This window comes from Typopeltis vanoorti, chromosome 14 (assembly GCF_054136105.1).
Source record: "Typopeltis vanoorti isolate ZY-2024b chromosome 14, IOZ_Tvanoo_1.0, whole genome shotgun sequence".
Lineage (NCBI taxonomy): Eukaryota > Metazoa > Arthropoda > Arachnida > Uropygi > Thelyphonidae > Typopeltis > Typopeltis vanoorti.
In genome coordinates, this window is record NC_143562.1 from 1,319,179 (window position 1) to 1,806,949 (window position 487,771).

General features: G+C 36.3%; 2 protein-coding genes across 3 annotated transcripts; one reads left to right on the forward strand and one right to left on the reverse strand.

Annotated features, from left to right (window-relative positions):
- Positions 1-173,764: 173,764 nt before the first annotated feature.
- Positions 173,765-357,422, reverse strand: LOC150099119 (heterogeneous nuclear ribonucleoprotein F-like). 2 transcript variants are annotated; one of them, XM_090404511.1, is made up of 11 exons: positions 357,342-357,422; positions 336,610-336,721; positions 305,768-305,923; positions 296,714-296,857; positions 259,309-259,447; positions 230,688-230,857; positions 216,872-216,973; positions 205,925-206,103; positions 195,174-195,309; positions 188,729-188,950; positions 173,765-174,105 (listed from the first exon to the last, which is right to left on the reverse strand). In XM_090404511.1, exons 2-11 carry the CDS (start codon positions 336,698-336,700, stop codon positions 173,972-173,974), a joined length of 1,473 nt encoding a protein of 490 aa, XP_090260637.1. In that variant the 5' UTR covers positions 336,701-336,721; positions 357,342-357,422; the 3' UTR covers positions 173,765-173,971. The 2 variants fall into 2 exon arrangements, with proteins under 2 accessions (XP_090260637.1, XP_090260636.1); XM_090404510.1 differs by lacking the exon at positions 357,342-357,422 and adding an exon at positions 349,806-349,991.
- A 228-nt stretch (positions 357,423-357,650) lies between these two features.
- mats (MOB kinase activator-like 1) lies at positions 357,651-456,000 on the forward strand. The gene is made up of 4 exons (XM_090403610.1): positions 357,651-357,788; positions 411,210-411,376; positions 431,484-431,711; positions 454,578-456,000. The coding sequence occupies exons 1-4, from the start codon at positions 357,775-357,777 to the stop codon at positions 454,847-454,849; spliced, it is 681 nt and encodes a 226-aa protein (XP_090259736.1). The 5' UTR covers positions 357,651-357,774; the 3' UTR covers positions 454,850-456,000.
- Positions 456,001-487,771: the final 31,771 nt, after the last annotated feature.

Consider the following 487,771-nt stretch of genomic DNA (forward strand, 5'->3'; position numbering starts at 1 on the left):
TTGTGAATGCAGACACACTGAATCAGTTTAAGGCAATTGGATGAGCATTGTGTACGATAGTGTGTACCTCCCGTGATGAGTCTCTGACTCCATGGAGTTTCAGATGTTAATAACAATTAACAGAGGGGATAATGTTGGATATAGAAACAACGGCATTTATATGCTTTATACTAATTCCACGGGTATCCGGAATAAGGGAGAGGAATTGGTGGTGCAGATAGCATCAGCCTGGCCAAAAATTATTGGGATCACTGAGACATGGGTTGACAGAAGAGGATATAATAACAGGAAAATAAGTCACTGGGTAAAGCATTTTTTGGCAGGATAGGAAAAGAAAGCGTGTTGGTGGGGTACTGCTTATGATAAGTGATGACCTATGTCCTCTAAGAGTGGAGGCTTTGGAAAGAAGTGAGACAAATAATTTTGAGAGCATATGGTGTGAGGTAGAGGTAGGCAAGACAGGATATTTAGTGGGGTGTTGCTACAGACCCAGGAGCACAGAGGATTGGGACCAGGAGATGTTTAGACAGCTGAGTTTGGCAAGTGCAAGAAGAATGATTGTTATGGGAGATTTTAACTACAGTAGTATAAACTGGGGAGGGGAAGATGCATGTAGCAATAGGGGAATGGAATTTCTAGAATTCTTGAGGGACAAATGTCTTAGGCAACATGTAACAGAGGGAACAAGAGGTTCAAGAGTTTTGGATTTGGTTATAGCATCAGAAGAGTTGATAATAACTGAGATGACATCTCTCCCACCAGTTGGAGAGAGTGACCATATGGTTTTGACTTGGAAAATGAATAGACATGCAGGAGTATCAAGGAGACGGGAACTTATTTGGAATTATAATGCAGGTGATTATAATAGTCTTAGATGTCAACTTCGAGAAGTTTCATGGAGGGAGGAATTGGAAGGCTGGGATATCATTAGTGCGTGGGAAATTGTGAAAGAATATTTGTTAGCAGCAATGGTAAATTGTATACCATGAGAGAACAATTTGGAGTAAAGTGAATGACAAACAATATTAAACAGGAATTGCATATGAAAAAGAGGCTAGGGAAGAGATATAAGGAGACAGGTGAAGAGAAGATGCATGAAGAGTATAAGACACAGGCCAGAAGAGTGACTAGTATGGTAAGGAACACGAAACTGGAATATGAGAGGAGACTGACCCTAAGATCCACAGAAAATCCTAGGGAATTTTTTAGATATGTGACCAGTAGGAGGAGAAATGACTGTAGGAGAATATATATTGTGGGATAAAAATGGGAATAGAGTGACTGATGCAGAGGACATAGTGAAATTGTTCAATGAACACTATATTGGAGTATTTCATCCTAGAGGAGTCAGTTTTAATGCTAGAGGGATAGGGCAGGTTCGAGGTTTAGAGTTACAGGAGGAGAGTGTGTTTGAGATACTGACTACTCTGGATGTCAGTAAAGCTTTGGGACAGGATGGTATTTCACCATGAGTTTTGAGAGAATGTGCTAGGGAACTGATAGTGCCTTTAACCTGGTTTTCAATGAAAGTCTGGCTGCTGGGAAAGGTGCCCAGGGAATGGAAGGAAGGTAAGATAGTACCATTGATAAGGGCGATAGCAGACTAGAAATGTCTAATTCAGTAGTTAGTAACATCTTCGAGAAAGTAGTGAACGACCGTATACAATATTGGGCAGATGAGGGTAATGTTACCCTTGAGAGTCAACATGGATTTGTGAAGGGGCGCTCTTGTTTTAGCAATATGCTACTCTTTTATAATTAAGTTACAAGAGCATTAAATGAGGGAAAGGCATATACTGCCATTTTCTTAGACTTAGCGAAGGCATTTGACAGGATGCCACATGATAAGCTTATATTTAAGTTGCAGCACATCGGTCTGGATATCAGATTAGTCAACTGGATTCAGAATTGCCTGTGCTATAGGTATCAGAGAGTTGTGTATGGTTGGGCTATATCAAGGAAACAGAAAGTTACAAGTGGGGTTCCAGAGAGCTCAGTACTGGGATCTGTATTATTTAACTTTTATATCAATGACATTGTCAGTGGATTGCAAGAAAATATTCAGTTGTTTGCAGATGATGCGAAGCTGGGAAGGATTATTAGTAATAGTGCAGATGCAGCCAGTCCTGCAAGAGGATTTCAACAAGCTAGATAGATGGGCAAATGAATCGGGGATCTCAGTTTAATGCAGCAAAATGTATGGTCTTGAGGTTTGGGAAACATTGATGGGACACTGCACACTCTATGATAGGATTTATTATTATTATTATTATTATTATTATTATTATTATTATTATTCAGGGCTCCATGGAGTCAAAAGACTCATCGTGGGAGGTCCTTCCTAAGAATATATAGTCTATCAAGACTCATCGAGGGGAGGTTCTGCCTAAGAAACACAAAGACTATCATACAACTGCTTAAACTCATTGACCGTTCTCGCTCTCACCACTCCATCAGGCAATGCATTTCACGGTTCAACCACACTCCATGCAAAGAAACCAACTCCTCATCCTCTTGCTCACAGTTTCCTTTCGAAACTTCCAAGGATTGTCTTGTCATCACTCCTTCCTGCTGTTCAACCAAGCGAAAGAACTCCCCAGTGTCAACCCTGTAACCACCTCTCAACAGTTTAAAAATCTCAATCATATCACCTCTCCTTCTTCTATCCACAAACTCTGCAGTCCACATTTCCTCAGCCGATCCTCATAACTATCCTTGTACAGTCCTGAAACCATCTTTGTCATCTGTCTTTGTATCCTTTCCACAGTTAATTTATCCCCTTCAAATCCTGGGGACCAAATCTGAGAACAATAGTCCAAGTGTAGTCTGATCAGAGACTTATACAATGGAATGATAACCCTCTTATCTCTGCAGGTCAATGTCCTTCTCATAATTGCAGCGGTCCTCTGTGTTACCTTCACCACCTTTGCAATATGTCCCCTAAACTTCAGGTTTCTATCAATCATCAACCCCAGATCTCTTGTCTCCCCTACTTCCTCCGGTATAACTCCTCCCATATAGTATGCAGCATCCCATCGATGTTTCCCAAACCTCAAGACCTTACATTTTGCTGCATTAAACCAAGATCCCCATTCATTTGCCCATCTATCTAATTTATTCAAATCCTCTTGCAGGGCTACCACATCTGCACTATTACTAATAATCCTTCCCAGCTTTGCATCATCCACAAACAACTGAATATCCCCTTGCAATCCACTGGCAATGTCATTGATAAAAAGGTTAAACAATATAGGTCCTAGTACTGAAACCTGTGGAACCCCATTTGTAACCCTCTGCCTCCTTGAAACTGCTCCACCATACATAACTCGCTGATACCTATCAGACAGCCAATCCTGAATCCAGTTGACCAATCTGACATCCAGACCCATGTGCTGCAACTTAAATATCAGCTTATCATGTGGAACCCTCTCAGATGCCTTTGCTAAGTCTAAGAAAATTGCAGTATATGCCTTTCCCTCATCTAATGTTCTTGTAACTTTATTATAAAAGGCTAGCATATTGCTAAAACAAGATCGCCCTTTCACAAATCCATGTTGGCTCTCACAGATAAAATTACCTTCATCTGCCCAATGCTGTATATGGTCCCTCATTACTTTCTTCAAGATCTTAACAACTACTGATGACACAAAAACTGGCCTATAATTAGACACTTCCAGTCTGTCACCACCCAAATGCAATGGCACTATCTTACCTTCCTTCCAGTCCCTGGGCACCTTTGCCGAAGCCAGACTTTCATTCATAAGCCAGGTTAAAGGCACTGTCAGTTCCCTAGCACATTCTCTCAAAACTAGTGGTGAAATACCATCCAGTTCCAAAGCTTTACTGACATCCAGAGTACTCAGTATCTGAAACACACTCTCCTCCTGTAACTCTAAACCTCGAACCAGCCTTATCCCTCTAGCATTAAAACTAACTCCTCTAGGATGAAATACTCCAATAAAGTGTTCATTGAACAATTCCACTATGTCCTCTGCATCAGTCACTCTATTCCCATTTTTATTCCACAATATCATTCTTCCACAGTCATTTCTCCTCCTACTGGCCACTTAGCTAAAAAATTCCCTAGGATTTTCTTTGGATCTTAGGGTCAATCGCCTCTCATATTCCAGTTTTGCTTTCCTTACCACACTAGTCACTCTTCTGGCCTGTGTTTTATATTCTTCATGCATCTTGTCTTCACCTGTCTTCTTATTTCTCTTCCATAGCCTCTTTTTCACATGAAATTCCTGTTTAATATTGTTTGTTATCCACTTTACTCCAAATTGTGTCCTCTTGTTCATTCGTGGTATACAACTTACCATTGCTGCTAACAAATAAATTTTCACAATTTCCCACTAATGATATCCCACCCTTCCAATTCCTCCCTCCATGAAACTTCTCGAAGTTGACGTCTAAGACTATCATAATCACCTGCATTGTAATTCCAAATAAGTTCCCGTCTCCTTGATACTCCTGCATGTCTATTCATTTTCCAAGTCAAATCCATATGGTCACTCTCTCCAACTGGTGGGAGAGATGTTATTGCAGTTATTATCAACTCTTCTGATGCTATAACCAAATCTAAAACTCTTGAACTTCTTGTTCCCGCTGTTACATGTTGCCTAAGACATTTGTCCCTCAAGAATTCTAGAAATTCCATTCCCCTATTGCTACATGCATCTTCCTCTCCCCAGTTTATACTACTGTAGTTAAAATCTCCCATAACAATCATTCTTCTTGCACTTGCCAAACTCAGCTGTCTAAACATCTCCTGGTCCCCATCCTCTGTGCTCCTGGGTCTGTAGCAACACCCCACTAAATATCCTGTCTTGCCTACCTCTACCTCACACCATATGCTCTCAAAATCATTTGTCTCACTTCCTTCCAAAGCCACCACTCTTAGAGGATATAGGTCATCACTTATCATAAGCAGAACCCCACCACCACGCTCTCCCCTCCTATCCTGACGAAAAATGCTGTACCCAGCGACTTCTATCCCTGTTATTATATCCTCTTCTGTCAACCCATGTCTCAGTGATCCCAATAATTTTTGGCCATGCTGATGCTATCTGCACCACCAATTCCTCTCAATTATTCTGGATACTCCTGGCATTAGTATAAAGCATATAAATGCCATTGTTTCTATATTCAGCATTATCCCTTCTAGACTCCACTTGGCTCAGTTTTACCTGACATCGTCCCTCCTCTCCCAAGTATCCATTCCCACAAGAAGCCATCCCTGCTATCATCCTCCCTGGGACACACTGTCTCGTTCAGAACAGCAATCTCTCTCCAGATGCCTATGTCCTTCCTCATTCAAATGTAAGCGGTCTCTCGCATAAAATTCCTCTCTTTCCTCAAATGCACTCCAAGCATCCACATATGCCAGTCCTCTCTTGTCACACATTCTCGCTATTATGCCATTCAATATCAACGCTCTTCTGTTCAGCTCAACATTATCATACCTAGGCAACACACACACTATTTTTCCTCTCTCGGTCTTCTTCCGTACAGCCTCAAGCAAAAAACTCATATTTCTCGCTGCCCGACTTATGTTACCACTCAAGTCATTTGTTCCTACCATCAAAATCATCTCATCCACCCCTTCACCTCTCTCTTAATTGCCATAGCCACCCTTTCTATTGTTCCTCCTAGCAAACACTCCTCACGCATCCTATCTTGAACATCACGGATCATTGAGTCGCCATCATTATACCTCTTACCATTCCCTCTCTCCTATTGTTTCCATTTTCTCCTCTTCTTTCATTCTCATAGGTCTCTCTCATTCCCTCTCCTCTACTGCTATTCTCTCTTCTCTCATTCTCTCTCTCCTAATGTTTGCATTTTCTCCACTTCTAGCACTTCCATATCCCTCTCTCATCCTCTTGTCTTCTAGCATTCCAATGCCTCTCTCTCTCATTCCATCTCTCCTGCAGTTTCCATTCTCTTCTCTTCTAGCACTTCCATATCTCTCTCTCATTCCGTCTCTCCTACTGTTTCCATCCTCTTGCCTGCTAGCATTCCCATACCTCTCTCTCATTCCCTCTGTTCTACTGTTTCCATTCTCTCCTCTTCAAGCACCCCCATACCTCTCACTCATTCCCTCTCTTCTACTGTTTCCTTTTTCTCCTCTTCTAACACTCCCAAAATTCTCTCTCTCCTCTACTCTGATTCGCCTTGCATTTATCTCTTCCATTCTCCTAATCTTATCTTTCATACTTCTGCTCTCATTCACAAGACATTCCACCTCCTCTTTCAGCTCATCTATCTGCCTCTGCAGGTCAGTCACTCTTAATCTAAATTCACTCTCCCAAACAAAACCATCTCCTAAACTTTCACAGTCACTCACACCTTCCACACCATCAACTATTATTTTCTCATTCATATATGTATATTTTTCGTTCTCTCCTATCACACTATTTGTCTTCCTATATTCATTCCGCATTCCTGTAGCAACAAGGTCGGATATTGATATTTCAAATGCACTTATTTCCTCCAACTGACTGTATTTTGCGCACATACGCTCTTCGCTCTCTTTCACAAGCCACATATCCAATTCCCGAGACGCATACATGGCGCAAGTACTGCATACCACTAAGTCCCTTATGATATTTCTTATAATAGAGTTCTTAAATGGCGGAGGATTTGGCGATATGCCACTTGCGACTGCAGTTGAATCCGCCATCATTCCTTACTGCCGAGTAGTGTAATCTTTAATAATTATTCAATTAATAAATTCTGTTAAATAAATAAGGAATAAAAAAAAAAGTACAAACAATTACAAGCAAAACAAAACATTTAAGTACACTAAATATAATTAAATAAAATGAAATATAACTAAATACAGTAATGAAAACTTAGCTTCGTTTTGTCTTCCACCATTATACATTCAATTCTGACAGTAACCAAAATATATTATATCGCGACAACAACTAACTTCCAAAACAACCACTGAAGTATACTCATATTCAGAGAAACAATTTAGTACTCAAAAACGCAGAAAAACAGGGGAAAAAACGCACTATTCACCGATTAAAAATCACTTTCTTCTGCACAGCTCAAATTCACCGCCATGTGATACGGATACACTAGCGGTCTTATACTGGAGAAAGTAGGGGAGACAAGAGATCTGGGGTTGATGATTGATAGAAACCTGAAATTTAGGAGACATATTGCAAAGGTAACACAGAAGATTGCTGCGATAATGCAAAAGACACTGCCCTGCAGAGATAAAACAGTTATCATTCCATTGTATAAGACCCTGATCGGACCACACCTGGGCCATTGTTCTCAGATTTGGTCCCCAGGATTTGAAGGGGATAAATTAACTGTGGAAAGGGTAAAAAGGTGGATAACATAGATGGTTTCAGGACTGTACAATGATAGTTATGAGGATCGGCTGAGGGAATGTGGACTGCAGAGTTTGGTGGATAGAACGAGAGGTGATATGATTACTGGGGAGTTCTTTCACTTGGTTGAACAGCGGGAAGGAGTGATGACAAGAGGCCATCCCTGGAAGTTATGAAAGGAAACTGTGAGCAAGAGGGTGAGGAGTGGTTTCTTTGCATGGAGGGTGGTTAAACCATGGAATGCATTGCCTGATGGAGTGGTGAGAGCGAGAACGGTCAATGAGTTTAAGGAGTGGTATGATAGACTTTGTGTTTCTTAGGGGGGGGGACCTCTCCTCGATGAGTCTTGATAGACTTTGTGTTTCTTAGAAAGGACCTCCCACGATGAGCCTTTTGACTCCATGGAGACCTGAATAATAATAATAATAATAATAATAATAATAATAATAATAATAACAATAAACATGTAAAAGACACAAAGTGCTACTATCGCAAGTAATTTGGTTTAGAAAAAAAAAACATTAGCACCTGGGGAAGTACTTGAGATTATGCCTTTATATTATTACAGGTTGCTCACAGCTTCTTTGTTGAATCTTCATTTTTGTAACTTATGCTTGTTTAATTGATGATACCCCTGACACTTGGGGGAAATTCTAAGAAATCAAAGATTTCTCACCATAGGCCTTCCACAATTTATTATCATGCAAACAATGTCGATTTACATTAATGTTCCAATATTTAAATTGGTGAGGGGATTTTAAGGTTTATACCTAGAACAGAAATTGTGAGAGAAAGAGAGAAGAAGAGAATGAGAAGTCAAATTTGAATGTTATGGTGAAGAAGCAAGTGACAAATATATTTTTTACATGAGAAGTCATGGAATGCTTGCCTGAATGTGTAAATGATAAGTATACAAATGAGTAAGGGTTAATATAACAGATATATTGCTTGATGATGAGTGTTTTGACTCTATGGAGGTTTGTTATGATGATGGTAATAATAACAAAGTCTTTATTTGAATCCAAAGTTTGAGTGAAACTAAAATCACTAAATAATAAATTCAGTATTATTAAGTACAACTTACCAGCTTAAAGCAGTAGATGCGTAATGCCCTTGACCATTTTCCATTCCTGTTAGCGATCTCAAAAATTCTTTGTAATTAATTCTTCCACCATCATCTACACACATCTGAAAAATATAACAATCTGGTGGTGTCTCATTATTCAATCATAGTCCATTAAATTACACTGCTAATTACAGCACACTAGAATTCTGATGTTAACCTAAAACTTAATACTTTGTCTAGTTTGTAAGGCATGTTTAATTCTTCCAAATTATTATTTCCAAGTCACCATGGAATCAAAAGACTAATCATGGGATGTCTTCACTATCATGTGCAACACCCATCAAACTACAATATGCTCATTTACATTTTTTACACTCTCTACAATCTCATGCAATGCATTTCACTCATCCAACATTCTAAGTGAAAAAAACCTATTCCTCCCTCTTTAATCTACACCTTCCTTATACACTCAATGGATAAAACATTTGAGATACCTACCTAATAGCACATTGGTCCTCCTCTAGCACTAATAACAGCCTGTACTCTCCAAGATATTGACTCCACCAGATGCCGGAGGGTTCCTGGAGGTAATTCCAGCCATGCCAGTTACAGCATTGTCCACAATTGTGCCTTAGATATTGGTCCTGGATACAGGGATCTGATGTCTCACTTTACAGCATCCCAAAGAGAGAGAGAGAGAGAGAGAGAGAGAGAGAGAGAGAGAGAGAGATGATTGGATTTAAATCTGGGGACCTTGGGCCAACTGGATGGTCCCAAATTCAGATGAGTGTTTCTCAAGCCATACCTAGGCGGTTGTGATCCAGTGCATTGTCCTGCAAAAACAGCCTGCACATTCTGATTTTTCTGTATGTGAATCACATTCTGATTCACACACAGCATTTAAGGACCTCTCCAGGCACACTAAGGACCTAATGTGGGGCATGAGAAGGTGCCCCAAACTGTCACAGATCCACCACTTCCTTGAACAGAGATGATCTGGCATCCCAGAAAGAGATTGGATTTAAATCTGGGGACCTTGAGGGCCATTGGATGGTCCCAAATTCCAGATGAGTGTTTCTCAAGCCATGCCTAGGTGGTTGTGATCCAATGGGGTGGTGCATTGTCCTGCAAAAACAGACCATTAGTTGCAGCATGCACAAAGGCCATGAAAGTGTGTAGGTGATCAGCCAGCACATTCTGATAGCTCATGTGACCTAATGTGACACATTAGGTCACATGAGACCTAATGTGACACATTAGGTCACATGAGAAGGTGCTCCAAACCGTCACAGATCCACCACTTCCTTGAAAGAAATGACCTGGCATGACGGGGCCATGGTCTCATGCTGTCGATGCCACATTCACACCCTCCCATCAGCTCGGTACAACCGATAATAAGATTCATCAGACCACATGACTCTGGTCCACTCTGCAGAGGTCCAGGTTTGATGATCCCAATACCAGGTGAGGCACAATGCTCGATGATCAGTGATTAACAGTGGTACACAATTAGGGTGTTGGCTCCCATAGCCAATGGTGTGCAGAGTACACTGTACTGTTTAGTTGTTGACACTGCTTGGATCCCTGATAGTGAAATTGGATGTGATTTGTGCTACCATTGCCCTGTGGTTGGTCTGTATGAGCCTGGACAGTCTACGTCAACTTCAGTCATCAATAGCATTTGCTTGGTCACTACTTGCTCACCTGGCACTGGTACATCTATTGATAGTATACTTGGGTAGACCCTTGATAAAGTTTCCCTTGAGAACCCTAGGATTCTTACCACTTGGATGATAGAATGACTCCATCTGTCTTACACTGATAATATATCCATATATCAAAGTCACTAAGATCGCCACATTTACCCAAGTTTGTCAATTGTGATAGACTGTTGGGAAGCCCCAATGTCTGCCTATTTAACGTCTGCATTCGGTTCAGGTATGTTTCACTCTGTGTGGGAGATGCCAGCGTCAACTTCCCATCAGCCCTATAGCTTAAGAAGAACTTTTGCAATATAAACTGAGCAATGGAGACAGCATGCAGTAATAAGGGAACTGAATTTTTGGATTTCTTGAGGGACAACTGCCTTGGGAAATATGTATTGGAGAGAACATGAGAATCAAGAGTTTTGGATTTAGTCATAGCATCACAGAATCTGATTGTGACTGAGATGCCATACTTGCCCACAATTGATGAGAGTGACCACGCTGTCCTGACTGGGAGGATGAATAGGCATGTGGAGGTATCAAAACAAAGAATTTATGTGGAATTATCGTGTCTGGACAGTTCATTGCCATGTGGGAAAATTGATCACAGACAATTCATTTCAGGGAAAATTCATCGTGGAGCCTATTCATCGCGATAAAATGAATCGTGGGGAAAATTAGTCACACAAAAATACATTGTGGATATATGTGAAAAAAATAAATATTTCCCATATAAGAAATATTTTAAAAATATATTTCTTTTAAAAAATGTAAGAAATATTTTAAAAAATTAAGAAATATTTTTAAAAATTTAAGAAATATTTTATATGTGATTTAATATTTCGATTATATTTAGCTTTTTGAAAATTTTATTCGGTATAAAGTTATTCATTGTGGATATATGAGAAAAAACGTGGATATATGTGAGCAAGAGGGTGAGGAGTGGTTTCTTTGCATGGAGGGTGGTTGAACCATGGAATGCATTGCCTGATAGAGTGAGAGCGAGAACGGTCAATGCGTTTAAGGAGTGGTATGATAGACTTTGTGTTTCCTAGGAGGGACCTCCCTCGATGAGTCTTGATAGACTTGTGTTTCTTAGAAAGGATCGCCCACGATGAGTCTTTTGACTCCATGGAGGCCTGCATAATAATAATAATAATAATATTTGCCATATAAGAAATATTTAAACAAAAATATTTTTTAAAAAATTTAAGAAATATTTAAGAAATAGCCTGCCTGGTTGGCTGAGTGGATAGCATATTTGCTCTCCAGCCAAAAGGTTGCAGGTTCGAATCTTGCCATGGGCATGGATGTTTGTGATTGTCTGTGGAAATACCAGTTGGCATTGATGTAGTTGCAGTCAGTTGGTGATTGAATGGTGGAGATGGATTTGTAGACAGGTGCCCTCCCTCGATAAGTCCTTAGACTCCCTGGAGTCCAAGGACTCATCATAGTTGGATATAACTATTATCCAACTATTAGTTGGATAATAGTTATATTATCCATTATTATCCATCTATTAGTTCCATAACTATTATCCAACTATTAGTTGGATAATAGTTATATCCAACTAATATTTATAATTAACTATTTACATATTGCTGTTAACTATTCTATTAATAGTTAGAATTGTTATTAGAGAGAATAAAATATTTAAGAATAGTTAAGGAGACAGGGCACAATATTTAAGAATATTTATTCTTCTAACCGCTCACTATTTTTCTGTTCTGTGCATTTAGACATCCATCCAGATGTGATATATTTTTTTGTCTGAACTAAGTCAGAAGGTGATGTGTTTCAGTTATTGAATACATGTGTATTTTGAAAACGACTCCACTTTTTCTGCTTACAAAAGACTTGTTGAACGCTACTATCATTTACAGAGCTCATAGGTCACTTTTGAGATAAATAAGATCATAGATTCACTTTTGAGTAATTATAATAAAAAAAGATAATAAAATATTACAATATTAAAATAATAAAATGATAGTAAATCATATCATCATTATGTAAAGCAGCATAAGCTAAATTGCATCTGTGAGTGCAATACTAGTATTTATAACACTAAGAAATTTTTAATTTTATATTTAGTCTTGCTTACTGAAAAAAAAAAAAAAATATATATATATATATAGATAGATAGATAGATTGATAAATATATATTTTTATTATTATTATTTTTATTTAACTTGTTAAAATATACATTAGACGATAGATAACAAGGACTATTTACATATTATAAGTATATATATTATTACAGAGAAAGAAAACATTCTCCTTTTGGGTATACAATAGAGAATGCAATAAATGAATTCAAAATTTACAGTTCAGTTTCAGTCTGAGTTATCTTTCAGATGAAGCATATTGTCGTCGTCAATCCATAAGAGGGTACCAGTTGGATTCCACTCCTCTATAAATTTTGCGATAGTTCTTGTTTCTTTGAAGTATTCAAGTTCCATAAAAGCCTGCTTTTTAGTTTCCGATGGAGGATATACATGAGGGTTTGTGCAGTTTCAGTGATGGATGGGTGCTGGTAATTTCTTGTCTGTTTTAGGTAGAAGCTGTAGATGATGGCCTTAGCACAGATGAAGAGGAAATTGCATGTTCCGTGTATGTTTTCTTCTGTGCGGACTAAATTCCAGTAGTCTTCTTGGCTGTGTGCATAGTTACAGGTGTTGGAGGCAGTATTCAGGACGTAGGTGATCATCGCTTTGTTTGCAGGACAGGTCAGATATGTGTGTTCCAAGGTACCTGAAACGTCACAGAATAGACACAGATCTGATTCTCTTATCTGAAATTTGTAGAGCTTTGAATGAGTTGGCAAGATGTTATGCCATAGTCTCCACTGTATGGAGACTATGGTCGGAATCTGGTTTGGCACACTTTGATTTATATGGCAGATCCCACCGAAAACTGAGTGGCATATGCAGCCTTGTAGATGAGAGTGTTAAGGATGAATATGAGAAGGGTGAGGATGGAGACACTGACATGAGGAAGTGGTATATTTTCTTGTAGTTGGAGGGAAGAATTGGAAGTGAGGCTTCAGATTGTATAAGATGAAATATCGGCCCCGAGCAGTTTCTAGAAGGAATGCAGATTTCCTGAGGTGTAGCGATATCTGGATAGGCTTTTATAATGGAGGCTTGCAGCTGTTGATATTGCTTTTCAGTTTTTTGGGTTCTTCATTGGTAGGCTTGTGCATAGTTACAGGTGTTGGAGGCAGCTTTCCACTTTAGGGTCTGGGTTAGGAGGTCCCCTATGACTCTTATTCTTGCCCAGTTCCATGTAGGAAAAAGAAAAGGTTGGCCAGTTGTGGGACCTGTTATGTTTCTGTTCGAAAATAGTGATTCTGTAAGTACCGCTGACTCTGTTGATTTTAACCTATAAATGTGTGATGAAGCCTTTGTTTTTCCACCGCTGTAGAGCATGATAGATAGATAGATGCTCCCACAGAGAAATATATAATTAATTACTTCTCTTGTAAAGCATTCAAAAATAAACCGTAATCAAAAATATCATGTCGTTAACAACTGACTAGATAGCATACCCCCTCTTTCACCAATGAGCTATGGATTCAAAACGTGAAATGGGCACGTTTGTAATTGTTTTTAGGTAAGCGATGAATTTCGTCATCTAATGTGAGACCACAGCACTGCTTATTGGAGGCCTGAAGTGACTTGAATGGTTTCCATGTTTGGCCATGGAATTTGAGCAGGATTTCTGAACCAGGTTAAATTGAATAAAAATTAAAACAAAACAGAAATTAGGAAACTCACCAATCAATAAACATATTACTTTCATTGTATAAGAATTTAAATATTATGAAAATCTAATTAAAATCTAAACAAATAATACATAAATACATAATAAAAACTATATTTTGTGAAATTTATCTTCACAGCATTTGCTTTTTTATATATCGGTATCAATCAATATCATTTCGATTTTCTAGCGAACTTTTTCCAGGATGAATAGTTCCTGTGATGAATTTTCCTCTCGATGAATTTTCCCCGCAATGAATTATCTGTGAACCAGAATTATAAGCCAACTATCTTAGACTTAGAAACCAGCTTAATGGATTAAAGAATTTAAAGGAAGAGGAGTCATTAGTGCATGGGAGATACTTAAGAAAAAAATTGTTCAAAACAATGGCGGATTGTATACCTCAAGAAGATAAAGTAATGATTTTTAAGTTACATCATATGGGTTTGGATATCAGGTTAGTGGACTGAACTGGTGATTGGCTCTCTGATAGATATAAGAGAGTTGTATATGGGGGGGGGGGCAGTATCAGGGAGTAGGAAGGTTACAAGTGAAGTTCCACAGGATTCAGTCCTGGGACCATTACTGTTCAATCTTTATGTCAATGATATTGTCACAGGACTACAGGGAGATGTTCAGTTGTTTACATATTATGTAAAGCTTGAGAGAGCTATTAGTAAGAGTGATGTTTTGGCTCTTCAAGATTATTTGAATAGTCTGGAAAAGTGGGAAAACGAATGGAGATGGCAGTTTAATTCAACTAAATGTAGGATTTTAAAATCTGGGGTGCTTCTTACTCACTTGGTGGAATTATACTGGAAGAAGTGGAGTAAACAAAGGATCTTCGATTGTAGACAGAGATTTCAAGTTTCAAGGACATATTGCAAAGACTGTGAATACATCTCAGAGAATTGCTGCATGTTGAGGAGGACATTGACCATGAGAGATAAAAATATGATCATTGCATTGTATAAAGATTTGTCAGATCACATCTGGACTTGTGCTCAGATCTAGTCACCGGGATTTGAAGGGGATGAAATAACCTTAGAGAGAGTGCAGAGATGGATAACAAAAATGATATCAGAAATTTACAGCGTTGGTTATAAGAATAGATTGGGGCATGTAGACTGCAGAGTTTGGTGGATGGAAGACAAATGGGAGGAGGGGATATGATCAAAATATTTAATCTGTTAAAGGTAATTGTTGTGTTAACATTGAGTATATTTTTCATATAGTGGAGTGATGGAAAGCAGCAAAGATAAGGAGCCAACCTTGGAAGTTTCAAAAAGGGGAGTGGTGAGTAAAAGGATAAGAAGTAAGTTTTTTGCATGGAGCATGGAATACTGTGGATATTCTTATTTGATAAACACATCAAAATTTTCTTAAAGGTTAGTTGTAATGTGGGATCTGAAACCATATCAGTGAAACTTTTTTGTACTCTGTTATATTATTATTATTATTATTATTATTATTATTATTATGTGACACCTCCAGGGAGTCCAAAGACTCATCGAGGGAGGGCATCTACTCTATAACTCTACATATCCACTCAGTCCACCAACTACAATGAACTGCAACTACACCAATGCCCACCATCACCACCACTAGTATTTTCACAGACAATTGCAAACATCTATGCCCATGGCGGGATTCAAACCCACAGTCTTTTGGCTCAAGCGGATACACTAACGACTCAGCCAACCAGGCTGGCCATATTAAAACCCATTAGTCTACCTAGCACTCTGAATGGATCTTATACCGATGTATGATTTTGTAACATCAACATTGGTCATTTGGAAAACCAATATTTTCTTCCAACATTAGGAAGAACTGTATGATGAGCTTTGTGTGTGATAAAAGGACCTCCCAGATGAGTCTTTGACTCCATGAGGCCTTGGGGTAATAATAATAATTATAATAATAATAATAATAATAACTCAGTGGAAGGCTGAGCTATACAGATCTTCTAAATGTTGACACACTTTAATATACAATATCAAAGAATCACATTCTTTAATATCAACCTCATCAGAAAAGTTTAAGTGTTTGGAAGATGTCGAACTCACACAATGGAGGATCGAATTTTCCAAACTTCCAATTTTCTCTTGAAAGCTCGAATTTTATCATTGGAAACACATTCTGTCAGTTGTTTTCCCTTGATGAGCAAGCTAACTTCATTCATTTTTGAAAAGAAAGTTTTGACCTTAAACCTCCAGCAGATCACACTTTGAGAATTGCTAATTTAATGGAATAAAAACAAGAAGAGAAAAGAATTAACAGATTATTAACAATTGCAATATTTTGTCTATGGCACAAACATTCACTTAGGAATAAAATATAAAAATTGTAACAAAGTACACGTCATACAAAGAATAAGTAGAAGAGATTAGACTGAAAGCATCAAGTCCACAGAGGCATGCCATCTATGAAGGCTGGTAAACAGCTTGGCTGTTGGGTGAGAGGTCATAGAAATATTATTTCCCATACCATGGAGTGTTTCGAAGAACCATATTTTTATTATTATTATTGTTATTACGTGACACCTTCAGGGAAGCCAAAGACTCATCGAGGAAGGGCACCAACCCCACAACTCTCCATCTCCACCACTCAATCCACCAACTACAACAAACCACAGCTACTTTCATCATCTACACCAATGCCATCTACAACTGACCACCACCACTAGTATTTCACAGACAATCACAAACATCCATGCAAACGGCAGGATTCAAACCTGCAGCCTTTTGGCAGTAGAGCAGATACATAACCACTTGGCCACCAAGGCTGCAATATTTACTGAGGTATGCATTTTACTCATATTTACTCATATAGCATTTACTCATATTTACTGAGGTATGCACCTGTGTGCGTGCATGTGTGTGCATGTGACATGTGTGGTAAGGAAAGCGAAACTGGAATACGAGAGGAGATTGGTCCTAAGATCCAAAGAAAATCCTAGGGAATTTTTTAGCTATGTGGCCAGTAAGAGGAGAAATGACTGTGGGAGAATGATATTGTGGGATAAAAATAGGAATAGAGCAACTGATGCAGAGGACATAGTGGAATTGTTCAATGAACACTATATTGGAGTATTTCATCCTAGAGGAATCAGTTTTAATCCTAGAGGGATAGAGCAGGTTCGAGATTTAGAGGTACAGGAGGAGAGTGTGTTTCAGATATTGAGTACTCTGGATGTCAGTAAAGCTTTGGGACTGGATGGCATTTCACCATCCAGTCCCAAAGTTTTGAGAGAATGTGCTAGGGAACTGACAGTGCCTTTAACCTGGCTTTTCAATGAAAGTTTGGCTACTGGGAAAGGTGGCCAGGGAATGGAAGGAAGGTAAGATAGTGCCATTGATAAGGGCAGTAGCAGACTGGAAATGTCTAATTATAGGCCAGTTTGTGTGTCATCAGTAGTTAGTAAGATCTTCGAGAAAGTAGTGAATGACCATATACAGCATTGGTCAGATGCATTGCCTGATGAAGTGGTGAGAGCGAGAACGGTCAATGAGTTTAAGGAGTTGTATGATAGACTTTGTGTTTCTTAGGGAGAACCTCCCCTCGACGAGTCTTGACAGACTTTATGTTCTTAGGAAGGACCTCCCACAATGAGTCTTTTGACTCCAGCGTGCATGCGTGCTGCGTGCGTGTGTGTGTGTGTGTGTGTGTGTGTGTGTGTGTGTGTGTGTGTGTGTGTATACAGCTGGTAATCTTTTCACTCCAAAATGCAAAATCTTACACTTTGCCACATTAAACTGGCATTCATTCTCTGTTTCCCAGACTGCCAATCTATTCAAATCATTCTGCAAATTTTAACATTGTCTATATTAACTATTGCTCCACCTAACTTTACACGATTGACAAACAACTGAACAGTTCCTCTCAGATCCTTTCCTATATCATTAATGTACAAATTAAACAGTAGTGGTCCAAGAACAGAGTCCTGCAGCATACCACTAGTCACAGGCGTTCTTCTGGATTTTACTTCTTAATAAACTACTCTGATATCTCTCCTATACCAAAAATGTGATGATTTCATTCAAGTTTAGTGAAACTCAGTTTGGTTTCAGAAATGGCCTGGGAACAAGAGAAACTCTTTTCTGCTCATGTATCTTAGCACAAAGATGCAGAGAACAACAGACATACCTTTATATTTGTTTTACTGATTTCTAGAAAGCTTTTGATAAGGTCCAGCATAAAACGCTCATAAACATCTTAGAACAACTAGGCCTACATGATAAGGATTTCAGAATCATTAAAAATCTTTAATGGAGGCAGAATGTATCTGTCCTAACAGACAACAGTTGTAGATAACAGCTGATTTAATTCTAAATGGAAATAAAATCAAACAAGTGAACAAATTCAAATACCTAGGATCCTAAATGAAATGAAAGATCGTACTGTGAAATTCAGATACGGTTAAGAATTGAAACTGCAACACTGTCCTTTATCAACATGAAATTTCTTTTGTGTAACAACGATTTAAACATTGAAATTCAAGTATGAATCATTAAGTGCTATGTACTGTGAAGTTTATTATATCATTATTAACAATGATACTGACCTCTATGAAGGCATAAACTCGTCATGGGAGGTACACACTACTGCACACAATGCTCATCTAACTGTGCTTTAAAAGATTCAATGTGTCTATATTCGCAGGCAATACATTCCACTCACCAACCACTCTCCATGCAAAGAACCTGTTTCTCACTTCTCTGCTCACACCTTCCTTATAAAAAAGTTCCAGCAATGGCCTCTTGTTCTACACTCCCTCTCCCACTCTATGAAAAATCTCCTCTATGTCAACCTGATAACAACTCCTGACTAGCTAATATGTCTCAATTCCTATTCACCAGGCTTTGTAATTTACTTTTTATCAATCTGCCCTCGTGTTCTACATTCCGAATACCACTGGCTACTTTTGTGAATCTTTTCTAACATATCCTCATCATCATCATGAAAACCCAGTGACCAAATTTGTGCACAATAATCCATGAGGCCTGATAAAGGCCTTATTCAATGGTATTCAGACACCAGAGAGTACTATATGGTGGAATGGAGTGGAGTCTAAAAGAATGATGGTGACTAGTGGAGTACCTCAGGGTTCAGTACTAGGGCCACTACTCTTTAATTTGTATATCAATGACATAGGGAAAGATTTAAGATGATATTCAGTTATTTGAGCCTTCATAGCTCAGTCGGTATAGACAAAGCCCTTGGTCGTAAACACCTAGGTTCGATTCCTGTCCATGACATGAGGAACCTTTATCTGGTCTCTTTCAGTTAACTGGTCTCATATGGAGACTGGTTAACCCGCCTTTAGTGAGTTAACTGGTCTCATATGGAAGTGGAGTTTTTTCTCCTGGTAACTTGGGTTTTCATCCCTGAAAACAGGCAAACCAATCCCATGAACACACACACACAGCTACAGTCATAAATAATTATGCCAACGGGGACAATGGGAACCACCTTGCATCATAATTTCCCTAGTAATAAGCTGCAACCCTCTTAATAGAGAGAGGGCCACAGGATTAGGATTAGGATTCAGTTGTCTGCTGATGATGCAAAACTGAGGAGAGCAATAGTTGATAAAGGTGAAGTAGATATTCTGCAGGATGATTTAAATAAATTGGCATTAAGGGCAAAGTATAATGATTATCAATTTAATGTTGCCAAATGTAAAGTTATGCACTTCAGGTTGAAAAGGTTGCATATGGTGTATCATATTGATGGTACTCGTTTGCAGGAAATTGCTGAGGCTAAGGACTTGGGGATAATGGTGGACAAAGAGTTAAAGTTCAGAGGGCATATTGCAAAAGTTGGTAAAAACAGCTCAACAAATTACTTGGATGTTGAAAAACGTGCTAACAAGCAAAGATAAGGAAGTTATTATCCCTCTTTATAAAGCTGTGATTCAGCCATATCTTAACTATTGTGCCCAGATTTGGTCACCTAGGTTTCTTGGGTATCAGGAGTGGTCAAAAAGACTGAGAGATGAGTAACCAAGATGGTGACAAGTCTGTATTCCACAGTCTGTATTCCCCTACCTGATGGTATTCATTATAGGTTGAAGGTGTGTGGGTTACAAAGTTTAATTGATGGAAGAAAAAGAGGTGACATGATAGAAACTTTTAAGATATTAAAGGGGTTTTATAAAATTAATGCAAATGAAATTTTCCAATATATGACAAATAGTCAGAGAACTTGGAGCTATCCATGGAAGTTGTGTAAGAGTGGTTAATAGGGGTAAGCAAGGACCAGATTTTTTGCATGGAGAGTGGTGAGCGGAATGGATTGCCAGAATTGGTCGTGAGTTCCCTGATCGTGAATGGATTCAAGGAGAGGTATGATAGGATATGTCTGTATGATGGTTCATTTGGATCTCCCACAATGAGTTTCAAGACTTATTAATGATGGCATAAATAATAAAGGTGTTAAAGGCATAAATTATTAAAGGTGTGCTGGATGAGAGGATGCACAAATGTTGTTTTACTGGAGGCAGAATAAGTAGAATGATTGAAGCATTGGATATGGGAAGTAAGCAAGCAAAAGAGTTGATAGTTGTAATAGGGACAAATAAATTGACTGCAAACAAAGAGCACGTCATATTGGATATCAGTAGATTGTTGAGATGGATAAAAGATAATAGTGTGATAGGAAAGGTAGTAAGCATGTTGTACAGGTATGACAGTGGTGAGATGAGGCAGAGAGCAAGGATTATGAATGATATGTTAGCAGAAATGTGTGAGGGAAAAGGAGTGCAATTTGTTAATGTGTGGAATGAGTTTGAAGGACAAAGTGAACTGTATAAGAGTGATGGACTGCATATGAGTGGTTTTGGTGTGAGTCACTTGGATAGACTGCTGCTGGAAGGTAGAGAAGTGAGTGCAGAGAATGAATCTGATCAAGTGGGAAGTGATGTGGAAGAGTGGGAGAGCAAGACAGGAGAGACTGAAGAAGTGGTTATGAATGAAGTGAGTGGCATGAGTATAGAGAATGAGAGAATGGGTGTGCAAGACAGGGAAACTGGAAGACTCAGAGGGAGGGGAACACAGTGTGAGAAAGGTTGATGCTCCAAGCGGGTGTGAATACATGTGTAGACAAAAGGGGACTAGGATGACTCGGGATCAAGGGGAAAACAGTTGAATTTGAAGAACTTTCTAAGATGAATAAGGAGAAAAGAAATGGCTCGAGTTAAGCATGGAGAAGTCACATCAAATAAGTGGTATCAGTGGAAATAGCTGTAAATCCAGGAATGAACTGAATGTTTGTATACTAATGTTAGAAGTGTAAGAAACAAGGCAAAGGAAATGGCTGCATTGAGTCTGTTCAAAAATTGTTGGAATAAGTGAGACATGGTTGGATGAGGATGACATCCTGACAGGAATAGAGATGGAAGGGTTTCATGTGTTTCATGAAAATCAAAAGGGTAAAATAGGAGGGAGAGTGTTATTGATGATAGGAAAAGTAATGTTCATACTTTGCAGAAATGCAAGAGGGAAATAGTGTCAGTGGTTTTTATAAAATTGATGCAAATGAAATTTTCCAATAAATGACAAATAGTCAGAAAACTAGGAGCCATTCATGGAAGTTGTGTATGGTGTGAGACAGAGGTGAATAGAATGAAATACTTAGTTGGATGTTCTTATAGACCTGATAATGTGGATGGTAGTGACTATGAAATGTATAATCAAATTAGACAAGTGAAAAAGAAAAGGGTGATCATTATGGTGATTTTAACTATGGAAATAAGAGGGTGGTCTGAAAATTTCTCGGCCTAACAATGAAAAAATGAATTTATAATTTCAAAATTATTGATATTTTTCAATCTCCCTTAAGACTAATATATTTATTCCAGCGATGATCCAGCACCATTATCCCATCCCTGTAGTGGTTCTCAGTAAGATCTACAAAATAAGATCTTCCTTGCCGACCAGCAAGGAAGAGTTTTAGTTTTGGGAAGAGATAGAAGTCAGAGGGAACCGAATCTGGGGAACAGGGTGAATGTTCCAACAAATCATAGTGCATATCCCTTAATTTTCCCATTGCCAAAACAACTTTGTGGGCAGTTGCATTGTCCTGATGAAAGATGATTTTTTTTCTTCTGCAAACCAATGAGTCTTGACAGACTTTATGTTCTTAGGAAGGACCTCCCACGATGAGTCTTTTGACTCCATGGAGGCCTGAATAATAATAATAATAATAAACCGGCGCTTTTCTTACAAATTTTTTCATCTGGTCTGGTTAAAAGATTGGAATAATATTCCCCAATTAATGTTTTACCCTTTTCAAGATAATTAATGAACAAAATGCCTTTAGCATCCCTAAACACCGATGCCATGACCTTTTCTGCTGAAGGAACTAACTTTGTCTTCTTTGGCTCTGAACAACTGGCTTCTGTGCACTGTTTTGACTGCTGTTTGGATTCTGGTGTGTAATGGTGAATCCAAGTCTCATCCATAGTAATAAATCGATACACAAAATCAGTTTTATTCTTGTTAAAATGCTCCAAGCACTGTTAAGAAATTTTCATGCGAGTGTGTTTTTGATTTGCTGTGAACAAGTGTGGCACCCATCTTGTGCAAAGCTTTTTCATTTGCAATTCTTCATACAAAATATATCCTGCACATTCTTTTGAAATGCCTATAGTCTCAGCAATTTCATGCACTTGGACTCCCCGGTCATCCAATACCATATTGTGCACTTGATCAATAATTTCTGGTGTTGTTACACTTTTTTTGGACGTTCTTCACGTGGATCATCTTCAAGGCTGGTATGGCCATGTCTAAACTCGGCAGCCGATTTCTTAATTGTCATAAATGAAGGAGAAGAGTACCCATAAACTTTTATGAACTTCAAATGAATTTCTTTTGGTGTTAAACCTTCTTTTAAAAAGAAATTTGTAACTGCACAATGCTCAATTTTATCCATTTCAAGGGATACAGACAAGACAATATGACAAGAATCTGTACTTGATTTTTGTAGATCTGGAAAAGGCACACAACAAGGTACCCAGAGAAAAGCTATTAAAAATGCTACAGTCGTATGGGGTGGTGAATACAAAACAATACATAGTCTATATTTAAGTTATGAGTAACCTGTTAGAATTGAAGGAAATACAAGAAGATGGTTTCATGTAAAATCAGGAGAGACAAGGATGCACAGTATCTTCACCTCCATTCATCATCTATACAGATCGCATTATGAAAGAAAGTGACATCAGGCCGACCTGATATTAGAAATGGAGATGTCAAACTTAGCCCCTTGCTCTATGCAGATGATGTTGAACTCCTGAACACATCAAGTGCAAGTCCCCAGGATTCTCTAACTAAATTGAATAACAGCTATAAAAAATTTAGCATGAAAATCCACAACAAAGAGACCAAAACCATGAAAATATACATGAACATAGAAAACTTCAGCTGCATTCTGAATGGAGATCCCATAAAACAATAAAATATTTCAGCTATTTAGTGAATATGGAAGGTTAAATCTGAAATAAACAGAATAAGCAAAGCTGGTATGGCGGGTAGCCAGCTGAACAAATTTATATGGAATAAGAGGGAGCAAAGCTAATAATAATGGCAAATACCTGTTGTATTTCTGCTCAAGACATGGACTGGTTATTACTAAAACAAAATTCAAACATAAAAATGTGCACAAATTCACATGAGCGAAGAGGCAAGGAATAAAAAAAGTCTCGTTGACTATGTTATTGTTGATAGTGATGTTTTCTCCCTGGTGCCGGACACCAGAGTGTACAGAGGATTTGAAATTCGAAGTGATCACCACTTAGTCTTGATCAGGATAAAACTGAATTTCATATTGAAAAGAAGAACATGTATGAAAGTTTTAAAGCAAATAAAAGTTGAGCAGCTCTCAGATGTAGACTAAAATACACAAACATGGTTGAATAATTAGAGCTAGGTTTTTTACTAGGAGTGGTGAATGAGTGGAATAAGCTGCCAGAGTCTGTTGTGGGTGCTATGACCGTGAATGAGCTCAAGGCGAGGTATGATAGATACTGTGTGAATGTCAAATAGTTGTTCTTGACATGATGTTAGGGCCTCCCTTGATGAGTCTGTCGACAACTTGGAGTTGCCCGAAATAATAATAATAATAATAATAATAATAATAATAATAATAATAATAATAATAATAAAAAGTGAAAGAGTTTGACAACAGGAACCAAACCTTGGAGATTCAGAAGCAAGCCCCAAAGAAAACACTGACTGATTCGGCCAGAGAGGCATGTGGTGAGATTGTCTAAGGATAGAAAAATCAGAACTCCATGGTGGACACAGGAAGTTAAATAGGCAGTGAAAGAAAAGAAGAAAGCATATCAAAAGTTCCTGGCAAATAAGTCAGCTTGTGCTCTTAAAGAATACAGAGACAAATTTAAGAAAGCTAAACACTGTGTAAAACTAGCTAAGCAAAAATCATGGGAGGACTTTGGTAAGAACATAGAAAGTAAATATCAAGAGGATGGCAAGATATTTTGGAGGAAGCTCAGAAATGGATGAAAGAGAGTGCTGTAAAAGGAATTAGAGATGATAAAGGTGACATGAAAATAGGAGAAAAAAAAGATATCCTTGAAGTACGGAGTAATTATTTTGAAAAACTTCCAAATGAAACAAGCAGTGATGACAGCACAGTGTAAAAAACATTGACCAGACATGCAGTCAGGAATACATATCCATACTTCAAGTAGAAAAAGTCATCAAATGCTTGAAATGTGGAAAGGTAGCAGGAATAGATTGTATTCGACCAGAAATGCTCAAGTATGGAGGTATAAAAGTTGTACAGTGGCTGCACTGCGTAGTTCAGAAGGCCTGGACAGAGGGACGAATTCCACATGATCAGAGTTGAGTTCTCATAGTACCCATATATAAAAAGGGAAATAAAACTGAATGTGAGTATTACAGAAGCGTTTCATTACTGAGTGTTCCTGGTAAGATATATGCAAGTATACTTGAGAAACGGTTGAGAAGGATTGTGAAAGAAAATCATGGTGAAGAATAAGCTGGATTCATCCCAAATAGAGGCTGTCAGGATCATATCTTGACTTTACGACAAATTGTTGAGAAATCATGGGAATATAACAAGGATCTGTATTAAAGTTTTGTAGATCTGGATGGGATCAGGAAAGGAATGGGATGACCAGGGATCAAGAGGAAACAGTTGGAATTGAAAAGGGATTTAAAATGAAAAAGCAGAAAGGGAAATGGCCCCAGTTGAGCATGGAGAGATCACATCGAGTGAGTGATATCAGTGGAACTAGCTGTAGATCCAGAAATGAGCTCTTGTGTTTGTATACAAATGCTAGAAGTATAAGAAACAAGGCACAGATGAAATGGTTGCACTAATTGCATCTGTTCACCCAAAAATTATCGAAATAAGTGAGACATGGTTGGAAGAGGATGACATCCTGACAGGAATAGAGATGGAAGGGTATGATGTGTTTCATGAGGACAGAAGGGGTAAAAAAGGGAGGGGGAGTGCTATAGATGATAGAGAAAGAGTTATGTCCATATAAAGCAGAGATGCAAGAGGGAAATAGTGCCAGTGGTTGATGCAGTATGGCGTGAGACAGAGGTGAATGGAATCAAATACTTGGTGGGATGTTATTATAGACAAGGTAGTGTGGATGATGGTGATAATGAAATGTACCATCAAATTAGCTAAGTAAATAAGAAAAGAGTGATCATTATGGGTGAATTTAATTATGGCAATATAGACTGGAATGATGAGATAGCAAATGGAAGTAAAGAAAATGAGTTTCTTGAGTTTTTGAGGAATAACTACCTCAGACAGTATGTAACAGAGGGCACACGAGGATTGAGGGTCTTGGATTTGGTCATCTCATCAGAGAATGTAATTATAAATGAGGTGCCAAATCATCCACCAATTGGTGAGGGTGATCATGAGGTGATTTCCTGGGTGGTTGCCAGCAGTGAAAGGACCTCTGTGAGAAAAGGGTATATGTGGAACTACAAGAAGGGGGTGGGGTGATTATGAAGAGCTCAAGAGACAGCCTGTGGGTGTAGCATGGAATGAGGAGTTTAACTAGAAAAGAGATCAATGCTGCTTGGGGGATTTCAAAAACTGTTTAGTAGATGCAATGTCTAAATGTATTCCAAGGGTAAGAAGGTTAAATAAGGTGGGTGTGAGATGGATGAATAAAGAGATTAAGCATGCGATACAGAGAAAAAGGGCATTGTGGAGGCAGCATAAGAGAAGTGGAAATAACCAATTCCATGAGGTCTACAAAGACCAAGCAAGGAGGGTGACTCAGTCAGTGAGGGTAGCTAAAGAGAGGTATAAACAGCAGTTGGCTAATGAAGCCAAATAGAATCCTAAGGAATTCTTTCAATATGTAGCCACCAAAAGAAAGAATAATTATGGAAGGATGACATTAATTGGACAAAATGGTATAAAGACAACTGATGCAGAATGTGTGGTGGAGATACTTAATGAACAGTTCATAAAGATCTTTCAATCTTGTGAATGTGACTTCATGGAGAGATTGAGAGCAGTCGATGATGGGGAGGAGAGACTGACTGTAGGTGAACAAGAGGTGTATGGGGAGTTGAGTAAAGTAGATGTTAAAAAGGCTGAAGGACTTGATAATATATCACCACATATTCTGAAAGAATGTGCCAGGGAGTTGACATCTGCCTTGACATATTTTTCTAATATGAGGCTTGCACTCGGTCAAGTTCCAAAGGAGTGGAAGGAGGGCAAGATTGTGCCACTTCATAAAGGACGTGATCGAACTCAAGCATCAAACTATAGGCCTATCTGTGTGTCAGGTGTTGTGGTTAAGTTGTTGTTAGAGAAGCGTGTGAGAACTAGGATCCAGAGTTAGATTGATAACACTGGTATTATGTTTGATGGACAGCATGGATTTGCTAAAGGGAAGTCATGTTTTAGTAATCTACTTACTTATTACAATAAAGTGACTGCTTCCTTGGACAGAGAAAAAGGATACACAGTAATATACTTGGATTTCACAAAGGCTTTTGATAGAGTACCTCATGATAGGTTGACAGTCAAACTAGAGCCGATGGGGTTGGATATTAGATTGGTGCATTGGATTGGAGACTGGCCATCTGATAGGTATCAACAAGTTGTGTATGGGGGAACGATATCCAGGAAAGTCACTAGTAGAGTGCCTCACGGGTCCGTTTTAGGGCCATTACTATTTAACTTGTATATTAATGATATTGGCGAAGATTTGGATGGAGATATTCAGTTGTTTGCAGATGATGCAAAGTTGGGACGAACCATAAAGAGTAGTGAAAATGTTGTGGCCTTGCAAGAAGACTTGAATAAATTGAGTGATTGGGCAAGCAAATAGGGATGTGAGTACAATGTTGCAAAATGTCAGGCTTTAAAATTTGGAAAACAAGGATGGGATGCAGAATTTATGCTTGGTGAGAATATATTGTTGGAGGTAGAGGATATTAGAGATCTGGAGGTGATAGTGGAAAGGATCTAAAATTTAGGGGACACATTGCCAAAATTGTGAAGACATCACAAAGGCTTCTGGGAATGATGCGGAGGATACTGACGTGTAGAAGTAGGGAGATTCTTGTTCCATTGTATAAGGCTTTGGATTAGGCCACACATGGACTATTGTGTCCAGATTTGGTCACCGGGATTTCAGTTGGATGAAGAGATGTTGGAAAGGGTCCAAAGGAGACTGACTAAGGTAGTTTCTGACCTCTGCATGTCAAGTATGAGGAAAGATTGAGTAGATAATTTGCAGAGTCTGGTGGACAGGAGGAAGACAGGAGATATGATAGTGACCTACAAGTTTGGTAAGTGGTTGTTATAGGATCAATGCTGGAGAAGTTTTACAGAGAATAGTGGGAGATCAGGAGAGAACCAGAGGTCATTCCTGGAAACTGTATAAAGAGGGTGTGAGTAGGGGAGTGAGAGGCAGGTTTTTTCGTGCAGAGTTGTGAATGATTGGAATGCCTTGCCTGAGAATGTGTTATCTGCAAAGAGTTTGAATGTGTTTAAAACACAGTATGATGAGCTGTATGTGTGATAAAAGGTCCTCCCAGATGAGTCTTTGACTCCATGAGGTCTTGGGGTGATAATAATAATAATAGTAGATCTGGAAAAGGCATATGACAAGGTGCCAAGAGAGAAGCTATTCAATATGCTACAGTTATATGGTGTCTATGGGGTATTATATCAAGCAATACTTAGTCTTTATTTGAGTTGTAAGTCAGCAGTCAGAATTGATGGAAGTACAGGAAGATGGTTTAATGTTAAATCTGGTGTCAGACAAAGGATGTACATTATCCGTTGACTTATTCATTATCTATATGGATCACATTATGAAGGAAAGTGGTATTAAACCTGGTATCAAAATTGGAGGTGTTAATCTCAGCTCTTTGCCTTATGCGGATGATGTTATATTTCTAAATAAGTCCGCTACAAGTCTGCAAGATTCCCTGGCTAAATTGAATAACTGTTGTAATAGAGATGGTATGAAGGTCAGCATTAAAAAGACGAAGACAATGAAAATAGGCAGAAACGTTTAAAATATCAACTGCATTGTGAATGGAGAACTTATAGAACAAGTAAAACATTTCAGCTACTTAGGCACAATTTTTAGTGAAGATGGTAAGTTAAATATGGAAATAGACAACAGAATCAATAAAGCTGGCATGGTAGGAAGTAAACTGAATAAATTTATATGGAATAAGAGAGAAATTAGCCAAAACACTAAATTATCTATATACAAGGAAGTATTTAATCCAATTTTAACTTATGGATCTGAAAGCTGGGTTTGAAGTAAAACACTTGACCAAAAACTAGAGACCACAGATATGAGAGTCCTCAGAAAGATTATGAACAGATGGTATCAATGGGAATATCATATTAAAAATGAGGATATTAGGAAAGAACTTGATATTGTCAGCATGCAGGAATGCATTAGCAGAAAGGTGGATTGATACAGTAAAAAGTGCCTTAGATGACAGAAATATAATACCTGATAATATTGGAGTCTTGACATTTAACAGACTGATTTGGAAGAAAATTTTAGATATGAAGTTAGTAGTGATGTAAATTTTTCCTGTAGTTCTATCGTATCCTGTACACCCCTTGAGGGTATATATCAGGAATTGGATGATGATGAAGGATTAAACTAAATTTATTATAGTCTAACCAAGTGGAAAATAACCTTCCAACATCTTTCTCTAAATCCAGAGTAATTTAATAATAATCTGGTACATCTTTTGGCAACTCGTATAAGTAAATATGACCTCTCCATTGCTTCTACCTTAGTATCACAACTTCTGGGTCTGCCTCCCACTGACGAGACCTCAATAAAGGTCGAAACTGATCTTTATTGAAACTGGGTAATGGCCCTTCCCTTAATGCATAGCTTTATACATGTCTCCACAAGGAGATGTGCTTTGCATCATGGGAGATACTGAGACAAGGAGTGATGAGAGCTTGTTCCACCTTTACTACGAGTTGCCTCAGTCCTGAACTACTTGGGTAAAAGATTTTTACCTACACTTGGGTAAAAGATTAAACTAAATTTATTATAGTCTAACCAAGTGGAAAATAAACTTCTAACAACTGTCTGCCCTTCCTGGATACATTAATCACACATCTTCCAGATGGTTCCTTATCATTCTCAGTTTATAGAAAACCCACACAAACAGGGAGATATTTACACAAACAATCACACCATCACCCATCCCAACAGTATGGTATCCTAAAAACGCTAACCCATAGAGCAAGAGCAATTTGTTTCAATGACAATGCTCTTACCGCTAACTCGCTCACTTATATCACACACCTTCTTAGCCAATGGCTATAACCCCCCATAAGATAGACAAAATACTAAATGCTCCCCAGAAATATCCCCCCCACTGTCTGCCACGGAGAACTACAGCAAAACAGTCACCATCCCCATTCATTAAAAGCACATCAGAAAAGATATCTAGAGTGCTCAAGACACATCAGCTAAACACCGTATTTAGACCATATGTCAAATTGGCTACTCTCATCCATTCACCCAAGGACAGCATCTCTCCCTTATCACATCCAGGAGTATAGAAAGTATGCTGTTCATGTGATCAAGCTGCTTACAATGTCAAACAGGAAGAACTGTGGACATCTGCCTCAGTGATCATAGAAAATTCATCCGGCTCTATCGTTATGGCAAGTTGGGCAGACCATGCTTTGGACACCCCTGCACATAGCATCAACTGGAAGAAAGCTAAAGTACTGCACAGAAGCTTTTACAAGTCAGAGAGATTGTTCTTAGAATCAACAGAAGCCTTGAAACATACTCCAAACCTCAACAAGTATGGCTGCATAAATTTGCCTTAGATTTGGGAGACAGTGATCTTAAGACATAACTAATACCTGTTGTCTCTGGCATTTTTTTTAACATAAAGGGCATTAAACCTAATTAGGTGTTTAGTTTTTGTGTTGTAGCTACAACTCTTCTAAATAGTCTCACTGTTACACCTGATTGTTGTTGTCTTGTGCACTGTGACAAACTGTGTTTTGTGCTCTGAAGATGCTGGTTAGAATACCAGTGAAATAGCAGCAATAAGTAAATAAATTAATTATTTACTTATCGGTCTGTGTTCTAACATATACTGTCAAAATTAATCAGCATGTATCAAGAACCCATAAGCGCTTCTACACGTTTGAAGCAGTGTGAATGAATTCAAAAATAAGTATGATAGCTGGTGCATGTAGTAAGTGACCTCCAGCGATGAGTCCCTGTCTCCCTAGAGGTCTTTCTTAATAATAATGATAATAATAATAATAATGACAATACTGGACTGCTGACAAGTAATAGATTAATTTGAAGGAAAATTGTTGTTAATACTGTCCAACCACAGATGCGAGACCCCTTGACACTTCTGCGCATGGCAGAAGAAGCCAAATCCATTCCTATAACAGGGTTATCAATGATGAGTGTTTATTATTATACGTTAGAAAATTAGCTTTTCTTTTATGAAAATTCTAGTTTTTAAAGAGGTAACTATTTTGCTTGTACAAAACAGTTGTAAAATTTTACATATAATGTACATGATTTCGTATGTTGGTGACAAACTCGTACATCACCTTATTCCTTTCTCCTTTTCAATATGAATTGACACTTCTTGGAAATCTGCCAGTGACGGTTCTCGTATATGTGGTCAGACAGTAATAATGTAAACTTAATCATGTAATGCTGTCATTGTAACCTGAACACCCCTCGAGGGTACACATCAGGAAATTGATGATGATGATGATTTGTCACAATAAAAGGAAACATATGCATAATTATGGAGTAAAAAGAATAATAGAAGATGAATCCTAAATTCCACAATGCCAGTGACACATCTTAAATCCACTCAACACTATAGCATTATTATTATTATTATTATTGTTATACGGACATCTCCATGGAGTCCAAAGACTCATCGCAGGAGATCCAATCTATCATACCTCTCCTTGAACCAATTAACAGACAAATCACTCATAAGTGACTGTGGCAACCCAGTCCACTTATACACCACTCTCCAGGCAAAAAATCTAGTCCTCACATCCCTACTGACCACACTTTTATTCAACTTCCAGGAATGACCCCTTGTTCTAGTCCCTCTAGCCAAGTGCTGAAACATTTACCCTGTATCTATCCAATAAAATCTTTTAAGCAACTTTAATGTCTCTATCACATCCCCTATTTTTCTCCTATCAACCAACTTCTGCAATCCACACACCTTCAATCTATCCTTATAGGGAACATTCCACACGCCATTCACCATCTTGATCACTCGCCTCTGAATCTTCTCCACCACTTCCCCATCCCCCAAGAAACCAAGGAGATCAGACTTAAGTACAGTAATCAAGATGTGGGCATATCAAGGTGTCCTTCAATAGCCAAGTAATCTTACGGCCTGCTTTAGCAATATGCCTTTTAAACTTTAACCCTCTATCTTCCACCATCCCTAAAATCTCCAGATTCGTCTATTACCTAGAGTACAGTGCCATCAATGTGATACACACTTGTAATCTATTTTTCCCAAAAGACATAACTATACATTTCTCCACATTAAACTGATTATTATTATTATTGTTATTATCATTCAGGCCTCCATGGAGTCAAAAGACTCATCATGGGAGGTCCTTCCTAAGAAACACAAAGTCTATCAAGACTCATCGAGGGGAGGTCCACCCCCCAAGAAACACAAGGTCTATCATACCACTCCTTAAACTCATTGACCGTTCTCGGTCTCACCACTCCATCAGGCAATGCATTCCATGGTTCAACTACCCTCCACGCAAAGAAACCACTATTCACCCACTTGCTCACAGTTTCCTTTTGTAACTTCCAGGGATGGCCTCTTGTCATCACTCCTTCCCGCTGTTCAACCAAGCGAAAGAACTCCCCAGTGTCACCCTGTGACCACCTCTCAGCAGTTTAAAAGTTTCAATCGTATCACCTCCCCTTCTTCTATCCACCAAACTCTGCAGTCCACATTCCCTCAACCAATCCTCATAACTATCATTGTACAGTCCTGAAACCATCTTTGTTATCCACCTTTGTACCCTTTCCACAGTTAATTTATCCCCTTCAAATCCTGGTGACCAAATCTGAGAACAATAGTCCAAGTGTGGTCTGATCAGGGTCTTATGCAACAGAATGATAACTCTTTTATCTCTGCTGGTCAGCGTCCTTCTCATTATTGCAGCAAACTTCTGTCTTACCTTCACCAACTTTGTAATATGTCCCCTAAATTTCAGGTTTCTATCAATCATCAACCCCAGATCTCTTGTCTCCCATACTTCCTCCAGTATAAATCCTCCCATAGAGTGTGCAGTGTCCCATCGATGTTTCCCAAACCTCAAGACCTTATATTTTGCTGCATTAAACCGAGACTCCCATTCATTTGCCCATCTATCTAGCTAATTCAAATCCTCTTGCAGGGCTGCCGCATCTGCACTATTACTAATAATCCTTCCCAGCTTTGCATCATCCACAAACAACTGAATATCCCCTTGCAATCCACTGACAATGTCATTGATATAAAGGTTAAACAATATAGGTCCCAGTACTGAGCCCTATTAGGAACCCCACTTGTAACCTTCTGATTCCTTGATATCACCCCACCATACACAACTTTCTGATACCTATCGGACAGCCAATCCTGAATCCAGTTGACCAATCTGATATCCAGATTGGTCAACTGGATTCAGGTTGACTGAATCCAGTTGACTGCAATTTAAATATCAGCTTATCATGTGGCACCCTGTCAAATGTCTTTGCTAAGTCTAGGAAAATGGCAGTATATGCCTTTCCCTCATCTAATGCTCTTGTAACTTTATCATAAAAAGCTAGCATATTGCTAAAACAAGAGCATCCCTTCACAAATTCATGTTGACTCTCACTGATAACATTACCCTCATCTGCCCAATGCTGTATATGGTCCCTCACTACTTTCTCCAAGATCTTACTAACTACTGATGACACACAAACTGGCCTATATTAGACACTTCCAGTCTGCTACCACCCTTATGCAATGGCACTATCTTACCTTCCTTCCATTCAATGATAGCCATTATCTTTTGCCATTAGTGACAGCCTATTTAAATCATTCTGTAAACTCTCCACATTACCTTGATTAACTACTACTCTATCGAATTTTGCATCATTAGCAAACAACTGAATATTTCCTTTCAGGTCATTTCCTATATCATTTATGTACAAATTAAAAAAAGTAGTGGTTCCAGTACTGAACCTTGGAACACACTACTAGTCACCTGTTTTTGCCTCGATTCTGCCCCTCCATAACCACTTTTTGATATCTTTCCAGAAGCCACCCTCTTATCCATTTAACCAGTGTCATGTCCATTCCATTTGTTCTAATTTGCGTAACAGAGTTCCATGCATATTCTGTCAAATGCCTTTGCAAAATCATCACGTGTCAATTTCCTTTAGTCAACCTCTGTTGTTATTCTATTATAAAAAAGACAGTAAATTATTAGGGCATGACTGATCCTTCACAAATATATGTTGACCCTCATAAAGTATCTTTTTTTTTATCTACCTAATCTTGAATTCTCTTTTTTACCAATTTTTCTAGTACTTTTACTACCGCGCCTGAGATACTGATTGGTCTATAATTTGCTACTGCAGTCTTAGAATCTCCCTTATGCAAAGGAATAATATTGCCCTCTCTTCACTCCCTTGGAACTCTACCAGAGCTCATACTTAAATTAAACAGCTTAGTCAAAGGCATTGCCAGTTCCCTTGCACAATCTTGCAAAACCCTGGCTGATATTCCATCTAATCCCACAGCTGTATTTACATTGAGATTCTGCAATATCCTTCTTCAATCTTTTGGTTCTATCCACTGCCGGATGAAGGTCTCCCCCATGGTTTTTCAGAACACTTAGTTTTCTGCCTCTCCCATCCATCCATCTCACTCCTGCAATTTGTTCCAGTTCATTCCTCCACCTTCTTCTTGGTCTTCCTCTTTGTCTTGCTTCATTGGTCTCCACTCTGTTGTTTTCTATTCCATCTCCTGTCACTGCATCTGGCAATATAGCCAGCCCATCTCCACTTAGCCTGTTTAATGTATTTTACAATATCCATGACACCTGTTTGAGATCTTATCCAGGTATTTGTTTTCCTATCTCTTAATGTTATTTTTAGCATACTTCTCTCCATGCGATGTTGTGTTGTTCACAGGTTTTTGTTTAGAGCTTCTGTTAAAGTCCAGGTTTCTCCTCCGTATGTTGGAACAGGAAGTATGCACTGGTCGAAAGCTTTCCTTTTTAGACTCATAGAGATGTCACTTCTGAATATGTCTCTCATTTTTCCATAAGCCATCCATCCAAGGTAAATTCTTCGTTCAACTCTTTTCTTTGGCAATCCTTAAAGGATAACAAATGGCCCAAATATACATATGAAGTAAATTGTTCTATTTCATGGTTTTCAACTTTGACAGCTCTATGGTTTATGTATTTATTCATAATTATTTTTGTTTTTTCTCTATTTATTTTAAATCCAATTACTCTGGAGGCTTCATTTAGCTGATTTAGCCTTTCTTCCAGATCTTCAAGATTATTTGCTATTAGGACAACATCATCTACAAATTTCAGATAATTCAGCCTTTCTTCATTTATGTTTATTACTTATGTTTCCCAATCAAGGCTTCTAAAGACTTCCTCTAGTGCAGCTGTAAATAATTTGGGAGATATGGCGTCGCCTTGTCGGATGCCTTTTTGTATTGGAAACTTTTCACTGTTTTTATATAATTTAATTACTTTAAGTTGCATTATTGTAAATATGTTTTAGTGTTTCAATATATGGTTTCTCAGTTCCCTGGGTTTCAAGTGCTTTTTGTGTTGCAGATGTTTTAACTGAATCAAATGCTTTTTTGTAGTCTAAAGACGTAAGAGTTTATTGTATTCAACTGATTTTTCAATGAGCTGTCTTCCTAAATCCAGCTTGTTCACTGGATTGCATTCCCTCTAGTTTAGATTGTATTCTATTATTTATAATTTTTGTGAAGACTTTATATATGGTGGGGAGTAGGCTTATAGGTCTGTAGTTTTTAATTTCTTCCTTATTGCCCTCTTTAAAAATTAATATTAGAAGTGAATTGTTCCAATTTTTTAGAATTGGAACAATTCCAAAAATACTGCTTCCACAGCTGTATTTACATTGTACATTGAGATTCCGCAATATCCTGAGAACCTCCAATTCTTCCACCTCTGTTCCCACAATAGTGTCTGTCATATACGTTAAAGCAGTGACCTCATTAGGATGATATACCCTTGCAAAGTGGTCACTCAGTAACTGAAGTATTTTATCCACTTCTGTCTCCATTTGACCATCATCTCTCATTAAGATTAAACTTCCATAGCCATTCTTCCCCTTACTTTCCACATAACCAAAGAACTCTTTGAGATTTCCTTTGGCCTGCTTCGCTAGATTCTTCTCATAATCTGGTTTTGCCTTCCATGCTGAGCCTTGTACTGTTCATGAGTTTGCTGCTCACCTTTCTCTTTATATACCCTCCACAGCATTTTCTGCTTCTGCAGCTTGTGCTTAATGATATCACACATCCATCTACCTCCTGTCTGATTAACACTCCTTACTCTAGGTATACAATTTAATACTGCTTCCTCTAAATGACCCTTAACTATATCCCATTCACTACTAACATCCTTATCCTGCAGTGTTTTATGCCATGGTACAGATAAGCATGTCATAATCACCTGCCTTGTAGTTCCACAAATACCCCTTCTTGACAGAATATTCTTCATGTTTTACAATTTCCCAAGTCAAGAGCACATGGTCATTTTTACCAAGTAGGGGCAATGTTACCTTCATTATGGTTAGCTCTTCTGATCCTATGACCAAATCCAATACTCTCCCACTCCTAGTTCCCCTCCCATCTCTAGTTACCCTATGCTGCCTTAAGTAATTATCTCTCAGCAGGTGTATAAATTCTATTTCCTTTCTGCCATGTTATCTTTCTTCCTTCCAGTCTTCACCTCCATAGTTGAAGTCCCAAATAATAATAACTCGACCCGTACTCATTGTACTAATTTGGAGATGAATGTCTTCCAGATCATCTGTGGAACATATGTTTCATCATACCAGAATTTCCATGGGGGAAGGGAGGAGGGGGCTACTCATTCATTTTCCTTCAGTACTTTCAAAATCCCTCCAATATCTAATTTTGTATTGGCTGTTCAACCTATAATACATTAGTACTGTGAATGGACAGAAAGTTAAGCACCAGACAGAAAATAAGAGAAAATTGAGAAAGTAGACTTTTCCAGAGGAAAGTAGAATAAGTTATTAAGGAAAAATTCTACATTCTTTCAGCATTGCATAGTTTATGCATATGCTACATAGATTTAAAGGAGAGTGGAGGAATTACCACAGCCATTTCTGATGAAGGAAAAAAGCAGAAACTGACTATCTATGTGAAGGAAAGTGGAGCACATTGGTGATAGACCCCTTCTGAACTAAAATCATCATCATCATCATCAAATTCCTGCCATGTACCCACAAGGAGTGTACAGGATATGATAGTACTACATGAAAAAATTATATCATTACTAACTTCCTATCTACAATTTTCCTCCAAATCAGTCTGTTACTTGTCAAGACTCCGACATTATCAGATCTTATATTTCTATCGTCTAAGGCACTTTGTACCATATCAATCCACCTATATCTTGGTCTTCCTCTGGGTCGTTTTGCTGCCAAACTGGCAGAGAACACTTGTTTTGCTAATCTTTCCTCGCCCATTCTGTTTAGGTGACCATAACACCTGAGATTAGCTCTGCTAATGCATTCCTGGATGCAGACAATATCAAGTTCTTTCCTAATATCGTTTCTAATATGATATTGCCATTGATGCCATCTGTTCATGCCTATAATGTTTCTCAGGACTCTCATATCTGCAGTCTCTAGTCTTTGGTCAAGTGTTTTACTTCTGACCCAGCTCTCAGATCCATAAGTTAAAACTGGTTTGAACACTGTCTTGTATACAGCTAATTTAGTGTTCCGACTAATTTCTCTCTTATTCCATATGAATTTATTCAATTGACTTCCACCATACCAGCTTTGCTGATTCTGTTTATTTCTATATTTAATTTACCATCTTCAGTAAACATCGTGCCTAAGTAGCTGAAATGTTTTACTTGTTCCACAGGTTCTCCATCCACAACACAGTTGACATTTTCAATGATTCTGCCTATTTTCATTGTCTTTGTCTTTTTATTGCTGACCTTCATACCATATCTATTACAACAGCTATTCAATTTAGTCAGAGAATCTTCCAGACTTGTAGCGGATTTATTTAGAAGTACAACATCATCCACATAAATCAAAGAGCTGACATTAACATCTCCAATTTTGATATCATGTTTAATACCACTTTCCTTCATAAGGTGATCCATATAGATAATGAATAACAGAGGGGATAATGTACATCTTTGTGTCACACCAGATTTAACATTAAACCATCTTCCTGTACTTCCTTCAATTCTCACTGCTGACTTACAACTCAAATAAAGACTAAGTATTGCTTGATATTATTATTATTATTATTATTATTATTATTATTATTATTATTAAACAAGACCTCATGGAGTCAAAGACTCATCTAGGAGGTCCTTTTATCTCACACATATCTCATCATACCGGGTCTTAAACACATTCAAACTCCTTGCAGACACCACACTCTCAGGCAAGGCATTCCAATCATTCACAACTCTGCACGAAAAAAACCTGCCTCTCACTCCCCTACTCACACCCACTTTATACAGTTTCCAGTGATGACCTCTGGTTCTCCCCTGATCTCCCACTATTCTCTGTAGAACTTCTCCACCATTGATCCTATAACAACCCCATACCAACTTGTAGGTCTCTATCATATCTCCCCTCTTCCTTCCCTCCACTAGATTCTGCAAATTACATCTTCTCAATCTTTCCTCATACTCAAAATTCCAGAGGTCAGAAACTACCTTAGTCATTCGCCTTTGGACCCTTTCCAACATCTCTTCATCCTTCTGAAAACCAGGTGACCAAATCTGGGCATAACAGTCCATCTGTGGCCTAATCAAAGCCTATAATGTCCCATTGACACCATATAACTGTAGCGTATTGAATAGCTTCTCTCTTGGCACCTTGTCATATGCCTTTTCCAAATCGACAAAACTTAAATACAGATCTTTGTTATATTGCCATGCTTTTTCAACTATTTGTCGTAAAGTGAAGATCTGATCATGACAGCCTCTGTTTGCCCTGAATCCAGCTTGTTCTTCACCAAGCTTTCCTTCTACAATTCTTCTCAACCGTTTCTCAAGTATACTTGCATAGATTTTGCCAGGAACACTCAGTAGGGAAATACATCTGTAATACTCACATTCAGTTCAATTTCCATTTTTATATATGGGTACTATGAGAGCTATACTCCAATCATCGGGAGTTCGTCCCTCTGTCCAGGCTTTCTGAACTATGCAGTGCAGCCACTGCAAGACTTTTATATCACCATACTTCAGCATTTCTGGTCGAATATCATCTATGCCTGCTGCCTTTCCACATTTCAAGCCTTTGATGGCTTTTTCTACTTCAAGTATGGATATGTATTCCTGACTGCATGCCTGGTCAGTGTTTTTTATCACTGTGCTGTCATCACTGCTTGTTTCATTTAGCAGGTTTTCAAAGTAATTACTCCATACTTCAAGGATATCTTTTTCTCCAGTTTTCATTTCACCTTTATCGTCTCTAACTCCTTTTACAGAACTCTTTCCTCCATTCCTAAGCTTCTTCAACAATCTCCAGAATATTTTGCCACCTTCTTGATATTTATTTTCTATATTCTTGCGAAAGTCCTCCCATGACTTTTGTTTAGCTAGTTTTACACAGTGTTTAGCATTCTTCAATTTGTCTCTATATTCTCTAAGAGCACAAGCTGACTTATTTGACAGGAACTTTTGATATGCTTTCTTCTTTTCCTTCACTGCCTCTTTAACTTCCTGTGTCCACTAGGGAGTATCCTTGCAGACAACCTCACCACATGCCTCTCTGGCAGAATCAATCAATGTTTTCTTCAGAGTTTGCCACTGAATTTCCAAGGTTTGATTCCTGTTCTCAAACTCTTTCATTTTTTCTTCAATAATCTTTGTGTATTTTAGTCTACAGTTCACATCTGAGAGCTGCTCAACTTTTATTCACTTTAAAACTTTCTTACATGTTATTCTTTTCAATATGAAATTCAATTTTATCCTGCTCAAGACTAAATAGTGATCACTTCTTCCAATTTCAAATCCTCTGTACACTCTGGTGTCCTGCACCAGGGAGAAAATATCATTATCAACAATAACATAGTCAGACTTTTCTTATTCCTAGCCTCTTCTCTCCATGTGAATTTGTGCACATTTTTATGTTGGAACATGGTGTTAGTAATAAGCAGTCTATGTCCTGAGCAGAAATCCAACAGAAATTTCCCATTATTATTAGCTTTGCACTTTACTCCAAATTTTCCCAAATTATTTTTGTATGTCTCACAATCGTTTCCTACTCTGCTATTTAGATCCCCAACAAGGACCAACTTTTCCTTTTTCATTGTGTCAGTTGCTTTTTCTAAAGCCTCAAAAAATTCCTCCACTTCTACCTTAGTAGAACCTTCTGTGGGACCATAGGCACAAATAAGTCTCATTGTCCAGTTCCCCATTCTCATATTTGCCCACATCACTCTACTTTAGACTGCCTGCCATTCTAGAAGATTAGACTCATATTTAGTGTTGATTACTATGGCTACTATTTCTTTTCATCCATTGTCATTGCCTGAATATAACAATTTGTATTTATTGCTCAGAAAGATCTCACTAGTTTTTGTCTTTTTTGTTTCAGTCACCCCTATTATGTCGATCTGGTACTTATCTAATTCCTCAGCTAGCTCCATTTCTTTGCCATTCAGGCTTCTTTCGTTGATAGTACCGATCTTTAACTGGTGATGTTGAGTTGGGGTTTGTTTTCAGATTTGTTCCAGTAGCTAACTTTTCGCTGTTTGCCCTGGTTCCCTGGCGAAAACAACGGGGGCCTTGTTTAACTGGGAGACACCTAAGCTGGCATGAAATTTTGTCATGTTGTACCATCATTTATTTATTTTGGTTTAACCAATAAGAATACAGTTTGGTCGGCTAAATCCCAAATTGTCAGCCCATTGTAGTTCGTTCAGTATCCAAGTAGATACCCAACAGGGTGCACCATGAGAAGGTGAGGATTGGACATTAGGTCAGAAGCCCTGGTCGGTTCTCCGCATTCCTTTAAAGGCTATGTGGAGATTTCCTCTCAGTTATACAGCTTTGACCCTTAAGCACCCCACTAAAATAATCAAGTATTATTATTATTATGATTATTATTATTATTATTCACACCTCCATGGAGTCAAAAGACTCAATGTGGGAGGTTCTTCCTAAGAACATAAAGTCTGTCAAGACTCATCGAGGGGAGATTCCCCCTAAGAAACATAAAGTCTATCATACCACTCCTTAAACTCAATGACCGTTCTTGCCCTCACCACTCTATCAGGCAATGCATTCCAAGGCTCAACCACCCTCCATGAAAAGAAACCACTCCTCACCCTCTTGTTCACAGTTTCCTTCTTTTAAGTTCCAGGGATGGCGTCTTGTCATCACTCCTTCCCAATGTTCAACCAAGTGAAAGAACTCCCCAGTGTCAACCTGTAACCACCTCTCAACAGTTTAAAAATCTCAATCATATCACCTCTCCTTCTTCTATCCGCCAAACTCTGCAGTCCACATTCCCTCAGCCGATTCTCATAACTATCCTTGTACAGTCCTGAGACCATCTTTGTTATCCGTCTTTGTATCTTTTACACAGTTAATTTATCCCCTTCAAATCCTGAGAACCAAATCTGAGAACAATAATCCAGTGTGGTCTGATCAGAGACTTATACAACGGAATGATAACCCTCTTATCTCTGCAGGTCAGTGTCCTTCTCATAATTGCAGCAATCCTCTGTGTTACCTTCACCACCTTTGCAATATGTCCCCTATACTTCAGATTTCTATCAATCTCCAACCCCAGATCTCTTGTCTCCCCAACTTCCTCCAGTACAGCTCCTCCCATAGAGTATGCAGCATCCCATCAATGTTTTCCAAACATCAAGATCTTACATTTTGCTGTATTAAACTGACAGCCCCATTCATTTGCCCATATATCTAGCTTATTCAAATCCTCTTGCAGCGCTACCACATCTGCACTATTACTAATAATCCTTCCCAGCTTCGCATCATCCGCACACAATTGAATATCCCCTTGCAATCCACTGGCAATGTTATTGATATAAAGGTTAAAAGTATTGGTCCTAGTATTGAGCCCTGTGGAACCCCACTTGTAACCCTCTGCCTCCTTGAAACTGCTTCACCATACACAACTCTCTGATACCTATCAGACAGCCAATCCTGAATCCAGTTGACCAATCTGACATCCAGACCCATGTGTTACAACTAAAATATCAGCATATCATGTGGCACCCTGTCAAATGCCTTTGCTAAGTCTAAGAAAATTGCAGTATATGCCTTTCCCTCATCTAATGTTCTTGTAACTTTATTATAAAAGGCTAGCATATTGCTAAAACAAGAGCGCCCTTTCACAAATCCATGTTAGCTTTCACAGATAACATTACCCTCATCTACTTTCTCCAAGATCTTAACAACTACTGATGACACACAGACTGGTCTATAATTAGACACTTCCAGTCTGTTACCACCTTTATGCAATGGCACTATCTCACCTTCCTTCCATTCCCTGGGAACTTTTGCCGAACCCAGACTTTCATTGAAAAGCCAGGTTAAAGGCACGGTCAGTTCCCTAGCACATTCTCTCAAAACTCGTGGTGAAATACCATCCAGTCCCAAAGCTTTATTAACATCCAGAGTTCTCAGTATTAGGCAGCTTTTAGGAACACCATCCCAAATTTTAGAACAGTGTCGATGGTCAGAGTTAATGTTGGTTTAGATAAAAGACTGCTTTCAGTAAAAGAGAAAACTTAATTTCCAGGATGGTGAGGAGGCATATTTCTAAGGTGTTTATACCAAGAAAGATTGAGTCAGTTATCTGAAGAAGAGAAATCTCATCTTGTCTCAGAGATTTGGAGATTTTCAAAACTAGAAGAAAAATTTTTTTTTTTTTAAGAAATAAGATGGGATCTATCTAAGTTTTTCTCGAAAACTTATTATTATTATTATTATTATTATTATTATTATTATTATTATTATTCCTGATACCTCCAAGGAGTCCGAAGACTCATCGTGGGAGGACACCTACAACTGTCTCTACACCTAACCTCTACTACGAATCATCTCCATCAATGCCATCTACTGTCCACCTCCAACACCACCACAACTAGTATTTTATGTCTGTAAATTGCTTGTGTTTGAAGGTGTTAAATTGTGAATGAAGCTATGTTATGTAATTTATTATTTTTCATTCACATTTAACATTGCTTATTAAATATTAATCATGGTTTATATAAAATTGTTTATTATTCCTTGATTAAGAATTACTAATTAAATATTTACTCAAAACCTGACCTATTATTAACTTATAAAATAATAAAATGTATAGAATCTTGTATAACTAAATATATATGGTGTAACGTAAAGTGTTATTTTATATTTAAATGTATACGTAATCAAAAAGTTGAAGAAATAGCTTAAATATTATATTGTTCTTATTTGTGAAATATTTAATGTTATGTAATCACTCATGTAGCACTAATATAGCATACATTACATTGGCGAAATGTTTACGCTTAGTCTATTGTCATGGAAACGCACGCGTAAACAACCACGAGTGGAGTAGAACGTGGCGTTCGAACGTAAGGTGGGAGTGAAGGTCAGATATATAGAAGGATATTAGAGAGAGAGATATATAGAGAGGAGGGAAGGTCATAGAAAAAAAAGATAGAGAAGAATTATTATTAAGAGTGAGGAGAGAGTTTTGCGGAACCAAGATTATATAATCTTCAGGGCAGAGATTTATGAGTATAGTGTTCGAAAGTGAACCTATAAGTAGTGAAACATAAACTTTAATATTATAAGCGAAATCAGCTGTTGTTATGAAGAAAGGTTGATGCCGTAATCAGATAAAAAGGAAACTGGACAATCAATGCGAAAATTCTGATTAGTTCCAGTTAATCTGGATTACGATTAAATTCTGAGTTGCCCTAGGAAAAGGTTATATTGATTACTTGGAGAAAAGTGAACAAGAAAAGATATCAGTACCTAATTACTGTTGTTTTGAATAGTGAAGTGCGACTAACAGTAGTACAGTTAAAACTGTGCAGATTTTTATTATGTGTGTTCCGCTAACGTTAATTAAGTTAATTCAAAAGTGCTCTCTCAATAATTTGATGTATTGAAGAATTTGTCTGGTAAGAGTAGTTGTATAAGTTTGTCTATTCTAGCATTAACTGTAATATATCTCCGATGCTCAAGGACCGGAATATATTTGCATGGAATATTGCTTACGTAGTTTATTGCCTGCTGTGAATATAAACATTGAGCTAATAGATTTGTGAAGACTGATTAATTGTGAAGTTGTTATATTAACTTGAGATAAGAAGATTTGTGTTTTTGAGACTGTGAATTGTATATGGAATATAGAACATAGATTTGGCATGAATGACTTAAGAAGATATATTAAGTTAATTGTATAGTTCCATTTTAAAATAGAGTTCTTGTATTTGTTAACCATATCATATATTAAATGTTTTATTTTGTTGATCTAAATATTGTGTTTGCCTGAATTCCTTATTATTGCACCGTTCATAAACATTCGAATCTTGCGGGAACCCCAAGTAAAAATGATGATAGATGATTCGGCCTAATGAGATGACTGCTAACTTAATTTAGAATTGATCCTACTATTTATATAGACTAATCTAAGAATAGGGTGGCGCAGTATAAATATAAATTTCCCTACTTTTGGATCGGTGATCACTTCGTAGTTAGTTATTTTAATTATAAAAGTGACTTGGACTAGATGGTAATTAGAACACGACAGAAAAAAGTCGTCACGACAAAGGGCCGATTTGTCTGTATTTATGTCTAAATCATGACTTATTCCATCTATTTAGCATTAGCAGACTCTGCAATTTACATTCCACAACCCTGAAATTATCATATTTCTTTCTACACATTTCCCGTTCTTTCCATAACAAATAAAAACTAGGTGATCAAATCTGCACACAGCAGCCTGTGGTCTAATCAAAATGTTATACAAGGAAACAATCACCATCTTTCTATACCTGACAATGTCCTCCCCCTCATCACCAGAGTAGTAATACGGTGGGGTTTAAAAGTATATTCTCACCATTTTTGCAATATGCCTTCACATTTATGCAGTGTATTGGCAGATGACCTGGTGAAAATAGTGGATTATGTAGTGTATATCTCACTCATTCAACAGCAAGTCCTTGGACTCCATGGTGAAAAGTGAAATCATCTACTACGACAAACTCCAGCTCATCATCATCAGCAAAATTCGAGACAGCCATCATTCAAGACAGACAAACAAGTGGAACTGGCAGAAGAAATGCAGAAGTACCATATCAAATAATAAACAAACAGGACAAAAACAGGTGAGTTTTTCTAAATGATAGTCACACATGTTATGTTCAGGCAATAATGATCAGGGAAAGAAATGAGTGGCTATTATATTCAACACCAATCACGGGGTAAATAATCTTTATGAATGGAAGCAGTATCAGGTCGAGTGACACAGTTACAAATCAAAATCGTGAGTATTTATATATACATATTCCCCATTTTATATATAATATATATATATATATATATATATATTATTATTATTATTATTATTATTCAGGCCTCCATGGAGTCAAAAGACTCATCATGGGAGGTCCTTCCTAAAAACATAAAGTCTGTCAAGACTGATCGAAGGGAGGTCTCCCCTAAGAAACACAAAGTCTATCATACCACTCTTTAAACTCATTGACCGTTCTCGCTCCCACCACTCCATCAGGCAATGCATTCCACGGTTCAACCACCCTCCACGCAAAGAAACCACTCCTTACCCTCTTGCTCACAGTTTCCTTTCGTAACTTCCAGGGATGGCCTCTTGTCATCACTCCTTCCCGCTATTCAACCAAGCGAAAGAACTCCCCAGTGACAACCCTGTAACCACCTCTCAACAGTTTAAAAGTCTCAATCATATCACCTCTCTATATTCTATCCACCAAACTCTGCAGTCCACATTCCCTCATCCGATCCTCATAGCTATCCTTGTACAGCCCTGAAACCATCTTTGTCATCCATCTTTGTATCCTTTCCACAGTTAATTTATCCCCTTCAAATCCTGGGGACCAAATCTGAGAACAATAGTCCAAGTGTGGTCTGATCAGAGAGTTATACAACAGAATGATAACCCTCTTATCTCTGCAGGTCAGTGTCCTTCTCATAATTGCAGCAATCCTCTGTGTTACCTTCACCACCTTTGCAATATGTCCCCTAAATTTCAGGTTTCTATCAATCATCAACCCCAGATCTCTTGTCTCCCCTACTTCCTCCAGCATAACTCCTCCCATAGAGTATGCAGCATCCCATCGATGTTTCCCCAAACCTCAAGACCTTACATTTTGCTGCATTACACTGACAGCCCCATTCATTTGCCCATATATCTAGCTTATTTAAATCCTCTTGCAGGGCTACCACATCTGCACTATTACTAATAATCCTTCCCAGCTTTGCATCATACACAAACAACTGAATATCCACTTGCAATCCACTGGCAATGTCATTGATATAAAGGTTAAACAATATAGGTCCTGATACTGAGCCCTGTGGGACGCCACTTGTAACCCTCTGCCTCTTTGAAACTGCTCCACCATCACAACTCTCTGATACCTATCAGACAGCCAATCCTGAATCCAGTTGACCAATCTGACATCCAGATCCATGTGCTGCAACTTAAATATCAGCTTATCATGTGGCACCCTGTCAAATGCCTTCGCTAAGTCTTAGAAAATTCAGTATATGGCTTTCCCTCATCTAATATTCTTGTAACTTTATCATAAAAGATTAGCATATTGCTAAAACAAAAGCGCCCCTTCACAAATTCATTTTGACTTTCACAGATAACATTACCCTCATCTGCCCAATACTGTATATGGTCCCTCACTACTTTCTCCAAGATCTTAACAACTACTGAGTTAGTTGTTAAGATCTTGGTTAAAGTAGTCTTCAGGCTGTTTTCGAATAGTTATTCCAGTATTGTAATTTTATTCCCCACTATTTGTTACTATTATTATTATTATTATTACGTGACACCTTCAGGGAGTCCAAAGACTCTTCGAGGGAGAGCACCTGCTCTACAACTCTGTCTCCACCAACTACAACAAAAGGCAACTACACCAACACCATCTACTGCCCATCACCACCACCACCAGTACTATTTTCACAGATAATCACAAACATCCAATCCTACAGCGGGATTCGAACCCACAGCCTTTTGGCTGGAGAGAGGATATGCTAACCACTTGACCAATTCAGGCCGGCAGTATTCACTTGCAGTATTCTGAGATGTGTATAGTAGTATGCATGTGTACATTTTTTTACATGTATATTATTTTTTGCCACTCATGAGTGTTAAAAAAGGGGATATGAAGATATAACGATATTCAGATACTTGAAAGAAAATCTGTAAAAAAAGTTAGGTTGTAACCTATACATTTTATTTAAATACATGTTTATTTATCTGTGAATATGATATTCCCAGTTTTTAGATTTTTAATGGTACAATATTTATGCCCAGGAACTGCTCAAAATTTTCATGAGATTAACTGCCATTTTTAAATAGATTAACAAACATTTGTTATGAACCAAAATATACTCGACACATTTAGAAAATCTGACATGTCACACACACACACGTGACCATCACACTAAAACGAGGCCAAATTGTTAGTACTTTCATTTCCTAAACTTTTTTATTTGTCATATTTTTTTATTAGATTTATCTTATAGAAATAGCATATCAATCTAGATATACTATATCAAAAACAAAGTCTTTTTTTGTTGTTCTAAGAATTTTAGCAGCAATTTGTTAGCAGCAATAGTAAGCTGTATTCCACAGGTGAAGAAGTGGACACAATTTGGTGTAAAGTGGATAACAAACGATATCAAACAGGAATTGCAGTTAAAAAAGAGATTATGGAAGAGATATAAGGAGAGGAGGTGGAGGACAGATACACGAAGAATATAAGACGTAGGCGAGGAGAGTGACCAGAATGGTGAGGAAGGCAAAACTTGAATATGAGAAGACATTGGCACTAAGATCCAAAGAAAATCCTAGAGAATTTTTTAGCTATGTGGCCAGTAGGCGGAGAAAGGATTGTGGAAGTATGACATTGTGGGATAAAAATGGGAATAGAGTGACTGATGCTGAGGACATAGTGGAATTGTTCAATGAGCACTTTATTGAAGTATTTCATCCTGGAGGAGGTTTTAATACTAAACGGATAGGACATGTTCAGGGTTGAGAGTTGCAAGAGGAGAATGTGTTCCAAATACCGAGTACTCTGGATACTACCAGTAAAGCTGTTGGACTGGATGGTATACTTTACCATGGGTTTTGAGAGAATGTGCTAAAGAACTGACAGCTCCGTTGACCTGGCTTTTCAATAAAAGTCTGGCTGCTGGAAAGGTACCCAGGGAATGGAAGGAAGGTAAGATAGTGCAGCTGCATAAGGACTAGAAGTGTTTCATTATAGGCCTGTTTGTGTGTCATCAGTAGTTGTTAAGGTCTTGGAGAAATTAGTGAGGGACCGTATACAGCATTGGGCAGATGAGGATAATGTTATCTGTGAGAATTAATATGGATTTGTCAAGGGGTGCTCTTGCTTTAGTAATATGATTGCCTTTTATAATAAAGTGACAAGAGCAGTTGATGAAGGAAAGGCTTTTACTGCCCCTTTTTTGGATTTTGCAAAGGCGTTTGACAGGGTGTCAGATGATAAGCTGATATTTAAGTTGCAGCACATGGGTTTAAATGTCGGGTTAGTCAAATGGATTCAGGATTGGCTGACTGATAGGTATCAGAGAGTTGTGTTTGGGGGGGGCAATATCAAGGAATCAGAAGGTTACAAGTGGGGTTCCACAGGGCTCAGTACTGGGACCTGTATTATTCAACCTTTATATCAATGATATTGTCAATGGATTGCAAGGGGGGATATTCAGATGTTTGCAGATGATGTGAAGCTGGAAAGGGTTATCAGTAATAGTGCAGATGTGGCAGCCCTGGAAGAGGATTTGAATAAACTGGACCAGTGTTTCTCAAAGTGTGGTAGGCGGACCCCGGGGGTCCGCAAAAGGTCTTCAGGGGGTCAGTGGCAATTTTCGGCTATGCATCATTAACGCATGGAATAAAATTTAAGTTTGAGATTGTAAAACGTTCCTATTGTATCACTGAATAAGGTACAGAGACATATGCAGGTTGTGTAATATGTTTCTTAACAAATAGTGCAATTAGAGACAACTGGAATAAAAACGGAACTAACTAATGAATTGCATGACCCCTCTCACATAAAATGCTGTATAGTAGACAATCAAAACCATATGGTGCACCGGCAACATATGGTTTTGTTTGAGTGAACGTGTTAAAAGTAAGAAATATATAGTGAATGTGTTTCAGATATTATATAAGGAATTTGGTGGAAGAGAATTAGTATTTCAACTGAACTGTCGGCTTGCTTTTGTCAATTAGCAGCGCGATCTTTTGTTAATACCGCACCAATCATATGAACGTCTTCATAGCTGCTTTATCTCTACTGGCCTACCATTGCCGTCTGTTTCGAGTTCTGCTTTCACTAGCCATTTGATGAAGGACTGTTCATTAAATACAGTATTTTTTTTTTTAGCTTTCAAATGCTTAAGTATGGATCACTGGTTAAAGACTGGATTTTTAAAATGCGCAAAAGAGAGGAACATAGTAGAATCAAGTAGTTATCAGCAACAAGAAAATGTTGATATTGTATTTGGATCAAGTGAAATTGATAAGTGTGTGTCGTCTGACATCTCTAAAGAACCAACTAGGAAGAAGATGAGAAAACTTCGTAAGTACGATATAAATTACTTGAAATGTGGATTTTCATGGACGGGAAATGAAGAGGAACCTATTCCACTATGTGTAATTTGCGGTGAAACTTTAAAAAATGAAAGCATGAAACCATGTAATTTAAATCGCCATTTTGAATCGAAACATAATGAATGCAAGGACAAACCTGTCGAATTTTTTCAAAATAAACTAAAAAATTTAAAGGAATCTCGAAAAGTGATGTCTATCGTGTCAGGAGGTGAAAACATGAAGGCTTTAGAGGCTTCATATCATGTGTTGCTATTAATAGCAAAAAGTGGTGCAGCGGAAACAATTGGTGAAACTTTGGTCAAGCCTGCAGCAAAAATAATAGCGGAAATTATGATCGGAGATAATGCAAAAAGATCTTTTGATCGAATTTGCCTCTCAGATAGTACTGTTCATCAAAGGATCACTGAAATAGCTGAAAATATAAAACAAACATTATTATCCGATATACATAAGAGTCGTTATTATGCATTGCAGGTAGATGAATCCACCGACATTACAAATTTTGCAAATCTTCTAGTGTTCGTGAGGTACGAAAAATATCAAAAAATTCATGACGACCTTTTATATTGCCAACCCTTGCCAGAACATACAACAGGAGAAGAAATATTCAACAGCATAAATACCTTTATGCATCAAAACAAGCTTGATTGGAAAAGTTGTGTTGGAATAAGCACGGATGGAGCGAAATCCATGGTCGGATCTAAAAAAAGGGCTTGTTTCAAGGATTCAAGCTGTTGCACCAAATGCAAAGTCGACACACTGCTGCATACACAGGGAGGCTTTGGCTACACATGTGATGTCTACAGACCTAAGAAAAGTTTTTGATGAAGTTGTAAAAATCACAAATTATATTAAAGGCCATCCTCTAAATGCCAGACTTTTCTCTCAACTTTGCAAAGAAATGGGAAGCAACTATACATAACTTCTTTTCCATACCGATGTTCGTTGGCTTTCTCGTGGAAAAGTCCTTACTCGGTTATTTGAACTTTGGAATGAACTACAAGTTTTTCTTGATGAAAAGTTTGAATCAAAAAAGTATTTACATAATTGGAAATGGCTCAGTCAATTAGCATACCTGGCAGATATATTTACTGTATTAAATAGTCTTAATTTATCTTTACAAGGAAGGAAATTTCTATATTTCATGTCCAAGATAAAGTGAACACCACGTTGGCACATAATGGAGAATTTGTCGCATTTCCATCGCTTCATGAATTGCTCGCAGGTTCAAATGAACAAATTGATGATGATGTGAAAATTACTATCATGTAGCATTTAAAAATCTTACAAATGAATCTAGAAAAGTATTTCCCTGAATTGGACATTAATATTGAGTGGATAAGATACCCTTTCAATAAAAACAAATTTATACCAAAGGGTCTATCGTCAATAGAAGAAGAACAACTTTTAGAACTAGCTTCTGATGGTTTCCTAAAAAATAAATACAGCGAGATGTTGAAAGTGTAGTACCACCTTAACCCAGTCCTGAAGATACTTTCAGGCGCAAACTTTGTTTGCTCACACTTGGATAAAGGATTAAACTAAATTTATTAAAATACAGCGAGAATACGTTATCATCATTTTGGCTACAAATACAGAATGAATTTCCTGAATTAACAGATAAAGCTGTAAGGTCCATTTTTCTATTTCCAAGTTCATATCTGTGCGAAGATGGATTTTCGGCCCTTGTAGATATTAAGACGAAGAAGAGGAATCGCATTATAGATGTCGAATCGCATCTGAGATTGAAATTAACAACTATAGAGCCAAATTTTGCTGAAATTTTATCTCACCATAAGCAATTTCATTCCTCTCATTGATGATAAATTATTTCAAGTAAGTAAAACTTTATAGTATCATTATAAAGTTTGTTCTATTTAAAATAAATAATATTTATTGTTTACATGAACATATAAATTCAAATAAAATAGATATTTAATTTTTTAATATTTTAAAAAATTAAAAAATTAATTAAAACTATTAATTTTAATTAATTTATCCGCTTTAAGTAATTAATTTATTTTAATTACTTTTTAATTAATTTATTTATTTTTGAATTAATTAAATCGGGGCACTTGGTAATAATGAAAATTTAATAAGGGGTCTGCGGATATCTGAAGTTTGAGAAACACTGAACTAGATATATGGGCAAATGAATAGGGGTCTTGGTTCAATGCAGCAAAATGTAAAGTCTTGAGGTTTGGGATCCATCGATGGGAGGATGCATACTCGATTGGAGGAGCTGTACTGGAGGAAGTAGGGGAGACAAGAGATCTGGGGTTGATGATTGATAGAAAACTGAAATTCAGGGAGCATATTGGAAAAGTGGTGAGGGTAACTCAGAGGATTGCTGCAATACTGAGAAAAAGATACTGATCTGCAGAGATAATAGAGTTATCATTCAGTTGTATAAGGGGATAAATTGACTGTGGAAAGGATACAGAAGCAGAAAACAAAGATGGTTTCAGGACTGTACAATGTTAGTTATGAGGATCGACTGAGGGAATGTGGACTGCAGAGTTTGGTGGATAGAATATAGAGAGGTGATATGATTGAGACTTTTAAACTGTTGAGTGGTAGTTATAGGGTTAACACTGGAGAGTTCTTTCACTTGGTGGAACGGAGGGAAGGAGCAATGACAAGGGGCCATCCCTGGAAGTAGTTACGAAAGGAGGCTGGTTGAACCTTGGAATGCATTGCCTGAGAGAGTGGTTGGAGCAGGAATGGTCAGTGGGTTCAAGGAGTGGTGTGATAAACTTTGTGTTTCATAAAAACGACCTCCCACGATGAGTCTTTTGCCTCATCATGTATGTTACGTTTCTTTTTAATTTTATTTATTTATTTTATTTTATTTTATTTTTTATTAACTGTATGTTACTTTTCTTTTTTCTTTTTTCTTTTGCCAGAATCGCATCCAGTAAGTAATGTCTGGTCAGTTCCAATATTCAATACCAGCTGATGCCAAAAGTCACATATCACTTATTTGAAAGACTAATATTTCTGGTTGTTTTTATACAGTCTACTGTGGATAGATTTTCAAACGTGTTATTTGATGATTTTCGTTATGTTGGTTGAATGTTGTTATTTGTTCTCAGTTTGCTGCCTTACAAAATTGTAACAATCTAATTCTATTTTTATTTTATAGTTTCGTTCAGTCTGACATATTGATGGTACTATTCAACTGAATATGCAACTATTATACCTGCTTGATTATTATTATTTCAATGTTATCAAGAGGTTTTATTTTATTTTACCTAGAGTTCTTGTGATTCATTGTAAAACGCATTAATTTTTCTTTCTTGCTTCTACTGTTCATGGCTGTAAACAATTATGAAATTTAGTTAGTTGGAGGGTAGTTGGGTTGGTCCCTTTACATAATTAAAATTTTATATAATATTTTTACTCTTCGTTCGTTGCATAAAAAGCCTAGTAATTGCAGATCAGGAAGTGAACAAAAGTGGGCAGTGAAAAAATTTATGTCCCAGTTTAATTTTTCTTAAATGTAGTTTCGAAATCAAAACAACATACCAAACAATAAAAATAAAACATTAGTGGCAGAAGACTTACCTTTTGTTTCAGACTATTAAACTGTTCAGTAGTCAGAGGGAAATAGAAAGTGCTCAGCACTTGTTTCATCTCAAGTGGATATACTTTCCCACTTCCATACCTGTCGAAATTTCGTAATGCCTAATGGAAAGAAAAGTAAAGTACAATGTGAATGTTTGTAGACTCTGCATATTTGAATTTCCAAATCACATTTAATTGAACATTACTTTGACTGCAATATCTCCACACCCAGCCACTTATATCAAATCACAATAAGAAATACAAACAACACAAACTTGCAACTTCAACAAAACTCCTGCTCAGGGCCATACTTCCACTTTTCCTGAGGCAGGCAAGCCACAACGTGCTAGAGTGCTCCAGCCCCCTTCCCCTTACTCTTTGGGCTCTTAAATTTGCACAAATTTGGGGCACCCCAGGCAGAGTCTCTTGCACCTATGCATAAGTACAGTCCTGCTACATTAATATCGTTATATGCCATACAGTCATCATCATTATTATTATTATTATTATTATTATTATTATTATTATTATTATTATTACCATGTGACACCGCCAAGGAGTCCAAAGAGAGGGCATCCACTCCACAACTCTCTGTCTCCACCACTTAATCCACCAACTATAGTGAACCACTACTTACAACAACGTCATCTACTGCCCACCATCACTAGTATTTTTGTCTGTAAATTGCGTATGCTCTCAAGGCCGGTTTGTCTATATGCAGGATGAAAATCCTCAGTATCCTTGAGAAAAACCCTGCTAGCACTAACTCACCTTCAATTGAAAAAATCCATATAAAAATGTCTCTCGTCATGACGAGAATCAAACTCGGGCCTTTTTCAATCGAATGTCGCAATGTACTGTCGTTCTTCCAGTTGCACTACTGAGACAGTTAAAACACCCTATGTTAATTGCTAAGAACCAAGCAATACACAATAAACATACACAGACACTGAAACTTGAGTTTTGTCTTGGTTTTATTCGTTGACCATATATTAATAAATGATATATACAAATTGTCAACAAGTTTCACGAGATATTCTGTCTGGCTTCTTCAGGACAAGTATGAAGGTACAATAACGTTTGCTAGTAAAAAAGAAGAATGGAGTAACACAGTCAAATAAATTAAAATCAAAACTGACACGTAACATCATAAGCATGGAGCATAGTAGTAGGGGTCTCACTAGTAACAAGATCAAGATCAAGATAAGATAAGGAATCGTGACGTGATTGGTTGATGACGTCATTGTGTGCATGGCTTCATGGGTGTGGAATGTTTGGAATTTCCATGTGGGCAAGTGTGTCACTGGCTTCAGTTGTTGTGTTTTGGTTCGCGTATGGGATTATGGATGATGGTAGAGATAAGGATTCGTGTTGTGATTGGTGGTGCACTAGTGACAAGATGAAGATCAAGATAAGATAAGGAATCGTGTCGTGTGTGTGTGTTGTTTTCAGAAGTAGATAAGTGACATCATTTCTTATTTGTAAATAAATGTCATCATTTGTTATTTGTAAATAAGTGACGTTGTTGTTTTGAATGGAAAGGATGATATTAGTGGATAAGAAATCGTGTTGTCGTGATTGGTGGGACACTTCTGACCAGATCAAGATCAAGATAAGATAAGATAAGGAATCGTGACACGAATGTTTGTTGTTATTGAGTTTGGAATTTCACAGGGCCCCCCTTCTGTCAGAAATATCACGTGGTGTGATGGGTGATATTTAGAGATAAGAATCGTGACGTTATGTCTTTGTGCGGTATTTTGGTTTGGCTATGGAATTGTGGGCTATGTTTTGAGATAAGATATCTTTAAATTTTCCCAGGGTGACACACATCCGTCATTGTCGTCTATGGGAATTCTTAGAGTATGTCGTGATGGCGGGTGTGATTAGATTTTTCTGAATAATTAATTATATACTGGTGTCACTCAAACATACGGTTTTTTTTATTTATTTTATTTTATATAGATGTTTGTACTAATTTTCCAATACATTTGGGGTATTTGTTTCCTGTTAAAGGGTGGGAATTCTTAGAGTAAGTCGTGATGGCCGCAGTCTTTCAAGCTTTTCTGAATAATTAATTATATACTGATGTCACTCAAACACACATACTTTTTTTTTCCATACCTCATCTGTATTTTCTTCTATATACATATTCTAATCAAGTTCATATTTTATTCATAATTCATCCGGATATTTTGATTTGTCTAAAAGTAAGATCTTAAAGTTCAATAAATAAATAAATAAACAAATCGTGTGTGAATTCACAGTGATTTCCAAAGTATTCTTACTTAAACATACATAACACGTCAAAGACACTGTTTGTTCTTTTAAGTTTACATATTTATTTCACAGATATTATTTACATTGCCATATGCAAGAAATAGGAATTGAATTTACATATATCACCAATGCAAATGGTGTTTTTCTTGGCATTACATTTCTTTGAAAAAAAAAAAAACTTACTTTTCTTTCCAGAATGGGAACATCTTGCTACTATCTAGGTTTTCTGAATATTCCAAATTGTTGATTAACATATATTCACAGAACACAAACACAACTCTGAAAAGACTTTACATTATAGATTACTGTGGCTAACATATATTCACACCACAAAACACACAAAACATAGGAGTTGAAAGATATTTCTGTAAATAACCAGAAAAGCTAGTGGACTACTTAATTTACTTTAGTATCCGTTTGGATCTCTGTATTTATCTTTCCCACGGTGTCCATCATTGGTTGGAAAGTCTATGCCCTGTTTTGTTTAGGGTAAGTGTTATTTCCGGTTTCGAATTCTGATTGCTGTTAGAGTATGGAATTCAGACAAGTGAAATTTTTATTATTATTTTTTTTCAATTGATTCGTTATTTTCTGTATTTTACTTTTACAGGTCATATTCTAACAGAATAACTGAGCAGAATTAATAAATATATAAAGTATATGAGAATTTATTTTCCAACACTGTATATATCTGATTAAGTCTTACCTTTTACGGTATCTTTCTTATCCGGTCGCCTTTTGTTGTACGTAGGTGAGAAATCGTGTGTTTTGTTTTGAACTCTTGGTTTCCGTTGGGAAATTACCAATATAATTATTAATTTTCCCTTCGATTCCTTGTGCTCTTAACCTATTTCTGTAAGACTTTTAATTCAATGAATCAAAAAAAAAAAATTCTCTGGTTACTTTGTGGCATGAAATTTCACAAGGAAAAAAAAAAAAAAAAAAAAGTTATCTTCCTTCTTAAATTTGTATAATACATATACGACACCCAATTGTTCATTTAAATTTACACATTTTGTTGAACAAAATATTATTTACAAATTGTATTTACTGAATCTAACAATACAGAAAATAAATAAATTGAAAAATACATCAAAGGTTCTTCCATGGTTGTGGAATTGCCATCGTATGGTTTTGGCAATGTGACTCTCATCTGAAAGTTAATTTTTCGTTTGGCGTTCGTTGGGAATTTATTACTGTAGTAAAATTAAGGGTTGTGTATTTATTTCTTTGAAACCAATACGTATACTTCAGAGAATTATTAAAAGCACAGAATCTTTCGTTATGTTTCCAAAAGCATTTAAAAGTACACGTTATGTTTTCACGTTTCGGGCATCCAATTTCATTTAAATCAAGAACAGGCCTCCCTATTAGCTTCGTTAATGTTTTTGATTTTTCTCTTCCTTTGGCAAGTAATATATGATATTTGCATGTTGATTCTATCATCCAAGCTCTTAGTTTGTCCAAAGCTAGTGAACCAATTTCCCACTTCAGCTGATGGTTATATTTTATTAACCAAGAATTCTGTTTTTTAACTCTTTCAGGTAATTCTTTCCAACTACAAGGTGATTTTGTCACTGCATATCTTACACTAATTCCATCAGAAATACAAATTTCTTTAGGAAATAAATTTGAACTCATATTCAACAAAAATTGTACATCAATTATCCCAATGATGAGTGAAAATTCGTATTTTTCACCCACTGTCGATTTTTCATAATCGTTTTCCATCATTCTTCTTCTTCGATTACTTCATATGGCACCACAAATAAATAGTTATTTATTATTATTTCACTGATTATTAGCTCTGATCGTATACTTTATGGTAACATTCGTTTACAAAATTCTAAACAATTAGAACTTTTCACAAAGAAACTTTCAAAGAATTTGTGGCTCACCCATTATTTTTGCATTACCAAACACAAATCACAAAACAGCAGCTGCAGTAGATGAATGATTACCTTAAGTCCAAAGTCACTCGACTCTCTAGTATTTTCTTATAGTACTGTTTACACTTACCATCCCCTACCCTGACCGTTCCTTCAAAAATGAACCTTTTGCACAGATGACTTAACGACATGTTTTCACATGCTGTTGGATATACTTTTGGTGTGTTTTTATCTTACTTTGTGTAGGGAAAGGTAAAATTTGTATATGTGTTATCTGTAGAGTACAAATATTTTCTCTATGCCAAACTTTAAAGAAGTGTTAAACTCACGTTTTGTTGGTTTAATTAGGTGGTTCTCTCTTTCTCTCTCTCTCTCTCACTCTCTGTAAAAATAACCAAATTCTAACAGTTCGGATTTTCGATTATGTGAACGATTTGTTTTCTGATAACTCAAATAATGTCAATAGGTAGCATTAGACAATTTCTAAAATAATCAATACATGGATTTTCGTTTTCATCACATTTTTTTTTCTCTGTTCTGGCATTAATTTCACAGTTGTGATTTTTTTAAATAATTAAACAGAATTGCATTAAGATATAAAGTTGTGGATTTAAATATCAAGATCTAATCAGAATAACTGAGTAAAAATTCACTGTGGAAAAACACAACAACAAAAACACACATCTTTGTTCATTTAAGTTTACAAATGCACATTTTATTTGCTGAAATACTATTTACAAGTATATTCGCTGAGAAAAATTCGAAACATGTAATTACCTAAAAATATTTCACAATATTTAGTTTAGACTCTTAACATTTTCCAATGAGTTCAATGAATAAAATTTTTGTTACTCACTGCTTCTTGGTTACATTACATCAAAATAGCTGGTCACGCAAAAGAATTTTTAAATCAGATACCATGGTAACCACACTTCCATACGTTTGGTATTGTGTCAGTCTGGAAATGACACCATGCCTCGCTAAACATTCTGTGTATTCTTTTGTCAGCAAATATACACAAACAGTTTTTGTAAAATGTTCGTAAATGTCCCAAAATAAAGAATCTTTATCAAATTGGATAAAATCTTGAAAGTCTAATTTTACCATTGATGAATTTAAATGTTGAGCGATAATTTTTCCCATTAAACGGACAGATGGTAATTCAGTTTCCAAAAATAGTAAATGATTATCAATGTCGTACATTTTTGTTGAAAATCTCTCAGCTTCTTCACAACTAATAGAAAAAACCTTACTTCCATCAGCTCCTGTATCATCAAGTATTAGTTCCCCATCTTGGCATTTCAGAATATAACAATCACCGAGGTCCATTTCGTAGTCAACTCTTCTTTGCAAGTAGCCGAGGATATCAGACCACTTCCTGCATAATTTTTCCCAAGTGGTCCAGGATAAATACATCACAATGTACGTGTCTTCTAAAATAATAATCGGTTTAAATCCTTTTAGAGCTAGGTGAAGAGTTTTGTCTCGTGCTATTTTCCTGAAGAAAGAAAATTTCAATGACTTTTGTGGCTCACCCATTATTTTACTTTACTTTACTTTCCTGGATACCAATCACCACAACACAATACTTTCATCCTGTGAAGTTATCGTATTGTGTTGTGGTGATTGGTATCCAGGAAAGTAAAGTAAAGTAAAATAATGGGTGAGCCACAAAAGTCATTGAAATTTTCTTTCTTCAGGAAAATAGCACGAGACAAAACTCTTCACCTAGCTCTAAAAGGATGGAAACCGATTATTATTTTAGAAGACACGTACATTGTGATGTATTTATCCCGGACCACTTGGGAAAAATTACGTAGGAAGTGGTCTGATATCCTCGGCTACTTGCAAAGAAGAGTTGACTGCGAAATGGACCTCGGTGATTGTTATATTCTGAAATGCCAAGATGGGGAACTAATACTTGATGATACAGGAGCTGATGGAAGTAAGGTTTTTTCTATTAGTTGTGAAGAAGCTGAGAGATTTTCAACAAAAATGTACGACATTGATAATCATTTACTATTTTTGGAAACTGAATTACCATCTGTCCGTTTAATGGGAAAAATTATCGCTCAACATTTAAATTCATCAATGGTAAAATTAGACTTTCAAGATTTTATCCAATTCGATAAAGATTCTTTATTTTGGGACATTTACGAACATTTTACAAAAACTGTTTGTGTATATTTGCTGACAAAAGAATACACAGAATGTTTAGCGAGGCATGGTGTCATTTCCAGACTGACACAATACCAAACGTATGGAAGTGTGGTTACCATGGTATCTGATTTAAAAATTCTTTTGCGTGACCAGCTATTTTGAACAAAAATTGGAACAAATTTTTTCTAACTGGAAACTAATTGGAACAAAAATTTTATTCATTGAACTCATTGGAAAATGTTAAGAGTCTAAACTAAATATTGTGAAATATTTTTAGGTAATTACATGTTTCGAATTTTTCTCAGTGAATATACTTGTAAATAGTATTTCAGCAAATAAAATGTGCATTTGTAAACTTAAATGAACAAAGATGTGTGTTTTTGTTGTTGTGTTTTTCCACAGTGAATTTTTACTCAGTTATTCTGATTAGATCTTGATATTTAAATCCACAACTTTATATCTTAATGCAATTCTGGTTAATTATTTAAAAAAATCACAACTGTGAAATTAATGCCAGAACAGGGGAAAAAAAGTGTTGAAAACGAAAATCCATGTATTGATTATTTTAGAAATTGTCTAATGCTACCTATTGACATTATTTGAGTTATCAGAAAACAAATCGTCCACATAATCGAAACTCCGAACTGTTAGAATTTGGTTATTTTTACAGAGAGTGAGAGAGAGAGAGAGAGAAAGAGAGAACCACCTAATTAAACCAACAAAACGTGAGTTTAACACTTCTTTAAAGTTTGGCATAGAGAAAATGTTTGTACTCTACAGATAACACATATACAAATTTTACCTTTCCCTACACAAAGTAAGATAAAAACACACCAACAGTATATCCAACAGCATGTGAAAACATGTCGTTGAGTCATCTGTGCAAAAGGTTCATTTTTGAAGGAACGGTCAGGGTAGGGGATGGTAAGTGTAAACAGTACTATAAGAAAATACCAGAGAGTCGAGTGACTTTGGACTTAAGGTAATCGTTCATCTACTGCAGCTGCTGTTTTGTGATTTGTGTTTGGTAATGCAAAAATAATGGGTGAGCCACAAATTCTTTGAAAGTTTCTTTGTGAAAAGTTCTAATTGTTTAGAATTTTGTAAACGAATGTTACCATAAAGTATACGATCAGAGCTAATAATCAGTGAAATAATAATAAATAACTATTTATTTGTGGTGCCATATGAAGTAATCGAAGAAGAAGAATGAAGGAAAACGATTATGAAAAATCGACAGTGGGTGAAAAATACGAATTTTCACTTATCATTGGGATAATTGATGTACAATTTTTGTTGAATAAGAGTTCAAATTTATTTCCTAAAGAAATTTGTATTTCTGATGGAATTAGTGTAAGATATGCAGTGACAAAATCACCTTGTAGTTGGAAAGAATTACCTGAAAGAGTTAAAAAACAGAATTCTTGGTTAATAAAATATAACCATCAGCTGAAGTGGGAAATTGGTTCACTAGCTTTGGACAAACTAAGAGCTTGGATGATAGAATCAACATGCAAATATCATATATTACTTGCCAAAGGAAGAGAAAAATCAAAAACATTAACGAAGCTAATAGGGAGGCCTGTTCTTGATTTAAATGAAATTGGATGCCCGAAACGTGAAAACATAACGTGTACTTTTAAATGCTTTTGGAAACATAACGAAAGATTCTGTGCTTTTAATAATTCTCTGAAGTATACGTATTGGTTTCATAATAAATTCCCAACGAACGCCAAACGAAAAATTAACTTTCAGATGAGAGTCACATTGTCAAAACCATACGATGGCAATTCCACAACCATGGAAGAACCTTTGATGTATTTTTCAATTTATTTATTTTCTGTATTGTTAGATTCAGTAAATACAATTTGTAAATAATATTTCGTTCAATAAAATGTGTAAATTTAAATGAACAATTGGGTGTCGTATATGTGTTATACAAATTTAAGAAGGAAGATAACTTTTTTTTTTTTTTTTTTTTCCTTGTGAAATTTCATGCCACAAAGTAACCAGAGAATTTTTTTTTTTGATTCATTGAATTAAAAGTCTTACAGAAATAGGTTAAGAGCACAAGGAATCGAAGGTAAAATTAAGAGTTATATTGGTAATTTCCCAACGGAAACCAAGAGTTCAAAACAAAACACACGATTTCTCACCTACGTACAACAAAAGGCGACCGGATAAGATAGATACCGTAAAAGGTAAGACTTAATCAGAAATATACAGTGTTGGAAAATAAATTCTCATATGCTTTATATATTTATTAATTCTGCTCAGTTATTCTGTTAGAATATGACCTGTAAAAGTAAAATACAGAAAATAACGAATCAATTGAAAAAAAAAATAATAAAAATTTAACTTGTCTGAATTCCATACTCTAACAGCAATCAGAATTCGAAACCGGAAATAACACTTACCCTAAACAAAACAGGGCATAGACTTTCCAACCAAGGATGGACACCTTGGGAAAGATAAATACAGAGAACCAAACGGATACTAAAGTAAATTAAGTAGTCCACTAGATTTTCTGGTTATTTACAGAAATATCTATCAACTCCTATGTTTTGTGTGTTTTGTGGTGTGAATATATGTTAGACACTGTAACCTATAATGAAAACTCTTTTCAGTTTTGAAAAAAATAATAATAATTTCACTTATCAGAATTCCATAATCTAACAGCAATCGGAATTCGAAACCGGAAATAACACTTACCCTAAACAAAACAGCGCATAGACTTTCCAACCAATGATGGACACCGTGGGAAAGATAAATACAGAGATCCAAACGGATACTAAAGTAAATTAAGTAGTCCACTAGCTTTTCTGGTTATTTACAGAAATATCTTTCAACTCCTATGTTTTGTGTGTTTTGTGGTGTGAATATATGTTAGCCACAGTAATCTATAATGAAAAGTCTTTTCAGAGTTGTGTTTGTGTTCTGTGAATATATGTTAATCAACAATTTGGAATATTCAGAAAACCTAGATAGTAGCAAGATGTTCCCATTCTGGAAAGAAAAGTAAGTTTTTTTTTTTTTCAAAGAAATGTAACGCCAAGAAAAACACCATTTGCATTGGTGATATATGTAAATTCAATTCCTATTTCTTGCATATGGCAATGTAAATAATATCTGTGAAATAAATATGTAAACTTAAAAGAACAAACAGTGTCTTTGACGTGTTATGTATGTTTAAGTAAGAATACTTTGGAAATCACCGTGAATTCACACACGATTTGTTTATTTATTTATTTATTGAACTTTAAGATCTTACTTTTAGACAAATCAAAATATCCGGATGAATTATGAATAAAATATGAACTTGATTAGAATATGTATATAGAAGAAAATACAGATGAGGTATGGAAAAAAAAAGTATGTGTGTTTGAGTGACATCAGTATATAATTAATTATTCAGAAATGCTTGAAAGACTGCGGCCATCACGACTTACTCTAAGAATTCCCACCCTTTAACAGGAAACAAATACCCCAAATGTATTGGAAAATTAGTGCAAACATCTATATAAAATAAAATAAATAAAAAAAAAAACCGTATGTTTGAGTGACACCAGTATATAATTAATTATTCAGAAAAATCTAATCACACCTGCCATCACGACATACTCTAAGAATTCCCATAGACGACAATGACGGATGTGTGTCACCCTGGGAAAATTTAAAGATATCTTATCTCAAAACATAGCCCACAATTCCATAGCCAAACCAAAATGCCGCACAAAGACATAACGTCACGATTCTTATCTCTAAATATCACCCATCACACCACGTGATATTTCTGACAGAAGGGGGGGGCCCTGCGAAATTCCAAACTCAATAACAACAAACATTCGCGTCACGATTCCTTATCTTATCTTGATCTTGATCTGGTCAGAAGTGTCCCACCAATCACGACACGATTTCTTATCCACTAATATCATCCTTTCCATTCAAAACAACGTCACTTATTTACAAATAACAAATGACGACATTTATTTACAAATAACAAATGACATCACTTATCTACTTCTGAAAACAACACACACACACGACAAGATTCCTTATCTTATCTTGATCTTCATCTTGTCACTAGTGCACCACCAATCACAACACGAATCCTTATCTCTACCATCACCCATAATCCCATACGCGAACGAAAACACAACAACTGAAGCCAGTGACACACTTGCCCACACGGAAATTCCAAACATTCCACACTCATGAAGCCATGCACACAATGATGTCATCAACCAATCACGTCACGATTCCTTATCTTATCTTGATCTTGATCTTGTTACTAGTGGGACCCCTACTACTGAGCATAAGTATCATAAGATATGTAGATGATGTTTTCACTATTTGGAAAGACATAAACTACCTTATTTGATTTCCTTACAAAAATAAATTCCTTCCGCCCAAAAATAAAGTTCACATTACAGCTTGAAAAGAATAATCAATTGCCTTTTCTAGAGACACTAATAAAGAAACAAGAGAATGGACAAATAGAGCTCACAATCTGCTGAAAACCAACAGACAATGGACGTTACCTGCACTTCAAATCGTCCCACCATATTGTGCAGAAACTCAGCATAATACATATGCTTAAAAAATAGTGCGACCAATATTATCTCAGAAGAAAAAGATCTCCTTGATGAACTCAATCTCATATCTCAAACACTAGTAAACAACCGTTACCCAAAAAAATATAATCAAAAAGATTCTTTCTCAAATAAGGTAGTTTATGTCTTTCCAAATAGTGAAAACATCATCTACATATCTTATGATACTTATGCTCAGTAGTAGGGGTCCCACTAGTAACAAGATCAAGATCAAGATAAGATAAGGAATCGTGACGTGATTGGTTGATGCGTCATTGTGTGAATGGCTTCATGAGTGTGGACTACTGAGCATAAGTATCATAAGATATGTAGATGATGTTTTCACTATTTGGAAAGACATAAACTACCTTATTTGATTTCCTTACAAAAATAAATTCCTTCTGCCCAAAAATAAAGTTCACATTACAGCTTGAAAAGAATAATCAATTGCCTTTTCTAGAGACACTAATAAAGAAACAAGAGAATGGACAAATAGAGCTCACAATCTGCTGAAAACCAACAGACAATGGACGTTACCTGCACTTCAAATCGTCTCACCATATTGTGCAGAAACTCAGCATAATACATATGCTTAAAAAATAGTGCGATCAATATTATCTCAGAAGAAAAAGATCTCCTTGATGAACTCAATCTCATATCTCAAACACTAGTAAACAACCGTTACCCAAAAAAATATAATCAAAAAGATTCTTCATAGAAACCCTCCACAGCAACAACCTCCTGTCATGCAATATAAATCGTCATCCCTTACGCAGGCTTAGTTTCAACAAAAATAGCCAAACTCATGAAGTCTTTCAACGTCAGAGTTGCTCTCAAACCTGTTAATACTATACGCCACATTTTAAGATTACCAAAGGACATTCATGCCTTCTTCAAATACGCAGGTGTATACAACATCCCATGTTCCTGTGGATTAAATTACATAGGCCAAACATCAAGAAGCCTGGAAATTCGAAAAAAGGAACATATAGGGGACGTGAACACAACAGAACAAACACTTCAGGATTAGCCTACCACTTCTCGATCTCTAACCACACCATCGATTGGGATAACTGCTCCATGCTGTTATCTGGAAAAGTCTAAAAAATTCACTCGGCTTACCAGAATTATATTTCACTAAAAACTATCCAACGCGCTCAATAAACAATGACTGAGACACCACGCTCCATGCTTATGATGTTACGCATCAGTTTTAATTTTAATTTATTTGACTGTGTTACTTCTTTCTTCTTTTTTTTTTTTTTACTAGCAAACGCTATTTTACCATCATACTTGTCCTGAAGAAGCCAAACAGAATAGCTGGCGAAACTTGCTGACAATTTGTGTATATCATTTAATAATATATGGTCAAGGAATAAAATCAAGAAAAAACTCAAGTTTTAATGTTAAGTGACCAAATACAAAACAATAATACACAGACACTATTTAACCTTGTCAACATGCAATTAATTATTTAGTTGCAAGAGTGATTACTCTCCGTTACTCGGAAATCAAGAAGAAATTCTAAAAAAAGTCATCTCATAACTTCATGGCAAGCTCGACGCTTGTTTCCTATAGTTATTTTTCGAATTTTCATTAATATTGCTGGATTTGCATATTACAGGATTTTTTAAAAAATTTCAGTTTTTTACATTCATCTTTACTTCAAAATGAAATGTTTCATATCATTGCTGTCAGTTCTATGTTTCCATTCACATATGTTGCTCTTGATTTTTTGCATTATCGTCGGTTTTGGTTCCATTAATATCCTAAAATTAACCTAATTTGCCACTCTGAAAAGTTTGGTGATTATCCTTCTTTTCTTGAATGTACAGGTATTTTCATCGATATTCTTCAGAAATAAACACTAAATATAAATTTAAACCTTTTAGATCCATTAGTCTTAATTACATTGGGAATGCTTTTTTCCACTAGACTTAGCTTAATATTGCAGTATGTTCGTTCCCGTTTATTTTAGAAGCCAAATAAAACTTGGAACCTTGGTAGCTCACTTGGTATAAACGAGACCATGCTTGAAAATAGCCGGCTTCGAATCTCTGACGTGGAAAACCTTCATCAGGTCTTTTCATGCAGATGGTGAGTTAACCGGTTTCATAGGCGGTGGAGGTTGTTCCACTTAGAAACTGGAGCTTTTCTTCCCCAAAATAGACAAACTGGCGCCGTGAACATCACAGATCTATAAGCCTAAATACTTGACTTTAGGGGATGTAGCAGAGGTATGGCATGCCAGCTGAATTAATTGCCTATAATAACTCCTAATCAGGAGGCTCAGCCTATATTGGACGGATATGAAACTTAGCTTCACAAATCCCAAGTAATCTTTGTAAAAGTGATTCTTTTGTTTTTGTTGTTGTTTGCATAAAGAATATTTGTCAGCAAGCTGTATCATTCTCCATCCGAGCACTGATAAACTTTTATCCTTTCTAAATAAGTATTAAGGGCTGGGAGCAAATATTGCTCAGTTGGTATAGAAAGGCTCTTTGGTAAGGAAGACCTGGGTTCGAATTCCAACTGTGACATGAAAAACCTTTATCAAGTATTTTTAAGCAAATAAAAATTGTTCCTCCAAACAGGCAAAAAGGGCCCCATACCAGCATGGATCTACAGGTCACGGATCTACGGATCTAAATTAATGCAGAGAGGAGTTGGTGCATTAATTTGCTGTAACCCTTATTAGGGACAGATGGATTGAAGAAGAAAAAGAATCAAGTTATTCTTCTAAATAGCAGAACACTTTAATACTTAAAGTGTTTCTTCTATTTGAGCAGAAACATTCTGGTATTTCAGTGAGAGATGCCCACTCCATTCTGATCACTTTGGTCGTTGCTACTGGAAAGGAAATAAATCTAAAACCTTACCTGTTCTAATTGTCCAGGATTCGACTTTAGATGGTCCTTGAGTAGCTTTTCGAGGTCAACTGAAGCCAAATTCGGATTGAGCCCTTGCGTTGCAAACGAACTAACGGAAGACAGATTGGATGATAAGGCTTTAAAAGAAAGAGGGGGTGGAAAATGTTATTCAAGACAAAATGCGAAAAAATCTTTTTGTTTCAAACTATAATTCTATGATAAAGTTCATCCATAATGTGTACAAAAAATAGTGATTTAATCCTTCACATGGATTTTTTTTCTCAAAACAAAACACCGATAATAACAGTAGAAATCAAACGAGGTTTTGCCTTCAAATTGACAAAGGTTTCTCTATCTTTCAAAATCGTGCAAGAATCAACGACAGCGTTGAAGATATTAAAACCACACATGCTCTCGAGCGGTCCATTACAGGAACGTAGGAAGATTGGTGTCGATTATTAAAAAATCTCCAGCATTAAGCTCCTCGCTACTCTTGAATTCTCAACACCGAATATCGATTTTAAAAAGGATTACGATTTCCATTAATATTTGCTTATATGTGCCCAAGGAGTGCATGCGCATGATTCTGAGATTGTGCAAGTTTACATTATTTCCAGCATCCTGTTAATTAAGATTTCTTTCAAATTAAATTGATATTTTTCAAGTCTCCAAAGACGTCATATCTGACATTTTGGTCTTCTAAGGTGCTATTAACTGCATCAATCCATGTAGATCCTGATTAGACTAGATCTTTTTCTACCATTTTGGCAGAAAAAAACAAATAAAAATAAACACAGTTTTGCCATATGTTTTGCTAACTTTTTCTTTCTGTCATTCTGTACAGGTAATTAAACCATCTTAGATTAACCCGTTGTTATTAAGAAAGCTCACGCTTTCTTGATGACAACGTTTCCTAATGGTGTGTTTTCAGTTTTTGTGCGATTTTGCCTTTAATGCCATCTATTATCCCCCCCTATTGTTTTCCCCCACTTCACTGTTTTTTTTTTTCTGTATTTAAATGCATCTGGAGTTTGATGGAGTGCTTTATATATATATATAACCTAATTCTCAGATCCATCATTTAAAAATGGTTTAAACACTGTCTTGTATACTGCTAGTGTTGAGTAGTAGAATTACAGCCAAAACAATTAAGGCAAAGAAGTGAATGCAGTATGTTTATCTGATCCTGTATAAATGCATTCAACTGGCTCCTACGCCGTGCTAACTTTGCTTATTCTGTTATCGATTTCGATGTTTAGTTTGCATGTTTACTAAAACCTTTGCCTAAATAACTGAAATGTTTTATTGATTGTAAAGCGTACAGGTTCATAAACGTTTTTTTTATTCGCGACCCCTTTTTATAAGACCAAATTATTAGCAACCCCTGGCAGTACTGTTAATGGTTTTTTATACTCTAATGTAAGTTATTGAACAGTTTTAAATAAAATGAGAAATAGTAATAATGACGATATTTATTGCAAAAATGTACACATGGAGTTATTTAATAGTATATGTCTGTTATTTCTAGCTCAATTAGAAAAAAGGATAATGCTCCCTCTTCGACTGGAAAAGATCCGAGCTCGATTCTCTCGTGACAACAGGAGTCTTTATGTGGGCTTTATCAGTTGAAGGTGAGTAAGCAATCTCATACAGCAGCAGCAGGTTTTTTTTTTTTTTTCTTTCTCCCGCAAACAAGCGAATCAGCCATGAGAAGCATGCAAAAAATAATATTGTTGATATTGATGGGCGGCAGATGGCGTATGAGTTAGAAAAAATGCGTAATCAATGTAACGTGCTAAACAAATATCCAATAAACACAAAGTAATTTCAGAGCATAAAGATGAATTTGCTTGATCTGACTTGAAAAGTGGATAGTCGCTGTCGTGACGGCAACTTCGATCCTATCCTATTTCTGTAACGAGACGCTGATTATTTCTCATTACAAGAAATCTTACGGACAAAGTTCGTAGTGCTGTGACACTGGTAAATGTTGAATATCGTGGATCTACCACGTTATCCACAGCTTTCATCCATATTGTTATCCGCAGTATTCAACAGACAAAAGTTATCGTGGCTTTAATTATAAAATAATTAAAATTATAAATTTTTTTAATTATTTATTATATGAGTTAGCCGATTAAGTTCATAATCGGTTAGCCGCTTACGAAGGTAATCAAGTCAGCTTACGAATGTAAGCTGAGTTGGCGATTACGTAATTGTGGAGGATGTGAAATCTCCTCCGAAGTTTCAGTACGTGGATCTTTTTTTTTTTTTTTTTTTTTACACACAATATTTTTAACAGATTTCTTAAATAAATAGGAGTAGATGATTAATGTTTGTTGGCAGTATGGTGATACTCGGGCAACAATAACTCAAGTAAGTTCCAGTTCTGTAGGAGGTGGTGTTCAGAAAGGTGGACACGAACTTCTTGCCGTTTATAGTTAAAAGTTGTAGATGACACCCTTCAGCAACACATTGAGTAACTTGGAGCTCCAATATATGACCTCTCTTGGAAATAAATTAATGATCATAGCATATTTCCCTTAACGCTTCTCCTAGAACCACACACACACACACACACACACACACACACATGAATACTAGTGGTATCTAATCCACACAGACGAAAAAGACAGAAGAGCATCTTGCTAGAACGAAAATGGTTTGGGAAGTGACAGTGCAGTGATCATTGGGAGGACTGCAGAGAGCACGGCTCCTGTGGTAAATTCTTTCAGGGTGTATTCAAGATTTGTAGCCATGATCTGATTGGCCTGAAGAGTCTTGACGAGAAAGATTATCCTGAAATATACTGTTTTATGTTTTCATGGGAGTCTACATCGTGGTCTTCCTTGTTGAGTGGCTACTTAGTGTGTGTAGTAAGCAGGTCGTTCAGTTGGTTTTGTTCCAGAGGAAACGTGTGAGTGCCTTTTGAATATGATGTTTTGGGTATTTTGGAGGAAGCTTCCAGAAATGTCGGTACTTTGAAAGTGTGCCAAGCATTCCGATTTTGAACTCTAACGCTGAGGGAAGAGGTGTCTAGAATATTGTTTAATTTGCGAAGCATTTCTTTGAAGAAGCTGTGTCCATTGAGCATGTTAGAGATTGGGAAGTTATTGAGATGCATGCCTAAGCACAGCCGGCCTTCAGTTGACGAAATATATTCTACTGGAACTTTTTCTTTTAAGGTTACACGGTGATCAGCATTCATATTTATGAATTTACGACACAAAACACACGTGCTGAAAATATTATTTTACTGATTAACAATAAAATAATAACTTGACGTTTCGACCGCTCCATTGAGGTCATCATGAGAAGGATACGCGTGTATAAGAACCAAGCTACATGCTGTTGCACTCTGTACAGGTAAATTACATCTACATTGTTAACTAGTCCTTTTTCTTAGCCTGCCCTCTAGTGATAAAAAAAACTACAATAAACTCTGCTAAAGTCCTCACGTACTAGGATTCTTCTGGAATTATACAGTTCATATTGTTATACTACGATTATCTTCTGGATTTGTACAGAACAGGTTGCTATTGAATGTTCAGGAAAAAAAAAACACTTCAGCAAGTCTTCTTGTATCGAGATTTTTCTTTGTGGTAGCTATGAAGGTTGCAGATGGGTCCTCCACATTCTTGCATTGGTTGGACCATCATTTTTAATCAGATTCGGATCATATTTGAGCATATCACATGCTTCCTTGAATTTCCGCTCGAACCAGGTTTTGGTGCGATGTAGGGACTTGGTACCTTCCCAATCAATTCTGTAGTATGTTTGGAGTGCGTGGTCAGAAAGGCCGGTTTTTCCAAAATGGAGGTATTTTATGTGTCGTTTGTGTTCATCCTTCCTGATTGGGATGGTTCGCCCTGTTTCCCCTATGTATGTATGGTATGTTACATGTGCAATGTATTTGTAAACCCCTGGGTAGGGTAGGTGTGGCAGAGAATCCTTGGAAGAACTAAGTAGGTGTCTTAATTTTGCCGGGGGTTTAAAAGTGGTTTTGATGTTGTATTTGTGTAGTGTTCTGTCTATTTTTTCTGAAATGCCTCTAACATATGGTATAGCAATAGCATTCTTGAAATCTTTTTTGTTATTAGTGGTATCTTTGTGGAGGATCTTTTGAATGGTTTTTATACTGTATCCATTTTTTATAAAGGTATGTTATGGTGTCATATTCATGGTTAAGAGCTTGTTCATTTGAACAAATAGTTTGAGCTCTATGTTTAAGGGCGCTTATGACCCCTAGTTTTTGTTTTGGGTGGTGATAAGAAGCTTTATGTATGTACTGGCCTGTGTGTAGGTTTGTGGCTTTAATTTAAAGAAGGAGAGACAGCCTGAAGGAAGACGTGTGACAAGTGTGTCTTGGAACGAAAGAGGGTTGTTTTTTATATATTTCAATGGTTAATTGGATGCGTTTGTGTTGTTTGTTCAGGTGGCTAAGGAATGTATTTAGTGCTTCGCGAAAATATCGTCGACGTATCTGAGACAAATTTTGGGCTTTAGGCACACCGACTCTAGAGCTCGTTGCTCAAAGTCTTCTTAAAAGGATGACTCAAAAGAAAGGTTCTTATACACATGTATCCTTCTGATGATGACCTCGATACAGGGGTCGAAACGTCAAGTTATTATTAATCAGTAAAATAATCTTTTCAACACGTGCGTTTTGCGCCCCTAAATTCATAAATATGAATGCTGATCACCGTGTAACCTTAAAAGAAAGAGTCATCATAATCCGTGGAGATGTGACCCACAAGCAGTGCAGCCTCTACGGTAAGCTAAAGATACGTAGTTCCATGTTATTTAATCGACTAGCCTTTTTGAAACGATGTAGAGACAGAAACTTAATACCCAACTGCATTAAACTAAAGAAGAAATTTACATCAGCTAAAGTGCTCTGTATCTATGCCAAACTAGAAAAAGCGTTAAGGGAACAGATCCACGAGGCACGAAAGAACTTAGCATTTACCCAAGCCAAAGTGTTACAACTAAAATTTGAGCTATCCAGTTACGTTAATCCGGAAATTTGGGATATTCTGGACAAGATCACGGACGACTCGGCCAAGCACCGATTACTCAAAAACAAAGACCAATTAATAACGAAGTTTCAAGCGTTAAAACTACAGGAAAGCACAAGACAATTACGACGCCATAACGAAAGGAGCAGCCAATCACCCACAAACACAGTTAGGAGCAACCAACCACTGTCTGGTTATCAACCAATTGGATTACAACCTCACCCAAGGTGAACTCTCGCTACCGGAGAAAGGTTTAAATTACGCCATTGATCCGAAGTCAGTAAATAAACTGGATATAATCTATCATATCGAGAGAGAGGTTTAAGATCCCTCCCCGCCAATTTAGCTGACAAAATACGAATGGAAACTGCCTGTTTACTAAATTCAACCAAAAAATTAAGCAGCAACCTAAACAAAGCGGAAAAACTGGCCCTCAAATCCCTAAAAAATAACCGTGACATTATTATCACAAAAGCAGATAAAGGGGATGCCACTGTTGTTTTAAATCGGACAACCTACATAAAAAAAATGAACCATTTGGTATCGGACCACAACACCTACCAAATGGTAAATTACCATCCCACGCAACGCAACAAAAAGGAAACTACTGAACTACTTAAATCAGTTAACACATGGCCGGAAGAAACAATTAAAAAATTAATACCGCAGTATGCCCGCGCGCCCAGAATTTATGGCCTGCCAAAAATACACAAAACAGACACACGTCTTTTTTTTTTCCACATGCCATCACGGTCCTCTTTGCCCACGTACTCCGCTCCGGATATTTCCTGTGGCAAAACAATTTTTACCTTCAAAAAGAGGGTACAGCCATGGGCTCACCACTTTCCCCCAATAGCGAACTTTTATATGGATGACTTTGAGCAACGAGCTCTAGAGTCGGTGTGCCTAAAGCCCAAAATTTGGCTCAGATACGTCGACGATATTTTCCCGTTTGGCCCCACGGCCGCGAAGCACTAAATACATTCCTTAGCCACCTGACAAACAACACGAACGCATCCAATTCACCATTGAAATAGAAAAAAACAACTCTCTTCCATTCCTAGACACACTTGTCACACGTCTTCCTTCAGGCTGTCTCTCCTCAGCTTACTGCAAACCTACCACACAGGCCAGTACATACAGAAAGCTTCTTATCGCCACCCAACACAAAAACTAGGGGTCATAAGCACCCTTAACACGTTCATTGCCAATCACGCGATATCGCGCGATGCGAGGTCTCACCAAACGGTCGATCACGCGTTATCGCGTGGACGTCGCTAACTAAATAGAAAAAAAAAATAAAAAAAAAATTGGCCACCACACGAAATTCCAATTTTCAGCTTGGCAATGAACGATATCGCGCGATGCAAGCTCTCACCAAACGGCCGATCACGCGTTATCGCGTGGACGTCGCTAACTAAATAAAAAAAATTGGCCACCACACAAAATTCCAATTTTCAGCTTGGCAATGAAAGTGTTAAACACAGAGCTCAAACTATTTGTTCAAATGAACAAGCTCTTAACCATGAATATGACACCATAACATACCTTTATAAAAAATGGATACAGTATAAAAACCATTCACAAGATCCTCCACAAAGATACCACTAATAACAAAAAAGATTTCAAGAATGCTATTGCTATACCATATGTTAGAGGCATTTCAGAAAAAATAGACAGAACACTACACAAATACAACATCAAAACCAGTTTTAAATCCCCAACAAAATTAAGACACCTACTTAGTTCTTCCAAGGATCCTCTGCCAAACCTAGTCCACCCAGAGGTTTACAAAATACATTGTACATAGGGGAAACAGGGCGAACCATCCCAATCAGGAAGGATGAACACAAACGACACATAAAATACCTCCATTTTGGAAAAACCGGCCTTTCTGACCACGCACTCCAAACATACTACAGAATTGATTGGGAAGGTACCAAGTCCCTACATCGCACCAAAACCTGGTTCGAGCGGAAATTCAAGGAAGCATGTGATATGCTCAAATATGATCCGAATCTGAATAAAAATGATGGTCCAACCATTCCAAGAATGTGGAGGACCCATCTGCAACCTTCATAGCTACCACAAAGAAAAATCTCAATACAAGAAGACTTGCTGAAGTGTTTTTTTTTTCCTGAACATTCAATAGCAACCTGTTCTGTACAAATCCAGAAGATAATCGTAGTATAACAATATGAACTGTATAATTCCAGAAGAATCCTAGTACGTGACGACTTTAGCATAGTTTATTGTAGTTTTTATTGTTTTTTTTTATCACTAGAGGGCAGGCTAAGAAAAGGACTAGTTAACAATGTAGATGTAATTTACCTGTATAGAGTGCAACAGCATGTAGCTTGGTTCTTATACACATGTATCCTTCTGATGATGACCTCAATAGAGGGGTCGAAACGTCAAGTTATCATTTTATTATTAATCAGTAAAATAATCTTTTCAACACATGTGTTTTGTGTCCGTAAATTCATAAATATGAATATTCTAATGGAAGTTCATGATTTCCACTTGCCTTTCTCTGCAATCCAGTGATTTCTCCACAGATTAATTTGAAGCCAGAGGTTTGCGCATGTTACCTCTTTGCCGTGTGGATTGCTTTCATTTCTTTGGTGATGGTGTCGTCAGCATATGCAAGCAGACTAATCGTGTTTGTGGGTTTATTTGGATAACACTGTGCTATTATTTTTCAAGAATAGCTCAGTAGCTGGGATATAGAGTTGTTGAGAGAGAGAGAGAGAGAGAATGTCTGTTCTTTAATCCTATTAAGGCGGTTACTTATTTTAAACTGAGAAGTGCTTCACCCGTTTGGCTCTGCTTTAATAATGCGGGTCCGGATCCAAATGCTTCGAAGACGTATTAATGCTCTACTCTGTTGAAGCTTTTTCTTCATTAAGACTGATCAGATTTTCGTTTTGAGTGTTTGCATTCTTCGTCAGGTCTAATTAATTATGGATTATTATCATTATGCATAGACCTTCCTAGCATAAAGTAAGTTCGGTAATGGCCGAAGACATCAGACAGCGTGGACTTCCTCGATTTAAATTACTTAGATTTTGCAGTCTGTGTTAATTAGCGAGATTCAAATGCCGTTTTTATGATTTCTGTGGCTCCCTTTTTAGAAATGAGGCGCACTACAGAGGCTGAGGAACTGTTAAGCCCTTTGGAGTAAACGCTTTCCCCAACACTTTAAGAAATGGTCCTGGCTGATCTCAGATGATTTGGAAGAACTCTGATGCGAGTCCATCTAGGCCTGGGCATTTGTCTTTGACCGAAATTTGCATGCTGTTTTCAGTCCGTCCAATTTCTTCTCGGTGTTTTGGGACGTATAGAAGGATCTGTTTGTTTGCTTGGTCCTCTAATTCCACGCATCGCCTCAGCAGAGGTTCCAATAGAGGTATATTTTATAGCATTTCATTGTTTCCGAGGTGATTCTATTGGGATCTTCTTTAAATGCGCTCTTCCTCTGCTCTGGTGGTTGAGATGCAAGTTTTCTGCTGCTATCTTCTTTTCTAAAAGGGAAAAAAAGTGCTTTATGAGGGGAATCTGACATATCTGTGTACATGATCTAAGCAGGGGATAATTATGCTTAGATGGCTTGGAGAATGAAGCGCTGAGGTCCATGTCTGAGTTCTTTGATGTTGACTTTTATCTGATGGCTGCATTGCTATTTGGTTTCTTTTGTTTGACGCATGCATAGAAAAACAGATAGTAGATTACAGACTGACAAATAAACCAACGAGTAATAATAATAATAAACATTTATACAGTAGAATAACGCAAATTCATTACGTTGAGGAAATAGCTACAAGGATATCCAACTGAAATGCACCCATGCAGAGGAAAGAAATGCTAAATCACGTTCAGAAACGCATATTCTATCACATCATAAAAGCCAATACTCGTCAGCGCATCGGTAGCCCAGTGTTTCTCCATTAATATTCTTCCAGGCAACTGTCATCACTCGAGTGAAAGAAAAAGAGATCTTATATAAAGAGGACTCAAGCTGGTCAGTTTAACCTTCGTTTCACCAGGTGAGAATTTTCTTAAAGCGAACTCGTCTCTCGTGCCAACTTCGATCAACGTGTGAGAACCAGTCAGTGCTGCAGACAAGTAGCGGGCGTTTTTCGTCAACTTGTTTTCGGACAGAGCGGATGATCCTGGCTGCTCAGTCTGAGACGTCTTCGCATGCGTGCGTGTGTTCTTTGGCCAGTTTGGCTTGCAAATTAAAAAATCAGAGAGCGAATTGCCTCTCTTCAGTTCAAGAGCATTGTGGCGGTCCCTACATCCTAAACTGGATCCGAATGCAGGTCTTTCTAACAAAGGCGGAAATCGTTCTTCAGCCTGCATCGCGCTGACTGATGCCTAAACACGAAACCACTTCTGAAGAGCTCGTGACGCATCAGAACACGTGAGAGCAGCGAGACCAACTCTACCGGATTGATTCGTGCCATTAAATTAAATAAATAAATAAAATATTTATCTTTAATGCGTGTAAGTGAAATTACGCGTCCGCTTGATACATTAAAATGTCGGAAATGTTAATCGGAGAGAAAGAGGGGAAAAAAGTGACCTCTACAAGTATGTTGGGGGAAGGGGGGGGGTTCAGAAATAGTTGAGCTGAGTGGATATCGAATGCCGGAAGGCGATGCTTCAAATCGAAATGCCGTCTCCTAACGAGAGTGTGCAGAATTCAAGAAGTCACGCGACGTACGACATTTGAAGTTAGGCAGCGCTAAGTTTGGAAAATTGGACGAACATCGCCAATGGCATTACACTCGTACGAGCGCGCGCGCGCACACACACACACACACACACACACGCTCCTGCAATCTAATGCCGTACAAAACTTGAATAGCTTTTCGGGGAAAAACATTTAATAACGTGCGTTTGAATTTTATTTTTAGGTGCGGCAAACTGTGTCGCATTCACAGGGAGGGAGGGTCATCTCCACCTTCCGGCATACACCATTAAATGATGATTTAATTAAATTTCGGGCCATTGCATTCCTCGTCTATTTTCCTATCGGGACACGTGGATTCAACTGCCATACGATGAAAGCATATTCGCTTCCTGTAGCCGTATAAAGTATACGGCTGCATAAAGTATAAATTGCAATGAAAACTTCGTGGGAATTAAGTTACATTTGACACCGTAAATAAAAGGATAAGAGGAAAAAAAAAAAAAAAAAAAGGTTGTATCAGAAAAAGCGATTGCAGGATTCATTATCAGCCGATGGATCCACACGACTAACAAACACTTGGCTAAGAAGTTACCATCACGTGAGACATCTCGGGAGCAGGGCCGCGCCACCCCGAGAGTACACCGCACCCGAGCAGCACCATTGATAGGGCGGCAAGAAACGAATATTTATTTTATGTCTATTTTGGATTATACAATACAGTGTAATCATTAATAGTAATAATATTCATTTCTTGGTATATCCTACATCGCAAAATTTAGCTAATTTAATATTAACAACCCTCACTTTTAGATGTCAGAGGGAAGGAAAAGATTTTCTGGAGCAGAATATAGAAAACGAAGAGCACAGAAAGAAGAAAATGTAAAAAAAAATGACGACTCTTATTTCCAATTATTTTGCATTTACATCTTCACGTACAGACAAATCTTCAGTTGCTCGAGAAAAGTTTGAAGATTCTTCTTCTTCTGCCATACATTTAACTGAAGATTCTATGGCTGCTAAAAAACGATGCTTAGAAAATTCATCTTTCACTTCTGAAACTCTCAACAGCTCACGCGGTTCACCGGAAGAAACAGGTGACAAAAGCGTGTGCAATACAAGTAAAACAACCGAAAACTCTCTGATGAATTCTATCCTTGAGCATGATTTTGATGATCCAGGAAAGTGGCCTCTAAAAATAACAGATAATCTCAAAATGATTCTAATAGATGTTGGACCAAAACAAATATATGATATTGATTTACCAAAAGCTGAAAAAAAAAAAAAAACAGATACTTTTCAGCAGATTATTACTATAAACGATTAAGTAATAACGAAAAGATACACAGAAATTGGTTATTTTATTCTAAATGCAAAAATTCAGTGATTGTTTTCCTGGTAAGCCTTTTAACGATAAAATTAATGCGTTCAATGATGCAACTGGTTATTGCGATTATTTATCGAGAACATTAGTGCGCTATGAAAAAAGTGAAGCGCATATCAAATGTTACAAGTCATGGATCGATTTAAAAAAGTCATTTATAAATAATAACACAATAGATGCGATAAATGAACAATTAATAAAACTAGAAAAAAATCGTTGGTAATCGGTAATAGAAAGGATTATTTATACAGTTCCATTTTTAGCTTTCATAGGTAACACTAATAAACTTTCTGAAGATAGCAACGGTAATTTCTTAAAATTCATAGAAACTAGCAAAATTCGATAATGTAATGGCAGATCGTATAAGTCGAATACAAACAGATAAGAACAAAATGCCACATCATTTAGGCGAAAAGATTCAAAATTAAATAATTTCAATAAGAGGAGAAAAAATAAAATCTAATATTGCTAAAATGCTAGAATTAAATAAATATTACGCTATCACTTTAGACACCACTCCAGACGCATCTCGCGAAAAACAATCAAGTATTGTTGTAAGATTTGTTTACCTCGAAAATGACAACAAGAAAATAGAAATCAGAGAACACTTTTTAGGATTTTATTCAATTTCCCTCAACAGGCGAAGGTTTAACACGTTTTGTTGTAGATTTTTTGCAATCAGAAAATATAAATCTTCACGATGTACGTGCTCAAGCATATGATAACGCGGCACACATGAAGGACAAAAATCAGGGTCTCCAAAAGAGAATATTAAATATGAACCCGAGAGCGTTTTACGTACCATGTGCCGCTTTATCATACGCTTAATCTAGTTGTAAATGATGCTGCAAGTGTTCCGCGTGAAATAGCAATTTTTTTTTTCGTTAATTCAGGAAATATATAATTTTTCTTCTTCTAAATCAGCCTATCGTTGGAAAATCTTAAAAGAGGAATGCCCACGTTTTACTGTTAAAAAAGGTTTGCGATACGAGAGGGTCAAGCCGCATAGACGCTGTAAAAGGTTTAAGGTATAATTTAGAAGAAATATACGATGCTTTATACATTTCATATCAAGATAAATCAAGAGATAGCGACACAAGGAACGAAGCTGAATCAGTATTATTAAAAATTAAATCTTTCAAATTCATAATATTCTCTTGTTATATGGACAAATCTCATCGAAAATGAATGTCCTAAGTAATTTGATGCCAAAACCGGACGTGATTATGTCTACAATGATGAAAATGCTGATAGGCCTAAAAAATTATTTAGAGGATTGTAGAACTAATGAGGCATTCAAAAATATGTTAGGGGGAAGCAACCGAAATTGCAAATACAGCGGATTGTGGTCCAATATTTCATTTTATGCCAATAGTCAGACCTCGGAAAACAAAAAGATTATTCTCGTGTGAAAGTGAAGTGACGTTATTGAATCGCAAAAACAAAGTTTTTATTTCGTTATATTTCAAAACTGGATGAAAGATTTACATTATTGAAAGAACATAATGATGCGTTTGAATTTTTAAATGAGATTTATTTATTAAAACATTGGTTTTAATAAATAAATTAAAACCAATTTATTGGTTTTAATTTAGAAAAAAGAAAAATTAAAATATTGTAAAGATTTAGAGATAAAATGGACAGATGATAAATATTCTGATATAAACTCCTTGGAATAATGCGAGGAAATAGAAAATACTTGAATCTATCTTATAACGCATTTTCGGTACTTTAGTATATATTTTTGAATGATCTTCTTAGTGTTTTCCCCAATTTGTCAATAACACTAACAGTTTATTTAACAATACCTATGACTGTTGCAACTGGCGAAAGATCCTTTTCAAAGCTGAAAATTATAAAAAATCATCTCCGCAGTACAAAGGACTCAGGATAGACTCAACAAATTAAGTCTTATTAGCATAGAACATCAAATCGCTACTAATTTAGATATGGAGGATATAATAAATGATTTTGCAAAAATCACTTCAAGTAAAATCACTTCAAGTAAATTTTACATAAAGGCATGTCCAATTAATCTTTGTTTATATTAAGAAATAATTACAAACAAACAAATTAATTTTTGTTTGTTTTTGAAAAAATGTTAAAAATAACGATACGAAATTATGTATTCTGTTTTTAATAAATAACACATGTAACTTTTGGTTTGCGTAAATTGTTATTTTATTTATTGTAGTAAATGCTACATGCAATTTCTTTCAGTTATTTTTTTAAGGGGCATCCGATAAAAGTTTGCACTTGGGCGACAAATACCTTTGGCGCGCCCCTGCTCGGGAGTACCCAACATGGGGAGAAAAAAAAACAACCAAAAGTTTTTAAATATTCTAGAGGATCCAGTGTAGCTCAGTGGAAGTGGTGTGTGTCCCATCCACGGCGCTAAATCGCCAGAAGAGAGCGTCGTCAATTCAATTCTGGTGGCCGACTACAAGAATTTTTTTTTCTTTTTTTTCCGACCGGTTTCCGAGTTAGTCGATCTCTGGCAAATGCAAGCAGTACCCCCTCCCCCAAGAAACTCGTAAACTCATGAACAAAACAAAAATCTTAGTAATTGGAAAAAATGAAGAAGAAAATTTCTCCTTCAATGGATCAATAATTGAACAGGTAAAACAATTCAACTGTTTAGGAATAGTAATAACAGAGCACTTGATACCATGACTACTATTCGACATAGAATATCGACTGCATGGTCATCATTTAATAAGCTAGGTAAAACCTGGAAAAATAATAAAATCTCCAAACCTCTAAAAATAAAATTATATAATGCAATTATAATACCCGCTGTGCTATATGCTTCAGAAACTTGGACACTCAAGAAGACAGAGATACGAAAACTGGAGCCTTTCTACATGAAATGTCTGAGAAAAATAAATAAAACAAAATGGACAGAAAATAAAACTAATGAAACTTTAAGACAAGAAGACCTAAACTATACAGATACTTTACTAAACGAAACTATACTCATTAATAGAAAAGATCAAAAGAAGACAACTTCAATTGTACGGACATGTCGAGAGAATGCCATCAAAAAGGTTACCCAACCTCGCTTTGCATGCAAAATTAGAAGAAAAAAGAGAAGAAAAAAAAAAGGAAAAACCAAGACCTAAATGGATAACACCAATAAAGGTCAACTCCGGATTACAAACATATACTCATAGGCAGCTCACTAGTCACGCAAAAAACCGAGAATCCTGGAGGATGCTGTGGAAACACAAAGACTCAACCCGTCCCTGACGGAAGATGACAGGAAATAAACTGAAGAAAATCGACTATAGAAGCCACACTATTTTCAGTCGGTAAAACAGTGTTAGCATCACGGACCACGAGATGGCGGCATTGTCAGTCGTCTCTATTCACTGGATGCCATGCATAATTGGTGATAGTCTCGAGCCAGCTATCTCTGATTGGCTACCTGTGGAGATTGAACTGCCTCCACCCCCCCCCATCGTCTCCAAAAGTTAGATGGGGCTAAAACGGCTTCGCCTACTCCCTATACGGGAATAAGAGGCATTAGCTGATTTGTTTAGAGGAGTTTCATATTAGCAAACACACAACACGTAAAGTGCTGCTCTCTTTCTTTCTCTCTCTCTCTCTCTCTCTATGTGCTGAAAGGTAACGTACATACCTTAAAGCTTTTAGGTCAATAAGGGGAGTTCGAAAATAATGCTTGGAGTCCATTTTTGAGATTATCAATTTTGCAAATCGCAGTTTTCCGATAATACGGAAATATGAGTGCGGAAATGTTCTATTTGACCTTTCTCCTCGGCGATTGAAAACGTCATAAACTTACAAGCGGAAAAAAAAATGAAATTCTAAAAGAATTTTACTTACTCGAGGCGCTCCTGCTCGACCTGGGAGAGTTTCTGCTTCTTTTGGTGTCCAACCCCGTTGGAGAGTCCCTCTCACGCGACGAAACACTTCTCCCTTCTTTCTTGTTGTCCATAGTCATGGTTCACTTGGCTGTAGTTCGTGACCTAAAGAGACAAAACCGGGTTTTATATTCGTGTTCAGGCTTTCCCCCAAAATAAACAAGGGAACATTTATTATTAAATTGCAATCCTTGTTCCCAAGTTCAAACGCCATTGCGACAAATATTTCCTTCTAGATTTTTTAACTTCCACAAATGAATACCGCCTGTGACATTCGCGATTTCTAGGAGAGCATCTCGTCAACCTCTTGTTGACGCTTTAGGAAGAGGATTTTATGTTGAAGCGATTAATGATTCAGCGGAGAAGAGAAAACTCGCTTTCCTTCCATAAAGTGCAAAAAATTTTGCACCTTTTTAAATGTGTGTGTGTGTGCGCGTGCGTGCGTGCGTGCGTGTGTGTGTGTGTGTGCTTGCGTGCGTGCGTGCGTGCGTGCGTGTGTGTGTGTGTGTGTGCGTGCGTGCGTGCGTGCGTGCGTGCGTGTGCGTGCGTGCGAGCAAGCGGGCAGGCGGGCGCGCGTGAAGTGGCGTAGCTAAAGCTTATTCCGCACATAGCGGTCCCTGAGTTTGCCGCCCCTCTCAATACACACTAAAAAAGTCAAAACGACTTAGCGAAATGAATTAAAACACTTTGTTTATTTTTGAAGTAAAACTTTAATTTCAACATTCTAAAATGTTATTTTTCTTGCTTTTCTGTTAGCAAAATCGTCGATGACATTGCGAGGTCTATTTCATAGTAATGTAGGTAATTCTTAATCAAGTTTATTTAGAAAAACTCCTCTCACAACTAGCAACACTGACAACAATTGTGAGGAAAATTCGCAGTGGTATTAATTACAATATTTGGAACTGAGTTCTGGAGACTGTATTTTAGAATTAACTGCAAAAGTTCAAAATGCCGCCCCTCCTTCCCCCTAGCTACTATGGATAATTTTTTTTTTACCTTGGGAATAATGTATATTAGGGTTACCAAGTACTTTTATAAACTTGGTTGTTTTTACTCCTAATCCCAAGTAAACAAACAATTAAGTTTGCGCCTGAAACGTAGTTCAAGTCTAAAGGTGGTGCAACACCAGGTCAACTCATTGTAAATTGTAAAGGTGAGTAAAGCTCTGATCACTATTCTTAGGTATTTTCCATAATGTAAAGCACATCTCACTAAGAGATGTATACTGCAATACATGATGGGTGGGGTCACTACCCAGACCAGTTTCAACCTTTTTTGGACGGTCTCCTCAGTCAGTAGCTAGACCCTAAATACCAAGGTTTTAGTAATACAGAGCCTTATCACCTTTACCTATGCAAATTTATATATATATATATATATATATATATGCAGGGCCGGCGGAAGCAGGCATGAAGAGCAGGCGGTGCATGCGGGCGCCGCTACGATGGGGGCGCGGCCGTCAGGGAGCGGTTCATAAGTTAATTTTTAAGAAACAAAATTTTTATCATAAAAACAAAAAATTCTTAGAATGATCAATATTAAAATAAATAAGGACGGATACACCGAATAAAAATTTTTAAAAAAATGTATATTGCCGCCTCTTTGATCAGCCGGCTGTTTACAATTTGCAGCTAGAGCAGGCTAAATGCTTGCCTGCAAGAATGTTGTGTCTACTGCAATCTATCTAAAGTGAAACGATGAACGGTTTTTATGTTCAGAAACAAATTTTCGTACAAAACATTTGTTGCTAGTTAACCAGTCATATGGTACGCATCTCAGTGGGCTACTGACAGTAGCGCAGTGCCGACTATTATTTCGTCTCTGTGTCGTGTTGTGTAATAATTTCTTGTGGGTATAAAATAGAAATGGAATCAAAACTTTTAAAAAAAAAAGTTATTCGGTGCACAAAATCGTAAGCGTCATGCTGCGAAAGAAGCAGATGTTAAGAAACAAAGTGGGGCTCTTAATAAATTTGTTAACATATTAAAATATTCTGATGCAGATTGTAACCAACTCGATACCTCAGAAATCAGAGTTGAAGAACCGTGCATATCATCCAGTTTGCATGAAAGTACTGTTGTAACTATTGAACAAGATAAAATAAAAAGACGCATGATTTAAGTGAAAAACAGTTAGGAGAAGACTTAGTTGTAGTTGACCACGAAACTAACACATTGTTAGTCTCTGTAAATTTAGAAGATCCAGGTGAATGGGGAAATATTGGTGAAAAATTACGAGTTGTTTTAATTGAAATGGGGCCTATTCAAAAGAAAAATATAATATATCCCAGAGATACATATGGTCGTAAATTTGGCGACACGTATTATAATAGAAAAATGGAAAACGGGAGCTCTTGCCAAGAACATGGCTCATTTATTCCGAAACTTTAAATTCTGTTTTTTGCTTTTGTTGCAAACTTGTTGCACCTACTAAATCAACTGAATCACCTGCTGAGTCTTGTAGAAGGTTATGACAATTGGAGAAATGTAAGTACAACTTTGCATAAACATGAGACTGGTTTAACTCACATGAAAAATTTCTTTAAATGGAAGGAACTTGATAAAAATTAAAAAAAAAAAAAAAAAAACTACTATTGATTTCCAGACTCAAAGCATGTATGAAATGGAAAAGAAACATTGGACGAGTGTTTTAGAACGCTTGATTGAAATTATAAAATTCCTTGGTAGTCGAAATTTAGCTTTTCGCGGATCATCTGATAAATTACATGAAAGGAATAACGGCAATTTTTTAAAATTCGTCAAACTGTTTGCTATGTTTGATCCCGTTATGGAAAATCATGTTGAAAGGACTCTACAACGAAACAATAGAGAAGAACACTATTTGAGTAAAGACAGTCAAAATGAAATATTGGAAAGTTTAAGTAACGCAATGAAGGATACAATTTTTGTATCAATTCGAAAATCTAAATATTATTCCATAATTTTAGACTGCACACCTCATGCAAGTAAAACAGAACAAATGACCATTATTATTCGCTTTGTTTCCTGTGAGAATGGAATTGTTAAAATCAGGGAAAACTTTTTAGGTTTTGCAGATGTATCAGATTCCACAGGACGTGGTTTATGTGCAACAATAATGGAACAACTGGAAAAATGGAACATTCCCATTGAAGACATGCGAGGTCAAGGGTATGACAATGGGGCAAATATGAAAGGGAAAAAATATGGGCTCCAAACTTTGCTTTTGAACAAAAATCCTCGAGTGTTTTACGTGCCATGTGCTGCTCATACTCTAAATTTAATCATTAACGATGCAGCCAAAGTGAATGCAGATACAATTAGTTTCTTTGCAATTATTCAAGAAATATACAATTTCTTTTCATTCTCTTACAAACGTTGGGCAATCCTTTTTAAGTTGGAAAAAAATTAACATTGAAACAGCATCAGAAACGCGATGGGAAAGTAAAATTAATGCAATCTGCCCTCTACGATATCAGTTAGGAGAAATTTATGATGCACTTTTTGAAATTTTAAATAATGAAAATTTTAATTAAAAAAACTCAGCATGAAGCACAAACATTATGTGCTAAAATAAAGGACTACAAATTATTTGCTCTCTCATAACTTGGCATGATTTAATTAACAGAATAAACCCTGTGAGTACAATGCTTCAAGAGAAAAATATGAACATTACACTTGTTTTAGAATCTATCGAAAACTTAAAAATATTCTTACAAGAGTATCGATCAGATACAAATTTTAAAGAAGTTCTAAAAACGGCAAAATAACTGAGTGAAGAGGTGGATGGAGAACAAGAATTTAAAACTGGTACGGAAGTTCGACGACGAAAGAAGACACGACAATTTGACTAGGAGCATCATGACGAAACGCCACAATCGCCAGAAGATAAATTTAGAGTGAATGTGTTTTATGCACTTCTAGACGTTGCAATGTGTTCGTTAATAGAACGTTATGAACAACTAAAAACATATTATGATAATTTCAATTTCTTGTATAGATTACTACAAATCAATAACGAAGATTTACGAAAAAATTGTGACGATTTAGAGATTATCTTGATGGACGGCGACAATAAAGACGTAAATGCAATAGAATTATATGACGAGTTATGTGCTTTCCGGGATATTTTTTGAAAGGATAATTTAAATATTCAAAACCCTTTCGATATTCTTAATTTTATTGTGTCCAATAATTTATCTTTCCCTAACTTTTCAATTGTTTTAAGAATACTATTAACCTTACCTGTTAGTGTAGCGAGCGGTGAACGTTCCTTTTCCAAGTTGAAATTGATTACTACTTAAGAACAAGTATGTCACAAAAAAGGCTTGCTAGTTTGGCGTTAATAGCTCAATTGAAAATGATGTATGTGCGGAATTAGACGTTAAGACCATTATTTCTAATATTGTGAATATGAAATCAAAAACCTTGAAATTTTAATAAAAAAAATTTCAAGTATATTTATGTAATTTAATTCATTTTTTGTTATTCTGTAAAGATGTCATAAACTCGTGCAAGAATTTTTTAAACTTTAGTTCAAATATTTTTTTTAACTTTAATTAAAATTCATTTTAAATTTGTTAGCGATTCGGGTCGGTGAGAAGGCTATAATCCCTCTGCCATTATATTCAACGATTAAAGTGAAGTGGCTTTATCAAAATTTGCTTTAACTTTTGAGAATTTTTTGAATATTGTGGTTTTTAACGATTATTCTGCCTAGCCAACACCCCCGGTTCGTTACATTTAGCGAACCAACGTGTGGCTGTTCTGTCAAAATTTATTTAAGAAATTTCAAATAATTAAAATTTTTATTATCTTAAAAGAACCACACACTCCCGGATCGTTACAGGGGCGCTTAGATAGAAATTGCATGCGGGCGCCAAAGACCCTAGCGCCGGCTCTGTGTGTGTGTGTGTGTGTGTGTATATATATATATATATATATATATATATATATAGGACCGCCCTGGATGTTAGGCTTCCTGGACAGCCAATGACAAATAGGCTACAGGAGCAAGATCCACAGAACTCGAAAGTATTTACTAGAAAAAAGTGGAGCATGGCTGAAAATAGATAAGTCATGCAGTGCTTCTACAGTTCAAACCCATCAGTTAGGGGATTTCAGAAACGAATTTTCCGACTTTGGCTTGAACGACACCCAAATTCTGAAATTTCATTCGAAAGTCTGATGCAGCAACGCAGCTTCATTATCAAACGCAAGGTATTTAGTGAACTTGAGCTGGAAGCACTGAAACCTCAAGCTGTAAAAGGAGACCATACTGACCCTGAAGTGACCAAGAATATGAATGAAGCAGAACCAGATTCCAACGTGCAGAATGTTGAAAATTTTGAAAATATACAAATAGTTGAAAGAAAGTTATCAGATAAGGAACAAGAACTCGCACGAAAAATTAACGAGCAAATGAACAGCAACCAGGAAGGAGTTAGGCTACCAGTATTGAGACAAGTACCTCAACAAAAAACTGAAGGAACTCCTACAAGAGGCCAATAAAGCTGCAAGGGATATTCCTACCGGAACTATTGGGCAAACGAATCAACTTGTGTACTCAATAGCCTGCGTCGTAACATCTGAATTAGGATATAAGATTAGTGAACCCAAAAGCAGTAAGGCTCAGAAACCAAAATGGAAGCATAGACTGGAGAATAAAATTCTTAAACTCAGAGCAGACGTGAGCAATTTGAAAAACCTTAAGGAAAAGAAGCTGAAAAACACAAAAATCCGAAATAACCTCATAAAGAGATATAATACTGGAACACGACCTATTGATGAAGTATTAGAGGAAGTGAAGCAAAAAATAGTTGCAGGTGCAGCTAAAATAAGAAATACAGCGCACACATTGAACAGTTCAAGCAAAATTCAATGTTTCGCGCAAATCAGCACCAGTTTTACAAGAAAATTGATTGCTGCAGGAATGATAACCTTAAAGAAAATATAAATATAAATACCAGAGACAAAGAAAATACACTAAAGTTTTGGAAAAACCTATGGAACAACCCTAAGAGGCACAATAACAAGGCAAAATGGATTGAACAAATTGCGAACAAATCTCAAGAACGAAAAATGGACAAACTGAAAATAACAACTGAAATGGTTCAAAAGAGCAAGCTAAAAAAAAATCAAAAATTGGTCAACACCCGGGATGGATGAATTACATGGCTACTGGTTGAAATATCTAACAGGCTTACATGAAAGACTTGCTAACCAATTTTATGATGTTTTAGAAGGAAAATGCAAAGAAGAGTGGCTCACAGCAGGGAAAACGTTTTTGATCATAAAGGATAAAGAAAAAGGTCCAAACCCAGAAAACTTCCGACCAATAACCTCTCTGCCAACAACGTTTAAGCTACTCACAGGCATACTAGCTCATAAAATATACAGCTATCTTAAAGCAAATTCTCTTCTCCTAATTGAACAAAAAGGTAACAGAAAAAATTCAAGAGGCACAAAAGACCAATTGCTGATTGATAAAATGATTCTTAAAAATTGCAAACGTAGAAAAACCAACTTCCATATGGCTTGGATAGATTATAAAAAAGCGTTTGATTCTGTGCCTCATAGTTGGATTTTAAAATGCACAGAACTGTTCGGTATTAGCGAAAACGTGCAAAAATTTTTGCAATCCAGGATGAAAAAATTGGAAAACAACGTTGGTTATAAATAGAGAAGAAATTGGAGAGGTAAACATAAAATGGGGTGGGCATCTTTCAAGGAGACTCGTTATCTCCTCTATTTTTTATATTGTCATTGATCCCCTTAACTAGAATTTTAAATAAAACTGCTCATGGTTATCAAACTGCGCAAAAGAGTGCAAATATATATCACCTCTCATACATGGACGATCTGAAGTTGTATGCAAACTCAGAGAATGAATTCGGATCGTTGCTAAACACTGTGCACATATTCAGTCAAGATATATCAATGGATTTTGGCTTAGACAAATGTGCAATTGCTGGAATAACAAGAGGAAAGTTTGAAGATCTGAACGAAATCGAGCTGCTCAATGGTGAAATGATCAAAGCAATAAAATTCGAAGACAGCTACAAATATTTGGGAATTTTAGAAGCATCATAAATTCTTCACAATAAGATCAAAGAAAGAACTAGAGCAGAATACATAACACGATTAAGAAAACTCCTTAAGTCAATGCTTAATGCTGGAAATTTGATAAAAGCAATTAATACCTGGGCCATACCTGTTCTGAGATATTCAGCATGCATTGTTGAATGGACCCAGCTAGAGATGGAAGATTTAGATCGAAAAACTCGAAAATTAATGACAATGCACCACGCCCTCAATCCTCGCAGTGACATTGATAGGCTATATCTATCAAGCAAAAAGGGGGTAGAGGATTATTACAAGTGAAGCAAGTTATTGAAGAAGAAAAACGAAATTTAAATGATTATCTGCAGCAAACAACGGGAAAATTTCTAATTGAGGTAAGGAAAGAGGGTTTATTTAAACCCATGGAGACAAAATTGGAATACAAAACCAACCAAGTGAAAGTGAGAACCGAAAGATGGAAAAATAAGGCATTGCATGGAAAATACCTTCACAGCATAGAGGACAGCGCTGACAGCAACTTGACCTGGCAATTGTTGAGAAATGGAGCACTAAAGAAAGAAACAGAATCAGTAATTTTTGCAGCACAAGAACAGGCCATTAAAACCAACGTTATGAAGGCAAAAATACAAAAAATTCAAGAAGACAGTAAATGTAGATTGTGCAAAGAAAATGAAGAAACGGTAGACCACATTATAAGACCACATGATAACGTAGCTAAGAAAATCCACTGGCATTTATGTAAAAAAGTATGGGTTTGAAATATCTAAAGACTATTGGAAACATAAAGTTCACCAGAAAGTGGTTGAGAATGAAAAAGCTAAAATACTCTGGGATTTCAAAATCCAGACTGACGAAAGCATGGAATGTAATACACCCGATATAATAGTGGTTGAAAAAAGTGAAAACAAGGGTGTTATGTTTATCGAAATATCGGTACCAGGAGATAGTCGGATTGACAAAAAAGAAAATGAAAAAATTATAAAATATTGCGATTTGCAAATCGAAGTTGAACGAATCTGCCAAAAGAAAACGAAAGTTGATCCCATGATAATAGGTGCTTTGGCGCGATCCCGAAAACATTGAAAAAACATTTAGAAGCACTCGAGTTAGATGGATTAAAAATTGGGCAACTGCAAAAGGCCGCTTTGTTCGGCACAGCTTTCATTTTCAGAAAGTATCTCCATATATATATATATATATATATATATATATACACTATATATATATACATATGTAAATAAGTTTTTTACTTTGGATAATGTATATTAGGGTTACCAAGCACTTTTATAAACTTGGTTATTTTACTCCTAATCCCAAGTAAACAAACAATTAAGTTTGCCTCTGAACGTAGTTCAAGTCTAAAGGTGGTGCAACACCAGGACAACTCATTGTAAAGGTGGGTATATATATATATATATATATATATATATATATATATATATATATATATATATATATATATATATATATATATATATATATATATATATATATATATATATAGGGTGTCCCAAAATTCACGCAAGATTTAAATTTAGCGCGATTTGTGCGGTAAAGTGTTGCCAACGAGGAAAAAAAGACAGCGTGGTGACAGCTGACAGTTCAGGGTTATTAAAAATGGCGCGCTACACAAAAGAACAACGCATTTTCATTGTTGAGCAATATTTTAAAAATAATGAAGGGTTGGCAGCTACAGTTCGCAATTTTCGTACAAAATATGGTCGGAATAGTGATTTAACTTCATCAACTGTGAAAAGATTAATTAAAAAATTCAAGGAAACTGGATCCAATTAGTGATCTTATACACTCTGGCCGTCCTTCAACAAGTCGTTCAACAGAAAATATCGAAGCAGTTTGTAAGAGTGTTGCTGAGAGTCCAGGAACATATTCGGCACCGTGGTCTTGAATTGGGCATTTCGAGAAGCTCTCTACGACATATTCTCACGAAATATTTGCATCTTTATGCTTACAAAATTCAATTGACTCAAGAACTGACGCCTACTGACCACACACAGCGAAGAGAGTTCATTGAATGGAATATGGAACAACAACAAGTGGATGCTTATTTTTCGAACAAAATCATCTTCAGCGATGATGCTCATTTTCATCTTGATGGCTTCGTTAATCGACAAATTTGTCGCATTTGGAGTTCAGAAAATCCACCAGTGATTGTTGAGAAACAAATGCATCCACAACGTGTCACTGTTTGGTGCGGATTTTGGGCTGGAGGCATCATTGGTTCATTCTTCTTCGAAAATGCGGCTGGTAAGCCAATAACAGTTAATGGTGCTCGCTACCGCGACACGATAATCCAGTTTTTTGTGCCTAAATTGCAAGATATGGATGTGGACGACATGTGGTTTCAACAAGACGGTGCCACATGCCATACAGCCCGAGAAACAATTCAATTAGTGCATGAGTCATTTCCTGGTCGTGTAATTTCCCGTTTTGGTGATCAGAATTGGCCGCCCAGATCATGTGACCTCACGCCGTTGGACTTTTTTCTTTGGAGTTTTTTGAAGTCTAAGGTTTATGTCAACAAGCCCACGACGACCCACGCCTTGAAGGAGGAAATTGAGCGGTGTATCAACGAAATTCAGCCACATTTATGCAAAACGGTCATGGAAAAATTCGACAAAAGTGTGCGTATGTGCCAGCAAAAGCCATTGAGGCCATTTACCCGATATGCTATTCCATGCATAACCCTATACTGTATACTTTATGAATCAATAATAAATTACAATTTTTAATTTAAAACCTGTGTTTTCTATCAAAATTACTTATTGCGTGAATTTTGGGACACCCTGTATATATGGAATATTCATCAAAGCTTGATTTGCTTCCTCAGAAGAAAAGGCTGGTTATATTCCACTAATTCGAGCCTACCGAAGGGCCCATGAGTTGTGGAGATACTTTCTGAAAATGAAAGCTGTGCCGAACAAAGCGGCCTTTTGCAGCTGCCCAATTTTTAATCCATCTAACTCGAGTGCTTCTACATGTTTTTTCAATGTTTTCGGGATGGCGTCTAAAGCACCTATTATTATGGGAACAACTTTCGTTTTCTTTTGCCAGATTTCATATATATATATATATGAAATCTCGTGGTCCCTAACCCTAACACAATATATTTAATGTGTGAAATAATGTGGGTTCGACGGTCGATTTTCTTGAGTTTCCGGGAGGAAAAACCTGCTTGCCCGTGCCAGAGATCGACTAACTCGGGAACCGGTCGAAAAACCAAGTCTTCCTTCGTGTGGCCAAGTGCGGTGGTGTGCAAACGCCACTACGTGCATGAGCTGCCACGAGTGCGCGAATACAGAACAGAGGCAATGTGTGTGTCAGAGAGATTGAAGCTAAGGCTGTTGTTAATATGGGATGAATCTAGTGAAATTTGTCTAAATTCGATGATCTTTCTTTCGAGTTCATCATAACACACATGGATATTAGAAGTTTTCGGCCAGTCTAGGAGGTGTTGGCGGCCTTCATCCGAGTTAATAGAGAAGAGAACGTGGCTAGAGAGAGAGAGCGCTGGCTCTGGTCCTATTGTAAGAAATGTCTCTCTGGTGTTCTTCCATTCGCAAAAGGATGGATTTAGCTGTCTGGCCGTAATATGGTTTTCCACATTCACACAAAATTTTGCAGATTCTTGGATACTGAGTAGGCAGATGTTTCACTTTAGGTTTACTTAGTATGGAGCGAAGTTTTGGAAACGTAGTGAAGCAAGTTCTAATGTTGAATTTCTTAAGACTTTTTGCTAGATGCTATGGGAGAGAGAGAGAGAGAGAGAGAGAGAGAGAGCTGATGTATGGCAATGAAATAAAAGCTCTTGGGGGAGAAGAATCTTCAGTAGCAGTAGAGCGATGGAAAGAGAGAAATTTATCAATCTGTTTAAGAGAGAAACCATTGTTGACAAAAGTCCTTTTAAGTAAATGGAGTTCATTTTCAATTTCTGTTTCATCTGTAAGTAAAGATCTGACTCGATGTGTCAGGGTTGAAATAATACAAAATTTTTGCGGAGGGTAGTGATGGGAAGAAGCGTGAAGGTCTGTGTGAGTCAGTTTTGTAAAAATTGAGATTTTGATATTTTCAGCGCATCTCGTAAGTTTCAAGTCCAGAAAGGGAAGACAGACGTTGGATTCCAGTTCAAAAGTAAAATTGATATATTCATGAAACTTGTTGAGGTGGTCTAGAAACAAATTGAGGTTGTTCATTTCGTGTTCCCAGATGAGGAATATATCGTCTATATAGCGATACCAAATTTTTGGTTTAAGAGTAGAGGAATTAATTGCTTTTTCTTCAAAATCCTTAAGAAATATATCGGCAAGAATCGAAGAGAGCGGACTGCCCATAGTCAATTCTGAGTTGTGTTTGTAGATCTTTTTTTCGAATTTGAAGTATCCTGAATTTACACAGTGAGAGAATAAGGAAAAGAATTTCTTGGATAGTTTGTTCTGGAGAAGATGGAGGACTTCTTGAATAGGTACATTCGTGAAGAGAGAATCTATATCAAAACTTGCCATTAAATCTGATTTGTTAAGTTTGATGTCTTTGATTTTTGACACAAAATCAACCGATTTTTTTTATATGAGATGAGGAAGTTCCTGATAGGCTTTTTAAAAAGGATGTGAAGTATTGTTATGTCTTAAATAAACTAAGAAATGCTTTAACACGTATTATTCAGGACACAACTTTAATTTTACTTAGGAGAATGTGGAATGTTGGCAATAGAATAAAAAGATAACTTTATGAATACAAATCAATTTAAGAGCAAGGAATTGGATAAAATTGTATAAAAATGTTTGTTAGACAAAATCTGTAATGCATGTGGGCCAGATATAGAAATCAATGTAAACTGTTAAATCTACTTAAGAACCCCATTTCATACTAAAGTAGCTAAGCCTGTGTTCCAGAGTTCAAGGGTCAGTATTAACCATCCTGTGTTAAGCGCTTTCCAAGATGAGCAAAAGAAGTGCACGTGCGATGAAATAGAGGGAGCTGAATCGAATGACGAAATCCACGTGACCGGGCATCGCAATGGCTGAGAAATACCGAGAAGAGAAAGAAAACAAAAAGGCCATGCAAACCCCATTCAAGGCTTTTTTGGGGTTCCTGGTTCCTGACCTCTCTCTCGGACATAGGTCCAGTCCGCTCCGTCGGAGAAGTTCCTGGCTGGCCGTGGAAGGCATTGGTTCATCTGTCGCAGCGTTTGGAATGGGCCAAGCTATTTCCTTGGACTAGGATGGATAGCTGTGCGTTGTTGTGCGACGGAGAAACCAAGCTGAAGTCGTCCGTTTCAGGCGATGTTCCCGTACCATATCCTTTCTTTCCCGTTGAGATTCCATTCGTATGGCTGATCGAAGGAAATCAAATAGTAAGCAGAGCGAGGAAGCCTTGATGACCAGACTAACATTATGGAACTTTAAGAATTATCTAAGATTTGGCACAGGCCCATTTAATTAAGAATTGTCTGCCCAACAAGGCCAGGTTTATTTCTGTATGAGCTAATAGTAATGTGTAAAGTAATATAACTAATGACCACGTGTGTGCAGAAGAAATGGCAGCTGCCTAAGAAATAATGTTAAATTGCTCATAGTAGTGGTCTAAGCAAGTTTAGTAGAATTAGTATTGAACCTATGACTTTATTTGAGAATATTTCAGATATTATGTTAGTAATGCTTACTTGTATAGTTTCTCAAGTTTATCAAAATGTTTCTTTTAAGTACCTGCCTGACCTGTTTTTTATCTTATGAATTCAAACAGCCGCTCATAAAACATTGACGAACTTAGCGGGATGAACCCACGTGTATGAATAAATAAAGCGAGCCACGACTGTACGAAAGAGATTAGTGAACAGAGATATAAAGTTCATTTTAGTCTAATCATCATGTATCATTCTGAGAGAGCCATCCTGGGCAACAGTCCCATCTATCCTAGGTATTAGCTGGCGCAGTTATAATAAACATTTTGTTAATGCTTATCGGGTGAACTCTATCAGAATGTTCTGTGATTAAACTATAGGGAGGCCAATAGGACTGCTTATTAATAAGGGGGAAAGAATCTAGTAGAGAATAAAAGACTTACAGAGCATATAAGGAAAGAAAGTGACTAAATAAAATAAATTAGTAAAATAATAAATAATAAAAGAGAAAAGGTAGGACAATATAACAGTATTTAGATAGGTTGTAAGTAGGGGAGTGTAGGCCTTCAATGAAGAAGTTAACCATAACAAAACTATAACAAATTTTTGGAACTACTAAACAGTGACACTTACTCTGAATTAAACAGAGTAAGTGTCACTGTTGGATAGTTTGTGCAGTTCTATTATGCAGTTCTATTGACCCTACAATAGAACTGCATAATAGGACCAACAATTTACTGAACACCACCTCAGAGTTACCAAGAAACATCCGTCTTTCCCTGAGGTCGCTTCATCCACTAATCCCACGATTATATGGTCTCCCTAAGATCCATAAATTAAACTCTTCGCTCAGACCAATCGTTGAAGGCATACACTCCCCTACTTACAACCTATCTAAATACCTCGCATCCTTTTTAAAAAGCCTATCAGGAACTTCCTCATCTCATATAAAAAAAATCGGTTGATTTTGTGTCAAAAATCAAAGACATCAAACTTAACAAATCAGATTTAATGGCAAGTTTTGATATAGATTCTCTCTTCACGAATGTACCTACTCAAGAAGTCCTCCATCTTCTCCAGAACAAACTATCCAAGAAATTCTTTTCCTTACTCTCTCACTGTGTAAATTCAGGATACTTCAAATTCGAAAAAAAGATCTACAAACACAACTCAGGATTGGCTATGTGCAGTCCGCTCTCTCCGATTCTTGCCGATATATTTCTTAAGGATTTTGAAGAAAAAGCAATTAATTCCTCTACTCTTAAACCAAAAATTTGGTATCGTTATATAGACGATATATTCCTCATCTGGGAACACGAAATGAACAACCTCAATTTGTTTCTAGACCACCTCAACAAGTTTCATGAAAATATCAATTTTACCTTCGAACTGGAATCCAACGACTGTCTACCCTTTCTGGACTTGAAACTTACGAGATGCGCTGAAAATATCAAAATCTCGATTTTTAGAAAACTGACTCACACAGACCTTCATGCTTCTTCCCATCACTACCCTCCGGAAAAATTTTGTATTATTTCAAACCTTACACATCGAGTCAGAGCTTTACTTACAGATGAAACAGAAATTGAAAATGAACTCCATTTACTTTAGACGTAAAAGCATATCGAGGCTTTGAATTAAACTCTGATCATTATATGGTATTAGCAAAAATTCGTTTTAAACCAAAGTGGCTAAAAACACATAGAATTGAAAAGTCTTACCAGCCACGCTACAAAATTTCTTCATTACAGGATCGTCAAGTTAGACTACAATATCAAAAATGCACAAACTTAAAAACAGAAACCACACATGAATCAAGTGACATAGAAGATGAATGGGAAAATTTGAAACAAATTCTCACAAAAGCAGCAACAGAAACTTTAGGAATAAAGCACAAATAGATTAGAAAAAGAGGACTACGAGACTGTAACAAAGAAATAGAAAATAAAAACCAAAAAGGACAGTTACCAGAATGGCTAAATTCCAAAACAATAGAAGCAGAAATAGAGTATAAAAGAAATAGTGCAATTGCAAAACGAGAAGTAAGGAAAAAACATAGAGAAAGATGGAACAATTTCGTAACAGAACTAGAAAAGTGTTTATTTAAGCTACAACCCAAAACCTATAAAGTAATAAAATACATGAATAAAGAAATAAAAGAAAAGATAAAAATACAAACAATAGATTTAGAAAAAATGGGTGACCTATTTCCAAAATCTCTGGACAGATGAGAACAATGAATTAAAATTTTATAAGACAAAGAATGACTTAACAGGAAATATCAGAGTGTTGAACTGAAAAATATAATAAAGAAGGTGGAAAATAGGAAAACGCCAGGAGAAGACTATATAAATATAGAACTATACAAAAATACAGGTGAAAAATTTAATGAAAGGCCTATGAAATTTTTTAATATGGTTTGGATGTCCGGAAAAATCCCTAACTCTTGGGAAAAAGCACTCGTTATCCCAATCTATAAAAAAGGAAATAAAGACAATTGCAATAATTATAGGGGAATTAGCCTGCTGAATATAGGATATAAAATATATGCAGGAATATTAAAAGAGAAACTAAGCAGCATTGTAGAAAACAAATTACTAGAAGAACAAAATGGTTTCCGAAAAGGCCGATCCTGCATGGATCCAATTTTTATTTTAAAATTATTAATAGAAAAGAGAAGAGAATTTCAAAAAGAAACACACGTGGCCTTTATTGATTATGAAAAAGCCTTGGACAAAATTAGTAGATAAAAATTGTTTAAAATATTAACCGATTTAAACATACCAAACCAACTTTTACAATCTATTCAAGATATATATATATATATATATAGGAAATAAAATAGTAATTAAATTAGAATACACCTCAGAATGGAAAGCTATATCAAGAGGAGTACGACAAGGATGTACCCTCTCACCTCTGCTTTTCAATATATAAATGAAATATTAACAATCTGGAAACAGCATAATCCATTTGGTATACAAATGACCCCGCAAATGAAGATAGATACACTATTATTTGCAGATGATCAAATAGTATTAGCTACATCAGAAGATAACTTACAAAGATCATTAAAATCATTAAACGATATCTCAAAGCAATATAATATGACAATATCCAAAGAAAAAAAAACAAAAATAATGGCATTCAAAGGAGAAAACCCAATAAGAAGTAAAATAGTGACAGATAATAAAATACTAGAACAAGTAAACACTTTCAGATACTTGGGATGTGATCTATCATACGAAGAAGAAAAAGACATAGACACTAAAATATCAAACTTTGTCAAAGTAAATGGCATAATATATTTAAGCCATCCCTAGTACAAAAACACACTAGAATCAGATTATATGATGTCTTGTCAAAACCCACTCTACTCTACGGAAGCGAAACATGAAAAGGAAAGATGAAAAACGAATTCAAACAGCAGAAATGAAGTTCCTCAGACAAACAGCTGGATACACCAGGTGGGACCACAAAACAAATGAAATCTTACAATCCCTGAAAATAAAACCAATTAATTACTACATAAGACAGTATAAACAAAAATGGGTAGAGCATTTAAATCGAATGGACAACAACAGACTACCAAAAATATTATACAGATACAAAATAAGTGGAAAAAGAAGAATCGGAAGACCAAGAAAGAGATGGCATGAGACCGAAACAGGCCACATGGCCTAAATTCCATGTTAGGAAGAAGAAGAAGAAGAACTCCATTTACTTAAAAGGACTTTTGTCAACAATGGTTTCTCTCTTAAACAGATTGATAAATTTCTCTCTTTCCATCGCTCTACTGCTACTGAAGATTCTTCTCCCCCAAGAGCTTTTATTTCATTGCCATACATCAGCTCTCTCTCTCTCTCTCTCCCTCCCAAAACTAGCAAAAATTCTTAAGAAATTCAACATTAGAACTTGCTTCACTACGTTTCCAAAACTTCGCTCCATACTAAGTAAACCTAAAGTGAAACATCTACCTACTAGTATCCAAGAGTCTGCAAAATTTTGTGTGAATGTGACTCAAGCTCGCATTCCTGTTTTTAAAATGTACCATTCTCTTTTATACTAGATCTATTGATGTAATTTTATCATGTCTCTGTCATTTTTTGTATAATTCTTAGCCTGTGATACCTGAAGAAGTTGAATCATTCAACGAAACTAGTTGTATCTTAATGTTAAACCTTGTTGTTTTTTCATTCTCGGTATATATTCATTTAAACTAATTTTTTATATTTTCTACCGAGTAAAGATGAACAATAATACACACACACACACACACACACACACACACACACACACACACACACACACACACACACACACACATAGTGGCGGTCCGCCACTGTGTGTGTGTGTGTGGACTGGCCAGAATCAGCTAGCCCGATAGCAAGTGGACCCCTGATGAAGTGGCCGGCTTAAATATCAGAGAATATGTTAGAAATGTTAATGACCTTTTAATAGCTTGAAAATATAAGAGAAGTTCCAATATTATTACTGTATGTAACTAAAATTTACTTTGTATTATTATATTAATAAAATCATTTTTCGAGGATGCTTTATGTTTAAGAATATAATAAATAACTCTGAAAAAATAATTCTGATCCGGGTTATGTGAGGCCGACGCATACGTTATATAGGCTCGGATGTTTAATATTGCGACTGCACAATGAACTTTAGCTGGGAATCCCAGCCTGGGATCATGACGTGCAGCCGGAGTCAACTTTGTATCGAGCTATTGCATACATTGCAAAGACAGCAAATATTTTTCATTGCGTCGGCCGCAGTTGGAGTGTGCTTCGTCAGCTCTTCACCTCGTGCTTGCTGTGTTTTATGTGTTTTATAAAAAAGTATGTATTTAATTAATATTTTTATGTACTGTGGCCCTATGCCCTTTAATTTAAATCTAACGTATTTTCTTTCATTGTATAAAATTAGTATAAAAATACTAGATAGCAGATATATTTAAGCTGCAGTCTCAAATAATAGTATATACGCATAATGCAAGTTCAATAAATAATGATACCTTTTATTTACTCTACAGTTAAAACTGTGGTTGCAACATCTGAACACATAGCTTCAACTAGTTACAGGGAATCAGGTATACCTTCAGGCATAAATGACTTGGTTTCTGAAGCACATCTTATAAATGAACCTACAAAAGAAAATAAAAGATCAACTGCTGGAATCTTCCAATATCCGTCACGAGCAAATCTGACACAGTTTTTTGCTGAACATCCATTTCAGCCACTTGATGATCTGCCATTTGATGCTCGTTTGTATGAGAGGAAAATTATGAATGACTCAGTCCGAAGAAAATGGCTAACATATAACAAAGAAAATTGGGTGCTTATATTCTTCATACTGCTTGGCCTTTGAGTGTCCCAACACTTGTAATCCATCACTCTTTGTACGTGGCTTTAGTGACTACAGGCGTATTAACCAGAGCTTGGCTTTACACGAATCGACAACAATACATGTCATGTTAAAGATACCAAGCTATTTTAAACCTGGTTTTTCTCTTGGTATTTCTAGCCTGGCTCCCACTGATGAGACCTCAATAAAGATCGAAACCGGTCTGGGTAGTGGCCCCTTGCCTTTAATACAAAGCATCTTACATCTCCTCCAGGAGATGTGCTTTGCATTAAGGGTAAATATTAAGAATAGTGATCAGAGCTTATCCACCTTTTATCATGAGTTGCCTTGGTCTTGCACTAAGTGTGGGATCACCTAGACTTGCAACCCTTGCAGGTGCAAACTTGACTTATTTGTCTGTTTGCTTACTTGGGAAATGGAGTAAAACCAGGTTTAAAATAGCTTGGTATCTTTAACATTTATTATACCCAAGGTAAAATACTTTCAACAACACATGTCAGAAATATTCAGCAATTTATTAGTGTGGTTAATGATGCCACCTTAGATAATTTTTTTTGCATCTTCACTAATTAAAAATAAAGAAGAAGCGTTGAAGCAGAGGAGTATTGTCATGAGGATTATAGACATCATAAAGATGTTAGGTAAGCAATCAATTCCTTTTCGAGGTCACAGAAACGAATCGGCCTACACTCTGGATAATGAGGTTTTGAATCATGGCAATTTTTTAGCTGCAGCGCAGTTGATGGCAAAATATGATCTCATTATCACGTTTCTGCAGTACAAAACAAGTCTACAGAAAGAATCAAACGATTAGAAGAACAAGGAAAGGCTCAAAGTAAAGGCAGTGGTGGACTTGTTACATACATGTGTAAAACAACTATTAACATGTTGATCCAAATTACGGAGAATATGATGAAAGAAAGAATTAGTCGTGAAGTTTCCCAAGCAAAGTATTATTCTGTTCAAGTTGATTCAACACAAGATAATTCATTCATCAGTCAGTTTAGCATTATTATTCGGTATGTGCTTAAAGGACTACTGAGCGACTACTTCCAGTTGTGCAAAGTAATGATGGTACAGGACAGGGATTTTTTGATCTATTGACTGAAACATTACAGCATCTTAAAATTGATCCCAAAAAATGTTTATTTGATAATACAGATGGAACTGCAAGCTACCATGGCCAGTATAATGGATTACATTATACTGGCCGCATCAGGATAATGTAATCCATTATACTGTTCATGGTTATATGTTTACTGCATCAGTAATTTTATTTTGTAAAATTACCACATCAGTAATTTTACAAAGGCTTTGAAGTAAAACATTTGCTTCTTGTTTTGTTCTTGCATTAAACTTGCCTGAATCTTGTATCGTTGTTAAGCATGCCAATAGATTTACAAACGTACTGATGGCGGCATCATCAAAATTAATTTTACAAAGTAGTTTTACTTTGTAAAATTACTGATGTGGCTGATCCACATGTTCATAAATGGTGCTATGCCCACGACTTGAATTTGGTGATAACCGAAACAACAAAATGTTGCGTGCTTGCAGTTTCTTTTTCGATTGCTCCAGAATTTAGCAACTTTTGTGAAAACATCATACACGAGAATGGTTGTATGGACAGAAGTTGTTGGAAAACATCTAGGACAAGAAAAAATGAAACGATTAAAGCTAATTGGTGAGACAAGATGACCAGGAAAATCCAATGCAGCAACAACTATTTATTGTTGTCAACAAATTGATAAGCATGTCAACAAATCTATTGACATGCTTATCAATGATACAAGATTCAAGCGAGTTGGATGCAAAAACACAACAAGAAGCAAATGTTTTACTTCAAAGCCTTCTAAATTTTGAAACAATATTGACAGCATTTACTTACTTGTATATATTTGAAACTACAGCCCCGTTATCAACTTATATACAGACAAGTGGTTTAGATATGTTTATTGCATGGAGTTTAATAGATTCTTTTTAATTGCTACAACAAAGTTGAAGGAACAGGCAAGAACATTTGATAACGTTCACAGCAAGGAAATGGAATTTCTAAATAAATGTAATGACAAGATTTCACAGTTGGATATGGATGAAAATCAAACATAGGAAATTGACTCTTTGGAAACAGCATTTTCCAGTTAAGAGGGAGGAAGAAGAAAAGAATGGCAGATGAGCTTATAGATGATGAAGGAAATTCCGCAGATTCTCTAGCTGATTTTCGAGTAAATGTGTTTAACCTAATAATGGATCGTATTGTCCAGTCACTAGATTCGCGCTTTGTACAACACAAAAAGTTGTATAAAGATTTATCCTGCTTGAACCCAGCAAAGATTAAAACTATTGCAGAGAAGGGACTTGAAGATGAATCATTGGAAAGTATTATTAAGCGGTCTCCACAAATCAGAAGAGAGCATGGAATTGTTTTCTTTTGCTTCGAACTTTGATGTATTAAATCTATTGCTTAATGATAGTGAGAATATGGATTCCAGTTGCAACAAGCATAAAATTTGTAGCACTTGCGAATCGTGTGTACTAAAAATTCTAGCATCTAACAGACTTCGTTAGATGCTAGAATTGGACAAGGCATATGATAACATTTATGAACTTTATAAAGTCATCTGCACACTATCAGTTACTAAGTCCAATGTGAGAGGACATTTTCTAAGGTAAAGATCATAAAGACAGGGCTAAGAAATTCACTGTCAGAGGAGAACCTGGAACCATACATGTTGTTATCCATTGAAAAGGAATTGTTAGATGAACTGGATGCAGAAGATTCGCACAATCATCGAGTGAATTCCAACGATTGCTCTTAATATTGTGGACTGCATGAAATATGCTTTTGAACTACCTGTTAATGTGTAAAATGTTCAGTACAAGCAAACTATTTTTTAAACTAAATTTAACTATATTTTAAAATCATTTAAAAATTCAATTATAACAATCTGCATTTACATTTAGTATCTACAGTATACTGCCAGTAATATGTTCAATATATGTACACTGTAATTACTAAAATATATACATTTATTTCGCAAAAATTTTAATTGTACCTTTTTCCATTTATGTATTTTTGAAAAATGTATTTATTTATTATAAAAATCCAGCTGTTCCACTTCTTCATAAATCCCTTAAATGGTTTATTAATACAGTCATCTAAAGGTCGAAGCTGACTAGTTAGACCTCCTGGAATTACAGTTAACTGAGGATTCAATTCTTTGAGTTTATTTGTAACATCTTCTGTTCTGTGAGAACAAAACTGATCCCATACTCGCATGGCAGGCTTCTTCAACAGTCCATCAGGGCGCCTAGACCATATTTTATCCATCCATAACTTCATTCCTCCTCCATCCATCCATTTGCGTGAACATGTACAAACACTCCTTTAAGCAATTTTTCTTCGGGAAGCGTCTTCCTTTTAACAATCAATAGTGGCAGCAATTTTGTTCCATCAGCACAGCAGGATAAAACAACCGTGCAGTGAGTTTTTTCGTGCCCCGAAGTAAGTTTTAATAGTAACACTCTTTGTGCCCTTGGAATCTACAGTTTTGTTTGAGGGCACATCAAAAGTCAGCGGCACCTCGTCCATGTTTCCTATTTCCAGAAATGAAAATAACAAAAAACTAAGTATCGGCGTATAATATATATATATATATATATATATAATAGTAACATTTCTTTCCTTTTGATCAAAGTTAATGAAATATTTGGTACTCAACGTCATTTTCTGGTAAATACCCACAAAGGGGTGTATTGGATGCCTCATTCAAATCTCACACAATTAAGATCTCGTAAGAAGTTTCTTTGAGATCAGCAAGTTTCTTTCATTTGTGTTTTCATCGCTTCTTAAATTTCCGTCTTCCCACTGACTGCATCAACGTATCTGTAACTTGGTCATCCGAGGGGTCGTCGCTTTCCTGCCATTTTGACCTGAAACGTTTCTTTCGCTAATCCGTCTTCTCCATTCTATTTAAGCGCTGCACTTCACCACAGATTATCTCTCCGCATTGAAGAAAAAAAAAAACCAACCAGATACCGACTGATATTCGAATTGGCGAGTCTTCTCGTGAAACATTCGTCTTATCTTGAGCAGATATCAACCACTAATGAGGAACTGTAATCCTTTCTCTCGAGTCAATTTGTTCATTTTCACAAAAAGAGGAGCAGTTTGCACATCCTCGCGGAATCCCTCGATATCGCAGGACTCACGAAGCCAGAAGGTCCTTCGTTTGCTTCTGCTTACCGACCACAGGAACTTCTTCTAATCCTTTCTAACAGTCTAACAGTCTTGAGAAGATAGTTACGGCTAAACGGGTTCGCCCACTCCCGGACTTTTCTTTTATTTATAGTTTTTTTTTTTTTTTTTTTCATAAATCGGATACGCTAACCACTCAGCCAGTCTGGCTAGCCGAGTGGTTAGCGTATCCGCTCTCCACCCGCCGTGGGCATGGATGTTTATTATTATTATTATTTTTTTTTTTTTTTATATTTTATATTATTATAGTTTTAAAGTGGTTCCAACTCCTGTTTTAAGTTGAAAGTGCTCCCAAGTAACCCTACTTATCACGCCGAAGACAGTGATATAAAATTCAACGAGATCGGCTAAGAAGAAACCAAATTTTGAAGTGTTGAAAAGGGAACAGAGAGGACCGTGGTCAACAACCAGCGAAGAACAAAGGACGTCGCCATCTTTATAATCACGCCTCACTGCCTAAGGGAAGAAAGGTGAGTCATGAAGTGCATCAAATGCCTGGAGGAGTTATCGTCCAACGGAAATAATATAACTTGTACGAAATGCAGTAGGATTCTACACTTAAAATGTGCCGGCTTTTCAGAAACAACCGGGCAACATAAATATGAACCCGATGTAACACGTGAGGAATGGAAGTGTGTAATCTGCATGAGGAACAAAGAAACGCACGTAAGGCAGCCACCTACGATGCAGCCGATTATACCGGAGGCAAAATCAGATGACGAACTGAACAGACCAAAAAACGCAGGTGAGGCCTATAATAATTTAAACTCTTTAAGTATACTAATAGAAAACGGTCTAGTGACTATAAAAGCCAGCTTAGTAGATCTTGTGCAAGAACTCTTTAAGAAACAGAACGAACAAATAACAAAAAAATCTAGCGAATATGAAGATTTGGTAAAACATAATAATTTAGCAGTTATAGAAGTGTTGCAAAGGTAAAAGACATTAAAATGAGCATTAACGCACTAAAAGACAGGCAACACAATTTGATGAAAGAGACATCCGAACTCCGTCAAGAACTTCATTCTCTAAAACTACAATACGAACGTTTAAATCAGCAACAACATAAAAAAGATCTTGTCATAAACGGTCTTCCTGAAACTGCACCTACAGAAAACCTCAGAGACGTGGTTTTAAAATTAGGCCATGTAATTGATATCCCCCTACAGCTTAACGACATTCAGACCGTAAATCGGATTCCTAGGAAGAGCAAAAACCAAGGCTTCCCACGACCTGCACCAGTCATAATTCGTCTTAAGAGCAAGTCCACAAGAGACAATCTCATAAAAGCCAGCAGGCAGAAAAAACCAGTTGCCAAGGACTTGAACGCACAGCAAGACAATACACCAATCTTCCTATCCGAATATTTAACACCATTCAACCAGAATCTGTTGTACCAAACAAGAAAAGCAAAAATGGAAAAAAATTACCAATTTTTGTGGACCAGAGATGCCAAGATATTCATAAGGAAGTCACAAACTTCAAAGCCGATACAAATTAAAAGCACAGAAGACATAGGAAGGCTGCCACTGTGAAGAAAAAAGCCTCCTAAATAGTTCAAAAAGAAGCCCACAATAAAAAAAAGAACGTGAACCATCAAAACAGATGCAATAACACAGGATATATCGGCAATTTCACTTTGATCCGACCTTTCAGATCATTCATTTGACCTCCCAAAGATCTGTCTACTTCCAACACAGCAACCAAATCAATAACAAATATATGTATATATAACCAGTATCACCCTCAGATAAGCTAATTACAAAGCTTCGAGGGTGCAGTTGAGTTACATCCCAGTAGCAGTATTTATCTAACATTATTCACTTAACATTCTGTAATGAATTCTAGTAGTAAACGAAAAATGTGATAGTAATACTTCAGTTATATATTTAAGTTTAAAATTATATATTTAATTTACAATTTAAAATTAAAAAAATTATTATTATGTAAACTGCAACATAAGTAATATTGTTTAACTTGTGAGTCATTAATTAATAATAAACACGATTACTATGATTATTATTAATGGTAATAATACACACTTTTCACTCTTGTGTCAATGAAAAATTCTGCAAATGATAATGATATTAAGAATAATTATAATTCTTACTGAACGATTTTGCAAGAAAAAGATGCATTGTTGCCTAAATATTAGTATACTCATGTAATTATTTGAGAGATAATAAACTATAAAATAAAAAATAAAAAATAAATAAATAAATAAAAATTATTGTTATTATTATAATTATGTATATTCTAAATTCAAAAATTCTGTATAATCCTTATTGTAAATATTGTAAATATTATTATTGTATGTAATTTATACTGAGACATAATAAAAAGTTTAAAAAAAAAAAAAATTATTCCGGGCAACTCCAAGGAGTCGACGGACTCATCGAGGGAGGCCCTAACATCATGTCAAGAACAACTATTCGACATTCACACAGTATCTATTATACTTCTCCTTGAACTCATTTACAGTCATGGCACTCACAAAAAACTCTGGCAGCTTATTCCACTCATTCACCACTCTCCAAGTAAAAAACTTAGTTCTAACACCCTTGAAAACTAGACTCTTGCTCAGTTTCCATGAATGGCCCCTGGTCCTCCCACCACCAGACCTATTTTCAAAAATATCTTGTGGATTAATCTTATAGAAACCCTTCAGTAATTTGAATGTTTCAATCATATCACTCCTTTTCCGCCTATCGACCAATTTCTGCAACCCCCAAATCTTCAACCTGTTCTCATAAGGTTCATTCCACAGACCTGCAATCATCTTGGTCACTCGTCTCTGGATCCTCTCCACTTCCCACATCGCGAAGAAACCCTGGCGCCCATAACTGGGCACAGTAGTCCAGATGGGGTCTTATCAAGGCTCAATACAGAGGAACAACAACAACTTGTTTGTCTTTGCATGTTAAAGTATTTTTCAGAAGCCAAGTGATTTGATGAGCTGATTTAGCCACTTTTGCAATGTGCCCCCTAAACTTCAACTCCCTATCCACCAACACTCCCAACTCCCTACCCTCATCAATCTCCTGGAGTATGGTTCCACCAATGTGATATACTGCTGCTAATCTTTTCACCCTACAATGCATAACCTTACACTTTGCCACATTAAATTGATATCCATTTTCCTATGTCCAGTCCTACAAACTATCCAAATCATCCTGTAAAATTTTGACATCCTGTGCACTCATAATTGCTCTACCCAACTTTGCATCATCAGCAAACAAGTGAACACTTCCTCTCAGATCCTTTCCTATATCGTTAATAAACAAATTGAAAAGTAGTGGTCCAAGAACAGAACCCTGCGGCACGCCACTAGTCACAAGCGGTCTTTTAGACTCCACTCCTGAATAAACCACTCTCTTGTATCTCTCCATCAACCGCCCTCCAATTCATCTCAACAACCCTATATCCATCCCCATCTGCTCCAGTTTACTGATTAGGGTTCCATGTGGTATCCTGTTAAATGCCTTGGCAAGGTCCAGTACAATCACTGTAAACCCATTACCCTTATCCAGTTCACCCGTCACTGTGTTATAAAACGTGAGCAAGTTACTGAGGCATGATCTACCTTTCACAAAACCATGTTGTCCCCCATACAATATCCCATTTTCATCTATCCAATCCTGTATTCTTTTCTTGACTCATTTCTCTAAGACCTTAACAACGATTCCTGAAATGCTAATCGGTCGGTAATTCACAACAGCAGTCTTGGAACCACCTTTATGCAATGGAACTATTTTCCCCTCTTTCCACCCCCTCGGGACTAATCCAGACCCGAGACTCAAATTAAACAAAATGGTCAAGGGCACTGACAATTCTTTAGCCGCTTCTCGTACGACACGAGCTGGTATACCATCCAATCCCACAGATGTATTGACATTGAGGTTATGCAATAGCCTACTCAACTCCACTTCATTCACCACAATTCCCGTATAATCTACTGGTTCATTCATTTCTGCAATGTCACCACTTGGATGATATATTCTTGCAAAGTGCTCACTCTGTAACTCAACTGATTCAGTTACCTCCCTACCATCGGCATTCTTTAAAATCATTCTGCCATGTACATTTTTCCTTTTATTTGCAACATATCGAAAAAACTGTTTAGGATTCTCTTTAGCCTGCATGGCCAATGTTCTTTCATAATCTTTTTTTGCTTTTCTTACCACACTCGTTACCCTTCTGGCCTGCACTTTATACCGTTCATGTGCCTGCCGGTCACCTTTCTCCTTAAATTCCCTCCATAGTTGTTTCTTTTTTTGCAGCTCAAGCTTAATGGTGTTATTCATCCTCATCCATTTAACCCCTACTTGATTTATTATTCGGACTCTAAGTATACAGTCAGCCATTGCTTCTTAACTGCCTCCCATGCACTATCAACTTCTAGTCCTTGCAGTTGTACCTGCCATGGCACTGAACCAATCAAACTCCTAAGCTTGTCATACTTTCCAGCCCGATAATTCCACATGTACCCTGTCTTAATTGTAAATTCCACACCTTTAGCCACCTCTCAAGTCAAGACCCTATGATCACTCTCACCAATTGGTGGTAATGTGGTCATATTTGTTACAGCTAAATCCTCAGATGTAATTACTAGGTCAAGCACTCTCTGACCCCTAGTATTTTCCATTACATGCTGTCGCAGATAGTTATCCCTTAATAACCGCATAAAATCCAATTCCTTACTCCCGTGTGTCCTCTCCTCACTCCAATCAATGTGACTATAGTTGAAATCTCCCATAATAATCACCCTCCTTCCACTCATTTCTTCTATTTGCTTGTGCATACTGTCACCACCATCTTTTCCATCACCTGGTCTATAGCAGCACCCAACTGTATATTTAGTTCTGCTAGCTACAATCTCACACCAAATGGCCTCAAATGTGCTCTTTTCTCTATGCTGCAATTCAACTTCTATTCTCCTTGGCTGTAGTTCATCAGCTATCATCAACAATACTCCTCCCCCCATTTTATTCTCTCTGTCATTCCTGAACACACTATACCCATCACATTCAATCCCACTAGCTATATCATCTACAGTCAGCCATGATTCACTAATACCAATAACCTGTGGTCTGGAAGTGCCAACCATGGCCAAAAACTCTTTCTTGTTGTTCCTAATACTCCTAGCATTAGTGTACATGAATTTAAGACCCCCATTAGCCCCACCTTGATGCCTTATATAACTATCCCATTCTGATTTGTTGTCCTTATTCGCCACGGGCATATTATACTCATTCATACATTCAGCTGCCTCCCTAAGGTCTGTATATCTAACCCCCCCCCACCTTAATGTGTTTGTGATTGTCTGTGGAAATACTAGTGGTCGTGGTGGTAGATGGCGTTGGTGTAGTTGCGGTCAGTTTGTGGATTGAGTGGTGGAAATGAAGAGTTGTAGAGCAGGTGCCCTCCCTCGATGAGTCTTTGGGAGATGTTACATAATAATAATAATAATAATAATAATAATAATAATAATAATAATAATAATAATAATAATATGGGATGCTTTTCTTTCTAAATTTAAAAAGGCAAAGTTATCCATATAAATTTGTATTTGTATCGCAATCAATAAAATGAAGAGAAGAACAGAGAAAAATGGAGCAAAAGTAGAAAAAAAAATTTACGTCTTTACTTGCAAAATGCAACACGACCGCGCGGTTAGCCTAGTGGCTTTGCGCTTCGCAACCATATGCCTGGGGAAGCAGTGTCCCAGGTTCGATTCCCGTTGTAGACGTGAGGAATTTGAGGATCTTCCTCAGGCATAGCCAAGTTAGCTGGTCTTGGGCGCAGTCAGTAGGGTTTTTTCCGCCAGTTTATCTGGCGTTTTTCATCCCGCAAGCAGGCAAACCGGCCCCATAAACATACGGCTCTACAGTCAAAAAAATATATTCCCCCCCAGCGGCAGACCAGGCGACGGGTCGGTTGGGAGTAGTACTAACAAGAAGTCGCATCTAAGTAACACGCGGACCCTGCAAAGGAAGCGGGAATAACGCGCCCTTCATTCTTTTTTTCACTATATTCATTGTATTTTCTACTCAAAATGCTGGAATACCCTTTAACATAATCATATCAATAGCAGAACCGCCTAATGGTTAGTGGAGAGAGAGAGAGAGATGGCCAAGAGCTTTCCTATTTCACAGGAGTTCTTCAGGGAGACTCTTTGGCACCATATCTTTTCATTATTGCCTCTGTTTATATATTCAGACTCACAGGAAATGGGGACGAAATAACTCTCGAAGATTCAGCAGAACAAATCCACTTAAGAAGCCTCCTCTGTTTCGCAGATAATGTTGCACTGGTTGACACTAATATTAAGACTGCCCTGAGACCCATTTAGTTACTGTAATTTATGTAAAAATGCAGCAACGATTAGACTGGTGGTCAACAGCAGCAAAACTAAAGTCCTAAAGAAGAGAAAGAAGGAAATATCAAAATAAATGACCACATTCTTGAAGAAGTAAATCATTTTCAGTACTTTGGTTCCGACATCGATACTCTAATTGATACAGTGAAAAGAAAGCGCTCTTCAGATGCATAAAAGCATAACTAATACCTGGAAATCCAATCTCGTCGACCGAAATCCCATGCTTCGGCTGTACAAAACCACCTGTGAAGCCACATTCACATATGATGCCGTAGACATGCACCGGTGCATGTCTAGGGCATCATATGGGAATGTGGGGCACCATATGTGAATGCATGAAATCTAGGGCACCATATGTGAATCAATACCATCGAGCGAGCAATTAATATCATCAATAGCTGATTTTATTGTACTTGCTTCGGCAGTACATACGCTAAAATCGGAACGATCAATAGCTCTGGGACAACATGCCTTCGAGCATTATTAAAATATACATGGTGGCAAGATCACATTTCTAATTCTGTCGTTATTGAAGAAAGCCAGCAAAGATCCCTAAACAGAAACAATTCGAAAAAATGAACCGAGATGGTTGGGACACCAACTTAAACATCCGCCTTCGCCAGTGCTCTTGCTCTCTCAAGACCAACTAACGAACACAGAGGGGAAAGAAAGACCAAGGAAACCGTTTTGGTAATACATAAGCAAACTTCTTTTCGAAGATGAGGCTGGTGAACCATTTGAGATTTACCATTTGGCACAGAACAGAGCATCTTGGCTCGCTTTCAGCTTTGCAGCCATGAATTTTCGTTGCATGAATATTTCTGTAAATATTTCCTTATTCACACACGAAGAAATGATGGCAGCTCACAGAACACGAAATGCATAACGTGGAAAAAATATTACTTGAATACGGAGAACTTTTTTTTTGTATTTACTCTTCTTCTTCCTCATTCAAAATCTAGGCTAAAAGTCCCGTCACGGCATTCAAAACGGATTCTACTTTCATTCTTCGCTAGGCCGTTCTATATATATATATATATATATATATATATATATATATATATATATATATATATATATATATATATATATATATATATATATATATATTTGTAAGAGTTACATTCAATTACTTCATCTGGTATTGTCCCCTCTTCAATTCTTTGAAGTTTTGGTATTTTCTTATTTATTGCGATTATATGCCATTCACTCCTTATATCATCTTCGCTCGTGCTCTGCCTTTTGTTGGTTGTCGCCACACTGTTGCTAGGCAACACTTTAATTCATTGTCATGTTCAAAGAAAATGAGGTCATTCATTGCAAATGCATACAAAGAGGAAAAAGATGCGTAAAAACATTTGTATTGAGATTTATAGCAGAAGACTAGAAAAGAAATGGGATCGTTTAAAATGCGCCCTTAAAGGGTTTTAAGAAGAGAAAACGGAAAGGGGGGAGGATGAAATGATGCGAGGAATAGAATTGAAGACAATCATGGGAAGGCAAAAGGAAGAGAAATTTTGTGAAGCATGCATGGAGCCACAAACAGGGGATTGTAGATGGGTCAGAATCAGGGATCGACAAATTATGCAGAAACCCTACTCACCCCGCAAAAAATGTACTCTCCCAAGATCGCTCGGAGTTTTAATGAAATGTCCAAATGCGGCAACAGGAGTTGCACAGAATTGTAACTGGTGATGGACCGTGTTTGGAGAAGTTGTTTATTTTTTAATTAAATACAAATACTCTATTTGGTTCATTTTGCAGTTACTTGTCACGAGCGAGTAGGCGAGCACTGATCAGAACGGAACACAGTGTGGAAGAAGAAAAAGAGGCGACCCAGCACACCTTATTGAAGGATGGGTTTCGATAAACAAAAGGATTAACAAGAAAACGAAGAAAAGCATTGAGAGGCAAACAAGAAGGAAATCCATATCGTGAAAGTGTGTGTGTGGGGGGGGGGGGCCACACACACACACCCCATTAGAACTATGTCGATTATGAGAAATAGTGTTGTTTCTGGTTTTCGTATCAACAGCTTAATAATACTGTCTGAAAGGCAGCTTTAATGTGGTGTTACCATTTTAATGATGTAATTTATTTAATAATATCTCATCACATGTTTTTAATCGTGTATTATAAATTAGAACAGCAAGAGCGTGTAACAGATATAGCTTCTTTACAAGATCCACCTGACTTAACATTAAACCTGTCCATACTTCAATCCTATTTTTAACAACAATACAACTATATGTGACTGCTCTGTATAATGATGATGACATTTACGACCCAAAACTTAGTTTCCCCTTGACACTTTTGAACATAAAGAAAAAGAAATAGAGATCGTCGTCATTATTTCTGTATTCTCACGACTTATTTGTCTTCCAGTAAAAATTTGATCCTGATAACAACCATTTAGCCTGAACCCAGCTTGTCTTGCTCTTCTCCGAGTTTCTGCTCCGCAGTTTTTCTCACCTGGGTGAAGAAATTCCTCTGGAATTCTCACATTCAGCTTTTCCTCTTTTCATAGATGGGAACGATGAGAGATTACCCGATAATCGGGAATGCGCTCCTCAGACCAACGGTTCTAAATTACGCAGTGGGTCACTGAGAACTATTGTACTTCGACATTTTCTACTCGAAAATCATCTAATTTGAATACGAATCTGTTCATGAAATCAAATGCAGAAATTGGACAAACAGTCTTCAGATTACGTGTGTTCGAAGTTGAAAAGTGGATGTTTGGCAACGACTGAAGAACAAATCAAATCACCGTTAATCCTTTCATTGCAGTTTCTCGAAGAAGCAAGAAATATCGCGAAGCGTAACTGATTCCTGGAGGATTAGTCGTCCAAAGAAAATTTCCCAGTCTATAGAAAGTGCCTTAGCAAGTTCCACTTTCCCAATTAAATAAATTGGGAATTGGAAATTGGGGTTTTTTAGTTCCGCAGCTCAAGAAATCGTCCGTACAATTCGCATTATTTCAGACATAATATATACCTGAAAGTCTTGCTTTATTGGCAGTCTCGAACTCAGCAAGCCGATATATATATATATATATATATATATAAGAGACATCTCTTACAAAAGATCTCATGCAACTGCGTTATCCAGTCATGTTCCTTTTTCAAATAATCCTAATGATGATCAACAAAGCCACTCCGTTTGATGGGATAGATCAGAAAATATTTTTCGCTGTGATGATGAGTTTGAGAGAAAAATTATAGAATCAAGGGAAATCCTTCTGAATCCTGTCCACTTAAACAGCAATTTGAGTTATAACATCCCAGATAGCCATGCTGCAGTTGTTCAATATTGGCGTTCACGTGAGTCTGCACGCATACTTGCAATAAACAATGGCACGCCTGTTAGAACAACTTGAAAAAATACAACGTTTTTTATGTGTCAATTATGTGTGGCGATATTTTACCTGTATTTTCAAGTTTTTAGATACTTCAATGTTTATTACTATTCTCTTCCTTTAAGAATACCTGATGAAGGCTATTATAAGCCGAAAGTAGTTGTATTAATCTTATTAAATCTTTATAAGTTATCTCGGTTTTTAAGTCATTAAATCTATTTAAAAAAAAAAAAATATATATATATATATATATATATATATATATATATATATATCCAGCGAAAGCTGAAGAGAAAGAGAGAGAAATCAGCTGCACCGATCTTCAAAAAATTAGCCTAAAGGCCTTCTTACTCTCTTTGAGAATAAGCGAAGGGAGATTTATTTACGATTTAGACGGCTCTTCCTAATCGATCCGGCAAACTAAAGCCACCGCAGAACATGATTAATGGAAGCGCCCTCTACTTGTATTAAAGGGAAAACAAAGAAATACGTAACAGCCCGGGGGGTGGGGGGTCGCCAGCACAGTTCATTTTTGCAGATGAACAGAACAAAACAATAGGCGAAATTTATCACTCGAAAACGGATCAGGAAAAAAAAAAAAAAAACACCACTTAATTACGTTTGTTCAGCGATATTTACAAGCAGAACGAAAAAATCACAGAATTTAACGAATATGAGAGCTTGGTCGAACATAATACTAATATTGCAAATAGACGAATTCCCATAAACACACGAGAGAGCGATTAAAATGTGTCAACGTACTAACCGACAACTGCAAGATCTAATAAAGAGACCTCTGGGAAGTGGCGCACTCAGGATTTAATCTTGGGGGGGGGGGGGGGGGTTGAGTAGACGATTTACGAATACGCACAACCATTGCATACGATCTATGACTCAGCATCTGCAGTGATCGCCAATACATGGCAAATAGTAAAGAAATAGAAGACACAACATAAATTTTTTAAAAAATCAATTTTAATTAGGAAAAGATTTCTGGAAAATTTTCTAGTGTCTATTTCCTTTTTCTTTTTTTGGGGGGGGGGGCCTTGTCCCCCTCCCTGGGTGCGCCACTGTCTGGGATGCACACCGAGAACTCAATTTCTTCAAAACTGCAGCGTGAACTTTTAAATTCTAATCAATATAAAGACGATTTATTATTATCACGTGACACCTCCATATTATAACTGGCCTTCCTCAAAACACAATCTAAATGAATTATATGAATAAATCTTTTAACAATATAATAAAATTTTATATTTCTTATATGTGTTTACTCTCTCTCTCTCTCTCTTATGGACCAGGGATGTAAAAAAATCCAGAGAAAGACACAAAGATGTCAAAATCCGTTCATAAGTATGTGAATTCACTTTAATGAAATATTTCGACGAAACTGAAATCTACATTTTAATTGTTATTTCTCCCACCAGGGTTTGTTTTCAGGAAAAAGTTGAACGAAAAACCTTTCACGGTAGAAAGATGGCAAAGTAATAGACCGGAGCCGAGAGTGGTCGGCTGCATTCACTTCGGATTCCATTAATTACGTCAACGAGTAAAAAACGTGCAATGAAAAAAAAATGCGAAAACGGAATGAAAAATATGAAAAAACCGAAGCTTCCTTCACGTCGATAAAAACTTTCGTGAAACTAAGCGGTGGAACATCGAACCGGCGGGGCTTCGAAATCTGCAAGAAATTAACTCGATTAAATACTAATCGTCCGAGAGAAAGAAAGAAAAACGCGTTTTTTTTATTTATTTATTTATTCTTGTGGAAAAACACTTGAGGCAGAAACAACTCGTTCTATGCGGGAGGGGAAAAGAGAAAACTTTGGGGAAAGTCCAGGAGCAAGTGCAGGTCACGTCTCGGCACTGTCGATCGGAACTCATAAAGGCTACGATCCGGCACATCCCCGTTACCCATCGTCGCTGCGGTGACCAGATTACCGAAACGGAACGTCAAACCAAGTTGATCCTCGTTTAATCTTGTTATCCGCCCATTAGGAAAAATACAGTTTTAACTACGTCGGGAACGTACCAGCGTGAAAATTTAAATTTTAAGGGGGGGGGGGATTATCTGCGGGAATTAGTGAAAGGATCCGAAATATTTTTAAATATTTCGGATCCTTTAAATTCAAATCTCCAGCGCCGGAAGGAAAGTTTCCGATGGGGATTTTTGATTTTCTGAACAGCGATTGAGGGGCGTAGACAACGGAAAGGACGAGGGGGGAAATTACAGGGATGAAGTAAAACTTGACAGAAGGATTCTCGCCAGATGGGTGGAGACGGAAGGAGAGAGAGAAATCAGACGAAGAAATGTGGTGGTCGAAAAATTCTATCGTTGCCCTATTCTAATAATTCTATCTGTCAGTTGCTTTTAAAAGATTACAAGAGAGAGAGAGAGAGAGAGAGATAAGCTAGAAGAAAGCAAGTTCCTTTGACAGCAGGTAAAGGGGACTTGCTTTCTTCCTTCTAGATTATCGATCCGAATACAAAAAGAATGAAAAAAATACATCAAAAAGGAATTTCAGAATTTCTGAAGAGGAAAATTTCCTGTGGCGCCCTCTTTCTGAGATAAAAGTTTTGTTCAAGAAAGTTTAAAGACAAAGGTCTGGTCGGACTCCGCCAGCTCGTGAAGATTAATAAATTCGTAAGTTCTAATTATTTTAATTTTCGCAAGATTTATTTATTAAGATGGAAACATTCGTGGTCATCTTCCTAAGCGAAGGACAAATTATTTTTTAGAATTTTTTTTTTTTCTAGTACCGAATCTAAAATAAGGGGCCGAACTCAGAACCAAAAATTCTTTCAGTAATTTAGAAGATTCCACATTCGAGGATCTCCAAGTATGTGTAGTATTTCTGCCATTTCCAAAAGTGAAATCAAAATTTGAACAATTTTATTCGTGCAAGGAATGCTCTCGATAAATGGTCATCGGGGGCGCCATCGAAACCAAGGGGGCACTTTGAAATTGTAAAATACCACTCGCATCAGTCTTCGGTTCAGAATACTGAACCCAACTACCCAAAATCCATGTCGTTTTTAACACCGAAATTTGTCATCAGGCGAAAGCATACGACTTCAACACAAATTAATTTCATTTTAATCAGACCTTCTAGATGATAATTTTCAATAATTTCTTGACTGTTAGTTTGCTAGAATCCCTTAGACATCAGACTGATTTTAAATTTATTTAATTCACCTAAGAAAAGGGAAACAAAAGAGTAGATGTCGTGAGCTTTATGAACGAGACTCTTGATAATATCCATCTTCTGTGACAGATGGATGACGGTGTGAGGACGAGCGAATGTATTTGCCAGTAAAGGTTGGTTTCCACAAACCGAAAATTCGAATGACCTACAGGATTTCGAATTTTTAAGGTGCTTAAAAAGATTAGACGTTTGTTGGATTCACATTAAGTAACGAACTCTATGCGGGAGTACAAGGAGTTAACGTTTAGCAGAAATCGAAGTCAAACTGTTTGCGAGTGGTTGGACCAGGCAGAGATGTCATCAACGAAACGAAGAAATATAGAAGGTTGAGAGAAAATGGAAAGGAAGGGTTGATTTACTCCATAAAATAATCAGCTAGAGCTGGTGAGATGAGTTTGCCATCGCATTCAAATATTACTTTGAACTCTAGTAGTGTGATCTGTTAAATTAGCTCCGATCGAGACTCGAGATAGCAAGCAAATGCTACGTGATTCATGTTTTGAATGTAGTTACCCGATTTTCTCCCTGATGATGTTCATGTTACGTTTGATGAAACATAAGTATCTAGAAATATGTCCAGTACGCGTGTTCCCTTAAAACAACTGATGTTTTGGGGAAAATTTGAAGAAAACAGTAAAGCTAATACTGTTTCCATAAGATAAGGAACACGTTTTTAAGAAACTCTATTATCCGACCCATAATGGAATATGTTTCGCCTATCTGGATGCAAACATCACAAATCAGTTTAGACAAACTTATAAAAGTTCAGAAAAACGCAGCTAGAATCATATGTGGATTAAGAAATAGAACTCCTGGAAAAATAGCAGAATTCGAATCCGACAGTGTCCCTTTAAAAATTAGGTGGCAAAAAATCTTACTAAATTTGTAGGAAAAAGAGCCAACCTTGCTAATCATAGAACAAGTGAACATTTTAAAAACTGGCAACCAACAAACAGAATAAAGAAAAAATCAACAATGCATGAAATCATGGAAATTAAAATTCCCTTGGATTGTCCAAATAAAATAGTCAAATACCCAGCATTTCCTCAAATCAAAACATGGAAAATATAGTTATCAATTTTGAAATAGGGAAACATGAGAAAAAAAAGCCTAGAAAACTCTAAAATCATGAGATCATTAGCGCTTTCAAAAATAATGGAATATGGACCTGACTCAATAAAGATCTACACAGATGGCTCCAAAAAACCAAATGGAAATTACGGGAGTGGAGTACTCATTTATGGCTCTTAAAATACAGAACTAAAAACAACCAACACTATACGTACGATGCAACTCATACCATGCAGAATTAATAGCCACACAGCAGGGCAGCATTTGGATAAACAAAATCCAAAAGAATTTATATTTTTCACAGATACCTTAGCATCCCTTCAAGCTATTAAGAACTGCTACACTAGCCATCAAGAAATGCTTAGAGACGTAGCAAAAAAACATAAACAAACTACATAAGGATTCCGAAATAATCTTCCAATGGATCCCATCCCATGTGGGATTAAAGGAAATGAAACTGAAGATAAAGTAGAAAAAACGGCCGCAATATCAAGTGATTTCAATCTTTTTAAAACCACCCAAAAAGAAAACATGAAACGAACAATTCTTCAGGACATGACTCACCACGGGTACTCATTTTATTTGGACAATCCAGCCACACAACACCAATCAAGTTTAGCAACGGCATAAAAGTCTTCCCCATCTGCAAAACATCGAGGAAGCATCGCCAAGGCATTTACTAAATTGTTTGAATATTTCCAAATGTGAACTTTATAACGACGCAGAAAAGGTGCGAGTTATGAAATATATGATTTTGACCTCTATGGTCTGATGTAATAGTACCACGGGATAATAAAAAAAAAAAAAAAAAAACACTTTTAATCAAAATAACAAGCGAAACGAACACTTTTAGAACGACAATACCACAGTACAATGATTATATCCACTCAGACTATCACACAAAAGCACGATTATAAAAATCTATAATTAAGAAAAAAAAAACTTTTCGTAACACCGTTTAAATACAAGAAAGAAAAAGAAAAAGTAGAATGCGAGAATTGATTGGCCAGTCAGGGAATTTTTCTGCTATGTGGCAAGCAAGAGGAAAATAAATATAGCGGGTCGATATATACTGGTGGGTAGCTACGCTTCCAGAGTAACCGTAGCGAACGACAAAGCGGAATTATTTGATGAACACTTCATCAATGTATATTACAGCGGTGTGAACAACGTGTAAAAGGTAGGCAAGGATTAGGAGAATTAAAAGCGAAAGAATCAGGGGAGGGTCGAGTGCTGCTTCAGTTTGATGTTAATAAAGCTGCGGGAATGGATGACACAGATCGCCATTTATTTTTAAAGAATGTGCATTCCATTCTCCTGGTGATTTAATGAAAGTCTTGAAGTTCCTAAGGAGTGGAAAGAAGGCAAAATAATGCCTCTCCACAGGCATGGTTCGAGAACAGAAGTTTCCAGTTATAATCCCGTCTGTTTATCTACAGTTGTAGTCAAGGTATTGAAGAGATTGGTAAGGAATAGAATACAGGATTGGGTTGATGGACATAAGATTCTGTATGTCAACATGGATTTGTGAAGGGCATTCTATGATGAGGTGGTGAGATTCATATACAGTGATATTCTTGGACTTTGCAAAAGCATTTGATAATTACCACATGATACGTTAGTGCACAAGCCGCACAGTTTGGAGAGATAGTAGGTAGCAGGGGCGAATATTCCAGGTGTGCTAGGTATGCAGTGCTCCTCCACGAAATATCAGTATCACCCATATATTTTTGCATTTATTCCCATTAAAGACTCCCCAAATGTTTGCAGAATTAAAATTGAACACAATATACTAATGCTTCATTGTCCTCTTCAGGAGGGCAATAAAGCATTAATGCTTCATGAAGAGAGCACTTTTCGCAGCGTAAACATTGCGTCACATTCGCATTAATAGCCCGGGTGTGCTTTCAAAATGCATACACCTTTGGGCCCTTTGAAAATATGTAAAGAGAGTGCAGCGAGTCAAATTCTTAGCGTTGTAGTATTTTTAAACCACTGAGAAGGCATGGCTAGGCGAGCTAAAATTTCGAGCTCACTCAGCACCTAGCGTCTCTGATTGGTTATTGTGTCAACTAATCCAATTGAATGTTGCCACTTGTCATGAGTTGAGCGCTTTTCATATCTGATGCATATTACAAACAGTTGTTACTCATGTTTTCTGGAACTGAAAATTTGAAAGTGGATGTTAGGAGAAAAATGCTAATTGTTTTTTCTTTTGCTTGTGCAGTATAGCATCTGTTGAGGTCGCAAAGTTTTTTAACGGTATATATAGACATTTTTACTCTAGTCTTCGAAAACAACAGACAGTAAAAAATATCTATTCCTGAATAAAAATGAATATTCTGTGTATTATAAGATCTTGTTGATCTATAACAAAATACTAGAATATGTGAGATTGATAAGACAAGAACTGCTGATACTAAAAAATAAAAAAAAAAACACTAATGAAATTAGGATTCCAGAAAGTGTGGATAATTCCAATAATGATCGGATGTTATGTATACTGAGTCTCAGTAAACAAAATAAAATTCTTGGAAAACGGAGCGAAATATACACAAACCAGAGAAATATGCATAACATATGCAACAAATTTTACGAGATGATTTGCTTCTCCATCAAACCATATTTATTCCTGCAATACTCTCTCTCTTCATTTTTTTTAATTATGCCATCATAAATTCACTTTTTCATCTTTAGAATTTATAGGATCGTGCTATTCGCTCTACCCAGCAACTTATAGGACACACATATCACAAATGATAATTATTAATTATTCTTTACCATTAATGAAAGTGTTTCTACTCACACTTATTCTTTCCTATTCTCACATGTCTAATAAATGATGGTTCACATATTTTCATCTTTGAGTATTTCAAATATACCAAACAAATATAGTATTCTCCTGCATTGTTGTTTTCTAATAAATCCTAAAACAGATTCTTCCCCCATTCTATGCAGAAGCTTTCAAAGTTATCCTGCAATTAATTGCATTGGACTAAATAAGATGAGCGCTGATGCGCTATGCCCAACTTTCATACATCGATAAAATGCAATCACACGGTCATGAGCGTCCGTAGTGGGAGGGGAAAACGCGGAAATTCCCCCGGGATCGATTAAAAAATTCCACAAATTATAATCGTAAAATTGATTGAGATATATAATCTTACACCTTCGACCCTGGGAATGCTTTGTCTGTCTTAAAAGTTTATTATGGTTTTGCCTGTTTCTGACCATGGCGGGGTACCCATAGAACACACGTGTTTTATTGCTGCAATAAAACACGTGTTCTTGTTTTTGGTTCATCTCTTTCTGATTTTTGAACATTGACCAGTTAGTTATCCCTCTGTGTCTAGTGAGCCAATGAGTGAAGTGTGAATGTAAATTTATAGTGAAAGAAATTTAAACAGAAAAATACATTTTTGAAAAGGTAAGTGTATGTAATTTAATATTATTTTACTTGTTAGTTTTGATTTTTTTGCTTTTAAACTGAAATAATTTAATTTACGATTAATTAATTAGTTTATTTTCAATAAAATATGCTGATCAATTTTTTTATATATGAAATTCTGCTAAAAACTATTAATTCTGAATACCTTTTTCTTTTTCTCCCAAGAATTAAAGATCATTAAAATCGATGAAAAATGAAAATAATGTATTTATAGTTTACATCGACAAATAATTACATAAAAAAAGCTAAAAGGCGTTTATTGATGTAATTATTTGTCTCCAAGCTCCCCTCCCTGGAAAATTTTCTGCGGATGCACGCCCATGCATATGGTCAAATTGAAGTGAAATTTGTAGCGCAGGTTGACTAACTCACACGACAGCACACCCAACGGAAATGAGCACGCGATGCCACTGTAGGTAGGTAGATAGGAATAGATAGTATATTGGTTAGATGGATCGGAGATTTGCTCTCTGAACGATGCCAGCAAGTTGTGTATGGTAGAGCCGAGTCTTAGAAAAGAAAGGTGACCCCCTCAGGGTTCTGTTCTTGGGCTCCTGCTGTTTAACTGGTTTGTTAACGATATTTCACGTGGATTGGCTGGAGATCTTCAAATGTTTGCCGATGACGCAAAGTTAGGTAGAATTATTAGGAGTGGTGCTGATGTTAATTCTGTACAGGAAGATTTCAATAAAATTTTAGCATGGATAAATGTGTGGGGTTAAAGCTTTAATATTAATAAATACAAGATAAACGCAAATGCCACTTTGTGATACTGAGATATAAGGCTAGGTACTGTATTGGTGGAGCTGTACTTCAAGAATTGGATGAAATTCGGGATCTTTGAGTGACAGGCAGTTGAGTATTAGGGAAAATTGCAAGTGTTGCAAAAATTCGCATATCGCTTCTATGATTAAAAGTACATTGCCATGTTGGGATACAGGAGGTGGTGGTTTGTCTATATAAGGTCAGATCATATATGGACTAGTGGGCTCAGATTTGGTCACCAACTCTGCATTGTGATATGAAACACTAGAGAGGGTACAAAGACGAATAACCAAAGTGATATCAGGATTTTGGAGTGTTGGTTATGAAGAGCGTTTGAGGGAATGTGGATCACAAAGGTTGGTGGATAGGAGGAGATATGATAGACACTTTCAAGTTAGTTAATGGGCTCTACCAGATTAATACAGGAATAAAAAAAAGAGCGGATGTTAAGTTGGGAATAATGAGAGGCTATCCATGGAAATTGCATAAAGATGTGAAGAAACGTGTGTGGAGCAGATTTTTTGTGGAGAATTGTTGATGAGTGGAATGCATTGCCTCAGTGCGTTGTGAGTGCAGGTAGACATGTTGCTGGTTGAGTGGGCCTCCCACGATGAGTCTGCTGACTCCATGAAGGTTGTCAGTCAGGTGTGTTATGTAAAAAAATAATTTTTTTAATCATATACAAATGAGTGACGCTGTCAGTGTTATATGAAAATGAGCCACTGAATAAAAGCGGTCGTTTAGGAGTTGTTTCCGATTTCGTGTCTCTCCAGAGGCCAGGCAATATCAGGCAGAGGTAGCCAGATAGTTAAGTGTGAGTCATTCCGTGAACACAGACTGTGGAGTCAATTCCAACAGACACAAACAGCATCCAGGAGATACAGCGAAAGAAGCCCACGGGCTACAAGGGAAGTTGATGACCGACATCTCCGATTGCCTGCTCGCCAAAAAAGGAGAGCTACCGGGAATCAGTTGCAATCTGACTTCGCGTCGGCTACAGGCACATTGGTGTCTGCTTCCACTGTGTGCAGAAACTTCCAGAAGGTGATCTATATGCTAGGTGACCGGTAGTCTGCGTGCCTCCTATCTCCATGCTGCAGAAGAGAACGTCTGAAACGGGCCAGGCTCTACATCAAGTGGACCCAAGAGCAATGCGGTTGTATATTGCTACAGACGAATCTCAATTTGCTCTACAAAGCGACACCAGACATGATCTGATCTGCAGAGAACCGAGGACCATTATCATCCATCTAATATTACTGAAAGGGAAGCTTATAGTGGAGTGTGATGGTTTGCGGAGGCATCTCGATCGGTGAATGCATCGAACTGAATGTGCTTCGTAGCGGAACCCATGAATGGTGCAAGTTATAGAGACGAGGTCCAGAACCCGTATGTTTGTCCGTACGCGAGTGCTACTATAGAAGAGATATCTTACAAGATGATAATGCTCGTCCTCATCGAGCGAAACTCGTGGAACAATATCTTCAAAAAAAAAGACTATCGCACGTTTGGACTGGCGGACCAGGTGTCCTGACCTTAATGTTATGAGTCATGTCTGAGATGCTCTAGGTAGACGTGGTGCTGTTCTCAAATCCCCCTTCCTAAAACATAAGTGGTTGGGAATTAGGAGTTTTGCAGGAGCATTAGTTGTTATTACTAAATCAACTCCTGGACACAGTTTAAAAACAGTTTAAAGCACCATTGTGAACTGAGGGGGTGACCACAGTTCTTACTGAGAGGCTTTGACAAACTCATTTTGTCCTCTTGGTTTTGACTATTGTAGTTATGTTAGTGAATTAAACTATTTATTTATAGTTTTGTGGACGTTTATTTCAGATCTCATATCGTACTGTTTCCCATCGAATTGCATTCGAGATAACTCGAAATCTACCTGTAGATTTCGAGTTATGGCGAGTTTTCTTCTTATTCCTTAATTTTTGGAAACGAGTGAAATAATGCTAAGAACCTGCACGATTTCTGTTCATTTCTGTTGGATTAGTGATGACGTGGACCAGTCATCACTAATCCAACATAAAGATGTGCGCATATTCACATGGAAAAAAGACGCAAAAAGCAAGAAAATTCTCGCTTATGGAGTATTGTGATATCTTCACAGTAGTTTTGGATTGAGTATACAGTAGAATGAAATAGGAGAAATTCGCCATTGATTTTGAGCAGGATACAAATTAATATCCTATTGAAAACAAAGATATCTAAGATGTTTAAAATATCTAAGATCTAATCTTAAAAGTTGAGCATCTTTCAGAAGCAAAATGTACACTCCAAAGTATACAAAAACATTGTTAGAGGAATAATAAAAGAGTTTGAAAATAATAACGAAATCTTGGAGAGTCGGCGGCAGACCTTGAAGAAAATACTGACGGATTCAACCATTGGTGTTGCAAAGTTGGGTGCAAAACAGGCGGATCAAAACTCGATGGCGGAAGTTTAAAGAGGAGGCAGTCATAGAAAAGAAAGAAGCATAAAAGTTTCTGGCAAGTAAGCCTGCTTGTACTGTTAGAGAATACACAGACAAATGTAAGAAAGCGAAGCAATATGTTAATCTAGTTATAAACAAAAGTCACGGGATGTGTTTGACAAGAATATTGAAAGTAATTATCAAGAAAGTAGCAAAATATTTTGAACGCTCATGAAAATGCTTAGAAATGGAGGAAACAGTTGTAAAAGTTGGCAAAGGTAAGCAGAAAAGAAAACTGATGGTGAAAAGGTATTCTAGATGTCTGCAGTAAATATTTGAAAGATTACCAAATGAAACCCTTCAAGAGGAACGCAATGAGGAGGGGATGTCAAAGGCTATCAAAATCTTGAAATATGGACAGGCATCTTGAATAGGGGATAGTCGACGAGAAATGCTCAAATCTGGAGGCCCAAAAGTTTACGTTGGCTATTCAATACAAAAGACCCGGTTGTGGGGTCAAATTCCGGACGATTGGAGTAGAGCTCTCATAGCACCCATATATAAAAAGAGAAATAGAACTGCATGTGAGAATTACAGAGGTATTTCCCTACTGAGTGTTCCTGGCAAGATCAATGCAAGTATACTTGAGAAATGGTTGAGAAGAATTGTGGAAGAAAAGCTTGATGAAGAACAAGCTGGATTCAGGCCAAATAGAGGCTGTCAGGATCAGATCTTCACTTTACGACAAATAGTCGAGAAAGCATCGGAATATAAAAAAGATCTGTATTTAAGTTTTGTCGATCTGGAAAAGGCAAAATCATGACAAAGAGAAATTGCTGAATTCAAATTTAATTCAAACTGCTGAAGATATGCAGTGTAAATGGGACATTACGTTGGACAATACATATATTTTAGTTGTAAGTCAACAATTAGAACTGAAGGAAGCACAGGAAGGTGAGAAACAAGGATGCACATTATCTCCATTGATATTCATTATCTAAGTGGATCACATTATGAAAGCAAATAGCATTAAACCTGAGATCAAAATTGGAAATATTCAACTTAGCTCCCTGCTTTATGTAGAGTAGACGATATTATGCAGTTAAATAAATCCAATATGAGTCTCAGAGTTCTCGCAGTCTCATACTGGATTTATATCAATTTGAACAACTAGCGTAAGAAGCTTGGTATGAAAATCAGCAACAAAAGAAAGGCAGGAACATCGAAAACACCAACACTGCAGCGTAAACAAACAATTTAGTTCTTTATGCACAACTTCTGGCGAATATGAAATGATAAGATGTGGACAACAGAATTCGCATAGCTGGTATGGCAACCAAATAAATGTGTAAGGAATCAGAGAGAAATTAAAAAAAAACAAAAAAAAAAACTACTAACCTAGCTTTATACAAGAGTTTTAGAAACAACTACTTTTAACTTGTAAATCTCAGGGTGGATTCGCTTATCAAATATATGAGACTCCTCATTTTTAATGGCAGAATCATTAAAAATTAAGAAATTGGGAAAGAGCTGGCATCCAGGAATGCGTTAGCAGAGCTAATCTTAGGTGGTATGGTCACTTAAACAGAATGGGAGAGGAAGGATTGGCAAAACAAGTGTTCTCTGCCAGGTTGGCAGGAAAACGACCCAGAGGAAGACCAAGATATAGGTGTATTGATACGGTACAAAGTGCTTTAGATGATAGAAATATAAGATCTGATAATGTTGGAGTCTTGACAGGTAACAGATTGATTTGGAGGAAGGAAAATCGTAGATAGGAAGTTAGTGGTGATGTAAGTTCTTCATGTAGTACTATCCTATTATCCAATATGCCCTCCTTTGACGGTACATTAATTGTTGAGGAAATTTGGAGGGTGAAGATGATATTTCATGTTTTATTGATTTCGGCATGCAAAAACCAAATTTGTGCGCTGAAAATCGTTACGTAGAGACGAACTTATTTGGACCGCCGAGTTACTTTGTAACAAGAAGAAAAGTATTTGTATTTTTTTTATTCGTGACTGAGGCCTGTGTCCGCTATTAGCGAGGCAAGAAAGGCGAATTCATTGGCTGTTCCGAAGGCCGAAAGATAAACTGTGTTTCGGAATTCCCTGTTCTTGGAATTTCTAATAACCGCAGACGTCGATACGAGTGCGTGTCGTCTCAAGCAGACATAAGTCATGCGATTGACGAGATAAACCTCGAACAGTACGGCGGACGTTCATCGGCGATTAATTGACGGGAAACACGAATGTTGCCCGCAAGAAAGAAAGAAGGCGGTGAAATGACTCACGCGGCACACCGGAAGCCCCGAAATAAACGCAACGCAAGATCTAATCAGATGTGGACAGAAACATCTCGAAGTTCGGAAGCTAATTTGCTTCCATTAAGATTAAAAGTCGATCGCTCTTTCGCCGTACAAAGCAAAGACGCCGATCAACTCTCTCTTCAAGTTATTTTTTCTTTAAAAGAAATGATGGAGTTTATAAGTAAGATGATTTTAGAAAAGTTTATATTATATAAAATAATATCAATTTTAAGGTAATTTGAAAATTATTACAATTTTAACGTAATACTAAATTTGGCATTACTATATCTAAATAAACGAAACACACCTTTGATTTTTTTGTAGGAAATTTGTCTTTCAGTCTCGAATTTGTAAATTTCTGAACAAATGCTCCCATTTGGAATACGATGGAATCGATGATTCAACTGTTCTGGATCGATCGATTGCAAACTCATCGGAATGTCGGATTCTCTAATGCGATGAAACTCGTCGTTCGTTTGGCAGGAGAACGCGAATTTTAGAAATCACGTGCCAAATCAAAGAATTTTAGAAATCACGTGCCAGAAAATGGAAAACACGAAGTCGTCAGAATTGTAGCTCGTCTTCATGAAGCTTTCTCAAAGTTCCTAAAGCAAATCGCGTGCACTCGGTGAAGCACGTTGAGAAGCGAAAAGAGAAGAACGCAGGTTGAAGAGATGTCGTCTCGTCTTCGGCCTTTCGATTGCAACACAAAATCAATTAAGCGAAATTTCGGTGGGGATTTCGCTTTGCAGGAAAGGGAAGAGCTTTGTTGGTTGTGGACTTCGAGAAAGGAGGGGGACGCAGGGAAAAACAATCTGCAGTCGGTGGATCATCGCGCGACGGAACCTTTTTGCTACGGAAAGAGCAAATATTGTGCAGAAAAGCATTTCAGAAACGGAAACGACGTCCCTTCTGAATGCCTGAGAAACCTCAGGAGAACTTCAGAGGTCGCTGAAGGGTGCGTCGATGCATCTCGCTACTGCGGACGCACAACGGTCAGTCGCTGCAAGAAGAATTCGGAAGCGAGCACTTCCATCTCCACCTTCTTTCTTGGCAACTTAAAGGTTAAAAAATGCTTCGCTGATCGGGAGACTCCGTTTGACGAGTACACCCAGTTAAAGAGCGTCGACAAGGAAGCCTCCTGATCACACAGAAGTGTCTCGTGCTTTTTTTAACCCCTCCCTCCCTACGAACCTCCCAGATGCATTCGGAACTAATTTCCCCTCATTTCGAGGATTTCTCCAAAGCAGCAGTGACGTTTCCGTACATTCTGAAATTCCGTACATTCTGCGGCTGGTGAATCCATTCCTTCCTTCGTTGTTTCCTCTCCTTCTCAATTCGCGTCTGTTCGGTTTGCATTCGTTATTCGTTTTCGCACCGGCGTTTGATGACATCTCGAGATTTCGATTCGCTGCTTTACTTCCAAGAATCGCTATACGGATTTGCTCTGACATCGTTTCTGCTGTCAGATATCAAAGCGACTGGAATTGCCGCTCGTTCTTGCGCTGAACTTCGAACACCCCGTCCCCGAAATACTCCTTCCCCACACATTCCTGTGCTGCGAAGTGAATTACCACGAGACGTCGTCCATCCTGCTTGTTCTATTTCATTTTTATTCCCTTTACGGGAATCCCACTTATGAAAATTCGTCGCATGCGATGTGTGTTTCCGGCAATGAAGTCAGTGTCAAATTTGATGCCGGTCCATTTTGCGTTCTCCAGCCTCTTTCCGAGGTATCGCTTTCGCCTGATTCTTCTAATACCCTTCCGTGGAAAAGCCTTCGCTGAGGGCCCTCCCAGAGTCTCCTCTACCGGATTCGAACGGAGATCTTTCTCCAATCAGTGGGAAATATCACAAATGCAGTAAGAACTCTCTCTTTCTTTATCTCTCTCTCTCTCTTTCTCTCTCAAGCTAATCTTCGAGAGATATTTGTTGTCTATAAACGACATGTTTTCAGCGATGTCCAGTCTACGAAATCGGGATCATTTGGTGCGTGTGATATCTCAACGCGATGTCAATCTCCGCGTTCACACAATAACGCGGCACTTCTCATCCTCCCCCCCTTGAAAATGTGACTGGCCTTTCCCGTGGAGTTGTAAAGCGCCTTTCAGAAGACTGAACGTAAGCATCATTCATGTCTTCGTGCTGTTTGAGGAAGCCACGGAGAGGATGAGCGGACTTCGAGTCACTTGTGGAGAGTGCGGCTCGCGAAGGAACTGTTCCTTGGTGAGTGAAGCGACAGAATGAGGGACAAACAGCGCTTGCGCTGAGCGCCGATGAAAACAAATATGCAAATGCGGTTTTTGGTAAATGTGTTTGTGTGTGGGGGGGGGGTGCATTTTCTGGGAACCAATCAATCGGAGGATCCCACGTAGTCAACAACAGTCTCACTGAGGGAACATCCCCTAATTCTGAAAGAAGGGCGGAGATTCGCAGCATTTTTCTAAGGGCTTGCCCATTATTTGAAATGTCACTGTACCCCCGTATATGGTCAAGTCCTTACGCTATCAGCAGCTCGATTTTCCGACCTTTATGCCACTGCATTCAGGGTCCCTTTGAAGCATTTGTGTGTGTTCGAAAGGTTAACGATAGGGATGGGCTGCATAAATGACATTTTTTACCAAGTTTAGCTAACTACGTTCGCCCGCGATTTTTTTTTTTTTTCTTTCGTATATTCAGTGTTTCGTGTGTGTTCATTGAAAAGTAAAGTGAAGTGTTGAAAGTTTGGCGTTTTTCTCAACTTTCTAGACTTGGGTAATTTGGTAGCTCAGAAGTGGTGACGTACCGCCCTCTGTTGAGCCAGGGCGAAACGCAGAAGGCAAGAGAAAAGAATAATAATAAGGAAATGGTAGTCGTCAAGTTCCACGATGAATGGCGTTTACTATCACAGAAGTAAAAAATAAATAAAAAATGTGTTATAAAAGATTTGATGACAACAACGGGGACAACTTAAAAAACACTTTTCATAAAAGGTCCGATGAATTTGGTGAGAACTTTTTCTTCTGCAGTCGTAACCGAGGGGACGAAATCCCATTACTCATCTCAAGTGACAGTTTAATCTACAATAGCTCATCTTATTATAACCATCCGGATTCAATGGCATCCAAATTTGAAATGTTGTTTACACCGAAGAAGTCCAAATGGAAACACGAAACAATGCGAGTGATGACAGCAGACGGTGAAAGTAATGCTACGTACATTATAAAAAATACCACAATTACTGTTCAAGTAGTAAAGAACAGAAAATGAAAATAACCTACACACACACACACACACACCGGCCACTGAATTAGAAAGTTTCTTATATTTCCGGTTTCCGCAGCGGCTCGAAATCGTGGGGGTGCTGCAACTTTCAAAATATACACACACACACTGTAAGTACAGTGTATACGTGGTTGGATAAAATATCAAAATTATGGTAAAAATAGAAAAACTAAACATGAAAAAATATTGTTTATTATCGATAAAATTATAGTTGAGTATAATTCAAAATTACTTAAAAATAAAATCCAATCCTTTAATTGTAATTCAAGGAATGGATTTACAATTATTGGACATTGCAATTAAATCCTTTAATTGTAATGTCCTAATATTTAATGAGACGGAGTAAACACGATAAGCGCTACGAACACTCTACTGCTGGCACAAACTGCATATAAACAACAGTGGAACTGCGCGACGGACAGTGCCGAATTACGCTAATAGCTCGCATCTCACTATGACGTGTATATGCTTGCGCGCGTAGCAAATACTAGCAATATGGCACTGTGGTAAACACAGTGCTGCCAGCGTTCTTCGCCCTCCTAAGTGCTACAAGATCGATTTTATTATTTCTTTTACAAAATAAGAGAATTGTATAGGATTATTGACGATAAAATTAAATATTACGAGCAAATATAAATAAATTAATAAATATATTTATATATCGAGAAAAATTGGTGGTGCTGCAGTTCCGCAGTGCCTATGCACGAGCCGCGTATAGGCATGCCAACGCCATCCTCTTCAATTTACCGATGAGATGTCGGTAGGGTTCATCAAATGCTTCGATCAATTACTGCACACCACGAAGTTCTCATTGTCCGTACAAGCTTTCTCAGGCGAGGCGATCTCGTTCCTAGCAGACTGCCTCAGCACCACAGTTACGCCTCTTTGGCAACCAACGTAGAGGTTCTATCTTTCCCACTGATTAAACACCCGGATATCTCACCTTTTGAGGAGCCAGTCAGCGTCTACGTCTAGCCCAGTGCTTCCCAAACTTCTGGATGTCAGGGCCCCCTTTGCAAAAATGAAAATATTTCACGCCCCCCCCCCCTCGAAAAAAAATCGTAATAGAGAGATATATTATTATAATATTTATTGTATTTATATTCAATACAAAACATACACAGCGAATATTGCAAAAATCAAATGCATATATTACATTTTTTGCCTCTTACCGTTTGGTTCTGAAGACGATGCGGGCTGTTCTGGTAAAATATGAAATACTGTCCTTTTTTTTTTTTTTTTAAGTCTGTTTCCTTTCTTCTGATTGTTCGCGGGAATTTTTTTTATTTTTTTATCAGCCACTTATCCATCTCAGGGTTAAATTTTTTAACGTAGAATAGATCAAATAATATCCCCACTTACCGATACTGGCACACCACAGACTGATAACATGAAATTAGTGAATATTACCTGAATAAGGGAATCCCCGGACCAGGAACATTTTTCTCTTTTGTGACTTTTCTCCCTTTACGGTAATTAAGCTTAACGCGAAACAGACAGCAATGACAGGTTATTAAGAAATGCATATGATTGGTGCGGTATTAACAAAAAGTGTTAAAACAATAGTTTTAACACTTTTACGAATTTTAACACGTTCGGTTGGATTTTATTGCTGCCTTGGGAAATCGAACTCACACACATCTAATTAATAACAATAGTTTTTAGTTAGATGCCGTGTTTGCCCATGCAACATATGGTTTTGCTTGAGTCTATATATACAGCATAGTTTCTGTATGAGGGGACATGTGGTTCATTAATTAGTGTGTTTTTATCCCAGTTGTCTCTAATTGCACTGTTTGTTGAGAAATATATTACACAGACTCCTCATACCTTATTCACTGGCATAATAAAAGTACTCGTTTTTATTGCCTCTGCAATATAGTGGCTGTTAGGGAGGGGTGTTGTTTACCACTGCAAGGGAGTTACTATCTCCCCACATGAACTTGTTTCATGTGTGAAGTATATGCGAAACTTTTATTGGTAACAGTGATAATATAAAACGAGTTTTGATATGTATATAAAGTCAATATCAACAGTCCCTGATTACGAACGCGTGATGAAAGGGACAGGAAGATTTGGAGCTTCCCTGGAGAACATTCGAAGTAAATACCATTAACCACTGCTTTGAAATGAAACATATGAATAAGCAATATTTACTAATATTCATTAAGCGCCGAAATACGCAGGAAGCAAAGTTTGTGAACCAACACCAAGGTGTGAATTTTTCCATTAAAATATAAAAAATAACAAAAAAGAAATAATAAATAATAAAAGTTAAATACGTTTCTTTTAAAATAAAAAAATCTACTTCTTAAACCATTTAAAATTTGTTTTCATTATTTCACGTCCTCCCCCCTCAACAAAACCTACGGCCCCCAAGGGTGGAGCCGCGGCGGCCCACAGTTTGGGAAGCGCTGGTCTAGCCAGACGGGCAGCCACAAAAGCACTTTATCGAACTCCGGAAGATCCTTTGTTTTTCCTGTTGGGATCAACGCTATCGACGATTACGGACCAGCAAGCGGCATTCTGAAATAGTTGTCTAGAACACGTGATGACGCACGTGACAATTGTTTTGTATATACGCTTACGCGCATTTGCATAAAGGCTTCTAATTCAATGGCCAGGATGTGTAGAAGGAACTGTACGATGTTTGCGAACAAGGGGTGTAGCAGTACTGGTTGCTGTAAAAGTGCAGGCGATACGCTCGGCGTAAAATTCAACGAGTGTATCTGAGAGGCATACGTCAACTACAGCATATAATATTGACCATTCAGAGTAGAATCCTATAATATACGTTTAAAATAAAAATAAACATTATTTAATCCCACGAGGTAGTTTCTCGGTCTTTATCGAAAAGCATATTTCGAGGTTACTCCCTTTATTTCGTTTATTGTAACTGCTCGGTGTGAAGTGCTCAAAAGATTTGTGAAAACTTTCTTTGTTTGCCTTTTGAACTAACAGCAAGTTCTGGCCACGAGAATCCATAATCTACACTATATATATGTATATATTTATATATACATATATAGAGAGAGAGAAAGAAAGTTGCAACGTTATTTGTTACATGCAGTATACGATTATACAGACAGAGTTTCTGTAATGGCAAAATGTTAAACGAATTAAGGACAAACAGGACACGAGTTGAATATGCGAAGGAATGAGTCGCGACTTAGCTCTGATTATTTTATTTTGTATTCCAATCAAAGGAAGCAGACGGGTGTGGTATTCATCCCAACAGATTATTATTAGTATTATTATTCGTGACACCGCCTCGATAGCAGTGAAGACGCGAATGGCGTAAGCATCTTAAAAATGCTGAGGTGACAATTTTTTGAACATAAAATATTCCGTTAATTACGAACCTCAACTGTGGTGACCTTTTTCTTACCACTAGTATTAAGAATTAAAGACTTCTTGTGTAAGCTAATAATAGTTTAATATCCGACGTTTCACTCTGTGAGCATTTTCAAAGGAATCCGCTGGTAGGCGATAGAAAGTAACCAAACTAGGAAACTAACCGACAATTCTGAAAATGATTTAAAGTTATCGCTGAACGTAAACAGTGATATGATGCGATGGTTTTTATTACCGCCCACCAGTGGATTCCTTTGAAAATGCTGACAGATATTAGTCAGCGAAACGTCGGATATTAAACTATTATTTACTTGGCTAGCTTACAAAACGAAGCTCAACTTGTTTGTTAAAAAACGAGATATTGGAATTCCAATCAGGTTGCTGGCGATTTGAGGTCCGAATGCTTCCTTGATTTTTTTGGCTAATCTGCAGAAGCAATTTTGAATGCCAGCAGAATTCGTTTGGTGCCATTCTGTAGTTCGATCTGCCATAAACATTAACGTGAAATATTTACTTTTATCGATACTAATCCCAAAGCCGCTGTTGCGAAACCGCTGGTTTAGTTTCAACGTGTCGTCCGATTTTCTAGATCCTCGGTTTCGGTGTGCCTCGTCGCCAGAGAACGAGATCATTTCGCCAAATAGTTTGTACTCGCGCAAATCGTTTAGATCTCTCTTAAAACTGGGGCACCAACCTTGCGACACTCCGAATTTTATTATTTATGTTGCGCTATTGAAGGTCACGTAGTTGATATATTTTGTTTCGTTATTTCAATACGATTTGAACGAGCCATTAGTAACTCCTCCAATGCCGTATCGAGACATTTTCACTAGCAATACGATGAACCCGGCAGAACGCCTTCGATATCTCAAGAAAAACTGCTGCTGCGTGCATCCCTTTATTTATTCCACTATAAACTGTTTTTTGGAAACCCAACAGGCTTTTTCGGTATCGAATCCGGATCTAAACCCGCATTAATTAGATGCGTAAAAGAATATTGTATTTAGATAGCTATTTAATCGTTTTTTTGTAATTTTTTAATTTGGATTTAAATGGCCTTTGAGATTGTGGATGGTAAATTTTAGAAAACATTTTCAAAGTCTGCGATGCGTTTTCGTGGGAAAACGTTCAAGTGTGACGAATGGAAGAAACACAATTTTCTGAGGGATCTGAAAAATGCGACGGCGAATTCGACTTGAAGATGTGTCGAAGAGTTTTCTTCCGTGTGAGCAAAGCCGACTCATCCCGAGGATGAGAACGGAAAGTACTGCGGGGTGGTTGAAGAACAGAAAGAAAGAAAAGTTTGACCCCATTCCGATTTTAACATTTGTGGATTACAATGATTACGAAATGCGAATTCGGGAGGGGGGAGGGATTGAAAGTCCGCACGAGGAACAAAAGGCATTCGAATGAGAATAGAAGTCACGTGCCGAACACGCAAAAAGGACGACGACAAAAGTCGATTCTCCCCCTAATCGAGAGAGTCGCGCTAATTACGGTGCCCCAATTGGTAAAGCCGCCGCGATCTCTGCAGGCTGGCTGCTCGAGATGCGTGCGATTCGCCCTCCGCTCGCTCTCGTTTTCCGTCGCGTACCACTCGGTTCACGCCACAATTCGCACACTCACGCTCCATTTGTTCACGTTGCGGTGCTCGTTTCGGGGGGGGGGGGGGGGCGCAATGCCCGAATGAGCACGAGAGCTACTCCCCTCGGAAGAATTTTCGGAAGTTGAAATCGGTTGCGATTTCGTTTGGCTTTTCAAGACGCGCTGAACGAAAAGCTTTTGTGATTTCGATCTTGCGGACCTCGCTTAAGCTGATTTCATTTCTCATTCCATTCTTCGAATCCTTCGGGACAGAGAGAGAGAAGAGCAGAGCCAGGTTTGGGTTTCCTTCCAGTTCATCGTCGACTTCTGGGAGGGAAGAAAAACAAAAGAAATCGCGAAGGAACGAAGGTGGGAGCTACCTACACCCACGAAACGGACGAGGCAGAAACAGAGCGTGTGTGTGTGTGGGTGGTTGGGGGGGGGGTAAGAAAGCGGAGGTCATCGGGAGACGACAATTCTTCCAGAAAAAGAGGATTTATTGGAAGCGAATACGAACCCGAGAGGGAAAATTTAAACCGGAGGGTTTTTTAGCGTCGTGAAATTCATTCCGTAAATGGGAACGAATTCTTAGCAAAGGGATTGCAATCGTAAGTCCGAACGACACGACGCTGAATGCGACATTCGATTTTTATAAACAAAAAAAAAAGAGAAAAAGTTTATTTGCTCACCTGACGAATCTGTCGATCTTTTCACGGAGGAGAATCGTCCCATCGCTTTCCTTACGACGAACGCCACCGTTTCTCAGACGAACGGGTTCGAACTTGCGAGACGCACGAAAGTGACGGGTTGCAAACAACAACAGGAAACGCAGCCACACCTCGCACCGACGGTTTCTCGAGCGGTTTGGAGTTGTTGTGGCAACCGGACGCCAGTGGCAGCCACGCGAGCGGACACCTCACTGCTCCGATCAATAGAGCGCCGCGTATCGAGCACCAAGGAGCGTCACGCTTGAACGGAACCCAATACGGGAGCGAAGCACGTCTCAACAGTGACCATTTCTTAAACGACACTTCCCCTTTCTCACGGGGGCGTCTTTGATCGCGAGGGACTTGGGGAAAGGATGTTTTGCATGTCTTGCAACGGGAATAGAAGAGCACGAACAAGTGGTGATATCGTCACGTGACCGGATACAAAGTGACGTATTTGCTACTTCACTCTTCGTTAGGAAGAGCTTTTTTTTTTTTTTTTTTAATTCCTCTCCAAGTGTGCGTGCGTGAGTGCGCGTGCATACAAATCCCTTGGAAGCCTCTCTGGAGCCCCGTCAGAGATGTAAACCTTCCTCGGCGTTCTTTTTCTGCTAAAACTACTTAATCCATCGATGACAGAGGCAGGGAACACTTTACTTTTTCTATCAGAAGAACCCCCAACTCACCCCCACCTCACTATTGCGTTGACGTCATCGTGTACACGACAGTGCACGGGTCTCTGTTGAGGGAAGCAACCAGTGCGTGATTCCACGACCGAACCAAGTTTAAAGTGAGGGCGCACATGCGAAGCATGACCGAAACGAAACAAAATATGCAAAAATGAAAAGTACAATGCGGGGAAGGACAGAGAGAAAGAAATGATGGGGGACTTCACACAAGTCCAATAAAAAATTGGGATTTCTGATCAAATGAATGTTATTCAAAATCCATTATATTTTTATCCATTATATACATTATAGTTGTGCAGTCCATTCTATTTTTCTTGCTTTGTGCACCTGGAGGTGCAAGAAAAATGGAATGGACTCTCACACAAACAATGCGAGTGTTTGGATTCAGAATATTCAGGACATGTCGTCATCCACGCTCTCTCTCTCGACGATTTCAGGACTTCCGAACATAAAACCCAGCTGCCTCCAAATTTTGGTTCTGGACCACACTGGCCGGCCACGCAATTCCAAACCCTCATGTAGATATACGTAAACGTCACTAACGCAGCGTACTTGGTCTCTTGTTTAGTGTTGCCAAATGAAAATTACTAAACACAGCTAAATCTTAAAAAAAAAAAAAAAAAAAAAAAAGCTAAAAAGGAGTTAAAAATAAAAATTTGAAGCTAAAATTTTAAAACTAGTAGCTGATACTTTTAAGTTACTTACTTTATTCAAGTTGAAGGGATACTTGCATATAAGTGGTTAAATACATCTTCCACTTGATCTTCACCCACGTTTTCACCCACGTTTTCACTCAGATTTTCAGCTTTATTATATGTGGCCATCGTTCCAATATTACTCAGTGAAGATGCTGGTAAATGACAATCTGTACAGCACTTGCTGTTACGCCTGAGGCCATATTTGACTTACAAAATAGTTGTAACTTACAAAATAGCAAGAGACCATCTTGTTTCTTAATTTAGTTTTAACTACATTCATGGAACTAAAAATTCGTTCAATTTCCACATTAGAATTTGGCAGTATTAATAAATTTATTGCACACTGAGCAATTTCTTTAAATGGATTCATTCCAGATGCATCTTTATATTCTCGTACTTCAGTCCAGAATAGCTCAGTGTTTTCTATCTTTGTCCATTTATTTAAGTGGATAGTACTGTACTGGTATTCAGCAGCAGCAACATCTTTTTTTGTTTTTAGCATTATTTCTAAGATGGGAGTAGCAGGTTCTTTTATATGTTTTAGGTATTGTCAACAGAAAAAGAAGACATCATTCTTAAAATATTCAAGTTTTCGGGCCATCTTTCTTTAAGCTGTTTGAAGAGACCAAGAAGAAACTGTCTTGCCCTACTTCTAAGATTTCGCTCATTATTTTGCGTTATTTTCTTTTGTATCATCAACTCTGAAATTTTTCTTTCAAATCTGTAACCAAGAATTGGACTGGGATCCAAATAGTCATCAATCTCTGCCTCTAGAGGGTCGACTGTGAATGATGGTAGCACTAACATATTGGCAATAGAGCGAATCAAACGAGAAAGGTCTTCAAATAATCTCATCTTATCCGCACTGTTAGATGCGAAAATTTTGTTAACTTGCTGAACTTGAACTAGAACAGGATGCAAAAATAAAAAGTACAGTAGATTCCTTTCATCTTTGTGCATCTCCCACAAAATTGAGCTTTGTAATATTTCTCAGTCACACTCACGACTTCGAAGTGAGTTTTTAATTCCAACCACTGGCTGAGAATTCTGTCTACTGCAGGTTCAATGGCGAGCCACCTTGTTCCCAGTTGCTTTCAATTTTCAGAGACGCATCATATTTGTTGATAGTTTGATCAACAAATATGATTGTTGATCAAACATCGTTGATCAAACTATCAACGATGTAACAAACATCGTTGATAGTTTAATACAGCTCTTTGTATGCTGCTTGTCTTGAAGAAGAATGTGAAAACCACTTATACGTTTCGGCAACTAAAAATTCTAATTTTCTTGGAAGAGATTCTGCACAAGTGTGAGACATTGCCAGTTGTAATGAATGGCATACACATCTAACTAAAATTAAGGAGGGAATATATGCCTTCCGTTGTTCATAAACGCCATTATTAACACCAACCATAACACTGGCATTGTCTGTACCAATTGCAATGAGATATTTATTGTCCAGTTTCTTGGTCAAGCGCTCTTTTTTCAGTGCAGCCACAATACCACTAGCGTCACACACTTTTCTAGAACCACCATGCTCAGAAATGTATGCATAATTTTGTTGAATTTCCTGCTATAATAAATGATGGCCATTCCTAAAATCTTATTCACTGTGTTATTCGATTCGTCTATTAGCAAGCTGAAATTTTCATCTCCAATGTCCGCAATTAGATCGTCTTCAAAATGCTCACTTAGAATATATTCTTTACAATTGCAGAGCACTTAGTTCGGTGCATTTTTACTTTTGGCATAATTTGACTGTCTGGGATGATATTTTTGCAAAGATCTACTGGATGATCGCAACTGTTGAATGATGAGTGACAACAAAGAAATAATGCTAACCTAACTACAAGGTTCGCGGTCTCAGCAGATTTTTCACAAGCATATTTGTAATTGGAACAGCCTTATATGGAACTGCCGCAAGATGTTTCTTGCTGCAGTTCCTCTGCTTTACAAGCTGACAATATTTAGCAGCTATATCACATCTGCAAAGCTTACAGTGGCCTCTTGTAGCGTCACCAGGAACTTCACACAACCATTTACGAAACATTCCCATTTGCAACCACTCCCTCCTAAATTTTTGCTTGTAAGCTTGATTTTTCTCTTTGCTCATTTTTGAAGAAGGGTATACAGCCCTTTACTGCAACGAATTACGATCAGTCTTTGAAAACTTCCCGCTCACTATCGTAACTACCAACCAGAACACTGCGCAAACACTGACTTGTAGCGGTTCCATCAACTTTAAGGCGACAAAATGGCAGACTGTTGGGCCACGTGACTGACTGACATCATCATGCATTTGAAACGTGTACGATGCTCGCACCGAACGTACAATACAATTCCTTATCAAATGCGAACATCTGGAAAACCTTTAAAACAATTTCTTTAACGGTAAGTTATGAAAATATCTAAAAAGAGCTGAAACCAGTTCTGAGGGAGTGAGATTTGGAGCTAGGTGCTAGATTAAAATTTTTGGAGCTAGGGAAGAAAAACAAGAGCTAGATCTAGCTCCTAAAGAGTTAAATTGGCAACACTACTCGTGTTCACCACGTGTTATATTCAACTTTAGGAATGTTGCTGGTGAGCAGTGGCTACATAAGCACTGCGACACTGCAGCATCCACAAGGAAAAACCGAATTTTGTTTGTGTTTATAAATAATAGCAATGCTTACAACATCATATAAATGCAATTCAACATGTTAAAGGTTACAGCTTGTGTTTTGACATTGATTGAATAGTTAATAATTGGAATTATTCGATTAACGCTTTAGATTACTAAACAGACGCACTGCGATCTAACGCCGATATTCGTTTGCGCTTGTCACATTACGTCATTCCCACACTGCTCAAACGGCGGTGTATTTTTAGTAAGCTTACGCGCCTTATTTCTGTGAGATATGAAACGTTTATTATTGGTGCGTGTGCCTGGTGAACTATTTTTTGTAAATCTTATTTTATTTTGTTAAAATAACATATAATTATTTATTTATTATAGATACAAGGCTGAATTATGACGAGTGTCACTGGTGAAAATATGAAAATAATTTTTTTTTTCAATTATCGTTATACGAAACAAATGCACTGCAATCAGAAAGAGTTTAGGTGTGAAGAAAGTTGTAGAATTGTTGGTAATATAGAGAAAGTGACAGGAGAAGGTATTGAAGAGTTACATCGCAGGAGTGATGTTCTTAGGACTTGTAGACGCAGTAATGACTTATTATGTTTATTCACTAATGCTAGAAGTATTCGAAATAAGGGGAACGAAATTGTTGCTTTGCTCGAGTCTGTTCGCCCCAAAATTGTTGGTATAAGTGAGACATGGTTAGATGACGATGACATCCTGACAGGAATAGAGATGAACGGATGTGATATTTTTCGTGAATATAGATAGGGAAGAAAAGGAGGAGGAGTACTGTTAATGGTAGCAGATGAGTTGTGCCCATCTAAGGTGGAATTGCAAGGTGCAAATAGTGGTCACGGTTTTGAGGCCGTATGGTGTGAGGTAGAAGTTAACAGGAGGAAATATTTAGTTGGGTGTTGCTATAGATCTGGTAATATGGAAGGTAATGAGAAGGAAATGTATAGGCAAATTGGCCTAGCTAGCAAGAAACGAGTTATCATTATGGGCGACTTTAATTATGGTGATATAGATTGGAAGCAAGAGACTGCATCTGGGGGTAAAGAAAATGAATTTTTGGAGTTTTTGAAAGATAATTACCTTAGGCAGTACGTAACGGAGGGTACACGAGGATCAAGAGTATTGGATTTGATCATCTCATCAGATGATGTTATTATAAATGAGGTGTCAAATTTTCCACCAGTTGGTGAGAGTCACCACAAGGTGATCACGTGCAGGGTGACCAGTCATTCGAGGACGTCTGTTAGAAAGGGATATATGTGGAATTATAAGACTGGTAATTACCAAAAGCTCAGGAAACAGCTTGCGATAATAAATTGGAAAGAAGAACTGGATGGAAAGGATATCAATGCTGCTTGGGCCATACTCAAGAACTATTTGGTGGAGGCAATATCAGAGTGTATTCCGAGGGTCAAGAGGGTAAACAGAGTGGGTGTAAAATGGATGAATCAAGAGATAAGGTATGCAATATGGAAGAAGAAGGTATTATGGAAGAAACACAAAATGAGTATATATAACAACCAATTGCATGAGAAGTACAAAGAGCAGGCGAGGAAGGTGACTAGCTTGATAAGGGTAGCAAAAATGCAGTATGAGAAGCAGTTAGCTAAAGCAGCAAAAAAAAAAATCATAAGGAGTTTTTTCGATATGTCGCCAGTAGAAGAAAGAATGATTATGGTAGAATGGGATTGATTGGTGAAAACGGAGGAATGATAACCGCTGCGGAGGATATAGTTGAGATATTTAATGAGCAATTTCTAAAGGTATTTCACTCTTGCGAATGTGACATCATGCAGAACTTGAAAGTTGTGGGAGAAGAGGAGGAGGAGGAACTGTTAGTAAGTGAACAGGAGGTATATGAGGAACTGAATAGACTTGATGTAAATAAGGCTGTGGGACTTGATGCTATTTCACCACGTGTCTTGAGGGAGTGTGCCAGAGAGTTAACAACAGCTTTTGTATATCTTTTCAACATGAGTCTCTCACTGGGTCAAGTTCCAAAAGAGTGGAAAGAAGGTAAAATCGTTCCAATTCATAAGGGAGGTGATAAGAGTAAGGCTTTCAATTATAGACCAGTCTGTGTGTCTGGAGTTGTGGTCAAGGTATTAGAGAAGTTAGTTAGGAATAAAGTTCAGAATTGGGTTGACAACAGAAAAATACTCTTGGGTGGCCAGCATGGATTTACTAAAGGAAAATCATGCTTTAGCAACCTGCTTACTTTTTATAATAAAGTGACAAATGCGTTGGATAAGGGTATTGCATATACAGTGGTATATTTAGATTTTGCAAATGCGTTTGATAAAGTGCCACATGACAAGCTGGTAATTAAATTGGAATGGATGGGGCTGAACAGTAGATTGGTTCACTGGATTGGAGATTGGTTGTCAGTAGTAGGGGTGACGGTTCTGACAAGATCAAGTTCAAGATAAGATAAGGAATCGTGACGTGATTGGTTGATGACGTCATTGTGTGCATGGCTTCATGGGTGTGGAATGTTTGGAATTTCCGTGTGGGCAAGTGTGTCACTGGCTTCAGTTGTTGTGTTTTGGTTCGCGTATGGGATTATGGGTGATGGTAGAGATAAGGATTCGTGTTGTGATTGGTGGTGCAGTTCTGACAAGATGAAGATCAAGATAAGATAAGGAATGGTGAGGTGGGTGTGTGTTGTTTTCAGATGTAGAAAAGTGACGTCATTTGTTATTTGTAAATAAATGTCGTCATTTGTTATTTGTAAATAAGTGACGTTGTTGTTTTGAATGGAAAGGATGATATTAGTGGATAAGAAATCGTGTCGTGATTGGTGGGACACTTCTGACCAGATCAAGATCAACATAAGATAAGGAATCGTGACGCGAATGTTTGTTGTTATTGAGTTTGGAATTTCGCTGGGCCCCCCTTCTGTCAGAAATATCACGTGGTGTGATGGGTGATATTTAGAGATAAGAATCGTGACGTTATGTCTTTGTGCGGTATTTTGGTTTGGCTATGGAATTGTGGGCTATGTTTTGAGATAAGATATCTTTAAATTTTCCCAGGGTGACACACATCCGTCATTGTCGTCTGTGGGAATTCTTAGAGTATGTCGTGATGGCGGGTGTGATTAGATTTTTCTGAATAATTAATTATATACCGGTGTCACTCAAACATACGGTTTTTTTTATTTATTTTATTTTATATAGATGTTTGTACTAATTTTCCAATACATTTGGGGTATTTGTTTCCTGTTAAAGGGTGGGAATTCTTAGAGTAAGTCGTGATGGCCGCAGTCTTTCAAGCTTTTCTGAATAATTAATTATATACTGATGTCACTCAAACACACATACTTTTTTTTTTCCATACCTCATCTGTATTTTCTTCTATATACATATTCTAATCAAGTTCATATTTTATTCATAATTCATCCGGATATTTTGATTTGTCTAAAAGTAAGATCTTAAAGTTCAATAAATAAATAAATAAATAAACAAATCGTGTGTGAATTCACGGTGATTTCAAAAGTGTTCTTACTTAAACATACATAACACATCAAAGACACTGATTGTTCTTTTAAGTTTACATATTTATTTCACAGATATTATTTACATTGCAATATGCAAGAAATAGGAATTGAATTTACATATATCACCAATGCAAATGGTGTTTTTCTTGGCGTAACATTTCTTTGAAAAAAAAAACAAACAAACTTACATTTCTTTCCAGAATGGGAACATCGTGGTACTATCTAGGTTTTCTGAATATTCCAAATTGTTGATTAACATATATTCACAGAACACAAACACAACTCTGAAAAGACTTTTCATTATAGATTACTGTGGCTAACATATATTCACACCACAAATCACACAAAACATAGGAGTTGAAAGATATTTCTGTAAATAACCAGAAAATCTAGTGGACTACTTAATTTACTTTAGTATCCGTTTGGTTCTCTGTATTTATCTTTCCCACGGTGTCCATCATTGGTTGGAAAGTCTATGCGCTGTTTTGTTTAGGGTAAGTGTTATTTCCGGTTTCGAATTCCGATTGCTGTTAGATTATGGAATTCTGATAAGTGAAATTATTATTTTTTTTTTTCAAAACTGAAAAGAGTTTTCATTATAGGTTACAGTGTCTAACATATATTCATACCACAAAACACACAAAACATAGGAGTTGATAGATATTTCTGTAAATAACCAGAAAATCTAGTGGACTACTTAATTTACTTTAGTATCCGTTTGGTTCTCTGTATTTATCTTTCCCAAGGTGTCCATCCTTGGTTGGAAAGTCTATGCGCTGTTTTGTTTAGGGTAAGTGTTATTTCCGGTTTCGAATTCCGATTGCTGTTAGAGTATGCAATTCAGACAAGTGAAATTTTTATTATTTTTTTTCAATTGATTCGTTATTTTCTGTATTTTACTTTTACAGGTCATATTCTAACAGAATAACTGAGCAGAATTAATAAATATATAAAGTATATGAGAATTTATTTTCCAACACTGTATATTTCTGATCAAGTCTTACCTTTTATGGTATCTATCTTATCCGGTCGCCTTTTGTTGTACGCAGGTGTGAAATCGTGTGTTTTGTTTTGAACTCTTGGTTTCTGTTGGGAAATTACCAATATAACTATTAATTTTACCTTCGATTCCTTGTGCTCTGAACCTATTTCTGTAAGACTTTTAATTCAATGAATCAAAAAAAAAAAAAAAAAATTCTCTGGTTACTTTGTGGCATGAAATTTCACAAGAAAAAAAAAAAAAATGTTATCTTCCTTCTTAAATTTGTATAACACATATACGATACCCAATTTGTTCATTTAAATTTACACATTTTATTGAACGAAATATTATTTACAAATTATATTTACTGAATCTAACAATACAGAAAATAAATAAATTGAAAAATAATTTATTTATTTTTCAATTTATCATAAAAAACCAGTTTTTTAAATTTTTTTTTTCCCTAAAAAAGTTATCAGTATCAATTGGAGGTGACATAACTAAAAGATATCCGCAAACGATGAGCTCACTCATCTCCACTAGCCTGAGCAGACATCTTCTGGAGGAGAGGGGATGGTGAGAGACTAGGGTGATGGGGTTAGGTTGGGGGAGCATTGCAGGGAAGCCATCTGTCACCCTCTGTGATATCACAGTATGAGAGACATATGTTCCCCAGAAATATCCAAACACATAACGACATTGTTGTCATGTTTTGTTTGGCTATGGAATTGTGGGTGATGTTTTTGAGATAAGATATCTTGAAATTTTCCCAGGGTGACACACATCCGTCATTGTCGTCATGGTTTATCCAACACCATGTAGAAACATGTCCGTGAATCATCTGCGCAAAAGTTTCATTTTGGAAGGAACGGTCAGGGTTAAGGGTCAGGTAAACAGTACTATAAGGAAAAATAAACGAGTCAAGTGTCTTTGCAGTTACGACAATTCATTCATCCTGTGAAGTTATCGTATTGTGTTGTGGTGATTGGTATCCAGGAAAGTAAAGTAAAGTAAAATAATGGGTGAGCCACAAAAGTCATTGAAATTTTCTTTCTTCAGGAAAATAGCACGAGACAAAACTCTTCACCTAGCTCTAAAAGGATGGAAACCGATTATTATTTTAGAAGACACGTACATTGTGATGTATTTATCCCAGACCACTTGGGAAAAATTACGCAGGAAGTGGTCTGATATTCTCGGCTACTTGCAAAGAAGAGTTGACTACGAAATGGACCTCGGTGAGTGTTATATTCTGAAATGCGAAGATGGGGAACTAATACTTAATGATACAGGAGCTGATGGAAGTAAGGTTTTTTCTATTAGTTGTGAAGAAGCTGAGAGATTTTCAACAAAAATGTACGACATTGATAATCATTTACTATTTTTGGAAACTTAATTACCATCTGTCCGTTTAATGGGAAAAATTATCACTCAACATTTAAATTCATCAATGGTAAAATTAGACTTTCAAGATTTTATCCAATTCGATAAAGATTCTTTATTTTGGGACATTTACGAACATTTTACAAAAACTGTTTGTGTATATTTGCTGACAAAAGAATACACAGAATGTTTAGCGAGGCATGGTGTCATTTCCAGACTGACACAATACCAAACGTATGGAAGTGTGGTTACCATGGTATCTGATTTAAAAATTCTTTTGCGTGAGCAGCTATTTTGATGTAATGTAACCAAGAAACAGTGAGTAACAAAAATTTTATTCATTGAACTCATTGGAAAATGTTAAGAGTCTAAACTAAATATTGTGAAATATTTTTAGGTAATTACATGTTTCGAATTTTCTCAGTGAATATACTTCTAAATAGTATTTCAGCAAATAAAATGTGCATTTGTAAACTTAAATGAACGAAGATGTGTGTTTTTGTTGTTGTGTTTTTCCACAGTGAATTTTTACTCAGTTATTCTGATTAGATCTTGATATTTAAATCCAAAACTTTATATCTTAATGCAATTCTGATTAATTATTTTAAAAAAATCACAACTGTGCAATTAATGCCAGGACAGGAAAAAAAAAGGTGTTGAAAACGAAAATCCATGTATTAATTATTTTAGAAATTGTCTAATGCTACCTATTGACATTATTTGAGTTATCTGAAAACAAATCGTTCACATAATCGAAAATCCGAACTGTTAGAATTTGGTTATTTTTACAGAGAGTGAGAGAGAGAGAGAGAAAGAGAGAACCACCTAATTAAACCAACAAAACGTGAGTTTAACTTCTTTAAAGTTTGGCATAGAGAAAATGTTTGTACTCTCCAGATAACACATATACAAATTTTACCTTTCCCTACACAAAGTAAGATAAAAACACACCAACAGTATATCCAACAGCATGTGAAAACATGTCGTTGAGTCATCTGCGCAAAAGGTTCATTTTTGAAGGAACGGTCAGGGTAGGGGATGGTAAGTGTAAACAGTACTATAAGAAAATACCAGAGAGTCGAGTGACTTTGGACTTAAGGTAATCGTTCATCTACTGCAGCTGCTGTTTTGTGATTTGTGTTTGGTAATGCAAAAATAATGGGTGAGCCACAAATTCTTTGAAAGTTTCTTTGTGAAAAGTTCTAATTGTTTAGAATTTTGTAAACGAATGTTACCATAAAGTATACAATCAGAGCTAATAATCAGTGAAATAATAATAAATAACTATTTATTTGTGGTGCCATATGAAGTAATCAAAGAAGAAGAACGAAGGAAAACGATTATGAAAAATCGACAGTGGGTGAAAAATACGAATTTTCTCTTATCATTGGGATAATTGATGTACAATTTTTGTTGAATAAGAGTTCAAATTTATTTCCTAAAGAAATTTGTATTTCTGATGTAATTAGTGTAAGATATGCAGTGACAAAATCACCTTGTAGTTGGAAAGAATTACCTGAAAGAGTTAAAAATCAGAATTCTTGGTTAATAAAATATAACCATCAGCTGAAGTGGGAAATTGGTTCACTAGGTTTGGACAAACTAAGAGATTGGATGATAGAATCAACATGCAAATATCATATATTACTTGCCAAAGGAAGAGAAAAATCAAAAACATTAACGAAATTAATAGGGAGGCCTGTTCTTGATTTAAATGAAATTGGATGCCCGAAACGTGAAAACATAACGTGTACTTTTAAATGCTTTTGGAAACATAACGAAAGATTCTGTGCTTTTAATAATTCTCTGAAGTATACGTATTGGTTTCAAAGAAATAAATACACAACCCTTAATTTTACTACAGTAATAAATTCCCAACGAACGCCAAACGAAAAATTAACTTTCAGATGAGAGTCACATTGTCAAAACCATACGATGGCAATTCCACAACCATGGAAGAACCTTTGATGTATTTTTCAATTTATTTATTTTCTGTATTGTTAGATTCAGTAAATACAATTTGTAAATAATATTTCGTTCAATAAAATGTGTAAATTTAAATGAACAAATTGGGTGTCGTATATGTGTTATACAAATTTAAGAAGGAAGATAACATTTTTTTTTTTCTTGTGAAATTTCATGCCACAAAATAACCAGAGAATTTTTTTTTTTTTTTTTTGATTCATTGAATTAAAAGTCTTACAGAAATAGGTTAAGAGCACAAGGAATCGAAGGTAAAATTAATAGTTATATTGGTAATTTCCCAACAGAAACCAAGAGTTCAAAACAAAACACACGATTTCTCACCTACGTACAACAAAAGGCGACCGGATAAGAAAGATACCGTAAAAGGTAAGACTTAATCAGATATATACAGTGTTGGAAAATAAATTCTCATATACTTTATATATTTATTAATTCTGCTCAGTTATTCTGTTAGAATATGACCTGTAAAAGTAAAATACAGAAAATAACGAATCAATTGAAAAAAAAAATAATAAAAATTTCAATTGTCTGAATTCCATACTCTAACAGCAATCGGAATTCGAAACCGGAAATAACACTTACCCTAAACAAAACAGCGCATAGACTTTCCAACCAAGGATGGACACCTTGGGAAAGATAAATACAGAGAACCAAACGGATACTAAAGTAAATTAAGTAGTCCACTAGATTTTCTGGTTATTTACAGAAATATCTATCAACTCCTATGTTTTGTGTGTTTTGTGGTGTGAATATATGTTAGACACTGTAACCTATAATGAAAACTCTTTTCAGTTTTGAAAAAAAAAATAATAATTTCACTTATCAGAATTCCATACTCTAACAGCAATCGGAATTCGAAACCGGAAATAACACTTACCCTAAACAAAACAGCGCATAGACTTTCCAACCAAGGATGGACACCGTGGGAAAGATAAATACAGAGAACCAAACGGATACTAAAGTAAATTAAGTAGTCCACTAGATTTTCTGGTTATTTACAGAAATATCTTTCAACTCCTATGTTTTGTGTGATTTGTGGTGTGAATATATGTTAGCCACAGTAATCTATAATGAAAAGTCTTTTCAGAGTTGTGTTTGTGTTCTGTGAATATATGTTAATCAACAATTTGGAATATTCAGAAAACCTAGATAGTACCATGATGTTCCCATTCTGGAAAGAAATGTAAGTTTTTTTTTTTTTTTTTTCAAAGAAATGTTACGCCAAGAAAAACACCATTTGCATTGGTGATTTATGTAAATTCAATTCCTATTTCTTGCATATTGCAATGTAAATAATATCTGTGAAATAAATATGTAAACTTAAAAGAACAATCAGTGTCTTTGATGTGTTATGTATGTTTAAGTAAGAACACTTTTGAAATCACCGTGAATTCACACACGGTTTGTTTATTTATTTATTTATTTATTGAACTTTAAGATCTTACTTTTAGACAAATCAAAATATCCGGATGAATTATGAATAAAATATGAACTTGATTAGAATATGTATATAGAAGAAAATACAGATGAGGTATGGAAAAAAAAGTATGTGTGTTTGAGTGACATCAGTATATAATTAATTATTCAGAAAAGCTCGAAAGACTTCCGCCATCACGACTTACTCTAAGAATTCCCACCCTTTAACAGGAAACAAATACCCGAAATGTATTGGAAAATTAGTACAACCATCTATATAAAAATTAAAAAAAAAACCGTATGTTTGAGTGACACCAGTATATAATTAATTATTCAGAAAAATCTAATCACAACAGCCATCACGACATACTCTAAGAATTCCCATAGACGACAATGACGGATGTGTGCCACCCTGGGAAAATTCAAAGATATCTTATCTCAAAACATAGCCCACAATTCCATAGCCAAACCAAAATACCGCACAAAGACATAACGTCACGATTCTTATCTCTAAATATCACCCATCACACCATGTGATATTTCTGACAGAAGGGGGGCCCAGCGAAATTCCAAACTCAATAACAACAAACATTCGCGTCACGATTCCTTATCTTATCTTGATCTTGATCTGGTCAGAAGTGTCCCACCAATCACGACACGATTTCTTATCCACTAATATCATCCTTTCCATTCAAAACAACAACGTCACTTATTTACAAATAACAAATGACGACATTTATTTACAAATAACAAATGACGTCACTTTTCTACATCTGAAAACAACACACACCCACCTCACCATTCCTTATCTTATCTTGATCTTCATCTTGTCAGAACTGCACCACCAATCACAACACGAATCCTTATCTCTACCATCACCCATAATCCCATACGCGAACCAAAACACAACAACTGAAGCCAGTGACACACTTGCCCACACGGAAATTCCAAACATTCCACACCCATGAAGCCATGCACACAATGACGTCATCAACCAATCACGTCACGATTCCTTATCTTATCTTGATCTTGACCTTGTCAGAACCGTCACCCCTACTACTGTTGTCTGATAGGTATCAGCGAGTTGTCTATGGAGGAGCGATATCGCAGAAGAGGAAAGTTACTAGTGGTGTACCTCAAGGGTCTGTTTTGGGTCCATTGCTGTTTAATTTGTACGTAAATGATATCTGGAGAGGTCTGAATGGTGATGTGCAGTTGTTTGCAGATGATGCAAAGTTGGGCAGAGCTATTAGGAGTAGTGTGGATGCTGTAGCTTTGCAAGAGGACTTGAATACACTGTCTGAATGTGTAAATAAGTGGGGATGTCAATTCAATGTCTTAAAGTGTAAGGTTTTGAAATTTCGGAAGCACAGATGGGATGTAAATTACACAATCGGTGCGAATATCTTGGAAGAGGTAGAGGAAATGAGAGATCTGGGAGTAATTGTAGACAAGGACCTAAAATTTCGGGGACATGTTGCTAAAATAGTGAAGACAACACAGCAGATAATGCAAATGATGCGGAGGGCATTGACTTGTAGAAGTAAGGATGTTATGGTTCCTTTGTATAAGGCTTTGATCAGGCCACATATGGATTACTGTGCACAGATCTGGTCACCTGGTTTTCAAAAAGATGAAATTGCTTTGGAAAAACTTCAGAGGCGATTGACTAAGGGGGTTTCTGGTCTCTGGAATGTAGAGTATGAAGACAGATTGACAAAATGCAATTTGCAGAAATTGGTGGATAGAAGGAGGAGGGGGGGATATGATTGAGACATATAAGCTGTTGAGTGGTTATTACCAGATTAACGTCGGGGAGGTTTTGCTCAGAATGGGTGAGGATAGCAGGAGAACAGGAGGTTATTCCTGGAAGCTGTATAAGGAGGGTGTGAGCAAGGGAGTGAGGAGCAGGTTTTTTGCATGGAGAGTGGTGAGTGATTGGAATGCTTTGCCCGAGAGTGTGGTGTGTGCAGAGACAGTGAATATATTTAAGGCACAGTATGATAAACTGTGTGTATAACAGTGGACCTCCCACGATGAGTCTTTGACTCCATGGAGGTTTTTGTAATAATAATAATAATAATAATAATAATAATAATAATAATAATAATAATCTAACCTCGATATTCGTTTGCGCTTGTCATTGCTATTGATACGAAACTTTTATTATCGGTTTTTGTTCGTGGTGAGGATCAAATATTTTTAATAAAGCAATTTTTAATATGTAAATTTATTTATTAATAAATTCGTTACTGATTAGGAAAAAAAGAATTTTTATTATTTTTTTATTTTGTATATGCAGCACCCCACTTAAAATTTTCACCGGTCGCCGCTGCAAGCAAACGAAAAGAAGCTAACAATTAGATTTCCGAAGAACGTGAAATATTTATCAGAACAAACTGTAAACAAAAACGGCACTTTCACTTGAATCTAATATCGCATCTGTTTGTAATGGAAAGCCGTTGTTTGCCTGAACTGTTTATTTTCTTTCGGTCAAATGAAGAATAATAATATCCCTCCCGTCAGAAATAAAAATTATAATTTCTTTTGTACTCTCCCCAGCGGCCTATTATATTGGTGGGATTATGTTACAAAAGAAATCCACGAGGAGAGGGTACTGGGCGTTGTGATAGATGTGAAACTGAAGTTCGAAGGTCGCGTGGTAGACAACAAAAATACAGTTCAGGGGATAATTGGGATGTAGAAATGAGCGCGAACGTGTAACGATAACGCAGTTGTTTTGTCTCTTTCACCAAACCTTGACACGACCGCACTCGGACCACCGTGCGCAGATTTGATCTCCTGTTTTTATATTTTTAATGTAACCCCCCCCCCCCTACGAAAGGTTTCAAACAAACTTATGTGTATGGTGGGTGCACTGAGGATTTTTATCATTTTCACATAGTTGGAAACCCTGCTCTAGAGACGAAACATGGAACATTTACAAGCCACTTCAGGCCTCCAATAAGCAGCGATAGTCTCATACCTGGCGATGAATTTCAGGTAAACAGAAGAAAAGGGAGTGATATGAAAAATGTCTACGAACTTCTGAGAACGTTATTGGTTAGTGCTGCCCTTATACCCGGGCAAGAGGGACACTGCCCCGTGCTTTGGAAGACACAAATACCAAAAAAAAAGAAAAAGAAAAAAAGAAAGTCAATCTTATATAAAAATGAATTTCCTGGGATAAATATGTAATAACCTATGAACTATTGGTTGTCTTTATTTCATTACAATGCAAACATCGGCGGCGCCTCAATCGAAACTCCAGACATAATCAAATCCAGCCATCTTTGATATTTTACCGCCTTTGAATCATGGAAAAACCTTAACTTTACAAATATTTTTCGATTCTGTCGGTATTGAGGCATAAAATAGGAGAATATAACTTATTTTATTTAGCAGTTTGCTATCTTCATTTATAACTATTTCGACCAACGGAAAAGTATGAGGGCGTTCATTTTTACTCCTGCCCTAGGACTTGCAAATGTTTGGGGAGGACCTGTTTTCGGTTATCAACTGTTGAAATATTTATTTATAAGAAAGGTGGGCAAAGGACAAGGGGACATCCGTGGAAGTAACTTTGTGTGCAGCTAACAAACGGGTGGGGGGGGGGGGTTAGATTTTTCTTTCAGTGAGGAGTGAGTGAAAGAGTTTCGTGTGGAAGTGGTGAGCGAATCCAGCGTGAATGAGTTTAAGAGAAGGCGTCACGTCTAGTGCAGGTGATTCCCTCTTTCCATCGATGAGTCGAAGCTCTAAAAGTTTCGAATAACAATAAGAAAAGTCCCATCCGCAGTTATTTCCTTTCATCGTTTCTTTTAGAATATATGCATTATTTAACTGAATCAAATGTGCATTATTATGGTTTATATTCTTGTTGATAAATAATACTATTAATAATAATGATTGGAGTCTTCTTACCTTCTAAGAATGATTTAAGTATTATTATTATTATTATACAAACACCTCCTGGAGTCAAGAACTCATCGAGGGAGGCTGTTTATCACGCCTCATCTTAAATTGGTTCAATGTTTGCGCACTCACCATCTCATTCGGCAAAGCATTCCACTCACCGACCACCCTCCATGCAAAAAAGAAACGTGATGCCGCACTCTCTTACGCTCCACACCTTTATGCAACTTCCAAGAATGACCTCTTGTCCCTATCCCCTTCCCTCCTTCAAGCCTTTGAAAAACATCCTCGGTATCTATTCGATTAACACCCCTCAGCATTGCTAAGCGGGTGCAATCGCGACTCACGATCAGCCTGCGAAACCTAAAAATAGGCAACGTAATCCCACCAACAGCCCAAACCAAAAAACGATACTTTATTACCGGCTCTGGTTTACAAAATTCATTTCCCTTAACTTTATTTTCTTTAAGAATTCCTATGCCTCGTTCACAAAATCCGGGATTTTAAGACACATTCCTGGACAAAGGATAAGGATTTGGGAGATTTGTTGTGAAAACTACTCCCTCGATGAGTCTTTGACGCCAGAAGAATTCTGTTAATATTGCGTTTGGCGTCATTTATGGATCCAAGAAATAGTCTTAATCTTTTAAAGGGCGCTCAGACTTTTCATTTCTGAGTTAAGAGAGTTAAAGATTCGTGTGCCAGGAATATGAAATTGCCCTCCGACTTTTTTTTTCTTCCTGAGGTATCGAGAAAATTAGACCATCGTGCCTGAAAGTACGGTGCTGGTCAATGGGGCTATCCCATGTGTATTTCTATGTAAGAAGATAAAGGGTGCGATAAAGGTATATAGAGTATACTTGGCGTTGAGAAGAATTGAACGACAGTCGTTAACTGCAGTGTGATTATTGAAGATTTTCTTCAATATTCTCTTGCGTAGATTGTACAATTTGCCAAGGATAATTTTGTGCTCCCCTAAGCTACAAATTCCACGCCGACTTCTTCAGTATAGCAGTGCTTAATATAATCTGTAAAAATGTATGAGATGCTATGCGTTTAATGTCACGCGTTCTACACAACGTGTAGCTTAGTTTGTTTGTAACGGCTTGGATATGGGTTTTCCATTTTAGATTATGATCTACGCGTACCCAGATAGTGGTAGCTGTAGATCCATTGAGCAGCTTCGCAAATGCAGTCGCTTCTTAGGTCAGGAAATGCTATGATATTTAATTAGTTCAAATGGGATAAATTTAGTTTTCTGAATGCTCGTTTTGATTTTGTTTCAACTGAACCATGTACGTAGGCTTAATAAATAAGATTCCTCGTTAAGTTTTAAGATTGGCATCTCGCTTGATGAGAAAATTATTGACGTACTATCAGAGTATAGCTGATTAGGTTTCCTTTCAATTCCATTCCACAGATCGTTTATATAGATAATAATAATAATAATAATAAACGTCTCAAGGCTTCTGAACTGAGTCTTGAGGAACACCACTTTTGATGAGTTGGTTCAAGCTGCCATTTTTTGAATTGCTTGCCATCGGTTTTCTAAACAAGTTTGAATCCAGAGGTGGAGGAAATTCTCAGAAAGAATTTTTCTTACCAAACTGATTTGACTTAAAAGTAATCTAATCAGGAATAATCAGTTTTATTTTCAAGAAACAGAAACTGCGATACGCATAAATGATTCGAACACGTACATTCAGACTACGTTACCGGGAGTATTTAATAAAACAACTTTAAATTTGGTCATAGCGACACGCGTACTTTTATGACCTCACAAGTAAGCAGCATAAACATTACGGTACCGGAAGGGGAATAAGCCTTTTATCCCCGCTTGGCGATCTGTAAAATCGGAACACATCGTTCAAGGACGGTTGCAGCTCAGAAATGAATTAGAAACACGTGTGTTTACAAGATATCTACAGTATATTGTTTATAGGAAGAGAACCACGCGAGGTGGTGAAGTCGATGCAGTGAGCCAAACAAATATTTACTTAATATATTATTAGTCTCTTGGCTGAAAGTGTTAGAAGCACACATTTCTGAACATTTCTGAACTAGTAAAACAATTCCAACAGTGGCGCACTCAGGATTTAATCTGGGGGGGGGGGGGGAGTTGAGTAGACGATTTGAGAATACACACTACGCATCGCATACGACCTATGACTGAGCATCTGCGATGATCGCTAATTCATGAGTAGTATAGAAATAGAAGACACAACATAACTAAAAAAAAAAAGAATTTCAATAAGGAAAAGATTTTTGGCAAATTTTCTAGTGTTGTTCTTCTTTTTTCTTTGTGGGTGCCAGGGCCCCTTGCCCCCTCCCTCTGGATGCGCCACTGAATTCTAACATTAAGCTTTTCAAAACATCACGGTATGATGGAATGGGCAATGCTTTCTTGTAAGAATCTGGATTTGATACAAGTGGACTGTAATCAATATTCGCACAATTTGTAGGAAAATTGCATCAATTGCCACCGATGCAATTCTGAAGGCTAGTATTTCAGACTTAACAATAGCGATTCACACCATGCTTGCATTTAAACAAATGCAGCATATCGAGAAGTAAACCTAGGTCAGGTTCACAAAAGGCTACCGCTTGTGTAAAATGTTATGGTAGTGTTGACCGCCATACGTCAGCACGTTATTCAGAAGTGGGGGGGAATATACTTTTTGAAAACTTTTATCCGCAAACTCACGACTTTTCTTCCATTACATTTCACAATAGGTGTTATTTTAGATATTAGCAATGAACCTTTCACTTCCCTCATTTATAATATAATACTTCGACATCATTTATTAAGTGAAATGTGTGAATTTCAACCCAAATGTAATTCTTGAAAAGAAGGGAAGATATACATGCAGAAGGGATGTAAAAAATGTCGATTTGGTCGAAGCATATTCACGCGACAGATATTTACAAATAGAAAGCTTGAACTTCTGGTCAAATGATATAAAACCATGTTGTGGTGTCGGCTCAGCCCCTCCAGTATAAAAAGAAAGCTCTTGTTTTATTATCTTAAATTATTATTTTATTTATTATTTGAAATAGCCGTTCTTAAATTTTGAATATTTATCTAAAAACCGTTATTTTCTTTCGTAATACAATACCGCTCGATATTTTATATAATTCATTTTGTAGCAATAGTTGGGTTTTGTAATAGTCAGGGGCTCACATAGGTGAGCACGGGCATGGCAAACCCGAGATGCCCAAGCTACACCTGATCTTACTTCGTACAATATACACTTGGTATATCATATCTGGAGACTGGTCTTCTACTCTTCTTTCTTACTTCTTACTCCCCCCCCCCCCCAAGTGCTATTAGAGTAATTCGAGGGCGAGAGGGTGACTCTTTCTACTCAAACCAGTTTCCACTATCTACTAAAAAACTCAAGCCTCGTTGTCTTAAGGTGGTAGCCCCACCACTATACCCATCGTCATGCTCAGTACCGTAACGAGGGCGTCGCGAAAGAGGCGCCACGAAAGCAACTAGGTTTGGGGCGCAAAACGTAAAAAATAAAAAAATAGATATAAAAGTACGCTATTTTATATTGTATTTTTAAATTTCGGCAATATATCGCTTTAGACACACAAATTCTGCAAAACACTGCAACTCAATTTGATGGGGTTGCTAGTAAGTATTTAACATATTGCAATTAGTAAAATTTAACTTGTTACATTTAAATTTTTCAAAATTTTTGTCATTTTTGGGTTGTGTGTGTGTGGGGGGGGGGGGAGGCGCAAGTTAGACATCTGCCACAGGCGCTTCATACCCTCGTTACTGTACTGGTCATGCTAGTCACTTGACATATTACTTTCAAGTCTCAACGAAATCCAAACCGGATAGAAAACATGGGAAATGACCCCAAACTGGAAAAGGTTAAGAAATTTTGGAAAAAGAAAAACGTAGTGAAATATGCTACATAGAACATTAGAAGCATAGCGCATAAAGAAGAAGAAGAATTAGATAAACATTTAAATGACGGAAATATAGAAATTGCAGTTCTTACAGAAACAAAAAAGAAACTTAAAGGAACAAAAGAAACAGCTAATCACAATATCATATATAGTGGAGTGGACAAACAAATACATGCAAAAGCTGGTGAATTTATGGATTTGGATCCATAAATCAATTAAAGCCAAAATAACTCATTATACATGCTGGAATGAAAGAATATTAAAAGTGCGATTAAAATTAAATAAAGAAAATTTAACAGTTGTTGGAGTGTATGCCCCTGAAGAAGAAAATGATTACTTTTACAAAGCGTTAGAAGGAATATATGAAAAATAAAATAAAACAGACCATATAATTATAGCCGAAGATCTTAATGCCAGAATAGGAATGAAAAAAAATTAACAATAATATACAAAAATTTGGAGAAACAATAGTAAACAAAAATGGAAAGCGACTCATTGATTATACAATATATAATAATTTTAAAATAATGAACACATTTTACAAACATAAAAATATACATAAATATACGTGGTTGCAAGAGGACAAAAATCAATAATAGACTACTTTATAGCGAATGAAAAAGCAGCAAACCTCTTCCTAGACGTTAAAGTTAGAAGAGGGATAGAGATCTACACAGATCACTATTCGGTACAGGCAAAACTAAGATTTTCACTAAACTGGCTACAAAAAATACAAATAATAATAATAATAATAATAATAATAAATAAACAAACTAGAGAAACAAAATCGAATTACAAAGTAAGACTACTAAATGATTCAAGTATAAGAAATTTATACCAACACAGGATTAATAACTACTTGAAAAAATACAAGAAAATGAAGACATTCAGAAAGAATGGAGTAATATAAAAGAAATTATCGCATCACAGCATATGAAAGTCTAGGAACCAGTGGCGGCCGATGAAATTTAAGTGGGGGTGCTGCCTATATAAAACAAAAGTAAAAAAAAAAAAAAAAAAACTTTTCCCTAATCAGTAACCAATTTATTAATAAATAAATCTACAGATTTATTTATTAATAAATTGGCTACTAATTAGGAAAAAAAGGAATTTTTTTTTATTATTCTGTATAAGCAGCACCCCCATTTAAAATTTCATTGGCCGCCACTGCTAGGAACACACAAAAATATCATAAAAATAAACAAATTACATATATGGGAGACAATAAAATAAAAACAGTAATTGAAAATAAAAAGCTCGCTTTTAAAAGATGGTTAAGTAGCAAAAAACAAGAAGATGAAACTGAACATAAAAAAAGACTAGCAATATAGCCAAAAGAGAAACCAGAAAGAGACACAGAGAAAGCTGGGAAAAATTTGTATCATATCTAGAAAATGACATACAAAATACTAAAACACATGAATACAGATATAAAACAAACTAAATTGTGAAAAGATGTAATTATTTTACAGATCTTCGGGCAGATAATACTGGCATCAAAAATAATTACACCAGAAACTTACAAAATACTTTAAATGATATGATAACAATGAAAGAATTAAAGGACAACCTAAATAAAATAAAAGATGGGATAAACTCCGAACTGTATAAATTTGTGGGAAAAAAGTTCATCAAAGATTAATAAAATTTTTAAATAAAATATATACAAATAGACAAATAATAGAATGGAATACAAGTATAGTAATACCTATATTTAAAAAAGGGGATAAAACAAAACCTGCTAAGTACAGAAGTATTAGTTTATTGAATACATTCTACAAAATATATAGTAGAATACTTAATGAAAAACTAAAAATATACAGTGAAAAAATATTATTAGAATGTCAAAATAGATTTAGAAAAGAACGCTCTACAGTCGATACAGCTTTCTGTTTAAATCTACTTATAGAAAAAAGAAGAGAATTTAATTTACAAACATCTTTTGTTTATAGATTACGAAAAAGCATTTAACAAAGTATCAAGATATACTGTTTGATATATTACAAAGAATAAATATACCTAATATTTTACTACATGCAATATTGAATATATACAAAGATAATGAAATAAAAATAAATTGAAAGTTGTCTGAAAAACAATCTATAAATCAAAGAGTAAGACAGGGATGCCCTCTGTCTCCAACACTTTTCAATATTTACATTAATGAAATATTAATACCTTAAACAATCAAGCTATAGAAATTTCCCAGAATAACAAAATAAATACGCTATTATTTGCAGATGATCAGGTAATAATATCAAATAAAGAAGAAAATTTACAAAGAACAATATATAATTTAAATGTTATAGTAAAACAGTTTTGAATGAAAATTTCCATAGATAAAACTAAAACAATGGGATTTTGTGGACAATGTTAGAAGTAAAACAGTTATTAATAATAAAACAGATAAATATTTTCAGTTATCTTGGATGTGAAATATCATATGAAGGAGAAAAAGACATAAAATTAAAAACTTCAAAATTTTTACAGATTATAGGCCTGATCAATAGAACACTCAATCCAAATATAGTACAAAAAGAAACACGCTTGAAAATATATAATACTTTAGCAGTGCCCACATTATTATACGGCAGTGAAATCTGGGCAATAAACAAACAAGATAAACAAAAAATAAAAACAAGTGAAATGAGATTTACGAGAAGAACTACAAAATACACATTATTAGATCAAAAAAGAAAAAAAAAAGACATGTTAAAAGAACTAAAAACAAATTCAATAGAAGAAAAACTAAACAATTATAAATGAAAATGGATTGAACATTGAATGGCCAACACCCGACATCGAAAACAAATACTAAAATATAAGCCAATTGTAAAGAGAAGGCAGGGTAGACCTCATAAAAGGATATTGGATGGATAATGAGACCGGAACAGACAAATATGGTCTATACCTGTAATTAGTGTTATCAGTACCGTCGACAGGGTGTAGCATAGAGGCAGCCTGCCTCACGACGCCGATTGATAAGGGCGCTCGTTCAGCCATATTGTGGTAGGCGCCGTCGACAAGCTAACAATTCCTGTTAGCGTAGCAAAGATTGGTTGGTCTATCAACTATATCGATAGAGGCGGACTAGCTTATAATTTAAATTCAGAAGAGCTTATAAAAAGTTTTATTGTGTGATATTCCCGTAGAGCAAACATTTAATTAACATTATTATGTAATCGTTTTGCGTTACTGTTTCTCTTGTAATAAAAACAAAATAGCAATTGGACATTTTCTTACATTTTTGTCTTATAATCTATCAGGGATAATATTTAATTGTTTGCCTCAGGGCTCGATCCAAACTGGCGACTGCCCTGAGTGTTATGATGATGATGATGTAATGGTCAATGTACTGTGCAGGCTAGGGCTAGTATCAGTATTGGCTAGTACACTCAACGCTGGAGCTGCATTCAATGCAGACCACACGTTATCCGCTACGTAGTGGAATAACCGTGATTTACGTGGTTTAGGCTGGTAGCATTGCAGCCAAAGATACGTTGCTACTACACGATCACAAACAACACAAATTAACACGTTGTCGTTATCGTAGGTAAATATTGTGCATTTACTAGCATTTAATTTATATCTTTGTAGAAATGAACGAAGAGAAGAATTCTGTTAAATATTGTTATGTTTTAGTTTAATTAATGATATATTTTTTCAATTCATTGAGTTAGTCGATCGCTGGCACGGGCAAGCGGGTTTTTCGTCCCGTAAACTCAAGAAAATCGACCGTAGAACCCACATTATTTCAGACATTAAATACGAGTGTTAGGGTTAGGGAACACGAGATGGCAGCACTTGTTGAGCCGTCACTCTTCACTGCATGCCGCTTAATTAGCGATAGTCTTGGGCCAGCTATCTCTGATTGGGTTACCAGTGGAGATTGAACTGCCCACTCAGTCTCCAAAAGTTAGATAGGGCTAAAAACGGCCTCGCCTACTCCCTATTATACGGGAATAAAAAGGCGTTAGCTGATTTTAAAATAAAAAAAAAAAGTGTTTTTTTTTTTTACTTTTATTACTACAGCCCCCACCACTACATATTCTTACGCGTCGCCACTGCCATGTTGTCAACTGGAAAACTCAAAAAAGGAAAAATCAACTTCAAGAAACATCTCATCTAGAAAATAGAAAACTACAAAAAACCTGGATGTAATACATAATTACGTTTGTTTATTCGCTAACACACACATAGAGTATTCCTTTTGTTTCCTGTGGTCTGCCGACCAGAAATTCGAATGCGACTTCCAACTGCAGCTCACCTAAACATAACAGATGAGCACGCTTCAAAAAGTTTTTTTTTTTTCCTTCTGATTCTTTACTCATCATTCGTATTTTATTATTTTCCGAGAGAACATTTTAACCGTTTTCTTTTTATCAATCACCTCCTCAATACCCAGAAATGCACCCACGGGTATAGTCATCAGTACTCTTAGCCTAATTATTCCCTAGTCAACTGCACTTACTTGCCTTCGAGGACATCGTGGAGTATGGCGCTCCTGTCGTTGAGGAATAACAGAAACAGGAGCAAATTAGTGAAACATGATTGAAAGATCTTTAGGAATAATTTTTTTTTTCAAGTTTTCCCATTTTTTAAAATCTGAATTCCTATATATTTTATTATTATATTCTGACAAAACTTTAGGAAACTACAGAAATATCATTCAAACTATTTTGATCTCGAATCGCAATTAAGAAATACATTTTACATTGCGACGCTGCAAACACACACAACACTGAAACAAAAATTTCAAAAAACTATAAGTATTCTTATTACATACAATTAAGTAAAGAAAGAAAAACGTAGCAAAATATCAAATATGATTTTATTAATATTTAAATACAACATTAAAAAATAAACTCAAAATAAACAATTACACGAACAGAAAATATTTTATTAAAACCTGAAATCTGTGAATCCACTGTGCTATTTTCTACACTATTACATTAAAAAAAATGGTGGTCGTGACCCACTAAATTGATTTCACGACCCACCAATGTTCGCGACGAGAAAATCTATAGTATTGACAACTGGATATCCAACAGCTGTTTGGGTTCTTTGGAGTTATAAAGGAAGCAGCTCAGGCTTTGAGGCAGCTATATCATGTTTGTAAGTTGTGTGTTATTCTGAGCAGATGGATCTGTTTTTTCGGGATGAAAAACCATCTTGCAGCAAAGAAAATCTCGCTAACGCCGTATGATACTCAGCGGTTTAGGCTGTAAAATCCTGTCCCTGGATACATCATTTCCTCTGATCTTCAAATGCAACAGCTTTGTTAACAGTTTACGTGTTACACTGGGATTCAGTAATTTACACCGGTTATAATTTCTTTAAAATCAAATTAGTAATTTCATTTTCTTTCATTGTGCAAATTAATAACGAATTTATTAATTGCACTTTGATAGAATTATCAATCGACATCCCGCCGTGGGCATGGAGGTTTGTGATCGTCCGTGGGAATACTAGTGGTGATGGTGGTCGGTGATGGATGGCGTTGGTGTCGTTGCGGCCAGTTCGTTGATTGTGAGTGGTGGAGACAGAGTTGTAGACTGGATGCCCTCCCTCGATGAGTCTTCGGACTCCCTGGAGGTGACAAATAATAATAATAATAATAATTTCTTCACCCGACGCTCACATTACCCAATGAAATCATCATCAGAACATACGAGTAGAAAATTCAGCTGAAAATCTGTTCCTTTGAAGCAATGACCAAAAATATTTTGATAGTTTTTTTTGGAGGGGGGGGAGCTAAATTATTTTTTAATCAATAGTAATAGTAGTAGTAGTTACTGACTCCTTGCACATGCATAAGTCAGAACCGAATGAATACAAAGCCGTTCTTTCGACATAATCATTTCCACGATAATGCACGTGCCTATCATTAACACAGTTACATAAGATGGTCTCTCTTTCGCACAGATTCTCATCATTTCTCCCATCGTAATTTAGTTTTCTTGACTTTCCCTGTGCTAGGTCTCACACCAATTGATAATTTCTGCAGGCTCCTGATATCAAACGCATCGATCGTCTATCTTATACAAATCCATCATCCACACATTCAAATAATCTCAACCATCCTTTCTACACGATCTATGCGTCGAATCTTTTGCCATCACAGCCCTTCTTAATTCCGTGTTATCATATCTAGGTAATATTCCATCGGTCACTCTTCATCGACCAGCCCCTTCGTATCCTGTACTTTTCCCCAGACAAATCTATTTTTCCTACCAAACCTTTTACTTTTCTTTTCCGCTTTCCAATTAGTACATTAAAGATTTGATTGTAGAACCTGGAAAATTGGAATTAGTCACACAGTCATTAACAGCATGTTTTATCATTGAATCTCCATATTATTATTATTACTACGTGACACCTTCAAGGAGGGAGGTCACTCTACTCTACTCCGCTACAAACATCGCACCGTCTCTCCCTACTGTTTAATTCTCTTATTACACACAACTCCCACCAACAGGTTTTTTTTTTTTTTTCACAGTAATATCCTTTTTATAATCGATTTTACTTATCTGATTATCTTTATGTGAAATCTTATCTGTTTCAGAGCTTTTTTTGTTGTTTCTTCCTTCATGTCCGATGCTTCTCTAATCGCTTTTCAATGTCTGTTTCGATTCGTTCCGAAATGACTGTTCATTGAATGCTAATTTCAATATTTCGCTCTATGATTTCAGTAGCATTCCGCTTTATTGCTGCTTTACTGTTCTTGCGAGGTTTTGGTGTCATTTTAAAGTTCTGTTTTAATATTTCAACAAACATCATGAAATATATCAAACATCGACAAAAATCAGGCAGTAATATCACCATAAAGAACTAATTATTTTAAGAAAATAGTACAAAAATAAACAGGGGGGAAAATCAATAATTTCAAAGCAACGTAGACATGACGCTCGGTTTTTCTCTTATAACATGATCGAATGTCCTTGCATTGCCATTAATTATCATACGCGTTTCTACATTAAATGCTATACATTTTGTTCTATAACTTGCTTTAAGATAATGATGTCTTAAAGCTGCCAGAAACCTTTGCCAGTACTTGTGGCTGCTTTAAGATACGCCATATTCGAAGGAATGACCTATTTCCAACGAAGAGCATGGCTATTTGTAATTTCTCTAAGTTATTTTAAATTTTACATGCACTATTCAAAACATCAATTCCTCCATAATTCTGGCAGCATTTTCTCCGTTTTTAAATTTAGAAATAATTATCTTTGTCATTTACTTCTGATTTAACAGTTATCCAAGCAGTTCAGAAACTTTTCATGTACTAGGTTGCCTCCATATGTGACAAGTTCTAGGGGTCTTTTGACCGAAGCCAGTGGCTTTGCAGAATTCAGCAAACTCTGAAGATTTTCCACATTTATTGGGTCCATACTGATAATCGCTTCTTCCAGGTTTATTGTTATCGAAATCTAGCAGCAAAGCACAAGATGTTCGTTCTATCCATTGATGTTTACTTCTCACATTGAACTTTTTATTATTCCTTTCTTACTGTTTAATTTTTTAAAACGGTGTATGCTAAAATGTATTGACCATGTACATCATATTTAATATTACTGATAAGCCTTCCCTCTGTGTTCGTTATACTCTTCTTCTTTGTTGTTTATTTGGGGTATATTTCTTTTAGATTTATTCACTTCTGCTTCCTTACAATTATAGGTAATTCAGTTATGCAGTATGCTGTTTACTTTTATTTAAGAATATTTTTTATGTTTTCATTCCAAATTTTTAAAACACTGTTTATTAGAAATTTCATTTTTCTTAACTACAGCTTGTAATGCTGTAGTTAAGAGGAAAAAAATTAACAATTAATTAACATTTAAAATTATGTTTACTTAATTAATAATTATATATATATATATATATATATATATATATATATATACACACACACACGAAAACATATCAGAGGTTCTGGAGAAATTCTAAGAGATGTGAGCAGTCATCAAGTTTTTCGTACTGCAAAAGAAATCCGCGACTGAAATTCACCAGACTTTGTGTGAGACTTTAGGGGGCTGTGCTCCAACACATCAAACAGCTGCCAGATGGGTGACTGACCAAGTTTAAAACTGGACATCCTGAGACAACAGATGCCCCAGGTCAGGAAGACCTTCCACAGTGATCACACCTGAAAACATCGATGCAATGCATGCCATGATTCTTGATGATAGACAAATATCAGCCAAAAGCATTGCAGACTCTGGGAATATCCAGGGAACGAGTTCATGTCATTATTCATCAACATCTGGACATTCAGAAGCTCTCAGCAAAGTGGGTCCGCGATTGTTTGAATGTCAACCAAAAGAGAGAACGTGTGTTCTCTGTTGACCAAACAAGTCATTGGAGTGGGAACACAAAGGTTCTTCACAGCCACAGAAGTTACGAATCCAAAAGTCAGAAGGAAAGATTCTTGTCATTGTCTTTTGGGATATGAGTGGTGCTATCTTTACCAAGTACCTCAAGAAAAAGTGACTGTTACTGCAGTGATTTATTCAACAGCTCCGAAGGAAATGAAGGAGGCACTGAAGAAAAAACGCCGCTGGAAACTGAAAAGAGGCACGTTCTTTTGTAGGACAATGCACCTGCTCTCACTGTTCATAAACCCTAACAGATAATATATAACGAGGACTTTCAAAGTATGCCTTACCCATCCTATTCTCCAGACCAGGCCTCATTTGACTATTTCCAAATTTAAAGAAACACTTGAAAAGAACAAAAATTACCACAAATGAAGTCATATCTGCAGCTGAGGACTTGTTTGTGCAAACAAGGGAAAGGCTTTTTCTCAGAGGATTGCAAATGATGCAGCAGCGTTTAACAAGTGTATAACACATCGTGGGGAATTTGTAGCCTAATGTAGGTTACATGGTTCTACTTCAGTTCCTTCATGGTGATTGTAACAACTTTTCAGCACACCCTAGTATACTTACGAAACTACCTCGTAGTTCTTGGATACCACCAAAGCAGTATCTATGATACAGCTCAAGGTGTCTCCTGAGTTTCTCATAATCACCAGCTTTGTAGTTCCCCATAAATTCTTTCCTCACAGGAAGGAAGAATATTAGTGCTAAAATTCTCAACTACTTTTTATATACATTTTTTGGCGAGAGTTTGTTAAACCTAAGTTAGCCAGCAAAATAAAATTTCACCATATATGTACAGGGTGATCAAAATTAAAGTATCCCTCTTGAGAAGCGCCGCTTGTGATCGAAATGCTGTGAAACTTTGCAAGAATACCCTGAGTGATGCAGAAAATCTGAGAAGATAATAAAAGTAGTTCCAAAGCTAGCAATCATCGAGGTTATCATTGCATGGTCACTCTAGCTAACTGGAGTAAGAGTCAACATCTTTTATAATGACATCCTCTGCTGAGATAATCAAATCCAAGACCTTCAATCCTCATACACCCTCTTTTACACTATCCAAAGCAGTTTCCCCTCAAATACATTTTCTTTACTTCTAGATATCTTGTAATCCCAATCTCTCACCCATAATCTTCGCTCTTTTCTTATTTGCTTCTATATTTCACTGTCACTGCCTTCACATAACCACATTTATAAATATTTCAATCTATCTGCTTCAAGATCAGTCACTACTCAACAATTACATGGGGAAAATCCATTTTCTGTCATCAGCAGCACTCTGTAATTCCTTCTTGTCAGTAGGAGGAAGCAGCTCCAGTAGGTAGTTCGTAACAACGAGCATGTGAGGATGAGTGCCTTAAATTTGATCATCTCATCAGAGGATGTTGCATTTCATTCTATCTGTCTCAGAATCACTGTCATTAATTCCCCGTTGAATGGTCAACAATCCTTTTCTAACATTAATAACACTCTTTTTTGTTCATCACGAAAATCATCATATCCTTCCATCTCTATTCTTGTCAGGATGTCTTCTTCATCCAATCACATCTTGTCTGCCAACCCTTCCTCTTTGTCATTATGTCTTAGAACAATCTGAAGGGGTTCAAGTACCTTCCACACATCTCATTCCTTTGTTGTCTGCTTACACATTCACTTCATCTTCCAGCATCGACCTTTCTCTTAAGAGGCAAGATCTCTTCATCTCTGCTTGTTAATGTATCCTGCAATAACAAGATAATTTTGTTATTTTCGTCACTTTTGCAATATGCCTCTGAACTTAACCTGGAGTTGAAGCACCCCAAAATCCCTACTCTCCATAATTTCTTATCTTACAGTTCAATTCCATCAATGCAGTACATAGCCTTACATGGCGTCACATTAAACTGCCAGCCATTCTTCTTTGAGCATGTTGGTCTATATACGAGGGTGGTCTGCAAAGTTCTCGCCCTCGACCAGAGATGGCAACACTATCAGCAAGATTTTTTTCTGAGTTGGTGCATCTGTCATAAGCATCTATGTGCAACTGCAAGTCATTTTATCAAGTAGTTTGTTTTATATAGCTGTCTGAAGCAAAAAGTGTTGTCTGTATCCCTTGAAATGGATAAAATTGAGTATCGTGCAGTTATAAAATTCTTTGTAAAAGAAGGTTTAACACCAAAAGAAATTCATTCGAAGTTCATAAAAGTTGATGGGAACACTTCTCCTTCGTTTTCGACAATTAAGAAATAAGCTGCCTAGTATAAACGTGGCTGTACTAGCCTTGAAGGTGATCCACGTGAAGGACGTCCAAAAAGTGTATCAGCACCAGAAATCATTGATCAAGTGCACGATATGGTACTGAATGACTGGCGAGTCAAAGTGCGTGAAATTGCTGAGACTATAGGCATTTCAAAAGAACATGTAGAATATATTTTGCATGAAGAACTGCAAATGAAAACGCTTTGCTCAAGATGGGTGCCGCACTTGCTCACAGCAGATCAAAAAAGCATTCGCATGAAAATCTCTGAACAGTGCTTGGAGCATTTTAACAATAAAACTGATTTTGTGCTTCGATTTATTATATAGATGAGACTTGGATTCGCATTACACACCAGAATCCAAACAGCAGTCAAAACATGGACAGAAGCTGGTTGTTCAGCACCAGAGACAGTTCCATCAGTAGGAAATGTCATGGCATCAGGGTTTTGGGATGCTAAAGGCATTTGGTTTATTAATTATCTTGAAAAGGGTAAAACAATAACCAGGGAATAAAATTCCGATCTCTCAACCACATTAGACGAAAAAAACATGAAGCCTTTGAGATGTGGTTATACAGACGAATATTAAAAATCCCATGGACAGCAAAAATGTCCAATCAGGAAGTACTGGAGCAAATGGAGATCATGTGACCTTTCAGATACCATAAAAAGAAGGAAAACGGCATATCTTGGTCACCTACTTCGTAACGAAAAATATAAAATACTTCAATTGCTTAGAAGGGGAAGATAAACGAAAGAAGAGGACAAGGAAGACGAAGAAAATCTTGGCTGGCAGACATCAGACTGGCATGAGCTCTGAGGGACTGTTTAGAGTGCTGAGGATCGCTCAAAATTTGCCAAGGTGGTCGCCGACCTCCGATAGGAAATGGCACTCAAAGAAAGAAGAATTATAATTGTTACAACTTAACACATAAACTGGCCCATAATTCAGAGTCCTAGCTTTTTCACCTATTTATGAATCAGAACAATTTTACGCTTTTTCCACTCTGGAACTCTCACCAATGCTGGAAGATCTAATGCCCTATTTATAACAACATCGCTTGATGAGATGATCAAATCCAATACCTTCAATCCTCGTTTACCCTCCGTTACGTACCTAAGTTAATTGTCACTCAAAAACTGCAGAAATTCATTTTCCTTGATCCCAGTCTATATTCCCATAATCATCACTCGTTTCTTGGTATTATTCAGGCTAATTTGCCTATACATTTCCTTCGCATTAATCCCCATATTACCAGGCCTATAGCAACACCGAACTAAATATTTCATCTTGTTTGCCTCTACCTCACAACATACTGCCTCGTGTCACAACATAAGTGCTCCTAATGGTGACAAACAGTCACCATTTGCACCTCGCAAATCCACCTTGGGCACATTTTGCTACGAGATCCGTTACCATTAACAGTACTCTTCTACAAAAAAATGTCATATGCATTCATCTCTATTCCTGCCAAGATGTCATTCTCATCTAGCCATGTCTCACTTATGCCAAAAATTTTGGGGTGAATAAACCCATTGAATGCAAGTTTTGAACACTTCTGGCATTAGTAAACAAACATATCATTTCTGGTTCTACTAGTCCTAAGAACATCACTTCTCCGACGTGCCTCTTCAATACCAAGTCCCTTCCTCTATATTTTTCACCAATTGTACAACCTTCCTCACACCCAAAATCTTCCCCTCCCCTTCCAGGCCATCTTGATCCTTTTTGCCCACTTACAAATCCATCTCTGAATCCAGCATCCACGTTTCTTAAAGTCTCTCCGTTCAACTTGACTCCAGCCTCGTTTCCCTTTTTTGTTTTGCTTCCACCCTCTCATTTACTTCATGATATTCATCCATCCACTTGCAAGACTCCTACTCTGTGGTTTTTTGCTCTTTCATATCACCACGCACCACCTCAGATCTATTCATTATGGTCATTACCTCTCCTTCCAGCAACAATTTCTCCAGCGGACTCTCACCAAAACCATTTAAATGCAGCCCATCTTCTTTGAAGTTTCATCCATCTCTCAAATTTATTCCACACATTTACGAAATACACTCCTTTCTCCTCACTGCATTAACATATTATATTACAGTAAACCCTTGATTTAACAGACTAATAGTGGCTAAGGGGTGTCTGTTAAATCGCTAATTTTTTTTAAATAAAAATATCTGAAATTTTATCAATATTAGCACTGTAATAAAAAAATTGTTTTACACACTTTTAGATAAGTTAACGTTCTATGTTGAGGCGCTTGGTTTAGAAATTCCTGCTTTGAAAAAACAAACAAGTTTTTTTTTTTTTGAACTTTTGAATTCTGCTTTTTATAATTAGCTCCCTAAAATTACGAAAATGTGTAATAAAACTGTCCCAGAAAGTCACGCCATGCGACAAAAGAACCAATTACAGCGATCACGTCCTAATCATTCGCTGAACATTTTATGAGCGGTGACTCATTTGTGGGCTGAATTACTAGTGTTTTTCCAACATATGATGGCCTATTCCCCAAAATTTGCTAAAAATAACAAGAAATTAATAATAATAAAAAAAATAACCTGTTAATTTAATTGTAAGCAAATCTTGGTTAAAAGCATTTTAAAATTAACAGGGCGTTAACACGTGACATACGAACCGGAAATTTTGTCCGGTCCGTATGTCAAATTGAGTTTACTGTATTCATAATCTTTACTCGCCGCCTCACTTCATCACTCATACCTTGGCAATGCACTAAACTTTCCAACTATATGGTTATCTTTCACTCTCCTTATATCCAATCTGGCATTTCCTTGTTCCCATCCAAATCATTCGTCCCCCACTAGTACCACCAACTCTTTTGCTCTTTTATTCCTCTTGCCCAATGCTTCAATCACTGCTCATTCTACCTCCAGGAAAACAAAGGTTATGCACCTTATTCACCACACCTCTAATAACGGAATCTCCAGAGCCTCTCTCAGATTTCGTCAATCTTTCCATCCACTCTTCCATGCAAGTCTGTAATTCTTTTCAATTTCACATGCACTTCATCAACTCTACTTTTGTATCCTGATCCAATAAATATATGGTAACACGAAGATTCATTCCTGATATGTTCATGCAGTTTCATATTACACTTTTGGTTGTACAGTATCTGAAGCAGAGTGCAACGCTGATGTTGCGACAAGGTTCTCAAAGGATGAATTAACTTGTGTCTCTTCTCCTGACTGACATGCTGACCTTGTAGTGGAAACTGTTGTTCATTTACTTCATGATTGCTCCGTGCAAAGACAGCATCATGATGGAATTACTACTTTGATGTGAAAGGCTGGCAGAAGGCAAAACTGCAGTTCCAGGTAACACCAGGTTCAATATCTTATATCATACTTTATGCAACTCGACAGAGTAGATAATTCAGGTGATACAGAAAAAGGAACTAATATTTAGCGATCTTCACATGGCCAAGATTGTTATTTAATTTAGTTTCGACTAACTCAACGGTATTAATAAGTATCATATTTGTAACTATGATTAACATCGGATCTTGAAGAAAATTGTCAAAAGATGTCACCGCCCATGATTCCTCCATTTCTATTACTGTATCTTCACTTTGTTGCAATCCTTTTACCAACACTGAACTCTGCACAGATGGATGGAAGTTTCTGAGCTGGACTAGGATATATATTTATATTTGAATGAGAAACAGAAACCTCACTATGTATAGTTATTTTTATTTTACAGATATATAATTTAGTGATTAAATTTCTCAGGGGCGTATGTTAAGGGTGTGCGGTTGCACATCCACAGAATAGCAATATTACCGATATGCTCTTGCATTTATTCCTGTTAAAGACTTCTCTAATTATTTCCTGGCTTTCCTAAAACTAAACAACACACTAATGTTTCATGAAGAGGACACTTTTCAAAGCCTAAATATTGCAAAAAAAAAAAAAAAAAGGTTGTTAATAGCTCAGGTGTGCGGTCACACCTTTGAGACATTTGAATAGACATATAGATGGTGCAGCAAGTCATATTCTTAGTGTTCCAGTGGTTTAAACCACCCAGAAGACAAGGCAGGATGCAGGCTGAGATAACAACACCAAGGAATCAGTGGCTGTGATTGGTTATTATGTGAAGCAATCCAAGTGAATTGGTCATGAGTTGCTGTTTTTGTTTTGAGTTTAGTCTGTTTTGTGTGCGTAAAGTTTGAGCTGAGGTGCTTAGGACACCGATATCGACAAGTTTTAATATATAATTTTCTATAAAAAATTTATAAATTTCAGAGCTTTCTAAATTATTGAAGTCATCCTCCTCTTCCAAATTTATTATTATATTTACACCTTTGAATAATTCAAATACAGCATTCTCCATAATGATGATTTTCTAATATCTCAAAACAAACACATTGTCCACTACTCTATGCAGATTTGGTTACAATTAATGGATAAATTAAAGTATTTAAAGTTATCCTATAATTAGAAGAATGGTGGACATCCGCATCAGTGAACATAAAAAATATATCCGGCACTGTTACCATGGCTAGCAGACAATGCTTTAGATACTCCTGCACACAGGATCGATTGGAAAAAAACAAGTTCTGCACAGAAGCTTTTACAAGTCAGAGAGGATTCAGAAGCTTTGAAAAATCATACCCCAAACCTCAACAAGCATGGCTGTATAAATTTGTCAAAGATTTGGGATACAGTAATCTTAAGACCAAATGAATACTTGCTTTCTCTCTCTCTTTTTTTTTTTTTTTTAAACATAGATGGCCCTAATTAGGACTTGTCTTTGTGTGTACATTACAATTGGTCAAACTAGTCCCACTGTTATACCGGATTGTGGTTGTCTTGCATACTGTGACAATTTGTTAGAAGTTTTTTCACTTGGGTTAATCCTTAATCCAAGCGTAAGTATTTTGCATCTGAAGTATTTTCAGGACTAGGGCAACTCGTATAAGGAAGTTAAGACTTCACACCACTTGCCTTAGGTATCCCACATCTCCTTGCAGACATATATAATGCTATGCATTATGGGTAGGGTCACTACACAGAGGTGATACTAAGTTTGAAGTAATGAAGAAATCATATTTTCATATACAAGTTGCCAAAAGGTGTCATATCTTATTAAATTACTCTGGATTAGAGAAATATGTTACAAGTTTTTTTCACTTCGTTATGCTATAAATTAAAGATACCAAAAAATTATATACTTGGTTTAATCCTTTATCCAAGTATAAGCAAATAAACTTTGTGCCTGAAATACTTTCAGGACTAGGGCAAAGATATGTGCCTGCTTATACGAGTGCTTTAGTCCTGAATACTCCAGGTGCAAACTTTGTTTGCTTATACTTGGATAAAGGATTAAACCAAGTATATAATTTCTTGATATCTTTAATTTACTGTGACAATCTGTTTTCATGCTCTGAAGATGCTGGATAACAGCATCTGTTATCCAGCATCTGAATATCAACTTACTGCTGAAAAATCAGCAGTAAGTTAATAAAGTTATTTTTTTATCAGTGTTCTCATCTATACTGTTAAAATTAAGCAACATGTACAACGAACACATAAGCCATCCCGCACATATAATGATCAATTTAATTCAAAGCCTTGATATGTTCTTACATGTAGGTTTAACTCAGCTAATTTAAAATTTGACAATGTAGTCAATAACTGATTTACACCTACTGGCTGACCATATATATTTGCCAAATAACCTTATTCAGGGCTGATATTTTTCATGCTCTTAACCAGCTTAACATCGATATGATCATAATTACTTAACCTAGCTGTGAGAAACAAACACAGCTAACATCATAAACAATAAAATTCAACTATACCTGATGCATTTATGCTCTGAATATTGATTAATCTTAAAACTGTGTTGCAATATATTCAAGTAAAATTCTGCACAATTTGTTCAATGTAGTTTATTATTCACATGTGATGAGTTTCTTCAAGTGACTACATGATATTTTACTATAAATTTAACAACACAGTTCTTTAAAATAACATAAAAGTGAAGTGTATCCGATGGTAACAAAATGGCACTATGGGAATGTTATTTAAGAAATAGAGTAGAAAATAGAATTAAAATACATTAGGCAAAATGAGATTCAGCCTAGAATGCTGTATAATTTGTTCCACCCATCATTCCACCCATTCCACCTCCTCCACCCATATGATGACTGTTATATCCTCCACCCATGCCACCTGGTGAATAGTAACCGCTTCCTCCACCTCCACCCATGCCTCCTGAAAACCATGAAAAGAAATTATATAAATTTTGTTTAATTTTATGCAAGATTTTCTTAAATCTAGAATTGCTAAAGATTCACATTGCATTCTTGAATACATATATTTCACTCCATAAATAGTAAAATTACATTTACATGAAAAATAATAATGCCCTTGTAGGGCACCCACAGCATATGGTTCTTACATTCTGTCTGTAAGAACAGTATGCAATTGTCACTACCAATTAAACAGAACATAGAATGTTAGATGCCAGTTTTTAAAAAACTCTTTGCAATTATTTCTGGCAAAATCATGACCCAAGCTCTCAAAATCCAGTTACACAACAGTTCTAATGATGCTCACTTAATGTTCCATGCTGGAGTCAGGTCACAGCTGTGGGCTGCCACCTACTCCGCGTAGAACTTTCCTTGAATGGCTTTCTGACCAATACATCCAAGGGCTGTAGACAAGGTGTAAGACCACCAGGAGTAATGACCAAATTGGTCTTCACATACAAAAATCATTTTACTATTTCAGGTACTAAGTGTCCACAGAAACTATTCCACACAAGGAAAGATGGACATTGAAATAAGGCTCCCTGGCCATTTGTCCCAAACTGTTCTAATCCAATCTTGATATTGGATTAGAACAGTTTGGGACCTAATGGTAGTATCTAGCCACCCTTTTTCTTGAACTTTTACATGAATTCTAGGGGGAAATTTCCCTTTTGACATTGTTTTCCTTTTGAATATAATGTAAGGAAGCAACTTTCTTCCATCTGCAGTAATTGCAACCATGACTGTGCATCATTGATTAAACTATTCAGTGTGCGAGGAATATGCAAAACCTTTTAATTTCTTTTTTTGTAAAGTAAAATCAGGGATGCGAGATATACATGAGGGCAAGTTATATTCAAGTAAATACGGTAATACCATGTTGGACCTCATTTCGCCCAAATTACACCACACACATGCAGTTTGTCATAAATTCCACAAAGTGTTGAATTCCATCCACATTTACAACATACCAGGCAGTCACCAGACAGTCCTTTAACTGGCTTAGATTTGACAGATAAGAACTTTACTCCTGGATCCGATTTTCTAACATGTCCCATACAATTCCAATTATGATCTAGACCCTGGCTTTGTAGTGGCCAGGGAAGATGGTGAAGTCACTGTCATGTTCACTAAACCATTGCTGAACAATTTGTGAATGACAGTAGCATTCACAAATTGTGAATGACAGTAGCATTGTTGCCCATTAGACAACTATCGGTTGCAGGATGGACTTGATTAGCAACAATGTTCAGATATGGCACCGCCTCCAGAACTTTGGGTTACGTTTACAAGGCAAGCTAGGTTCACTGCTTCATGTGGCTCCCACTAAAATTCTTTGCCTACCATTGCTACAGAAAAAGGTGTACCATGACTCGTCAGACAACATGACTTTTTTTTTCAGTCTTCCACTGTGCCTGACACCACTGTAGACAAACTTTCCAGTTCTTTGCAGAAATCAGTGGTTTCTGTACAGACATGCAACAGACAATGCTGATACTCTTCAATCCCAACACACACACACAGCTTGCTGAGATATGGGCCAAGAACAGTCTTGATTAAATGCTTCGGTCAATTCCTACACACAGGAAGTTCTGTCTATCTGTACTACCTGTTTGTCAGGAATGAGATTGCTTCTCAGAAGAGAGTGATTCATTCCTGACAAACTGTCTTAGGACTACAGTTACATCTGTTAGACATACAATGTAGATTACTTTTCCACTGATTAAATACCTTTTGAGAAATTAGTCAGCTGTGCTGTTTTCAAAATCATGGCTCCAGCCAAACGGGCATCCACAATAAGCCCTTTATAGAACTCCAAAAGATCCCCCCCCCCATTATAGTTGCCTAGAACACATGGTGATGCATGTGACCAAATATTTTGCATATATGCTGCACAAGTGATGTTTAATTACATATGCATGAAAGAATTACATCATTACTAAGCTCGTATTGAGTTTCCTCCAAATTAATCAGTTATCTGTTAGCACTCAAATATTATTATCATTGCTATTATTATTATTATTCAAGACCTCTGGAAATCAAGGACTCACTGAGAAAAACAATTTATCATCCACACTAAATGCACTCAACACTTCAACAGTCAAACTACCACTCACAGCTATGTGAGAGAAAAACCTAGCTCACAGCCCGCTCTTAACCACATACAAACTTCCACGGATTCTTGTGTTCTTCTCCCACCTTCCATAGAATGAAAAATTTCATTGATGGTATCCTATAATCATGATAATTCATTCTGTATCATCTTTATAACTCTTCTTTGCACCCTTTCCACAGTTTCTTTAGTTGAATCAATGCCTTGAAATGAGGCAAAATGATATCTTTATCCTTATATGTCAACGTTTGCTGCAACAGTACAATTATCCTCTGGATTGTATTTGCAATTTTTACTATATGACCTTTGAATTTCAAACTCCTATTCAACATAAGTCAAAAATACACAGTCCATCAGTTTCTCATAGTCCCACAAATATAACATGCTGTTGGAAATCTGATCACGACAAAGTACACAACTGTGTACTTACTAACAACATATTCAAGGCCATATTTCTGCGCACCGTTCCAGTTTTCAAATCATTGTGTGCCTATCTTTGCATCATCAGTGAACAATATAAAATGTGCTAGGTCTTTTCCAATATCATTAATGTATACATTGAACAACAGAAGACCCACAGAATGATCAAGATCAAAATCTAGGACTGATACCGTAAACAAAGTGCCTTAGGAGAGAGAAATATAAGATCTGATTATATTTCAGTCTTAACAGATAACCAATTAATATAAAGGAAACAGGTGACAGGAAGATAGTAATGGTTAAATTTTTATGTGGTACTATCATGATATCATGTAACCTCCTTAAAGGTACATGCCTGGAATTTGATGATGTCTACATAAATCTCAAACTAAAATGATTAATGGCTGCGAAAAATTTGGTATGAAAATCAGCAATAAACAGTGAGAAATGCGAAAAACATCAATTGCATCCTGAATGGAGAATCTATAGAAACATTTCAGCAATTTAGGCATACTTTTTAGTGAAGAGGGCAAATTAAACATGGTAAGAGACAACAGAATAAGCAAAGGTGATATATGATGGGGAGCCAGTTGAGCAAATTTATAAGGAATAAAAGGAATTAGCTAAAACACTTAACTATTGTATGCCAACACTTTGCAGAAAGGACCTTGGCTTTGTGCCAAGAATAGTCAATTCATGCTGAAGGGGAGAAAGAAATAAAGGATGTATGAATTGGCAATCAATACGCAAAGTCACGTACTTTATACATAAATTTTCAAACGTTGTACAAGCAAAATAGTTACCACTTTAAAAACAAGAATTTTCATAGAAGAAAAGCTAATTTTCCAACATACAATGACAAACACCCATCTCACGAAACGCATTGATTACCCTAATATCAGAATGGATTCTGCTTTTGAGATGTGCAGAAGTGTTGAAGGGTCTCGCATCTGTGGGCATACAGTACTACTGTACAAAACTTGCAATCTTAAGTTACAGATCTGAGCGTTGGGTTAAAAATAAAGTACTTGATGAAAGATTAAAAACAACAGATATGAGAAATTCTGTCATGCTGTACCATCATTTTATATTGTGGAGTAATTTATATGGAGTAAGAGAAATTAGTCAAACACTAAATTAGCTGTACACAACACAGTGTTCAAGCCAATTTTAACTTATGGATCTGAGAAGTGGGTCAAAAATAAAACACTTCACCAAAGTGTTTTATGACTTGACTAGATACTGCAGATATGAAAGTCCTGAAAAAGATCGGGGGGGGGGAACAGATGGCATCAATGGCAATACCATATAAAAAATGAGGATATTAGGAAAGAACTTGATATCGTAAATATCAAGTAACCTGGCAGAATAAAGACCCAGAGGAATACCAAGATAACGGTGGATCGAAACAGTAAAAGTGCCTTAGGAGACAGAAATATATGATTTAATAATGTAAGAATCTTGACAAGTAACAGATTAATCTGAGGAAGACTGTAGATAGAAAGTTAGTGGTGATGTAAGGTTTTTCATGTAATACCATCATATCCTGTACACCCCTTGAGGGTACATGTCAGGAATTTGATGATGAGATATGATAAAAATGAGGATCCTCAATAGATGGCATCAATGGAAGATATTAAGAAGGAACTTGACATCGTTAGCATTTAAGAATGTGTAAGCAAGGTTAATCTAAGGTGGTATGGTTACTTAAACAGGACAGAGTGAATATTATTAAATTATGTGTTTGGTGGTAGAAAAATGGTTCAGAGGAAGACTGTTTCAGTCAGAAGTACCTTAGAAGATGGAAATGTGATATCTGAAAATAATGGATGTCGACAAGCAGTCATATTCTGAATCCACAATAAGTCTTTAAGTAAAACAAAAAAAAAAAGTCCATAAGTTCCAGGATAAGAGAACACAGAGCAGCCACTAACAATATGGTTAATGGTTTGGGTTATATTACCACAAATCACAGTATGGAGAGTCGATCTTTTTCTATTTGTGGAGAATCTGTTTGTATCTCCCATGTTTTTCCCTGATCCAGTAAAGTTAGACAAATGTCATGGAAGCTCAAAACCCTTCATTCAGGCAGTTGGATCAAGAATAGTGACATGTAAGTTACAGGTGTAACTTACATGTCACATTCTACCAGTATACTTCTAAGGTTGTCTAGATTTCAGCCTCTTGAGTAGCTTGTGTAGTAGATTTCATGTATGGGTAAATCACTATTCTCAGTTATTTATTTATTTATTTATGCTTATGGCTACATGAAACTGGTAAATGAAGAGTACAATCACAATTTCCAGCAACTTCTTCTTCTTCTGCAGCTTCTCCAACTTAAGTGGGGTCACTGATGATGATGAGTCTCCTCCACATCCTTCTGTCTTGGCCTGTCACCACATTCAAGTTCTTCATCCTCAAGTCCTCTTCTAACAGCTCCCTCCATCTCTTCTTTGGCCACCCATGCTTCCCTCCTTCCTTGCACATCCATCTGCATGACCCTTCTTTCCACACATTCGTCCTCCCTCCTCATCTCAACCTTGTCTCCTGTATCTTTACTCCTAAGTTCGTAACTTTCACTGTTCCCCCTCACATAGTCATTTCTCAGACGATCCTTTCTGGTCACACCGCACATCCACCTAAGCATTCTCATCTCTGCTACTTCCATCCTGCTGATGTTATTTTTCCTCAGGGCCACAGTTTCTATAGCATACGTCATAGCTGGCCTCACTACTGTCCTATAGATTTTGCTTTTCAGATTGATCGGCACCCTCTTATCGCATAACACTCCAGCCATCTCCCTCCAGTTCCTCCGACCCGCATGTATACTGCATCCCACTTCCTTTTCAGCTCCATCTTCTTCCACTGTTGAACCTAAGTATCTAAAGTCCCTCACCTTCCTGATGACATTTCCTTCCAGCTCCAGGTCTGTCTCCTGGCCGCCATCCACTGTGCAACACATATACTCTGTCTTACTTCTGCTCGGTCTCATACCTCTCTCTTCCAGTACTTTTCTCCATCTTTCCAGTTTAGTCCCCGCTTCTTCTCTTGAATCTGCACACAACATTGTCCAAGGCGCATCTTCTCTCACCTCCATCACAATGTTAAACAGAAATAGACTTAATGCTGACCCTTGATGCAAGCCAACTGTTACTCAAAAACTTTCTGTCTGTCCCAGACAGGTCCAAACACTTGTCTTCACATTTCTGTACATCTCCTGCACCAACCTGACATATTTCTCCGGAAACTTCTTCTCCCTCAGACACCTCCAGACTTCTTGCCTTGGCACTCTATCGTATGCTTTCTCCAGATCAATAAATGCTAGATGTAGCTCCCGTTGTTTCTCTCAAAACTTTTCCATCATCTGCCGTAACCCAAAGATAGCATCTGTTGTTGATCTACCGGGCATTAAGCCAAATTGTTCCTTTGCAATCTCCACCTCCTTCCCCAATCTTCTATCAAGAACACTTTCTAGGATTTTCATTGTGTGGGACATCAACTTTATTCCTCTGTAATTTTTACAGTCTTGTGCATCCCATTTACCCTTGTAGATGAGAACAAGAGTACTCTCCCTCCATTCCTCAGGTATATTTTCCTGTCGGCAAACTTTCATGAACAGGTCCCACAGCAGGTCAATTCCCTCTTCCCCCAGTGCCTTCCATGCCTCCACTGGAATCCTGTCAGGGCCCACTGATTTTCCATTCCTCATCCTCTTCATGGCCTCCATCACTTCCACTCTACTGACGTTCTGCACCATCCCCTCAGATGGCTGCCCATCTTCTTTGCTAGTCCTTGCATTTTCCTCATTCAAAAGTCCCTCAAAGTATATTCTCCATCTGTTTCTTGAGAGTATTATGGAGGGATGTCCACATCCCTCCATAATACTCTTCCTTCAGCATCTTTGATCTGCCTCACATGTAAGATGTCCTTTGCTGCTTTATTTTTACATTTCGCTAGTTGTATTTTTCTCTGTCTTTCCTTTGTTTCTAATTGATCATACAGATCTTGTTATGACATGGCCTTCGCCTGTGCCACAACTCTCTTGGCTTTTTGCTTTCTCTCTCTGTACTCTGTCCTCTTCCACTCTTGACTCATCTCACTTCTGCTTTGCCTTCCTCTTAGCCATCACTGCCACTTATACATTATTATTCCACCACCAACCCTCCTCCTGCTCTCTAATCTTTCCAGATGTCTCACCAAGCACCTCGATTGCACAGCTCAGGATTACTTTTGAATTATGTTTCCACCAATCTTGTACACTTTCCAGTCCATCCGAAATCCTCTCTAACACCCTCTCCCTAAAACGATTCCTCACACTCTCTTCTTTTAAGCGAAACCACTTAATTGTCTTCATCCCATGGCTTCCAGAGGTTCTTATCTTTGATCTTATTTTAAAGTCTGCGCACAGCAGTCGGTGTTGTTGTGCCACTTGATCTGTTGGAATTACTTTACAATGTCACAACCTTAAGATGTTTTCTTCTAGTCAAAATGTAGTCAATTTGTGAACTGTTGTTACCACTCCTAAATGTTATCAAATGTTCTTCCCTCTTGTAGAAAAACGAGTTCACAATTGCCAGATCAAAAGCTACTGCCAAGTCCACAACCCTCTCTCCTTCTTGGTTCACCATTCCCACTCCGTGTCCACCATGCAACCTTTCACAGTCTCTATTCTGTCTCCCTATGTGTCCATTCAAGTCTCTTCCAACAATCACCATCTCGTTTTCTTTCAGTTCCCTCATTTCTTCATCTAACACATTCCAGAACTCATCTTTCTCCTCTGCTGCACAGCCAACTTGCAGGGCATATACACATAATATGACCATCGGCTCTTCTCCAAGACCCAATTTCATTCGCATGATCCTGTCGTTCCTTCTACCCACTTCCAGTACTTCGCCCTTCAGTCTGCCACACACCACAATTCCTACACCATTTCTTTCCTCGTTATTCGCTCCAGAGTAGAACAATTTATATCCATCTCCAGTTCCTTTGCCTTTCCCCCTTTCTACCTTGTCTCCTGCACACATAAAATGTCCAACTTCCTCATCATGTCTGCCACCTCTCTTCCCCTTCCAGTCATGCTTCCAATATTCAGTGTTTGCACTCACAACATCCTCTCCACCTGCTGGGCTCGCTTCTTTAACCGCACCTTCCCTTGAGGCGGTAGCCCTTGTCCACTTCTCGCAACTGTAGGGCGATGTGGCTGCACATCGCTTAAGGGGTATGCCCTAGCCCTTATATCATTTTCTCTTTGACTTATATCATAGCTAGAGCTGGCAGTGAAGTTTTACGACTGGATGCCCTTCCTGACATCAACCCTCGCTATTTATCCGGGCTTGGGAGCAGCACCTATTGAGGCTAGCTTGCCTTCTTCGGTGGCTGCATAAGATGAAATGACTTAGCAAGATAGGAAAGATTCACCCCTAGCCCTTGAATACTCTAATAGCATCAGGGGGAAGGAGCAAGGAGAGGAGAAAGAAGCAAAGAAAGAAGGGGAGGGACCAGTCTAGAGAATAATATAACAGATGTATATTACATGAAGTAAGGCATGGTCCAGCATCTGGTACCTCAGGTTTGCCATGACCGTACTCACTAAAGTGAATCCTTGAGCTCACAGAATTTCCAGCAACAAATGATGAAAATTTTAACATATAAAAGTTCATTACATAAAAGGCACAACCAGCTTTCTAAGTCTTTCCTTTTTTCTTTTTCTTTTTTAAATAAAGCAAAAGTAGCTTGTCATAATCAAGCCAGGGGCAATTATCATCCTAATGTAACAGGTATGACAAGGCTGCATGTTCTCACAACACAAATGTAGCTGTGTCCTAGGTTTAATGAGAGCAGTTGTGTCTTGTGTGAGAAAACTTGATCCATTAGAGGGGGCCCATTTCATATTACATCATCTTCTAACATGAGGAGGAGTTCTGTTGATACCATGATGAGGACAATGAGAGTGACTACGAGAATACCGTCTTCGTGGTGAGACGGGACCGCGATCTTTTTTCCACCATAACCACCGCCACATCAAATCAACTACAGATCAAGGTCCAGGCTGGAAAGCCAATTTAAGACCTCATCAGTCACTTTGTGGATGTCCTGTAGGCCACCACCATGAAATTGGCGCCATGGGCAGTCGTACACAATATGAGTAATCGTCTGAGCCACGGAAGAACAATCACAATAAAGGTTATCTGACAGCCCCCATTTATGTAGAAGGTAGCCACATCTGCCCTGACTAGTTCTGATCCTGTTTATTGATGACCAAATCTTCCTAGGAAGATCAAAATCAGGCTGTGGAGTACAGGAATCTTCTACCAGAAAGCCATTTGTTGGACTAGTGTTCTCTCCATATGTCAGCACAGCTGAAGAGAGTTCGTCCATGGACCAGAGAGGCTTTCTAGATTTGAGGCATAGACTAGGTGGGTTTATGAGTCTGTTGGATCTTTCCCTAGGCACGGCAATTATTTTGGCTTCCCGCCACAGCTTTGGTAATTTACCAGTCATGATGATTTCTAAGAAAAGGGCAGCCAGCCATGTTTGGTCATGTTGACCAAGATGTTTTAGGAACTCAGGGAGTACACCATCCACTCCTGCAGCTTTGCCATTCTTGGTAAGTTTTAAGGCTATTTGTACCTCTTCCCGAGATACTGGGTGTACGAGTTGAGGAAGCTCGGGTTCCGTCTTCAGGATTTGTCTGATGGAAGCTTGTACAGCAATTTTCCTGGTAGAACTGGGATGAATCTTGGAGGTTTTCAATAAACGATTAGCCATTTGATCAGGAGTTATCGCTGTTGTTTGTGTTGTTGGCTCTGCTTCACCTAATTTTCTCAGAAGTGACCAGCTTCTCCGACTAGATGTGACGAAATTGAGTTCATTGATGGTTGAGATCCATCTTTCCTTTCTGTTTTTATCCAGGATTGATATGAGCTCCTTAGTTGGATAGCAATAGTTGGATCTTCAGATTCCTCATATTTGGCTAGGAGTTCCCCACTTTCTCTACTCCAACATGGGATATTTTTTTCTGTAGTCTCTAGGGATAGAGGCTTTTGCTGCAGATTTGAGTAGTTTAACAAATCTAGGATAGAAATTAGGAATGGGTGGAATTGCTCTAATGGTTTGCTCGATTTGTTTCTGAAATGCAGTCCAGTTGGACCTGCAGAGATTCCATCTAACGATTGGTGTTCCACTGTTGAGTGGGATTAATGTTCCCATCTCTATTAATGCAGGACGATGTTAACTATTAGGGAATCTGTTAAGGATGGTACTGGTAGAGGGTGGTCTTCGGAGTCTTTAGTGACTATGCATAGATCTGGGGTGTAGGTTCTGTTCCATCTGGCTGAATAAAGAGTGCCGTCTTGCTTTGGCATCATAATTCAAATACAAGTTATATGTATCCATCCCGTTAGCTAGATTAATACCATCCCAGTTGTTAGAGGAATAGGGGCTATTCCTCTAACAACTAATTACTATTCTCAGTAATTTTATTTCTAGGGTTACCTATAGCCATTTTTCTCTGTAATGGAGTAAGAGCAATATCACTCACTGTTGGCTAATCTTATCAGCAGCAATCAGAACACTAAACTAAACATATATAATACTGTTGAAACCAATTTTAACTTTGGATTCCAGAACTTGGTTAGAAATGAAACACCTGATCAAAGAATGGAGACCACATATGACATTACTGGTGGTATCACAATAAAAATGAGGATATTTGAAAGGAACTTGAGATTGCTAACATTTGGCAATGTGTGAGCAAAACTGATCTCAGGCGATGTGGTCACTTGAACACAATTAGAAAGGAAAGGTTAACAAAATGGATGTTTTTAGCCATGAAGACAGGAAAAGATCTGGAGAAGACTGAGGCCTAACAAGACTGGAATCCTGAGAGATAAAGATTCATTTAAATGAAAATTGTCAACACAAAGTTAATGATGATGCAACAGTTTCTTGTAGTACTATTATAATAGTACTGTTATTCCCAAGATTATATATCAGGAATTTCATAATGGTGATCTGTTTTTGAAGTTTTTCAATTTAGCTACAGTGACAGTCACTTGTATTCAACTTATTTAGTTGAGTCCAACTTATCTTTATACAGCGAGTTAGCTTTGCATTAAGAAAACCTTCTCCATACACACCAACTTACATATTTGGCATGGTACCACATGTGGCTATTATAAATGGATGGCTATCCTCTGTATGTAATCAGTAAACGTTTGCCAGTAATGGGGAAACATGGTGACATAAGCCAGTTTGACCATGGGCAAATAGTTGGGGCCAGTATTTTGGAAACATCCATGCTTGTTGGTTGCTCCTGTACTACTGTATCAAGGATGTACCAGGACTGGATTAACCATGACATCTAGCATAAGGGCTCACATAGCTAACCCACCAGTACAACAGAGGGGAAGTTCAATCCATTTTCACATGCACCATACCTTGCTTTGCCTGGGATTCCACAGCCTGAGAAGGATACTGATGATGACAGCCAGGCATTGCAAATGCCTTGCACATGGGCCAAGGAACATCGGCAGTGGATCCTCGACAGATGGAAGCAGGTCATATGGAGTGATGGGTCCCGTTTTCTGTTACACCATGCTGATGGCCAGGTTCACATTTGGTGTAAACAGCATGAAGCCCTATCCCCCTTGGAGTAGGGCTTCATGCACAGTTGGGGTTCAACAGGCTGGTGGAGATGGTGTTATGGTCTGGAGAGCTTTTTCTTGGCATGCCCTAGGTCTGCTGGTTATCATCCCACACAAACACTGAAAGGTGAACAATACAGGGACCTGTTAGCAGACCATCTCCATCTGTATCTGCAGGAGGTCTACCCCAACCACACTGCCATCTTTCAACAGGACAATGCACCTTGTCATCGGGAGCGTCCAACCAGTGAGTGGGTGGAGGAATACGACAACGACTTTGCCACATTGCTTTGATCCCAAAACTCCTCTGACTGTAATCCAATTGAACATGTGTGAGATATGTTAGAAGAGGGTGTGAGAAATGTTGATCCTTCTCAATAGAATGAGCATGAACTGATGGAGTTGCTGCAGAGGACATGGATCGAGTTTTGTATGGAGAGTGTTCAACACCTTGTGGAATCTGTTCCTAGGTGTCTGAAAGCCATGAATGCACAAAGAGATGGACCAATGTGTTATTAGGTGGGTATTCCTAATTCAAAGCTAACTCAATATAAAGAGTTGAATCACATATTTTGATATCAGGCTTACTGCCACACTGTTTCATAATGAGATTTGCACAGATGATGAATAACAGTGAGTGTGTAGCCTTGTCATACAAAATCCTGTTACAATCTTCTATTCAAAATGCTGAATTACAACTTAAGTACATAATATATACTACCAACTTGAGAGTCTCATTTAGACCATATGAGCAGCTTTTCTGTTAGCACCTTGTTATTGGCTTTTTCCAGATCCATGCCATATTCAATAAAAGTTACAACAAAAACAATCCCACCAAGAAAAATCATTTCCATACTAAATTTGCCAACATTTGCAGCATAATTACAATGTACATTATACCACTTTCAAACATCTTAAGACCTGATCTTTTATTTCTGCTTGAACTTTTAAATATCAATCTCAAGAACTGTTGTACAGACTGTTCAAATTACACTTCCACCACCAAAGGTGCACATGCTTCTATGTGATGTATATCCAATCTAAGAATCCTGTTCTCTGCCTTAAGGTTTCCTTCATCCATTCAGTTACATTCATATGCTGCCTTAATTACCATATCCACTTCGATTTCTTATTCCTGAAGTTAGATTTTCTGCAGTCCAACAATACAAACAGTGAAGTCGCTGTTCTAAGTGTCTAAGTAAAAAAGAATTTAATCATTGCTCAGAGCAATGATCTATTATGAACTGTCTATCAATCTATCCCAAGAATACTAGATAAGTTTTACTGTTCTTCCACCACTTCTTTTTTTTTAACCAGCTCACCTTCCTTTCAAATATAACATCTTGTGCAAGCTTCCTCTTCCACAGAATGCTTTTCATTTAGCCATTCTCTATCTCATGTCCTGTTATTACTAAATATCCCTGTGGGATGATACCTCAAATTCCTATTCCATACTATGACTGATGAGTGCCTTTACTTCCTTGATATAAATACTTTCTCCAAGTGAATTACTAAAATCATCTTTAATGAAATATAGGCTTTAAGTTGGCACTCTATTCACAATTCCTAACCAATATTCAAATCATAGGTTAAGATGAAAAGCTTAGAGAAAAATTCAGTATACTGATTTTTTTAAAAACTCATTTGCAGCCTAGAATGAAGCATGCAATAAATGCAAAACCACCCAACTCCAAATCTGACTGAAAGAATAAAATGCAGAAAAACTAACTTCATGTAAAAAAGGAGATTGTATCTTCTGTTCTCTTGCCTGACTTGGCATTATTTGTCTCTTGTATGCTCTGTATCTGTATAAACAAAGAATGCAAATCATTTAGATATCAAAACATTCACTTGTCCCAATGATATCTTCTCAGCTCTATTCAAAACTAAAACTAGCGAGTTTTGTATTGTCCCTACATCCTTCTATACTCACCTGGGATTTATCCCAAATGCATCTACTTCTGTATGACATGGACCCTCACCCCAGAATGGCTGTAGAAATCCACAGACAAATGTTAATATCCCTAGTAAACATCTAAGCATCCATATCAGACTATACTAAGCTCATTCCAAAATGAAATTACAAAAAAATCAGCCAACTTTCCAACTCACTGCCCTCAATTTCAGTACTCTATAAAATAAAAGGCCATTAACAGTAAGCATCTCCACTAAAGGCCAAAAGTTCATGAAAAATAAGTAAACAAAGAGCATGTATTCTAATTGTTATATTATTCAACTTTCCCTGCCCATCTTTCTCGCTGATTAATCACTGCATTTCATTGTTGATGGATTCTCCTTCAACTTTTTTTTTTTTTTTTTTTTTTTTTTTTTTTTTTTTTTTTTTACAAATGCAGAATTAGCTATCCTCTTTCTCTTAGACATAAATGACTAATAACTCCATCCATAGTTTTGCAGTAACAGTGTAGTCCATTCCTCCATCTCACTTAGATGAACTTTGCAGAATTCAAACACCTCAAGTTCATCATCAATCAGCACCTTAAACACAGATCTTCATTTGCTGAAAATAACAATAACCTGGTCACTTCACCTTTAATGGAATGGAAATAGTGCACTTTTATTTTCATGCAAAAAGATCTGGGTTCATCTTATCTTTAGTAATGCACAAATCACAAAGCAAAATCAGAGCTCTCTTCGCAGACTAACAACCTCTAGTGCTTACTGGTATAAGCAGATATCACCTGCTTTCTGATACTCTCTAGTTTGTCAATGTTTGGCATAAGTAAACTGGGTTTTAACACCATAACTCAGAAAAAAATTGAAAACTCACACTATTTCAAGCAAGAATGCAATTTAGAAACATGAGATGGAGTCTACAAATTATTGGCAGAAATGACTGCATGGTGATTTTCAAAGTTGAATACCTATAAAGCACCCCCCCCCCCCCAAATCAAAAGGCATTAATGGAGAGAAAATTACCATCATCATTAGCTCAGCATTTTTCTCCCTTCAAATTTGTCCATAACATTTCTGCATCTTCAATTCATTTCCTTCTACCCACCCCCCTCTGCCTCAACTGTCTTTCCTAATTTATTTGATTCCACCCACTGAAAGATGTCTTCTACACTACTTCTACACTTCAGGCCATAGTCACAAAAAAGTGATTTTTTTTCACTTAGTACTGCATGAAAAAGTTACACCATTACTAAGTTCTGATCAACAATTTCCCTCCAAATTAATCTGTTATCTGTCAAGATTTCAACATTATCAGAGGACAGACCAATTTGGGATTTAACCGACCAAACTGCATTTGTATTGGCTTAAACCACAATGTAAAATGATGGTTTTTTTGTGTGTGTGAGAGAGAGAAAGAAGAAGAACAAATCAAGTTATCAAACAAGTCTATTACTTAAAATGAAAAATCACTGAAGTAAAACAAAAGGTATTACCTTTGAGGAAACTGCTCTGCTTTTCTTCATACCGGGAATAAAGATCAAACATCTCACCTCCAAAACGACCCCCACCGCTCATATGATTGCCCATACCGCCTCCAAATCCCATTCCACTTCCATGTCCACTACTCGAACCTATAGGACTACCACCAAAGCCTCCATGTCCACCACCCATTGGACTTGGTGTAGAGTTCAAAAACAGCTCTATGTACCTGTGTTCTAAAAGGATCAAGACGAAAGTAAAAGACTTGTCAGATCTGAGAACATATAATTATTACAGTCAAAACAATATCTCTACAGCAACCAACTTTTTTCATCATTTTTAATAGTAAGTCACATGCATCATAGAAAACAAAAATAGAATGAGTTTATATCAAACTAGTCAAACAAATATGCATTTCCCTTAATATATTCAGTATTTTGACAAAAGTAGGGGTGCTTAAGGGTCAAAGCTGTATAACTGAGAGGAGAGCTACACATAGTCTTTAAAGGAATGCAGAGAACCGACCAGGGCTTCTGACCTGATGTCCAATCCTCACCTTCTTGTCGTGCACACTGCTGGGTATCTACCTGGATACTGAACGAACGAGGATGGACTGGCAATTTGGGATTTAGCCGACCAAATTGTATTCTTATTGCTTAAACCAAAATATAGAACGATGGTACAACATGACAAAATTTCATGCCGACTGGGGCATCACCCGGTTAAACAAGGCCCCCGTTGTTTTCGCCAGGGAACCAGGGCGAACAGCGAAAAGTCAGCTACTGGAACAAATCTGAAAGCACACCCCAACTCAACATCACCAGAGTTAAAGATCGGTACTATCAACATAAGAAGCTTGAATGGCAAAGAAATGGAGCTAGCTGAGGAATTATATAAGTACCAGATCAACATAATAGAGGTTATTGAAACAAAAAAGACAAAAACTGGTGAGATCTTTCTGAGCAATAAATACAAAATGTTATATTCAGGTAATGACAATCAAGAAAAAGAAGGAGTAGCCATAGTATTCAATACAAAATATGAGGCTCATCTTCTTGAATGGCAGGCAGTGTCAAGTAGAGTGTTGTGGGCAAATATCAGAATGGAGAACTGGACAATGAGACTTATTTGTGCCTATAGTCCCCCAGAAGGTTTCTATTAAGGTAGAAGTGGAGGATTTTTTTTGGAAGCTCTAGAGAAAGCTACTGACACAATGAAAAATGAAAAGTTGGTCCTTGTTGGGGATCTGAATAGCAGAGTAGGATGTGATTGTCAAACAAACAAAAATGTTTTTGGAAAATTTGGAGAAAAGAGCAAAGGTAATATTAATGGCAAATACCTGTTGGATTTCTGCTCAGGACACAGACTGGCTATTACTAACACCATGTTCCAACATAAAAATATGCACAAAGTCATATGGAGAGAAGAGGCAAGAAATAAGAAAAGTCTCATTGACTATGTTAATGTTGATAGCAATGTTTTCTCCCTGGTGCAGGACACCACAATGTAGAGGATTTGAAATTGGAAGTGATCACTATTTAGTCTTGAGCATGATAAAATTGAATTTCATATTGAAAAGAATAACATGTAAGAAGTTTTAAAGCGAATAAAAGTTGAGCAGCTCTCAGATGTGAACTGTAGACTAAAATACACAAAGATTATTGAAGAAAAAATGAAAGAGTTTGAGAACAGCAACCAAACCTTGGAGATTCAGTGGCAAGCCTTGAAGAAAACATTGATTGATTCTGCCAGAGAGGCATGTGGTAAAGTTGTCTGCAAGGATAGAAAAATTAGAACTCCATGGTGGACACAGAAAGTTAAAGAGGCAGTGAAGGAAAAGAAGAAAGCATATCAAAAGTTCTTGGCAAATAAGTCAGCTTGTGCTCTTAGAGAATACAGAGACAAATGTAAGAAAGCTAAACACTGTGTAAAACTAGCTAACCAAAAGTCATGGGAGGACTTTGGCAAGAACATAGAAAATAAATATCAAGAAGTTGGCAAAATATTCTGGAGGTTGTTGAAGAAGCTTAGAAATGGAGGAAAGAGTGATGTAAAAGGAGTTACAGATGATAAAGGTGACATGAAAACGGGAGAAAAATTATCCTTGAAGTATGGAGTAATTACTTCGAAAAATTGCTAAATGAAACAAGCAGTGATGACAACACAGTGGTAAAAAACACTGACCAGGGCATGCAGTCAAGAATACATATCCATACTTGAAGTAGAAAAAGCCATCAAAAGCTTTTAATGTGAAAAGGCAGCAGGAGTAGATGATATTCGACCAGAAAAACTCAAGTATGGAGGTATAAAAGTCATACAGTGGCTGCACTGCATAGTTCAGAAGGCCTGGACAGAGGGATGAATTGCAGATGATTGGAGTAGAGCTCTCATAGTACCCATATATATATATAAATAAAAAGGGAAATAAAACTGAATGTGAGAATTACAAAAGGTATTTCGCTACTGAGTGTTCCAGGTAAGATGTATGCAAGTATACTTGAAGAAGCGGTTGAGAAGGATTGTGGAAGAGAAGATTGTGAAGAATAATTTGGATTCAGACCAAATAGAGGCTGTGAATTTCAGATTTTCACTTTACGACAGATAGTTGAGAATTCATGGAAATATCACAAGGAAGTTTTGTAGATCTGGAAAAGGCATATGACAAGGTGACAAGAGAAAAGCTATTTGAAATGCTACAGTTATAAGGTGTCAATGGGATATTATATCAAGCAATACTTAGTCTTTATCATCATCATCATCATCAAATTCCTGCCAGGTACCCTCAAGGGGTGTACAGGATATGACAGTACTACATGAAAAAATTACATCATTACTAACTTCCTATCTACAATTTTCCTCCAAATCAGTCTGTTACTTGTCAAGACAAACATTATCAGATCTTATATTTCTATCAACTACGGCACTTTGTACCGTATCAATCCACCTATATCTTCGTCTTCCTCTGGGTCGTTTTCCTTCCAACCTGGCAGAGAACACTTGTTTTGCTAATCTTTCCTCTCCCATTCTATTTAAGTGACTATACCACCTGAGATTAGCTCTGCTAACGCATTCCTGGATGCTGACAATGTCAAGTTCTTTCCTAATATCCTCATTTTTAATATGATATTGCCATTGATGCCATCTGTTCACGCCTCTAATCTTTCACAGGACTGTCTTTGTTCAAGTGTTTTACTTCTGACCCAGCTCTCAGATCCATAAGTCAAAACTGGTTTGAACACTGTCTTATATACAGCTAATTTAGTTTTCCGACTAATTTCTTTCTTATTCCATATGAATTTATTCAATTGACTTCCCACCATACCAGCTTTGCTGATTCTGTTGTCTATTTCTATATTTAATTTACCATCTTCAGTAAAAATCGTGCCTAAGTAGCTGAAATGTTTTACTTGTTCCACAGGTTCTCCATTCACAACACAGTTGACATTTTCAATGATTCTGCCTATTTTCATTGTCTTTGTCTTTTTATTGCTGACCTTCATACCATATCTATTACAACAGCTATTCAATTTAGTCAGAGAATCTTGCAGACTTGTAGCAGATTTATTTAGAAGTATAACATCATCCGCATAAAGCAAAGAGCTGACATTAACATCTCCAATTTTGATATCAGGTTTAATACCACATTCCTTCATAATGTGATCCATATAGATAATGAATAACAGAGGGGATAATGTATATCCTTGTCTCACACCAGATTTAACATTAAACCATCTTTCTATACTTCCTTCATTTCTAACTGCTGACTTACAACTCAAATAAAGTATTGCTTGATATAATGCCCCATTGACACCATATAACTGCAGCGTATTGAATAGCTTCTCTCTTGGCACCTTGTCATATGCCTTTTCCAAATCGACAAAACTTAAATACAGATCTTTGTTATATTCCCATGCTTTCTCGACTATTTGTCGTAAAGTGAAGATCTGATCCTGACAGCCTCTATTTGGCCTGAATCCAGCTTGTTCTTCACCAAGCTTTTCTTCCACAATTCTTCTCAACCGTTTCTCAAGTATACTTGCATAGATATTGCCAGGAACACTCAGTAGGGAAATACCTCTGTAATTCTCACATTCAGTTTTATTTCCCTTTTTATATATGGGTAATATGAGAGCTCTACTCCAATCATCTGCAATTCGTCCCTCTGTCCAGGCCTTCTGAACTATGCAGTGCAGCCACTGTAAGACTTTTATACCACCATACTTCAGCATTTCTGGTCGAATATCATCTACTCCTGCTGCCTTTCCACATTTCAAGCCTTTGAAGGCTTTTTCTACTTCAAGTATGGATATGTATTCCTGACTGCATGCCTGGTCAGTGTTTTTTATCAATGTGCTGTCATCACTGCTTGTTTCATTTAGTGGTTTTTCCAAGTAATTACTCCATACTTCAAGGATATCTTTTTCTCCTGTTTTCATGTCACCTTTATCATCTCTAATTCCTTTTACAGCACTCTTTCCTCCATTCCTAAGCTTCTTCAACAACCTCCAGAATATTTTTCCACCTTCTTGATATTTATTTTCTATATTCTTGCCAAAGTCCTCCCATGACTTTTGTTTAGCTAGTTTTACACACTGTTTAGCTTTCTTACATTTGTCTCTGTATTCTGTAAGAGTAAAAGCTGACTTATTTGCCAGGAACTTTTGATATGCTTTCTTCTTTTCCTTCACTGCCTCTTTAACTTCCTGTGTCTACCAGGGAGTTCTGATTTTTTTATCCTTGCACACAACCTCACCACATGCCTCTCTGGCAGAATCAATCAATGTTTTCTTCAGAGTTTGCCACTGAATCTCCAAGGTTTGATTCCTGTTCTCAAACTCTTTCATTTTCTTTTCAATAATCTTTCTGTATTTTAGTCTACAGTTCACACCTGAGAGCTGCTTAGTCTTTATTTGAGTTGTAAGTCAGCAATTAAATTGAAAGAAGTATAAAAATCTGGTGTCAGACAGGAATGTACATTATCACATTATGAAGGAAAGTGATATTGAACCTGGTATCAAAATTGGAGGTGTTAATCTCAGCTCTTTGCCTTATGCAGATGATGTTATATTTCTAAATAAGTCCGCTACAAGATTCCCTGGCTAAATTGAATAACTGTTGTAATAGATATGGTATGAAGGTCAGCATTAAAAAGACGAAGACAATGAAAATAGGTAGAAACATTTAAAATATCAACTACATTGTGAATGGAGAACCTATAGAACAAATAAAACATTTTGGCTACTTAGACACAATTTTTAGTGAAGATGGCAAATTAAATATGGAAATAGACAACAGAATCAACAAAGCTGGTATGGTAGGAAGTCAACTGAATAAATTTATATGGAATAAGAGAGAAATTAGCTAAACAATAAATTAGCTGTATACAAGACGGTATTCAAGCCAATTTTAACTTATGGATATGAAAGTCCTGAGAAAGATTAGGGGCATGAACAGATGGCATCAATGATAATATCATATTAAAATCAAGGATATTAGGAAAGAACCTGACATTGTCAGCATCCAGGAATGCTTTAGCAGAGCTTATCTCAGGTGGTATGGTCACTTAAAACAGAATGGGAGAGGAAAGATTAGCGAAACAAGTGTTCTCTGCCAGGTTGGCAGGAAAAATACCCAGAGGAAGACCAAGATATAGGTGGATTGAAGTGCCTTAGAAGATAAGAAGGTATATGGAAGTTATCCTTTTGGCTCTGTTATAACTACATTTGGACTAATGTGAACAGATTTCTTGGAAAAGTAGCAGAGAGAATTCATAAGTGAAAGATGAAATGCTAACTGGTGTCTAGAGTGCTTCCTATTACATGCAAAAATTTTAGCTGATATATGGAAAAGAGGAAGCATGAGAAATATAAAAATTACTAAAAACGTTTTATAATAGGAGATATTAAAAAGTTTCAATATGCGTCACTCTCTTTAAACAAGTTTAAGAGAGTTATGATGTGCACTGTGTCAATAATGGTTAGTGGTGTAGGCTTCCCACAACAAGTTTTCAGACTCCTTGGATATACCTGTAAAATAATAATAAATATACAGAAAAATAAAACAAATTTTTACATGCAGATCATTCCTGGAGAACAGTAATTATAGATGTTCAAAGAAGATCCACAGCAAAATGTTTTGCTAGAATGACAACTGTCTAGAATTCATTCATTCATTCATTCTCCTTACTTCAATGGAACATTTTTCATATGCGCTTCTTAATATTCAAACTAAATGTTAATAAGCCTCTTTCTTTGTTTCTTTCATTTATGGTGACAGAATATTGTTACCATAAATTATTAATAAATAATTAATAATTCTCATAAACAGATAAACAATTCACAATAAGAATCACTATTTAAAAAAAAATGCACAGTACGTACACTGTAATGAGAGGAGGAAGTACTATATATATGCTGTTTTACTTTCTAAGATATTTTGGTAAGATGATATATCACTTACGCATATTGGCTTTATCTTTACCCATAGCTTTCACAGCTTCTTCATGTGAACCAAACTCAACATCTGCTTCTCCAGATGGACGACCAGAATTATCATACCTGATTCGCACACTGACTGGATTCAGAGGTCTGAAAAACTGAAGTAAATCAAACAGTATATCAATTTACTTTTCTAAAGTAATCTGAATTAAAAGCTAACTATAACAAATGGTATGTGTATGTGAGCGTGTGCATGTCTGTATCTATAGGACTAATGTCCGCAAAAGGTTATAAAAAAAACCTACAGTACACATTAATACTGTGGGTAGGCTAAAGATTTCCTTATCTGTTCTATGAAGGGTTTAAACATTTAATAACTTTTTTATTTATTAATTTTTTTTGTTATAATGAAATACAGAACCTGGAAGATATTTTTTATTAGTTATGAAAAACCAAACCACATAAATGCATTCCATTTTGGCTTCAAAGACGGGGCCCCCTCTCTACGGTGTTTCACGACAGCTGTTGGATTGCCCAGGGCTTGTTCACATACACATTTTCCTTCAGGTCACCCTCCCACACACAGCCTTGCTAAATGAAACATCTGAGTTTTTTTTTTTTTAAAAAATAGCACAACAAATTGTGATAAAGTTCTTATAAATATTCCTCTTATCCTATACAAAATTGAAACCTATGTCTTTTAACCATAGTGAACTGTTGATACATTCCACTCTCACTAAAGCAGAACCACTACAACACACTACTGAAAAGCTGAGGTATAATTCTATGCTAAGAGAAATTCATTATAGCAAACTAGCGACTATAACAAATTGTCAACTATAATGATTATTGCCAAATTCTTATTCTGTTTATGCAATAGCCGTTATCTCCTACTCCTACATCTCAATATCTTTTTACCCATTTGTCAAAGCACACAACCTTCTGGTATAGGTTCAAAAATTAAAATTGGTCACAATAAATCATTTCTCTTAATTTCTAAGTATACACTTTAAACACAAGTTTTTTTTTTTTAAAAAAAGGTAACAGAGAAAAAGAAAACCTATATATTGTAGTCATGACCGAGGTCTCCAGAGAGTCAGACTTATCAAGGAAGGCTACATAATCACTAACACTCCTTTTCTTGAATTCATCCACAATACATGCACTCACCACCTTCGAAGGCAAACCAATCTAATCACATACTAGAGATTTAGTATGTGATTAGATTGGAGATCTAAAAATTTAGATCTCACTTTTTTTTTAAACTACATTCATCCTCAATTTAACTACAGATGCCCTCTACCTCTAACTACCCTCCATACAATTTGAAATTTCATCTATTAGTATCCTGTATGTGTCCCTTTCAAAAGCATGAAGATCATATCACTCCTTTCTCCTATTTGCTGCAGTCCACAAAATTTTCCATCTATTCATAAACTATATCAAATAGTTCCAATATCACTTTCAATATGTACATCTTCCTGGAAACCAGATCAGACCATAACACTCTGTGTGGTTCATATCAAGGCCTTGTAAAGAGGGAAAATGACTTTTCACAATTCAAATTGCTCTGCAAGTGGTGCAATATCAGTCCAATTCCTGATTAATGTTCCTCTCTTTATATCACTGGCAAACAGCTGTACATCTCCTGTCAAATCCTTTTCAATATTATTAATATATTGAATAATAGAGTGCATAACAGTGGACCAATGACTGATACCTGAGATATACACCATTGATCACCTTAAACCCTTCAGACTCACATCCCCCATATAATTTTTATTCTGTTTAAATTTGACTTCATTCTTGTAAGATTTCACCACTACCTAATCAATATCCTGATAATTGAACTCACCCATGATGATTACTTACTTAATAGTCATTAGGCTGATTTGGTGATGCATTTCATCTTAACCATGCACATTCTGTAATTTATTCAACAGTTTTTCATGCTGTATCCTGCTAAAAGACTTATCGAAGTCCAAAAGTATCATGGTGTTCATCATCATCTTTAACCATTTAGGTAACCATGTTCTGATCAACTTTTCCAAAATTTTCATTGCCATTCCACAGATACTGATAGACACACCAGTCATTGTAACACTTGTGCAATCAGATTATTACATTCTTTCCATACCTTTGGAATCTTTTCTGTGCTGAGACTCCAATTATACAGTTCGGTCAAAGGCACAGCCAGTTCAGTTAAACTCTTTTAGTATTTGAAGTGATATCCCATCAGCCCCATTGATGAATTCTTATTCAGTTTATGCAACAGTTCTAGTTATCTCCTACTCATCTGCATTTCTTCATCTGGTGGTGAAGTAACGTATAGCTGTAACATCACATACACCAGACTGATAGGTCTTAGCAAAAAAAGGATGTCCAGTAGCTGAACAATCTGTCAACTACATGTCCTCCACATTCAGTAGTTATTCTTTCACATTCATTCTTTCTTTCTTTTGCAGAGCATGTTTCTTGTTATAGCCAGTCTTCCATATAGTACTTGTAACTCTTCTGGCCAACACCAAGTTTCATAACTGATGTTATCCTTATGTAGATAGCATTCTATCCACATCATCTATTTCTTAAGGATTTCTGCATATTCATTTCATTCCTAATGCATTTTTCTTGGAACTTGAGGGACACATCCTGTTAACGTATCACTGAGGTATTTTTTGATATGCCATAGGACTGAACCTAGCATTCTTCTTCTCAGTTGGTCACCATTTCCTGCTGTGTAATTCAGAAAAGGTTACATAGTGAACAACAAAGCTAGAACATCCATATATACTCAGCTGTTTCCCAGGTTAGTACTGCAGGCAGAACAGTAACATAATGCACTGAAATCCCCTTCAGACACTATAATCAGGTCTAACACTCTGACCTAATGTTACTTTGTCACATGTTGCATGAGGAAGTTGTCTCACAACAGCTCAATAAATTTGGCTTCATTCTTCTTGTAAGATTTCACCACCACCTGATGAATTTCCTGAAAATCGAAGTCAGTCACCCATGATGATTACTTGTTTAGTATGATGATGAAATGAATCAGTCATTAGGTTGAAATGCATCACCAAATCAGTCATTAGGTTGATTTGGTGATACATTTCATCATCACCAAGCAACTGATCCACTCATCCCACCACACATTTGGTAGCACTTGTGAGACTCACCTCACACCAGATAACCTCCAAGTTGCTGCTTCAAAGCAAATTGTTATTAATATTCCATGTGTTAAGGCTTAAGTGCTGGGGGAACATCGTGTTGGAGGTTTAATATTTACAGCAATAGGAAATGATTAAAACTAATTTTAATTGTATTGTATAACCTTTATATTAATGACATATTGTCAATGGATTGCAAGGGGATATTCAGTTGTTTGCAGATGTGGTAGCCATGCAAGAGGATTTGAATAAAATGGACATATGGGTAAATGATTGGGGATATCAGTTTAGTTCGGCTAAATGAAGTCTTGATGTTTGGGATACATCAATGGAAGGCTGCATACTTTGTTGGAGGAAATGTACCAAAGGGAGTGGGGGGGGGGGAGTCGATAAAAGCCTGAAATTCAGAACTTATTGCAAGTAACCCAAGACTGCTCCAATACTGAAGATGCTGACCAGCAGAGATAAAATAGTTGTCATTCCATTGTATAAAGTCCTGATCAGACCACGCCTGGACAGTTGTGCTCAAATTTGGTCCACAGAATTTGAAGGGGATAAATTAATCTTGGAAAGAGTGCAGAGGCAGACAACAAAGATGAGATCAAGACTGTGCACTGCAAAGTTTGGTAGATAGCAGAGATGAATTGATTGAGACATTTAACCTGTTCGGAGGTAGTTAAAGTGTTGACACTAAGTGAGGGGTTCTTTCATTTCATGGAACAAGATGAAGGAATGAGGACAAGGGTCCATCCCTGGAAGTTGTGAAAGGAATTCGTGAGTAAGTCGTGAAGAGTGATTTCTTTTGCAAGAAGGGTGGCTGAACCATGGAATGCACTGCCTGATAGAGTGGTGAGAGTACTAACAATGAATGAGTTTAAGAAGTAGTATGATATGGTGTTTTCTAGGGTGGGCCTCCCATGAAGGGTCTTGTTACTCCATCATGGGAGGTCTTGAATCATAATAATAGTGCTCTCACCACTCTATCAGGCAGTGCATTTCATGGTTCAACCACCCTTCATGCAAAGAAACCACTCCTCACCTCTTACTCACGAATTCCTTTCACAACTTCCAGGGATTTACTATGAAAAATTGTATTAAATACACTTTAATATATCTGTATATGTGTAATAAAAGGGATGAAAAAAATATCACAATTTTAGAAAATACTTTAGTTCTTAACTGATAAAAATAGCTCTTGAAGCATTAAACCAAACTTGGCTTAATGACTTAAGTCATATTTTCCAAAATAAATAAGGCAATCAATTAGTTATTTGACCACACCAGAAAAGCAATTTGCCATTCTGATAACTGAAGGGTCAGGTAAGATACACTCTTCATAATTTATTTTAATGGTATTACAACACCAAACTAAATTATAAAAAAAAGTTTATTAACTGGCTTATATTTCACTGTATTTCAAACCAGCATCTTCAGAGCACATCACATGTTAGAGTTAATGTCACAATGAGTAAGATCAAAAGATCTAATCCTAATTTGGTGCCCTCTAATGCTGTAAAAAAAGTATTTAGATATGTAGGAATTGATCTTAAGATAACATTCTACCAAATTTTTGGCAAATTAATGCACCTGACCTGAACATATTAGTTAAGGTTAGCCATGGCTGACTTTAAAAACACAATCTTTCTGACTTTTATAAAGCACATTTGTTTTCTTCCATTAAATCCTGAAGGGTGTTCAAAGCAGGGTTCAAAGAGCAGACCAAGATTACTTTTTAGTCAGCAGTGGCTATGAGGCATTCCAACCTGAACAAGTATGGTTGCATTAATTTGCCAAAAATTTGTGAGACTGTCATCCTAAGATCAACTCCTACATAGCTGTAATAATTTTTTTTATGGCAGGCACCAAATTAGGATCTTTTGTCCATTACAATTTGAAATGTTTCCCTCATTGTTGCCTTTTAACTGCAACGTGCTATGAAGAAAGTGGTTTGAAATCCAGCAAAATATAAGCCTTTATATAATTATATAATTTTAGTTGGTTTGGTGTTGTAATATCATTAAAATAAGTTATGAATAACATTCAACACCTGAGCTTGTCTATTAGATAAGACAGTTACATGCAGGGCTGCCACTCCTTGGGATTTTCCCCAAGATCTAGGGAATTTAGCCACTACCTAGGGATCTAGGAATTTTTAATAAAAAAACTCCCAAAATCTTGGGAAATTTGAACAAAAGTTTGAATTTGAATATTTTTGTCATAAATCTGATAAATAAACCGTTTTTTGCTCTGTTCTGGTTTCGTTTTCCCTTTCTTATCACACAGGTTTTACATTGTTACATACATACAGTGCAACCACTTGCAGTGTTATCATAGAGATCCTTGTGCTTGTACAGTGTTTGACAAATTGTTTAAAATATCAATACTTTTACTTATTTTCATATTTATGGTACTTCCAATCCAACCATATGGAGCCATCAAAGAAAAAAACAGAAGTGGTATTCTCGAGCATTTAAAGAAGATTGGTTAAAATATCCTGAATTAAGAGATTGGCTGCAGCAAGACGTGAACAGCAAAGATACCATTAATTGTAAGTGTAGTAATATTACTTTTAAAATTGCAAACAAATCTGTGCTAATAAAGCATAAAGATTCAGCCAAACATAAAAGTAATTATCAGTCTGCAAAATCAACGGCTGTTATTACTCAATTTCTCAATAAGAAAGCGTCCACAGAGGATAAACAATTAGCAAGGAGTGAGTTAATAATTGCTAGCTTCTTTTCTGAGCATAACATCCCATTTTCTCATGTTGATCATTTTGTAACGATGTGTAAACGTGCATTTCCGGAAAGCCAAATTGCAGGAAAGTTGGCAATGAAGAAAACTAAACTTTCTTATGTTATTTAGGATGGAATATCATTCCATGAAAAGTCTCAACTTACCGAAATATGCAAGAATCAAAAATTTTCGATTATAATAGATGAGAGTACAGTGATGTTTTCTCCCTGGTGCAGGACACCAGAGTGTACAGAGGATTTGAAATTGGAAGTGATCGCTATTTAGTCTTGTGCAGGATAAAACTGAATTTGAAATTGAAAAGAATAACATGTAAGAAAGTTTAAAAGCGAATAAAAATTGAGCAGCTTTCAGATGTGAACTGTAGACTAAAATACACAAAGATTATTGAAGAAAAAATGATAGAATTTGAAGGAATCAAACCTGAGAGATTCAGTGGCAAGCCTTGAAGAAAACACTGACTGATTCGGCCAGAGAGACATGTGGTGAGATTGTCTGTAAGGATAAAAAAATCAGAACTCCATGATGGACACAGGAAGTTAAAGAGGCAGTGAAAGAAAAGAAGAAAGCATATCAAAAGTTCCTGTCAAATAAGTCAGCTTGTGCTCTTAGAGAATACAGAGACAAATTTAAGAAAGCTAAACACTGTGTAAAACTAGCTAACCAAAAGTCATGGGAGGACTTTGGCAAAAATATAGAAAATCAATATCAAGAAGGTGGCAAAATATTCTGGAGAAGGTTGTTGAAAAAGCTTAGGAATGGAGGAAAGAGTGCTGTAAAAGGAGTTAGAGATGATAAAGGTGACATGAAAACAGGAGAAAAAGATATTCCTGAAGTATGGAGTAATTACTTTGAAAAATTGCTAAATGAAACAAGCAGTGATGACAGCACAGTGGTAAAAAACACTGACCAGGGCATGCAGTCAGGAATACATATCCATACTTGAAGTAGAAAAAGCCACCAAAAGCTTGAAATGTGAAAAGACAGCAGGAGTAGATGATATTTGACCAGAAACACTCAAGTATGGAGGTATAAAATCATAGAAGGCCTGGACAGAGGGACGAATCGCAGATGATTGGAGTAGAGCTCTCATAGTACCCATATATATATATAAAAATAAAAAGAGAAATAAAACTGAATGTGAGAATTACAAAGGTATTTCGCTACTGAGTGTTCCTGGCAAGATCTATGCAAGTACACTTGAGAAACGGTTGAGAAGAATTGTGGAAGAAAAGCTTGGTGAAGAACAAGCTGGATTCAAGTATAACCAAATAGAGGCTGTCAGGATCAGATCTTCACTTTATCACAAATTATTGAGAAAGCATGGGAATATAACAAAGATCTGTATTTAAGTTTTGTCGATTTGGGAAAGGCATATAACAAGGTGCAGAGAGAAGCTATTCAAGTCAGTGGGGCATTATATCAAGCGATACTTAGTCTTTATTTGAGTTGTAAGTCAGCAGTTAGAATTGAAGGAAGTACAGGAAGATGGTTTAATGTTAAATCTGGGGTGAGACAAGGATGTACATTATCCACTCTGTTATTCATTATCTATATGGATCACATTATGAAGGAAAGTGGTATTAAACATGATATCAAAATTGGAGATGTTAATGTCAGCTCTTTGCTTTATGCGGATGATGTTATACTTCTAAATAAATCCGCTACAAGTCTGCAAGATTCTCTGACTAAATTGAATAACTGTTGTAATAAATATGGCATGAAGGTCAGCAATAAAAAGACGAAGACAATGAAAATAGGCAGAATCATTGAAAATGTCAACTGTGTTGTGAATGGAGAACCTGTGGAACAAGTAAAACATTTCAGCTACTTAGGCACGATTTTTAGTGAAGATGGCAAATTGAATATAGAAATAGACAACAGAATCAGCAAGGCTGGTATGGTGGGAAGTCAATTGAGAATTAGCTGTATTAATTGTAATTAGTAATTGTAAATTAAATAATTGTAATTTAGCTGTATACATGACAGTGTTCAAACCAGTTTAAACTTATCGATCTGAGAGCTGGGTCAGAAGTAAAACACTTGACCAAAGACTAGAGACCGCAGATATGAGAGTCCTGAGAAAGATTATAGGAGTGAACAGATGGCATCAATGGCAATATCATATTAAAAACGCGAATATAAGGAAAGAACTTGACATTGTCAGCATCCAGGAATGCATTAGCAGACCTAACGTCAGGTGGTATGGTCACTTAAATAGAATGGGAGAGGAAAGATTAGCAAAACAAGTGTTCTCTGCCAGGTTGGCAGCAAAACGACCCAGAGGAAGACCAAGATATAGGTGGACTGACACCGTACGAAGTGCCTTAGACGATAGAAATATAAGATCTGATAATGTTGGAGTCTTGACAAGTAACAGACTGATTTGGAGGAAAATTGTAGATAGGAAGTTAGTAATGATGTAATTTTTTTTTTCATGTAGTACTATCATATCCTCTACACCCCTTCAGGGTAAATGGCAGGAATTTGATGATGATGAGTACAGATATCTCCATCACTCAAATCTTGGCTGTTGTGTACGGTATTTTGATAAAAAAGATGTAGCTAATGCATTACTAGACATGTTATGTGTAGAGAACAGAAGTGTTAAAAGTCTTTACAGTGCTGTCAAAACTCTTTTGCTGATTATGGCATTCCCCTTAGCAATATCATTGGGTTTGGTAGTGATAACTATCTCCATGATGGGTGTTAACCATGGATTTCAGAAACTGTTGAAAGATGACGTCCCATTTGTTTTTGTGATGGATTGCATTTGTCATTCATTTGCTCCATGCACTAGTCATGCAGTCAGTGTTTTACCCTCATACTTAGAAGTTTTTCTGAAGGATTTAACATCGTACTTCTCCCACAGTGCTAAGCGACAAAGAGATTTTGTACTCATTCAAAAAAGCTACTGATATAGCTACACATAAAATTCCCAAACTTGCTCAAACCAGGTGGCTGTCGAGGGAAAAAGTGGTATCAACTATTTTAGAACAGTATGATGCATTAGTTCTGTACTTTCAAAATGAATCAAGGATAGATAAAATTGACAATGCCAAAAAAATTTATGATACACTTACTGACCTTGGAACCAGACCAATGCTTTTTTTTTCCTTCCGTATATTCTTGAAAAAGTAAATACACTTAATATAGATTTTCAATCAGAGCATTTCAGGTTACACCAACTATTCCTAAATGTATCAACAGAATATCTCAATTTACTTAGTTGCTTCATTAAAGATGAGATTTTAAAACAGCTAAATTATCAGAAAATGATCCAAGAAACCAAAACAACTATAAAAATGTCAATGATATTTACTTCGATGGTAGAGCAATGGTGCACTTAATTAGAAACCCTTTTGAAGATAACTCTATTTTGTTGAGATTTAAAAATTATTGTTTAAAGGTTCTTGTGGGACTTAGTTCGCAAATAAAAAAAAGATTTGTCTTCGAAAAAGACAGCATTGTTGCAAAATTACAAATCTTGATGTTATTAGGTTAAATCAAATAGATGATGAGTGGAGAAGTTATCGTCTCGTAGCATCAGATCTACCAATTCCTAAAGATATTGGCATTCATTGACTGACATAAAAGATGGCATGAATAATAACAAATATGTTTTAATGTCATATTTTATGACAAATCTTACTATTCTGCTGCATTCATCTGCATGTGTGGAGCAAATTTTCTCACAAGTGAATTGTATAAAAACAAAATTAGCTAATTCATTAAAAACAGAAACTGTGAGAGACAGAATCCTAGCAAAGCAGTGCTTAGCGAGACAAAATGCAATGTGTACTTCTTGGGAGCCACCAAAAACATTAATCAAGGAGTTGGAAAGTCACACAGTTCATAATAGATATAAAAATCGACTTAATACCACAAAGCAGCAAAGGGAATGTGATCAATTAACAGAAGATATTGGCGAAGAAGAAGAGGGAGGAAATGTCAATTAAAGTAAGTTAAGCATGTATTCTTCATATAATATAAACTTATCATTTTTTTTTAAATGTAAGTATACTTTGTTACAGGAAAAGAGAAAGAGAGAATTAATATACAAATTTTTAAGTAATTTTTCTGGTCAGTTAGTTGGTAACTATTTAAATGTCAATTTTTTGTATTTTATATTATTGTTTTTCATTTATGTGTAATGTTTTAATTAAACCATGCAGAATTATAAATTAATAAAGGCATATTTATGCATAGTTTGAATTTTTTGCATATTTAAGAGCATATTTCGGATGTTTTAAATGTATACTTGGACGCATATTTTACACTTTTTTACGACCTAAAATCCGAGCCCTACTACCCGGGGAACTTTTGAGGTCTAATCTGGGGAATTTCGAAAAATGTGAGTGGCAGCCCTGGTTACATGGTGTTATACCAGAAGGTGATACAGAAAACAGTTGGTTAATTGAAGGATTACTGTATTCTGAAGATCAGGTAAATGGTAGATTACAGAGTGTCCACATGCACACCCACAGCATTGCAAATATTTCTCAGTTATGTGACATACATTGACAGAAAACCAATTTCTTAACAATCCAATAAGTAAAGATACAATTACATGATGCTGTTCCAGAAGTCAGCTGGTGCAGAAAATAGTTGGTTAATTGAAGGATCACTGTATTCTGAAGGTTAGATAAATGTTAAATTAGTGAGTGCATATGCACACAGTGTTGGTAATATTCTTAGTTATGTAAGATACAGTGGCAGAAAACCAATCTGCTTAATGAAGCTTATACTTGAAAATAGTGTTTACAGAAAGCCTGAAAAAAAAAAAAAATTAATTAAATAAATAAAATAATAAAATATTATACTGCAATATCATTTATGATGGTAAGATTCTTACATCATAAATATCTTGCTCTATAGCTCGGAATGGTAAACCTCTCATGTGCACACAATGACCTGTTGCACCATACCCACGGCCACCGCCACCGCTATTATAACTGCCACCACCAAACCTTCCACCATCCATCATACTATCTCTTCCTCCCATCATCCCATCTCTTCCTCCATGATAATTATCTAGAACAAAAAATTTTAAATAGTTCAATATATTTCAGATGGTGCAAAAGTATAAAGCTTAAATGTTAGAACACAAATCTTACCAAGATAATGAATTAAGAAACTAGTAACTAATATTGAGGTTACTCAGAAAGAAAGAATTTAAAGCAACATAACAATAATCTAGAATGTACAAGAGTAATTCTTCCTGTATCCCCCCCCCCCAAATTCAGTACTCAATGCACTTCAACCAGCTGTGCAAGGCTTGACTTAAAGATTAGGCAAAGGCCTCTCCCCCCATTTCTTCATCTCTGCTTCTCATTTTCCTACAATTCTATTATCTTGCCCCTACACTCCATCTCCTAATATAAACACAGTCATTGTACACAAGAAAAATTGTAAATCAGGTGTAAGTACAGACCATCAGTATTATTTTTCCATTACTTAAGTTGTTCATTATAGTTTACTGAGAACAGACTCTCTGGATATCTAGAAGCGCATCATATATGAGCAAGCAGAAACCATGCCGGTACTCACTAAAGTGAGTATGGCCGTGGTTTACAACACATCTCGTGCTGCATCAGTTGTCATGCAGAAGAACCAGAGTCACGTTCAGAGCTTAGGCAGAGGGTCCTGTTCAAGAAGTATATTACAGTCTCCAACAAAAGTCAGTGATAATGTGAATGAGGAACACAGAAGGTATAGGATTAATTTTAGAAGGGAATTTTACATAGGCACATGGAATGTTCAGGGTCTACAGATGGGTACTCTTTTCTGTAAAGAGATGGATAGATATAAAATTGACATCCTGAGGACCAGATGGAATGGAGAAGATCACTTCAAAAGACAGGATGGTAAGCTAGTTATTTACTCAGGTGGTGACTCAAAACATCATGGGAATAGCTGTGATACTGAAGACAGCTCAGGCAAGAAGCCTTCTTGGTTATAACCCCATTAATGCTAGGATACTTTCTATTAGACTTAAGACTCAGCCTATTAATGTATCAATTGTGGTAGTTTATGCACCCCCAGATGGATAAGCTTGATGAAAAGTGAGGAATTCTATGAAAACTTACATGCTGTTTTGGACTGCCTACCAAGGAGAAACATATTTTACATCTTACGGGATATAAATGCAAAAGTGGGAGAGAGTATAAGAGTTAGAATATAACAGAATATAAGAGATTACATAGAGAAGTCAGAAGAGCCATCAAGCAGGACAAGGAAAAGTTTTATATTAATGAATGTGAAGAGAGAGAATTCCAGATGAGCAGGCACAATTATAAAAGAATGTTTTATTTAGTTTGTGACCTAAAGCACAAGTTTAAGCCTAAATTGAATGTCATCAAAGACAGGAATAGAGTATTATTAACAGAAAAATTGGAAATCAAAACCAGATGGAAAGAATACTGTGAGGGACTGTATACAATAGAGTGGATAAAGAAAATTCTGCTCTGGAACCTTCTCCTCCTACGCAGGAAGTTGAAAGGGCAGTTAAGCAGCTTAACCGCAATAAGGTCCCAGGTGCAGATGGAATCCCAGCAGTTAATTTAGGCCACAGGGGATGGAGGTATAAGAGTGTTTCATAGATTGATTACAAGGATATGGGAGACAGGATCATGGCCTAGAGACTGGAAAAAGTCAGTTTTCATAATGCATAAGAAGGGAGATATGAAGGCTTGCAAGAACTATTAGTTTAATATCTCATGCAAGCAAAATTTTATCGAAGATCATGCTAAATAGGATTGAGGCAGAGTTGCCTGAAGAACAAGCAGGTTTTAGGAAAGGTAAGGGCACAAGAGATCTGATCCTTCACCTTAGAGACAGACCATAGAATAATATAAAGAATTTAGACTCCCTCTGGTAGTTTCTTAGACTACTCAAAATCTTTTCACTGTGTTCAGCATATGAAACTGTGGGAAGTAATGAAAAGACTGGGTTTTCCTCTACACATTATCAGTGTTGATAGCCAACTTGTACATGGTGCAAGAAGCCACATTAAGAACAGGTGTTGGATTGACTGATTGGCTTCAGGTAGGAAAAGGAGTTAGGCAAGGATCAGTAATAACAGAGGACTTCAACTCAATCCTAGCAAGACAAAGATTATGGTTCTCAAAGGAAATACAAACAGGGAAGCACTTGAGAAACAAGTATACCTTAATGGAGAAAGAATTGAGGAAGTCAGCAAGTCTGACTACCTGGGATTCATTAATGATGTGAAGAATCGCTGTTCAGAAGACACCAGAAGAAGATTAGGAATGGCTAAAACAATAGTCAGAAATTTGTCTAAAATCTGGAAGGATGGATCTATCTCCATGAGAACAAAGTTGAGGATTTTGGATGTAGTTTTTTTTTTCCAACAGTGACTTATGAGCATGAGACTTGGAATCTAAAGAAGCCAGATAAGAAAAGGATGGCTGCTTTTGAGATGTGGTGTTACAGAAGGCTGTTGAGAATATCATATACTGAAAGGCATACAAATGAATGGGTGTTAGAAAAGATCAGTAAAACTTTAAGGCTCCTTAAGGATATTGACAGAAGTTAAAATATTTTGGACACATTGAAAGGATGGAAGTAGGAATTCTCAGAACAGTAACGGAAGGTAAAGTTCCTGGAAAAAGAGGAAGGGGTAGACCATTAATGAGATGGATGGATGATGTGTGGAGTGACCGATCTTCAGATAGTTGAATTCTCCAGAAAAGCATACAACAGGACTACATGGCAAGGTCTGGTGCGGCACATCACTGAGCAACGAAGTGACCATACGATGATGTGTATGTGCATAAAAGCCAGGATTGGGGTGCTAATTGTGATTTTATTTCCTGGTGGGTCAACAATCCATTCTTGAACAATAATTTTCTTTCTTCTTAATAGTTCTTCAGAATTTTTGGTAAGAACCTTGTTCCCCCCCCCCCCTTTAATCATTCATAATAAGTTTACTTCTCTTTAGCTGTTGTTTCCATTTGTTTTCAGCATGAGTAGAATGCTTTTGCAGAGCTCCTTGCTGACTTCAGTTTTGCATGCATTATTATTCCGCATAAGTAATTCAGAATAATAAAATGCAATAAATAATGGAATCATTTATTCTTGAGCCATTTATTTCTATTTTTATTAAGGAAGGTTGGAATAGTGCATCTACTTATCTATATTAAAGTTTAAATGATGTAATATCGATTTCTGGTGAAGTTTTTGATCTTGAAACTAATCTGTTTCATTGTAGAATTATGTGAACACCACATTCTCTTTTTGGGTACCCACCAAAAAAAAGTTGCTGTCCAGGACTGACTCAGTTTAAATTGAATTAACTGTTCATTCCTGCAGTTTGGAGATCTGAAGCAATATTGTTGAATCAATGCCTCTTCAAATGGACTTTCTGCCTCTTGGGGGGCACTAACATCACAGCAAAGAGTGCAAGTGCATTAATTTATTGCAGCATCTATTGATTGTAGAAGTCGAACTTCAACAGTGAGAGCTTGATGGTGAATGGACCTGGATCATGGTCTTTACTGTACCTTCAGGCATTTGGATTTTGAACAAAGCTAAATATACAGTAAGTTTCCCTTCAGTTCCATTTGTTTTTAGCAAGATATTAACTCACTCAAGATTGCTTGATGGTAGAATGACAGAACAAGTGCACACTTTTCAAATCAATGATCTCAAGTGTGCAAAGCCTAAGATGTCCTATCTCAGTTCTCAAATTCTCTCATAATGGATTAACAGAAACACTTTTCAATTATGCCTTGAAAATTTTAGACAAGCATTTGTCGTTATTAACACTGTGTTTGGAGAGTAGCATATATTTCAAAACTGATCTTATTTCAAATTACTTGCAAGCACTTTTATTCAATGACAGGAAGCTAATATAAGAGGGTTAGTTTTTTTGGCTTCATCATGCAGGACTGAGTCTACTCTCCCATGGTAATCTATTCAAACTATGTATTTGTGCTGGTGCAAAGATAATATATTCTGAATATTTTAAATCATGTTTTAATGCTTTATAAATATTATCAATGAATGAAATTTGAGAATTCTGGGAGCTGTATAATTACTAGTTCATGAGAAATTTGTGCAAGCCTGTAGAATAAAACTGGCATATAAATTTCCCAAGTGGTTTGAGTGCTCTGACACCGAGTAATGCAAATTCTCGAATGAAGATAATCATTCAAGACAAATATTTATATGCAATATGTTTAAATACAAGTGATACTATGATGGTACTACATTAAAGTTTACATTATTACTAACTTCTGATCAATTTTAAAAATCAGTCTATTATCGTAAAGATTCCATACTGTCATATCTTATGCTATGGATTTCTCCTTGCTATCAAATACTTTTTCCAAATGTGGCCCCACCCATTGCTGAATGCTAACAATATCAAGTTCCTTCCAAATATTTTCATTTTTAATATGGTTCTAATATTGATGTCACCTGTTCATTTCTTTACCTTTTCCTAGGAAAGTGAACAGATGATGAGATTATACCAGAAAAGAAATTATTCTTGTTTTAATACTTGACCCAAGATTAAGAAAAGCTTCCATGTGAAGAATACTTCAAGACAGAATACTAAAGGATGCTATCTTCACATCAATTGCCTTATTATCCCACAATACATAGCATACTTCTTTTCGGATGTATACACATCCAAAAGGAAATATGCTATGCACTGATGAGGAAACTGTACTTCCACACGACGACTTAGGAGGTAGAAGCTCAGGGGGAACTTCCCCACATTGCTGGTCTCCTAACCATCATCCTTCATACAACAAGTGCGAGGCTCCCCTCACAAATTAACTATAGCCCTTAAATACACCACAAAAATCCCGGAACTAATATCTCAACTTCGGGATCTACACTCGAAATTGAAATGTAAAAAAGAGCAGAGCAGAGGTTAACAGGAGTAAGCGAATCTACTACCTAATTAATGGGCTACAAGCACAATATCAGGACCAACATTAAATTTAACTTACAATCAAACTTTCATAAATATGTCGTTGAGTCTTTTTTCTCTAAATGCAAGAGGATGTGCCTCTGCTTTTGCAATAGAATAGTCCTTGACCAGGTACAGAAATATCATATAGACCTAATATTTCTGCAAGAAACAAATATCAACTCTTCATCCAATTTATCTAGAAAATGGGTAGAGTGGCCTTATGACCTACATCACTCTGCAACCCAACAACACTACAGAGCAGGGGTTAGCTTAAGTGTATATCATCAATCCTCCTACAAACTTAAAGTGATTACAGATACCAGGATACATCATGTATGCTCACATAAAAGCACCCAATCGTAATACCCTGCATGTGTTCAATATTTATATACCACAGCAGGATGTTCTGGCATCACAAATCTTGGACTTCATTCAAAACCATCTTTCTAGTATTGACCAAGAACACATCATAATACTTGGAGACTTTAACTGCACTCTTGACCAAGAAAAAGACAGACTTCAATGTGCTGAACATCACAGCTCATTAATAAACCAACTTCAAGCACATGGAGGTGAGCAATCACAGCAACTAATAGGCCTCTCTACCAAGCACGACTGGACAGATACTACATCTCCAAACACACCATTCCTCTAGTTAGAAACATCTCACATATTCCTTCCTACATCTCAGATCATTGCTTCATAAAGCTGCAACTTTCATTATCTTTGGAAGCATCCAAATCAGGAAGTGCCTACTGGATCTTCAACAATACCCTTCTGAAAGATTCCGATTATATAATAAAAACTCGGGTTTTATTAACTAACCTCACTCACTTGAAAGGGAATACAGAACCAATGAAAACATGGTGGTCCGACTTAAAATCACGAATACAATACTTCACACAGATCTACAGTCACCACAAGAATCAACAGAAAAACAGCCAGTATCTACCAGAAGAAAGCCCTGAATATAAGGGCTTTCTTCTGGATCTCCGCTATTAGATTTCAAGATGGCAGCATTACAAAAGATCCAAGTAAAATCACTTCTGAAATACTACAAGAATGCATACAGCTCTACAGGAACATCCCTTTATACCATTCACGAAATACTGAAAAATATCTCTGCAACAGATCAGAATCACTTAGAAAACCCAACCACTCTAGAGGAACTGAAAACTGCATGCACATCCCTGCCAAAGAATAAATCTCCTGGCCTTGATGGTATCACAACAGAGATTTTCCAAGTCTTCTGGAATCAACTCTGACCACTTCTCCTTAAAACACTGCAAGAAGCCTACCTCAATGGGGTCCCAGAATCCGTCACAACCTCAGTAGCACGATTGATACCAAAGAAGGGAGAGCACACAGACATCTGAAACTGGCTTCCAATCTCACTAATCAATACAGATTGCAAAATCATTTCCAAAGTTATTGCAAACCGAGCCAACACTGCCTGAAGTTACTGGCCGACATCAAACTTATTGTTCCTGGAAGATCAACACATGATAACCTCCATTTAATAAGCAATCTCATCCACATTGCAAACAGCCAAAATGAAAACCTAGCACTTGTCACCCTTCATCAGGAGAAGGCTTCTGACAGGGTAGAGCACGAGTATCTTTATGAAGTCTTAAAGGCATTCGGCTATCGTCCTCTCATCACTGAAACAGTGCAATTGCTATACAGAGATGCACTCTTCTGTTTAAAAATTAACAACAGGCTCACCTGTGCTTTGCCATACTCTTGAGCGATCAAGCAAAGATGTCTTCTCTCTGGTTAATTACACACACTGGCCATAGAACCCTTCTTAAAAGAGTACACGACACCATCACCTCCAAATGAACTAGCATAATAGTGACACATAAAAAAATAACCCTATCATCATATGCTGATGACGTCACAGTAATAATCTGTAATGACAAAGATGACAGTAACCAATGAAGCACACAGACTATATGCACAAGCCTCAGGAGTCAAATTAAAGTCTGCAAAAACCATTGGTTTGTGGTCAGGCAGATGGAGGGCCAGAACTGATTCTTCGATTGAATGTACCGTCAAATGAAGGACAAACACACTTAGGTGTACACCTCGATAACACCAAAATATATAATGCACTGCACTGGACACAGCTACACAACCGATTTAAACAAGTGCTAGGAAAATGGAACAGCATTCATTCAATGTCTTCACTTAGAGAAAGAATCCTAATAATCAACCTGATGGCTGTGAGTGTGCTATGGCATACCCTCAAAGTACTAACACCCCCTGAAGACTCTCATCACATTCAAAAGACAATCAAACGTTTCCTCTAGAACAATACTAATTGGACAACATACCCTGAACTCTGCAATCCACTCAATAAGGGAGGTCAAGGCCTGATTTCCCTTGAAAACAAGATCACATCCTTCATGATAATGTTTCTCCTAAAGACACTTCAGTCCAATCATGCTTATGTAACCACCTTTGATTACATCATGAAATCATCCACACTTTCCACAATCCTCCATAAATACAAAAACATAACAAGTCTCACAACTGGCCAGCCCTTCTTTTTCCTTACATGGAAATGGGCCAGAATAATAATCATAGGGGACCTCCTGACCCAGACGCTAAAGTGAAAAACACTCACATGCCTACCATTGAAAAGCAATATCAACTGATGCAAGCTGTTATTATAAAACCCTTCCCAGATATCGCCACACCTCAGGGAATCCATATTCCTACTAGAAACTGTGGGGAGCCTACCTTGCATCATCTGAAGCCTCAGTTCCAATTCTTCCCTCCAACTACAAGAAAATATACCACTTATTCATACCAGTGCCTCTAACTTTTCCCTTCGTATATTCATCCTTAACCTACTAAACTGCACATACTACCCAGTTTTCAGGGGATCTTCCATATAAATCGAGGTGTGCCAAACCAGATTCCAACATACAGTGAATGAAGGCTATGGCATAACATCTTGGCAACTCCTACTAAGCTCTACAAATTTCAGCTAAGAGAATCGGATCAGTGTCTATTCTGTGAAGTTTCAAACACATATCTAACCTGTCCTGCAAACAAAGCAATGATCAACTATGCCCTGAATACAGCCTCTAGCACCTCTACACACACACAGTCAAGAAGACTACTTGAATTTAGTACATACAGAAGAGAACCAACACAGAATATAGCAATTTCCTCTTCATCTGTGCCAAGGCTGTCATTTACAGTTTCTACCTTAAGCACACAAGAAATAACCAGCACCCATCAATCACTGAATCAGAACAAACCCTCTGTGTAGCCTATGGCTACATAGAGGTTTCACTGGAATTTGATTATTACAAAGAAACAGGAACTGTCTCAAAATTCATAGAGGAATCCAACTGGTACCCTGTTCTGGATTGCCGATGACGATATACTACAGCTGAAAAATAACTAAAAGTGAAACTGGACTGTAATATTGACTCTTACTCAAAAGACAAATCCTGTCTACCACTAATGTATCTTTCCCCTCATTTCTATTGTATATCTAAAAAGAAAATCGTTTTTTTTCTCTGTAATATACATTCTTATAATATGTAAATAGTCCTTTTTGTTGTCTATCTTCCAATGTATATTTTATCAAGTTTAGCAATGCCTCTACCATTCTCCAACGACGTCATCCACTTATTTGATTATTTCTCTCTTAAAGTCAATCACACACAATCCAATTATTAAATATTGAGAAAATCACTGCTAATTTCAATGTCCACAATTAAGCATGGCTTCCATTCTCCAACTTTACAAATGTTCACGGAAAAAGATGCTAATTGTTCACTATCAGTAATGACAATACAAATTGTTCACTAACCCATCAGAATTCAAGATAATCCTCATCATTCTCCCAATATCTTTTCTTAACCAGCTCTCCCTTCAAATCACTGCTGATGTCAGCTTTCCTATTCACAAGTCTAACTATAACCTTGCCCAAGTCTGCTTTTATACAGATCATCCTTCTCCCAGTCATTCTCAGCCTCACATCCTGTGGCACTACAATGGAGAAAATCGGGATGACCTTTGGGACTTCTATGCCTCCTTTCCACGTTTGCTGCTTCTTCTCTTCAGATTCTAGCACCTGCTCTGATTTAATAACAAAAATTATTCATACTGGGATGAGTGCTTTTATTCCCCACTTCATTCAGAACCCTGAACCCTTATCCAAACCCCGGTTCTCCAACAATTGTGCCAAAGCAGTCCAAGCGAAAAATTAGGATATGCCTAATGGTTCAAGTCAAAAACTCAGATACCCACTCAACTTACACTGCAGCACACAGCAACTGAAAAAAAAAAAAAAAAAAAAAAAAAAAAAAAAAAAAAAAAAAAAAGCAAACTTTGTATGGGCTAAATGAACTAAGTATCCCGTCCAAATGGTAATCAAGCCTTCTGATCCCTTGCCAAGGCACAATTACTGCTACATTTCTCTCTCTCTCTCTCTCTCCTACATCCTGATTGTACAATGGTGACATCCAAAGTTAAGGTAAGCGTGTTAGCATCAAACTTCCCCCCACCTCCAACTCTGGTGTAGATATCTCGAGAAGGATACTAGATAAATACTCAGCAGCCTCCCTTACTATACAAAATAATTGAAAAGGTCATCAAAAGCCAACTCCTTCACTACTTGGAGATGTCATTCATGTCCCCCAGCAAATCTGGCCAACCTTACCTCTGGACAATGGCCACGGAAAAGTCTGGAATAAGTTAACTGATCATTCTTGATATTTCTAAGGCATGTGATTGAATATGGCATTGTGGCTTTCTTATCAAGCTACCTTCTTACGGTATTCCTTCTCTTTGTGAATGGATGTCAACTTCTTCGCCAATCACACACACTGCATGTCATGGTATTTCTTTCATTAGATTCATCAATCAACAATCAATGCTAGTGTATCTAAGGTTCTGTGCTTTTGACTACATCTTTCTCTTACACATCCATGATCTCTGTTTCTGATATGCAATCTTATTCATGGCTCCGTGGATGGCAATGCTCAAGGTAATCAACACTTCAACCTCACCATTCTCAAATGGGACAAGGATAAACTGATGAATTTTAATATCCCCCCCACCCCCGTCTCATTTTCAGAAAGAAAAATTATACCTCACTCTCCCTAACTTTTGAATTTTTTATTTTTCTCTTCTTAGTTTAAATTTCACAAGTAACTTACACTGGCATAAGTATATCAAGTCTACTTGCTGGGGACACACACACACACACATGAGCTTCCCACAGGGCTGGGAAGCTCTTGTGTGCATGTAAAAATTAATAAATAGGATTCTTTTATAAATTGAGCAGCTGTTATATCAAATTAGGCATAAAGACCAGCAAGACAAAAAAATAAATAAAATAAAAATAACAATTTAAAGATTAGAAACCACACATTTTGAGTTCTGAGAAAAATCAGGAAAGTGAACAAATGGCACTGATAACAGAATCACATTAAAAATATTTAAATGTGTGGCAGAGCTAATCAAAGGTATTTTCTTTTAAAGAAAATGGGAAAGGAAAGCTTAGCAAAACAGAGATTTTGTTGCCATAATGGCAGCAAATACTTGTTTGCTAATCTCTCCTCTTCAAATCTAGTAGAGGGAAGCAGTAAGCACTCTCTTAGGAGAATGAAATATGAGATATGAAAATACTTGAGTCCTGATTATTTTGGAGACAAATATGGTTACTTTGGAGGAAAATTCTCGAGGATATTTAAATATTATTCTGTTCTTTCTCAGAGTACATAATAGATGCTAAAGAAATAAATTTGCACTGTGCAATAATATAAACCATCTCCAAAAGAGAAGCACAGTAAAATCAACAATGAATAAAATACGATAAATCTAACCTACCTCCACGTCCACCAAATCCCCCTCCTCCTCCTCCTCCTCCTCCATATCCAGAACCAAAGTTACTTCCTCCATAATCACTATATCCATCTTCATCTATAAATCCTGAATAAAATAACACATTCCCATTATGTATATGCTTGTACCATATAAAGACAAATGCAATTATGATGCACTTCCCAGAATAATGAAATATTATAATAATTCAGTGATGTAGTGATCCCATAAAAGTAAAATCATATTTTTCACGATTTTATAAAAATAGTTAACTAATCTGAGCTTTTATTATCAACTGATGTTTTAATAAGTGTAATATTCCTTTGTAGATTTGAAATTAGCATTTGATTATTCGAAAACTAAGATTTGTTTCAAACTACTATGAAAATAGAACTGCAGTGATTCAATATAAAAATATTACAACTAAAAAAATTAAAATCAAATGAGGCATTATGCAAGGATGCACTCTCCCCATGCCCTTTTTAACATTTTCATCCAAGAACTTATGAATCAAGCATTGTCTGCAACAAAAGGGATAAAATTCAATGGAAGACAAACCACACATTTCATATATGCAGACAATGACTGGGAGAAGGATGATCTGAATAAAAGCAGACTTGGGCAAGGTTATAGTTAGAATTAATGAAGTAATTATAACAGATAATAAATCAGGAAAGTGAACAAATGCAAATACAAATCGAACAGCTTGCAAAATTACAAGAAACCTGCAGAAATAATATGACTATAAATTCAAATAAAACAAAGATAATGAAAATCGGAAGACACTCAAGATATACAGATGACACTTAATTAGGAAATCATAGAATAAGTTAATGGGTTTAATTACATAGGATCATACTTGACCTCAAATTTAAATGCCATAGTAACAATAAAACACTCCATAACCCATCTTGAGGATGGAAGAGAAGAATACTTCTTTCTTCCCCATGATTTGTTTCCTGCCACAAATAAAGACTCTTGTCAGTTTAACTCCTTCAATTCTGTGGTTTCTTACAAATTAAGCATAGACAATATATTGTTTATATATGAGTCCCATTTACACCTCATTATTTTAGCATTTAAGGTTTAAGCATTTTCCAGAATTGTATTCTCTTTATTCTCAAAGGGATCATGCTGACTTACTGGCTGTAATGTTTTCTCCAGATTTTACTATTCAGCCTTTCAGGTTTGGTACTGCTCTTGTTTTAAAATGGTATTTATATATTTGAGTCCACAGGTTATTTTTAAAACCTTTGAAAGCTTTTCCCAAATGTGGACAAAACAATTCAATGTGTTCTTGAATTCATTTCCTAGACACAGAGAAATGTTTCAGGAAAATTTGGAGTAAAGAATGAAGATATCAATGAGTTAAATAAATTATTTAATTAAACCAATCATTCAGTTTTACAGTTTGTCCTGACAAGAACTACATATAAGTATGCTATTTTTTTTCTTGGGATCCTCTTCATCATTCTGACCATCCACCAATGCATTTTCATAGCCAAGAGTTCTTTTCCCAACTTTTGTTGGCATACTCTACTCCACTATCGCATATTTTACTCTTTTAATGCAAATGCCATTTACTCTCCATAAACATTTCCTATATATTCACTCACTAGTCTTGCTTTCCACGAATATTTCACCCTTTGTAATGAATACATTTTAGCTCACCATAATAGCTCAATACATCTTTACTCTTTAGAGACACTTGACATTATGATTAAGAACTACAGACACGAAAACACAAGATTATTTTAATATTTGCCAAATATTTCAGTCTGAAAATAAAAGACTATCTTCAGTGGCTATACAGGAACAGTTTTTAACAAGATGGAATACCAACAATTGATCATTCAAAAGTAGAACGAGCCGCGTGATGTTACATTGCTAAGAATTAAAGAGAGGAAAAAATTTCAGAGCGATGATTAAAATTATATAAAAATTCACAATTTCATATAATAATCTTAATTTATAAATAACATTAAATTAATGTAGGAATTAAGTCTCAATTTAAAAAATAATAATAATAACAATGTGTTATTCTGATTAAACTTTCCCATATTTTTGATAAGGATATACAGTCATTTCGATTCAAGTTAGGACGTTAAAGTAAGGCCTCAGCACTCTCTTTGAATAGGCGTTCAAATTTATAGCGACATCTGTGTAGAAGGAGAGTCTTGGACCAGAGGATGTTGTGGCTTGTCTCTATCCTGTGCTGAGCCAATCCAGACTTATTGGATTTGTTGTGATGAATGTATGATTGATGTTCTTGAATTCTTTTTTCTATAGAGCGTCCTGAATTCAAGAATGTATGAGCAGCACAAACATTGTGATGTGGTTATTTAAACAGAGTAAGGAGTAAGAAAGAAAATAAGCTGATCTATCAAACAATGCAAATCTGTTGTGTAGTTTTACAATTTTAAACTTTTGGAAAATGTAATATAGATTAGCAAATAGCAGATCATTTAAATTTAAGGTGGTTCTTTAAGGATTGAAATCTTTAGAAAAAGGATAGTACTTGGCTAATTTATAGTCTGAATTCAACTATGGTGAGGAAAGGAAGCTATTAACACAGAGACCTGACTAAAATCTGCAGAGTTAGCAAGTTAATTCTCCACATCCCATTAACACTTACTATAACGAACTTCTTATTGGAATTTTGTGTATTTATATTGTGATATTTTATTATTAATTCATTTTTAGTGTATGCATTTTTTTTAGAAATCACTTGGGATAATTTTTTTTTGCAAGTTATGAATTTAAAAAAAAAAAAAAAAAAAAAAAAAAAAAAAAAAAAAAAAAAAAAAAAAAAAGGTAACCAGAATGGTAAGGAAGGCAAAATTGTGTTATGAGAAGCGATCACCAAAAGAAATCCTAGAGTTCTTTTTCCATATGACAAGTAAAAGGAAGAATGACCATGGAGGGATTTTTTATTCCACACATGAGAAGTACAAAAACCTACAGCAATCAGTACTGATAAGGAATGAGAGAGAAGAAATCTATTGACATTTTTCTTAAAGTGCTGGAGGTTGAAGTTGTTTTCAGGAGGCAGCGGTAGATGGAATAAATGAAGAAGAGAAACAACAGCTTCAATGTGTTTGCAGTTGTACAGAAAAAGAGCAGTGGCTGCTGCCCTTGTTTTAACATGCTCAACTTTAGTTAGTGCTGATGACAACAAGGTGACAGAAGCAGATAAAATAGTTTAGATAATGACTGATCACTTTTGCAAGGGTCTATCAATCCAAGCAAGTGAAAATATTTTGTTGCAAGTTTTTTTCCACTTGGTTAGAGTATAATAATTTTTTTTAAAATCCTTTATCCAAGTGTAAGCAAACAAAGTTTGCAACTGAAGTATCTTCAGGACTGAGACAACTCGTGGTAAAGGTGATGAGAGCTTGGTCCACCTTTACCACTAGTTGCCTCAGTCCTGAAGATACTTCAGGTGCAAACTTTGTTTGCTTACACTTGGATAATGGATTAAACTAAATTTATCAAGTGAAAATAGTTATAGATGTGAATACAGGAACTGATATGGGAATAGAGGTTGATGAATAAGAAGTACTTAGGGACAGCAGTTTGCTAATTACAAGAATGCACAAAGGATTGGTATTGCCTTTGACTAGCTATTTATCAGTTTTAATAAGTCCAAGGGAGTGGAGTTAGGGTGAAATAGCTTTGCTGCATAAAAGAGGCTCTAAGACTATAGTAACAAATTATAGACCAATCAGCATCTCTGGAGTGGTGGTAAAGGTATTAGAAAAGTTAGTCAAATAGTTCAGTAATGGGTGGATGAGAACATTATATTCAATGGGAGCACATGGCTTTCTGAAGGGTAAGTCATGTCCTAGTACTGTAGTCATTTTCTTCAACCAGCTAAGCTGTCACACTATTTACATAAAGTGAGTAAATTACTATGACATGACCTTCATGAATACTTCTGACACACTGCCAGTCACCTGCTTTCTCATGGATCCTGCTCCTCAGTACACTACTGGTTGGTATATATATACTGAGTTTGTTTCATATTTCTCCTGATCTCTTCAACTGATGCATAATTGATTTATTAGGAACATTCAGTTGTCTGCTGATAGCACAAGACTGGAGAGCGTAATAATTAATGAAGGCAACATAGAGAACATCAGTTTTAATGCAAAAACCACACTTGTTTTGCTAATCTTTCCTCTTCCATTATACTTAAGTGATCATACCACCTGAGATTAGCTGTCTGCAAACACATTCCTGAATGCTAACAACGGCAATTTCTTTCCTAATATCCTCAACTGCCTTAGAAGACAGAAATATAAGATCCGATAATGGTAGTCTTGATAGATAAAAGATTAATTTGAAGGAAAATTGTCAACTGAAAGTTAGTAATGCTGTAACTTTTTCATGTAGTACTATCATTCCTATTTCTTGTACATACTATCTTGTATCCTTGAGGGTACATAGCAGGAATTCGAAGATGATGTGTTACATTAATTACTTTATTATTATGATTACATAAGTGCAGATCCTTGTCATATTCCTATGATTCCTCAACTATTTGATGTAAATTGAAAATCGGATCTTGACAACCTTGATTTCACTTGAACACAGCTCGTTCTTCTCTAAGTTTGTTTCTCTTGCACAATTTTTCTCAACTTGTTTTCAAGTATGTTTGTTTGCATAAATATTACCTGCATCACTTGGTAGAGAAATTCCTCTAATTCTCTCATTAAAGCATTATTCCCTTTTTTGTGGAGATGGGAACTATGAGAGCTCTAGGCCTATCATCTGAACTAGAGCTCTGAAGAGTAAAATCAACCTTCTGAATTAGCCACTGCAAAACCTCCATATTTAATTATTTCTGGTTGCATATTATGTACTGCATCTGCATTTTCATATTTCAAGTTTTTGATGGCATTTTCTACCTCACAAGAATCAATATATAACCTATATATATATATATCATCATCATCATCAAATTCCTGCCATGTACCCTCAAGGGGTGTACAGGATATTATAGTACTACATGAAAAAAATTACATTATTATTAATTTCCTATCTACAATTTTCTTCCAAATCAGTCTGTTACTTGTCAAGACTCCAACATTATCAGATCTTATATTTCTATCGTCTAAAGCACTTTGTACCGTATCAATCCACCTATATCTTGGTCTTCCTCTGGGTCGTTTTGCTGCCAACCTGGCAGAGAACACTTGTTTTCCTAATCTTTCTTCGCCCATTCTGTTTAAGTGACCATACCACCTGAGATTAGCTCTGCTAACGCATTCCTGGATGCTGACAATGTTAAGTATTTTCCTAACATCCTCGTTTTTAATATGATATTGCCATTGAAGCCATCTGTTCACACCTATAATCTTTCTCAGAACTCTCATATCTGCGGTCTCTAGTCTTTGGTCAAGTGTTTTACTTCTGACCCAGCTCTCAGATCCATAAGTTAAAACTGGTTTGAACACTGTCTTGTATACAGTTAATTTAGTGTTCTGACTAATTTCCCTCTTATTCCATATGAATTTATTCAATTGACTTCCCACCATACCAGCTTTGCTGATACTCTTGTCTATTTCTATATTTAATTTACCATCTTCAGTAAAAATCGTGCCTAAATAGCTGAAATGTTTTACTTGTTCCACAGGTTCTCCATTCACAACACAGTTGACATTTTCAATGATTCTGCCTATTTTCATTGTCTTTGTGTTTTTATTGCTGACCTTCATACCATATCTATTAAAACAGTTATTCAATTTAGTCAGAGAATCTTGTAGACTTGTAGCAGATTTATTCAGAAGTATAACATCATCCGCATAAAGCAAATAACTGACATTAACATCTCCAATTTTGATATCATGTTTAATACCACTTTCCTTCATAATGTGATCCATTTAGATAATGAATAACAGAGGGGATAATGTACATCCTTGTCCCACACCAGATTTAACATTAAACCATCTTCCTGTATTTCCTTCATTTCTAACTGCTGACTTATAACTCAAATAAAGACTACGTATTGCTTGATATAATGCCCCATTGACACCATATAACTGCAGCGTATTGAATAGCTTCTCTCTTGGCACCTTGTCATATGCCTTTTCCAGATCGACAAAACTTAAATACAGATCTTTGTTATATTCCCATGGTTTCTCGACTATTTGTCGTAAAGTGAAGATCTGATCCTGACAGCCTCTATTTGGCCTGAATCAAGCTTGTTCTTCACCAAGCTTTTCTTCCACAATTCTTCTCAACCGTTTCTCAAGTATACTTGCATAGATCTTGCCAGGAACACTCAGTAGGGAAATACCTCTGTAATTCTCACATGCAATTTTATTTCCCTTTTTATATATGGGTACTATGAGAGCTCTACTCCAATCATCAGGAATTCGTCCCTCTGTCCAGGCTTTCTGAACTATGCAGTGCAGCCACTGTAAGACTTTTATATCACCATACATCAGCATTTATGATCGAATATCATCTACTCCTGCTGCCTTTCCACATTTCAAGCCTTTGATGGCTTTTTCTACTTCAAGTATGGATATGTATTCCTGACTGCATGCTTGGTCAGTGTTTTTTACCACTGTGGTGTCATCACTGCTTGTTTCATTTAGCAGTTTTTCAAAGTAATTACTCCATTCTTCAAGGATATCTTTTTCTCCCGTTTTCATGTCACCTTTATCATCTCTAATTGTTCCTTTTACAGCACTCTTTCCTCCATTCTTAAGCTTCTTCAACAACCTCCAGAATATTTTGCCACCTTCTCGATATTTATTTTCTATATTCTTGCCAAAGTCCTCCCATGACTTTTGTTTAGCTAGTTTTACAGAGTGTTTAGCATTCTTGCATTTGTCTCTATATTCTCTAAGAGCACAAGCTGACTTATTTGACAGGAACTTTTGGTATGCTTTCTTCTTTTCCATCACTGCCTCTTTAACTTCCTGTGTCCACCAGGGAGTTCTGATTTTTTTATCCTTACAGACAACCTCACCACATGCCTCTCTGGTAGAATCAATCAATGTTTTCTTCAGAGTTTGCAACTGAATCTCCAAGGTTTGATTCCTGTTCTCAAACTCTTTCATTTTTTCTTCAATAATCTTTGTTTATTTTAGTCTACAGTTCACATCTGAGAGCTGCTCAACTTTTATTCGCTTTAAAACTTTCTTACATGCTATTCTTTTCAATATGAAATTCAATTTTATCCTGCTCAAGACTAAATAGTGATCACTTCCAATTTCAAATCCTCTGTACACTCTGGTGTCCTGCACCAGGGAGAAAACATCACTATCAACAATAACATAGTCAATGAGACTTTTTCTTATTCCTAGCCTCTTCTCTCCATGTGAATTTGCAAACATTTTTATGTTGGAACATGGTGTTAGTAATAACCAGTCCATGTCCTGAGCAGAAATCCAACAGATGTTTGATTATTAATAGCTTTGCTCTTTTCTCCAAATTTTCCCAAAATATTTTTGTATGTCTCACAATCATTTCCTACTCTACTATTTAGATCCCCAACAAGGACCAACTTTTCATTTTTCATTGTGTCAGTTGCTTTTTCTAAAGCCTCAAAAAATTCCTCCACTTCTACCTTAGTAGAACCTTCTAAGGGACCATAGGCACAAATAAGTCTCATTGTCCAGTTCCCCATTCTCATATTGGCCCACATTACTCTACTTGAGACTGACTGCCATTCAAGAAGATTAGCCTCGTATTTTGTGTTGAATGCTATGGCTACTCCTTCTTTTCCTTGATTGTCATTGCCTGAATATAACATTTTGTATTTATTGCTCAGAAAGATCTCACCAGTTTTGGTCTTTTTTGTTTCAGTCACCCCTATTATGTCGATCTGGTACTTATCTAATTCCTCAGCTAGCTCCATTTCTTTGCCATTCAGGCTTCTTATGTTGATAGTACCGATCTTTAACTCTGGTGATGTTGAGTTGGGGTTTATTTTCAGATTTGTTCCAGTAGCTGACTTTTTGCTGTTCGCCCTGGTTCCCTGGCGAAAACAACGGGGGTCTTGTTTAACTGGGCGACGCCCCAGCCGGCATGAAATTTTGTCACGTTGTATCATCATTCTATATTTTGGTTTAACCAGTAAGAATACAATTTGGTCGGCTAAATCCCAAATTGCCAGCCCATCCTCGTCCGTTCAGTATCCAAGTAAATACCCAACAGGGTGCACCATGAGAAGGTGAGGATTGGGCATTAGGTCAGAAGCACTGGTCGGTTCTCCGCATTCCTTTAAAGGCGATGTGGAGGTCTCCTCTCAGTTATACAGCTTTGACCCTCAAGCACCCCATATATTATATATATATATATAATATATATAGGTTATAATTATATATTGATATAATATATATATCAATATATAATTTTCTACTACTGTTTGGTCAAAACTATTAAACAAAACTGCTTGTTTTGTTTATTACTTTCTAGGATATCTTTGAATCCTTTCACAGTACTCTTTCCTCCATTTCTAAGCTTTTTTTCAATAACGTCCAGAACATTTTATCATCTTCCTGATATTTTCAATATTCTTACCAAAATCTTCCCATGACACTTGTTTCTCTGTTTTAACAAATACCTTAGCCCTGTCACATTTTCCTCTGTATTCTTTTAAAGCATCTGCTGATTCATTTGCTAGAAACTTTCGGCATGCTTTCTCCTTTTCCAAAACTGCTTCTTTAATAGCTCATTTCCATCACTGTGCTATTATATTTCCATTCTTGCAACCTCCTTTGCTGAATAAATCAATGTTTTTTTTCTTCAGAATTTGAGAGTTTGCCAATGAGACAGCAAGGTTTGGTTCTGGTTTTTAAATCATTTCATTTTTACTTCGATAATGTCTGTATAGCTGACCGTACAGTTTATTTGTAACAGCTGCTGAACTTGAATTCTTTTTAAAACTTTCTTACATACTGTTATTTTCAATGTGATATTCACTTTTATCCTACTTAGGACTAAGTGATGATCATTGCCAATTTCAAGTCCTCTCTACACACTTGTATCATGAACCAGCATGAAGATATCACTATCAACAATGACATAGTCAATGAGGTTTTCTTATTTTGAGTGTCTTCTCATGAACTTGTGCACATCAATGTGGGAACATGGTATTAGTAATGACTAGTCCATACATCCTGAAGAGAAATCAAGCAGATACCATTATTATTAGCTTTGCCCTTTTCTCCAAATTTTCCCAAAATGTTCTTATATGCTTGGTGGGATACATTTCTTACTCTGCTGTTTAGATCTCCAAAGACCAATTTTTCCACCATTTTTTTGTCAGCTGCTTCTGTCATACCTTAGACCAGTGTTTCCCAACCTGTGGTCAGCGAGTAATTCAAAGGGGGTCTGCGGGATATTTTATTTTAATTAAAATTTATCATATCATGTTGCTCACACCTGGCCTAATTGATATGTTCATATTCTTCCAAATATATCCATTTATGACAGTATTACATTGTCATAAATGACACATTGGAGTGCTTAAGGGTCAAAGCTGTATAACTGAGAGGAAACTCCACATAGCCTTTAAAGGAATGCGGAGAACCGACCAGGACTTCTGACCTAATGTCTAATCCTCACCTTGTGGTGCATCCTGTTGGGTATCTACCCGGATACTGAACAAACGAGGATGTGCTGGCAGTTTGGGATTTAGCCGACCAAATTGTAATTCTTACTGGCCTAAACCAAATTACAAAATGATGGTACAACATAACAAAATTTCATGCCAGCTGGGGTGTCGCCCGGTTAAACAAGTCCCCTGTTGTTTTCACCAGAAAACAAGGGTTAACGGCGAGGAGTCAGCTATTGGAACAAATCTGAAAAAACACCCCAACTCAACATCAGAGTTAAAGATCAGTGCTATCAATATAATAAGCCTGAATGGCAAAGAAATGGAGCTAGCTGAGGAATTAATTAAGTGCCAGATAATAGGGATATAGGGATGACTGACACAAAAAAGACAAAAACTGGTGAGATCTTTCTGAGCAATAAATACAAAATGTTATATTCAGGTAATGACAATCAAGAAAAAGAAGGAGCAGCCATAGTAATAAACACTAAATATGAGCCTATTCTTCTTGAATGGCAGGCAGTCTCAAGTAGTCATGTAGGCAAATATTATCAGAATGGGGAATTGGACAATGACACTTATTTGTGCCTATGGTCCCACACAAGGTTCTACAAGGTAGAAGTGGAGGAAATTTTTGAGGCACTAGAGAAAGCTACTGACACAATGAAAAAGGAAAAGTTGGTCCTTGTTGGCGATCTATATAGCAGAGTAGGAAATGATTGTCAGACATACAAAAATATTTTGAGAAAATTTGTAGGAAAGAGCAAAACTATTTATAATGGCAAATACCTGTTGGATTTCTGCTCAGGACATGGACTGGTTATTACTAACACCATGTTCCAACATAAAAATGTGCACAAATTCACATGGAGAGAAGAGGCTAGGAATAAGAAAAGTCTCATTGACTATGTTATTGTTGATAGTGATGTTTTCTCCCTGGTGCAGGACACCAGAGTGTACAGAGAATTTGAAATTGGAAGTGATCACTATTTAGTCTTCAGCAGGATAAAATTGAATTTCACATTGAAAAGAATGACATGTAAGAAAGTTTTAAAGCGAATAAAAGTTGAGCAGCTCTCAGATGTCAGCTGTAGATTAAAATACACAAAGATTATTCAAGATAAAATGAAAGAGTTTGAGAACAGGAACCAAACTTTAGAGATTCAGTGGCAAGCCTTGAAGTAAACCTTGATTGATTCAGGTTTTCTTCAAGGCATGTGGTGAGGTTGTCTGCAAAGATAGAAAAATCAGAACTCCATGGTGGACACAGGAAGTTAAAGAGGCAGTGAAGGAAAAGAAGAAAGCATATCAAAAGTTCCTGGCAAATAAGTCAGCTAGCGCTCTTAGAGAATACAGAGACAAATGTAAGAAAGCTAAACACTGTGCAAAACTAGCTAAACAAACGTCTTGGGAGAACTTTGGCAAGAACATAGAAAATCAATATCAAGAAGGTGGCAATATATTTTGGCGGTTGTTGAAGAAACTTATAAATGGAAGAAAGAGTCCTGTAGAAAGAATTAGAGATGATAACGGTGACATGAAAACATGAGAAAAAAGATATCCTTGAAGTATGGAGTAATTACTTTGGAAAATTGCTAAATGAAACAAGCAGTGATAGCACAGTGGTAAAAAACACTCGATAGGCATACAGTCAGAAATACATATCCATACTTGAAGTAGAAAAAGTCATCAAAGGCTTGAAATGTGGAAAGGCAGCAGGAGTAGATGATATTTGACCAGAAATACTGAAGTATGGTGATATAAAAGTCTTGCAGTGGCTGCACTGCATAGTTCAGAAAGCCTGGACAGAGGGATGAATTCCCGATGATTGGAGTAGAGCTCTAATAGTACCCATATAAAAAGGTAAATAAAACTGAATGTGAGAATTTCAGAGGTATTTCCCTACTGAGTGTTCCTGGTGAGATATATGCAAGTATACTTGAGAAACAGTTGAGAAGAATTGTGGAAGAAAAACTTGGTGAAGAACAAGCTGGATTCAGGCCAAATAGAGGCTATCAGGATCAGATCTTCACTTTACAACAAATAGTCGAGAAAGAATGGGAATATAACAAAGAACTGTATTTAAGTTTTGTCGATTTGGAAAAGACATATGACAAGGTGCCAAGAGAGAGAAGCTATTCAATACGCTGCAGTTATATGGTGTGAATGGGGCATTATATTAAATACTTCATCTTTACTCAGCAGTTAGAATTGATGGAAATACAGGTAGATGGTTTAATGTTAAATATGGTGTGAGACAAGGATGTACATTATCCCCTCTGTTATTCATTATCTATATGGATCACATTATGAAGGAAAGTGGTACTAAACATGATATCAGAATTGAAGATGTTAATGTCAGCTCTTTGCTTTATGCGGACGATGTTATACTTATCAATAAATCCGCTACGAGTCTGCAAGATTCCTTGACTAAATTGAATAACTGTTGTGATATATATGGTATGAAAGTCAGCAATAAAAAGACAAAGACAACGAAAATAGGCAGAATCATTGAAAATGTCAAATGCATTGTGAACGGAGAACCTGTGGAACAAGTAAAACATTTCACCTACTTAGGCACGATTTTTAGTGAAGATGGTAAATTAAATATGGAAATAAACAGAATCAATAAAGCTGGTATAGTAGGAAGTCAATTGAAAAAATTTATATGGAATAAGAGAGAAATTAGTCGGAACACTAAATTAGCTGTATACAAGACAGTGTTCAAACTAGTGTTAACTTTTGGATCTGAGAGCTGGGTCAGAAGTAAAATACTTGACCAAAGACTCGGGACTGCAGATATGTGAATTCTGAGAAAGACTAGAGGCGTGAACAGATGTCATCAATGGCAATATCATATTAAAAACGAGGATATTAGGAAAGAACTCGACATTGTCAGCATCCAGGAATGCGTTAGCAGAGCTAATTTCAGGTGGTATGGTCATTTAAACACAATGGGCAAGGAAAGATTGGCAAAACAAGTGCTCACTGCCAGGTTGACAGGAAAACGACCCAGAGGAAGACCAAGATATAGGTGGAGTGATACGGTACAAAGTGCCTTAGACGACAGAAATATAAGATCTGATAATGTTGGAGTGATGACAAGTAACAGGCTGATTTGGAGGAAAATTGTACATAGGAAGTTAGTAATGATGGAAATTTTTCATGAAGTACTATCATATCCTGTACACCCCTTGAGGGTACATGGCAGGAATTTGATGATGATGAATGACACAATTTAGTGTTGTAAAATTGTAATTTATCACTTTATCTTTATGACATGTAAAATATCATAAAGATATTTTAAATTTATGGAGGTCGCAGTGAATTAATTTGCTACAGGGGGTTCGCAACTTCAAAAAGGTTGGGAAACACTGCCTTAGACACAAATAAATTTCACTGTCCATTTCCCCATTTTGAAGTTCGCTCACATAACTAATTGAAACTGAATTCCATTTGGTGTTGAATGCTATCACTACTCCTTGATTTCCATGATCATTATTACTCGAATATAACATCCTATATTTATTTAGTAAGATCTCGCTTGTTTTTATCTTCTTTGCTTCAGTAATAATGCGAATGTTGACGTGGTACTTTTCCAGTTCATTTGCAAGTTTGATTTCCTTTCCATTAATACTCCTTGTGTTGATGTTTCCTATCTTCAGTTCTTCTGACAATGGATTTATTCGTCTTCTAGATACTGAGTCAGAGTTTTTCTAGAGGATGACTTTTCCCTATGTGCTCTAGTTTCCTGACAAAAACAACATGGTCTTGTGTAACCAGGCAACACCCCAACAGGCCCAAAATCTCATGTCGTACTATCATGTTTATTGGTGGTTTAATGCAACAGAGTACAATTTGGTTTTCTAAGTTCCAAATCACTAGCCCATCCTTGTTCATTCAGTACCCAGTGGATATCTACTTAACAGGATGTAGCACGTGAAGGTGAGGAGTGGACATTAGGTCAGAAGCCCCTAGTAGGTTCTCAACATCCTTAAAGGTAATGTGATTATTTGGCTCTGACCCTTATATAGGTTCACACTAAACCCCTATAAGGTTCAATGAAGCATGAATGATATATTTCAAGAAATACTTTTGCAATATATTACTGCAATTCTTTTCAAATCTGAAATGGGAAAAGAGAGTGGAAGAAGAGTAGGAAAGATAGCTCACTACTAGCAGAGCAAAACTTACTAATGTTAATGCTTCAAAATTAATCACATCACTGAAAATTAAGGGTAACCTCACCACGGAAATTTCTTGAACCTCTTCCTGCTCCATACCGTCCCATTGCACCAAATCTATCATTTCTATCATATGGACTGGGGCGATTAGAAATTAGTGGACGCATTTTAGGTGTTCCCATACCTAATGCTGCTCGGACTTCATGTAAACTGCTTTTGAATATTTCAATGTACCTATGTTGGAAAGATAGCTACTTAATTGTTAGTTTTGTAAAGTTTATTGATTACAATTATTCAGAATAATACAAAAATAATTATATCAAATATGTAAATGGTAGCAGTGTGGGAAATTGCATCCATTCTTATATCTACACAGATAAAAAGACAACTATTAATTTACGATCATAATTCACAGAATCATTTCATAATAAAGTAAAAATTATTAAGGATATAAGGACATTTGTTACCAATTTTTAACATGTATATTTGATTATCTATTATTTTTTTAATACATAGAATATACTGAATAATACCTAAGTTTCACTATGAATATATATTTTTCAGCTACTTTAAAACTAACAAATTCAAAATACACAAAATCAACATTAAGAATCAACTTGTTTAATATTACCTGTTCTCTTTCTATAAAATACATAAGTGAATGCCATTAGGTCTAAGAATGGAGGTGGGGAGATCATAATTTAAATATGCTTGCATAAATCTTACATACATTTGATAAGAATATTCTTCTAATTCTTATATTCAGTTTTATTTCCCTTTTTAGCTGTATGCTAAGACAACTCTACTCTAATCACTGGGAATTCGATCTTCTCACCATGCTGTCTGAATTATGCAGCACAGCCACTATAACTTTTCTACTTCATACTTGAATTTTTTGGTACAATATTATGTACTGGAGCTGCTTTTCCACATTTCAGATTTTTGATGGCAACCTGGAGAAAACAACCAAGGATTGAACCTATAATAATAACAACATCTGGTAGAGGAAATTCCATTCTCAGTGACAATGAATTCAGTTGGAATTCAAAGTGTCACCCCACCACTAGATTTACATCATTCTGGCTGGTAACTAACTTGAGGGAAATCATAACTCGAAAAATCTCCAAAGAAATATCAGAGAGCTCCTCTGGATAAAGACATGGGACCACATATTGGTTATCAAAAACAGAAATGGAAAAATTGTAGCTGCAACCTACTATCCAAAGTATAACTCAAAGAAGAAGAGCTACATGTAGGACTACAAATATGGTAATAATAACTAAGACAAAAAAAAATGAACAGGGACAAAAGAATATGAACATTGTACACAGATATATTGCGAGTTGGAAGAAAAGAGAGAGAGAGAGCCAGAAGGATTGATATGAATAAAGAAAGACTGGAAACAATATATACAAAGTTATAACTATCAGAATGAAAGATTATTAGACAAAGAACAAAAAAGAGGGCATTTAACAATTATAGCAACACATGCCTTAGAATGTTGCTACCTGCCACTTACACCAAATAGTAGGAATTTGGTTTCAAATGCCTACTACGATATAAGAGTTTACAGAGGTTACAATGTGAAGATGAAGAAAGAATTTTATAAGGTGTTACAAGATATGTTATATCAGTGCTTTTTTGGGACAGTATGCAATGGTACAGCATACCAGCAGCTTTATCAACAGTGACACCATAAGTGACATATGAATCATTTTACTCAGCTTTTCCAGCTAGATCATTTTTCCAAAAAAAAAAAAAGTGCTACATTAAAATAAATGTTTTACATTAATAGCAAGCAAACTAAATGCAAGAACAGGTAAAGAATCGATACCATCTGTGGCAGGAAATTAAGGAGGAAGCAGTCTTAATTAGTGGTAAAGGAAATAGATTATACAAACAGCACATTCATAAGGATTAGCCACTCTCTATTCCACTGAATTTAGTTTCAAATGCCTACTACGATATAAGAGTTTACAGAGATTACAATACTGATTCCAATCATTTAGTAATAGGAAATATGAAACTACCACCAAAACCAATAGTCAGGTAAAGAAAAGAACAGCAGATGATAACAAATCACATATATAAAATAAATATATTACTGTAAACAAAAGCATATAATAAATGGGTTATTGTAAGAAAACTGGAAGATGAAAAGAATAAGAGAAGAAAAGAGAAATAGCAAAAAGAAAAACGAAATTTTAAAAAAAGTTGGGATTACATTAGTAAATTAGAAAAATAAATATATATATATAAAGCAATAAAGTTCTTAAAAAAAAAAAAAAACAGATATTTCAGAGGTTGACAACATAGATAATTATTATAAACTCTGGCAAAAAAAAACCCTCTCAATAAAGACTTTCAGATGGTTACTTGAAGATCAAAGCTAGACAACTAAGAAGACACCACCTCTATGTAGTCCTTTTGCATAAAGTGAAGAACCAACCACCATTGCTTCTGTCCCAATCCTCACTTTCATAGTATGCTAAACAAACAAAGATGGGCTGAAAATTTGGGATTTAGTTGACCATGTGTTCATATTGGTTTAATCCAAAAAATAAAATGATCGTAATGGAATTTCACCCCAGCTGGAGCAATGGTCAGTTAAACAAGTGTTTGTTTGTTGGGGAAGTACAGCATACAGTGAAAAGTCAGGTATTTGAACAAACTCCATAAACTCTCAATCACAATCAGTAGAATTCAAGATTAGCAGCATCAACGTAAGAGGAAATTGCAGAAGACTTGGAGATGTGGCAGGTTGACATTATTGGCAGTAATGAAAAAAATAAATAAATAAATAAACATATGATGCTATATTCAGACAATAATCACGTTGGCAAGAAAGTAGTAGCTACAGTATTCACTAAACATGAGAATAATCTTTTTGGGACAGAACATTAGAGTAGAAAAGTGGTGTATGTCCAAAGCAGAAATCCAGTAGATACTTACCATCATTATTAGCCTTACTGTTTTCTCCTTTGGACATACACCAGTCACTAATATAGTCCGACCACAGAAGCGAGAGGTGTTGTTGGCAGACTGCCAAGAAGAGTCAATTCAGGTTGAAGGGGAGAAAGATATAAGGCGATGTACGAATCGGTCACCAAGTCGCAAAATCACGTGATTTATATGTAAAAGTTTCCAACTGTTATACAAGCAAAATAGTTACCACTTTAAAAACTACAATGATCATAAAAGAGAAGTTAATTTTCTGACGTGTAATAATAAACAACTCATCCCACAATAGATTGATTATTACCCTATTATTGGAATGGATTCTCCTTCTTTTGATATGCACAGAAGTGTCGAAGGGTCTTGCATCTGTGTGCATACTATGCCATGTTCCAAACATAATGATGTACCCAAATTCAAATGGAGGAATAAACAAGAAATAAGAAAATGTCATTGGCTATTTTATTGTTGATAGTAATATCTTCTCACTGATTCAATATATATACATATATATATATATACACGATGGGAAACAGAAAACAACAATTTGTTTTAAGTGGGATAAAACTGAATCTCATATTGAAAAGAAAAATGTAAGATGTGGAGGCTATTGAAAAAAAAAAAAAAAAAAGCTAAGGAATGGAGGAATGAATGCTGCAAAGGTGATGAAAACTGAAGATAAAGTGATACAACAAAAGTTGAAAATATTCAAGAGGAGCGCAACCAGAAGTATACACAGAGAACTTAAGGAGGCCCAGGAAGATGAATGTTAAGTGGAGTAAGATAAAGGTATAGCACACTATGTTCTGTGTTATTCACCATCTCTATGGATCACATTATGAAGGATAGTGGCAATAGATCTGATATATCCCTCCTGAACATTTTCAACCACAGTTCTGTCACATTTTGATTCATTCAACAATGTTTCAAATTACTCCAGATATCAGAATTCCTTTCCCAGTACTCTTTCCTGGATTTCTAAGCTTTTTCCCCCCTAATTGTCCTGGGGATATGTTGCACCATCCTGATATTTATCTTTTATATTCTTACCTAAATCTTTCAACAAGTTCTATTTAACTACTTTTACACATTGCTCTACTTTGTTTCCTTCTTTGCATATGCTGATTTAGCTGCTAGGAACTTTCAAATAAGCTTTCTTCTTTTCCAGGACTGCCACTTTAGTTTCTTGAATCCACCATGGAGTTCTGATATTTTTTTATCCTTGCAAGCAATTTCACATACCTCCCTGATTAAATAAATCATGTTCTTTTAGGAGAGTCCAAATTTCACTTCTCTATAGAAGTACTGAATTAACTAGTATGCTAATAAGGTGTAATCTGTTGGTAATTTTAGTTTTTTGGAGTGCTGTTGTTTTGCTTTTGCAATTTTTGTTCTAATAATTCTGTCTAGATCCATCATCATTATTAAAGATAGTGCATAGGTATTTAAAGTGATCAGCTTCTTCTGTGGGTGCATCCTTGAGTAAGATTTTTTTAGTTTCTCCTACAGCACCTTCCTTCTAAGTCAGAAGCACAGATATTTATCACTGTTCCTGATTTTCTGGTACTTACAGTTAAGCAATATATTTTAAGCATACTGTAGCCTCTCCTCCCATCTATGGGTTCGATATCCACGGTCAACCCCGTTCCGAAAATATTAAATGGAAAATTCCAGAAATAAATAATTGCATCAACAAAGAGGATATTAGATCCAACATTATTTCAAAGCCGAATATTTGTAGATACTATGAAAGTTTTGTAAATTGACCTGAGAGCTTACAAGAATAAAATCCTCTGCATCCCCAAGTTGCCTTAGTTTTCACTACTTGAATTAAATAGCTAAGGCAACTCAGGGATGACGAGGATTGTATTCTTTTAAGCTCTCAGATCAACTTAAGAAACTTTCATAGTATCTACAAACATTGTTTTGAAATAATGTTGGATCCAATATCCACTTTGCCTATGTAATTTTAAATCACTAAAATGAAGAAGTATGGCTTTCTTTTACTAATAGATGATTCATAAGTTTTAAATTGTGCACAGTTTTGAGTAGATCTCGGTTATCAGATTGACTGTCATGGTATTGCAGCACCTATGTTCAAGTAACTCTTATTTTACTTAATAATGGTCCAAAGCACAAGAGTGATGCTAGAAATTCGGATATGCCAAAGAGAAGCCGTAAGGTGTTTCCGTTTAAGGGGAAAAGGTAAAAAGTTCTAGACTTCATAAAATAATAAATAAATAATAATAAAAAATGTATGCTGAGATTGCTAAGATTCTATTCACATTCAGATAACTTTTATTACGGTATTTTTTTTTTAAACTGTTCTATTTTATTATTAGGTTATTGTTGGTAATTTCTTACTGTGTTTAATTTATAAATTAAACTTTATCATAGGTCATGTATTGGAAAAAAACACAGTATAAGGTTCGGTACTATCTGCAGTTTTGGGGGTATAATTTTGTGGCGATTTCCTAAAGATATAATTTGTTTTCCACTAGAAGATCAATATCATCAGCAAACTTTGGATGATTTAGTCATCTTCCTCCTACTGTCATTCCAATATAAGTTCAAGGCTTCATTAACACATTTGAGGAAAGAGTTAAATAACATTGGCGATAAGTTCCATCCCATCTCACACCACACATTCTAGATGGCACCCAATGTGGTGTGAAAGTGGCACTCATTACCATTGCAAAGGGATAGATACGGTGATGTTGAGGTCATGGTATGGGAAGGCATTATACTTAATGGAAGCACCGAGCTACAAGTGTCGGAAAAGGGGATGTGACTGGTGAACAATATTGTAACAAAGTTGTTCAATGTCACATTTGATTGTTCCGTGGTACTGAAGGCAAAGAATTCATTTTTATGGTTGCCAATGCTACACCACATTGTACACAAGATTTGCAGATACTTCTGAAAACCGAGGAATTAAGGAATTGAGTTGCCACCACACTCTCCAGATTTCAACAATAGAAAATTTTTTTGGATGCAATAGGGAGACATTGCTGCTCGAAATTTCCCTCCAGAGAACAAACAAGGCCTTATTCTGGCTTTGAAGAAAGAGTGGACTAGTGGGCCTCAAGAACTCCTGAATCACTTGGTGCTAAGCATGATACAACATTGTGAGAGCTGCATCAGAATTTGGGGTGGACATATTCCATAACGAAATGTGTCTCTGCATACTTTTCTGTAAGCATTGTACCTTATTTCCTTAACTATATCCTTATGAAATTTGTTCCTTTTGCCAAAAACTTATTGCAATTTATATATTTTTTTGTGTAACATAATTCATTAGTATGCTGACAATAAATTTATATTGATATTTGGTTGTAGTCATGAAAAATATTGTAGTCATGAAAAGTTTTTCATATACAGGTAAAAATGTAGTTCCTCCTTAGCTTTTGGATCCCAGTGCATTACAGTTGCTGTCCTCCATTATGTAAATGTGCTAAATGTCCAATCCCTGTACATTTAGCACATGTTATACATACATATTTCTTTATTAATCTGTATTTATTATCTATCTCAAAGAAATATGCAAATCCATTGCTGAAGAACCAGCCTACCAATAATGGCATGAATATCAACCACATTAAATATGCAGACAATATTTATCATTCTTGCAGAATCTAAAGAACAATTGAAATAAATAAAAATTTTAAATGAAGAATGAAAACTTTAGAAATGAAATTCAATTTAAGCAAAACTAAAACAATGAAAATAGGAAGAGATGAAGAAAAAATTTCAATAAACTTAGAAAATCGTATACTTAAGCAAGTAAAGCAATTTACAAATCTTGGCAGTATCATTACTCACAACCTTGACAAAACAAACATATAGACTTAACAAAAATGGTCTAATATAAATAAATGAAACAAAATATGGAAAAAGAACAGCATTTCAAATACCCTTAAACTAAAACTCTATAAGGTCATTATTATACCTTCAGTGGCATATGGAGCTGAGACATGGAGACTCAGAAAGAAAATACAGAAAATCAGTGCATTTGAAACAAAATGCTTAAGTAAACTAAGACTCACTGGTTAGAACACAAAACAAATGAGCAAGTCTAACACAAATTAAACTATAGAGAAGATATCACAGCTATAATTTTTAAACAGCAATTAAAATGGTTTGGACACCTCCAGAGGATGTTCTTTAAAGATTATCAAATATAGTCTGAAATGGAATCATTGTAGGAAGACAATCAAGAGGTAGGCCAAAAAGACTTGGCTACAGTAGTTGAAGGAAAGGTCACAATTATCGAGCTTCAGAGAGATGACAAAAATGGCAAAGATTTGTCCATAGGGAACTGAATGCTGTCACCTAACAGGCGAGAAAGAATATGGTGTTGGACCACCTTTTCCCTTCAGAACAGCCTGAATTCTACTTGGAATGGACTCATGTTTTGAATGGTTTCAGGTGGAATTTTAGCATTATTTCAAGAAAAACATCTTGAAGATGTGCTTCAAGAAAAATGCTCTTTTAAAGACAACAGACATTGGAATCTGTTTCTTATTTTAGCCTCCAAAACTGACTAGAGTGGCTCAACAATGTCCAAATCTGGTGATTAATTGTGCTGGCCAAGGAAGATGCTGAAATTCAATTTCAAACAACAATTGTACAGTCCAAACTGTATGAATGAGGGTATTGTCATCTTGGAATACTGCATTATTGTTTGGAAATAACATTTGGATAATGGCATGCACTTAATTATCCAAGATGTCCAAATAATCATTTGCAGTAATTCTGCCATGAAGAGTAGTAATGTGACCAACAGAATACCATGATATTACTGCCCGGACAATTACAGAACCACCCCTTTACTTTACTGTTGGAACTAAGCATTATGGATTGTAGGGTTCCTCGAGTTTTCTCCAAATGTAAACTCTTCCTGATGTATGCAACAGCATGAAGGTTGACTCATGTGACCACATCACGTTTCAAATTTTTTATAATGTCCAGATTTGGTTTGACGACCATGACACCATTGTCTACGAATCTGAGCATTCATTTCAGTAATCAGCTTTACTGTGAATATTGGTTGCATGAAGCTCATGTTAGACAGTTTTTATGTTAACAGGCTCTGCAAGATGAATATTCAGCTCTGCTATGACCTGTGCTGCAGTAGTTCTATGATTTTTCAAAACAATCCTACCGTTTCTCTTCGATGACATTGTCACCTTCGTCGTCTTGCCATTATCTGTGTATGATGACATAACCTTAGAAACTGTCGATCTCGATACACCTAATAATGTGGCAATTTTTGTCACTGATGCTCCAGCTAAATCCACACCAATGATTTGTCTTCTTTCAAAGTTTGGCCAAGTATCTCTCTCTCCCATTTTCTATCACAATATACAGTCATACCCCGAAGTGGTGTATGATTGTATATTGGTGGGACCAACAAAAAGTAAGTCGAATTCGCATAACTCAGGGTATAATTCTGCATGTAATTTATTATTATTATTATTTGTCACCTCCAGGGAGTCCAAACACTCATCGAGGGAGGGCATCCACTCTACAACTCTCTACCACTCACAATCCACCAACTGAAACGCCATCTATCACCGACCACCACCACTTATTTCCACAGACAATCACAAACATCCATGCCCACAGCGGGATTCGAACCCGCAGCCTTTTGACTGGGGAACGGATACGCTAACCACTCGGCCAGCCAGGCTGGCATTTATATATACAAACATAAAAAATATTAGTTAAATGGTACCAAAGGTTTACAAAGAGACCTATATATTTTTAAGAAATATAATCATAATTGTTTTTTTTTTTGTACATAAAAAAAATAAAGTTATTTCGATGTCGATGGTTTCATAAAATGTAACAGATTCGCCTGACGGCATAATGTCTTTTTCTTGTCATGCAAAATTTCTTCATAGCAAGCTAATGATTTTTTTTATTCCTTGCCTTGTAGCTACAATTCATTCCTCGTTAGAATCTATGTCCTCCAAAATCTGTAAACCTTTCTTTTATGATTGTTCTTACTGTGGATTCCTGTAGATCGAACTTCTTTGCTAGCTCACAAATTTTCATTCCGCTTTCGAAATCCTTAATAATGTTGAGTTTTGTTTCCAAAGTCAATGTTTTTCTTTTCTTGCTAGCTGTAGAAGAATCAGACTTGCTTCTTTTGGACAACATTATTATTTTTTATGTGATAAAATTTTTATCAAGAACATAACATTAAACAATCACAAGGTTTGTAGACTATAAAAATCGTGTATGAATGGAGACAGCGCAAAATACGTCAGTGCTTAAAAGATATATTCCGGTGATTACACCACATTTTTTATTATTCAGTTATACAAAATACTGAAATAATAGTTCCCGACAAGTTTCGTAAATCGTAGGATTTACATCTTCAGGGAGTAAATAGTAAAACTTAAAGTTTAAACAAGAGAAATTAATAACTACAAATCATAACCGTCTGGCTATTCATAAACTCAAACAACAGAATACAGATATAAAACGTTACTGACGTTGAACAATACTGGACGGTGTCACGTGTTCTTGTTCATACAGTCCGAGCTCAGATTGAGGTAGATTTTTTATTAGAGCTGACCACACTTGATGGAGAATTAAACCTTGATTTTTATTGCATTGGGTTGGGTTTTTCAGCATATTAGCAGCTTCTTTAAATTTTCTTATATAACTGTTGTTTTCTATGTATGACATCGTCGTTTTTTTGCCAGAGTACATCGTGTCCAGTGGAAGTGGTATGGAAAGCAAGACCCGTTTTTTGTTCTCTTTTTTTTTTTATTGTATGTCTTTTTGGTGTTCAGCCATGCGCATTTCTCCAGATCTTCCTGTCTGTCCTACGTAGCAAATCCCGCAAGAGCAATGGATTTTGTAGACTCCAGGTTTTTTAAGAGGATGATGAGGAGGTTTTGGTGGATGTAGGAATCTTGAGATTTTTTCCATAGGAAGGAAGGAAGGCTACTTTTATGTTGTTTGTTCATTAATTTGGCTAGCTTATCTGTAACATTTTTGATATAAGGAAGCGAGATTGCATTTTTGTAATCCTGTTTTATTGTGTTGTTAGTTGGAGGCATTTTAAGGATTCTCTTGATGGTTTTTGTTTCATATCCATTCTGTTGGAGGATTTGTGTTAAGTATTTTAGTTCTTCATTACATCTTTCTTGTGTGCTGGAGATATTGTATGTTCTGTCTCAAAGAGTTTTAATTAAGCTTATTTTTTGTGAAGGATGGTGGTGTGAGGTTGCATTTAGAAATCTTCCAGTGTTTGTTGGCTTCCTATATACTGAGAAGGAGAGTTTACTTTCTTCATTAATTTCTAATAGAATATCCAGAAAAGGAAGTTTTCTATTTTTTTCTTGTTCTAAAATGAATTTTATAGTGCTGTGCAAATTGTTGAGATAATCTTTGAAATTGATAAGTTCATCTGTTGTTCCATTGAATATGATGAAAATATTGTCCACATAGCGTAGCCATATTTTTGGTTTTTTATGGTAATTCTTAAGAGCATTATTTTCAAATTTTTCCATAAATAGGTTTGCTAATACCGGTGATAATGATGAACCCATGGCCAGTCCTTCCTTTTGTTCCCAGATTCTGTCTTGATAGGTGAAAAAAGTATTGTTTATACAATGTTTAAAAAGATTTAAGATGTCCGGAGGGAAGAGGTCTTCTAGGAGATTCAAAATTTCTTGTCTCGGGACGTTTGTAAACAAGCTGATAATGTCAAAACTTGCTAAGATGTCTGCTGGACCAATATGTATATCTTTTACTTTTTCTATGAAATGTTTACTATTTTTTATGAAGGAAGATGTTTTTCCTATATGTTGTGAAATCATGTTGGTGAGGTATTTCGCCAAGTTGGAAGTTGGTGAATCTCTTCCATCTACTATTGGTCTTAAAGGTATATCTGTCTTATGGATCTTTGGAACACCATATATTCTTGGTATCAAAGGATGTTTTGATTGTAAGAATTTTTTAAGTTCTTCCATCCAGAGAGGCACTTTTTTTTATTAGATCATTCATTTTTTTGTGTGTCTGCCAAGTCGGGTCTCTGTCTAAGGGTTTGTAGGTGTTTGTATCTTCCTGGAGACTTTTCATTTTGTTATATTCTGTAGCATTTAAAACGACAGTTGCGTTGCCTTTATCCACTTTAATTATGACAATATTTCTGTCATCCTTTAACTTTTTAAGGCAAGCGTATTCATTGTAAGGTAGGTTCCTACGAGGTAATCTGCTTTTTAATAGTAAAGCTGTACTTTCTATACGGATAAGATCTGCCGTGTTGTCCGGTAGATTTCTAATTCCTTTTTCTATTTGTGCTATGATATCAATTTTTGGTAGGAAACGTGGGATTAAGGCGAAGTTAAAACCCTTAAGTAAAAGGCTATTCTCCTCTTTTGTTAGGACTCTCGAAGAAAGGTTAATAACTACTTTTGAATGATCTAGTTGTTTTTTTATGTATTTCCTTCTTCTGAAGGAGCATGTTGAACTTTTGAATTAATGTGTGTTTCTTCTGTTCTGAGATCGCTATTGCTTTGAACATAACACTATCGATGTTGTTCCATAGGACGGATGGAAGATATGTGGCCAGTTCATTATGAAGAGAAAAAGTGTTATTTCTAATTAATGCTAATTCAGCTCTAGTGACTGTAATTCTTTCTCTTAGAAAAGCTAGTTCCATTTTATGATATATTCTGGAGGCCTTGTTTGTATGGAATATGCGTTTGATTTTTATGAATTTCGGGACGACTTCGTTATCTCTGCATCAGATGAGGAAAATTAAACGGTTAATGAAGTTGAGATGTTTAATGCGTAGTTTCTCTAGTTGTATAACTTTATGCCAAAAGCACTCACCGTAAGTTTGTAAAAAAGATATATTCCGGTGATTACACCACATTTTTTATTATTCAGTTATACAAAATACTGAAATAATAGTTCCCGACAAGTTTCGTAAATTGTAGGATTTACATCTTCAGGGGGGTAAATAGTAAAACAAAGTTTAAACAAGAGAAAATAATGCTCTTAAGAATTACCATAAAAAACCAAAAACATGGCTACGCTATGTGGACGATATTTTCATCATATTCAATGGAACAACAGATGAACTTATCAATTTCAGATTATCTCAACAATTTGCACAGCACCATAAAATTCATTTTAGAACAAGAAAAAAAATAGAAAACTTCCTTTTCTGGATATTCTATTAGAAATTAATGAAGAAAGTAAACTCTCCTTCTCAGTATATAGGAAGCCGACAAACACTGGAAGATTTCTAAATGCAACCTCACACCACCATCCTTCACAAAAAATAAGCTTAATTAAAACTCTTTGAGACAGAACATACAATATCTCCAGCACACAAGAAAGATGTAATGAAGAACTAAAATACTTAACACAAATCCTCCAACAGAATGGATATGAAACAAAAACCATCAAGAGAATCCTTAAAATGCCTCCAACTAACAACACAATAAAACAGGATTACAAAAATGCAATCTCGCTTCCTTATATCAAAAATGTTACAGATAAGCTAGCCAAATTAATGAACAAACAACATAAAAGTAGCCTTCCTTCCTTCCTATGGAAAAAATCTCAAGATTCCTACATCCACCAAAACCTCCTCATCATCCTCTTAAAAAACCTGGAGTCTACAAAATCCATTGCTCTTGCAGGATTTGCTACGTAGGACAGACAGGAAGATCTGGAGAAATGTGCATGGCTGAACACCAAAAAGACATACAATACAAAAGAGAACAAAAAACGGGTCTTGCTTTCCATACCACTTCCACTGGACACGATGTACTCTGGCAAAAAAACGACGATGTCATACATAGAAAACAACAGTTATATAAGAAAATTTAAAGAAGCTGCTAATATGCTGAAAAACCCAACCCAATGCAATAAAAATCAAGGTTTAATTCTCCATCAAGTGTGGTCAGCTCTAATAAAAAATCTACCTCAATCTAAGCTCGGACTGTATGAACGAGAACAAGAACACGTGACGTCGTCCAGTATTGTTCAACGTCAGTAACGTTTTATATCTGTATTCTGTTGTTTGAGTTTATGAATAGCCAGACGGTTATGATTTGTAGTTATTAATTTCTCTTGTTTAAACTTTAAGTTTTACTATTTACTCCCTGAAGATGTAAATCCTACGATTTACGAAACTTGTTGGGAACTATCATTTCAGTATTTTGTATAACTGAATAATAAAAAATGTGGTGTAATCACCGGAATATATCTTTTGAACCAATTAGCCACAGAAGTCTACGCCTGCAACGTCAGTGCTTGTTCACAGCACATGCGACACTGGCGAATGCCGCCGGCACCAGAAAGATATAACTAGTGGTGAGGCGTGAAGGAAATACGTACACATAAGAAACCGCGTAACTCCGGATTCGCGTAAGTCGGGGTATGACTGTGTGTGTGTATCATTCAGTACAATCACTAAGGAACTGGCATGAGAACTACAAGGCGTAAACAAAACCGAACAAGAACATTCAGTGGTGTCACCATGAGATTTTTCAATATAGCCAACACAAATTCTATTTTTAAAATATCTTAGTGTTTCCATTAATTTGTCCAACCTCTATGCATATTCCAAAATATGTAACACAGCAAAAACACTTTTTCTTTAATTTTATTGAATATTTTTGAATGTTTATAACAGGTGCATATATCTCATATATGGGATATATATTTAGTCAGAACTCATGTTAGAAGTTTCCTGGGAAAGGATTAAAACTAATTTTAATGCTTCCAATATCTCATCTCAGTCACTGAGACATCTTCAAGAATTATAAATAACTTTTGTACCAACACTCAAATATACAATACTAAGTGAAACATCTATGTGACTCTATCTAGGTGGTGCACCCCTCTATGGGCATTTGTAGATGGCCTAGGATGTAAAGTGAGATCTCTGATAATTATTGTTGCCCAAATTTTGGGAAGTTTTATGCAACTCTACTTTAATTATTATTTTATTAATTATTTATCAGAGATATATTAGAAACATTAATTATCATCAGAGATCCCACTTTACATCCTAGGCCACCTATAAACGCCCATAGGGAACCCACCACCTAGATAGGATGCAAGTCACCCACGTGTTTCACTTAGTATCGTATTGTATTCGAATGTGTTGTTACAAAAGTTATGTGTAATCCCTGAAGATGTCTCTGACTGAGACGAAATACTGGAAGCATTAAAATTAGTTTTAATCCTTTCCCAGTGCTGTAAATATTCCATTAAACCTCCAACATGATGTCCTTACAGCACTTAAGCTTTAACACAGATAGTCAGAAATCAATCACTTATAAATATCTGTAATTGTGTGAAATACTTCCAGGCAAATTATGCTGTGGAGGAAGTTTACTCACAGTGCCATAGACAGGGTGTAGCATAGAGGCAGCCTGCCACACGGCACTGCTTAATAAGGGCACTCGTTCAGCCATATTGCAGTAGGCACCATATTACGGACAAGATATTTTACAAATACATGGTGTTTAGTTTATGTGCTTATTACATTTTAATAATAAAAAATTATAATCATACATACTAAAACTAAACATTTCAGAACTCACTTATTAGATCAGTGTTTCTCAAAGTGTGGTACGAGTATCCCCGGTGGTACATGGTAATTTTCGGCTATGCATCATTATTAAGAAAAAAAGAATTAATTTAAACTCCTACTCAAACTGCGAGTTACTATCACCCCAACATTCACGTTGGGGCGATAGTAACTCGCTCCCTGTGGTAAACAACATTTAATTAATATTATTATGTTAATGAAATAAAGAGCCAAAAGGCTTCACTGTGTGAAATATTTCCTTCCAGGCAAATTGTGCTTTGGAGATAGTTTACTCACAGTACCACAGACAGGGTGTAGTATAGAGGCAGTCTGCCTCACGGTGCTGCTTAATAAGGGCGCTCGTTCAGCCATATTTGCAGTAGGTGTCGTATTATATTTAACAAATATCTTTTATTATGTAATTGTTTTGCACTACCGTTTCTCTCGTAATAAAAACAAAATAGCAACTGGAGATTTTCTTATATTTTTGTCTTATAATCCATCTTGGGGTGATATTTTAATTGTTTGCCTCAGGATGCGATCTAATTTGGCGACAGCCCTGTTTACTCAATTGCCATTACTCAAGATTTCTAACAATTGAGTACAGTATGTTATCCAATGCAATCATTACAGATATGGTGTGATGCAAATATTTTGCATGTTTGGCGCTACATCCCCATTCTTTACATTTTGCTATAACATAAAACAATGTTTCCCCTTTTCATAGATTTACTTTAGATTCTGATTGCTTATTTGTTCTTGCATTCCAATTTGTTTTAAAAATTCATTGCTGTGTGTTTTACATGATTGCACATCAGCAATGTAAATGAATCTTTTTACTTTAGTGACCTGTGACATGCTGTTTACATGTTTTTTATTTTGCAAATTTTGAATCAACATAAGTCATGGAAGTTCCCGTTTTTTTTTTCTTTCTTTCAAATTCACGGCAAAATTGGATCCTTTTTTCTCTTAATATCTAGTGGACCATTACATTCCTATTAGGCATGGCCTATTATGATTTGAAACCACCTTGAGGATAAGGTGGTTAGCCCTACGCCTCCCAGTGTGTCCTATGTCTGTAGATGAATGTGTTCACGCGCCCAGTTTACCCGTTCTGGGGGGATGAAAAACTCGAGTTTCCAGTTGAATCCCCCCCATCTCGTATAGGACTGGCTAACTCAATTTTAGTCAAAATAGACCAGATAAAGGTTCCTCACATCTTAAAAATAGCCACAGTGCTTCTCTATGCTCCAGTGTTTGTCAAAGGATGGAAGTAAAATAAGTCAAATAGATAAAACACCATTCATTTGATGTGATTTAAAAGTACTGTGAAGAAGTGATCTCCCCCCCCCTTAAACACATGGGATAGAAAATGCTATTATCATGAACACCAGAGGGAGCAGGACCACAATATTTAACCAATTTGTCAAGAGTCATAGAAATTGGCTAATATCTTCTTCTTATTATTGTGCTATCTTCTATCGAAGGTCAGCGACCATCTTGGCGAACAAACTGCGGTCTTGTGCTAATCTGAGCAGTTGTGCACTGCTCTTTCCTGCCAAGTCTTGATGTTGTCAAACCATGATATTCTTTTTCTTCCTCTAGTTCCTTTGCCATCAATTCTTCCTACCAAAATAGTTTGTAGAAGTTGGTATTTGCTATTTCTCAGGATGTGGCCAAGATATGATGTTTTTCGTTTCTTGATTATTTGTACAAGATGTTTAGCTTTGCCAATGAATTTTAAGACCTCTTCATTGGTAATTTTTTCTGTCCATGATATCTTTAGCATTCTTCTGTAGAATAGCCACATCTCAAAGGCTTCGATTTTCTTGATGGTTGTCGCCTTCAATGTCCATGTTTCAACTCCATAGAGCAGAATAGACCACACGTAACATTTCAGCATTCGGCACCTGACTTCCATGTTTAGGTCTTTATTGCAGAATAGTGTTCTCATTTTCATGAAGGACTGCCGTGCAACTTCAATCCTTGTCTTTATATTTATTTCTGGATCCCACCGTTCATTAAGCCAACAACCAAGATATTTATATCTTGACACTTGATCAATATTTTTCCCATTGAGTGTCAGTTTCATTGATGAGGCTGGATGTTTGCTGATGATCATGTATTTTGTCTTGTTGATGTTTATATTTATTCCCATTCTTTGGCTTTCTATGTATACTCTGTCAATGAGTTTTTGGAGATCCATAATGTTATCTGCAATTAGCACGGTGTCATCTGCATATCGTAGGTTAACAATCTTTCCATTTATTGCAATTCCCTCTGGACATTCTTCCAATGCTTTTTTAAAGATTACCTCTGCGTATATGTTGAACAGGAGTGGTGAGAGCACACATCCTTGTCTCACTCCTCTTTTGATGTTAATATCACTGGTGGTAATGTTGTCTAATTGAACGGTAGCTGACTGATTCCAATACAGATTTGTTATTAGTCTTATGTCTTGTTCGTCTAGCCTTGTTTGTTGAAGGACTTCTATTAAGTTAGTGTGTCTGACTTTGTCGAATGCTTTTTCAAAATCTATGAAACACATAAAGACAGATTTCTGTTTTTCTATGCATTTTTGTATCAATATTTGGGTACAGAAAAGGGCCTCTCTAGTACCAAAACCATTCCGAAAGCTGAATTGTGTTTCACTTAGAATTTCTTCACTTTTTCTATAAATGCGATTCTGAATTACTTTCAAAAATATTTTTAATGTTTGGCTCATTAGACTAATAAGTCGGAAGTCACCACAGGAATTCCTTTGGGTTTCTTTGGGACAGTGATAAATGTAGATTTGAGCCAATCTGATGGAAATTCATCACTTTCATATATTTTATTAAATAGTTTTTCAAGAAGTTTGATGTTATCTGGTTCTATTAATTTTAAAAATTCTGTTTGCACACCATCTGGTCCACTGGCTTTTCCTGTTTTACTTGTTCGTATAGCATTCTCTATTTCGCATTTCATGATTGCTGGTCCTTGAATGTTATCTTTTATATTTATAGGCTTCTGTCTAGTATCATTGAAAAGTTCTGTTACATATTTTATCCCAATCTGTGCTTTATTCTCTTCTTCTAGAACTATTTTTCCATTTGTCTCTTAGAGACACTATTTGCTTTTTCCTCAGTTTTCCGGAAATTTCGTTGATTTTCTTATACAGATTGAAATTATCATGTTTCTTCTGAAGCAGTTCAATTTCAGTACATAAATTTTTCATCCAATTTTCCTTGGCTTCTTTTATTTTTTTCTTGATGTTATGTGTTTCTGTATACCTGGCTAGGTCTTTGTTTTTGTACATTCTTCTTGTACCAATAAGAGAAAGAATCTCATCTGTCATCCATTCCTGTTGTTTTATATTATTCACATAACCTACTTCTTCAATACTTGTTACGATGGCATTCTTTAAGCTATTCCAAAGAGATTCCACACTTTTATTTTCTTCTATGTTAATCTGTTGTAATCGCAGGTTAAGCTGTGTCTTGGCACTTTTATTTATGTTCGGGTCTTTCAGTTTTTCTACATCAATTTTCTTTTTCTTCTTTTGTGATTTTTTAGCTGATTTTAATCTAAGACGTACTTCTGCAACTATGGGATTGTGTCTGATGAGATATCTGGTCCAGGATAAGTCTTTGCACTCTTTATACTACTGTGGAATCTTTTATTTATCAATATATAATCAATTTGATTTTGGACAATGTTATGTTGGTTATCTTGAGGCGATTTCCAAGTGTATAGTCTTCTGGGTGGAAGTTTAAACCAGGTATTTGATATTGTTAGATCTTCTTCCTGACAGAACTGGACTAGGCGATCTCCTCTGTCATTTCTGGTGCCTAAGCCATGTTCGCCAACAATTTCTCCATCACCCCCCTCTTCCTACTTTTGCATTGAAGTCACCCATCACTATGTTTATATCATGTTTCTTTGTTAGGTTTTTAATCTCTTTTAGGTGTTCATAAAACTCTTCAACATCTTCTTCACTTTTGTCAGCTGTGGGTGCATAAGCTTGGATGATATTTATGTTAACGGGGTTTCCCTTAAGTTGTAACAGCATTATCCTTTCAGAAAATGAAATCCAATTTAGTACTGATTTATTGATTTCTTCATCTACCATTACAGCTACACCGTGTCGATGTTTGTTCTCATCATTCCCAGAGTAATACATTTTTGTATTATCTTGTTGACACTTTCCAGATCCTGGCCATCTTGTCTCGCAAATTCCCAAAATCCGGATGCCCAGCCTTTTCATTTCTCTTGTGGCATTTCTTAATTTGCCAGCTTCATACAGAGTTCTGACATTCCAAGTTGCAATTTTAAAAGTGGACACCATTTTGAGCCCGGAGATTCTTCGCACCCCTGTCCCATTTAAGGGACGCCGGGAACTTGGGGCCAATTGTAAGGGTTTGCTCGCCATGGTGGTTGTTCTGGAGATAAGGTAGAGCAGTAGTTTCTCCGTTTGCTTTCTGCTCCGCAGTATTACAGACATACACAATATAATCATATTGCCATCTGCAAATCTCTGATCACAAGCTTTTCCGTCATCATTTGGCTTCAACCTTGTGTCAGTACTGACAATGCTGCTTCCCAATGTCAGGGGAAGCGACCCCAGCAGGTACTTATTTAATGGCGGCACTACTCGCCATGTCACCGAGTTGTCATTGGGCTTTGTGAGGTTTTAGGTGAGACAGAGTTGCCACTTCTGCTCCCCCACGCCCTGATAGCTCACTCAGTCGCTGTTGGTCCACGGCTGCTTATTCGCCAGATTGGCTAATAAACATGGTCGATAAAATGTTACCAGGATCTAGACTGTCAAGAACACTCCATTATTAGGGTGGGTGATGGCAATTATTTATGTATGTCTTGCTGACCTGGCTGTCAGAGTAAATAGTGTTACCACTCTTCAATCAACAGGCTGAGAGTTCAGATCTACAGGGAGGAACAGACGTTTATGAATCTTTAGGTGGATGATTTCTGTTACCCAGTGATATCACCATTACTGGAAGGCTGAATTTGGTTGAAAAATTTCCATGTTGGGTATTTAGAGCAGGGTTTTGGATTATCCAACACTCAGCTACTCAGAATAAAATTTTACTAAAGGTTTAGTCTTTGTGTGTTAGCTAAGAGCTTTATTCCTTTTAAATACTGTCCTGTCAAGTGTCGACTATTATGGATCTCTACCTGAAATCCATAATATGCAGTAGAAAGAAAAGATGGTGAGGTCTAATCTTTTCCATCTCACAGTTAGTATCCATGTCTGTAGATAAGCGTGTTCATAGGACTGGTTTACCTGTTTGAGAGATGAAAAACTAGTTTCTGGGAGGGAGAAAAACCCTCCACCTCCATACTCTAACTTATCGTTTGAAACAAAACAGCAGTACTAAGTACTAACTATGCTAAAAGTTGTGCAAAGCACACATCCTTTGTCTATATTGCTATGCAATACGGGAAGGGTCTGGCTTCCACCAATGAGGCCTCAATAAAGGCTGAAACCTCATCTAGACAGTGACTTTTCTCATAATGCACAGCAATATACACATTCAAAATGTGTGTTTTGCATTACTGGATAAGGTACAACTGATAAAATCAACAGTCGCTATATATTAAGCAGACTTTTTTGTGAAGATACTTCACACAAAGTTTATTTGCTTACCAAGGAATTAAAACAAGGGTATAATTTGCCATACTACCCATTCTAACCTATGGATCACAAACATGGCCATTAACAACTAAACAAGTGACCAAGCTAAGAACATGCCAAAGAGCAATGGAAAGAAGTATGCTAATCATCAAAAGGATAGAAAAAAATAAGAGCCCTAGAAATAAGACAGAAAACAAAAGTCACTGATGTCACAAGAACAGAAAAATCCCTAAAATGGAAATGGGCAGGACACTTGATGAGAAAACAAGATCACATGGGTTAAATTCACCACTTATTTGTCAAGAATAATAGATTTTATAACACGTGAAACACACCTTGCTCTAGAGAGCAAATCAAAAAGTGCTAATCTGGGCTACCAATAAGCAGGATGGTAATCATATACCAGATGATGAAATTCACCTAACTAAACATTTACAAATGTCTACACTCAGAGTGGGATTCTAATTCATGATCTATTGGTTGGAAACAGCATCTCCTTAGCCAACCAAGCCAGCAACAGATGGATATCAATGAAATCTAATCAATTAATAAGTCACCCTCTCTCTCTTATTTTTAGAAAAACCAAAGGCAAAAGCCTTTGGTTTTTCTGTGATAAAAATAAATAAAAATAAGAGTACTAACAGAAGTAAACACTCAAATAATGGTATTTTGTCAAAAATTTTTTCATATAAACTGATTTATATATCAGTGATGCTTAAATGCTTTTAAGCAGGACCATTTTCAATTGCCATGACAAAAAAGAACTGGATCCGTACCACACACACACACACACACCTCCTTGTTTACAAGCTACTGTATTTACTTGAATATAACTCGCTCTTGCGTATATCTCACACCCTTGATTTTACTTTATGAAAACAGAAATTAAAGTTATTTAAATTATTTAAATTAAGGGGATATTAAATCCCACATAGTTTTAAAACCGAATAAGAAACTCAAAGATTGGAATCAGAGAGTTTCTTGCCGAAAAAAAAACGAAAAAAGGGTAAAAATTTTAAGAAATAGATAGTTAATGTTATGGAAGAAACAGTAAAAAACTTTTGAATCTGAAGACCGATGTGGCTGTTATTCCTGGTGATCTTATGCCTTTTCTACAGCTCTTGGATGTATCATCAACAAACCATTCAAGAACCATGCATGAAAATTCACATGAAGTGAATGGCAGTCAGCAGGTACGACCTGGCTCTGGCAGGGAAGATTAAGAGATTTTCATTAAAACTGTCATGAATCTGGATTTTGAGAGCTTGGGACATGATTTCGCCAGAAATAACTGCCAAGAGTTCTTTTTTAAAAAAACGGCATCTCTATGGATGGGAACGAAGATGACATTATTTGGGTAGATTGACAAAGCACACAAGGAAACTGCTCTTGAGACCAGAAGTAGTGATAGCAAATAGGAGATTTTTAGTGAGTCATACCCATTTTCAGTTTTAAATCATGATGATCTTATGATTCCAAAATGATAAAAGGACAAGCAATAATGAAACGGTTTGTTTTCATTTAATTACATAGGCATTATCGCTAAAGATTCAATACTGTCTGATGAAGGTGAGCAGCTGATCACGTAACTAATGTTGATAATTAAAATTTAAATGCATTAATTTTATAAATAACGTGAGCAATTTATTCATTTGTGTGGGTTTTCCCCATCTGTTAGTACCGGTAGACCCACTTAATGAGTAAGTATATGCATTTTATTACTGTAAATTCATGTGTTCACAGGGCTGGTTTACCTGTTCTGAGGGATGAAACACCTGAGTTTCTGGGTGAGGGGAAAAAAAACTCCACCTCTGTATGAGACCAGATAAAGGTTCCTCATATCTTGGACAGGAATCGAACCCAGGTTTTCCTGACCAAATAGCTTTGTCTATACTGAATGAGCAGCAGAGACGCTATGTGAGCAATTAAAATTATAATGAAAACTGAGGATTTAATTATAAACATCAATTTAGTTTTCTCCTGAAAAACTTTAGTTTCCAAAAATCCCTGCATATATCTCGCACCACAAAACTTTAATTTTGAGGGAAAACGTGAGAGTTATATCCAAGTAAATACAGTATACATGATAAGATGAATGTTACAGGTATTTTGCAAAATCTCCTAAACGAAACTTGACATGGTATTTTCTGGTAGCCCAATGTAAAGAACTGAATGGTTTGATATCCAGATATTTTCCATAAATACTTTGATACAGTGAAGTCGCTCACTATAACCAACCACTGTAAAATCCCACCCCAAACTATGTTGCCTTAACCGGATTTCATATAGTAGACCCTTTGTACTATAACAAACTATTCCTTTGGTTTCCACAAGTTGACCATAATAGTTATAGCATCGAGAGAATAACAGATTGGTAGTGATCTGTTTTCTAATGCATGTCCTTAAAAAACGGAGAATTGGACACTAATAAAAAAAAAATAGTTTAGGGTAAATAGTTATAAGGGAGAGTGCTTTTGTAGTGTTGTTCATAAACGGAGCAAGAGAATATATTATTAGATGGCTGCAACAGAGCACATTCTCTTGGAAATGTAGTCAGGTGTTGATATTAGCATTTCTACTAATATCAAGATATAAACCATTTCCTATACACTCCATTATCAATGTTAATGTCTACAAGTATGAGCAGCTTTTACCATATACCATAGAGAGGACTTGTATAAGTCTAAATGAAGCATTTTCTAATATTCCAGGTTATGTAGTTATCAAAACACGTGTTTAAGGAGTGTAATGAAAAAACACTGATTAAGATTTTGTGTTGATATAAGTATATATATAACAGTGTGACTATCTATGCATCATCCCTTTGAAACACTAAGGATGAAAGAGTATTGAAAACTATCATGCTGACGACATTCTTAGATAAGAATTCCAAAAAATAAAAGTAAAGCTAATGGCTGTATAAATATTTCAACTTAATTTGTTTCATTTATTTTTAATATAACTCCCGGGTAGGCTAAATGTTTATTAAGTATTTATTTATTTTTTACTCTAACGTAGTGATCCAACCTTGAACTTTTCAAGCAACTTAAGACCTCCAATGCAAACAGTGGCCTCGCACTGTAGATTTTAAATTCATCTCCCACCTAAAGACCAATCACAAGCAACCACCCCCATGGTGAATTTTAAGCTGCAGCCTGTTGGTTCAAAAAGCAGGTATGCTAAACACTTGGATAACCAGATGTAACTTGGATAGGCAGTAACTACAGGTTTGTAATTGCACAATGCCAAAACTTTTATTTTTTCCTTTATTTAAGCTCATGAGTATCATAGATGTTTTGATATACTGTACAAATTCGGCCATAAAACGTATCTAAATACCAAATTTTAGACTTGCCAAATCTTGTATTAGTAGTAATAATAATAACGAAGAGAAACCTATTAACATGAAAATTAGTAATGCAAATCATTCTGCTCCCAACGCCAAAAAACTGGTCTTCACGACAGCAATCTTGCACTAAATGACAATAGCAGACCAATAAGAACTTGGAATCAGTGCTACTTCAAAAGGTAAAATGCCCAGCCCTGATCCAGTTTTCAACACAAATATTCTCTGAGATTCAAAACAGGATACTGCAATCATACCCATTTTCCTTAAGGGAGATATTTGTAAGCTTGGATTTACAGGCTTGAACATAATAAAATATCAATTCCACAAAATTGTTCAAAATGTCAATAGGCAATGCAAAAATGCAAGTTTTGGCATTATGAAATTTCTAAACAAAGAGAAGAGCCTACACCATCTATAGAGCACAGTGCAATAGGCAATTTTCTAGAAATCAAAGTCTCACTGGAAAAATCTGAAACAATTGTAGGTCTATTTGCAAAATATGAACCACTATCAGTATTATGTAGTAGCTGTGAATTGCAACCCTGTTATTAAGATGTAAGCTTCTTAAAAATAGAAGAAGCTTCATATTAAGATAATCTGATATGAACTCTGATATGAAGTTCAACAGATGTGTCTAACCTATGTAGCCAGCTTCGATTACTGACAGTTGCTGGAAAACTGCAGAAAAAACATACAGTAGCAACCTGCAATTTTCCAGTAAAAAATATATTTGGATATAAAAGAGCATAATCAGGCACATATTTCTTGCATAAAGTTGGAAAAGTGGAACCATGTAAATGTTTCTTGTCCTTTATCCAAAATATTATTATTTCATAAAACATTCAAATTTAATTTGGAATAAAACTTTTTCGTTAACAAATCAGCAAAAATTATGTAATAAAAAAGAATGTTATAACAGATATGAAAGAAATGAACAAATTATGATCAATCAAACTGGGAAGTGGAATATCCCATTAAAAGTACCTTCATAGGGCCTTAGTTCTTTTCCACTTACTATATGAATTGTTTCTACAACAATCTAAGTGCTGTGTGTTGTTTCTATCTACTCTGAAGAGGCTTGTTTGAATCCTGTGAAATATTAGCTCAATCAATTAACTTTTTCTTCTGGTGTTGTTTTCATTGGGACAAACTGTTATGACCATTTGTCTGCTGATTAAATTCCATGGTCAGCTGTTCCACATATTTTTTTTTTTTTTTTTTTAGTCTGTGAGATTGCACAAAGTCATGACAATTTGCATTCACCATGAGCATCCATGCCCAAACAACTGCTGTTCTTCCCAATATCCTTTTTCACTTTTGGAATACCTTCATATTCTTCTATGAACTTAAGATGGTATTCCAAAAGTGGATAATAAAGGCAGTTTCCTGGATACCACTACCCTTCTAATGATTCCTTAGTTCAAGTTGATCAGCATCTCCAAATGAAAGTCATCTCACACACCTATGCATACTGGCTTTCACCATAATACAAAAATCACCTGGCAGCATGACTATCTGAAAGACAGTGGCTTAAATCTCTGAGAGGGAATAATTATACCAACTATCCTCTTCCTCTGCCAATGGCACCAAGAATTTTTAGAAGTTTCTGATGCAATCCCAAGGGTCAGAACAGTATTCCGGGCTTTGGGTGAATATGAGATGTGTATAGCTTACAACTGAAAAATAACATCTTGACTGAATTGTCTGTGGAAGTGAAGGATATTGCAGAAGTGGTGTGTCTGTAACAGAAAAGAGATGAGAGATCTGGCCTTCATTGTTGAGTTGAACATTATTCAAAGGAAAGGATAAGAACAAAGGTTGTTCTTTTCGAGAAAAGACAAAATTGTGTTTTGGAAGCATTGAAGGTAACCATGTTGTCATTATCCTATTGAAGGATGGTGTAACAATCAGAGAATAAGGCATTGGCTATAGATCTTTAAGATGAAGATGCTGAGCACAACAAAGCTTGCTGTATGAGGAGAAGGAATGGCATGGGGGGGGGGGGGGGAGAGACCTCGTGAATAGCTGGTTTAGTAGGAAAATTTGAAGAGTGGGCATCCCTCCATTACTTGCAGTGAATGACCTGAGCAAAAATTAGCAATCCAATTTCAAATGTGGAAGGCAGATCAGAAGATGTCAATTTGCTGATTAACTCGTGAAAAGGAAACAGTAATGGCTTCCCCAAACCTTTCCATGACATGAAGCCATATGTGGGTGACTTACAGTGGGTCACCATTATGTTTTGAGGTTTAATGGAGTATAAAGAGCACTGAAAGATTAAAAACGAGTTTAATTCTTCCAATATTTCATCTCGGTCACAAAGACTCACTCTCAGGCAGTATAAGTATAAACTAACACTTGTAACACACACAAGGCAACAGCCCTATCTAGATGGAGTGCCTTCTGTGGGCATCAGTAGGAGGCCTCAATGATAGCAATAAATTGAACATGTGCTTGCATTTGTGATGTATGTCAGGTGCATATAAATACAGTGCAAGGATGATAAAAGGTGTTAGTTCAGGACAACTTCTTCAACAACACCACTTGTTCAAAAGACAACTTCTTTTGAACAAGTGGTGAATATCAGATTTAAATCCCAATTTACAACTGAGACCTCTTCCTGTTGCCCACAGAGCACACCTCACCCAGATATGAATACTCTTATAACGTGTTTCATTTAATTTTGTGTTGCCTTGTGTGGCTTACAAGTGTCAATTTGCACTCCATAAAGGTTTCTCTGAGGCAAGAAAAAAATTAAAATAGTTTTTAATCCTTTCTCAATGCTGTTTATACTCTACTTAAATCTCCAACATAATGTCCGCTCAGCACTAGGCTTTAATACAGGGAACCTGCTGTGGATATTGACTAGCAGAGTCCATAATGGTGTTACTAATTAGTCAATACTTCTCTAGGTGTTGAAGAGGTTGCTTGTTGATGATCTTTTCATTATTTTAGACAGTATTATGAATGAGAACTATCAGTTGAACATGGGCTTGCTTCTGTGGTGTGTGTGTGTGTGTGTGTGTATGGATGCCAGGTGAGCATAAAAACCGTGTAGAGATGATAAAAGGTGCTGGTTTAGGGAAAACTTCTGAGCAAAACTGGTATAATAGCATCAGGATTAGAAGTCCCTTTTATAAGTATCTAGGTTGTTCAAGATTCTTCTTTCTAGAATGCTACAGAAGGCATGCAATGGTTTAGATATTGCTGGAGATGATATGCTTGATTATCTATGAGTGATATAATACCTGTCATCTGGATGAGAGAGAGAGAAATACAGAGACAGAAATTGCATCCAGCAGCCTTTAAGGGAGAACTGCCATTTATTCAAGAGGTGAGTTTTCTACATTTAGTTCTTTCAAAACAAGACAGCTTTATTAATGATTGTTTTGCAATCATTGTGTTACAAGTGTTAGTTAAAATTCAGTGTGACTGTGAATGAAGGCAGATTTTTGTTTCGATCCACTTCCAATATGCTGTTTTTAACTCTTGGATTGCCTTGATACACTTCTTGGGAAACTACAGCTTGGACATTGGATAAGAATTCAGAACAGAGTTGGTAATGAGATCTCATTCTAACATGGATAATATTTGTAACAGGATTACAACAAGGATACTGAGTCAAAACAATAGTCTGACCATAGAAAGGAGTAAAGCTCTCCCCACTTGGCATTGTAGTACCAAAGAATAGGAGGTTGTAAATGGCCAAAGGAAGAGTATTCCATGAGATCATACATGGTATGTATGAGATTATGATCTGAATTACCAAGAAGAGAGGTCACCTCAACAGTATACATAGAAGGAAAAATGGTAAGAAAAGATCTGGAGTGCTGGATGAGTGGAGTGGATTATCATATATTCTGGTCGGTAGACGAACAATTTGTTTTAGATTGTTGCATTTTCAAAAAATCCTGTAGCTTTTCTTTCAGCTGGAAAGGAAGCTAGATGGAGTTGTGGACATGAAGATGACTTCACTGTGAAGGTAGTGGAATGCAAGAATCAAATCAAGGATAAGAAGTCAGAGATGAGAATGCTTTTCAGAACTGGAGGAAAGTAACAGTAGACAGTAGTTGAATGATTCATGATGGGATAAACTTTAAGCCACAGAAGGTAAAAAAGAGGAGATTCAAGATTTCGCATCTTCTAATTTGAATGGTTAAAGTGGAATGTGGTTGTTGTTGTAGCAGTAATTGGAGATTTGGTCAAAAGCAGGAAATCAGGTTTGCATATGTCTCGATATATGCTGGTGCACATTAAGTTAATGTTTATGCCACAAATGTTAGAGTGAATGTGGAAACAGGTTTATTTTCTAATGTTATTTTGATTTTTTTAACTTTTGAGTGATTTTTTGAGAAAGTTTTTTTTAATTTTTATGTTAACAAGTGAGAGGTGCAAGAGTATCCAATCACTGTAGTTGATGATTTCAGAAGATCAAGGAAGTTTGCAACAAGATCTGTAACTATGTAATAGCATCTCTCTCTTACTATAACTTTTCATGTTGAATTTTAACATTAGTTCTGGATGAATTCAGAATGAATTTTGCTATAAGAGTATAACTTTTATACATACTGTATACATAAATATATGTGAAAAACAGTAGATTAAAAAAAAAAAAAAAGCTATTTCCAGAAGTCTCTATGCTTCTGGGTCCCAGTGTTACATTTTTAATGTTATCTAAAACAATCTTTGGAAAAGTTCTGAAAGAAACCCTTCCAAAGACCAGTAATATCCTGAAAAACAAAGCAAAAGTAGCATCTCAAATAATGGTACATAACCTATAGCATTTGGCATACAAAAACTCAATGGCTTCCCACACTGCTACCCTGTAACAAATTATTAATGTACACAAGACATAAAAATATACACAACATGAAAAAAATAATTACGTTAAATCTTGATTGTTATGTATCCATTAAATTTTAACATCAATTAAAATTTGACTCATTTTAAAACAAAATATTTGACTGTAAATTATTCTTTATAATCCCCTTTGCAAAATTTTATCTTTAATAAAATATTTTTATTTTAGAATTTTCCGTATTTATGTATAAATTAAACATGCCAGTGAAAATAAGCTATAAGATAACTAAAGCTAGAGAAAAATACAAAAAAACCAGCAAATGAGGCCCATATGACGGAACCAATACCGCCTGGTACCCAATCAAGCCCACCTGTGCCCAATTTTTTCCTTGTGTTTCCCCATCGCCTTTTCAGCTATTTCCCGTGATGCAAACTGCACATAAGCTTCCCCAGTGCTTCTCCCCTGGTAGTCGGTAGGTAGAGTAATCCCATTCGGTACAATCTCCAACCCTTTAATTGAAATCCAACCCAACAAATTATGACAAACAACACACCAGTTTAGTAAATAAAATAAATTTTAAAAAAAAAATCAAAAGTATTAATTTCCCATTATAACTCAAAGCATCGACAGAGATGTGTTTTCAAAATTTAAATTTTTGGAAATAATAAACTACAAAATTATTTGAGCATTTATATTCTCTGTCAATGCTTCAAAAACATTGCCCATGGCCAACTATACTTTCATTATAAGTAATACTAAAATTCATAGTACAGTGGGTCATGTCACACAAATGCAAGTAACAATCAAAAGAACAACAAACAGAATAAAAGTGGGATAAAACAAAAAATTGAAAAGAATATTAATATTATCTGCCTTAATGGCTGATGAGACAAATGGAATATAATTATGCATTAATAAAACACCTATCTCACAAAAAAAAAAAAATAAATAAAATAAAAAATTCAAATTAGTACATTAGTTAATTACAGTGGAAACTTCGGTAGTATGACTCTCCCACCACCACCACCAACAGCTCAACCTCTTTTCAAATTCTTTCTTCCTTCTATGGTATAGTTTTTATATGGGTTAGTTTCCAGCAGATAATAACCCAATTTTCATTCACGGTGAAGTATCATACTACCAAGGTTATACTGTATATCATAAGAAACAATTTAAAGAAACAAACAGTAATTTCAAGGTAAATCAATTCAACGACAAAAAATAAAAATAAAATAAAAAGTAAATATAACATTGCTGAACTTAAATAAATTAAATGCTCAAAAAGTGTAGACACCAAAAATCACCATGATTATAAGATACACAAAAATACAGTAATGTACTGTTTATCAGGCTTAAGATCAACACTTCAATTACCAACACTTGCATATGTCAACTGACTTCGTAGAGTATCATGTAATTGTACTTCATTTTTCCGACCCTTCAATTATCAGAACTTGCCATTCTGATAATCAGAATGATCAGATAAACAGTGGATTACTGTATATCAATAGCAATGAAACAATATTATAAAAAATGGTGTAATTTCTTAAAATAATTATGTGCAACAAATATAAAAACAAAGTGACCTAATGGCATGCAATGTTATCAACGTTAAAATACTTCATCTACATTTATTCATTGGATGCACTATTATTTGCAAAATCTAAATTCTGCTGTTTCTTTGTCAGGAGAAATTGTCATTTTATAGGCAGTACTTTGCATAACCATAACTGTTGAACTAATGCTAACTGACCTGAAATATATTATACTGACCATATGATATCAGGAATATTATATTGTGTATTATAGATCATGTAAGGCTGAAGTCAACCAGCCTGGTTATTTGTGAATTTTGAAATTACACAGATTCAGAAGATATTCTCAATTGGTAATTACTTTAACATCCCAGTCATCATTCTTTAGAGAAGCAATTTATCTTGAAAAAACAGAATAAAGAAAACTGAAGTAGATGTCTCCAAAAAAAATAAATAAATAAAATAAATAAATAGATTTCTTTCATGGCATGAGTGTACATATCATCAGCACTTTCCTCCATGAAGATACAGAACTTTACCAGGAGCACACCATACAACAGATATTGTAACTCGGCTCTTAATAGAGCTGAGCTACCAACAACTTCTATGAGTAGAAGTTTGCAGAGCAATGGGGAACATCTCATTAAAAAACACCTTCTTAAAATCAGTTTTACCAATAATCTAATTGGTCCACTTTTTTTTTTTTAAAGAGAAAGAGCCAAACCTGCAAGCATTTTACATAATCTTATCAATGATTATCAGCACACTCTTAAAAGATTTAATAATAAAAAAATTGATGATTACATTAGCAGCATTGTTCACATTCATGAATAATGGATGTGGTGTCACTTTCAGTAAAATTGAATTACAATCTGATAATTATGTAAACTTTGCAATCTCTACTCATAATTATCATATGGAATTGGATTTGAAGAAATAGAAATCTACTACAGCAATCCATAATGCTAAACTGACCTGAAATACATTATATTGATCATATGATATCAGGAATGTTGCATTGTGTATTATAGATCATATAAGGCAGAAGTCATTCAGCCTGGTTGTTTGTGAATCTTGATTTTGCCATTTAACGTTTCCAAAAAATCCCTAGGCATTGTTTTCCTTGTACTTGGGCCAATGATATGCAATTTCAGTAAATTTTCAACAGTTTCATAACAAAAACAAAATATATTTTTCTTTGGCCATAAATACCACCAGTACAATGTGTGTGTGTGTATACGCGCATGTGCGTTAGTTTTATCGATATTTTATATATTCTATTCAGAACATTTCTGGGAAGACTGAGTGTCTTCTCACTATTCAGCACTGCACCTGCTCAACGCATGTGCTAGATAAAGCATGTGGATATTCTCGATTAATATCTATGCTAAAAACATTTTAACCTTAATTTCTTACAAAGAAAATAATAATAAAATGATTTATATCTTAGAAGCAATACAGTTTAGATAGAATGGTAATGGTTTACAGTGCAGTGCGAGAATCAATATACATTCTTTTGTTATAAAAATTGAGACACACAAGAGGAAGAATTCATAACAACATATTAATAACATAAATCACTAATGTTAATTTAAATGTCATTATTTGTAAAATTTTCAGCTAAGTTTCATAGCTACTGTCAATACAATTATTGGAAAACAAAAAACAATTTAACTAAAAATGTATGATATTATGTGCACTATTGACCGCAGGAGAATATCCTCCCTCGATAAGTCCTTGGAGGTGTCATACTACAAATCCCAATCTCCACAATATAATCCACAAACTACACAGAACCACTATTACCATCATCTATACAGGATGCCATCTACTGCCCACCAACACTAATATTTTTTTTTCTCTGTAAACTAGTCAAGGCCAATTTGCCTCTAGACAGAATTAAAACCCCAAGTTTCTGGGAGAAAAAAACCCTGCTATCTCTGAATGAGATTGGCAAACTCACCTTCAACTGAAAAAGCCATATAAAGCTTCTTCTTGTCACAACCAGAATCGAACTTAGCCCTTTTCCAATCAAAGGAAGCAATGCAAAATAAAATAACAATCACAAATTAAAGAACACATGAACAGTGAGTATTAATCAGTATAACTTCCCAAAATTGAGAAAGTTTTAGGCAATTGTGTTTGTTCAAGTTTGGGTTGTGAATGTATGCTTGACACATTTTTTTGTGTAACACTTGGGTTTTGTTCCAGTGAATTTGTTTTGTAGATAACGCATGGCTTGCTAAACCGATTTGTTGGGTTCTTTAAGTGAAATGTATTCCTGATGTTCAAGACAAATTTGTGCAGAACAAACAATCTTTCAATAATAACATAAGCTGCAAGAGAAAGGGTTTCTTAAATTTTGGTATTATAAGAAAGAGGAGGATATTTGTCTTTAGGAGATATAAGGAAGGTATTAAGTTTGCAAACTGGATGGAAAGAGACTTGCTATTTTTTCTATATAGCAAGATTGATTGACTTGCTATTAAGTCAATCAGTCTTGCTATTTTTTTTTTGAAATTCTTGGGCAACACTGAGTGTCGAGTCTTCAAAATTCAAGAAGAACCGGCCTACCAGCACTAAACTCAGGGTTTGGGCGGCATAGGTGCCTGGGTAGGTAGATCCCTTCCCCCCTTCGAGTCATCAGAATTGAAGGAGAACTGGTCTACCAATCCGCAACTGGGGAGAGGGGGGGGGGGACCTTTCGGGCCTTCAAAATTCAAGGAAAACTGGCCTACCAGTCCACAACTGGGGGGGGGGGGGGCAAAGGCACCAGATCCCCCCCTAGTATATACATAACAATCTTAAAATTTTAGCATAGAAAATTAAGATTCTGAGTTGTAATTTTCATAAGAAAAGGATCTAGTATTTTGGTATTATTTATCATATACTCAAAAGAAACATCCTCTTTACTCCCTCTCAGTTTTGATAATGTTCTAATTTCATTTGAAGATCACTTTTCTCTTCTAGTGTTGTCTAGCTTATTCCTGCATAAACATATAGCATTCATATGTCTCACCCTTTAAAAATCTGTCTTTTTTTTTCCTCATTCAAAACACTATTTTTCTACTGCTCAACATGTCATAAATTTGAAATATGCCTGACCTTAGGATATTGTTCTTAGATTTGGGATACTATTATAATTACTACTACTACTTGACACCTCCAGGGAGTCCAAAGACTCATCGAGGGAGGGCATCTACTCTACAAATCAGTCTCCACCACCCACAATCCATCAACTACAATGAACCACAACTACACCAACGGCATCTACCGCCCACCACTATCACTAGTATTTTCAGCTAACCACTCGGCCAAACAGGCCGAGTGGTTAGCATATCAGAATTCATATTGCACAAGTGTAAAGAACAAAAGTAACCAGCTAAACAGCTGAAATGAGAAAGATAGTGGAGATATGGAAAGATTTTTCGAATCAGAGGTAACTGAATAACAGTTGTGGAAGGAAATTTTGGAACATGATAAGGCACTTTTTCATACAGAAGGAGAAATGTTTATCACATATTAATGGCTGTTTCAGATACAGCAAGTTGATTTTTAAGTGTTCAATCATTTTCCATTGGAAATCTTTTGAACAAGAAGAAGGGAAAGACTTACTTAGGGATAAAGGAAGTAGAAAAGATTGAAAGACTATGAATCACAAGAATGAAAGCAAATAGAAAGCATTTTTTTACCATAGCCTTTTTAGTAGGCATTTAAAGGAGTGCTAGATAGTGTTTGTAATCATCATCAAATTCCTGCTATGTACCCTCAAGGGGTGTATACAGGATATGATAGTACTACATGAAAAATTTACAATATTAATAACTTCCTATCTACAATTTTCCTCCAAATCAGTCTGTTACCTGTCAAGATTCCAACATTACCAAATATTATATTTTTATCTTTTAAGGCACTTTTTACCGTATCAATCCATCTATATCCTGATCTTCCTATGGGTCTTTTTTCCTGCCAACTTGGCAGAGAATACTTGTTTTGCTAATCTTTTCTCTCCTATTCTGTGTAAGTGACCATACCACCTGAGATTATTTCTGCTAACACATTTCTGGATGTTGACAAGATCGAGTTTTTTCCTAATATCCTCGTTTTTTAATATGATATTATTATTGATGCCATCTGTTCATGCCCTATCTTCCCCAGAACTCTCATATATGCGGTCTCTAGTTTTTGATTCAGTGTTTTACTTCTGAGCCAGCTCTCAGATCCATAAGTTAAAATTGGTTTGAACACTGTCTTTTATACAGCTAATTTAGTGTTTTGACTAATTTCTCTCTTATTCCATATAAATTTATTCAAATGACTTCCTACCATACCAGCTTTGATGATTCTGTTGTCTATTTCCATATTTAATTTACCATCTTCACTAAAAATCTTGCCTAAGTAGTTGAAATGTTTACTTGTTCTACAGTTTCTACATTCACGATGCAGTTGATATTTTCAGTGCTTCTGCCTATTTTCTTTGTCTTGCTATTGTTGACCTTCATACAATATCTATTACAATAATTGTTCAATTTAGTCAGGGAATCTTGTGTTTGTGTCAGTGTTTGAAATTAGGGATTTTATTGTACTAAGGTTGAACTTTTCTTATTACTTATTATTAACTAGCCAGAAATCAATAGCTTTTTTTCGAGATTTTTGGTGGAGAAAAACTGTTTTTAAGAAAAAAGAACTGTTCCTGCTGAAGAGATTAAGAAACTGCCTCATTCAACATTTAATTTGAAGTACAACTGACTTTGAGAGAGAGAGAGAGAGAGAGAGAGATGATTCTTTTTTAGCTGGCATATTTTGGACAAAGATAAGATGAGATTTAACTTATTTTTTATTTTATTATTATTATTTATTTATTTATTTTTCTTCAGATTTTAAGATGAGAAGTTCTAGGATCTTACTTGAGTGCCCAGATTTCAGTTTAGAAATCTGATACCACTGACAGCCAATTTTTACAATTGGCACACTCGATGACAAGAATATACTAATTAAACAAAAAACTTAACTCTCCACAAATAAACAGTAGGTAAAAATTTCTACAGGATCTTTCCTGACCTAAGACTCGTTTGCCTAACCAGTTTGGCAAGAACATTATTTTAATACATATGCTGATCATGCTGGCTAGGGTGTCGCCCGGTTAAACAAGGCCAACGTTGTTTTCGCCAGGGAACCAGGGCGAACAGCGAAGAGTCAGCTACTGGAACAAATCTGAAAACAAACCCCAACTCAACATCACCAGAGTTAAAGATCGGTACTATCAATATAAGAAGCCTGAATGGCAAAGAAAAGGAGCTAGCTGAGGAATTAGATAAGTCCCAGATCGACATAATAGGGATGACTGAAACAAAAAAGACAAAAACTGGTGAGATCTTTCTGAGCAATAAATACAAAATGTTATATTCAGGCAATGACAATCAAGGAAAAGAAGGAGTAACCATTGTATTCAACACTAAATACGAGGCTAATCTTCTTGAATAGCAGGCAGTCTCGAGTAGAGTGCCGTTGGCAAATATCAGAATGGGGAACTGGACAATGAGACTTATTTGTGCCTATGGTCCCACACAAGGGTCTACTAAGGTAGAAGTGGAGTAATTTTTTGAGGCTTTAGAAAAAGCAACTGACACAATGAAAAAGGAAAAGTTGATCCATGTTGGGGATCTAAATAGCAGAGTAGGAAATGATTGTGAGACATACAAAAATATTTTGAGAAAATTTGTAGAAAAGAGCAAACCTAATAATAATGGCAAATACCTGTTGGATTTCTGCTCAGGACATGGACTGGTTATTATAACACCATGTTCCAACATAAAAATGTGCACAAATTCACATGGAGAGAAGAGGCTAGGAAAAAGAAAAGTCTCATTGACTATGTTATTGTTGATAGTGATGTTTTCTCCCTTGTGCAGGGCACCAGATGTGTACAGAGGATTTGAAATTGGAAGTGATCACTATTTAGTCTTGAGCAGGATAAAATTGAATTTCATATTGAAAAGAATAACATGTAGGAAAGTTTTAAAGCGAATAAAAGTTGAGCAGCTCTCAGATGTGAGCTGTAGACTAAAATACACAAAGATTATTGAAGAAAAAATGAAAGAGTTTGAGAACAGGAACAAAACTTTAGAGATTCATTGGCAAGCCTTGGAGTAAACCTTGATTGATTCAGGTTTTCTTCGAGGAATGTGGTGAGGTTGTCTTCAAGGATAGAAAAATCAGAACTCCATGGTGGACACAGGAAGTTAAAGAGGCAGTGAAGGAAAAGAAGAAAGCATATCAAAAGTTCCTGTCAAATAAGTCAGCTTGTGCTCTTAGAGAATACAGAGACAAATGCAAGAATGCTAAACACTGTGTAAAAACTAGCAAAACAAAAGTCATGGGAGGACTTTGGCAAGAACATAGAAAATAAATACCAAGAAGGTGGCAAAATATTCTGGAGGTTGTTGAAGAAGCTTAGGAATGGAGGAAAGAGTGTTGTAAAAGGAGATGATAAAGGTGACATGAAAACAGGAGAAAAAGATATCCTTGAAGTATGGAGTAATTACTTCGAGAAATTGCTAAATGAAAGAAGCAGTGATAGCACAGTGGTAAACACCACTGACCAGGCATGCAGTCAGGAATACATATCCATATTTGAAGTAGAAAAAAAAAAGCCATCAAAGGCTTGAAATGTGGAAAGGCAGCAGGAGTAGATGATATTTGACCAGAAATGCTGAAGTATGGTGGTATAAGAGTCTTACAGTGGCTGCACTGCATAGTTCAGAAAGCCTGGACAGAGGGTTGAATTCCCGATGATTGGAGTAGAGCTCTAATAGTACCCATATAAAAAGGGAAATAAAACTGAATGTGAGAATTACAGAGGTATTTCCCTACTGATGTTCCTGGTAAGATATATGCAAGTATACTTGAGAAACAGTTAAGAATTGTAGAAGAAAAGCTTGGTGAAGAACATGCTGGATTCAGGCCAAATAGAGGCTGTCAGGATCACAGCTTCACTTTATGACAAATAGTCCAGAAAGCATGGGAATATAACAGAGATCTGTATTTAAATTTTGTTGATTTGGAAAAGGAATATTACAAGGTGCCAAGAGAGAAGCTATTCAATACGCTACAGTTATATGGTGTCAATTGGGCATTATATCAAGCAATACTTAGTCTTTATTTGGGTTGTAAGTCAGCAGTTTGAATTGAAGAAAGTACAGAAAGATGGTTTAATGTTAAATCTAGTGTGAGACAAGGATATATATTATCCCCTCTGTTATTCATTATCTATATGGATCACATTATGAAGGAAAGTGGTATTAAACATGATATCAAAATTGGAGATGTTAATGTCAGCTCTTTGCGCGGATGATGTTATACTTATCAATAAATCCACTACGAGTCTGCAAGATTCCTTGACTAAATTGAATAACTGTTGTAATAGATGTGGTATGGAGGTCGGCAATAAAAAAGGCAAAGACAATTAAAATAGGCAGAATCGTTGAAAATGTCAACTGCATTGTGAACGGAGAACCTGTGGAACAAGTAAAACTTAGGCACGATTTTTAGTGAAGATGGTAAATTAAATATGGAAATAGACAACAGAATCAATAAAGCTGGTATAGTAGGAAGTCAATCGAATAAATTTGTATGGAATAAGAGAGAAATTAGTCGGAACACTAAATTAGCTGTATACAAGATGGTGCTGAAACCAGTTTTAACTTATGGATCTCAGAGCTGGGTCAGAAGTAAAACACTTGACCAAAAACTAGAGACTGCAGATATGAGAGTCCTGAGAAAGATTAGAGGCGTGAACAGATGGCATCAATGGCAATATCATATTAAAAACGCGAATATAAGGAAAGAACTTGACATTGTCAGCATCCAGGAATGCATTAGCAGACATAATCTCAGGTGGTATGGTCATTAAACAGAATGGGGGAAGAAAGAATAGCAAAACAAGTGTTCTCTGCCAGGCTGGCAGCAAAACGACCCAGAGGAAGGTGGATTGATACGGTACAAAGTGCCTTAGACGATAGAAACATAAGATCTGATAATGTTGGAGTCTTGACAAGTAAACAGACTGATTTGGAGGAAAATTGTAGATAGGAAGCTAGTAATGATGTAATTTTTTTCATGTAGTACTATCATATCCTGTACACCCCTTGAGGGTACATGGCAGGAATTTGATAATGATGATATTCCCTCTAACCCAATTGCCAAATTCTTATCCAGGCTATACAACTTGCTATAGAACCTCCTTCTCATGCATTTGTATCTCTTCATACAATGCAGTGGATGCACTATGTTATACACCAATACATAAATAGATATCATCAATAGATCTGAAATTTATTTCGGAGGCTACCTAAAAAGATTACAGCAAAGAGGGGAAACTGACATGTATTATGATTTTATTGTATAGGATCTTAATCAGAAATGGATTACTGTGCAGAAATTTGGTTGTCTGGTTTTCGAAGTATCCAAATATACTGGAATGGATCTAGATAACAATAGTTCCTCTAAGATCATAATCAGGACACATAACTTATTCAGCAGATATTTCACAATATTGTTCTCAAAGAATACATTATACTTAAAAGAATCCAGATAAGAGTGACTAATGTGGTCATCAAGTTTCTAGCATGCTAAATATGAGGAGAGATTAGAGAAAACCACCTGGAGAGCCTATGGATAGGAAAAGAAATCATTCATCAAATTTCTGACATATACACTGGGGTGTACAGGATATGATAGTACTACATGAAAAATTTACATCATTACTAACTTCCTATCTACAATTTTCTCCAAATCAATCTGTTACCTGTCAAGGCTTCAACATTATCAGATCTTATATTTGTATCGTCTAAGGCACTTTGTACTGTATCAATCCACCTTTATCTTGGTCTTCCTCTGGGTCATTTTGCTGCCAACCTGGCCGAGAACACTTGTTTTGCTAATCTTTCTTCGCCCATCTGTTTAAGTGACTATACCACCTGAGATCAGCTCTGCTAACAGATTCCTTGATGTTACCAATTTCTAGTTCTTTCCTAATATCCTCATGAATGACAATATGATATTGTCATTGATGTTCATACCCTTGATGTTTTTCAGATCTCTTATAGATGTTTTGTTCCAGTGAACTGTTAAACATCAAATTAAATTTTCAGCTAATCTGTGGTCTCTAGCCATTGGTCAATTATTTTATTTCTAACCAAGCTCTCAGATCAATAAATTAAAATTAGAATGAACACTGTCTTGTATACAACTAATTTAGTGTTTTGACTAATTTCTCTCTTATTCCATATAAATTTATTCAGTTGACTTCCTGCATCCCAGCATTTGATTCTGTTGTCTATTTCCATCTTCACTAAAAATCATGCCTTCTTCTTCTATCTTCCACCATCTATGTGGATGATGATGAGGCCGAATGAACTCTTTCCAATTTAGTGTCACTTGTTGTGATTTGGGTTTCAGGTCCTCTTTGATTCTGTCTGTTCATCTAATTCTGGGCCGTCCTTTGGATCTTTTACCTTCCATCATTGTATTCAGGGCTTTAGATGGTAGTCTTTCTGTTCCCATTCTGGTCACATGGACAAACCATCGCCATCTTCTTTCTCATGCCTAAGTAGCTTAAATGTTTTACTTGTTCTATAGGTTCTCCATTCATAATACAGTCGATATTTTCAATGTTTCTGCCTATTTTCATTGACTCATTATTGATGACCATTATACCATATCTGTTACAACAATTATTCATTGAAATTGGAAGTGATCACCATTTAGTCCTGAGCAGATAAACTTGAAATTCACATTGAAAAGAAGAACATGTGAGAAAATTTTAAAGTGAATAAAAGTTGAGCAGCTCTCAGATGTGAACTGTAGATTAAAATACACAAAAATTATTCAAGAAAAAAATGCAAGAATTTGAAAACAGGAACCAAATGTTGGAGGTTCAGTGGCAAGCAAAGAGCTAACATTAACATCTCCAATTTTGATATCAGGTTTAATACCACTTTCGTTCATCCCTAAATAATGTGATCCAAAAAGATAATGAATAACAAAGGGGGCAATGTACATCCTTGTCTGACAACAGATTTAACATTAAACCATCTTTCTGTATTTCCTTCAATTCTAACTGTTGACTTACAACTGAAATAAGACTAAGTATTGCTTGATATAATGCTCCACTGACATCAAATAACTGTAGCACTTTGAATAGCTTCTCTCTTGGCACCATGTCATATGCATTTTGTAGATCTACAAAACTTAAACACAGATCTTTGTTATGTTGCCATGATTTCTCAACTATTTGTTGTAAAGTGAAAATCTGATCTGACAGCCTCTACTATTTGACCCAAATCCAGCTTGTTCTTCACCAAGCTTCCCTTGCACAATCCTTCTCAAGTATACTTGCATAAATCTTACCAGGAAAACTCAGTAAAGAAATAGCTCTGTAACTCTCACATTCAGTTTTATTTCCATTTTTATATATGGGTACTATGAGAGCTCTACTAAAATCAACTGGAATTCATCTGTCTGTCAAGGCTTTCTGAACTATACAGTGTAAAACACTGTAAGACATTTACATCTCCATACTTGAGCATTTTAAGTCGAATATTATCTACTCAAGCTGCCTTTCCACATTTCAGATTTCAATGGCTTTTTCTACTTCAAGTATAGATATGTATTCCTGATTTGCAAGCCTGGTCAGTGTTTTATACCACTGTGCTGTCAGTGATTGTTTCATTTCATTTAGCAATATTTCAAAGTAATTACTGCATATATCAAGGATATCTTTTTCTCCACTTTTCATGTCACCTTTATAATCTCTAATTCCTTTTACAGCACTCATTCCTTCTTCAACAGCCTCCAGAATATCTTGCCATCTTCTTCATATTTATTTTCTATGTTCTTACTAAAGTCTTTCCATGACTTTTATTTGGTTAGTTTTACAGAGTGTTTAGCTTTCTTACATTTGTCTCTGCATTCTCTAAGAGCACAAGCCGACTTATTTGCCAAGAACGTTTGATATGCTTTCTTCTTTTCCTTCACTGCTTCTTTAACTGCCTGTGTCCACTATGGAGTTCTGATTTTGCTATCCTTGCAGCCAACCTCACCGCATGCCTCTCTGGCTGAATCAATCAATGTTTTTTTCAAACTGAAACCTCTAACATTTGGTTCCTGTTTTCAAACTCTTGCATTTTTTCTTGAATAATTTTTATGTATTTTAATCTACAGTTCACATCTGAGAGCTCCTCAACTTTTATTCACTTTAAAACTTTTTCACATGTTCTTCTTTTCAATATGAATTTCAATTTTATCCTGCTCAGGACTAAATGGTCATCACTTCCAATTTCAATCCTCTAAACACTCTAATGTCTTGCCCAGATGAAAACATCACTATCAACAATAACATAGTTAATGAGACTTTTCTTACTGCTTGCCTCTTCTCTCCATGTGAATCTGTGTACAATTTTATGTTGGAACATTATGTTAGTAAAAACCAGTCAGTGTCCTGAGCAGAAATCCAACAGGTATTTGGCATTATTATTAAGCTTTGCTCTTTTCTCCAAATTTTCCCAATATATTTTTGTATGTCTGACAATCATTTCCTACTCTGCTATTTAGATCCCCAACAAGGACCAACTTTTTCTTTTTCATTGTGTCAGTTGCTTTCTCTATAGTCTCAAAAAATTCCTCCACTTCTACCTTAGTAGAACCTTGTGTGGGGCCATAAGCATGTGAGTCTCACTGTCCCAGTTCCCCATTCTCATATTTGCCCACATTTCTCTCTCTACTTGAAACTGCCTGCCATTCAAGATTAGCCTCGTATTTAGTGTTGAATATTATGGCTACTCCTCCTTTTCCTTGACTGTCATTGTCTGAACATAACATTTTGTATTTATTGCTCAGAAAGATCTCACCAGTTTTGTCTTTTTTGTTTCAGTCACCCCTATTATGTCGATCTGGTACTTATCTAATTCCTCAGCTAGCTCCATTTCTTTGCCATTGAGGCTTGTTGTGTTGATAGTACCGATCTTCAATTCTGGTGATTTTGAGTTGGGGTGTGGTTTAGGATTTGTTCCAGTAGCTGACTCTTTTTTTTTTTTTTTTTGCTGTTCACTCTGGTTCTCTGGCAAAAACGGGAGCCTTGTTTAACAGGTCGACATTCCAGATGGAATGATATTCTGTCATGCTGTACCATCATTTTATATTGTGGTTTAAGCCGATAAGAATACAATTTGGTCAGCTAAATCCCAAATTGCCAGCCCAGGCTCATTCATTCAGTATCCAGGTAGATTAGATACCTGACAGGGTGCACCACGAGAAGGTGAAGATTGGGCAATAGGTCAGAAGTCCTGGTCGGTTCTCAGGAAATAGGAAAGCCACGTACAGAATACAAGCTACATGACACTACGCTATACAACAGTAAGATGAATCTAAACATGCATTAATCATTTACCCTATCCTGACCTCTGGTGGGAAAAAAAAATTACATTAAACAATTTCTAAAGTCATCTCATATTAAGATTATCTTTTGTTTGAGTTGTTCAGATGCTATATGAGTTGAAGTTGGGGCCTCCAAATTCTTGGAATAATTAATTCATTATTCTTTTTCAGAGATATTTAGCATTTCATAGGCTTCTTTGAATTTTCTTTCAAACCAGATTTTCGTGCAGTGTAGGGACTAGGTGCCTTTCCAGTCAATTCTGTGACATGGTTGGAATGTGTAGTTGGATAGGCCTGAAGGTACTTAATGTGCCATTTGTATTCATCTTTTCTAATTACGATGGTGCATCCTGTTCCCCCTATGTAAAGTAGGTTACAGGTACACTTATTTATTTATGCTTATGGCTACATGAAACTGGTAAGTGAAAAGTGCAATCACAATTTCCAGAAACAAATGATGAAAATCTTAACATATAAAAGTTCATTACATAAAATACACAACCTGCTTTCTAAGTCTTTCCTTTTTTTTTTTAAAAGAAAGCAAAAGTAACTTGTCATAATGAAGCCAGGGACAATTATCGTACTGCTGCAACAAGTATGACAAGGCTGCATGTTCTCACAACACTTCACAACATAAATGTAGCTGTATCCGAAGTTTAAGTAGAGAGCAGATGTCTTGTGTGAGAAAACCTGATCCATTAGAGGAGGCCCATTTCACATTGTATCATCATCTTCTAACACAAGGAGGAGTTCTGCTGATACTATGATGAGGATTATGAGAGTGACTACGAGAATAACGTCTTCGTGGTGAGAGGAGACTGTGATCTTCTGCTTCCTCCATAACCACCATCACCAACATACCAACTACAGGTCAAGGTCCAGGCTGGAAAGCCAATTCAAGGCCTCATCCATCACCTTGTGGATGTCCTGTAGGCCACCACCACCATGAAATTGTCATCTTGGGCAGTCACACACAATATGAGTGATCTTCTGAGCCACGGGAGAACAATCACAATAAGGGTGATCTGACAGCCACCATTTATGTATAAGGTAGCCACATCTGCCCTGACTAGTTCACCAAATCTTCCTAGGAAGACCAAAACCAGGCTGCGGAGCACAGAGATCTTCCACCAGGAAGCAGTTTGTTGGGAGATTGTTGGACCAGTATTCTCTCCATATGTCAGATATTGATGACAGCGAAGCTGAAGAGAGTTCATCCATAGAAGCTTTCTAGATTTGTGGCGAAGATTAGGTGGGTTTAGGAGAGTCTGGTGTAGGGGCAGGAGTGGGTTGCTCACTGCTTTATTAAATTCCTTAATCGAGGCTTGTCTTCTCCATATGTGTGGTGGAGCAATGTTAGATAGAACAGGGAGCCAGGAGTGCTTCTCACTATTCCACTAATGGTGTGCATGGTAGAGTTTAGTTGGGTGTCTATAATGTTAGTGTGTGTACTTCTTTACCAGACAGAAGCACAATATTCTGCTGCAGAGAATGCGAGGGCTAGTGCAGACGACCTTAGGACTTCTGCACCACAACCCCAGGCTGTTCCAGCAAGCCTTGAAATGATATTATTTCTGGTTTTAATTTTATTGGAGAGGTTGATGATGTGCCTTTTATAGATTAGGTTTCTGTCCAGGCTCAACTCCAAGGTATTTCGAGTGAGGCTCGTGTTCTACCATTTTTCCACAGAATGAAAGATTGAGTTGTCGATTCACCTCTGCATTGTATAGGTGAAATACTGAAGACACTGTTTTCGTTGGATTTGGCTTCAAGTACCACTGCTTGAAGTACAGTCATATCCCGACTTCTGCGAATCCGGAGTTACCCAGTTTCTTATATGTACGTATTCCCATCCCACTTCACGCCTCACCACTAGGCATATCTTTCCGGCACCGGCTGCATTCGCCAGTATCACACGTGCTGTGAACAAGCAAGCACTGACGTGTTTCGTGCAGTCTCCATTCATACACAATTTTTATAGTCTACAAACCTTGCGATTGTTTAATGTTATATTCTTGATAAAAATTTTATCACACAAAAAAAAATAATGTCGTCCAAAAGAAGCAAGTCCAATTCTTCTACAGCTAGCAAGAAAAGAAAACTATTGACTTTGGAAACAAAACTCAACATCATTAAGGATTTTGAAGATGGAAGGAAAATTTGTGAGCTAGCAAAGAAATTCGATCTACAGGAATCCACAGTAAGAACAATCATAAAAGAAAGGTTTACAGATTTTGGAGGACATAGATTCTAATGAGGAATGAATTGTAGCCGCAAGGCAAGGAATAAAAAAATCATTAGCTTGCCATGATGAAATTTTGTGTGACAAGAAAAAGACATTATGCTGTCAGATGAATCTATTAGATTTTATGAAACCATTGACATAACTTTCTTTTTTTTTTATGTACAAAAAACTACAATTATGATTATATTTCTTAAAAAATATAGGTGTTTTTGTAAACCTTTGGTCCCAATTGTATGTTTGTACATATAAATTACATGCAAAATTATACCCCGAGTTACACGAATTCGACTTACGCGCTTTTTGTTGGTCCCACCTGCCGCGTGACTTCGGGATATCACTGTACTCTTCCAGGATGTTCAGGTCTATATTCAAGGTTGGTAAAGGAGGTGGATTGATGTAAGATCGCTAGGTCATCAGCATACATATACTTGCTTGATCTGGTATGAGGTAGATCATACACATAGATGTTAAAAAGTATAGGGGATAACACAGAGCCCTGAGGAAGACCATTGTGAAGGAATCTGGGCCTGCTCTTTTTTCTGCCAATATGGAACCGGATCTTTCTGTTGGAGAGAATAGATTCAAAAAGTTTTTTTACACTTTATAATATTTCCTAATTTTAGGAGGAGGCCCCTGATCCAAACAGTGTCATAAGCAGATGTCAGGTCAATGAAAGTGGCTCCAGATTTAAGTTTCTTCTGGAAGCCTGCTTCAATTTGAGTTGTCAGGGTCAGGACATGGTCACAGCAACTTCTTCCTGGCCTGAAGTCAGCTTGTTCAGTTGAGAGTGCTCTTTCGATGAGTGGTGAAATTCTTTTAAGGCAAATTCTTTCAGAGCTTAAAGGTGGTGCATAGCATGGAGATAGGTCGTAGATTTTTCACATCATTTGGATTTTTCCCTGGTTTAGGCATGGCAATTATTTTGGCTTCCTGCCACAGCTTTGGTAATTTACCAGTCATAATGATTTCTGAGAAAAGGGCAGCCAGCCATGTTTGGTCATGTTGACCAAGATGTTTTAGGAACTCAGGGAGTATACCATCCACTCCTGCAGCTTTGCCATTCTTGGTAAGTTTTAAGGCTATTTGTACCTCTTCCTGAGATACTGGGTGTACGAGTTGAGGAAGCTCGGGTTCCGTCTTCAGGATTTGTCTGATGGAAGCTTGTACAGCAATTTTCCTGGTAGAGCTGGGATGAATCTTGGAGGTTTTCAATAAAAAATTAGCCATTTGATCAGGAGTTATCTCTGTTGTTTTGTGTGTTGTTGGCTCTGCTTCACCTAATTTTCTCAGAAGTGACCAGCTTCTCCGACTAGATGTGACGAAATCGAGTTCATTGATGGTTGAGATCCATCTTTCCTGTTTTTATCCAGGGTTGATATGAGCTCCTTAGCAATAGTTGGATCCTCAGTTTCCTCATATTTGGCTAGGAGTTCCTCACTTTCTCTACTCCAACATGGGATATATTGTTTTCTGTAGCCTCTAGGGATAGAGGCTTTTGCTGCAGATTTGAGTAGTTTAACAAATCTAGGATAACAATTAGGAGTGGGTGGAATTGCTCTAATGGTTTGCTCGATTTGTTTCTGAAATGCAGTCCAGCTGGACCTGCAGAGATTCCATCTAACAATCGGTGTTCCACTGATGACTGGGATTGATGTTCCTATCTCTATTAATGTAGGACGTCTGTTAAGGATGGTTCTGGTTGATAGAAGAGGGTAGTCTTAGGAGTCTTAAGTGACTATGCACAGATCTGAGGTGTAGGTTCTATTCCATCTGGCTAAGTAAAGAGTGCCATCCTGCTTGGCATCATAATTCAAATACAAGTTATATGTATCCATCCAGTTAGATAGATTATTACCACCCTGGTTGTTAGAGGAATAGCCCCACATGGTGTGATGGGAATTGAAGTCACCAACATAGATAGCAGGGTGAGAAGGAGGTCGGTACATCTGATCAGGCCACGATTGCGATGGAGGTTTGTAGACATTGGAGATGGTGATATTTTGAACTTTAATACCTATGGAGTATTCTGTATCAGGAACACTTTGGGTTATATCTTAAAACCAGGCCGGATATAGGTTGCTAGGCCATGCTTGAGATGGCAGTTATAAGACACGAGAATGAGTCCTGGGATCTTTAGTCTATTGAGGGCTGTGTCAGGCACATGGGTTTCCTCCTGGAGAGTCAAGATGTCAATTGCTTTATCTTTGGCTATTTTGCCGATGACTTCGGCTTTGGATTTAGATATCCCTTGTATGTTTAGGGAACATATCTTAAGGTAGTGTTGATTAGGGGACTGTAACATATTACAGTCCCCTAATCAACTGGTGCTTCAGACAAAAGAAGCCCCAGAGATGAATCACAGGCAACATGAAACTAATGTCTCAAACAAGGTTTCCAAGACTCCTAGACTACTTACAACTATGATGAATACAGGTACACTGAATTTTATAAACCCCTGGGAGAGCAAAGTATGAAAGAGAATCTTTGGAAGAGCTAAGTAAATTTCTTAATTTTGCCGGGAGTTTGAAAGTTGTCTTAATATTGTATTTAAGTAGTGTTCATCTATTTTTTTCCAAAATGTCCCTTATGTAAGGTTATGCCTATGTCTTTCTTGTAATCTTTTTTTTTGCTTTTAGTGGCATTTTTATGGAAGATCTTGTGAACCATTTTTTATTGTAGCCATTTTTTTTACAAATATTTGGTTAACAATTTCAAATTTTTGGTTCAGAGGTTGTTTACTGGAGCAAATTGTTAGAGCTGTGTTTGAGGGTGTTGATAAGTTCTAGATTTTTTATTGTTGCATGGTGGTATGAATTTTTATGTATGTATTGGTTTGTGTTGTCTGTAGGTTTGCAGTAGACTGTGAAGGAGAGGCAGCCCGAGGGAAGATGTGACAAGTGTATCTAGGAAAGGAAGAAAGTTGTTTTCCAACTAGATGGTGAACTGGATATGTTTATGTTGTTTGTTCAGGTGGCTTAGGAATGTATTTAATGTTTTGTAGCCATAAGGCCAAATGGCGAAAATACCATCAGCATACCTGAGCCAGACTTTGGACTGGCCGAATCTAGAGCTTATTGCTTGAAGTCTTCCATGAAAAAAGTTAGCTATTGGGTGGGGAGTGGTGAACCCATAACTATACCTTCTTTATGGAGGTAAAAATTATTTTGCCACACAAAATACTTGGAGCAGATTACGTAGGCAAGGAGGGCCGTGATATCAGGCAATAATATCTTCTGTAAGAGAAGAATAGTGTCATTGATTAGAATATTAGTGAAAAGGGCAGTTATGTCAAAGCTGACTAATATATCTTTATCATTGAGTGTGATGTTTCTATTTTATTTATGGAGTGTTGTGTATTTTTTTTTATGTAGGATGGGGGAATGACCTACAAACTCCATGAGTGTGGCTGCTAGTTTCTTGGCCAAGTGATAATTAGAGCTGTCGATTAGTGGTATGTTTGTCAAATGTTACTTTCTTAATGATAAGTAAAGTAATTATTCTAACGTGTGTTGTGTTTCCATAAATTCTTCACTATGAATACTGACCACTGTGAAACCTTAAAAGAAAGAAAAGGTATGATATGACTGAAACATCAGCAGGGCAAGGGACTACAAATGTGGAAAAGACTTTTCATAAGATAAATAGATATAGGAGAAAGAGGCCATCCCTGGAAAGCTGAGAGGATGGAGGCTGGAGAGCATGATGTATGGAGAATGGTTAGATGAATGGAATACATTGCCTGTGAGGGGGGCAAGTCCAGATACACTTAAGTAACTGTTTTTATGAAAGTTATTTGTGGCCCAACTAGAAACTTTAATTTCAGCCTCATAATTAGGCTTGATGGAATGAATAAAGCAAGAAAAATAATTAAATGCAAGTTTAATTGTTCCTATATTTTGTTTGTCACAGACACATCACGGATGCTATGTGAAAATTGTAACAGCACACAAAACAACAATTGGAAGAAGTCATATGAGGAGCACCCTGTATGAGTGCTGCTGGACAGGAGGCCTAAGAATAAGTTTCCTGAATTAATCTAAAGAATCTTAATATAACCAATCATGTTTATTTAGTTTTTTTTTTAATCTGCTGCTGTTTATTAGTGTAAAACAGCGCTTCCCAAACAGTGGGCCACAGTCCCCTTGGGAATCATAGGTTTTGTTGAGAGAGGCTGGGAAATAATGAAAACAAATTTAAAATGTTTTAAGACTAAGTAGATTTTTTTTTATCTTAAAAGAAACATATTCATTTTTATTATTTATTATTTCTTTTTTGTTATTTTTTATATTTTAATGGAAAAAATTGCATATTGGTGCAGTTCACAAATTTTGCTTGCTGCGTATTTCAGCGCTTAATGAATATTAGTAAATATTGCTTATTCATATAAGTTTCATTTCAAAGCAGAAACTTAAGAATTGCAGTTTCAGATATTTCACCTGATATTGGTGTAGCAGTACTGAAACACACCCATCATATTAAATTGTTATTCAACTTCTTTGATGTTTTTAATTCTTTCTTTATTACTAATCGTTTTACGTTTCATGTGCTTGTACTGCAAATGTACAATAACAATATATCTATCTATATAAAAATATGACATAATGTGCCATGTCAAATGTGTATGTAAGATGCTAAAAATGTAATATTTGCATTTGATTTTTGCAATATTTGCTGTGCATGTTTTGTATTGAATATAAATACAATAAACCTACCCTATAATATAAAATAAGCCTTTTTTGTAACGTTTTGAAGCTCAGAGGGCTAAACCTGAATGTCGAGTCTTCAAAATTCAAGGAGAACTGAACTGGTAGAATAATGAATAATGCATAGTTATCCTTTAATCAATACAGCTTGTTGCTGTGTGTTTGAAATAAGCTCCAAAATGAATCTCGGGGACACCCCCCCCCCCTTTTGCGTCTTCAAAACTGGACTCATTAGAATTCAAGGAGAACCCGCCTACCAGTTCAAAACTGGGGGGGGGGGCATCTAGTATTATAATAATATATGTCTATATTACGATTTTTTTTCGAAAATGGCCATGAAATGTTTTAATTTTTCCAAAGGGGACCCTGACATCCAGAAGTTTGGGAAGCACTGATGTAAAGGAACCTAAGCCTAAATACTCATTTGGTAATTTTAGTCTATTCAGTCATTCTTTGAGTGAATATTTTAATATTAACTTTAACTTATCAGTATTCCCAAAAATGGGAAACATTTAAATTTAATATACTTCTTTTTAATGTTCAACTTGTTAGTGGCACTGAAGCTTGTAGAAGAAGTAAATTATATAATTCTTCATTATGAGAAAAAAAAAAAAACGCTTGTCTAAGTCATCCATGACATTAGTAAGTACGTACTGAAAATAGTACACAATACACTCCATGAATCATTTTCTTATAATATTAACAGGAATAAATATAAGATACAAATAAAAACTTTCACAGTATATTATTATATTTACTCTTAATATAGTTGTTCCTACCTTTGCAACTATAATACAAATCAGAAGAATTATCACATCAACATAAGATAAAAACATGTGCAATTTTAATGAAATAATGCATCCAACACTTTCAACTAAAAGTAGTGTGTGTGTGTGTCTACATAATAAATGGGTAGGTTGTCTTTTTAACTTTGAAAATGCCTCACTATTACAAAAGCTCAATCCATATCCTATGATGTAAAATGATCTCAGCAACATTAATGCATATATACTAATTATATCAGCTTCATTTTTTCCAAATATCAGTATATGAAAAATGCTGTTTTCAAATATTTTGTAGAATTTTCATCCAAAATTTGAACGACAAGAATCATAATATGAACACTCAGTGGAAAAGTTTTCTGAAGAAAACATTCACTGATTCATCAATAGAAGCATGTTGTGTTGTCTGTAAGGATAGAAAAATCAAAACTCAATACTAGATGCAAGTTAATGAGGTAATTGTGAAAAAAAAAGTATATCAAAAATTCCAGCAAGTAAATCAGCATGTGCTCTGTGAATACAGAAAAAATTGTAAGAATGCAATGTGTAAAAGTAGCTAAGCAAGTCACAGAAGACTGGGAGGAATATAGAAGGTAAAAATCAAAGGTAGCAAAAATGATCTTTAAACAAACAAACAAACAAAAAATACTGTAAAAGAATTTAGAGATGATAAAGAGGAACACATACATATATATATATATATATATATATATATATATTTTACAAAAGATTAAATGACAAATCCGACGAGAGATAAAAGTAGAAAATACTATTTAATTAAGTAGATTGCACGACTCGTTTTGTCTTCATAGCAGACAAAACAAGTGCATAACAAGAGGGAACAACGAACAAAGATTGCAAAAGAACAAAAAAATTATACATTAAAGCATTAGTGTATTAATATTTGAAGGTGTTCTGTGTATCTCCTCATCGTTGGGCATGCACATGCGTTCAACATCTCGTGAACGCCAAGGTTGGGTGGCAGTGCAATGGCAGTCTAAGAGTTATAGCTGAGGTTGGTGTTGAGATGTATTTGACTGAGGACGATTTCTTCTGATTCCACAATTCTTCTTTACAGTTCATCACAGCATCAAAAGATATTTTCAGTTGTCCCATAAGACTGGATGAATGAAGCTTTACTCATTAATTTTAGGAAAATTCAGGAAATGGTTTGGCAGGGTACTAGTTCTGGTTCTGCTGTATGTGACGTCTCTTTTATGTTCCTATCTATCTATCCCAATGGCTTTAACAGGCCTTTAAGGCCCACAACCTTCCAAGCATGCTTGGATTTCGTAACCGAAATACGAGGATAGAATGGTCACTCCTATGCCTCAAGGTATTCTTGGCTGTATCCCTGTGTGTTCAAGGGGCCGGTTTGCCTGCTTGCGGGATGAAAAACACCAGATAAACTGGCGGAAAAAACCCTACTGCCCGCGCCCAAGACCGGCTAACTTGGCTATGACTGAGGAAGATCCTTCAGCTCCTCACGTCTCCGACGGGAATCGAACCTAGGACTCTCCTTCCCCAGGCATATGGTTGCGAAGCGCAAAGCCACTAGGCTAACTGCGCAGACTCTTTTATGTTCCTCAAGACGTAATTCCATGGATTTTTCTGTCTGACTTATATTGTATAGTATAATAAACCTCTAACTCTTTGCTGAGGATGCAAGGATATGCAGGGCAATCAAGATGATTCTGATATCCATCACTTACAGAACAATTAGAATAGGATCGAACTCTGGACAAATGACAATGGCTGAGAATTTAATTTAATGTTCATCACCATCAAATTACTGCATGTACCCTCAAGGGGATGTACAGGATATGATAGTACTGCATGAAAAATTTACATCATTATTAACATCCTATCTACAATTTTCCTCCAGATCAGTCTGTTACTTGTCAAGACTCCAATATTATCAGATCTTATATTTCTGTTGTCTAAGGCACTTTGTACTCTATCAAACCACCTATATCTTGGTCTTCCTCTGGGTTGTTTTCCTGCCAACCTGGCAGAGAACAATTGATTTGCCAATCAATCCTTGCCCATTCTATTTAAATGACCATACCACCTTAGATTAGCTCTGCTAACACATTCCTTGATGCTGACAATGTCAAGTTCTTTGCTAATATCCCCGTTTTTAATATGATATTGCAATTTATGCCATCTGTTCACGCCTCTAATATTCCTCAGGACTCTCATATCTGCAGTCTCTAGTTTTTGGTCAAGTGTTTTACTTCTGACCCAGCTCTGAGATCCATAAGTTAAAACTGGTTTGAGCACCGTCTTGTATACAGCTAATTTAGTGTTCCGACTAATTTCTCTCTTATTCCATACAAATTTATTCGATTGACTTCCTACTATACCAGCTTTATTGATTCTGTTGTCTATTTCCATATTTAATTTACCATCTTCACTAAAAATCGTGCCTAAGTAGTGGATATGTTTTACTTGTTCCACAGGTTCTCCGTTCACAATGCAGTTGACATTTTCAACGATTCTGCCTATTTTAATTGTCTTTGCCTTTTTTATTGCCAACCTCCATACCACATCTATTACAACAGTTATTCAATTTAGTCAAGGAATCTTGCAGACTCGTAGTGGATTTATTGATAAGTATAACATCATCCGCGCAAAGAGCTGACATTAACATCTCCAATTTTGATATGTTTAATACCACTTTCCTTCATAATGTGATCCATATAGATAATGAATAACAGAGGGGATAATGTACATCCTTGTCTCGCTCCAGATTTAACATTAAACCATCTTCCTGTACTTCCTTCAATTCTAACTGCTGACTTACAACTCAAATAAAAACTAAGTATTGCTTGATATAATGTCCCATTGACACCATATAACTGTAGTGTATTGAATAGCTTCTCTCTTGACTCCTTGTAATATTCCTTTTCCAAATCGACAAAATTTAAATACAGATCTCTGTTATATTCCCATGCTTTCTCGACTATTTTTCGTAAAGTGAAGATCTGATCCTGACAGCCTCTATTTGGCCTGAATCCAGCATGTTCTTCACCAAGCTTTTCTTCTACAATTCTTCTCAACCATTTCTCAAGTATACTTGCATAGATCTTACCAGGAACACTTAGTAGGGAAATACCTCTGTAATTCTCACATTCAGTTTTATTTTCCTTTTTACATATGGGTACTATTAGAGCTCTACTCCAATCATCGAGAATTCATCCCTCTGTCCAGGCTTTCTGAACTATGCAGTGCAGCCACTGTAAGACTTTTATACCACCATATTTCAGCATTTCTGGTCAAATATCATCTACTCCTACTGCCTTTCCACATTTCAAGCCTTTGATGACTTTTTCTAGATAATAAATATCAAAAAGGTGGTAAGATATTCTGGAGGTTGTTGAAGAAGCTTAGAAATGGAGGAAAGAGTGCTGTAAAAGGAGTTGATAAAGGTGACATGAAAACAGGAGAAAAAGATATCCTTGAAGTATGGAGGAATTACTTCAAAAATTTGCTAAATGAAGCAAGCAGTGATAGCACAGTGGTAAAAAACACTCAACAGGCATACAGTCAGGAACACAGTATGGATATGTATTCCTAACTATATGCCTGTGGAGTGTTTTTTACCACTGTGCTATCACTGCTTGCTTCATTTAGCAAAGAGTGCTGTAAAAGGAGTTAGAGATGATAAAGGTGACCATCTCTAACTCCTTTTACAGCACTCTTTCCTCCATTTCTAAGCTTCTTCAATGACCTCCAGAATATCTTACCACCTTCTTGATATTTATTTTCTACGTTCTTGCCTCCCATGACTTTTGTTTAGCTAGTTTTACAGTTTTTAGCTTTCTTACATTTGTCTCTGTATTTTCTAAGAGCACAAGCTGACTTATTTGCCTAGTGTTTTTTCAGATTTGTTCCAGTAGCTTACTTTTTGCTGTTCACCCTGGTTCCCTGGTGAAAAAAACGGGGGGCCTTGTTTAACTGGGCGATGCCCCAGACAGCATGAAATTTTGTCATGTTGTACCATCATTTTATAATTTGGTTTAAGCCAATAAGAATACAATTTCGTCGGCTAAATCCCAAATTGCCAGCCCATCCTCGTTCGTTCAGTATCCAAGTAGATACCCAACAGGGTGCACCACGAGGTGAGGATTGGACATTAGGTCAGAAGCCCTGGTCAATTCTCTGCATTCCTTTAAAGGCAATGTGGAGGTCTTCTCTCAGTTATACAGCTTTGAGCCTTAAGCACACCCTTAATGACCCTTAATTTAATGTTAGTAAGTGTAAAATAATGCACTTTGGTCTGATGAGGTATCCAACAGCACATTATATTAGTAGGATTATGCTCAGAAAACCTGAAGATGCTAGATCTCAGGGTTATAGTGGATGTCACAGTAAAAATTGCAAATATAAGTCAGAGGATAATTCTGATGCTGATATCACACTGATAAGATAAGGTAAGGATAAGAAAATCATTTTGTTTCTTTACAAAGGAGAAAAGAAGAGATGGAAAGATGATATTGTTATTATGGAATATAGATGAGGGATAAAATTCTTCAAATGGAAGGTGGAGGACAAGATTCATGGCATTTTATGAGCAGTTAAAAAAAAAAATAAAAATAAATAAAAAATAAAAGCAAGATTGATTTTTTCCTCACAATGCAGTGAGTAGTAAAATTTGCCTGTTGAAAGAGTGAGTGTATCTATGTGAATGTTGTTAAGAGATGGTATGACTGCTGGTGTGGGTGATGTATGTCATTCCTTGATTCCCTGGTGATAATGTTGACAATAATACTGATTGGCTGTCATGTCTTGTGGATGGTGAATGCACACAGAGTCCACAGAGGATACTGATATTTTATGAGCAAATATTTATAGAAAACAATTAATAAACAGTAATAACAAACATTGTGAATGAAAGTTGAGTTTTGGCATACAATCAACTGCAACTCAATTTTTTATTTATTTATGCAATATTTCAGGGATAACATACAGTAAAAGTTTTTCTCTTTATATTGTGCATACATGCCATATTCTGCTTAGCTGAAAACATCTCACTTAAAGCTAGAGTGAACAATGCAAAAATATTACATAAATACATAAAAAGACAATTGTAGTGAACGTAGGCATCTCTTCCCAGTTTCTTAGACTAGGAAGTTCATTATATTTCAGATAAAATAGCTAAGATCTGCAATTTTAAAACATCACCATTTCTCAATTTTTCTCAAAATAGTCAACCATTGTCAGTCCTATTTCTGTGCTCTAGGTGCTTCTGACTGCATCAATCCACCTAGATTTTGGCCTTTTCCTCTGGGTCTTCCCTACTATCCTGGCATCAACCACCTGCTTTGCTAATCTTTGATATCCCATTTTGTTTAAGTGACAATTCCATCTAGAATCAGCTTTCCTCACACATTCTTGAATAGTAAGAATGCATGTTTGTTCACATTCCCTAATTTTTCTCAGAACTTTCATATCTCTGACCTTTAGTCTTTGTTCAAATGCATTATTTCTAACCAAATTTGCAAGTGTCTTATATACCACTAGTTTAGTATTTTGACTAATTTTTCTTATTCCAAACAAATATTTTCAACTGGCTCACGGTGCCAGTTAACTAATTCCACTGTCTATATTTAATTTACTATCTTCTCTAAAAATTATGCCTAAATATCTGAAATATTTTACTTGTTCTACAGGTTCCTGAATGGAATGTGGCTGTTTTCCATATTTTGCCATAGACGGCAAAAACCAAAGGTCATCACTGGAAGTTATGCAAGATGTGGTGAAGAGGGATGGAAGGAGTAGATTTTTTACATGATGAATTGTCAGTGAATAGAATATATTACCAGAATGTGTTCTTAATGTAACGAGTGTTAAGGATTTTAAGATTCAGCATGAGAAATATGTTGTCAGTTGAATGAATTTCCTATGATGAGCCTGCCATGTGATGATAATAATTTTCATGCCAAATTTGTTACAGCTGTATTCAATTCAGTTACAGAATCCTGGAGGCTTCAACTGTATCTGTTTACAAGTAGATCTTCTGCACAAAGCAAAACCTTTTTTTTTTTTTTAGTGAAACTGTGGGGTATCCATAACCACAGGAATAATGTGTATGCCATTGTAAATAACTTTTTTTCTATTATGTATCATAAGACATTATCAGTACAATTATCGAACAACAATAGGAATTGAATTCAAAACAGTATTGCGCATGCTTACATTGGAATCCCTCTTTTTATACAGTTGAGTGTTCATGGATTAAAATACTGGACTGAAATTAAAATTAGGAAAGTTTAGTTATTTTTTAAGTTGTTATTGGATTATATCCATTTAGTAAGGCTGTTTCTTTGATAATTTCCAATTCCAATAATGACCCGAAAAAGTTGGTTGTAGGTGGACAGAAGTGGAAATGGATCCATCTTGTTTAGACTGGATGTGTACATCAAGGAAGGATATACCTTTTGATGATTCTTTTTCTAGTGTGAACTTGATACAAGATTGCAGGGTTTTGATTTTTTATAAATTAGTAGATTTCTGATTCTGTGCGACTCAAAACTGCAAAGTTGTCATCAACGGAGCATAGCCAAACGTAAATTGGCAAATTGGTTTTGGGTCAAGAGCAAAAATTCTATCTTCTAGATGTTCAAGGAAAAAGTTGGAAAGTTAGGTGATAAGGGTGAGTCCACTTCTTTTCCTATTATTTATATATTTATCTTTCCATGTGAAGTAACTTGATCTGATTGCAACTTTGAATACTTCCACTATGTCTGGTGAAAATTTCTGGGTTAACAATTCTATTGTCTCTTTGTGAGAGATATTAGTGAAGAGACAGACAATGTCAACGCTAACAAACATGTCTGTATCTGTTAGTTTAATGTTGTTTATTCTTGTATATTCTATGGAATTTTTTTCCAAAGAAGCTGAGTGGCCAATGAGGGGTCAGAAGGTTAGACAGAATTCTTGATATTTTATATGTGGGACTGCCTATAGAATCTGCAATAGATCTAAGTGGACAATTACTTTTATATAATTTTGGTGAACAATATATTCAAGGTCTTGCATGGTATGTTTTGAGTCTTTTGATGGTTTCTTGATCAATGAATGTTGATTCATTCAATAACTGAGTTTTTTTTGGTAGGATTTCATTGTGATGGTATTCATTGTGATCACGAAGCAGTAAATTCATTTTCCAACTGTATGATTCAGCAGCTACTAAACTGCAATTGCCTTTGGTGATAACTATTTTATTATTTTGTTTTAAGGAATTCAGGGCTTTTAATTCTGCTGGTTGGGCATCACAGATCACTTTGGCTATTTCAGTCTTCAATTTTTGACAGATGACTAGTATTCTTTTCAATGTTGAGTATGAAATCTAAACATGGAATCCAATCTGGTACTTCTTTTGTCCATCATTGATCTTATCTTTTGAGCAATATGCCCAGCCTACTGCCACTTCAGATGTTTCACACTTTCTATAATGTCAAAGAATTTGATTTGATATCTTATCTATGCATTCCTTTTGTGATACCAAGCATGCTTAATTCTATACTATATTGCATTGTTCTTTTTCTGCTTCTTTTGATGGAATTTGGGGATGGCCTGTTGTAGTTTCGTGCCATCACTTTCTTGGTATTCTAATTCTCTCTTTTTTTTTCATTTATTTTATACCTGTATAGTATTTTTGTGGGGTGCTTAAGGGTCAAAGCTGTATAACTGAGAGGAGACCTCCACATAGCCTTTCAAGGAATGCAGAGAACCAACCAGGGCTTCTGGCCTAATGGCCAATCCTCTAATTCTCGTGATGCACCCTGTTGTATCTACTTGGATACCAAACGAATGAAGATGGGCTGACAATTTGGGATTTAGCTAATCAAATTGTATTCTTATTGGTTAAACCAAAATAAAAAATGATGGTACAACATGACAACATTTCATGCCGGCTGGGGCGCCGCCCGGTTAAACAAGGTCCCCGTTGTTTTCGCCAGAGAACCAGGGCGAACAGCGAAGAGTCAGCTACTGGAACAAATCTGAAAACACACCCCCAACTCAACATCACCAGAGTTAAAGATCGGTATTATCAACATAAGAAGCCTGAATGGCAAAGAAATGGAGCTAGCTGAGGAATTAGATAAGTACCAGATCGACATAATAGGGGTGACTGAAACAAAAAAGATAAAAACTGGTGAGATCTTTCTGAGCAATAAATACAAAATGTTATATTCAGGCAATGACAATCAAGGAAAAGAAGGAGTAGCCATAGTATTCAACACAAAATACGAGGCTAATCTTCTTGAATGGCAGGCAGTCTCAAGTAGAGTGATGTGGACAAATATCAGAATGGGGAACTGGACAATGAGACTTATTTGTGCTTATGGTCCCACTAAGGTAGAAGTGGAGGAATTTTTTCAGGCTTTAGAAAAAGCAACTGACACAATGAAGAAGGAAAAGTTGGTCCTTGTTGAGAATCTAAATAGCAAAGTAGGAAATGATTGTCAGACATACAAAAATATTTTGGGAAAATTTGGAGAAAAGAGCAAAGCTAATAATAATGGCAAATACCTGTTGGATTTCTGCTCAGGACATGGACTGGTAATTACTAACACTGTTAATTTTAATCTTCTTTATATATATTCCCTCTTCTTTTTATATATATATATATATATATATAGTATATTAACTATTTAGTCTATCGGCTGTGCCTTTGTTAATAATTATACTATATACTTATGAGGTGATTTATTATATATAAATCTCTTTTACTAACAATTATTTTTATTTTGACTCCGAGTGTCCCTATATGTTATTGTATTGCACAAAAGTTCACTCCAATTGGTGCAATGACTTTAACTCTCTCTTTCAGAATCCAACTAATCATTGACTCAAAACCAAGTACAAAATAAACACATTTAATAAAACTAAAACAATATATATACACTTCTAGCAATAATACATAACTATAACTACAGATTATATGGATCCAAGGCCTTATTTAAAAATATAAACTTACTCTTAAGACTAAACACTTTCTTTCACAATCACAAAAAAATGTTCATAGTCTTTTTCTCTTTCTGTTAAGGCTCTTTTCCAGAAGTTATACAGCTCTGTACTTCAATTTCAGGATCCTTTTCATCAATCAATGTAACACACATAAAAGTCTTCTTGACAAAATCTTGTTTCCTTTTAGTAGCAATACTCATCAGATCAGGCATCCTTAATACCTATAAATCTTCTTAATCAATATATTTTCTAAACATTCACTTTCAGGCATCCTTAATACTTATAGATTTTCCTTATCAATATTTTCTCTAAGAAAAACATTCACTTTAGAATGTAAGCAACAAGTTCTTCTTTCATTCACAATACTAAATGACAGTCTTAACTTTTTCTACTTTAAAAATCTTACAGTTTCAAGATTTCCTTTTATTCATTACTTATTCCTCCTTGAAACCTATTATTTTCACTATTCCCTTTTCGGAATACACTATGAAATTTCTTCCGACTACCACGCACAAAAAAATCAAGTTCCTTCCAACTTGAATATTTACCGGCTAGTGTTCTAAAAACTTCCGAATGCTCTCTTGTTTTCAACCGCTACTTGGATACGCAACGCTTTCCTTGTCAGCTGTCAATCACACATCAAATCCTCTCCGGGAGCATGCGCACTCCACAAAAGTCAGAAACTACGCACTGCAATAAAATGGCTGACTCGCTGTATCCATTAGCGCTAAGAGAAAGTCTTTCACAAAACACAAAATTCAACAATTTTAAACCACAACAAACTTTCTTATAAGTAACACAAATATTCAATTTAGTAAGTACATCAAAAATTTTTTTTTTTTACTTCTTTACATGTTACTGCTAATATAACATTTTCATAACGAGCACATCACAAGTGCAGACACTGCGTGTATGAAAACAAAACTAACAAGCATAATTAATACGTAAAAATATTCAGAATTTTTAATATGATTATTTTTACAACACCATGCTCCAACATAAAAATGTGCACAAATTCACATGGAGAGAAGAGGCTAGGAATAAGAAAAGTCTCATTGACTATGTTATTGTTGATTGTGATGTTTTCTCCCTGGTGCAGGACACCAGAGTGTACAGAGGATTTGAAATTGGAAGTGATCGCTATTTAGTCTTGAGCAGGATAAAATTGAATTTCGTATTGAAAAGAATAACATGTAAAGAAAGTTGAACAGCTCTCAGATGTGAACTGTAGGCCAAAATACACAAAGATAATTGAACTAAAAATGAAAGAGTTTGAGAACAGAAGCCAAACCTTGGAGATTCAATGGCAAGCCTTGAAGAAAACCTGATTGATTTAGCCAGAGAGGCATGTGGGGAGATTGTCTACAAGGATAGAAAAATCAGAACTCCAGGGTGGACACAGGTAGTTAAAGAAGCAGCGAAGGAAAAGAAGAAATCGCATAAAAAGTTCCTGGCAAATAAGTCAGCTTTTGCTTTTAGAGAATATAGAGACAAATGCAAGAATGCTAAACACTGTGTAAAACTAGCTAAGCAAAAGTCATGGGAGGACTTTGGCAAGAATATAGAAAATAAATATCAAGAAGGAGGCAAAATATTCTGGAGGTTGTTGAAGAAGCTTAGGAATGGAGGAAAGCGTGCTGTAAAAGGAGTGAGAGATAATAAAGGTGACATGAAAACGGGAGAAAAAGATATCCTTGAAGTATGGAGATGGAGTAATTACTTTGAAAAACTGCTAAATGAAACAAGCAGTGATGATAGCACAGTGGTAAACACCACTGACCAGGCATGTAGTCAGGAATACATATCCATACTTGAAGTAGAAAAAGCCACCAAAGTCTTGAAATGTGGAAAGGCAGCAGGAGTAGATGATATTCGACCAGAATTGCTGAAGTATGGTGGTATAAGAGTCTTACAGTGGCTGCACTGCATAGTTCAGAAAGCCTGGACAGAGGGACAAATTCCTGATGATTGGATTACAGCTCTCATAGTACCCATATATAAAAAGGGAAATAAAACTGAATGTGAGAATTATAGAGGTATTTCCCTACTGAGTGTTCCTCGTAAGATCTATGCAAGTATACTTGAGAAAACAAACGGTTGAGAAGAATTGGGAAGAAAAGCTTGGTGAAGAACATGCTGGATTCAGGGCAAATAGAGGCTGTCAGGATCAGATCTTCACTTTATGACAAATAGTCGAGAAAGCATGGGAATGTAACAAATATCTGTATTTAAGTTTTGTCGATTTGGAAAAGGCATATGACAAGGTGCCAAGAGAAAAGCTATTCAATACGCCGTAGTTGTATGGTGTCAATGGGGTATTATATCAAGCAATACTTAGTTTTTATTTGAGTTGTAAGTCAGCAGTTAGAAATGAAGGAAATACAGGAAGATGGTTTAATGTTAAATCTGGTGTGAGACAAGGATGTACATTATCCCCTCTGTTATTCATTATCTATATGGATCACATTATGAAGGAAAGTGGTATTAAACATATCAAAATTGGAGATGTTAATGTCAGCTCTTTGCGCGGATGATGTTATACTTATCAATAAATCCACTACGAGTCTGCAAGATTCCTTGACTAAATTGAATAACTGTTGTAATAGATATGGTATGAAGGTCAGCAATAAAAAGACAAAGACAATGAAAATAGGCAGAATCATTGAAAATGTGAACTGTGTTGTGAATGGAGAACCTGTGGAACAAGTAAAACATTTCAGCTACTTAGGCACGATTTTTAGTGAAGATGGTAAATTAAATATAGAAATAGATAACAGAATCAGCAAAGCTGGTATGGTGGGAAGTCAACTGAATAAATTCATATGGAATAAGAGAGAAATTAGTCAGAACACTAAATTAGCAGTATACAAGACAGTGTTCAAACCAGTTTTAACTTATGGATCTCAGAGCTGGGTCAGTAAAACACTTGACCAAAGACTAGAGACTGCAGATATGAGAGTCCTGAGAAACATTAGAGGCGTGAACAGATGGCATCAATGGCAATATCATATTAAAAACGAGGATATTAGGAAAGAACTTGACATTGTCAGCATCCAGGAATGTGTTAGCAGAGCTAATCTCAGGTGGTATGGTCATTTAAACAGAATGGGCAAAGAAAGATTAGCAAAACAAGTATTCTCTGCCAGGTTGGCAGGAAAACGACCCGGAGGAAGACCAAGATATAGGTGGATTGATACAGTACAAAGTGCCTTAGACGATACAAATATAAGATCTGATAATGTTGGAGTCTTGACAAGTAACAGACTAATTTGGAGGAAAATTGTAGATAAGAAGTTCGTAATGATGTAAATTTTTTTTCATGTAGTACTATCATATCCTGTACACCCCTTGAGGGTACATGGTAGGAATTTGATGATGATAGTATTTTTGACAGTCTGCTATTGTCCATTCAATTTAGATGTTCTGACCATTTTTGTTTATATTTATTTATATAGTTTGGATCTTCTTTTTTATGGTTCATGTTGCACTTCCATATAATAAAGTTGGTTTAGACAAGAGGTTATAGAGCCTGATTCTGGTGTGCTTTTGTACCACGGTTGGCTTAAATATATAATTTATTATGCTGTTTACTTTAACAATGAGCATGCTAAGGAAATTTAGTTTAATGCTGATCCTGATATGGAATGAATCTTTGAAGTCTGCCGAAATCTTGATAAAGCGATCGCCAGCTATCGCAACTGAATCACAAGAAGAAAAAGTTAAGCATAATTCAAACTACTTTTTTTTTTTTTGTAAAACAAGTAGCTCAATCAAATGTTTCGACATTAAATAAAAATTTAATGCAATTGATTTTTATTAACTTTGATGAATTTATCCTCTAATATAGCTTATACTGTATTTTTTTTACAAATTTACACTAACTGATGGATGAATTATAATTATTCCTATTGTTTAGTGTAAACGCCATTTTGCTTAGCGTGCATTAATTAATTGCGTTAAGGAAGGTTTTCCTGTACAATTTGATCATCTGCAAATAACAGTTTATCTTGATTTGTAGGTTTATTTTAATACCAAGTAGATGTGATAGGGTACATCGTTGCTGTAACTCCTCTTGATATGTCTTTCAACTCTGATATTTGTTCTGATTTGACTGCTATTTTATTTCCTGTGTATATTATATTTCTTGAACAGACTGTAAAAGCTGGTTTGATATATTCAGATTAGTTAGTGTAGACAAACATTTATTAAATATGTTTGTCTATTAATTTTATCAAAGGTCACACGTTTTTCTGTTTTGAAACTGTGTTCTCTTTTCAATTAATAAAATAAAGTAAAAATTGAGTCTTTGCAAGATTGGCCTATTTGGAATCCATTTTGTTCTTCTAGAAGTTCCTCTACAATACTATTTAGATTTTCTTTTTAATATCCCTACATATTTTGTACTCTGCATTTAGCAGACCAATTCTCCTACAGTTACTGCAGTTATCTTTATTTCCTTTTTTTTTTTTTTTAATAAACTAGTGCTTTTTTTTTACAAGAGATTGGAATTTTTCCAGAAATCCAGACCAGACCATGTTAAAGAATTTTAAGAGTCTTTCATTAAATTTCATGACTCAATCTTGTTATACCAAACATACTTATTTCCATACTAGATTGTGTTGTTCTGAATTTTTCAATTTCCTTTGTATTTAGTGCCCATATTTCACAGCCATGTATCAACAGAGGGAGAATACACTGGCTAAAAACTTTCCATTTCAAGCATGCAAAATAACTAAGCAGAAGAGGAAGCAAAATCATTAAACTTAAAGTGCATACATCCTGACTTACCAAGAAATTTGTGCACATATTTATGTTGGAACATGGCATTAATAATGACTAGTACGTGTCCTGAAAGAAATCAAGAAAGTACTTACATTATTATTAGCATTACTCTTTTCTCCAAGTTTTCCCAAAGCTCTGTTTAGAACTCCAATAAGAAATAACTTTTCCTCTTTTTTTTAATTTTATTTTATTATTTGTGTCAGCTACATTCTCTAATATATTGCAAAAGAAAAAAAGCATTAGAATACTATATCACGATATTGCTATGGTATTCTAATTTTCCTTGGGACAATATGCACAAATAAGTCTCAGTGTCTAATTCCTCATTCTGATATAGTACGCCCACAGATACGAGATCCTTCAACACATACCAAAAAAAGGAGAATCCATTCCAATAATAGGGTAATCAATCCGTATTGTGGGATAAGTGTTTATCATTACATGTTGGAAAATTAAGTTCTCTTTTGATCATTGTAGTTTTTAAAGTGGTAACTATTTTGCTTTTATAAGTTGGAAAATTTTATGTATAAAGCACATGATTTCGCATGCTGGTGATCAATTCGTACTTTGCCTTATTTCTTTCTCCCCTTCAACATGAATTGACTCTTCTTGGCAGTCTGCCAATGACAGATCTTGCTTCCGTGGTCAGACTATATCTGCCCACATCACTTTACTTGATATTGTCTGCCATTCAAGATTATCCTCGTATTTAGTGTAATAAAGCTCCTCCTTATCCCTAAACATTATTGCTGAATATAACATTTTATATTTGTCACTTAGAAGTTGTTTGTTTTTAGCATATTCTTATAAGGGTTTTTTTTTTTATGATGCTCCCACCCTCAAAAGGTTATTTGCAAACCTACAGTACATTTTGTACTGTAGATGGGCTAAGGATTATTTTTCTATTTTTTAAAATCAATTTTATATATTTTTTGTATTTTTAATTTACTTTATAAATAATGCAGAAACCTGCTCTAGACCAAACATGGACCTTTTACAAGCCACTTAAGACTTCCAATAAGTGGGGAGGTGGTCTCATGCAGGGAGATGAAATTCATTTCCACCTAAAGACATTACGAACATCCATGCCACAATGGGATTCGAATCCACAGCCTGTTGGTTGGAGAGCAGGTATGCTAACCACTCAGCCAAACAGGTCAGCTAGTACACTAGCTGACCTGTTTGGCTTTATTAGCTTTGCTCCTGTTATTAGCTTTATTATTAGCTTTGCTCAAGATTGTGAGACTTGTACCATTTCAAATGGAAGCATTTGGAATCTACTTTCGGAGAGCATTGCTAGGAACATGGAATTAATAATGCCATGTTCCATGATAGGAATAAATCAGAGAGAAAGAAAAACTAACAAAGAAGTCTTGCATGAAATAAAACAGCCAAGTGTTGAAGACAACAATCATAGAAAGAAAGAAAGATGAAATTCTTGGTACACATAAGGAGACATAATGAATGGATTGTGTATTAGAAAGGAAGATTAATAAGAGGACAGAAGACATACACAGTCTTAAAGGAGGTGTTTAGATTAATTGGAGGAAAAGAGGAAAGACGGAAAAAGGATGATGTGGAAAGGGGAACTCTCCAAAAAAACCCAGTCCCTTAAAAAGACAATGCTTAGATCTCACCTGATTTGTCTTGTATCAGTAGTGCCTATTCACACCAGTAATAATATAAAGATGATTTCAGCATGTTATACACTAAAGACTTCCTTACCATATGGTATAACCTCTTTCTTTTCATAACAGAAAAGGTGATAGAATGTTTCTGCCATACCCATGATATACTGGGCTTCTACTGAAACAATTCTTTTATAGCAATAAAATGTTTACATAACTAGAGTAAGTGGCAAAGCTTGTAATGAGGGCAACATCAACAAATCTTAAGAAAGCTATTAATACTGGGAATAAAGATATTTTACAAAATATGTTATTTTAAAATGTTTTTTTTAAAAGAACACATTTTGTTCTTGTTAATTTTTGTTTTTTAATTTAAAATAATTCATTTCAATCTGAATCTTCAATAAAAATCCAATTTGAATGATTTCCTGTAAAATAGGAGCTTACAGTCTTTTTTCATATATAACAAATTACTGTCAGAGGTTTAATGGACTATATCATAACAATTGAAATATAACAGATGCATTCAGAACTGACAAACTTATTTTATCAAACAACCAAAAAGTTTTTAATAATACTTGTTTTAAATGTCATATATATGTTTTAAATGTCACATATATATATATATATATATATAAATGGCAAACACAGGAAGAATTAACTGAAGTAACTACAGAAAAGAATACCTGAAAAGAACTGGGCAATTTCTTCTTTTGAACATCCAAAAGGTAATCCTCTTAACCGTACACAGCCATCATTTAATGCATCTTGCTGATGGGCACCACTCCGTTTAATGACCCATTCCATTTCACTTCTTTTAGATTTAAAAACTATGTAGGAAAATGACTTTAATATTTTTATATTATGGAGGCATTGCATAAATTAGTATAAGTGATAAAGTTTTATTTAATATAGATATATCAACATATAAAATATATCAACTGATGCCCAGCCTATTTATCACACACAATTTCCGTTCCATGCCCACATACCTACATATTGAAATTTTCTATTTTTAGAAAGAATTTCCAACTAAAAATATTTCAAATGTAATATGTTTTTTTTATTAATTTCAGTCAACATGGTAACCTGAAGAATGAAACAATTCAATACCTTTTTACTTTAAGTTGGTTTGGGGGAGGTGGAAGATTTCTAGAAAACCTGTAAATTTCTAGGCCTTGGTTGAGTCAGACAACTATCTTGTCAGTCTTCTCAAACTCCTATTATACAGTTGACTCTCACTACAGAAAACAGAGCCTCAAGAATAGTTTATTACATTAGATAGTTTGCAATAGAAATTGTCCTTTTGTATAACATTGTGGATATTATTGCAGTTCGCCATCATGAGTGAGTATGTTATAATAGTATTTGCTATAGCGAGTTGGTTGTAACTTGTCTTGAAAATATTCAATGTTGGAGCATTCACTGCTTGCCATTCTAAAAATCCTTTCCCCTCCTACACCCACATGACAATTTTCGGATGCGACTTCTTGTTTTCCCAACACCTATTACCCTACATACTCATACATCTAAATCACAGCATTTATCCTCCTATCTGCCAACCCCTGCAGAGCATGCTCTCTTAATCAAACCAGATATTTAAAACTTTTGGAATGTGTCCCATGAACTTCAACTTCCTAACAACCAACAATCTCCCTACACCATTACTTCAAACACTGAAATATATTATCAATATACTTATTAAACAGTAGTGACTGGAAATCTGTATGAGACAATGCACTCCAATACAGACTTGTTGTTCCTACTTAATGATCAACTCTGTAACGAAGTTACTAAATTACTTGGCAAAATCTGCAGTCTCAGAAGTAAAACACTTGACCAAAATCTTTGGTCAAGTGTTTTACTTCTGACCCAACTCTTAGATCCATAAGTTAAAACTGGTTTGAACACTGTCTTGTATACTATTAATTTACTGTTCCGACTAATTTCTCTCTTATTACATATGAATATATTCAATTGACTTCCTACCATACCAGCTTTGTTGATTCTGTTGTCTATTTCCATATTTAATTTGCCATCTTCACTAAAAATCATGCCTAAGTAGCTGAAATGTTTTACTTGTTCCACAGGTTCTCCGTTCAGAACAGAGCTGACATTTTCAACGATTCTACCTATTTTCATTGTCTTTGTCATTTTATTGCTGACTTTCATACCACATCTATTACAACAGCTACTCAATTTAGTCATGGAGTCTTGCAAACTTGTAGCAAATTTATTTTGAGGTATAACATTGTACACAAAGCAAAGCACTGACATTAACATCTCCAATTCTGATATCATGTTTAATACCACTTTCCTTCATAATGTGATCCATATAGATAACGAATAACAGAGGGGATAATGCACATCCTTGTCTCACACCAGATTTAACATTAAACCATCTTCCTGTACTTCCTTCAATTCTAACTGCTGACTTACAACTCAAATAAAAACTAATTATTGCTTGATATAATGCTCCATTGACGCTATAGCTTCTCTCTTGGCACCTTTCATATGCCATTTCCAGATCAAGGAGACTTAAATACAGATCTTTGTTATATTCCAATGATTTTTCAACAATTTGTCATAAAGTGAAGCCCTGATCCTGACAGCCTCTATTTGGCCTGAATCCAGCTTGTTCTTCACCAAACTTTTCTTCCAGAATTCTTCTCAACCGTTTCTGAAGAATACTAGAATAAATCTTGCCTGGAACACTCAGTAGGGAAATACCTCTGTAATTCTCATTCAGTTTTATTTCCCTTTTTATATATGGGTACTATAAGAGCTCTACTACAAATCATCAGGAATTCGTCCATCTGTCCAGACCTTCTGAAATATGCAATTCAGCCACCGTAAGACTTTTATACCACCATACTTCAGCATTACTGGTCAATTATCATCTACGCCTGCTGCCTATCCACATTTCAAGACTTTGATGGCTTTTTCTACTTCAAGTATGGATATGTATTCCTGACTGTATGCCTGTTGAGTGTTTTTTTACCACTGTGCTATCATTGCGTGTTTCAATTAGCACTTTTTTGAAGTAATAATCTCTACTTCAAGGATATCTTTTTCTCCCATTTTCATGTCGCCTTTATCATCTCTAACTCTTTCTACCATTTCTAAGCTTCTTCAACAACCTCCAGTATATCTTACAACCTTCTTGATATTTATTTTCTATGTTCTTGTCAAAGTTCTCACATGACTTTTGTTTAGCTAGTTCTACACAGTGTTTAGCTTTCTAACATTTGTCTCTGTATTTTCTAAGAGCACAAACTGACTTATTTGCAAGGAACTTTTGATATGCTTTCTTCTTTTCGTTCACTGCCTCTTTAACTTCCCGTGTCCACCATGGAGTTATAATTTTTCTATCCTTGCAGACAACCTCACCACATGCCTCTCTGGCTGAATCAATCAGGGTTTTCTTCAAGGTTTGCCATTGAAACTCCAAGGTTTGGTTCTTGTTCTCAAACTCTTTCATTTTTTCTTCAATAATCTTTGTGTATTTTAGTCTACAGTTCACATCTGAGTGCTGCTCAACTTTTATTCGCTTTAAAACTTTCTTATGTCATTCTTTTCAATATGAAATTCTATTTTATTCTGCTCAAGACTAAATAGTGATCGCTTCCCATTTCAAATCCTCTGTGCACTTTGGTGTCCTGCACCAGGGAGAAAACATCACCATCAACAATAACATAGTCAACGAGACTTTTCTTATTCCTTGCCTCTTCTCTCCATGTGAATTTATGCACATTTTTATGTTGGAACATGGTGTTAGTAATAACCAGTCCATGTACTGAGCAGAAATCCAACAGGTATTTGCCATTATTATTAGCTTTGCTCTTTTCTCCAAATTTTCCCAAAATATTTTTGTATGTCTCACAATCATTTCCTACTCTGCTATATAGATCCCCAACAAGGACCAACTTTTCCTTTTTCATTGTGTCAGTAGCTTTCTCTACAGCCTCAAAAAATTCCTCCACTTCTACCTTAGTAGAACTTTCTGTGGTACCACAGGCACAAATAAGTGTCACTGTCCAGTTCCCCATTCACATATTTGCCCACATCACTCTACTTGAGACTGCCTGCAATTCAAGAAGATTAGCATCATATTTAGTGTTGATTACTATGGCTACCCCTTCTTTTCCTTGATTGTCATTGCCTGAATATAACATTTTGTATTTATTGCTCAGAATGATCTCACCAGTTTTTGTCTTTTTTTTGTTTCAGTCAACCCTATTATGTCGATCTGGTACTTATCTTATTCCTCAGCTAGCTCCATTTCTTTGCCATTCAGGCTTCTTATGTTGATAGTACTGATCTTTAACACTGGTAGCTGACTTTTCACTGTTCGCCCTGGTTCCCTGGGAAAACAATTCGGGCCTTGTTTAACCGGGCGACTTGTTTAACTACAGCGAGCAAGAAATTTTTTTATGTTGTACCATCCTCGTTCGTTCACTATTCAGGTAGATACCCAACAGGGTGCACCACAAGAAGGTGAGGATTGGACATTAGTTCAGAAGCCCTCGTCGGTTCTCCACATTTCTTTAAAAGCTATGTGGTGGTGGTGGTCTCTCAGTTATACAGCTTTGACCCTTAAGCATCCCAGGGGAATATATCAAGGATCTGTATTTAAGTTTTGTAGATCTGGAAAAAGCATGAAAAGTGCCAAGAGAAAAGCTATTCAAAATGGTACAGTTTTTAATTCTTAGCAATATTTAGTTCTTTATTTGAGTTGTAAGTTTGCAATTAGAAATTGAGGAAGTACAGGAAGATGGTTTGATATTAAATCTTTGATATAGGTGGATTGATACAGTAAAAAGTGCCTTAGAATATAGAAATATACGATCTGACAGTGTTGGAGTCTTGACAGGTGACAGATTGATTTGGAGGAAAATTATAGATAGGAAGTTAGTAATAATGTAAGTTTTTCATGTAGTCCTATCATATCCTGTATACCCTACCCCTTGAGGATAAATGTCAGGAATTTCATGATGAATATGATAAAATTAAAAATGCTAAAAAATTATAGTTTTGTTATCCAAGTTTAGGCAAACATTATCCAAGTTTAGGCAAACAAAGTCTGCATATAGAAGCTAATGACTTGACATTATAAATCATTATCACAGAGGGGATAATGTACATCCTTTTCTGACACCAGATTTCCTGTATTCATTCAATTCGAACTGTGACTTACAACTCAAATAAAGACTTAAGTACTGCTTAATACAGTGTTTCTCAAAGTTTTGTACGCATACCTCAGGGGGTATGCAAAAGGTCTTCAGGGGGGGTATGTGGCAATTTTCGGCTATGCATCGTTATCAATATCACCATGGCGTTCACGCCCTGAGGATAGTAACTCACTCCCTGCAGTAAACAACATGCCTTCCCCAACAGCGTTCACTATACTAAAGACACAAGAAAAACAAGTAGTTTTACTGTATCACTGAAAACCAAATCCCAACATGCGACACTAAACTGGACAGAATTGTTCGGACGCTCCCGGGACAGATAGAAGTGGAAAGAGTTCATTCAGCCTCATCATCATCCACATAGATGATGGAAGAGAGAAAAAGAAGAAGAAGGTACAGAGACATTTGCAGTCTGTGTAATATATTTCTCAACAAATAGTGCAATTAGAGACAACCGGGATAAAAATGGCACTAACTAATGAATCACACCTCCTCTCCAGCAGAAACTGCTGTGTAGACTCAAGCAAAACCATATGTTACCAGCACAACATATGGTTTTGCTTGACACCACTCCGTCGTGAACGTGTTAAAACTAAGAAATATATAACGAATGTTTCAGATATTATGGAATTTGGCTGAAGAGAATTAGCATTTCAACTCAACTGTTGAAATGCTAATTTGTCTTTGGTTCGTGCGATCTTTTGTTAATATGCACTAATCATATACAGCTATTCTTCACAATAGCGAGTAGTAGCTTCTCGGTAAGTCACACCATTTTCAGTCTTTTTCTGAAAACTTTGTTTCTGAAAATCGACACATATCTCGAACCACGATTTTTAGCTTTAATTTTGAGAAAAAAAGTGCAAGTTGCATTTAGCAATTTTTCGAAGTAATTACTCCATACTTCAAAGATATCCTTTTCTTCAATTGTTTTCATTTCATCTTTATCATCTCTAATTCCTTTTATAGCACTCTTTCCTCCATTCCTAAGCTTTTTCAACAACCTCCAGAATATTTTGCCACCTTCTTGATATTTATTTTCTATATTCTTGCCAAAGTCCTCCCATGACTTTTGTTTAGCTAGTTTTACAGTGTTTAGCATTCTTGCATTTGTCTCTGTATGGATCATTGGTTAAAGATTGGATTTATAAAGCCCACAAATAAAAGTAGCTGTAAGCAAAAAGAAAATGTTGATATTGCATCTGGATGAAATGAAATTGATAAAGGTGTGGCGTCTGATTTCTCTAGGAAGAATATGAAAAATCTTCGTATGATATGAATTACATGAAATGTAGATTTTCATGGATAGTAAGTGAAGAGGAACTTTTGTTCTGTGAAATCTACTAAACAATTGTATTCGTGTTTGTGTTTTGCAGGTGGTGCTACTTCTATTCCAAATTTTGTTCTATTAAAAATAAATCATATTTTTTGTTTACATGAACATATAAATTCAAATAAAATAGACATTTACAATGAAATATATTTTATTTATTATTTGATAAGGGGGTACTTGGTAATAATGAAAATTTAAGAAGGGGTACATGAATATCTGAAGTTTGAGAAACACTGGCTTAATATACTGCCCCACTGACACCATATAACTGTAGCATTTTGAATAGTTTCTCTCTTGGCACCTTGTCATATGCTCTTTCCAGATCAACAAAACTTAAATACAGACTTTTGTTATATTCCAATGATTTTTCAACTGTTTGTCGTAAAGTGAAAATCTGATCCTGACAGCCTCTACTTGGCCTGAATCCAGCTTGTTCTTCACCAAGCTTCTCTTTTACAATCCTTCTCAACCGTGTCTCAAGTATACTGGCATAAATCTTACCAGGAATACTCAGTAGAGAAATACCTCTTTAATTCTCACATTCAGTTTTATTTCCCTTTTTATATATGGGTACTATGAGAGCTCTATTCGAATCATCTAGAATTCTTCCCTCTCTCTAGGCCTTCTGAACTATACAGTGCAGCCACTGTAAGACTTTTATACCTCCGTAATTGAGCATTTCTGGTCGAATATCATCTACTCCACCTGCCATTCCACATTTCAGGCTTTTGATGCCTTTTTCTACTTCAAGTATGGAATGAATTCCTGATTGCATGCCTGGTCAGTGTTTTTTTTACCATGGTGCTGTCACTGATTGTTACATTTAGCAATTTTTCGAAGTAATTACTCCATACTTCAAAGATATCCTTTTCTTCAATTGTTTTCATTTCACCTTTATCATCTCTAATTCCTTTTATAGCACTCTTTCCTCCATTCCTAAGCTTTTTCAACAACCTCCAGAATATTTTGCCACCTTCTTGATATTTATTTTCTATATTCTTGCCAAAATCCTCCCATGACTTTTGTTTAGCTAGTTTTACAGTGTTTAGCATTCTTGCATTTGTCTCTGTATTCTCTAAGAGCACTAGCTGACTTATTTGACAGGAACTTTTGATATGCTTTCTTCTTTTCATTCACTGCCTCTTTAACTTCCTGTGTCCACCATGGAGTTCTGATTTTTCTATCCTTGCAGACAACCTCACCACATGCCTTCTGGCCCAATCAGTATTTTCTTCAGGTCTTGCCAATGAATCTCCAAGGTTTGGTTCCTGTTGTCAAATTCTTTCACTTTTTATTCAACCATGTTTGTGTATTTTAGTCTACACTTCACATATGAGAGCTGCTCAATTGTTATTCACTTTAAAACTTTCTTACATGTTCTTCTTTGCAATATGAAATTCAATTTTATTCTGCTCAAGACTAAATGGTGATCACTTTCAATTTCAAATCCTCTGTACACTCTAGTGTCTTGTCCAGAGAGAAAACATCACTATCAGCAATAACATAGTCAATGAGACTTTTCTTACTACTTGCCTCTTCACTCCATGTAAATTTGTGTACATTTTTATGTTAAAACATTGTGCTAGTAATAACCAGTCCATGTCCTGAGCAGAAATTCAACAGGTATTTGCCATTATTATTAGCTTTGCTCTTTTCTCCAAATTATTCAAGAATATTTTGTATGCCTGACAATGATTTCCTGCTGTACTATTTAGATCCCCAACAAGGACCAACTTTGTTTGGGATCTAAATACCAGAGTAGGAAATAATTCAGACATAAAAAAAAATGGAGTGCTCAAGGATCAATGCTGGAGATAACTGAGAGGAGACCTCCACATTGCCTTTAAAGAAATGCAGAAAACTGACCAATGCTTCTGACCTGCTGTAAGCAGTTATGGACTTTACTAACAGGTGAGAACATTGAAAACATCAACTGCATCCTGAAGGAACCTATAGAGCAAGTAAAATATCAGCTATTTAGCAATTCTTCATGAAGATGTTGAGTTGCCTCAGTCCTGAAGATACTTAAGGCACAAACTTTGTTTGCTTACACTTGGATATAGGATTAAACTAAATATATAATTTATCTTCATGAAGATGGCAAAATAAATATTGAAACTGTCAAAGAATAAGGGAAAACTGGCATGAAAGGGTACTCAGGTATACATATTATAATATATTCCTTAATAATATACCTGAGGGTACTTAGGTATATTATTAGGAAATAAGAGAAAAATTAGCCATAATACATAGCTGCTTACAAGACAGTGTTCATCATATTTTAACTTATGAATCTGATAGCAGGAGCCAAAACTAACATATGATCACAGACTGGAAGAATTAGAAATAGGGGAGTGAACACATGGCATGAATGGCAGAAATAGATAAAAAATGAAGATAGATAAGAAATAACTTGACAGTGTTAGCACTGAAAATGTGAGTAAGCTAATCTCAGGCTATCTGATCACTTAAACAGAATGGGAAAGGAGAGGTTAGCAGAACTTGTGTTATATAAATGAACAATGCAGGATAAACTCAAAAATTTATTTTGAGGAATTTAACATAATATTCTGACATTTTGCCATCCACTGGCCAGCAGCATTGTCACAAAAACAGAACACACAACAGGATTCAAACAATGCCATTTTTTTTAATTTTTATTTTAGAAAAGCAAACTACTACACAGCAGCTAATCATGTGTCATTCGTCATATTGTGTGCAGTGGGTACATTAATTTATGCAATGTACGTGGTTATTGTTATAATAAAGATATTGAGATGCATCAACAAATGACAGACTTCCAAATATCATGAAGGATAAGGGGTCTGGTTTCTGTCAAAGGTGCCATGTGAGCAAACCACTTCTGAAGATCAATTAAACATTCTAATGAAACAATTGTCTTCTAGGTAAGGCAATGTTGCAGGTGGCCAATCCCTTACATATCATTTAAAGATGGGTTCAGCAACATGACTTTTTTCCTTCCTCTAATATACCACATCACTAATGGTTTTTCTTAGAAATTTCAAAACTTCTTTGAAGAATAGAAAGTAAACAAAAAGTTAGTGATTTACATACTATTCTAATAGAGCTGTTTAAGGTGCATATCATGAATTTGAGGGTCATATACTGAGTAATTATTCTGATAAATTGCAGATTTTAGAATTAACTACATGCATACTATTTTTAAATGATTTGTAAAATAAAGATAATCTTACCTTCAATATATCGATGTCCCATGTTGTCATTGTGCTTATCTATTCCTTTTTTGAAATCATCTTCTGACTCCATTTCAACATATGCCTCACCACTTGGTCGACCTTCTCGTGATAAAGTCATGTGAATCCCATCAGCACCATTTCTTATCTTGCAATCTGAAAATATAAATCTTTTGCTATCCAAAGCAAATCATGACATATATATTCTTTCAAGAAGCATTCAAGTGAACATAACCCAAGAACTGTACTAACTGTTCCTTCTGATAAGCGCAGTACGTGTGTTGAGGCTTAAGTGCTGTGAAGAATTCATGTTAGAGGTTTAATGGAATATTAACAGTACTGAGAAAGGATTAAAACTAATTTTAATACTTGCAATATTTTGTCTCCATCACAGAGACATCTTCGAGGATCACAAAAACTTTTTGTAACAATACAAAGTGAAAAAGTCCTATCTAGGTAGTGTGCCCTCTATGGGCATTTGCAGGTGGCCTGGGATGTAAAGAGGGATCTCTGATAATTAAAGTTTCCCAAATTTTAGGAAGTTTAATGCAACCATATTTGTTTAAATTAGGTTGATTCCTGAGTGTAGATGCAGATTCAAAGAATAGTCTTTCTTTTTTGAATGTACTATGGTGGAGCATGGTAGTTTTTTCCCAGGAGATCCTGTGGGATGTATCCAAAACATGGTCTGCAAGGCCAGATTGACCATAATCGTGTTTGAAGTAGGCAAGTTTACAGGAACAAGGTACTCCAGGCACTGAAAGAGGAGGCAGCTGGTCTTTAGTGGAGCGGATAAGGGTAGCAAGTTTACGGTGAGACTTAAAAGCTGTATGGAGGTTGTACTTTTTTAATGATCTGGCTATTTTTTCTGAAGTACCAAGGATGTAAGGAATGGTGATAGCATTTCTGAAGTCCTTCTGAAGAGATCGTCGGGGAATGGGGAAGGACTTGATTATTTTTTTAATTCTGTAGTCATTATAGCCATTGGAAAGGAAGGTGTTGTGTATGTGTTTGAGTTCGGTTGAAAGGGAAGATTTACTGGAACAAAGATTGTGGGCCCTACTGATCAGAGTTTTAATAATGCCATATTGCTGGGAGGGGTGGTGGTGGGAGAGTTTGTGAATGTATCTGCCTGTATGAGTAGGTTTTCTTTCTAGGAAGGGTAAACTATTGTTATTTTCCTTTTCCATCGTAAACTGCATTCTTGGATGTAGACTATTGAGGTGACTGAAGAAGGAATCTAATGTGTCTGGGCCATGAGGCCAAATAGAGAACACATCATCTACATATCTTAGCCAGATAGAAGGTTTTAGAAGGGAGGAGTCAATGGCTTGTTTTTCAAAATTTTCCATGTAATAATTGGCAAGAGGGAGTGAGAGGGGGGGGGGGGGGAACCCATGGCAGCCGACTCTATCTGTTTGTAGATTTTGTTCTTCCAAGAGAAATAACCAGAGTTGATGGCAAAGGAAAAGAGCTTTAAGATATCAGAAGGAAAAACGTTTTTTAAGAGTGTTAAGATGTCAATTAGGGGAATATTTGCAAACAATGAGATGGTCAAAAATAATCAGGAATCAACCTAATTTAAACAAATACTGTTGCATTACACTTCCCAAAATTTGGGAAACTTTAATTATCAGAGATCAAAACCTCATTTCAGCCGCTTGGATTCATGTCCGCATTCTTTCAGTCATTACCCAACTCTCATGACCATAGGTGAGGATGGGGACAGACTGTATTGAAGACAGTCAGCTTTACCTTCTGGCTTAACTCTCGCTTCAATACTACCGAACGACAAATTGCAATATTGAGTTTGCTAACCCAATTCGAGTATCTAGCTCTGCATCCCATTTTCCATCATTCTTGAATATGGACCCAAGGTATTTAAACTTCTCCACCTGCCTCATTGGGACTCCACTTACATGTAGAGTGCACTAGGATGGTTGTCTTTTGAGACCACAAATGTTTCAGTTTTGGCCACACTGATCTTCATTCCGACATCGGCACAAACAGCTACAAACCTATTCAGGGTCTGCTGGAGGTCATCTGTGGAAGAGCTAAGCAGAACTGGGTCACCTGCAAAAAGCAGACATTCAATGCTACATCTTCCAATTCTGACACACTCACTGCCTCGGCTGTGCCTATCAATCCAGTCTATAAATATTATGAAAAGGAGGGGGTGACAGAACACACCCTTGGCGGAGGCCAACGGAGACTGTGAAAGGTTCAGACTTTGTGCTGTTTACCCTGACACAAAACTCTGGGCATTCACACAGGGACTTGATGGCAGCTAATAGTTCGCCATCCACTCCACACTCCTGTACTACTTGCCAAAGCTTATCCCGAGGAACCCGGTCATATGCCTTCTCCAAGTCCACAAAATATGTGTAGACATTCTTGGCATATTCCCAAGATTTCTCAAAGACTTGCCTTAAAGTGAAGATTTGGTCAGTTGTGCTTTTACCAGGAAGAAAGTCACATTGTTCTTCCTGGAATTTTGACTCAACTATGCTCCTGCACCATCTTTCCAAGCACCTAGCATACACTTTCCCAGGCAGGCTGAGCAGAGATGCCACGATAGTTACCGCAATCCTTCTAGTCTCTCTTCTTGAAGACTGGTATTATTATGCCTGTCTGCCATTGCTTTGCTGCTCGCCCAGATATCCAAGCAGCCTGACACACTTGAGTCAGCCAGAGAACACCGTCTCGATTTAAGGCTTTTAGCATTTCGGGCCGAATTTCATCACTGCCAGCAGCCTTGCCCAATTTTAGCGATTTTATTGTTAAATGGAGCTCTTCTGCTGTGAGACTAGCCATTGCCCCGATCTGCACCTCTTGGATGTCCACAACTGCAGGGCCACCCTGGTTAAGAAGGCTCTCAAAGTATTCCCTCCATCTGTGGAGGTTATCCTTCTCGGTTGTTAAAAGTGCACCATCAGATGCCTTAATTGCCCTTGCTGTATTTCCTCCCTCGAAGGCGGATGGTCTGCCAGAATATTTTGTTTGCATTTGCATAGGATGAGTCTAATCTTTCTCCAAAGGATTCCCAAGCCTTCTGCTTTGCTCTCTTTACTGCCTCAGCATACTGGAAATGTATCTCAGGTGACCCAACCCTAAGCCATGTTAGGTAGGACTCCTTTTTTGCCCAGACAGTTTTTTGGACTTCTTGGTTCCACCAAGGTGTCCTTTTCTCACTGCCCGTACCACGCCGAGCCACTTTCTGCCACAGCATGAGAGTGCAGAGGCAGTGACAGCTGTTCTGAACAGCTTCCACTCCTCCTCAACATTTGCAGAGTGCTTGGGAATCTCTTTGAACCTGGAGGAAATGTCATCTGCAAAATTCTTCTTCACAGCCTCATTTTCCAATGCCTCCCATTTCACGAAGTATAGCTGCTTAGGCCTACCAGCGCTGATGGTAGCATCTGGTGTCTGAAGCCATAGAGTGCACACAACAAGGTGGTGGTCAGTTGACAGTTCTGCCCCTCTTCTCACACGAATGTCCAACACTGAGGAAAATAGGTCTGCTGAGACTATAAAGAAATCAATCGGAGACCTTTGTTCTAGTGTATCCCTGTACCAGGTATACTTATGAACTTCTCGGTGCTGGAAGAAGGTATTCATTATGGACAAGCTGTTAGTACAGCAGAAGTCCAATAATTTCAACCCACTCACGTTAAGCTCAGGGGCACCGTTCCTCCCAACCACACCCTCCATGTCTCGTCATCTGTTCCAACATGTGCATTGAAGTCACCCATTAGCAGGACTGATTCCATATCTGCCACCCTGTCAAAAGCAGCATCCACTTCCTCTAGGAAGTGGATGCTGCTTTTTTGCTGAGTATTCTGACTCCAGATTAGGTGCATAGGCTTGCACCACAGCCAAATCATGGTTTTTCATCTGAAGCCTTAACACACATATCCGCCCCCCCACACACACACCCAATGGGATCCACTCAGCAACACAATCTGACAGCTGGGGGGCTCGTGAGTATCCCCACACTCGCCTGAGCAGACATTGTCAGGCTCACACCAGAGTAGTAGAGCTTCCACCCCTTATCCAGATCGACAGTTCCAGAGCCTCTCCTCTTGGTCGAAGAAAGCCTGACTAAGTCTAACTGGTAGCGCTTGGCTTCCTCGACCAGTTCCAACTCCTTCCCTGTCAGAGATAAGATGTTCCAGTTGCCTAAAGCCATAGTCTGGTGCCGTTGTCATTGCCATTTCTGTCAGAACTATTTCTTTGCGCTGCCCCTAAACACCTCCCCAAATGGGTAGTGGGCCCATTGATTGGACCCACTACTCATTAATATTACAATCTCCCTTAGACGACCACTCCTCTAGCAGAGTGCTGAGGAGTGGTGTCTAAGGGAGATTGTAACATATTTGTCGAACGAGTCCCTCTGCCTAAAACCCGAACGCGTCCCTTGGTAACCCACGTAACAGACGATGCGGTATGAACATTTTTTGATGGCCTGATCATGTTACAGTATTTGATAATGTCCTGTTAGCACAAGACGAAATGACACAACAAAATAGGAAAGATTCCCTTGAATACTCTAATAGCATTCGGGGGAAGGAGCAAGAAGAGAAGAAAGAAAGAAGCAAGGGAGAAAGAGGCAGAAAATATGATCAAAATTCCTACGAATGCAACAAAAATCAAGGTTTGATCTTAAATCAATTTTGGTCAGCGTTTATCAAAAATTTACCCAGTTCAGACCTCGGACAGAGTGAAAGTGAACCACAGAACGCGACATCAAACAGCATTGTTTCCAGCTACACGTATTAACGGTTGTATAGATCTGTTATTCGGTTTTTTAATGAACTTTTTTGATGTTATAATACAAACAAATGAACTTGTTTTTTTTCGTAATTTCTAATAGTTTGTGCTTTAAACTGTCAGTTATCTTTATCCCTGAAGATGTTAGTCTGACGACTAATGAAACTTGTCAGGTTTGTTTTTTAGTACTTGTTTAATTTTAAAAAACAGTCTTTTTTAATAAAAATGTGGTCACAAAACCAAAATAATTCGATTGATGGTCATTAAATCTGGTGGATTAGGAATTCTTGCACTGAGATGGATGGTTCCTTGCTTAAAATATATAAGGTTAAATAAACTCTTAACATTCATCTTTACCTTTTACCACAGCTGCTTTTACAATTCTTTTTATTCAACAAGAATTCTAAAACACTATGTTGGACTTTTTCGTAGTGGAATGCATGTTTCTAGCTCTCTTGAGAGGAAGAGGTGGAAAAGACTTCAATATCTCGTAGTCGACAGGAAGTCCTTCAGCCTGTCTCAACATCCTGTCCAGATAACATTCTTGTTATCTGGACAGGAGTATATAGATCTGGTCAGGGCTAGGATAAATGATCTTCCTATCAAGGTTGTAGAGCCCAGAGTAAGCATAATACAGATACTTCATATAGGTTTGAATGTGCGTTTAGAGACTATGACACATATCTCAATGTTGTTTTAGAGCCCACAACACGAGAGTTATAAGCCATGATGCAATATGCACCATCATAAAGAACCAACTGGAACAGAAAGGATAGGTAGTGAGAAAGGAGTCAAATATTAGAACTGAAGTAGGCATAAGAAAGTCTGTCCTGACATCAAGACATGACCAGCATTGTCATCCTGAATATCCAAATCTGTGGATCAAATGTGTGGAATAATTTTTTTGTTATAACTATCTCAAATAGAGGTGTGGGTGTGAAAGGTCCTATAAGGATACACAGGTACTAGGACTTAGTGTGCCCAAGACCAAGATACATTCACCCTGAGCACTACAAGGAACAATGGTTGCATGGATGATGCATCAGCAAATGATGAACAGGATACCTAGAGAAGGTGTTGTTTAGGTTTTGATATATAATTGTAAAGTATGCACACTATGTTGGTGCATGGCACTAACATGTGCTAATTATTGTCCTTAGATTAGGGTACTGTAACACAAAGTATTCAAATTTAAAAAAAAAAAAAAAAGAAGAATACAAGAGATAAGCTGGTTTGAGGGCAAATAAGAAGCTGCCAGGATCAGATTTTTATCCGAAGACCAATCATTGTGAAATGGGTATATGTAAGATCTGTATTTAATTTTGCAAATCTAGAAAAGAATATGGAAACATGCCAAAAGAAAAACTATTCAAAATCCTACAACTATATTGGCATAAATGGAAGATTGCATTGAGCAATATATAGCTTGTACATCAGTTTTAACGTAGCAGCTAGAATTGTATGAGATGTCATGTAATATCAATAATAATAAAGTGAGACAAGGATGAACACATTCCATCATTATTTCTGTATATGGATCACATTATGAAGGAAAGTAACATTAAACCAGATATCAAAATTGGAAGTGTTAATCTCAGTTCTCTATTGCAGGTGGCTCCTATATAAATCTGGAACCGATCTGCAAGATTCCTAAACTAAATTGAATAACTGCAATAATAAATTTAGTATGAAAATCAGCAATAAACACAGACTATAAAATAGTCCAGAACATTGAGAACATCAACTGCATCCTGAATAGAAAATCTACAGAACAAGTATAACATTTAAGATATTTGGAACAATTTTTATTCACCATCAGCCATTTTCTGTCTCCTACTGGTTATATTTGTATGATTAGCTCAGCAAAGATTAGTCAGTTCTGACATTTCTAGGCTCAACCCCCCCCCCCCCCCATTACTAGTTTTTATATAGAAGCTTTTGAAAACACGATCTAGATTCTTTTACTTTAAAACTACAGTTTGGCTTAGATATGTTGATGTTTGTAATCGGGCTTAACTTTCAGCTAACTGAACAAAAAACATGAAAGCATACAATTTACCTGAAAATCAAAATTCACTTCCTTTCCTGGATACACAGTCTACCACAAACTGACCAATACACTAACTCTTATCACAATCCTTCCCAAAAACTTGGAGTCATTAACTCTTTCAAAAACAGAGCTATGACAATTTGTTCTAATTAGCAAGCACTTAAGCAAGAATTACAAATTATTAGCGATGCATTTATAAACAATGGCTAAAGCGTAAATACTACCAATAAAATTCATCATAAAACTACACCTAAAAATGCAAATAATATAGAATACAGTTGTAAAATCATAATTATCCCATACATATTTTATCAGATAAAATAAATAGAATCCTAAACCATTACAATCTTAACGCTACTCTTAAACCACAAAAAACATTCCTCCAAGGATCCGCAACCCACCTGGGGTTACACCAAATCCATTGCACCTGAAACTTACTTTGTATTGGTGAAACTGGATGCACAATTTAAATTTAAAAAAAAAATAAATAAAATTTAACAATTTTATTGCACCTCCATGGAATCGACACTCATTGTGGGAGGTTCATTCCGCTAACAACATATTTATCATACCAAATCTTAAAATCCTTAACACTCCTTGCATTAACAACACATTCTGCTAATGCATGCCATTCACTGACAATTGTCCATGTAATAGACACAAAAACTTATTGTGATTATAAGACCATCAGTACAAGAACGCCGACTAGTTTCACTAGCATACTGTGTAGCTTTGTCAGGACTAAAAAAAAATCAATGTTCTTAAATAAAATAAACTCGTTTCACAACAAAATCAAATTTACTTTAGAATTGGAAAACAATCAACAACTACCTTTTTTTTTTAGACATACTGGTCAAAAGACAAGAGAATGTTAATATTGAACTTACTATATATAGAAAACCAACAGATACTGGACGGTATCTGCATTTTACTTCCGATCATCATCATCATCATACACAAAAATATAGCATCATCCATATGTTACGAAATAGAGCCCAAAACATAGTCAGACGAAGAAGATGTACGTACAGATCTTTCTCAAATATCAAAATCGCTATCTCCAAATGGTTATACTCCAAACATAATCAACAAATTGCTTTATAAAAACAACCTCCAACAACAAAGGATAGTTATTACTCAGTATGTTTCATCTGTAGTCATCCCCTATGTTGTTCAGTCTCCACTAAAATAGCTAGAATTTTGAAGCCTTACAACATCAGAGTTGTGTTTAAACCGACTACAATCATCAGTTTTTAAGATCCCCTAAAGACAGTGTTCCATTTTTCAAATATGCAAGTGTTTATAGAATACCATACACTTGTGGATTTTCCTACATATGCCAAACTTCAAAAAGCCTGGAAATTAGACAGAAGGAACACGTTGGAGATGTAAATCACAACAGAATGGATACCTCACGTTTGGCGCATCACTTCTCAACTTCTAACCATGCAATAGATTGGGAAAACAGCTCAATACCATATATAGTGGATGATTACAGATGCCGAATACTCAAAGAAGCAGCAGTGGTCCTACGAACGGGAAATAACTTGAACAGAAATCGAGGAACAGTACTGCAGGATACATGGAAAAATCTGATTAATTCATTAAGTATAGCAGAACTATAGTACAGGGGTGCTTAAGGGTCAAAGCTGTATAACTGAGAGGAGACCTCCACATAGCCTTTAAAGGAATGCGGAGAACCGACCAGGGCTTCTGACCTAATGTCCAATCCTCACCTTCTCGTGGTGCACCCTGTTGGGTATCTACTTTGATACTGAACGAACGAGGATAGGCTGGCAATTTGGGATTTAGCCGACCAAATTGTATTCTTATTGGTTAAACAGAAATAAAAAAAAATGATGGTACAACATGACAAAATTTCATGCCGGCTGGGGCGTAGCCGGGTTAAACAAGGCCCCCGTTGTTTTCGCCAGTGAACCAGGGCGACCAGCGAAAAGTCAGCTACTGGAACAAATCTGAAAACAAACCCCAACCCAACATCACCAGAGTTAAAGATCGGTACTATCAACATAAGAAGCCTGAATGGCAAAGAAATGGAGCTAGCTGAGGAATTAGATAAGTACCAGATCGACATAATAGGGGTGACTGAAACAAAAAAGACCAAAACTGGTGAGATCTTTCTGAGCAATAAATACAAAATGTTATATTCAGGCAATGACAATCAAGGAAAAGAAGGAGTAGCCATAGTATTCAACACAAAATACGAGGCTAATCTTCTTGAATGGCAGTCAGTCTCAAGTAGAGTAATGTGGGCAAATATGAGAATGGGGAACTGGACAATGAGACTTATTTGTGCCTATGGTCCCACAGAAGGTTCTACTAAGGTAGAAGTGGAGGAATTTTTTGAGGCTTTAGAAAAAGCAACTGACACAATGAAAAAGGAAAAGTTGGTCCTTGTTGGGGATCTAAATAGTAGAGTAGGAAATGATTGTGAGACATACAAAAATATTTTGGGAAAATTTGGAGAAAAGAGCAAAGCTAATAATAATGGCAAATATCTGTTGGATTTCTGCTCAGGACATGGACTGGTTATTACTAACACCATGTTCCAACATAAAAATGTGCACAAATTCACATGGAGAGAAGAGGCAAGGAATAAGAAAAGTCTCATTGACTATGTTATTGTTGATAGTGATGTTTTCTCCCTGGTGCAGGACACCAGAGTGTACAGAGGATTTGAAATTGGAAGTGATCGCTATTTAGTCTTGAGCAGGATAAAATTGAATTTCATATTGAAAAGAATAACACGTAAGAAAGTTTTAAAGCGAATAAAAGTTGAGCAGCTCTCAGATGTGAACTGTAGACTAAAATACAGAAATATTATTGAGAAGAAAATGAAAGAGTTTGAGAACAGGAATCAAACCTTGGAGATTCAGTGGCAAACTCTGAAGGAAACATTGATTGATTCTGCCAGAGAGGCATGTGGTGAGGTTGTCTGCAAGGATAGAAAAATCAGAATTCCATGGTGAATATAGGAAGTTAAACAGGCAGTGAAGGAAAAGAAAAAAGCATATCAAAAGTTCCTGGCAAATAAGAGAGCTTGTGCTCTTACAGAATACAGAGACAAATGTAAGAAAGCTAAACAGTGTGTAAAACTAGCTAAACAAAAGTCATGGGAGGACTTTGGCAAGAATATAGAAAATAAATATCAAGAAGGTGGCAAAATATTCTGGAGGTTGTTGAAGAAGCTTAGGAATGGAGGAAAGAGTGCTGTAAAAGGAATTAGAGATGATAAAGGTGAAATGAAAACAGGAGAAAAAGATATCCTTGAAGTATGGAGTAATTACTTTGAAAAACTGCTAAATGAAACAAGCAGTGATGACAGCACAGTGATAAAAAACACTGACCAGGCATGCAGTCAAAAATACATATCCATACTGGAAGTAGAAAAAGTCATCAAAGGCTTGAAACGTGGAAAGGCAGCAGGAGTAGATGATATTCCACCAGAAATGCTGAAGTATGGTGGTAAGAGTCTTACAGTGGCTGCACTGCATAGTTCAGAAAGCCTGGACAGAGGGACGAATTCCCGATGATTGGAGTAGAGCTCTCATAGTACCCATATATAAAAAAGGGAAATAAAACTGAATGTGAGAATTACAGAGGTATTTCCCTACTGAGTGTTCCTGGCAAGATCTATGCAAGTATACTTGAGAAACGGTTGAGAAGAATTGTGGAAGAAAAGCTTGGTGAAGAACAAGCTGGATTCAGGCCAAATAGAGGCTGTCAGGATCAGATCTTCACTTTACGACAAATAGTCGAGAAAGCATGGGAATATAACAAAGATCTGTATTTAAGTTTTGTCGATTTGGAAAAGGCATATGACAAGGTGCCAAGAGAGAAGCTATTCAATACGCTGCAGTTATATGGTGTCAATGGGGCATTATATCAAGCAATACTTAGTCTTTATTTGAGTTGTAAGTCAGCAGTTAGAAATGAAGGAAGTATAGGAAGATGGTTTAATGTTAAATCTGGTGTGAGACAAGGATGTACATTATCACCTCTGTTATTCATTATCTATATGGATCACATTATGAAGGAATGTGGTATTAAACCTGATATCAAAATTGGAGATGTTAATGTCAGCTCTTTGCTTTATGCGGATGATGTTATACTTGTAAATAAATCCGCTACAAGTCTGCAAGATTCTCTGACTAAATTGAATAGCTGTTGTAATAGATATGGTATGAAGGTCAGCAATAAAAAGACAAAGACAATGAAAATAGGCAGAATCATTGAAAATGTCAACTGTATTGTGAATGGAGAACCTGTGGAACAAGTAAAACATTTCAGCTACTTAGGCACAATTTTTACTGAAGATGGTAAACTAAATATAGAAATAGACAACAGAATCAGCAAAGCTGGTATCGTGGGAAGTCAATTGAATAAATTCATATGGAATAAGAAAGAAATTAGTCAGAACACTAAATTAGCTGTATACAAGACTGTGTTCAAACCAATTTTAACTTATGGATCTGAGAGCTGGGTCAGAAGTAAAACACTTGACCAAAGACTAGAGACCGCAGATATGAGAGTCCTGAGAAAGATTAGAGGCGTGAACAGATGGCATCAATGGCAATATCATATTAAAAATGAGGATATTAGGAAAGAACTTGACATTGTCAGCATCCAGGAATGCATTAGCAGAGCTAATCTCAGGTGGTATGGTCACTTAAATAGAATGGGAGAGGAAAGATTAGCAAAACAAGTGTTCTCTGCCAGGTTGGCAGGAAAACGACCCAGAGGAAGACCAAGATATAGGTGGATTGATACGGTACAAAGTGCCTTAGACGAGAGAAATATAAGATCTGATAATGTTGGAGTCTTGACAAGTAACAGACTGATTTGGAGGAAAATTGTAGATAGGAAGTTAGTAATGATGTAATTTTTTCATGTAGTACTGTCATATCCTGTACACCCCTTGAGGGTACATGGCAGGAATTTGATGATGATGATGAACTATAGTACACTAAAAACTATGCAATGTGTATTCACAATAATGACTGAAGCAGCTCACTACATGCATACATTGTCACGCGATCTGTCAAATTTGGTTGCCTAACAGTTGTAAATGGTTTATTACTTTCAAGTCTCAACGAAATCCAAACTGGACAGAAAACATGGGAAACTACAGCAAACTAGAAAAGGTTAAGAAACTTTGGAAAGACAACGTGGTGAAATATGCTACATGGAACATTAGAAGCATAGCATGTAAAGAAGAAGAATTTGACAAAATTTTAAATGATGAAAATATAGAAATGCAGTTCTTACACAAACAAAAAAGAAACAGCTAATTACAATATCATATATAGTGGAGTGGACAAAAAAATGCATGCAAAAGCTGGTGTAATGATTTGGATCCATAAATCTATTAAAACAAAAATAACTCATCATACATACTGGAATGAAAGAATATCAGAAGTGCGATTAAAATTAAATACAGAAATTTTTAACAGTTGTTGGAGTGTATGCCCCTGAAGAAGGAAAAGAAGAAGTATTACTTTTACAAAGCGTTAGAAGGAATATATTAAAAATAAAATAAAACAGACCACATAATTATAGCCGAAGATCTTAATGCCAGAATAGGAATGAAAAAAATTAACAACAATATACAAAAATTTGGAGAAACAATAGTAAACAAAAATGGAAAGAAACTCATTGATTATACAATATATAATAATTTAAAAATAATGAATACATTTTACAAACATAAACATATACATAAATATGCATGGTGTTCAAGAGAACAAAAATCAATAATAGACTACTTTATAGCAAATGAAAATGAAAAGCAGCAAACCTCTTCCTATATGTTAAAGTTAGAAGAGGGATAGAGATCTACACAGATCACTATTTAGTACAGGTAAAACTAAGGGTTCCACCAAACTGGCTACAAAAAAATAAACAAACTAGAGAAACAAAATCTAATTACAAAGTAAGACTACCAAATAAGTGTTCTCTGCCAGGTTGGCAGGAAAATGACCCAGAGGAAGACCAAGATATAGGTGGATTGATATGGTACAAAGTGCCTTAGACGACAGAAATATAAGATCTGATAATGATGGAGTCTTGACAAGTAACAGACTGATTTAGAGGAAAAATTGTTGATAGGAAGTTAGTAATGATGTAATTTTTTTCGTGTAGTACTATCATATCCTGTACACCCCTTGAGGGTACATGTCAGGAATTTGATGATGATGATGACTACTAAATAATTCAAGTATAAGAAATTTATACCAACAGAGGATTAATAACTACTTAGAAAAAAATAAAAGAAAATGAAGACATTGAGAAAGAATGGAATAACATAAAAGAAATTATTGCATCAACAGCGTATGGAAAGTCTAGGAACACAAAAAATATCATAAAAATAAATTACATATACGGGAAAATTAAATAAAAACAATAATTGAAAATAAAAAGCTCGCTTTTAAAAGATGGTTAAGTAGCAAAAAACAAGAAGGTGAAACTGAACATAAAAAAAGACTAGCAATATAGCCAAAAGAGAAACCAGAAAGAGACACAGCAAAAGCTGGGAAAAATTTGTATCATATCTAGAAAATGACATACAAAATACTAAAACACATGAATACAGATATAAAACAAACTAAATTGTGAAAAGATGTAATTATTTTACAGATCTTCGGACAGATAATACTGGCATCAAAAATAATTACACCAGAAACTTACAAAATACTTTAAATTATATGATAACAATGAAAGAATTAAAGGACAGCCTAAATAAAATAAAAAATGGCACAAAACCCTGAGCTGTATAAATTTGTGGGGAAAAAATTTCATCAAAGATTATTAAAATGTTTAAATAAAATATATACAAATAGACAAATAATAGAATGGAATACAAGTATAGTAATACCTATATTTAAAAAAGGGGATAAAACAAAACCTGCTAAGTACAGAAGTATTAGTTTATTGAATACATTCTACAAAATATATAGTAGAATACTTAATGAAAAACTAAAAATATACAGTGAAAAAATATTATTAGAATGTCAAAATAGATTTAGAAAAGAACGCTCTACAATCGATACAGCTTTCTGTTTAAATCTACTTATAGAAAAAAGAAGAGAATTTAATTTACAAACATCTTTTGTTTATAGATTACGAAAAAGCATTTAACAAAGTATCAAGATATACTGTTTGATATATTACAAAGAATAAATATACCTAATATTTTACTACATGCAATATTGAATATATACAAAGATAATGAAATAAAAATAAATTGAAAGTTGTCTGAAAAACAATCTATAAATCAAAGAGTAAGACAGGGATGCCCTCTGTCTCCAACACTTTTCAATATTTACATTAATGAAATATTAATACCTTAAACAATCAAGGTATAGAAATTTCCCAGAATAACAAAATAAATACGCTATTATTTGCAGATGATTAGGTAATAATATCAAATAAAGAAGAAAATTTACAAAGAACAATATATAATTTAAATGTTATAGTAAAACAGTTTTGAATGAAAATTTCCATAGATAAAACTAAAACAATGGGATTTTGTGGACAATGTTAGAAGTAAAACAGTTATTAATAATAAAACAGATAAATATTTTCAGTTACTTGGATGTGAAATATCATATGAAGGAGAAAAAGACATAAAATTAAAAACTTCAAAATTTTTACAGATTATAAGCCTGATCAATAGAACACTCAATCCAAATATAGTACAAAAAGAAACACGCTTGAAAATATATAATACTTTAGCAGTGCCCACATTATTATACGGCAGTGAAATCTGGGCAATAAACAAACAAGATAAACAAAGAATAAAAACAAGTGAAATGAGATTTATGAGAAGATCTGCAAAAAGATCAAAAAAGGAATGAAGACATTTTAAAATAACTATAAACAAAACCAATAAAAGAAAATGGATAGAACATGTAAACTGAATGGCCAACACCCGATATCCTAAATAAATACTAAAATATAACCCAACTGGAAAGAGAAGGCAGGGTAGACCACAAAAAAGGATACTGGATGGATAATGAGACAGGAATAGACCAATATGGACTATACCCAAAAGTAGCATTATGATCATGATCATCATCATTAATGGCTACCCTGAGCCTGATGAGATGTTGCTAATTTTTCAATTTCAGGTTCAACGTTCATTTTACACAAATTATGGACTCTACAACCATGTTATAAATAATTATTTTAATTTCCCGATGTTTAAACCTTCATATTAAGATAATCATCTGGAGTATACACATATATACAGAGACAAGTTAAATTACATTTCACACAGTATGCTCAAGAGACAATGATTTGATCAATGGTTATTCTACTGGCCTGACCTCTAGTGAAAATAAAATAAAATAAATTTACTACACCAAAATTATGTTCTATTTAAGACAACGTCAGAGAAACATTCTTTCATATAGTTTTGTTAGAGTAAAAATGATATGCTAATTTGACATGACAATTGTTATATTAAATTTAGGATCCTGGATTACTATGGTCCTATTTATAATTAACTCTTAGAGAGAAAGGTTCTGTGGTTAGAATACGTGCCTTCCATATTCTTGGGATTTTCAGACCATCATTATTGTTAAGATTAGGATGATTGATAAGAATCTCACAGGCCTCCTTAAATTTACGTTCATACCATGTTTTGGTGTGATGTAAACAACAGGTGCTTTTCCATAAATTCTATGTAGTGTGTTCAGGGCATGATCAGAAAGACCAGCTCGACCATAGTTATTATATTTAATGTGTCGTTTATGCTAATTTTTTTTTCTGATAGGAATTGTGCATTCTGCTTCCCATACATATGATAGATTACGGGTGCAATAAATATGGTATACTCCAGGGTGGGCCAGCGGAGGGAGTGGATCCTTGGATGAGTTGAGTACTGTTCGACCACAGACAGAGACCCCCTTGACACTTCTGAGCATGTCAGAAGGCAAATCCATTTCGATAATAGGGTAATCAATGCATTTCGTGGGATGAGTGTTGATTATTATATGTTGGAAAATTAGCTTTTCTTTTAGAAAATTCTAGTTTTTAAAGTCGTAACTATTTTGCTTGTACAACAGTTGGAAAATTTTACGTTTACAGCATGTGATTTCATGTGTTGGTGATGAATTCATACATCTCCTTATTCCTTTCTACTCTTCAACACGAATTGACTCATCTTGGCAATCTTCCAGCGACAGCTCTCGCTTCTGTGGTCACAGTGTTCTTTAATTTTGAAGGAGGTTTAAAGGTGCTTTAAAGTTGTATTTCTGTAGTATTCTGTTTATTTTATCTCATGTCCCTTTAATGTAAGGAATGGTAATAGTTTTATTGTGGTCTGGTTTATCTTTGTTTTTGATTGAGGTCTTGTAGAGAATATTGTTAATAGTGTTTTGGCTGTAATCATTTTTTAGAAAAGTATTGCTGATAACTTTAAATTCATCTTTCAGCACTTCTTCATTGGAACAGATCTTCAAAGCACTGTTTTTTAGAGTATTAATGACACCTAGTTTTTGTGTAGGTTGCTGGTAGGAGTTTATGTGTATATATTGGCCAGTATGTATCGGTTTCCGGTAAACAGTGAAAGAAAGACTGCCAGAAGGAAGACGTGTGACAAGTGTATCTAGAAATGGAAGTGTGTTCTATATTTCAATCTCAATTGTGAATTGTATGCATTTGTGTTGTTTGTTTAGGTGGCTAAGGAAAGTGTCTAGCAGCCATGGGGCCAGGTTGCGTCAACTTATCTAAGCCAGACTCTGGGTTTTAATGGAGAGGAAACTAGAGCACGTTGCTCAAAATGTTCCAAATAAAAGTTAGTAATGCGCGAGGGGGGGGGGGGATAATGGCAAGCCCATGGCTATGCCTTCTTTTTTGTAGGTATTTTGCCATACAAAATAACTACAACGTAACACATGCGCAAACATCGCCGTGATATCTGGAGGAAATTTGTTCTGTAAAAGAAGGATTGTGTCATTCATTGGGACATTCGTAAAGAGGGCAGAGATGTCAAAACTGACTAATAAATCATCTTTTTATAATGTAATGTCTATGATTGTGTTTAAGTGCTGTATGTTTCTGATATGGGGTGCTTAAGGATCAAAGCTGTATAACTGAGAGGAGACCTCCACATAGCCCTTAAAGGAATGCGGAGAACCGACCAGGGCTTCTGACCTAATGTCCAATCCTCACCTTCTCGTGGTGCACCCTGTTGGGTATCTACTTGGATACTGAACGAACGAGGATGGGCTGGCAATTTGGGATTTAGCCGACCAAATTGTATTCTTATTGGTTAAACCAAAATACAGAATGATGGTACAACATGACAAAATTTCATGCCGGCTGGGGCGTCGCCCGGTTAAACAAGGCCCCCGTTGTTTTTGCCAGGGAACCAGGGCGAACAGCGAAAAGTCAGCTACTGGAACAAATCTGAAAATAAACCCCAACTCAACATCACCAGAGTTAAAGATCGGTACTATCAATGTAAGAAGCCTGAATGGCAAAGAAATGGAGCTAGCTGAGGAATTAGATAAGTACCAGATCGACATAATAGGGGTGACTGAAACAAAAAAGACCAAAACTGGTGAGATCTTTCTGAGCAATAAATACAAAATGTTATATTCAGGCAATGACAATCAAGGAAAAGAAGGAGTAGCCATAGTATTCAACACAAAATACGAGGCTAATCTTCTTGAATGGCAGTCAGTCTCAAGTAGAGTAATGTGGGCAAATATGAGAATGGGGAACTGGACAATGAGACTTATTTGTGCCTATGGTCCCACAGAAGGTTCTACTAAGGTAGAAGTGGAGGAATTTTTTGATGCTTAGAAAAAGCAACTGACACAATGAAAAATGAAAAGATGGTCCCTGTTGGGGATCTAAATAGCAGAGTAGGAAATGATTGTGAGGCATACAAAAATATTTTGGGAAAATTTGGAGAAAAGAGCAAAGCTAATAATAATGACAAATATCTGTTGGATTTCTGCTCAGGACATGGACTGGTTATTATAACACCATGTACCAACATAAAAATGTGCACAAATTCACATGGAGAGAAGCGGCTAGGAAAAAGAAAAGTCTCATTGACTATGTTATTGTTGATAGTGATGTTTTCTCCCTGGTGCAGGGCACCAGAGTGTACAGAGGATTTGAAATTGGAAGTGATCACTATTTAGTCTTGAGCAGGATAAAATTGAATTTTATATTGAAAAGAATAACATGTAGGAAAGTTTTAAAGCAAATAAAAGTTGAGCAGCTCTCAGATGTGAGCTGTAGACTAAAATACACAAAGATTATTGAAGAAAAAATGAAAGAGTTTGAGAACAGGAATCAAACCTTGGAGATTCAGTGGCAAACTCTGAAGAAAACATTGATTGATTCTGCCAGAGAGGCATGTGGTGAGGTTGTCTGTAAGGATAAAAAAATCAGAACTCCCTGGTGGACACAGGAAGTTAAAGAGGCAGTGAAGGAAAAGAAGAAAGCATACCAAAAGTTCTTGTCAAATAAGTCAGCTTGTGCTCTTAGAGAATATAGAGACAAATGCAAGAATGCTAAACACTGTGTAAAACTAGCTAAACAAAAATCATGGGAGGACTTTGTCAAGAATATAGAAAATAAATATCAAGAAGGTGGCAAAATATTCTGTTGGTTGTTGAAGAAGCTTAAGAATGGAGGAATTAGAGATGATAAAGGTGACATGAAAACAGGAGAAAAAGATATCCTTGAAGTATAGAGTAATTACTTTGAAAAACTGCTGAATGAAACAAGCAGTGATGACAGCACAGTGGTAAAAAACACTGCCCAGGCATGCAGTCAGGAATACATATCCATACTTGAAGTAGAAAAAGCCATCAAAGGCTTGAAATGTGGAAAGGCAGCAGGAGTAGATGATATTCGACCAGAAATGCTGAAGTATGGTGGTATAAGAGTCTTACAGTGGCTGCACTGCATAGTTCAGAAAGCCTGGACAGAGGGACGAATTCCCAATGATTGGAGTAGAGCTCTCATAGTACCCATATATAAAAAGGGAAATAAAACTGCATGTGAGAATTACAGAGGTATTTCCCTACTGAGTGTTCCTGGCAAGATCTATGCAACTATACTTGAGAAACGGTTGAGAAGAATTGTGGAAGAAAAGCTTGGTGAAGAACATGCTGGATTCAGGCCAAATAGAGGCTGTCAGGATCAGAACTTCACTTTACGACAAATAGTCGAGAAAGCATGGGAATATAACAAAGATCTGTATTTAAGTTTTGTCGATCTGGAAAAGGCATATGACAAAGTGCCAAGAGAGAAGCTATTCAATACGCTGCAGTTATATGGTGTCAATGGGGCATTATATCAAGCAATACTTAGTCTTTATTTGAGTTGTAAGTCAGCAGTTAGAACTGAAGTACAGGAAGATGGTTTAATGTTAAATTTGGTGTGAGACAAGGATGTACATTATCCCCTCTGTTATTCATTATCTATATGGATCACATTATGAAGGAAAGTGGTATTAAACATGATATCAAAATTGGAGATGTTAATGTCAGCTCTTTGCTTTATGCGGATGATGTTATACTTCTAAATAAATCCGCTACAAGTCTGCAAGATTCTCTGACTAAATTGAATAGCTGTTGTAATAGATATGGTATGAAGGTCAGCAATAAAAAGACAAAGACAATGAAAATAGGCAGAATCATTGAAAATGTCAACTGTGTTGTCAATGGAGAACCTGTGGAACAAGTAAAACATTTCAGCTATTTAGGCACGATTTTTACTGAAGATGGTAAATTAAATATAGAAATAGACAACAGAATCAGCAAAGCTGGTATAGTAGGAAGTCAAATGAATAAATTCATATGGAATAAGAGAGAAATTAGTCGGAATACTAAATTAGCTGTATACAAGACAGTGTTCAAACCAGTTTTAACTTATGGATCTGAGAGCTGGGTCAGAAGTAAAACACTTGACCAAAGACTAGAGACCGCAGATATGAGAGTCCTGAGAAAGATTAGAGGCGTGAACAGATGGCATCAATGGCAATATCATATTAAAAATGAGGATATTAGGAAAGAACTTGACATTGTCAGCATCCAGGAATGCATTAGCAGAGCTAATCTCGGGTGGTATGGTCACTTAAATAGAATGGGAGAGGAAAGATTAGCAAAACAAGTGTTCTCTGCCAGGTTGGCAGGAAAACGACCCAGAGAAAGACCAAGATATAGATGGATTGATACGGTACAAAGTGCCTTAGACGATAGAAATATAAGATCTGATAATGTTGGAGTCTTGACAAGTAACAGACTGATTTGGAGGAAAATTGTAGATAGGAAGTTAGTAATGATGTAATTTTTTCATGTAGTACTGTCATATCCTGTACATCCCTTGAGGGTACATGGCAGGAATTTGATGATGATGTTTCTGATATAGGAGGGGGAATGACTTACCAGCTCTTTTAGTGCTGCTGCTAATTTCTTGGATAGGTGATAATTCGGGCTGTCTATACCTTTGACTATCGGCCAGAGTGGTGTGTTTTGTTTGTGTATCTTTGGTAGTAAATTCTCAGGGAATGAGTGTTTGGCAGAAGTAATTTTTTGACAATATAATAACTTATTTAAGTAGTTTCTCTGTTTTTTTTTTTTTTTATATTCTATTGGTTGGGTCGTGGTTAACAAGTTGGTATGTACTATTATTTGGGACTAGCAGATTCATTTTTTCTAAATATGGGTTTCAGTTTAGAATAACGGTGGCACTTCCTTTATCAGCTCCAGTTATTACGATGTTCGGATTTGATTTTAATGATTTCACCACTGTTAATTCGTGTTTCATTAAGTTGGTTGTTATTGTTTTCTTATAATTTATATTTAAAATGTTGGCAGTTTCTAAACGTATTTTATCTGCTATGGTATTTGAGATGCATCTTAAGCCCTTTTCAATATTACAAATAATCCAGTTTGTTCATCAATCTGGGTGCTATGGCAAAATTTAGACCTTTGCTGAGTAGCGAGAGTTCATCTCTGTTTAAGGCGTGGTTTCATAGGTTAACTACATTACTGTTACCTGCAGGCGATTGGTGGCTCCTGCTGTTTCTTGCTTCTGGTTGGTTGTTAAGGTTCACTGTGGAGAAATTCAAATATGTCCATTGGTTTTGTCGATCTTTTAGTTTATGAAATTTGGATATCAGATTTTCTTTCTGAGTTTGAAGGATATTGTTCGCCATGTTGTCCATAATCTTTATGAGGATAATCCAAATATCTGCGTTCAAGTAACTTGAAAGTTCAGATTTTACATTTTGTACCTGGTTTTGAGTAATGGCCAAGTCTTTTCTAGTAGCCTTGATCTGTTCTTCAAGTAACGCTTTCTCCATGTGGTGGTATATTCGTTGCACCTTTCTTGAGGTAAATTTTCTCTTTAGTTTGATGCAATTTGGAATGATATTGCTGTCCCTACGTTTTAAAAGTGCCAATCGATTGATCAAACCGGAAACATGAATCTTCAACTTATCGTATTGATTGCATTGCTTGTGGGTCAAATCTCCATGAATTATCAGAATCCTTTCTTTTAGTGTTGCATGGTGATCAGCATTCATTTTAGAAATTATGGACTTTACAACCATGTTATAAATAACTATTTAAATTTCCCGACATTTCAACCTTTATATTAAGGTCATCATCTGGAGTATATACAAATATACAAGGACAAGGTGAGTTACATTTCACACAGTAAGCTAAGTTAAACAATGATTTGATTACTGGTTATTCTACTGGCATGACCTCTAGCAAAAAAAACAGATAAAATAAAAAATTAATTATTTAGAAACTACAAAGCTAAATTCCAATTAAGATAACATGAGAGAAACATTCTTTCATATAGACAGTCTTCTTACAGTAACAATGATGTCCTATTTTTAACATGACAATTGTTATACTAGATTTAGGATTCTGGATTATCTAGTTCTGTTTATAGTTAGCTCTTAAGGAGAAAGGTTCTGTGGGTAGAATATGTGCCTTCCATATGCTTGGGATTTTTAGACCCTCATTATTGTTCAGATTGGGGTGGTTGATAAGAATCTCACAAGCTTCCTTAAATTTGCATTCACACCATGTTTTGGTGTGATGTAAACAACTGGTGCTTTTTCAGTCAATTCTATGTAAAGTGTTCAGGGCATGATCAGAAAGGCCAGCTTCACCATAGTTATTATATTTAATGTGTCGTTTATGTCCTTTTTGTCTGATAGGAATTGTGCATCCTGTTTCCCCTATATATGGTATAATAAATACAGTATATTACAGGGTGGGCCAGTGGAGGGAATGGGTCTTTGGATGATTTGAGTAAGCTTTTTAATTTTGCAGGAGGTTTAAAGGTGGCTTTGAAGTTGTATTTCTTTAGATTACAGGTGCTTATTTTCTAATGTCCTTTTAATGTAAGGAATGGTTATAGTTTTATTGTAGTCTGGTTTATTTTTAAGGGAGTTCTTGTACAGAATTTTGTTGATAGTATTTTAGCTATAACCATTTTTAGGAAGGTATTGCCGATAACTTTTAATTCATCTTTAAGCTTATTCATTGGAGCAAATCTTCAAAGCCCTGTCTTTTAGTGAATTAATGATCACTAGTTTTTGTGTTGGGTGCTGGTAGGAGTTTATTAATATTATGTAACACCTCCAGGGAGTCCAAGACTCATCGAGGGATAGCACCTACTTTACAACTCTCAGTCTCCACCAGTTCACCAAACCCAACTACCTTCATCATCTACAAATATGTTAATCTGAGGGATTCGAACCAGCAGCCTTTTGGCTGGAGCGGATACACTAATCACTCAACCAACCAGGCCGTCATATATATTGGCCAGTATGTGTCGATTTCCGGTAAACAGTGAAGGAAAGATTGCCAGAAGGAAGACGTGTGACAAGTGTATCTAGAAACGGAAGTGTGTTCTGCTTTCAATCTCGATTGTGAATTGTATGCGTTTATGTTATTTGTTTAGGTGGCAAAGGAAAGTGCCTAATGTCTGGTGACCATGGGGCCAAATAACAAAAACGTCAACGTTTCTAAGCCATACTTTGGATTTTAAAAGAGAGGAATCTAGAACAGGGGTCAGCAACCTTTTCAGACTCACGGGCCACAACATTCAAATTGTATTTTTAATAATTGGACCGCAAGTGTAGCACGAACAATGGATTCATTATGAATACTTTGCATCTTAAATATGTTTCGCCGAGCAGTCAAAGAAACTTGTAATTTATTAATTTGATTTTTTCAAAGTTCACATCCTTCTATTGGCTTTCATGTTGATTCTTGTAATGACGTCTGATATTTTATTCTTTCATAACATCAACATTTATGTTTTTATAACAGCATCATTAAACCTTCTTCCTTCATCTATAATTTTACATTTTCTTGAACACATTTTTGAAATTACTTTTAACAACTATATATCTGGAAATAATAGTTGATGTGTCATTGAATTATATATGAAAAGACGGACCAAGGAATGCGACTGCAAAAGTGCGACAAAATCTTGATTGTTTGGATGAAGTCGCATTTTGGAAGTTTGTAAAACAAGTCCCTTCTCTTATTGGTTACTTTGTTTTGCAACCAACCTTTTAAGTCCAGGACATTTTTTTAAATTTAAATCCACATCTGTTTTTGCTTTATTATGCTTTGTTCCTAAATGTCAATCACCCTTTAAGGCTGTATTCCTTTGTTTGAGAAAGTCTTTTTTTCACATATTAAGCACATTGGTAACCACTCGTTATTTATAGATGGAATAACTCCAATCTATAAGAAAAATAACTATTTTTTAAATATTCACTTGAATATTGACAACACCTTTTTCACTCATTTTAATGGACTAGAGTGCTAAACAATATCAATGAATTGCATCACACGATATCACATGCTAAATGTAAACTGCAAATGGGGGTTGTCACATAGGCATTATTTTCGATGTAGAAAATTCAGACCAAAAATTAGCACAATTACTTAACTTTCAATGTAAAAATTCTAAAAAATAAGTAGCAAATAAATTTAAATAGTATTGCCAGACATACAATATTCTGAACAGTATTGTCAAACATACAATATAAATAGTGATGCTAGATTAAATACATATTTTTTTTGCTTTTATTATATTAGTAGTATAATGTTTACCATCCCCTCCCTCAGCGTTCACGGCATCCCCAGGGGGGTGCTACTGCCCAGGTTAAGAAACACTGATATAGATTATGAATAACTGTATACCCTTGTTGCACAACTGACTTAACATCAAACCATCTTTCTGTACCTCCTTGAATTCTAACTGCCAGCTTACAACTCAAATAGAGACTATGTATTGCTTGATATTATCAGTATCGTCGACAGGGTGTAGCGTAGAGGCAGCCTGCCTCACAGCGCGGCTTAATAAAAGCGCTTGTTCAGCCATATTGCAGTAGGCACTATCGCTACGCTAACAATGCCCGTTAGCGTAGCAAGTGCAGAAAGAAGTTTTTCCAAGCTTAAACTGATTAAAAATTATTTTCGAAGAGAAATGACCCAAGAAAGATTGGTTGGTCTAGCAACTATATCGATAGAGGCAGACACAGCTTATAATTTAAATTTAAAAGAGCTTATAAACAGTTTCATTTGCAATATCCCCGTAAAGCAAACATTAATTAATATTATGTAATCATTTTGCAATAATGTTTCTCTTGTAATAAAAACAAAATAGCAATTGGAGATTCTTATATTTTTGTCTTATAGTCCATCAGGTGCGATATTTAAATGTTTGCTTCAGGGCGCAATCTAATCTGACGACAGCCATGGATATTATATCCCATTTACACCACATAACTGGAGCATTTTGAACCGCTTTTCTCTTGGCACCTTGTCATATGCCTTTTCCAGATCTGTTATATTCCCTATTATATTAAATACTGCCCAAGATAATCCAAAATGGAAGGAGTATGAAATTAAGCCTTAAAAAGACCAAATACATGATAATAAATAAAGGAGATACAATAAAAAGCAAACCAGAAGGGTTAAGTCAACATACAACAAGTGGAAACATACAATTACCTTGGATGTATATTCACAGAGACTGGAAAAAGTAAAGAAGAAATACAAACCAGAATCCAAAAGGCAAAAGCAGCCTTCTGGAATAATAGATACATCCTAAACGATATTGACAGCAAAACAAAACTAAGAATAATTAAAATACACATGCAGTCAGTCTTAATGGATGTGAAAATTGAATATTAGATAAATGGACAATCAAAAGAATACAAGCATTTGAGTTGTGGTGCTATAGAAGAGCCATATCTCATGGAGAGATAAAATAACAAATGTACAGGTGCTATGAATAATGAACACGAAAAACCAACTAGTCAGAGACATCATGAACAAGAAGCTGAGAATGGCTGGGCATATAATGAGAGGATCAGCCAGAGAACTGAATAAAGTAATTTTAGAAGGAAAGATAGAGGGAACAAGAGGAAGGAGGAGGAGGACATGGATAGACGATGTTCTGGAATGGACGAAATCTAAACTATATGGCGAGATCAAAAAGAATGGGAGAATATAGAGCAATGTGGAAATCCATAATTGTGAACCTTCAATATGAAAATGCCACCTAAGAAGTTATAGTCCCATGATTTCTCAACTATTTGTCTTATAGTGACAATCTAATCCTGATAACCTTTGTTTGACCTGAACACAACTTGTTCTTCTCCTCCACAAGTTTTCTTAAGCATTTCTCAAAAATATTGGCATAAATCTTACTACGAACACTCAGTAGAGAAATTCCTCTGTAATTCTCACATTCTGCTTTGTTCCTTTTTTATAGATGGGTGCTATGAGCGCTCTACTCCAATCATCTATAACTTGACTCTCTGACCAGGCTTTCTGAATTATGCATTGTAGCAACTGTAAAACTTTTATATCTCCATATTTTAGCATTTCTGGTCAAATATCATCTACTTCAACTGCCGTTCCACTTTTCGAGTTTGTGACAGCATTATGTACTTCAAGTACAGATGGCATTCTTGTTGAGTGTTTTCTGTCACCATGCTCTCAATGCTTGTTTCATTTAGCAATCTTTCAAAGTAATTACTCCATACATCAAGAATATCCTCAGTTTTCATGTCTTCTTTATCCTCTCTAATTCCTTTTACAGTATTCTTTCCTCCATTTCTGAGCTTTTTCAATAGCCACCAGAATATTTTACCACCTTCCTGATATTTATTTTCTATGTTTTTACCAAAGTCTTTCCATGACTTTTGTTTAGCTAATTTTACACAATGCTTTGTTTTCTTACATTTTTCTCTGTATTCCCTAAGAGCACAGATTGACTTACTTGCAAGGAACTTAAAGTAGTTATGCAACTCAGTTCCAGGACAGGAGAGAGAGAGAGGGGGGGGGGGGGGTTGTAGTAAAAAATCCTAAAAATGAGCAAAATTTTTTAATTATTCTATACAGGATATCCTTCCTATTATATTTTCAACATATCTACAGTGGTTAAGCACTGGATATCATAGTAATGTGCATCCTACAAAAAAAAAAACCTCTGTTGCAATTTTCAGCAAAAGAAGAAGGCGAAGAGTCTGTGATAAAATACCATTAGGTATAAATTTTTGATACTAAAAAAGATACAATATCGGAAACCAAGTAATGCAGTTTATAATCATTTGTTGTTCATTAAAAAAAAAAAAAAAAAAAAAAAAAAAAAAAAAAAAAAAAAAAAATGTTCATGAAATTGAAATGTGACAATCCATATAAAGGTATTTTGCAAAGAAAGAAAGCAAAATGTCATATTTATTTCACTAAATGTTATTTAAAAATATAAATATTTGATAAAATATTTTAAACGTAAACAAACATTTGCAAATTCGCAAAAAAGAATCTATATTGTCAGTAAAGTGGAGGAAATTAACTATTACTAAGTATATTCATTGCAAAGGCTGATCTATGGTCATTTCAGGATTGATTATTTATTTTGACAGTGTAAAACTTCTATTTTTGGAAAGAGACACAAGAAATAAATTGTTCAGCAAAAAAAGATCAAATATCCTATTACAGTGAAGAAAATTCGAAATAACAGAGTACATGTAAAGACAAGTGACACAAAAGTCGCTCGACCACAGTTAATCTGCTAATGGCTCTGAAATTGCCGCTAAGGGATTAACAGCAGAGGAGGGTAAATACTTGATAAAAGATAGAATGCTGATGAAGTTTTGATCCACGAAAAAGTCTGGGATAGTCTTGCTATTTCATCCACCTTGGCCGGTAGGAGGGTTAAAGGCTATGTGGAGGTTTCCTCTCAGTTATACAGCTTTGACCCAGGATTTTCTACACAGTTCAGTATGGCATGTCCAGTTGCCTTGATATTGCCTGAGCACTGCTGGACCTTTGTATTATTCATTTCATATTCCATAATGGCAGTTGCAACTTTGTCAACTTGTTGAATAATCTACTTGCACCCTAGTCCTGATCTCACTACTGAAGATCTGCAATTTCCAAGTTGAAATAAGTTTTCTAGGATTTGTTAATTTCACTGAACCTTTTCCCCTATCCTTCAAATGCCAGAATTCTTGAAGTGCAACATTAGAGTTATATTGTTGATAGTAAAGCTTGACTGGCAAGGTACATTCCAGTAAGACAAGATCCACAGCATTTCAATCTTCCTTATATCCACCAACTTATTAATAGAAACAGTGAGATTATGCAAATATGCAATTTTAGAGCAATTGTATGCTGGTGGTAGAATTTGGTACTTTTTTTTTTCTTCTGTAAATAAAAATCCCTTGTTCCAGAGTGTACTTATACCAAGTTTGGTTGAATTCACCCAATACAATTTTCACTACAGGACTCTGAATACCTCCTCTTTAATTATGGTCACCCTATATATCTGATAGTCTTTGGCAGGACATCAAATCATGCAAATGCTGCCTACAGTGGTTTTCAAGACTGAAACCTAAGACAATTTTTTTACGTGTATAATTTATATATAATAATTATATATATATAATGTATGTGCATAAGTGGTGATATGCATCATTTGTGTTTATGCTCTGAAACTAGAATGGTTATTTTTTGGAATTTTTTTAACATCAGTGGGACATGTATTTGTTATTCTTTTTGTGGTTTCTCAGGTTTAAAAAAAAAAAAAACTGAGAAAAGTGAAAATTAGAAAACATTTGACCTGTAAGACATGTAATGACGTTATCCGCATGAACAGAAATATCAGGAAAAGGAGAATTCATAGTGAAACAAAGTTCCTATCAAGTAATCAGCATCTGTCTGTCCTTAAAGAATACAGATGTAAATGCCAGAAAGTTATTCAGAAGGAGCTAAACAAGTTACAGAAAGAACTTCTTAGAACAGAAAAGATTAGCCTCAAAATAAGAACGTAATGTAATTTAACATAATTTTTGTTCAGAAAAGCAGAAACAAACCAACAAGAGTACCTAAATCAAGACGGCAACAAAACGTACCAAAGGAATTTGAAAAGCTTAGAAATGGAGAGTACAGTAAATGGAACTAGCATGGGGGGGATGGAGTATACGAAAGACAATTTTGAGTAATGAAAAAATTCTTTTCAAAACAGAAATTTTGACTGCAACAGACAAGCCACCTAACTTGTACTGCATGCAACCAGATACCCAAATCTCTAAATAACCTCTGAAGGGACCCAAACACTTCAATACAACAATGAGATTTGCAAAAGCATTTACATATAAACTAAATAAATTTGTTTATGTGACAAACTCTCCTTTAGAGAAAGGTTGTAAACATAGGTAAAAGATTCTTTTTCCCACTGTTTATTAATTATGTAAATATATATATATATATATTTTTTTTTTTTTTCAGAATTCATTTTTACTCGGTTGGAATATTATGAAAAAGCTTTAATGACTGATACCGAGAGAAAAACAGGATGACATGGTATATTTGAAAAGATACTATTAGTTTACTAGTTTCGTTGAATTGATCAACATCTTCAGGTATCACAATCAAAGAAATATATAAAGAATTACAGAGACTTAAAATTGTAATAACAGAAAAAGTATAAAAAGACAGTAGCATGTTTGAAAACAAAATGCAAGCTTGAGTTCCAAACAAACGTATATTACGCGCTGTCACGTAGTATACGTTTGTTTGGAACATCAGAGATTGAAACTTAGGCTGTTATTGATATGAGAAGAATCTAGAGAAATTTCTCTAGATTCGACAATCATTCTCTCAAGTTCATCATAGCACACATGGATGTTAGAAGTTTGAGTCCAGTTCACAATGTGGCTAGAGAGAGCACCGGCTCTAGTCCTATTATAGGAGATATCTCTACGGTGTTCTTCCAAACGTAGAAGGATGGATTTAGCAGTCTGGCCATAGTATGGCTTTCCACAATCACATAAAATCTTGTACACTCCAGGAAACTGAGTTGGAAGATGTTTCTCTTTATGTTTACTAAGTATTGAACGAAGTTTTGGGAGCGTAGTGAAGCAAGTTCTGAAGTTAAACTTCTTGAGAATTTTTGCCGGTTTTGGTGAAAGAGAGCTGATGTAAGGCAAAGAGATGAAGGCTCTGGGGGAAGAGGGATCTTCAGAAGTAGTTGAGTGACTGGGGGAAAGAAATTTGTCAATTTTCTTAGGAGAGAAACCATTATTAATAAAAGTTTTTTTTAAGAAAAAGGAGTTCCTTTTCAATTTCTGTTTCTTCTGAAAGTAAAGATTTTGCTCAGTGAGCTAAGGTGGAAATAATATCAAATTTTTGTGGGGGATAGTGATGGGAGGAAGCATGAAGGTATCTATCAGTATGAGTAGGCTTTCTAAAAATTGAGATTTTAATACTCTCAGCACATCTGGTAAATTTCAGGTCTAAAAAGGGGAGGCAGTCATCAGATTCCAGTTCGAAGGTAAAAGAGATTTTTTCATGGCACTTGTTTAGGTGGTCTAAAAATAAATTGAGGTTGTTGACACAGTCTTCCCAGATGAGGAAAATATCATCAATATAGTGATACCAGAATTTTGGTTTAAGGTGGAAGGAGAAAAACTGGCAAAAATTCTCAAGAAGTTTAGAACTTGCTTCACTACGCTCCCAAAACTTCATTCAATACTTAGTAAACCTAAAGAGAAACATCTTCCAACTCAGTTTCCAAGAGTGTACAAGATTTTATGTGATTGTGGAAAGCCATACTATGGCCAGACTGCTAAATCCATCCTTCTATGTTTGAAAGAACAAGAACACCATAGAGATATCTCCTATAACAGGATCAGCTCTCTCTAGCCACGTTGTGAACTGGACTCAGCCTAGTTTCAATCTCTCTGATGCACATATTGCCTCTGTTCAGGATTGGTGCACTCGCGACAGTGCATAGTATATGTTTGTTTGGAACTCAAGCTTGCATTTTGTTTTCAAACACACTACTGTCTTTTTATACTTGTTCTGTTATTACAATTTTAAGTCTGTAATTCTTTATATATTTCTTTGATTGTGATACCTGAAGATGTTGATCAATTCAACGAAACTAGTAAACTAGTAGTATTTTTTTCAAATATACCAAGTCATCCTGTTTTTCTCTCGGTATCAGTCATTAAAGCTTTTTCATATATATATATATATATATATATATATATATATATATATATATATAATTTATTTTTTAAATAATCTGAAAATCCCGTTCTAGATGCCAAGGATGGAACTTTTTCAAGGTATGTAAGGCCTCCACAAGTAAGGAAGGTCATAGTTTCACACCAGTGATGTAACTGATCTCACACGACAATCACAAATATTCATGCCCATAGCAGGATTTAAATCTACAGCCAGTTAAAGAGTAGACACACTAACCACTCAGTCAACCAGTCTAGATAAACAACAGTACCATACTGCAATAAAAGGAAACTGAAAAATTAATATTTCATCATGATTCTGCATAATTAATTTCTTTATACAGTGAAGCGATACCATGATGCTGAACTACGGATACAACTCATTTATCCAGATTTTGATAAACTAGTTACCCTAGAGTCCAAAAATAAGGTATCCAAAATACATACCTGAAAAAAATTTCACAATTTCATCTTTAGTTGCTGACCATGGTAACCCACGAATACGAAGCACATATCCTTCATCGTCTTCTCCAGACATTGTTAAATATCGACCTAGTACCTAAAATCAAAAAGTCAATAAATATCCTTTAATTCTTCACAATGGAAGACAAGCTATGATTATGCCTTAAGTGAAATAATATCTATTTATTAATATTTAAAATACCCAAAGCAAAATCCAAACTGATTCTTATTAATAAGAAATTAAAATCATTTCTGATTTTTTTATTAGCCACCACACTTTATGACCAAAACATCCTTTTTTAGAGTTATATTTGTATTACTATGGAAAGATTACAACCCACTGTAACATAAAACATAATATGAAAAAAAAAAAAAAAGGCGAATCCTTAGTTTCTACTTTTTCAGTTGTGTGTACTTCCCAAACAAGTCACTATACTGCTAAATAGTATTAGCATTAATTCCAAGCTCTTCATCGGATACTGTGGTGCTCATGGACCACAATAACCATCACACTTTGCCTTAAATACATCCCATGTAGTACTCACATAAACTTGGTACAATTTCCAGAGATGACCACTCATTATCCTATGCAATAATTCTATATCCAATATGCTCCTCCTTTCCACCAAGCTCTGAAGACCATATTCCCTCAATCTACTCTCTTATACTCAATATTACAGAGTCCTGAAACAGTCTGAGTTATTTGTGTCTGCACTCTTTACAATGTTTCCCTTATAGCCAGGTAATCAGATCTGTGCACAAATATACGAGGGTGGTCTGAAAAGTTCTTGGCCTAAAAATAAAAAAACTAATTTATAATTTCAAAATTATTTTTATTTTTCAACATAATCTCCCTTAAGACTAATACATTTATTCCAGCGATGCTCCAGAGCCATTATCCCATCCCTGTACTGGTCCTCAGTAAGATCTGCAAAAACACCTCTACAACTGCAATCACTCTTGATTCGAAGAAAAATGCTGACCAGCGAGGAAGAGTTTTAGTTCTGGGAAGGGAGCCAAATCTGAGGAATAGGGTGGATGTTCCAGCAATTCATAGTGCAGATCCCCATTGCCAAAACACCTTTGTAGGCAGGTGCATTGTCCTGATGAAAGATGCTTTTTTTTTCTTTTGCAAACCAGGTCTTTTCTCACAAATTTTTTGTCTAGTCTAGTTGAAAGATCGGAATAATATTCCCTGGTTATTGTTTTACCCTTTTCAAGATAATTAATAAACAAAATGCATTTAACATCCCAAAACACCGATGCCATGACCTTTCCTGCTGACGGAACAGAAATTTAATAGAGAGAAGGGGAATTATCAATTCCAATTCTGATGAATAGTGAACATAGAACTCATTACTTAGTAACTGACTCAATAATCTAATTGTTCTCTTCTATACTATATCAAGAATTTTTAGGGTGTTCTTAAGACATACCACCTGAAAAGTGACAATAGTATTCAATATTAGGACATATTTTTGATTTCTACACTTAACAGCTGTTCAGAGGTGAAGTAACAACTTGAACAAAAGAGAAAATGAAGTTTTTTTGGATGCTTAAGAGACAGTTGACTCTTAATACAGCAAACTAATAGGGATCACAGAAACAATTTGATGTATTGGATTTCTGTTATACTAAATTGGCATTGAACAACTGGCGTCTATCCACTTTTCACTGCTGTTTGGATTCTGGTGTGTAATGGTGAACCCAAGTCTCATTCCATAGTAATAAATCAGTGCACAAAATCAGTTTTATTCTTGTTAAAACGTTCCAAGCACTGTTCAGAGATTTTCATGCGAGTGCGTTTTTGATCCTGTGAGCAAGCACAGTACCCATCTTGCACAAAATATATCCTACCCGTTCTTTTGAAATGCCTATAGTCTCGACAATTTCATGCAATACCATATCGTGCACTTGATCAATGATTTCTGATGTTGTTCACTTTTTGGACGTCCTTCACGTGGATCATCTTCAAGGCTGGTATTGGTATGGCCATGTTTAAACTCGGCAGCCCATTTCATAATTGTTGAAAACAAAGGAGAAGAGTGCCCAACTTTTATGAACTTCGAATGAATTTCTTTTGGCGTTAAACCTTCTTTTACAAAGAATTTTATAACCGCACAATACTCAATTTTATCCATTTCAAGGATAAACAACACTTTTGCTTCAGACAGCTGTATAAAATAAACTACTTGATAGAATGACTTGCAATTTCACATGGATGCTTATGATTATGACAGATGAACCAACTTAGAAAAAAAAAAAAAATCTTGCTGATAGTGTTGCCATCTATGGTTGGCCGAGAACTTTTCAGACCACCTTCGTACAAATAAGGCTTAATCATTTCCTCATACAGTGAAATAATCACTATCTGTATACACAGCATTCTTCATATTATAGCAGCAATTTTCTGGATAACCCTTACCACTTTTGCGATGTGTCCCACTGAACTTAAGGTTCCTATCCAAAATCCCCAGATCCCTTGCCACCTCCTTCCTTGAAGCAAAGTTTCTCCATATGATAAACTTCATTTCATGTTCTATGGCCAAAGTTGCACAACTTTTACACTTGGAAACAGTGAAATGACATCTCCCATTCAGCCCAAAGCACCAAACTATTCAAATCCTCTTGTGAAAATACATCAGAACTTCCCGACATTGCTCTTCCTAATTTAGCATAAACAGCAAACAAATGAATATCCCCTCTCTCACCCTGAACTACATCATTAATACATAAATTAAACAAGTGGTCCCAAAACAGAACCCTGTAGTACTCAAATCATTACCTTCTTTTCTGGACCCTGCATCCCCCATACACAACTCACTGGCTCCTATCAATCAACCATCCTTGTAACCAAGTTACCAAATGACCACCTATCCCATCCTGCTCAATTTCAGCAGTAGATTATCATGAGGCACTCCAGCAAATGTTTTTACAACATCCTGATAAACTGTTATATAAGCACTGCTCTTTGTCCACACTATTATAAAATGTTGCCAAGAGACTAAAGCATGACCACCATCCGTAGAGTTCATATCACTCTCTTGAAAGATTTCCATTCTCATTCTAGATTTGCATTATCTCTAACACCATCACTACACCTGATAAACACCCACCCTACAGTTTGCAACTATTGACTTGGTTGTTGTCCAGCATTCTGTTGAACACCGAAGTCAAAGTCGAACCACATCCCAATAAACTGAACCTTGTATTCTCTATTAGACTGTATTCCTAATTAGGAATATCCTATATTCCTAATTAGGAATGGATGGATAGGAGGGTGGTTGACGGAGAGATATCAGAGAGTGGTTTACTCAGGAGTAGAGTCCACAAGACGGCCTGTGACTAGTGGTGTGCCACAAGGATCTGTTCTTGGACCACTGCTGTTTAATTTGTTCATAAATGATATAGGAAAGGATCTGAGAGGAACAGTTCATTTGTTTGCGGATGATGCGAAGTTGGGTAGGGCAATAGTGAATGCAGATGACGTCAAATTTTTGCAGGATGATTTGGATAGATTGGAGGTCTGGGCTAAGGAGAATGGATGTCAGTTTAATGTGGCAAAATGTAAGGTTATGCATTTTGGGGTGAAAAGATTGGAGGCAGTTTACAGCATTGGTGGAACCGTGCTCCAGGAAATTGATGAGGCACGAGATTTAGGAGTGTTGTATTATAAATTTAGTTTAATCCTTTATCCAAGTGTGAGCAAACAAAGTTTGCGCCTGAAAGTATCTTCAGGACTGGGTTAAGGTGGTACAGCACCAGGGCAACTCGTTGCAAAGGTGGAGCAAGCTACCAACACTCCTATCCTAGTATCTCCTATAATGCAAAACACATCTCCTTGCGGATATGTCTAATGTTATGCATTAAGGGAAGGGCCACTACCCAGACCGGTTTCGACCTTTATTGAGGTCTCTTCAGTGGGAGCCAGGCCCAAGTCGAGATAGCAGGCAAAAGCATTAGCAGGTCATCTCCACCTATAGGAATTGCCAATTGGTGTGCCACCCTTTTTTTAATAAATTACTCTGGATTTAGAGAAAGATGTTGAAAGTTTATTTTCCACTTGGTTAGTAAATTTAGTTTAATCCTTTATCCAAGTGTGAGCAAACAAAGTTTGCGCCTGAAAGTATCTTCAGGACTGGGTTAAGGTGGTACAGCACCAGGGCAACTCGTTGCAAAGGTGGAGCAAGCTACCAACACTCCTATCCTAGTATCTCCTATAATGCAAAACACATCTCCTTGCGGATATGTCTAATGTTACGCATTAAGGGAAGGGCCACTACCCAGACCGGTTTCGACCTTTATTGAGGTCTCTTCAGTGGGAGCCAGGCCCAAGTCGAGATAGCAGGCAAAAGCATTAGCAGGTCATCTCCACCTATAGGAATTGCCAATTGGTGTGCCACCCTTTTTTTAATAAATTACTCTGGATTTAGAGAAAGATGTTGAAAGTTTATTTTCCACTTGGTTAGAGTATAATAAATTTAGTTTAATCCTTTATCCAAGTGTGAGCAAACAAAGTTTGCGCCTGAAAGTATCTTCAGGACTGGGTTAAGGTGGTACAGCACCAGGGCAACTCGTTGCAAAGGATTAAACTAAATTTATTATACTCTAACCAAGTGGAAAATAAACTTTCAACATCTTTCTCTAAATCCAGAGTAATTTATTAAAAAAAGGGTGGCACACCAATTGGCAATTCCTATAGGTGGAGATGACCTGCTAATGCTTTTGCCTGCTATCTCGACTTGGGCCTGGCTCCCACTGAAGAGAAATTTATTATACTCTAACCAAGTGGAAAATAAACTTTCAACATCTTTCTCTAAATCCAGAGTAATTTATTAAAAAAAGGGTGGCACACCAATTGGCAATTCCTATAGGTGGAGATGACCTGCTAATGCTTTTGCCTGCTATCTCGACTTGGGCCTGGCTCCCACTGAAGAGACCTCAATAAAGGTCGAAACCGGTCTGGGTAGTGGCCCTTCCCTTAATGCATAACATTAGACATATCCGCAAGGAGATGTGTTTTGCATTATAGGAGATACTAGGATAGGAGTGTTGGTAGCTTGCTCCACCTTTGCAACGAGTTGCCCTGGTGCTGTACCACCTTAACCCAGTCCTGAAGATACTTTCAGGCGCAAACTTTGTTTGCTCACACTTGGATAAAGGATTAAACTAAATTTATTATACTCTAACCAAGTGGAAAATAAACTTTCAACATCTTTCTCTAAATCCAGAGTAATTTATTAAAAAAAGGGTGGCACACCAATTGGCAATTCCTATAGGTGGAGATGACCTGCTAATGCTTTTGCCTGCTATCTCGACTTGGGCCTGGCTCCCACTGAAGAGACCTCAATAAAGGTCGAAACCGGTCTGGGTAGTGGCCCTTCCCTTAATGCATAACATTAGACATATCCGCAAGGAGATGTGTTTTGCATTATAGGAGATACTAGGATAGGAGTGTTGGTAGCTTGCTCCACCTTTGCAACGAGTTGCCCTGGTGCTGTACCACCTTAACCCAGTCCTGAAGATACTTTCAGGCGCAAACTTTGTTTGCTCACACTTGGATAAAGGATTAAACTAAATTTATTATACTCTAACCAAGTGGAAAATAAACTTTCAACATTAGGAGTGTTGGTAGATAAGGAATTGAAATTTAGGGGACACATTGCAAAAGTGGCCAAATCAGCTCATCAAATCACTTGGTTGCTGAAGAATACATTGACAAGCAGAGACAAGCAGGTTATTGTTCCTCTGTATCGAGCCTTGATAAGACCCCATCTAGACTACTGTGCTCAGATTTGGTCACCTAGGTTTCTTCTTGATGGGGAGGAGGTGGAGAGGATCCAGAGGCGAGTGACCAAGATGATAGCAGGTCTGTGGAATGAACCGTATGAGAACAGGTTGAGGATTTGTGGGTTGCAAAAATTGGTTGATAGGTGGAGGAGGGGAGATATGATTGAGACATTCAAATTACTGAAGGGTTTCTATAAAATTAATTCAGAAGATATTTTTGAGAACAGGGCTGGTTGTGGGAGGACTAGGGGACATCCATGGAAACTGGGCAAAAGTGTGGTTAGTAAAGGTGTTAGAGCTGGGTTCTTTACTTTTAGAGTAGTGAATGAGTGGAATGCGCTCCCTGAGTCTGTGGTGGATGCTGTGACAGTGAATGAGTTTAAGGCGAGGTATGATAGGTACTGTATGAATGTCAAATAGTTGTGATGAATATGATTTGGGGCCTCCCTCGATGAGTCTAATGACTCCCTGGAGTTGCCCGTAATAATAGTAAAAATAGTAAAATATATGATGGATGTAACTTCAGGTGTTTTTTAAGTGCACTCCTTGCCGGACTATGATAGAGTCACTTGCTGAGATAAGTTTTTTTTTTTTTTTTTCCGGAAATTTTCATTTCATCAGAAATCCAGTTACTTTAGTTTTCTGTTTAAATTACTGACACATCTGAATGATCCAGTTTTCCTAAACTTGTTAAAGACATTGCAGTGCAGTGTTCTGATATATATTTGCCTGAAAAACCCTCATAAATGTTCTTCCCATCCTAGTCAGAATTTGAACCCATGTGTTTCCAACCAAAGGGCACTGTCGTTAATGACTAAACTCATGTCTAAGAAAGTAAGATCATAATGTAGTGAATTCTCATTAGTTTTAATATGTCATTATCTAATAATCTCTAGCTAGTGTATTCTTCAAAAGTTTACTGGTTTGCAATAAAAAAGACTTTTTCAGAGACTGCCAGAAGACAATTGAGTACATAAACTGGTGAAATGAGGATAGTTTATATAACCATCTTGAAGACTGCAAATGAAAGAAACTCCATATAAAGTTTGCAAAACCTTCGCAGCACATCAACATCATGCATAGCAAGAACAAAGTTTCTCCATATGATAAACTTCATTTCATGTTCTATGGCCAAAGTTGCACAACTTTTACACTTGGAAACAGTGAAATGACATCTCCCATTCAGCCCAAAGCACCAAACTATTCAAATCCTCTCGTGAAAATACATCAGAACTTCCCGACATTGCTCTTCCTAATTTAGCATAAACAGCAAACAAATGAATATCCCCTCTCTCACCCTGAACTACATCATTAATACACTAGCCACAGGATATAATCCTTGGAAAGACACAGACTGAGATAGACCATTCCAAAAAAGATAAGTGGATGGAACAAAAGAGAACAAGCAGTTAGTTCAGTGAATTTAATAGCGTGGTTGCTGACCAGAAGCCGCTTATTATTCCTCCACCAACAAAGTAGATGGTGGCCAATTTGGGAAAAGGGCACCTATGAAAACAACTACAGCAAAGGCATAAGACAGAAACAGGACATCTATGAAGCAGTGATCAGAAATGGAATGTGTCTATGAGACAGGGATTTATTAACCAAATTGTGTATTTGATCCATTTCTTGTCTGCTAGAAAATTCATAAAATTTATGAAGATTACTATGAAAACAATTCACATCATAGCAAACTGTTTTCCTATTACAAAAAACTGAAGTGAAAGAGTATATTTGGAGATTCTAGAGCATTTCATGAGAAAGACTAAGTTCCAATCATTCATATTGTTTTTGAGGGATAACTACCTCAGACAGTATGTAACAGAGGGCACACGAGGATTTGGTCATCTCATCAGAAGATGTAATTATAAATGAGGTGAGATCTATCAATTGGTGATAGTGACCACGTGATGATTACCTGGGTGGTTGCCAGCAGTGCAAGGACCTCTGTGAGAAAAAGGTATATGTGGAAGGTGATTATGAAGGGAAGGTGATTATGAAGAGCTCAGAAGCAGCTTGCAGGTGTAGCGTGGAATGAGGAGTTAGCTGGAAAAGAGATCAATGCAGCTTGGGGGATTTTCAAAAACTATCTAGTGGCTGCAATGTCTAAATGTATTCCAAGGGTGAGAAGGTTAAATAAGGTAGGTGTGAGATGGATGAATAAAGAGATTAAGCATACGATACAGAGAAAAAGGGCATAAGAGAAGTGGAAATAACCAATTTCCTGAGGTCTACAAAGACCAGGGAAGGAGGGTGACTTGGTGAGAGTAGCTAAAGAGAGGTGTGAACAGCAGTTAGCTAATGAAGCCAAAAAGAATACTAGAGAGTTCTTTCGATATGCAGCCAGAAAAAGAATGAATGATTATGGAAGGATGACATTGATTGGAGAAAATGGTATAAAGACAGTTGTTGCAGAATATGTGGTGGAGATACTTAATGAGCAGTTTATACAGGTCTTTCAATCTAGTGAATGTGACTTCATGGAGAGATTGGGAGCAGTTGATGATGGGGAGGAGAGATTGACTGTAAGTGAGCAAGAGGTGTTTGGGGAGTTGAGTAAACTAGATGTAAATAAGGCTGTGGGACTTGATAATATATCACCACGTATTCTGAAGGAATGTACCAGGGAGTTGACACCTGCCTTGACATATTTTTTAATAAGAGTCTTACACTTGGTCAAGTTCCTAAGGAGTTGAAGGAGGGCAAGATTGTGCCACTTCATAAAAGAGGTGATCGAACTCAAGCATCAAACTATAGGGTTATCTGTGTGTCAGGTGTTGTGGTTAAGTTGTTGGAGAAGCTTGTGAGAACTAAGATCTAGAATTGGGTTGACAACAATGGTATTATCTTTGATGGACAGCATGGATTTGCTAAAGGGAGGTCATGTTTTAGTAATCTACTTACTTATTACAATAAAGTGACTGCTTCCTTGGACAGAGGAGAAGGATACACAGTAATATACTTGGATTTCGCAAAGGCTAATTTGGAAGAAAATTGTTAATAGGAGATTAATAGTAATGCTGTCAAAGTAGCCTGAACACCCCTTGTTGGTACATATCAGGAAATTCATGATCTATCCAATGGTCTCAAAAGCAACCTTTATGCAGCCTGTCCCTAAAAAAAATGCAATACAAGTTAGCCATCAAAGTGCTGTACCATTGTACTAACATTAGTTCCTACATAGTCGAAGATAGTGGATGGGAAGGGATTATTCAGAGCTGTCTGCTTCACTGCTTGCATGCTCATTGGTTACTTGGTAATCACTGATTTGACTTCTGCCAATTTCTCTTGACATTGCCAACACATTCATTTGTTCAATGTGTAGTGCTCCTTGTCATCTTGTGATATCTCTCCTACTCTTTGTTTCAAGTCAGCAGTTCCTCTCTAGTCATTCATCACATATCATGGTTGACTGTTCTCCCTTCATTCCTCTATCATTGCTGGGCTTCTTTCTTTTAACCACACTTTTCCTCTTGAGCATTGTCACTTTTTCTTACATCTTTAGTGCTGTCCATGGTTTGCTAGTGAACAGAGGAATGAACTTTCTTCCTCTTCTATAGTATAAGTAATAATGAAGAATTTCAACTATTGGCTAAAAAGGTTTGCATAGCTATCAGCTTTCCAGCTAGATATTTTTTGCTGTACTATATACACTAAACTTTTAATGATACCATATGTCTGAATTATGGTGTAACTGCTAGAAAATATAGCAACCATCTTCAGATAGTATTCAGAAAAAGAGGTGGGTAATGTGCCTCCCTTTCATAGGACAAAGACAGTTAAAAATAAAAGCATCATTGTCCTCAGAAGGGATATTTACTACGTAAGGGCACTCAAAATTATTTCTTATGTTTGGTCATTAGATCAATATACAAATACATTTTCACAAACACAGCCATATTAGATTTTGTGTGGGGGTATATTTAGGGGGTTGGTTTCTAGGCATTTCATCAGCAGTAAAAATTGACAATATTATTACTATTATTACTAACCCAAGACCTCATGGAGTCAAAGACTCATCTGGGAGGTCCTTTTATCACACACACATCTCATCATACCTTGTCTTAAACACACTCAAACTTCTTGCAGACACCACACTCTCAGGCAAGGCATTCCAATCATTCACAACTCTGCATGAAAAAAACCTGCCCCTCACTCACACCCTCTTTATACAGTTTCCAAGGATGACCTCTGGTTCTCCCCTGAACTCCCACTATTCTCTGTAGAACTTCTCCACCAGACTCTGCAAATTACATCTTCTCAATCTTTCCTCATACTCGACATTCCAGAGGTCAGAAACTACCTTAGTCAGTTGCCTTTGGACCCTTTCCAACATCTCTTCATCCTTCTGAAAACCCGGTGACCAAATCTGGGCACAATAGTCTATGTGTGGCCTAATCAAAGCCTTATACAAAGGAACAAGAATCTCCCTACTTCTACACGTCAGTGTCGTCTGCATCATTCCCAAAAGCCTTTGTGTTGTCTTCACAATTTTGGCGATGTGTACCCTAAATTTTAGATCCTTATCCACGGTATCACCCCCAGATCTCTTATTTCTTCTACCGCCATCTATATTCTCACCAAGCATAAATTCTGCCTCCCATCTTTGTTTTAAAAATTTTAAAACCTTACATTTTGAAACATTGAACTCGCATCTCCATTTGCTTGCCCAATCACTCAATTTATTCAAGCCTTCTTGTAAGGCCACAACATCTTTACTACTCTTTATGGTTCATCCCAAATTTGCATCATCTGCAAACAACTGAATATCTCCATCCAAATCTTTGCCAATATCATTAATATACAAGTTAAACAGTAATGGCCCTAAAACAGACACCTGAGGGAACTCCACTAGTGACTTTCCTCTTCCTGGATATCGCATCCCCATTCACAACTTGTATTGCATTTTTTTTAGGGACAGGCTGCATAAAGGTTGCTTTTGAGACCATTGGATAGATCACGAATTTCCTGATATGTACCAACAAGGGGTGTTCAGGCTACTTTGACAGCATTACTATTAATAATTTTCTTCCAAATTAGCTTATTGCTTGTCAGCACTCCAATATTGTCATATCTAACATCATTCTTCTAAGGCGCTTCTGATTGAACCAATCACCCTAGATCTTGGTCTTCCTCTGGGTCTTTTTCCTGTCATCTTGGCATCAAACATTTGCTTTGCTAACCTTTTCTCGTCCATTCTTGCATAGATGCAACAAATATGATAGCTTCTATAGGCAATGTAGGATGGATTTCTATTCTGAAGAACAAGTTTTTAGAAGAAATCCAATCTAGACAAGGAAGCTTATTAGCATCTATATTATTGAAGATTTTTCCTAATCTTTTTTTTTTTTTTTTTGGTGAAATATCAGAAGGAACATACAAGTTGTTCATGGTATAGCAGAGAAACTAATGTCAAGCGCTGAGTCATGTCATTAGACAATGTTAAAATGGCACCATCAGGATGCAAGAGAGGTGGATAAATGGATGAACAGGAGTGAATCCAAGGGCCATTCCAAGGAACCAGACTGGCACATAGGCAGGAAACAAGTACTCAGAAAAATAAATAAATAAATAACTTATTACTGTGACCTATAGTGCAGGCTGAGTGCAAAGCTCTGAATTTTTATCTTGGACTACTTTGGCACACTTGTTGAAGAGCCAAGGCTTCAATAGTGGTTGGAGGTTTGAAGGCCCACACTCCCACTAAGATTTCATTCTTCAAAGCAGGTTAAGAGAATGGAAATACACTATGGAAGAGGCACATAAATCCTGAAGGTGAATTTCTATGAACTATATAAGATTATTTTAAATGAATAACAATTTCAATAAATAAAAAAAGTTTATATTATATATTCATTTACTACATATACTATTTTTTTTTCCCTTTTCTGCAACTTTTAGTTCACTATCCATTTCTTTTTGTGTGTTAGGCTCAAAGACCTGTCATAATCAAGATGCAAATGGGATTAAGATTCAAAGAGGAGTAGGCTTCAAATAGATTTGCAGATAGGCTCTATCAGAGCATTTAATCCTATCTAAAAAATTTTGCCCTTCCAGATTAAATCCTCAAAAATGAATATTCTAGAATTTAAATACCAATTGTTCCAGTAGGATAGAAATATATTTACAAAATAATATTTCGCTTCACTCCAGAATAATTGTCTGAGAATCAAATAGGATTCGATCTTCAGATATTTATTTCAACCCCTATGACTAAACCAAAAACGTATTTGGAATGCTCCAGATATCTTACCAACACTGATATTATGAGAAAATCTACTTAGATCATGTTAAATACTATGCTTTTAAACAGAAATCCATTTATTAATCTTTTATTCACTAAAAAGGAATGATCAAACAAAGAGAGAGAGAGCATACATAACACAGCTTACGTGAACAGGAACTTTTTTTTTTTTTAAATCACATCCATGCACAAGTTTGTCAAACCTATAGCTTTCAAAACCTTTCATGCATGTATGACTATGCTCACTCAATGAACTACTTTTTCTGCTTTTCACTTGCTCCTTGTATTTTATTTTCTGGAAGAATCTTCTAAGAACACTGTTCATGAATGTTGCAAGCTTATTTTTCACTTGGTTAGAGACTATAATAAATTTAGTTTAATCCTTTATCCAAGTGTGAGCAAACAAAGTATGCGCCTTAAAGTATCTTCAGGACTCGGGTAAGGTGGTACAACGCCAGGCAACTCGTTTGTTTGCTCACACTTGGTTTTATTATAGTCTAACCGAGTGAAAAATAAACTTTCAACATCTTTCTCTAAATCCAGAGTAATTTAATAAAAAGGTGGCACACTGTTTGGCAACTCCTACAGGTAGAGATGACCTTGCTAATGCTTCTGCCTGGTATCTCCATGTCTAGGCCTGGCTCCCACTGAAGAGACCTCAATAAAGGTCGAAACTAGTCTGGGTAGTGGCCCTTCCCTTAATGCATAACATTATACATATCTGCAAGGAGATGTGTTTTGAATTATGGGAGATAGGAATGATGTTAGCTTGCTCCACCTTTGCAATGAGTTGCCCGATGTTGTACCACCTTACCCCAGCCCTGAAGAAACTTTCAGGCGCAAACGTTGTTTGCTCACACTTGGATAAAGGATTAAACTAAATTAATTATTACTGTTCATGAATGTGTGAAAATTACCATATCACAGGTATTTATGTTGTTTTTAATTCTCTCCAAATCCATCTGAAAAAACCATTTTACTGCAACTGGATAATCAGCTACTCACAATTTTACAAAATTATACTACTCTTTATTTAAAAAAAAAAAAAAGAAAGAAAGGCAAAAAAAAAAAAGGATTTTTCAGACAACCTATAAATTTAAGGTCCTACTTTATGCAAAGCAATAAAATAAAAAAATAGGAATAGTACCAAAATAGTATGTCCTGAAACGCTGTGGATGGTGGTGGTGACAGCTGGCAAGTGGCATCCTTTCTTGTGTATAAAGTTTGGCTGTTTTGATTTACAGTTAAAGGAGGAAATAAACTGAGCTCTTCTAATGAAACAGAAGGGAAGAATTTTACGAAGAACATTTGATGTAACATTTATCCCCATTGACTAGAAAAGAAATGCAGAAATATAAATGATCAAGGCTGGCCAAAATTTAAATTTTATAACACTATTAGAAAATAAAAAGAACTATCAGCAAATATTAGAAAAATTATAAGATTAACTCATAGGTGTCCCAAAGAAAACTAACACAGTTACTGAACATAGCAGTTTAATGAAGGCACAAATACAAATTAGAAAAGCAGCATAAGACGGGAAGGAGAAAAGCTTTCTGACTAAACTCTATCCAGCAAGGGTGGAGATGTGATAATATATCATTTTGAAGCCCCAAAGAAGTAAATCTGTGATATACCGTCAAGGAGTGCAGAGCATATTATGGAGGGAATTTAAGGAGAAAGGTGACCAACAGGCACATGAACGGTATAAAGCACAGGCCAGAAGAGTGACGAGTGTGGTAAGAAAAGCAAAAAAGATTACGAAAGAACATTGGCCATGCAGGCTAAAGAGAATCCTAAACAGTTTTTAAGATATGTAGCAAGTAAAAGGAAAAATGTACATGGCAGAATGATTTTAAAGAATGCCGATGGTAGGGAGGTAACTGAATCAGTTGAGATAGCTGAGTTACTGAGTGAGCACTTTGCAAGAATATATCATCCAGGTGGTGACATTGCAGAAACGAATAAACCAGTAGATTATATGGGAATTGTGGTGAATGAAGTGGAGGTGAGTAGTCTATTGCATAACCTCAATGTCAATACATCTGTGGGATTGGATGGTATACCAGCTCGTGTAGTACGAGAAGCAGCTAAAGAATTGTCAGTACCCTTGACCATTTTGTTTAATTTGAGTCTCAGGTCTGGGTTAGTCCCGAGCGGGTGGAAGGAAGGGAAAATAGTTCCACTGCATAAAGGTGGTTCCAAGACTGCTGTTGTAAATTACTGACCGATTAGCATATCAGAAATCATTGTCAAGGTCTTAGAGGAATTAGTCAAGAAAAGAATACAGGATTGGATAGATGAAAATGGGATATTGTATGAGGGACAACATGGTTTTGTGAAGGGTAGATCATGCCTCAGTAACTTGCTCACGTTTTATAACACAGTGACGGCTGAACTGGATAGGGGTAATGGGTTTACAGTGATACTACTGGACCTTGCCAAGGCCTTTGACAGGATAACACATGGAACCCTAATCAGTAAACTGGAGCAGATGGGGATAGATATAGGGTTGGTAAGATGGATAGGAGGGTGGTTGAAGGAGAGATACCAGAGAGTGGTTTATTCAGGAGTGGAGTCAAAAAGACGTCTTGTGACTAGTGGAGTGCCGCAGGGCTCTGTTTCTTGGACCACTGCTTTTCAATTTGTTCATCAATGATATTGGAAAGGATTTAAAAGGAAGTGTTCACTTGTTTGCTGATGATGCAAAGTTGGGTAGAGCAATTGTGAGTGCACAGGATGTCAAAATTTTACAAGATGATTTGGATAGTTTGGAGGACTGGGCTAGGAAAAATGGATGTCAGTTTAATGTGGCAAAGTGTAAGGTTATGCACTTTGGGGTGAAAAGAATAGCAGCAGTATATCGTATAGGTGGAACCGTACTCCAGGAGATTGATGAGGCCAGGGATTTGGGAGTACTGGTGGATAGGGAGTTGAAGTTTAGGGGGCACATTGCAAAAGTAACTAAAACAGCTCACCAAATCACTTGGCTTATGAAAAATACTTTAACATGCAGAGAGAAGCAAGTTGTTGATCCTCTGTATCGAGCCTTGATAAGACCCTATCTGGACTTCTGTGCCCAGTTATGGGCACCAGGATTTCTTCGTGATGGGGAAGAAGTGGAGAGGGTCCAGAGACGAGTGACCAAGATGATAGCAGGTCTGTGGAATGAACCTTATGAGAATAGGTTGAGGATTTGTGGGTTGCAGAAATTGGACGATAGGCGAAGGAGGGGTGATATGATTAAGACATTCAAATTACTGAAGGGTTTTTATAAGATTGATCATCCAGAAGATATTTTTTGAAAATATGACTGGTGGTGGGAGGACTAGGGGCCATGCATGGAAGCTTGGCAAGAGCATGGTTGACAAGGGTGTTAGAGCTAGGTTTTTTACTTGGAGAATGGTGAATGAGTGGAATAAGCTTCCAGAGTCTGTTGTGGGTGCTACGACCGTGAATGAGTTCAAGGCAAGATATGATAGATACTGTGAATGTTGAATAGTTGTTCCAGACATGATGTTAGGGCCTCCCTCGATGAGTCTGTCGACTCCTTGGAGTTTCCCGGAACAACAACAATAATAATAATAATACCATGATAACGAAAAGACAACGATGATACAAGATGATTTAATTAGGGGGCAATATATATATATATATATATATATAGGACCAAAAATTATTGGAATAAGTGAAATCTAATTAACAGAAAAGAATTATCATTACAGGAATCAAATGTGATGAATACAGAGTATTCAGCATGAATGAGTAGGGTGGAAAGAGTGGCGGGAGTACTGTAATGAATGCAATGGAGAGATTGTACTTTAGAGTTCTGGCTATATTTTCTAAGGTACCTCAGATATAAGGAACGATAAGCATTACTATAGTCTCCACATGCAGACTATAGTAATACTCATCATACCCCAGATATAAGGAACAATGAGCATTACTATAGTCTGCATGTGGAAAGGGAAATACGAAAAACAATTAATTTGATTTTTTTTTTTTTTTGGCATTCTAACTATTAGACAGTTCAGAATGGAACTGAACTCTCCATTATTTGGTAAATAATGGAGAGTTCAGTTGTAAAATTTTGTTTTAAAAACTTAGCTTTAAACAATCTGCAGAGCAGGAACAGGACATAAAAAGCCTGTACCTGAATTGCTCAGACGATGACGACGAGCTTTAAACAATAATGATATCACCTTTCTTTTTACCAATATCCCTCGTTCTGACACTTAAAATTTCTACAAAATGTTTTCTCCCCTGACATCATTCATCTTTTTCATTCTGGCTACTTCACATTTGGAAAGACAGCATTCATAAGGAAATTGAGGATACAACTCTGGGCTCCCACCATCCCCAGCCAATTGTTATATGGAGCATTGTGGAAAGCATGTTCTTGATACTACTATTCTCAAACATTCTATCAGGCTAACATACAGATTCCTCCATCTCAACAGACAACACCCCAGAATCTAATTAAATTCAATCGCCTGCCTTTTCTAGATACCCTAATCACATCTTCCCAACAGCATCCTTTCTTTTTCATTTACAGAAAATCTACCCACATAGGTAGTTACATAAACTTTGTGGTAAGAAACACTGACCAGGCATGCAATCAGAAATACACATCCATACTTGAGGTAGAAAAAGTCATCAAAAGCCTGAAATGCAGAAAGGCAGCTGGAGTAGATGATATCCAACCAGAAATGCTCAAGTATGGAGGTATAAAAATCTTACAGTGGCTGCACTGCATAATTCAGTAAGCCTGGACAGAAGGATGAATTCTAGATGATTGGGGTAGAGCTCTCATAATATCAATGTATAAAAAGGGAAATAAAACTGAATGTGAGAATTACAGAGGTATATCCCTACTGAGTGTTCTTGGTATACTTGAGAAACGGTTGAGAAGTATTGTGGAAAGGAAGGGAAGCTTGATGAAGAACATGCTGGATTCAGGCCAAATAGAGGCTGTCGGGATCAGATTTTCACTTTACGACAAATTGTTGAGAAGTCGTGGGAATATAACAAAGATCTGTATTTAAGTTTTGTAGATCTGGAAAAGGCATATGACAAGGTGCCAAAAGAGAAGTTATTCAAAATGCTATAGTTGTATGGTGTCAGCGGGGATTTATATCAAGCAATACTTAGTCTTTGAGTTGCAAGTCAGCAGTTAGAATTGAAGAACAGGAAGATGGTTTTGTTAAATCTGGTGTCAGACAAGGATGTACATTATCCCTTCACTTATTCATTATCTATATGAATCACATTATGAAGGAAAGTGGTATTCAACCTGATATCAAAATTAGATATGTTAATGTCAGCTCTTTGCTTTATGCGGATGATGTTATACTTCTAAATAAATCCTCTACAAGATTCCATGACTAAATTGAATAACTTGTTTGTATGAAGGTCAGCAATAACAAGACAAAGCCAATGAAAATACGCAGAAGCAATGAAAATATTAACTGCATTGTGAATGGAGAACTTATTGAACAAGTGAAACATTTCAGCTACTCAGGCACGGTTTTTAGTGAAGATGGCAAATAATTTACCATCAACTGACTATTTATATGGAATATGAGAGAAATTAGTCAAACACTAAATTAGCTGTATACAAGACAGTGTTTCAAACCAATTTTAACTTATGGATTTGAGAACTGGGCGAGAAGTAAAACACTTGACCAAAGACTAGAAACTACAGATATGAGAGTCTTGAGAAAGATTAGGGATGTGAACAGACGGCATCAATGGCAATATCATATTAAAAACAAGGATATTAGGAAAGAACTTGACATTGCTAGCAGAGCTAATGGATTGTATATAGCACTCAAAGGATTAAAACAGAATTTAATACTTCCTATATTTCGTCTCGGTCACTGAGACATCTTCAGGGGATTACAAAAAACTAATGTAACATATACACAAATACCACACAATACTAAGCCCAACCACATGGGTGAAAAGTCCTATCTAGGTGGAGTGCACTGTAAGGGTGGTTGTAGGTGGCCTGGAATGTAAAGTGGGATCTCTGATGATAAGTGTTTCCCAAATCTTAGGAAGCTTAATGCAACCGTATTTATTAAGATTTGGAAAATACTTATAATCAGAGATCCCACCTTGCATTCCAGGCTACCTACAACCACCCTTAGAGGCCACTCCACCTAAATAGGACTTTAGAGTCACCCACGTGGTTGGGCTTAGTGTTGTGTGGTATTTGTGTATATGTTACATTAGTTTTTTTGTAATCCCTGAAGATGTCTCACTGGCTGAGACTAAATATCGGAAGTATTAAATTCTGTTTTAATCCTTTCTGAGTGCTGTATACAATTAATTAAGCCTCTACACACTGATTCTAATCTCAGGTGGTATGGCTGCATTCTGTTTAAGAATGCAGAGGAAAGATTAGTAATACGTTGGCAGAGAACACTTGTTTTGCTAAAGATCCAGAGGAAGACCAAGATATAGGTGGATTGATGCAGTAAGAAGTGCCTTGAAAGATAGAAATGTAAGATCTGATAATGTTGGAGTCCTGACAGGTAACAGATTGATTTAGAAGAAAATTGTACATAGGAAGTTAGTAATGATGTAAATTTTTCATGTAGTACTATCATATTCTGTACACCCCTTGAGGGTACATGTCAGGAATTTGATGATGATGCATTTTGAAAAATATGCTCTTGATACTACTATTCTCAAACATTCTATCTGGCTAAGATATAGATTCCTCCATCTCAACAGACAAAACCCCACAATCCAGTTCACTTCAATTGCCTGCCTTTTCTAGATACTCTAATCACATCTTCCCAACAGCATCCTTTCTTTTTCAGTTTACAGAAAACATACCCGCACAGGTAAATACATAAACTTTCATATCACCTCGCTCTCAACAATATGTTATCAAAATTGCCACATATCAAAAAATATGGTGCCAGTCAGGTTGACTGAGTGGTTAGCTTATCTGCTCTCCAGACAAAAGGCTGCAGATTCAAATCCTATTGTGGACATGGATGTTTGTGATGGTCTGTGAAAACACTAGTGGTGGACAGTAGATGGTGTTGGTGAAGATGATGTAGTTTGCTGTAGTTGGTGGACTGAGTGGTGAAGGCAGAGAGTTGTAGAGTAGGGTGACCTCCCTTGATGAATCTTTGGACTTCTTGGGTCATGTAATAATAATAATAAAAAACCTTGTCAATAGGGCCTCCAGTCTCTATTCCACCCATGCTAAACTCTCCTTTATTTGCCAGACCTTGTCCAATGGTTATAATGCCAGAAAAGATCAACAAATTAATTGTTCCTCCGATCTCCTCTAACATGCAGTAATGCCATCATTGTTCCATACACTGGGGGCCAAAAATAGCCAGAGCTCTAAAAAAAAAAAAAAAAAAAAAAAAGTACAATCTCTGCACTGCATTGAAACCTCATCTGCTCTCCCAAGGATCATTTACTCCTCTCTCTGTTCCTTGTTCTTGCAACTTATATTATGGTCAAACTGGGAAATCTGCTCACATCTGCCTAGAATATAAGAAATACAGCTGTTTCCATAACTATGGTCAGCCAGGTCTTGTATACCTTGCAGAGAATCAAATGGAAGAAAAACTACTATGCTTTGCCACAATAAATACAAACTCGAAAAGCTTTTTTTTAAGAATCAGCAGCAAATTAAAAAAACCAACTAAATGTTAATAAATGATTTATTCAACTTCCCCAAATATGGGAAACTTCAATTTTTAGGCCTCCTGCCCAACAGCAATTTCGTAAGATGAGTTTCTCCAGTTTTCGATGGGTTGAGTCCAGAGGTGGGTGAGTGGTGAAAGGCCAGCTGTGGATCAAGAGTGGCAGAATCCATTTTGCTGGTCACTAATTATCTGGTGGGTCTCCACAAAGTGCAAAACTTGGATGCTGATGACTTTCTTGAAAGTTTTTGAATGGACAGAAATGAAAGCAATTGGATGGTAGTCTGTTAGCTAACTTTTACCACCTTTGTCTGGAATGAGCTGGATATAAGTCTCTTTCCATATTGCAGGATTATCGAGGGAAGACCTACATATTTCATCAAGCATTGATCATGTTATACTTCTCTTTCTTCTGACTTCAGCAACCGATTCCACTAATTTACATTTTCCAAGAAATCTAGCCCTCACCCTTGCTAACTACATTCTTGCTCAATTTCTAGAGATGACTTGTAGTTCCCTATTCGTCATGTACTGAACAAAAAATCAGTCATGGTTTTGTATGTACAAAAGGGAAAAGAAAAAAAGTATCCTCTCTTTCATTTGACCTTTCTTCGTCCTAAATTTACTACCTTTTAAAATGATTGTTACAACAATTATATTAAGGCATTTCGCACCCATAAAGTGAAAAATTACAAATTAAAAATAGTCTAGTCCGGAGGACAACCTATCAGGTTTGTACTGCAAAAGGCTGGTATACAAACGTTGATGAAATCCATCACCAAAAATATACCGATTTAATGTATTTTAATTTCCACAGAGCAATTCGGACCATCACTTTCGTTAGCCACATTACATAAACCGTTTCTAATATACTGATCATTTTTCTAATGACCAATTTATTATTCCTGAATTATAAAATATTCGTACTGATTTTCTGTCGAACTTGGGGTAGTGAGATAATGTACACCGGTTTTTTTTTTTTCAAAAACAAATTAATAAACACTTACCAGGGAAGAAAAAAAAAAGCCAGAACCAAGACTCTGAAAACAGAAACAAGATTACAACGCTAACATCAACTTCTATTGCACAGAACAATGAGAAATGGCGGTTTCAAATTCATTCGATTACAACTTTAATATCGGATTTAAAAATTATTACTGCATCCTAAAATATTTCATAGAAAGCTGCAAAAAATGAATATCTATGTAATTTTATATATATTTTAGTGAAATGTTTACGAAGTGTTACATAGATAATCTTTATTTTATTAATATTTATTGCAGGAAGTAAGTTTCAGTTCCGGTGTAGCCATCTTGTTGCACTTACAGGAATAACACAAAAATACTGTTATGTAGAACTTGTGCCTCAGTCGTTTATCATTCCAGCTTGTATTTTTGGAGATTTAGTTTTAACATTAATTTAGAAAATAAACTAAAAGCAATGAGCTTCCTTTTGTAAGTGTGTTTTTTTTTTACCTGTTCATATCACTTCCACTCTGCTTGATTTATTTACGTTACATGCGTTGCTTAAATTTAACAATAATGTTTAGATTTTTTCATACATAAAAACGTATGTGATAGTGAATTTCATGACATGTCATTTTAAATGTAAGAATATGTACCACTTTTGTAACATGTCCGTGATACAACTTAAAAATCCGCTGCCATGGCTCTACTGTTAGCAGTGTCTGAAGATAACTATAATGAAAACTTCGTTTACAAAAGGCTTATAGTATAGTAGTCAGTACCTGAAAGGTTATGATTATGTGGTGAGTGCTTAGTTCATCACGTTTAATAGCCTTATCCCAGTTGTAAAGAAATTTAAGCTACATGATCAAACACTAAAAGTACAGCATAACCACGCACCGCTGTACTCATGTATGCAATATTATTATGTCACTTCAATGTGCATTTCACTTTGTGAATAAATGTGACAGCTAAAATGGCTAACAATATTGTAATACATGAAGAGCATATGAAGTCAAAGGGAAAGGACTTGTATTGCAAAGACTGAACTTGAGTGGACAAAAATAAATAATATATATATATATATATATATATATATATGACAGAATGATCATTAACTCGGTTAACATACATAGTTTTATGAAAAAATTGAATGACTAGAACCGAGATTTAAGTAAAAAGGTTTTAATATAAAAACACTACTAGTTTCGGCCTGTAACAGCCTTCTTCAGGTGACATTATAAAAGAAATAAAAAATACTAAACATTGAAGGTTAAAAGACTATGAACAACATAGACAGTCTCTATACATAATTAGCATAAAAACGTTGCACTTGTATTTGAAGCTGTTCTTTCGTTCGTTTGTTGCATTGTTGGGAGAGTGCGTGCTTGCAGCCTCACGTGAACGCCAGTACATGATTACAGCTGAATGACTATCTGGGAGGTTGTAGCTCAAGTTGTTATTTAGATGAACAGGATTGAAGGTGATTTCTCTAGATTCCACGATTTTTCTCTCTAGTTCGTCACTACAATGGAAGATGTTAGTAGATTTTTCCCAGCAGACTTTGTGACTTTGGTTTTCATCATTAGGATTAGCCAAGAAAAGGATATGACTTGATAATGCACTCGCTCGCTGTCTCTCGTAAGTAATGTCCCTCATGTGTTCTTCCATACAGATTTGTCTGTCTGCCCAAAATAAGGAATATCACAATATTTTATATACACCAGGGTATTTGAGTTGATGATGACAAGGTTTTGGGTGGCTAATTAAGAAACGGATCTTTGGAAGTGGAGTGAACAATGTTCTGATATTGTATTTTCTTAGAACTTTTGCTAATTTATGTGAAACAGTACTTATGTAAGGAATAGATATATTGCCTTTGAATCTATTTGTTTCTTCTGAGTGATGTCTAGGAGGATTAAGAAGGAATTTTTCAATGATTTTCTTGGAATATCCATTAACTTCGAAAGAAGTTTTCAGATGGTTTATTTCTGTAGGAAGTTCATTTGGGTCATCAAGAAGAGAACAGGCTCTATGTCCCAATGTGGAAATTATTCCAAGCTTATGAAGAGGGAAATGATGGGACTGACTGTGCAGATATCTGTATGTGTGGGCTTTCTATATATTGATATTTTGAGTTTACCAGAAGAGCAAGTCAGTTTGTGTTAAAATTTTATATTAAAACCTTTTTACTTAAATCTCGGTTCTAGTCATTGAATTTTTTCATAAAACTATATATATATGTGTGTGTGTGTGAAAAGTTTTTTACCTTGAGGATAATATATATTAAGGATACCTATACCAAGTAATTTTATAAACTTGGTTTTTTTACTCCTTCTTCCAAGTAAGCAAAACGGTTAAGTTTGCACCTGAACGTAGTTCAAGTCTAAAGGTAGTGCAACACCAAGGCAACTCATTGTAAAGGTGGGTAAAGCTCTAATCACTATTCTTAGTATTTCCCATAATGTAAAACACATCTCACTAAGAGATGTATACTGTTATACATTATGGGTGGGGTTACTACCCAGACTGGTTTCAACCTTTTTTGAATGTAAAAGTGAAACGGGCTCTAAAAATAAGACGATCCCGAAAGATTGCCCAACTCTGCGTTGTTCCCTGAAATACCAAGGTTTTAAGTAACACAGAGCCTTATCAACTTTACCTATACAAGTTGCTACAAGGTGCTTTTACTTTCAATAAGAAACTCTGGATGAGATAAAGATGTGAAAAGTTTTTTTTACCTTGGGGATAATATATATTAAGGATACCAAGTAATTTTATAAACTTGGTTTTTTTACTCCTTTTCCCAAGTAAGCAAAACAGTTAAGTTTGCACCTGAACGTAGTTCAAGTCTAAAAGTAGTGCAACACCAGGGCAACGTGTTGTAAAGTTGTTGCCCTAGTGTTGCACTACCTTTAGACTTGAACTACATTCAGGTGCAAACTTAACTGTTTTGCTTACTTGGGAGAAGGAGTAAAATAACCAAGTGTATAAAATTACTTAGTATCCTTAATGCGCTTTGCAACCATATGCCTGGGGAAAGAGTGTCCTAGGTTCGATTCCCGTCGGTGACGTGAGGAGCTGAAGGATCTTCCTCAGCCATAACCAAGTTAGCCAGTCTTGGGCGTGGACAGCAGGGTTTTCCCCCCAGTTTCTGGGGTTTTTCATCCTGCAAAGCAGGCAAACTGGCCTTGAGAACTCAACACTACAGGCCATAGGATACACTGGGGCATAAGGCTGACCACCTTATCCTGTAAACGGAGTGAGTTCCGATCATCAATGGACCCTCGACACCGCAAGGTAAAAGAGGGTATAAGGAAGATGAGATGAGATATATATATATATATACACACACACACACACACACACACACACACACACACACACACACACACAGTGGTATCTCACTAATCCGAACTAATAAAAACCGTGCTTGTTCGGATTAGCAAAACCCCCTCCCCCAAACAGACAACAATAACGCTTTTAAGACAAAAATAAACAGATTCTAATGGTACATCAATTTAATTCTGTAAATAAATGAAGTAACTGATAGAAAAAAAGCTACTGTACTGTAATATAAAACTGAAAAAATAATACTGCACACAAGTTTATTTTAGTAAAAAAATTTAGTTTGTATGTACCTGTATTGTCGAGGATTCTGATTTAATAAAATTGCATAGTTCAGTACATAAATTAATTTGTGTAAAAATATCAGTTTCTTGTACACAACACACAAAAAAAGTTCAAAATAATTTAAAAAAAAGTTTTTTGATTTCTTTGTAAAAAAAAAAAGTCGCTGGTTTTCTTTTGCTTCTTGGAAGCTAAACTTTTTTCGAATGCTTCTTCTCGAAGCTACATTAGCAGTAAAATTTTGTGGAATGCCATATCATTCTGCTTAACCCATACACACATTAAAACTGTCAACTGCCTCTTCATGTTTTACTTTTTTTTTTCTTAGAGTTCTTTATCATCATCTAATTCATTCTGTGGCATCATATTTATAATTTCAGCATCTGATTCGATTTTGAATTCACTTTCAGTTCTACTTGTAATCCATTCCATAACATCTGTTTGTGAAATTTTTATCTGGATTTATATTTTTAACCAAATTACGCACGTTTTGAATTTACTCTTTTTGTGTATCACCGTAGTTATACTGTACTATAATAAAATAAATAATAATAGTTAAAATAATAGTACACAAAATAATAATACTTAATAAATAAAACCTTTTTTTATTCAAATTGCAGTTTTGATTACTGGAGGGTTCGGATTAGCGAGATACCACTGTATATATATATTATCATCATCAGCCATTGTCAATCCACTGCTGGATGAAAGCCTTTCCAAGATCAGAATTTGAGTCATTGAAATCTTCAATTGACTCATTAGTAGTTGATTGTACTTTACTTGTAGGCTGTATCACGTTCGTCTTACCATGCCTTTCTGTTAGTTGCTTCCATCCAATATTTGTGAGTGTATTATTTCTCCAGATATTTCTTCTTCTGTTCATTATGGATATCTCACCCTTAGAAAAGTCACATGACAACCAATAATTTTTCATAAAGTTAATCCCCAAAATGATGTGAGAACTTGAGTTGGGTGTTGATGGAATAATTAGTAGATCCTGCTAAACAAATAACCCAAAATTTGGTAGAAAAATCCTTGCACGAGCTTTCTTATATGTCATAAAAGTAGAGTCAGAAAGAGTAGTAATTCTCACTGGTCTCCTCAATTTAATAATATTTTTCCATATTCTGTACTTTATATGCATGAGGTAGCATCTACTGATAGTTAAAGCATTCAACCTGTATCTAGTAAGATATTACATTGATACCCTTGAATATTTCCCCTGATTTTCATCATTGGTTCATTCATCTTAAAAGAGTTATTAAGATTACTATGTACTTTGTGAGGAATCTGTCCAAAATTCGAATCCCATTCATTGTTTGGGTATGTTCCTTGAGCATCGAAACAATTCCTAGCAATATGCCCAGTCCCGTGGCATCGAAAGTATCTTGGATGATCCTTATAGTTGCAGAAATACTCTTTCTTTGCTTGAGGTTGAGAGGTAATGGGCATCTGTAGATTGAGTCTTTCTAATCCATGCACCACTTTGTCCAGATTTGCTAATATAGGTTGATTCTGTTTTTTTACTTCTTGTTCCACATTTTGTTGATTCTATATGTTGTAGGGTTATGGTTTTCATGAAAGGTTGTAGTAATAACTACCAGCTGCTTCATTACTTCATCAAGGCGATCTGTTACTGGTTGATGTAATCTTTTTACTTCATGGTGAATTAAGATTTTTATTTCTTGCATTAAACTGTCCTTGTTGGATAGTTCTTCACTCTCAGCTATATGATTAACATTTAAGGAATTTTCTCCATTATTCTTCTTTCCCTTTTCATTTTTATTTTCCTTTTCAGTCTCAGATTGGTTTAAGGAATAATCAGGTTTATTTATAACGCTCACATAACCTACATTGGATAAGGGACAAAAGTCTCCTATCATTTGTTCTTTTTCCTTGACAACTTTGAAACATTCTTCTAAGGTGTTAATTTTCTTCTTGTAGGCAGTCTCTCACTTCTGGTCTGACACCTTGGCGAAACCGCTGGAAAACAGCCCAATCCAAATGAGGTTTATCTTCATTAGACACGCTCAAACTGTTAGAAAGAGTCAACATGCGATTATAAAACTCTGTAACACTTTCTTTATCCTTTTGTGTGATCCTCTGTAGTTTCCACAAGTTGGGTCCAGTACTTCTCAATCTAGAGAACTGTGAAATGAAAACATCTCTAAACTTCTGATATTCTGTTTCCTTAAGCACTGGAGATGAATATAAAAACGTCCTTGCTTTACCAGTGAACTTACTTGGTAGTAATATTAGTAATTGAAAATAAGTCCAGTTTGTTAATTCTCTAAGCTTTTCAACAAAGGAAAAAAAGACAGTACATCATCTGATTCTTCCCCTGAAAACTGAGGAAAGTTGTTGGGGATTTACAGTGCATAAGAATTCACTATCCTCCATTCCTGTACTGGATGCATGTGTCATATCTGTTTATCAGTTACTCTATAATTCATTCAATTACCTAATTGTTTCACAACCAACTCATCATGATTCAATTAAATTTACTATTAAAGTTTTTAGGAATTAATTCCTAGTAGGCTATTGTGTCAACAAACTTTATTTCTCGACTATCGTTAGTGAATCAAAATCCTGTCGACTGCGCCATTTTGTTGGTTTTTTTTTCATTCATCCAACTATACATTTGCTAGTTGTTGGTTGACCCCACATTCAAACATAAGAAAAATTTTATTATACTGCGCCACTCTATGTTTGAAATCACACAGTTATTGTGAATGAATCAAGCATCAAATAGCACAACAGCAACGTGAACTTACTACAGGCCGAAATTTTCTTACTTATACATTGGGTTTCCCACAAGATTTGTATTTTAATGAGTGGTGCAATGAAACTGAAATTAGGCAAGCACAAGAATCAAGTTAAACAAGATATTTAATTCTCACAAAATTATTTTTATATAAGAAACAAGAACTCTATTAAGATCAATACAATTAGATAATAATTTATGCATTCTATAAAGTATTTAGATTCTACTCAGCTGAGTGCATCATTTACTGCTAGAACATATATATAAGGCTTTCACAATTCTCATCCGTTAGGATTTCAACTTAGTTTTACCATAAACAACAACAATATTCAGCAAAACACTTAAAAAGTAATTCCTTTTAGTCTCATATTCACAAACTTCAATTTTATCAAACACTTAGCTGGCATCGTCAATATCTATCAGAGGATTAAAATAGTTCTTAAAAGGCTCGGTCTTGCATTTACATATACATTGTGAGATAACACATTCAAACACGAACTAATTCTTCAGTGAAGTTTTTCACATTAGTTTCACAAAGAAAATGTTTTATAATATCACTCATTCAAGCTTGACTAGCTGACGAAATTTGACCAAGTTCTCCGGACACAAGCAACACTATCACATGTTAGTTATAGAATAGATATTCTTACCGGTATGATCATCATAGCTTGCACGTTATGGAAAACTCTTACAACACTTCTAGGCACTCGATAATCTTCCACTATAGGCAACACAAAACTTATAGTATCCCTGAGTTCAATAACTTATTTGTTAAAACTGGAAAATGTATTTTCTTGCTCTTAATAACTTATCATACGATAAATCTCGATCATATTATTATTATCCTTTCACTCGGGTAAATTCCTTCATAAGGTGACAGGAAACTATAAATAAATATGAGTTTGAATTAAGATTCATTAAAATCGGAACAAGTTTCCAAATCTTTGTTAGGTCGTACGATCCCAGGTTAGATCACATCTCACGACCCTCCCCCACTCTTGCTGTTTTAATTTTTAATTTATACGATAGTGTTACTCCATTTTCTCTGTACTAGCCACTTTGAGTTTTCTCTTACCGTTATAAACCCTGAAGAAGCTGAATAGCCCCATTAGCTGAACTCGTTGTCATTAGCTGTTTATAAATCATGGTCAATTAAAGATCAATCAATATATATTTCATTTTAATCATAAGTACTTTTTTTTTTTAGAATCATAATATTCCATAAAGGGAGGTTATCTTGTTTGTTCTATTACAAGAGCCACTTTTATTTTTTTGGTGCGGGGGCAGTTGATGAAATTGTGTTGACTGATGAATGCTAATAAGTTTCAACTGTGATCAAATGATTAATATATCAACAAAAGTGTATTCAAATGGATAGTTTTAATTTTGCTTGATAAGAGCTCATGAAAAGTTTTCTGTGATGTCACTTTGATGGATAAGACCTACCTCATATTGTTTGGTTGGAGATTTGCTCTTTCCATTTATTTAAAAAAAAAAAAGAAAGAAAAAGAGCATAAAGCAAGTCATGTCTCTAAATTGTAGTGTGTTGGCAAAAATGTTTCGTTATTTGATGAACTTGGTCTAGAACATTATTATATATGTGATGTGATAATTGGACATGTATATAAGCTATTTTTATGCAGGTGAGTTTTGATAAAAAGTTCATTGAGTTTTTTAATGTTAGATCTCTATGGCTGATGGGACTAGTAGCATAGCTAGATTTTTGGTGCTCTTAGCAAATTTGTATCAGCCCTCTTTTTAGTGTGGCAATTTCTATAAGTTCTAAAATATCCTGTCACTGTTGCCTCTCTGACAATAGTGCCCTTGGCAACTGTCCTAGTGCCATGGTGTTCCTGCACCTCTGGATCAGATTTCGCAAAATATTTTCTGTATTTTGTGCATGCCATACAATTGCAGAATAAATGAACCTCGTGGTTTTTTTTTTTTTTAATCTTCGAGTTTTAGATTGATAATAGTATTGGAACGTGTAATTTTGAAGATATTGACTTTTTTTTCCCTATTTGCTGCGAGTGATGATGTCTTGATGGCAGCAAATTACTCTTGTTGGTCTCAGAAGACAGCATGAAAAAAAAAATACAAAGAAAGGAATAGTGTTAGAGGATTCACTAAAAAAATTTGATCATGGTAATAATGTAATGTTTGTGTGTGTGTGTGTAGGTAGAAATAAATAGGGTATAAATGAAATGGATTAATGGGCAAGACCATTGTTAGGGTATATGCTGTCCTAGGTAAGCACTATTTTACCACTCTTAAATTCAAGAAAATGTTATTATATTCTTGACCTCCATAGATTTATATTACATTCTTGACCTCCATCATCTCATGATGAGTCATAGGACTCATCATGGGAGTTCACTAGTCAATTCAGCCTATTGAACCACTCCTTAAACACATCCGTTTTTTGTACCTTCACCATCCTCTTAGGCATTCCATACAAAAATTTGCTTCTTACTCTTTTACTTACTAACTTTTGCAACTTCCATGTATGGCCCCTTTTCTACCATCTTCACTTGACCTCCAACCCAGATTTGCCAATACAGTTTTGTAGATGACAGCACATTGCACTCCTCCCTTTCATTTGATAAACCTTACTCTATACAACTCACCTCAACCTACAGAACATCAACCACCACTTCCCTCAATTCTAATCTCTAAGCCATCCTCCAAGGGGGTTCAGATAACCTCGTCAATGTCAATGCTAGTAAAACCTGGTTCTGTCTTATTTCTCACAAAAATGTACCATTTTTTCCCAATATTATTTTTGACAATGCTAAAATTTCCAGACGATGGGATTTCTCTTCTTGGAATCATCCTGACATCAAGCCTCTCCTGGCATAAACGCATCACGACCATTGCATCCTCAGCTTCTAAAAAACTAGGATTTCTCTTTCACTGAAGACATTCACTGAACAGCTGTTAACCTTATACAAATCCACCCAGCTATTTAATACTGCTCTCACATTTGGAGTGGAGCTCCTAAAAGTTCCCTCAAAATGCTCACTCAATATAGAGGAGGGCAATTAGATTGATAATAACCAATCTCTTACTGACTCACTCTCCTCCCACTTTTGCAAGGGCATTTGGTTTCTGCAAGATGTGTATTCTATAAATATTTCCATGGCAAATTGTTCATCTGAAATAATAAAGCATTAATAATTCCCCCACTCAGTGCTAAGTCCATTGGAATGCATGCAGCTGTCACCCAACATCCCTTCCCAGTACACCTTGAAACCCACAGAACAAGTTTGTTTTCCTCCTTCTTCATCCCTGCTGCTTCTGTATAGTGGAACAGTCTTCCCCTCTGATGTGTTTCCCAAGGAATATGATACACGGACTTTTACATGAAATGTAAACAAGTTTCTCCTGTCCGAGCCCACTACTCATACACGGTACTAATGTACTGTAGGTTGATTGGTGAAACCAGAAAAGGCTGGTTTCACCAAGAAATCCACTCATGATTTGCTGACCATGCATTGGACACCCACCACAGAATACGCTGGATGAAAGCCACTTTATTACACCACAGCAAGTATAAGTCAAGACGACCCAATTTAGCCTACTGGGGGGGGGCACCTTTAGGACTCTAAGACTGACTTCAGTTGCCTTTCTTCAGCCTCATTTGCTTAGTGTTAGTGCCTGCATGCACATATTGTTTTGTGATCCTGAAGATGGCAATGTAACATTGCCGAAATATAGGAAGGTATTGATTAAAGTTTTTAATTAATATTCTAGTATACGTTGTCATTTCTTGACAAATTAAAAGCTGTGTAACCAACGTATAAGTTTATATACAAGAATGGTTGATAACAGCAGTATTCTCTGGTTATCAGCATGGGTTTGTTAAAGGTAGATCATGTTTTAGTAACTTATGTACTATAACAAGGTAACGAATAACTTGGACAGAGGAGAGGCATATACAGTGGTGTACTTGGATTTTGCAAAAGCTTTTGATAGACTGCTGCACGAGAAGCTGTTAAATAAATTGAAACAAATGGGATTTAATAACGGACTTCTCGGTTAGATCAGTGACTGGCTATCAGATAGGTATCAGAAAGTTGCGTGTGGAGATGCAGTATCCCAAAAGAGGAAGATCACTAGTAGTGTGCCATAGGGATCAGTTTTTGAGACCATTATTGTTCAGTTTGTATATTAATGATATTGGAATGGGTTTAACAAGTGATATGTAGCTAAGATGATGCAAAACTGGGGAGAGCAGTGCACAGTCAAGCAGATTTTATGGCCTTACAAGAGGTTGAATAGATTGCATGAATAGGCAGGTAAGTGGAATTGTCAGTTCAGTGTTGCAAAGTGTAAGGTTTTGAGAATTGTTAAGCAATGATGAAATGCAAAGTATACACTTGGTGGGGAAACTTTAAAGGAAGTAGAGGAGATGAAAGATCTAGGAGTGATGGTGGACTAGGATCTGAAATTCAGGGCCACATTGCACAAGTTGTGAAGATTGCATTGGATAATGCGGAGGATCCCTGACATGCAGAGGTTATAATGCCATTGTATAAGGCCTTGAACAGGTCTCATATGGAGTTGTGCACAGATTTGTTTGCTTCTGTATCTGATCTTCCATCCAAAGAAACAATAATTTTTCCATTTCATGGATGGGCCCTGTACGTTGTTTCGTTATCACTGTTGCTCGCATGGGTGCCGAACCTTTAACAACTTCATGAATCCTTTCTTTGTCTTTCAAAATCGTCCATACTATAGAATGGGATAACTTAAAATCACGTGCAATCACGTTCACCTTCTTCATGCTACTTGATCATTTTCAATTTTGTGTCTAAATTAATGGCCTTTCTTGACAGGTCTAGGAGTAGACAAAGGCACTTTCCTCTTGGTTGATATGTTTAGGGGTTTTAAAAAAATGCTAATTGTAACACAAATTATAACTGAACCAAAAATAGTGAACATAATATGTATGCAAACAGAGATCAATACGCATGAATCATGCCAAACACACGTTACTGGGCAGTGGGCTGACGCTACACGCACAACTGTTCCCATTAGGCTATGGGGACCACATGGATAGGGCGTGTGAGTGTAGCAGAAAAGTCTGTTACAGTAGTTCATACTGAAACGCGGTGCAAGATGCAGTAGCAGTCGTAAGTCAATCAGTCGTAAAGCGCATAGGTTGTAAGTCGACGACTACCTGTAGTGTGTTCAGGGAGGATAGTGAGAAAAGAATGGGGGGGGGGTATTGATGATAGCTGTTGAACTGCAACCAAAGAGAGTAAAATTTCAACTGCAGGCCAGTGAAAATAGCATATTTGAGGCTATTTAATGTGGGATAGAGGCCAGTAGAACAAAATATACAGTTGGATGCTTCTATAGACAAGAGTATGGAAAGGATGATTGGAATAGTGTGCATCAGCAAATAATTGCAGTGAGTGGAGGGTGGATAATTATTATAGGGATTTCAACTTTGAGAACATAGATTGGAAGAAGGAGAGGACACTTGAGAGGAAGGAAATGAAATTTATGCAGTTACTAAGGAATAATTACCTGAGGCAGCCTGTGATGGAATACCAAGGGTTTTAGAGTGCTAGTTGTATACTTGCAGCAGAGAATTTATCTATAACCAATATGACCATGTTGCCACCAGTTGGTGAGAATGATCATATGATGTTGACCTAGTAGATAGCTAAATGTGTGGGGCTAGTAAGTATGACAGACTTAGGAGTTTGTTTGGATCGGTGTCATGGCATGTTAAACTGCAGGGGCTAGATGTTGTTAGTGCCTGGGATAGTCAAAATGGAGTGTTTGAGGGAAATAATGGTAGTGCATACCTAGAGTCAGGGGAGTAAATTGAGTGGAAGTTAAATGGATGAATATCATCATTAAACTGGAACTACAAAAAAAAAAAAATTCTGGAAGGAATTCAAGGAGAAAGTTGACTAGTAGGCACATGAACAGTACAAAGCACAGGCCAGAAAGGTAACTGGTGTGGTAATAATCCCTAAGAGTTTTTTCAGTATGTTGTAAATAAAAGGGAAAATGTTCATAGCATAATAATTTTAATGAATGCTGATGGTAGGAAGGTAACTGAATCAGTCGAAATAGTAGAATTATTAAGTGAACACTTTGCAAGAGTATATTATCCAGATGGAAATATTGCAGTAACAAGAGAGGTAAATCTTATATGGAAATTGAGATAGATGAACTGGAGGTGCATAGCATATTACAGAACCTTGATGTGAATACAGTTATGGGATTAGATAGCATACCATCTTGAGTTTTACGTGAAGGTGCTAGGGAATTGGCAGTACCTTTGACCACGTTGTTTAATCTAAATCTTGGTTCTGAATTAGTCCCAATGGGGGGGGGGGATAATGGTTCCATTCCATAAAGGAGGCGTCAAGGTAGCAAATTACTGACCGATCAGCAAATCAGAAGTTGTTGTCAAGGTACTGGAAAAGTTGGTGAAGACCAGAATACAGAAATTGGATACTATATAGGGGTTGACATGGTTTTGCGATGGGTAGGTTGCTCAGTAACTTGTTCACATTTTATAATACAGTGATACTGCTGGACTTTGCAAAAGCTTTTGACAGGATACTGCATGGAATTCTAATCAGTAAACTGCAGCACATGGAGATGGATGTAAAGTTGGTGAAGTTGAAAAGAGGGTGGTTGATGGAGAGTAGTTTATTCAGGTGTAGTCCAGAAGGCCTGTAAATCATCATGCTGCAGGGTTCTGTTCTTGGACCACTACTATTTAATTTGTTCATTAAAAATATAGGAAAGGATCTGAGAGGAACTATTCAATTGTTTGCTGATGATGCAAAATTGGGTAGAGCAATAGTTAATACAAAGGACGATAAAATTTTGCAGGATGATTTAGATAAACTGGCAGTGTCTTTGCAAAGGAGAATGGATGTCGGTTTAATGTGGCAAAGTGGAATGTTATGCATTTTGGGATGAAAATATTACTTGCTGTGTACCACATTGATGGAATTGTATTCCAGGAAATTGAATTCGGGAATTTGGGGGTATTAGTGGATATGGATATAAAGTTTAGAGGGCATATTGCAAAAGTGGCGAAAGCAGCTCATCGAATTACTTGGTTACTGAAGATTACTTTGATGAGAAGAGCAACTTATTATTCCTCTTTATCGAACTTTGATAAGACCCCATTTTGACTACTGCATGCAGATATGGTCACCTGGGTTTCTTGGCGATGAGGAAGAGGTGAAAAGGATCCAGAGGCAAGTGACCAAGATGATATCAGGTCTATGAAAGGAACCCTACGAGAACAGGTAGAAGATTTGTGAGTTACAGAAATTGGTTGAAATGCAAAAAAGGGATAATATGATAGACACAGAGAAAGTTTTTCAAAACAGGTCTGGTGGTGGGAGAACTAGGAGCCATCCTTGGAAACTGAGCAAGAGTGTAGATGGCAAGATTTTTTTCTTGAAGAGTGGTGAATGAGTGGAATAGGTTGCCCGAGCTGTTGCGGGTGCCATGATTGTGAATGAAAAGCAGAGTATGATAGATACTGTGCGACTGTTGGATAGTGCTTGGCATGATGTTTAGGGCCTCTAACTCCATGGAGTAGCTCTTAATAATATATGTGATAAGGAAATGCTACAGTGCAGAGTCAAGTAATTAAGACACTGTCGTCACCACTCTAGAATGTTGGTTAGCAGGATATTAATAGAATGTGCTGCATTACTTAGTGAATAGCAGGAAAAGCTCTTCATTAAGCTATTGATGAGCGAATCCACTCGGCCAGCCTGTTGGGATGAGTGGTTAGCATATCTACTCCCCAACCAACACACTGCAGATTTGCATCTCACCTTAGAATGGATGTTTATTGTATGAAATTATCGAATCTCACCTTAGAATGGATCTTTTGGTGGTAGATGAATTTCATCATCTGTTGTAAGACCACTGCTTCACTTACTGAAAAAGTTCCATGTTCGGTATCTAGAGTAGAGTTTCTTGACCAGTGAAAATAAATAAAAAAATACCAAAAGATATACATCATCATACGTATCAAGGATTTAGGCCTAGCATGGCCTGTTCCGGCCTTAGAAGTCATCGTTTAAGAGGACGTCCTGGTAATCTTTCTGTTTTCATTCTTTGAACGTGTTCCATCCATTTATGTTTATATTTTTTAATTTTTTCTATTACTGGTTCTTGGTTTAATTTTTTCATTTCTTTTGTGATCAAATGGGGTATACTTTGCAGTTTTTCTCATAAACTTCATTTCTGCTGTTGATCTTTGCCTTTTTGTTTTGTTGTCCAGATTTCGCTAATGTATGGACATTAAGACTGGTAGGGGCTAATGTATTGTATACTTTTAGTCTGGTTTGTTTTTGAACAAGGTTTGGTTTAAATATGGAGTTAATTACACCGGTTATTTTTAAATAATTTGCGATTTTTATGTTTATATCTTTTTCATTTTCATATGTGATCATACATTCTAGGTAGTTAAATTAATTCACCTGTTCTAAGATCTTGTTATTATTATTATTCAGGCCTCCGTGGAGTCAAAAGACTCATCGTGGGAGGTCCCCCCCCACTAAGAAACACAAAGTCTATCATACCACTCCTTAAACTCATTGACCGTTCTCGCTCTCACCACTCCATCAGGCAATGCATTCCACGGTTCAACCACCCTCCATGCAAAGAAACCACTCCTCACCCTCTTGTCATCACTCCTTCCTGCTGTTCAACCAAGCGAAAGAATTCCTTAGTGTCAACCCTGTAACCACCTCTCAACAGTTTAAAAGTCTCAATCATATCGCCTCTCCTTCTTCTATCCACCAAACTCTGCAGTCCACATTCCCTCAGCTGATCCTCATAACCAAAATTGTACAGTCCTGAAACCGTCTTTGTACCCTTTCCACAGTTAATTTATCCCCTTCATATCCTGGGGACCAAATCTCAGATTTGGTCCCCAGGATATGAAGTCTAAGTGTAGTCTAAGTGTCGTCTGATCAGAGACTTATACAATGGAATGATAACCCTTTTATCTCTGCAGGTCAGTGTCTTTCTGATAATTGCAGCAATCCTCTGTGTTACCTTCACCACCTTTGCAATATGTCCCCTAAATTTCAGGTTTCTATCAATCATCAACCCCAGATCTCTTGTCTCCCTACTTCCTCCAGTATAACTCCTCCCATAGAGTATGCAGCATCCCATCGATGTTTCCCAAACCTCAAGACCTTACATTTTGCTGCATTAATCTGACACCCCCATTCATTTGCGAACTGTCTAGCTTATTCAAATCCTCTTGCAGGGCTACCACATCTGCACTATTGCTAATAATCCTTCCCAGCTTCGCATCATCTGCAAACAACTGCATATCCCCTTGCAATCCACTGGCAATGTCATTGATATAAAGGTTAAACAATATAGGTTTTAGTACTGAGCCCTGTGGGACCTCACTTGTAACCCTCTGCCTCCCTGAAACTGCTCCACCATATACAACTCTCTGATACCTATCAGACAGCCAATCCTGAATCCAGTTGACCAATCTGACATCCAGACCCATGTGCTGCAACTTAAATATCAGCTTATCATGTGGCACCCTGTCAAAAGCCTTCACTAAGTCTATTTTCTTCGCTAAGAAAATTGCAGTATATGCCTTTCCCTCAATCTAATGTTCTTGTAACTTTATTATAAAAGGCTAGCATATTGCTAAAACAAGAGTACCCTTTCACAAATCCATGTTGACTCTCACAGATAACATTACCCTCATCTGCCCAATGCTGTATATGGTCCCTCACTACTTTCTCCAAGATCTTACTAACTACTGATGACACACAAACTGGCCTATAATTAGACACTTCCAGTCCTACTGCTCTTATGCAATGGCACTATCTTACCTTCCTTCCATTCCATTGGCACCTTTCCTGCAGCCAGACTTTCATTGAAAAGCCAGGTTAAAGGTTAAATATATCAGATTATATAATGCATAATAAAAGGTTTGTTAGTTTTTTACCATATAATACAGTTAAATAGCAAGTGATAAACATAATTGCTTGAACAGAAAATTCACTTTTAAACCAGTGCATGATTAGTTATTTGAAAATGACTGTTTCAAGCACTTCTTTGAAAATATATGTATGAAAATATAAGTCAGTGTAACTGTGTTGGGGTGAAATGCTATGAGAACGGTACTGATGGAGTTTGAAAGAAGTGTTATGATAGGATACCATGTTGCAGGCCTATCTGTCTGGCAATTTGTAGAAAAATTGGACCATTCCAGGTCAACAATCAGTGATACCACACTGAGATGAAAGTGCAACCTACAGTGAATGACCTACCCTACAATCACATTTAGTAAGTGTGGTGGGTCATTCATTGGCTAACATGTTGAATGCAGAGTTCTTGACATTGACTGCAACAGGAAGCTATGCAAAAAAACATACAGAAACGAGGCTCACAACATAGGTTTCCATGAATAGGACCACAATATGCAATCCCCACATTAGCCAAACCAACATGCAACATTGTCTCCAGTGGTGCAAAGAGTGTAACAGCAGAACATGGAAGGTCACAAAGTTGCTCTTCAGCGTGCTTGGTGGACAAAGCTCTCTCCAGACACCTAACACCAAAACCATTTAGATGCAGTCCATCAACATTGCACAAATCCTTCTTTCCATCAAACAGAGACAACAGATCCATAAATTTTACATTGTTCCTTTTGCGCAATCCACACATAGACTCATTTACCATCAATTGCCCTCCTCTTCAGTTCACCTCTATCCCAGCATGGCAGGAGACCTACAATCTTTCCCCTTTCTAACAACTCCTTTACATCCTATTAACATAATATTATTATTGTTATTAATTTCATTTCATTTATTATTTTATTTTATATTATTTTTTCACTACTCAGAAGTGGTCAAATCTGATAATTAGTTTTAGCCCATATGTAGTTTGAAACAGTATAGTGCTAGTTGCTTTCATGTAGTATGGATATATTCCTGAAGATGATCTTAATGTAAAGGTTCAAACACAGAATTTTAATTTCATGAATTTTTTTTTAATCTCAATTAGTTGAGTCCATAAATCTAATATAATCAGTATTCTAATATCACCACTGAATTTCACTAAATGAAAGGATTCTTATCTCCAAAGGTTGATCACCCAAACAGTGAGATTGTCTTCCTTAGAGACTTCAAATTCATAATTCAACATTCTAGCTGAATTATGGCTGGCCTGGTTGGCCGAGTGGTCAGTGTATCCACTCTCCAGCCAAAAGGCTGCAATATGGATGTTTGTGATTGTCTATGAAAATACTAATGGTGGTGGTTGGTGGTAGATGCCATTGGTATAGTTGTGGTTGGTGAATTGAGTGGTGGAGACAGTTGTAAAGTACCTAGGTGCCCTCCCCTTGATGAGTCTTTGGACTCCCTGGAGGTGTCACGTAATAATAATAATAACAACTTAAACTAGTCCCATCCTTTTTCTTTCTTAACAAAATGAAAGAGATGCCAAAGTAATAACTATTGTAATATAACGGTCTAACACAAGATTACTTTCTATTACTATTTTAGTTCTTGCTGGATCTTGCTGGCTTGATACATTTGATGATATTATCATTACCTGGCCAGTTGGCTGCCAAACTTGAAATACCTTCCTGCTTTAGTCACTTGAAAAAGCCATAGTTTTTGATTTTTCTGTTGATATTATCATACCATAATCTTTGGATATCTCATTTGAATCTAAAACAGCTTTCTGTAAGTTATCTTCAGAATTTGTAATTATTATTTAGTCTTCGGCAAAAAGGAGAGTGTTTAAGTTTACTGTAGGAGAAAGTTTAATTCCTTGATGTAAATTTTTATTCCATTTTATTATTATTTCATTTAAGTAGATATTAAAAAGAGTTGCTGAGAGGGGATATCCCTGTCGAACCCCTTGGTTTATCTCTCTCATATACGATAGCTCGTGATTTAATCTTATTTGTATTTGATTATTTTCATATATACTTGTGATAGATTTTAGGATATTATTTGGTATTTGTCTTTCTTTTAATATGTTAAATAATATGTTTCTTTTAACTTTGTCAAATGCTTTTTCAAAGTCAATAAATGCAATATGTGTTTCTAAATTGTATTCTGTTCTTTTCTCTATTATTAATTTTAGGCAAAAGGCCTAGTCTATACATGATCGTCCTTTTCTAAATCCATTCTGTACTTCTAAAATAAAGTTTTCGGAATATTTCATTAGTTTGCTATTTAAGATTCTGCTATATATTTTGTAACAGGAATTTAGTATACTGATACCTCTATAGTTTTTAGGGTCATCTCTATTACCTTTTTTAAAGATAGGAATCAATTGCTTTTTTTCCATTCTATTGGGGGGGGGGGATACCAGTTGAATAAATTTTATTTAAAAATAATAAGAGTCTTTCTTTGAATCTTGTTCCTGCATATTTATATAGTTCTGAACCTAGCTTATCTTCTCCAGGTGATTTTCTGTTTCTTGTTTCTTTCTGGCTGATTTCTAATTCTTCTTTAGTTATTTCCTTTTCATTTTCGTTAATTGTTTGCCAGTTGTCTTTTTTAAAATATTTGTCTGTCCACAATTCTGTGTAGTAATTTAGAAATTCTTCTAATTTCAATTCGGTGTTTAATTTTGTTTTCTTTGGTATCTGCATTTAAGTGTTTCAAAATCTTATATACATTGGGTCTTATTTTATATAAATCATGTTCTAAATTAGAAACAAATTTGTTCCATGATTCTCTGTCTTTTTCTGACTTCTCTTTTAGCTATGACTCTTATTCTTTTATATTCTATTTCATCTTCTAATCTTTTACTGCTTAACCATTTGTGATGGGCTTCTTTTTTCTTTTTGATTATTTCTTTGATTGTATCTTCCCAGATCTTCAGTTTTTTCCTTTTATTGAATTTTTTGGTCTTTCCTAAGCTCTCATTTGCTGCTGCATTTGGTATCATTTTTATATTAAGCCATTCTATTTCTATTTCTTCATTTTGTTTTATTTTATCTAGATATTGATTAATTCTTTGTTCATATAGCCATTGTACATTTGTGTCATTCAATAGTCTAGTTTTATAAACAAATGTTTCAATTTTTTTTGGGTTCTTGTTACTTGTAGCCATTTAGGTGGTAATCTTAATTTTATTTTAATAAGGAAGTGGTCACTGTTTATTTCATATCCTCTGTGAACTCTAACATCTAGTGAAAATTTTGATGTCTTTTCATTTAATATAAAGTAATCTAATACAAAAGATATACAAAATCAATAAAAACATATGATAAAACAAATCCTTAACATACCCACAGTATGAATGTACTATAAGTTCACAAATAAATTTTTATGTTGATGGGAACTACATAAAAAAAAAAAAAAAAAGTAATAATAAAAATAGAGGAAATATTGCACAGAATAATGGATAGTAAGATAAGAAGAGATCATTTCTGGAAATTGTATAAGAATCATGAGAAGTGAAAAGGGGAGATTGTTTGCATTGCAAGTGATAAATGAATGAATGAATGTTTTCAAGGCAAGGTGTGATGCAGAGTCTGTGAGAGGTGGGTAGTCTGCATTAATGAGTCTCCTGATTCCATCATAAAATAATAATATTGTTGAAAAGACGGAAAATATTCAGAAACTTTGTGTCCCCCACCCACCCACTAAAGGTATATTTGTAAACATGTAGTACGTTCTTACCATGTGTGGGTTAAAGACCCCAAACATTTAACTTTTCCAAGCCACTTCAGCCCTCTGTTAAGCAGAGTGGTGGTTTCACACCAGGAAATGAAGGTTCATCTCCCACATCAAGATAATCACAAACATCCAATCCCAGTGTGGTATTTGAACCTGCAGTCTGTTGGTTTGAGAGTCGATGTGCTAACCACTCAGCCAACCAGGCCTGTAACTGTATCCTGAATTGAGAACCTCTAGAACAAGTAAAACATTTGTTAGTTTGTCACAGTTTTTAGTGGAAATGGCAAAATAAATTTGGAAATAGACTACAAAATTATCAAAACTGGTACACTGTATGCCCACAAATACGAGATCCTTCGACACTTCCGCACATGTCAGAAGAAGGAGAATCCATTCCAATAATGGGGTAATCAATCTGTCTTGTATGATGGGTTGTTTATTATTGCACATCGGAAAATTAACTTTTCTTTTATGAACATTGTAATTTTTAAAGTGGTAACTATTTTGTTTGTATAACAGTTGGAAAATATTACATATAACGCACATGATTTTGCATGTTGGTGACCAATTCATACATCAGCTTATTTCTTTTTCCCCTTCAACATGAATTGACTCTTCTTGGCACGTTGCAAGACTAGGGTCTCTGTCTGACAGTAGTAAGAAGTGAACTGAATAAAGTCAGCCAAATGAATTTACATGTGCCAGTATTTGTGAGCTTGCAGTAGACATTCTCCTCCTCCTATAAATAAAAAACACGCAATGCTTTATAAACAAAATTAAAAGCATAAAACTCAGTAAAGATGATTTGATAGTCAATTTTGATGTTTCTGTCTTAATCACAAATGTCCCAATCAGTTACGGTATTCTTCTCTTACAGAACAAATTTCTGTCCACTTACTCTGTTTTGGTTACTTCTTGTGGGAAAAATAATTTTTACTTACAAAAAGAAAGTATAGACATGACTGTCCCCCTCTGTTTATGTGGAAGATTTTGAGCAGCATGCTCTAGATTCCTCTGCTTTATAACCTACACTTTGGCTTGATACATTTGATGATATTATCATTACCTGGCCAGTTGGCTGCCAAACTTGAAATACCTTCCTTCTTTAGTCACTTGAATAAATAACATGTATGCTTGCAGTTTAGTATTGAAATTGAAAAACCACTTCTATTTCTGGATACACTTGTCACAAATCTTCTCTCAGGCAGTCTATTCTTCACTGACTTGCTCACCACAATTGGTCACCACACATACCAGCTAGTACATACATGTAAACTTACCACCACCCTTTGCAAAAAAAACTTATTGTTATTATTGTTACGGGTATCTCCATGGAGTCAGTAGACTCATCGTGGGAGACCCAAACTAGCAAAACAATATGTCATATCTCTTCTTGAATTCATTTACAGGTGAAGAACTCACAACTAAGTCAGGCAATGAATTCCACTCATTCACCACACTCCAGGTAAAAAACCTTGGTCTCACACTCTTCTTTAATTTCCAGGGATGACTTCTTGTTCTTCTATCACTATCACACAGCTGAAACATTTCCCCTGCATCAATCTTATAAAAACCTTTCAGTAATTTAAATGTTTCTATCATATCCCCTCTTCTCCGCCTATCAACCAACCTCTGCAATTCACAAGCTGTCAGTCTATCAGTGTAGGGAGCATTTTTTACATCACTCCAATTTAGTCACTCTTCTCTGAACCCTCTCCACAACCTCCTCATCTCCAAGGAATCTAGGTGACCAGACCTGAGCACAGTAATCCAAATGTGGAAGTATCAACACTTCATAAAGGGGATTAATGACCTCTTTATCTCTGGATGCTAGTGTGTTCCTCAACAACCAAGTAATCCTATGTGCAATCTTGGACACCTTAGCAATGTGTCCCCTGAACTTCATCTCCCTATCTACCAACACCCCTAAGTCCCTAGCCTCATCACTTGATGAGGCTAGGAACTTGGGGTCATTAACATCCTCAAGAGCAGAGCAATAGCGATTTGCTCTAATCAGCAAGCTCTTAAACATAAATTACAAATTATTAGCAATACATTTATTAACAATGGCTATAGCAAAAATGCCATCAATCCTAGATGAGTCTTTGACTCCATGAGGTCTTGGGTAATAATAATAATAATAAAATTCTTCAAAAAAATTGCACCTAAAAATTGAAATAATGCAGTATGAAATGATAAGCAAGCTTTTGTTCACTGGAGCTCCCTACAGTAATGAACTGTTGTTTGGATATAGTTGCTTTAAATTCAGTTAATAGAAGGAAGTCATTTAATGAAATAATGGCATAAAGATATTATCAGTCTCTTCCTTTGTAGTATTAACTCTTCTGGAACAGCATAATTCTTAGAAAAGTTAAAATAAAACTCAGTCAAAATGTACTAAAAACAATGGAATAAAAGGGCAAAAGAATTCAGGATCTGGAGACAGTAAATAAAATAAAACTATTGGGACAATGATAAATTAAATATAAGAATTATAAGAGTTAAAATAGAAATATAAAACTACAATAGGACTAAGTAATCTGTGTGTGTTCACAGGCCAGTTTGCCTGTTCTGAGGGACAAAAACCCGAGTTTCCAGGTTAAAAAAAAACCCTCTACCTCTGTATGAGAGATTTTTTAATGTAATTTAGGAAGGTCATACAGTCTTGGACCAACAGCATGATGAACTTTTAGCCTTTTTACTGTTTCTTCATCCCAAGAATGAACCTCATCCAAGAGGTTAAGTTTATGGATTTGTGATTGAGTTGAGACTCTAGCATTGCGTCTGTATGCAGAATGATCTCAAAGTAGAAGATAAAGTTTTCTAAAATAATTATTCTTATCATGGACTGTAACTTTTGTTGGCCTTATTTAGCCTTTTTACTGTTTCTTCATCCCAAGAATGAACTTTGTCCATGAGGCTGTTAATGTAATGTAATGAGAACATAAAAATTATGTTCTTATTACATTTCAGAGAAAATAAGGCTTGAGATTCTTTTTAGAGAGGTTTTTTTTTTCCAGGAGATATTGATTTAAATCAAATATGTGCTGTTTGAAATGAAATGAGATTTTACTTGCTAAATTATATGATCAGTTACAAATGCCTTTATCTATATTATATGGATAATACTGATATTTGGCACTGATAGCATCAGCCTGTCCAAAGATTATTGGGATCTCTGAGATGTGGTTGATGGAAGATGATATACTGACAGGAATAAAAGTAGCAGGATATAGCATTTTTTGACAGGATAGGGAGGGAAAACACTGTGGTGGAGTGCTGCGTATGATAAACGATGACTCTCAGAGTGGAGGATTTGGACACTGGTACTAATAGTTTTGAAAACATATGGTGTGAGGTAGAGGTGGACAGGATATTTAGTAGGGTGTTGCTACAAGCCAGGGTGCACAGAAGGTGAAGAGTAGCAGATGTTTAGGCAGTTAAGAAAGGCAGAAGAGATTGTTATGGGAGATTTTAACTACAGCAGTATAAATTGGGAAGAAGAAATTGTATGTAGTAGTAAGAGAATGGAATTTCTAGAATTCATGAGGGACAAATGCTTTAAGACAACATGTAGTAGAAGGAACATGAGTTCAAGAGTTATAGATTTGGTCATAGCATCAGATCTGATTATAACTGTGATGGCATCTCTGCTCCCAGTTGGAGAGAGAGAGTGACCATGTGGTTTTGACTTAAAGTTGAATAAACATGCAAGAGTATCAAAGAAAAAGGAATGTAGGTGAAATTATAAGACATGTGATTATAATAGTCTTAGGTATGAACTAGACGCAGTTCCATGGAGGGCAGAATTGGAAGGCAGGATATCATTAGTGCTTGGGAAATTGTGAAGGAATATTTGTTAGCAGCGATAGTAACCGGTATTCGACAAGTGAAGAAGCAGACACAATTTGGTGTTAAGTGGGCGACAAAACAATATCAAACAGGAACTGCAGTTGAAAAAGAGATTATGGAAGAGATATAAGGAGAGGGGTGGAGGGCAGATACATGAAGAATATAAGATGCAGGCCAGGAATGACTAGTATGGTAAGGAAGGCAAAACTGGAATATGAGAAGAGATTTGCTCTGAGATCCAAAGAAAATCCTAAGAAATTTTTTCGCTGTGTGGCCAGTAGGATGAGAAATGATTGTGGAAGATGACGTTGTGGGATAAAAATGGTAATAGTGACTGATGCAAAGGACATAGTAGAGTTGTTCAGTGAACACTTTATTGGAGTATTTCATCCTGGAGAAGTAGGTTTTAATGCTAGAGAGATAAGGCAGGTTTGAGGTTTAGAAGTGTATGTGTGTGTGTTTCAAATACTGAGTACTCTAGATGTCAATAAAGCAATGGGACTGGGTGGGATTTAGCCATAGGTTTTGAGAGAATATGCTAAAGAACTGACAGCTCCTTTGACCCGGCTTTTCAATAAAAGCCTAGTCATGGGAAAGGTACCCGAGGAGTGGAAGGAGGGTAAGATAGTGGCATTGCATAAGGATGGTAGCAGACTGGAAGTGTTAAACTATAGACCAGTTTATATTTCATTAGTAGCTGTTAAGATCTTAGATAAATTAGTGAGGGATCACTTATAGCACTAGCAAAATGAGGATAATGTTATCTGTGAGAGTCAGCATGGATTTGTTAAGGGACACTCTTGTTTTAGTAATGTGATTGCCTTTTATAATAAAGTGACATGAGGGAGTTGAGGAGGGAAAGGCATGATTCTGCCATTTTTTTTTTTTTTTTTTCAGAATTTATAATGAAATTTAACAGGGTACCACACGATAAGCTGATATTTAAATTGCAGCACATGGGTTTGGATGTCAGGTTAATGAACTGGATTCAGGATTGGCTGTCTAATAGGTATCAGGAGTTGTGTATAGGGGAGCAATATGAAAGAGGCAGGAGGTTAGTCCCACAGGGCTCAGTACTGGGACCTGTATTGTTTAACCTTTATATCAGTGACATTGTCAGTTGGTTGCAGATGATGTGAAGCTTGGAAGGGTTATTAGTAATAGTGCAGATGTGGTAGTCCTGCAAGAGGATTTGAATAAAATGGACAGGTGGATAAATGATTGGAGGGGTTATAAGTTTAATTCAGCAAAATGTCAAGTTTTGAAGATTGGGATACATCAATGGGAGGCTGTATACTCTGTTAGAGGAACTGTACCAGTTGGAAGTGGGTTAGGCAAGGGATCTTGGGGATGAAGATTGATTGAAACCTGAAATTCAAACCATATTGCAAGTAATCCTGAGGATGCTGACCAGCAGGGATAAAATAGTTGTTGTTCCATTGTGTAAAGCTCTGATACACCAAATCTGGACTATTGTTCTCATATTTGGTCCCCAGAATTTGAAGATGATAAATTAACCTTGGAAAGAGTGCAGAGGCAGATAACAAAGATGGTATCACAAACTCGCTATGTTAGTTATGAGGATGGACTGACAGAATGTGGACTGCAAAGTTTGTAGATAGAAGGAGAGGTAATATGATTGAGACATTTAAACTGTTCAGAGGTAGTTACATGGTTGACGCTGAGGAGTTCTTTTGTTTGATGAACAACAGATCATCCCTGGAAGTTGCAAAAGGAATTCATGAGCAAGAGGTGAGGACTGGTTTTTTTGCATGGAGGGTGGTTGAACCATGCAATGCATTGCCTGATAGAATGGTGAGAGCAGGAACAGTTCGTGTGTAGAGGCTTATATGAGGACGTCATATTAGAGGCTTAATGGATTGTATGCAGCACTCAGAAAGGATTAAAAACAGAATTTAATTCTTCCTATATTTCATGATGAGTTCAAGTCCATACCACTGATGAGGCCATACCACTCCTTGAACTCACTGATTCTCAGTGAATTCAAGGAGTGGTATGGTAGACTTTGTTTTCTGGATGGGCCTTCCATGGTGAGTCATGTGACCCCATGGAAGCCTGAATCATAATAATAATATTTCATCATTAGCTAGAGGACAGCCTGAAATATTAATGACAGTTTCTGATGAGTCAACTTGGTTATTAATATGCATATTTTTCTTATTCAGCAGACTTTAAAACTTCTGAATATGAACTTTTGCTAAGGCTTTTGACAGGATACCCCATAGAACACTGTTACGCAAATTGGAGCAGATGGGAATGGATATTAAATTGGTGATATGGATAGGAGAATGGCTCAGGGAGAGATACCATAAGGTGGTGTATGGAGGAGCCGAGTCCAGAATGAGGCAGGTGACCAGTGGTGTGCCTCAGGGCTCTGTGCTTGGGCCAATGTTGTTTAATTTGTATATAAATGATATAGGAAACGGCTTAAAGGGAGATATTCAGTTGTTTGCTGATGATGCAAAGTTGTGTAGTGCAATAAAAAATCAAGCTGATGTTGAAAGTTTGCAGGAGGATTTAAATAAGCTGGTAAAATGGGCAAAAGAAAATGGATGTCAGTTCAATGTGGAAAAGTGTAAAGTCTTGCATTTTGGGATTAAAAGATTACCAGCTGTGTACTACATAGATGGAAAGGTACTCCAAGAGATTGATGAGGCTAGGGACTTAGGGGTATTGGTAGATAAGGAGATGAAGTTCAGAGGACACATTGCTAAGGTGTCCAAGATTGCACATAGGATTACTTGGTTGTTGAGGAACACACTGACATCCAGAGATAAAGAGGTTATTATTCCCCTTTATAAAGCATTGATACTTCCACATTTGGATTACTGTGCTCAGGTCTGGTCACCTGGATTCCTTGGAGATGAGGAGGCTGTGGAGAGGGTTCAGAGAAGAGTGACCAAGTTGGTGAGTGATATAAAAAATGCTCCCTACATTGATAGATTGAGAGCTTGTGGATTGCAGAGATTGGCTGATAGGCGAAGAAGAGGGGATATGATAGAAACATTCAAATTACTAAAAGGTTTTTATAGGATTGATGCAGGGGAAATGTTTCAGCTGTGTGATAGTGATGGAAGAACAAGAGGTCATCTCTGGAAATTAAAGAAGAGTGTGGTTAACAAAGGTGTCAGAACAAGGTTTTTTGCCTGGAGGGTGGTGAATGAGTGGAATTCATTGCCTGACTTTGTTGTGAGCTCTTCATCTGTAAATGAATTCAAGAAGAGATATGACAGATATTGTTTTGCTAGTTTGGGTCTCCCGCGATGAGTCTACTGACTCCATGGAGATACCCGTAATAATAATAAAAAAAAGTTGTTTAAATGATAGAAAAACTTTATTAGCCTAGTCTGAAGAAATCATGTAAACATTATCAAATTCTTCAACTGATAACGTATTAGATAATTCAGTCATGAAATCAATATGAAGACAACTCGGCGAATTGCAGCAATATTGAGGAGAACATTGACCATGAGAGATTAGTGTGTTAATTCCATTGTTAAAAGCTTTGATCAGACCACATCTGGATTTGTGTGTTCAGATCTGGTCACCGGGATTTGAAGGGGATGAAGTAACCTTGGAGAGGGTGCAGAGACGGATAAGAAAAATGATTTTATGACTGTACAATGTTCGTTATGAGGATAGACTGAGGTCATGTGGACTGCAGAGTTTGGTGGATAGAAGGCAAAGGAATCATGAAATTTAACACGTTCGCTGCCAACTATGAGTATACTCGTAGTTGGTATATGAGCCTCACAAGCCAACTACGAATATACTCGTATGTCGATTACTGACCTCCTATGCCAAGCACGCGTTAACCTGTAGTATAAGCGCATTAATTTGGACCCTTGGCTGGTGAATAAAGCGGAGAGCACATCTGGGGGCTTGGTAGAAGGAAAATAATTTCAGCAAAAGTATAGTATATTATAAGATGTTATGTTCTATTTTTCTTATATATCTATATGTTGTATAGTATACCTCTCCTTGAATGTCACATGGTACTATTGAGAACACAAAGGAATTGCCTCAAGGGCAAGCCAATTCCTAGGTGACAAAGCCTCTGAAATTTGCCCCTCTTGAAGTTCTGGAAAAATTTGTTTTTTATTGCTGGGCCACCCAGAACCCTTATATTAAGAAAAGAGTTTCCCAATCAAGAAGTGAACTAGCAGATGTACCCACTATTGACCTTTGTTTGCAGTCGTGAGCTTAACTATCGTTTATTCTCTCCCACTTAAATTCGAATAATTTATGAGTGGTGCATCGCATTCTTAGACACAGGCAATCAAATTAAAAATAGCAAAAGGTTTATTCATCATATTTGTTGTCATACAGTGTAAAGAATAATCAATCATTACTATTAGAATGTTAAACAAAATAACTTACATTTTAAACAAATATGAATATCATAGAAACACTTCTCTAAAAGAATTATAATATAGCATTCTTATATAAAACAAAAACTGAAACTTCAGACTTTGACTGAATTACTCAAATAAAGACACTTCAATACCTCTTAAAACATAACTATCAATCAGCACATGTAAAGAACATTCCTTTTCCTTTTGTCTAACTGTTATCAAAGCACTATAGTCCTGTCTTATTCTAATCAGAGTCCTTAATTCTTAAATTACAGTTAATTTCTCTTCCTCACACACACACATTACTTGACAAAAAGGTTACAATATAGTAATCTATATTTTATATATATTTCTAGGAATATGTGTGTTTCTTTCTTATTTTTAAATAAAAATTGTTTCTTAAGAATATTACCAAATGTGTCCACGTTAAAATGTCCAAATGTACCAAATGTATCCATGCCAGCCGAGTGGTTAGTGTATCTGCTCTCCAGCCAAAAGTCTACGGGTTTGAATCCCACCATGGGCATGGATGTTTGTGATTGTCTGTGAAAATACTAGTGGTAATTGGCAGTAGATGGCGTAGTTGGTGGATTGAGTGGTAGAGATAGAGAGTTGTGGAGTAGGTGCTCTCCCTCGATGAGTCTTTGGACTCCCTGGAGGTGTCACATAATAATAATAATAATACCGTACTTGATGATCCTTTATACTTGTCCCTTCGATTCCTGATTCTTTTTCTTTTAACTATTTCCGTTCCATCGGTTTTACGGCTGGAATTCCTTCGATCATTGGTTGGTCCACACGTTGCTAGTATATTGAGCCTATGTCAAGAACATTCTTAGTGAACGGTGATTCTTCATTCGCGCAGCACGCTACCAAGTCGCTGAGCTTTCCCATGAGTTACCTACTATTTATGTAAAACGTCTATCTTTTCATCATAGGGCTTGAGTATGTTCTGAATCTGAATCACTTAGTTCTGAATCTGTTTCCTCACTAGCTTCTCCAACACCTGGACCAACTCCAAAGGAAGCATATTGGCATATAATTCAAATCCAGTCTTATCATCTCCTTTATGAAGCAGAACAACTTTGCCATCTTTCCATTCCTTTGGGACCTTGGCTAATCTAAGACTCATGTTAAAAATGTACATGAAAGGTGTTACCTCACTGGAACATTTCCTCAAGACAGTGATCAAATCCCATGGCCTTATCGACATCAAGTTTACTCAATTTCTCATTTACTTCCTGCTCACTCATCATCAGTGGTTCTTCCTCCATTCCAACTTCCCCCATCCCTTATATTAGTAAATTCTCTCTCTCAAGATTGCTAGTCTCCTGACGTTCTGCATTATGTTATGTTATTAATATGTTATGATGCTTATTATTTTATACCTTAACCAAAGAAACTACATGAACCCCAGGTTCAGAATAGCACTAAGAAATAATACAGATTACATTAAAACCATATCCATTTCATATAAGGATATCAGATAAAATTAATAGAATGCTACTTTTAAACTCCTTACAAAATTGAAAAATATATTCAAATTCTTCAAGAATCCTCCAGCCCACCCTAGGATATACTGAATCCAGGAGCCTGTAACTCACCTTATATTGGTGAAAGAGGGTGCATGATTTCAATCTGGAAAAAAGAACACAAACAACATATCAAATTTAACAATTTTGGTAATTCTGACCTATTCTGGTAGATGAACTCTTGGGACATCCTGATGATCTATTCCCTCCTGATACCTCTCAACTTTCAAACATTGTCTTCATTCTAATTATTTCAGATGGAATGAGAATATTTACAATATTCTCCTCTGTATGCCAATTTATTTGTGGAAAACTTGGCAAAAATGTTTCCTCACATCTATAAACAGTAAATCTTCAACTTGGTAGAGATGTGTGGATGACGTCTTTATCATCTGGAAATATAGTGTTGCTGAATTACACAATTTTCTTTCATCTATTAGCTCTTTCCACCAAAAAAACGGAGACTTCTCACTTGATGTTTGCAGCAGGCACACTCATATGCTTCATTACCTGCACTCATTCTCATTGCTCCACATATCACAAAAACTAGGTATTATACACTCAAAAAAAAGTTTTCTCAGGCAATAACAATCAAGGAAAAGAAGGAGTAGCCATAGTATTCAACACAAAATACGAGGCTAATCTTCTTGAATGGCAGTCAGTCTCAAGTAGAGTAATGTGGGCAAATATGAGAATGGGGAACTGGACAATGAGACTTATTTGTGCCTATGGTCCCACAGAAGGTTCTACTAAGGTAGAAGTGGAGGAATTTTTTGAGGCTTTAGAAAAAGCAACTGACACGATGAAAAAGGAAAAGTTGGTCCTTGTTGGGGATCTAAATAGTAGAGTAGGAAATGATTGTGAGACATACAAAAATATTTTGGGAAAATTTGGAGAAAAGAGCAAAGCTAATAATAATGGCAAATATCTGTTGGATTTCTGCTCAGGACATGGACTGGTTATTACTAACACCATGTTCCAACATAAAAATGTGCACAAATTCACATGGAGAGAAGAGGCTAGGAATAAGAAAAGTCTCATTGACTATGTTATTGTTGATGGTGATGTTTTCTCCCTGGTGCAGGACACCAGAGTGTACAGAGGATTTGAAATTGGAAGTGATCACTATTTAGTCTTGAGCAGGATAAAATTGAATTTCATATTGAAAAGAATAACATGTAAGAAAGTTTTAAAGCGAATAAAAGTTGAGCAGCTCTCAGATGTAAACTGTAGACTAAAATACAGAAATATTATTGAAAAGAAAATGAAAGAGTTTGAGAACAGGAATCAAACCTTGGAGATTCAGTGGCAAACTCTGAAGGAAACATTGATTGATTCTGCCAGAGAGGCATGTGGTGAGGTTGTGTGCAAAGATAAAAAAATCAGAACTCCCTGGTGGACACAGGAAGTTAAAGAGGCAGTGAAGGAAAAGAAGAAAGCATATCAAAAGTTCCTGGCAAATAAGTCAGCTTTTACTCTTACAGAATACAGAGACAAATGTAAGAAAGCTAAACAGTGTGTAAAACTAGCTAAACAAAAGTCATGGGAGGACTTTGGCAAGAATATAGAAAATAAATATCAAGAAGGTGGCAAAATATTCTGGAGGTTGTTGAAGAAGCTTAGGAATGGAGGAAAGAGTGCTGTAAAAGGAATTAGAGATGATAAAGGTGAAATGAAAACAGGAGAAAAAGATATCCTTGAAGTATGGAGTAATTACTTTGAAAAACTGCTAAATGAAACAAGCAGTGATGACAGCACAGTGATAAAAAACACTGACCAGGCATGCAGTCAGGAATACATATCCATACTTGAAGTAGAAAAAGCCATCAAAGGCTTGAAATGTGGAAAGGCAGCAGGAGTAGATGATATTCGACCAGAAATGCTGAAGTATGGTGGTATAAGAGTCTTACAGTTGCTGCACTGCATAGTTCAGAAAGCCTGGACAGAGGGACGAATTCCCGATGATTGGAGTAGAGCTCATAGTACCCATATATAAAAAGGGAAATAAAACTGAATGTGAGAATTACAGAGGTATTTCCCTACTGAGTGTTCCTGGCAAGATCTATGCAAGTATACTTGAGAAACGGTTGAGAAGAATTGTGGAAGAAAAGCTTGGTGAAGAACAAGCTGGATTCAGGCCAAATAGAGGCTGTCAGGATCAGATCTTCACTTTACGACAAATAGTCGAGAAAGCATGGGAATATAACAAAGATCTGTATTTAAGTTTTGTCGATTTGGAAAAGGCATATGACAAGGTGCCAAGAGAGAAGCTATTCAATACGCTACAGTTATATGGTGTCAATGGGGCATTATATCAAGCAATACTTAGTCTTTATTTGAGTTGTGAGTCAGCAGTTAGAATTGAAGGAAGTACAGGAAGATGGTTTAATGTTAAATCTGGTGTGAGACAAGGATGTACATTATCCCCTCTGTTATTCATTATCTATATGGATCACATTATGAAGGAATGTGGTATTAAACCTGATATCAAAATTGGAGATGTTAATGTCAGCTCTTTGCTTTATGCGGATGATGTTATACTTCTAAATAAATCCGCTACAAGTCTGCAAGATTCTCTGACTAAATTGAATAGCTGTTGTAATAGATATGGTATGAAGGTCAGCAATAAAAAAACAAAGACAATGAAAATAGGCAGAATCATTGAAAATGTCAACTGTGTTGTGAATGGAGAACCTGTGGAACAAGTAAAACATTTCAGCTACTTAGGCACAATTTTTACTGAAGATGGTAAACTAAATATAGAAATAGACAACAGAATCAGCAAAGCTGGTATCGTGGGAAGTCAATTGAATAAATTCATATGGAATAAGAAAGAAATTAGTCGGAACACTAAATTAGCTGTATACAAGACTGTGTTCAAACCAATTTTAACTTATGGATCTGAGAGCTGGGTCAGAAGTAAAACACTTGACCAAAGACTAGAGACTGCAGATATGAGAGTCCTGAGAAAGATTAGAGGCGTGAACAGATGGCATCAATGGCAATATCATATTAAAAATGAGGATATTAGGAAAGAACTTGACATTGTCAGCATCCAGGAATGCGTTAGCAGAGCTAATCTCAGATGGTATGGTCACTTAAATAGAATGGGAGAGGAAAGATTAGCAAAACAAGTGTTCTCTGCCAGGTTGGCAGGAAAACGACCCAGAGGAAGACCAAGATATAGGTGGATTGATACGGTACAAAGTGCCTTAGACGATAGAAATATAAGATCTGAGAATGTTGGAGTCTTGACAAGTAATAGACTGATTTGGAGGAAAATTGTAGATAGGAAGTTAGTAATGATGTAATTTTTTCATGTAGTACTGTCATATCCTGTACACCCCTTGAGGGTACATGGCAGGAATTTGATGATGATGATGATGATGAAAAAAGTTTTCTATCGCAAAAGATAAAGAAAACCTTACAGAAGAATTACAAACTCTGCCCCAACTACTTGTTTGTAACAAATATTTAAAGAAAAATTGCCATTCTCTACTCCTGTTCCATAGTAAAATCCCATAGTTCATTATAGACTTTCAGTTTCCATCCCTTATATTGGTACGCTCTCTCTTTCAACCAGACTGGCCTGGTTGGCCGAGTAGTTAGCATATCCGCTCTCCAGCCAAAAGGCTGTGGGTTCAAATCCCGCATGGATGTTTGATTATCTGTGAAAATATTAGTGGTGGACAGTGAATGGCATTGGTGTAGATGATGCGGTTGGTGGATGAGGTTGAGTGGTGAAGACAGAGAGTTGTAGAGTAAGTGCCCTCCCTCGATGAGTCTTTGGACTCCCTGGAGGTGTAAAATAATAATAATAACACTAAAAGATTGCTAGTCTCCTCAAATCTCATGACAAGGTTTACTGCATTCACCTAAAGATTCTAACCCTTTCTACAAACATCCTGGAGTCTATGACATTCCATGTTCTTGTGGCCTTTCTTACATAGGACAGACATCCAATATGTTCTTTGTCTTATTTCCAATAAGACAAAGAACATACTGGAGATGTCAACAGAGAAGACAACTCAGGCCTGGCTTTCATTTTTTCCACACATGCCACAATGTTGAATGGAATAAGAACTCCATGCCTTACATAGAAGACAACTTCACTGCTCGGAAAATAAAAGAATGTACTATGGTCATCCATTAACATTGCACACTCAATAGGAATCAAGGATTGATCCTGTGTGATATTTGGAAATCACTCATCAGATCTTTCCATGCATTGGACTTCAACTTTTCAGCCAACCATCTGTACACAATGCTAAACAATAGCTAACTCATGCAAGCTTCTACATTTCATGTGGTTTTGCTTTTAACTTATGTTGTGATGGTTCCTGCATGTTTTATATATTTTAGTAATATTATAGTTCATATTAGCCTTTCTTTGTATTTCATATGTCATTCTAACCTAGATGAAGCCACAAGTATATTAGTGACAAAACTAGTTGGTTTTCGTTATATATTGTTTATGACCAAATAAATCCAGTGTATTTTCTTTAGAATTTATACTCGTGCTATATGACTCATTCTTATGTTTCATAATTTGAATGTTGTAACCAGTCTTTTGCATTCTCTCTGATGTTACAGTGAGTGAAATATATATATATAGACACACATACATATATACAGAACTCAGCTAACCATATTATACTTTGTTGGCTAGTAGCTACATTTTCTGTTTTCCAGAGTACATCTGAAAATATTGCCAAAGTTCTAAATAAAATCAAACTAGACAACTTTTATCCATTTTCCTAAGGACAAACTCCATCATTGGATGCAGCTTGTGTCTTAATTCCGTCATACTATTGACAGACTGGAAAACTGTTAACATGGTTAAATTGTCGTCTTTTGTGTTACTAAAATTACTTAATAACTTCAACACTAAAAATTTCCTGAATCTGATGCCATCTCTCCATTTCTTCTCAAACATTGGGCTCCAGAACTAACACCTGTCTTATATTATCTCTACAATCTATTACACATAGCTGGTACTTATCCCAACATGTAGAAGCAATCGCATATCCAGTCTGTTCCAAAAAGGGGAGATAGAAGTCCGCCATCAAACTACCAACTAATTGTCATCATCTGAATCCTCTCCAAAATAATGGAGAAAATCATCAATAGCCATCTTCTCCACTACTTAGAGACTCATCAGTTAATCAGTAACTACCAGTTGAAAGTTTATTGTTCACTTGGTTAGAATATAATAAATTTAGTTTAATCCTTTATCAAAGTGTGAGCAAACAAAGTTTGCGCCTGAAAGTATCTTCAGGACTGGGGTAAGGTAGTGCAACACGAGGGCGACTCCTTGCAAAGGTGGAGCAAGTCACTATCACTCCTATCTCAGTATCTCCCATAATGCACAACACATCTCCTTGCGGATATGTCTAATGTTATGCATTAAGGGAAGGGCCACTACCCAGACTAGTTTCGACCTTTATTGAGGTCTCTTCAGTGGGAGCCAGGCCCAAGTGGAGATACCAGCCAGAAGCATTAGTAAGGTCATCTCTACCTAAGTTGTCTTGACTACCTAAGTAGTCATCTCTACCTAACTACCTACTGGTGTTGCACTACCTTACTCCAGTCCTGAAGATACTTTCAGGCGCAAACTTTGTTTGCTCACACTTGGATAAAGGATTAAACTAAATTTATTATAGCAACTACCAGTGTGGATTCTGCCATTCAAGATACACAATCTGACCCCTTAGCTTGCATCACCCATTACTGGATATGTGCAATGGAATGGTTTGGTGAAACTTGTGCTGTTGCTCTTGACGTTTCTAGATCTTTTGATTGTGTCAGGCATTGAGGCCTGCTAAAAAAATATGCCACCCTTTAATTGAGTTGCTAGTTTCCTCTCTCTGTTTGTCCACTGCGTGTCAGTTAATGGCTCCCTCTCTTTGAGCTTTGTCAACAATGCAGGAGCACCTCAGGGCTCTCTCCTATCACCTACCCTCCTTCTCATGTACATAAATGATACTCTCAATCACCACTAATCCTACCACAGCTTTCCAAACAATTGTACTATCTATTCATCCTGCTCATTTGACAAACACACAGTGCGCAGATATCCCAAGCATCAAGATCTACTGCTATTGCCTCAAGCATTGATCTGTGTACTGTCGTATCTAGTTCGACGGTACTACATACATAATGGGGTAAGGACAATCTGATCATGTTCAGTGCCACCAAAACATTATCTTGCTCCTTCTCTCAAAAATGAAATATCTCAGCCTCACATTCCCTTATTCTCAGTAATATACAAATTGCTAGACAAGATCAGATCTCTCTCCATTTGGACTAACATTCACTTTAAGCCAGTGTGGCTCGTAAGATTTTTTGGTGGTGGGGCCGTAGCAATAAAAGTAAATTTTAAAAAAATTAATATGGATTGAAAAAATTATCATTAATAAAACTAAAATATAACAATATTTAACAGAATTCTTCTCTTCTTTCATTTCTACAAAGATATAAATTAAATAGGAAAAAAAACTGCACAATATTTACTTACAATAACAACAATAACGTTAATTTATGGTGTTTGTGCTCCTGTAGTAGCAATGTATCATGGGCTATAACGTGCGATTTACGTACCAGCCCAAACTGCACGTAAATTGCACGTTATCCCACCGTTAGCGGTTTGACATTGTCTGCATTAAATGCAGCTCCAGCATCGAGTATACTAGCCCTAGCCCGCAGAACACATTGACTATTACAAAATACAACTATTGCTACAAAATGAATTATATAAAATACTATCGAGCAGTATTATATTACAAACAAGAAAATAATGTTTTTTAGGTAAATACAGGTATCCCTTGCTTAATGCGGGATTTAATTAACGCGGGAAAATTAATTGCAGCAATCCCTTGATATAAGCGGCAAGAGTTTTGATTAACACACCTTTAACTCTGTGGAGCTCGCAGCTGATCTAACAGATACATGCAAAATGTTTAATATAAATATTCTTACACAATTCAGTGTATAGCTTGGCGGTCATGAGTAGCTGTGCATTCATATATTATGAGTGATATTCCACACTGTTTTCTGCTATCAGTTTGGTTTAACAAGTTATGTAAAGGTTTGTGATATTTGACAGTAAATTGTACTGAGAGATACCGCAACTTCCGATGTCAGTATAGTATGGTTTAGTTGTTGTTGTTTTTATTATTTGTTCAATAATTTCTAGATTGTAACTGAAAATAAATAAACCATCATGTATTACTGAAATAGAGAGCCAAAGGCTTATTTATCATACATGTCATCTAGGAGATGTGCTTTACATTATGGAAAATACTAATGAAAGTGATCTGGAGCTTATCCACCTTTACTGCTATTTTCCGATAAGGTTGCTTATGCTGGCATCCGCCGAAACTTTTAGTTTCTATATATTCAGCATGAAACTCTTCTAGTTTCTATATTCAGTTATGAAATAATGTTGGATTCAATATCCACTTAATTTGCAGTATTTTTTCTTTATTGATTGTTTGGCAAGAGTCATTTTGCTTGTTATCGTAGAATTTACGTTGATAAGAAAAAAACTAAAACTGTTCAAACGACTCTTGATAACTTCTTTTGATAAAAAAAAATTACAGTAAATAATGTAGGTACAAGCATTTATTAAACATTTACTTTGCATTCATTTTTTATCTTTCCTAAAAGAGTACCATATAAAACGAAGTACCATTGATCATTAGATTTCTTTAACGCGATTTTGATATACGCAGTAACATCTAGGGATTAATTAACCACGTTAATCGAGGGATACCTGTATATAAAAATTTAAGAACGGCAATAATAAAACAGACACTTTCATTTTATATGGAGGGGCTGCAGCCCTTATGGATGAGCCACCACCGCTTTAACCACGCTACTGGCCATGACGTCTATAGACGTCGAGTTTATCATGGATGCGAAGTGCATATTAAAATTTTAATACCATTGATATTACATTGAAATATGTGATGGATACGAGGCGTATGCGTATCCGTATTTGATCCATAATGGCCGGTGAGGTGGTTAAACCTCTCCTCGTACATACTCATTGCATCAGTAGCTTCCTTAGCTTCCAAAAAACTAGGCATTCTCCTTCATTCAAGATGCTGTTTTACATCCCACCAACTCTTAACAATTTACAAATACCAAATCTGCTCATGGTTAGAATACTGTTCCAGTGAATCTTAGATTAACTTCAACCTCTCTCTCTCACAGTCACAGTGTTTCAGCTCTGTGTCTATTCTATAGATACTTCAATGGTCATTACTCCACTGAACTGACACCCATCGTTCCTTCTGGTTACACCTGTTAATATAAGAGCAGCAGTTACCCAGCACCCCTTTATGTACAACTGCAAACATATTGGATCTGCTTTTTTTCTTCCTCTTTCATTCTATCTACTTCCATTCTCTGGAACAGCATACCACAAGAGGCATTTCCAATACCTTTTCAAAAAAAAGGGGGGATGATTTTTTTTTTTCACCCATGCCCCAGACACATCACATAGGTTCTTCAACATTCCATCTATGAGATCAATATAAAAAAACATAAGAAATACATATGAAACTAAAACTGATATAATAATAATAATTATTATTATTATTCAGGCCTCCATGGAGTCAAAAGACCCATCATGGGAGGTCCTTTCTAAGAAACACAAGTCTATCAAGACTCATCGAGGGAGGTCCCTCCTATGAAACACAAAGTCTATCATACCACTCCTTAAAGGCATTGACCGTTCTCGCTCTCACCGCTCTATCAGGTAATGCATTCCATGGTTCAACCATCCTCCATGCAAAGAAACCACTCCTCACCCTCTTTCTGAGTTTCCTTTCATAACTTCCAGGAATGGCCCCTTGTCATGACTCCTTCCCATTGTTCAACCAAGCGAAAGAACTCCCCAGTGTCAACCCTGTAACCACCTCTCAACAGTTTAAAAGTCTCAATCATATCACCCCTTCTTCTTCTTCTATCCACCAAACTCTGCAGTCCACACTCCCTCAGCCGATCCTCATAACTAACATTGTACAGTCCCGACACCATCTTTGTTATCCGCCTTTGTACCTACAGTTAATTTATCCCCTTCAAATCCTGGTGACCAGATCTGAGAACAATGGTAAGTGTGGTCTGATCAGAGTCTTATACAACAGAATGATAACCATTTTATCTCTGCAGGTCAGTGTCCTTCACATTATTGCAGCAATCCTCTGCGTTACCTTCACCATCTTTGCAATATGTCCCATAAATTTCAGGTTTCTATCAATCATCAAACCCAGATCTCTTGTCTCTCCTACTTCCTTCAGTTTAGCTCCTCCCATAGAGTATGCAGTGTCCCATTGATGTGTCCCAAACCTCAAGACCTTACATTTTGCTGCATTAAACCAAAATCCCCATTCATTTGCCCATCTATCTAGCTTATTCAAATCCTCTTGCAGGGCTACCACATCTACACTATTACTAATAACCCTTCCCAGCTTTGCATAATCTGCAAACAATCGAATATCCCCTTGTAATCCCCACTGACAATGTCATTATTGATATAAAGGTTAAACAATATAGGTCCCAGTACTGAGCCCTGTGGAATCCCCACTTGTAACCTTCTGCCTCTTTGATATTGCTCCAGCATACACAACTCTCTGATACCTATCGGACAGCCAATCAGTGGCGGCCTGTGAAGTTTTAAGATGCTGCCTATACAAAATAATTTTTAAAAAATTCTTTTTTTTCCTAATCAGTAACCAATTTATTAATAAATAAATCTACGGATTTATTTATTAATAAATTGGTTACTAATTAGGAAAAAAAGAATGATTTATTTTTAAAATTTTGTGTAGGCAGCACCCACCATCACTTAAAACTTCATGGGCTGCCACTGCAGCCAATCCTGAATCTAGTTGACCAAACTGACATCCAGACCCATGTGCTGCAACTGAAATATCGCTTATCATGTGGCACCCTGTCAAATGCCTAATGCTCTTGTAACTTTATCATAAAAGGCTAGCATATTGCTAAAACAAGAGCACCCCTTCACAAATCCATGTTGACTCTCATTGATAACATTACCCTCATCTGCCCAATGCTGTATACGGTCCTACACTACTTTCTCCAAGATCTCACTAACTACTGATGACACACAAACTGGCCTATAATTAGACATTTCCAGGCTGCTACCGCCCTTATGCAATGGCACTATCTTACCTTCCTTCCATTCCGTGGGCACCCTTCCCACAGCCAGATTTTCATTGAAAAGCCAGGTCAAGGGCATTGTCAGTTCCTTAGCACATTCTCTCAAAACTCGTGGTGAAATACCATCCAGTCCCACAGCTTTACTAACATCCAGAGTACTCTGTATGTGGAACACACTCTCCTCCTGCACCTCTTCATGTATCTTCTCTTTACCTGTCTCCTTATATCTCTTCCATAGCCTCTTTTTCGCATCCTGTTTAATATTGTTTATCATCCACTTTACTCTAAATTGTGTCCTCTTCTTCACCCATGGAATACAGCTTACCATTGCTGCTAACAAATATTCCTTCACAATTTCCCAAGCACTAATGATATCCCGGCCTTCCAATTCCTCACTCCACAATATTTCCCCAAGTTGATGTCTAAGACTATTATAATCACCTGTTTTCCACATACTTTCCCGTCTCTTTGATACTCCTGCATGTCTATTCATTTTCCAAGTCAAAACCACATGGTCATTCTCTCCAATTAGGGGTGAGTGATGTTGTTGCAGTTATTATCCACTCTGCTTATGCTATGGCCAAATCCAGAACTCTTGAACCTCTTGTTCCGTCTGTTACATGTTGCCTAAAACATTTATCCCTCAAGAATTCTAGAAATTCCATTCCCTTATTGCTACATGCATCTTCCTTCCAATCTATACTGCTGTAGTTAAAATCTCCCGTAACAATCGTTCTTCTTGCACTTGCCATGCTCAACTGTCTCGACATCTCCTGGTCCCCACCCTTTGTGCTCCTTGGTCTGTAGCAACAGTCCACTAAATATCCTGTCTTGCCTACCTCCACCTCATACCATATGCTTTCAAAACCATTAGTTTCACAGCAGCCTTCCAAAGCCTCCGCTCTTAGAGGACATAGGTTGTCACTTATCATAATCCACCACCACGCTTTCCCTTTTTATCCTGCCGAAAAATGCTGTACCCAGAAACTTCTATTCCTGTTATTATATCCTCTTCTGTCAACCATGTCTCTGTGATCCCAATAATCTTTGGCCTGGCTGATGCTATCAGTGCCACCAATTCCTCTCCCTTATTCCGAATACCCCTGGCATTGGTATGAAGCATAACAATACCATTGTTTCTATACCCAGCATTATCCCCTCTAGACTTCACTGGGCTCAGCGTTACCTGATGTTGTCCCCATTCCCACAAGAGGCCACCCCTGCTACCATCCACACTGGGACACACTGACTTGTTCAGAACAGCAATCTCTCCAGTTAATGCTAACTATACAGCAAATGAAATAACATTACAAGAAGTCCAACAAGCAGTACATCAAAGCAAATCAGGAAAATCCCAAGCAGAAGATGGAATAAATATAGAACTTACTAAATATGCAGGCATCTTAAGTTAGGGGGGATAATAAATTCCTCATTATTTTAAAAGTCATTTTATAAACAAGATGCAAGCATCTTGTTTATCAAATGACTTTTGAAATTATTTAACAATATCTGCCAACAAGAAAAAAACGAAGAGTTGAAATAAGGTTCTTATCATTCCAATATACACTTGAGTCTCTTTTTATGTGTATTTGAAGTTTGCGGTATAGTAAGCCCACATATATGAGACCGTTCGACACATCTGCGCATGTCAACAGAAGGAGAATCCATTTCGATAATAGGGTAATCCAGTGTTTCCCAAATTTTTCCTGCGACGGAACATTCACAAATCCTGAAATTTTCATGGAACACCTTGGTTCTTTTGTAATATTAATTAATAATTAATTGTTAATTTAGCTGATTTATTATTGTCAATTAATAATTAAGCATCAGTTAAACATAAACATCATTAAATTAATTTGTGCTGATTTTCATTGACATATCCCATTCTGATCTCCAAAACTTTATAATATTATTATAAGTACTTACAAGTGAATGCAGACTTTTTCTCCTGTGTGCTGATAGTTTTCCCCTCCCTTTGTACATTCTGGAGATTGCTTTGTAGGCTGGAGGTGGATGAATCACTATCTGTTGCATCACAAACACCTTCAATAAGAGATTTCTTAACACCAACATTAAACAAAGTCCTTTGTCTCTTATTCATATTAAAATTTAATCCTGTCGGCCTATTACTTTTAAAAAATCATGGCACTACAGTTTCGAAATAAGCACTTATACCCTACAATATGAACGTGCAAAGAAAGTATTCAGTATTACTAGATCTGAGAACCGGATACAGATTATCTTGATCTTCAATTTCAGTGGAAAAATTTTCTTTATACTTCCTTGCTGATTAATCACTAACATTTGCAACACAGATGTTATTTCGTTCAGTTTTAAGAACAGAGGATATGCCGCCCATAGTTGTATTTGGCTTGCAGGCAATTTTTATGACCGGTCATAAACAGCGGTATTCCCTTTCCCGAATGTTGAAAGGTTTCAATGTGTGAAAAGTAATGATAATTCACAAATACTTCCACATTTAAAAATACACAGCTTGGTCACTAACATTTGCTACACAGATGTTATGAGGCGTTCTGGTTCTGAGCTTTTCGACATATTCATGAATATTATTCTCCTCAGAATATTTCCACTATAACATGTTTATTCATGAAAAATGCTTAGAAAACTAAAATGACAAATTCCAGGAGAACTTCTCATGGAACACAGTTTGGAAAACCCTAGGGTAATCAATCCGTATTGTGGGATGAGTTGTTTATTATTACACGCCGGAAAATTAACTTCTCTTTTATGATCATTGTAGTTTTTAAAGTGGTAACTATTTTGCTTGTATAACATTTGAAAATTTTACCTATAAAGCACGTGATTTTGCGTGTTGTTGGCCAATTCGTTCATCGCTGTTGTACATAATGAACAGCGTGTGGCAGCACATTCTGGCATGACGTGTAAGCAGTGAGTGTTCGTAAAATTTAATTTTGCATTGGAGTAAGTGTTTGTGTTTTTATTATTGAAAGTCTAAATTTTCCATATTGTTATTTTAAAGATTTAATTTGGCCCAATGGAATAAAAAAGCACCAAAGAAAAGCAATTCTTTGCAAATGAAAATTACAATTTTAGATGGCTTAGCAAAAGGAGAGGGATCTGTGGCAATTGGTAAACATTTTAATTTAGGCGAATCTACTATAAGAGCAATTAAAAAGAATGAAGTCTCAATAAGAAAATCTGTCATTTCTCGCACAAAACTAAGTGTCAAATTATCATCATACTCAAGAGATGCTTTATTAGAAAACACGGAACGAGCGCTCGTAATTTGAATTGAAGAATTAACTCAAAGAAGAATTCCTATAAGTGGTTATTTAATTAAACAAAAAGCTCTTCAGTTTTATGAACAGAAAGCAATTGGAGCCGTCTACTTCCACTTCCCAGGCTGATAAAGAATTTGTTTTTGCTAGCAAAGGATGGTTAACCGGGTTTTTAAAAAGGAATGCACTCCATAATGTGGGGATTACAGGCAAGGTTGCAGCAGCAGATGAAGAGGAAGCCAAAAATTTACAAGAGGAGTTAGCCAAAATTATTGAAGATGGTGGATATTGTCCCGATCAAGTGTTTAACGCTGACAAAACAGGATTGTTTTGGAAGAAAATGTCTAGTCGAACTTGCATTGCAAAGTCTGAGAAAAAAAAACAAGTGGGTTTAAAGCAAGCAAAGAGTGGGTAACGTTGTTATTTTGTAGCAATGCATCAGGAGATCGAATGTTGAAATCCCTCCTAGTAAATCGATTTCTAAGACCACGTGCTCTAAAAGGCAAAGATCTCAAACAGCTGCCGGTACATTGGATGGCTAATACAAAGGCCTGGGTAACAGCTTCTGTATTTACTGAATCGTGTACCAAAAGTGGAAACATATATGAAGCAAAAAGATCTCGATTTTAAAGTTTTATTAATTGTTGATAATGCAGCAAATCATCCGCATTTAGAATATCCAAATGTGCAGGTAGTATTTTTTCCACCCAATACAATAAGCATTATTCATTTGTTGTTTTAAGGATACTTGCGACATAAGACTGAATGATATAATCACGTAATCACACGAAAGATATTTATTTAACCAAATATTTCGGTCTGGAAATAGCAGACCATCGTCGGTGGTATTACAAGAACAGTTTAAAAAAAAATATACAAGCTAGAATACTAACAATAGATCGTTGAAATTAGAACATGCCGCGTGATGTTATATCACTAAGTATGAAACGAAATATTTTGAAGTAGAAACATGATTGAATTTGCTATAAAAAAAAAAAAAAAAAAAAAAAAAAAAATTAATGAGTAATCTTGATTAGGCTTTCCCAGATTTTTGATATAGATATGCAGTCATTACGATTCAGGTTGGGATGATGGAGCAAGGCCTCCACGCTTTCCTTGAACAAACGTTCGAACCTATAACGGGATCTATGTAAGAGGCGCGTTTTGGACCAAAGGATGCTGTGGTCAGTTTCAATCCCGTGTTGAGCCAAACCAGACTTTTCAGGTTTATTGTGAAGAATGGATGATTGATGTTCTTGGATTCTTTTTTCAAGAGAACGTCCAGTCTGTCCAAAGTAAGAGAGATCACAGTTGCAAGGAATTTGATAAACTCCAGGAAGAGATAAAGTTGAGCGTTTGTCTTCTCATTTTCCTTCTCCTAAAGACAAACGCTCAACTTTATCTCTTCCTGGAGTTTATCAAATTCCTTGCAACTGTGATCTCTCTTACTTTGGACAGACTGGACGTTCTCTTGAAAAAAGAATCCAAGAACATCAATCATCCATTCTTCACAATAAACCTGAAAAGTCTGGTTTGGCTCAACACGGGATTGAAACTGACCACAGCATCCTTTGGTCCAAAACGCGCCTCTTACATAGATCCCGTTATAGGTTCGAACGTTTGTTCAAGGAAAGCGTGGAGGCCTTGCTCCATCATCCCAACCTGAATCGTAATGACTGCATATCTATATCAAAAATCTGGGAAAGCCTAATCAAGATTACTCATTAATTTTTTTTTTTTTTTTTTTTTTTTTTTTTATAGCAAATTCAATCATGTTTCTACTTCAAAATATTTCGTTTCATACTTAGTGATATAACATCACGCGGCATGTTCTAATTTCAACGATCTATTGTTAGTATTCTAGCTTGTATATTTTTTTAAACTGTTCTTGTAATACCACCGACGATGGTCTGCTATTTCCAGACCGAAATATTTGGTTAAATAAATATCTTTCTTGTGATTACGTGATTATATCATTAAGCATTATTCAGTCATTAGATCAAGGCATAATTGCTACTTTTAAAAAATATTACGTTAAGCACACTTTTCAATTTATATTGGATAAACTATAAAATGAATCATTAACAGTAACTGACGTTTGGAAAAAAATTTCTATTTTGGATCATGTTGCAAATCATGTTGCATCTGCTATCGCTGAAATAAGACCACAAACTTTAAATGCCTGCTAGAAAGCAGCTTGGCCTGGATGTGTTGCAAACAGTGCAACCATGCAAACATCTACATTATCAGCTAAAATCGTTACTTTGGTACATGAAATTGGTGGGGAAAGGTTTTGATACATTTAGCCAGAGCGATGTAGACGAATTGCTTGTGTGCCTTAAGTGACGATGATATTATTCGATATCGATTAACTTTAGATAACGTTGAAGATCCAGAAAACGATAGTGAAGCGGAAGAAAAACCTGCCTCGCTCACTGCAAATATAATTCGAGAAGGGCTTGAGCTGTGCAATAAACTGGAAAATCATTTTCTTGTTCTATGTTCTTCCCAGGACCTATTGAATGGGCAAACCACCCAGCTGGTTTTACTGACCACCCGGCTAATTATTGTTGTGAATTGACATGGCTAAATAATGAGCAAGAATAGAAAAATAATTTAAGACATTTTTTAATTAATAGTGATGAGAAATCAAACTGGAGAGTTCCGATACTCGTGAAACACCAGCTCAATTTCTTGCATTGCAAGCCAATCTCGAGAGCTTTGGATATTCACTTTGATGCACACCATTCTGTACGTGGAAGAAGACAAAAAACGGTATTGAATACGACAGTATCGGTTGCAAAGAAGATCTTTTACGAAAGAGACATAATTTTGATGTTTGAAAGAAATAAATTGTGAAAATTGAGCGAATTCGAATTGAAGGCAAAAATCAATGTTAAAAATCTACATTTATTTTTCTTAATAATGGTTTTTGTCTGAAGATCGTGAGTCAAGAATTCAATATTTTATTTTGTAAAAGAAAATCGGCCTATGCATCAAATATAGTTGCGATCTTGGGGAATTTTCGAAACTCTCGAGGACTATGACATCAGTCTTGAGATACCAATTCACATTCCTAGTAATTTATACTTATAAATAGTAAAATTGTGACATAACGTGTTATGTGTCTCGGGTATTACTGTCAGTGCCCAATTCAGTGATGTTCTGATTAATTTAATAATGATATTTTGTATTTATTAAATTACCCCATAATGAGTAAAAAGATGAGTCAGAAAACCACACTCTTAAGTTATTTTAAGAAAGATGAAACCGATAAGCATAGTAGCGAAGACACCAAACCAGCAACAGAATCATTGATTTCTGCATAGTCTCTTTCAAATGTAAAGCATGCATCTAAACTCCACTTATCAGATATTAACATTGAGTGGTTTAAAAAATTCCAGTGGTTAATAGTGAAAGATAATGGAATGATGTGTTCCACATGTGTGAAATATGGAAAGAGAAGACCCACAAACAAGGAAGTGACTTTGGGTAACTATGCCATGCATAAGACTTCGAAAAGAAAGCTTGGTTGACCATGAACAAAGCTTGTTACACACTGATGCTTCTTCAGATATAATTGAAAAATGTATACTGGAAGAAACTGGAATATGGTAAATTGAAAAATCAATTTCAATTTTGAATAACTTGCAGAGAGAGGCTTTTCTGGGAGCTTTAAGATCTTTGTATTGGTTAGTGAAAAATGAGTTACCACATGCTACGTTATTTGAAAAATTTCTTGAGCATTGCAAGGCTATGGGCTGTTCCTACTTAGAACATCTTAACGTTGGTAAAAATGCACATTATACCTCCGAATGAATAATGCAAGAGTTGACTGATATTTTAGCATCAGAAATTAGATCTGAAATACTCAAAAATATACATTCTGCAGATCATTTCAGTGTTTTATGTGATGAAACTACAGACATCTCAGTTTTAAAAGAGCTGATTGTGTACATTAAATATGTTTGTCAACTTAGAAAAAGAGGTCAGAGTTAGTTTTGTATCAACTTGCAATATCATTGATGGCAAAGCTGAGACTATAACTAACAAAGTAATTGAAACCCTTGACAGTCTAGGCTTAAAAACTTCTAATCTGGTGGGCCTAGGATCTGATGGAGCAGCTGTCATGGTTGGAAAACAAAAGGGAGTTGCAAAACTGCTCAAAGATAAAACAGATGGACTCATGGTCAACTGTCATTGTGTAAACCACCGACTGGCTCTTGCTAGTGCCTAAGCAGCTGCTGAAGTGCCTTATTTAATCATGTTTAATGATATCTTAAGGCAATTGTGTTTCTTCTTCCAAAATTCCTCAGTCAGGATGGCTGGTTTGACCCAAATCCAATATATACTGAACAGTCCTCAGATTAAACTTAAAATGGCTAGTGACACTAGATGGCTGTCTCATGATTCTGCAATACAGTCTCTAAGAGAATGCATGGTGAGTGTTATAGCTGCATTGGAAAGAGAGGCCACCGAACGAAATGATATCACAGCTGAAGGTTTAAGTAAATATATCAGAACATACAATTTCGTAGCTTCGCTAATGATGCTTTCAGATGTGTTACTGCATTTATCTAACTTGTCTAGATCATGGCAAAGGCAAGATATTGACTTAACTGAAATAGAGCCAGTCTTAGAAGAAAGAAAACTATCCATCACGGAATTGAAAGACTCCTGGCAGTCATTTTCAAAATCTTCATCAGCATCTTTCGGGTGAATGGTCAGACCTTCACATTGATTATTCAGAGTCTAATTTTATTACGTTTAAGACTACAATATATGATAAATACATATGCACAGTTATTAAACACCTGGAAGCAAGATTTCCAGATATGATTATTTTTTGATTATTATTCTAGAAATGGAAGTCCTGCAGGTTTAAACTATGAAAATACTAAACTAGAAGGGGCAGTTGCATCAAAAATGATTAATGGACAGTCATACAAAAATCTAGATCCAAGACAAATACTGCTGAAATTAGCAATAACATCTGAGCTCAAAGAGTCTTTTCCAAATTTAGCAAAATTAGCTGCTGTTGAACTGGCCATACCTGTGAGTACAGCTGAATGTGAAAGGGGTTTCCTCTGCATTAAAAAAGGATAAAAACCTGTATGAGGAATTGCATCAGTCAGAACACTCTAAATAATCTGTTGCTGATTTCATTGGAGGGACCAGATCCAACAGATTTTAATTACGAAAAAGCTGCTGACAATTTCTAAGATGAAGAGAATTAATGTATAGAATTTTAAGCTGTGAGCATTACAAGGGTTTTCGTTACTTAATGAGAAAATATGAAAAATCCTAGTCTTGCTTGTTATAATTACTATAGAAAATATTATCCTTGTTTGAAGTAATTCCTAATAAAATTACTATTTTAATTTGTTATGAAAAAGGGTCATTCTTAACTCATCCAAAATTTTTGTACGTCCAGCTAATGCTTCATTCCACCCGGCTGGTAAAAATTTCTGGAGAGAACACTGTTATAAAAAATTTAGTTTAATCCTTTATCCAAGTGTGAGCAAACGAAGTTTGTGCCTGAAAGTATCTTCAGGACTGGGGTAAGGTAGTACAACACCAGGCAACTCGTTGCAAAGGTGGAGCAAGCTAACATCACTCCTATCTTAGTGTCTCCCATAATGCAAAAGACATCTCCTTGCGAATATGTATAATGTTATGCATTAAGGGGAGGGCCACTACCCAGACTATTTCGACCTTTATTGAAGTCTCTACAGTGGGAGCCAGGCCTAGACGTGGAGATAACAGGCAGAAGCAATAGCAAGGTCATCTCTACCTATAGGAGTTGCCAAAAGGTGTGCCACCTTTTTATTAAATTACTCTGGATTTAGAGAAAGATGTTGAAAGTTTATTTTTTACTTATTTAGACTATAATAAATTTAGTTTAATCCTTTATCCAAGTGTGAGCAAACAAAGTTCATGCCTGAAAGTATCTTCAGGACTGGGGTAAGGTAGTACAACACCGGTCAACTCGTTGCAAAGGTGGAGTAAGCTAACATCACTCCTATCTTAGTATCTCCCATAATGCAAAACACATCTCCTTGCAGATATGTATAATGTTATGCATTAAGGGGAGGGCCACTACCCAGACTAGTTTCAACCTATATTGAGGTCTCTTCAGTGGGAACCAGGCCCGATGTTGTACTACCTTACCCCAGTCCTTACCCCTGAAGATACTTTCAGGTGCAAACTTTGTTTGCTCATACTTGGATAAACGATTAAACTAAATTTATTATAGTCTAACCAAGTGAAAAATAAACTTTCAACATCTTTCTCTAAATCCAGAGTAATTTAATAAAAAGGTGGCACACCTTTTGACAACTCGTATAGGTAGAGATGACCTTGCTATTGCTTCTGCCTGGTATCTCCACGTCTAGGCCTGGTTCCCACTGAAGAGACCTCAATAAAGGTCGAAACTAGTCTGGGTAGTGGCCCTCCACTTAATGCATAACATTATACATATTTGCAATGAGATGTGTTTTGCATTATGGGCGATACTAAGATAGGAGTGATATTAGCTTGCTCCACCTTTGCAACGAGTTGCCCAGTGTTGTACTACCTTACCCCAGTCCTGAAGATACTTTCAGGCACAAACTTTGTTTGCTCACACTTGGATAAACGATTAAACTAAATTTATTATAGTCTAACCAAGTGAAAAATAAACTTTCAACTTCAGAGAACACTGTTGTTAATTACACAAATTCTGAACGAGCCTTTAAATTCCAATATTAGCTAAGAACTGTATGTCTGGATATCGCGAGCTGTATAAAAAATTAGTGAAATCATCATTGCAAAGTTTAATCACTGATTACATTGTCAGAAGAAAAAAATCAGCACAGAACGAGGGTGAAGCTAATTCTGTTTGTGAAGAACCATTGTCTTTACCATACAGATCTGATGCGCTGACCATCTTTTCTGATGATGAAAGTGATTTTGCACCAATTCACAAACATTGCCGAATATTGTCTAATAGTGATGGTAATTCTGATGACATAATGTAAAAAAAAAAAAATGTTACTTTTCAATAAAATTAAATGAATAAAGCTTTAAAACAAACTTAGGCATTCTTATTTTCCTGAATTTTCATAAACGTTTTTTTATGTGATTTTAGGTTTATTTTAATTCATTGCTTCGGTTTTAAAAAATTATGGAACGTGTCTCTAATTTTTCAACGTAAGTTAGGCCTTTTTTGTGCGATTTTTTATATGTGGTTTTCTGTGGAACTTATCTACCGCATAAAAAGAGACCCGACTGTATATCATCATCATCATCAATTTCCTGATACACCCCCAAGGGGTGTTCAGATTACTGACAGCACTACATGATTATACACACATGCACCTTACATCTTCATATTCCAAAGTGCAACACATTTCACTTATTTAAACACAGTCAACTCATTTGTCCAAGCCAGAAGTTTGTTTAAATATTCTTGAAGAGAACTGACATCGGCATACTCATATAACTCTCTCCAACTTGTATCACCAGCAGACAAACAACAGAACACTTGAATATATGTTGTCAAGCAACATGAAATATCAGCTTGTTTTTGTAAATGGTAATTCATTTTCGAAATTATGGATTTTATAACCGTGTTAGAATAACTCTTTATTATCCCGACATTTCGATCTTTATATCAAAATCATCATCTGGAGCATACATAAATATACAAGACAAGCTGTGTTACATTTCAAACTGAAAGCTAGAGAAACGATGATTTGATCACATGCTACTCACTGGCATGACCTCTAGTGAAAAAAAAAAAAAAATATTACATCAAGCTAGATTTAATTTATGATTACATGAATAAACATTCTTGCTTACAGATAGTTTTCCTTCCAGTAACAGTGATGTCCTATTTCTATTATTACAATTGTTATTTTTAATTTAAAAAATTATTCATAAATTACAACATGAATAAACATTCTTTCTTACAGATTTTTTCTTTAACAGTGATGTCCTATTTTTTAGTATTAACGTTATTTTAGATTTAGAATCCTGGATTTTCTACAGGCCTATTCATAGTTGTTCTTAGAGAGGAAGGATTCGTGGGACAAATATATGCCTTCCATATGTATGAGTTTTTAGACCATCATTATTGTTTAGATTGGGGTAGTTGATAATGATCTCACAGGCTTCCTTAAATTTGTGTTCATACCATGTTTTGGTGTGATGTAGACAACTAGTGCTTTTCCATACAATTCTATGTAAGGTGTTCAGGGCATGATCAGAAAGGCCAGCTTCACCATAATTATTATATTTGATGTGTCGTTTATGTTCTTTTTGTCTGAAAAAATTTAGTAGCATTGCAAAATATTAGAAGTCGGTACAATTTGTAATAAAACCAGCATAGCTGATGTCTAAACATTTAATTAAGCTTTCAAGGTGTTCCCCTTTGTCATGAAAGGAATCCTCATCCCATGCTGTCTGTCCAAGATGGGTTGAGACCCCCAATTAAGGCCTTTAGGCAATTAATGCAGCCATCCAGCTTGTCATTCCTCTGCAAGTATAAGCATAAATACTTGCCCATAAATCCATGTGTGTGTTTGCAGCGTCAGTTTGCCTGTTTTCAGGGAGAAAAAAAAATCTCCACCTCTATGTCAGACCGACTAACTCACTATTTGATTGAAAACACTTCATAAATGTTCCTCACATCATCAATGGGATTTGATCCCTAGTCTTTCCAGCCAAAGAGCTCATCTATAACAACTAAGCTATGCAAAACCCATCTCCTTGCATATGTCTAATGTTATGCATTAAGGGATCTTAATTATTAAGGAAACTTTCAACATCTTTCTCTAAATTCAGAGTAATTTATTAAAAAGGTGGCACACCATTTGGTAACTCCTATAGGTAGAGATGACCTTGCTAATACTTCTGGCTGGTATCTCCACTTGGGCCTGGTTCCCACTGAAGAGACCTCAAAAAAGGTTGAAACTAGTCTGGGTAGTGGCCCTTCCCTTAATGCATAACATTAGACATATCCGCAAGGAGATGTGTTTTGCATTATGGGAGATACTGAGACAGGATTGTGCTCCACCTTTGCAAGGCGTCGCCCTGGTGCTGTGCCACCTTAACCCAGTCCTGAAGATACTTTCAGGCGCAAACTTTGTTTGCTCACACTTGGATAAAGGATTAAACTAAATTTACTAACCAAGTGGAAAATAAACTTTCAACATCTTTCTCTAAATCCAGAGTAATTTATTAAAAAAAGGGTGGCACACCAATTGGCAATTCCTATAGGTGGAGATGACCTGCTAATGCTTTTGCCTGCTATCTCGACTTGGGCCTGGCTCCCACTGAAGAGACCTCAATAAAGGTCGAAACCGGTCTGGGTAGTGGCCCTTCCCTTAATGCATAACATTAGACATATCCGCAAGGAGATGTGTTTTGCATTATGGGAGATACTGAGACAGGATTGTGCTCCACCTTTGCAAGGCGTCGCCCTGGTGTTGCACCACCTTACCTCAGTCCTGAAGATACTTTCAGGCGCAATAAAGATAAAGGATTTCACACTTAGATAAAGGATTAAACTAAATTTATTATATTCTAACCAAGTGAAAAAATAAACTTTCAACTAAGAAGGTGGCAGGACTATGTGAGGATAAATTGAAGATTTGTGGGTTACAGAAGCTGGTTAATCAGCAGAAAAAGGGGGGGGTGGAATGTGATAGAAACAAATTTATAAGTTGCTTGGGAGGGGAAGGATTATAGGATTGATGTGGATGAAATATTTCGATACATGAATAATGTCAGGAAAACTAGAGGTCATCCATGGAAATCGAGAAAAAGTATGGTTAGTAAGCGAGTGAGGGCTAGATTTTTTGTTTGAAGAGAGATGAAGTGCTTTGTTGGTGAATGATTTTGAGACAAAATATGATGGATGTTGTACAGGTATTGATAATTGTTGATTAATGTTTTTGAAATGGACCTTCTGCGATGATGAGTCTACAGACTCCATGAAGGTGCATGTGCAATAATAATGATAATAATAATAATATTATTTTATTATTTTCAAAACAAGTGCTTTAAAGTAGAAAAATGCTTCAAAAAATGTTTGTTAAATTTGTTAATGAAAGGATATTTCAAAATAAGTTTTCATGTTTAAATTTACTTTTTAATCCTCTGCGGTGTGTGTATATATATATATATATATATATATATATATATATATATATGTGTGTATATATATATATAAATATTGGCTAATATATCCTACTTTCATTTATGAGTGCTCCTTTTTTAATAATGTCATTGGCTGTTTATCAAAATCTTAGGGCATTACTGAAGTGTTATAAAACTAATATATGAAGAATAAAATAGGAGGAAAATTTGGACATACCTTTTTTGGATGTTGTTTTCCGTCTCCTTATCCCTGCAATGTGCCTTCATCTGCTGTTAAAGGAAGGGGATTTTTTTTGGGAGGGGGGGAGTTACTAAAGTAACTTCAGTAATGCCCTAAGATTTGGGGTAAAGAGCCAATGACATTGTAAAAAAAGGGGTACTCCTAAACGAAAGTGGGCTATATTAGCCATTAAAACAATAGTTTATTTTAGAGGAGTAACATGGGAATTTTCTCAGAAATAATACCTATAAATATTGATTCCATAGTGGAGGCCGCTCTTCCAAAACATTCAAACCAAAGAAAAACATTCCAGAAGGTACTCACCAGTATGATCTAATGAAGCATGCTGCAGCAACTTTAGGAAGTGGCAACTTACGGCTGGCCGTGATGTTGCCAGAAGGAGAGGACCTTAATGAATGGGTAGCAGTGAATAGTAAGTACATGTAAAATAAATGCTTGGTGTACATTTTAAGTGTATGTTGGCATTTTTTTTTTCTCTTGATGAAAGCTTTTCAGCTGTGAGACATAAGTTTTATATGACTAATTAAGCTGAAATAGTATAAACTATTCTTATGTTTTTTTTTTGTTTTGTTTTTTTTAAAAAACAAGCTAGTTTTGTCTTACTTTCAAGGACTTCTCAAGTAATGTCAGTTGATGTATTTCTAATGCTTTCTTGCATTTTCCTGAATCTTTTCTTCTGTGTATAATTGCTCCAAATGAAATTCTCAAAAAAAAAGACAGAATTAGTCATGCTTTTTTTAATATATTATCACTGACTGCAAAAAAAAAAAATAAATAAATAAAATCATCTAATCTAATAATAAATAGGTTTATATTATAGCCAAAATATGTAAACCATTATTTATTTTATTTATATATATATCCTTGGAGTCCTTTAAAGTGTCACGTAATAATAATTATATAATATTTTTTTTCAACATGTCGAGGACTATGCTTTTATTCTCTTCCTAGGTCTTCTTATATATTTTTTTCCTTTAGGTTTATACTTTATTACTTCCTTGGGCAGCCTTCCTTCTTCCACCTGTTATACATGTTTCTCTATAATTCATCTGGTGTTCTTTTATTACTGTATTTGTAATTCCTTATTTCATTTCAAAGTCTATCTATTTTTGTGTATCCTTTAACTGCTTATATTCTGTATTTAATAAGCTCTCTGTAATTTTCACATAAGCTTCTCTCTTAAAAACTGATATTAGTTTAGTCTTTTTTCCCATTCTTAGAGTTTATTGCAAGTAATCCAACAACTATGTAACATACCCCAGGATCTTACTTTGAAACGGATATCACTATACTTAACCTTGAGGTAATTCCATGTGTTTCCTGCTGTTTTTGTTGTTGTTGTTGTTAATGCTTCTTCCAATTTCATCATCTCCAATAAATCTATTCCTTTATTATTAATAATTTTTTCTTCTATTACATCTGAAGGAAATTCTTCTTGAAGTAATTTAATGGTGCCTGAAAAATGAATATTTTATTTATTTATTTATTTACGCATATGGCTTTGTGAAACTGGCAAGTGAAATGTACAATCACAATATCAGAAACAAATGATGAAAATCTTAACATAAAAGTTAAGATTTTCATCATTTGTGTAAAAGTTTATTACATAAAAGGCACAAACTGCTTTCCAAGTCTTCCTTTGTTTAAAAAAGCAAAAGTAATTACAACTACAGATTAATGTCCAGTCTGGAAAGCCACTCCAAGGCCTCATCTGTCACCTTGTGGATGTCCTGTAGGCCACCACCGTGAAATTGGCGCCTTGGGCAGTCTTACACAATGAGTAATCGTCTGAGCCACTGGAGAACAATCACAATAAGGGCTAACAGCCTCCATTTATGTAGTAGGTGGTCACATCTGCCCTGGTTAGTTCTGATCCTGTTGATTGATGACAAAATCTTCCTAGGAAGAGCAAAACCAGGCTGCAGAGCACAAAGATCTTCTATCAAGAAGCCGTTTGTTGGGAGATTGTTGGATCAGTATTCTCTCCACATTTATTTATTTAGTGTATGGCTCACACATGAAAAGTTACATTACATTAATCCTTAATATATATGGACATAGTAATAGACATATGTACAATGATAAGACATAATACAGTCATAAAAGAGACACTCAAGAATAGGCTACAACTGAATGCATGGTTGATTATCCAGTCGACTGCACTTGGTGTAGCATGGATGAAGTCTGACAGGTTTCCACTGTATGCACGTTAGACACATTCTGCTGTAATATTATTGTCTGGCAGGATGATCCACATTTGCACCTGGATGAGGCAATCTTGCCCCATTTGTAAAGGTGGTCTGCACATCTGCCATGGTTGGTGCGGATTTGGTTAAGGGCAGACTGTTGGATCTTGAATGAAAGGATTTCCTTGGAAAATTATTTTTGTTTCAAGATCCAACAAATTTAGCTAAAACAATAACGAAAATGGATGTAAATAAGTGAAGATACCAATTTCGTTTAAAGAATTATACAAATTTTGTAATATTAATTAAAGATGAAAGATGTCATTTATTTGTAAAAGATTATAATGTAAGAAGTTTCTCTATACGATATATGTTAGAGCATAATAACGAAGGATCAAAGTCCATTAACAACAACTTCGGATAAATTGTATAGCCGACGGCAAATTGCTTACGTGCAAACGGCACGCACACAGTGTTTTCCAGGAAGACGTGGCACGCATACGAAGTATTCCAGGAAGATACAAATGAAACAGGAGCCGGGCAGAAAAAAGAAAGTTTTGGGTGGAAGAGGGCACTAGAGATACGAGGTATAAAACGGGTTTGTTTCCCCCCCCCCTCCCGTTCAGGGCTTTTTAGGTTTTTTCATTTGGAATTGCTGGAGAATTTTTGGTGGAGTTGGGAAGAGTTCCAGTTCAAGATCTAGTCGATAGTGGGCAGCTATTCTGTGCTGTCGGTTTGCGATGTCGGGCAGAAAGAATAGACGAAGAAATATTAGGTACTCTTTCAATTAATACTGAAGAAACTGGCTGCCACATATGTCAACGTGGATCGATTCAAGCCATGCTGTTTCCTGTCGAGAATCCAATGGAAGGACAGAACAGTGAAGGCCAAACCTAGCCCGTGAGTTAATCACCAAGGATGAGATCGAACATTCGGAAGGAAATTATAGGAAAATGATAGACTGAATAAGTTACAGCATTGTGGTAATATAGAACCCTTTTATAATTCCTTTGTTAAGAAAGAACGGAATATTGTGTTATGGAAGAAACGAGATGTTAGGTTATAAAACTCTAAACTTGTAGGTTTAGAGTTTTATAACCTATAGTGAGACTATAGTGAGATTTAGATACCAGTGTCTAGAATCTAAAAGCTGTTTCCTTAGTATTTGTGTGAATGAGTAGTAGTTAATTTGCTATAAGTAACGATCTATAGAGTTATCGATGTGAATGTTTTGAGAATATGTGTAAGATAGTAAAGATATTTAAAGGATGCTAGCTAGAAATTTGTGCAGTGAAACGAGCCTATTCTTAGATGTGATATATGAATTACAGTTGTTATGTCTAACCTTATAACTTGGGATAACTCTATTCCTATTGCGTGTTTTTTATTGTAAATGTGTAATCTTTAGAATCTAATAAATGTATCTTGATTATCTTAACCTGTTTTGTGCCTTGATTTGAATCCAATGCACTGCTTGCTAATATTTGAATCTGAGCGGGAGTGAATTATATGACAGAGACCACGAATGCAAACTAAAGTGTTTTAAGAGAGATAGATAAGATTGAGATAAAGAATAACTAATAGTTTGATTTACTTAATATATTTTCTGAGGATTACTCCTTGGTTAAGAGGAATTTCTGACCTAGGGATCTCGCTGGCGCAGCTTGATCAAATAAATATTGCCAGAACCTGAATAGGAGGTAACTCCAGACCGTCATTGCTGAGGATTGGACTCTATTCAGAAGTCTACCCTTTGTCAATTTATTTAATATACTTAATCTTTCTAAGAATCAGCCAAATTGTGCAGATAGATTTAACTATGAATGAGATAAGTGATATAAGTAGGAGAACACAATAAAGAATAAAATTAAAATAAATGCCACAGCCGACAATATTTAACAAGACCAAGTTTTCCGAGGTAGGTCAAAACCCGAAGGTATCTGTGTTAGGTCCATTAATTCATGGAAGATCCCTGTTGAAGTGTTACACCAGGACTCTTTCCACTTCTCCTTCATGTTAAAATTTGTCTCTGCAAGATTTCTTGCTGTTAAAATTGGAGGGTGCCTTGACTTTAGCCTGTTTATTTCTACGGGTGGGATGTCTTCATGGATTGGAAGATTTTGGATTTCCATGATTTTGCTGTATTCATGTAGAAGAAAGTTGGATCTGCAGATGTGTGGAGGCGGAATGTTGCTTAGCACTGGGAGCCACAAATACACATGCGTGCTGTTCAGCCATACGGGTGAGTAGCATTCAGCTGTAGAGTAAATGAAGCCAAGAGCAGTGCAGTGAAGCGTTGTTGCTGAGGCACCGCAAGTTGTTTCACATAGTTTTTGTAGTATATTATTTCTTGATTTTAGCTTGGATGCTGTGTTAATGAGATGTGGTTTAAAAGATAGTGTTCTCCAGAGTGATGCCCAGATATTTCGGGAATCTGTTGTAGCGTATCAGGTTGTGGTTGAAATAGACCATGAGTTCTTTGTTAGCTTGGTTATTGTTCAGGTGGCAGCATGAAACTTCTGTTTTGCTAGGATTTGGGCATAATCTCCATTTGCTGAAGTATTCATCTAGGATTGTAAGGTCATTTGTTAGTGATTCTTCCATTGTAGTAAAATTGGTGTGTCTGGTGGTTAGAGGAATGTCATCAGCGTAGCAAAACTTCTTGGAGGCTGTATTAGGCAAATCTGTGATGTATAAGTTAAAAAGGATGGGAGCCAGAACTGACCCTTGTGGTAGTCCATTATCCAGTGTTCTTTGTTTACTTTTGTTCTCGTCCATACACACTTAGAACAGGCAGTTGCTTAGCATGTTATCGATTAGTTTTGCTATTGTTCTGCATGGAGCAACTTGCAGACTGCGCCATGCCTCCAGACTGTATCATAAGCTGCGGTAAGATCTACAAAAGCTACAGCTGTTTTCCGGCATTGTTGGTAGCCTGCCTCTATATGTGTGGTGAGTGACAGAACCTGATCACAGCAGCTTTGTTTATGTCTGAATCCGGCCTGTTCCACTGGGACTTGTTCTGTTATCTTAGGGGCAATTCTATTAAGGATGAACCTTTCTAGGAGCTTATAGCAGGTGCTGAGCAGGGCGATTGGTCGGTAGTTTTCTGGTTTGTTGTTGGTTTTCCTGGTTTTAAGATGGAGATAATTTTTGTCCTCTTAAACTCTTTTGGAAGTCTACCAGTCTGGAGGATGTCAGAGAAGAAACAAGCTAACCACTGTCAGGCTTTTTGGCCTCTCTTCAACAGAAAATCGGGATGAATTCCATCAAAACCTGGAGCCTTGCCTGGTTTCATATCCATTAGAGCAGTGTTAATGTCTTCAAGAGTGAAGGGTTGTGAATTTAGAGGATCTGATGGTCTGATATTTTTCAGATATGTAAGTTCTCTTTTTATTTGAAGAGTGTGTTTGTCCTTGGCGGTATATCTTGACTTGTTGACAATATGTCATGCATATATTGGTTAGGAGAAATAGCTGATTGTTCCCGGGCAGTCAGGGTGCCACTACCTAGTTTTCTTAGAAGGCTCCATGCTTTTCTACTGAAAAACGAGTCTCTCCACGTGTAAGGTGTTGATGGCAGGGCAGCTGAAAAGAGTTCGTCCATGGACCAGAGAGGCTTTCTAGATTTTAGGCGAAGACCAGGTGGATTTATGAGAGTCTGGTGCAGGGGAAGGAGTAGGTTGCTCATTGCATTATTAAATTCTTTAATCGAGGCTCGTCTTCTCCATATGTTTGGTTGAGCAATGTTAGATAGAACAGCCAGCCAGGAGAGAGGAGTGCTTCTCACTGTCCCACTAATTGTGCGCATGGTAGAGTTTAGCTGGATGCTATAATGTTAGTGTGTGCACTTCTTTCCCAGACAGGGGCATAATATTCTGCTGCAGAGAATGTGAGGGCTAGTGCAGACGACCTTAGGACTTCTGCACCACAACCCCAGGTTGTACCAGCAAGCCTTGAAATGATATTGTTTCTCGTTTTAATTTTGTTGGATAGGTTGGTGATGTGCCTTTTGTAGGTTAAGCTTATGTCCAGACTCGCTCCATGGTATTTCAGGTGAGGCTCGTGTTGTACCATTTTTCTACAGAAAGAAAGGTTGAGGTGACGATTCACCTCAGCATTGTTCAGGTGAAATGCTGTGGACACAATTTTTGTTGGATTTGGCTACAAGTACCACTGCTTGAAGTACTCTTCCAGGATATTCAGGTCTGTGTTCAAGGTTGATTCCAGGTTGGCAAAGGAGGTAGATTGATGTAAGATCGCTAGGTCATCAGCATACATATACTTGCTTGAGCTGATATGTAGTAAGTCGTACACATAGATGTTAAAAAGTAAAGGGCATAACACAAAGCCCTGTGGGAGACCGTTGGGGAGGAATCTGGGCCTGCTCTTTTTTCCACCAATATGGACCCGGATCTTTCTGTTGGTGAGAATGGATTCAAAAAGCTGGAAAGTTTTTTTTCACGTTATTATGTTTCCTAGCTTTAGGAGGAGGCCCCTGATCCAGACTGTCATAAGCTGATGTTAGGTCAATGAAAGAGACTCCAGATTTCAGTTTCTTCTGGAAGCCTGCTTCAATCTGTGTTGTCAGGGCCAGGACCTGGTCACAGCAACTTCTTCCTGGCCTGTAGCTAGCCAGCTTGTTCAATCGGGAGTGCTCTTTCGATGAGTGGTGAAATTCTTTTAAGGAGAATTCTTTCAAAGCTTAAAAGTGGTGCAAAGCAAGGAGATTGGTCGTAGATTTTTCCTTGGAACTTTCCCTGGTTTGGGCATGACAGTTATTTTGGCTTCCTGCCACAGATTTTGTAGTTTACCAGTCATTATAATTTCTGAGAAAAGGGCGGCCTGCCATGTTTGGCCTTGTTGACCAAGATGTTTTAGAAACTCAGGGAGGCTACCATCCACTCCTGCAGCCTTGCCATTATTGGTGAGTTTTAAGGTTACCTGTACCTCTTCTCGAGATACTGGTTGTACAAGTTCAGGAAGCTTGAGTCCCGTCTTCAGGATTTGTCTGATGGAAGATTGCACAGCAATTTTCCTGATAGAGCTGGACATATCTTGGAGGTTTTCAATAAATGATTAGCCATTTTATCAGGAGTCATCTCTGTTATTTTGTTTGTTGTTGGTTCTTTCCCACCTAATTTTCTCAAAAGTGACCAGCTTTTCTGGCTAGGTGTGGTGAAATTGAGTTCATGGATGGTTGAGATCCATCTTTCCTTTCTGTTTTTATTCAGGGTTGCTATGAGCTCCTTTGCAACAGTTGGGTCTTCAGTTTCCTCGTATTTGGCTAAAAGTTCTTCAGTTTCTCTAGGAGTAGAGAAACTGAAGAACTCCTAGAGGCTACAGAAAATAACCTCTAGGAATAGAGGCTTTGGCTGCAGTTTTGATTAGTTTAACAAATCTAGGATAGCAGTTAGGAGTGGGTGAAATTGCTCTAATGGTTTGCTCAGTTTGTTTCTGAAATGCATTCCAGTTGGACCTGCGAAGGTTCCATCTAACGATTGGTGTTCCACTGATGACTGGGATTGATGTGCCTGTCTCTGTTAATGTAGGACAATGCTGACTATTAGGGAATCTGTTGAGAATGGTTCTGGTTGTTGGCAGAGGGTGGTCTTCAGAGTCTTTAGTGACTATGCACAAATCTGAAGTGTGTAGGTTCTGTTCCATCTGGCTGAGTGGAGAGTGCCCTCCTGCTTGGCATTGTAAATCAAATACAGGTTATATGTATCCATCCAATTAACTAGATTATCACCATCCCAACTGTTAGAGTAATGGCCCCTCATGATGTGATGAGAGTTGAAGTCACCAACATAGATAGCAGGGTGGGGTGGTGGCCGGTCCATCTGATCAGGCCAGGATTGCAATGGTGGTTTGTAGACATTGTAGATGGTGGTATTTTGAACTTTAATACCTATGGAGTATTCTGTATCAGGTAAACGTTTGGTTATGTCCTTGAGGCCAGGCCATGCTTGGGATGGCAGTTATAAGACATGAGAATTAGGCCTGGGATCTTTAGTCTATTGAGCGCTGTGTCAGGCACATGGGTTTCCCGGAGCCAAGACATCAATTGCTTTGTCTTTGGCTATTTTGGCGATGGCTTTGGATTTAGATAGCCCTTCTATGTTTAGAGAACATATCTTGAGAGAGTGTTGTTTAGGGGACTGCAAGTTATTTTTCGAAGTTTGCCCTCCACCCAAACAAGCAACATGATCCTTGTTATTCCGGGCGACAATCAAGTTGGCATGGAGCTTTTTAAGTTTTGTAAGTGGTCCAGGAGGCTTGGCACCTTTGGATGCCTTGTTTGAGACATGAGCTTCACATGTTACCTGTGTTTCATCTTTGGGGCCTTCTTTCGTCCGAAGCACCAACAATGTGCCACAGGGTAACACTAGTGGCGGGGGGGGGGGGGGGCACAGAAGGTTGTCTCAATACCCCATAAAGGAATATTAGTAAACAAGAATACAATATCTAAGTTGATCATGATATTGGAAGCATCCAGATGAAGATCAAAAATTTTATTTTTAAAATCCAATTAACATAGTTGCACCAATAATAGTTTATTGGAACTTTTATGAAGACAGAGGCCTTCATAAAAGTCATTTCCACATAGAATGTCTTTATTAATAAATGTGTGAGAATTTACTTCATTGTCCTAATTTAAATAGACACAGATCCAATGGCTGTTTCTGCATTATGTATTTTTATAGGCATTGTCAAGGACACTATCCACAGATGTGGCCAGCACCATCCCTCCATTTTCCTCTAAACATGTAAGAATGCAAGCTGCTGCTGGTTATCACATGCATTTCAGCTTCAGAGTTGTCATACCAATGCTATGCTCCTCTTTCATTTATCTACCTCTGTTCATTGGAATAGCCTTTGACATATTGTGAGTTTTGATGGAAGAATGGATTTATATGAAGTGAATTGTTTGCATCTAAATGAATTTGGTATCAGAAGGTTTTAGAAGGTGTTGTTCAGTGAGAGTTCAGAAGTACAAAGTAAGGGAAACTAGAATGTTTAGAGGGAATGCAGTTGAGTGTGGGTCCAGGCAACCTAACAGTTAGTTAGTGGGAGATTAATCACATGATGTTGTGATTAAGCGTTAAGCTGCCCCAGATTAACATTAATTGGCTAAGTAACACAAGGTGTAAAGGAGGTTGTGGGATGAAGAGGGTATGGCAGTTTATGTATGCTAATGCCATAAGTATTTGAAATACGGTCGAGGAGTTTTGGGCATCAGTTAGCAAAACTTGCCAAAAGTTAGGCATTGGTGAGACATGGTTGACCAAGGATGATATGGTCATAGAAATAGAATGCAAGGGATAAAATGTCTTTCTCAAAGAACAGGACATGGGAAGGGTTTTGCTAATGATAGTAGTGGAATTAAAGCCAAAAAGAATAGAAGCACATCAGGGGGGTACAAGGATTCAGATGGCAGATCTTTTGAGGCTGACAGGACTAAATATGTAATTGGCTGCTGCTATAATCTGTGAGTATGGGAAAATTAATCATAATATAATCAGTACATAACATGCACTCGAAAATTAGCACAATGAGTACAGATCAAGTAATTATTATGGAGGATTTCGACTATGGGGACATAGATTGGGAGGAGGAATGATCACAGGCAGGGATGGAAATGTATACAGCTGCTGAGAGATAATTACCTGTGGTGACATGTATTCAAGGGGATACAAGGTTCAAGAGCATTGGATTTGATCATTAAATCAGGGAACTTAACACTGACCAATCTAGCTATGCTGCCTCTGCTTGGAGAAAGCGATCATGCAGTCTTGACTTGAGAGATTGCCAGACTTTCAGAATTTTCTATTAAGAAGAGATATATATATGTGAAAGTACAATGCAGGTGATTGTGACAAGCTGAGGAGACAGCTTTCAGCAGAGCAATGGCATAAGAATTTGGAGGAGAAAGATGTTGTTTGTATCTGAATGTTTACCTAGAGTCAGAAGAATAACTCAGGTAGCAGTTAGATGGATGAATAGCTTCATTAAGCAAAAGTTGCACACAAAGAAAAGGTTGCTAATGGATTATAAAGAAAAGGGTAAACAGCATGCCCACAAGCATTATAAGCAGGCATAATGGGTGACTGGTATGGTAAGGAAAGGCAAAACTAATTATGAGAGAAAATTAATTGATGAGGCCAAAAGAAACTCTAAGGAGTTCTTTTGCTATGTGGAAAGTAAAAGGAGGAATGACTATGGAATGATGACTTTAAAAAGTGTCGATGATGGGGAGGTAATAGAACCAAACCAAATAGTTGAATTATTGAGTGAGCATTTTGCAGGGGTGTGTGCCATCTAGATGATGATATTGCAGTGTCATGTGTGACACTGATAGGAAAATAGCGGTTGAAGAAATGGTGGTACTTAAAATATTGGAGAACCTCAATATGAACATAGCTTCGAGATTAGATGGAATGTCAGCCTGTATATGATGAATATGTGCAAGGGAATTATTAGCTCCTCTGCCCAAGCTGTTTAATTTAAACCTCAGTAATGGGAAGGTGCCCAGTGGAGTAGAAAGAGGACAAAATAGTCCCATTGCATAAATGAGGCTCTGAGACAGAAGTAGCAAATGATAGGCCAATCAACATCTCAAGAGTAGTAGTTAAGATATTGGAGAAATTAATGAAAGACAGAATTCAGGACAGGGTGGATAAGAATATAAGGGACAACATGGTTTTGTGAAGGGTAAGTCTTGCTTTAGTAATTTGCTTACTTTTTATAATCACCTAGTAGTAGAGTTTGATAAGGGAAATGGCTACTCAGTGATATTGCTAGATTTGCAAAAGCATTTGACAAGATTCCACTTAGAACCTTACTGCATAAGTTGGAGCAAATGAGAATGGATATCACTCTGATGATTGAATTAGAGGGTGGCTGATGGACGCATATCAAAGAGTGGTTTATGAAGGAGTTTGAGTCTAGGACATAGATGGTGAACCTATGGCACGTCAACGATTTACAGATGATATCCTTTTATATGCTTATAAATTATTCAACCTTTTTTTAAAAAAAATTGTTACAATACGTACAAGTTAAATTTTCTTTTGCACCAAAGAGCAACTATGATGACATGTATATGATTGTTGCGGTATTAACCAAAGACAAAGGCAACCTACAATTGTTGAGATGAAATGCTAATTTTCTTCAACCGAATTCCATAACATCTGTCATAACAACATTCACTATATATTTCTTACTTTTAACACATTCACGACGGGGTATCATTTATCATTCTGACGGAACTTCTCATTACCGGTGGGCTCAACTCACACAAAGTTTCAACCCTTTGTTGAATTTTATTGCTGTTTGTTTGCATTTGAGCTGGCAGGGAAACTCACACATGCATTATATGGCATATTTCAATTCGTGGTAGAATTTTATTTGACGTTAGCCTTTGTGATCGAGAATTTCAAATGCAATAAAACAAACACTTATTTCATGTAATTGAAAAATTGGACAATAGTTTTTAGTTAGATACTTTGTTTCTGGTGCAACATATGGTTTTGCTTGAGTCTATACAGCGTAGTTTCTGCGAGAGGAAACATGTGATTCATTAGTTAGTGCCGTTTTTATTCCGCCGTCTGTAATTGCATTATCTGTTGAGAAATATATTACACAGACTGCAAAAGGCTCTGTACCTTATTCAGGGATACAATAAAACTACTTTTTTTTCTTGCATCTGCAGTATAATGGCTGTTGGGGAAGGCGTGTTGTTAACTGCTGGGAGCGAGTTACTATCACCTCGACATGAACATGTTAACATATTTTGTGTGCAAGGTATATGCAAAACTTTTTAATGTCTTTTTTTTTTCATAAAGTAAAATCAGAGGTGCGAGTTCTTTCCGAGTAAATATGGTAAGTGTTTCGCCAACAAGTTGACATCCTTCTGCTGCTTTCCCTGCTCATGTAACTTCGATGGCGAGTTACAATGCATAAATATTTTTCTCACTACCGTTTTTTTTCTTTTCTTTCAAACCAACATCATTAAAATCAATTTAATGATACAATAATCATTTTTACACTGAATAATATTATAAATTTATATTAAAATAAATATTATAAATAAATATATATATTATACATTTATAAATAAATTAAGTTAGATTAATTTTCTATCAAATTTTCCCTTACTAAAAACTGCCTGGCACATCAGCAACTCGATTGGTAAATTTTTGTCATGCGCACATAAAAAGGTTCGCCACCAGTGGTCTAGGAGAATGCACATGACCAGTAGTGTACCACAGGGCTCAGTATTTGGTCCTCTATTGTTTAATTTGTATATCAATAATATAAGAAATGATTTGACCAGAAATATTCAGTTGTTTGCTGGTGATTCTAAACTGAGAAGAGCAATGGTAAATAAAGGTGATGCAGAGATCTGCAGGAAGACTTAAACAGACGAGCAGTATGGACAAAAGTAAATAGTTGCCAGTTCAATTGTGGCCAAGTGCAAGGTGATGCAATTTGGGAAGAGATCAAAAATTGTATACTATATTGATGGAACTGAACTTAATTACTTTCAGAGTCCAGAACACCAATCATATCCTCTCCATCCAAAAAACAGCAGCTTGTACGCCTTGTCATTGACCGTCAGAATATCATCCGTGGAGCACACATTGATTCGATCTGGGCAACATAAAATATGTTCGTCAGTTTGGACGTCTCCGCAGTCACAGCTGTCATTATCTGCATAACCCCATTTCATCAGGTTACTTCTGCATCTGGACACTCCCACTCTAAGATGGTTCAGAGTCCTCCAGGTGCTATAGAATAGGTGATATCCCTTGGTTAACTCCTCCTTAATTGTGGGAGCTTCTTGAAGTTGAACCGATTCCCTCCATAGAACAAGGCATTGCTCCTCAGGTTTATGGATCAATGGTTTAGTTCTTTGCATAAAACTATGCCTCGATTTGAGTCGAGAAGCCATGATGATATGGCCGTACATTGGATGTCTTTTGTCCGTCATCTGCTTTTTTTTCTCCATCTCACCGGCCACTTGACGTCTTATGCCTGGTGGCACTATGCCTGCTAAGGGATACAGCCTTGTTGACTGGGGTTGGTCTTAGGCATCCGGTTATGATCCTAATGGTATCATTTAAAGCCACATCCACGTGTTTCGCATGGGCGGATGCCACCCACACTGGGGTAGCATATTCCCCTGCAGCAAAACACAATGCCAAAGCCATCGAGCGAAGTACCTCTGGTTGAGCTCCCCACGTCGTGCCAGTCATTTTTCTTATGATGTTATTTCTTGCATAGATTTTTCCTTTTCATTCCTGGCAAATGTACCTTATACGACAAGGTACGATCCAGCTTAACTCCAAGATATTTGGAATTGCTGTGTTCGAGGCATTTTCCTCTCCAGACAATGTTTAACTGGCGTTTTGCTTCCCTGTTGCGCAGATGGAAAGTGCATACCCGAGTCTTGTTTGGGTTAGGCTTCAAGCTGTTAGTCTCATAGTAATTGGAGAGTATTTCTAAGGCTTCTGTCAACCTCTTCTCAACTTCTTCAAAACTCTAAGCAAGCCGGTTTCCGGGACAGAAACCGGCTTGCTCCGGTATAAGTTTCTCGTCAATGTTTGCTGCTATTCTTTCCTGAATCACCCGTTCAAAAACTTTATACAAGTGGCTGAGGAGAGAAACAGGGCAAAAATTCTTCGACTCTGTAGGTTCCTTTCTTGGTTTAAGTAAAGCTACCATTTGAGCTTTCCTCCATAAATTGGACAACTGAAGAGATTCTACACACCTATTCATCAATTTCACCAGCCATTGGATGGTTACCGGACCGAAACGCTTTATCTGTTCTATCTGAATGTTGTCTGGGCCAGCAGCTCTATTCTCTTTCAGGTGACATATAGCTTTTCTTAGTTCTTCTTCTTCGGAGAACGGAGAGGCTAATGAATTAGTCTCAGCTTCTTTAATGTGCGTAAGATTGGTTTTCAGTATCTTCTTGTCTGTTCTGTCATTCAATAATAGCTAGTTAGAGATCTGGTTTAGTGTGACCTCTGTTACGGAAACTGGAGTTTTAGTTGGATCGTTGCTTAAATTCTTCGCCAGTTTTCATGCTCGTCTGCTGTTCTGTTTCATATCCAAATCCTGCAGTAGCTTCATCCATCTCTTCTTTCTACCATCCGTGAGTTTGTCCATTAGTTTTTCGCCTGCCTCAGTTGTTGTCTACAGCGAAAGGATCCTTGTCATATCTGATTTTATATTCTTTTAGTTGTTCCGTCTGGTTTTCATTAAGCCCAGCGATATATTGAGTTCTGCACCCTCGTGGTATGTGCCACCGAGATACTATTTTGATGGTATTCACGAACTCTTCATAGTTACTTGGATCCGCTTCAAGAGTGTTTACTGTCTGATCGAGTTCCTTTGCAAATCTGACCCATCTTGCTTTTTTAAAATTAAACCGTCGCTTAAAAGGTACTATCTCTGGATTGATAACGGCTCTGACTTCACAAGTAACAAGTCTGTGCTGAGTTCTTGGTATCAGCTCTTCTACTATCTTTGTCACTTGCACGGCTACTTGTTCACTGATAAAGATGTTATCTGGATAATATCCTCTTCTCCACCTTCCACTATTGAATGATGGTCTTAACTTGGGATCGTGGATCAGCTTCAGTCCTTCTCTCTCACCCCCAATTTTCCAGCTCAGCACCATTCCTGTCAGTTATATTGTAGCCCCATGTTAAACTCTGACAATTAAAGTCTCCGAGTATTATTTTAACCTCCTGGGTGTTAAAGTTGGCTGGTTCTTTGAAGACGAAATCTTCATTAGGTGGCTTATATACCATTGTGATTGTGCAGGACTTGATCTCGGTGGTTAATATCTCTATATTATTATGGGATGTCATATGTATAGATTTAATATCCAAGTCTGGTTTAGCAAATATCACACTACTGTATTGCTCATGTGGTCTCTCAGCTACTAATTTCATGCCATGAATTTTTGGTCTACTGCTGTTTACCCCTTGATGTGTCTCCTGGATAACTAAAACATCACATTTGCATGTATCACACATGTCTGCTAATAAAACTTCCTTTTTGGATGACAGTCCTTCAATATTTATTGAAGTCATCTTAAAAGTTAGCTTTGAAGAAGGCTTATTTATAGTTCGCATGATTGGTCCGGTAGCTGAAGGATTAGCCAGCGTTGAGTTTCAGTGTTGCCCAGGGTACGCCCGATTGTGATTTCTGAGTGATTGCTTTTGTATATAACACAATCTACGAGGAGGCTCCTTCAATGTACCCCATGGAACTGAACTGTAGGAAACTGATGAATCCAATGACTTGGGTGTGATTCTGGACAGTGAGTTCAAGTTTAGAGGACATATTGCAAAGGTAAACAAAACAGCACATCAGATTACATGGTTATTGAACACACTAACAATCAGGGACAGAGAGAATATTGTTCTCCTTTATAAGGCTTTAATAAGGGCACATCTGGACTACTGTGCACAGATCTGGACTCCTGGATTCTGTGGTGATGTAGTTGTTGAGAGGCAAGTGACAAAGATTGTTGCAGGAATACTCCCTAGGAAAATAGACTGATAGTTAGTTGTCTTTAAAAATTGTCTAATAGACAAAAAAGAGGAGATATGATAGAAGCATTTGCGTTATTAAAGGGGTTTTATAGGATTTTTCAGTACATAGCAAGAAGGGAGAGAACAAGGGGTCACTAGTCAAAGTTGTGTAAGTGTGTGATGTTAGGACTGTTTTTTTTTGTTTGGAGGGTGGTGAATGGGTGGAATAGGTTGCCAGAAGTGGATGTTGATGCTTCATCAATGAATGAGTTTAAGGATAAGTATGATAGGTATTGTGTGAATGATGGCTAATGTATGAATAAATGGATCTCCCATAATGAGTCTTCTGATTCCATGGAGAACCTCTAGATCTTCAAAAAAAAAAAAAAAAAACATAGATAAATTCCTTCTTTCTTCCTAATCACTAACACACAACACAACACTGTTGTTTTATAGATTTTGTATTCTTGAGTATCACAGGCAGTTTCACTAGTGTGACATGGACAGGCATCAAAATAGGGAAAATGGACATTTGAGCCTTATTTCTGCCTGTGGTTCCACAATAGGTTCTACTAAATAAGAAGTGGATCTGTTTTAAGTCATTAGAGAAGACAACTTTTCTGGCATAAAGAAAAAAGGAAAAGCTGGTCTGTGTTGGAAATTTAAAAAGCAGAGAGGGAAGTAAATACCAGAAATAATCGTGACCCAAGTCCACATAATGTGGACTTGGGTCACGATTTTCTAGTAACTCAGTATAGTGGTATTTGCTGTAGTCAACTGTAATAACTTTAAATACCTACTGAATTTCTTTTCTGAAATAAAGATGTTCCCAAATTAAAGTAGAGATGCAAGAAGGTAAGCTCTATAGCACAGTTCAAAAAATCAATGGTTAATTCATCATATAATTGGAAAAGACTTGATTCTCATCATAATGAGAGGAATCTTTGATCTTTTCTAACAAAAGTGAATTAGGATGGGAGAGGCCTTCACCCTGCAGTGGGTAGAAAAATAGGCTGTTCATCATCATATAATAGCTAATAGGAAAACAACAGCTTATGTGATACTAGATAGCCAGGTATTTAGATGTGCAGAAATAGAATCTGATCAATTTCGAACACCCCTCCCCTCATTGATGGTTTAAAATTAACCAAATCAGTGCTAAGAGAAATCTCCAGGAATCTTTTGGAGTTCAAACTCTTGGATGATAAAAGTATCAACTACCTTTATTCACAAAGAATAAATGGAAAACTAGAGGAATTAAAAGAAAATGAGGATATAGAGATAGAATGGAATAATTGAAAAAATGTATTAATAAATGCAGCAACAGTTTGTTATAGTTCCCCTTATTATAGTTATAGTTGATAATAATAAATTTAGTTTAATCCTTTATCCAAGTATAAGCAAACAAAGTTTGCACCTGAAAATATCACTGTTGCACTACGTTACCTCAGTCCTGAAGAGATTTTCAGGCACAAACTTTGTTTGCTTACACTTGGATAAAAGATTAAACTAAATTTATTATAGTCTAACTAAGTGAAAAATAAACTTCTAAGTTATAGTTGAACGAATGCCTCGGAACAAAAAGTAAGTGGAAAAAAGGGAATAAGAAACTGGAGCAATCATCAAAGATAAGAAAGAAGCATATAAACAATGGATAAACACAAAATCACTAAAATTCTGCAAAAATTAATTATAAATACGAAAGAGCAATAGCAAAAAAAAAAAAAGAATAGAGAAACATGGGATAACTTCATAACAAAATTGGAAAGAGATCTTACAATGAAGAGACCAAATACATACAAAATTCTAAGGAATATGAATAAGGAGGAAAGAAAAAGTGAAACTTCAAATAATCGAAGAGAAAACTTGGCTGGACTTCTTCCAAAACTTATGGCAAGATAGTAATGAATATAAAATTGGCATAATACTAACTATACAGTGGAAGAAATAACATCACAAGAGATGCAATACAGCAAAGCAATTCAGGAAAATCCCCTAGAGAAGATGGAATAAATATAGACCTTATGAAATATGCAGGCATCCTATTTATCAAATGACTTTTAAAGTTATTTGACAATATCTGGCAGCAAGGAAAAATCCCAAAAAGTTGGAATAATGTTTTAATGTTTGTAATAGTGGGCTTAAAATAGCATGGATTCTATGCGACTTTTCGGTAGTTCATTGCAATGTATCGTTGTGTTATTGTGCTATTTGCTATAACACACACATGCTGTACTTGATACAATCTTGGAGGATTAGAACAGTCAGTGCTGAAGAATGGATTTACCCATACGAGAGCAAGTTTAGTTTAGTTTTGCATACTATTGTTTTTGATGATGATCCTGACACGGGACTGGGGGGGGGGGGGTATAAGATGAGAAAATTTCCTGTATAGATCATCTGAAGAATGCATATACTCCAACACAAATGGAAGTTGAAGAGCTCGCAGAGATGATGGTGGCATGTACCTTAAAATGGTATGGACATGTGCAGAGAATGAGAAAGAATGATGGCTACTGAGAATTATAAATTTGTCACCTCTGGAAGAAGAAAAAAAACAAAGACCAAATACATGAAGCATACCATTGTGAGAACTACGGAAAAGAAGCTTACAAGATGAAGAATTGGAAAAATCATTGAGAATGGAATTGAGAACAGGCAGTTGTAGATAGGTAGAAATGGCTGTAAAAAAGAAGAAAATAACAGGATATTAAAATATAATTTTTTAACCATGTACGTTATAGGAAACTTACACATGAAACTTGTCATGGATGCAAAATGATCAGTATTTTTGATGTGAAGAAATCAAGCCTGTTAGTCTTTTTAATTTTAGCTAAATGTTTGGTCAGCTACTGTCCTCAGATTACTGCACCAATGCTTAGTTTCTATGCTTTCACCTGTCTCTTTTTCAATGCATGAATTAGTCTCTCTCTCTCTCACACAAACACAAATCCTATTCATAACTTTACTGATGACAGTACATTCCATTCCTCTCTCGGAATGATCATAGTATACAATCATTCCAAGCTACACGATCTTCCATAATGATTGTCTTAAACTCTGACTTGTTTACCATTATTATTCAGCAGTTAAGATGAGGACAACCTTTTAACTGCGGTCCTGTCTTATTTCTCACACCAAGAACAAGAAAGATCTTGCTACATTTTACCTTACTTTTAATAATACTCAGATCTCTATAACAGTCAGATACCTCTTCTTGGGTTGACTTGTACCTTTAGCCTTTATTGGCATAAATTTCAAAAAAAAAAAAAAAAAACTAGCTGTGTTTTACTGTTCAAGATGCTACTTCTCACCTCTGCAGCTTCTAACATCATATAAATTGCTTGACCCAATATTGTTCCTGCATTTTGTGTGGTGCACCAAAACTTTCCAGAAAATGAGTTACCATCTAAAAGAGGGCAATTGGATTAGTTGCTGGCCAGGTAGATAGCTTATCTGCTTTCCAAACATTAGCTACAGGTTTAGTTTCCACCACAGACATGTAGATAAGAGATCACTTCAGTTTCATCACTGGGTTCGAGACCACCATCTTGCTTTTTGGGAGCTGGGAGTGGCTTGAAAACATTCTATGAAAAAAACAAATTAAAAAAATATATATATGCATAAAATATAAACAAAAGAAAATCTTATATTAGCTGCAGTATTATGTGAAGTCACATAAAAAAAAAAATAAATAAATACTCCATACTCTTATAGAATCATTCCAGTAATTTTCTCATAGACATTTTATGCTAAATTGTCTGCTGTCGTTTCTCCACTCATTTAAACCTGTAAGAATACAAGTGCTACTAATCAACATCCATTTACTGTCTAGCTGCAAACCTACCAAATTGACTTCTCATCCTTCAATTTCTTTTTATTTAATTAATGTTTATTCCCCCCCCTCTCCCCCCAAAAAAGAAACACATCAACGGGAGATTCTTATTTTCTTTTAACCTATTGCCTGCATACAATGTGCTATAGGTTTTGGAACTTCTGTCTGGAGTCGATATAAAAATATATACAAGTAAACCCTAATTGCTTTTTAGTCACAGTTAGAAAGCAATTTGTTGGTCAGATAATTGAGAGATCATTTTGTGTGTGTGAGAGAGAGAGAGTGAACAATCCACATTTTTTTATGCGACTCCCACCCATCAAAGGTTAAACCATCATTCATTAACCATGAGTGAACTGAAGATTTGATAATAGGGATATCCCATTCTAGAGACTAAGCATAGAAAGGAATGTTTTTCAGACCACTTGAGCCTTCACTAAGCAGAGGTTTTGCATATGTTTTACAAGTCATTGGATTGGAAAGCAGAGATGCATTCTACTCAGCCAACCATGCTGAGTATAATGCATCTCTGCATGCTGAAGATATCTTAATGTCAGATATTTTGTAACTTATTGTTTGTTGACTGCTGCTGTTTCTCATGATCTATACAGTACACTTAATTTTGAGAAGAAATGAGAAATACACCAACTACAATCATAATTACTAAGTCATTGCTGTGTGTATGGAAGTAAGACTGCTCTAGCTGAATGAATTCATCATATTTGCAGAATCTTTACTAAAAGTTTTTAATGGAAGTAATTTATATTTTAGTTTAGATGAAATCCCCCCCCCTCCCTTTTTTGTTGGTGTGGGTCATTTCCATATTCATTATTACTATTGTTATTAATTATTTCATAACTCAAGAAGTGAATACATTGTTAGTTATTCCACATTTAATATATATCATTATTAATTCACATTTTAATTAAAATATTTTTTCCCCTAGCTGTTGACTTTTTTAACCAAATCAACATGCTATATGGAACCATAACAGAATTCTGCACAGAGGAAAGTTGTCCAGTAATGTCAGCAGGTCCAAAATATGAGTATCATTGGGCAGATGGACAGACAGTAAAAAAACCTATTAAATGTTCAGCACCAAAGTATATTGATTATCTTATGACATGGGTTCAAGATCAGTTAGATGATGAGACTTTGTTTCCTTCAAAAATTGGTAATTTGATTACTATATTTATTTGTAGGCTAATGGCTATCTTTGATGCATTGTACATAATAGACATATTTACAACTTTTGGTTTTATTTCAGTCCACTGATTTCACACTCTTTTAGTATTCTTCTTCAGAATTAAATTAACAAAAATGCACTTGAAAAGTGTTAAATGCAGTCAAGTTGCAAACAGACTTTCGTGCAACATCATTTTGTAAAAATTTTATTTTATGTTTATTTTTTATCAATTTCTCCTTTCTCTCCTACACACAAGCAATCTCAAGACCTATAACAGGATGGTGACATATGGAAAAATGCTGAAATAAAGGAATGGAATCTAATAATGTGTTTCTTGAAAACTAAGGATTATATTCAATGAGGAAAACATGGTAGAAGAAGACTGTTTCCAAAGAACAAAGAAAGATGGAATGAACAAAGAGAATAGCTTGATAAGTTTGTTGCTGAACTTGATATGGTTGTTGATTTAACAGCTGCCTGTGTTTGTACATGATTAAATTATACTTGCCAAGAAATTATATTCTTGTTTAATCTCTTTTTCCAAGTGTATGCAAACAAAGTTTGCATGCAAAATATCTTCAAAATATCTACTAGGCTACTTGTATATAAAGGCTGATGACTTCACATCAACTGTAAGTATTGCATAATGCTATGCATTAATTGAGAGTCGCTAAGACCAGTTTTAATCTTTATTGAAGTCTTATCAGTGGAAGCCAGACTTTGATGATAATACCAAGGTTGAATTAATGAAAAAGTCCTACATTTCTCATATACAAGTAGCAAAAAGGTGGATCACTTTATTAAAATACTTTGTATCGGAGGTAGAAATAGTTATTTTTCACTATGTTAGAAAGTCAGTTATACTTGCCAAGATGTTATATTCTTGTTTAATCCTTTTTCCAAGTATTTGCAAACAAAATTTGCTTGAAGTATCTTCATAACAGGTTACTTGTATTTGCACTCTGCAGGTATTTTCATGAGCACTGTTCCTCTGAACTGGCTGTTACAATCTCTCCACAATTCTTGCACTCATATATATGAACACAAGCAGCTGCCATTCGTCACTCATTTACAGTTCATCTTTAAACTCATCAAACCAACTTCTCATTTTCTGCCTTCATTTCCTATACCTCTGCTCTTTGGAACAGTCTTCCCCAATGACTACAACCTTCAGTTTTTCAAAAAAGCACATTAACACATTCCTTTCTTCCATCTATCACTTACCACACATGTTGTGTCATAGGTCTTGGGGCAAATATTAAATGTGTGTATGTGTAGTGGATGTGAAATCATTTGCTGGTCTGTTTGACAGCTCCCCTAAAAATAAGTTTTTTTTAACCTGTAAAATGGTGTAATATTAGTAATCTGATCAACTGCTCAGCAAAAATTGAACTGTTCTTAAATAAATAGTTATTGCACTTTTTCTTTACTGAAGTAGATTATATTATAAGGTTTGTTTAACATATGCATTATTACAGCCACACTAATGGCATTGTCACAATAATATAATTATTTTTGGCTTACATATATAGCGTCAACTGGCTGGCAATCATTCCCCCCCATTCTTTTGATCTTATACCTTTTAACTCCCCAACAGGCCTTGACATCTATAACATCCAGCTAAATCTGGATACGATTCTGTAACACCTATTGAATAACATGGATAAGAAGTGCAATTTGGTCTCACTATTTCATCCACCTTGGTCTGTAGGCAGGTTAATAGTGGAATATTATATCTGTTTCTTCTCAGCAGAAAATTTGAATATGGAATTGATATTATTTTATTATCAATTCCTTTAATGCAGCAGTAATGCCTTATGATGCCACATTCTAAATTAAGTTGGGATTTTACTACTTGCATCACTTTTGAAAAATGGGTAGATTAAGAATAGCTACTAAAAAGTTGATGGAATCATAGGTATAGACAAGGTTAAGACTTTCAGCTGCTAGGATGGTATTAGGAGTAGATTCGAACTAACAGAAACTTGACATCTTGAGAGAAGTTAAAGGAACATGGTGTTGACTGTGATTGCAAAAATTGTATTATGTCATCTGGTTCAAGTATTGTAATGATGACTATAGTCTAAATATCAGATGACTTGCAGCAAAAAAAAATTTCCAAAAATATGGACCAATTCTAAGCATCAAGTACTGAATGTATAAGAACTTTCTCTCAGGAAAGTGGCATCATTGTGAAAATCAGAATGGAGAAATCTCTCCCAAATTTTCTAGATGTACTAGGCTATAATGTATCAATAACATACCCTGGAATGATTAAAGTATGCAGTAGATGTTACAGAGATCTAGCCAAAGATTGCCCAAATTCAAAGTGTGGTAACTATGCTCCTACATAAGACATACTCGACCACCATGTACTGTATCTTGCAGAAATGTGGCTTTGGAGACCATAGGATTTACTAGTGCCAAATCCAGACTTTTAGTGATACATTCACTAAGAAAAACAAACCCCAAAATACTGAAAAACCAGTGTACTGTTTGCAAATAATGTGGTAGAAAATATATCCCACACTACAATGAATGAAACACTGATAACACACAACGAAAATGACCAAAAAAAAAATCTCAGAAACTCACAGGGTGAAAATGAAACAATACACATGATCACAACTACATGTGGGGAAAGTGGAGAAACAAAGAAGGAAGAATACCTACACCACACAGAAATCAGAACAAGCTCAGACACTGAAAATGAAAATTAGAGCAATGATCCTACATGAATCATTGAAGCAGAACTATATGTCCAACACCCATAACCACTTCCATACCAGCAACAATCACCACTTGCTAAATCAACAGCTAAAGCAGGAGTTACAGAAGATAATGCAATAAAAAAAGAAATGCAAGGAACACAGAACAATAAAGGTAGGAGAGATGAAAACAAAAGACATGACAGTAAGCCACATCTGAGTTCAAATACATCAACGAACGATAAATCAAAAGAAAAAGAGGGAATGAAAAGTTATCCAGTGATAAAAGTAATGCCAAGGAAAGCAAGCAACAAAATACAATCCCAAAGTACTGCTACCCCAAATATCAACACAAAGTTAATTATCAAGTCAGAGGAGAAAATGGCTAATTAGCCAGAAGAGTCTGCAGAACCAAATAAGACAAAAAAAAAAAAAAACTTAAAAAAAAAAAAATCTTAGTATCCATCCTAATCCGAGTCTACAGAATAATCATTAAAGGTGAGCTTATGCCATCACAGAAACTAGTGTTTGGATTAATTCCAAAGCCAAACACTGACACACTGCAAGTCAGCTAAATGGAGATCTATCTCATTACTAAATACTAAATTATTGTAAACAGAATGATTCCAACACTAAAAACAATAATCCACTCAAACCAAACCTATACTGTACCAAACATACTCTCATAAACTCAAGAAAATTGACCTTAGAACCCACACTATTCTTCAGACAAATAATATGCTGTCTTAGGATCAGGATCCATGGAGGCGGCAAGTTGTTCATCTCTCTCTTTTTCAGATGCCATTTATAATTACTGATAGACTTTGGGATAGCTATCTCTTATTTGGAACCATTGGAAATTGAACTGCCCCTCAGTTTCAAAAAGTTAGATAGGGCTACTAACCTGCTACTTATAAGAAATAAAAGGCATTAGCAAATTTATTTATTTTTATCTTTATTTATTTATTTTATATTTATTTATTTATTTTATATTTATTTATATATTTATTTTATTATTATTTTTTTTAATAATATTTATAATATAATATTTATTTTTAAAGTATACAATACATTAGCCCTACCAGTCTTAATGTATGGAAGCAAAATCTGTACAATAAAACAAAAAGACAAACAAAGATTAACAATAGCAGAAATGAAGTTTACGAGAAAAACTGCAAAGTATACCCTATTCGATCACAAAAGAAATGAAGAAATTATGAAAGAATTAAACCAAGAACCAGTAATAGAAAAAATTAAAAAACATAAACATAAATGGATGGAACATGTTCAAAGAATGAAAACATAAAGAACCAGTAATAGAAAAAATTAAAAAACATAAATGGATGGAACATGTTCAAAGAATGAAAACAGAAATATTACCAAAACAAGCCTTAAAATACAAACCATTAGGAAAAAGAAAACCAGGACGTCCTCTTAAATGATTCAACGATGACTTCTAAGGCCGGAACAGGCCGTGCTAGGCCTAAATCCTTGATTTATTTTTATTATCATCATCATCAAATTCCTGACATGTATCCTCAAGGGTATGATATGATACAGGATATGATAGTACATATATTTTACATCGTTATTAACTTCCTATCTACAATTTCTTCCAAATCAGCCTGTTACCTGTCAAGACTCCAATATTATCAGATCTTATATTTCTGTCTTCTAAGGAACTTTTTACTCCACCGGTATCTTTTTCGTCCTCTAGGTATTTCTCCTGCCAACGTAGCAGAAAACGCTTGTTTTGCTAATATTTCCTCTGCCATTCTGTTTAAATAACCATACCACCTGAGATTAGATCTGCTAACACACTCCTGGATGCTAATAATGTCAACTTCTTTCCTAATATCCTCATTTTTAATATGATATTGCCATTGATGCCATATTGTTCACACCCCTAATCTTTCTCAGGACTCTCATATCTGCGGTCTCTAATCTTTAGTCAAGTGTTTTATTTCTAACTCGGCTCTCAGATCCATAAATTAAAATTGGTTTGAACACTGTCTTCTATACAGCTAATTTAGTGTTTTGACTAATTTGTCTCTTATTCCATATAAATTTATTCAGTTGACTTCCTACCATACCAGCTTTGTTGATTCTGTTGACTATTTCCATATTTAATTTACCATCATCATCACATTCCTGACATGTACCCTCAAGGGGTGTACAGGATATGATAGTACTACATGAAAAATTTATATCATTACTAGCTTCCTATCTTCAATTTTCCTCCAAATCAGTCTGTTACTTGTCAAGACTCCAACATCATCAGATCTTATATTTCTATCATCTAAGGCACTTTGTACTGTAACAATCCACATATATCTTGGTCTTATTCTTGGTTGGTTTTCCTGCCAACCTGGCACAGAACACTTGTTTTGCTAATCTTTCTTCACCCATTCTGTTTAAGTGACCATACCACCTGAGATTAGCTCTGCTAACACATCCTGGATGCTGACAATGTCAAGTTCTTTCCTAATATCCTCGTTTCTAATATAATATTGCCATTGATGCCATCTATTCATGCCTCTAATCTTTCTCAGGACTCTCATATCTGCGATCTCTAGTCTTTGGTCAAGTGTTTTACTTCTGACCCAGCTCTCAAATCCATAAGTTAAAACTGGTTTGAACACTCTCTTGTATACAGCTAATTTAGTGTTCTGACTAATTTCTCTCTTATTCCATATGCATTTATTCAGTTGACTGCCTACCATACCAGCTTTGTTGATTCTGTTGTCTATTTCCATATTTAATTTACCATCTTCACTAAAAATCGTGCCTAAGTAGCTGAAATGTTTTACTTGTTCCACAGGTTCCCTGTGCACAACACAGTTGACATTTTCAACAATTCTACCTATTTTCATTGTCTTTGTCTTTTTAATGCTGACCTTCATACTATATCTATTACAACAGTTGTTCAATTTAGTCAGGGAATCTTGCGAACTTGTAGCAGATTTATTTAGAAGTATAGCATCATACACATAAAGTAAAGCGCTGACATTAACATCTCCAATTCTGATATCATGTTTCATACCACTTTCCTCCATAATGTGATCCATATCATAATATGTACATCCTTGTCTCACACCAGATTTAACATTAAACCATCTTCCTGTACTTCCTTCAATTCTAACTGCTGACTTACAACTCAAATAAAGACTAAGTATTGCTTGATACAATGCCCCATTGACACCATGTAACTGTAGCGTATTGAATAGGTTCTCTCTTGGCATCTTGTCATATGCCTTTTTCAGATCGACAAAACTTAAATACAGATCTTTGTTATATTCCCATGCTTTCTCAACTATTTGTCGTAAAGTGAAGATCTGATCCTGACAGCCACTATTTGCCCTGAATCCAGCATGTTCTTCACCAAGATTTTCTTCCACAATTCTTCTCAACTGTTTCTCAAGTATACTTGCATAGATCTTGCCATTAACAATCAGTAATGAAATGCCTCTGTAATTCTCACATTCAGTTTTATTTCCGTTTTCATATATGAGTACCATGAGAGCTCTACTCCAATCATCTGGAATTCGTCCCTCTGTGCAAGCCTTCTGAACTATGCAGTGCAGCCACTGTAAGACTTTTATACCCCCATACTTCAACATTTCTGGTATATCATCTATTCCTGCTTGCCTGGTCAGTGTTTTTTTTAACACTGTGCTATCACTGCTTGTTTCATTTAGCAATTTTTCAAAGTAATTACTTCATTCTTCAAGGATAACTTTTTCTCCTGTTTTCATGTCACTTTATCATCTCTAACTCCTTTTACAACACTCTTCCCTCCATTTCTAAGCTTCTTCGATAATCTCCAGAATATCTTAACATCTACTTGATATTTATTTTTATGTTCTTGCCAAAGTCCTCCCATGACTTTTGTTTAGCTAGTTTTACACAGTGTTTCACTTTCTTACATTTGTCGCAGTATTCTCTAAGAGCAAAAGCTGACTTATTTGCCAGGAACTTTTGATATGCTTTCTTCTTTTCCTTCACTGCCTCTTTAACTTCCTGTGTCCACCATGGAGTTCTGATTTTTCTAACCTTGCAGACAACCTCACCACATGCCTCTCTGGCTTAATCAATCAGGGTTTTCTTCAAAGCTTGCCACTGAGTCTCCAAGGTTTGGTTCCTGTTCTCAAACTCTCATTTTCTCTTCAATAATCTTTGTTTATTTTAGTCTATAGTTCACATCTGAGAGCTGCTGAACTTTTATTCGCTTTAAAACTTCCTTACATGTTATTCTTTTCATATGAAATTCAATTTTATACTGCTCAAGATTAAATAGTGCTTGCTTCCAATTTCAAATCCTCTGTACACTGGTGTCCTGCACCAGGGAGAAAACATCACTATCAACAATAACATAATCGATGAGATTTTTCTTATTCCTTGTCTCTTCTCTTCTCTCCATGTGAATTTGTGCACATTTTTATGTTGAAACATGGTGTTAGTAATAACCAGTCCATGTCCTGAGCAGAAATGCAACAAGTATTTGCCATTATTTAATTTACCATCTTCACTAAATATCTTGCCTAAGTAACTGAAATGTTTTACTTGTTCTATAGGTTCTCCATTCACAATGCAGTTGATATTTTCAATGCTTCTGCCTATTTTCATTGTCTTTGCCTTGTTATTGATGACCTTCATGCCATATCTATTACAACAGTTATTCAATTTGGTCAGGGAATCTTGCAATGTTCCACTGGATTTGTTTAGAAGTATAACATCATATGCATAAAGTGAAGAGCTGAGATTAACATTTCCAATTTTGATATCAGGTTTAATACCACTTTCCTTCATACTGTTATCTATATAGATAATGAATAACAGAGGGGAAAATGTAGATCTACATCCTTTTCTGACACCAGATTTAACATTAAACCATCTTCCTGTACTTCCTTCAATTCTAACTGCTGGCTTACAACACAAATAAAGACTAAGTATCGCTAGATATGGCAACTTGTCATATGAATTTTCCAGATCTACAAAACTTAAATACAGATCTTTGTTATATTCCCTCGATTTCTCAACTATTTGTCATCGTCATCATTATCATCAAATTCCCGATACCTTAAGTGGGTTCACAGGATTGATAGTGCTAATTGATAGTGCTAACATGAAAAATTTACATCATTACTAACTTCCTCTCTAGAATTTTCCTCCAAATAAGTCTGTTACCTATCAAGACTCCAACATTATTAGATCTTATATTTCTATCTTCTAAGGCACTTTTTACAAGATATCTTGGTCTTCCTCTGGGTCTTTTCCCTGCCAACTGAGCAGAGAACACTTGTTTTGCTAATCTTTTCTCTTCTGTTCTGTTTAAGTGATCATACCACCTGAGATTAGCTCTGCTAACACATCCTGGATGCTGACAATGTCAAGTTCTTTCCTAATATCCTCATTTTTAATATGATATTGCCATTGATGCCATCTATTCATGCCCCTAATTTTTCTCAGGACTCTCATATCTGCGATCTCTAGTGTTTGGTCAAGTGTTTTACTTCTGACCCAGCTCTCAAATCCATAAGTTAAAACTGGTTTGAGCACTGTCTTGTATACAGCTAATTTAGTGTTTTAACTAATTTCTCTCTTATTCCATATAAATTTATTCAGTTGTCTTCCTACCATACTAGCTTTGTTGATTCTGTTGTCTATTTCCATAATTAATTTACTATCTTCACTAAAAATCGTTCCCAAGTAGTTGAAATATTTTACTTGTTCTATTGGTTCTCCATTCACAATATAGTTGATATTTTCAATACTTCTCCCTATTTTCATTGTCTTGTTACTGCTGAACTTCATACCATTTCTATTACAACAGTTATTCAATTTAGTTAGGAAATCTTGCAGACTTGTAGCAGATTTATTTAGAAGTATAACATTATCTGCATAAAGCAAAGAGCTGAGATTAAATCTCCAATTTTGTTATCAGGTTTAATACCACTTTCCTTCATAATGTGATCCATATAAATAATGAATAACAGAGGGGATAATGTACATCCTTGTCTGACACCAGATTTAACATTAAACCATCTTCCTGTACTTCCTTCAGGAGACAATGGGACATTATATCAAGTATTGCTTGATATAATCCCCCATTGACCTGATATAGCTGTAGCCTTTCGAATAGCTTCTCTCTCTTGGCACCTTGTCATATGCTTTTTTCAGATCTACAAAACCTAAATACAGATCTTTGTTATATTCCCATGATTTCTCAACTATCTGTCGTAAAGTGAAATTCTGATCCGGCCAGCCTCTATTTGGCCTGATTACTGCTTGCTCTTTATCAAGCTTCTCTTCCACAATTCTTCTGAACCGTTTCTCAAGTATGCTTGCATCTTACCAGAAACACTCAGTAGAGAAACACCTGTGTAATTCTCACATTCAGTTTATTTCCTTTTTGTATATAGGTACTATGAGAGCTCTACTCCATTCATCTGAAATTCTTCTGTCTGTCCAGGCCTTCTGAATTATGCAGCGCAGCCACTGTAAGACTTTTATACCTGTATATTTGAGCATTTCTAGTCGAATATCATCTACTCCTGCTGCCTTTCCACATTTCAGGTTTTTGCTGGCTTTTTCTACTTGAAGTATAAATACCTATTCCTGTTGCATGTCTGTTAAGTGTTTATTACCACTGTGCTGTCACTGATTGCTTCATTTAGCAATTTCTCGAAGTAATTACCCCATACATCAAGGATATCTTTTTCTCTAGTTTTCATGTCACCTTTAGCATCTCTAATTCTTTTTACAGCACTCTTTCCTCCATTTCTGAGCTTTTCCAACAGCTACCAGAATATTTTGCCACCTTCTTGATATTTATTTTCTATGTTCTTACCAAAGTCTCCCCATGACTTTTGTTTTGCTAGTGTTTTGCTTTCTTACATTTGTCTCTGTATTCTGTACGAGCACAAGCTGACTTAATTGCTAGAAACTTTCAGTATGGTTTTTTCTTTTCCTTCACTGCAAGGAATATAGAATGATGATTATTATTTTTACGGCTATTTTTGCCTGTTTTCGTTTAGGAGCATCCCTTATTTTAAAAACATTGGCTTTTTCCCCAAGAATTCTTAGGGCATTATAGGTGTATTTTAAAGATAAATATATGCAGGCTAGTAGAGGAAAAGATTTTGCACATAGCTTGTTTGGCTGTTAGGTTGTCTTCATTCTGCATACTTCTGCTGTTAGGCTGTTAAAAGGAGGGGGGGGGGGGTTGAGGCAAGGTGAGAAATTAATTTCCCACCTTGCCTTAGAATATCGGAAACGATAGCTATTAAATATGACGAAAACTCAACCAATGTTCACCGACCCTACTTATTCTCTGAGTGTTGGAAGCTCCACAACATAAAAATTAGGTCACGACTCCGACCTATAGGCGATAACACAAGCACCTCAAAGGCAGAAACACCAAGCCCACATGACATTGTTCTACACTTATCACGAAATGTTCCGATGATGATAGCATGATTGAAAGCTCGCACCCTGTTAATGCTCTTCCCTGCCCCAGTTTCCCAAAAACCCTTTCCCTTCCCCAAAAGAAGCACCCTTAAATATAATATATATATATATATTATTTTTAAAAAAACCCAGGTTTTCAAATTAATTTCCCACCTTGCCTCAACCCCCCCCCCCTCCATGTTTCCTAACCCCCACCCCCTTTTAACAGCCTATCAGCAGAAGTATACAGAACGAAGACAACCTAACATCCAAACAAGGGATGTGCAAAATTTCTTCCTCTACTAGTCTGCATATATTTATCTTTAAAATACACCTATAATGCCCTAAGAATTCTTGAGTAAAAAGCCAATGTTTTTAATATAAGGAACACTCCTAAATGAAAATAGGCAAAAATAGCCATAAAAATAATTGTTTTTAAAATGAGTAACATGGGAATTTTCTCAGTAATAATACCTATAAAATGGTGATTTATATATATACATACATCTTCAAGGCCCACCTTTCCTAATTGGTTGTGGGGGCAGCAGCTGCAAGAGGAACTTCCAATGGTCATGATCCTACGCCACCAAGCTCAGGTGCTCTGGTGGGATTCCCAAACGTGTCCACTCAAGGTTTTGGATATAATCTATCCAGCGAGTCCTTGGCCTTTAATGTGGCCTCCTACCCTCTGGCTTGGCAAAGAGGGCCTGCCGAGGGAGCCTCTCTTGTGGCATATGACCAGGTGCCCGTACCAACGTAACTGTGATCTCTCCACACAGAGAAGCAGTGGTTGAGTATCAGAAGCTCTGCAATTAGGGAAACCGTAATTGCAGAGCTTCTGATACTGTCAAGTCTTGTCAGCCCAGCAACCCCTCGAAGGAACCTCATTTCAACTGCTTGGATTCGTATCTGCATTCTTTCGGTCATTAAGAAACTCTCATTACCATAGGTGAGGATGGGGAGACATAGAGTATATTGAAGACAGCCAGCTTTGCCTTCTGGCTTAACTCCCTCTTCAGTACTACCGAATGGCCATGCTCACGCAATATTGCGCTTGCAGAGTCAATTCGAGTATCTAGCTCTATGTCCCACTTTCCATCACTCGTGACTATGGACCCAAGGTATTTAAACTTCTCCACCTGCCTCAGTGGGACTCCACTCACATGTTGAGTGCACTGAGATAGTTGTCTTGAGATCACAAATGTTTCAATTTTGGCCACACTGGTCTTCATTCTGGCTTCTGCACAAACAGCTATAAACCTATCCAGGATCTGCTGGAAGACATCTGTGGAAGAGCTAAGCAGAAATAGGTCATCTGCAAAAAACAGACATCCAATGCTACATCTTCCAATTCTGACGCACTCACCGCCTCGGCTGCGCTTATCAATCCAGTCCATAAATATTATGAAAAGGAGGGGTGATAGCGCACACCCTTGGCGGAGGCCAACAGAGACTGTGAAAGGTCAGACTTTGTGCTGTTTACTCTGACACAAAACTCTGGGCATTCATACATGGACTTGATGGCAGCTAATTGTTGGCCATCCACTCTATACTCCTGTATTACTTGCCAAAGCTTATCCCGAGGAACCCGGTCATATGCCTTCTCTAAGTCTGCAAAACGTGTAGACATTCTTGGCATATTCCCAAGATTTCTCAAAGACTTGCCTTAAACTGAAGATTTGGTCAGTTGTGATTCTACCAGAATGAAAGCCACATTGTTCTTCCTGGAACTTTGACTCAACTATGCTCCTGCACTTTCTTTCCAAGCACCTAGCATACATTTTCCTAGGCAGGCTGAGCACAGAGATGCCATGATAGTTGCTGCAATCCCTCTGGTCTCCCTTCTTGAAGACTGGTATTATTATGCCTGCTCTGCCATTGCTTTGCTGCTCGCCCAGATATCCAAGCAGCCTGACACACTTGAGTCAGCCAGAGAACACCATCTCGATTTAAGACTTTTAGCATTTCGGGCCAAATTTCATCATCACCTTGCCTGATTTTAGCGATTTTATTGCTAAATGGACCTGTTCTGCTCTGAGACTAGTCATCGCCCCAATCTGCACCTCTTGGATGTCCACAACTGCTGGTCCACCTGGGTTAAGAAGACTCTCAAAGTATTCCCTCCATCTGTGGAGGTTATCCTTCTCGGTTGTTAAAAGTGCACCATCAGAAGCCTTAATTGCCCTTGCTGTGCACGATTTCCTCCCTCAAAGACAGCGGATGGTCTGCCAGAATACTTTGTTTGTTTGTATTTGCATAGGATGAGTCTAATCTTTCTCCAAAGGATTCCCAAGCCTTCTGCTTTGCTGTCTTTACTTCCTCAGCAGCAATTTTTCGCACCTCAGCATACTGGAAACACATCTCAAGTGATCTGATCCTAAGCCATGTAAGGTAGGCCTCCTTTTTTGCCTGAACAGCTTGTTGGACTTCTTGGTTCCACCAAGATTTATATATAGTCATCCCTCGACTTGCGTCCGTTCAAGTCACGTCCTTTCGAGGATACGTCCGTGATCCCATAAGGGAATAAATAACATTTTCGACTATACTTTTGAACAAGGTGCAAGCAAGCATAAAGTAAAAATGTTTTTATTTAGTAACTATGCATCATGCAACAGTGCAGTGGCAACAGCGCATTCACCTGCAACCTCAATCGGCACTTGACTTCAACAGTTTCTCTGTTGATTTTGTGTTTGAAAAATATGTTATTTGTGTATTTATCGTTAATTATTTCACGATATTTTGTGTAACATGGCCCCTACATGCCCAATTAAAAAAAACTAATGAAGAATCACAGAAAAAGAGACGAGCAATTGATCTTGAAGCAAAGTTGCAAGTTATAAAGCCACATGAAACTGGTAAGCCAGTCTGTGTGATCGTACGTGACATCCAATGGTCTCATTCTACAGTGACAACCATTTTGAAAAATAAGGATAAAATCGTAGAGGCTGTGAAAGGATCTGCTTCCATAAATCGACGATAGTGATGAAGTAACTACAAGGTCCTATCAGTCATTGGAAAAGCTATTTCCATCATGCATAGAGGACCCGAACCAAAAGCACATACTCCTTAGCACTATGACCATAACCACTAAGTCTCTTCAACATGTTGAAGAAGAAACCAGGGCCGAATTATGACTACGTTTCTTCTGGTTGGTTCATGAGAGTCAAGCAGCGTTTTGCACTGCATAATGTGAAAATCTATGGTGAATTCGCAAGTTCCAATGAGAAAGGCTGCCAAGAAGTTTGTGGAGAAATTGGATAAAATTATTACGGAAGAAAATTATTTGCCATAGCAAATATTTAATATAGTTGAGACCTCCTCATTTTGAAAAAACCCTAGCGAACAATTCATCCACAAAAAACTAAAATCTATGCCTGGTTTCAAAGCTCTTAAAGACCATGTTACGATTCTTTAGGGGATAATGTGGTTGGATATAAACAAACCATTTGTGATCTGGCACAGTGAGAATCCATGAACCTTCAAAAACATTAGGAAGCATACTCTTCCAGTTCATTAGCGGAGATATAAGAAATCGTGGATGACATAAAAATTGTTTGCGGATTCCTTAATCAACTGTTATGCGAGTGAAATGGAAAGCTATTGTATGAAAGAAAATGTAGAATTTAAAATTTTATTAATTCTAGTTAATGCCCCAGGTCATCCGTCTTATATCGGTGATCTTTACCAAGGTCATGTTTCTCCCTCCAAACACTACTTCATTGATCCAACCGATGAATCAGAGATTTCTAGTAGTGTTTAAGGTTTATTATCTGCAGAGAACCTTTTCACAAGCCATTTCTGCTAATGAAGGAAATGACCAGACTCTCATGCAATTCTAGAAAGCATTCAATATTTATCATGCTATTAAAAATATTGCTGTAGTTTGGGGCGAAGTGATCTCTCAATGTATAAGTGGCATATGGAAAAAGACATTAAAAAGGTTTGTACACAATGTTGGAAGTTTTGAAAAAAAACGAAGACCTTTGTAAATTGAGTGATGAAATAGTGGGCCTAGCAAACAACCTGAATCTCGAAGTGAATGATGATGACATAGTTCAACTCATAGGAAGTGCCACTGAAGAGTTGACCAACGAAGAATTGGTCGAACTGGAGGAATAACGTGTTGCAGAAGAGGAAGAACGAGAAAAGTAAGAGGGGAAAAGAGAAACAATTAGAGGTAGTTAAACCATTCACAGTGAAGGGGCTTGCAGAAATGTTCTCTGAAGTTAGCGATGTTCTAAAAATGGTTGAAGAACATGGATCCCAATGTCGAACATTACTTATTAGTAGAAAGGAAAGTATATAATGCGTTTGCTTGCTATGAAAAGAAGAAGAGGAATAAGCAAAGCACGTCGGACATTTTCATCAAAAAAACAAAGGTTACACCAGAAGAGCGCAGCCTGGTCCTTCACATAGGGAAGGAAATGAAGATGTGATTGTGGAGGAAGATTTGGGTGATTATTCTCCTGTTTTATAGTAGCAGTAATGCATAGTACAGTTTTATAATACGGTTTAAAAATTAAAATGACAGTATGCTTATTACTGTTAAGTCCCTAACCCCTATAACTCTGTCGATTTAATATATCGACTTGCGTCCTTCCTGATGGAATGGAACCCTGATGTAAGTAGAGGGATGACGAACTGGAGGAATAACGTGTTGCAGAAGAGGAAGAACAAGAAAAGTAAGAGGGAAAAGAGAAACAATTAGAGGTAGTTAAACAATTCACAGTGAAGGGGCTTGCAGAAATGTTCTCTGAAGTTAGCGATGTTCTCAAAATGGTTGAAGAACATGGGCCCCAATGTTGAACATTACTTATTAGTAAAATGGAAAGTATATGATGCGTTTGCTTGCTATAAACACATTTATGATGAAAAGAAGAAGAGGAATAAGCAAAGCACATCGGACATTTTCATCAAAAAAACAAAGGTTACACCAGAAGAGCGCAGCCTGGTCCTTCACATAGGGAAGGAAATGAAGATGTGATTGTGGAGGAAGATTTGAGTGATTATTCTCCTGTTTTATAGTAGCAGTAATGCATAGTACAGTTTTATAATACGGTTTAAAAATTAAAATGACAGTATGCTTATTACTGTTAAGTCCCTAACCCCTATAACTCTGTTGATTTAATATATCGACTTGCGTCCTTCCTGATGGAATGGAACCCCGATGTAAGTAGAGGGATGACTGTATATATATATATATATATATATATATATTTTTTTTTTTTACGAAGAAAAAAAAATAAGTACAGTGCTGATATCCCTTGATTAGAGCAAAGCTTTTGACAGAGTTAACCATGACCTCTTAATAGCAGCCCTAACAGCACACAGTTATGGTCCTCACTATATGTTAAATTGCCTGTACAAAAAAATAATAAGTGAAATCTCTGTTAATGGCAACCTGTCTGATAGTAATTCATATAACATACAATGTGAGACAAGGTTGCTGTGCTCTTCTGCCTTTATATGCAACAGAAATGATCATGGAGAACAAAGGGCTTGAAATCCGAATAAAGAAGCACCAGGAAATGTCTAATCCATGCTGATGTGATGTCACTTGTATCATAACCAGTAACCTGTCTCTTAAGGCCCTCTTTCCAACAATAAAGTACAGTAGAATAACTGGATCAGTGATAAATTCTGCTCATAGATGATCCTTCTCCTATAGATTCCCTTCAGTCTCTCAGATGCAGTATTTCAGTTCTGTGTCTATTCTACAGATACATCAATGGTTATTGCTCCACTGAACTGGCAACCATCATTCCTCCACTTTCTGTTGCAACTGTTAATACAAGAGCAGCAGCTACCCAGTCCCTTTACTGTATCAATTGGAAACACATGGAACCTGATTTTCTTCTTCCTCTTTCATTCCATCTACCTCTGGAGCAGCCTACTGCAAGAAGTATTTTCAAACAGTCTCAACCTGCAACAGAATAAAATGTGAATAAATTTTGTCCTCTCACCTGCACCCCAGACATGGCACTGATGTGCTTACAGGTACTTCGACCTCTCATGTGTGGGATCAGGATAAAAATAAAAAATATATAAACATTAGAAGATGGCATAACATTGTAGCACTCACCAGCAATTAAAATATTGAGAATATCATTCAATCATCTACTAGAAAATGAATAGAAATTATTGATAAAATCACCTGGTTAAAAAGAAATCTGGCAAATATAAAAATCTGTCATCACTGGAAAAGCACAGATTATTAAACAACTTAATGATCTCTGTAATTAAATACTGCACATTTCCTTTTACTGTATAATTGCCAGCACACCAAACCTGCTTTTCTTCTTCTTCTTCCTTTTTCATCCATCTACCTCTGTCCTCTGGAACAGCCTACTGAAAAAGCATTTCCAAACAGCCTCCCTTTCCTATTGCAAAGCACAAATAAAAATATTAGAAGATATCGTATACAGCTTCTTCTGGGACAACAAACAGCCAAAGTTAAACAAAAATAAATTAGTCCTAAAAAAAGAACAAGGTGGACTGAACATCTCAAGGATTTTAGGCATGTTATTGCTAAAAATGGTATAGTTACAAACATCTCAGAAACTGAACACCGTCCAATGCATTGTGTTAATACTGTCTAGATGTGAGATACAAAACTTGACTGGCCCAAAACCACAAAAGTCACAAAGAATACTATAAAATCATATCCAGACAAAAAATGTGCTTAAAAACTATAAACAAAACTTCCAAGAACTAAAAAATAAATATAAATAAATAATACAAGCATTGAAGCACAAACCAATAGATACTCTTTCCCAAGAAAAGGAAAAACCGTTACTTCCGATACACCTATTCCTCCTTCCAGACATTTTCATCGGGAGTATACTGCACAACATTCTTTTAGTAAAAACAGAAATATAAAACACTTGACTGTATATTGTGCCATCTGCTCCTTTCAGGAAGCACAAGACCATTTATTCAATGAATGCATAGTGATAAGTGAAATATGGGCTGATATCAGCAACAAATTCAACATCTCCAGAATGACAAAGGACCTAAAGCTACTTTCCTCTCCAGTATTCATCTTTCCTTTTTTGCTCAAATATCTTCCTCACTATTTTTATTTTAATTTATTTTAACAATTAATTTTATCTTGATTTTATTATTTTTTCAAATTTTCATGTCTTTTTATTTTATTTTATTTTATTTTTATCCCTAGTTTATTTTGCCTGTCTAACAGCCACCTAATCCAACTCACTACCTATAGTCTTATCCTTTTCTATAATCCATGACTTGCCACCTAAGCAATGTACATATAACCTACAACCACTTTCAGTAAGGCTCATATCTCCATGAATGAATTTCCTTCTGTTTTATTATTTTCCATGGAATTAGAAAAATTGGGTCTTTAGTGCAGATCACTTTTGCAAATAAAACAACAGTGAATACAAGGACAAGCCAATGCACCTATGTTAGTCCATCTTCCCTAACCATTATAACTCCTGAGGCATTTTCTCTGGATGCAAAAAAGACATACTACACAACACTTTCCACTAATCCTTAGTCTATAAAGCACATAGATATAATAAAAAATTAAAAAAAAAAAAGTGCAAATGCCTAAGATGAACTCTTAAATTACCTATAACTATCTCCCTAACCCCCTCTCCCCCTTCAGGACAGAAAATCCACTTTCTCTTTACTGTCTTCTTCTCTTAATGCCATAGTCTCACAAAAGTCTTCCAAACCTTCTCCAGCCAACAGAAAACCTATTCCTAAAAACAGATTAAAACCTAGAGCAAAAGATGGATGAACAGATAATGACAGTATCCATGAAACATGATGGCAAGCAACAAAGGAATCAGTGATAAAGTGAGTGGTGGAAGGAAGCCACCCTAACTGTGACTGGAAATGAATTCAATCTTTTCTGTTTTTGGTCTGTGAAAGCTCAATGCAGCTGATGAAAAGGCCATAATATACCATTAGTAAAACAGATCTAGTATTCAAACAATATCAGTTTCATGACTGTTCTATCCATGCTAATTTATGTATTGAGAATTATTCTATTATATAACTTTCTCAAATTAAAATATTTATTCCTGATGAAGTACATCATAGAGTATAGGAAACTGCTAGAGTTAAATAATTTTTACTTAGAATTTTTCATTGTGTTTCATACCTATGTGTGAGATGAATTTCATCAACCAGTGTTCCACGAATGTTCCATGTTCTATCTGTAGAGCAGGGTTTCCAGATTATGTAACAAGTAAATAAAAATGCAAAAAAATATATAAAATTAATAAAAATGTACTATAGGTCTTTAACCATTTATAACTTGAAGTCACATTTAAAAAAATGGGTGTAAAATATTTATCTTTTCTGTTTTCTTACATTTTGTCTCAAGGCACTTCATACTTACTTGCTAGGTACTTTTGGTATGCTCTCTTGTTTTTCCATGGCTGTTAACTTCTCGAGTCTATGCAAAGTTCAGATTTTTCTATTAAAACAGCTTCATCAATTGCTTTTCTTGCTGAATTTGTGTGTATGTGCTTTCTTGAGTCTGCCACTCCATTTCAAACTCTTTCCTTGAATAATATTTATATATTTGAGTCTGCAGTTCACCTTTGAAAGCTGTTCAACTTTCTTCTTCAATTCTTTTTTTACATATTTTTCTTTTCAATATTGATATTTATTTATATTCTGCTCACAACTGAAGTTTTCTCTTCATATAAATTTGTGCACATCTTTACGTTGGAACATGACATTAATAATGACAAATCCAAATAGAACAGAAATTCAGCTTATACTTATTATTATTATTATTAGCTTTGCTCTTTTCTCCAAATATTCTTGAAATATTTCTTTACGTATGATATTACTTTTCCACTCTGTTGTATATATCTCCAACAAGGATTAGTTTTTCCTTTTTTGTTACATCAGCTGCTGAATCTAAAAATTTATTCTTTTTTCCGTATCACTTTACTTGAAATTAGCTGTAGTTCATGCTCTCCAGGTGGAAGACAAGCATCTGTGATGTACAGACCATCAGCTAGTAAGAGCCAAAGTAAAACTAAGACTCCAAAACCTTACAAGTCAGGCATGTTCCACCAGACTGGATGTCAGAGTAATTCCTAGTAGGTTCACAGAAGAAACATCAACTCGGTTGGGTGATCTTTTGGGGACTAGTGAGGAGAACTCACCTGAAATGCTGTGGGAAGGAGTCAAGGTTATAATACATGATACAGCCAAGAAGTATCTCGGTCCAATTAGAAGACCAAGAGGCCCATGGATATCAGATTCAGCATGGTATCTAATCGAAAGAAGGTATTTGGAGAAACAAAGAGATACAGAGAAGAGTATAAGAGATTACATACAGAAGTCAGCCATCAAGCAGGACAAGGAAAATTTTTATATTAATAAATGTGAACAGATAGAATTCTAGGAGGCACAATTATAAAAGGATGTTTTCTTTAGTTGGTGACCTAAAGCACAAGTTTTAAGTCCAAATTGAATAGAACAGTACTAACAGAAGAACTGGAAATCAAAAACAGATGGAAACAATATTGTGAGGAAAATTTCGATGTGGAACCTCCTCCACTTAGGCATGAGATTGAAAGATCAGTTAAACAGCTTAACAACAATAAATCCCCAGGTGTAGATGGAATCCTAGAAAAGTTAATTAAGGCCACAGGTGATGAAAGGTTAAGAGTCCCTCATAGATTGATTACAGGGATACAGGATCATGGCCTAGAGACTGGAGGAAGTCACGTTTCATACCACTACATAAGATATAAAGGATTGCAAGAACTATAGAACTTCATTGAATCAATCTTGTAAAATTAATCAATTTTAAGTCCAAATTGAAAAATCAGAACTCTGTGGTAAACTCAGGAAGTTAGAGAGGCAGGCAAAGAAAAGAAGGAAGTGTATTGAAAGCTATAGTATTCTTCCTAACAAGTAAGTTAGCTTGTGCTCTTAGAATATACAGAGGAAAATGAAGAAAGCAGAGCATGATATAAAATTAGTTAAACAAAAGTTGTGGGAAGAATTTGGTGAGACCATACAAAATAAATGTTGGGAAGGTGGCAAAAATATTCTGTGGAGGCTAATGAAAAAGCTTAGAAATGAAGGAAAGAGGACTGCAAAAGATTCCAGAGATGATAATGGTCACCTGAACACTGAAGATAAAAATATTCTAGATGTCTGGAGTAATCGCTCTGAAAGATTGCTAAATGAAACAAGTAACAGCATGGTAGGAATACATTTCGATACTTGAAATAGAATAATCACTTAACTGGCCATTATGGATAAAATATGCATCCTCATACTTTTCGTACCCATCATATATTTCGATGTAATATCAGTGGTATTACAATTTTAATATGCACTTCACATCCATTATAACCTTGACATCTATAGACGTCTGGGCCGGTAGCATTGGATAAGCCATCAAACATTTGAAATGTGCAAATGCAGCAGCAGTGGATGATATTCAACCAGAAATGCTCAAATATAGAAGTATAAAAGTTTTATAATGGCTGCACTGCATAATTCACAAGGCCTGGGTCAGAGAGCAGAATTCTGGATGGTTGGAGTAGAGCTCTTATAGTACTAATCTATAAAAATAGAAATAAAACTGAATATGAGAATGACAGAGGAATTTCACTACTGAATGTTCCTGGTAAGATTTGTGCAAGCATGCTTGACAGGTTTGTAATATAGGCTTGAAAAAACAACAGCTAAGAAAAATTGTGGAATGATCTTGGAGAAGCACAAGCTGCATTCAGATCAAAATGAGGTTGTCAGGATCAGATTTTACTTTTAAGATAAATAGTTGGGAAATGATAAGAATATGACAAGAATCTGTACTTAAGTTTTGTAGATCTGACAAAGGCATATGATAAGGTGCCAATGGGAAAGCTGTTCAAAATGTTCTGGTTATATGGTGTAAATGGGATGGTATAGCGAGCAATACTTTGTCTATATTGGCATTGTAAGTCAGATTTATAATTGGTTTAATGTTCAATCAGGTGTGAGACAAGGGTGCACGTTATGCCCACTATTATTCCTCATCTACCTGGATTACGTTATGATGGAAAGCGGCATTAAATGTGATAACAAAATTGGAGATGTTAATCCCAGCCGTTTACTTTATGCAGTTAATGTTATACTTCTAAATAAATACAGTACATGTATGCACTATTCCTTGACTAAATTGCTGTAACAAATTTGGTATGAAAATCATCAATATAAAGACACAACATTATGGATATAGGCAGAAAAATTGAAAACATCAACTGCATACTGATTGGAGACCCTGTAGAACAAGTGAAACATTTTGGCTATTTAGGTACCATTTTTAGTGAAGATGGCAAATTAAATTTGGAAATGAACAGCAGGATTAGCAAAGCTGGTATGGTAACCTACTTGTATATAAGACAATGTTCACTCTACTTTTAAGTTATGGATCTGAGAGCTGGGTTAGAAGTAAGAGACTTGATCAAAGATTGGAGACCATGATATGAGTGTTTTGAGGAAAGTTAGAAGAGTGAATGTTGCAGTCATATTAAAAATGAGGATGTTAGGAAATAACTTGATATTGTTAGCATTCAGGAATGTGTGAGCTGAGCTAATCGGAGGTGGTATGTTCACATAAACAGAATGGGAGAAAGAAAGCTATCAAAACAAGTGTTATTTGCTATGATAGCAGGAAAAACACCCAGAGGAAGACCAAGTCCTAGATGGATTGATACAGTTAAAAGTGTGTTTAAAGAGTCTTGACAGATAGCAGGTTAACTTGGAGGAAAATTGTTGATAGGAAGTTTGTAATGATGTAACTTTTTCATGTAGACTATCATAATAGCCTGTATACCTGTTGAGGTTACATGTCAGGAATTTCTGATGATTTTTTACATTTATTTCAAATTTTGAATATGTATACATCCCTCTTATTTCTTCAGAGTACAAGTGTTTGTTTGTTTGTTTGTTTCATTAAAATATTTTTGTTATTCTAAGGCAGTGTTTCTCAACGTGGGGCAATTAGAAAATGATGTTGCATTCGTCACCTCATCACTAATATACTCAAAACACTCACTATTGTCAGTGAGGGGGGGACATCAAAATCTTTGAGGCATTGAAGTGGGGCATGATCCAAAAAATGTTGTGAAATACTGTTCTAAGGTGATGCAAATAGCACATCATTGTGAAAACCATAAAACATCATGGTTGAATGTTTTGTGCCATTTTGTTTCTTTTCAAAAAAAAAACATTTAAAAGAATACTTATTTTTTCCTATGATCTCAACTATAAAAGGTTGTAAACCTATACCACATATACTCAGTACTGTTGGAAGGCTAAGGGGTTTTTTAATCATTATTTCTTATTTTATATATATTTTGCATTTTTTATTTATTTTTTACTTCTGACTCTGCTCGACCAAACATTGAACTATTTCAGGCCTCCTGTAAGTTTGGCATTGATCTCGTGCACACACACACTAGATGAAATTCATCCCACCTAAAGACCATCAGAAACATTAGTGTCCATAGCAGAATTCAAACCCACAGCTTGTTGGTTGAAGAGCAGGTATATTAACCATTCAAAGCAGGCCAATAATTTATCAATATACAGGAAATATCAATCTTTTATCAAGTTAAAATTGTATGATATCCAACTTTCCAATTAAAAAATGTGTTTATATGCTAACGAGTGGTTTACTTTTAACACTTTTTTTTTTTTTTAGGTGTTCCCTTTCCCAAAAACTTCTTATCCATAGCTAAAACTATCTTGAAACGTTTGTTTCGTGTATATGCCCATATTTATCATCAGCACTTTTCACAAGTTGTACAGCTTGGAGAAGAAGCACATCTGAACACAAGTTTCAAGCACTTTATATTCTTTGTTCAAGAATTTAATCTCATCGATAAAAGGGAATTAGCACCACTTCAAGAACTAATTGAAAAGCTTACTAGTAAAGATAGGGAAAAGGAAAAAGACAGCAATCCATCTCGCTGATTTTTTTCTTTTTTTTCTCCCCCTTCATTCTCAATATTTGCCTCTTATGTAAAATACAAAATCCAAAGAAACAGATGTTCAGTTGGCATGATCTGTTAATGACTTATTTTATTGTCATTTGTAGGTTTAGCAGCTGGTGCATCTGACTTATGAGCAAAATATAGCACAACCTTAATTATTTAATATGTAATTGAAATATTTCAAAACTATAAAGCAGTTTTATTCTTGTTATCATGATATTTTGTTTTTATGAACTACAAAGGGCTTAAATTTTTGGACTTTAGATGACAGTGCCCTTCCCATCTCACTGAAGAATAATTCATTTTTTCATTATATTTGCATTTCTGGCTTTCTGCACACTGTGATGCTGAATCAGTCTGACTAGACCTTGAAGTTCCTTATTTATGTGACAAATGAGTGGGTCCATTTGTATTACTTAATTTCAGGTTGCCCTTTCAAGTGTCCTTAAATTACAGTGGTGCCTGACTCTTGGGAACCATGAACAAGTTAATTTTAGGGAAGAAAAAAAAAGACATTTGTAATGGTGACAACAAATGTATTTTTTACTGTCTGCAATAAAAAGTTGACATAATGTGTACATGAAGAGTTGTCAGGTTTCATAGTAAACATGTATCATTTTTTGTAAAGCTTCATTGTGTTATTATAATCATTAAGCTTGAAAAGAAGTATTGCATATGTATATATTATCTTATGTGTGAGAGAAGGAGATGAAGATTTAACTTGATAGTAATAATGAAACAAAACAAAGTTTAAAATTAAGCTTTATCTTAAAGGAAGTCCCTTAGAGTTTGGATGCTGTTAAATTCTGTATATCACAGTTTTTAATGCAGTGGGTGTGGGTGTGGGTGTATGCATATATATACACACACATACACATCTTATCAGCTTAAAACGTTACTAATTTTTGTTGACTTGTTTGGTTGCATTTTTCAAGCCTTGTTACTATTTAAAAAGTTACTGTTGAAATTTGCATTGTTTTTGTAATTCATACTGAAGCTTTTTGTTTTCTCTGATTAATATTCATCACATTAAAAAAAATGGTTATAGTAATTGTGTAGTTATTTGAGTTGTATGTAATTATGTACCACTGTTGTAAGTAAAAACTAGTTCCCAGGTGGAACCTTTCTTAATGTTGTCTAATTTTTTTTTATTTGAAACTCGGGCCTTTTCTGTATTACTCTTTCTGGTAGTAATACTGCACCTATATTACTAATCATCATGACTCTTATCCTAACATGCTCAAATAAGCTTTTATTCAACGAAGTTGCTATCATCGTACAAGATTAAAATGGAAAAAATGGATCTTTCAGCTGGCAGTAAGTGATACAATGCAGTCAATGCTTTCAGTCAACTTCTGAAATTAATGGTTGAGAATTGTGTTGAATAAAGATTTAGATAGAATTTCCTGTCTAAATGACATCAACTTCCAACAATGTCTACAAGGTGGATATGTGGAAACTGTTTATTCAAACATCTGAGAAAATTAATTAATTAGAAGTAAAGACTAACTCAAGTTGCATGACTTCTGACCAGTAGCCAGTAAGTCAGAATAATCCAATACTAGAATAAGATGTACGGGGCTCTATCCAGATTTAGGTAGGGTTTAGTGAGCAGGCTTATACTCAATTTACATTGACGGCAGTTGTAGGTTTTTTTAGGTTAGGAGTTAGATACCAACATTACAATGTGATATTTTGATTGTGTTATTTGGATTTATCTCAGTTTGTAAATACTGTATAATATGACTGCTATACAAAAAAATAAATGGGGTCATTTAAGCTAGATAACTTCTTATAACCTTTAAGGAATGCAGAGAATCGAGTAGGGCTTCTGACCTAATATTCCATCCTCACCTTTATGTGGTGCACCCCATTAGTAGGATTCCACTAGATATTGAATGAACAAGGAGGAATGGATAATTTAGGATGTAGTCAACCAAATTATCTTCTGTGTTTAATGGAACAAACTCACAAGTGGAAAAGAAGTTGAATTGACTGAAGAACTACACAAGTACAGGGTAGACAGTATTATTAAGAGAGACCCTCCAGGGAGTCAGGGACTCAAGGGAGGCCACATATTACCTGCACCAACTATCATTCTTGTTCTTGAATTCATTCACACTGTTTGTGCACAGAACATCCAATGACACAATCCATTACAATCATGCAACAACACTCTTTGAGAGAAAAATCTAGCTCTCGTCCCCTTTTTAGCAGTTCATTCTCAGCTTCCAAGGATACCCTCTTGTCCTTTCACAACCCTCCATAATATGAAAAATTCTGTCAACTGAAATCCTGTATGATGCTTTCAAAAGCTTGTAAGTCTTAATCATATCCCACTTTCTCCTGTTTGCTAGTGTTATGTCTCCGTATTTTCGTTTCCTTATTTAGAGTACATATTTAAGTATGATCCAAATTGATCCAGTCTTCTCTATATCCTTCTACCTTAATTTTATATCTTTCTCCTTAATATATAACCCGGTTTGGCTCCTAGGGATATTTCCTCTTCAGAAACTGGCAAATTTATATTTTAACTGTGCCAGCCAGCTTCCTATAACAACAATATAATTCAGGCTCAGGGAATTATTCCTACGTTTTAGGCATATACGTTAATCTAGAATTCACACGCGAGTATATAGATCTCAGTACCTTGCAGTCATGACCTAAGATCTAATCTCAATTATATAATTATCTAAACTCCTTCCCGCTATTTGGTTCTATTTTCACAAGTGGTAGTTTGACACCTCGAATTCAGGCAAGACTCAAGGTTACAGGTTCAAGTAACAAAACATGTTTATTAATGCTAAGACAGGTACATTCAATCTTGTATTAAGTTATCAAAACTTCTGAATTGCTAGCTAAGTGAATGTCTTATGCTAAGCTAAAAAAAACTGTTCAATACTAATCTAACCTTCTTACATAAACTGACATGCAAAATCATGTAATACAAATGGATAATTAAACAATGTCACACTCAAGTCGAGTTCCTTCATTCACATTTACTTTAAATCGATATTTCACAACTAATTTCTCTCTTAGTTAAATTTACTCAATTAACAAAGGGTTTTCACAAATTAAAGATTTATCCTATACAATTCTTTGTCTAATAGAATTGGCTGTATTAATTACTCTATCCTGTCAAAGTTCTCTAAAATGTCCTCAGTCTTGCTTTATCAAGACACAAATTCTACCTTCAAACAATACCAGACGCAAATCAAAAAATGGCTGGAACTACGAGCCTTCTCCACTCACTCGGGTGGATCATTCAGTGTTTGACACCATTCTGCATGAGCTGTTGATTCTTGTATGGGTCTCCGCAGAATACCTCTCAGCACGAGTCATGAATATGGCCAGCTGTGTCCGTCGACATAGCACCCTCAGCTTGTCCTGTCTCTGATCACTCGTCGAGAGTCCTCGATCTCCAAAATCCCAGAAGAAAAAAAAAAAGCCTAGAGCTTGGCGCGTATTGCCTTAAATATTCTTCTCAGCGCCCTCTTTTTCTGTATTGTTTTTTCTCACGATCCATAACTTACATCGCCCTTAGGTTGATCCCTTGCTTTCCCTCCTTGCTATTAGGTGTTGTTTTCGAGGAAAGGTGCTTACAACAGGCACTTGCGGCTTAGACGTGACCGTTGATCCTATTAGTAATTTCTTATCTGGTGACTTACAATTTTTTGATAGCTTAAAATACATAAATTAAGCCATTATTCCTTTATATGAAATGCTAATCTGACATAATTCTTGATTTTAGCTTTCCGTTTGACAAATAATTCCAATACATTACACATACTGATATACACTTTCACATACAACAACTTAGGTTCTCACCTTCCTCTGGTAAGCAGGTATTATGCAAATTTCTTTGTTATTTTGTAAAACTTACCTGTTAGATCCTGAATGAATAACTTGTCAAGAAGTTCTCCATTCAATATCTAACACTAGTGTCTGCAGTCTACAAATTCTCAATTTGTCTTCATAATCAGTATTCCACAATCCTGATGTCATTTTTAATGCTCTCCCCCACTGTAACAGAATGATGACAGAAACCAGGAGATCAGACCTTCAAACAACAGTCCAAGTGAGAACTTATCAAGGCCTTGTAAAGGGGCAAAATGATATCCTTATCTTTACATGTGAAAGTTTGTTTCGTCATTGCAATTATCTTTTGAGTTGTATTTGCAATCATTGTTATGTAGCTCCTGAACTTCGACTTCTATCTACTAACACTACAAGATCCGTAGCCAGATCAGTTTCTTCTAGCATAATCCCACCAGTGTAATACGACACTGGATATCTAATCACTTTGAAGTGAATGACTTTACATTTACTGACATTGAACTGACACCCATTTTCCAATGCCCTCAATTCCAGCCTATTCAAATCATTCTGCAAATACTACATATCAGCAGCATTCCTAATTACCCTACCTGCTTTGCATTATCAGCTGTATTTCACCTGTTAAAACCTTCCCAATGTCATTAATCTTCAGGTTGAATAACAGTGGACCAAGGACTGAACCTTGTGGTACACCACTAGTTACCTTAATTCTTGCAGACTTCCCCCCCCCACACACACACACCTGTATCTGTCAGTCATTCACTTATCCATACCAATATTTTATAATCCAAACCCGCATTCGCCAATTTATTTGTTTTGTCAAAAGCCTTAGCAAAATCCAATAAAAGTATCATGGTGTATCTATTCCCCTTCTCTGGTTCAATGGTAACATTTTTATAGAATGTGAGCAAGTTGCTAAAGCATTATCTTCCCTTAGTAAACCCATGCTGTTCATTGCAAAGTAGATGCCTTGTCAATCAACCCATTTCTGAATGCGAGACCTAACCCACTTTTCCAGAATTTTCATGCGATACTGATTGGTCGATAGTTGGAGACATTGGTCTTTGCACCACTCTTGTGCAATATGATTACCATACATTCTTTCCAGTCCTGCAGAATCTTCCCTGTTATGAGACTCATATCATATATCTCGGTCAAAGGAATAGTCAGTTCAGCTGAACACACTTTTAGCACCTTTGCTGATATCCCATCAGTTCCTATTGCTGAATTCTTCACTTTATGCAACAGCTCTAATAACTCCTCCTCATGCACCTGAGTTTCTTCATCCAGTGAAGAGGCAGCAGAAAACTGTTGCATACACCAAGTTGACAGCTTTTAGCAAAATGGGCACTCAATTGTTGAATAACCTCTTTTGTATCTGTCACCCTGACACCATCTGCATTCAGTAGAGTTATTCTTTTATATTCATTCTTTCTTTTACTTGCAGGCATATCTTTTAAAGGCATGCACTCAATATTCCTCCCATCCAGCAACCAATACCATTGTGCTAAACTCAATATACTCCTCAGTTAGTCATAATTTCCTGCTTTGCAGTTCAGCATGTAACATTTTCTGAATGGAACATTCATAAACTTAGTCACCTTCTGAGTGAATATTACATGATTATTGTCAATAACTGGATGCAGAATAGTTACATCTTTAACTAAAATCCCATCTGACACTATAAATAAACCTAACGCTGTTTGACTTTGAGGTCGCTCTGTCACATGCTGCTTGAAGAAGTCTCACAACAGATCAATAAATATAGTTTCATTCTGATGAGTTGAGATTTCACAGATACCCAATCAGTGTTGTGATAATTAAAGTCCTCCATAATGATTACTCTTTTCTACCTATCGTCTTTATTTCGATGCATTTCTTCACCACTAGACTGATCTTCCAGATCTGTAACAACACTGCACTATGTATTAGATCTCATTAAATTTCACCTCACACCAGATGGCTTCAAACTCACTGCCACATGAAATTCTGTTACTAGTATTACAATCATAGGTCTCAACACTAGCTGGATTCAAGCCATCCGATACTATCCTGTCTGTCCCTCCTAAAAATACTGTATATCCTTTACACTCAATATCAGTTATGTTGGATTCTGATAGCCAGGGCTCACTAATGCCTGATCTGACACCCCGGCTTATCGACCAAAGCAACAACCACTCGACCACTTTGTTTCTGATACTCCTAGTATTTGTGTACAGACCTAATAAGCTACCTTCATGTTCTTTTATATACTCTCATCTGTAGTCTGTGTGACAGTTGGACAACTTGCAGATCTCTGTTCTTCTCTGGTGCCTTATATATGCAGACAACATTTAATGTTAGGTACAGTATTAAATACAGATATATATTTAATATTGTATATCTAATTCTATTTCTTTAATTACTCCTATATTGCAATGTTCCTTGTTCATTTATTTCAGTCATTTTCCTAAATCCATTCAAAATGTTCTTCAGTAGCTTTAAAGTAAGGGAAAATTCTCCCTGTTAGGTTACTAGCCTTGTGATGGTTAACTCAGTGGTAGGACTGCTGTCATGTTTCTGAACTTGCCTTGTCCAAGTTTAAAGCCACAGGAGAAATAGTTTATATGATTGACATTACCTCTATCTAAAGATTTTATGCTTATACCAACAATACTCAGCTGGCAGAACCTCTTGTTTGTCACAATAGGATATACGACAAAATGTGGTTGGCAATTTATTCAGAGTGGCTTGAAAAAAGACCCATAAACACTTTTCTAAGTGTTTTTGGAGGGGATAAACAATGTTGTGGTGTAAATCCCACTGTCTTTAAACCTAGAATAAGGTTTCTTTTACGTGAGCAAAATTATTTATTTTTTTGTGATCTTGAGCTCATCAGCTAGTGACTTCTCTTACTGTGTTAATTCATCATCATCAAATTTCTGATATATACCCTCAAGGGTGTACAGGATATGATAGTACTACATGAAAAATTTACATCATTACTAACATCCTATCTGCAATTTTCCTCCAAATCAGCCTGTTACCTGTCAAGACTCCAATATTATCAGGTCTTAGACATTCTGTCTTCTAAGGCACTTTTTATCAATCCACCTATATCTGGATCTTTTTCCTGCCAACCTGGCAGAGAATACTCGTTTTGCTAATCTTTCCTCGCCCATTCTGTTTAAGTGACCATACCACATGAGATTAGCCCTGCTAATGCATTCCTGGATACTGGCAAAATGTCAAGTTCTTTCCTAATATCCTTGTTTTTAATATGATATTGCCATTGATGCCATCTGTTCATTCCCCTAATCTTTCTCAGGACTCTCATATCTGCAGTCTCTAGTCTTTGGTCAAGTGTTTTACTTCTAACCCAGCTCTCAGATCCATAAGTTAAAATTGGTTTGAACACTCTTGTATACAACTAATTTAGTGTTTTGGCTAATTTATCTCTTATTCCATATAAATTTATTCAGTTGACTTCCTACCATTTCATCTTTGTTGATTCTGTAGTCTATTTCATATTTAATTTACCATCTTCACTAAAAATCGTGCCTAAGTAGCTGAAATGTTTTGTTTGTTCTATAGGTTCTCCCTTGACAATGCAGTTGATATTTTCATTGTCTTTTCAATGCTGACCATACCATATCTATTACAGCAGTTATTCAATTTAGTCAGGGAATTCTTACAGATTTAGAAGTATAACATCATCTGCATAAAGCAAAGAGCTGAGATTAACGTCTCCTATTTTTATATCAGGTTTAATACAACTTTCCTTCATAATGTGATCCATATAGATAATGAATACAAAAGGGGATAATGTACATCCTTGTGTCATGCCAGATTTAACATTAAACCATCTTCCTGTACTTCAATTCTAACTGCTGACTTATAACTCAAAGACTAAGTATTTATTGATATAATGTCCCATTGACACCATTTAACTGTACTGTTTTGAATAGCTTCTCTCTCTCTCTCTTGGCACCTTGTCATATGCCTTTGATTTCCAGATCTACAAAACTTAAATACAACTCTCTGTTATATTCCCATGATTTCTCAACTATTTGTCATAAAGTGAAAATAAGATCCTGACAGCCTCTGTTTGGCCTGAATCCAGCTTTTTCTTCACCAAGTGTCTCTTCCACAATCCTTCAACCATTTCTCAAGTATACTCTTAACTTGGGAGGTGGCTAAAGGTGTAGAATTTTCAATTAAGACAGGGTACATGTGGAATTATCGGGCTGGAAAGTATGACAAGCTTAGGAGTTTGATTGGTGCAGTGCCATGGCATGTACAACTGCAAGGACTAGAAGTTGATAGTGCATGGGAGGTAGTTAATAAGTGCTTGCATGAAGCAATGGCTGACTGTATACCTAGAGTCCGAATAATAAATCAAGTACGGGTTAAATGGATGAATAACACCGTTAAGCTTGAGTTGCAAAAAAAGAAACAACTATGGAGGGAATTTAAGGAGAAGGGTGACCGGCAGGCACATGAACGGTATAAAGTGCAGGCCAGAAGGGTGACGAGTGTGGTAAGAAAAGCAAAAAAGGATAATGAAAGAACATTGGCCATGCAGGCTAAAGAGAATCCTAAACAGTTTTTTAGATATGTAGCAAGTAAAAGGAAAAATGTACATGGCAGATTGATTTTAAAGAATGCCGATGGTAGGGAGGTAACTGAATCAGTTGAGATAGTTGAATTACTGCGTGAGCACTTTGCAAAAGTATATCATCCAGGTGGTGACATTGCAGAAACGAATAAACCAGTAGATTATACGGGAATTGTGGTTAATGAAGTGGAGGTGAGTAGTCTTGCATAACCTCAATGTCAATACATCTGTGGGATTGGATGGTATACCAGCTCTTGTTGTACGAGAAGCAGCTAAAGAATTGTCAGTACCCTTGACCATTTTGTTTAATTTGAGTCTCAGGTCTGGGTTAGTCCCGAGCGGGTGGAAGGAAGGGAAAATAGTTCCACTGCATAAAGGTGGTTCCAAGACTGCTGTTGTAAATTACTGACCGATTAGCATATCAGAAATCATTGTCAAGGTCTTAGAGGAATTAGTCAAGAAAAGAATACAGGATTGGATAGATGAAAATGGGATATTGTATGAGGGACAACATGGTTTTGTGAAGGGTAGATCATGCCTCAGTAACTTGCTCACGTTTTATAACACAGTGACGGCTGAACTGGATAGGGGTAATGGGTTTACAGTGATACTACTGGACCTTGCCAAGGCCTTTGACAGGATAACACATGGAACCCTAATCAGTAAACTGGAGCAGATGGGGATAGATATAGGGTTGGTAAGATGGATAGGAGGGTGGTTGAAGGAGAGATACCAGAGAGTGGTTTATTCAGGAGTGGAGTCCACAAGACGGCATGTGACTAGTGGTGTGCCACAAGGATCTGTTCTTGGACCACTGCTGTTTAATTTGTTCATAAATGATATAGGAAATGATCTGAGAGGAACAGTTCATTTGTTTGCAGATGATGCGAAGTTGGGTAGGGCAATAGTGAATGCAGATGACGTCAAAATTTTGCAGGATGATTTGGATAGATTGGAGGTCTGGGCTAAGGAGAATGGATGTCAGTTTAATGTGGCAAAATGTAAGGTTATGCATTTTGGGGTGAAAAGATTGGCGGCAGTTTACTGCATTGGTGGAACCGTGCTCCAGGAAATTGATGAGGCACGAGATTTAGGAGTGTTGGTAGATAAGGAATTGAAATTTAGGGGACACATTGCAAAAGTGACCAAAACAGCTCATCAAATCACTTGGTTGCTGAAGAATACGTTGACAAGCAGAGACAAGCCGGTTATTGTTCCTCTGTATCGAGCCTTGATAAGACCCCATCTAGACTACTGTGCTCAGATTTGGTCACCTAGGTTTCTTCTTGATGGGGAGGAGGTGGAGAGGATCCAGAGGCGAGTGACCAAGATGATAGCAGGTCTGTGGAATGAACCGTATGAGAACAGGTTGAGGATTAGTGGGTTGCAAAAATTGGTTGATAGGCGGAGGAGGGGAGATATGATTGAGACATTCAAATTACTGAAGGGTTTCTATAAAATTAATTCAGAAGATATTTTTGAGAACAGGGCTGGTTGTGGGAGGACTAGGGGACATCCATGGAAACTAGGCAAAAGTGTGGTTAGTAAAGGTGTTAGAGCTGGGTTCTTTACTTTTAGAGTAGTGAATGAGTGGAATGCGCTCCCTGAGTCTGTGGTGGATGCTGTGACAGTGAATGAGTTTAAGGCGAGGTATGATAGATACTGTATGAATGTCAAATAGTTGTGATGAATATGATTGGGGCCTCCCTCGATGAGTCCAATGACTCCCTGGAGTTGCCCGTAATAATAGTAATAGTAATACTTGCATAGATCTTGCCATTAACACTCAGTAATGAAATGCCTCTGTAATTCTCACATTCAGTTTTATTTCCGTTTTCATATATGAGTGCCATGAGAGCACTACTCCAATCATCTGGAATTCGTCCCTCTGTGCAAGCCTTCTGAACTATGCAGTGCAGCCCCTGTAAGACTTTTATACCTCAATGCTTGAGAATTTCTGGTCGAATATCATCTACTCCTGCTGCCTTTCCAGATTTCAGGATTTTGATGGCTTTTTCTACTTCAAGTATGGATATGTATTCCTGACTGCATGCCTGGTCAGTGTTGTTTGCCACTGTACTGTCATCACTGCTTGTTTCATTTAGCAATCAAAGTCCTCCCATGACTTTTGCTTAGTCAGTTTTACACAGTGTTTCGCTTTCTTACATTTGTCGCTGTATTCTCTAAGAGCAAAAGCTGACTTATTTGACAGAAACTTTTGATATGCTTTCTTCTTTTCCTTCACTACATCTTTAACTTCCTGTGTCCACCCATGGAGAGCTGATTTTTCTATCCTTGCAGACAAGCTCACTAACAGACAACTGTGTTGTGTTGTCATTTTCGATAGGTTGCATTATATATATATATATATGTGTGTGTGTGTGTGTGTGTGTTTATAATTATTAACTGACTTGAATACTGAGAAAAAATATTTCACTACTAGTAGTGAAACCTTATTAAATCTCATATTTTTTTCTCGCTGTTTAAGTCAGTTAATTATAAACGTCATTAAACCAAGTTGATCACTTTGTAAATATATATATATATATATAGGGTATATATAGTTAATTTATATTGCATGGTAGGCTGTCAATCAATTTTAGGTGTAATGTTCTCGAACTACTGCATTGTATGAATTGTAGCACCTGTCTTGTAAAAAGCTGAATTCATTTGCATAATGTGTATGTTTTTATGGAATATAACTGAACTAATTATCAACTATTAGACACCCATATAAAATTTCTTATAGTCTGAATTTTGTAAACAGTCATCCGAAATAGTTGTTGATGGATATTCTTCAGCTTCATTCCCATTCAAATGGGTTTGCTGCAATGGATCAACCTCCTCCACCAAATTCTGTAGAAGGCCATTTTCTCCTCTTGTCAGAGTTCTTGGATGTCCCCCTGTCAACTTGACTAGCCATCGTTTTGGTCTTTTCCTTATCTCTTTTGCCTGGTGACTTCATCTCCAGCACTCTACTTTTCACATAGCTTTTGTCTCACTGCATAACATGACCAACCACTTCAGCCTTGGTTCCCTAATCTTCAGAGATAGGCTATCTTTATGGTTCCCCTGATTAGTGAGTTTTTCAGCATTCTCTTTTCCCATCTGTGGGTTATCTGCCTGGTCTCACTACTATACATTGATGATAGTCTTACTGCCATTTTGTAGATCTTTCTATACACTTGTATCATGCAAGATACCTTAAACCTTTTTCCAGTTTATCCACCCTGATTGATCCTCTTATTGAGTTTTGAGTCCAAGTATCCATTACTTTGGACACACAATCCTAGCTATGGGAACCTAAACACTGGTGGCATATCTATGCCCTGTAATGTTAAATCCTCTATTGTTTCACATGTACTCTATCATGTGTTTTAGTGGATGATTCAGTTCTTACTGTCAATGCATCCAAGAAATAACAAATAAGGGACTCAAAGCTGACACTTGAACCTGACTTTTACTGAGAATACCTTTGGTTCCTGCTCTGCATTTCACCCTTGTTTTACTACAATCATACATGTCTTTTCTATCTCTCTTTTATTGGGACACTATCAATGGCCTTTTCCAAATCAATAAAGACCAGAAAAAGTTCGATGATATTCTCCCGGTACCATTCAGTAAACTGTTAGAGCAAAGATGGCATCAGTTGTTCCTGGACCAGGCATAAACCCATATTTCTCTTTGCTAATTGATACTAAGTCTCACTATCTCTGCTCAATTACCCTTTCCCATACCTTCATAGTGATATAAGTTGAATTCAACCTTTGTTCTTATACATTGGAACCAGTATACTCTCACTCCATTCCGCCAGCATTTTCTGTTTCTATGATTATGTTAAGATCATCTGTTAATAGAGTTATGCCCAATTCACCTAGACATTTCCCTGCTTTACGGAGATGTTATCCGGTCCAACTGCCTTCCCCTTTTTCATCTTTCTCAGTTTTTCCCCTACTTCCATTCTTGTAATATTATGTAATATCAGCGTGAATGATGTGCTAACTTTCCAAAAGGCAGTTTGTATAAATATTGGGCGAGCATATTTCATCAAGTTTTCGAGCTTTTCACAGTAGTTGATCACTGCGTCGTGATGGATGCTATCCCATTTTTAGGCTTCACCAATAATTGGAATTAGCCTGATCTTACTTCAACTGCTACCTCTTAGATGGTCTGTTTCCACTGTATTTTCTACAGGCACTTACATGAATGCTAATCTGCTGAACAGGCATCCGCCATTATTCTTCCACTAAGCCAATCAAAAGCAATAGCTCTAAATTTATTGAATATGCTCTTCCAACTTGTTCTAGAAGAGAATAGTCATAATTTCATAACTGCTGAAGAAAAATACTAAAATCTTTCTTACCTAACTCCACTAGTATGGAAGGCATTCACTAAGGCTTTAGTAGCCATTGCGGACAATATCTGCGTATATTCTAGACATTTTTCAGTATGTATGTGAGCATGAATTAAACGTTTTTAAGATAATATTCGTGGGAGATTGTTCAACCTATAGGAAATTAATATGATGAATGGGAAGAAAGTTGAAAAGAAACATGGGATCTGAAGAATAAAATTATATATATATATATATATATATTTAGGACAGGCATTCAGAACTGGCAAAGAAAAATTAAACTTGAAGTTGAAATGTAAAGGAGAGTTCAAGAACAGTTGTATGTGCAGGTTTAGTAGAGTAGAATTATCAGTCTTATTTTTGATGAGTGATTATGGAAATATTTTGTAGAATGCAGTGAATGGATGAGAAGTGGGTTGTTAATCAACCTAATTGCTTTTTTCACAGCTGAAACGGATTTTTAAGATCTTGGGGGGGCACGACTAGAAATGTGAGAATAATCTTCAATAGTAGGATGAATGTGATTTGCTTTTCAGATGCAAAGTAATGCATTGAGTGACTGATTTGGATGCAGACAAGATGATATCTTTCTCAAGTAAGACTAGAAGTTAGAGTTATTCTCCCAAGATCTCTTGAATAACTTCCTGAGGTTTTTTAAATTACTAGCATGCACAAACGTTTTATTACATTATTACTTTGGATGAGCAAAGGATTTTTTTTATTTTTTACATAATGGAGAAAAAGCAAGTTCTAAGGACTAAACAAGGAATTTCTTCAAGCCACATTGAGCTTCCAGTAAACTGGAAATTCAATGTGTCTTGAAATAGATCTTCCACCTAAATATAATCACAATCACGTCCATGGCAGCACTCAAACCTGCATGCAACCTATTGGTTAGCAAGTATGTTAACCACTTAATGATAAAAGGTTTGCGATAAGATGACTGAGTTTGTCTTATCTTTCCCTAGTGTTAGACTGTGTTTTATCATATCCAAATAACTTGACTTCAGAAAAACCTAATGGTACAATACAATGGTTGGTCCTACATACACACTCCTCTGTTTCTGAAATATTTCTCTTTACAGAATGAAAATCCACTACCACATGATCAGCTAATTCCCCTTCATCTGAAAAGGCTTTTAAGATTGAGTTTTACTAGTCGAAAAAGATTTACTAAAATTCCATTGAAGAATGATTTTGGATATCAGAATTTAGTAGAAGTTCAAATGAAAGTTTTAGTAATGTCTGTATTGAATGCTTTGTCAAATGAGCAAGTACAGTTCTGTAAAACTTAAAATTGCAGTATTACTTGCAAAGATAGATGTTAAAGATTCATTGCACGTAATGTGCATCAGGGAATAAAGATGGCAGATCTGAAGACATAGATCCTTGTGAGAAGCGGTTACCTGTCTTAGAGATGTGGACAGTAAATTTTCAACAGTTTTAACCAACTGTTGAAGATTTGTTCAACAGTTGGTTAAAAAATCCTCTGTTAATCCATTTTGGTGGTCTTTTATTAGGTGTGAGATTCGATAACATCCTTTTCTTCATTCCTTTAAGAAGAATTTATGCGAGATTCTTTTGTAACTTTCTTGCATTGTTTGTAGTACCATAATTCTAGGCTATCAGAAAGATTGTTATGTCTGGTTCTGCTTTCCCACAGGAGCTGGTTCTTGATCTTATCAATCTCTGGGGGTACGCAGATGTTTTTCCCCCAAAAAAACAGATTTTAATTCAACATCTCAGAAAAAAATCAGTCAAATGCCATTCAAAGTAAAATTACACATCCTAACGAAAATAGTTATAGGCAACAAAATATAAGCAGACAGGTCAATATTTTAAATTATTTTGACTGTAAATAAAGTTTCAAAGAATATATAGGCATAAATTAATAAACTAAATCTAACAATATTTATTCTCTGTGAAAAGGCCGATTTTAGCCCTGTCTAACTTTTGGAGACTAGGGATTGTGCGATCTCTACTGGTAGCCAATGATGGCTCAAAGCAATGTGCCACAATCAGGTTCTCTTCTCAACGCCTTGGACGAAAAAATAACCTTCCCCAGGCAAGAGATCGACTCTGGAACAGGTCGAGGAAAGACAGAAAAAGGTTCCTGTACACTCAGCAACTACATTTAACTTAGAAGGATTCTTTGAACATCCAGCACAATGGATGCAAATGTCAATTCCAGAGGGCTACAAATGCCTCCTATAAAAATAAAAATACTGCATATAAAAAGTGTTTTTTTTGTGTACTACCAAAAAAATTAAATTAATCTCATAGAATATGTCTTTTTTTACTAGGGAAAAAGTTTCCCATATTCACTAACTTTCGTGTAATGTGAAAATAAGAACTCAACGCCTGGAGAACTAACCCTGCCACTTGTGTATGATAACTCCTCTTCATTTGAAAAAGTGCTTATTAAAAATTCTTCACCTACTAGAGGAAATTCAAACCTAAGTCCTAACAAAGGGCATTGTTGCTACCCACTGACCGAAGATAAACTAGCCCCTTTATATACAGGAGGGGGGAGGCATAATGCTCTACATTGAATGAAGAGTGGCAAAGAACTAATTTTGGGGATCACCAAGGGAACCCCACAAATATTTGCGAATATTAAAGATAAAATACCCTACTATAACGATATAGCTGTTATTAAACGAAAGCTGTTTGCCTTTATTGTAAAGTCTTTATTCTACTTAATGGTGCCCTTTTGCTTTCGTAACCTTTCTTCCTTATTCTATTGCGTACTATGATCACCAACCTTTCGCATTTACTAGTCATATACACTGGAACACTGAAAAATTTATTTAAGACTGCGCCACTAGTATTTCTATATTGGCATAAGACTCAGTAATGCGTTCGGTAGATCTCTCTCACTAGTATAAATTTCTTCAATCAAGTTTACGTAAACAGTCGTGGTTTCTCAAGTACTTAAACTACGCTTGATATGCTTTAGTTGTTTCACAAGTCCGTGTTATTTCGGAACAGTGCATTGTAAAATAAAAGATCAGGTGGTACTCTATTGACATATAAATGAAACACATTCATTTACATTAATATCAAAGTACATTAATTAAACGATAGGGAGGTTACTCTCTCTCTCTACTTATCCATTAGACTTTCAGCATAAAGAAACAAACTTTCCCTTTTCAATACTAATTAACTATAGATCATCCGCTATAGACCATCAGACCACATCCGCTAGAGCCTGTGTAGCTCAGCGGATGTGGCGTTTGCACACCATCGCGCTTGGCCGCACGAAGGAAGACTTAGTTTCGAGTCTAGTCGGCGACTAGAGGAAATTTTTCTAAGCCTTTTTTCGACCGGTTCCCGAGTTAGTCGATCTCTGGCACGGGCAAGCAGGTTTTTCCTCCCGGAAACTCGGGTTTTTCGTCCTGTAAACTCAAGAAAATCGACCGTAGAACCCACATTATTTCAGACATTAAATATATTGTATTAGGATTAGGGACCAAGAGATGGCGGCACATTTGAGCCGTCTCTCTTCACTGCGTACCGCTTAATTAGTGATAGCCTTGGGACATCTGTCTCTGATTGGGTACCAGTGGAGATTGAACTGCCCACTCAGTCTCCAAAAGTTAGATAGGGCTAAATGGCCTCGCCTACTCCCGTATATACGGGAATAAAAAGGCGTTAGTTGATTTTTTTTTATTAACTATAGATTACAATTACTCAATTACTTCGCTGCTTATTAAATCAAATTATTGAAAACTGATTTACTCATTAAGAGGTTAGCTAACTATGCCAAGTTATTTCACAAATCTTATGCCAATCATTAGCATTCCAAATGACTCTCTTATGGACACTTCTTATTACTATTAAACTAATTCTTATCAGTCCAGATTATAAAAGGAAATGTATCAAAAAAATGGAACAAACTTACAGAGGCTCTGACACATTCAATCAAAAGTCTTGCACTGTAGTCTCAATGGCTTTCTTTCACCTCAGGTCTTAGGCTTTCTTCAGGAGTATCTTGCATCAGCAGTATCTTGGCGGGCTGTGGACTGCTATCTGTGGTACTCGAAACCATCCTGCAAGAGGTTGATCTCCCGCGGCAGAAGGACTTCCAAGCGAAACTGCTCCGGGTATTTACATCGGCTGTTCTCTCGTCATTCCCAATTTTCTCCTCTGGCTTGGGCTCGTCATAACGTCTGGTCCTCTGGATCCTACTGCCGACACTTTTATCTCTAACTGCCGACGACTGGCTCCTTGACTGCAGATTCTGATAGCTCTAACTGCCACCGACTGGCTCCTCTCAATGTTCTCACCTTGCACCAAGGGTTGTAACCCCCGAAAAATTCGGCACGACTACTCGATCTTCTTATAAGACCGACCCATACCTTCTCCTCCATGCATTCCATTGATCATATCTTGTCAGGCAGCGGAAACTTGTCTGAAACCTTCAGATCTCTCAGGCACTGACTTTGAAGGTGTTTATGTGAGAGCTCATAAGCAACTTTCTCATACACTAAAATCGTAAACAACTTTCTTATGCCCTCATATAGAGCTATTATACAAAGTTCCGGTGGCAAAGCATTGCCTTTGTTTTTGACATTCTAAAATATTCTTGTTAAAGGAGTAAATACAGTTAATTTCCATTGGGTTATTTACAGTAATATTTAGCATAAAACATATAGAGACAAACAAGGTTATTTTTGTAACATTCACATGGGACTTGACCTCTGTAAAAATCAATGTAAAGCGCTTTGGCATTTCCAAGCTACATCGAGTTTTACACTGCCACCATAACATAAAATGTACAACCAGAGAGACTGCTGGAATCCCAGTTGACTGCAAACAATATGTACTGGTGTCCAAAATCTAACGATGAACACTAATTCTGATGTTTAAAACCAATTCAGGCAAATCAGCTTGTAGCGATTTGTATAACTAGCGATTTCGAGTGGAAAGCGGGAAGATGTTCAAATTTTCGAATTGCACGCATTAGTGGAATTATTAGTTTCATAGCTGCGCTTCAAATACAAGTCGTTTAGCTGCGCTAAATGACTTTCATTTGAAGGAAGCTCTTTTCGTGAAAGAATGAAGTTAGAAACTTGTATGTCTTGTAATGTCTGAAATACATCATCTAGATGATTTCTCGTGGGAAAGAGTGATTGGAAAGCTGCAGAATTGCTGATATTGCCAGAGAGTTAAGAATGTCACGTAGCGTTGTATCCAGGCTCTGGGTGGCGTTTCAAAACAATGGAATATGTTCCAGACGTTTGCTAAGAGATCGCACTTTCTCTACCGTGGAGCATGAAGACAGAGTAGATTATAATAGCAAAACGCAATTGACGCACCATGACAGGTCAGTTTGGAAGTCGGCTTCATTCAAGCAGAGATACACGAATATCTCGACAAAATGTGGCAAAGACGTCTGTGACGAGTCGGCCAATACTCTCGCAAGGCCTGTAGTATGCATCCCTTTATCTAGAGCTCATTGTAGAGCATATTTTCAATGGTGTTGTATCCATAAAAATTGGACAAGACATCAACGGGCTGGTTGTTTCAGTCTTTTCTCCGATTTTAGACGACTTTATCTTCGTGAAAGTGGCACTGCTTGCTATCGCAAGGATGTTCTTGAAAGAGATAGATACGGCGGCGCTGGGGTCCTGGTGTAGGAAGGCCTCGTGCTTAATTGATGCACTAAACTACAAGTGTAAAAAGGGGACCATCACTGGTGAAGACATTTCAATGGTTCTTGAACGTCATGTCCGATTGTTTGGTGGTGTTGTAGGCGAATTCATTTTGCTGGATGACAATGGCACACATCATCGTACACGACAGTGGAGATACTTTGGAGATCGAGGATATTAATCGAATCTACTGGCCGGTACGCTCCCCAGATCTCAACCCCGTAGAACACGATTACGACACAATAGGGAAGGCCTTATCCTTGCTCTAAAGGTCTGCCTGAAGAACTCCTGGATTACTTGGTGCTAAGCATTATTCCACGTTGTAAGAGCTATATCGCAGTTTCGGTTGGACATATTCCATACTGAAATGCCTCTCCGCACAGTTTTCTGTAAGCACTGTACATTACGTCCTTAGGAAATTTGAAACTTTTGCCGAAAACGTATTGGAATTTAATTTGGACAAAATTTCTAACACAGTTTTTGTGTAATATAATTTATTAATATGCGGGTAATAAATTTTATCCACCTTTGGCTGTAGTCATGAAGAATTTTTCATGTACAGATAAAAATATAGTTTTGTCCTTAGCTTTCGGACACCATGAGATGGTAGTGATCTTTGATTAGCATGACCTCAGGTGAAATCTAATCTGGGATGAAGAAACATTATCAGGGTGTTTTCACCCCAGTATGAATTACTCATTTTTAAATGGCGGTGGAACATGCCTTAACTGGACATTTCCCAACTGAAGGATATTTTAGCAGCGGAACAGGAGAAAATAAAAAGGCGATAGAAGAAGAATCAGCTTTGAGACATAAGTCTTCAGATAACTGGAGAGATGCATTTAGAATCAAGAGACGTCTTTGGGTATCTGATTTGGATAAGTATTCATATCCTGGTGAAAATTAAAAGAGGCATTGAATATCTGGAATGAGAAGAGGATATTTATCGAAGCTAGAATCGTCAACAATAGCAAGATACCACTAAGTAAGAATTCACGAAGATTGCTCACTAAGCATTCTTTTCACACTAGAAACAAATTGGTATTTAGCACCTGAGTGTTGCTTCATGTGAGAAGTGGACAATTTGGTAGGATTGATCAGATCACAGTCTAATATTTATTTCTTTATATTGCTTTTAGGCATATCAACAATTTCAATAATATCATTGACTGGGCTGACCATATTTCCTTGAGACAAAAACGGGACATTAGGATGGCAAAAACGGAACGGGAGTATTATTATTATTATTATTATTATTATTATTATTATTATTATTATTATTATTAACATTTGACCTCCATGGAGTCAGAGACTCATCGAGGGAAGTACACACTATTGCACACAATGCTTATCCAACCATACCTTAAACTGATTCAACGTGTCTTCATGCACAACACACTCAGGCAATGCATTCCACTCACCAACCAACCACTCTCAATGCAAAGAGCCTGCTTCTCACTCCTCTGTTCACACCCTCCTTGTACTGTTTCCAACAATAGCATCCTGTTCTACCCCTCTCCCATTCTATGAAAAATCTCTTCCATGTCAACCTGATAATAACCCCTAACTAGCTTATATGTCTCAATCATATCCCTCCCTCTTTCTCCTATTCATGAAGCTTTGCAACTTACATTCTCGCAATCTGTCCTCGTACTCCACATTCCAAAGACCACTGACTACCTTTGTGAATCTTTCTCTGGACCCTTTCCAACATATCCTCTTCACCAGTGGCAAGCTGTGGAAATTTTAACAAAGAGCTCGCATCGCCGAGCAAAAAAAAAAAAAAAGCCGTATTTCACACAAAAACGTTTATTAATACACCTTGTGTACTCCTTAATGACAAATTATGAGAGGATAATCAACCTGTAAAGGCTATCATTTTTAAACAAATATTTCATGATCTAAACATGAAATATTTGCACACAATCATCTGTGTTAATTTATCTTACATAAGAAAAACATTTTTTAACTATCAACATATAATAAGAATAAAATCTTTTATAATCGCACATGTGCAATAGTCCGCATTTTTTATAAACAAATTTGTTTTGTTTGCGATAGAAGTTTTTATGACAAACAATCTATAAATAATAAATAAATATTATCTAAACACAATAATATTGAAGTGCGTTATATTTCTCTTTTGTTTTTATACTTCAAGTGATATCAACGGTACCAATCAAGGGGCATTATTTTATAGTCCCATTTATTTATATGTGATTACCAAAGTGAATTCTTATTTGTAAAATGTAAAACAGTCACAATAATATTTTATTTAATAAAATCACTTTGTTAGGTTACCGTATGAGTTTGTTGCTTAATATATTTCAAAAAATTATGTTGTTGTTTTTTTAAACAACAACATAATTTTTTGAAATTATGTTAAGAACAAGAGACTCGTAAATTTGAGAAAAATTTAACGAAGGGCTCGGGCGAACCCCTTATAGCTCACCACTGCTCTTCACCATGAAAACCTAGCGACCAAATCTATACACAATAATCCATATGAGGCCTGATCAAGGCCTTATACAATTGTAACATAACCTTTCTATTTCTGCATATCAGTGTCCTCTGCATCATTGCAACATGAAATTAATAATTTTGTTCGTTCTTTTAGAGAAATCCATTGTTGGCATTTTACCTTGTATCAACTGTTTTTGCCACCAAAGATGGTCTGTAAGTTTCAGCAGTGGCGTACCTGGGGGGGGGGGGGGGGGGAGATGGGTGCGGTCCGCACCGGGCGGCACATATTTGGGGGCGGTATTTTTTATATTTAGTTATAGTTGTAAAAAACAACTTGTTCACTTCATAAGTTTACTATTCGATTTCCACGAATTATGAAAAATTTTGCTCGGATACAGACATCAATGGTGCCGACGTCGAGTAGAAGTTCTATGTACTACTCCGTGCTCAATGTTTATCGAATGCTTAGTATTACCGTTACCATAGAGATGACGCGGCTAAGTCACACTCACGAGGCTACGTCTCTGCCTCCACTTCGTCCCTCAGAGGCCAACTCTCGCTGCGCGAACAGTATTTTGTTCTATGTTGGTGCTTGAAATGTACCCAGGCAACGATACTAGACGAAACACTGGCGGCCGCGTATGAATAATCTTGAAGGTCAGCGATATCCGATATATTTTCATAAGTTAAGCGGTCGACCTGTACGCACTCTTTACTGCATGGTGGTTCAAATATTGTGTAACTTGCAAGTAGTAATTTATATTACTGTTTCAGTTTTCAGAAAATTATTCTAAGGTAAGTTATTACAAATTAAATTTCTTTTGTTTTCTATTGCATTAAAGTAGCACAAATTATTTATGTTTTATTGAAATTTCACGAAATTTATTATTTATTAAAAAATACGAAAATGCGAAATAGACGTTTTATTTCTATAATTTATTTTTTTAATATATCCGTAGGATGAAACGAATAAAAGAAAGCGGAGCGTCATTTAGAAAGAAAAAGAAGGTAAGGGAGGAAATACAGAATAAAAATACTGGAGCACTACTCAAATACATCTCCCGTGAATCAACTTCTAGTTCTTTTAATATTGTTGCCTCAAGTACTGGCAAAGAAGCCGCCATCGAAGGCGAAAAAACTTATTCCAATGTTGTTGAAGAGGAAAGACCTGGCTCACATACTGACGAAGAAGTAGAAAGTTCATCAAGTTCTGATGAAGAGTCTGCTGCACAAATTATTCCGTCTATTTCTATGAAAGATGTTGGAGTATGGACTAACAAGATTGACGACAATACAAGAGAATTCCTGGTAGGTCAAGGTCCGTTTGCAATTCAAAATTTAAACGCCGATTTTAGTGAAGGAGTAAAACGTCCTGGTAATACAATTAAAGCCAAAGGTGAAACAAGAAAGCTTAATCGCGACTGTTTTTTTCAAATTTTGCCTAATGGTGAAAAGCTGTTAACATCGTGGATGGTGTATTCACCATCGAAGAAAAGTATTTATTGTTTTTGCTGCAAACTGTTTGATGATCTTTGTCAATCAAGTTTTAACACGGAAAATGGTTTTAACAAATGGTGGAAACTTCATCCCAAAATAAGTCAACACGAGTCGAGCCCACTGCACATTCGATCATTTTTCCAATGGAAGGAATTAGAAATAAGACTTGGACATGGCGCAACTTTTGATAAACTACAATAACAGCATTTTGATAAGGAAATTAAAAAATGGAAGGAAATTCTTACAAGAATACTTGATATAATTAGATTCTTAGCAAAACACAATTTGGCGTTTCGAGGTCATCGTGAACGTGTTCATCAGGAAAACATCAATTCAATGGAAAATAGAGGAAATTTTCTAGAGCTTATTGACTTGTTGGCTAAGTATGACCCAGTATTACGTGAACATGTAATAAAAATTAAGATGGGTAATAAATATAGTATCTCTTATTTGTCGCCGAAGATTCAGAACGAATTCATAGAGCTATTGGGAGGCGCAGTGAGAAAGACAATTATGGATCAAATAAAGAAAGCTAAATACTTTTGTATGGTATTTGACAGCACTCCAGGTATTTCTCACAAAAATCAAACCAGTCAAATTATTAGATATGTAGTTATTGATGGTAGCGAAGTTAAAGTTGTAGAATCGTTTATTGACTTTGTAGAAACTAAAGGAAAAACTGCCGAGGAAATCATAAATATGATTTTAACAAAATTAGAAAATGACGGTTTAGATATAAAAAATTGCAGAGGACAGGCTTACGATAATGCTGCCGTCATGGCAGGAAAGCACAGCGGTGTTCAAACTCTCATTAAGGAAATAAATCCAAATGCAGAATTTGTAGCATGTACAAATCATTCTTTAAACCTGGCATGTTTACACGCAGCTTCTACTGTTATCGTCCATAACATTTTTTGGAACTATCGAACAGTTGTTTTCTTCTTCCACTCATCGATGGGATGTTTTACTTTCTGTCACTGGTCAAGGTGTTAAACGCAGTGTAGAAACTTACTGGAGCGCTAGAGCAGAAGCGGTAACTATAGTAAAAAACCAATTTTTTTACATTTTAAGCGCTTTAGAAAAATTGACATCTGAAGAAGAAAATAGTAAAACGAGATCAGATGCTGGAATATTACTCAATTCAGTGCAATCTTTTTCTTTTCTATGTTATCTCAATTTATGGGAACCCGCCCTTTTGGAAATTAATGACGCGCAAAAATACTTGCAAATAAAAGGGTTAAATATCCGTCAATGCCATATAAAACTAAATTCTTTGCAAACCCATTTCATGGAACAAAGAGATGCGCTAATACAAAACGCTGTTATAGCAGCCAAAACAATTTGTGAAGAGTGGGAGATATCGACTGAGCGTCGAGTTAGAAGGAGAAAAAATATGAGTGGGGAAAATTCACGAGACGTGGGGCTATCCTTAGAACAAGAAGTACGAAGAGAAATGTTTTTATCTATGGATAGAATTATAAAGGAAATAAAAGAACGCTTTGATCAGTTGCATGTCCTTGCAAGAAAATATTCGTGTATAATACCATGTAACCTACTAAATGAAGAATTTGAATGTCAAATAAATGACTTTATTGACATTGATAAAGAAGAGTTCCATATTGAAAGAAAAAGGATCCAGGTTTTTATGGCTGTACCTACACTACAAGAAGAGGCAAAACGTTGGAAAAACCTGGGGGCGGGAAGGCCCTCTTGATCTACTAAAATTTATTCAACAGTATAGATTGGAAAATTCTGTACCCAACATTGTAATTTTGCTAAGAATTTTTTTAACAATTGCTATCAGTGTCGCTAGTTGCGAAAGGAGCTTCTCCAAATTGAAATTGATAAAAAATTATCTTCGTTCCACAATGAGTGATTTAAGACTACAAAATCTTGTAATATTGTCCATAGAACAAGAAATTACAAATAATATAAATTTTGAGAGCATTATACACGATTTTTCTACTATGAAAGTTAGAAGAGTAAATATATAAATATGTTTACATACACATATGTGTACAATTTGTTTGTTTATCCAAAAGAAATGAAATTATTTATTTATAAATAAAAAATATTTAATGGTAATTTTTTTTTTGTAAATTAGGTATATGTTTTGTCTCAATGGTGGGGAACCTGCGGCCTCCGTAAGTTTCTTGTGGCCTTTAAAAAAGTATCTTGTATTTTTATAAAAGTTGCATTTATAGGTATATCAACTTATGCGGCCTCCTTTATTACTGCCTAATTTAAATATGGCATCCAATGGTAAAAAAGCCCCCACCTATAGTTTGTCTCAATTACAATTATTTATGTTTATTAATTTATAAAAACTACCATTTGTTTGACTTAGAAAGGGCGGCAAATTGGAGACCGCTCCGGGCGGCAAAAGTTCTAGGTTCGCCACTGCCTCAATCTCCTAAAAAACAAACTCTCGAAAAAAATGTTCTCCTTATTAATGTATTGTATCTCCTTATTAGTCATTGTATAAACTCCGGCTATTTCTTATTTGAAGGAAAAATCTTTAAAAAAACCAGAGGCTTAGCTATGGGCAGCTGTCGTGACGTCATTCTCTTGATGTTCGAATCCGCCATCTTGTTATAAGTCATTTTCATAAAATAAAAGAAAACTAAATGTAAATTGATCACTAATCTAAGGGTAGAGAAATTTCTATTATACTGCGCCACTCTAGATAAGTCTATATGAAATAGTAGGATCAATTCAAAATTAGTTAGCAGTCTTCACATTCATTCAGGCCAAAGTATTTATTTTCTCTCTTTGGGATTCCCGCTAGATTCGAATTTTTGTGAACGGTGCAGTAAAAAGAATTTCAGGCAAATACAACAGTTAGGTTAACAAATAAAGCATTTAATATAGGTCATATAACACTTACATAAATTTTACTTCTAATTTTAAACAATAGAAATAAGTCAAACATTAAGTCAAGTCAATTACATTAGCACAATCTTCCAAGTCTTCACATACACCTTCTTAGCTTCTGGGTTATAAAGTTTTTACACTTAAATGAATATAATAGAACATCCAATCTAATTAGTTTTCACACATTTTTCAGTCATGCTATAAGTTCAAAATATTACAGGATCTAATAGCTGAAAATATCTTTCAAACAATTCTTATCTCCAACTCTCAATCACGAAGGGTTTCCACAGTTAAAGTTAATAATTCACTATGATAGCCCTTACTGGAAATGGTTCCTAGAACATCTATTATGTTGTGAGCAAACTTCTGGAATTTACTTATCACACTTAAAGAATAAAAACACATCTACAAAACTTATCCGCAGTTATACTTAAAGCACTATCAATTACGCTTCAGAATTCTTGACATCAATTACAGGGTATTTCAACCATCCTTATTACCACTCATAAATTAATTAAAACACTGTGAGGTTCTCTTTAGGGCAAATCGGAAATAAGCTGCAATACTAGATCAGCTGGGTTTATTCAGAATTCTTCCTTGAATGTTCAGCTTTTTACTTTATCCGATTGTAGCTTTAATTTTCCATCTATTATTACTGCTGATTTCAATTTCAGCTAACTATAAAATTCGTTACGTTCTTGCTCACTTATAAAAATTATCCACTTAACTCCTACCCTTAAGAACCTTTTATTTACTTCTACTTCTTTAGTTTATCACCTTCCTTTTTCTTCCAAGTTTCCATCCCCACTCTTTACTTTTTATATATATTTTTTCTTATTCTCTCTTTAGCCAACGCTCTGTTCCACTCGCGCTCGTTTATTTCACGCGTCTCCATGAGAACAGACAAACATAAACATTCTCGCCAATGTTAGACAAGGCTATACTACTACTACATTGAGTCATTACATACGTTAAGCTTTATACACAAATAGGAATAATTAGAATATTTGCTTTTCAATAAATGCGTAGTTAATATTGCAAATACAAGTTTTTATAATATTGACATAACAATAAATAGAATAGCTTAATAATATTTAATACAGAATCTTATTACCATTAACACATTTCTTTGATTAAATAATTAAATATTTGATATAATTAAAGTAGTTATATGATATCAAATTATAATTTACGTTATTTACATTAAATAATATTTACAAACGCAGCCCTTGTGATGGAAAATCATGTTGGATTCTGAATCAAATAACATTTATTCTATTTTCTACATAATTAGAATCCAACACAGCCCTTTGTCTCCAGTGTTAGCCAACATTTTTCTTGAAGACTTCGAGATAAAGGCAATTTCTAGTGCTACACTAAAACCAAAACTGTGGCTCCGATACATCGATGACATCTTTCTCATCTCGGAATATGGGCAAGAGAACTTACAAACCTTCCTAGATCATATGAACAATTGCCACCAAAATATCAAATTCACATCGGAACTTGAGGCGAACGGCGTCCTCTCCTTTTTAGTTGTAATGATTACTAGAATGCCTAATCGTCTCAAATTTTATATTTTTCAAAAAACAACTCATACGGACAGATACTTACATGTCTCCTCTTATCACTTCCCTCTGCAGAAACTCGATATTATCACCACTCTGGCTCATCCGGCGAGATCTCTAATTTCAGAAGATGATCTTCAAATCGAACTTAACCACCTCAAAAGTATTTTCTTAAACAACAGCTACTCACCTCGAAGCATTTCTGTCTATACTCACGTCTCCAACCTTGGCAAGAAGATAACTCGAACCCTATTATTATAATGTGACACCTCCAGGGAATTCAAAGACTCATCGAGGGAGAGTGTGCCAACAGCATCGAATGATTGATCTCCTTCCAACTACTAACCGCGCTCAAACTTGCTTAACTTTTTACGAGCCATTAGTGGCAGAGGCTCTACCAATTGACCAACCTTTGCTGGCTATCGCACACATTCAATTACCGTATGTAAGTTCTTTATCGCCCAAATTGGAGAAAATTATGAATAAATTTAATATTAGAACTTACTTCACTACACTACCAAAATATCGTTCTTCCCAGGCCAAAACATCACCAACTTCAGTTCCCAGGAGTATATATATAATCATATGTAGTTGCTGGAAGCCATGTTATGGGCAAACCGATAAATCTATCTCACTACGACTCGGAGAGCATCAACGTGATATCTCTTACAACAGAACCCGTGCAAGTGCCCTCTCCAGTCATGTCCTTTTCTCTGCTAACTCTAATTTAGAAGTGCGTCAACAGCAGACAGAATGGAATCTTACTACAAATATCCATGTGCCCTGATGAACTAGAATGACGGATCTTAGAATCAAAAAGAATAGTTCTGAACCCCTCACACGTTAAGTTTTATTTTACCTGATTCACACAGTGCAGTAATTCAGTTTTGGTTCTCGAGATAGTTCCTCCTCACTAAGGGCTCAAGTTAGACCTGCCAAGCGGCCGCCAGTTCAAACTTGACTGTTGTTGTTCCTAACTTGTTTATATGAGAAGTTCATTTTTTATCTTGCTAAGTTTCCAGTTTTTTGCGATAGTATAGTATTTGTGATACACCTGAAGAAGTTGGCATTCCGACGAAACTAGTTGTGTTCTAATTAAATTTTTTATCTTATCTCGATGGTTCTAGTCAGTAAAATTCTAAAAATATATATATATTTTTAGATATATATATATCTTCTTCTTCCTAACATGGAATTTAAGCCAAGTGGCCTGTTCCAGTCTCATGCCATCTCTTTCTTGGTCTTCCGATTCTTCTTTTTCTACTTGTTTTGTATCTGTATAATATTTTTGGTAGTCTGCTGTTGTCCATTCGATTTAAATGCTCTACCCATTTTTGTTTATACTGTCTTATGTAGTAATTAACTGGTTTTATTTTCAGGGATTGTAAGATTTCATTTGTTTTGTGGTCCCACTTGGTGTATCCAGCTGTTTTTCTGAGGAACTTCATTTCTGCTGTTTGAATTCGTTTTTCATCTTTCCTTTTTATGGTCCATGTTTCGCTTCCGTATAGTAGAGTTGGTTTTGACAAGACATTATATATAGTCTGATTCTAGTGTGTTTTTGTACTAGGGATAGCTTAAATATATTATGCCATTTACTTTGACAAAGTTTGATATTTTAGTGTCTATGTCTTTTTCTTCTTCGTATGATAGATCACATCCCAAGTATCTGAAAGTGTTTACTTGTTCTAGTATTTTATTATCTATCACTATTTTACTTCTTATTGGGTTTTCTCCTTTGAATGCCATTAGTTTTTTTTCTTTAGATATTGTCATATTGCTTTGAGATATCATTTAATGATTTTAATGATCTTTGTAAGTCATCTTCTGATGTAGCTAATACTATTTGATCATCTGCAAATAGTAGTGTATCTAACTTCATTTGCAGGGTCATTTGTATACCAAATGGATTATGCTGTTTCCAGATTGTTAATATTTCATTTATATATTGAAAAGCAGAGGTGAGAGGGTACATCCTTGTCGTACTCCTCTTGATATATCTTTCCATTCTGAGATGTATTCTAATTTAACTGCTATTTCATTTCCTGTCTATATTTCTTGAGTGGATTGTAAAGGTTGGTTTGGTAAAGCCATTTCTGGTAACTGTCCTTTTTTTTTGTTTTTATTATATTTTCTATTTCTACTAATTTTGTCAAATGCTTTTTCATAATCAATAAAGGCCACGTGTGTTTCTTTTTGAAATTCTCTTCTCTTTTCTATTAATAATTTTAATAGTAAAAATTTGATCTATGCAAGATCGGAAACCATTTTGTTCTTCTAGTAATTTGTTTTCTACAATGCTGTTTAGCTTCTCTTTGAATATTCCTGCATATATTTTATATCCTATATTCAGCAGGCTAATTCCCCTATAATTATTGCAATTGTCTTTCTATTTCCTTTTTTATAGATTGGGATAACGAGTGCTTTTTTCCAAGAGTTAAGGGTTTTTCCGGACATCCAAACCATATTAAAAAATTTCATAGGCCTTTCATTAAATTTTTCACCTGCATTTTTGTATAGTTCTATATTTATATAGTCTTCTCCTGGCGTTTTCCTATTTTTCATCTTCTTTATTATATTTTTCAGTTCAACACTGATATTTTCTATTAAGTCATTCTTTGTCTTATAAAATTTTAATTCATTGTTCTCATCTGTCCAGAGATTTTGGAAATAGGTCACCCATTTTTCTAAATCTATTGTTTGTATTTTTATCTTTTCTTTTATTTCTTTATTCATGTATTTTATTACTTTATAGGTTTTGGGTTGTGGCTTACATAAACCCTTTTCTAGTTCTGTTACGAAATTGTTTCATCTTTCTCTATGTTTTTTCCTTACTTCTCGTTTTGCAACTCCACTGCTTCTTTTATACTCTATTTCCACTTCTATTGTTTTGAAAAAAGTTGGTGCAGTTAGCCTATTGGCTGTGTGCTTCACAACCATATGCCTCGAGGAGGAGTATCCTAGGTTCGATTCCCGTAGGTGACGTGAAAAGCTGAAGGATCTTTTTCAGCCATAGCCAAGTTAGCTGGTTTTGGGCATGGAAGGGCTTTTTCCCCAGTTTATCCTAGGGTTTTTCATCCTGCAAAGCAGGAAAACTGGTTTTGAGAACTCAACACTACGGACATAGGGCTGACCACCTTATCCTGTGAACGGTTTGATATCTGATGATTAATAAATCCTCGACACCGCAAGGTAAAAGAGGATAAAAAGATGATTGTTTTGGAATTAAACCATTTCTGGTAACCGTCCTTTTTTTTTTTTATTATATTTTCTATTTCTTTGTTCCAGTCTCGTAGTCCTCTTTTTCTAATCCATTTGCACTTTATTCCTAAGGTTTCTGTTGCTGCTTCTGTGAGAATTTGTTTCAAATTTTCCCATTCATCTTCTGTGTCACTTGATTCATGTGTGGTTTCTGTTTTTAAGTTTGTGCATTTTTGATATTGTCTAACTTGAGGATCCTGTAATGAAGAAATTTTGTAGTTTGGCTGGTTTAAAAAAAAAAAAAAAAATTTGACCATATAATGATCAGAGTTTAATTCAAAGCCTCGATATGCTCTTACGTCTAAAATTAACCTCGCTAATTTAAAATCTGTGATAACGTAGTCAATTACTGATTTGTATCCTCTGGCTGACCAAGTATATTTATGTATTTCCTTGTGTTTAAACATTGAATTCATTATTCTCATATTATTATAAATGACAAAATCGCACAGTCTGCCACCATTTTGATTACATGTATCTTCACCAAATTTACCTGTTTCTTTTGTATGTTTTGTTTCCTATTCTGGCATTTAAATCTCCTGCTAGCAATAAATAGTCAGTTTTGTTTGTTTTATCTATGGCATTCTGTAATTCTTTATAAAATATATTAGTTTTCTTCTTTTCCCTTTTCTGGTGCATATGCACCAATTATTGTTATGTGGCCTATTAATGTCTTGAGTCTAATTTCTATTAGTCTTTCATTCAAATAGTTGTAATATACAATATTGTTCTTTAGGAATTTATGTACCATAATCATTATACCTGCTTCTGCGTTTTCTTCTTTTTTTACCCCACTGTAGATTTGTATATAGTTGTTTATTTTGTGCCTTTTTGTTTTTTTCTTTCTGTTACTATACATATCTTTATGTTAGCTTGGTTTAGTTGTTTATCAAGTTCTTCTTCTTTGTGTGCAATGCTTCTCACATTCCATGTTGCAATCTTCATTATGCGTTCCTTTCTCCAATTTCATTTACCGTTTCCTGGGTTGTGGTCTTTTCTCTGACAGTCCGTCTGGCTTTTCTTTACATGAAACTTGAAAGTATTTTGAATTTCTCAAGGGCAGGTTACTAACCTGTCGCTGGGTAAGTCCAGTGGTAGGGCTGCTACCTAATGCCTCTGGACAGGCAGATCTAACAGCATTTACTCTGTTAGGGTGTTAAGGTTATCATCATTAGTGTTCTATCTCTTGACAGGTCCAATGGTATAACTCAGCAGATTCTCTTCCCCCAATTTCCTCTGTCTCTTGCTTCCTCCTTCATTTCCTGATATCTTCTTGTTCCCATTATATCATCAAGCATCATTAGTCGTCTCCTTCCTCTTGGTCGCTTTCCTTCAATTTTCCCTTCTATCATTCTTTTCAGTAGGCTGTCTCCTCTTAATACATGTCCTATCCAGTTATGCTTTATTTGTCTTATGCTCTTTAGTAAATTACTTTCTTCTTCCACCATTTGTAATACTTCTTCATTGGTAATGCTTTGAGTCCACTTTATTTTCTCCATTCTTCTCCATAACCACATTTCAAATGCCTCCAACATTTTAGCTTCTTTCTTCCTAATTGTCCATGTTTCTAACCTATATAAAGTCATACTCCAAATATAGCACTTAAGCCTTTTCTTCAGATTTTCATTCATTTTATTAATAAACAAATTTTTCTTGCTATAAAATGCATATTTTCCTTTGTTAATTCTTTCTTCCATTTTCTTGTATTATACTACCAAGGTATTTGTATTGTCTCACTTGCTCCACACTTTCTTCATTCATCATCACCTTGATACTTCCTGGTTTCCTGGAGACTCTCATCACTTTTGTTTTCTTTGCGTTAATTTTCATACCATATTTCTTGCATATATTTTCAAATTTTTGCATTAGGCGCTGTAGTTCATCTTCGGTATTAGCTAATATTGCTTGATCATCTGCAAATCTAATATTTTGTATTGTTCTTCTTCCAATAGTGATTTCTCTTTCCTCTTCATGAAATTCTTCTTTTATCATTTCTTCTGCAAATATATTGAAGAGCGTCAGTGACAGGCGGCATCCCTCTTACACCTCTGCCAATCACACATTTTTTAGTTTTTCCTACTTTTGTCTTTATTATGGCCATCTGATTCATATATAATTCAGCTATTAACCTTCGGTCTCTATAATCTAAACCTAATTTGCTTAACATTTCCATCAGATTTTCCCATTTCACCATGTCAAATGCTTTTTCAAGATCGATAAAACAAATATAAACTTCTTTATTTACTTCTATATTCCTTTTGCATATGGTCCTCATTACTCCAATTGCATCTCTGGTTCCTCTGTCTTTTCTAAATCCAAATTGATCATTCCCCAGAAAATACTCCACTCTTTTATACATTATACAATCTTTGATTTAATATTCTTAGCAGTACTTTGGAGGCATATGAGAGTATGCTTATAGTTCTGTAGTCACTGCACTTAGCAGGATTGCTTTTTTTTTCAATTGGTATAAGAATACTCTCTGTGAAATCTTTAGGCCATACTCCTGTTTTGTAAATAAGGTTGCAGAGTTTCCACAGTTGTTTTAAGATTTCACTAGGTATTCAAATCCACTCCTTCCATCTTTCTACTTTTTTAATTCCTTAATTGCTGTTTCTACTTCTCTCTTTAGTATTTCAGGACCTCTTTCTTCTGTTAAGATTTCATTTTGCTCTTCCAATTCAATTTTTGCATAAAGTTCTTCGATGTATTCCTTCCATCTTTCGCCCGGTATTTCAATATCATAAATCAGTTTTCCTTGCTTATCTTCTAATGGCAGATTTCTTATGCTTTT

Bases quoted from the DNA above. Each gene is read 5' to 3' on its own strand.
- LOC150099119 (XM_090404510.1), bottom strand. From the start codon at position 349,988: ATGGGGATAAATGTTACATCAAATGTTCTTCGTAAAATTCTTCCCTTC. The intron at 259,448-296,713 runs GTATTCTTTTCT...TTTCAATTAAAG, and splicing joins AATTGCCCAGTTCTTTTCAG to GGTTGGAGATTGTACCGAAT. The intron at 195,310-205,924 runs GTAAGAATCTTA...GATTTACTTCAG, and splicing joins TAGAGCAAGATATTTATGAT to TTTTTCAGACCTCTGAATCC.
- mats (XM_090403610.1), top strand. The intron at 411,377-431,483 runs GTAAGTACATGT...TTTTTCCCCTAG, and splicing joins TGAATGGGTAGCAGTGAATA to CTGTTGACTTTTTTAACCAA. The intron at 431,712-454,577 runs GTAATTTGATTA...TTTTTTTTTTAG, and splicing joins TTTGTTTCCTTCAAAAATTG to GTGTTCCCTTTCCCAAAAAC.